Source organism: Panthera pardus, unplaced genomic scaffold, assembly GCF_024362965.1.
Source record: "Panthera pardus isolate Hobbes unplaced genomic scaffold, ASM2436296v1 HiC_scaffold_22, whole genome shotgun sequence".
In the NCBI taxonomy this organism is placed as follows: domain Eukaryota; kingdom Metazoa; phylum Chordata; class Mammalia; order Carnivora; family Felidae; genus Panthera; species Panthera pardus.
In genome coordinates, this window is record NW_026526788.1 from 72,456,675 (window position 1) to 73,033,390 (window position 576,716).

The window sequence follows — 576,716 nt, forward strand, 5'->3', positions numbered from 1 at the left end:
GGCTATTACAAATAACGCTTCTATGAATATTTTGGAGTGTATGAATATTTTTGAACATATCGTTTGTATGCATTTATTTTGCGTATAAACCGAGGAGTGGAATTACAGATTGATAGTGTATGCACATATTCAGTTTTAATGAATGCGGATTTCCAGGGTACTGACTTTGGTTCCTTTGGATATCTACGCAGATTATATGCTCGACTGTATGCTAGCTCTATTTTTAGTTTTTTGAGGAACCTGCATCCTGTTTACCATAGCAGCTGCATCAATTTATATTCCCAATGACAGCACACGAGTGTTCTCTTTTCTCCACATCCTCCACTAGCATGTGTTCTCTCTTATCCCTTTGATAACAGCCATTCTAACAGGTGTGAGGTATCTCATTGTAGTTTCATTTTGTATTTCCATGGAGATTAATGACGTTGAACACCATCATCATACACCTATTGGCTATTTGTTAGCCTTTGAAAATGTTCAGGTCCTTTGCCCACCTTTTAATCAGACTATTTGGGGGAGCGGGGAGGTGGGTTGCTTTGTTTTGTTTTGGTTTGGTTTTGTTATTGAGTTGTATGAGCTCCTTACATATGTTGAATATTAACCCCTTGTCAGAAATAAGATTTGGGGTGGCCTGGGTGGCTCAGTCAGTTAGCATCTGACTCATGAGTTTGGTTCAGGTCAAGATCTCATGGTCTGTGAGATCGACCCCCGTGTCGGGCTCCGTGCTGACAGTGTGGAGCCTGCTTGGGATTCTCTCTCACCTCTCTCTTTCTGCCCCTTCCCCCAACCTGTGCTCCCTCTCTCTCTCTCTCTCTCACTTGCTCTCTCTCAAAATAAATAAATAAACATTAAAAAAAAAGAAATAAGATTTGCAAATATCTTCCTCTAATGCATAGGTTGCCTTTTCATTGTGTTGATAGCTTCCTTTGCTATGCAAAATCTCGTTGGTTTGATGTGGTCCCATTTATTCTGCTTTGCTTTCCTGAGTTTTCTGTGTCATATCCAAATACTCATCACCAAGACCAATGCCGAGGCACTCACTGCCTATATTTTCTTCTAGGAGTTTTATAGTTTTGTGTCTTTCAGTCTTTCATCCATTTTGAGTTGATTTTTGCATATGGCATAACCTAAGAGTCCAGCTTCATTCTTTTGCATGTGGATATCCAGTTTTCCCAATATCATCTATTGAAAAGACCGTCCTTGCCCCTCATATGTTCTTGGCACCCTTGTCAAAATTCATCGGTCATTTATGCATGCGCTTATTTCTGGGCTCTCTGTTCTGTTCGTTGATCTATATGTCTGTTTTTATGCCACTGCCATACTGTTTTGATTGCTATCTTTTATAATTTGAGACCAAGAAGGATGATGACTCTTCTCTCTCAAGATTGCTTTGGCCATTTAGGGTCTTTTTTGGCTTTATCAGTTTTGAAAAATTGTCAGCCAGTACATTTTCTGAGGTTGTTTTTTCCCCATTCTTTCTTTCCTCCCCACTGGGAAATCATGCACACATGCATTAGATTTTGTCTTCGTGTAGTGTATGCTGTTTTTGCCCTTCCTATATTTATCAGGATTTTCCCTGTCCTTTCACCTGGATACTTTTTACTGGCCTATCTTCCACTATGCTAATTTTCTCTTCTATGGTTTCTGATATACTAGCAAACCCATCTATTAGACTCAATTTGAATTATTGCATCTTTCATTCTACATGTTTCTACATGGTTCCTCTTTATAATTTCCAGATTTCTGGTGAAATAGTCCATCTCCAGGAAATTTTAAACATAACTACTATAAACTCTTATCTAGTCACCCAATGTGCTCAAAATGTATTGTTATATGACTAGAATTAGCCTATTTTAGGCAAACTCCTCTTTTAAACTAAAGTAACCTGGGGAGCCTGGGTGTTTCAATGGGTTAAGCATCCAACTTCAGCTCAGGTCATGATCTCATGGCTTGTGCGTTCAAGCCCCACATCAGGCTCTGTGCTGACAGATCAGAGCCTGGAGCCTGCTTCAGATTCTGTCTCTGTCTCTCTCTGCCTGCCCTCCCCCCCTCCCACTCATGTGCACTCACTCTCTCTCTCTCTCACTCTCTCTCTCTCTCAAATATAAAATAAACAGGAGCACCTGGGTGGATCAGTCGGTTGAGTGCCCATCTTCGGCTCAGGTCATGATCTCGCGGTCCATGAGTTCGAGCCCCATGTCGGGCTCTGTGCCAACAGTTTGGAGCCTGGAGCCTGCTTCCGATCCTGTGTCTCCCTCTCTCTCTGCCCCTCCCACACTCATGTTCTGTCTCTCTCTCTGTCAACATAAATAAACATTAAAAAAAAATTTTAATTATTTTTAGATAAATAAAGTAACCTGAAAAAAGTTTTATCCAAAGTTTCTATAAACCTGCATGACTGGAGACATAATTGTAGTAACTGTATAAATAAAAACATATAATCAGCTCATATCTAGAATAGAATCCTGAAATTTAATATTTAAAAGAAAATATTAATCACTTATTTTTCAGTATCTTTTAAACTCAAGCTTGACAATATAGTCATATCAGAAACAATTACTGGGTTATTTAAGTAGGAGATATTGATCAGATCATCTGCATTGTGGAAGGGAAAATTATTAGGCCTAATTAGTAGAAGTAAAATAAATAAATTTAGAGAATTTAAGGAAAATTAAACAGGTTGACATGACCTTATACAGAAACAATCTAAATCCTGAAGTGGTCAGCAGAATAATAAAAACTAAAATCCACAGAGCACACGCTGTATGCCGGCTATCATCCCAAGGGCTTTGCATATTTTCTGATTCAGTTTTCAGAACAACCCTATAAGATAGGTACTTAGGCAGCTGATGCATACAGGCACAGAGAGGTTAAGTAACTGGGCAAAGATCACACAGCCAGTCAATGGCAGAGACAGGAGCTGGACTCGGGAAGTCTGACTTCAAAGTCAGTCAGCAGTATTGTAAAAAAGGTCAATGCTTTACAGATTTTGGACCTCAGGAGTGACAGGAACCAAAATGACATTGGGAACATAGCCAAACAGGGCATATAGTCCCACTGAGCCTGAAATGAGGGCTCACCACTTGTAGTCGCCTTCGCAATGAACCCCTTTGGCGGCTACGAGAGCAACATGAGAAAAGAAAATGAAATTTTGTTTCATAATTTTGCAAATTACTTAATTACTTAATAGTCGAAGCGGCAGAGAAACAGGGGAAGCGGCCATCTCTACTGGGGAAGAAGATGTACGGAGGCATTTGGCCCGGCTTATAGGAAAGAATGTGGGCTCCAAAAACTGGGGCTCAATAAACTGTTATGCTCCAAAGCATACAGGCATATCTGTCATTTCTCTCACTGATCTGATCAACAAAGAGCCAGTAAATGAAAAAGTAAAAATCTAGTGTCTCCTTTTTTACCACATGTCATCATTGCTGAAGGAGAGGGTTGCAAAACTCATCCTCCAGGCCGTCCGTGCAAACTGACCGGAGATTGGAGCCTCGAGCATGCTGTTCGGGTGACTCTCGCCGCATGGTGCTGTGTGCCTTCTGCCAATGGCAATGTACTGGGGGGGGGGGGGGGGGGGGGAAGCGCTTATTCATTATATACAGACTTTGCCTAAAGAAATGCCTTTTACATTTCAATGTATGGGTTAACATATCTAAAACATTATTTTTCCAAAGAGGGCTACATATATACAGCTACTCGGCTGCATGCAAACAAATAGAGGGACCAGCTTTTAAACAAAATTAAATCGTGACCAGTGGCAAGGAGGGAAGTAGAGTGACGACAGAGACAAAACTTGACTTTTCTGAAGGAACTTTGTTTTGTAGATTTGACTTTGGAATCATGTGAGTGTTTTTCCATGCTTACATAAAAAAATAAACTAATAGAAAAGCAATCTCTAAATATTGAATGCAAAAACGAAATAAATGAGCCTTAGAGTGCACCCAGCTGATCTTCATAATCACACAAATAAAAACTACTCCGAGTGATTTTACACCAGTGATTTCATTTATATCCCAGTGGAATAACCCTAAGGACAAACAAGAACTTAAAAAAACAAACATGTAGACTGTTTTCAGTGTTCATACTGTTATCTGTGATGTTGTTATTTTGAGGCAAATGTGTGACTACTGTGGGGTAAAATGAAGGAAAAATTCGGTTGGTGTCATTGAGAACAAGTCGTTTGGGCGTGGGGCAGAAATATATACAGATGCAAGATGAATGAGATTGAGTAAAATCCTAAAGTACTGAATTTAAATAGGAAGTTCCCTGGTAAACTCACAGTCTAGTTTATCTTTAAAAGAAAGCCTTTTTCGGGGTGCCCGTATGGCTCAGTTGGTTAAGCATCGGACTTTGGCTCAGGTCACCGTCTCACAGTTCACAAGTTCAAGCCCCGCGTCAGGCTCTGTGCTGACAGCTCGGAACCTGGAGCCTGCTTCGGATTCTGTGTGTCCCTCTCTCTCTGCCCCTCCCCTGCTCATGCTCTGTCTCTCTCTGTCTCTCAAAAATAAAGAAACGCTAAGAAAAAAGGCAAAAATTCCATTGATTACCTTTGGAGGCTGCTAAACTCATTACTTTGAAAACTGACAAGTAAGTGGGAAATCAATCATTTATCTTACCTTTCCTATGAACTATAACTCGGAGTAATTAAATGGTTACTAAAGAGGCAAGTAACAGAAACAAAGAAATAAAGATGTCTTTACAGAAATATTCCAGCTAAAATATGAAAAAGGAATGATATAATTAGAACACTATTATTTTCAGATCCTAATAAATGAAAGGATCTAAGCAGTGATTTTCAATGGCTGCTAACATCACAAAAAAAGAGACCACCAGATACCTAGACATCAAGGTCTAGAAATACACCACCTCGCCTCGTGTTGCTACGTGAAATCTCCAAGCAGCAGCTTTGGCAAATAGCTTCGTAGGCATCGTGCTGGGAAGAAGTCAGATTTCAGTTCCGCCTAGCAGATTTTAACACTGTTTCCCAAACTTGTGTGCTTCTGAGTCATCAGAGGATGTTAGTTTTTAAATACTGAACGCTGAGAACATAATCCAGTAGTCCTCAGTTGAGAGATTAATTTCATAAAGTTCCACAGGTATTTCTGGTGTTCAGGCAAGTATGGGAACCATTGATTTGCATCACTTATTGTCCCCAACACCTCACCTACAACCTGCATGGAGCAGGTTGCAGGCAGGTGAAGCATTGGGATTTTTGGATAATTCATCGAAAGGCCAATATCCTCAATCCCTCCTTCAGCTCATGGCTGGCACCTTAAATTCCGCCATCAGCACCCAACGCATTTAAGTTGCCTGCTGTCAAAATAAGGGCTAGACGTTCCAAGAAAACGATCAAGATCCCAGCGAGGAATCTTGGTAACCCTGTCATTCAAGCTAGGTTCAAAGCACTCTGATGTCTTCCCTGATACAACATTCTTGATTTCTGGAAGTGGGATTCCTAGGGCGATCTTTGCAGCAATGAAGGCCAATGGGTAGCTACAAAGGAGATTTTATTTATTTATTTATTTATTTCAGCAATAAGTGTTAAAGACAGCCCCAAACACAAATTGGCCTTTCTTAGAAATTCGGGAAGTAAAGAAGGGAATGGAAAATACATGGCCAATGTGATGCCATTTTTCACTCCCAGCCCATTACCCCACTACTAACTGATCACCATCCCCTTTCCCACTGAAGTCAGATGTGACTCCAGAATCCTTTCTACTCCAATGTTCCAGGCAGTCACTACCCGTTAACTCTTTGCTGACAGACACATCAGAAACAATGTGTCACCCTCGGCTTCATGTGTGACGGGGGTCCCTTGTGCACTTTAAGTAGACAGAAAAATAGAATCTGTTTGCAGCTACGTCTTACCACGCATGAGGGTCTAAGAGTAGAGACGCTGAAGAGGGAGAGATCATGAACACTGCACGAGGCTGGGGCTGGTAGCGGAGGATATGCCCACTCCTTCAGCGAGTATCTGCAGAACTGACCGGGCCCAGGTCCCAGGCTGGGCAGCAGGGCTTGAAAGGGGGACACCCAGCCTCAGTGGCATCCCCATGGACCTTCCTCTCCCACTCTTCTCAGAAGGTTCTTGTCAGGGAGGGAGCACGCGGCCTGGCAGTTTCAGAGAAAGAAGGAGTTGGAACAATTTTGTTCACGTAACCTGACGAACAGGATACGGAACGTGGGCTATTATTTCCACAAAATCTTGCTCTCTTCCTGACAGCTGTCTCATGTGCTGTGAGGACAAGCCTGTCCTTTGGCCTCAGCGAGCAATTCACGTACAGGAACGATCTCCTCATATTCTCCCAGCATCTGTGGGTTTACTCTTCAACTGAACGTGTTAATTCGCATAATTTGTTGTTGCTCCTGTGTTTGTGATGACCAGGTTCACTATAAAGGATCAATGGCTCGAAGGTTGTTCATCGAGATGGAAAATTAGAGATGACAACGGTCTCAAACACCATAGCACAGAATAATATAATAAACTTAAAAACCAGCTCCGGGTCAAATGACTCTGGAAGGATGAGAGGAATACAAGGAACAACACAACGTTTTCCATTTTCCTTCTGGTCCCTGATATACAAATAATCCTCCAAAAGTGGCATCCATTTTTGACATTCTCATGACATTTTTTTTAGCAAAAGATAGCGACCTCTTTGTTAAGAGTATTCCTTAAAACAAGCAGAAAATAATACTGTCCTCAGTACGGGGTTTATTAATAGCGGGATGAGCTCAGGAGCAGGAAGGTGGCCTTCAGTGTTGTGTTCCTTGGGGCAAAAACGGGTGCAAGTGACAGCTTCACAGAGGAGCTTATAAAACCAGCCTCAAAGACAGTGACAAGTATTTTTGAGAGGTCACAGAATAAGCTATTGGCGCAATCGCTTCATCGGATGAAATTGTTGGACGTGCAGAGGAGAAACGATATCTTTTTCTTTACCCCTTCAAGTTCTCAAGTGGGACCTCCAAAACTAAAGACAGGTTAACAAGAGAAACATGTACAGATTTGTTGAATATAAAGTTTATGTGATGCTGGAGTCTTCATAAGGAGAAGACCTAAAGAAACAGTTAAACCTGAGTGCTTCATGCTGGGTTTGATGAAGAATTGCAAGCTGTGGAAAGATCCGGAAGGGCAGACTATGTAGCGAGTGTCCTAAACTGGGGGAAATTGATCAAGACCTGTTCTTTCAGATTCTCCTCTGAGTCCCTTCATCTTCAGGGGTAAAGATGCCCCTTCCCTCAGACCCCTCACACGAAGTTCTTAATACCTGCTTTAGGGGAAGATCAGAGAGTCCTTCCTGTGTCTGCCATTTCTCAAATTCCCTCAGCTTAAAAGCGTCAGTATGGGGCGCCTGGGTGGCTCAGTCGCTGAAGCGTCCGACTTCGGCTCAGGTCATGATCTCACGACTTGAAGACTCATGAGTTCGAGCCCCACGTCGGGCTCTGTGCTGACAGCTCAGAGCCTGGAGTTTGCTTCCAATTCTGTGTCTCCCCCTCTCTCTCTGCCCCTCCCCTGCTCGCGCTCTGTCTCTCCCTCTCTCTCTCAAAAATAAATAAACATTAAAAGAGTCAGTATGCCACAAGGTGCCATATTTTGGGAATAGCATGTCCTGAACCGGTGGGATTGCTATGACTTGTGTGATAGCAATTCAACAGGGAATGCAGTGCGAGGGAAGCATTTGATGACCTGTGGTCCTCTTTATGGCTGAAAGCCCATGCGGCAGGAGGAACGACTTCCATCCAGCTAAACGATTGGTGTGTGAGCCATCAGATGAGCTGGAGGAGGTGGACTGGGACCACCACAGACAGCACCAGCTCTGTTCGCAGCAGGGAGGCTGCGACCACACAACTGGAAAACGTGGCACCAGAATGACAGTTGCCGCATGGCTGAGTTTGCAAAGAACGGTTGGTCAGCTTTCAAGTGCCCTCTGATCCTGACACAGCGCTGAAAAAATGGTGGCATTTTGACTCTGACAGTGTCGAGACCATGGAATATTCTGAGTGTGCTACATGAAGAAGAGAGCATAAGTTCTGGGGAGAAGTGTGTTCACTTGAAGGAGACAAAAGCCTTTTCTTTTTTAACGTTTATTTATTTTTGAGACAGAGACAGAGCATGAACGGGGGAGGGTCAGAGAGAGAGGGAGACACAGAATCCGAAACAGGCTCCAGGCTCTGAGCCATCAGCACAGAGCCTGACGCGGGGCTAGAACTCACGGACCGCGAAATCATGACCTGAGCTGAAGTCAGACGCTTAACCGACTGAGCCACCCAGGCGCCCCAACAAAAGCCTTTTCGATATCCGCCTCCAATACCCCTGATGGTATCTATTCCATGGTTTCAAGGGGTGGGGGGCGTCTTGGTAGTACATTCATTTTCTGCAATAGCCTGAACCTCTCACTTCTTGGACGAAGTACAAATTTTAATGCTGACAATAAAATTGTAGAATTTTTGAGAAGAGCAAATTGTGGTGGGTGAAAAGCTGCTTGCTCTCCCAGATTTTATTCTTTCCCATCACTTGCTAACCCCCTCCACCTCCTATGCCTTTACTCCTGCCACCAAATAGGCACATTTCCGAAAATAAAGAAGGATCTTCTTTTTAATATCTTCTACTTAACAGTATTAAGAATGGCTGGATTCTCAGATACTCTTCATTCTCTGTGTAAAACATACCAAGTGATGTCTACAGCATAGTGACCCAATACGTCCCTGTAGTTCTGTGTGATCTTGAAAATATTTGCCAATTGTATTTGTTAATAGAGGTAAGCTTTTTCATTAAACATTATGCCAAAGTCATTATAAATGATTATAACATATCGTTTTAATTGCTGATATCAAAGTACACACCAGAATCTCAATGGGGAGCTTTAAAAATCCCAACATCCAGGCCACCCTCCAGCCCAATTATATCAGCATCATTGGGGGTGGCCCTCAGGCATCTGTATTTTCTTTAAGGATCTCCAAGTGATTCCAACATGTGGCGAAAGTTGGGAAACAAAGATTGATCACAAAGCTATCTTAGGTGGGGAACAAAATAAACAGTTTGGCACAAATTATTACCTAGTTTAGATTTCTCCTTTCTCCTTTCCTCCTCCTCCTCCTCCTCCCCCTCTTCTTTTTCTTCTTCCTCTTTCTTCTCCTTTTTCTCCTTCTCCTTCTTCTTCCCTCTTCCGTCTCTTTCTCCTTCTTCTTCTCCTTCTTCCTCTCCCACCCCCCTCCCTTTCTCCGTCTTCTTCTTTTAAGCACAGATCATAACAACCGCTACCTTCACTGGATCTGCGGAATGTTGCCTCTTTCCTTTTGGATCCTTTTTACTACATTGTGGCATTTGGAAAGTCTCATGACCACCATTTTCAGGTGCTAGGACATAGCCTAGCTTCATGTAACTGCAGCTGATTTTTGAGATATTGTGAAAGATGACCCTTTCCCCTTGCCCACTGCCTGCCCCCCCCCCACCCCTGCCACCAGCCCCATTGAGTACTGAATGTGTCAGGATATTAGCCAGCTAAACAGTCAGAGGATACTTTAAAGAGGTTTGAGGGGAAAAGTAGCATAGGTGGGGGTGGGGTGGGGAGGCTGGGCTATAGGAGCATCTGAGCAAGATTTTGTGCCCAGAATAATTTACTGTACAGACACTGGCTTCCTGCCCCATGAAGCACTGGGGCAGGAGCCTCCGGGTGCTACCAGGCCCGTGGGGGGCAGGAGGCGATGCCTCTGCTGGAGCAATGTGGAGGTGAGAGGAGAGCTGTGTCCCCAGGAAAGCCAGTCCCGTGTCCCCGGTGCCGTAGGAAGATTCCATGGCGCAGCTGAGCACATTCTGGAAACATCCTCACCTCACCTCCCTATGGGCCACAGGGGAAGACACAGGAATGGCTGTTGGTTTTTCTTCAAGACCTTGTTTGTTAGATTTTTAAACTCATGCTAGTTTATTCATTCAACAAATATTTGCCTGAGGTAGGGGCCTGTATGGCCTGTTTAAAGAACAGTAAAGGGCCCAGTGTGGTCAGCGCCAGAGAGGAGGCAGAAGGTAACAGGAAATGACGTTAGGGGGCAAAGAGATCTGCCTTGTAAGACATGGTAAGGAACTTGGAATTCATTCCAAGGAGGTCGGGAAACCAGTGGAAGATTCTGAGCATCTCCCGTAAGTTAGTTCCCTAACAGAATAACTTAAGCCTTCACGTTTGCAGAGCTGTTGGCTAAGATGTCCCAATTTTTTGTGAATAAGGTCGCCACTAACAGACTGATGTGAGTTTTGGTAATCGTGTGTGTTTTCTTTTTCCTTTAAATTCCTATAGGGTATCTTATTTATTCTTCTTCTGATGAATGACTTCCTGCAACTTCTTTACGAGTAAATGTCTTCTTTTCTTTCCTAAATGCTTTGCTTCTGACTCATTCTTTCACGCCACCCACAGGCCTTAGCAGGATCCCTGTGATCAGAAAAGAGAACAGATTCATGAGAATTGAATCCCCCACTGTCAGCAGTTGTGACTTGGGGGCACCTGAGCTAGGGCAAGGGTGACCGTGGTTGGGCCCTCCCCAGATGTGATGTGCCACTGGAGGACAGGTTTTGGTGACAAGTCCAAACAGCCCCTCTGTGGTGTTTGAGTGACTGTGTAAGTGGCCCACTGGGCAGCTTAAGTCTCACAGAAATGGTGTCTGGGAATACACAGCACAGGGCAAATCTGCACTAGGGTTTCACTTGACCTCAGGCTGCCTGGGAATCAGAATTCCCTTAAGCGTGATAAATAACAACAGTCGTATCGGAGTGCTGTACCAAATCGTGAATTTCAGGTGAGTTAGGGACAGCAAATGGAAAGGAATATTTTTTCTGATATAGAATAGCTCCTTTCAAGATACTAGGGTTATGTACAAATATTATTTCTTCAAAACTATTCTTAACTATTGCCCGAAACATTCAGAATGTTTGTACCCCATAGGAGATTTTTTTTTTTTTACTTGAACTTTTAATGGACTTTAAGGGGAAATCAGTGAATAATGAAATACAGAAACACTCTAAACTACTTTTCTACTGGGAAATAAATGGCACTCTAGAGACCTGAATAAATCATTACAGCTAATAAAATTTCCTGATATTGCCTCGAGTGGATTTGCACCAGGAATATTGAATTTGTACAGATTTACACAGTCAAATAAGGTCAGTCTATATAAAAGAGTGCTGTTTCTCCAGCATTTGGGCAACATAAATTTAGACTATTCATTATGTAACCACACCTATGGTGAGTGCCCTCTGTAGCTTTCTGATGAGATCGGAGGATAGAAAACTTACATTGCAAGTAATGTTTATCACTGCCAGTAAGAGGGGGCACACTACACAATTCATTCCCTGGCAACGTGACTCAAAATTCTGCCTTCAGTCACGGCAGACTTTTGTATTTTTTCTTGTCGAAATGATATCTCATTTGAATTTGCATTTTCCATGACTATATTCTCTTATTACATTTTATATATTTTACATTTATAAATAATTTTCATTGTAATTATATTTTATATATATTCTTTAATGTTTCTTTATTTTTGAGAGCTATAGATAGACATATTGCAAGCAGGGGAGGGGCAGAGAGAGAAGGAGACACAGAACCTGAAGCAGGCTCCAGGATCGGAGCTGTCAGCACGGAGCCTGACGCGGGGCTTGAACTTGTGAACTGTGAGATCATGACTTGAGCCAAAGTCTGATGCTTAACCGACTGAGCCACTCAGGCACCCCAATTTTATGTATATTCTTAATTTCTGAATACCCTGTTTGTGCACTTTGCCTATTTTATCTATATGGTTGGTCTTTTCCTTATTGATTTATAAAAACTCTTTGTATATCAGGAGTATTCATTTTTTTCCCTAAGAGATGTAGTGCAAATATTTTCCCCAGGCTGTGGGTTGTATTTTGTTTTTTTTTTTTTTTAAATATGTATATATACAGTGGAGATGTTTTTCATGTTTATGCATGATCAGATTTGGGGTAAGAAATGAGGTTAGGATGAGCTTTACCTTTTTTTTTCCTCATATGGTTCATTAATTACCTAAAATCCTCATTTTCCACTGATTCACTGACACCTTTTTATTAGATTATATTTCAATAGATGCTCAGATCTAATGTTACATTCTCTACTCTGTTCTATTCATTGGTCTATTTTAGTTTCTCAGACTTGGGACTTTGACATTTTGGGGCCAGATTATTGTCATAAGTGGGAGTGAGAGAGTGTCCTGTACATTATAGGATATTTAACAGCATCCCTGAACTCTATCCACCAGACGCACATCATCCCTCAGTTGTGACAATCAAAAATGTCTCCAGATATTGCCAAATATCTTTGAGAAGCGAAACTGCCCCAGGTAGAGATCCTTGGTCAATTTCTGTCCCAGTACCTCATTATCTTAATGACTAGAGTTTATAGTTATAGCACATTATAGAATCAGCTAGGGTACGTTCCCCTCTTTTTTTCAGAATTTCCACATTTAGACTCCAGAACTTAGCATCCCTTAGTGCATTAACAGAAAAATCCTGCTATGAATAATTAATTGTATATCAATAAATTTGTTGCATAAAGACAAAATTCTGTCAGGACTTTATTGGGTTTGATTTTAACTCAAATGTAATCTGATAAGAATGGACATCCTTCATGATACGCAGCCCTCCTCTGCAAAACTTACCTCCACTGAGTTGGGTGTTTTATGATCCCTTAGAACTGAGTTCCATGGTTTTCTCTGTAAAGGTAGGATCTTGCCTAATGGTGAATATCTTGATTCTGCTGTGTTCTGCCCATGACCTTGGGAAGGTATTGAACCTTTCTGAAGCTCGGGTTTTTCAATTACAAGATGCTGATAACAATAACAATGCCTACCCATATTTTGCTTTGAGGATTAAGTGATAATGTAAAAAGACCCTCCCCCTCAGCTGGTATTTACTCTTAATTACCATTGGGATGCCTAGATATTTTGTGTCTCATTGGTTTTGTGAATAGAATCTCTTTTTTCACGATATTAATTGTTCCTATAAAAGAGAATCTATTGATTTTGCATATAAATTGTATACCTGACCACCTTACAGAATTCTCTTACTGTTTTCAATGATTTTTTCATAAATATAGTGATAGCATCTGGAAATAAAGGAATATTGCCCCCCTGCTTCCCAGGTGGTATACTGCTTGTTATTGCATTTTTTTTGCATTATTTAGCACTTTCAGAACAATATAAATCATAATAAATAATGAACATACGTGTCCCATCTAGTGCAAATGAAAATGCTTGTAGCCTTCACCATTAAGCATTGGCTCCTAAGACGTATCACTGTTCTGTTGAGAAAGTAGCTTTTTTTTTCAATTTTTAATTAATTTTTAAAATTTAAATCCAGGTTAGTTATCATATAGAGTAATAATGATTTCAGGAAAAGAATCTAGTGATTCATCACTTACATAGAACACCCAGTGCTCATACCTACAAGTGTCCTCCTTAATGCCCATCACCCCTTTATCCCTTACCCCCACCCAACACTCCATCAGCAACCCTCAGTGGGTTCTCTGTATTTAACAGTCTCTTATGGTTTGTCTCCCTCTCTGTTTTGACATTTTTGCTTCCCTTCCCTTATATTCATCTGTTCTGTATCTTAAATTTCACATAAGTGAAATCATATATTTGTCATTCTCTGACTTATTTCGCTTAGCATAATACACTCTAGTTCCATCCACATTGTTGCAATTGGCAAGACTTCATTCTTTTTGATCACTGAGTAATACCCCATTGTATGTGTGTGTGTGTGTGTGTGTGTGTGTGTATATATATATATATATATATATATATATATATGTATACCACATCTTCTTTATCCATTCATCCATCGATGGACATTTGCACTCTTTCCATACTTCGGCTATTGTCAATAGCGTTGCTATAAACATTGGGGTGCATGTGCCCCTTCAAGTCAGTACTCCTGTATCCTTTGGATAAATACCTAGTAGTGAAATTGTTGGGTTGTAGGGTAGTTCTATTTTTAATTTTTTGAGGAAACTCCATACTGTTTTCCAGAGTGGCTGCACCAGTTTGCTTTCTCACCAAGAGGGCAGAAGGGTCCCTTTCTCTCTCCATCCTCACCAACATCTGTAGTTGCCTGAGTTGTTAATTTTAGTCATTCTGATAGGTGTGAAGTGGTATCTCATTGTGATTCTGATTTGTATTACCCTGATGATGAGTGAGCATTTTTTCATGTGTCAGTTGGCCATCTGGATATCTTCTTTGGAAAATTGTCTATTCATGTCTTTTGCCCATTTCTTCACTGGATTATTTGTTTTGGGGGTATTGAGTCTGATTAAGTTCTTTATAGATTTTGGATATTAACCCTTTATCTGATATGTCACTTGCAAATATCTTCTCCCATTCTGTCGGTTGCCTTTTAGTTTTGCTGATTGTTTACTTTGCTGTGCAGAAGCGTTTTATCTTTAAGAGGTCCCAGTAGTTCATTTTTGCTTTTGTCTCCCTTGCCTCCGGAGACATGTCAAGTAAGAAGTTGCTGTGGCTGAGGTCAAAGAGGTTGTTGCTTGTTTTCTCTTCTAGGATATTGATGGTTTCCTGTCTTACGTCTTGAGTTTATTTTTTGTGTATGGTATAGGCAAGTGGTCCAGGTTCAGTGTTCTGCATGTCGCTGTCCAGTTTTCCCAACACCATTTGCTGAAAAGACTGTCTTTATTTCATTGGATATTCTTTCTTCTTTGTCAAAGATTAGTTGGTCATACATTTGTGGGTCCATTTCTGGGTTCTCTATTCTGTTCCATTGATCTATGCATCTGTTTTTGTGCCAATACCATATTGTCTTGATGATTACGGCTTTGTAATACAGCTTGAAGTCCAGTACTGTGATACCTCCAGGTTTCATTTTTTTTGTTTGTTTGTTTTTTGTTTTTTCAGTATTGCTTTGGCTATTTGGTGTCTTTTCTGGTTCCATACAAATTTCAGGATTACTTTTCTAGCTATGCTGGGAAAATGCTAGGATATCTTGATGGGGATTAGATTGAATATGTAGTTTCCTTTGCGTAGTTCCACATTTTAACAATATTTGTTCTTCTAATTCATGAGCATGTAATGGCTTTTTTTTCCATTTTTTGATGTCTTCTTCAATTTCTTTCATACACTTTCTATAGTTTTCATTGTATAGATATTCCATCTCTTGTTAGGTTTATGCATAGGTATTTTATGGTTTTTGGTGCCTTTGTAAAAGGGATTGAATCTTTTATTTCTTTCTGCTGCATTATTGGTGTATAGAAATGCGACCAATTTCTGTACATTGATTTTATATCCTGTGACTTTGCTGAATTCATGTATCAGTTCAGGAAGTTTTTTGGTGGAGTCTTTTGGTTTTTCCACATATAGTATCATGTTGTCTCTGAAAAATGAAAGCTTGGCTTCCTCCTTGCTAATTTGTATGCCTTTCATTTCTTTTTGTTGTCTGATTTTAAGGCTAGGACTTCCAACACTATGGTGAAAAACTGTGATGAGAGTGGACATCCTTGTCATGTTCCTGACCCTAGGGGGAAAGCTCTCAGTTTTTCCCCATTGAAGATGTTAGTGGTGGGTCTTTAATATACAGTCCTTATGATCTTGAGGTATGACCCTTCTATCCCTAATTTCTTGAGAGTTTTTATCAAGAAAGGATGCTGTATTTTGCCAAATCCTTTTCCAGCATCTATTGAGAGGATCATGTGGTTCTTATCCTTTCTTTCATTAACGTGATGTATCACATTGATTGCTTTGTGGATATTGAACCAGCCCTGCATCCCAGGAATAAATCCCACTTGATAGCGGCAGAGGTTCAGAGATTATGGCAAATCACAACACACAGCCAGCATCAGGTTTCACCATACTCTGGAGTCTTTGTCCCAATACCAGCAAACTTGGCTGCTCTCTGGGGTCCGCTGGGACCTTTGCCTCTGAGGAGGCTGCATGGCCTCCACCAAATGCTCTCTAAGCAGGGGAACCACTTCTCCCTGTGTGGCACGTGGACCCCTCAGACGCCGATGCCTGCTCCTGGGGATTCGCCCTATTTCCTTACCAGAGCACCGCCAGGCACTGAGCTCCAGAACTGCAGACTCTGTGCTCCATTGTTTATAGAATCCTGGTGGTATAGAAACCCTCTCCTTTCTTCTGGTCGATGGTTTTGGGAAACAGATTTCCTGTTCAGTTCCCTGTGAGTCTTTTCACTCTTTCTCCCTCTTTCTCTGCAGCTACCTTCAGGGGAATGCTTTTCTTGCACTCCAGATGCACTGCACTCTCCCCCTTTCTCTGTCCTCTCTCCGCAAAAACAGCTCCCTACCCTCCACGGCTTTTCTCTCTCCTCTAGTTCACCTCTCCGCACCGTGTACCTGCCGAGTTCTGTGGCTCACGTTATGCAGACTGTTGTGTTGATCCTCAGATCATTTTCCGAGGTGTTCAGAACAGTTTGGTGCTGATCTAGCTTCATTTCAGGGATGAGACAAGCTCAGGGTCTCCATGCTGCCCCATCATCTTCCCAAATCCCCCAAGAAAGTAGGTTTCTATTCTTGCTTTCTAAAACATTTTTAACCAGGTGTTGTGAATCAAAAGGTATAACGTTTCACTTACGCAAAATGAGTAAGTTCTAGAGATCTGCTGGGTAATATTATGCCTGTAACCATCTACGTTGTAAACTTAGATCTCACGTAAAGTGCTCTTACCACAAGAAAATAAAAATAAAGTTAAAACGTAAATATTGAATAAATGGATAGACAAACCAGTGGAACAACACAGACCCATACAAATATTAAAATGATACATTTTGGAACTGCAGATGCAGACCCGTGGGAATAGGTTAGATTTTTCAACAAATAGGACACAAGTGACACACCCGAAGTTAGACCCCCTGCGTCATACTACACTTAGAAAAATCAATTCTAGGTAGGTTGAACGTTTAAATGTAGAAGAAGAACTATAAAACAATTAGAAGACAGTATTGGATATCTTTATCACTTCTGAGCTTAAAAAGATTTCTTCAAGAAAATATAAAAATAGGTGTGTCATAAAGGAAAAAACATATATATTCAATTACACTAACGTAAGGAATTACCTGTTCATGAAAAGAAAACGTAAAGAAAATAAAAGTCCCACAACCCCACGACTGGGAGGGTATACTGCTACGTAAATAACTGACAACTGACAAGTGATTTATATCCAGAGTATGTAAGGGGTGCTTACAAATAAGAAAGAGAGAAATAACCCAATAAAAACAGTCAAGAGGCACTTTGAGGAGGAAGAAACCCAAATACTGAAAAGAAAAGAAGCTCAACGTCATTGATAATTGAGATAATGCTCATTGAAACCACTAGGCTGTTTTACTGCCAACAGATTGGCAAAATGCAAGTCTGATGGCATCAAATTATAGAAGAATGTGGAGCGACCAGAACAGTTATATAGCGCTGATGGAAACGTACATTGAGGCCATCTTTTTGCAAATGATTGACACCATCTAATAAAGAAGAAAAGACCTTACAACCTGTCAAGTCCACTCCTAGATACATAATCTAAAAAAAAATAAATAAAACTTAGCTAATTAACTATATAGGATGCATATGCTCATAGCCACGATTCTCATCCCACCAAAACTAGATACAATCCAGTTATCAGTAGAGAGCAAGATGGATAAATTAAGTGCGGTGAACTCCTATCATAGAATATCATACGGTGGCAAGACTGAGTCAAACATCCACACGACATGGACAGACTTCCGAAACACAGTGTCGACTGAAAATCCCAAATCGCAGGAGAATGCACACAGTCTGACTGCTTTTATAGAAAGTCAAAACTACGCAACACGAAACAGTACATTTTTAGGGATACAAACACACAAAGTATAAATTTGAAAAAAGCCGGGAAGGGATACATTTAGATGTGCGGCCACCTGTGATGGGGCAGGGAAGAGGCTGGGATGGGGGAGAGTCGTGCGGGGCATTTGTCCTATTCCTTCAATCGCATGGTAGATACAAGGGTGTTTGCTCATGCAGGCATTCAGCAAATATTTATTCGGGCCCCTCTGTGCATCGGGGAGATGGCAGTGAACAAAACAGACATTTTGTCCTTTGGAGCTGACTTCCGGTGCTTGGAGATAGACAACGAGTATACTTAATAAACAATATGTGTTACATAGTGATAGGTACTAAAGGACTTTTTTAAATAAAGCACAGAAGGAGAGGAGGTATTGACTAGGGTGGGTGTTGGAATTTCACGGCCAGGGAAGGGCTCCCTGTGGAGGTGGGACTCCGGTGAAGCATGAAGGAAGTTGGGCCCAGCCCTGTGGGTATGTGGAGGCGAGAGGCAGGCAGAGGAGGGACAGTCAGCCTTGCTGGAGCAGTCAGCAAGAAGTCTGGTGGCTGGAGCCCAGCCGGCAGGAAGTAGGAGGCACGGTCGAGCTGGACTGGGGGAGGGTCGTGGAGAACACTTTGGTTTCACCGCGAGCGACACAGGTAGTAAATATGCTTGGAACACGATTATAAATAGCAAAGCCCGCCGTTGGGATTCGATGTGCCATTTTCTCAGTAGCAGGCCAAGAGATGCTGTGCAGACTCACCTTCATGACAAGCCCACACTTAGTCTCCGGCTGTGACCGAAAGGCTGACTAGAGGCTCACATGACCAAACGCCCTTGAAGAATTAGGACTTCGATTCTTAGAAGTTTCTGTCCTCTGATGTTGTAACCCAGTTTTGAGATAACAAGAGCTCATTAAAATCCCAGTGCAAGATTTCACAGGCAGCTGGTGTGACTAATCCCATTGTACAAGTTAACTGACTCCCTCTATCCATAAAATCAGATTTTATCAGAACAAGTTCTTGCTTCCACTTTGTCATTATAAGCAGTCACTCCCCAAGCCTCTTGATCGCTCGTTACACACAATGCTCTCTGCCCTCCTTTTCCTCTTGCTTTCTTGTTCCCATACCCGATGTCCCATCTAGGCACCGAAGCATCTTTCCCGGTGACACATCTTCAGGACTCAATGGCACTGACTCTGTTACGTACAACGAGGCCCTCCCTGCTCCTGGCCTCAGGGAGCTTCTGAGCTGGTAGATACTGTACCCATGACCTCCGATTCTCCTCCAGAGATTCTTCCTGACTGTTTTTCCTCTGGATGGAATTTTCCAAATTAAATCTCAGCTTTCTCTCTCCTAAGTTCATCCGGTAACCTGTGACTTGCGTTTCCCTTAGACTTTAACCACAACGCCTTCAGTTAGCTCACTTTTTTTTCTTCTGCCTTATTGTTGAGCGGTCAGTTGGCCAGGCATGCTTTATTCTAACACCCATTTTTCTAGGATGACTGAATTATCTTGTTGGGTGCAGGAGTATCTTTAATTTTCTGTTTCTGAATTGGCTGTGGGTTAGACAAGCTGTTCACAGAAAAATATGTGGGCAGGTAACTTTTAGCATTTGGCAGGCTCCCCTAACAGGCTCTATGGTAACAAAGCTTGTTCAACCACAAGCACGTATATACTCAGAATTGTGGAGTAAGAAAGAACCATATTGAAAGAGTGACTTCTTTAAACATTGATTACCCACATTTAAAGATAAATTTTATGTGTACATTTATGACCTTCCCTCAGATGTTATTAATATAAGCTTTTAAAATGGTGAAAATTGAAAACGTATGCTTAGAAACTTCTCTCTTTTCTTGTTCTTTTTCTATGAAACTATAGGAAAAAGGAAACATTTACCTAATATATGGCATTTATATTCTTTTTTTTTTTAATTTTTTTTTTTTAACGTTTATTTATTTTTGAAACAGAGAGAGACAGAGCATGAACGGGGGAGGGTCAGAGAGAGGGAGACACAGAATCCAAAACAGGCTCCAGGCTCTGAGCTGTCAGCACAGAGCCTGACGCGGGGCCTGAACTCACGGACCGCGAGATCAGACCTGAGCCGAAGTCGGCGGCTTAACCGACTGAGCCACCCAGGCGCCCCTATGGCATTTATATTCTAACATGATATGTAGAATTTCCTGGAACTTCCTACTGAGTTTGGGAAATGTGCCCTATTTAATGAGATATCACAAATGGGTTTTTAAACATATAAAATTTATTTCATACCTATCTATATTTAAATCAAATTTAAATATATCATGGCTCTCAGTTTGCTGAGTCATTATCTACTTAAAAATATCACTGTTAAGCGTCTTTGAGGGTTTTTAGGTATAATTTACACATAGTAAAATGCACATATATTAAATGTTTGGTTTATGCATTTTTATGTATACTATGTAACTTCTATCCGGATCAAGATATAAAATGTTCCCATCACCCTAGATTCTTTCCTCCTGGACCTTTCACTCAGCCCTCCCCACTCAGAGATAATCACTTCTCCGACTTTATCACCATAACATAGTTTTCCCTGTTCTTGACCTTCCTGTAATAAGAATCATACGCTAGTATTACAAATGTTTTTAAAGGTTTTAAAATTGAATTGTTAAATAGAATTGCCAGCAATTCCACTTCTGGGTATATACCTAAAGAAACTGAAAGGAGGGACTTGAATGGAGATGTGTACCCCTGTGCTCAGAGCAGCAATATCCATGACAAATAAGAGGTGGAAACACCAATGAATGAATGGATAAACCAAGTGTGGCATAGACACACAATGGAATCTTACTCAGCCTTAAAAGACAAGGAAATCCTAACACATGCTACAACACAGATAAAACTTGAGGACACTATGCTAAGTGAAATCGGCCAGTCACCAAAGAACAAGTATTGCGTGATTCCACTTTTACGAGATACCCAGAGTAGTCAGACTCACAGAGATGGGATTGGATGGTGGTTGCCACAGACTGTGGGAGGGGAAACTGTGGAGTTTTTGGTAAATGGACACAGTTTCAGTTTAGCAACATGAGAAAAGTTCTGTGGACAGATGGCGGTAATGGCCGCACAACAGTGTCAATGTTACTGAACTGTGCACTTAACAATGGTTAAGATGCTAAATTTTAGGTGATGGCTGTTGTACCACAATTTTTAAACTGAATTATTTCAGTTATTTTTCCATTCTTTTAAAGCTAAATCTAACCCTTTTCGGGGGGAACTTGTAGAAGCTGCTGTTGGGCGTAATGGCAGATAAACACCAATAAGGTGTTAAAAGAGAGGCCCTACGAAAGCTTTTGCAGAGTGATAAAATCATATGCTTTGAAATTATTCACTGGGTAAAACTTTGGCTAGGCCAAATGTTATTCCCTTGAGATGTGTATTCATAAAATAGCTTGAGAATCTTGAAATTCACACGTTGTTTTGTTCAAGAGCGCACTCCCATCCCCCTTGAGCCCCCAGTACAAGCCATCAGGGGGAAAAAAAACTCAGCTCTGCATAAAATGAAAGATTTTTGGCCCTGACAGGAACCTTTAGGTCTCCGTGTAGCGTTTAAACCAAGAGAAACTGAAACCAATATCACTCCTCCCTCTGCATTTACGGTCCCAGTCACCAGCCTTGAGGAGGGGGAAAAAAAGTTCTGAAAGTATGACTGACCTGGGAAATGGCAAGGCTAAGATACTTTTTTTACCTAGAAAAGAGCATTTTTGCCATTGATATTGAAGTTAATTGTTGACAATTTTGTTTGGATGTTTGGATGTGAATTGCTGGGAGGGAAAATAAACGCCTGCCACTTAAAAAATGTTTCTTTTATTTCATTGTCGTAAGAACCCTTAACATGAGATCTACCCTCTTAACAAAATTTTAACTTCACACAACGGCTAACGCCTGGCGCAATGTTGTACAGCAGATCCCTGGAGCCTATTTATCTTGCTTAACTGAAACTTTATGCCTGCTGATTAATAACTCCCCACGTCCCCTCCCCTGAGTGCTGCTGGCAACCACCATTCTACTCTGTCTCTGTGAACTTGACTATCTTAGATACCTCATAATAAGTGGACTCATGCATTATTTGTCCTTCTGTGACCGGCTTAATATTCTCAAGCTTCATCCACGTTGTTGCATTTTATAGAATCTCCTTCTTTTTAAAGGCTGAATAACATTCCATTCTATGTATAGGTCACATTTTCTTTATTCATTCATCTGACGATGGACATTCAACTCAACGGCATGAAAACCAATAACCAGATTTTAAAATGGGCTAAGGACTTGAATAGACATTTCTCCAAAGAAGACATACCAATGACCAACAGGTACATTAAAAACCTAAATAGCTTCAGATAGTGAAATTTGTGTGTTTGGTGATATTCAGAATCAGTAAGCCCAAATATAATTTAATTTTAATTGGTATATTACATTGGTATTATTATTTAATAATGGAATAAATATATTCTATTATTAATTGCTCTTTTATATGAAATGGGCATTTTAGTAGCATTTGCCTCATAGGGCTATTTTAAAAACCAACTTTGGTATAAATTTTATTATTTAAAATAAACTGCACCCATTTAAAGTGCACAGTTGATGAGTTCTGACAATTATATAAGCTGCTGAATCCACCACCATAATTAAGATCTACCCGCAAAAGTTTCTTCTTGCCCCTTTGCAATCCATTTTTCCCTCCACCCTGGCTCCAGGCAACCCCTAATTTTCTTTTTGTGCAAAAAGATTCATTTCCATTTTCTAGAATTTTAGATAAATGAAATAAGATAGCATATATGCTTTTTTGTCTGGCTTCTTCCACTCAGCACGATGATTTTGAGATTCATGCATGTTATTGTTTATATCAGTTGGCCACTCCTTTATATTGTTGCATATCGTTCCATTGTACGGATATGCCCCATTTGTTAATCTATTTACCTGTTGATGGATATTTGGGTTTTTCCAAGTTTGGTTATTGGGAAGAGAGAAGCCATGAACATTCATGTATAAGGTTTTATGTGGACACACCTTTTCATTTTTCTTGGGTAAATGCCTATGAATAGAATGACTGCGTCAGGCAGAGGTATATGTTGAACTTTAAGAAGCTGATAAATATTGGACCACCTGGGTGGCTCAGTTGGTGAAGCATCTGACCGGCTCAGGTCATAATCTCACAGTTCATGGGCTCAAGCCCCACATCAGGCTTTGTGCTGACAGCTCAGAGCCTGGAGCCTGCTTCAGATTCTGTGTTTCCCTCGCTCTGCCCCAACCCCACTCACACTCTGTTTCTCAAAAATAAATGAACGTTAAAAAAATGTTTTCAAAAGGGAACTGATAAATATTTTTCCTAAGTGGTGATATCTTATTACATTCCTACCAGCAGTGTATTTTCCAGTTTCTCCATATTCTTACCAACACTTGGTATTGTCAGTCTTTTGAATTTTAGCCAGTCTAAAGGGTGCAGTGGTATCTTATTCTTATCTGAATTTGCATTATACTAACATGTTTAAGAATATGAAGACTATTATGTCATAATGAATGAACACAGAAGAAATCTTAACACAGAACTAATAACTATAAAAAGGAAACAGGTGGGAATTCCAGCATGAAAACATAAAATATGTGAAATTAAAAATTCCACGGATGGGCATAATAGAAGATTGATGATGGCAGGTGTGAAGGCAGATCAATAGAAATGGTCCAATCTTAAGAACAGAGAAAAAGACTGAAAAAAAATAATAAAGAACAGAGTTTCAGGGACCTGTGGAACAATATCAAAAGTCTAACATATTTATTAAAATTGGAGTTTTAAAAGAAAAGGAGAGACAGATGGCACAGAACAAAAATTTGAAGACCTAATGACTGCAAAATTCCCACATTTGGTAAAAGATGTAAATGAACAGATTCAACATGCTCAGCAAAGTCCAGGAAGGATAAATATAAAAACAAAAACAAAAACAAGAAACCCACACCCGGACACCATATACTCAACCTGCTAAAAACCAAAGATAAAGAGAACTCTTGAAAGCAGCGAAAGGAAAACAACATATCACACAGGATTTAAATGGCTGCTCACTTCTTAGCAGAAACCATAAAAGCCAGAAAAAAATAAAGTGTCTAAAGTGGTAAAGGAAAAAAGCCGTCAAACCAGATATCTATATCCAGCAAAACATCCTTCGAGAATGAAGTGAAATAGGGGCGCCTGGGTGGCTCAGTGGGTTAAGCATCCGACTTCAGCTCAGGTCACAATCTCATGGTTCGTGGGTTCGAGCCCCGCGTCGGGCTCTGTGCTGATGGCTCAGAGCCTGGAGCCTGCTTGGGATTCTGTGTCTCCCTCTCTCTCTGCTCCTCCCCTGCTCTCTCTCTCTCTCTCAAAGATAAATAAATATTTTAAAAGGTGAAATAAAGTCGTTTGCAGATCAAAAAGCAGACTCCCTGCTCTACAAGACATGCCAAAGAAGTTCATCAGGCTGTGGAAAATGATCCCAAAGAGAAACTTGGAATGAAGCACTTCAGAAATCGTAAATGTGCAGGCAAATGCAAAAGACGACTTTTTACTCTTCACTTTTTGAAACTCTGTGACTTGAACAATAGAGAAATTATAGTGAGTTAAGAAACAATAGAGAAATTTAAATGAGTGAAGAAACAATAGAAATTAAAAAACAGAGAAATTGAAATGGGATGGTAACAATTACCATCAATGAATTTACACAATTAGAAATAGCCACAGCAAAACCCGGGGGAGAGCCTGAGACACCATTTAAGGCCAGAGGCATAGGGCAATAGGAGCCCATTTCCACCTATAGTGACGAAAGCCACAGTATTTATTACCCGATGCTCAGCTCAAAAGTCATGGGATGTTGGGACCTTTCCCAGGACTTGAGAATCAGAAGGACAATTATTTATCTGGACAGATACAGATACATGTGAATGCAGATGGAATATGGGGCCGGAGTCTGGCGTCTCTCAGACTCTGCAGTTTGGACAAATTATTTCCCCTCTTTGAGCCTTGATTTCTCCAATTTCGGTAAAATGGAGAATGTTAAAGATTATTTATAAGATAGTTTCCTTTTTAAAAAAAAATATTTGTAATGATGTTAGAGTATTTCTAAAATAACTATTTTGTTAGGTTTTTAAAAGTTTCCATCCAGCACTAACATCGTAAAATTCTGTTATTAATTTTGCTTATGACAGTCTCCTCTGACCATAGACTCCCAACTTATAAAGCCCTAATTGAATATCTGTATGTTTTCATGTGAAATGACTTTCCACTGATATACAGTAATAGGAGAGATTCAAAAGCCTTTTGATTTTTTGTAATAGTCTTTTCATCCTGAAAAAGAATCCTTTCTCACCTCCCTTCAATATATTTAGTTGAGGGGCCCTCTAGTGGAAGAATTTGCATACAGCACTACAACAGTTACTGCTTACAGATTTAACAGCCCAGGATACTGCATTTTGCATATTAAAAAATAAAATATCCGTGCCTATGTTACAACAAAATTCTCAAAATTCAAGTTACCACCCAGGTTAAACTTCTAGTTTGGACTTAAATTTATTTTTTATTCTTTTTAACGTGTATTCATTTTTGAGAGACAGACAGACAGAGCGTGAGCAGTGGAGAGGCAGAGAGAGAGGGAGACACAGAATCTGAAGCAGGCTCCAGGCTCCGAGCTGTCAGCACAGAGCCCGACACAGGGCTCGAACTCACAAACCGCGAGATCATGACCTGAACCAAAGTTGGACGCTTAACTGACTGAGCCACCCAGATGGTATATATATATATGTAAAATATATAAGAGAGTACATACACATGATTATAATATTAAATTTTCTTCCATCCCAATTAGTATTTTTGCCATAAGATGAACAGCATGCATGAGAATGTAAAACATACAGAAATCTTTATTTTATGCCCCAAATGTATTAAAAGAAAAGGTACCTGGGTCCTGAATGATTTCCCCCTTTCCTAGAACTCCTGCATTTTTCAGGTGGAGTTGAACACATCTACATGGACCACAGGGAAAGCACACTAAGGAAATAAAGTCAGGTCCCACACAGTAGCAGAAGCTGATATGAATCTTCTCCGGGTGTTGATCAGGTAATGGTCTTCAGATTCAAAGGCTACCAGACGCCCTGCTCTCCAGAATTTTTTTAAAAACATCTTTAATGTTTTTAATTTACTTTTGAGAGAGAGAGAGAAAGAGCATCAGTGGAGGAGGGGCAGAGAGAGGGAGAGAGAGAATCCCAAGCATGTGATCGTGCTCACGAACTGGGAGATCCTGATCTGAGCCGAAATCAATAGTTAATGGACTGAGCCACCCAGGCGCCCCTCTCCAGAACTTGTCTAAAGCAATTGCGTCAGCATGATAACGGATATAGATGCTTCTCCCCTTCACTAAACAGAAAAGTACTGTAAATGACAAATATTTTAAATTTCATTCAGAAGCCAGTTTGGCTTCATTTACTAGTCAGTTCTGCTTTTAAAAACATAAATATATGTGAAGCAATTTAATCAAGCAATTACTCTGGTCTTTAAACTGAATTTCATCAGTTATTGATTTAGATTTTAAGAAATTGATATAATTCATCCAAAACATCAGATTGGTTGTTCAACAGGCAACCTCATGGAGCAAATGAACAGCTAAACTTACTTAGATATGAAAATCCTCTTGGGTTTAAATTTCAAGGGGTTAAGTAATTACTTTCATTATTAATTTTTAATGTATTTTTTTCTAGTAGCAAGTTCCTAAAATGACTCATCGTTAAATTTAGTTCCTTTTCATAGAGGGGCAAGACAATGACTCATGGTAATCACCTTAAGGGGTAGATGTGCTCTTATTTTCTTATGTAACTATGAAAAATTCACAGCTAATGAGTATTTGGAATGCTTTCATATATTCCCTAAGTGAGGCCCAAATTGCACTGTTTCTCTTTAGCTGTTATTGTCAAGTTATCTTGGCAAATCAAGGTACCAGAGTCCCATTATAGACATATTTTATTGCTGACTCATTCCAGAACATTCTGAAGTTTACTCTCCCAAAGTGGGCACTCCTCTCCTGAGATTCATATAACCCTGGAAACTCCTGGGCTCCTACTCTCCTGGGGAGGCTGTAAAGAGGGCAGATGGGGCCATAAGGCAAATCACAGCCTGTCTATCCTGCAGCCCTGGTAGGACAGGCAACACTTTTAAGAGAGAACATCAGATAGTTACAGATAAGCCTGGAAGAGCAATTCCCAAGGCTTGTCAGTCCTGAACCACATGATTAGAAATTTTGTGTTGAGAGGTTAGTGGTAAGCATGATTTTCTTTTTTCTTTTAATTGTTTTTTTTAACATTTATTTATTTTTGAGACACAGAGTGTGAGTGGGGAAGGGGCAGAGAGAGAGGGAGACACAGAATCCAAAACAGGCTCCAGGCTCTGAGCTGTCAGCACAGAGCCCAACGCGGGGCTCGAACTCACGAACCCCAAGATCATGACTTGAGCCGAAGTTGGACGCTTAACCGACTGAGCCACCCAGGTGCCCCTGATTTCCGTTTTTTATTGATATAATCTTGGAGTTGGAAGAGCATGTCCCACATATAAGTATTGGCCTGAGACTCAAAAGTCAGTCATCAGGTGGTTTTGTGACCTCATTCAGGAGGTTCAGTTCAAGATGGTGGCATAGGAGACTCCTGAACTCACCTCCCCTTACGGACACTCCAAATACACAGCTACGTATGGAGTGATTCCCTCTGAAAGAAATCCAGGAACTGGCTGAGCGACTTCTACACATGGGGTGAATAAGAAAAAAACCACGTCAAAACAAGTCTTGGCATACCCTCAAGATTGGGAACCACTAAGAACAAAGAAGCCGTTTGGATCATCACAAAGTGCGAGGGACAACCAAGAGCCAAGGCCCAGCTGAGTGAGAAAGCTCATCTCCATTCTGGTGAAGACTAGAGAGGTTCTTACAGAAACCAACCCAGAGAGTCAAAGAAAATGAAACAAAACAACAACAACAAAAACAAAACAGAAGAATATGTTTCAAACAAAAGAACAAGATAAAATTCCGGAAATAGACCTTCATGAAACAGAGATAAGTGGTTTCCCTGATAGAGAGACCTCATTCACATATCCATGTCCATTCAGTTGGCCATTCCCAATCTCCCAGTTTCACGATGCAAAGTAAGTAGAACTAACTTTGTGTAGCTCAAAATTGTGTAACTGAGGACAGCCAGGTTCAATTGCAGTCACTCACTGATGTCCGACCTGCCCCCAGATAGTGTCCATTTTTCGACAGCAGTCACGGAAGGAGGTCAGAGTCTCCAGGTCATGTTTGCTGAATAATCAGTTAAACCTCAGGTGGGCTACATCTCAAGGCCTGGGATGGTCCTGTTACCTTGACGCACAATGTCAAGTCTGTAGATTGAAATCACACGGGTGCTACTTGCACAATCCCCACAAGGATGAAGGGCACCTCAGGAAACACCTACCACCTCCCTGTAACTTCTTCTCTGTGTGGCTTTCATCAATATGAAGGAAATCTGGTTGCATTCAAATGTCCTAGAAGAGATATTTGGCATTTGGAATTTCCAGCAGGTTCATTTGCCGGAGAGAAGTCCTTCATCACAGCTGAGCTGTTTCATGGTGCCAGAATCTCCTACCATTTGGCAGAATCTTAGCAATTCCCTAGGAAGCAGATGGTCCTCAGAGCCAGGCTTCCTTGGGTATTTGCAGCCACTGGCATTTCTTAAGCTTCCTCTGTGCCAGAGACTGTGCAAAGCCCTCACGTGCATTGTTTTGTATATTCCCCACAATAACTCTGCAATGGAGTTACCGTTACTGTTTCCGTTTTACGGAGAGAAAAAGACAAGTTTAAAGAGGTTGAAGCATATTCTGTAGATTTCTTCTGAACACAAATGGCAACTAGGAAATTTCACTTCAGAAAACGAGAGGAGAGATGGGGTTTTTCTTCTCCCGTACATAGACCCATTATGAAGCTGGTGCTTACGTGCATTTTCATTTTCTGAAAGATAACAACGCACCTGCGCAATTACACCTTGGCATTAAGATGATGTGTAAATATTTGTTTAAGGGTTGGATCTGCCACGGCTGAGAAAGTATGAAGATGCCATTGATGCTGTATCTGTAGATACAGTTTCCATCATCTCCAAATGGTTGAAACTTGACCCCAGTTTCCCAAAGTGGTCAGCTATTATTTGTTGGTTGGCAGCTTATTAAGTTCACCTTCTCTCTTTTAAAATACATCAGGTTTGGGGATGAGCTAAATTAGAGCCATCCAGATGATCATTTCTCAAACTTGAATGTGCACACAAGCCTCCTGCAGATCCTGTTACACTGTAGATCCTGATTGAGCAGGTACAGGTGGCTTTTGCATTCCTAACTAGGTAGATTCCAGAAGATTCTGATGCTGCGGGTCCATGGACCACACTTTGAATAGGAGGAATCTAGATTTCTTACAAATGGAGGAACAGAAATACCATGTGTAAAAAGAATTCTCTCCTACCCTCTGTAGACAGTGTATGGGAACATAAACCCATTATGTGTATAGAGAGATTTCCCCAGGAACATGTTATGTTTTGCCAAACCTGCCAAGGATTTTATATTATCTAGTTCTTTTTTGAATGCAATAGAGCTGCAAATAGAGATTTCCAGTGTTTGGTGAGGATGCTAAGGTGAGGGAAGGTAAGAAAACCATTGGAGAAATTATGTTTGTTATAAACATTGAGTTAATCCAGCTTACCCATTAATGAGTTAGGTTCATCAAAAAGAATCTTTTTTCCTACATCCTTCACAACTTTTTCTATGATCTAACTATTCAAAACGGCTTTTGGGAACAGAAAAAATGAATCGTAAGGCACAGATTATCCTTCGTGACTATAATACGCGTCTCAAAGTGATTCAGATCCAACTGAGTAATCTATCCTATTGTTATATCCTGATCAGGATACTAACCGGAAAAAAGAGAACTGTCATTAATGTGTAATCAAGTCTGATTTCATAAGAGAAGTTACGGTGTGCAAACACTTAAGAAGTGGTTATTCTGGTAGTAGTCTCAACCCAAATAGTTTTGTAGGATATTTTTGCCCTTCCTGTAATATTTGAGAAAAGTATTTGCCATGACACGGCAGTGACTAGGGAATGATATCACCCGTAAAAAATTGGATAATATTTCCAGTAATTCTTATGACTCATACAATTTTCTCATACATTTAAGAACTACTTTACATAACTGCTTATCCCGGAAAGGATATTTTAGAGAAAATGTAATTTAATTTAACTTTAAACTATATTTAATTTAACTTCAATTATTCGAATGACCGCCTCACCTAAAATGTTTTCATCTACGTGTTTAGCACTCTCTAGACAAAGTTACAGTCATCAAAGAAACGAAAAAATGTAATTGCCTTAATTATCTGGTGTTGTATTAACTGTGATTTTCCTTGTGTACTGTTAATTATTTGCCAATTATTTCTCATAATCAAGTTTTAAAATGTATATTTATCAAACTCAGATTTGATGATACATATCATTCACAATTAAAATGTCAAATTGTGTGTTAAGCATGTGGTATTAATCAGAGGTGAGATCTGACTTAGAGGAAGGAAAGATACTGAGTTCATGAGAAGAAATAAAATAGATAGTAAATTCTGCAAAGCCTTATAGAAACACAAAGAAAACGGGAACAGGTCATCAGGATAACAACAATAATATCTATTAAGTGCCTACTATGTGCCAAGTCTACATGCTTTACCTGTCTCATCTCATTTATTCCTCACAGGAACCCAGTGAGGTAGGTTCTAGAACATTCCTACTTCACAGATGAAGAAACTAAGATACAAAGAAATAGACACCAAGTCTAAGATTACGTCAGCACACAGTGGTGTTGGGATCCACACCTAAGAAATCTGGTTTCTGAGCCCACATACTTCACCACAGAAGTGTAAGAGGTTTTGTGTTTGGACCAGAAGTCTGCAAATTGTGGCCCATGGGCCAAATCTGTCCTGCCACCTTCAGCTTGCAAACTGGGAATGGTTTTTGCATTTAAAAAAATGTTTTTTGAAAGAAAACTAATATTTTGGTGACACATGAAAATTATATGAAATTAAAATTTTATCATTTATAAATAAAGTTTTATTAGAACACAAACACATTCATTTGTTTCCATATTGTCTATGGTGGTTTTCATGTTTTAACAGCCAAGTTAAGTAATAGCAGTGGACACTATATGACCTACAAAGCCTAAGGTATTTACTACCTGGCCCTTTATATAAAAAATTCACCAACCCTTGCTGTGAACCACAAGAGTGAAGAAAACTAAGAGCAGAGAATTTGAGCAAATGCACAGAGGATCCCTCCAAATGGAGTGAGTATGAGTCACTCAAGTTTACCTGGCAATGGGGCCTCATCTTACGAACATGAGAGTTAATGAGAGAAACCACATGCATCAAGTAAATAGCAATCAGAGGCAAAGAAATAGGTGTCTAGCCTGCTCTTTCTGGAGCAGAGTTGTGGGAAGGAGTTTGGGAAAGGTCTGGGCAACAGGAAAGGATAAGATCAAGAAGGGCAGAACAGTGTCTCCAATCTTCTAGATACAGAGCAACATACCTGCTGTTTCTCCCACTGATTCGCTCAAAATCTGAGCCACTAGATCAAGGAAAGACAAAAATCTCATCCATCTATCACCATCATTACCTGGAAGGAACTTTGGACTGGAGGCCTGCAGAGATCTTCCTGGGGGCTGGGTTAGGAGTGACGGAATTATAAATGGACTTGGTAGAGCCGGGGTGCAGCATGCCCAGGCTCAGTGGGAAGAGGGCAGAGAGGCCCTCTTGTGTGTCAGAGGAGCTGTAAACCCATGTGCCCTTGCTATAAAATGGCAGTGTTGCTGAAAAACTATGTGTCTTGACTGGGAAATGGTCTTTCAATAGGCTGTATTTTCCAACATCCTTAAGATCTCCCAAACAGAGATTACTTGAAGATATTCCAATGCCTGGAGAAGATCAGATACCACAAATTTATTTATTTTCATTGGCTCGGATGGGCTGCCATGCTGATATATTTGTACTAAGACCTGTGAAGTGGGTCAGGCTAATGATTACAATGCCAGAGATGCCAGTCATGTTGATCATGATTTCCAAAATACTTTCTCAAATGATTAGGTTCTCTGTAAGGATGAATGATATCCTCTGTGATATCATGTACATACACAAAAGCACATCCGTCAAAAGTAGGAAAATGATCAGTGTGTGTATCATCAGTTTGGAGAACGTAACGGGATTAGGGGTCTAAACTACTAGAATGATACACAAGTGAATGTCTTTCTATTAAAGTTAGGTTTGATCAGTTTCTAGGCCTTTCTTTGCAGCACAGATTGTGAAATACCCAGAAGTTTCGCTGGGAAAATTCAGATGTCTGTGCCAGCAGTGTTGGTGTCAGCCAGGGAAATGCAGTTTAGCACAATGCGGGCATCCCTCTGGAGGAGAGTCGACGCCCCCCGGCCCAGGATATTACACCCGTGTTTCCCAAACTTGTGTGTATCAGAGTCACCAGAAGCAGTTCTTAAAAGTACAGATCCCTTAGTACCATCCCTGAAAAGTCTAATCTGGTGGGTTTAAGTTGCATCCCAGAAATCCAAACTATTGTAATGTTCCTGGGGATTTGGAGCCACTGGCTTATGCCTCTGTTGTTTTTCCAAGTACCTTACTGGATGATCTTCATATAACCATGTGTGGGTCAGATTTTTTCCTAACTTTTTGGAGAAATCTGTTATAATAGCCTCAAAAAAGTAATTATTGCCAATAAATCCCAATACCATCAAAGAGAAACTCCTTGACCGCTAGTCTGAGAGGACTAAGATTCCAGCTTCAATGAGGCCTGTAATTGGCAGAATAATGCCTCCCCAACCCCCCAAAGATACCCACACCCTAATCCCCAGAATCTGTGAATATGTTATGTTATGGCAAAGGAGAATCAAGGTGACAGATGGAATGAAGGTTGCTAATCAGATGACTTCAAAATAGATTATTCTGGATTAGGCAAGTGGACCCCATGGAATCACAGGAGTCCTTGAAGTGGAAAAGGAAGGTAGGAGAGGGAGAACCAGAGAGATGACATCTTGGGAAGGACTTGGCTCCACATGGCTAACTTTGAAGATGGAAGGGGGCCACACACCAAGGAATGCGGGTGCCCTAGAAGTTGGAAAAGATAAGGAAACGGATTCTTCCCTAGAATCTCCAGAAGGAACACAGCCCTGCCAACATCTTGATTTTAATCCTGTAAAGCACTTTTGAATTTCAGAACCGTAAGGTAATAAATTTGTGCTGTTTTAAACAACAACAATTTGTGGCAACAGAAACTAATGCTTTACCCTTTAGTGTTGCAGTTCTCAGCTTAACGTGGGATGGGCAAATACAAAACAGACCAATGTCTTTCACCCACCCAACCCAGACCCCTCATTGCTCATTTACTTCAATTCTTTTTCCATTGTACTCAAATGTGACTCTAGAATCTTCCTCACCCCAGGGCTCCAGATAGTCACTACCAGCTGATTATAGCAGACACACACATTAAAACCTATGGCTATCCTTGGCTTAATACCCGTTGTAACTATGATCTCTAAGGCAGTTTATGTTATCAGAGTAACGATGTAAGTTGTATGCATCTCTCTCAATTTGTGTAACAATCCAGCATAGATGCTACTGATGTTCATAAGCACACAAAGGCACAGTGTTCTTGGAGCTAATGTTAGGAAGTTGATCAATTCGCTAATTCAATAAGTACTTAAAAAATGTTAACCACGTACCAGGTCCTAGTGTAGGTATTGGGAAGCTGAAGTTGAAAATACAGCTTTGATCCCTACCCGTTAATGGAAAAGTGTAGCCCATCAGCTAGATGATGAATCAGTTAGCTAGTACTGTGTAACAAACCACCCCCAAACTCAGTGACTTAAAACAAAAGGCATTTATTATAGCCCCATGGGTCAGATGGACATTTCTGGTGATCTGGACCAGTTTGCCTGTCCTTGCTTGGTCTCACACATGTGTCTGCAGTCACTGGCAGGTCAGCAGAGGGCTGTCGGGTTTGGGAAGCCTCATCTGCTTTGGTTGCCCTCCACATGATCTCTCATCCTTCTGTAGGCTAACCTGGCCTTACTGATCTGGGACTCCCAGGGGTTCAAGTAAATGAAAGCAAGAAGGGCCTCTTGAGACCTAGACTCAGAGCTGGAAAACTGTCATTTTCACCATTTCTATTGGCCAAAGCAAGTCACAAGACAAGCCTAAATTCAAAGGTGGATAGACTCTATCTCTTGATGGAAGGAGCTAAAAAGTCATTTCAAGAGTCTTGGATAGAAAGAGGTACACAGGACACCGGAACCATTTTTGTAATCAATCTAAGTGGTTTGTCAGTTTCAGTAGAGAATGTGATTAAACAATTTATTTGCCTACATTTGACAAATGTGAAGTGCAAAACTTATTAGAATTCCGCATAAAGTCCTTTCCATTGCAATAACTGTGACTAAATGTGAGGCAGGTGGCCCCTGCATTTTGCCTCAACACCATTTCCTTCCCAGAGAACAATTCTTCTAGATTAATGTATTTTCACATCATTCGTGTGAAATTTGCATTGTATGTCATTCCTATTCTGTTGAGTTATAGTCTTATTTTCACACACACACACCAAAAAAAAAAAAAAAAAAAGGATCAACAGCTTTGAAGTGGCTCACTTAAGTGAAAAAGGCAGTGATGAAAACACTGACACAAGTACTGTAGTTCAGAACAAACTCAAATGTAAGTAGTGACAAGGCTCCAGTGAGAATCTGATATATGAATCTCGAACTCTTGGAACAACTGTGAAAATGTGATGGTGCCATTAGGGGATACAATGATGCTCAAAACTTGGATTTTACAGGGCAGCTGGGTGGCTCAGTCAGTTAAGCGTCCAACTCTTGATTTTGGCTCAGGTCATGATCTCAAGGCTCATGAGATCGAGCCCTGCATTGGGTTCTGCACTGACAGCGTGGATCCTGCTTGGGATTCTCTCTCTCTCCCTCTCCCCGTGCCCATCCCCCACTTCCATATGTGTTTTCCTCTTTCCCTCTCTCTTTCTCAAAATAAATAGATTAATTGAAACAACAACAACTTGGATTTTACTAGATCAGCATTCATTTGTCCTGAACACCCTGACCTCCAGTCTGCAGTGGGATTAGCATGAATATTTTGTCCAAAGGGGAATTCGTGGTACTGCTTTTTTCATATTTTCAGATAATACATGGGTATGCACAATAAACTGTTTTTTCTCCCCCAGAACAAGTAAAAATTAATGTTTTCTGGGATGAAATCAATTAATTTCGCCACAAAAGGCAGAAATCAACTCAAGACTATTCAGGAATTATTTAAAATTGCATTTCTTTTTTTTTTTTTTTAATTTTTTTTTCAACGTTTTTTATTTATTTTTGGGACAGAGAGAGACAGAGCATGAACGGGGGAGGGGCAGAGAGAGAGGGAGACACAGAATGGGAAACAGGCTCCAGGCTCCGAGCCATCGGCCCAGAGCCCGACGCGGGGCTCGAACTCACGGGCCGCGAGATCGTGACCTGGCTGAAGTCGGACGCTTAACCGACTGCGCCACCCAGGCGCCCCTAAAATTGCATTTCTTAAGCAAAAATAGTTTCAAATCACACTGTCACCTGAGGAGACTGTAAAACCAGCCACAAGCCACAATAATAATGATACATATCATTTTTGGACAGAAAACAAAGAATGAGCTATCATTTTCTCTGTATAGGATGTGTCTTTTCTCCCCCCTCTGCCTTTAAGAATTTCTTTTCTTAATCATTGGGTTTCAACAATTTTCCTACAGTGTGCCTTTGTACACATTGATTTATCCTGCTTGGGACTGTAACTACCATTTTTTAAGTCACTATTGGACATTTTCAGCCATTATTTCTTTAAATACTTTACTTGACACCTGCTCTAGGAATCCAATTATGCGTCCATTCAATTGCTTATTTTTCCACACTATGCAATTTTTCTGCCCTTTCTTCTCTCTTCACTTCAGCTGGGATAGTTTTGATTGCCATGTCTTCAATATACTGATCTTTTCTTCAGCAGTGTATAATCTGCTATTAAATCCATGCTTCATAATTTCTATTCTTCAACTCATTGTGCCCATGTTTTCCTTTGAATCTTAAATATGTTTCTACTTGCTGTAATCGCTATTTTAACGTTCCTGTCGGCTAATTTTATCATCTCGACGAGCTCTGGATCTCTTTCTCTTAACTGATGAGTCGTGTTTTTCTGCTTCTTTGCATGCTAATAATTTGAGTTTAGATGCTGGGCATTTATCATTTTACATTAGTGAGCTCATCATTGTCTTCTATTAAAGAGAATTGTAGGTATTTATTTATTTATTTACTTATATATTTATTCGTTTTTAGTCATATGGGGCAGGCAGTGAACTTACCTGCAGATCAGTTTGATCTTTTTCAAGTTTGTTCTTATGGTTTTTTAAAGTAGGTTGGGATTAGCTTTTGATCTTGGGCTGTGTTAACCTCCACCCTCCCCTTCTAAGGCATGCCCTTTGGGGCGTGTCTGCTGATTTTCTTGACTGTTCAATGAAATCTCTTACTGCATTGGGCTGAGGAGTGTCTCCCCATTGTGTGTGAGCTCCAGGAGGTGTTCAGATTATAAATTCTCTCAACGGTTGGTTGTGCCCAAAGAGTTGTTATTTGATCAGCCTCGTGGAATTTTACTATTCACCTGCACAGCTTAGCATTCAGCCAAAGACTCAGGTGGACCCCATACCAATTTCTGAAACTCTTTATCTCTGTAGCCTCCTTTCATCACATCTGCCAGTATCCAAGTTAGGATCTCTGGGTCTGTGGAATTTTGCATTTCTGTTTGTTCTCTTCCTGCTCAGCGACATCGGGAAAATCATGCTGTTCTGTTCTAAGTAACCTATAGTTGGATCCCATTCAAACTTCTTGAGAATTTATATCATAAAGGGAGTTTAGAGTGGCTGGAAAATTGGCCAAATATGTATGCAACAAGGTTATAAACCTCAGAGAAGCTGACCAGATCTTTAAAGGCTTATTTGTGATATTACAAAGAATAAATATAATCTAGAATTGTATTATACAATATGATAGGTACTAACCACAGGTGGTCATTGAGCACTTGAAATGTGACTTGTGCCACATATTGGAACGATCATATTTTGGGTATATTAGATTAAATAAATTATTAAGATATATTTCACCTATTTTTTTTTTTTTACTTTTTAAAATGTGGCTTGCAGTATATTCCTTATGGACAGTGCTGATCTAGAAGGCACAGAACAAGAAGGGAACTGGAGTTTTAAGGACAATAGTATAGGCAGTCTGCATTTTAAACCTGACTGTCGAGCAGTGTATAGAAGACAAACAAAAGATGGGACATTCTGAGGGCAAACAAAAGATGGGACATTCTGAGGGCAAAGGAAACAACTCAAAGACTACTGTGATGACCCACGAAAGAAACGATTATCAGATTCAATGTCACAAAAGTTGTATCTCTATTTGATAAAGTTGCCATTTGTTGCATTAGTTGTAGGAAAACAAAGTGCAAATAAAATAAGTTATCCAGGGGCGCCTGGGTGGCTGTCAGTTGAGCGACCGACTTCGGCTCAGGTCGTGAGCTCACGGTTCGTGGGTTCAAACCCCGTGTCGGGCTCTGTGCTGACAGCTCAGAGCCTGGAGCCTGCTTCTGATTCTGTGTGTGTGTGTCTCTCTCTCTGCCCCTCCCCCACTCACGCTCTGTCTCTCTCTATCTCAGAAATAAATAAACATTAAAAAAAATTTAAATAAGTTATCCAAAATATGTGTGTGTGACTTCATTTTGGAAAGCAGATACTCAGTCTTACATGTGTATATACACACACATATTAATACCTCCTGCTGTACCCATTCTTGACCATTTTCTAGATCAGCTCTAGACAAACACAGCCTGGGAGAAACTGGCCTTCTGTGGATCCACACCAACAAGTATTCTGGAGTTGGTGGAAAGAATTTGTCCCTCCAGACGTGGGGCTGCTCATTACCAACCATGTGACCCTGGGCAGTTTGCTTAAACTCTCTTGAGTCTCACTATTTGCATGAGAAAAACAGCTAAAACTTCCACAGGTTCTGTGGGAGATTAAAATCAAAAACTTTAAAAGTACGCCAAACTAAATAATTAATGCTATAAAATTATAGGTATGCTTGCTATTCTATTCCACCAAGGAAACCACCTTCATGCATAATGGAGGAGGGTTGACTGTAATTTCACTCCCTTGGGTCTGTGTGAAATAAACCCCCTTGCATTTGGCAAGGTGGTTGGTTGCTCTGGACCATGCGAGGAAAAACACCCCCCAGATCAGCATTCTTCTGCTCAGAGCAGCTTGGCATGGTCAGGTGAGCATGTTCTGCCTCCTGTTGGTGGCCCTGGCAGTACGCTGAACAAGGAAGGACAGGACTGGATCTCTGAAGGCTAAATAAACCAGACCCCATTTGGCTAACATGCTGGTTATCTGTCCACCCAGGTGTCCCAGGGCTTTTCTTTCCCTCACTTGAGTTTGATATCACAAGGCTTCCAGAATCAGAACCTAAGCATGTGTCAATATTTAACTCCTCTGCAAACATCGCCACTGAATTAGAAACTTCCCAGTTTGACATTTTTATTTTTAAATGTCCAAGGTTTTAGAGTCAGAGTTGAGTCAATATTATGTAATGCTCTGCTGATTTCAGGAGACAGGAGATTATTTTTGTATGAGAGTCTGTTTTCAATGCCATGAGATGCCTGGGGGAGGAATGTCCTTTACAGGGCTCTCCTCCTAGCCCACAATCCTGAGATGTACAGAGTAACAAAGGCTAGTGGAGAACAGAGTTTGGGTGATAGCTCCCACCCACCCACCTGTAGTACTCGAGAATTTTCTATGTAATCAGCACACTGATCAGCTCCAACCACACTTAAGTTCCTCTGTGAGCCCAGGCAACATTGGGTGAAGTTTCACTAACCTCTCAGGTATTATGAGGCTTCCAATTGCTTGTAAAACAGTGGTGACTGTCAGGGATTAAATTGAAAAATGCCCATTAGAATTAAAATTCTACAAAAACAGAGTAAAGAATTTAGCAATTATTTTTTATAATTCAGTAACTAGCAGGAAAGGGGATTTTTCAAACCAAAAATTAGACCAAAAAAACATCTGTCCAAGTGTTAACATTATGTATGAATATCATCCAGATCTCACAGTAAAATGTACGGCCAAAGATTCAATGTTTAGTTCCTGAACCATTCTTGAAAGTAGGAGAAATCATTGTACAACAAAATAATCTCTATTGGTTGAGGTAATGCTAATTGTTATAACCCTGCAATATCAGTGGCTTAAATCAACAGGAATTTATTTCTTGTTTACATAAATTTCAGAATGGACATTCATGATTCATGGGTGGCTATCTCCTAAGCAGGAAACCCAAGCTCCTTGCATTTTGTGCCTCTGCCAGCTTCCACACATGGCCTTCAAGATCACTATGCTTGTCTACATCAAGCCATGGAAGGCAAGGCACATGGAGAATCATGCGTGGGTTTATGTGAACAGGACTGGAACTGGTGCACATCTGTGCACTCACATCTCACTGGCCAGAAGTTGGTCATGTGACCCCCTGCCCTGCAAGAGAGATTGGGTAACAGAGTCTGGTTCCATTCCTTATAGGAAGAGGCCAACAATCTCTACCACATACTCTATCAACAGACATTCCTAGATCACATGTTAGCGATCTCAAGGAAACGATACGGTTCATAAAATTTTACAGCCCAGCTAAAGAGGTCAGCAAGATTGAATTTAAGGGAAATCATTCATCCAGATCTGACGTGGCAGACTGCTAAGATTATATACAATTCCCTTCTTAGCTTTTATAACAGTTTGGGAAATTGAATCTTCTCAAAACATTCTAAAATTTCAACCTATTGCAGTTTATAAAATAATTCCCCACGACCTCTAGTCTAACCTTCAGAATTGGGTGACTTTTAGTCCTCATTCTACAGCCTATATTGAATTTGGTACTATCTAAAATGCTAACCTAGAAATTTGGTGTGAATTATTCGGTAATTCACACAGAATGCATTTTACTTCATAGCAAAACCCAGAGTAAACATTGGCTCATTTTTTTTTTTAGTTTGTTTTCTTGCTTGTTTTGAGTAAAAAAAAAAAAAAAAAAAAAAGGTTCAGAAAATTATAGTTCTTTATCATAAGCCTGCGTGGGAAGTTGTTCTGGAGCAATTACGCAAACTAAATTGCTTTTCTTTTTATTTCATTTCATTTATTTATTTATTTTAGAGAGAGCGCGCACACAAGCAGGGGAGAGGGGGTGAGGGAGAGGGAGAGAGAATCTTAAGTGGGCTCCACTCTCAGCACAGAGCCCGATGCCAGGCTAATCGCACGACCCTGGGATCATGACCTGAGCCAAAATCAAAAGAGTCAGACATTCAACTGACTAAGCCACCCATGCACCCCTAAACTGCTTTTCGTATTCATTTCCTCATTTGTTCATCCATCCAACAGAGGTGTGTTTAGAGGCAGCTTTATGCACAAAGTGGGCTAGATGCTGAGTGACGAGTAACAACAAGGCCCAGAGAATTCAATCCTTCTCAGACTTAATCACCCACAACTGATTGTGATGGGTTATCAAATGAGGGAGCTTCAAAAGAGAGGTGTTCTTAGAGGGAATAAGGAAACCAACCTAATCAGGGCTGGAGAAGGATCCCTAAGGAGGGGATTGAATGCTGAGACAAGAAGGATTCAGTGGGAATTTGGCTCAACTCCAACCCATAGAATTCCTGGTGTCTTCTGTTCCTATTTTAACATCTCTTTGCCCAACTTTTTTGAATTTTCCCTCATACAAAAATAATTTCATTGCTTTTTTCTGTACCTGTAAACTTTGCCGGTGAACTGAATTATTATTTGACCATTTCTGACCTGCAAACATGGCAATTCCATAAGATTCAGCTTATATCGGTGATGGTATCATGCTGAAGGGCTCCAATCTCTCAAAATTACGATATCCCGTTACAGTGCTTTAAAATTTATTTTAGGCAATCTATCACCAACTGAAAACATTTGAGTTCTTTTCCATCAAATGCTTCTCTTTCAGATTATTGTTCCCAGACCATTTTTTTTGCCAAGTTGAATTTTATTTTTCTGTCTTACCCGTAATTTTTTTTTGATGGTGAGGTCACCAATTCCACCTCTTTGCTCTTGGAAGTACCCCCCATCTCCTTTTGTCAGTTCATTTATTCTTTTCTCCATGTTATTGTTGAGAAATAAACTAGTTCTATAGACTATCGTAATGAACACTCTTGAAGAACTGCTCCTAATTTCATGCTTTTGAAGGTAAGGCAAGGTTATACAAAAACTGCTCAAGCTGTCAAGCTTTCAGTATTTGTTTTCAAGACTGCTGCTATCAAATCTGTGAAAACAATTTACTTTCACACATATCCACAGAGCAGCACAGAGAATTGGGCAGACTAGAACCTTCTCTACAATGAAATTATGGTGATGCTGAGCATTATATAATCTCATTGAGACAGAACAGTCTGTATGAACCCTTTTCTCATCTTCCCACAAGTACTGTGGAAAACTTGACCTGCTCTATCATTCTTGGTTTATTTATGATTAGAACCAGAAATGTATACTTGGAACTTCCTCTCCTTTTCCATGGAACTTCTCAAAGAGATAAGGTTTGCTTATAAAAGGACCTTTAAGGCGCTATCTGCTTGTGTGTGGAACCTGACGGAATTGCCGTGGTGAGTCAGGAAAACATGTTTTCCAAGCCCTAATTTATTAGAACTTACTTATTTCCCCCAGAGGTCTAACTTAACTTGAATTACGCCAATCTTTTAAAAAAAAAAACCTATTTAGTCAGACTTAATCATATTTTTAACTTTATTTAGATGCTGCTAATCTGGACACTATCGCTGCTGCTGGGAGCAGTAGTAGGTAAGAAAAGATATTTATGCAGCGCTGGGAGAGATTTCTTGCTTGGCACTTTCAAAAAAGTCTGTGATGGCTGAATTCGAGCCACTAGGGGATAAGGTGTGAGTGAGAAAGGTGCCTGTTGAGAGCACAGACACCTGGAGTAAGGTTGCCAGATATAATCTAAGATATGCAGTTAAATTTGAATTTCAGATAAACGACAAGTGTTTCCGATACATGAGTATGTGGCAAAGTTATACTGAAAAGTGTTCATTGTCTACCTGAAACTCAAATTTAACTTTTACTTTTATTTGCTAATCTAGCAACCCTGACTTGGGAGTCCAGTGTGGGGTTTGAAACCTTGCTCTGCCAGCCACAAGTGTATTACCCTGAGCAAAATTCTTAACCTCTGCGTGCTTCACTATCTTCATCTGTAGAATGGGAATATAATACCACCCCTAACGCAGGATACCTGTGAGACTTATGTAGTCCTGTAAATCATCTTGCCTAGTACCTGGCACATAGTAACATTTTGCAAATGCAGCCCTCCCTCACAACGGCTACGACTCCTACCACTACTATAATCCAGACTTAATCCTCCTGGACATCCCTCCCTTTGTGCTGTTCTTTTATGGGTTAGCATTCAAGCATAGAGTTGTGCCAAACCATGGACTTTCTGTTTGATTATTCATGAGCAGCTTCTTCATCATAGGAATCCAAAATTCTCCTCAAACATAGGGGGCCAAAATACTTATATTGTTATATATGTAATGTTCTGGCACTTGCATGAAGCTTAAGTTCTCTACCCAAAACCCAACACGAGAAGATGGCTGTGAGGAATTGAAAACCTCACCCCTCTCTACCAAGGCCTGGAAATACAAGGCTGCTCTTTTCTTGGGCACCAGTGGCCCAAGGAAGACATCTGCATTGAGAAGCTAGACCGAGTCCCAGCAAGGGCTGGACAGAGACACGAGGGGAGTGAGGTGGTCATACATTGTAGAAATGAAGACCAGAAGCCTGGGATGTTGAAGCTGTTTTGTGAGTGCCTAGATAGGAATATGTCTGGGAATATGGAGGAGGTAAATATGTCACAAAATGTAATTTAACTCATATTTTGGCCGAGAGACCATTAAAAAGAGCATTCTGATTAAACTGACGTCCTTGAAACGCTTCTGGGTCATTACAGGAAAAGAAATCTGCTTCCGAAGACTTGGCTGCTTTAGCGATGATGCCCCATGGGCAGGAATTGCGCAAAGACCCCTCAAAATATTGCCCTGGGCTCCAAAAGATGTCAATACCCGCTTCCTCCTGTACACTAACGAGAACCCGAATAACTTTGAAGTAAGAGAACTCATTGTTTTCAGAACTAAGTTCTATCTATTTTATTTATAAAAAGTCCACTAACTTGATATTATTCTCTCTTTTGTTTTAATTTAGATTCACTTTATTTTCTATTGAAGAATAATTGACATACAATATTGTATTCATTTCAGGTGTATCACATAGTGATACATATATCATATATATATATATATATATATATATATATATGTATGTATATTATATATAATATATATGTTACAAAAGGGTCACCACAATAAGTCTAGCTACCATCTGTCACTGTACAAAGGTGTTACAATATTATTGACTATATTCCCTATGCTGTACATTACATCCTTCTGTCTTATTTGTTACTAGAAAATTGTACCTCTTAATCCCCTTCACCCATTTAATCCATCTCCCTCCCTCCCTCCCCTCTGGCTACCATTTTAGTTTTCTCTATGTATTTATGAGTCTTGTTTTGTTTTGTTTTATTTAATCATTTGTTTTGTATTTTAGATTCACATATAAGTTTAATCATGTGGTACTTATCCTTCTCTATCTAACTTATTTCACTTAGCATAATACTCTCCAGGTTTATCCATATTGTCATGAATGGCAAGCTTTCATTATTTTTTTTTTACAACTGAGCAATATTCCATTATATATATATATATATCTCACATACCATTTTTGTCCATTCATCCATCAATGGACATATAAGTTGATTCCATATCTTGGCTATTATAAATAATACTGCAATGAACATAGGGATGCATATGTATACCCAAATTGGTGTTTTCATTGTTTTTTCAGATAAAAACCTAGAAGTGGAATTGCTGGATTATATGGTAGTTCTATTTTTAATTTATTGAGGAACCTCCATACCATTCGTTATTGGCGACTGCACCAATTTACATTACTGCCAACAGAGCATGAGGGCTCCTTTTTTTCCACATGCTCACCGACAGCTGTTAATTCTTGTCTTTTTGATAATAGCCATTCTTACAGTGTAAGGTGGTATCTCTTTATGGTCTTTATTTGCATTTACCTGATAATAAGTGATGTTGAGCATCTTTTCATATGCCTATTGGCATCTATATGTCTTGTTTTGGAAAAAAATGCCTATTCAGGCCTCTGCCCATTATTTAATCTGACTGTTTTTTTGATATTCAGTTGTATGTGTTCTTTATATATTTTGGATGTTAACCCCTTATTAGACATATCATTGGCAAATATCTTCTCCCATTCAGTAGATTGCTTTTTCATTTTGTCAATGGTTTCCTTTGTTGTACACAGTCTTTTTAATCTGATGTAGTCCCATTTTTTTATTTTTTCTTTCACTGTTCTTGTCTGAGGAGACAGATCCAAAAAATATTGCTAAGATTGATGTCAAAGAACTTACAGCCTATGTTTTCTTCTAGGAGTGCTATGGTTTCAGGTCATACATTTTGTCTTGAGTTTATTATTGTATATGGTATAATAAAGTGTTCCAGTTTCATTCTTTTGCATGTGGCTGTCCCACACCATTTATTGAAGAGACTGTCTTTGTCTCACTATATATTCTTGCCTTCTTTGTTGTAGATTAATTAACCATAGAAGTGTGAGTTTATTCCTGGGCTCTCTGTTCTGTGCCATTATCTATTTTTCTGTATTTGTGCCAGAACCATAATGTTTTGATTACTCTAGCTTTGTAGTGTAGTTTGAAATCAAGAGTGTGACACAACTTTGTTCTTCTTTCTCAAGATTGCTTTGGCTATGCAGGGTCTTTTGAGGTTCCATACAAATTTTAGGATTATTTGTTCCAGTTATATGAAAAATGCCATTGATTTTTTTTGTAGAGATTGCATTGAATCTGTATATTGCTTTGGGTAGCATGAACATTTTAACAATATTACTTCTTCCAATCAATGAGCAAGGTAATCTTTCCATTTATTTATGTTGCCTTCAATTTCTTTAATCAGTGTCATTGTTCAGAGGACAGATCTTTCACTTCCTTGGTTAAATTTATTCCTAGGTATTTTATTCTCTTTGATGCAATCACAAATGAGATTGCTTTCTTAATGTCTCTTTCTGATAGTTTGTTATTAATGTGTAGAAATGTAATAGATTGGGGTATGTGGGGGGCTCAGTTGGTTGAGGAACCAACTCATGACTTTGGCTCAGGTCATGACCACAGGGTTGTGGATTGAGCTCTGCATCAGGCTCTGCATTGAGAGTGGAGTCTGCTTAAGATTCTCTCTCTTTCCCTCTGTCTCCTCCACTTGCATTCTCCCTCTCTCTCTGTCTCTCAAAATAAATTATAAAAATAAATAATAAGAAGAAATGCAACAGATTTCTGTAAATTGACTTTGTATCCTGCAACTTCACTTAATTCATTTTTTAGTTCTAATAGTTTTTTGGTGGAGGCTTTAGGGTTTTCTATATATAGTATCCTGTCATCTACAAATTGTGACAATTTTACTTCTTCCTTTCCAATCTGAATGACTTTATTTATTTATTTATTTATTTACTTTTGCCTAAATGCTGTGGGTAGAACTTCCAATATTATGTTGAATAAAAATGACAAAAGTGGGCACCTTTGTTTTGTTCCTATTTTGGGGGCAGGGGGAAGCCTTCAGCTTTTCATTGTTCAGTATGATGTTAGCTGTGGGTTTGTCATATATGTCTTTTATTCTGTTGAGACACATCTCTCTGTGTCCAATTTATTGAGGTTTTATCATAAATGGAAGTTGAATTTTGTGAAATGCTTTTTCTGCATCCATTGAGATGATCATTTGATTTTTATTCTTCGTTTTGTTAATGTGGTGTATCACATTGATTGATGTGTGGATATTGAACCATCCTTGCATCCCTGGAATAAATCCCACTTGATCATGTTACGTGATCCTTTTAATGTATTGTTGAATTCAGTATGCTAATATTTTGTCAAGGATTTTTACATCTATGTTTATCAGGAATATTGGCTTGTAATCTTTTTGTAGTATCTGTCTGGTTTTTGTATTAGAATAATGCTGATCTCATAGAAGGAGTTCAGAGCCTCCTTTCCTCTTCAATTTTTTAATAGTGTGAGAAAGATGGGTATTAAGTCTTATTTTTAAACGTTTGGTAGAAGTCACCTGTGAAACTGTCTGGTCCTGGACTTTTGTTTGTTGAGAGTTTAATTACTAATTCAATCTCCTTATTAGTAATCAGTCTGTTCAGATTTTATATTTCTTTCTGATTTAGTCTTGAAAGATTGTATGCTTCCAAGAATTTATTCATTTATTCCAGGTTGTCCAATCTGTTGTATATAACTGTTACTAGTAGTTTCCTATGATCCTTTATATTTCTATGGTATCAGTTGTAACTTCTTTTTCATTTCTCATTTTATTTATTGGCCCTCTGTTTTTTTCTGGAAGAGAAGAGTCCAGCTAAAAGTTCATCATTTTTATTTATCTTTCAAGGAAACAGCTTTTAGTTTTATTATTTTTCTATTGTATTTTTAAGTCTCTATTGCATTTATTTCCACTCTGATCTTTATTATCTCCTTCATTCTACTAACTTTAGGCTTTGTTTGTTCTTCTTTTTCTAGGTTTTCAGTTATCTAGTGTGTGGTTAGGTTGTTTACTGAGCTTTTTTTTATTTCTTAATGTGGGCCTGTCTCACTGTAAACTTCCCTCTTAGAATTTCTTTTCTGTATCCCATAGATATTTGAACATTGCATTTACATTTTTATTTGTCTCAAGATATGTTTTTTACTACATCTTTGATTTCTTCCTTGACTGTTCCTTGACCCCTTGGTGCCACATAGTTTAGTCTCCACATGTCTGTGGTTTTTTTCACTTTTCTTCTTGTAATTGATTTCTAGTTTCATACCAATGTGGTCAGAAAATATGCTTGATATGATTTCAATCTTCTTAAATTTATCAAGGCTTGTTTTGTGGCCTAACATGTGCCTTATTCTGGAGAATGTCCATGTGCACTTGAGAAGAATGTGTATTCTGCTATTTTTGGATAGAATGTCCTATAAATATATGTTAAGTCCATCTGTTCTAATGTGTTGTTTAAGACCACTCTTTCCTATTGATTTTCTGTTAGATGATCTATCCACTGATGTAAATAAGATGTTAAAATTCCCAGCTATTTTTGTGTTACTTTAAATTTCTTCCTTTGCATCTATTAATATTTGCTTTATATAATTAGGTGTTGCTATGTTGAGTGATTAAATATTTCCAAGTGCTATATCTTCTCATTTAATAGGTCTTTTATCTTTATGTAAAGCCCTTCTTTGTTTATTCTTACAGACTTTGTCTTAAAGTCTATTTTGTCTCATATAAGTATTGCTACTCTAGCTTTCTTTTTGTTTCCATTTACTTAAAATATCTTTTTCCATCCCTACATTTTTAGTCTGCAAGTGTCTTTAGATATGAAATGACCTAAAATGATCTAGTAGGCAGCATATAGACTGGTCTTATTTTTTTAATCCATTCAGCTACTCTGTCTTGATTGGAACTTAATGTCATTCTTATCCTACCTTTATGTTGCCATTTAGTAAATATTCTAAATATTGTTATATACATGTGTATACACACACACACATATATATATGTATATATAAACTCTCCTAATATCATATATAATCTCCCAACATTACACACACACAGACACACACAGGCACACACACAGACACACACACACACACACACACACACACACACACACACATGCAGCAAAACCATCTATTGCATGAAGACAAGATCCCTACATCGATGTTATAGCACATGTTTATCCTGACTAAAGCAACTGCAGAAATGTTATGATGTCTGGAAAGTAGTGACTTGATGATGGTTGCAAATAGCTTGCCTGTAATAGGAGAATCCATATTCACAAGGATCTCAAGTCTTGGCGGTCTTTTCCTACTCATCATCTCTCTCCGTGTACAAATGGTTCTATTGGACGCTATAAGAAACTTGGCATTAAACACTTTTCTTCTCAAAATAGGAAATTATTGCAAATGCATCAACTATCATGAGCTCTAATTTCAAAGCAGACAGAAAAACCCGCTTCATTATTCATGGATTCATAGACAAGGGAGAAGAAAACTGGTTGTCCAAAATATGCAAGGTAAGATATGGTAATCAATGAAAGGAAGGCTGCTTCTAGACTGATGATTAACAATGAGGAAGGCACAGGCCCCAACCAATCAGGACAAATGCTAGCCACTATGACACCAGAGGATCACCTGACTCTTCTGGGCCTGGGGATTCCAGGTAAGGTCCAGGAGGTGGTAGAGGGGTAGGAGGGACCTGGAACAGTCAGGGCAGCAAGGTTGGCAAGCATTTGGTGGCTCTGTGTAGTAGCTATTTAATAACTAATACAGAGATATTTCAAAATTTTAGCAAGGAATGTTGCCATACTGATGCAATATTTGTTGTATTTTCAATAACTTTTAATTTTTTTCAAGAGGTTTAATTTCCATTTGAAGAACTAAGATAACTTATTTTGCCCAAACTAATTGTTTTCCTTTGATTTTCACTTGCTACTCTTTGATCTCCTATGGTAGCAGTATCTAGGAAAATTCTGTATGTTTTCATTGACAGCTTCTGTTGTTTCAACAGTAGTGATCCAATTTTCTTTAATTTGTCTTTGGCTATGTGCCTTGTTATAATGAAGAATTAAAAGACAGAAAATCAAAGAGAACAATTTTTCCTAGCAACTGCTAGTGCTTGAGGAACATTATCATTGATTCATTTATTCAACAAGCTTCTGTGGCCAGCGTGGTGCACAGGTGCAGTTATTTCTTCATAGGTCTAAAAAAAAAGACACAAAGGTTTTCCTGAACACTCTTAATTTCAGACCTACCTATGACTCAAGCCAAAGGCTGGATTGAGTCAACTCTAGAGACTATCTGCTGATCCTGACGATAGCCAAAATTAATGAGCTTCATGTCACAAGTTCAAAAATAGTAAAACCTTAATTTGTCTTCTAAAATAATTTAAAGCTGATGATTACTCGGGAGAGGGTAGTAATAGATTTTTATACAACAGGGAAGGAAAAAGACTACGATTCTTAGCTCAAAGGGGATGTAAATTTTTAGATAGGGGTATACAATTTATTTCCAAAATCCCAAAAGCAGATTTATTTTTCTTGCATGCTTTGGCTCTGACAAAATGGTTGCTTTAGGATGGAGAAGTAAGTGGATTAAACTAGAAAGTTGGGGCGCCTGGGTGGCTGAGTCGGTTGAGCATACGACTCTTGGTTTCAGCTCAGGTCATGATCTTGCGGTTCGTGAGTTCGAGCCCCATATTGGGCTCTGCACCAACAGTGCAGAGCCTACTTGGAATTCTCTCTCCCTCTCTCTCTGCCCCTCCCCTGCTCTCTCTCTCTCTCTCTCTCTCTCTCTCTCAAAATAAATAAATTTAAAATAAAACTTAGAAGATTAAAGGTCCTAGACTCTAGTTCTAACTCTTTACTTAGCTAACTGTGACATTAGCAAACTATTTTCCCTCTTTGGATATTTCTATCTGTAAAATAAAATAATTGGAGATGATTCATAAAATTGCTTTATTCTTCTGAAAGTCTTCTTGGAAAAAAGGTGGGGATATGTATAAACATACATACACCCAAACAGACAAGATTCCTGCCAGATCTAACATTCATGAAACTATCAGTGACCCCCATCAGACAAGGCTTCCAGTAGATATCTGGTGGGTTATGCTTTTATGTGAAATAACTCTTCAGTGATGTATAATAAAATATGTTCATCCAGAAACTTTGATTAGTCTTTCCATCATGGAAAAGCTTACTCATTTTCTGTCAGTATATTTATTTAAAAGGGTCCTAACATAGGCTTTCATTTATTCATTAGTCCAATAAATATTTATTGAACACCCACTGTGTGCCAGGAACTATTTGAGGCCCTGAGGATATAGCAGTGAACAAAACAAGCAATGTCATGGGGCGCATTTTAATTAGGGACAATGTAGGCTTATGACATTTATGATGATCTAATGAGACAATCCACTGTACCACATTTTATACATTTCTTCTTGCAGCAAATGTCTATTTATGTGTTACAGTAGATATCCCAAGAATCCAGTTCCCATTATGGCCAAACCTTCAATTTGGAGCACATGCTAAACTTTTTTTTATATATTATTTATTTTTGAGAGAGAGAGAGCATGAGTGGGGGAGGGACAGAGAGAGAGAGAGAGAGAGGGAATCCAAAGCAGGCTCCAGGCTCTGAGCTGTCAGCACAGAGCCTGACCCCGGGCTTGAACCCATAAACCACAAGATCATGACCTGAGCCAAAGTTGGACGCTTAACCAACTAAATCACCCAGGCACCCCAGAGTACATGTTAAACTTTAAATTTCAACTTGTTGGGATGAGCACTGGGTGTTGTATGGAAACCAATTTGTCAGTAAATTATATTAATAAAAATGAAATAAAATAAAATAAATGAAAAATAAATAAACAGAAAAAAATAAAAGGAATTTCATAACCATAACAGACTAGAAGTTGTGTTTGTTGTTTTGGGGTTAAAAACAAGCTTGATCTTGTACAGGTCGAGAAGGGAATTTACCCTCATTCTCAAATGTGTTATTAATTAATAAACATCCCCAATTATTCACCCATTTATTGTGTCTGTTCCATCAGAACTTGTTTACAGTGGAAAGTGTGAACTGCATCTGTGTGGACTGGAAAAGTGGCTCCAAAACCGGTTACACTCAGGCCTCACAGAACATCCGGATTGTGGGGGCAGAATTGGCATATTTTGTTGAAGTTCTTCAGGTAACTGCCTCCAAGTTATATAAAAGCCCATCCACATTGCTCTCTGGGATTCTCCTTCAAAAAAACAGAAAAAAAAAATGCTGTAGGTATGATAATTACGAAAGACATTTCTCTATTGAGATTCGGCTTTCCCCATGGTTGAAAAGAAATACACAATATCCATCAATCAATCAGTCAATCTAGATTTGGGCTTCTATCCCTATTAAAGTCAATAAACTAGTTCTTTCAGCAACCAGGTAGGCTGTTTCTATTGGATCCCACCAGCATTTCTTTGAATTTTATCAGTTATTAAAACAAGTTGGCATGATAACGTCAACCTTAAGGTTAAACTATCTTGTTTCTGTTTTTGTTTTTTTTATGTTTTTAACAGAAGCACAATGACAGCAAGCTAATCTAATTTGGTAACAAAAAAACCTTAAAAAATGTTAACCTAGAATTTGCTTAAGTAAATGCTTTTATTATTATTTTCTAACCTGAATACTTGCTTCAGCACCACTGGGTAACAATTCCTTATACCTGGCAAGGATTTCCTCTACATAGTAAAAGAACAGAGATTCCTACTTCCACCAGTTTAAATGTTAAACCATTGCCATATTCTGTTATAACTGGGGGGGGGGGGGGGGAAGTCCGTGAAAATCAGTTGCTTTGAAGGGGCAACACGTTCTTAAAACTCAAGTTTTGAGGGGATCTTCTTCTGTGGCCATCTTGAGTTTTGATATATTTGAAAACATTCTGAAGAAGTTTTCTTTCCAACAGTCAGCATTTGGGTACTCACCTTCCGACGTCCACATCATTGGCCACAGTCTGGGTGCCCACGCAGCTGGAGAGGCAGGAAGGAGGATCAATGGGACGGTTGGGCGAATCACAGGTTGGTCAAACAGTAAAAGCTGAAAAATCGGACTAAGTGTTGCCTACATGGGGTCTAAACGGATGGCAGTTTGGCATTTTCTGAATTGGGCCACATGATCGGGAATCAGTATGTTCTGAGGACTAGCGAATTTTTTACTAATATTCATCTTTGGTCTACAGACCCCTGGTTTTTTGTTTGTTTGTTTTGTTTTGTTTTGTTTTTTACTTTTTTGAGAGAGAAATCAGGGGAGGGGCAAAGGAAGAGGGAGAGAGAGAATCTTAAGCAGGCTTCATGCCCAGCGTGGAGCCCAACTCGGGGCTCAAACTTACAAACATGAGATCATGGCCTGAGCCAAAATCAAGAGCTGGACACTTAACTAACTGAGTTACACAAGTGCCCCCATCTGTTTAACATATGTGTGTGTGTGTGTGTATATATATATATATACACATATATATACGTATATATACATATATATATGTGTGTGTGTGTGTGTGTATATATATATATACACGTATACACGTATATATATATATATATATATATGACTAAAATTTGAATTAAAAACATCGGGAAGTCTTATTCACATCTCTTTTCCTGTTTTCAGGCCTTCACAAAGGACAAGTCTTGTGACTAGAATAAAGAGAATAAATAACAAAATAAATAATAAATAGAATTAAATCTAAAGAGCTCAAAATATATAATGTATTATATTACGCTTTGATAGCAATTGATAATTAGCATAATCCTCACCCACCCTGAGCTAAGAGTTATAGGATACAGGTGGTTAAGACAGGCTGATCAGTCCTGCAGGCTGCTAGTTAGATAAAAAATATTCCACGAATCTCAGACTGATTGCTTCTGGCCAATGGCACCACATGTTGTATTCTCAGCCCTAAAACGACCTTGTAAGTTTATAGGAAAGACTTTGCTATCCTGGATCTGAGAGATGACTATTTCAGGGAGCAGTCACTTTTCTTTTCCATCTTTGCACTCTCTGTCCAACCTTCTGATTCTTTTTTTTAATACCTTGGGCAAATCGTTCATGTTTGGATTGGTGGGGGCATCCAGATGTCTATCATTAATTTGCTGGAGAGAACATTCTTTCTCGTGGTCCATGACTGTTTACAAGAGCCTACTCAGCCAGGCACTTTGTGAAGTTGTGGTCCTGGTGACCATGAATACAGAAGTCCTTGCCTTTATAGGATTTTACAGGAGAGTGGGGCAGGTGGGGAAGGGGAGACTTCTTTTAGCCTGAACAGCTTTTAGGAGTCTCATGTCTCCCAGAGTCTAGCTCTTTCCCTATAACTGTTGCTAGTGGCCTGGATTGTCCCAGTGACTAAACATCCATAAGGAGAGCCAAATTTCATGGTTTGAGAAAAATTTGCTATAATTTGAATAGTGAATTAGACACAGAAAGTGGAAGAAGATGATAAGGTAGGGAAGAACTACCTTATCTCTTTCCATAAATAAGTCATGGTTCCCACCACTGCTTGCACTTGGGTAGGTAATTAACAAAGAAAGGTGAATGCATACACTGATATTAACATGACACATCCTATCTACTTTAGGGTTGGATCCAGCTGAACCTTGCTTTGAGGGCACACCCGACTTAGTCCGATTGGACCCCAGCGATGCCCTGTTTGTGGATGTAATTCACACAGACGCTGCCCCTATAATCCCCAACATGGGTGAGTTCTGCAATTCATCCTCCATGAGTGTTTACTAACTCTATACAGTAGAGTGTTTTAGAGCATTTTGACTCTATACAGTGACATGAACTTTCTCATATTTTAAAATTCCTCAGGGTTTGGAATGAGCCAAACTGTAGGCCATCTAGATTTCTTTCCAAATGGAGGAAAAGAAATGCCCGGATGTCGGAAGAACATTCTCTCTCAGATCGTTGACATAGATGGGATCTGGGAAGGTAAAAACCATTATGGACATGAAGAGATTTTCCTAGGGGAACATTTGTATTTCATTTTACTAAATTTGCTAAGTATTTTGGTACAGGTCTCACATTTTCTGTAATGAAGGACTTTTAACACAAAATATGGTCTTTTCACTGAGGAAAGTTGGGCATGAGGAGACTCTAGGAAAGAAAATGTGATTGTAGTCAACTTTCCAAGGATCTAATTCAGGGAATGCATTACTAAGTTGTACTTATATCTATATGGACCAGTCTTTTCCTTCTAAAGTTATTTTTCCATTTCATTTAGCTATGGCATTACTATTAAATTTTTCAATAGTACTTAACTTCTGATCACATCACAAATCATAAATACACTGTATCCATGATTTTGTTCTGTGACCACCATGAGTTCACACTAATTAGAAAAATCTACTCAACAACTGTGTTCTAATCATGACATTGGAAAAATAAAATCTGTTGCTGATGTGTAAATCATTTCTGATTTCCAAGGGACTCGTGACTTTGTGGCCTGTAATCACTTAAGAAGCTACAAGTATTACTCTGACAGCATCCTTAACCCCGATGGCTTTGCTGGATTCCCTTGTGCCTCTTACAGTGTTTTCTCTGCAGTAAGTAGATTCTACTTTGTACCCGAAGAATTTTGTAACCATCACATCTTCATGACGTATGGTTCACTGGACACGACGTGCATTCAGTGAATGTCACTATATTATTGCCACATTATTTATACCTTTAATCATACATATTTTTAATTGAAGTACACTGACATTATTGTAATAGTGATAAGGCATTGGAGAACTTTAGAGGAATAGGCTTATATGCTGAAATGTCCACTTTGTTCTCTATCACTCCAGTATGTATCAGGTAAATGTTCAAACTTGTCTTAGAAATAGTGTAAGTAAAAAAAAAAAAAAAAAAAGTAGTCTAAGGAAATCTGAGCTATGGCTCCAGGATGCCGATACATATGGAAAACTTGTCTTAAATGCTGATCCTATAAAACTATATCATTATGGGCATGTGGATTTTTCTGTGCAACCTTATAATTGTCAAGTTTTTTGTTTCTTTGCTTGATTTTGAGTTTTCATCTTGTTTGGTATTCGCTAGACATCTGGGTTAAAAACCTTAAATGTGATCTTGAAAGTGATATATCTATTGCCTGTTATTTTTTTAACACTTATTCATTTTTAAGAGACAGACAGAGAGCATGAGGGGGGGAGGGGCAGAGAGAGAGAGAGAAACACAGAATCTGAAGCCAGCTCCAGGCTCTGAGCTGTCAGCACAGAACCCGATGCAAGGCTCAAACTCACGAACTGTGAGATTATGACTTTAGCTGAAGTCAGATGCCTAACTGACTGAGCCACCCAGGTGCCCTTTGCCTGTTATTTTTTATTGCTCTTCTTTTCACTATAAATTTTTTCAAGGAAAAATATGTGATCCATGTCATTTAATAAATAAAATTTTAAGTAACATGCCAGGTGAAGTCATAGTTACAAAGGATGTATAACTTCGTGATGAAGAGAAAGGGTCTGAAACCTGATTTCACTATTAAATGGTTGAATGATTTGAACAAAATTCTTAACCTAAGGCAGTTTTTTCATTTCTAAATGCAATAATAATGGGAGACTCCATAGGTTTTGTGGGAGGATTTTATGAGATGATATGTTTTAATTGCTTAGCCCAGAATCTAAAATATAATAATTAGCATTCAACAAATGTTGGCTATATGTATATGTGAGATGCATGTTTTACTTGTAGTATAGCTTATGCATGCAAGAACACCAACCCCTTCTTTGGTCTAGCTTTGTTTTTATCTTGTTCCCAAATCCCCAATCTCTAGGTAATGGTAAAACAAGCAAAGAAGCTTTAGGTTTCATTCAGTTAAAATTTAGTCTGATTCAGTAATATATTTAGACCTTTTAAGTGATGCTCATACACTTTTTTTTTTTTTTTTTTGACGATGGCAGGGAGAGAGAGAGAACGTGTGCATGAAGTGTGCATGCTAGCAGGGAAAGGACAGGGGGAGAGGGAGAGGAAGAGAGAATTTTAAGTAGGTTCCACACCCAGCACCGAGTCCAACATGGGGCTCTCAAGACCAGGAGATCATGAGCTGAGCTGAAATTGAGAGTCAGCCACTTCACCTACTGAGCCACCCAGGCATCCCACTCAGACACTTTTGTAAGAAAATGTTATCAGGTGGAGCACCTGGGTGGCTCAGTCCATTAAAGCGTCTGACTTCGGTCATGATCTCGTGGTTCATGAGTTCAAGCCCCATGTCAGGCCCTGTGCTGACAGCTCAGAGCCTGGAGTCTGCTTCGGATTCTGTGTCTCCCTCTCTCTCTCTGCCCTCCCCTGCTTGTACTCTGTCTCTCTCTCAAAAATAAATAAAAACATTAAAAATAAATACTTTAACAAAAAAAAAAAGGAAATGGTACCAGTTTTGCATATATCCCAGCCTTTGGACCCCTTCATCAGTTTCTCCCCAAGCTGGTATTGGCACAGTGATCACGGGGGTGGTGGTCAGTGTGTGTGCAAGGCAGAGGGGAGAACTTGGGGGTCTGCATTTTTGATGAGCACGTGGCTGGTGTCTGCAGATAATGTCTCAGCACATATACTCTTCTGGTTTGGCCAACTTCCCCAGATAGCTCTGGCCATTTCTTCCTGACTGGCTCAGTCTCCCCTTAGTTTTTGCTGGATGCAGACCCCGACTCTGGCCCAGTCCCCATCTGGTTCATTGATCCAAGAGACTGCCCCTCGCCTCCATTGTGGAGCAGGCTTGCCCCTCCATAGCAGAAATTGTGCTGTTTGTCTCTCCCATTGTGTTTCTCCCTCTCCCTTTTCTTCCCATAATTCCTTGACCCAGAAAGAGGACATTTTTCTATGTGATATATATCTTCTCCACACCCCAACCTCACAGCTACGACTTAAAGGCCAACTGGGGCATTTTCTGTTCACATTGGGAAAACTCTTAGATCTGAATCCTTCAGACCTTAACATGCTAAGTGGAAGCTAAAAATTCTGAGAAAAACCTGACTTTTGAGCCTTTCATCCTACTAATGGGCCCGATTTTGCATATCAGAGCTCCTCATCCCCTCTGCTCTTTCTTTTGCAATCTTTCTAAAATAAATTCTAACCCTTGGAGGCAGATGGATGTCTTGGGGGCCACTTGAGCAACTTACAAAGGCAAGAGACAAGATTAAAATATATGTAGAAATACATATCTAAATTCCCTTTTCGTATGATTTCTATAATATTTTTGTTAGTATCGTGTCATTGAACAGTAAAATCACTGGTTTATCATTGTAACTAATGAAATGCTTTTTAACCTTTGCTGAGATACTATGAAAATCTTCTTTTGCCATCAGTACAGAATTGGCTTTAGAATGTTTGAATTGCAATAACACGTGGAAAAAGAGGGTGCGCTTCATTCATCATTTGTTAATTTCCCCTAGAACAAGTGCTTCCCCTGCCCCAGTGAAGGCTGCCCACAGATGGGTCATTATGCTGACAGATTTCCTGGAAAAACAAACGGAGTGGGCCAGATATTTTATCTAAACACTGGTGATGCCACCAACTTTGCCCGTAAGTCTCTACTATATTTGCCTTAAATCCTTAATGCTCTGTATTTTATCATGTTTGGTGAAAATGTGTGAAATTGCTCTTCTGCAGAAAAGTTGGAAACACTCTTCCCAAACATGGAAAAATATTCAAAAGCTGTCATGTTCAGTGTAACTCGGGCTCAACGGGGGCAACAGAACAGAGTTTTGGGGGCCTGAACTAAAAATGATACCAAGATTGATTCCTTCATATTCGATTCTGGTGCTGCATTCAGGGGGCTTCTTCTGCTCCAGACTCTTCCAAGTTTCACTAAAGAAAATTCTGAGGTTTTGTACAAGCAGAAAAGTAATCCGGGAGAGAGGTGGCAGAGATTGTGGGAATAGAAGGGAGTTGCCAGATCGAAGAGCTGTTTAGGGCGGTAGCCTCCATGGGTGATAAGAATTAGAAGGTGCAGGGATGGTAAGGCATGGGGACAGCCCCCAGGTTTCCTTCCTGGGTCACAGAGGAAGAAAACTATTGGAGCCAGTGGGGTTGGCCACACTGTAAAAACTAAAGTTTAATCCTCTCCTCAGTTTGACCCAGGCTAGCTCTAAATGGCATAAACTGCTAGTTAAGTATGGACTGGTACCATAGAGTGGTTACCATAACTTAATACATTTCCAATGGCAATGGAAAGCTGAATTATAGAATTTTTTAAATAAGTGTAGACAACTTAGACCTGTGAAAAGGAATTGATGAAAATGTCACACTCTACCATTTTCCCGCTTTCTTTTAACGTAAAGTTCTTAGAATATTCAAAAATAAATTGCTAGGTCAAGAAATTGAAAGCAAAATATATGACTGACTTACATTTACTTGAAATTTCTTGATTTTGGAATGATTCTGTACTCCTGCCCTGCCCCCACATCTGTCTTCTGAACATTTAGATAAAGGAGTATCTATCTGCTTAGAAGAACGGCCACTACTGAGTCACCTGGGTGGCTCAGTTGGTTAAGCATCCATCTATTGATTTCGGCTCAGGTCATGATCTCAAGGTTGGTTAGATCTGCCCTGTGTCAGGCTCAGTGCTGACAGTGTGGAGCCTGCTTGGGATTCTCTCTCCCTTCCTCTCTATCTGTCCCCCCCCCACCCATGCTTTCTCTCTCTCTCTCAAAGTAAATGAATAAATAATTTAAAAAAAAAAACAATGCTATATATAAATTACTCAAAATTCAGCAGCAGTGGCATCCAATTAAGCCTGTTTTCAGAATATCTTCTGCACAAGCTGACATTTTGCAAATATTTTCACCCTGTGCAGGTTGGAGGTATAAGGTAGCTGTCACGCTGTCTGGAAGGAAGGTTACAGGACACGTGCTAGTGACTTTGTTTGGAAATAAAGGGAATTCTAAACAGTATGAAATTTTCAAGTGAGTGAAATATTACTCTAAGCTGTTTGTTTTACCTTGCACCTTAATGCATTTCAGAATTCTGTTTTGGAATTTTTTTTTCTCTGCTGTTTCCTGAGAAAACCACTGATGCCCGTTTTGATGCGTGGCATCTGGTTTATAATCAGTGAATAAGTATCCTGCCCACAAAACAACCGGGAAAAGACGATATGATGATGTCATCACTTAGTAAATTGTGGGAGAATTGTGACCAAAACATATTTGAAATTTTATTAAAGTAAGGATGACATTAAAGCCATATGAGTTATTGCTGGCAAATGACCTGCCACTGAGTTACCATACCTGTCTGCATCACTTAACACATTCGGATGCAAACGTACTACCAGTCACCTTACTAGAGATGCGTTGTTAGCTGGTTTTAGAACCTTATATGTATATATTGATGTGTATATTTTTGTATGTTCACGTAACGTTTCCATTAACTTCTCAACTCCCAAGGGGCACTCTCCACCCCGACAGCACTCACTCCAACGAATTTGACTCTGATGTGAATGTTGGAGATTTGCAGAAGGTTAAATTTATTTGGTACAACCGGGTGATCAACCCAACCCTACCCAGAGTGGGAGCGTCCAAGATCATGGTGGAAAGAAACGACGGAAAAGTGTAAGTAATAAAAATCCAAAGAGATTTGCCGCGCCGCGTCATTTTTGTAATCCTATTCCCACTGGAAGTCTACTTTAAGTTAAATCTATAGTTGTTCTCCCACATCATGGTCACAATTGCTTTCCCAATTGCTTCTGTTTCTTTGCTAAAAAGAGCAGAATTTCAAGGGGATAATTTTGAGAGATTTGTAGATGGGTATGTGTTATTTGATACATGTGTTAAAATGAGAATCCGGCTTCATGACCCTAAGTTAAAAAGAATGATTTCATTTAGCAACTGTGTGTGACAGCAGATCACTGGTTGCCTGGGGAGAGGAGAGATAGGAGGGGATGAGAAGGAGAGATTACAAAGGGACAGGAGAGTAGTTGGGGACAATGAATATGTTTACTCTCTTGATGGTGGGGATGGGATGGGGGGACTACTCTCATCCCCTTAGAAGATAATTCAATGAAGGCCCAATGCCATAATTCGTGGGCAGGAAATTTGACTTCAGCAAGTTGCTAACTGCCACCAAAAAAATTCAGCTCACTTTTATTTATATATAGTGTGTGTGCCCTTCATCTCTTGTGTCCTTCATCAAGATTAGTGTTTAACCTTTAATGTGCTATTTGAGAACCTTCCAGCCATCAGACCACAGGGAAGGAAATGAAGATGAAGAGAAAAGGCATCTTCTCAGAACCTTGTCTGTGCCAGGCACTTGACATATGCTTCTATATGTTATTAAAGAAAATTAGCTTCCAAGCAAACTGAGCATTGTTTAGTCTCATGGGTAATGCTCGTCAGTTTCAATTCAATTATTGAATTGAAATAAGAATGCCTAGTGAATGTAACACCAGGACCTCAGAAATATCCCTCTGGCTGATTTCTCATCATACCGCTGACCCTACTTTTCTTCAGTTGCATCGATTGACGACGTGCCAAGTGCTTAGTAGGTGTTTTCAGGATATGACAAATGAACACTCTCTGTGTTTAGGGGCATCCAATGACACCGCCTCCCTCTGCTATTGCACAGCCATGAGAGCACTGGAAAGGAGAATTCAGTCCTCTATACAGAAGAGACCTGTCTTCCCTTGGCCAATGTCTGCTCTCGGGCACATGGAGTGGCTCTCGCTCAGACTCGGGAGAATAGAGGCTGTCTTTATGCTCCAACACACCAGCCGGGTAGCAGGAAAAGCTGACTTTCTGTTATTTTGTCTCTGCAGGTTCAATTTCTGTAGTAAAGAAACTGTGAGGGAAGATATTCTGCTCACTCTTACCCCGTGTTAGGAGCAGCTGACATGTGACCACTGCACCTTACTGCTAATAAAATCTACTGGTGAAGCAATCCATTCCTTTGCTACCATGTCCATTTTTTCCAATATAACTTTTGTATAATGTGATTAAAATCCAAATTCTGGAGTTGGTCTGAAAAACCATAAATGACTGTTGAAGCTGGTTACATACCTATTATGTGACATTTGAGCTTTGAGAGTATTGTTTACTTGGCACTGACATCATGCCCATTGCTAATATTACTGATGTCATTCTGATCACGTAAGGCAGACTTCCAGATCCAAGATGATCCCCTCCCAGTGTGCACATGGCCAAGTACCAACCTTTATCATTTTCCCATCTTTACGTTTGTTGGGGGTAATCAGACATCTCAGAAAAGATGACACATAAGGATAAAAGGACATAGCAGATCCAATGCTTCCTAACCAGTCCCCCTGCTCCCAGTGGGGTCCCCCCAGGCTCCTTTCCTGTCTGCAGCCTTTTTAATCTTTCTAAAAAGCACAAATCAAAAATCTTCCCAGTGTTCTCCAGGAACCAAAGACTCTAGCATTCTCTCTCACCATATTCCTTCTAGAAATCTGTTTTCTGGTCTCCAAAAGGACCTTGATCTTGGATGGTGCTGGACCTTTGCACAAACCCTTCCACTCCCTAGGATGTGTTTTCCGTTGTCTTTCTGTCTGTTTAACTCCTACTGGTTCTTAAATCTGTGTGTAGACATCATTTCCTCCAGAAAAGCTTTCTTCACATCCATTACCATATCCCCTAAGACTGGATTAGAGGCTGTCCCACTGCCTTACTGCTGCACCCAGAGCTCCCCCCATCTCAGCACTTATTCCTCTATATCATAAGTGCTTGTTTACTTGTCTGCATATCTCTCATTAAGGGGGTTACATGTTGTATGTATCTGGCAAAGGCCTGGCATGTAGTAGGATATCAAATAAATATTTTCTGAATGATCAACTCACTAATGAAAAGAATGAATGACTCCACTAGAGTCAGGTATTTAAAATTAGGCCATGTCCAATCACTAATATCCTAAAAGAGAAAGGTCTTAAAAGGTGAATGGGGATTTGCCAAGAGGACATGACAGGTAGGGCACTCCAGAAAGAGGGAACAATACAGCCAAAGCCACAGAGATGTGAACATGCTTTTCATTCTATGTTTCACCAAAGAATAGGCAAGTTGATCAACACATGAAGACTTGTTCTGAGAATTATTAATCTGTATTGATCAGGATGCTTTCACTTGCAGGAACATAAAGCTCTAATTCAAACTGGCATAAACCATAGGGAACTGCATTCATTCACATGATTGGGAAGCCCAGGGGTAGGGAAGCTTCAGGTTTGGTTGATCTAACAACTTAATGACCTTTTCAAGAGCCACTTCTTTTCTGTTCCTGTGCTCTCTTGTCTATGGTGCCTAATGGTTTCATACCAAGGCAAGCTCCTGTCCCAGTTGAAGAAGGGCCACTTACCGCAACTGGGGCCATACAGACCTTCTCTTTCACATCCAGTAAGAGACACAAAGTGCATCTTCCTCCCCATCTTCCCAAACAAAATCTCTGAGGTTCACTCTGATTGGCCAGTGGCCTGAGAAATGGAATGTGCCGATTGGCTTATACCAGTCAGGGTGCACTCCTGGACAAGGTGTGAAGCCAGCCTCTGCAACACACGTGGAGTGGACCGTGTTGGCGGGGAATGAATATCTGAATGGAAGGAAAGATTCTTGGGGTTTTGACAAGAGCACCTGGAAGGATGGAGATGCCATTGACTGAAATGGGGAATGCACTGGGAGGAACAGATTTGAGGAGGGAGGACAGGGTTTAGCCATGTCAGATTTCAGATGTTCATCAGACATCTAACTTGGATGTCAGGTGAGCTGCTAAATATATGAGCACAGAGTTGAGGGTGGATGTCATGGTTACAATGTAAACTTTGGTGTCTTCATTGTATGCATGGATTTTTTTTAAACCCTGCATTTCCAGTAAAGAGATTAACACCGTGCTTAAATTGTGTTGAGTGCTTAATAAGCGTTTTTAATTATAATTACTATGGATGCCTCCTGGACTTTTTCTATAACACACTGATAATGATGAATAATGAATAATAAAAGAAATGAATGAAAAGATTGTCTGCAAATTTGCTCAAGTAACAAGATGGAACAAAGGATTTTAAAAGAATTTAATCTTAAAAAATACATCTGTTAAAAACCCTCTTATTAAGAAGGATATCCATTTTCATCATAATGAAACAGTTTGCAAGTCACTTTAATTGTTTTAAAAGAAATGTTTACTCAAATCATTTACCTATTTCTGGTCTCAGTAAATTTTTAGGAAATATTCCTATTTCTAGACCCCCAAATCAAATTTTTTTCTTCCCTTTAGGTCGGAGTTCTATAACCATTTGAAAGGATGAGCCAGCCCATGTATAAATGGTTCACTTTGAGCATGTGATTTTTAACCTGTTTCTTGCTGGACTTTATTTCTTGGATGTTAAGAGCTAACTGCATCAACTCTGGTTCTGCTTGCTCCTCTGAAATGTTCTTCCAGAAGGCAACGGACTGCCCTTTCCATTTCTTTTTTGTTTTTCCTAACACATGCATTATACTTACAGTGTGTCAGGCACTATTCCAAGTGCTTTATGCATATTGACTCATTTAATTCTGACCATACACTATAAGGTGGGTGCTTTTATCCCCATTTTCAGGAGAAGCAGCTGAAGCACAGAGAGTTTATCATACACCTTGCCTGAGGTAGCAAGCTATTTACTAGTGGATTTAGGTTTTCCCAAGGTCATTGTGATGTAAAATTTTTCATGTGTCTCTCTTGGTCTGCTGGACTATTGGTGGCCTTTGGCCAGCTCATTATTCCTGCTCCAGGATGCCAGGATTTGTCGCTGTTTTGTGTAACAGCTGCTGAGATTCAAGACTCTGCAAAGGTATTTCTTCTTGTCCCAAATCCCTCTAGCACTCTTGTGTACATATGCACGTGTATGCACACACACACACACACACACACAAACACACTACAGCCAAAGGAAAGGTGGAAGAAATATAAAAAGTAGATTCCCTAAATCTAGCAAGTAAAAAATTAATATGTTTTTGCCTACTATCTATGTCTATGTAGCTGTAAGTATCCACTGCCTTGAACCTCCCAAATACCTTGAAGCTAATATATGGTACCATGATAAGGGTTTATAGGAACATTCAGTGCAAATAATAGGATGAATGTTTGCCTAAATGGCGACAGACTATGGGAGGGTGCTGCATGGTGAGGAAATTATCTGGTACTTCCTGAACAGGTATAGTCACCCCAAATAAAAATTTATTTTCTAACCCTTGGGCAGATCCAACTCGTCCCCCCGTCCATAGTGGTGCTATCTCAAGAGCTCTGAGAATTCAGTTTCTGACTTCATGGCAACTGCAGATTTGACCTCTCGCTCCTCTGGGACCCTCACGGGGGCTCATCTCCTAGGGCTGTTACATGGTCTCTGCTCTCGCTTTGATTTTTCTCTCCCCTAATTTATACAAGCCACTTGTATAAATGCTGGTAAGTTCTGGAAGTCTGGGGGACATACAGGAGTGTTGTTTTTGAAGCAACATGAGCGACCTGCCCCTGGGAACCCCTCACTAGTCACTTTTCCTCAGGCTCCAGAACCACTGCGCCACCTAAAAATACCCCCTCAACTTCTCTAGACCCCTCTTTGACTTTTATCCCTCTCCCAAACTCCTGATCCTATCTTGTGCAGAGGGACTTACCAGGGTTTTCAAGTATTGGAGACCATGCCTTTGGAACCTCATCTTTTCCAGCCAAAGTGGATCATGGAATATTTTCTAAATAAAGGCCATCCTACCCTAAAAGGAACTTGGACTCCAACTGTTAAAATAATTATTTCCTGCCTCTACTATTTAGACATCATTTGAATCCAAGCTAATTCATGCATCCCTCTTCAAAGACTCAAAATGATTCTTTTTATCTTGAGCCACAAAGATAGCAGCAATAAAAATTAGCTGAGAAGAAGGGAATCCACATGAATTACATAAATTTACACCCAACAAAACAGTTCACTTCAGCACATATGCACACACATACGTGCACACACACGTGTCACATACACAACTCTAAGTAATAAATCATATTCAAGCCTCGTGTAAGTTACATATGAGGTTTATTACCAACTTCTCTGCTCTAAGGTACAGATGAGACTTTAGCCAGAGGTGGATGAACATTGTCTCTGATTCTAGCCTGAACTTTTCTCTTTCAACTGCTTTTCCTGATCTGTTTCTATGCTTATGTCAGTGGGGTCTTCTTTTTCTTTTTAATGTTTTTATTTATTTTTGAGAGAGAGAGAGAGAAAAAGTGGGGAAGAGGAAGAGAGAGGAAAAGAGAGGATCTAAAGTGGGTTCTGCGCTGACAGCAGTGAGCCCAACATGGGGCTTGAACTCACAAATCATAAGATCAGGACCTAAGCCAAAGTCAGATGCTTAACAAACTGAGTCACCCAGGTGACCCCCCCATCAGTGGGGTCTTCTGAGAAGCAGACCCCAAGATGGGATCAGAGATACAAAAGATTTATTCAGGGAAATGTCTATGAAGAAGAAAAAAGGACAAGATGAGAGCAGGCAGGGAGAACCGTCATATTGCAATGCAGGTCTGACACCCATGAGAGGAGAGAGGGAAGGAAAGATTGGGTTGAAAGAGTCTCAGTCCTCAGCAAAGTTCTGAGAAAATCTTGGCCAGGTTCATGGAGAGTCCCCAAATGAAGGCGGCCCTTTGTAGGAATTGTACTTCAGGTAGGAGTGGATGGTCTCTGGTACCTGTGTCATAGTCATTGGCTGGGGACAGTTGGCAGAGCGTAGCCTCTGTTTCTGTGCCACGGTGGGTCCAATGGGTGGCATCTGGGCTCCTGCAGCAGATTCTCCTAAAAGGATCTGAGTGGCACACTCTGTGGCTACCACAGCATCCCACCTTGTTCCTTTTCAGGTTTCTCTGGAAGTGATGCCAGCTTGGTCATTTCCTCATTAGAACTAAAATTAAGTACATTATTTAATTTAACAAACAGTCATGGAATCTCCATTACCATATTTCAGACATTGGTCTTGGCACTAAGGATGTAAAATAAATAACACATTCCTCACCTTGCCAGGAGCTTATAGTCTGGTGAGGGAACTGGACAGGGAAAGAGTTATAAAGCAGTGTCAGAAAGTATGAAGTGCTTTGGGAAGACAGAGAAGTTGGGGAGAGAGGCTGAGGGAAGGGGTAGGAAGGAGAAAGCCTTCATAAAGTAGGTAAGACAGGGGGTTCAGACTTTGGGGCATAATGCTCTCCAAGGGACACCAGGATCTGTGTGGCCTCAGACTTTTTCTTGTTAGCCCACATGAACTGATGGGACCTACCGATGGGTTTGGGAAGGACTGGGGAAGTCTGGGCTACACTCAGCAGCTGAGTTCACATCCCACAGACAGGGAATCCCTGATTTTAAAAAAAAAAAAAGTCAACAGTTGACTGATGATAAGGCAAAACCTTACATCCAGTTCCATTACAACAACACACAAGGACAAATTCTTCCAGTACAAGGAATGTTTAGCAATGTGGTTCAGTTGATGTGTGTGAGTGTCCAGACTATAGAAAAGACTTAGGAAACAGCTTTCTCAGGACCAAAACCTCTTTGGACTTAAAGGGTTCTGAAAACCCAGTTTGAGCCAACCCTTCTCTTCAGAAGATTATTCCCTTACAAGATGACAAGATATCAGTACATTCTGAATTTGAGATTGAAGGAGAAAATAAGGACAGAGCTTAGTGGCTGGAGAAAAACAGCTATTTGGCTCCACCTGGACATGTGGACATGGCAGATGATAGCTGGCAACTTCAGTCTTTACTTTGTGACCTTCAAAGACCATACACAATGAAGACAAGAAAAGTGTCTGGTAGAAATGAAGTGATAGTTTCCAAAGATATCTCTAGATTTGTGCACATATGAACCCTGCTTAATTCCCTCAAGATCTAAGTTCATTCAGTATACATGATTTCAGTTGTCAATGTTGTTTAAAGAAATCTTTCTATCGCTTCAGAATGGATTAATTAGTCAAAGAGACTTTAAAGGCTTAGACCTTCATCTTGCCAGGGGATTAGTCCAATTTAATCCACCAGGGCATTTAATAGGAGCCAGTGCATTAGGGCACAGTGTCTATTGATGATGTGGGAGTTTCCTCACTGTATTAAGAAAGAGTACACCCTCATGTGATGCTGTGTACCCAAGAATGGAGATGGTCAGGCAATGAGAACTGCTCTCTCTCTGAATCCTTGGCCTGACTGGGCTGGGTTTCTGTACTGGTTAGCTACTGGCTTGTTAAACAGGAGGCATATATTTAAACCCAAATCTCCAGGTTAGCTGGGTACTTCTTCTGTTCTTGGCTGGAGTCACTCGTGTGTCTTTGGTTAAAGTAGGTTGAGTCATCAGTGCTGCTAATCTTGACTAGATCTCTCCCATACTTGGGGTTGGGTGGCTTTGAGCTATTCCAAGATGTTGCTGCCACAACATTTAATGACAAATCAAGTCACACATCTTGCCCAGATACGAATGTGGGGAAATAGACTCCAGATGTTGATGGAAAGAGCTGTCAGGTCACCTGCAAAAGGCATGAGTGCAGGAGGGGGAGGGGCTGAAGAATTGTGACCATTCACAATCCATCTATCGCCATCTCCAACCTGTTTGTCAACCTCGAAGAAGTCTGGAGGCAGGTCAGGTGTCAGAAGGGTTTTCCTAACAATGGGTCAGGCTGACCTTGTCTCTGGACTTCTTATACTGCCTTGTCCTCACTGCTGTTGTCAGAATTGAGGGCGCCTTTTTAGTTCACGCGCTTTGACTTTTGCAGAAAGCAAAGTGCTCCAATGCAGTACGCCTCATCTTAAACAACCAATGCTGATGAACACAGGGTTGCTTCTCCTTATCTCTAAAACAAGACAACAGCCCTGATACGATTTTCTGCTCAGCCCTGATACGATGATGACTCCACAGTCATCATTCACTCTCGGTAGTTCATAAAGATCATGACTTCAAGGTTGGACAAATACAAAAAAATACTTTTAAAGACATCTCCCAGCTACCTTCACTGAGCCACGGACTGCACTTCTGTACACACTGAATAGAGTCAGCTGATTCAGGATGGTTATTTTATTACTGTGGAACCACACACCTCTTGCAGCAGCTGCCCAGCTCACAACCACGCCTCCATGTCTGGGAGCACAGGGATGGGTCCCCTTGGCCAGGAACACCCAACAGGATCCAGTTCCCATTGCTAATTAATTGAGAGACAGCGTCTGACCTAACCAGGCCAATTGTCTGGTAAATAAAAATTCTTGGCTGAGACGCACACAGCCTGAAGCTCTATCAGGTCCAAAGCAGAAGGGATCTGAGAACCGGCTGAGGTCTCTAGGGTGGTCCCATTTGGGGGACTTCCTTAGGTCTCATGGTTTAACAACTTCATGGATTCCATGAGATGCCCCCAATATTTTTCCAATAAATCCCTCCTTTAAAAATTTTTTTGGCTAGCCAGAATTGATTTCTGTTGCTTGCAACCAAAAGAATAACTAGCATACCCCTAAAAGTTGCCTGTTGAAATACCTCATGGTCTGTACTTCACTATTGTTTCAGGATTGGGGTGGGGAGAGTAGCCAACACACACAGGGATTCCGGATAACGGGGCTATCAGAGCATAGAAACCTGGGGCAGCAACCTCTAGCAACATGTGAAATGCATGTATCTTTTAACCCTTAAATTCCACTTGTAGGAATTTATCCCACAGCTACACCATCCATCCAGGTGACTAATGTATAAGAATACTCACAGAGGCATTGTGCTCAGTAGTTAAAGACTGAAAACAACCAAATGTTCATCAGAAGAGGACTGATTAAGGAGATATCCAAATATTAGAATACTGTGCAGGTGGAAAAAAGATTGGAGTACATCTAGATGCACTGATAAGGAATGATTTTTAAGACTACAGAAAATTTTTCAGAATCAGGTTGCAAAATAGTGTGTAGTATTATATTAACCATTTATATATATTTTTTTAACTTTTTAATGTTTATTTTTGAGGAAGAGAGAGAGAGACAGAGCATGAGCAGGGTAGGGGCAGAGAGAGAGAGGGAGGCACAGAATCCAAAGCAGGCTCCAGGCTCCGAGCTGTCAGCACAGAGCCCAATGCAAGGCTCAAACCCACAAACTGCGACATCATGACCTGAGCCAAAGCCAGACGCTTAACCGACTCAGCCACCCAGGTGCCCCAATCATTTATATTTTTAAAAAATATATAATATGTATATACATAATACATGGAATATATCTGGAATGACACAAAGATCTGGTAAAGGAAACATTTTTAACTGTACCATATCAGAAGCATATATTACCTGTATACAAACAGGAGTGAAATAAAGTTTTTTTAAGAAGGAAACCCCCTTGTCCCCGAATGCCCGTGCCCCTATCCTCCAGTGCTGGAGAGCCCGCACTCACTGCCACCACCAGACTCCCGTGGCTGCCGCAGATGAAACCCTCCAGTCCTGCCTGGAGGACTCCTAAGTCAACCCTGATCACCCTGAGGCGGTCTCAACCAGCGAACTCTGAAGCAGGGGCCTTTCCCTTGGGGTGAGCATGGCACCCACAGGGGAACTGCCAGTGAGGTAAGCTCAGGGGGAATGGGCTTGGGGGCCCGACCCCCAGGGAAATCGTGGCAGATCATGTGATGGCTATTGTTCCCAAATCTAAGCAGATACATCTTTTCTCCCTGCTTCTCTGAAGACCAACATGTCTGTCTTTCCGCCTCCTTTAAGCAGGGCCCTATCACCTTTCTCCAGCCCTGAAATTCACTCTCAGAATAAGATAAAATGCCAACCAAGTCCATTCATATGTATATTGGTTCTTTTGTTAATGCATAACCACTTCAGTGGCAGGCATGGTTTTAGAGGCTAGAGGGATAGCAGTGGCCAAAACCAATGAGGTCTCTGTCCTCACAGAATTGCATTCCACGGTGGGAAAAGTATGATTGCAAAAATAAATAAATAGATAGATAAATAAACAAACAGATAAATAAGATGATTATAACTTGTGATAAGTGATCTAAAGGAAAACACATAAGGTGCTAGGGAACTGGGGTCTGGGGTTGGGTAGGAGGCTGGCAGTGGAGGGGCTCAGGGCTGTTCAACAGTGGCCTCACTGATGAGGTGACATTTAAACTAATTGTTGGTTGACAAGAAGAAGCCAGCCCAGTGGAGGTCTAAGGAGGAGAGTTTCAGGGCATGGGAAAAGTAAGTGTAAAGACCTTAAGGTAGGAGAGGCTTTGGCATGTTCAATGGAGGCCAGTGTGGCCACGTGTGGAGGTTAAAGTGAACAGCTGCAAGAGAAGAGGTCCAGGAAGCAGACAAGGTCACCTGACATCCACCAACTAATGTACCTATTCATCCACCATTAGATTATCACAAATCTTTTCACCACAGTGTCAAAGAAAAGCATAAATGCCTTTGACTTCACCACAGTCTGTAAATTGCATCTTTCCAGACCATATGAGCAGACTTCCAAAGTTTAAACATCTCATCACTCACTTAGGCCAGTCGTACAACTCAAGTCTGACATTTTGGGGGACAGTTTATTTTCTATTTCAACTTATTCTCTGTAAGTGTTTCCCTTAGTCTATGTGGATGGTGCTCAACAGATTGGCAGACAACTTGCTCAGATTCACCAAATATTCAACAACTCCTTATTTTGCTTTGTAGGGTCTGAATCCGAATCCCGTCTCATCACTCATTTCCTGTGTGGCTTTATCAGAATGAAGCAATTCATTTATCGCTCCATGCCTCAGTTTCCACACTCATAAAGCGGGGCGGGGGGGCAAAGAATGGTTCCCACTTCATGAGGTTGTTGTAAGGCTTAAATGAGGTAATACACGTAAAAGGCTCTGACTACACGTAGCAAGCCTCAGTAACTATTGGCTCCTATTCTTTATGACCCCAGAGAAAGTCTTTTACATTTCAACACAGGAAGGCCCTTCAACCAGTCTTCCAGCATTTTGGCTATTCACAAAGAGCATGAATTTTGACATTGAGGCATATTCGACTTGGGAGTAGAGTAGGGCACCAGTGGTGTTTGCGCTGTGAAGGCTTATCTGCCTGTTGTGTGAACTGGCGGGGCTGTTCACAGATGCACGGGTCTGTGGGTCATTCATGATGGCCTCACGGGGGCCTAGTCTCATAGGACAGGTGTGCAAACTTCGGAGAGACTGGGGAAACTCTGTAGACGTGACACGGTCTGATGACGTGGGCTTTTAGAGGCTCCTGAACCTGGCTCTTCAAAATTTTGTAATAAACTTCTGTTGTTTGAAACCATTATATTTTGCATTGATTCATTACCTAGGACGTGATAACCGGAACAGGCGGTTAATGCGGGACTGTGTTCATAGGCTGCTGTGGAGGGTGCTGAATCTGTCTCCAAAACTCATGCACTCGGGTATTAGACTGCCAGAGACAGAGAGATCAGTAGAGAGAGACAAAGAGACAGGGAGACAGAAAGAGAGTTCTTGATCAGAATTTCCCTTTATTTCAGCTATATGAGGGCGGGAGCGGGGGGAGCATTTCCATTTATTCTAATTGACGAATACTACCCTCCATTATTAGAGTTTGCTGCTGTGTCCTTCCTGGGACTTGTAAACTACTTGGTGAGAAAATAGAAAATCGGAAAGTGGGGCCCACTAGGCTCATGATTACATGCACAGGTACGCGGGTACAAAGTGAGGGGAATTTTCACCCCCTTGTAATCAAGCATTCCTTCATCTTCCCAGACTTGCAGGAAGGTGTGACTACTATAATTAATCTTGTTTTGTGTATTTGTGCAGATTAAAATATTAAGTGCACACAGCATGTTCTATTATCACCTGCCGTTTCCTTGAAGCAGGGTCCAAATGATAAGGCTCCGGTATAAAAAAAAAAAAAAACCAGCCTGGGTACTAGATGGAGAGGGAGGGACGCCTGGAACATCCCACAGGGTAAGTTACCTTGGCCTTCCTCCCGCCGGCTGTTGAAGCAGCCAGGCCTGACTTCCTCAAAGTCTGTGCTCGTTGCTCTGGTTAGTTTCGGTGAGGCTGAGAATGTCTGGATTTATTGTAGATGGTGAACATGTGGACAGTCGCACTCTTTCTGCTGGGAGCAGTCACAGGTAGGAAACCATCACACCTGCCCCACGGGACGGGCTTAAATGCAGCATCTCAGCACCGGCCAGAGAAAGCCTTACCCACGGCAGTGAGTGGTTCCAGACAGCTCTGAGGGTCCAGAGAGCCGTGGGGCCGGGGGTGGGGGCGGGGTGGGGGCGGAGGTGGTCAACACTCTGCCTGGGAGACAAGGCAGTGTGAGGGGGGACCCCACTTCAGAGCATCTCTCCACCGGCCTGTCTTCACGTCCAGGTACTTTAGACTAGACTCTCGTAGGTAAAGCATTAAACACCTGCCTGGGTTAACAGATTGACTTATGAGTACGTGTTATCACGTTAGTCGAATAAGTATATCTGAAGAGCTGGGGATGGGACACAGAACTTCTAAGTTTTGATGGTGGTTCTAAGCGGCGGCACAGCTGGTGTCTCTATGGCAGACCAGAAGGTGGCACTGGGGGTAAGAAGAGAGTGGGTGGGGAGAGGCAGGGTGTCTCCACTCTTCAGACTGTCTCCGGGCAGAGCAGTGAGGACCTGAGAAGCTGAAACACCCCCCACCCTCCCACCCCGGAGCCCAGCCTGGGGAGCTAAGCCGTGAGCACATTCGTCCTTTGTCTACAGCAAAGGAAATTTGCTATGAACATATCGGGTGCTTCTCCGACTCGGAGCCCTGGGCCGGGACTGCAGCCAGGCCCCTGAAAGTTCTCCCCTGGAGCCCCGAGAAAATCGGCACCCGCTTCCTGCTCTACACCAATGAGAACCCAAACAACTTTCAGGTGAGACTTTGTCGTTTCAACATCATTGTGACTGGGAGAGGGGTTGTGCCCACCCCGCAGACTAGAAGGTTCTTGTGTCTGTCCCCTCCTCCTCCACCATGCTCTGTCCCACTTTATCCGTCCAGCTGCCCCCGCCCTCCAGGCCTAGCCAGACCCACACAGAGTAGGTTTTCTGTAAAATGTTGGCTCCAATGAATGAATGGTTCACATTTGCCGGAACCCCTACCTGGTTATGTGATTCTGGTCTGGGGCAAAGCTTCCCATCTACCAAGAACCCTGTGGAGGTAAGACTGTGGGCTACGATTCAGCCCCAGTGGAGACAGTAATTCCTGACTGGCCGGGGTCGGAGTGATCAGTGCAGGCAGGAAAATGAGAGTCAGGGTGGGCTTCCTGGAAGAGGTGGCTTTTGTGCTAAGGTTTGAAAGATTAAGGCATCAGAACAAGCAGAAATGGAGAAGGAGAGGCAGGCCTGAATGGCCAGGCTACAAAAACATGCAACCCCTTTCTGCTTTTGTCACAGACTCTCCTTCCCTCTGACCCATCAACAATTGAAGCATCAAATTTTCAAACAAACAGGAAGACCCGGTTCATCATCCACGGCTTCATAGACAAGGGAGAAGAGAGCTGGCTTCTGGAGATGTGCAAGGTAGGGCCGGCTCCCAGCCCCATGGTCTGCCCTGTCCCCGGCAGCAAGCCTTTCAGAAAGCACAGCAGATAAGCTTGGAGACAGGAAATCCCTACACACAAGTTAACTTCAGGCAATTAAAATGATTCTCTTTACGATAGTAAGAATTCACGTCCACGTTTCCGGACGCCATCTGTAGCCTGAAGCAGTGGCCTTGGCTATGTGGGCAAACACCTGCACCATCTTTTTTCTGGCTAAATCAAAGCCAAAGGTCTGCTTCCGTTTTTAGTGAGGGCACTTTGTGTTCCTGCGCAAGAGGGATTGTGTTCTTTTTGTCCCAGTCTCTCCCACGTCCCTGCGATGATGTGTTGCTACAACCATTTATTTGGGAAATGGAGAACTAAGGTGCACCAGGAGACCGAATTACAGAATAGAAAGTGTCAAAACTATACGTAACATAGCGTCTATTGGCTAGAAGGACAGACAACAGAAGAACACGCACGTGCACACACACGCACACACACGTGCACAGGCATACACACACAAACACCTAATGATATACCGTCACCCTTTCTTTTTACATAGACACTGATTCCATCTATTTTTCTGATGCCTAAGAGTTTACCCGAGCAGCCTGTCCTCCACACACACATTAATAATTCTGACCTATCATGTCAATGGGAGAAGTTACAAACCTAGAAAATTAAAGTCATTCTGCATTTGGCCTTGATTTACCAGGCATTTAACTCTTCTGTCCTATCAGAACAACTATAAACTGTATCTTACAGTGTAAGATAGAGTTTATACTCCAAATTCCTCAGGGCTGTAAGAGATTCCTCAGGGTTGTTTTAAAAGTAAAGGTCCTGAGGAAAAACTCTTGGTATCTCTGTGTGCGTGATCACACATATTAGTATCATAGATGTGACAAATTTGAAGTGGGCTTTAAATTTATAGAACCGTTTTCAACTCAAGCTGGCCTGTGTACTACCTGGCAGAATGTCTAAGGCTCCATCCATTTCCTTGACCTCCTAGAAGTTTTCAGAATTCTTCAATCTCTTCTTAAGTCAGTTGCAGTTTTATTTTTCAAATATCTGCGGTGTGTGTTTCCTCCATGAAATACTGTGCTATCCTGACTGTAGACGCTTAGTAAATGCCCAGAAGGCAAGTCCGGTTATTGGCAGGGATGTCAAGAGGCCAAGAGGAGGGCTGGAGGTCAAATCCACAAGGTCATTTGGACACTGGCCATCAGAGACGGCACTGGAGACCTTTCCTCTTCAAAACAGGGCTCTTCTAGGGATGCAGTTGTTCCCCCACATACCTAATCAACTTTACCGAATTTGGTCAGAGAAAACCAGAGAGTGGCCAGCTTTTAATTAACCTGCAAGCTAGAGAGGGAATAGGTTTGCCTTGCCCGTCGCCTTTACCCTGAGGGATGACTCCTAATCGACAACAAGGTTCCTAACAAAGCCCAGTTTGTCGCGGCGCCCCAGTGAGGAAAAGACAGAACGACCAGTAGTAACTGTGAGTCACCATTGCGGAGCCCTGGTTAGACGGGGTTTTGCGCGCCCCTATGATAACATCCTGGTGTCTTTCCAACACCAGAACATGTTCGCGGTGGAGGAGGTGAACTGCATCTGCGTGGACTGGAAGAAAGGTTCCCAGACCACGTACACACAGGCCGCCAACAACGTGCGGGTGGTGGGTGCCCAGGTGGCCCAGATGATCAGCATGCTCTCGGTGAGTCCGCCGGCCGGGCTGCTGGGGAGGCAGGCGGCTCCCCCGGGTCTCTGTCGTCTAAAGATGCAGCTGAGAGTTATAGATTTTGACAAGAAATAGAAAGAATCGTATTTGTCTCAGAATCTTACTTCTAAAACGCTGAAATTTGCCTTAATAAGGACACGGCAGTGGAAGAAAAATCAGTAATAGCTAACACTTAGGAGGCATCTTCCGTTGACAGATGTGAAAGCTAAGGATGTTTATGAACATCTTCCATTGACAGATGTGAAAACTAAGGCCCAGAGAGGTCAAAGAGTTTGCCCCTCAAAATCATAGCACAGGGGAATACAAGAGCTGTCTAGTGCCAGGGGACCCCCACGACACCGGGTGGTCTCTGTGTGGGGCAAACAAGGCGTTCCCAAGGAGCACCAAATGGAACCCGAGGGCAGCAGGTGCGATTGGCAGGTACCAACGCCACGGCCCTGTTGGTGGCCCTGTTGATGGCAGAGAATTTCGTTTGCCACCGTCAATTCAGCTGTTTCTTCCTACCCGGGTCTTTCATTCTGGCTAACTTGGAGTCTTGAATTCTTTCGGTGAAGTCGTTAACTCTTCATGACTCTATATTCTATCCCAGATAAAGGCCCGAGCTGTTTCTGTCTTATAGTGAAAGGGTCCACAAAAGAACCGATCAGTTCCAACTACTTCTGCACCCCTGCAGAAATTAAAACCTGTGATGTTTGTCCTAGAGGTTCTGAAGATCAACGAGTATACATGGGCGAACGTCTGTGAGACCTACACGTGCAAACACTCATAGCTGTATGCCATTTGTTCATCCAATATTTGGGGGGCACAGTGTCAGGAACTCTGCTAAGAGGTCAAGAGGACGGTGAGGTCCCAGGCCCTGGAGGAGCTCATGGTGAAGACTTGAAACGAGAGGAGAGGATGGTCAGGGTTCTAATGGGGGGACTATAGGGCTTAATTGGGAGCACATGTGGGGGCACCGTTTAATCCGGGCTGGGGGACTGGGGGAGTGATGAAGGATGTCTCCCAGGGAGAGACATCTAAGTTGAGAGCTGATGGCTCGGCTGTGTCATGTGAGCTGGACAAGTGGTTGGGGAGTGACAGCAACATCATCAGACCCGCAGATGAGGGAATATGATGTATCCGAGGGCCCGGAAATCCTGCATAGGGTTTGGCTAGAGAAGAATCTAGAAAAATGGGTGTTGAGTCAGGAAAGTTCTGAAACCCTCGTAATGAATTTGGGCTTGATCCTGAGGGCAGTGGGAGCCATAGAAGGTTTTCAACAGAGGGGTAACGACATTAGGTTTGCGTGTTACAAAAACCACACATGTAAACAAAACAAAACAAAACAAAACACCACAGCACAAAAATGTTCTGAAAATGCACTCTTCCCTCTCCAGACAAACTATAGCTACTCTCCTTCCCAAGTCCACCTCATCGGCCACAGCCTGGGAGCCCACGCGGCAGGAGAGGCTGGGAGCAGGACTCCAGGCCTGGGCAGAATTACAGGTAAGGCCCAAGGTGCAGGGCCCCGGGTTTTGTCCCCAGTGACCCCAGAACGTGGTGCAAGCTTGTCGACCAGCCAGAAGCTGGCCCGAAGTAGTCTGTCCCCAAAATGCTCTGCACAGAACATTTTAGGAAGCCCCCAGGAAGCCCCTAGGAAACCCCCAGGAAGCCCATCTTTCTGGAAGGGGAGGTGGTGCTTTTGTTCACCCCCCCTTTGCTTCCCCTTGCTTCTCCTGTCTGTCTCCATCCCTCCTCCTTAGATCCACGTTTCTTGGCAGTGTGGGTCGTTCAGCAGGACTGGGCAGCCAGGAAAATGGAGATGAAGGCCCATGTGAGCGTGTGCAAATGTAATTAAGAATGCACACTGTTCTTCCCTTCCCCCTTCTCTTTGAACTCAAAGGCAGAGTGGAACATGAAAATCACGCTTCCAGAGCCTCTACTGGTAGGAGAAACCCAGCCACCAGTGGTGCAGATCACTCTTGCAAGCCAAGCAGAACCTTCACTTTGTAACAACAACAACGGCAACAACATACATTATATAATAGAATCATAATAATGTAATGCTATGATTATTATTATAGTAAGCATAGATTAAGTGCTTGCTTAGCCCAGATACTATGTAAAGTGCCTTACATTTCCTCACTGAATCCCCAGAACTGAAGAAACAGGCTCAGGAAACTGGATAACTTGCCCTAAATCACGCAATAAATGAGTGGTGGGGCTGAGATTCTAACCCAGTTCGACTGCCGCGTGGCTCGAGAAAGCCTCTGCTGTCTAAGAGCTCTCCCTTTCATTTTCAACAGACAGTTATGCCCGGGCCTTTTCTGGCCAGCTGCTCTGCCGAAACCTTCAAAGAACTATTGACAAATTCAGGAGCCCTGCCAGGAAGGAAGTATAATCAGGAGGAAATAATAGTAATCAATATTTTACTGATACACTCATGATGGTATGCCAGCCACTGTGCTAAAAGCTATGTACATTATCTCATTTCATCTTATTGTAACCATATCATTACCCGGATTTTATAAACGGGGGAACTGAGGCACAAGAAATAGGTTGAGCAACTCGCCCAAGGTCATGCAACTTGCCCAAGAAATAGTTGAGTAGGAACTTAGAGTCAGGCTGCCTAGTTCCAGAATCTGTGTTCATAAATATGATATCATGCTACTTTATCCCTTTTTTCTTCAAACTTGAGAAGAAGAAAAAGAATGTTAAAGAAGAAAGATCTGCCAAGTAAATAGGAGAAAATAATGTGAAAAAAAATCCTTGGTCAGACAAATTTAAATCTCTTAGCTTATCTACCCTTCTTTATCCATGCCACTGGATCCCTTCTCTAATGAGCAACGTTGAAACTCTAGGTCCCCATATTCAATATGCAGGGCCATGGCACTGCATGACTTCAGAGTATGGCACCCCTCGAGTTGAGCAATGCACAGCCTGAGCAACTGTACGCCTTGGTCCTGCTGGCACCTACAGCCAGGCCTACTATTCTGCAGCACTGATCATCTCTTTTAGGGTTGGATCCTGTAGAAGCAAGCTTCCAGGGTACTCCTGAAGAGGTTCGGCTCGATCCCTCTGATGCTGACTTTGTTGATGTGATCCATACAGATGCAGCACCCCTGATCCCATTCCTGGGTGAGCCCAATGACGCTTTAGCTGCAAGCATGCGCAGTTGTGTTTTGACCAAGATGCATAACCCTGCATTATGAAAAACTCATTGCTATTCCAAACGTTTCAGGTTTTGGAACAAAACAGCTGTTAGGTCACCTTGACTTCTTCCCCAACGGAGGGGAGGAAATGCCAGGATGCAAGAAGAATGCCCTGTCACAGATCGTGGACCTCGATGGCATCTGGGAAGGTAAAGCCAGAGCAGAGCGAGGCATCACTTCCCTGGGGTGAGCAGTATCTTCCCAGAGCAAATCTCAAAAATGAAACTGCTCTTTAAAACAATTGAGCCAGTCCCCCCTTGGGAGTCAATGATACGGCTCCAGTTCACGTACAGTATTGTTCAATACTGTAGCCAAAATGGCAATGCTCCCCAATCATTTCCACGGCAGAGCCATTTGCCCAATGAGAGTCACCACCCCTGTATGTTGGGTCAGGATGAGAAACAGTCACTCGTAGGAAAGGTGAAGCAGAGAGAGTGCTATCTGGGGTTCTTCTTCACCATTGATGGAGCACACCTGGGCTGAAGGTCATCCTTCAGCGACAGATTTTGGATCTGATGAGGTGAAAAGGACAACGTAGAAGTGAATTTTTCAGCCCAGCTCATCACTGGGAACCACACAGGTTTAAACTGTTAGTGGTCTGACCAAATCTAACGAGTAAAGATTCTTACTGAATTCGATCAAAATGGCAGGTATGTATGACATCGAAGCAAATATTAAGAATGCAGATGTATGTGTTTGTCTCTTATGAGAGTTTCCATGGATAGGGTAGCCCAAACTCTCTCTCAGTAATAGCCAAGCAAGTTTGGGTCATATCTAGAAGGTATACTGTGACCTCTGTCACCTGGCAGGAGCTGTGGGGGCCAAGGAAAGTTATTAAGAAAGAAAAAAAAAGAGCCAACTCAAGCGACCCGAGCCTCCTTGTTATTTGCCTAAACACAGCATGAAAATGTCCGTGCTCTGGTTTCATCATGTCTAGGAGGTCACCTCACATCTGGCTGTGTCTTCAAGGACCTCTAGCCTAGTGCCTGGGACACAGGAAGGCACAATGGTTAGCAGCATAGGCTCAAGCACCAGACGGGCTTGGGTTTAATTGCCAGTTCTTCCATTTACTGGCTGCAATCCGTACATCTGAGGCTGTAATCTGTGTATCGCCCATACTTAGAAATGGTCTGGTACCTACCGCCTAGAAAGGCATTGTTCATAGGAACAACGCATGTAAAGGACTCAGAACACTGCCTCGCTCACAGAAAGCAGCCTCTCTATGTTCACTGGCATTTATTTTGGACTTACCTGAAGTTGACCCGATCTTACGTTTCTCCAACTATGGCCCCACTTTGGAATCTCTCCCCTTGGAGAGACAGAAGCCGTCAGCTCCCCAGACCACGTATGTAGACGTCCTCATTTGTTTCCCCAGGGACTCGGGATTTTGTGGCTTGCAATCACCTGAGAAGTTACAAGTATTACTCAGAGAGCATCCTCAACCCTGATGGGTTCGCGTCCTACCCCTGCGCTTCCTACAAGGCCTTTGAGTCTGTAAGCTATTATCCCTTGAGTCCCTCTGTGGGACGGTTGTCTGCTATGTTTGGGATTTGCAGCACCCTCTCACCGGTTTCTGACCATCTCTTACTTGTTTTGCATGGGCCCTCAGAGTTTACGATCCTGTGAAGCAGAGGGGGGGGAAAGGTTAGGCAGGAGGTGACTAAAATTCTAGATGAGTCATGTGGGTGAGGAAGACGCTGGGAAATCAGAACAATCCTTTCAATGATCTAGAAAACTTTCCTGCAGAAGGTGTTGTTTGAATCTGCATAGCATTTAGGAGGAAGAACAGGGCAGAGCAAGGGCGGCAGAACGTAGGAGAGAAGAAGTCCTATGCCAGAGAGAAGGAAAGGTGCACGCTGGAGTTCTAGATGCCAGGCTGGGGGGTTGGGCCTCTGGAATTGGCCACAGCCAGATTTATACCACAGGCAGTGGCAAATGCTACATACAGTCAGGGCTCTTTGTCCCAGAGTTTGGCTGTTAACCACGTAGCAGCACATCACGTGATGGAAGGTGTAATTGACCTAATCTGGAGCCCAGGAATCAGTATTTTCCATCGTGATGTGCAAGAGGCTTGGGAGTCCCAGCCTTGGTGAAGGAAATTTGGAAATCCTCTCTCCCAATCTCCTTCCTGTTACAAGCGAGGAAACTCAGACGGTAGGAGAAGTGCTCCCCCAGATGTGTGGGTCATAAAAAGGCAAATTCACACCTTATGGCTTGATCTGTCTCTTCTTAGAACAAGTGCTTCCCCTGCCCGGATGAAGGCTGCCCACAGATGGGCCACTATGCTGATAAATTTGCTGGCAGGACGAGCGGCGAGCCACAGAAATTCTTCCTGAACACAGGAGACTCCAGCAATTTTGCTCGTGAGTTGTAATTTGACCCTTCTCACCCACGTCGAGAAAGTTTAGCTTCCATTATACAAGAAAGACTTCTCTCTCCCCTGGAGTATTTGTGAGCACATCCTGACCATCTTAGCAGAGGGACACATCTACCAAACTCTCCCATTTAAGACTCAGCTGAGGATTTACAAAGAGTCTGCGTTTCTTCCTTTCTGCGTCTATGCCGTGAAATTAGTGGAATGAATGGGAGCACAATTCATGAGAAATCGTGACTTGCACATCTCTGTGGCAGTTTTTACCACTGAATTCTTTCCACTCCACAGTGCACTGTTCTTTTCTTTTTTTAAGGCTGTGTCGTGCACACGACTTCTTCTATTCCTTTATCAAACATTGATTTGGTACCAGCTCTTTGCTGGTCTGGGCCCTTTAAGAAGTCCAGTTCCTATCTTCCTACTTCTCCTTCTCTGTGCCTGTGCCCCGAAGCCCCATGTAGGGGGTCCCTCTCTGGTAGAGGGTGGACGGGAATCAGGAAAGAGTGATTTCTTACAAAAATCTGCTGACTCGTCTAGGTCATAGGGTAGAGATTGGGCACATTTGGGCCACTCTGTGCCAACCTTCCCTGTGATTGTTCCCTAAGAAGTTGCACTTTAAAAAAAGGCACTGTGTTGGGGCGTCTGGGGGGCCCAGTCAGTTGGGCGTTCGACTTCGGCTCAGGTCACAATCTCACGGTCTGTGGGTTCGAGTCCCGCGTCGGGCTCTGTGCTGACAGCTCAGAGCCTGGAGCCTGTTTCAGATTCTGTGTCTCCCTCTCTCTCTGCCCCTCCCCTGCTCATGTTCTGCCTCTCTCTCCCTCTCAAAAATAAGTAAACATTAAAAAAATTTTTTTTAAAAAGTCACTGCTTTTATATAAAGACATAAATACAATATGTGCCTTATCTAGTTTTTAAAGTCAGGTTTATTGAGGTACAATTTATAGACAGCAAAATCCACCCTTTGTAGTATATAGTTCTATGAATTTTGATAGATGAATAGTCATGTAACCATCTCCACAATCCAGATATAGAACACCTTCATCACCATATGTATATATACACTCACATACATATTTTAAGACAATGGTTAATCAAGCCTTCCAGTGTTGTGATGCATGAAATGCTGGCCCATATTTTAAAACGACAAATTAAACATTTAAAAGCCACATACTCACTCCTCAACCGACACTTCTGTAGGAACCACAGACTATGAGGACACTAGGGATGCAGGGATGAGCAAGACGCTCTGTGCATGAAATGCATCACCCAGCGGAGAAGGCGGAAACCGAGCGCGCAGCCCCAGTGTGCTGGGCGTGGCGACTTGCTGCTTGGCAACCTGGGACCGAGGACCTGGCCCTGCCCAGAGGAAGGAACAGGGACAGCATCCCCGGGGATGCAAAGGACAAGTGGGAGCTAGGCAAATGATGTGTGTGTGTTTCAGTACATGCGTGTGTACATGTGTGTGTGCGTGTGGGTGTAGATGTGGATCTGTGCATGCGTGTGTGTTCGTGTGCGCGTGTGTGGTTATAGGTGTGCAGGACGTCCTCACGGGCACTGACACAGCACTGCAGGTGTAGATCTGGGTAACAGCTGAGCCCCGCTCTATGACGGACACGGCCTGGGGCGCTGGGGATGTGCAGATACGGCACAGTCCCTGCTCTTGAGGTTCTCGCAGGACTACTTTCTTGAGCTACTTTTCCTACCATGGGAACAAGCGCTTGTCCCTTCTCTTTTCACCTTATCTCATAGTGCGGTCCCTCCCAAGCGGAGTTATACAACACAACTTTCTGCAATGATGGAAATGCTCTCTGTTGCCCAAAACGGTAGCCAGTGGCCACGTGTGGCAATTTAACACTAGAAATGTGGCTAGGAAGACTCAGGAATAAATTTTTGATCTTCTTTAGTGTGAACTTAAAGCAGCACCTATGGGTAATGTCCCTTTACTGGGCAGTGTAGCTCTGGAGAGGGAATACCACTAGGTACTTACCCCTCTTTATAGCTTATTTGAGTTGTAGATTAGTAGGATTTCTTATACTTTGATGCCTCGGTGTAAGGGATGACAGGATTCTGAAATTTGGGTCAACTATTTTGCGCATGAATAAATTGAAATCTTTTCTATCCCCTGTGCAGGCTGGAGATACGGAGTTTCTATAACACTGTCTGGAAAAATAGCCACTGGTCAGGTCAAAGTTGCTCTGTTTGGAAATCAGGGAAACACTCACCAATTCGATGTCTTCAGGTAAGTTTCCTTTTTTAGCACCGCATCTCACTTGATGATATACACGGACTGCAAATCCACACACTGAAATGTGTATCTTCTCTTTATCAAGTAATTTTAAATTATTTGCTGTATATATTAAAGTGACTTTCAGACTTCTGCTGACAATTTTCTTTTCTCAATTATAAATCCAGGCAATAGTTTTTTTCTCTTTTGATAGGTCTGTTTTAAAAAATAGATTATATATATATATATATATATATATATATATATATATATAATATTACCCCCAGGTGCATGTTTCCTTATTAGCATAGTAACACATGCATGTCGTGTTAAACTAAGTGGATAACTTATTACTGTACAAATAACTCTTCCAGGAAAAAATATGAAGGAATTATATAGTTTTCTATAAGAACATCGTGAGTAGAAACTAACTTGAGTTTGAGAAAACAACATTCAAGCAATGGTTTGAGGCTGCTGGCTTCTCCATTTCTCCATCCTTTATTTGAGAACTAATTTAGAAAAAAATAATTTCGTTAATCTCGAGTAGAAAAGAGTGGCATGGTCTTATCTGGTGATTAGAACTTGTTTCTGTGCATGGAATGTTTCTATTTCTTTATTTCTAGGGGGATTCTCACACCAGGCTCTACCCATTCTAATCAGTTTGATGCAAAGCTTGATATTGGAACCATTGAGAAAGTCAAGTTTCTTTGGAACAACAACGTGATAAACCCAACCTTCCCCAAAGTGGGTGCAGCCAAGATCACCGTCCAAAAGGGAGAGGAGAAAACAGTGTATGTATATCTTTGCTGGCTTGTGCCTCAGGGTGTTGGTAGAGATTGGTGTTCGTAATGGAAACTCACTCCAGAAAGTCAGTCACGGTTCAGCCAGAAAAGCCAAGACAATCTACCCACCTGAGGCCTTTTCTTTGTAGGCAAACAACTGACAGACGAGGTAAAGCATTTCTGTTGGGTGTTCTCAGCCCTATCTGAGAAGAAGAACACAGATGCAGGTCGCTGCCTTCAAGAAAAACTAAGGGGGCAAAATGAGAAAGAGAAGAAAGAAATAGTTTTTGAAAGTATCAGGTTATAAGTATGGGCTAGAGAGTAGCTACATTATAAAGAAGGGAAGATCATTGAATTCCAGGATAATAAACAAAAACTAAAGTAGTTTCAGCAAAAGACATAAAATCTGAGATAAGACAAGAGAGAGCTGGGCTAACAATAATTTATCCTGACTTTCGGCGTCACTTGCTGTGGCGGCCAGAGGATGGGGGGTAGTGACCTGAGTGGGGCAGAGCTAAGGCCAGGACCCTAATTCCGGTCAGCAGAACCCTCCTGCAGTGGTTTTGTGGAAGGGGATCCTGGGAGCTTGGTCACTGATGGTGTTGAGGCTTGGGAGGTTAAGTGAGGTTGTTAAACTCGGGCCTCAGGGAATGTGACTCCCCCAGGCCGGGAGGGCGGGTTGGCAGAGTTCACAGCTGCATCTCAGGCTGGCTGACCCCTGTGAGGTCCTCCATATCCCTGTGAGGGGCTGGCCCAGCCAGGCGGTCAGCAGATTAAGACAGATTTGTCAGCGAGAGCACAGCACTGAGGAAGCCGGGGGGGGAGAACCTTCTGCAGGCCACAAGAGCGGCCAGCACTTCCCTGCCCACCTCCTTCGGAGGACAGTGAGCCTCTAAAGTCAGTTCCCAGAGGGGCACCTGGATGGCCCAGTCGGTTAAGCGTCCCACTTTGGCTCAGGTCATTATGTCACAGTCCGTGAGTTCGAGCTCCACGTCAGGCTCTGTGCTGATAGCTCGGAGCCTGAAGCCTGCTTTGGATTCTGTCTCCCTCTCTCTCTGCCCCTCCCCTGCTCACGCTCTGTCTCTGTCTCAAAAATAATTAAAAACATTAAAAAAAATTTAAAGTCAGTTCCCAGGGCCCCGTCAGGAAACGGACCTGTGGCCTGGCTCCTGGGACCGTGTGGTTAAAAATGTGTCAGAAGAAGATGCTATTGCTAGAACCTTAAAAATGCAGAGTGGTCCCGGGAGACGACACACTCACAGGTAGATTTGAAGAAGGAAAGCACACACAAGACCGAATCAGCCAGAACATTGTGCCTTCCAGGTTTTCTGAGGAAAGGCTGTGACTTTCTGCACTTTCTAGAAATGGAACAGATTGTATTCAAGGCCACCCCTGAGGCTCTGAGTCCATTAGCTGCTTCTGAACCCTCCAGTGGCCTGCGTGTCCCTTCTTCCCCTGTCTGTTGACCCCAGAGGAAATCCACCTTAAGAGAAATGAGATGTTGGGACATCAGATTTTTAAAAATACAAGAAGATCAAAACCAGCATGGGCGATGGGCTTGGTGTGTGAGGGGCAGGTGATCCCAGACTGCAGGTGGCAGGCAGGGCTCGAGGTGCAGAGAACAGGAAATATGATTGCAGATAGAGCTAGGGCAGCAAGACAGGTGAAATACAAGAGACCACCGTGAAGACGACAGGTAAAACCAGGCAAAGCCTCAGAGCTCAAAGGCAGTGAGATCCAAGAAGCACTTGGTTCTTGGAACAACAGTGATGATAGTCACTTATATCTACAATGGTTTTTTTTTTTTTTATCAATTATAAAGCTTTTTCACATTTATGGTCATAAGATGTTGCATTATTAACATGGGATTCTCAGCGATCATGGGAGGGAACTGTGCCTTCTTCAACAAATGAAGATCCCAATACTCAGAGACTCAAGTAACGAGCCCCGTGTCCCCCCCTAGAAAGGAGGGAGTGGGGAGCCCAAAGGGAAAGATCCACTGACCGACTTCAGGTGCAGAAGGCAAGTCAAGGGCCAGTTAGAGTTCTAGCTGCTGCCTCAATGCCCCACAGTCCTGTCGGACTGAGGACCCCAGAGACCAGCGCCACTCTGAGCAACAGCTGACAGGGGACCTTGTCACAGACACCAGCCACCTGTCTCTTAGGAAACCCACGTTCTCCAGTAACTGGTTGAAGCTACAACCCTAGTGTTTTCCTCACTCCTTGTGAATCCTAAATCGGCAATCATCTTTTCTTAACAACTTAAAACTTCATGTAAAGCTACCCGATGCTTACAAAGCTTTCATTTCTGTCGGCAGGCACAACTTCTGCAGCGAAAGCACTGTGAGAGAAGACGTTCTCCTCACCCTCACGCCCTGTTAAAGTCCAGGCACAATCCGGTCACTGCGTTAACACCAATAAAAACCACTGATGCATCTATCTGCTCAGAACGTCTGTCACTGATGTCAGCTGGCCCCGCTGGGGACACTTGGGAATAGACCATTTAAATAAGCAGCCCTGAGCATTTCCATACATTTGGGTTTCTTGCCACTGACTTCTGACCACACCCCCCCCCTGTTTCCCAGCTTCCTTGGTCCTCACATTCATTCTTTTCTCCTCACCTAAGGGGACGGCATACAACAGCTTGAGTAAGTATGAGTGTACAGGGGTCTCAGCAGAGCCTTTAGCTCTGCCCCTCGTCTTACAGATGAGGAAACTGAGGCCTAGAGAGGGGAGGTAGCTGTTTAAGCAAGGAGTGAATCCTTTTAGGGACTGGGGGGTCCATTCCCCTGATTTTGGTTCCAGAGCTCATCCCTGACTCCGTCATCACCTTGAAGGAGCGTGGAAAGACCATGCTATGACGTGGCCTCTTTGTGGTAATAGGTAATAGAGCCTTGTCTCCTGGTGAGGTGCCCCAGCAGCCAGAGATGCTGGTGGCATATTTACTGGGCACTGACAGGCTTCCAGCCCCCACTCCTCCTGGACCTCAGCAGGCATCATCTCAGGGCAGAGCTCAGCACCGAGGAGGCATGGCTCCTGAGAGGAGCGCCTGGTGCAGGCCCCTGCTGAGGAAGGACTTTTCGGTCATCCAATCAGCTAGGGCCACCAAGGAGCCCTCAGCCAATCAGGCCTTGCCTCAAATCCCACCCACACAGGTGTTCACCACAGGGTCACCCAGGACAGGGTGTCCTACTCCAATATCATTCCCTGAGGACTTTGCAGGACCAGGAAAGCCACCACCTCCCCTGAGTGGCTCTCCTCTTGGCCACCAGGCCTCACATTCCACCATGACAGTTTCTGTGCCTTGGCCTCTGTTCCTAACCATTGGCGGCACGTCAAGCTGTGACTGAGCTTCAAACTTGAATGCGACTGGACCGCAGATTGTTCCTTGAGAGTAGATGTTGGAGTGACTGTAGTCAGGGTCTCACAGGGGAGGGCACAAGGTGAGCGGTCAAGCCACGGTGGTAATGAGGGGGGTGTTAAAGATGACTACAGTGGTAGGAGGACCCCCAGGACCTTGGGCGGGGGCACCGAGCACGAGAGAACGAAGCCTGGGGCTGAGACCCCTTCGTCACAGTTCTGCCCAGCACTGGCCACAAACCCACGCCCTGAGCAAGGCAGCACCATGTTGGTGGAAGAATTCAATCTGTGGGATGCAGACTCTACAAATACTCCCAAACGCCAGCTCTGCACCAGGTTCTAGAGCCACAGGAAGCGGAAGACTTTGATTCAGCCTTGGAGGGGTGCACAGTAGCAGGGAGCCCGGCACCTAAATAAACACCACCATGCCACCTGATAGTGTAAAAAGCCGGCACGTCCCAGGACAGGGTGGTCGAGGAGACAGAGGACCAAGATAGGGAGGGCTCCAGAGAGTTGTTGGTTCTAGGCCCAGGCTTGCAGGAAGACGACCCCCTGAGACTGCAGGCTGGGAGGCCAACTAGGAGGAGGCAGTCCTGCAGCCATGCAACAAGAGGTGATGAGGACTTTAGGAGGGTGGCGAGTGGACCTGAGGTATAACCGAGTGGGTGGGCCTTGTGGTTGGCCACGAAAGCCCTGCTCCCTGGTCAAGGACAGCCTGCTTCACCTGCTCCCCAGACGGACAGAAATGGCCAAAGACTTGGGGCAAGTAATTTTAAAAACGAAGAGGAAACAGAGGAGTTTGCAGTACAGAGGGAGGAAGCCAGCTCGGGAGAATCCCCAAGGCTGTGGGCCACATGGTGAGCTCTCAGCCCAGGCACTGCCCTGAGCCACAGGTGTCCCAGGGTGACCTGGGGTAACCTGGATCCCAACTGCAGGTGCAGTGGCGGCCATATGCTCCAGGGGCCGGGGAGCAGCTAATGGAGACCTGGGCTGGCGTGGGGCGGGGCCCCTGCTCTCTCCTCAATGTCCCTTTGTCGTCAGATACACAGCTGGAGAAAACTCCCAGGAAGGCAGAGAACAGCGGGTCCCAAGATCACTGCTGTGTATTTTGGCCACTTCATCAGTGTGGCTATGGAGCATCCACTTCCTGACACCATGGGAGAGGCCAAGTTCAGCCCCATAGATCCACAACCCAAACGCTCCACCCTGGGAAGATGAGGAGTTTGGGGCTCTCTGTAGTTACCCGGGGGGTACACCTGCAGGGTCCACGTGGCCTGGCCAAATCCGGTCCACTCCCCAGATGTCAGGGACTACATGGAACCAGTTTGATGGGGGTTTATTTTTGTTTTATTTTTTAAATAACAAAGGTGGTGCACTGGGGCAATGAAAACATGCCATATTCACAGTCAGCTTATTAGCATGAAGCTCGGAGGGACAATCAGTCTGGTTGGAAGCAAGGGAAAAGGCCCCGAGCTAGCACTCGGGATCCCAGTCAAGCCAGGCGACCTTGTAAAAGCGGTTTCTGAAGAGACCCCTTTTAGGCAACAGGCTTCAGCAATGGAAATTAAATCAAGGCAAAAGGGCCCACGGTGACAGCCAAGCTGAATGCAAACAGGCTCATTAAGTGACCCACCCGGAAACAGCCACAGGCCCTCGCTGACCAGTTACAAGCAGACATAGTTCCTGAGATCACCAGAGAAGGGAAAATTCCATAGACCCCCATAATCCCTCACTCTGCCCTATAACCACGGCCCCTCCCCACCACCTCGTGGCAGACAGTCTCTCCCTTGCAATGTATTCAATAAACTTCTCTTTTGTTCTGCCTCGGGTGAATTCTTTCACCGCCTGTGACACCCGACGGGGATGCCCCACATTTGGTGCCTCCCCCCAACCGACCAGAGCGCCCCACAGTTTCTACCTCTCTGGGTCTTAGCTTCCTCATCTGTAAAATGGAGGCCACAGCCCAGCCCTGCCTTCCTCGGATTGTTGTCTTAGGGGGATCTAACGAGAGAATCCACTGCACCTCAGGGATGAAGGCTCTGACCTGAAGTCAGTGCGCTGCGAAGTGAGCCAGGCAACCTGCGGAATGTCTGGCCCCAGACTCAGAGCTACCAGAAGGCTGCAGGCACACAGCACTGTCCATTACGCCGGCTCTGTGCCCACACACCGGGCCCTGCGTGCACACGCCAAGGTGGGAAGGCTGGCTCTGTCCCCTGGAGCCTCTGAGGACTCCAGGGGTGCCAAGGCCCCCGCCCTCTTGGCTGCAAACCAGACTCACTGGTTTACTCGGGAGCTTAAAAAAAAGGAGGGTATGGGGCGCCTGGGTGGCTCGGTCGGTTGGGCGTCCGACTTGGGCTCATGATCTCACAGTGCGTGGGTTCGAGCCCCGCGTCGGGCTCTGTGCTGACAGCTCAGAGCCTGGAGCCTGTTTCAAATTCTGTGTCTCCCTCTCTCTCTGCCCCTCCCCTGCTCCTGCTCAAGCTCTGTCTCTCTCAAGAATAAACATTAAAAAGATATAAAAAAGGAGCAAGGAGGGTAGTGATCCCAGAACCGAGAATAATCTCAGGTACAAACCTGTTTTTCAAGCCCTTGGTGATCCCGGTGCAGCTCCACCCCAGGAGCCCCAGGATAAACAGGAGTCTTTGGCTCCCAAGCCTCTAGGTATATACTCTTCCCTGAGAATTGATTCATTTTGTATTTTCATTTTGATGATATTCTAGTTTTTAAAGCAGTTACGGAAACAAAGTTGTCTCTTCGTTGTGGTATTTTGCAGCAAGACCTTGGTTTCCTGAGTTGACGTGCAGTAAAATGAGGTTAAGGGACTATTCCAGGGGTGTGTGAGGATTTCTAGAGAGGATGGCACCCGTGTATTTATCGACTCCGGTCTGAGAAACGCTGCAGGGTGGTATGATTTGGGTCTGAAAATGTGGGCGAGACATCCAGCTTTGTCCTCAGGCTTCGAGGGCAGAGTTTGTTCTGGTACCTGAGGTGGTACAGCATCTGAGCCTTGAGAGGAGGAGGGAGGGATGGAGGGGGACGGCCCGGGGAGGGGTGCAGAGGGTCTCAGGGAGCCGGGGATGTAGAGCCGTCCCTGACAGGGGTATGGTGGGTGCAGAAGGTCAGAAGAAGAAACAAGCGGGTCCGTTCCAGAACTGTGAGGGTGGGAAGGCTCTGGGGGAGCGGCCGAGGCCAAGCTGGGCAGAGGCCGCGTGGCGGCCATATTAGCTCAGGTTGCCCTCACAAAGTGCTGCATGGATACACGACAGAAGCGTCCTCTCTCACGGTTCTGGAGGCTACAGGTCCAACCAAGGTGTTGCAGGGTCGGTTCCTGCCAAGAGCTGTGAGGGGAGATTCTCTCTCCTACTGCTGGTCGCTGGCGGTCTTTGTGTTTCTTGGCTTGCCAAAGCTTCACCCCTATCTCTTCATGTTCACGCGGTGTGCTTCCCAGGTGTCCGTGTCTTTTTGTCCTAACTTCCCCTTTTTTATAAGGACAGCAGTCATATTGGATTAGGACTCACCCTAATGACCTCATTTATCTCTATAAAGATTCTGTTTCCAAATAAGATCGTATTCCAAGGTCCCGGGGGTTAGGACCCTAACATATCTTTTGGTGGGAGACACAGTTCAACCCATAACAGTGGCCAACCTTGTATACCAGGCTTTGGAGTCTAGACTCTGCTAAATTCTGACCCCTGTGCACCAAATACCCTCAAGTTATTCTCTTTACATGAAGCCCAAATTACATAACCCGCATACAAGCTCTCCTCAATGTGCTCGTTCTTCTAGGAGTGCCTTTGATCATTTGTAATTATGTATTTATTTGTAGGCGACCGTCAGTCCCATGAGGGCAGGGAAGGAGCTTGCTCTGTTCACCCTGTTGTACCCTCAAGGCTGGATGAGCATTCAGCATCTCATAGCCACATAAACATGAGTGTGAGCCAGAGAGAGAACACGTGAAGCATGCACCGCCGGCAACAAGGAGCCACCCACAGAATCAGAGCTGGGAGGCAGCTGGGGGAGGTGACCTGCAGGGGAGAGGCACTGGCCTAGAGGGAGGCAAGGTCAGGTGTGGCAGGCAGCAGGGGGAATGGAGGGCAGGGCCCAGATAAAAGTGGTGTTGAAGGAGAGGAACAAATGAGTTTCAACAGACCTCAGGGTGTAAGAGAAAGAGGACCCAAGCCATCCCCTTCCCTGGGCAGTCACTGTGCCAGCTGGAGGGCTCCCCGCCCCCCACCCGACCCTGCTGCCCACAACCATGTGGCCGGTAAATGTCTTTTCCCACAGGTGCTGGCCTTCCCTTCCTTCCCAGGACACACAGCTGGCAGAACTTCAGAGCCTCAGAACCTCAGGCCCCCCAGAGAGGAGAGGGGTGGCTGAGCTGGCCCTGCCATGTGGACGCAAATGGGAGACAGCCTGGGGCTACGCGCACCTGCCTTGGGCCACCCTCCCGAAGAGACCAGGCTCTTCAATGCTTGGGAGCACCCATTAAGTTCTGCCCTCAGCCCCTGGTGACTGTGGCAGTGCTGCCTACCCTCCTTCGGGGGCAGTCTGGTGCAGGGACAGTGTCCCTAAATTAAGAGATAAGTGCAGATATTGTCCAACAAGGAGCCTGGGGAGAAATACTCCAACCTCTGTCTCCCCTACCCTCCCATCTCCCAGTGGTGCCTCCCATTGGCTCAACCCAACCAGGAGGCCATGGGCATGAACCTAGGGAAGCAGTCCATGGTGCAGGGCACAGAGCAGGGAGGAGATGGCAGGAGAGATCTGGAAATTATCCAGCTCAACAACCCAATGAGTCATTAGCCTTCAGTGTCCCATTCTTTCAACCAGGCAATTGTTTATTCATTACCTAGTATCTCCCAGGTAATGTGCTAGACTCTGGAGACAGAAATGACTGTTCAGAACTTGACCCTGCCATCAAGGCAAGATCCAAACAAATACTCATGGAAATATAATTACCAACTGAGATACATTCTATGAAAGAAAAAGTAAGGACAGCGATAGGTATAAAGAATGGTCTGGTTCTGCTTTGAACACTGAAGAGGGCATCTTTAAGGATGTGACATTGAGGTGGAGCCCTGAGGGATAACTTTGACTTAGGCAGGGAAAGGGTGAGGGTCATATGTTGCAGGAAGAGGAAACAGAATATGCAAAGACCCCAAGATGGGCACTTTCAAGAGACAACACACGACCGGTGTGCCTGGAGTTCAGTGAGCAGGACTCAAGGTCTTGTCTTGAAGAAGGGGAGGGGAGAAACACCCACATACTCTAAGGGTAAGGAGTTTGAGTTTTGCCAGGAGCAATGGGCAGGCACTGGCCCCATATCATGGGTCTAGGGTTTCCATTCTGCCTAATGTCATTTCAGGCTCCTCAGTGGGGTCCTTTATGAGCCTTTGACCTGAACTCCTCTCTCAGCTACTGGGCACCTCCAGGGGCAACACTAGTCTTTGGGGTCACTCAGGCACAGGCAACACCTTCAGGCTTCATCACCACTTTACTTGTTCCAAAAAGTTTGACTTTTCTTAAGCCCACTCGAGACTAAGCCCACTCGAGACAGGGAAGTTTATTCCTCGGCTCCCCTCAGCTGGGCACTGCCCACCTCCCATCTCAAGTGTTCTCAGAAGGGGGTGTCACCAAAAAACAAGAAGCCATTTTTCTACACTCGAAACCGTCAGGAAACTGCTGGCAACATCATTGCCTCTGGGATTGGCCCAAGGGCAGGAGTAGAATGTGGAGTAATTAGAAGTCTCACCCAATGCCAGTGGGACTTTACAGGTGCAGTCACTTTGGGAGAGTATCTCCTAGAGCTAAGCATTCATGCGTGGCAGGACCCGGCAGTTCTATTCCTGGATGTAAACCTTAGAGAAATGAGTGTATGTGTCCACCTAAGAACTTGTACCAAACTAGAATGTTCCTAGCAGCATAATATTTCATAATCGTCCCAAACTAGAAAGAACCCACACGTCCACCAATGCAGAAAGGATAAACCAACGCGGTGATATATTCACACAGAGATAAATTAATATGACACAGTAATAAAAAGCTAATAAAAAATAATAAAGTAAGCAATTATTACCTATTTAACAATTGTGGGAAAGAAGCAAGACCTTAAGGTGCACATACTGTATTAATCTATTTATATGCAATTCTAGAACAGCCCAAACGAATCCATGGTGATAGAAATCAAAGCATTGCTTGGGCGGGATGGTAAAAGATCATGAGAGAAACTTCTGGCTGCTGGAAATGTCTTATATGTTGATCTGGGGCACACACATTTGTCAAAACTCATTACACTGTACTTGAAACCTAAGATTTACGCACTTTGGCATATCTAAGTTATACATCAATTTCAAAATCGGCAGGGTGGCACCTGGCTGTTCACCCAGGTCCTCCTCTCAGCAGTGAAAGGAAGAAAACACCTTCGCCTTCTTATCTCCAGGACAAGGTACAGGTGATATAGTTCAGAAATGCTCTTAAAATAGACTATGTGGATCCTACCCCCCCCCCAAACAAAGCTATAGTTGAACAGTGTTCATTTTATTCTTTTGAGCTTCTTGGTCAGCAGAATTGCCTGCATTTTTATCCTCTATCCAGGTTCTCTGGAGGGCTGCTCCCCGCCTACCCTAGCCCCGAGTAAATGAGACTGTGTCTTCATAAACAGGCATTTCCACTGAGCAGCAAGGGTTCAGTCCGCCCATCCACACCGTTCTGCAAGAACTTCAGAGCCACAAGATGGGCTTGGGGTTTGCGGTTCCAAGCCTGGTGTTTCTCTGTGGCTTGGGAACACGGGTGTTGGCAACGGAATCTGTCAAGTGAGATCACAGAGTCCTTTCCTGTCCCCAGTTCTGGTCTTCCTTTCCTCAAATCCCACGTCATTATTTTTTTTTAATGTTTTCTTTTTGAGAGAGAGAGAGAGAGAGAGAGAGAGAGAGAGAGAGAGCACGCACAGCTTAGAAAGGGCAGAGAGAGCCAGGAGAACAGAGGATCTGACGTGGGCTCCAGGCTGACAGCAGAGAGCCTGATGCGGGGCTCGAACTCACAGATCATGAGATCGTGACTGGAGCTGAAGTCGGACACTTAACTGACTGAGCCACCCGGGTGCCTCCCTCCTTGAATCCCACTTTATAAACAGGCCTGCGCTCTGGGCAGGGCGGCGGTATGTGTTTACGATAACCTGAGTTCCAAGCACGCATGTGCAGAGCACTATCTCGCCTCCCCCATTCTCTCCTCTAAGGAGTCCAAAGGATACAACCTGGGTATAAAAGCCACCGGCCGACCTGTTGGGCTGTAAGAGGAAGCTCTGGTTGCCGCATAGTAAGTCACGGCCCCTGTGTGGGCAGGGGGTTCGGGGGGCTGGGGCTGCCAGAGGGACATGGCCCAGAATGGGGGACAGCCGCTGCGGTGGGAACACCCTGAGACGCGGACTTAGAGCATTGCTGCCCAACGCCCTGGGTGCGGGGAGGCGTCAGCCTCAGAGTGAGAGTCATGGGCCCCGGCTGTGCCCCAGGCTTCCTCCCCTGTCCGGGCTCTGGGACTGCCAGCCTCATCCCTGGGCGCAGGGGTGTCTCTGCGTGTCTATGTTTTTGTCTACCTAGATGCTGCCTTCTTGGACCATCGGACTTCTCCTGCTGGCCACAGTCAGAGGTGAGGATGCTGTCACCGTCCCTTTGGGGAGAAAGCGACTGTGCCTGGGTTGGTCTCTGGGGTGAGGCTGCTGGAGACATTGCCATCATTGTTACCATCGCTGTAAATAATAGCATTATCATTATTGCAAGACAAGCAACATGGCCATCATTCGGGGAGTGTTGACTCTGTGGCCACGTGCCTGACACAGATGACCCCGGGCAGTCAGGCCGCTTGGTCCTGTTCCCTGCAAAGGCTCCAGTGGCTGAGAGGTGTGCGGCAGAGGGAGGAGGGGAGGGTGAGACGATATCGGCTGGCCTCTCACACCCTCGGTTCCTCGAGTGGACAAGTGCATGTCTGCAAACTAAAGCTACATGGATGTGTCCCCCTGAGAGCTTCTGTGCTGGCAGCCCTACCCCGATGAGCCCGTCTTCTTGCCCGGGGCCCCCACGTTCTCCCCTTACTGGGTCTCTGTCGCCCCAGCTCCGATCAGCCCCTCTCCTGTGGCCTCTGTCCAGATTCAGATACGGATTCCAGGATCTATGCCTCCTAAAACAGAAACAACCTCCCTGGCCACCAGAGCCCCGGGGACCTCCAGCCTGCTTACTGCCCATCACCCCCACCTCCTCACAGGTGTGCCTCACAGGTGCACTCGGGGCCTCCCTCTCTGCGTCACTTCCTCCCATCAGGCAGAACCCCTCACTGCCTGGCGTGGCCCCCCCAAGCCCAGCTGGAGCATGCTTCCCGCAAGAGCTGTCTCCTGGCATCCCTGCTGAGGTTTTCTTCCGCATCCAGACTCCTCCCCTTGCCCCCAGCCCCCCACTCTGGGACTTCCCTCCCATCCTGGCCTTGGAGTGAGACCGGGCTCCCGACAACAGAGTCTGGGGTCGGTGGGGCTGCTCCTCTGATCTCCTTTGCTGATCTGCTGCCTCCTCCTGCCCCAGACTTGGGCATCCCCCCAAAGTCACTCCCAGGCACCCCCCTTTGTTCTTGGCCTTGGAGCTTCCCCTTTGCCCAGCCTCTGGTTCCCCACCCTCCTGAGTTCCAGGGCCTCCCACCATGCCTCAAACTCACTTGTCCCAAACCAGGCTCAGACACGACCTCCTACTCCCATCTTCCCACCTTTGCCTTAATTTCCACCCCTCCCTCAGGCTCTCCCTCCTCAGAGCCGCCTACACTAGTCCCCGCCAAACACCTTCATGAAGCGGAGCCCCCAAGCCACTCACCAGCTCAGTGCCCCCCAGCACTTCCCCACCCTCCCCCTAACAGCCCCAATGTCCTAACCTGGCCCCCACACTCGTGCATTTACCACCTGCGGCCAAGCCAGCGTTAGTCTCCTGCCACCCTTCCTCCAGGGCTGTTTCGGCTTCCCAGAGTGAACTCCACTCCATCATTAATTACTCCTTCTCCGTTAGATTTCCTCTCTCTCAGGGCAGGGTTTGAACCTGATCTGTCTCTGTCTCCTCAGCACCTAGCTTTATTCCCAATTAAACTTCGCAGGTTCAAACCCTGGCTCCACCACCGGCTGTGACCTTGGGCAGCTTACTCTGTCTCTCTGTGCTCTGGTTTCCTCATCTGTAAAACGGATGTAATAATACAAATTCCTTAACTCACGGAGCTGTCTTGAGTCTTAAATGGGATAATACTGGTAAAGTGCTAGTGTGGTCTCTGGCACCCAAGAGGGACACCCACTGCAGTCCTCTGGGTTTCATTAGGTCACCCTCAGTGACAATTTCTTGGGGAAGTGTTTGTGTTGTGGGCTGGAGAATGGACCCTCAGATTTTGATGTGGTTATCTGGGTCATCAGTTGCATGTATTAAGCCCCTACTGTGTACACGATGATGCAAAAAGCTACCTTTTCAAGGAACAATAGGGAAAATCTGAAATGGCAGAGAATAATTTGGGGCAAAGGTGTGTGTAAAAGGATAGCATGAAGTCATGTGAATTGGACAAGTACCCACAAATGTCTACCGTATGCACGGGCTGGTGCTGGATGTAATGGAGACGTCCAGGTGAATTAAGAAGCATTAACAGCTTCACACTTGAGAAATAGCTGACACTTGATGCATGCATGTCAAGGGCCATCTGGGAGTTTCCTGGAAGAAGTAGTTTTAAGGCAGAAGGTTCCCGGGAATTCTCAGTGATTCCCCAACTGGCCTAATGATAAGGGTTAAATAGCATTAAACATGTTGTTTCCAGCAGCCCACCCCAGACCCTCTAAATCAGAATTTCTGAGGGAGGGGCCTGGGATTGTGTATATGTGACACACGTAGTCACTCCCGGTTCCCCGGTGATTCTCATCACCACAAAAGTTTGGGCAACAATGACTGGCAAAGATAAAGACCAACACTGGCCATAACCAGGCCTGGGTTCTCCCTGAAGAGTCCTCTTGTGTAGCTGAGATGACATTGCTACTGTTCACTGCTCTTCCTGCCCCAGGAAAAGAGATCTGTTATGGACATCTTGGCTGCTTTTCTGATGGAAAACCATGGACGGGGATCCTTCAGAGGCCTTTAAAGTTATTTCCCTGGGCTCCCAAGGACATTGACACCCGCTTTCTTCTGTACACAAATGAAAATCCGAACAACTTCCAAGTAAGAGTGGGCGTGGAAACACTGCCCGGTGGGTGGATTTGGGCGCCCACAGTGGAGCCTTCACATGGAGGTCTAAGGAAAAATGCACCACCTCGGAATTTTCCGGATGATGTTTCCGCACCAATGTTTGACCTAGAGCCATCTCAGCTCTCAGGATCATAACCCCCTATGCATATCTAATGACATCTACGGACACCCAGTCTGGAAACTAACATATTCACAAACATTTGTGCATAGGGCTTGAGGGGCTTCCTGGCATCAGCAGCTTGTCCCTGGGAGGGAATGAACGGCATTTGTAGAGAAGCCCAGGCCTGGTGTACCCGTGGGAGAGTCTGTCTTCCTCCTGCACCAGGCAGTGGAGGCAGAGAGGCCCCTCAATGGGGTACAAGTAGGCAAGTATAAATCTTTCCTGAGGAGCTGGAAGACCGATGGGGAAAAAGGGATACTTAACCACAAAGGACAAAAGGTGGGGACCCTCAGAGCACCTGTTAGTTCCCAGGAGGCCTGCCAGGTGGAAGCAGGACAGGCTTCTTTCAGGTGATTACCAGTGATCAGGAAGAACCTGCTGACAATCCAAGCAGCTGACAGCCCCAGTCCCTGGCAGAGTTTAAAGAGCCAGGTGTCTATCTATAGGTCCCTGAGGTCACCCACTGTGGGAGTCTAGGGGACTCAGCGGAAATCTGTTCTTAAGTCTCAGGACCTTGAGATGCCCCCCGAAGGCTCCATTTGAGCTGAATCTCCCCCTTTAAGCCTGGCATTTCTGGCCCACGAGTTTTTCATCTTTTCCAGGCCAGAGATCTCTTACGTATCCGGGGAAGCCTAAGGGCCCCTTCTCAGGATGATGGTTTTAAATGCATAAAGTGAAATGCATTGGATTACAAAAGACACCAACTCTATTGAAAAACAGTTACCAGAACATGCTCGATAAACATGTGCTGCTTTATTATCTCACTAAATAACAAGATCTAGCAGCTCATCTAATAACTACTGTAATTTAAAATAGTAATGAGTCCAGGGGTGCCTGGGTGGCTCAATCAAGTGTCTGACTTTGGCTCTGGTCACGATCTCACAGTTTGTGGGTTCGAGCCCCACATCAGGCTCTGACAGCTCAGAGCCTGGAGCCTGCTTTAGATTCTGTGTCCCCCTCTCTCTCCGCTCCTCCCCTACTTGCACTCTGGCTCTCAAAGGTGAATAAATAATAAATAAAAAGTAAAAAAAAATAGCAATGAGGATAAATTGTTTTAAGGTACCTGTAACGATTGTAAATGTGACATGAAAATATCTGTGACTTCTACTGGTGACAGAGTACGTTAATACTACTACAGTTTGTTGCCTGACTTCATAATGAACAGAAATGCTAGATGTCAATTAGGGGTTAATGAAAACAGAAAGTCCATGAACTTGGACTTTCTGAATTCTGTACTCCAACCCCGGTCAGGAAGGCCTGTTCTAGCCTGACCCAATCTCATGGGAGTGGAACCCATGACCTCAGTCTTATTGGAACTGACTCTAACAGCTCTGTGGGTTAGACCAACATTCAAACTCCTCTTTTGTAATTAAACCAGCTGATCACTGCCACTGATCTAGACACTGTCAAGGCTTCAAACTTCCAACTGGAACGCAAGACACGCTTCATCATCCATGGCTTCATAGACAAGGGGGAAGAGAGCTGGCTGCTGGACATGTGCAAGGTAGGTGCCCACCCTCCTCACCTGGCCACTCCGTAAGGAGATGAGCACCCAGCAGCTAGGTTCAAACACTGCAGCTCCAACATCCCTGAGACTGGGAAAGGAAATACTCAGGGAGAGAATTGTCCTTTCTAAAACCACCAAGGAAAATCTGGGTTCTCAGGACATCCATTGCCAAGTTCTCCCAACTCAACAACTTCTAGACAACCAGCTCCTCTTGAGGCTGAAAAGAGCCACAGTCTAATCAGAAAGTACCAGAGGTGGAGACTACAGCAAATTACCTGACATTTGTCTTTGATGGTTTATAGAAAATCCCTGTGTGACATAAAACCACTTAACTTTACCTTCTAGAGCTTTGCTATTCAATAGAACATTCTGCGCTGATGGAAATATCCAAATCAAGAGCCACTAGCTACCTGTGCTTATGGAGCATTTGAAATGTGGCTAGTAGGACCACAGAGCTGAATGTTAAAGTCATTGGATTTCAATAAATTTTGGGGGGATTTTAATGGATTTTAAATAGCCACATGTGGCTAGTGGCTATAATACTAGACAGCACAGCTCTAAAGTTATCATGAATATTAATAATGAATTATTATTCATAACATCCATTTCCCGAGCATTTACTATGAGCCTGACACTGTGCAGGTATAATCATTTCACAGCGCTTGTCCCATTTAATCCTCCCAGCAACACTGTGAGGAAGATATAGTTATTGTTCCCATTTTGTAGATGAGCAAATTAAGGCACAAAGAAGTTCAATACTTGCCCAAAGTTGAATCCAGACTTGGAAAAGCAAAACCAGATCTCCTGTCCTTAAAACACCAAAATCCTGTGTATCTAGAGATTTAGCCCGCAGAAGGTGCCCAGGGCCATGGTTCTCTGGGGCTTAGTCTACACTGAGACCAACTTCACCAGCTTCTGTCCAAGGGCTCTCTTCTTCTCTTGGAATTGGGGTGGTTCACACATGCCCCTGGAGTCCCAGAAGGAAATTGTGTAGACCTGGAGATGGAAGAGTCAGGTAGACGCAATCTGTGGGGGATCAGCTTAGGAATCCCCAGGGTCTACACCAATGGGTTAACAAGGCACAAAGAAACACAAAGTCATAAAATGCTCGCACCCGATTTTGGGTAACCAGATTGGCACTCCAAGAAAAGGGAGGCACAAAGGTGCCAAGAATAGTGAGGCACAAAGGTGCCAAGAATAGGGAGATGCAAAGGTACCAAGAATAGGGAGGTGCAAAGGCACCCCCATATAGGGAGGGGGTGCTGAACCCCCAAAAATAGAGAGAGGCAAAGGCCTGAAATAGAATCGGCGCAAAGGTGCCCGATACATAGGAATGACAAGATTAGATATTCGGGGTGAAAGCACCCCAAGTTTAGTACTACAGCAGAAAGCCGCTTTCAGAGGAGAATAGGGCCAGGGCAGGTAAATTGGTGAACTGGACTTTGGATGACTGCGCTTCAGGCAAAGCAGCCCAGAGCGGAGATGGTTAACAAAAGAGAAGGTGTCTTGTTAACCCTGAGGTTATTCCCCCTGTCTGTCTCATCCCCTAGGCTGGCAAAGATTAAACAGGCAGGGTGCCTCCTGTCTGCTGTTAACAACCATCTACCCATTTGCCCGGCACCTGCAATTTGTTTTATATTGACCCAAACCCCAAACACTGTATATCTTCAAAATCCCCTTTTCCCCCTCACATCCTCAAATTAATGTTCACAGTTTCTTTGTCTCGTTGTGCAGGCCCATCACGTTTGTAAGCCTTCTGATCTGAATAAATATGAGGCAAGGACCCTTATTCGTGGCTCTTGTCTTTTTCCCGGCCATTAGCCTTCTCTCTTTTTAATCCTGTGTCCGCTCTTTTGCTAAGACAAAAGAGAACATTAGACGTAGAGTCTATGACAGCAATCCACCATGATGCCCCAGTCTCCAGCCAACTCCTCCCCACCTCAAACCAAGTTCCAGTCCAGGGCACCCCAAAATGAACAAAGTATATGGAGTGGCCCTTTCTGACATTTATTTTCCCCCCTCAAGGGACCAGTATCCGTGCTTGGGCAAATAGACTATGGTCATAGCACATGATATAAAAGATGCATATATCCGAGAGAGCTGTATCCTACCTCAGTCTAAATTTTCTTATTAAACTTGTCCTTCAGTACCTTAGACCTCCCATCAAAGCATTGTTGGGAACATACAAGCATCACACCCATGGCTTCAACTCTCTGGTGTAGGGGTCCACAAACTTCCTGTGGAGAACTAGGGAGCAATTACTTTTGCATTTGTGTTCAATTTGGGTCGTATGGTTTCAACTCACCTCTTTTAGCTCAGAAGCAGAGATAAACAATAAGTAAACAAAGTATGTGGCTGTGTTCCAATAAAACTTTATTTATAAAAGCAGGTGAATTTGGCCCTGGGGTAATAGTTCACTAATCCCTGATCTAGTAAGTGATCTTTTTGATCTGGCTGTGTCACTAAGTATCTATGAGACCTTATAAGTCATTTAATCCATTCCAGGCCTCAGTTTCCACATCTGTTAAAGTGGGGATAAGTATACCCATTTGATAGCGATGTGGTGAAAAGACAAGTGTCAGGAATATTAAGGCTCTGGCACAAGTAGGTACTTGACGGGTGTGAATTCCTATCTCTGGAGTGTACGACTGGTGGCTGTTAATAAACTGGTTTCTCCTTCTTACTTGTCTTCCCCAGAAAATGTTTCAAGTGGAGAAGGTGAACTGCATCTGCGTGGACTGGAGACGTGGGGCAAAGACACAATATACCCAAGCGGTGCACAACATTCGGGTTGTGGGAGCAGAGATAGCTTTCTTAATACAACGGCTGTCGGTAAAACCCTGCCTGGGCCACATCCCGTGGGTGGCGGGCAGAGAGGGGACAGGCTAGCACCGCCTTGACCTAAGAGGCAGCCTAAGGACCCTGGGCCGGGGGCAGGCCTGGAAGCCCAAAAAGGGCGTTTTCTAAGGTGAAGCTACAGCTTTCCTCTCTCCTGGATTGTCCTGAAGACTCCTACTTATGGGGCCCGAGGCAAACTAACCTCTCTGAGCCTCAGTTTCCCCTTCGGAAATAAAGCCTGTTTATTTCACGCAGGCTGTTCTGGGAATTCCCAGCGCACACTGGGTCGCTCAGCGACTCTCAGCTTAGATGTGTCTTCAAAATCACCCCAGGAGGGAAGGCCTCTTACAGCCTCTTGGAATGTGTATTCCGGAGAATCCCAGAGCCAGGCCCACCAGCCACGCTCTCCCAGACAGGCCGATCTCCTGCAGGGGACCAGGGGAGGGTGCCCAGCGGTGGGGCCTGGGTGGGAGCAGCCCCCGCCCCCCCCCCCCCCCCCCCCCCCCCGCACCTCAGGTCCCCGCCTGCATCGGGACCCCGCCTGCAGTTAACGCGGTGGCCGCTGGTCAGCACTGTTGCACCGCTGGGGCCCGAGTCGCGCGGGGGTGGCTCCTCCGGAGTTTCCAGCCCGGGTCCTGCCCCACCCCCCGGTCCCGGTGCCGGGCGCCGGCGCGCATCCCCACCCGCCGGCGGGACGTGACTCGGCATCCGTCCGCAGACCGAGCTGGGCTACGGCCCCGAGGACGTGCACCTGATCGGCCACAGCCTGGGCGCGCACGCGGCGGCCGAAGCGGGCAGGAGGCTCGGCGGCTGCGTGGGCAGGATCACAGGTGCGCAGCGCGCGGCCCCGACGGGGTGCGGGCGGCGGGGGCGAGACCAGAGCGCGTTCACGCACGGCCCCGCGCGCCCCGACTGGCCGAACCCGAACGGACTGTCGGTGGAGCCCCGACTTGAATCAAAAAAGAACTGACCATGTTTTCACGTGTATTAGAAAACACCCGATTGTAAATAAAAATACACTTATATTTTTTAAAAAGAAAAAGGAATTAGCATATTGAACCCATGACTTCAAGGTTAGTATTGCTAGAGTAATATAATAATAATAAGTGATTTTTTAAATGTTGATTCAGCAGTTCCACAAGTATGTATGCCGTGCCATGCACGGGCAAAAAATGAAAGGGGCTATCTGAAACTTGCCATGTTGGAGGTGCTCAGTAAATACTGAATGAATGAATGAATGAATGAATCATTTAGCAAAAGTAATGCACACAAGACAGACGCAGCCGGCTATTTATTTTGTGCGAGCAAATCAGTGTGTGACTTTGGCAAACAGTTGCATTCAACATTTAACGAATGGCTCCTTTGCTCAGGACGCTGCTGGCATCGGATAAGAAATAAGGGGATTATATAGTTTGTGTTTCTGTAGAATTTTTCAGTTTGCAAAGTCCTTTCTCTTACATCATTTCAAGGGGTTTTCACAATAACCCTGTAAGAGAGGTTGTTGTGATTCCTGCTTTCCAGATGAGGAAACTGAAGGTCAGAGAGGACAGGTATTTGCCCTTGAGCAGAACCAGGGCTAAAGACGGGTCACTGAGTCCTGAGTGCCCAGCAGCTTCCACCCTGCCTCTCTTCAAAGATGAACTGGGCACAGCCCACTTCAGGAAACCCACAGTCTGGTCCGAGAGGCAGACGATTCAGTAGGCAAGTAAAATTCAGAGCAGAATTAAAGAACACAAAATAATCCTGCACAATGTGGATGGTATGTGCTGAGAAACGAGGGGCTAAGTTTTCAGAGCGGAGGTGGTATTTGACCCCCGTCTTGGAGAGAACAGATTTTTCAGGGGAGAATGGGGCGGGGGGAGGGTGAGCAGTAGGCTGGGGCTAGTGTAGGCAGCCACAGAGGACTAGACAGTGTGGGGCTGGGGGACCCGGGCCTGGGTGGAGGTGGGCAAGGCCAGGAGCTTGCAGTTTTGGAAAGCAGGGACCAAACAGTAACAAGTGAGGGTAAAAAGGGTAAAGGCGATGAGGGAACAAGGGGGCCACCTAGATCCTGCTTGGAGCCGGGCACCAGAGACTTCTGGATGTTCTTTGACGGTCAGTGACCCCACTGTTAGCCTTTCTGTCTCAACTTCTCTCTCCTAAGCAGACCAAGAGCTACAGACCCAATTGCCCACATCATGGCTACTGAGGTCTGGGACTCTGCCCAGGAATCCCCATGGATTTTGTGGGTACAGGATTTAGATCTTGGTGTGTCCTAGAGTGTGGCCTCACTGCCCACCTCCCCCATTTCAGGACTGGATCCAGCAGAACCATGCTTCCAGGGCACGCCTGAGGAGGTTCGGCTGGACCCATCGGATGCCATGTTTGTGGATGTGATTCACACGGATTCTGCTCCCATGATCCCTTTCCTAGGTGAGTTCCTCATTGAACCTCTTGGTGACCAACCATCCCTGATGAGAGTAAGTCCAGGCGCCCCCGCATACACATACCGCAGGGGTGGCATTCAAAATGGTTAACTGTAGGAATGTCTCGGGCACGAGCTGTCGAAATGGGTGCCAGCCATGAATAAACAGCCAGTATATTGCCAGTAGATTCAGCTTGCCACCCCAGGTCAAACAAAAGATACTTCTGCAGCCTAGAAGGCTATCACTTAGCCTTCATACCTTGTGTCCTTTCCGATCTGCCACTATCCAGAGTGACAGATGTATTTCCTATTGACGTTTGACCTGTACCTGCAACATGCAAAGGTTGTTGTTGTTGTTTTTTTTTTTTTCACTTCTTTTGTCAAAGCTTTGGTTGCAGTGTGTTTTGTTAGAGATTAAATATATCCTTTTATCTAATCCTTCACAAGTCCTTGTTCTTTTTTCATTACTTTCGTATATAACCACTTAGGAAACGTGCCAATAGAAGTATGTTTTCAAGGATAACTATATCGCTTACTGCGTACCATATACTGCATTGAACATTTTATACACATTAGCTCATTAATCATAACAACCTAAAAAGTGAGTATTACTATTTACAATTTCGTTGCTGAGGAAACTGAAGTTCGACATTGCCAGGTAATTGCCCAACCTTACGGAGTCTAGAAGTACAATCAGGCTGTGATCGCAGGTCTGCGTGCTTCAAAAACCAAAACTCCTAGCCATTGGGCTGGGCTCTCAAGATGGCAATATAATGTCATGTGGTCTCAATAGAACAATATAACATAGAAGTCAAAAGTCTTAAATGAATATAGTAATAAAAATGCACCAGTCTTGATATGTATCTGCTGGTACATGTCAGGGCATGTCAGTATTGTTCAGGGTCTCCCCAAGACAGACAGACAGACACACACACACACACACACACACACGTGAGCACGCTCACCCAGAGCCTAGCTTCCCTCTCATCTCTCTTCCCATGTGCTCTCCTCCCTTCTTGTCTTACCAAGTGCCCATCTCTGAGCACTTTCTGGAGAGCCACAGACAGGATGGCTACACCCGGGAGAGAATTTTCCAAGAAGGTTCTGGCTGCAGTTGGAAGGAATTGAACACTGTCTGTGTCCACAGCCTAACGTTGGGGCCACTTACCTCCCTGGTCACCTCTGCTTCCAACATTTCAGGTTTTGGAATGAGCCAAAAGGTGGGCCATCTGGATTTCTATCCAAATGGAGGAAAGCAAATGCCTGGATGTCAGAAAAATGCCCTTTCAACCATCGTTGACATAAACGGACTATGGGAAGGTACGTGAGTGAGGAAAGCAAGACAGCAGCTGTTCCTGGTGGGGAGAAACGGTGCGTGGTCTGGGCCGGGCATTTCCACAACCATGTCATGAGGTCTTTACTCTGATTAGCCCCATTTTACAGACAAGTAAACTGAGTCAGTAAAGTTATAAAGCTTACCCAAGACCACCCTGGATTTAAGCCCAATTTCTGGCTGCAAAGCCCGGACCTCCTGCCCCGTCCTGGACCATCTCCCCCTTGTCAGGATGCTGAGACTTGGAGGGACCCGCATGCTGCCTAATACCCAGCTCGGGCTCTGGCCTCCATGCCTGTTCCTCGAAGAATGCTGGGTGTACGCAAAGGTCTGAAGGGCTTAGGCTTCCTTGCCATGTGCTGTGGTCAGGTTCTAGGCCCAGAAAAGAGCTAGGAGGAAGACAAAGCAGGGGCGTGCTCTGAGGGTTCGGGCAGCAGGTGCTTGTAGCGTGAGGCCCAGGGCCTGGGGGAAGAGCCTTGCGTGGGTTTCCATTCATCTGAGAGGACAGGCTCAGGACCCTTAACATTAGGTGGCCTAAGGCATCATCTGTGTTAGCTGCCCTTGTTCTGGCCTTTGGCTATTCCTGTCACCCACCCCTGAGACCAGGCTTTACTGGCCTCCTGAGAGTGGAGGCTCTGAGTCTGTGGTCATTTCATTTTAGTATCTGTTTGTCTGAGCTGGGAGTTCCTGGCGCCAGGACGCCAGGGACTGTGTCAGGGGCATCCCAGACCCACCAGGATGTAGCCGAAAGCAAGCACCCAGCGCTGTCGGTTCTGCTGAGCTCAGTGACCTTCGGTGGCGTTTTTATAATCCTCGACCTGATTGCTGAAGCCACAGCCAGCATCCACTGACAGTAAACGGTGCTTTCACTCCCTCTCGGCTCTGCACCGGCCAACTCCAGGGACAGCCTCCCGGAGAGTCACAGTACGGGCTGCCCCCTCCCAGAAGTGACCAGCAGGCCACACATAATAGGAGCCCAGGCTTAACGAAAGAGGCAATTTCGAGTGAATAAGGCCAGGAACACTGGAGCGTGTGTCTATTGTATGGAACCCTGAGTCCCCCAGGCGCAGGGCGGAGGAACGGTTAAGTCTGCTTGTTCCCCTCTGATGGGATCCCGGGGCAACAGTTTGGGGTGAAAGAAACAATGAAGTCTGAAACAGGTTCCGTTGTCTGGTAATGAGTGTTGGTGTGGGCCACACTGAACCAGCTTCTGCAGAAAGTTCCTGGGCATGGAGAGCCCAGAGCTATTGGGGGGCTAACCCCGTCACTGCTTCCCAGACACAAAGGGGAGATGTGCCTTTCTCCAGGAGCGGTGGGGGAAGCCCCACCAGACCCCCCCACCGAAGTGACCCCCAGCTATGTCTGGTGTCTCTGTTCATCAAAAGTTTTGTACCGAGAGCTGGAGAAGTGAAAAAACGATTTTCCAAACAAGAAGATTTTGGTTGAAAGAAAAAGATGATAAATAAAATGCAGTGAGGGGCACCAGTTAAGCATCTGACTCTTGATTTCAGCTCAGGTCATGATCTTAGGGTCATGAGAGTGAGCCCCACGTTGGGCCTGCTTAAAATATTCTCTCTCTCTCTCTCTCTCTCTCTCTCTCTCTCTCTCTCTCTCCCTCTACTGCTTGTTCTCTCTCTAATAAAGTAAAATAAAGTAAAATAAAATAGGTATGAGTGGCCAGAGGCCCCAACAATCTTACTGTCCACTGCTTTTACCTTGTGCCTGGAATTGTAAGAAAGAATTTCTCAACCTGGGACCAAAGGCACAAATAAGCTTGCTTCACACGAGAGGCCTGCCCAGGGTGTCCAGAGTTCAAAAGTTGCGGCCTGGCCAGCGGGCAGAATGCAACCCACAGCAGTATGTGATTGGTACTCACAGTGACTATTTAAAATTTTTGTTAATGTTTGTCTATTTTTGAGAGAGACAGAGTGCGAGCAGGGGAGGGGCAGAGAGAGAGGGAGACACAGAATCCGAAGCAGGCTCCAGGCCCTGAGCTGTCAGCCCAGGGCCCAACGCAGGGCTCGAACTCCCCGACTATGAGATCATGACCTGAGCTGAAGTCGGACGCTTAACCCACCACTAAGCCACCCAGGCGCCCCCACAGTGACTATTTTAAAACTGGGAATATACTGCTATCATTTAAGCATGGAAAGGTTTCCATGTAAAAGTCAAGATGCTGGCTTCTCATGAAAGATTGGAACAAGTAGTCTGGGCCTTTACCATACAACTGGCCGGGCTGTGTAAGATCCCTTTAAAGACCGTTGCTATTCTCTCTGTCTCTGTCTCTGTCTCTATCTCTGCATATACATTTCTCACTGCCCCCTGCAGGACCCCCAGCCCTCATCATTTCTTTATGTTCCCTGCCCGGGCCCCCAGAAGATTTGACAAATGTGCTCATTAGCACCTGTCACTCCCCAACACTTGCTGGCCCTTGAGTAGGACCTTCTTGGCAAATGGACACAGGGGTGAGGAGAGGAAAGCCACTCTGGCCAACCACCATTCCTAAACAAGTCCCCAGATTTCCTACTTGCCCCTAAGTATGGCAAAGTCAGTGATAAAAACTTCACAAAGTCAGGGCGCCCTGACACCCATCTGTGAAATGTGGAAGGAGGGGTTTCTGCTCAGTCAGAACAGTTCAGGCTTCAAAAGTGAAATGTCTCCTGTGGGCTCCCATGGCCTTTGCTTCCTCAGGAACCCGAGACTTTGTGGCGTGCAATCACCTAAGAAGCTATAAGTATTACTCAAGCAGCATCACCAGCCCCGACGGCTTCCTGGGCTACCCATGTGCCTCCTACAATGACTTTCAGGAGGTAGGTCACCCCCGGGGCTGGGGGAGGACAGGTTTTGTCCCTGTGTCTTGGAACAGAGCGGAACTGTAACCTCGTGACTAATGGAATGCTGAACCTCACAGAATCTTCCTCTCCCGGGGACAGGGTGGGCAGGAGGGGACCTGCCTGCTGGGTCTTCCCTAGATCCCAGCTTTTCATTCTGGAAAATTCCCAATCTACACAGAAGTCAAAAGAAGAGTACATGCATACCTGTACACCCATCACCTACATGCACCGATTGTTAACTCTTTCTATGTATGTATACGTATAGTTTTTTGTCTAAATTACGTAAGAGCAAATTCAAGACATTAGGACTCTGCTCAGAAATACTTCAACATCCATCTCCGGAGAACAAGATCATTCTCCTACAGAACAACATTCAAGAAATTATTAAATTGATACACTAATATTTTCTAAAATATGGTCCATATTTGAGTTCCAAATATCCAAATCATGTCCTCCAGAGCTGTCTTTTTCTTTCTTTCATTCTCCCCCCTTCCCTGCCTCCCTCACTTTCTTCTCCTCCCTGCCCCTCTCCTTCCCTTCCTTTCTTCCCTTCTTTTTCTTCCATTGCATTTATTTATTTATTTTTGAGTCTCCTTTAATCCAGAAAAGCTCTACATCTTTCTCTGGCCTTTCAAGACACTGACCGTCATGAAGATTCCAGGCTGAGTGTTCGGCAGAATATCCCACAATCTCGACTCATCTGGTTATCTCTTCGTGATTCACTGAGTGCTCTCGACTCCTCAGTGTGTCACAAGCGGGGGCCCTGGCATTTATTTAGTGGCACTTCGTCTCGTTATTTGAGGACGGACAGTTTGATTACTTGTTTAAGGTTTAAAAAAAAAAAAATCTGCCAGATTTCCCCATTATAGAGGTACCGTGTCCCCAAGTGCTCTGTGAGGTGATATTAATTCTGCAACAGCAAGCCGGCGTGAAGGCGTGCGCTGCGTCCCTGAATCAGTTAGTATTCTGCGGCTGCAAAAGTTTGACGTTTCAAAATGCTTTTTTCTCCAAAGTAAATGTAAAAATATATTTACACTCACATTAGTTCCTGCCAAAGTTAATTTTGAAAAATTAACCGTCTTGGGTTGAACTAACGTCAGAAGGACTGTGTGAGGATCTACTATGCAGCTCTGGTTGTGCTGGTTCTTGTCAGGGCATGGGTGATAGTATCCAGCCCCCCCAGCCCTTGTCTTAATGCTTCCCAAAGTGCGGGATAGCTCTGCACACCATGGACGATGGTTGTGGCGAGGGCAAAGAACAAGGACCGGCGACACTGTCGCAGAAAACGTTAGTCTGATCTGAACAGAGCAAACCACCTCCTCCAGGCCCAACTGATGAGCTACCATGTGGGGAACGCCAAACGGGGATCAGTTATGTAACGCGCATTCGAAGGAAGATGGTCACAGATCTTCTCTTCCTCTGCTCTTTTGAATAACTTATTTGTCCCATTTACTCCTCCTGGAAGATGTCTTGCCGTTCCCGTCCATATTTTAACATTATTGCTTCATGGATATGACTTGTCTTCCCAACTCTACTCCGGGTTTTCTGGGTACTTCTTTGGGTGCACAGCAGGGCGTCACCCAGTTCTGTGCGTGACTCAGAGGATGGATGCATGGATGTATGAGTGGATGGATGCATGCGTGTTGGTGGAGGAGTGGAAGAATGGGCGGATGGATAGGTGAATGGGTGGGTAGATGAGAGGATGGAGGGGAAATGAATGGGTAGATGGATGGTTGGATGGGTAGGTGAGAGGATGGATGGGGGATGGATGTATGCATGCAGATAAATACAAGGATGGATTGGAAGATGGGTTACTTGCTTGCTAGAGTGAGTGAGTGAGTGAGTCAAAGCCCAGCACGAACAAACAAATTATGTTTTTTCACTAGGGTAACTGTTTCCCTTGTCCACCTGAAGGATGCCCCCAAATGGGGCACTATGCTGACCGATTTCAGGGGAAAACCAGAGCTGTGGGACAGACCTTTTTCCTGAACACAGGAGACAGTGGTAACTTTACGCGTAAGTGTCCATTTTACTCTTTTAAAACTCTTGCAAATAATTTGGAAAGGTGGAGCGGCCTAATTAGTCAGGACCCCTGCTAGCAACGGCCAGAAACTCAACTCCAGCCAGCTTAGCTGTAACAGAAGGACAGTAGAATGGCATTGTCTCTCCTCATGTTTACCCCCATAGCCAATAATTCTGATCAATGGAATGGAGTACAATGATTGGCACAGGCTGGTCATGTGCTCACCCACCCAGGTGGCAAAAAGCATGAATCAATTAACAGAAGATGATCGTGTGGGGCAAAATCACTGTAAGTCAAGAGGTCACGCCAGTGATGATCTGTCATAAGAGTACCCTACACAATCATGCATGCATATGCACACACACATGTATGCACACACACACACACACACACACACACACACACACGCTGTGTTTGTGTTGTTATTTTGCCCAGCTTCTCACCAAAAAGAAAGTACAAGATGGTGAAATCATCAAGATTCATTTGTTATAAGTAATAACACAGGGGGGCTGAATAGCAGTTGCTTTCCAAGGGAGTTATAAATTAAAAAATAATTATACAGCACTTTACAAAACACTTTCCACATGTAGCATCTCATGTAATCCTCACCAAACTTAGGAAAGATAACAGCTTGGCAGTATCTATAAAGTCTCATGTGCATACTCCTTCAACCCAGTCATTCTCCTTCTCAGGCGTACCTCAGGAAAACGCTTGCATAAGAAGGTGTGCTCAGAGATGTTCACTGCGGCATTGTATTTAATGCTAAAAGTTTAGTGATGAGAAACCTAGATGCCCACCAACTGGTAAACAACCAAGTACTATATTTAACCATGAAAAGCAAAAAGAGGGGCGCCTGAGTAGATCAGTCGGTTGAGCATCCAACTCTTGATATCCACTCAGGTCATGGTCTCATGGTTCATGAGATGGAACCCCAAGTTGGGTTCTCTGCGCTGACCGCATAGAGCCCGCTTGAGATTCTTCTCTCTTTCTTTCTGCTCTTCCCCTGCCCATGCTCTCTCTCTCTCTCTCTCTCTCTCTCAAAATGAATTAAAAATAAACATTTAAAATAAATAAATAAATAAATAAATAAAAGCAAGGAGAGAGCTCTATGTACCGAAGAGAGAGATCCTCTAAAGCATAGTAAGTGAAAAATGCGAGTGGCAAACGACACGTATCAATACAACAAATGCAATACAGCATGAATCAGCCAGGGTCCTGACAGGAGAGAGAACTCATCGAAGTGGTTCAGATGAAGAGACTTGTTTGAAGGATCCACTCTGAGAGGTGTGGGCGGGGTTAAAGGAACAAACAAGGGGTGCTGAGGCGCCCAGAATCTGGTGGCTGTGGGGTCCTGGAATCGGGCTATCACAGAGACAGGGAGTTACCACCGGACCTCTGGTATACAGTAGGAGACCGCAGGTGAGCATGAGAGATGGTTCCACCCTTTCCTCCTGCTTCCTGATCTCCTGAACAAGTCTCTTCTTGGCTGAACTCAATAGAAAGCCAGTAGCAGAGATCCCTGGTGGCGGTGGCCTTCCAGAACACAGAGCAGGACAGAAGAGGGTGGTAAATCTGTCTGGGGGTGGAGACAGGTGGGGACAACAGAGAATAACTGTGCATCCTATTTGTGGAAGGGGAAACAAGCCTAGATATTCTTTTGTAAACTTACCCCTGTATGTATGAATGCTCAGGGAAAGCTCCGGATTAGGGTTTCTCTACCTCAGCAGTACTGACATTTTGGGCTGGATCATTTGTCGGTGTGGGGGTGGGGGCTGTAATGCATTACAAGATATTTAGCAGATCCTTGGCCGCTAGATGCCATCAGCAGCCCCCTCTCCTGGTGTGACAACTCACAGTGTCTCCAGACATTGCCAAACGTCCCCAGAGGTGCAAAATCACCCCTGATTGAGAACCCCTGGACTTGATTAAGTATAGACATCAAAATGGTTACCTCAAGGACAAACTTGAGATGGAGGGCAGGTAGATGGGGTCCTGATGAAGATTTGGGGATTTTTGTAAAATTTTCAAAAAATTAAAATAGTTCATTGCATGTGAAAATAGTGAATAACGAGAGGAGAGGAGCCGGTGGTTTATCCCAATGGTGCAAACATCTCCCTGTCCGGATGGCCTTTCTGTGTAATGATGTGAACTTCGGGCACACACGTGCAGTAAGAGGCTGTCTCTCATCCATCAGGGCGTGTGCCTTGCTGTATTGGCAGGAGATTGTGCTGAACAATAGTATTTTCTTCCCCCTGCATCGCTCACCTCCACCTAGAATCTGAGTGTCTGGGACTCCAACTTCAATGAAAGAAACCACTGTCACCTTCCCCCCTTACCTCGCATCGTGGGGGAGATTCAGAGCTTGGAGCAAGAAGGCTTCCATGGGGTGATTTTTTTTCCCAACAAGATGAATTCATTGAACTGATTGTATGTCTTTGGACAGGTTGGAGACATAGGGTGTCGGTCACACTGGCTGGAAAACGGAAAACAAGCGGGTACTTCAGGATTGCTTTGTATGGAAGTAACGGGAACTCAAAACAATATGAAATTTTCAAGTAAGTTCGACAGTAGAGTGAAGTGGTACTACTTTTCATAAAAGACTATTCCTAAGATATTGGGTATCAACTTTGTAAATCTGGCCATCTATTATACAGAACCAGTGAATCTTGGAGTGTCGTTGCTGGGGGAAAATATTAGCATCTAATCCAATCATCCCATTTTACAGATGAGAAAAGTGAGGCCCAGAGAGAGGGAATTCACTCTTTAAAAGGAGATATGTGCCAACTGCTTTTGCAATGTCAGTCATTGCTTTCTGACTTAGGTTTAACGGATATCAAATTCTTCAAAGGCCCTTTTATGTGGCGACTCCTCCCAACACATACCCTCTCCACCCCCCACACATACATACATATCAAGCTTCTTGTTGCTATGGTAACCTCAGCACCTAGCTTCTGCTGGGCATAGGAGGTGCTTGGTAACGAGGTGTTGTATGAATGCGTAACTGTGCTACAAAATCACGTTCTGGTTTTTGTACTAACTTTTGCATAACACTTTTCATGTTAAGTGAAAGTTCTTCGACACCTTTCTCTGCTCCATACGAAATCCTAACAGAAGACCTCTGTGGAACCACATACATCTTTAAACATATGACATCGGATTAGTTAGTCCTGTAGTGTAATCATAGGGTAAATATGCTTCCCCAAATACTTGATTTCCCCTAAGGACAAATTAAGACGGTACAAATCTCTGGTCCTGTATTTTTTTTTTTAATTTTTTTTTTTCAACGTTTTTTATTTATTTTTGGGACAGAGAGAGACAGAGCATGAACGGGGGAGGGGCAGAGAGAGAGGGAGACACAGAATTGGAAGCAGGCTCCAGGCTCCGAGCCATCAGCCCAGAGCCTGACGCGGGGCTCGAACTCACGGACCGCGAGATCGTGACCTGGCTGAAGTCGGACGCTTAACCGACTGCGCCACCCAGGCGCCCCTGGTCCTGTATTTTTTGAAGATGTGTTCGTCACAAATACAGTTGTGTTTTAGCAGCCGCTGGATGTACACGAAGTCATTCAAGGTATTTGCAGAAAACCAACAATAGCAGCCATCGTTTGGAGAAATGATAGATTGCCATCATCCTATGTATTCGTCTATCCAGCTGATACAACATTTTATGTCTGTGCTTTCAGAGGATCCCTCCAACCACATGCAAGTCACATGCGTGACATTGACGTGGACATCAATGTTGGAAAAATCCAGAAGGTTAAGTTCCTCTGGAACAACCATGTGATCAATCTGTTCCGGCCCAAGCTGGGGGCTTCGCAAATCACGGTGCAAAGCGGTGAAAATGGGACTGAGTGCGTATCTCTTATTCCACATACGTTGTATTATCTATATTTACTTGTCAATCTATCCATCCGTCCATCCAGTGACCCACCTACCCATCTAAATAACCATCTACCTATCTGTTCATCCCTTTCTGTCCATCTGCTTAACCATTCACCCATCCATTTATCCAATGGCCATCTATCTAGTCATCTGTTTCTTTATCCTTCTGACCAGGCATCCAGCCATCCATCCATTATCTACCCAACTATTCATCTCAACTCCCCCATCTATCCATCTGATTCACTTTGAAAAATCAAATCTCATTTTCCTCAGGCCAAATTCAACTTGGCAAGAGCAAGGCATCAGTTAGTTATAAGGCATAGATTTGAGAAACAGGCCAATATGAAACTGTTTTATCTCAAACAATGAGAAAAACGCCTGGGCAGAACTTGTAAGAAATCACTAAGTTAATTCCAGTTGGGGTGCTGTTCACAACGTGAATTGGTTTGCTTGGAGACTGTGGCATGAAAAGGATAGGGAGTGGGTTAGGATCTAGATCACAGTAGCAATCTCTCCTTATTCAAGGGAACAGAATCTTATTTGGTATGGGGTGCTGGGAGAGGACCTAACTGTGTTTAAAATATCGAAAGGGGCGCCTGAGTAGCTCAGTCGCTTAAGCAATGTACTCTTGATTTCAGCTCGGGTCATGATCTCACAATCCATCCATGCATTGGGCTCCACACGGACAGTCCACACAGAGCCTAATTTAGATTCTCTCTCTCCCTCTCTCTCTGCCCCTCCCCCACTCATGCTCACTCTCAAAATAAATAAACTTAAAAATATTTTTAAAAATTTTTCACGTTTATTTATTTTTGAGAGAGAGAGAGAGACCGAGAGAGAGACAGAGCAAGACAGAGACAGAGAATCTGAACAGGCTCCAGGCTCTGAGCTGTCAGCACAGAGCCCGACACGGGGCTCAAACTCACAAACCGTGAGATCATGACTCGAGCCAAAGTCGGATGCTCTACCGACTGAGCCACCCAGGCGCCCCTAAAAAACATTTAAATACAGAATGAAAGAAAGCCATCTTCAAAGAAGAGCATCATAAAATAGTAGGATGTTAGAGTCTGAAGGAAGCTTAGATACCACCTCTCAACTGCTCTCATTTGGAGATGAGGAGAGTAGATACAGAGATTCACAGAACTCGTTTGAGACCATATAGGGAAGCTGGAGGGAAGAATACCGGACCACAAAATGTTTCCAAAAACACACACCAAGACCTTACTCAGCTGCACCACTTAACTGTGCTAGCCGTAAAAACCTTAGTATTCTAGATTCCTCCACGTGTTGTTGGAAGGACCAGATGTCACCGTGGCTGTGCCAGTGTTTTCTATGCTCCAGAGCAGGGCAAGACCATCAAGCACAGCACAGACTTAGACCCAGGTCTTTTGACAGCGGGTCCCGTCCGGCTCACACAGCCAGACGTGGCACTGAGGATCTGTCAGGCCAGGTGTTACAATGCATGGTGGAACTGCCTGGATTTCACCGTGGTGAGGTGGGGGGTGGGCGGAGTTACTGTTGTCAGGTACGCTACAGCCCACACTCTGTATATTGCAAGTACCGAAGTCACCACCTCACACAAGGGATCCCTTGTCGAAGAGCTACATTCTGAAGGTGAGCCGAGGGAAGGCTGGTGTGGTCAACCATTCTACGTTAGCCAGGGACACCTCAAGGGCGAGAGGACCCAGGGAGTGCCCTGCATCTCATGGCTGCGTGGCTGCCCCAACCTGATCAGGCTTCACCCCTCAGGAGTGACAACCCTTCACGATCATTTTTTTTAATATCTTTATTGAGATATCATTCCCATACCGTACAATTCACCCTTGAGAAGTATATAATTTAAAGACTTTTTAAAAAAATTTTTTTAATGTTTATTTTTGAGACAGAGAGAGACAGAGCATGAGCAGGGAAGGGGCAGAGAGGGAGACACAGAATGTGAAGCAGGCTCCGGGCTCTGAGCTGTCAGCACAGAGCCAGACGGGGGGTTTGAACTCACGAACTGTGAGATCATGACCTGAGCCAAAGTCGGACGCTTCACCGATGGAGCCACCCAGGCACCCCTTTAATGACTTTTTTGACATATTCACAGAGTTGTACAATCATCATGTGATCAATTTTAGAATATTTCATTACCCCAAAAGGAAACCCCATACCCATTAGCCGTCACCCGCTAATCTCCCTGTCCCTTTGCCTAGCCCTAGGCAGCCACCAGTCTCCTTTCTTTCTCTATTGATTTTCCTGCTCTGGACATTTCGTAGAAATGGAATCATATAATACGTAGTCCTTTGTGACTGGCTTTTTTCACTCAGCATCATGTTTTCAAGACCCATCTATGTTGTCACATGTGTCTGTACTTCATTCCTTTTTATTTCTAAATAATATTATATCACCACATTTTCTTTATCCATTAATCAGTTGATGGACATTTGGGTTATTTCCACCTTGGGGCTATTATGAATAATGCTGCTTGTATACAAGTTTTCATGTGGACACACGCTTTCATTTCTCTTGGGTATATAGGAGCGGAATTGCTAGGTCATGTGATAACTTTAGGTTTAACTTTTAGAGAAACTACCAGACCCTTTTTCTGGAGAGGCTGCCACATTTTATATTCCCAGAAGCCGCATATGAAGAACGTCCATGATCTTGACTCTACAGGGAAAGTCTTCTCTGGGAAGGCTAGGGTGCCCCTGGGAATGCATTGCCAGGCCCATCAGAGACTCTCTTGGTTTCGACAAAAAAAGAAAAAAAAAAATCCTGGGTCTGATGCAGCTGATTCACTCTCAGCTCATTAAGAAGCCAGAGGGGTGGAGGATGTTCTCTGAGTGGTTTTGCTTAGAAAGAATCCCCTGAACTCACCTTGGTAGAGCAGACCCTTCCAGTCAAGGGATCTGAATTTCAGGGGGCTGGCTAGCTGCTGTTTACTCATCTGGGGTCACGTTTCCACCAGCAAATGACCCTCATGCTGAAAATGTTTTCCTCCGCAGGTATAATTTTTGTAGCAACGACACAGTGTCAGAAGACGTTTTACAGTCTCTTTACGCTTGTTAATAACGTGGTACTCTCTTATATCTTTGCGGAAATAAATTCTTTAACGCCCTCGGTTTGGTGTTGAGGTGTTCATTTGACACCCGCCGTATTCCGGGGTCATATTTCAGAAATGATTTGTGGGACGGGAGGGAACGCCTGAAAAGTCCCCCCCGGCCCCCCTCTGCCACCATCTCTGTCTTTCAGGGCACTTTGTGTGGCCTGTTCTAATGTATTTCCTTTGTTTCGACAATGAATTTCTGTCCCATTTGATGAGGTCATCATTGTTCCCACGTGGTGCCCACCCAGCTTTTAACATCCCAGGGTAGGAAGCAGACCCCAGGCAGGAGCGGCCTATAGCAGGAGTAACTCAGGGCAATTATTATCTAGATTAAAGCCTGCCTGTGGTCTGGTGGGAAAGGGGCTTAATAAATTAATATGTAACATGGTACAAAATGCAAAACACCTAGAAGAGTATTCTTACACAAGCTATGTCTCTGTCCACCCTCACCCTCCAAGTCTCTGGTTCCCCTTCCCAGAGACAAGCACAGTCTTTTTCCAGAAATATTCTACATGTACCCACGTGTGCCTCCCCTCACATAGGCAGCCCCAGCCCCACCCCCACCCTTTGTGTTTCAAACAACTGGTTGGATACAATAGACACCATTTTAACTTTGCTTTTTGCATTATCAATAAATTAGATATTATTCTCTAATGATGCAGAAAGAACCTCTTCATTCTTACAGCTTCCTAGATTCCACTGAGGGGTGCATGTGGTGTGATTGTCTCTGCTAATGGACATAGGAGTGTTTTCCAAAAATTTCCCAGGATGGATATTCATGCAATCACTATCCTCTCTGGTTGTTTTACATTACAAAAATCTGTCCAGCAAATATTTAGGATGACTTTCTTTTGGTCAGGATTTCGGCTGAACCATATGCAATTGCCAACCTTCTGGGCCAAGAAGGTCAAATATTGGTCATTTCATTCGGTTCCTTCTAACGGGAGGGCGCTTCGCACCCTTACCAACATGGTGAATCGTCCAACCTTTTCTGAATTCGGTAGGTTGAGGTGCTTTTCCTTAAATTGCAATTGGTGTTTGTTTTATTATGAACCAGGGTGAACATCTGGTTCCTGTTGAATGGCCCTTTGCGTTTCTTTCTCTGTAAACTGTCCAAGGTGTTTGCCAATTCTAGGCATCTTTTTCATATCATTTTTACTTTTAATTTTTTTAATGTTTATTTATTTTTGAGAGAGAAAGAGAGAGAGAGCGTGCACGCAAGTCGGGGAGGGGCAGAGAGAGGAAGACACAGAATCTGAAGCAGGCTCCAGGCTCTGAGCTGTCAGCCCAGAGCCTGATGTGGGGCTTGAACTCATGGACCACAGGATCTTGACCTGAGCCGAAGGCAGACGCTTGACTGACGGAGCCACCCAGGCGACCCCGTGTCATTTTTACTTTAAAGAGCACTTTAAAATGAAGAAAATTGGAATATTCTGTGAAATGCAAATATTTCCCCCAAGTTATCCTTCTCCCTGGGAGGAAAGGGTAAGTCAGCTGAAGGGCCTGGGCGTCTCCTCACAGGGCTGGCACTCAGCCAGCCGGGACGCAGCTCCTACACGGAAGGTTCTGCAGGTGCCGTAATCCAAGGGGCTGCCCATTGAGCAGGCAGAGCCTGTGCCTAGATCTTGGGGGACTCAATGTCGCCCCAGGCACAGCACTGGGGGCCTTTGTGGAGTGCGGCCCTTCCAGCCTGGCCTTCTGCCCACACATGGCCTCCCACAAGGCCTCCCCTTATTTATTTTTTTAAGTTAATTTATTTTGAGGGAGAGAGAGGGAGAGAGAGAGAACATGTGCATGCGTGGGGGAGAGGCAAAGAGGGAAGGAGAGAGAATCTCAAGCAGGCTCCGTTCTGTCAGCACAAGCCCGACGTGGGGATCTCGATCCCATGAACCATGCATGACCTGAGCTGAAATCAAGAGCCTGACATCCAACCGACTGAGCCACTCAGGTGCCTCTAAATTGGGTAGCTTTAAAAGAAAATTCCATGTCCCAGCCACACCCTGGCCCAGTCAGAATTTCTGGGTTGGAGCCCAGCACCAGTGTTGTTAAAGTTCCCTGCCAGGGTTGAGAACTACGTATGTTTCCTTCTAAGAGTTTGTAAGGACACTCGCTAATCTTTTACCTCTTCTCACCCTGTGAGATTTGGTTCTCCAGGAGGGCGGAGCTGGCTTTGAATCTCAGCATCCTTTCTGCCTGAACTACCTGGGCTGGTTACGTCACATCTCCAACCTCAACGCCTTCCCGGGAATGACAGTAATCCTCCCGCACAGGGTGGCTCTGACAAGAAAAAAACATGCAGGGCACCTAGGTGGCTCAGTTAAGTGTCCAACTTCGGCTCAGGTCATGATCTCACAGTTTCATGAGATCCCCGTGTTGGGTTCTGTGCACTCACCATGGGGAGCCTGCTTAGGACTCTCTCTTTCTTTCTCTTTCTCTCTCTCTCTCTCTTTCTCACTCTCTCTCTCTGCCCCTCCCCTGCTCGCATTCTCTTTGTCTCCCTCAAATAAATAATTTTTTAAAACGTTAAAAAAAAACGATAAAAGATGCAAAGGACTTAGTGCAATACCTGACACATGATAAACAGCCAATAAATGAAGCAGGAAAAGCAGGCAGGCCCGAGTTATTCTTTAAGAGTCACAGAGACACCATGACCAAGAGTAAAGACAGTGTAGCCTCAGGTAAAGTATTTGAAGTGGGCACAACAGGGAATTAGTATCCAGCAAACATAATGGAAAGCACAGTCCGATAGAAAAGTGGACAAAGGGACGTGAGCAGACAATGCACAAAGAGGGGTCTGAATAATAAATGTTTGAGAGTTACCTTCGCCAGAAAGGAGTGGCATATAAGTGAAATTAACAACATGACATTTACAACCGTCAGAATGTCCAAAATACAACGTTAGCAACAAAAAGTAATGAAGGGTCCATTTATGTCCACATGGATAGATCCCCCAAATGTCCTCTTGAGGGCAAAAACAAGGGTTAGTAAGATACCATTTAGATACAGAAATTACCATTGACATACATTTTTTTTAATTTAAATTTTTTAAATTTATTTTTGAGAGAGGGAGAAACAGAGCACAATCAGGGGAGGGGCAGACAGAGAGAGACACAGAATCTGAAGGAGGTTCCAGGATCTGAGCTGTCAGCACACAGCCTGATGTGGGGCTCGAACCCACAAACCGTGAGGTCACGACCTGAGCCTAAGTCAGACCTGAGCTTAACCGACTAAGCCACCCAGGCATCCCTTATGTACATTTTTATTCACAAAACACTGCAGCCCACTGTACATGTGGTACAAAATATCAAAACGTGAACAAATTAGAATCCTTCCTTATCAGTAATGTCATTTATCTTTCGTTACAATAGGACATCAAGCAAACATGACAAAAAGTTCATCTTTGCTAATTCCACATGGTGGTTATAGTGGTGTGTTTGTCCATGCTATTTTTTTTTTTTTTTGTAGTTTTCATTTTGGATCCAATTTTAAAAGAAAAAAATACAAAATCAGAGGTTTACAATATTTTGGAGTTCAGAACATGTGGCTGGTAGGAGGGGCTGCCGGTGAATGCTGACTGAGTAGTTTCTGTGACCCCAGTCCCTCGTCTGTATTTGTGTTCAGATCCTGGTTCATCTGTCACTATCCCCAAGAGACACAACAAGAGGCTCCCTCCTCTTTATGTTGGGAGCCTGCACCTGTCACATCAAAACCCTCCATCTTCAGGCTCTGACAGTCTTGCCACTTGTCCCCAGTGTTATGCTGTCACGCTTACGCCACATAGCACTACAGATGAGGACAAAACCCAGGACCTGGGCAGACAGAGCCAGCAGACCACGGTTGTAAAGACAGCTTTATTTCTTAGCATTTACCTGCCCAGGCACAAACCACATAATTCCCGCAAAGATGTCACTGAATCAGGATTTAATGGTAACAGAGGGGCACCTGGGCAGTTAGTCGGTTAAGCGTCCGACTTGAGCTCAGGTCATGATCTCGCGGTCCGTGAGTTCGAGCCCCGCGTCGGGCTCTGTGCTGACAGCTCGGAGCCTGGAGCTGCTTCAGATTCTGTGTCTCCCTCTCTCTCTCTCTGCCACTCCCCCGCTCTCACTCTGTCTCTCTCTCTCTCAAAAATAAATAATAAACATTTAAAAAAAAATGGTAACCGAGGTGTGATACAAAGCCTTCCATTAAGAACCAGGTGTCTTCCTCTTGTCTCCTCAGCTTCCATAAGGGAAAAATAATGAGCACTTTACAAAGCTGTTTCGTAAAATGTTATGTTAAATGAACAACAGATGACTTTTTCTTTTACTAGCTTTTAATGCTAATAGTGCCATTTATTCCTGACCTTCAGAAATACGAGATATTTTACATGACAACATAAAAAGAGTTCTTGTTTGAAAACGCAAGCTGCTTTAGACTGCATATTATTACTTGTAAGTACAGCAGGTGCCAGCATCATGCATTTCAGCCTCCCATTTATATCCAACTGGTATATATTTCAGCTGACATTTATTGTTCTTTGGCTTATGTGTCAAATTTCTTAATGATGACTCTGACAAAAGCATAGAGCTCGGTATATATAAATTACATTCACTACCATATAATCAGCCTTATCTATTAGGACGCTATTTGAGACAAATCATGTTCAAAATAAAAATTGATTTTTCTGTTATTTTAATATTGTACCGCTCACAGCAAACCTTTGATTGAATCTTAAACACTTTAATGTTCTATTTTTGTTTCAGGCAGATCAGAAATGGGGTCTGAACTATTTACAGAGCTAAAACAATTTGTGAAACCACAAAATCAAATTTCAAAAAACATCTTTATTTTCCAGCCACAGGAGTAAATTTGGTGAAGCTATCATTACAGGGCACACAAGTTAGCGACGAAAGCCTCACACGCACATTTAATTTCTGTGCATCTATTTTCATCTAAATTAGATTTTAACTGTAATGCAGGGTATGAAAAGCCTCTGGCAGGCCTTTGTCTCTATCTTTTGACCAGTCGCAGGCTTTCTTCCAGCTGATCTGAGCTCCACATCACCCTGTCCTGCTCCCTTTTGGAGGTGGGTTTGGACTATGTTCTGTGTTCTGGATGCATGGAGGTTCTGTTTCCCAAAGGGGTCTCTCATAAGAGGGCACCTGCTTCAGTGCCTGGGTGGCTCAGTCAGGTAAGCATCCGACCGTTGATTTCGGCTCAGGTCATGATCTCAAGGTTGTGAGATCAAGCCCCTCGCTGAGCCTGGAGCCTGCTTAAGATTCTCTCTGCCCTTCCCTTGCTTTCTCTCTCGCGCGCACGCGTGCGCACAAAAAAAATAAATAAATAAAAGAGGGCACCTGCATGACCCAAATTACTTACAAAACGCATCACTTATGATTAGATCCTGGCTAGCATCATAGCATCATACCCTTGGGTTAAAGTGTTGTTGAGGGCAGGGGTCAGCAAATGAGGGTCCGCGGGCTGCCTGTGTATGTATGGCCCTCCAGCTAAGAATAGTTTTCACGTTTTTAAATAATTTTTCACAAAACTCAAAAGAAGACTACTATTTCGTGATAAATGAAAATGATATGAAATTAAAATTTCAGTGTCTATAAATAAAGTTTTATGGGAACACAGCCACACTTGGTTATTTACATATTATCTAAAGCTGCTTTCCTGCTAAAACTGCAGAATTGAGTATTTGCAACAGGGACCAGATGGCCCATGAAGCATTAAAAAAAAAAAAAAAAAAAAAAAGACTATCTGGCCTTTAGAGAGAAAGTTTTCAAACCTTGCTTTAGAAGGAAAGGCCTCAGTGATTTATGTCTTATTAAAAGGATTGGCACCTTCAGGGCAGGGAGCTGAGGTAGCATTCAAATAAAATGCCACTTTTGTGACAATAAGTTTCACAGAAAGCTTTATGGACACATTGGCTAAAAGGTCCTCAAAGTGTTCATAAGTAGAAAAAATGAGGAGAAAAGACAACTAAGGGAAATAAAACCTCAACTTTCACAAAGCTGCACATGTGATTAATGTGTATGCCAATTATAAAATGAGTCAAAAATGCCATTTAGACAAATGGGTTGAAAAATAAGCGATCGCCAAAATTGTGTTGAGCTTAAGCCAACGGAAGCAGCTTTAGGTAAAATGGCATTGAGCCGGAGGTCTGTTAGCAGCTGCCGGCCCCCAAACCCTGAAGCGGGGGTCTGGGACTGTGGGAGGCGGGGCAGGGGCGGGGTGTGCCTCAGCAGCCCGATGGAGAGGCCTGGCCACAGTTGCCCTTGGCGTGACCTTCGGGAGAAAACATACCAGAAATGAGGCCTAAAAGACCTTGAGGCTGGCTGTTCAGCTCCTTCAGGCCATGGAATGCCTGGTGGCCCTTCCTGACGGTACCCCAGGCTGGTCGGGAAAGGTAGGGGTACACGTTCCCCCTCAGCCTTTGGAGAATCCAAACAAATCTGGTTTGAATCCAAATATGAATGTGGATTGTTGTTGGGGACACATTAGCCTCCTTTGTGGGGCCTACTTTTGGAAGACTGATGGAGGCTGGTAGACCCCACTCTCCCCATCAAGTCCCCCCCCCTCAGCTGAAAAACAGAGGCTTTCAAGGAGGGGGCAGTTGGGGACTCTCCCTGCTGGGTCGTCTCACCTGATGATGGCTCACGCTTGTGGAGCACTGGTTCTGGGCTGAGCACCAGGGGAAACTTCAGGGAATTTGTTGGGGAGGAGGCCAGGGGGAGGTGGGGTGGGGGGTAATAAGCTTGAGGAACTCAGGGGCCTTCTGGGAAATGAGCCAAGACCCCAGCTCTTGAAACTCTTGGGGTGGGAGAGGGGCTGATGAGCAAGGCCTAGGAGCAGGGCAGGGAGATCAGGGCCTCCAGTCTCTGGCCTTAAATAAACCTTTTAACTTCTGCCTTTTTGTTTTTCCTATTTTTTTTTTTTTTTGGAAAGTTTATTTATTTATTTTGAGAGAGAGAAAGAGTGGGGGAGGGGCAGAGAGAGAGAGTGGGGGGTGGGGAGAGAGAGAGAGAGAGAGAGAGAGAGAATCCCAAGCAGGCTCTTCACTGTCAGCTCAGAGCCTGAGGCGGGGCCCGATCTCACGAACCGTGAGATGAGGACCTGCGCTGAAATCGTCAGGTGCTTAACGGACTGAGCCACCCAGGGGCCCTGATTTGTCGCTTTTCTTTTCTAGAGACTTCAGCTTGGTCAAGGTTAGCCCGTGAGTCTTGTGCCTGCAAAACGCCCTGCCATGCCCTTTGTGTGCCTGATTCCATTTCAGCCTCTCAACCTCACGAAGAAGGAAGCATCACTTTATAACAGAACACTGAGGCTGGGAGTGGTCGAGTTTCTCACTCCAGATCACCCAGTAGTCACATGGCACAAACCTGCAGAAGTCCCCCAACCCCCCCCAACCCCCGCCCAGAGCCCAGCTCTCAACATCCTGAGCCCCATTATACTGGCTCTATCACATTCTTAAACTTCCGCGTTTCTCGTTTATCCTCTCATCTCATTTCTTTCTGGATCGATTCGATGGTGAAACCACGGCTCATTTAGCAGTGGTTCACGTTACTGTGACAGTGGCCACGGAGGACATGCCAATGTGACATGAAGGTTAGGTGGGCAGACTCTGGCCTCAGACGGCCTGGGTTCAAGTTCTGGCTCTGCCGTTTACTGTCTGTGTGCTTCTGAGCAAATTGCCTCAGTTTATTCATCTGCGAGAGCAAAAGGGTTATAATATTCCTTAAATAAGCTATTCCGGCAAATGACTTAGGCCAGAGCCTGACATAAGTAAGGACATTAGCAGCCGCTTCTGTTTTTATTATTGGCCAATCATGTGTGTCCTGCCTCCCTCCTGGGGTAGAGTCCCTGGAAGAAATGTACAGCAGGGAAGAGAGCATTTTATTAGTGGCCAGGAGCCCGGGTTCTGAACCGTTTTCTGTTAATTCTCTGGGTGGGTTCAAAGACAGAACACCCCCATCCCCAACCTATGTCCGCAATGTTCCCGGGTCCCTTTACCTTAATGGTAATTGACAATAACAATATTTACCGAGCACGTGTGGACCAGATGTACCTGCCTAATCTCTTCATCTTCATAACCAATCGTGCTACTGACCGGCCTGTTTTGTTGTCTTCATTTTACACAGTAGGAATTTGAGGCTCATAGAGGTTAAGGAAAGTGTTCAGAGTCACACAGCCAGGAAAAAAACACAGACTTGAGATCTACCTCCTGGCCACAGGCCTCGTGGCTGGGCTGGAGCAAAGTTAAAGCTGTAACCGAGATCCTGTTTGGGGCCAGCCTGTCACTACTCCGTGGAATGGGGGAGTGAGGTCAAGAAACCTGGCCATCTCCTCCCGGTATCTGGCCTCTGGGGGGATTCTCACACAGGAAGATAAAGAAGTGACCACAAAGGAGCACTTTAATGCTAGAGAAGTCAAACTATCCCACAAAAGGCCCACCCATTGTTAAAAGCAACCATGCAAACCCTCACCCTCAGTTTCTTCAGTGTCTCCAGACCCACGGAAATTTGTCTTATCAGGTAATGGAATTGTTTTTAGTGGCAAGAATGAGCTCATTACGGATGCAGCTTGTGCTAATAATGATAATTTGCTGCGCGGTAAAATCACCTCCCTACCTCCCCCGACAGATGACGCTCCAGAAATTATAGGCTAGAGAGAAACAGCAAGGACAAAGATTAAGGAAAAGAATTGCAGTGTGGAACTGCTTCTACAAAAGGAGTTACAGATTTGCACATTGAACTTGGTGATCTGAATCACGAAGTTGGAGAAGAATTAGATACTATGAAACAATTCTTGATTGCCTTTATTCGATTCCGTTACCTCTGTCACCGGGTTGTTGTTTTTTGCTTTTGTTTCACACTTCAAGCCAATTTTTAAAGGTGGTACCAAATGGATTAGTCAGTGACTTAAATACTGATGTGCTATATGGTACCGCGGATAAGAATAAGATGAGGGCTCCTTGCGAGGAATCATTTCAATCCTGGCACCCCTTAATTTCAAGGGCAAAGAGCTAAATAACCTTGAGTCCGGAGCAATCATCTGCAAATTCTGTGGGTTTGGAAGAGGTGACCAGAAAGACACCTCTTGGGCGTCGCTGTCTTCTGAGTGCCGCAGAGGCGTGGCAGGCTGGACCACCTGCCCCAGGTAGGCGACGGATCTATCTCCTGCTTTCCTTTCTGGATAGTGGGGTCCCAGGGTTTTAAGAAAGTTGGAAAAAATCTCATCTATAGTCTCTTCCAGCCCTTTGAACAAGATGCCAGCTACCTTCTACTGAGATATGGCTTTTTGCCTCTAAACATACGATCTCAAGAAGATGAAAACAGCCGAGATCTTTAAAAATAACACTTTTTCCTGATTATGAAAACAATACCTGTTGGCTGTGAAAAATTGGAAAGCACGCACACAAGACAATAAAAATAACTAGTGATGTATCATCATCCAAATAACCATTTGGTAGCACCATGGGTTAGCATTCTCTCCCCTCCCACAACTGTTTTTAAAATAAAAAGCAAGATCATAGTGTGTGTGTGTGTGTGTGTGTGTGTGCGCGCGTGTGGGCTCGCTGTTATTACACATTTTATGTCCTGTTTTTCATGTCCTGTATTATAAATATTTGTCCATAGCAGTACTCTTCTATCACATTATTTTTTAACAAAGGGATATATTGTAATCCCAAGTCTTATGGGGTTTGGGTTGTTGTTTTGTTTTGTATGATAATCACCCTGTACACACATCTTCGGTTGTTTCCCTGGACAAGGAGACATTTCGGTGCCAGGGCCCCTCTGGCTGTCTGGTGAAAGCTGTGAGCGTCTTCTCACAACGCTTTTAAATGCAGAAAGTCAAATACGTGAGATTATGTGAAATATGGTCAAAATATTAAAGAGGACAAATTTGTGAGCTCACTGTGTGTTTCTTCATATATAGACTGAATAACAATATACTAGAGGGTAGATAAAGTAGCTTGAACAACTACATAATTATAAAGTGGTGATCCGCACTGATATTATTTTAAGCTGTTTGCAACAAACGTCAGATGATAGGAACAGATCTGTGGTTTCCATTAGGATGAGGTGACGGTGATAGGTACGGCTATGGTTTGTTGCATAAGAGAAGAGAATACTGAGTCCCACTAGGAGGTTCATAAAAACAAATAGGTAGCTTTTTTCTCATCAAAGCTCTTTCGACTCATCAGAGGTAAAGATCTGACACCTGATTTCTGCCCAGGGAACCCTGGTGAAAATTCCCACCCTGGGCAAAACCCCCAACGGTACAGTACTGTGTCCTTTGGCTCTGCCCATTTCTGAGCCTTTTGATGCCTACAGTGGTCTCACTGCACCAGGAGAGCTGCATTTGAGGCCTTCTGAGTGCCAGCGGATGCCAAGCGAGGTCAGAGAGAGTGCCTGTTAGTGGCAGAAGGAGGCAAGCCCGTGCTGTGGGTTGAACTGCGTCCCCGCAAAACGATATATCGAGGTCCTAACCCCCAGCACGCAAGACTATGACTTATTTGGAAATAGGCTCTTTGTAGGTGTCCTTCAAGAAGACTGCCACGCGAAGACAGAGAGACACAGAGGGATGCTGCGGGACGATAAAGACAGACATTATAGTTACGTACCAAGGAACCCCAAAGATTGCCAGCAAACCACCACCAGGAGCTGGAAAGAGGCAAGGAAGGGTTCACCCTTAAGGTTGCAGAGGAAGTGTGGTCTTATTCACTCCTTGAACTCGGATTTCTAGCTTCCAGAACTGCGAGGCAATAAACTTCCGTCATCTTTTGGTGCCTCTTTGAGGCAGTGTCACAGAAGCCCAATGAAATGAATACACCTCGTGCCTGCCACCGGGTCGCCTGGGGACTGGGATTCTGAGACAGCAGGGTTGGCTGGGCATGGCATCTGTGCCACTGGTGGGAACTGCCATGTCAGGACCCAAGATGGCTGATGGGGACTGATGGTGAGAGGCTGGGCTAGGGCTTCAGGAAGAGTCTGACCCAGGTGCACACGGTCACCTCAAGGTAAGGATGAGATGGGCCTCTCCCTAGCTCGTCTGAATGTCAACATAACCTGCAACCCCCCTCACCATAGAAACCTTCAGCATGCTGAGAAGCATCCTCTTTATTCCCACACAATAAAAGGCCTTTATCATTAATGACATGCTATTGCCAAACAGGGTGCAGGTGGCAGTCGAAAGGATTCTTAGGTTTTGAAAGGTCCGTAGTGCCTGTTGGGTGTGGGTCAGGGCCTGGTTCTCATGTAAGAATGGTGAGCTTTTGAGTCCCCCCTTGAAGTTCACCTCTCCTTGAGAGGCTGTCTGCATCAGCCTTCTGCATACTTTGCTGAGGACAGAGGCTCTAGATAAATCTTCCCGTTGCAGGACATATTTGATCTCTGGGCACAGCCACACGTCACTGGAGGCCTGGGGTCCTCTGTCAGGGGTCTTCCATGGGCAGGACAGCCACCACCTGGAAGAGAAACCACCCCCACCAGTTGCAGGCAGATGGCCCAGCTAAGCAGGGAGGCTCTGCAAACATTTCATCCCCCTTTTAAAAGGAGTAGGAAGGCAAGAAGGACTCCCCCCCCTTACCTGGGATAGAAAACTCCGGATATTTTGGCAGTAGCCCTTGGTGTTGCAAAACCTTTGGAGAAGGAGCAGAAGGAGGCTGTGTGGACCCGACTCCGTATATTCTGAAGAACAGAAGTCATAGACTTACTCGTTTTTTTTTTAATAATAAAAAGAAAAAATACCATCTCTGCACATCCTGCGTGAGCACAGCGTGTTTCTTTCTAATCCTTACGATTTATCCTAAAATGAAAGGATTATCGTATCTCCATTTTGCAGAAGGGAAAACTGAGGCCAAAGAGCTGCCCTATGCGGTGCCACACCATGTCCCTCCCTCGGTGCCCTTGGGCCGTAGGTTGCTGCCAGGACACGTGGCCCTGTTGGTTTTTCCTCCCGGCCTCTGCCCTGCAAACCAGCCAGGACCGCAAGCAGGGCTTCTGGAAAACGGTGGGTGGGGTGGGGAGTGGAGGGGAGCGGCCCACCTTGAAGGCCCCCGTTACAAACGAGGCGCCTTCTGTAAAACAAATCAAAGGCCCCCTAGAGCTGGGATGGGGCATCTGGGAACGCCCCAGCCCGACAACTGCTCTCGCCCTGGTTCCTGTCACCTGCAGCCACGCCCCAAGCCAGACTTACTCCTCATATGGCTTCAGGTGTGCCTTCCTGGCCTGCTCCACGAGGTCCAGGAAGTCTCTGTAGCAGTTTCTGGCCATCACAGTGTACCTCGTGGCACAGCCTAATTCCGTGACCCTGGCTCTCGGGAGGTAGCCAGCCCAGCCGGGGATTGGAGGCTCCTGGAGAGGTTTCTTTACGTGTTTGCATTCTGTAAAGACACCGTGCTTTCTGAAGGCTTTGAGAAGCCACACAGTGAGCTGGCACCCCAACAGCTACGCTGGCGAACCCCGAGAGGCCCCCAGACGTGCTAAGGGCAGCTATCGCGGGTTGGTCGACACCGAGTAGCAGGCACCTTGGTAGGGGCTTTGCAAATACCCTCCCATTTCATTCTCTCACGAACTGTAAGAACTTGACACTGTAATTACCTACACCTTACAGAGGAAGAACCGAGACCTTAAAGAAGTTAAGAGCGTCTTGGCCAAGGTCACGCGGCAAGGGAGTGGTAGGGCCAGGCTTCAAGCCTGCGTCTGTCTGATTCTCTAGTTCTCCCCCTTCACCGGATCCTGCTCCTCTCCCAGATTAATCAAGAAGCTTCCCACGTTGCGCTCTGACCGTGCACATAAAGGAATCAGGAGAAGCAACCAGGTCAGAAGGAAGCATATCAGGCTGAGCACCAGGAAACTGCCTTCAGGTCGCGAGTGACTCTGGCGCTGACCCTGAGCGACTTCACATCTGTGAGATGAAAGGTAACTGCCCGCCTGCCTCTTCTAGCTGCTGTCAGAATAGAATTAGGCCACCGAGTCCCAGAACCTCAGAGCGGGAGCGCACCGTAGGGAGCCTCTAGTCCATCCTTCCCCGCACTGGATGAAGGAGCTGTAGTCCAGAGAGGGGAAGCAATGTGCCCTACGTCACTCAGCAGTCACAGAACTGGGCTAAATCCTAAACTCTGAAGGCAGATGTTACGGCTTGGAAAACTTTAAAGCACAACACGCATGTGAGTCTGCAACCCCAAGCAATTAGAGTAATGATAATAAAGGCAGTTCTGGAGTTCGTTACTTTTCCTACAGGCCTTTAGACCTTAAAAATGGTCTATGGCAAATCATGGCTGTGATTAGCATTACACGTAATCACGTCGTCAGTTGTTTCTGTCATCGCTTTTGTGGTTGTTGTTCGGGGCCAACCCCTTCCCACCCACCTAGCACCTGGTAGAGCTGGGTTCGAGCCGAGGTCTGACCTCAGACAAGGGTCACCACCACCTCTGCAGACTCACTTTCCCCGTCTCTAAAGCGGGAATCATAGTCTCGCCGTCACAGCACTGACGTCGCGGTTCATGAAATAACGGCGCCCAGCACAGACAAAGCAGCTAACACGTGTACGTACGTACTGAGAGGACAGGTGAGGTCCCAACACTCCTGGTGACTTGCCCAGGGTCTCAGTTCCCAGCACTCTCTTGCCCGACCGGGACCGTGTCCCTCTGCACCCCCCCCCCCGCCCCCCACCAAGAAACGTTTCTTTCTCATCTTATGAGACCAAGCCTTTCCATCCTGCACTACCACCTGGGGATTTGGCACGGGTGCTGGATTCTGTGTCCCCTGGGGCCTGCCGGGCCCTGCACTTGTGCCCAGGGGGGAAGGGGGCAGGTTTCCGGGAGCCGGTACCCAAACTCAGGGGGTGATACTGCCGATAATACTGATGCAGCTCCCGCAGGACCGTCTCCTCCGAGCAAACGGGCTTCAGCTTCCGGGCAGTGGCCACTGAGCAGCGAAACTTCTCCAGCTGGTGTTTATATCGCTGTGTGCTTTCCTGGAAGGTTTTCAGGCAGCGGGACATGTTGTCCTTGCTGGTGGATTCCTGGCAGCTAAGGTAGGGCACGAAGCCTGCAAAAGCCGATGCATCAGGGCCTTCAGCGAGGCAATTAGAACCTGCGGAAACTCCCCGGAACCCCAGCCCACCACTTGGCATTTCTTCCTGGGCCAACGACACTGCGTTTTCCCAAAGGCCATTAACACAAGCGGGGCTGTTTGCGCTGCGCCGGGCCCTCCCCAGGCCACAAAAAAAAATGACCTCGGAGCTGGGGAGGGACGGCCCGTTTCGACAAAGACGATGACAGTCATATTCTTTGATAGCAAAGCCCCTGATGTCAGTCTGAACAGCAAATGGGGAAAGCATTTAATGGGCCAAAATGATAGTCTGAGGAGTAATTGAAATTATTTCATCTTTTTAGAGAGAAAGCTTATTTTCCTTGACACGTCCCAAATGCAATTTGGGATCTTTTTTGTCGGACTGTCGAGGGAAATTGCGGGCTTATTAAAAGCTGAGACCTATTACACAAAAAGGTAAATTCATTATCTGTGAGGCCCACCCCCTGGAACAATTTTTTGCCATTTCCCACAAAATAACATGTAATCATTACTATTAGTATGGGTAAAACACAAGTGTTTATTTAAACTAGATGCTGAATCCTAGGGACTATAATATTGTCACAATAAAACTCTTTTTTTGTTTTTTGTTTTTTAAAGAACGGATGAGGGAAAACTGGTTAAGAGTTTGGTTTTAAATGGCTAGATAGATAAATACATAAATACCCCTCACTCGTTCCCGGGGCCCGGACATTTTGCCTTTGTCCCTAAAGAAAACCTGACCACAGAGTTAAAAGCAGAAACCCTGCCTCCTACGCCCTGTGAGAAGCTGCTTCTGGAAGAATCTAATTTCTAAACTGATCTTGAAGTTCTCCACCCACCAGCCAGTGTCCCCAACCCAGGGGCAGTCAAAAGATACCCCAGTGTGGTGGGGGGGAGACCATAGAAACCGAGGGGCCCTGCCACCAGGGCCTCCCCTGCCCTGCAGAGATTTTATGTACTTGTATATGTGCACACACACGGGGGACCACAAGCTACGCTCGCTGAGTCTTACTAAGGGCCGGGACGTCTGAAATAGCCTGTGTGCTGGCTCCTTCCAACCTCACAACAATCTGATGAGAAATCTATCATTATCCTGTGTAGAGGTTTGACTTGTGTCTCCCAAATAGCTGTGCCCAAGTCCTAACCCCTGGGACCTGCGAATGGGACCTTACCTGACAGTTCTTTGCAGCCATAATAAAAGACTGGGAAATGAGATTATCCTTGGCTGAGAATGTGCCCTAAATCCATCTGTCTCTGCCTTAGTCCACTGTCTATGTCTGGCCAGCTGACTCACCAGGACAGACACTTTAGCTTCTTGGGATACTTGTCGAAAGCACTCCATTATAAGGGAGAGGGGGTTGAGAAAGAGACTCCGAGATGCAGGGCAGCGTGAAGATGGGGGCCGAGATTGGAGCTGTGATGCTACAAGCCAAGGAACAGCGGGGGGTCACCAGAAACCGGAAGCAAAGAAGGGCCCTCCTCTAGAGCATCCGGAGAGAACATGATCCAACCAAACCTGGATTTCAGACTGCTAGCCTCCAGAGCTGTGAGAGAATAAGTATCTGTTGTTTCACACACAGCCCTAAGAGGGGCGCCTGGGTGGCTCGGTCGGTTAAGCGTCCGACTTTGGCTTGGGTCATGATCTCGTGGTCCACGAGTTCGAGCCCCACGTCGGGCTCTGTGCTGACAGCTCAGAGCCTGGAGCTTGCCTCAGATTCTGTGTCTCTCTCTCTCTCTCTCTCTCTGCCCCTCCCCCACTCATACTCTGTCACTCTCAAAAATAAATAAGGTATTTTTAAAAAAATTAAAAAAATATAAACAGAGCCCTAAGAAACGAATACACCCATTTAATAGACACTTATACTTACCACAGAAAGTACTCTTACAATCACACACACGGTGGCCACGCAGGGACTGAAACTTCAGTTTGTTAGAACTCAAAGCCTGCTCCCTTAACCAGCCAGTGGGATAAGGGGTGAGGCTGGGCACCTTGGAATATTCCCCGTGCATCTCCTCTCCTAAGAACACCTATCTGTGAGAGCGGAGTGCCCATGAGGACCACTGCATCTGTCACAGGGACGTGACTTAGTAAGTCCCCCGTAGCCCAGAAGCCTGAGGAGAAGCACTATTGGGTAGAATGACCAATTATCCCTGTTTGCTAAGGACTTGGGGGTTTCCTGGGAAACAGGACTTTCAGTGCTGAAACCAGGGCCATTCCAGACAAACCGGGGCACTTGACCACTCTCCCTCTGGGGGACACAGGAAGGGATGGGCCCATAAGAACAACCCTCGTGCAACACTTGAGAAAGCTCGACTTGGGAAAAAGGACAGGGCCTCAGCTTATTCATTGTGTCTGTCCCCTTAGCAGTGTGTCTATCCTGGTCCAAATGCACTCAAGGGACATTTGGTGCTTCCCACGTACCAGGCCATGTCCTGGGAGATCTGGCCTAAGTTGTATCTCTCCATTCATCAGAACCCTGTTATCAGCCATCTTGGGCAAAGGAGTGCTTTCCACAAGGGTCCTAAAGAAGCCAACGTGTCTGTACTGGCCCAATTGGCCAGAAAGACACGGACAGCGGACCAAGGCAGGGACAGAGAGCAGGACCACGGTTCTGCCGGGCACATCGGCAGGGCACGTCACCACTTACCACTGTAGCCTGGTGTGACTGGCAGGTGTCTCATGAAGGTCTTGGAGGAAGACTCCATGATTTCACTCTCTGTTAACGAAGGGAAGAGGGAATGAAATGATCCAATCGAATGTCCCTGCCTCAAGAACTCACACGTGTGCTAGAGTCCTTGGGAGGAGAATGACCCCGCCGGGGGGTTGGGAAAGGGAGGCAGCACCACCATCTTAACACAGAACCAGCAGATAAAACCAGTGGCCTACTACCAAGGGGCGTTCACCCTTTACATGTCCCCCAGTGTCTCCCCTCCTGGGACCTCCTCCATCCACCCAATCTCCTATCCATTCATCCATCCATCCATCCATCCAGCAATCATGAACTGTACGCTCACTGTGGCCAACAACTGTCACGAGGTTAGAAATACAAAGATGAGCAGGACCCAGAAGCCCCCACGTGAAACTCCGGAACCTCAGAAAAGGGAAGAGAAGAAGCACCCCCAGCCCCAGGGCCTTTGTGGTTCCAGGTGGAAAAGGTTGCAGTGGTGACTTCGGCTGTCCCCCAACGCCACCTCAGGACACCTGGCAGTGTCTGGAGACATTTTTGGTTGTCACAACTGGGGTATGCGGTCAGTGCTACTGGCATCTAGTGAGTTAGGGGCCAAGGATGCTGCTAAGCAATGAAGAATTCGAATAAGGTCTGGCTGGAAGGGCTCAGAAGTCCCCAAAGATGGGCACAGAGTCCAAGATGGGTGAGCAGAGGTAGGGCGGGGGGCACCGCGGCATGTTGATGGGATGCTGCCTCCCCAGCCAGACCCCCGCCCTCTTCCAGGATGGCCCGGGTCCCCTCAAAAGGGACAGCTCCTGCATCTGGGCATCCGTTGATGTTGCCCAGTGCTACAATGCCAAGCAGGTCACTTCTCAAAAGTGAGGCCTTCACCGCCAGGACACGTGGTCTCGGGGGGAGGGCCACAGTCAGGGTTTAGTCAGCAGTGATGGGAATTTCGAACACACTCGGACATTTGCAGAACACTGGCTGTGACACAGCGCACCCGGGACGGTATTCTTGCCAAATCCTCACAGCTGCCCTAAGGGTGAGTTCCCATGGGAGTGCCCCATTTACAGATGAGAAAAACAAGGCGCAGAGAAGCTAAGTAACTTGTCTGAGGGTTGTCCCGCCCGAGGAGGGACATCTAAACCCTGAGGGCCTATATAGCATAGCTCTTACCCCAAAGCGTGGCCCTGGCCTGTGGGCCGCACCTGGCGCAGGTGGGTGGTGGCCTGGGCGGCTTCCTCTGAGCCGTGAAATCCGAGAGGAGGAGCGTGGGGAGGAGGTGTGCTGGGGGTGGGGGCCCGGGAAGGGGTCGGAAAGCGAGGTCACAGCCCCCCGCTTCCTCTTTCCGTCCCACTCCACGTCCTCACCTGGGCGGGCCTGGATCGCCCACCGGCCAACAGCCCTCCTGGCCTTCGCCTTCCCTCTGGCCTTTGTGCGCTCACCCCCCCCCCCCCGAAGGTGGGGGAGGAGGGGCCGGACTCCTGGATGCCCCTCCCCCTTGCTCAACCCTCCCGCCCACGACCTCACCTCGGGCCCACAGGCCAGGGGGCGCGGATGAACACCAGCGGATGCGGGGGATGCCTCCCCTGCTCCAGGCTCAGCGTCGGCCCCCGGCATGACATCCAGGGCTTGGCGCAGTGAATATTTGGTCTCGGGAGCTGTTCTCCTTTCTCGTTCTCGGTACGTGATCTCCCCACCCCCCAGGTGAGCCCCTCTGGACTTTGTAACTGGGGAGAGCGCTACGTGTGGGGACCTAGGTCAAAGCTGCCTTTACTGCTGTAGACAGTGGCACCGTCTGGGTTGGGGCCCGGTGGTCTCAATGGGGACTTCCTCCAGGAGTCAGGGCTGTGTGAGGGACTGGCGGGGAGACGGGAAGCAGCCCGGGAGGGGAGGAGAAGCCTACGTGGCTGGACATTTCCCTTGCCACCCTTGCCCCCCCGGGACAGGTAGGGCTGCAGAAAGGGGCAATGCACCAAAATGAAGGGGGAGGGGTGACAGGGAAGTGGGGCCACACTCCTTTCTAATCGTCCTTATTTTATGGGAACTAAAGGGGACCTGAGCCTTCATCTCATTGGATGGAAACCAAGATGCCCACTGTGTGACCCAGACAGAGGGAGTGAGGACCTTTACAGACCGCCTGAGAACACCGAAACGTGGCCACCGAAAACACCACTTTCCGGTAAGTTGGTTTGTTGTACAGCATCCCCCAGCCTTCCCTGCCTCTGCTTCCTGGGAGGTGAACTTTAGATGAGGTACCGCTTAAGAAGAATCCATGTAGACCTCCCTCAGCATCCTAGGAGTCCACCGCAGGCTCTCCAGAAGCTTCTAGAGCCAACTCTAGAGGGCGACCCAGACATAGAGCCTGGAATAAAGTCGAGGCTCTAGACACAGCAGCCAGCTCGGCATGCCTGCTAGGATACCAGAGGGCAACGCACCAGTTCTAGACATTTCTGCTTCTTTTTCAACACCCTTCATTTGGGTGTGGTGGAGTTGTCAGAGGCCCCCCGGCTCATCTGCCTTCTGTCTGGCTAGACCACTTTCTCTAGGGGCCCACGAACATGGCTGGAGCCAGTCTAGTTGGAATGAAAGTTAATTCAAAAAATAAAAAATAAAAAGCTAAAAAGCTTGCAACATTGAGGACAAGATCTGAAAACCAGTCTCCACTGGAGATGGGGTGGAGGGGGAAGTCAGCGATGATGCATCTATAATTCCATTCACAAATTCATAGTGGGGAAAAAAAAAAAACCAACTTGGGCCACACGAGATCCAGAGTTTGGCTTTATTAGACATCCGTGAAGACAGAGTTTGCGGGTACAATCTTGTCAAGTTTGAACAGCTGCAAGGTTCTGTGGAGTGTGAATTTATCCTGTAGTGAATGAATGAGACCCCGGTGGCTGATATTTTAGAATGAAATTCCATAGTCCAAGCAGATGAGAGATGTGACCTAACGGACAACGACGTTTATACTAGTCATCCACTTAAGTCATTTCCCAGCATAAATATGCAGCTCGACCACAGCGACGTCATCTCTACAACTGTGAAATTCGATCTTCAACTAATTATGCATTTTGACTCCCGTTTATATCGAGGCATGCGATTCTTTGCCACCCTGGCAATTAACCAGACCTAGATTCTAGAAGCTAAACTTGATCTAAATAACATCCTAGGGGTAGGGCAGGCTCTGTAATCTGGACTCAGTCTCAGTCATCACTCTGCAAAAGTGCCTGTATGTCTCCTGTCTTGCCTATCTTCTATGTCTGTCACTTGTCTGTCATTCAGCATTTATTAATGCCTGCTGTGTACAGAAAGGGCAGTTATAAAGGAAATCTCTGACAGTTTTGCTTCCAAAACATGATCAGATACCAGGGACAGGGATATCTGAGTGACGGTCATGACAACAGGCCTTGTAGAAACTGAGATTAGAAAACGTGTCCAAGCGTATTCATCCAGTGTTCTTATTCTAGAATATGTCATTCCACGGGCGGGAGGGAGAGGGGGGATGGATTTGGGGATTCCCTTTAATCAGGTCGACTACTGGGGCCAGAAGAAAGTCCAGGAAAGTTATCACCCCCCTCTCCATCACCTATTTGCCAAGAGTGCAAATTTCAACCAACTCACTAAAGAGAAATCATAGACAAGGAGACATGCCTGATGCAAAGGTGGGAAAGCCTTACAGTGGCCAAAAAGGAAGACTCGACTAAATTACTTTCACACTTAATCCAGCAGAAAGGCTGGATTTGTGCACCACTCGATTCCTTGCGTGTAACCCTGTCATCCTGACGGTGCTGCACACGGACCCCACTTTGCCCTCAGGGTGACCGCCCTGCCCCACAAGAAGCCGATAAGCCCTGCGGGGACACAGAGAGATTTCGTTGGTTTTTCTGCACAGTCCTGTTGCTTATAGAACCAGAATGTCCAGCTCTCAAAGACCGGACAGGAGCATCGATACATTATTATGCTCCTTTAAACATAAACTGTGAGCCTTTGGGAAGGATGTAAGTGAGGCAAGGTCTGACGAAGCTGTTGATCCAGCCGTTGTCCCTTTTTCCAGAGTATTCTGACCCTTGGCACCTGTGACTATTGCTTGGCCTTGCATACACGGTCCATAGCTTAGCATCGGTACAGATCGATAAGTAAGCGCAATTAAAAAATAAAGCCATGGAAATGAAAAGGCAGCAATGTCATTAATAAAATTCAAAGAGCATTTTCCTTTTTTTTTTTTTTTTTGACAAGAAAAGCACATTGTAGAAATAAAGATTCTGTACAATATTCTAATATTGTATGTACATAAAATTATATTACTTATAACTAAATCAAAAAGTCTTATTTGTAGAGTATGGCTGGCAACATCAAAGAAAGACCCAGAACATTTAGCTTTTGAAGCAGAGCAGGCAGAAGAGAAGCCTAGCAAACACACCTTGATGCCTGGACACGAGATCCCGCTACTAAGTTATGTGACCAGCGTTCTCCAGTTCGGTGCTTTGTTCGAGTTTCACATTCGAGCAGGGAATTCTGCAGCAGGCCACGTGAACAAGAAGACGTGTTCAAATGACATTGGAAAAGCGGCGTCAAATCTGCATATTGGCGACGGAATGGGTGGGTGAATCCAGCTTGCATTCAAAGTTAGTTCCTTAGCTCATCTTCCGTTCATTCGTTATGCATGCCTCCGGTGATTTAAGATCAGAATGAGTCCCAGCAGACAAGCCAGTGGGTCCCTCGGGCCATTCGCAGGGTGCCTGCCTTCCAACATTCTTCCCTCGCAGGCCCTTCTTGTGAGCGCCAAGAGCGCCACCCCCAAGCCAGGTGGAGCCCCCGCCTCGCTCACAAAGGGCAAAGTGTGAGACCCCAATTCTTCACTTGTCTGTCTGTCAGGGAGCCCCAGACTGGAAGACTGCAGGTGCTGGTGGTCAGGATTTCAGCTTGCAACAAAACCTAAAGTCAGGAGTTCCCGGACTCCCATGGAACCACAGTCCCCGTGGCATCCACTGAAAACGCAGGCGCTGGTCCCCCTCCTCAAGACCCAGCTTCCACTTGTAAAAGCAACAGGCTCCAGGAACCCACTTTTAAGAAGCGGCCAGGCACGAGGGCGATCCACAGGTCAATCTGCTTTGAAAAAGACCTGACTGAATTCATCAAGGACAGATCTAGGAATTCCTTGTAGATACACTTAAAAAAAAAACTGAAGATTCCAGGGAAACGTTTCATAATGCAGATTCTCTACCCATGTATCACGAGTATATTCCTCCTGAAATGTGGGACTACGTGGCTGAAACGCTCTGGGAGATGACGGCGAGGAGGGAGTTAGTTTAAAACATGTACGCTTGTCGAGGTGTGCAGCCGTTCCAGATCCTGGGCTTGCTGATGTGAACAACGCAGACTGCAGGCTCCTTTCCTGACACCTGAAGTCTACTAAGGTTAACTCGAATCACTTATGAACCCAGGAGTCAGGATCTGGCATCCGGGGAACGATGTCGCAGCATATGACTCAGGAGAAGTCAGCAGTGCCTTAATGTCCATTTCCTTTAAAGCAAGTCTTCACCTGCTGAAAAGTTAAGGTGTCTGTCCTCCCGCTCGCTCAAATCCTAGCCTATTAGCTGGCTATCGTTACTCCTCACTGAACCTATTCAGAATTCAAATTACGAGAACCTAAAATAGTGCCCCGCGTGGGCAGTCTTCTCCTACCAGCTAAAAATGCTCCAAGCTCCTGCTGAATCACCACATTCAATCACATGGTGATGACAAGAAATTAACTGCAGATGGGTGGCATTTTATATTGACTGCCATCCCCCAAGAAACGTACAAAGAAAAGTCTCAAATAGATGAAGAACCTCCTCCTGACGCAGAGATCTCACGTCCAACCTAGAAAGACAGCGACAAGGCATCCTGAGTCCTGCTTACCGGAGATGCGTTCAAAGCAAGCTGAGTCACAGCTGCAGAAGTGGACCGATTCCCTTGGTGGGTGCGGGTTTCACCACTTTGTACCTATAAAAACGAGCTGCTCTCCCAGGATCCTCGGATTTCTTATTCCCAAACCTCAGTCTCGATTTCCGACAGTTGTTCTGACTCCAGTGTGCCCTCCAAAACCCCTGATTATTTCCAGCCCTGGTGGTTCCCATCTTCCCTGCTGAAATCCAGGTGGGCGATGCTGAGGGTCAAGGACAGGGAAAGAACAGTCAGGGTTGAGGTCAGCAGATGCAGGTGAGCCGGGTCCAAGGGCGGGGCAGGCGGCGGGAGGGCCCGTTAGTAATTTAAGAAGTCAATCCCAACCTTGACGCTCTTCGAGGTGGCTATATCGATGGCTGTGGCCTTGATCTCTGTGTCCCCGAACTGCATGAGGGTCTGGATCTCCCTCCGGGGGGGCACGGCTGTGCCGCTGGTCCCTGTGAGATCCAGGCGGAGGGTACCGCACTTCTTTACCCCCGGGTCGGTGATGAAGCTCACGTCGTCGTGCTCGGAGCTATAGATGTTGATGACGATGACCAGCTGGGAAGGCTTGGCCGGGGTGTAGCTACGCTTGACGAGCTCCCCCAGGGCCACCGACTGGTCGGCCGAGATGAACTTGTCGAAGACATCAGTGCACCAGCGAGTGCCGTCCTTCACCAGCAGCTTCTCGGGGGGGTGCTTGCCTTCCACGTAGCGGTTCAGCACGCCCACCCCGTAGGTGAGGGGCGACCGACGCACCTTGATGACGGCGGGGTCCAGGCCGAAGAGGACGGCGCCCTTGAGGATGGTGAGGCCTACGTCCTGGGGGATGATGATGCGACACTTGTCCCCGAAGGCAGCCTGCACCGCCTGCTGCAGCAGGGGCGCCTCCGCAAAGCCTCCCACCAGGAAGAGGAACTTGACCGTGGACACTTCGGGCTTCTGAAACAGGTCCCCTGAAAGCAAAGAGGAAGGGACAGCATTCTATCACCAAAAGCCAGCTGCTGAGGGGGACTGGTGGCCTAAGAATGCGGCAAATAGACAAAACCGTGTGGCCCCACTGGGGGACAGACAGGTCTGGGCTGGCTGGACAGAATTTTTCTTGAGCTGGTCTTTATTTTATTTTTTTATTATTTTTTAAATTTTATTTTAAGAATTTTTTAATGTTTGTTTATTTTTGAGAGAGAGAGAGAGAGAGAGAGAGTGGGGGTGGGGCAGAGAGGGGACAGAGGATCTGAGGCAGGCTCTGAGCTGATAGCAGAGAGCCCAACGCGGGGCTCGAACCCACAAAACGTGAGATCATGACCCGAGCCAAAGTTGGATGTTTAACCAACTGGGCCACCCAGGTGTCCCTGTAGAGATGGTCTTCAGAAGGGGGTTTGCACACCTATATGCTCAGGGATAAAAACCAAAGCTATTGCTAAGTGGAAACATTTTAACAGCTAGGTGGTGATCATTTCAAGGAATAATTTGTTAGGCATAAATAAATACTCCTAACATTCTCCAAACCTGTGGTCCTGCTAACTAAGTCAAGGCAGGCTGTTATAAAAAGTATTCTTTGGTTTTCAAAGAGGTTCTGATTGAGTCGGTGTGGGGTGGGAGTGAATGGGGAGCCTGGATGCTGAAAAAGGTCCCCAGGGAGTCTACTGTGTGTCCCTGAGGGAGGGCCCCTGAGGGCTAGATTCTGTTGGCTCCCTCCCAGGAGACCTTTCTTTGGTCCGCGTAAGTGTGCCCCCTCCCCAGCAAAGATTATGGTTCCCCATGCATCCTGATAAAGCAAACACTGTGCATTCCCTAGGCCCTGTCACTCCAGGATAATACTGCTCCAGAGTTCCCGGCTCCCTGACTTTCGAAGCCAAACTCAAGGCCCAGGTGAAGACAGGCTCTGGGCTGCTGTGCGGTACCTGAGGGGAGGGATCTGGAGAGCCTATGCCCAGCAACCTCCCGCATTCATGCCCAGGCCCCGGCCTGTGGCTCCCAGCCCCAGACCCCCTGCCAGTCTGACTTCACATGCTCTAGCTGGTCATGCCAGAAAAGTCAGTCCCCATTCAGCTCTGCCCCACTGAGTGGCCGAGCCCTGGCTCATACTTACGGAGATGCTCAATGATGCTGTCAATGGTTGGCTTGAAAAGGGCATTCATGGCATCCGGACTCATCCTCAGCATCCCCTGCGAGGACCACTTCACAAAATCCACGCTGTGGGGGTGTGGCACAGAGAGAAATGAGAAGTGAGAGTATGGAGGAGACCCAGGCTACTATGCGCAGAGATGGCCCCTGACAGAACAGAACAGCTGTCACATTTAAGGGAACTGAAGGGTTTGAAAGTCCTTGGAAATACCTTCGACTGCCACAACCCAGACCCTTAGATATGCTCAAAAGCTAAGACATAGCCTCTTGATTTTTCTCTTTGCTTTGTGTTGTGGCCAGCCTTCCCTTGGGATAGTGGAAGCCGAAATCTAGTGCAAAAGACAGGGAAAGAAGTGAAGGGGTCTGTCTCGTTTGAATGACCACATTTTATAGGCAAGCGATAGTCGGATTCAAGTCCATTGAAGGCTCATATGATGTGTCCATGGTGCTGCTGCATCTGGCCACAGACCTGTGTGCTCAAGTGCATTTCCTTGAGCCCTGCAGGCACCTGTCCCATGACAGTGAGAAGCCCCGTCCTACCAGGATGCCCCTTTCTCTGTCAAAGGTGCAGCACGTCCAGAGCAGAAAGAACACCAGACAAGGAGCCAGGACTGCTGGGCTGCGGGACTTTGGGGCAAGCTGGCCTGCATTTTGTCTGAGCCCCAGTCTCGTGTCTGGAAATCAAGGCTAACACAACTCGTCTTACCTTTCTCACAGCGGTTGTCAAGATCAAGTTCAATACCACATCTGTGAAAACACTTTGGAAATTTTCTGGCACTAAAGGAATGCCAGGGACTACACGTCCCCCACCCATCCTCAAGTTCAAAGAAGCCAAGCAAATGGCATCTCTGTCCCTGAAGCGAAGCACACACCAGCTGCTTCCTAGCCTCACATTCTAGGTGCTGCCAGGTCTCCCTGACCAGGCATCTTTCTGTGGCCTCGGCCACAGGACAATGTGGTGTGGCACGGAATGACTCCGTGGCTGGCTGTGGCCCGTCTCCCCAGGAGAGCTGACAGGCCGCAGAACTGTGGAGCAGGACTTGGGGTTAGACTCAGAACAGGTGCCTGTGGGGAGGGGGCCAGTGGACAGAGAGAACATGAGCCTAGTCAGAGTCTGGCTAGGGACCTGCTCCAAGGTCAAGAAGACCTACAGTCTTATCCACTTCATTTCCCACTAAATGGAACCTGGGCTTCTTAGAGAAATGGCTGATTGCAGGTCTGGGATGGGGAATATACAAGATGAGCCAGAAGTCAGATCAAAATGTCACATCAACGGGACTCAGGAGCCAACTTAAAGAGGCTCCTACTGGCCAAGATGGGACATTTTGACCATCACTAAGGATATAACTGCCATGGTTTAAAATACGTCAAACATGCCTAAATCCACGAAGCCTTAATAATACCCCCTTCTGCCCCCACAAAAGAAAAAAATGCATTTGTCACTTAGGAAAATGCTAGGAAATCAACAATATTTAACAAAAAATTCATAAACGAAAAGAAAGAACCAAAAATTTGTCCTGTCTTGCCTATGTGAAACGTATTTCAGTGCAATCAAACCATTGAGAAGAGTTTCTCTCTCCAGAAATAGGCTAGCTGACAAATGAAGACAGAGTGAGAGACTAAGGGGCTATCCCTTAACATAACGGACCTAGGCAACTCCCCTCCGTGGCTGCTGACATCACAAAAGAAGCAACAGGCAAATAGCATGTGTTCCCTGACTTGATGTGAGAGGAGGACACACTACCACCCATGAGGCAGGTTTGCCAAAAACTCAAACTTGAACCTGACCAAGCTGCGTCTGCCAATTTGTCAAAAATACCAGGGGACCAAACAGGTTACGTGAGCGTACGATAAACAAAAAACCCGGACTGCGGGAAACTCTATGGGACGATCAGCTTTGTCATCTAATAATAAACTGTAAAGAAAACGCAGGAGAGGGAACCCATATAGTAAGCGGGACTTAGGGGCCTATCAGATAACCGCTATGGAGAGCCATCTTTTCGATATCCGTGCAAACTGAAAAACATATATAAGGCAGTTGGAAAAATTGTAATGTTAGCTGGGAATCTGAGGATATTGAAGAACTCGTGTCAAGTGTGATCGTGATAACAGCATTATGGTAATGATTTTAAATTTATCTTAGCGATACCTACTGACATATTCATGGATTAGATGATGATCAGATCTGCTTTAAAATACTTGGGAGAGCGTGCACAAGGATTTAGACTGGCCAGGAGGTGACAGCTGTTGAAGCTGTGTCATGAGGTTCATTTTGCACAGTGAATGTTTGAAATCTTCTGCTACAAAAAGATTTTTAGAAGCCTGTGATTTTTGTCTATCAATTTTGTCATTCAGCTTTCACACAGCTTCCAAATGTCCATTTTGCAACAAGCTGAGCTACGAACACTTGCCTGTAGCCAAGAGACTCCGAGTCCCATGGGATTTTGCTCAACAGATATTTACTGAGCACCTCTACGTTGTACCAGGTTCTGTTGTAGATGCTGGGGATACAGCAGAGGCCAAAAACACAAAATTCCCTGCTTTCACAAAGCTTATGGTTATTGGCACATAATAAAAGCTAACACAGAAACAGCAGTTTTCAGGTCCCAGGCATTGTGCTAAGTGTCTAACTTTTGAACTCACTTTATCCTCACAACAACCCTTTGAGGTAAGTGGAATGATTGCTTCCATTTTCCAGACGAAAAACTGAGGAACAGAGAAGGTGAGTCACTTGGCCAAGGTCACATAGCTTGTGTGTAGTATTGGAACTCAGAATCCACACCCCCTTCCTCCCTCCCCTCGGTAGGATCCACCCCCTAGAATGGCCTAAGCCAAAGGTGAAGCCCACTCACTTGCTCTTCCTCAAGGCGTGCTCCACGCTGTGGCCACGGAACTTCTTGTAGTAGTCGATGAAGGAGAAGGGCAGGGTGATGTTCAGTGGGTTAGTTCGGTCTGGGGCAGCCGCCCTCTTACGAGACTCAAATGCAATCATTAAGTCAACCCAGGCCGCGGGACGCTTGATTTTGAATTGTTCGATAAAATCCTCTCCAAATATTTTACACAGAAGTTTTTCAAATTCATAATCTACTCCTAAGGATCCGTAGGGTCCACCTGAGTCAAGCACAAAATGAGAGCCCGCCGTGTGAAAACGGAATTCAGACTCCGAGAGACATCCTACCCTGTGTTCTTCTCTGAAACACAAAGTCGCACGAACTTGGGCCCAGTGAGCAAACGGACAGCAGCTATGGTTTTTAAGCTTGAAAACCCTCCAGTTCTTCTCATTCCAGGTGGAGAGACTTTCCCCTACAGAATCACTCATCAACAAGCTTGTTAAAATCAATTATATTTTAAATAAAATTGATACACATAACTAACTAGGAGCATCGCAGTATTCCTACCCAAGAAATCCAGGGACAGGGTCTGGAAAATCAGCAGGCCCACTGAGACCCTGTGATCTATTACTTATTCATCATCCCACCCCCACCAAGGGAGAGAGCCTGTTGCTTGCTTTGGCAACTTTGATCCAAGACTGGGTGTCCCGAGACCTCCCTAGAAAGCTTAACTGTGGCACTAAAACACAGGTGACAAATCAGATGACAATCATATCCTTCCAGAACTTCCAGAAAGAAACTCCCTTGGCCAGGATCTAAAACAGGCTCATTGTATGCCAAAACCCAAGTTACGGTGGTTTGTGTTTTAAAACTTTTTTTTTTTTAATGTTTATTTACTTTTGAGACAGAGAGAGACAGAGCATGAGTGGGGGACGGGCAGAGAGAGAGGGAGACCCAGAATCGGAAGCAGGCTCCAGGCTCTGAGCGGTCAGCACAGAGCCTGACGCGGGGCTCGAACCCACGGACCGTGAGATCATGACCTGAGCCGAAGTCGGATGCTCAACCGACTGAGCCCCCCAGGCGCCCCTACGGTGGTTTGTGTTTTGAAGAGCATTTAACTGCATCTTGCTCTCCGGCCCCACACGGGCATCTGGGTATCGTACCCCTCGGGGCCTGGAATCCCACGTGCAGACAGCAGTGAGAGAACGAAATAGCAAGAGAAATCCGACAGGAGAGAAACAGCTCAGGAAGGAGAAAATCGGCCATGCCGGGGCTCACCTGTTGCTTTATACAGTTCTTTAAGGTGTCCCTCCGGTAGCCGTATCTGATGGACAGTCAGGTCGACGGTGCCACCGCCACTGTCCACAACCACGTACTTGTCACCTGGTTAAAAACATCCACCCTTTACATAGGCCGCTGGTCAGCCCCATCCTGAAACAAGCTGGGGGGTGATGACTCGGCACACCCAGCTAAACTCGCGGCAACGCTTCTCATTAATACAGCGGTGTCGCTGATGGGCCGCTCGGCAAGTTATTCCCGACGGAAGGGACCGGGGTAGCGTCTGCCCAGGAGTGCCGGTGAGCATGGCGATAAAGAACCCAGACGAGCGAATCTTTAAAGCTGCTGCAGACCTGGCAGGCACGAGTGGACAATGTCCTGCCATCGCATGACCTGCTGTTTAACCCAAGACTTACTCTGGAACTGGGGAGCTCCAGTTCCTGCTTTTCTTCGGAAGAGTCTGTATGGTTTTGTAACATGCAAACTTACAGGCCCCAAAAAGTTCTCCTTGGCACAGTGGTCTTTAAAACCAACCGATTTTGAACGTTTTCCAGAAATGCAAAAGGAGCAAACAGGAATGCATTTTTGCCAGCAGCACAAAACGCATCCAGCAAGGGGCAAAGGACGTTCAAGGACGCTACCTTCCTCCAGCTCGGACCAGATCTCTCCTATGACATTCTCCACCAAAAAGGTCCGACTCTGCCGATTACGCCGTATGTGCTCCTTAGCTAGTGGCCGACAGAAAGAAAAGGACGGGTGAGAAAGCATGAAAAGGCTGGCAGTCGTCTGCAGTCAGCAGAGGCAACAGCGTGAGGTTTAGGGAGGGAACGTGTAGCGATACTTGACCAAAATGATTACATAAACACAACACTGGGAACCTCAGAGCCAGACCATTTTCACCAGCGCCTGTCTATTCACTGCATGGCAGCTGGGCCTGTACCCTGCTGGAAGGCTCACCCTGGAGAAGCCCTTCCCCCCCAGTGACACTTTCTGGGGTAAAGGGTTAATAAATCAACCAAATTCCTGGCTTTGCTGTCCCAGGGAGGGACGTGTCTGCCAAGAAGCTTGCAGTGCACTTGGTTAAATAATTTCACCTCAAGGAACTCTGTCTGCTGCAAGGAATGTCGGGTATGTTTTCCTAATCTGGATGCTGGATAAACTGCATGGAAGCCATTTCCCCGACCTGGGTGAAGCCAATGTGCTCTTCTGCCACCAGGTGGCGCTTCAGCCACAGGTGGCCCATCCAAACCTAGCAAAGCCCTGGCCACCTTTTTCCTAACACTGGGGAACAACATGGCTGTGCCCCCGGGGCACTGAGGGGCTGTGACGCCTTGGGTGGGGTCACTGCATCCCTCACAGGCCCCCTGACAGCTCTGTGAGGCAGACAAGGCACAAATCATCATCCTTCTGTTCAGAGGAGGAAACCAGGTCAGACAAGGTTAAGGGACTTGCAGTTCCCACGACTCTGTCTTGCAGCTCAAAATCAACCCTTGGGCCATGGACCCTCAAGCCTTTGAGATTTAATGATTTACACTGAAATCTGAAAAAGCAGAATACGAATGTTAGGAGATGGGAAAGGGGCCGCGAGAGGGTAGCTGGGAACCAGCAGGGCACAGCCGAGGTGGGAAGTGGGGCAAATCATTTAACCCCTCTGGGCCTCACCTTCCCCATCCATAAAATGGGGATAATAACACTTGGCCTCAGTTCCTCACCAGCAGAGCAGGGACTGGTTCTCCGATTTTTCCTCAGCACCCAATGTGACACCCAGCACACAGTAGGTGATAAGGAAGGCAAAGCACCAAGTATGAGACGTGCTACCCAAGAAATGGCCACTACAGTGAACAACTTAGAGCAACCCCCAACTTCACAGATAAAGTCTCTGTCCACTGCTCTGCTGCCCCATCCCACAACCTCGCCCCCCACCAATTTTTCCCGTCCCTAAACTGGTGCTGCTGACTTCGAAGTGCCTTATAAATCCGTCTGTCGTTAGTTATCCAATTAAGGACCCTTGACCCTCTAGCCTCTTCTAGCAAGGAGCACTGTGTTTGCAAAACAGTGTCTTCCCTGGGGATTAGAATGGCAAGTGCCTGTCAGCTCTGAATTCCTTGGGCCTTGGAGTACAGTGGTGAGGCCCTTGGATCAAAGAGTCCCTGCAGACCTGGGAGGGATCCCCAAACTCCTGTCCCCAGCACTGACTCCCCATGAACTTCTATCGCGGACCTTGTTGGGGGCATTTGGTTTGCTAAAACAATCTAGACGGCTAACAAATGGCAGTCCTAAAAAATGACCAAGCAAGGGGCGCCTGGGTGGCTCAGTCGGTTAAGCGTCCAACTTCGGCTCAGGTCATGATCTCACGATTTGTGAGTTCAAGCCCTGCGTCGGGCTCTGTGCTGACAGCTCAGAGCCTGGAGCCTGTTTCAGATTCTGTGCCTCCCTCTCTCTCTGCCCCTCCCCTGCTCACAGTCTGTTTCTCTCTCTCTCTCAAAAGTAAACAGTAAAAAAAAAAAAAAAAGACCAAGCAAGACTAATAAAACATATTCTGAGCTCTCAAAAAAATTATCACACTTTGGGGCAAATTAAGCCCAACATTAAGAAAAATATATCCTTTACTGATCTCATGAAATCCTTTTGGCGCAAAATAATGCTAACAGCAACCCTGCGGTGCTGGGGGCACAGTGGCATTCCCATTCCCGTCAGTAGTGTCCACAGGGCGCCCATCACGAAGGAGCATCAGAGGCCAGAGAACAGCCCAGGAGGGCTCAGGGCCTTAATGCCATCCAGGGTACTCCTGATTAAGTGCTCTGCCAGGCCTCCCCAGGCAGCACCCCTTCCTTCTGGGAGACAGACCAACTGTAAAACAAGGCTGAGAGAGAACCCCTGCGTCACTGCCCCTCTGAGGGGTGGTGGCCAACAATTTGAGGATTTCAAAAACGAAAAAGACCCTCTGAGCACAAGACAAGAGCAAATCCCACAAGGCACAGGACACAGACACAGTGTGGGGCGGACAGGCCATGTTAAAGGAAAGGGAACCAAAACCTGAGCCCTCGGGGAAGGCAAGCATTCAAAACCAGTTTCCCCTTCAATGCGAATGTTACACTTCAGAAGCATTAGGAGCCACACTACAATTAGCTAATTCTGACGTGAATTTTTGTTTATGAACCGGCAGGAAGTAGCATGTAAGATATGAAGCCCAGTCAGTCATGCGTCTCTTTTCCAATTACAATGATGAAGACGAAAATTTAATTAAATAGGCTGTGCCGAGTATGTAACATGTTAACACATTTGACTTAGTTAGCAGTAAGGCCAGCTGCGGCATGCCTCGGTGGAGGCTGAGCATTGCCCAGAAAAAGCAAATCGAGCCCTCGGAGTCAAAGGAGAGCCCGCTTGCTTCTGAGGTGTTAGCACTTAGCCCCGGCAGCCTGAGACAGCAGCCTGGGGACCAAGGGAATGCCTGGCCATTGTCTCGTGGCTGAGGTTCACAGACTCCTCCATCTTGGGTTGAAAATGCAGAGTGGTGGCCTCTGGGGCAGAGTGGCCCCCATGAAGAGGAAGAGGAGAGTTCTGGAGGAGAGGACCCAGGGCCTGGGCAGGAATGCACACCTGCAAAGGCTGAGCCAGGGCCCCAGCGCCTTGGGCAGTACAGAGACAGGCTTTGGGTGTGGGGAGCAAGGAAAACTTGGAACCAGGCTGTAGGGGGACAATGGGCCGCAGTTCTAGCTAACGTTCTCCCTCTCCTCCTCCCTTCCAGGGCCTTCCAGGATGGGGTGGGCATGGGTGATGGGTGGGTTTCTGCCCTCGAGGCCCTGACCTGGAAACGGCACTCACAGCGCTCTGATTAGTGCCTGAACTCGCTCACCTCGGTGGCTCTGACCCTGACCTAGGATGTCTGAAAACTCTGTGGCCCTGGACAGACTCACAGAGCCCTGGATACCAGGGAAAACAGTTCTTAGGACCAAGAATGTGACCAACTGGCACACAAGTAACTACTAAAGAGAAAAAGTTCCTTAATACCCATCCTGGATCTCCCTAGGCAGTACTCCTTCCCACAGCTACCTGAGCACCAGTGGGGTCAGGAAACCTCTGCCCCTTTCATCCGTATTTTAAACTCTCGCCAGGTTCACGGTTAAGACACATAATGAGCTCATCACACACGAAGCGGCCCCAGTGAGTGAGTCAGCAATAACTCAACAGCCTTAATGGGGGAATTAATAACAGGCCAAGTGGGATTCGATTAAGAATCAGTTAATAAACAAGAAAAATTAAAAGCCTAGTAAAATGTAAAACCAGGAGCTGCTCTGGGGCCATCTCTCCGGTTCTTGGAGAGAAGCACCCTTCCCACCTGAGCCACCTGAGGCACACGTGTGGGAGGTGATGAACCGGGGTGACCACTGCGGAGTTTACAAGGGGCCCTGGAGGGGTCCCGGAGGGGGCGCTGAGAACAGACGTGCTCACAGCCGACGCCTCTGGGAACATCTCGGTTCTTCATTACCGCGCTAAAGGCCTTAAATAATCAGGGCCCAAAACATGCAGGGTTGGGATGGGAGAGAGCGGGGAGGGGAGAGAGAGAGCAGGAGGTACCCTGTGCAAACCCAGCTCCCACTGTGTCACTGGAGCTGTACCCGTTGACCGCGGCCTTGCTGCTCAGCTCGATCATCTGGTGCAGCCGCAGCTTCCGGCAGTAGATGGAGGCCGCCTCGGGCTCCAAGGCAATGATGAGCTGCTCCGAGTTGTCCGGGGAGGCCAGGCCTGCCTGGAAGACAGAGGCAGAGGCTGGGACCCAGGCTCCCCAGGCAGTGTCACTCTGAGGACACTCACCTTGCACCTACACCCCCAAGGAAGGGACAGCCATGCTCTGCTTGCTTAATTCCCTCCATAGATCTCTGCAGCGCTATCGATCAGGGGTGACTGGGTGCTGGGCCCCAAGCCAGGCACCCAAACACTGCGGAGTGGACAAAGAAAACGTATGAGTGCTTCTGGGAAATGCAGGGCTCTCCGGGTCATGGGGCCTCTTACATTTGGAACTTGCTTGGCCCAGAACTGCGATGCATGAAGGGGGAAAGGCCCCAAAGCTCTGTAAACCACCAGAAGATGGAAGGCAGGTAGTCTGTTTCTGGTTACAATGGGCCAGGTGGTCTAAGAGCAAACCCCCGATATTTGGTGGCCTAGGAAACAATGGACCATGGTTGGGCCTCAGCCATGCACGCATTTGATTTGGCTGTATGGGAATCAGACATGACTTCAGCACGCTAGGACTCCAGGGCTCTGGGAGAAAGCCCTCCTGAAATCCCACGTAGTCTCACGTTTTCTAGAATATGGGTCAAAAGGCAGCTGGCAGTTATTTTACTCAAAGCCTTTACCCCTTTAATAGCTGAAATGCTTTTGCTCTGTGACATCTGGCTTGTTCCAGTCACAGACCCTTACAAGAGCCAGCCAGGAGGCTCCAGGAGCACTCTTCTGAGGGCACTCAGAGAAATGAGCCTGGCGTGGCCTGTGACACGTTCCTGCCCACCTCCTGTGGCCTTGAACTGGAGCGAGAGGCCTCACTTGCTTGTTGGAGCTGTTCAGGCCCAAGGGGTCCTGGTTACCAGCAAGACGGACCAGAGAAGCGCTCTTCGGCCGTTACCACTGTTTGCTCTCTGTGTTGCCGCTTCCTAGGGAACCTCGGGATGCTGCCCTTGTGCCCTAGCCACTTTGGAGAAGACCCCAGGTCTACACCAGACCCATAAGGTTTAGTGACTCAACCTGTAGATCAGGGATGGAAGGTCTAATGCCACATATGCATATGACCTGTCACCAGGAGGAGCCGGCCTAGACTCACAGAGGGAAGGGGCTTAGCAGGTTCAATTATTGTACAAGGAGATGGCGGGGGGGGGGGGGGGGGGGCGGTCAGGTTAGAATATCAGAAATGCTAAAAGGGCCGTCTTGGCCTTTTGTCCAATGTCTTCACTTTATTTTTTTTAACTTTTTTTTTTTAACGTTTATTTATTTTTGAGAGAGAGAAGGAGAAACAGCATGAGCAAGGAAGGGGCAGAGAGAGAGGGAGACACAGAATCCAAAGCAGGCTCCAGGCTCCGAGCTGTCAGCACAGAGCCCTACACGAGGCTCAAACTCACCAACCACACATGAAATCATGACCTGAGCTGAAGTCGGAGGCTTAACCAACTGAGCCACCCAGGCGCCCCTAACGTCTTCACTTTATGCAGAAAGAAACCAAGGCTCAGAGAAGTGGAATGATCGACTGTCCCGGGTTTCCCGGGACATGAAACCTGCCGGGCGGTCTTAGGCTCAAATGCGGCTGAGCAGGCCTAGGCCCACTCTTGGGCCTTGCAGACCGGCTCCTTTATTTTGGTTCTTGGCTCTCCTGCTTTCGGTAACTCCAGGTACTGGTGTGGGACGCAGGCCTTTGGCCTTGAACAAAACTTCCCAGGTGTCTCTACTGTTCCTCCTTCAACTGGTTTAAAGGCACAATCTCTTGACCCATTTACTCCGGAACAGCACTACGTGGCATGTTACCTCTACTCAGTCGATTCTCCATAATAACCATACCCCAAATGAGCCAATTAATTGTGTCCTAATGAGACACCATTGGCAGGCAGGTGACTTAAATCTCCCCCCTCCCGATATCAAATGCCTCACGAGTGGTAGAACCCCTTCTGGCAGACCGACTCTACAAAACCTACACCATCCACAGAAAAACTGCCTCCTTACTGCCCTGTGCCCTCGGCTGTGGCCAACCACACTGGGGGCATCTGCGCCCATCAGTTTGGTCCCTTGGGTTGAAGAAGCCCAGTGTGCCCATCAGTCAACAGGCCACTGACCCGGGTGCATCACAAGGTTTCCCACTGCTCCCCACTCAAGGGACTAGAAGTCCCACCCCCCAGCCTCACTTTCCCTCAGGGTCACATTAGGCACCCTTAACACCAAGACAGCTGAAGGCTGCAGCGCCCAGTGACAGAGGACAAGGGCTACACACCTATGTGTCACCAGGAAAGTTGCAACCTCTGCACCTCAATCCCCAGGGTCCCAGAAGAAATCCAAAATAAAACCAGGAGGAGCCCCCTTCTAAAGGACCGCTCTCGAAGACTGACTTCACCACCTGGCTGGGTTTGTAAAGTCAAGGGCCTCCTAGAACAGAAACGGACAGGTCCAGCCTCCACAAAACGGGATGAAGAAGGGAAAACTAACTACAAAGAAACAACTAGGCTTAAATGTTTAAGGCACTCTTTCAAAGCTGAGAAGGGAAAACAGCCTGGGAGAAGGGGTGGGGGGAGGGGAGCACCAGCGCCCTGCCCAAGGGTGGCGGCAAGGAGGAAGGTCTCGCTAGGGCCATGTGTCCCACTGGGATGTCCAGCGGCCAGGCAGTCTCCATGGGGCCAAGAAGAGCTGTGGGAGCCTGGGCTTGGCAGTGGGGGGACAAGTGGGGAAAAAAAGAAAAACGAGATGCCTTCATTCCTCTCCACACCTTCCTTGAAACTGTGAGCGGCCCCTGTGATTTACAGTGAAGCACCCATACAGAAAACTGAATCAAAAAGTCCAGGGGGGAGGGGTGCCTGGGTGGCTCAGTTGGTTAAGCATCTGACTTCGGCTCGGGTCATGATCTCGTGGTCCGTGGGTTCGAGCCCCGCATCGGGCTCTGTGCTGACAGCCTGGAGCCTGCTTCGGATTCTGTGTCTCCCTCTCTCTCTCTTTCAAATATAAGTGAACGTTGAAGGAAAAAAAAAAAAGTCATCCAGGAGAACAAAGAGCCTGGAGTCTAGTCATACAACTTGAGGTGCCCGAGTGTACCCGGTGTGTGACTTACACAATCCAGGTTCCCCCTGGGATGATGCTCCCACATCCTGAACGCACGGAAGACACACAGACTGCCCCACACTTCCCAGAACAGCATAGCTGCACCCCTCAGGGGAGGCCTCTCATCTGTCCCTCCCCAGCTCGGCTGGCCTTGGCTCTACAGCAAAAGCTTTGACCCATTTCCACAGAAGGTTCCCCACGGCACCCAGGAGAGGACACAGGTGGGAAGCAGAAGTGCAGAGGACCCCAAAGCAGAGCGAGAGGAAAAGGTAATATTGGCAAGAGGCCCAGGACAAGTAACCACACTCCTGTGCTCAAGCTCAGTGCCCATCCTGCTCCCCAGAGAGAGTGAGAGGCCGTGTCCCCACCAGCAACCCCCACGGGGGCCACAGTGGCGAGCTGCAGGGTTGAGGCAACAGGAGGCGGCTGGCTCTGCCAGATGCCATCTCCCCAGGAGGGGTCCCCAAGCAGCCTGTGGACTCCAAGAAAAAGAAGAGATACAAAAGGATCTTCCAGATCCTGAAAAACCTGGATGTCTTTATCTCCCGGCAGGACGCCTGGAGGGTGGGCTTCAGTTTCTGGGGTTTATATAAACCCCTGCAGTCATTCTCAGCAGCAGCCCTCAACCTGGCACCTGTCAGGAGCCCAGGTCAACCAGAGCAGGGGAAACGCTCGCTGCCTTTGCTACTTCTGCCTCTGGAGCTGGTCCCTTGCAGCTGCTGTTCCAGCAGAACTCTCTCTCCACTGGGCCCCGGCTGGCCTAGCATCTAGCATATTCTGTCTCCAACTGCAGATCATGCAGAGGTAGCGAGCCTCTCCTGCAAGATGCTACGTTTTCTAAGGGCAGCAGCAAGGCCTTCTTGCCCCACCGCACACAGTAGGCGCTCAGGGGGTAGTTGCTGCTGAATGAATGAATGTATGTCCCGCCAGCCAGGCTTCATTCTGTGATTTCCTGGCCCTTGTCTCCAGGTAAGTGAATGGGAGCCTTCTGCTGATGTGACCCGGGATTCTAGAAACAGACAGTGTCTGAGCCAAGAGTGCACCCTCCCATTTGACTCCCGCACGAATCTGGGGCGGCAGGACCGCTGCTGTAGTCGTTCTTAGAGCACTGCTTCCTGGTCATGAGCCCTACCTGGGAGGAACAGGTGTGTGAAAAAACCATGCACGAGGGGGCCCAGGACATGGGTGTTTGCACTGACTGCTCTTCCCTTCAGCCCCGCCGTGAGCCAGGACAACCCGCCAGGGACTGACCATGTGCACGGCCGTGGAGGATGGCCAGACCAGGCAGGTGCCCTGCTGGTCTCACGTCAAGCTGCACGGGCTCCAGCCGCGCACCCCTTCCAGGTGTCATGGGCTGTCGCTGTTGGTTTTTTTCCCGGATGTGATTATTTTTCACTGCAGTATGTTCAAGGAAAGGAAGCCAGCGCAAGCTGTAACCCCATGTTAAGTGAGCTCATCGTACGTAAGGGACTGCCTTTTATTTGACAGGCTGCCGGAACCCACTAGCGTCATGCATTTTTCAGGCAAAATGCCTCTAGAAATCAGCTGGACTATTTCCTATGCGTGATGACTATCCCTCAAGACTCAGTGAACTCTTTCCTATTCTAGGTCTTTTCTGAAGGCCTCAGCAGAGGAATCAGCTGTTCCTCCTGTTACCATCTGTTCACGGAATGCTCTTAGAGAGTCTAAAGGTGTCCTGAGGCTGCGAATTATAAAAGATAGAGATTTAACCCACTTTTTCGACAAGCATTTGACACAAGAGGAGTTTTGGGCGTTTCACAGATAAAACGGTATCCATAGAGTGCTCTGCGGTCCCCCACCAACCCCAGCACTGAATCACAGACTTCTGAGCGGAGGCCCCAGGACCGTCCATCCACGACGCTGCGCAGAGCCTCATCACCTGCTCTGCATCCGGGCCTCTTACCCCTCCGCCCAGGCCAGTGGAGGGGTGAAGCACAGCCCCCACGGGACTGTCCCATGAACTCGGGCTCAGCATGAAGGAGGGACTCCGATTCCTGCATGCAAGCAGGGTAGATGTGACCAGTTGTCCAGCTGCCCTGACGGAGCACCATTCTGCCTCATCCCTCCAGCCCTCCACCTGCAGCCAGGCTGGTGGGCAGCACTTTGGCTGAAAGGTTGGGTGGGCATTCTCAGATCTCAGAAGCTGGGTGGCCAAGAACTGTGGTGTTTGCTCATGTTCTGTATTAGCGTTCTCCAGAGAAACAGAACCAGTAGGATCTTTGTAAGCATAGAAAGAGATTTTTCATAAAGAATTGGCTCACACAATTATGGAGACTGACAAGCCCCAAGGTCTACAGTCAGCAAGCTGGAGAACCATGGGACCTGATGATATAGTTCCCTTGCCAGGAGGCTGAAGACCCAGGAAGAGCTGATGTTTCAGTTTGAGTCCAAAGGCAGGGAAAAAAAAAACAAAAAACAAAAAACAAAACAAAAAAACAATGTTCCAATCTGAAGGCAGGCAGGCAGGCAGGAGGGTTTCCTTCTTATTCTAGGGAGTTTTTGTTTCAGTCAGGTCTTCAACTGATTGGATGAGGCCCACCCATCCTACAAAGGGCGATCTACTTTATTTAGTCAGTCAATTTAAATGTTAATCTCATTCAAAAATACCCTCGCAGCAACAGTCAGAATGATGTCTGACCAAACGTGGCAGTTTACATATCTGGTCAAGTTTACACATAAAATTAACTATCGTGGGTACACATTTTTCTTATTCTGCACAATTAATGGAGGATAAGAAGAGAAAACTGGAGAGATGCTAATTTTGGCCACACTTCATTTCCATTTTGTCATGGGGACTCTTCCAGAAGACAGGCTAAAGACACCATAGACTAATTGGCAAAGCAGTTGTGCCCCTTTAACACCCTCCGCCCCGCTTCCCAAAGTACAAAAGGCTTCACTGACCCACTCAGCTGTGAGCCACTTGAGAGCGGGGCCTTTATCCTGGTCATACAGGATATGACTCTAGTGTCGACCACATCGACACAGAAGTCCTCCAGTATGGATTTAATGAATAAATGAATGAGTTAACAAAGAATGATTGAATGGCCCCTGCCATCTTGAAATCCATTCAGTGACTTTAAACTGTAATTCTTTAAATTTTTCTTTTAATGTTTATTTTTTGAGAGAGAGAGAGAGAAAGAGAGACAGAGCACGGGCAGGGAAGGGGCAGAGAGAGAGGGAGACACAGAATCCGAAGCAGGCTCCAGGCTCCGAGCTGTCAGCACAGAGCCCGACGCGGGTCCAACTCATGGACCATGAGATCATGACCTGAGCCGAAGTCGGACGCATACCTGACTGAGCCACCCAGGTGCCCCTAAACTGTCATTCTTTAAAAAGAATTACACAGAGCCAAAGATTAAGCTGCACACACGCTGCACCCGACAGAAGTTAGCCAGCATCCAAAGGATAGGCCTGTCTACAGTGGGTCTCTGGGCTTCAGAAAGAAAATTCCCCATGTCCATAAACCCGGTCACATTCACCCCTCTGAGGAGCTGCTTATCTATCATCTACCCTCTGAGGTGCCATTTTGATTCTGCCAAACCCTGGAGGGCACCGTACCCCCAAGTGCCTCGTTTCCTTCCCGCTGGGCATGCAAGGGGCTTCCCCGCCAGGCCTCACTGCCCAGAGAGGCAGGAGCCAGCCCAAGGCTCCAACAGCCCTGACAAGTCTGCCAGTCCTTGCACCTCTTTCTTTTTCAGGCTAAAAACAAGAACTGACCCTTTTCCGGGTCACATGTTTGTTGTTGAAGTTTTCCTGTGGGAAAACGAGAGTCAAAGTCACGAATCCTGAGTACCCTCCCTGTGAAAACGGAGAACATAGGGCTGTGCCTTTGTGCGACAGCTGTGTCCCCGCGTCCTGTCTCCGGACACGGCCTGACGGCTGACGCTGTGGAAAAGCTCCAGGGTGCCCAGGGTTTCTGTGGACAGCTAAACCGCATTTGGTTTCTTCCTTTTTTAAAGAAGTTGCCTCTTTCTGGCACTTCCACCCTCTTCCTTCATCCCTATAAAAACAAATCTATTTTTGGAAGATACATAGGCTGGGCCAGATTCTCACGCTGAAGGGGAGGGCAGAGGGGAGAGCCTACAGCGAGGAGGGAAGAAAGAGAAGTGGGGAGACTGAGGAATGGGGACATTGCTCTCCCTTGATCTCTGTCCGGCACCTGGAGTAAAGCTCCAAGTGTTGAGGACAATCTATGGCCCCAGTGAAGGTGTCATGGTACCCACGACCATTCTGCTACATTCGGTGCTCAAGGTTGATCCAGTGGGTTACTTGGAAGGAAAGGTTCCTACTTATGGCCACAAACTCAACATCAGAGATCTATCCCCTGGGGAAGGTGGCTGATCCCTGGGAGGTATTGGCCGGGCCGGGGAAGGGGCATCTATTACCTTCGTGATTTTCCCCAGCCCAGCTCCAATTGAAGGTTCTGAAATGGACTCTCACTGCACAGAGGGGGCCCAGGCCCCAGGGTGGGCTTGCATTAACCCAGGGGATTAAGTACAGCCGGAGCCAGCTCTGACCTGTGGGTCAGCACAGCGGGTCAGCACGGCCAGCCACCCCTGGCATGAAGTCAGACCCTGGTGGCAGCCCCATCATGGCACAGGTTGCCTGCGAACAGGTCCACGGCACCAGTGATGCCCCAGCGCCCAGGAGGGACAGGCCGGCCACTGACACTGGAATGCTCTGTCCACGGCGCCGTGGTGCTGACTGGCACCGTGCTCAGCCGTGCCGCTCCCTCATCCACGTGCCTGCCACCACGCAGGTGTGGCGACCTCACCACCCCCTGGCCCCCTGTGTGTGCTCCTGTGTTGCTCCCAAGGTGAAACGTGCAGAACACAATCGTGTTTCCCTTATTTCCCAGCCACGGACGTGCAGCTTTCAACCTCCACAGCAGCCCTGATGTGCCTGGTTCATGGCCATTGGCCTTGTCTTTATTCTTTTCTTCTTCAAACATTCTTGCTGCCCAAGCCTGTTCCTTGAGGTTCTCACTTCCATTCACCCACAGAGAAATGTCTCGGCACCCCACTTTGAAATCCTAGCCCTGGGGAGTCTGCAGTACAGAAGGTATAAAATGAGAAAGAAAACCGAGCCCAGCCCAACCCCTGTGGATATGACCCCCGTTCCTCCCCCAGGAGAAAGGCGCTATGTCCCCTCGCCAGTGGGAGACCCCTCACTACCTCCCAGGGAGGCCTACGAGTGCTGGGGACACCCGAGTGGGGTGACAGTCACCACTGCGGGCATCCTGGGCCCCCACCGGCCCCACCCCCACACTCACCTGATAGGCAGCTTGTCTCATGAACTGCTTGGCGGGCTGTTTCCAAATGGCGGGCACTGTGATGACCCATCTGACGTCAGAGTTCTCAAACTCCGATCCCGCTTGGTCACTCAGCTCCTAAAACCAAGGGAAATGCAGCAGGTCAAGTGGACACAGCTGGTCCTCCTACAGCTTCACCGAGAATTCCAAGCTTCCTGGCCATGAACTCTTGGGGTAACTACTAGGCCACCTCCTGAACTTTCCAGTGTCAGGACGCAAGGGTCTGTTTCCTGAATATTCCACAAGCAGGGAGCTCAGCTCCTTTCACTCACTGAACGTGACTGCAGGCAGGAGGTGGGGAAATCAGAAGCCTTTGGCCACTTCTGAATCATGTGACAGGGAAAGTGACAGTCTCCCAGGCCTCAGTTTCTTTATCTGCACAATGGGGATAATAATCCCTAGCTTATACTAGTGTTGGAAGGGGTGATAGTTTTCTGAGAGCTCCATTTCCTGGGAACTTACTCTGTGGCAACCTTGTTAAGCACTTTGCATAACTCATCTCCATTAATCCAAGAATCCCATTAGGAAGGGATTATAACTGTGCCTTTTCTACAGATGGGAACCTTAGGCTTAGAGATGTCCAGAACCTTTTGATGACCACACAGCTAGGAAATGGCAGAACCAAAATCTGGACCCAGACCCAGGTATATCCTGACTCTTAAAGGCCAAGGTCTTAACTAAATTGTTACATGTAGTCTCGGGTCTAGAACAGGGCCTGGCCCACTTGTCGAAGGAGTGGTCACTGTCCTCTACCTTATCACAAGGCCAGCACATCAGGGGAGTTCTCCTTGTAGGACAGGAAGGATATGAACATGACCTAAGCAAGAACCAGGCTGCCCTTAACTTCTGGTCAAGGTTAAACCACACCAGCAGAAACCACGTGGATAAATGGGATGGGCAGAAGCATCAGAGGTTTGCACCAAGACCCTGCAGACAAAATACGTCTCTAGAATACTTCTCAGACTGAGTATTCTCATCTGTAAAATGGGGACAATAAAACTAACATACAGTGTTTCTGGCAAGAACAAGTGAGAACACACGAGGAACATCTCGCCCGGAGAAGACCTCTGATAAAGGTAGTTCCTTCCTATCCCTTGGCTCCTGTTGCCACAGTCACCAGACAAACCTGAAATCAAACCTAAACACACACTACTGCCCTCCTACATCAGAGTCGGTTCTGGGGACGTGTTTCAGAAGAGTAATAGGCTGGCCATTTGTTTTTTCTGATGGGTGTCTCATTTCCTCTACTCTTTCAGTAGTTATCTGGGGACCGACCCACCCTCTCACCAAACTAACTTCCTGTTGGATGGTCAGTTCCTTTTATTTTTTTCCTTTTAAAAAAAGTGTTTTCATTTTTAATTGTGACAAGAACACATAATATAAAATCTACCCTCTGAGCCTTTTGTAAGCATACAGGTCAGCAGTGTTAAGTAGGTTTAGTAAACTCTTTCTTAAAACATGTTTTTAGAAACATCTCTGCATTACGCTCGTGTGAAACAGCAGGGTTGTTTGTTTGTTTCATTGTGTTTTATTTCCTTGCAGGTCTGCCTTGGGCTTTAGAGGCACATGAGTGATGATGGGTTAGAAAGGGTTCTAAGTATGCTGCCGATCACCATCCAGTCTGTTTTAGAGTTTTCTGGGTTTTTTTGTTTGTTTGTTTTAAGGCTTCAGGCCCAGTGAAGAGTCCAATCCGCGAAGCCCAGTGTGGGGCTTGAACTCATGACCCTGAGATCAGGACCTGAGCCGAGCAAGAGTCAGACGCTTAACTGACTGAGCCACCCAGGCGCCCCTATTTTAAACTCTTCAGACAGGAAAAGGCTCAAAACATGAATGATGGGCTTTCCTGGCCGGAGGGAAGGTTGTTTAGACAAGCTGTTTGTTCACCAGTGGATGGAGTACAGCTTGGAAGCGAAAGGGCCCTGCCGTTAATTAAACTCCTCATTATGTCAGGACTTTCACTTGCTTTCCTCCATGAAAGATGAGCCTGCTTCATGCACGTGATTCCTCAGATATGCTGCTTTAGTAGATATTCTCCTGTGCTTATCCTGAGCCAGCAAGCAACAACCCCTCCTCTGACTCCATCTGTCCTTTAAATACCAGCCAGCCCTCTCGTGAAGGGCCCGGTCCTTATAAATCTCCTCAAAAAGCTGTTCTTCATGGAATTTCTTGACAGCATGTGCCCTGCTGGGAGAAGGTGCTAGCAGGTTCCAGCTGAGCTGACATATTCGAAACCACACACCCCCTCCTGCACCCCTGCTTGATCTCTGCCCCCTCCACCTCTTCCCTCCCCTTCTGAGACAGGCTGTTCACCCTTTTCCCTTTAACCGACTTGAAACACAATTCAATGTCAAGGACTTTCTCAAGTCCTAAATTTTCCCCGAGTCCCCTGGTTCCTCCTTCTAACCCAAGGGCCCCAGGAGCACTCGGCCTCCCTCTGCTCCTTCACCTTTCTCGGGGTGTCCACATCCGCTACAGGCAGACAGTCCTTCACTTGGCTGTCTGGGCTCCCAGGCGCTGCGCCCATCCCCCTGGGATCTCGGCTGTTCAGGCTGACACAGGTCCACCTCTCCGGGCCCTCCTGGTCTGCTTTGCTGTCCCCAGGAATGATGGTGCTCTCCCCTTACTACCTCCTCCCTCTTACTCCTTCTTCTGTCCTCTCCCCTCTCCCCTTCTGGTGGAAGAATTATTTCCCAGGATCCACTTCTTCCCTCGCCGCCCCCCGTCTTTCTTCTTGGTCTTCACGCTCCCTAAATGACCTGCCACTCTGTCTCAGAGTCTCAGAGCCTTCAGACACACCTGCTTTAGGATCGGAGTCAGCTGCCTCCACATGGCTTTCCTCTGCCCTGCAGGCCCTGGGATGCTGTGGTCTCCCTCCTTCTAATGCTATCTCTGTGGCCATGACATTCCCCTATTAGAAATCCTTTGACGGCTCTCCATTACCCAAGAAGTTCCTTAGCTTGGCATTCGAGGCTCTGCACAGCCTCGACCCGAGCTCACTGTTCCCATTCTATTCTACAGCTGTGCCCTTCTCCCGCTCAAAACTGCTTGCTTTCCACAGCTGTTGGCTGTGTTCTCCTTCCCCTGTGCTGTTCTTGAAACACCCACCCTTCCAGCTGCTGCCAGTGACAGGCCCCCAATGCCCCTCGTCCAGGGAGCCTTTCCTGATGCTACACTTTGGGCAGAATCTCTGCCTTCACCAAACACCCAGTTAGTTACCCCCTCACAACACTGACCCATTGACTACATGCTCCTTCGCACTGTGTTTATTTTGACAATCCTTCGGGTCTGGCACAGGAAGGAAGGAAGGAAGGAAGGGAGGGAGAAAGAGAAGGAAAGAAAGGAAGAAAGAAAGAAAAATGAAGAAGGTACTTGAATGAATGAAAGCAGTATCACGTTCTCACATCTTTGTTTCCCTTGAGCCCTATTTCTAGAACTCTATTTCTAGAATTCACTAAATTTCTACTAGTGATCACATAATACCAAAGGCTTCTAAAGTTCCCAATTCTTTGTGGATAAAGCTCAGTACACACATCTGATTTACACCCACTCATCACCATGCCCATGGGAGGACACTGAGTGGACAGCTGTATTCCACTTAGAAATTAGCCATTCTCCCACATCCAGGACCATCACTGCACAAACCTTTGCAACAGTCATCCCAGGGGTTCACTCATATACCAGCAGCTTCCGTGGGGTCTGGGAGGGACAGCAGCAACCATTTGCCAATAGTTTACTGTGCCCAGCCCGGAGGAAGGTTTAACATCGACCCACGAGGTACACAACCTGCCCCACTCTTCAGGTTAGGGAGGTGGGTGTTGGAGAAATTAAGCACCTTGCCCGAGATCACACAGCTGCTACGTGTGTCTTCTGCCCGTCTTTCTGTTTTTTGTTTATTTGTTTGTTTACGGAGATATAATTCACATACCATAAAATTCTCCTTTATAAAAAACAGTTTATTTATTTTGAGGGGGGTAGTGGGAGGGGCAGAGACAGAGGGAGAGACAGAATCCCAAGCAGGCTCGGTGCTATCAGTATGGAGCCTGGTGCGCAACTAGAACTCATGAACCGTGAGGTCATGATCTGAGCCAAAATCAAGAGTTGGATGCTTAACCAACCGAGCCACCCAGGTGCTCCCTAAAATTCTCCTTAGAGTGTACATTTCAGTGGGTTTTAGCATATTCACAAGGTTGTGCAACCATCACACTATCTGAGTCCATCACCCCGCAGAGAAACTCCGTTCCTATTAGCTGTCACTCCTCCCCCCTCCCCCCTCCCCCAGCCCCTGGCAACCTCGAATCTGCTTCCTGTCTCTGTGGACTTGCCTCCTCTGGCCATTGCATACAAATGGAATCCTCCAGTATCGTCTGGCTTCTCCTCCTTAGCAGAACATGTTCAGGGTTCACCCATGTTGTCCCGGGCATCAATGCTCTATTCCTTTTCATGGCTGAATAATATCCCATTGTAGGGACAGACCCCACTTCGTAACCTGCTCGCTGATGGACGTTCGCGCTGTTTTGCTTTTCTGTTATTACAGAGAGCGCCGCTTATAAACACATGCGAGTTTTTGTGTGAATACATGTTTTCATTTTTCTTAGGTGTCTGCCGAGGAGTAGAATCGCTGGGTCATGGGGTAGCTCTGTGTTTAACCTTGAGAATCTGCCAGACTTTTCCACGGCAGCTGTGCCATTTTCCATCCCGGCCAGCAGTGTACGAGGGTGCATCCTGCTTTCTGAATGCCAGTCCTACCTGTCCTCCCTCAGGGCGTTACCGCGCCCCCCCCCCCCAGCTGGCAGGTGCACCTCGCCCACCACAGGACCCTGGCACATGCCCTACCTTCAGCGCCTGCTCCTTGAAGTACTGTAGGGCGTAAGCGAAGATTTCAAGGGCTTTGACTTTCTTGCCGTTTGCTGCCGTTAAGTCTGTATCCATGGTGAGGTCCTGGTGGGGGAGAGGAAGGAATAGTAAGGCCAGGGAGGAGAAACACACCTTGTAGCTTCGGGAACTGCTACCTGGGGATCTGGGGAGCCCGGTGAGCCATATTTCTGTTTCTTGATATTTGGTAGACCAGGATAGTGTGTCCCCCAAAATGAGACTGGCAGCATTGTCCCCTTACTCTGTCGGGGGCCCTTGCTGTCCCCTTCAGCCCCTCCCTCCACTTCTCCCTATTTTCCTCCCTCCCTCTGGTTCTCTCTCTCCTGGATCCTCACAGAGCAGAGGTCTCGGCACAGTGACAGAGCCCAGGAAGGGGGAGAAGTCAGCAGGCACCACTGCTGATGCCATTTCCATACTATTTCCACACTTGGACACACATGGTCACCCTCAGGAGCCCCCCTGGCGGAGGCCTAAATAATCACACCAACTAGCTGACGTGCACGATGCTTAAACAGACATGAAGCTTTCATTTCCCAATGAGCTGCCAACCAAGTCTCCAAAATAGAAGAGCTCCTATTTTAAGGCTTGTGCTTAATCCTCTTGGGAGCACAGCATCACTGCCTCCCTTCCTCTGCCAGAAGCTAAAGCAGTCTGGTCCTTGGGTAGAGGATGCTCTGGGAGACGCTGGCTGGACTGGGGTCATAAAAAAAAAAAACGACAGGAAAAGTGCTCACAGGGTGGAGATGGGCAGAGAACGGGAGCACACATCAGGAGGACGCTCCCAAGTCAGCCTGAAACCAACAGGCTCATTACTGCCAGGGTGAAAAATCAGTGGGGCCTCCGGATCGATCCCGGCTGGATAACTAGGCTTTGCCTTTAGAGCATGAAGGGGCACGAGGCTACTAAACCGGCCTCGTGGAGCCTGTCAGCCGTCCTGAGCCATGGACGCAAACTCACTCCTCCCACCCAGCCACCTCCCACCCCTGGTGCTCAGCAGAGACGCTCCAGATTTGGGGAGGCGACTCCCAGGCTCAGAGAGATGGCCGAGCACCTGGAAGCCATAGGCTCAGAACTGAAAACATTCAAAACTGAAAAAATTCCCGTGCTTTCCACCTGCACAAGATTGCTATTCAGCACTGAATCCCATCAGGTGAACCGGGAAGGATGTATTTCTAGCAGAAGTCTCTCTGCTTCACAGAGATAGAACCACACCAAGCAGCACGCAGCCTTGGAGACCGGGTGCTGGCAGCTGGGTTTCCATTAACATTTGTCTTGTCATCTGCAAGCACTTAAGAGCCCACAAGGAAAGCAATAATGGGAGCTAGCAATTAACTAGAACTTACTAAGTACCAGGCTGGCTCTAAGAGCTTTGTGTATTTTGATTCCGTTAATCCTTACAACATCCCCATGAAGAAGGCACTGTCAGTGTCTCTATTTTACAGGAGGCGCAGAGAGGTTAAGTAACTCGGATTAAGTATCTTGAAGGTGGCAGAGGCAGGATTTAAATCGAGGCCGTCTGGTCCCGGGGTCTTAAACACCATTGCCATCCTGAATCTCTAAGTACCAAGAATTAAGGAAAATTTATGGGATAAAGTGCTCAAACTGAGAAGAGCCTATCCTGTGGCCCAAATGTCTCCATGAAGCTTGGGAGACGGGCCTAACTGATGGAGTTCTAAGCTTCTAGAACTGGCACACTGGGAACAGAACTGCTTTAGGAGTTGAGCCTCTAACAATCGGGCACTTGATTTCCTGAGCTGCCTGCTTCCCCACACAGAGAGGAATGGGCCAGTTGTTATTTTTTTTTTTAATTGATTGATTGAGAGAGAGAGAGAGAGAGATTGAGAGGGAGACCATCCCGGGCAGGTACCACACTCAGCTCAGAGCCCGACATGGGGCCTGATCTCACAAACCGTGAGATCATGACCTGAGCCAGAATCAAGAGTCAGACGTTTAACTGACTGAGCCACCCAGGTGCCCTGCCAGTTGTTACTTCTAAACTAGCTAGTTAATAGCTACTGTCCTAGGTCCCCCAAGTGCCCCGAGCCCCCAAGTCCCTCCTTCAGAATTCCCGATCTCCCAACGACCCAGCAACCGAAGGGGGATCTCCTGGCGTGGCATGTCCCCCACCCCTATGCCTCCAGCCAGCGTCCACTCTGGTCAGTTTCCAAGGCAAACAAGTTGTTAAATATTCTGAATATCTCTCTGCCCACGTGTGTGTAAAAGGAAGCGCTGTCTACTCCACAAAAGTGTTGAGTGCGCCAGGTCATCTCTAAGATCAAGGTAAAGGGATGTTAATTTCTGCTTGGGAGAAACCTAAGGGTTTCCTGAGTTGGAAAGACCTCCCCCACCCAGGCTGGAGGAACCCTGTCTCTCCAATGCGGAGGACCCGGGGCCAGGGAGAGTATAGCTTACCCCAGTGGTATGCAACTTCATCTTGAACTTCTCCAGGTACAGCCACTGCTTGGCCTCGTTGGGATCCAGGTCATGGTAAAAGTCCCTGGCGGCATATCCAAAGCTGTGGAATTTCCTCTCGGGAGTCAACAAGATGGTGGTCGGGGTCTTCTGGTTGGACACCCCAGGGTCGCCTCCTTCCCATCGCCTGACGCCAAGGAAAGGCAGAGGTTATGGGACCTTCTTTCATAAGCCCAGTTTGGACAGCAGTGATTCGAGCACCTACACGTGCATGATTCTTATAGATGTGGGTGCTCATAATAGCTGCTACAGATGCTCTCTGGTTCAGCTGGCTGAGCAGTGATCACTGATACGACTTCGCTTAGAAAGCAATACGAAAGGGGCAAGCACCAGGTTGTTGCTGAATAATAAGGTCTGCTTTGACCTTCCACTCAGTGTTTACTGAGGATCTACTCTGTGCAGGTGCCAGTGACAAGGAGACGAAACATCTCTCTGCCTTCCAACAACTCACAACCTAGTAGGTTATGTCTTTTGGGGGGAGATAAGGGGTCTGTGTTTTTTAATTTGCAAGCACCCCAAGCAAATGTATAGCTGGTTTGTGTCCTCTCTAAAACAAGGTAGGGTATAAACAAATTGCATAAATACCAGGCTTATCGCATGGAAACAAGGGGCCCAGGGAAATGCCCTGGGGGTCCGAGAAGGCAGAGGTGCCAGGTGGTGGGGCAGGGGAAGAATGCAGGGCTCAGGAGAGACTCAAAGGACTGACAGGGAGCTAGATCTTGAAGGACGGAAGGGCACTGCAGGCTGCTCAGAGGAGGGTGAACACAGGACATTTACCGGGATGCAAGCGACCGTGTGGGGTAGAGAAGGAGTGTGTAAATGGGAAGTGTGAGAAACGAGATTGGGAAGGTGTTTGGAAGCAGGTGGAAGAGACCCCTGGGGAGAGAGAGACTTAACCAGTGAGTAACAGGGAGCCACTAAAGGTTTTAGGGCAGGGGTATGGCAGAATCCGAGTTGGGATTGAACAGAGCAAACTGAACCAGACAGGAAGCCAGGAGGCTGAGGAGGCTCAGGCCTGTTCTGGGAGCAGAGACAATGGGGCTCCAACCAGAGTTCACAGGAGAGACCCAGGAGGAAACAGACTTGGGTGCCTCCATACCAGGGTGACAGCCACCGTGACAAGGTGGCAGGAGAGCCCTGAGGGGAGCAGTGAGGCCGCAAGTCTGTGTGCTGAAGAGGTGCCAGAAGAGGCGAGAGGTGAGGACAGACAGACAGGCAGAGGCTGTGGGATTACATCCTGGAACTGATGGGAGGGTAAGGGAGTGGGGAAGGGGGTCAGTGGAGCCCCAGAGAAGCTTCCTTCCTTCCCTCAGATAGAAAGAAGGAGAATGCAAAGAAGAGTAGAGAAAGCAGGCGACTCGAAGCTTCTCCCTTCTGCTCTGGGGCCACGGCAGAGAAGCCACGGCTGCCACGGTGGCCAGGAGGCTCTCTTCTGGACCAGGTCCCGGCTCTGCAGCTGGCTCCCATCCTGCCACTAGCCACATGACCACTACGAGGAGCATCTGGTGGTCACACAGAATAGGAGGGGAAGCACGCCTCTCCCCCCTCCCCCCCCCCTGCCGGGAAGGTGGCAGAGCACCTGGCTGAGCTCACACCTGCTCCTGACACGGCACCGTGAAGCTTTGGTGGCACCATCAGTCCAGGTGGAGAGTCGACCTAGATTTGCCATGCAGATGGGCCTGGAACCGTCCCTGGCAGGTGCCCCAGTCAAGCTCCCTTAAGATGCAGGCTTCTACCCAGGGAGACGTCCCCGTGGTGACCCCACTGAGACACAGGGATGATCATCACCCAGGCGGACACTGGGCACCTGAGCCAGGGTGACACTCCAAACACAACCTCTCAACGAATGGACTTCCCGTTACCGTTAACACTGCCATTTTCAGTAGGCAAGGAACCTCCTGAGTTTTTCCCCCTCCAATTTTTATTCCTCCCTTCCTATTAACATACACAAAATTAAGCTTTCTCAGTCATAATTCTGTCAGTCTGTATCATGGTTATGTTAACCTGTTCTGATTGAAGTAAAATTCAGGTAGAACCTCTCTCCAAAATCTTCTCTACAAGAACTGAGATAATGTCTCTAGAGAACCTGAACGCTGCAGCTACTGGGTGAGAATTCCTCCCAAGCAATTGCAATGTGTTTTCTGCTCTTCTTGGTTTTTTTTTTTTCTTTCCAATTTTCATGACAAGGCTATCCCTTTGAAGCAACATTTCTTAAAACAACTATGTAGAAGCTAATAAACACTGGTTCTAGCTTTTGCTAGCATGCTCTTGTCTCTTCGGGGTTTCCCTCTCTGGGGATGACAGAGCAGACCCACGGCAGGTATCTGGCTAACCAGAGGCAGAATCTTGCTGACGACTGGACACAGAGGGCTATGCTGTCATCAGGCTTCTCTACTAGAACCGGCTTTTCATTATTTCCTGATGACAGGACACCCCCGGGTCTCTGCAGCCTCTAAGGATATCTAAACCAAGACTGGGGCGGGGGTCACTTTTGCTTCATGACTTATGTTTTAAGCAGCACGCTATAAAAACGCATAAGCTCTTACTCCAGGAGCGATACTGAAATTCCACAATTACCAGATAAAGGAGTTGTTGCAAAGCCAATCACAATGCATCTTGAGAGCCATCCTTGGGTTTGGAAAATCAGAGTGATCGACTCCTGGCTCCCAAAGCTTTGAGGGGCCACAGGCTCTGCAGGAGGGCCATGCGCCAGACCGGAGGAGCCGGTGTGGATGCCGGGATCGACCAGAGTCCTCGCAGACAATTGGTCACGCGTGCAGATGGGGTGGATGAGAGGGCGTGCCAGGCTGCTGTGTGCCTGGTGGGGCGGCGGTGGAGGGAGGGGTGTCCTGAGCACAGAGTGTGTCCCAAGAGACCCTGGGCAACTTCAGGGTCACCCTTCAGGTCCACGTGGCTGAAATCCACCCCTCTGTTTTTTCTTAGGCATGGTGCTTTCTGCTTCTGGTCACCGTCATGTAAGAACTAGCACCTTGCCTCCTTACATTTCAGTCCGTGCTAAGCCCTTGACGGGAAATCTCATTTCATTTGTGCACACTCTGTGAGGCAGACAGTCAGTATCCCCATTTCACAGATGAGGAAATTGAGGGTTAGAAGGCCCAGCGCTTGTGTAAGCTCACACAGTATGGGGCCGAGCTGATGCCTGGACCTCCTCCATCACAGATACCCTGAGCCAGCCCCTCTTGCCCGAGCTGCATGCTGGAATAACCTGGGCCAGATTTCAAACGCGCTGTCCAGGCCCTTCCTCAGACCAACTGAGTCAGAATTAAGTCAACGCTTTTACACACCAGGAACCTGGAGCCCAGAGATAAGAGTGGTTTACCCAAAGGGGCACAGGGGTTTTGGGCTGAGCTGGGCCACAATCTAGGACCTGCCTCCTAAGTGCCACTCACCTGCTCCTTAAACTAACTCCCTTCCCCTCCCCCAGGTCCGCCCCCAAGTGTCCACAGGTGCACTGACCGGTGCCTGCACTTGGCCCTCCCCACCCATACCACAGCACTCACCTCATCACGTGGATACATTCTGGCTCCTTGGTGAAGCTGTAGGCATAGCCACTGGATGTGGTTCCAAAGTCAACGGCCACCACCACGAGAAAGGTCTGCTGCTCTGAGACATTCGGGTCAGCGTCATTCTGCAGATACACCAAGTTAAGGTGTGGGGGTGGGGAGTGGCGGTGGCCCAGCCTGGCTTTCAGGAGGATACGCCGGGGTTGGGGGGGGGAGGGGTCGTGCCCAGCTGTGCCCCCCACTACAGACAGAATTCTGGCTCAAGTGTGCCGCACGGTGAGCCCTATGGAGAAGGCAGGCCAGCCTCAGCCCCCCACCCGGGTAGTTCAGGGAGGAATGGAGCTGTCCCTGAGTGGAGGGCCAAGCTGACAGGGTGAAGTCACTCGCCTAGAGCTTGCCCCCACCCCCTTTATCGACTGCTTATGACCATGACAAATTATGGAAGTTTCGCCATCCAGTCCGGAAGCCCAGGGGTTCCTTGACTGACACAATCTTCCCCTCACTGCCCTCCCCGAGTTCCTGTGCAGACCTCCAGACGCTGCCCGCCCAGAATATTCTCTGCCAGCTGTGGCCTGGGCACACCCAGGCGAGCACTCCATCTGCTCAGGTGTGTTGTGAGTGGGAATAAGGCTTTGCATGCCAGGGCCCCTCTCCATGTGATCCTGGCAAGTCCTGTCCCCTCGGGGACCAGAGACGTTCCTCAACATTAAGCAAGCGGGTCAGGCCACTCTAGCTTTCCAAACCATTTTTTTTTTTTTTTTGAGCATGTAGACTTTTTTATATGTCCACAGAGCTCCACATTAGAAACCAATACATTTGGGGTTTGAAGTGTATTGTTTAGAGAAGGGGATGAGATCCCCACCCCTCTGCCCCTCTGGCCTCTCCCCACTGACCCCCATCCCCACACACCCCAAGGTGACCCTGAGCTCTTACAGGAGCCCTCAGGGTGCAGAGTTTGCAAACCTGCCATACGACGGCCCAGCCATAGGTGGCCAGCTTCCCGGGTCCCCCAGGACCGAGGGAGTTCCAGGACGCTGAATAAGGTAAAACGCAGATGGTTCCAGGAAAATCAGGACAGGCTGGTACCCAGGAAGCCACCCCTCCCCTGGTACTTTTCTCTGGTCGGCTACGTGTGGGCCCCTTGAAGAGCTGCCTCACAATATCCATCTTTTCAGTGAGGGGTCAGGTGGGAGCAAATGCCCGTCTCCAGCCCCCTCGCTGTTCAGGTCTTCTCTCTGGGGCCGGCTGTGCGAGAAGCAAGCCCAGCCACACGCGTGTGGACACGGCAGTGAACTGTAGCAACTGCATTTCACTGGAGCACCGGCCAGATGCGGCTGCTCCCTTCCAGAAGGACGCCTCACCACCTCTGGGCCCTCGATCTTTAAAGGGTTGCTCCCGCCCTGCCTGCTACCTACCCAGGCCAAGAGCTCCAGAAGCACCAGTCATACTAAGCCTTTCCAGGCCCAGGGTGGGGAAGGGGCTGGGTGGGCTCCCGAGGCTGGTACCAGGACAATATAATCTCCACCCATGAATGTGAGGGGCTGCCCAGCAGCCTGTCTCGTGAGGACGCATCCAGAAAGCAAAGATAATCAGCACATATCCCCACACATACATACGCATTTCTTACCACAATATGGGAAGGGGACAATGGCGTTATTCCCGTGTCCCCCAGACTCCGGGCCGGAGATGAATATGCAGACGTGGGGGCTGTTTCTGAAAGGAAAGACAAATGTACTTAGAAGTGGCACGGGCTGACCCAGGGGGCAGAAGCGAGCTGCCTGGCTTTGCTGCTGCAGATGCTACTGCCCCCAGAAAGCCAGCGGACGTCGTAGGCAAGGCTGAACCCGGCCATGAACGTAGAGTGTCTGTTCTGGCACCCCCTCGTATGCAGTATTTAAAACTTGGCCAGATGAAACGTTCTTCTTCTCCCAGTGGCCACCAGGCCTCTCACTGCGTGCCACCCCCAACCCCCACTTAGCAGAGATGCTGCCCAATCCCCACGTGGCCTCAGCTCCAGGCTTGCGCCCCCTAAAGAGCTGGTTCCTAAGCCAGGCACTATGACAGGCCAAACCTGCAGCCACCTGTGCAAACTTCTGTGTACCATGTTTTTTGAAAGAGTATCCACAACCCTCAGGTTCCCTACCCAACCCCACAGACCAACAAGCCCCCTTATAGGCACAATAGGACAGGACTGCAGCTTCCGGAAGGAACTTCCTTGCTTGGTGGACACGTCCCCTCCTCCCTCCCTCCAGCATGAGGCCGCATCACCACATGGGGAACTCATCTCTCTTCGGGGATACTGAAGGTCTTTGACATTCAATAAGAAAAACCACGGGGGCGCCCGGGGGGCTCAGTCGGTTAAGCAGCCGACTTCGGCTCAGGTCATGATCCCGCGGTTCATGAGTTTGAGCCCCGCGTCGGGCTCTGGGCTGACAGCTCGGAGCCTGGAGCCTGCTTCAGCTTCTGTGTCTCCCTCTCTCTCTGCCCCTCGCCTGCTCACGCTCTGTCTCTGTCTCTCAAAAATGAATAAACATTAACAAATTAAAAAAGAAAAAAGAAAAACCACAGCAGAATGACAGGTGGATCAGCATACCTAGACCCTGCACGTGGGGCCCCATAAGGTCAAACCAGAGAAGAGCCCAGAGCAAAGCAGACGAACGTCATTTTGTTGATTGCCCTGCTCCTCTCGCAATTATTCCGGTGCTGACGTTTGTCCTGACACCTTGCGAGAGCCCAGTGGCTCTCCCCCAGGAATGAGCACCCAGGGAGAAGTCACACTGTCCCCGCTGGAAGCCCCACACTGCTCTCCCTGCCCGCCACCGAGGACCCACAGGGCCAGCAGCGGAGCAGGGACGGTAGGCTCCCACCCTGGTGACAACGGCCGACCCTGAGCGCCTTCCAATGCCAGGTGTTATCTGGGGTGCTCTGCGAATACTCCCCATCTAGCAGCACACAGCCTGATACCCGGCAGGAAAAAAAAATGGGTACTTGGCTAAAACAATACTTGTGGTCAAGGAAACCCAGAGGGTGTGAGGTGTCTGACAGAGCCTAGATGCTTCTACGGGAGGACAGGCGTGGTTCCATCTGCTTCTGCTGCCAAGTCACTTGGGTTAATCCCACACACTCACTGATTTTTGTTTTTTTCCCACTTGGTGAGAGCTCAAATAGCATCACTACAGCAGGTGCCAAACGGGCTGAGGGAATGAAACGAATCAGGCAAGAGTGAATGTGAGGCTTCAGATCTGCACAGCCACCTCCGCTCGCTGCAGGCATACGGTCCCCCTCCTCCTGAGGAGCCTCCAATTCCAACCCCTGGGAGACACGTGCAGAAGCCAGTAAGGACAGAGGCCGAAAGAGCTGGTGGGCGAAAGGGCTTCACCAGCCATCCCTCCAAAGAAGACAAATGGTCAAGAAGCGCGTGAAACGACGTTTCGCATCACCGGTTCGTGGAGACACGCGAATGCAAACCACCATGCGCTAACGGCTTCACGCCCACCAAGATGGCTGCTATAAAAAAAAGAAAAAGAAAAGAAAGGAATAACAAATGCTGGCAAGAAACTGGGGCCCTTGTAGCTACCTGGGAGTGCAAAATGGTACAGCTGCTCCGGAAAACAGCGTAGCGGATCCTCAGAAAGTCAAATATAGGAATTACCGTATGACACGGCAATCCTACTCCTAGGTGCCTACCCCAAAGATCTGAAAACAGGGATTCAAGCTGGCATGTGCATGTTCACTGTGATGTTATTCACAGTCGCCAGGAAGTGGAAACAAGCCAAGTACCCATGAACAGATGAGTCAACAAAATGTGACACGGCCATGCCATGAAATATTATGCAGCTGTAAAAAGGAATGAAATTCTTGTACACGTTGTAACACGGATGGACCAAGAAAACACTACGCCGGGTAAAATACGCTGGACGCAAGAGGACAAATATTGTGTAATTCTACTTGTATGAAATATCTAGAGCAGGCAAGTTCATAGAGACAAACAGTAGATCAGAAGTTACCAGGGGTTGGGGGTGGGGGGGAGGAAAGAATGGGGAGCGCAGAGTTTCTGTTTTGACTGATGAGCAAGGTTTGAAAATAGTGGCGATGGAGGTTGCACAACACTGTGGATGCAATTAATTCCCTTGATGGGTACGCTTAAAAAATGTTGAAATGGCAAATTTTATGTTATATATACTTTATCACAATAAACATGTTCTCATTAAAAAAAAAAAAAAAAAAAAACACGCAACTTGCTCATCTTAGAAAGCAATTTCGGATTCCTGTTAGCACCCATGGGTTGGTGCTCTTGAAAAGAGAAGGGAGACATAAGCCAGGCTCCTGGCCCAGCCTGCGAAAGTCCACCTGCTTTGCTAATCTCCCGGCCAAGGGCAGCCCCTTCCATAAAACAGGGGGGAATCCTGCCTCTGCGCCAGGGAGCCCAGCCAGATGGGCCTTTCCGCCTGTCGGCGAGAAGTCTGCCCTGCCCACGGCCCCTTGGGCAGCCTACAGAGATGCCATCCAGCACTGGGAGCCACCTTCTCTCCACCTGCTACCTGCAAAGCCCGCGGCCATGTGTCCACATTTGCACAGAAGGTCTTAGAAGATACCAAATGTCTAATTGCCCAGTAAATCTGGTGTTGGCAATTAGCAAACAAGCTATTATCTACAGACAAACCATCCACCCCGCTGTCTGCTTGGTTCTAATTATCCCATCACTCAGCTCTTCCCAGCGCCTGTCCCACTGACTTGCAAAAGAGCATGTGTTGGGCCACACGTTGAACACATGCCTTGGGCCCCCAGAGGACTCCAGGATACGTGAGGACAAGACACAAGGATTTTTTTTGGTTCTCCCTGTCCCTCCCCCACCCAGTTCCTTGCAGGTTACTCAGCCGGGCCTCAGGGCAATTGAATTTCATGGACTTTCTCCATCAGAAATGAAATCGCAGCTGTACCATGTGATGATGTAAACCTGATTTGCATAGAAGGCATGGAGAAGTAACATTTTTATAGATGCATCCATATCATGCAAGCCCACATCTATAGCTTTGCACAACCCAAACCAAAGATTATTCACCAGTTAAGGTGTACCAATCCAGCACAGGAGTACGCAAAGCCTGCAGTGACATTACTGTCTTATTTTTTAGGATGTCCAAGTGGTGCTCAAAAATTCGTGGGGGAAAAGAATATGGAAAAGCCTACTGCAGGTCCTGAGGGGTATGGGGAGTTTCCAGCGTGTTAATGATCTTAACCAAGCTGGACAGCTCTTGTTCAATGGGTAAGTAATTAGGAATAAACAGAATGGGGTCAATGGAATATTATTTTTTTTTTAATTTTTTTATTACATTTCTTGATCTTTGAGAGGCAGAGAAAGACAGAGCATGAGTGGGGGAGGGGCAGAGAGGGGGGAGGACACAGAATCTGAAGCAGGCTCCAGGCTCCGAGCTGTCAGGACAGAACCAGACGCGGGGCTTGAACTCGCGAGCCGTGAGATCGTGACCTGAGCCGAAGTCGGATGCACAACCGACTGAGCCACCCAGGTGCCCCAATGGAATATTATTGATCTATGGGTATGTGACAGATCTGAGATAAAAGTTGATATATGGAATATCTATATGCACAAGGCACCTGCTGAGCGTCCTGGCTACTGCTTATACATAGGCCATAATCCACAGCAGGAAACGCCAACCATCACTAATTATGGACCTGTCTGTGCTTCTCCATAAAGCCACAACAATAACACCTGCCCCGTGAATATGCCCACCTACATAATAGTCCAGCACGGTACACACAGAAGGCCTTGAGCCCATTAGGAACAGAAAAGCAAGGCAGAGATAAATGGAGATTTTCAGAGTTCAGCCTTGGGGGACAGAAAGGCAGCTGATGGAAACAGAATTGACACCCATCTGTGGAGGCAGGGAGAAGAAACTGGCAAACCAGAGATTAAAGAAGACTACTCCACCAGGAAGTGTCATCAAGGGCAGAGCTGAGGGACCTGAGACATTAAAGACACACTCCACCGTTGCAGCTACATTAAATAGACACTCGCAGTATCTTCTATTCCAAGCACTAAGTCACCCTGAGATGCGCTAACACAGAGGGATTTGATGACTTCACATCACAGAATCAGCGAAACACTGAATACTGCAAGAATGCAGACAATCAGCCACAGACCTATGGTAAGCTGAGGGCGAAGAGACCCTGAAGCTTTCCAGCAGAGCAAGAGACATTGCCGGGTTTCCTTTGCTATTAGTTTCAAACAATTTAATGTCACTTCTGTCTTGTGTATTTGCTATGCAATTTTTTTTTTTAGTTTGTGTGAATACAAAAATAAGTTGATAAGGGTGTTTCTAGGTTCACTCAACCTGGGACTCATCTCCCAACACATTCTTCAACCAAGTCACTTTTAAGATAATGTTTATGGCAAAGAGGTATAGATAAAGAAATGAAAATATCTTTGCAGCAAAGTAGAGGCTATAAATAAGTAAAAGTATGGCTCAACCCACAAGTCTCCTGCCACAGGATTTTCCTAGAACCCCAAACCAGACAGTGGAAGAGAAACTAATCGAATTTACTAGGTTAATACTAATCACTTGCCTTAAGGGTGTGAGAATTAAGTCACAGATTTCATCGGGGTTCCTCCTATAAAATGCCAGACATGTAAAATTCAGACACGTTTTTATTTGCTCCTGGCTCTAATGGCTTTAATCAAAGCAGATGTTCTTAAAATAAAAAATAGTCTGGATAAGAAAATGTCAAAGCCAGCCATAATTCATGAACTTGCTTGTCGTTTTTCCCTGCTGGAGACATTAGTCAGCAAATGGCCGTGAGCAGAATTGTAGACTTTCTGAGATACATAAAATCAATGCTGCTCCATAAATACAACAGTAAAAAAAAAAAAAAAAAAGACAGAACCCTAGGGCTGACTTTATTCTATAAGGCTGTAGGCTCATATGTGAAATGACAGGTGGCCTCAACAATGGTGACTCCCCAGCTTTTCCAAATAGACCTTCTTTCTAGTTTTCAGATTCGTATATCTATCAAATGAATGTCAGTTTCAAGAGGATTTTTAAGGTCTAGTCCTTACAATTTACAAAATGCAATAAATATTTTCATTTCTTTCCCCTCCTAGCTGTGAGATAACAGGTATTTGCTGACAATTGCCTAAAACCAGGCTATTTGTAAAAAGCTCTCCCTTTCTCTCTCTCCTTATATGCCTTCCCCGCACTGTCATCTTTGAAAATTGATCAGCTCAAGGTCATGGGTAGGTGACGGAAAAAAATCTTTTAAGAAGGAAAATAAAAAAAAATTTATTACCCTATAACAGGCTCCATGGCTAGCTGAACTAATGCATTATTACTGTAAGCTGAACTTCCATTTCAGTAAATAATTTATGGGGTTTCTTTTTTAATCACCATGGTTGATGTCCAGAGTAAATGGAAATTTTATTGGCATGAACTGGGAGACCCTCCTGGCTACAAAGAACACTGAGTGTAAAATAGCTGCTCTCCAAACACTAAATAATAATTATGGAAATGAGTATTTACAGTGGCAGAAACCACAACACCGGGCACAGCCGAGAGAAGCAGGCTACACCAGGCCCATCCTGACACTGGGCACATCCTCCAATTATCTACCCCTTGGGATGGTTTAGGAGATGAGGTGCCCCAATGAGAGAGAACTGGAGGAACTGGATTTCCCCAGAGGCAGTGAGCCCCCCAAGTCCCTGCGACCCCAGACCATGAGCAGGATGGTTCACATGCACATATGCATCTAGGTCACCACCGGGGGAGGTGAGGAAATGGTTCCTAGACCAACAGGTCTTCCTATTAACTTTCATGAACTATATCCAGCAACCTCACAGCCCTGACCCCTGGAACCTGACATTTGGAGGGGCTCCGTCAGATCACCCCCTACATGGTATTAAAATATTTCTGCTCACCTGGCTTCAGTTCCACAGACCTTGGGCTCATCTGAGCAGGGCCATGTTTCAATTCATCTCTGATTCTGCAGTTCTTTACATGTCACAGGCACTCAATATGTTGAGTAGGTGGATAGATGGATGGGTAGATGGGTGGATGGGTGGGTGGATGGATGGATGGATGGATGGGTGGATACATAGGTAGGGGAATGTATGTATGTATGTATGTATGGATGGATGGATGGATGGAGAAATGGGTGGGTGGATGGCTAGATAGATGAACAGTTGGGTGGATGGATGGATGGATGGATGGATGGATGGATGGATGGATACATAGGTAGGGGAATGTATGTATGTATGTATGGATGGATGGATGGATGGATGGAGAAATGGGTGGGTGGATGGCTAGATAGATGAACAGTTGGGTGGATGGATGGATATATGGAGGTATAAAAGGATGGGTAGTTAGATGGATAGATGGATGGGTGGATGGAAGGGTATGTTTATACCCGTGGATGGATGTTTATATGTATGCCCATAAGTGGACTCAGTTACTATCCACAGATTTGGAGGGATACAGAGGTCTTTTCCAACTGAGGCATTGACCCCCCCTCCCCAAGTCATAATATTAATAATACATGTGTTGAGTTACTTCCAACAATGTGGAATCAGCTCTCAAAGCACCCGGACCTGCCTCTCTCCTCAGACGTTCCCTTTGGTCATTGGAACCACCATCGTTTCCAGATAGGTTTCCTAGACTCCTGCCTCCTGTCTTACTGCATTCCCAAGCTGAGTCATTCCTGTGAGAGATTCTTAGCATCTTTCACATTCCCTTCCTCCTCTGCAACCACAACCTTGGTCCAGATCCTGCTGACACTCACCAGGGCTCCCGCCCAGCATCTCTCAGACTCCCTGCTCCAGGTCTGCCCCTTCAAAGTCATGCTCCCCTACAGGCAGAGCCATCCGGTCAAACTGAGGTCTGCCCATAGAACTCACCACTGTCAGGTTCTTCGATTCCCAGACTCCACAAGATGGAAGTCTAGCACACTGCCAGCACCGGGCCCTTGGAAGTCTACCCCACCTCCCTCTGTGGCCTCTCCTCCTTCCATCGCCCCACCCCCTTCCCAGCCATATCAAACCTTGTCACAGAGCCTGGATTATCTGTGCTTGGTCCTGCCTCCATACTGTGCCCAGAGGAACACCCTCATTCTGCAGTATCCTCCAAAAGTCAGCCCCCTCTGTTTGAGGGAGGAGAGTCTTCCTAGCGTTCTCAGCCAGGAGGAGAAAGGAACTTGTTCATCGGAACCTGGGGACCAACTGACAAAACCCGGACTGCTACGGGACAAGTGCCAGGTTTCTCCAAGAAGCGAATTACAAGGACAACATACAGGAAAAGAGGGGAAACCTATAGATCAAAGCATCTCAGACTTGTGCATCAGAATCACCAAGAATGCTTGTCAAACAGATGGCCGGCCCGACCCCCCACCCCAAAGTTTCCACTCTGACAGGTCTGGGACAGCTGAGAACTTGCATTTCTAATGAGTTTCACATCAACCTGATCAGCCCCAGAGACTGACCCCCCATAGCTTAAGAGATGCTTAAGAGACATAGTAACTCCAGACCCTGCAACGCGTGAACCTTTATTGGATCATTCAAACGAACAACAACAAAAAAGACCAAGTAGAGGGAACAGACACATCACCAGCCTGGGCTGCGGGGCCAAGGGGCATGTCTCCTCAGAACCAAGACAGCTTAGGAACAGGAACAGCAAAGCCAGAGTTGGCTCTGTTGTTCACAGGAGAGCATTTGTAAGGGACATGAATGACTCCCGAGGGTGATACAGAATATGGGTAAGCGGGCGGCTGGAGAATGCAGAGGCATGTACGTTCACCTCCCTCTGGACACACCTTCTCCCTCCGTGAAGTGGGGCTCCTCAGGGCCTCTATCACTACGTTTCGATAAACAAAGGACATAATTCAGGAGAAACGCTCTGAAATAACAGCCCCCACTTGCCATCTGCTGAATTCCTTAATGGGGTCATACGTGCACGTACAGTTTCGACTCTAGGCTCTTGTATGAGTTTGTTCAAACTCATATTATTCATTTGAAATGATTAGAAATGAACAGACCCAGAAACCTATCAGGAAAGCCATCACGTTACTCATGGAATGTGAATTTCATGCCAAGCTAAGAGCTTTATAGGTGTAGCTCATGAAACCCTGCTGTGCGAGTGGGGGCTGTGAGGCACTGTCATTATTCCCATTCCGTGGATGAGAAAAGTAAGGCCCAGAACGCTAAGGAGCCCACACTGTCAGGATGCCACGCAGCTCGACAGAGCTCTCCAGCTCTTACCCTGCCTGCCTGCACTACGCCCGATATCAGGTCTGCGACAGGTGTCACTGCTCACGACAGGTGAAGCTACAAGGGAGATGTTAACATAAATCCCCATTTCACCGGTGAGCAGACAGTGAGGGGGAGGTCAGGAGGTCACGATCACAGGGCACTTCCGAGCCCTAGCTGGCGAGCTCCGTCTCCAGGCTCAGAAGACTGTGGGGCTCATGCTTCCTTGGGCTCTGAGGCCCGACAGTGCTCTCCATTTTTGAAAGCCGTTATTCTTCCAATCCAAAGATCAAGGCGTGGGAGGGGCTGCTGACAATGCGGAAGTTAAACGTACAAGCTCAGGGTCAGGAAAGCTTGAGTTCAAATCCTAGTATGGCCACTCCCAAATGCACGATGTTAGGTGAGCTACTTAATTTCTCAAGAGCCTCAGTTTTCTCTGGAAACTGGGGGGTGGGGGGTTCATAATGATGGCGATATATTTTATAGGGTCGCTACAAGGACGAAATGAAATAATCCCCATAAGCCCCGGTGCATGGCAAGCATTCAATAAATTATAGATGTTATTTATTATCACTACCATCATCATCATCATCATCAAACAGGTCCAATTGCTGTTGAGTAACGAGCCATGTGCCTCCACCAGGGGACAGGCGAGCGCCCACATACGCAACGCACAAAGTCAGCGAACACTTTTGCTTTCAGTGGTGTCTCTCCAGGCTTGTTAATCAAGGATAAAAAGACCCACCGGACAGACGCTCGGCACATGGAAGCTTCAGGAAACCTCTTAGTGATGGGAAACAGTGCTGGTGCTGCCACGGGTGAGAGACTGTCTGGCCCCGGCTTCATTGCTCAGCCCATCTGCTCCCCCCAGGGGCACTTTCAGAAGGATGGGGGAGAGTCTGGGAAGCCACATGCCCCACTCCCATCAGGGAATTCGCTGCGAGTTTTCCTGTTCTCCACGATGAAGCACATTTCAAAACTGAACAGGTAAATGAAGAAGCTCTCCCACCCCAAGGAAAAGATTCCACGTGCCTGGGCCCCCGGAAGACCCCGGATTAGACTTCCCCAAGTTCTATCATGAACAGCCTTGGGACAGCTCAGTCTGCAGAGGCCACAGCACAGGGGTGCCGACTGCACCAAAGGGAAAGACAGAGGCAGTGCCATTCTGGCCCGTTGGTCTCACACCGAGTGGAATATCTCCCCTCCTAAGCATTCACCATCTGTGCCTGGGGAGGGGGAAGGGAGGGGGGAGACCAGGAGGTGAGGGTGCAGGGAGACAGACAGCTGGCTCTCCCCCCCACCTCTTCAGCTGAACCTTTGTCCATCTTCAGGCAGGAAGGGCTGCCCTTAGTGCATGTGCGCCCCAGGCTGGGGAACCTGAGCACAAACTTCCCATGCTCTGCCAGCGCCCTGAGAGCTGAGGCTTATGCTCATACATTACAGACCCCTCTGAAGAGTGCCTTAATAGAAGAGACAGTTTGCACGCTGCACAAAGGCACCTGCCTTGGGGGAGGGATGTCTCCCAAGCAGGGCTGCACCCATCCGTAGGTAGGGGTGCCATGTTCTTACCACAAAGGTGCCATCCCAAGCCATGAAATGAAGGGCTTTTTCCAATTTTCACACCCAGAGCAGATCTTTTACTAATTCATCTCAAAGTACCATAAAAGTACTTAATAGTCAAACAAGAAAGGAAATACCTCCTAAGGTACTGAGTTCCCCATCACGAGAGGGGTTCAAGCTAAGGTCAAGAACCACTTACTAGCAGAAGAATAACAAAGGGTCAAAAAACTGGGAGCACGTAGGAATAGACTGTATAGATTCATGCATGCCCTCACTATCCATCAGGAGCTAAGAAGCTGTGTTGCAGTGTGGTTAAGTACAGGGGGGGGACTGGTCTAAATGCCAGCTCAGTTACTTACTGGTCTTGGTGGATCCAGCTGTGTCCACCCAAAATCCATTTCTCTCTTCTTAACTAACCCCCAATTCTACATGACTAGCCAGGGGGTGGAGGAAGGGGGACCTTTCCCCAGCCCCAGGGTCGATCCTGAGTAATCTAAGTCAATCATGGCAAACCTCTTCCCCTTGCCAATGACAGAAGTGGAAATGGGTTTGTGACCCATAGTTTTGGCTCATGGAACACGAAGGAACGTCAGCTGGGGGGGGGGGGGGGCTCTGGGAAAAAAAATTCTTACTCTAAAGACAGTGCCCAGGAGAAGAGTCATGGGCATGTAGAAACAAAAAACCAACACCCGTGGGCACCATCTTGCCACCACCACCAAAATAACCCCCATCCGTTCTTGAGGGGGTCCATGAGCTGCCAAATCAGCCTGCCTTGGAGCTTGCTGGACTTCTGGACTTTCCATCCTGAGTCATAATTAATTTCCTTTTTTCTGGAGACAAGATAAAGGCAGGTCTTTCATGCCTTGCAGCTAAAAACCGATGCATAGCTGTGCAACCTTAAACAAGTTACCAACCTCCTCCGTGGCTTGGTTTTCCTTCTGTATTAAATAGGATAATAATAACCCTTACCTCTCAGGATTAATGAGGATTAAATGGGAACAATGCAGGCAAAGGTTTTAACAAATGTGACTATTGTTATTTATACAGTGTCTCATTTTATCCCCACAAACAACCCAGTGAGGTAGAAAACAGGTTGTTGTTAACCCCATTTAACGGCCGAGGAAACCATGGCACAGAGAGGTTAAGCATCTTCCTGAAAGCACACAGCAGTAAGTGCCTGTCTCCAATGCCCGAGATCCTTCCCTCCATGACATTCCAGCCTCGATGAGGTTCCAGGACTCTGTGATTGGCCAGAGTCTGTGCCCTGGGCAGCTAGGGGCACGGCACCGCGAACACTGAGAGCCGTGGAGGGAGTAGAAATGAGGGGGGACTGCAAATGGGCATGAGTTTCTTTTCGGGGCAATGAAAACACTCCGGGATTTGACAGAGGCGACAGTTGCACAACCGTGGGGATATACTAACAGCCACTGAACTGTATACTTTAAAATGGTGAACTTTATGACAGGTTCATTTTTGTATGATGTGAATCTCAAAAAAAAAAATCAAAGAGCTGGTGGAAAGCACTCTGTAAGGAAAATTGTCCCCTGTCCCGCCTGTACTCAGGAGCGCAGCCTTCCTCCCTGGAAGCAGACATCAGTCACTCCCACCCACCCTGGCCGCCGCTCCCTCCCGCCCTCCCTCCAACCCTGGGCAGCCGCCAACCTCTCTGCCGGGCAGTTTAGGGCAATTCTCTCGGAATTTGTCCAGTGGCAAAGCTGGCTGCCAGTCTCGGACTCTCCGAGCAGGCCGGGGCCAGCAGCTGGCTCTGGCCTGTCCCCAGGCACCCTGAGCTCTGGCAACATGTGAACAGAGGCACAGAGCAGGGACGGTACCCCAGTCACCAGCTGTATTTTCACTTTTCCCCTAGATGCTCTGTAGCTGCCGGCTGGCCAGAGCTGAATGCCAAGCTCCTTTCTGACGGAGGGCTGCAGACACAGGACCTGGCAGTGCTTCCCCCCACAGACAGGCAGTTTCAAGGCATTCTGGAATAAATGCCAGAAGACGCCCAATACTCTGCAGCCGTAACCAGCCCTCTGCAGGAGTCACTGCCCCATCTTGTCGGGAGGGCAAGCTGCATCAGCATTAGAACATTCTTCTGTGTAATGACTTGTATGTACCACTGCCACTGAGCCAGGGTCCTGGGGCTGGCAGGTGTTCAGGAGCCTGCCTGAGAAATGGCTGCTTCCAGAAGATAAAGAAAAAGAGAAGGCAAATGCCACAAGGGGCTCCAAAGAGCACCTGGGGAGGCCAAGTATGGACCATCCACTGCAGCCTGGACGGGGGCTTCCAAGGGGGTGACACATGGGAGGGAGCCTCCCTGGATGCTGGACACCCTCAGGAACCAAATACCCTCTCAGCACGGGTGGCCCTGGCATCTGGACACAGAACATTCCACACGGTGGGCAAACACTGCCATGTTAGCAGGCAGGAGAGAAAATCCTTTCAGAGACTTTTAAAGACTTTTTAAGTTTCGAATCCCTCATTCTTACTTTTTTTTTTTTTTTTAATACAAAACCTTCAATGACGGATTGACATTCTTACAAAGAAAGAATTAGTGAACTGGGTTAAGATATTGATTAACTTGAGACTTTGCAAAGCTAAGCAGGCATGGCAAGATTTCAAGAGAAACTACTCTTGCAAGGATTTAAAATAGAGTACCTACTTCCAGGGTGGTAAAGGCAGGAAAAAAACAAAGAAAGAAAACCAATGAATAATTCCCCAAGGACCAGATGTGCTCAGAATCTTTTCCCAAGGAATAGAGAGGCCACGTAAAGGTACTTTCCGGGGAATGAGGTTTACTTCCTCAGGCTACTCCACAGAGCAGGGGGGAAGCCCCAAGCCACAGGACCCAAGGTGTCTCCCAAAGCATCTCATGGCCCGCCTAACACCAAGCGGCTTTGATGAGGTGGGCGGAGCCTTAATATACTACATAAAGTACTTTATAGAATACATGAACATACGACATGAATCCCCAGGAAATAATGCACGTTCTGTGCTTAGGGGCCACAGTGAGGCCACACAGATGGTCCTAGCTGCCCACACACCCTGGGGCATGCATGTTGTATGAGCACGAGTGGGCTTGAGGGCACTCGGCCTCCAGGACCCCTGGTCTAGCCGCTGCAGTGCCTGGGAGGCAAGAACCAAGGTCCACGGAATGGGAATGGGACTTTGCACGCGTTCACACACACACACACACACACACACACACACACACACCACCAACCACAGATGACCAACTGCCCAAGCTGGGGCTTAGGAAGGACTTCCAGGGCATCCATAAGCCCAGGTGGTCTGTCTGTGGCTTTTTATTACTGTTGTCCCACAGGCCTGTGCCTCCCAGGATGCGGGCCTGCCTGCTTCATTAAGCCCAACCCTGTGCATGGGCAGTCTCTCTGACTGCATTGTTATCTTTAACAGCTCCTTCTGGAACTCAATTAATCAACAGCCATCTCCTCTGCAGAGCAGAATGCTCCAGACACAGAGTGACCAGCCTGACTCCCCACAGGCACACCCCCACTGAGCTGGGAATGTCTGAGAGCAGGGCAGTGACCTGCCCTCTGGGGGGCGACCTCCAGGAGGAGCCCACAGGAATGCCTCAAACTGGGAGAAGTGGGAGCCCGTGAGAGGGACACCGGCACAGGTCTGTTCTCCTCGCCCTCATCTCCCTGCCTCTCTCTCTCCCCACAGACATAGTCCAGAAGGTCTTAATGATGTGGACCCAACTCTGAGGGCATTCTGGGTTAGCGAACAAGAAGACTTCCAGAAGCTAAATACGCGGTGGGGAATTTCTACCCAAGCTGAACACATCCCTGTCCTGGGACCCAGAAGTGAGTGCCCATACGAGCCCACGACAAGATCTGTTCCAGAAAGTTCACAGTAGTATTTTTCATCATCGCCCCAAACTGGAAACAATCCACACGTCCATCAGTAGGAGAATGGCTGAACCAAGTGTGGGATAGACGTGCAATGAAACTACTCCACAGCACAATCACTTCAGCATTACCTGGGAAGTTCATCAACTAGGGCCCACGTGAAACAGTCCCCTTCCCCCCTCAAGGCCTGTGTGTGCGTGCCCATGCCGTCCTCTGCCCCATCCCCATCGGGCTGCCGTTGATCTTGTCTAGGGGACATCCATCATACGGGTATTTAATTCATGAGACTCCAACTACAAGTTATCAGGCCAAAACAGGGTGAATGATTTCAATTTAAAAATTGTAATTAATAAAACTGTAAAATTCCATTTTTCACTCTTTATTAGACACCGTGGTAAAGTGCCACACGGGGATTGGGGTAGGGGAGGCAGCCCCAGGGTGGTGATGCTTGACTGGCATCTTCAAGGTCAAGTTTGCTGAGCGCACAAGATAGGGAGAGAATACCAGGCAAAGGGAACAGCGTGAGCAAAGGCAGAGAGGTGTGGAGGGCTTCCCAGAGGGCCCTGCCCTCTGCCTCCAGGCTGTTCCCCTGGATCAAGTCTATCCACCAATTTCATCAGGTTTACTCCAAGCCTCAAGCACCGACTGTGGCTCTCTATTGCCCTACATATCAGATCTAGCTTGTTAACCCATCAGATGCCTCCATCAGCCCCTCCCCACTGCTGCACAATCATTACTGTCCCCATAACCCCCTGCACCAGCTGGACTGTTGTTGGACATCTGGGAAGCCATCTGCCATCCTGCAGGCCTGGCTCACGCACCCGTCTGCAGGGAGAAAAGGCCCCGCTGCCCTTGCCCCACTCTGCCCCTGCTGTCCTTGCCACGGGAAGAGCTGACTCTCGTGGCTGCTCTCCAACCAGGCCCAGCCCTGGGCTACCCTTCTGGGGTTGGGGATGCGATCCAACACCTGACGTCGGCCGGGCCTGGGAAGACACCTGGTTCCACCTTCACCAGCTCTGCCACAGACACAGCTGTCCGGGGCCTCAGTTTCCACGGCTGCAAAGCGGGTAATGACTATTCCCCCCTCATAGGGCTGTGTGAAGACTACAAGGGAAGACCTAGAAAAAAGTTCCAGCACTGAGCTGGAGACAGAGCAGGTGCTCAAGAAGCACAGGCTTGCCTGCTGTTTCAAGACCCAGAACACACACGTGCTGGCTGAGGTTTTCCACCCGAATCTCTACCTGAGGGCCACTAAGCCCCTTCCCGTGTCCACAGCATCACGTATGCACCCCAGAAATCACTGCGGGCCAGCAGGGTGACCGTCAGCCTCCCCTCCCCGAGGCTGGCCAGGCTAACTCATGCTGTGTGTCCAGCCCCAGAATCTCCACCCAAGCTGAATGCATCCCTGCCCTGGGACCCGGCAAATCCGTGACGAGGATTCTACTCAAGAGAAGTGAGTGCGGATATGTGCCCACAAAAAGATCTGTTCCAGAATGTTCACAGCAGTTTTATTTTCCATAATCTTCAAAAACTGGAAACAATGCAAACATCCATCAAGGGAGGATGGGTGAACCAAGTGTGCTGCAGCCATACGATGAGAGTACTCAGCAATAAAAAGGGAACAAAGTATCAACACACCCAACAATGTGAATGAACCTCAAAAGCACGATTTTGGATAAAAACCCTGGACATGAAGGAGGATTCCATTCACATGAAGTTCAAGAACAAGTACATCTAAAGTGAGGGGCGCCTGGGTGGCTCAGTCAGTTGAGCGTCTGACTTCGGCTCGGGTCATGATCTCACAGTTGATGGGTTCAAGCCCGCGTCGGGCTCTATGCTGACAGCTCAGAGCCTGGAGCCTGCTTCGGATTCTGTGTCTCCCTCTCTCTCTCTCTCTCTCCCTCTCTCTCTCTCTCTACCCTTCCCCCCTCATGCTCTGTCTCTCTCTCCAAAATAAATAAACATTTAAAAAAAATTTTTTTAAGTACACCTAAAGTGAAAGATGTCAGAACAATGGTTCCTCACCGGGTGGGTAGAGACTGCCTGAGACAAGGCACAAGGGAATGTGCTAGAGGGATGAAAATATCCTGTATCCTGTCTGGTGGGGTGGTTACACAGTGTCTCACCTTCCTATGGCTGCTGTGATAAATCTTGATTAACCTAGTGACCGAAAACCAGAGAGTTTTCTATGGTTTATTCACATTGTGGATGGTTCATTTTCTATGGTTCATTCACATTGTTGGGTTTATTGTTGGGTGTATGTTTTCTATGGCTGCTGTAATACATCTTTATTAACATTGTGACCGAAAACCAGAGAGTTCTGGAGGTCTCAAGTCTGAAATGGGTCTCACTGGGCTAAAATCAAGGTCCTGGAGGCTCCAGAAAAAAAGCCATCTCCTTGCCTTTGCCAGCCTCTCGAGGACATCTGCATTCTTTGCCTTGTGTCCCCTTCCTCTGTCTTCAAAGCCCAGAGCAAAGCATCTTCCAATTTCTGTGTCTGACCCTCCGGCCTCCCTCTTTCACTTTTAAGGACCCTTGGGATTACACTGGGCCCACCCAGATAATCCAGGATAACCTCCTCTCCTCGGGACCCTGGATTGAATCACACCTGCCCCGCAAGGTAACATGCGGTGAGTGTTGCGGGAAAGCGGGACACGCACATCCCTGGAGGGCATCCTTCAGCCTCCACACACATGGTGCACATGCATGTAAAGCTGTGCACTTACCAGTCCAAAGCTTCACACGGTATTGGCGATTGCACCACCAATCACAACACTAAGGAGCAAACAAGGACGGCTCCGGGTGTCCTGTCCCAAGAACGACTTTGCAGGTACCGCTTCCCTTAATCCCACACCACCCTGCACCGGTGCCCGGCTTTACAGGAACTGAGGCGTGGCTGAGAGCAAACCTCTCTTGCCGCTGGCAGGAGACAAAGCTAATTGGAACCCGAGTCTGAGGACTCCAGAGCCCTGCTCCTTGAGGTCACCAAAGACCCCTGCTAGGGGGGTCAGGAAGGCGGCACAAAGGAGAAAGGGTTTCCTTCCAGGCCCGCTTTTACTGCGATGTGGGTACAAGAATTTCCCCTAACTCTGCTCTGGGACCAGGGGGGATGAGAAAAGAAAAGTCAAAGCAGAGTCGTGGAGCGATAGATGCTGCAAACCGGGAACCCCCCATCCAGAGGGGCAAAGACCGGACTTTTATGTGGAATCTCTCATTCCTTTCAGTCATAGGCCAGGTATTGAAACGGATGAGCAAACGTTTGTCCACAGGCCCCCAGCCTGCCACTGGCACAGCCCAGACCGCCCCTCCCCTGCTCCTCCAGGCCGCCAGCAAGCAGCAGCCTCACCCCTGCAGGGCCTGTGGCACTTGTGCTGAACTTTCTGGAAGGAAGCCAAGGGGCTCCTGGGAGAAGGGACCCGTGGGCCCCTGGGGAAGACCACAGAGGCAGCTGTAATGAGGGTTCCTGACACCAGTGTGGCTTCCAGATGGGACAGGGGCCCTGCACCCAGTGAGCCTCTTCCCCTGTCCCCCGCCCAGGCACCTGCAAAGGAGAAGGGGCCAGGCCTATGTCCACCTGGGGGCCCCTGACCCCACACCAATATCTGGGTCCCGGGTCACCTTTATCCAGAATCTAGTCTAGCTATGTGGGGCCAGTCGTGGCTAAGAGCGCCTCGGCCAAGCGAGTCAGGACTCTAGGAGGAGAGAGTGAGGGTTACCGTCCAGCACCTCGCCATGCCTGCACGGAGCCCACAAGGGGGGCCGCCCGGCTCATCCTGCTGCCAGGTGTTTGCTGCATGAGGAAGCGAGGCATCTTGGGGGTGGGGGCGAGGGATGTGAGGGAGCATGACAGAAACTATCCAGAACAAAAATTTTTGAAGAACCCACACTTTGGGCTCAGAAACCAGCAGGCCCACCACTCTCTCCCTCCCACTCCTTAACCAAGGACCATAAACTTTGGAGACTCTGTGTCCTTGTTCATAAAGGGAGGACACTACCCACTGCCTCATGGTACTAGGTTCCATGAAGGCCCATCTACCAGCTTTGTCTTGCTATGCCTGGCAGTTCTGGAAGTCTGAGCACCAAGGGGGTTAATGGGGCTGACTCTGGACGTGGTTTCCTCTTTTCTTCCCTTGGATTACATTTTCCTTTTTTTTTTCTTTTTTTTTTCTTTTAATGTTTATTTATTTTTGAGACAGAGAGAGACAGAGCATGAACGGGGGAGGGGCAGAGAGAGAGGGAGACACAGAATCGGAAGCAGGCTCCAGGCTCCGAGCCGTCAGCACAGAGCCCGACGCGGGGCTCGAACTCACAGACCGTGAGATCATGACCCGAGCCGAAGTCGGACGCTTAACCGACTGAGCCACCAAGGCGCTCCCTTGGATTACATTTTCCTTGATGGACATGTGATGATCTTGTCACGAGAAACAAAGTTACCTCTCGTTCACTCAGTACCTGCCCAGGACAGGAGCTGGGGACAGAGGAGAGGGTTGGGCGGGGTGGGGTGAGCAGAGTGTGGGGCTGGCTTGCAGGCATCACTTTTTGCATACACCCCCCCCCGGGGGTCCTGCTGGAGGCCCCTGCCTGCTCCTGTCTTTCCTACACCAGAACCCCAACCTCCACCAGCTCCCCGTGATCACCGGGCTCCCACCTCCGGTGGGGGGGGCCAGCTCTCCCCCTGGCAAATCTCTCCAGCAGCCCCATGGGGTAGGCTTTATTCTCAGCTCCATCCCACAGAGGAGGAAACAGAAGCTCAGGGACATTTCCAAGGCTGCCCAATGCCTCCGCAGAGCTGAGACTGGAACCCGGACCTAAACTCACCTGCAGTTCTACGCAGACCCCCAGACGGAAGCACAGGGACCTGGCCTGGAATGGGGGTCTTGAACTGCCTTGCCCTTGGCCTCTTCCAGGCCTGGGAGTGGAGCTACACTTAATGAGGGTCACCTCTGGCTTCAATACTCAACACCGCCCAATGTCCCCAAACGTCCCCTGCCTGAAGTGGGCCATCCTGGTGCTGAGGCAGGAATCTTGCAGGGTCGGGGGGGGGGGGGGAAGGGGGCGTTCTCTGTTTGGCTCCCAGGCCTCACCCTGGCCTCTGATGACCTGGCTGTACCGCTGGGCTCCGACCTTTCCAACCAGCACGGCCCGAGGCTTTAATCATTTACATCTGGTCAGAGTCCCGGTGTTCAGTTGCCAAATCTGAGCATAAGCCTGGAGCTGGCAGTGTCCAGGAGATGACCACACGGCCCCCTGTGGGTTCTGAGCCCTGAGGGTTTGGGGGAAGCGGGCAGGGAGGGTCACCTTGAGTTGTAAGCATAGTCACAAATGGAAACCAATTTGCCAATTCTGAGAGGGACACCGGTTGTAAGCTGGGGCTGGGGAGCTGCGTGAGGGAGGAGCTCTTCGGGCAGAAGGAGGTGAAGGTCTGGGGACGGGAAATCCCAGACTGCTCCTCAGTGAGGCACAGGATGAGCGGGGGGCCATCCTTCTGCCGCCATCATCGTATTTCAGGCTTCTGTGTTTGCTTTGGAGTTGATTGCAATCTCATTGCTATTTTTCATTAGAAACTGTCCCTGCCCCCCAACCCCCACAGTAAGATTTTCGAGGAGCAATTTTAACAGGACCCCAGCTGCATTCTTCAGCGCGTCTGTATTCTCACGAGGCCTTACTCTACAGGAAGACATGTCCATTACATAACTCAGTGAGGAAGTCTGCGTTGCCATATGAATATGCATTCAATGCACGAGGTATAGATACAAATAACAAGTGGGCCACAGTGCATTCCTACTGCTCTGCGATAAATCCCATCCTGCTGGCTTCTCTTCCTTCCAAAGTAGCCCAGGCTCCGTCCCCCAGCATGTGGTGCTTTGGAATTTCAAAAGCAAACGTTCAGGAAGACCCCAGGAGTACAGCATTAGGGCAGAATCAGTGTCTCTGACCAGCCAGATTCTTGTGGGTTCATGTCTGAATGAACCATATGAACCCCAAGAGAAGACCTACCAGAAGCTTCTAACACCTCTTAGTCTTTATCTTCCCCTGTCTCTGTCTCCCTTGCTCTCCACCTCTGTTACTCCCTCTCTCTCCATGCATATGCATACATGAATACTTATACGTGCATATGTACGTACACACACACACACACACACACACACACACACACAGCAGCCTCTCCCGAGATGAATCTAACAGGACCCGGCAAGGCTCCAGCAGTATCAGGTCTCCGCTGGGTCTACAGCACCTCTGACCGCTGTCCTCCTTATGACTGGCCCCTAGAAGCCTGGTGCCCTAGGTCAGACCACCCCCTGCTTCCCAAACCTTTCCCCGGGTACCCCTGCCACCGTCATGCACAGGCTAGGTACTGCCACCCCAGTAGCCATATCCTCAGCCTCCCCCCATCCCCAGTATCCCAGCCCAGACAAGCAGAGTTTTAGTTTGCTCTAAGGGACAGCATGACCCTATTCTGCCACTAGGTCACTGCGTGCTATTGAGGTCACTGCCACTTTCTAGGAGAGAGTTGGCTTTCAGAATGCTGAAAGCATTGGCTCACAGAATGCTGAAAGCCTCTACTCGCACCCATTTCTGTCTCTGATCACGAGGCCACAGTGATGGCTGATAAAGACCCAAAGGTACAGAGCACCCCCTCACATCTCTACCAATCCCTTGTTCCACGGTGCCTCAACTTACCAACCAGTAAACCTCCCTCCCAAATTGCCTAACACAGCATTATGAAGTTATTTTGCCAAGGACAGACACCGAAACTTTTTTTAAGTATTTTTTAAGTTATTTAGTTATTTTGAGACAGAGAGAGAGAGCAAATGGACAGGGGCAGAGAGACAGGGAGAGAGAGAATCCCACGCAGGTTCCACACGGTCAGTGCAGAGCCCAATGCGGGGCTCAAACCCACAAGCCCCACGAACCACAAACCCACAAGATCATGACCTGAGCCAAAGTCAGACGTGTAACTACCTGAGCCACCCGTGCGCCCCTGAAATGTTTTTTATTAAACCTATTATCTGCTATTATATTTGATTCATAAAAGAAAGGAAAATAGGACCTCATCGGTTATCTGTTGCTATTAAAAATGAGAAAGTTTCCCATAGGCCGTTCATCTACCCTCTGCATGCACAGCCCTCACCTAGGAACCACCTACTGTGGATGACTTACTCAGTTACTAACACCATAATTGTCTGTAAGAGGCAATTACTCCCTGACCACAGGACAGTGCTCCCCCCAGCTCCTCCCCTCTCCCAGCAAGTGACCCCAGCCCCTGGCCCGGGGTAACAGTTCCAGGAACAGGTCATAATCATGCCTGGACCTAGGGGCCTCCCCTGGGAATCTGGACTGGAGCGAGAAAGACTGGGGCACCCATAAAGTGGGCCTGCGGGGAGGGAAAGACAGGCCACAAGCAGAGTAAAGCAGAAGAGATCGGGGTGGGGCAGGGGCAGAACCCCAAGCTCCCGGTGCTTTCCCTCCTAGAGCCGGCACGGAGGGAGTTCCAGGAGCCATCCTGGGATCCTCTACAAAATCTCCTTTTGGCTTCCCCTAACTAGAAAACGTGCAGTTACCTGAAACTAAAAGCCCCACTGAACACTGGCACAAAAAATAGGCAACCACCAGTGTCGGTGCAGGAACTATGCAAGGGAACAGAGAAGGCGGCGCCTGGGGCTCGACCGACCGTTCAGGACCCTCACTCAGGGCACTCGGACGGCACACTTTAGTCCTCTACCTTAAACGTTACCTCTTCAAACACTGAAATGTAACTCCTGCAGGGAGGGACAAGTCTTTAAGTTACGGATGGCAAAGCGGTGTAGACTCGTGCTGTCTCCGATTGGGAGGGGCTGGCTGGACTGACGGGTTAAGAAGGATTCTGAGAGGACCCTGGGTTCAGTTGGGAAGTTTGCAGAGGGAGCCAGCCGACCTGGAGTCTTACGCTGGCCTTGCCCAGTATCTGGGAGCAGTCTCCTCAGCCCTCCCTGACCTCAGTTTCCCCATCTGTAAAGCGAGAGGGCAGGCCCAGCCCCGACATGTGGCCGACCAGCTCCCACTTGGCTGTCAATGCCACCTACGGGCTCTGTTTCCTCAACAACTTCTATCTCCACTTTGGGAACAGGACTTCTGACGTTTGTGCCTGTAAACAGTTTCTTATCCCAACCGGCAGAGACGGCCCCTCAGGGACAAGGAGAAAAGGAAAATAAGGGAAGGAAGTGACCAGAGGAATTTAGCCTTTAGCCCATGGAAACCTGGGGACAAACAGAGAGGCCGGCCCGTGGCCTCCGAGGCCGCAGACCCGAGCACTGGCAAATACATCATCCGTGTCCCACGCCGGAACCGGGAATCTGTGCCTGGTCACAGGGAAACCCACAAGACCGCAGGGCCTTTTTGTTTTTATGTTTGTTTACTTTTGACAGACAAAGGGAGCATGAGCGGGAGAGGTGCAGAGAGAGTGGGAGGGAGGGGATCCAAAGCAGGCTCTGCCCTGACAGCACAGAGCCCGACGCGGGGCTCGAACCCGCGAACCGTGAAATCGTGACCTGCGCCGAAGTCGGCCACTCAACCGACCGAGCCCCCCAGGCGCCCCCACGGGGTCTTATTTACGAAACACAGAAGGCAACAAGGAGGATCCCTTTAGTGCCAGTTTATGGGGAACAACTGACACAGGCAAAACCCACTTCCCGCTGAGATGTCAGGGTGCTCAGTGGTTCCACCCGACAGAACTCACTACCTTCCCAGAGCCTCTGGGTCCTGACGGCAAAAAGGGAACACAGTCAGCAAAACTGCTCGAAAAGCATACCAAACATCTGAAAAGCAAAACAGTCACAAAAGTCCAGCTAGTATACTCCAAAACGAGGTGCAGATACGAGAGGGACCTCTTCCAGTGGGCCGAACCATTTGAGGCCCCGCTCTGTAACAGGGCAAATATATATATTTTTTTACTTTTATTTATTTATTTATTTTAAGAGAAAGAAAGCATGAGTAGAGGAGGGGCAGAGAGAAAAAAAAAAAAAGAGTAAGAATCCCAAGTAGGCCCCGTGCTTTCTGCATAGAGCCCCACACGGGGCTCGATCCCACAAGGAGATAGTGGCCTGAGCTGAAATCACGAGTCAGATGCTTAACTGACTGAGCCACCCAGGAGCCCCTGGGGCAGATAATTTTAAGCAGGCACTCTTCCTGCAGCAAACAGACACACAAGCGTTTCTGCCACAATGTGGCGTGTTTTCCCGGAAATCTTCACCTTCTGCAAAATCACACACTAAAAATAATAGGATTCATGGGAAAGACGGGGTGGCGCAGGTCGCTCAAGACTTACAGGACCTTGTCACTTGAGGCTTTCCCAAAATAGTCATGGCTCTAGCAATACCCTAGCAGAGTAAGCCGCACCAGCCCCTGGACCCAAAGCCCCAGTGGGCCAGTCGTTGACTGGTGCTTCTCCTTTGAGATGATGGGCCTCAGGGTCACTCACTTCTTTTTTTTCTTTTTTTTTAAATTTTTTTTAACATTTATGTTTTGAGAGACAGAGAGAGACGAAGTGTGAGCAGGCGAGGGGCAGAGAGAGAGGGAGACACAGAATCCAAAGCAGACCCCAGGCTGCGAGCTGTCAGCACAGAGCCCGCCGCGGGGCTCGAACCCACGAACCGCGAGATCATGACTGAGTCAAAGTCAGGTGCTTAACCGACTGAGCCACCCAGGTGGCCCAGGGTCGCTCACTTCCTACAGAGACCATTCTCACCCCAATCAAAAACCCTACCCAAGGTGTCACCTGTATACACTGCGTTCTCACAACGCAATGCCTTCCAGTCCCTTCCCTGGCCCTCTCAGCTTCTCCCTTCAGCCTGAGGGGGGTGGGGGCCGAAAGATACTAAAACAGCCACAACTTGCACTAAAGGAAGGTGCACCTGTAGACTTTTAGCATTTTTTTAAATTCCTGTCCTATTTCTCTTCCTTCATGAGAAAGCCCATCCCCATCTATCGAAACACAAACACGCTGGGAAAAACGGTCAGTGAGCCAACACAACTTTCACGCACCAACATCCTTTCCCCGTTCGTCAATCATGGAAACACGAGCTGTGTAGACCAACAACCAAGTAATTGCAAGTGTAAGACAACCAGGAGTTGCTTTCCAGATAATTCGACCGTGAGTCACATCTGATTTACAACGGGCGGACTTCTGGACCCTACACATTCACAGAAAGTTGTAACAAGCGAGCGAATCCAGCCTGCGAGCTGCTTTCACACATAATGCCATTCTTTACAGTGTGTCCTTTCGTCATTTTACTCAAACTGACTCGGAGGCAAAGCAGCCACCAATTCTTGGCAGCCCATCCCACGAAGGGGTGGACCTCGTTCTCCACGCCTTGTATCTGGTGGGCCTCGAGACCTGCTTTGACCCTAGAAGGAGTCAGCACACAACTTCTCAAGAGGCCTTCCTTGCAACCTCCTGTTCTTCATCCTCTTGTTGTCCTGAGACCACCATGTAACGAAGCCCAAGCCAGCTCCTTGAGAATAAAAGACCAAGTGGAGGAAGAAGTCCAGCCGACAGCCAGCACCAACCCCTATGCTCATGAGCGAGACCATCTCGGACCCTGCAGCCCAGTGGAGGCGGCAGATGGCTGCAGTCACGAGTGACCCCAGGCAAGACCAGCAAAAGGAGCATATAGCACAGAACCATGAGCAAATAAAACGGCTACCGTTTTGACCCACTAAATTCTGGGGTGCTTTGTTACGCAGCAAACACAAATGCACTGTGACGCTCTGTAGACATTTCACTCATTCTTTAATATTTTAATCATTTTCCCACTGGGGAACCAGTAAATCTTTTTACTGAGGTCTCAGTGATTTCACAGGCCCCCGAGAAGGGGCTAAACCAGTCCCCAAAGTGGCACTGTGCCCAAGGACCCTACCAGGATTGATTAAAAGCCAAGGGAGGGGAGGTGTCTGGGTGGCTCAGTCGATTAAGTGTCTGACTTCAGCTCAGGTCATGATCTCACCTTCATGAGTTCAAGCCCCATGTCTGGCTCTCTGTTGACAGCTCAGAGCCTGGAGTCTGCTTCAGATTCTGTGTCTCCCTCTCTCGCTGTCCCTCCCCCATTTGCACTCTGTCTCTCTCTCTCTCTCTCTCTCAAAAATAAAGACGTTCAAAAAAACGTTCAAATAAAAGCCAAGGCTACCCAACAACCCAAACTCCAGAAAGTTATCACACAGGAGGCAAGAGAAACCCAACCGATATAAAACACCAAGAAAGGGCAGTTCCTAACATTTAGACCATCCCTGAGGGAGACTGGAGGCTCTCTAACTAATATTCCTAAATGTAGGCAAGACCCCAATCTTTCTGGATGTCGTAGACGGAATAATAAATAGCACTCCACCAAATACATCGGTATCCTAATCTCAGAACCTATGAATATGTTACCTTACATGACAAAAGGGATTTTGCAGATGTGATTACACTGAGGCTCTCGAGATGGGGAAACAGCTCTGGTTACTCAGGTGGGCCGCAAAAGAGGCCTTCACACAAGAGTCCTTATGAGAGGGAGGCAGGAGGGGCAGAGGCAGACAGCAGATGTGACAATGGAGGCAGAGGTTGGAGTGATGTTTTTGGTGGCAAAAGGGGCCAGGAGCCAAGGGATGCAGGTGGCCTCTAGAAGCCGGAAAAGACCAGGAAGTGGAGTCTCACCCAGAGCCTCCAGAAGGAACACACCTCTGCCAACACCTTGACTCTAGCTCAGTTAGACCCACTTTGGACTCACTGCCACCCTCTAGACTAGAAGATAGTAAATTTGTGTCGTTTTATGCCACTGAGTTTGTGGTAATTTTCACAATAGCAATAGGAAACTAAAACAGTGGATAAGTCCTCCTGCCTACAAGAATGTAACTTTGGACTATTATTCATAATAACGATAACAGCTAATAATAGCAGTTAAGATTAATTTAGTGTCTACTTTATGACGGGCCTTGTTCTAAGTGCTCGTCTGATACAAACTCATTTAATCCTCACCAAAAGCACACAAAGAAGACGATTACAACCCATATCTTACAGATGAAAAACTGAGCCTTCCAGAGGTTTAGTAACTTACCAGGGCCACGGAGCGGGGAAATGACACGGCCCAGGGTGGCACCCAGGCAGTCTGGCTCCAGATCCCACGTCTCACCCCGACAACTCCCAAAGCAAACCGTCATTGGCAACAATCAACGACAGCGTAGGGAGCACCTGCCGTGCACCAGGCACGTGCTTAGCCTTAACTTTATCTTCTCTCATTCGATTCTCACAGCACCCACTGGAGCTCAGAGCAGGCTCCCAAGCCACCCTTGTTTACAGAAGGAGAAATGGAGGTGCAGCCGCATCACACCCAGGAGTTAAACACGGCTGAACCCGGTTTAGCCACACATCCTCCTGCCTCTCCCGTCCCACTTGAGGCCCACGTGGCTGGGGAAAGGACAGAGCTCAGTAGCACGACCACATAATTTATCTTCCAAACTGGGAGGCTCAGAAAGTGAAAGGAGTCACTATGAAGAATTTCACTTTTCATAACTGCACAAGAGGCACCCACCAGGACACGTGGCCACCCTCAAGATAAAACCCAGGCGCATATGCTGCCCCGCCTGACATCCCTAGCTGCCAGGTCATGGTCAAGGCTGGAGGAGGAGGGGTGGTCCTGGCGGAGCTCAGAACGGTCTCTGCAGAGCTCCAGGCCTGGAGTCTCAGCACACAGACAGAGCCCGTCCAACGGCAGACGGGGAGGCCACACGAGAGTCCTGCAGAGGTAGGCAGCCCTGGATAGAGTCCAGGGATACAAAAAGACTACTGAACCCCACTACTGCCCCAAACAAGAAGCCCAGCAGGGAGCTCAGAGCCATGGCAAGGGGCCACATGGTCATTAAATGTGGCCCACAGCCTGAGACACCCAGCTCATCTCCAAAGTTCTAGGCCTGCCGGACAAGAAGCCATGCGGCCTGAGGCTCCAGCTGAGCTCTGCCCCTTCCTAGCTGTGGGATCTCGGGCCAGCCCTTTTCCCCTCTGGGCCTTCTGGAGAAAATGCAGCCACTGATAAATGCCCTACCTGTGTCTACAGGATTCGTTAATAATACATAATAACAGACAACAGCAAATGAGCCATAAACGTAGCAGAGGTTGTGGGAATACATAAAATCCTCTCTGAAATGGGTGCTATTGATTAGTCCCACTTTACAGATGAAGAAACTGAGGTGGGGTGGGAGAGGGGCTAAGTCACGTGCCCAGAACCCCAAGGCTGCTAAGTGGTAAAGTCAGAATTGGAATCCAAGCCGACTGTTTCTGTAAAATCACACCGAAACATTCTCTCTCCCTGACTCGGACAATGTAAAGCAGCACATTCTAGTTCAGAGTCCCTGAGGGAGTGCCTTAGTCCCTAGTCCCCCCCCCCCCCCCGGCCCCGATTATAAGTCTTATTGGCAGGCTTTGCAAATCCATTCCCAGGGCCCCTTTCCCTGGAAAGTCTAATTCCAGAAGGTCGGGGACTGAAAATCATAAGGACCTCCCTCCCAGGTGATTCCTAAAACACTTCTCTTCCCATTCAAGTCCCTCTGGAGACTGATTTCCAGAAAACAGAATGTCTCACTCTGGTGCTCCTGTATCCTTGACCTCCTGTAAAACTCTCTGGTCTCCCTCTTACCCAGAGTGCAGCCTCAGCACAAAGCTTTCCAAAGAAAAACACATGGGGCTAAAGGGTTCTGCCCGTGTTTGGGTTTCCATACATTTTCGCCACGGTTACCTTCTGTTTGTGGCAAGTGACACAGGTGTCCCATGTATGGAATTTACATAAATAAGACTCTTAAATCCTGTTAAAAAAACAGCAGGTGAATTTTAAAAGTAATCAATAAATCACAGTTTAGGTGGTCAGAACATACAGTGGAATCAGGAAAGTGAATCTCAAATGGCTGAAGATTGAGAAAAAGTTCCCTAAGGATAAGCTGTGCCCATGGAGGTTTTGCTGACGGCCCTGAGCTCTGTTCTAACATCACCCCTTCCTGCCCCCAGCTCTCTCACCCTGGGGAATGTACCCAATTCCTCTGAGCCTCAGTTTCCCCTTGTGTAAAACCTCCCACCTCATGGAGTGTTCATGAAGATTAAATGAGACGACACAGGCGAAGCATTTAACACAGAGCTGGTGCTTACAAACCCTGCAGACACAGACAGGGAGTGAACGGTGTCGGACGGTCCTGCCCTCTACCCCCTTCATGCTGAGGTCCCAAGTCTGAAATCCAGATATGTGGGAACTCAAACTTGGCTGTCCACTCAAAGAAGTCCTGATACAACAGTTCCGGGAGGAGACCCAGACATGAAGACTTTTACAAAGCCCCCCCAGGTGGTTCTAACAGGCAGCTGGGATCGAGAACTAACCCCAGGGCATGTCCAGGAGCCAAAGAGGGTTCCCTCTAATACTACATGCTCCAGAATCAGCCTTCAGCTGCCTTCATTCTTGCTTCCCACCAGTGGAATCTGCAGAGATGGGGGAAAGGCGTCCAAGGCGTTGTGTTTGCCGGCAAAGAGGTGTTCGTCGCATCAGAGTGGAGCACTGAGGGTCCGAAGGCATCGGGAACCTGAACATGTTCTCCACACAGCCTCACATCAGAAAAACTGAAGCAGAATCTGCCCACCTTCCCTAGCCTCTAAAGAAAGCAGAGCAGCTGGACCCCGTGCCACACCACACAAGGCAATGCAATCCCCGTGGACATCTGGGAGACAGAGGCAAGAAAGCCGTCTCTCCCTTCCTCTTACGGGGCAAAAAACTTGGTAAATCCCTGCCCCTCTGATACCTGCACTATCCCCACAACAGACCGAGGCAGGCGTCACGTGCTCCTTACACAGACCAGGAAAGGAATGCTTAGCTGGAGTTGACACGCACTTTGGGCCCCAAAGCCACTTTGCTCCCTTACTCCTGTGCCCCTGTCACCGTCCATCTCGGAGCCATGGATCGGGAGTCATTTCCAATAAAAGGAAGGCAGCAAGGATTTGCAGAGTCCACTGTGGTGGGGCCAGTGTCGGTCCTGGGCAGTGCCCGCACGTCTTGGTCCCCTCCTTGGCTCTCCCTGCTCTCCATGCCCAGACATGCCTGTAGGTGGAAGGCGCTCCCTCCCTGCCGAATGCTGCTCATTCATTAAAGCCCCTGGTTCCTCCCTGCCATTCTAATTATGCACAGCAATAATAAAGAAGCTTCCTCCCCTACCAGAGGCCTATTTATGTGATGAGAGAGCATTTCACCCCCACGGTATTGACTCGTCACTCAAACCCTTGTTGGAATCAAAGTCTCATCTCTTTCAGGATTGACTGAGCCCTGCCTACTCCTCTTCAGCTTCCACCCACTCCTGCGCATCCAAGTTTCTAGAAGCACCATTTCGCGAGGAGTGGGCAGGATGCAGATGCCATTCCCCACTGCTGTGTTCCCTTAGGGATTACTGGCTGATATTCATTCGACACACAGTAGGATATTTTTTGAGCACCTACTATGTGCCCTTACTAAGATTGCGGAAATGAAAGACATAATCCCTCTCCCCCCTTGCTGGGAGAAAAGGCATTAAGAGAAAAGCACACGCTTTTAGGGTCTGTGACTGATTCATATCCCATCTCAAGCATTCATTCATTGGCTGGGTGATTTGATTCCTCCACTGGGAAAATTACCATATTTCTCAAAAGCCTCAACCGCCTCATCGGCAAAATGGGGTCATAATAACACAACCTCATAGGGTTGTTGGAAGAGTCAACGGGATATACAGAATTGGAACGTCTTGAGCACCCCATCTACACTCGCTGAGATTATCAACAGCCAGTACCAAAGACTTTGGAACCACGCAGCCGAGAGGTCACCAAGATGGATAAGCCTAGGAAGGCTTCCCAAGAAGTGATACCTGAGCTGGGTTTTGAAGGATAAGTAGGAGTTTGCTAGGGAAAGGGAGGATGTGCATGGCGGGGGGAACTGCCTGAGGGCTAAAGGCGATCCCGGGCTCTGAGACACACAGGACACGGTGCGGGAAGCGTGCACAGGGAGTACCGAGGGACCACAGTGGCAGTGGACAGAGCTTCAAATGCAAGTACAGACACAGAAGTGGATCCATGGTCAGAGTCCTCGCCAGTGAAACCCAGAGCACCATTTCAACTTTTCCTTAGCTCCTCGAGAGCCACGACCAGTGCCCTTCCACTTCCGTCTGTAGTTTGGCGGCCACGGGAAAGTGGGGCAGTCACACTCTACTGGTCGTGTGCTCATTCATTCGGACACTCAGTAGGATTCCCTAAGGGCCTATGACAGGCCAGGCATGTGCTAAGAGAGGCTGGACAGCTTGGTCACTTCCTAACCTTCACTCAAACCCATTCCCAGCTGTGCCAGGCTGGTCTGGCAGCTCTCTCCAGAAGTGAAATGGGGGTAACGGGGACTCTCTCCTAGCCAGCCATTCGATAACAAAGGTGATTTGGCCAGGGCCACATGAAATCATTTGGTGTTTTCAGATTGCAGCATAGACGAAGTCCTCGATAAATGTCAGTGTTTAAAATGTTTATTTTTATGATGCTTAACTGCTAGGGCGTTAGAATCCCATCTCCGAAGTCCAACGCAATGCCTCCAGAGGGACCCCCCCAGGACACAGGCAACCCCCCTGCCTGCTGTTCCTCTGCCTACCCCATCCCCACCCTGGAGCATATGACGAGGTGGCCACTGCCCATGCCTATCCCTGCCTGGGTCACCACAGGAGCTAGCTCAGTCTGAACCGCCCCACACCCCCCCCTCCCGTTCATCTCATCCTTCTAGGGCTCCCTGGATCCACCAGCCTAGGTCTTGGTGGGGGCAGGATTGAAGGTCTAAAGATAAAGGGGTGGCCCTTCTGGTTTTGTAAATTAATTTAAATGTTCTATTAAGGAAATCTGCGCACATATACAAAGGGCACAGTAATGAACCACCATGTACCCATGACCCAGCTTCCACAACTACCAACATTCTTGTTTCGCAGGCAACTCCGCCCACACCCCACCCCCACTTGCTTTGTTGGGAAAAATGTTACGGCCAGCCTTTCTGGCCATACCGCCCAGGGCTCCCACTGCTCCCAAGAGCCAACACGGTCTGATCGCTCTGGTACTTATCCTTTTGCACCAAAAGCATCCTCGAAATGATCTCCTGAAGAACACCATTTTTATGTCCCTAACAGAGTAGTAATCACTGGCCACACCCACAGGGCTTACACAGGATGGCAGTGAAGGGCGAGAGCCCTATTATCAGATGGCCTGAGTCCAAATCAAAACTTCCTAGATATGTGACCTTGGATAGGTCGCTCAACCTATGTTTAGATTTCCTGCCTGGCGGAAAGGGGAATGCTGGTAACAGATCTGATGAGGCTTGAACAAACAAAATAAGGTATGCTCTTTGCCCAGCACAGAATACTCAGTGAGGAAACCTTAGAAATAGACGTGTTAGCTGGTGGGTGAGCTCTGCTCCTATGAGATACTATGAATATCTCCCATTTTAGAGATGAAGGGATGAGAACCAAGAGAGAAGCAGCAAGTTGCCAGGGACAGCCTGCTCTGTGTCCCAAGTCCATGTGTCGGATGTTCTCACTGGCTGCCTTGAACTGCAGATCATTGGAAGTGAAGAAACACTCCAGAATAGACACGGGCGAACAGTGCCAGGTGGCCCGGGACACCCAGCATGTGTTTCCCCGTCCTGGATGGGGAGCTCTCCCAGCCTGAGGAGAGACAACCACACAGTGCCTGTGTGTGCATGCGTGTAGGGGAGGGGTGCTGAATTCGATTTTACAAGACACAATGACGCGGGAGGGGGCGAAGGGGGGAGCAAGTCCCTGCTCACTCTTTCTGAATTCACACACCCTACGGCCAACCTTGCATTTGATACAGCCATTCACTATTTATTGAAGCACGAAAGGCAAGAAACTGGTTCACTAACTTAAGCTTTAGCAATTCTTGGCAATTCCGATGTCCCTCCCTATCATCCTATTTTTTTTTTTTTCCAATTTAAAGGAAAAGGGTTGGGGGGTGGGGGGGGAATAAATCAGTCCAGTTGCTGAGTGATATCCAGACAAAGCCACCAGCCCATCAACCCCATTTGCCAGCTGGGGAAGAGCAGGGGCGGGGGAGATTTGGATGTGTGTTTGGGCTCCGCCTGGGCGCTCCCAGGGTGCTCCCCAGAGTGAGCCCTGTCAGGATGTCCCCCTCCCCCCGCACTCCCCCACTACTGCAGTGCCGTGTAGGGAGGCACCTCCCAGATCTGCAGGAACAATGGGCTGGGGAGGGGGCAGGTGCCGCTCGGAGCGCAGCAAAGGGCGGGGGCCGCGGCCACAGACAGTAAGACTGCCAGCACCCCGCCCATGGTGTCTGCGCCGCCACCTGACTCAGTTTCCCCAGCTTTGAGGTCCCCGCAGAGCCTTTCCTGGATGAATTTCCCTTACTTCCGAGACATTTTAATTTCATCCTCGCCAGGCGGTTTACCCTGCAGCTCCCCTCCAGCGGCTGCTACTGCTAAAGCCCCTCCGGTCAGGGACGCGCGGCGTCTCCGTGCGCCCAACTTTCCCCACTTGGGACCCACGATCCTGGCCAGGCCGTCCCCTCGGCTGGCGAAACCATGATTTACAGCCCTGGGCTCCAAAAGCTGTTCCTCCTCTTCCCTCCGTTCCCCGGTCCTCTCTCGCTCCTTACCCAGCACCCCCGCCCCATGTGAGCCCTAACCTCGCTCCCCAAAGAAAGCAGCCACGGCACATTTGCAAAATGCGGGCGTTCGTCCTCGGCGCTGGGCGCCACCTTCCTCCCCCCCGCCCGGGCAACCAGGGGACGAGCCCCCGCCGCTTCGCGCCTCCACAGCCCGCAGAATCCCTGGGGATGGGCGGGGCGGGCTGTGCGCCGCAGTTCAGCCTGGAGCTGCAGCCCCCACTCCCGGCTTGTTAAGTCCGACCTCCGAGGGGCGAGGGGACAGCTCCAAATCCTCGATTTGCCCCAGGCTCCCACCCCCGCCTCGCTGAGTCACGGAAATGAGCCGCTGGGGATTCGGGGCCACCCGGCGGCCGGCCCTTTACTCCGCAAGCGCGGGCGTCCCCGCACAGCGCGCAAGGGATGGACACGGTGGGGAGGTTCTCACCCGGACTCGCAAAGGGCCCCGCAGGAGGCGCCCCCCCACCCCCGCCCGCCACGACGGGGATGGTCAGAGAGCCCGGGCGGGGGCTGCGGTCCCCGCCGCAGTGTCCGCACCCCGGCCGGGAGCGCAGCACGTGACCGGCGGGCCGGAGGCGGCCCCCAGGATCCCCTGCCCCGCCGCGGCGCTGACCCCGGCCCTCCCCGCTGGGGCAAGATGTTGCGGGGTGCGCGCCCACTTTCCCGCGGCCCGAGAGGGAGCTTCGGGGCCCCGGGCCGAGCGCGCCTCATCCCTCCCCCGCCCGGCCCGCCCGGCCCGCCCCGCCGCAGCCGCAGGACCCGCGCCCTGCGCTCACCTCGGGGCCCCGAGTCGCCGCCGCCGGCCTCCTTGTCCGCCATGGTCGCGCAGCCCCGACCCGCGAGAGGAACCTCCGGCGCAGCCCCTGTTTCCGTGCGGGTCCCGGTCCGCGTCCTCGGCGGCACTCGGGCCGGGTCTGAGCCGCGGGGCAGCGGGAGCACTGCTGTGACGCGGCCGCCGCCGCAGCCCGGACTCCTCCCCGCGCTCCTCCCGGGCCCGCCCCGCGCCCCGCCCCGCCGAGCCCGGCAGGCTGGGGAAGGCCGGCGAAAGCAGGCGCGGGGCCCGGCTCGGCGTCTGCCCGCCCCCGGGACCCGTCGCTCCAGGCCCGGCCCCTCCTCTCCGGGACTCGCCCCCCGAGTCGGCCGCCGCCTAGGAGGTGGCGCGGCAGGGGCTGGGCGGCTCGTCTACCGGCCGAACGCCGGCGCGCACGGAAAGCGCACAGCTCGGCGAGCGGCGGGGACTGGATTTCAGGTCCCCTCCGCCCGGCTGCGCGTCCTCTCTCTGGAATGGCAGGGGGCTCAAGCCCTGCAGCAGGCACCGCACAGAAACCCCACTCTCCCGAGGAAGCCGGCTCCAGTTTCCACCAATTTATCTCTCTCCCCCACCCCCCAGGGTCCCAGGGGAGCGGGCAAGCGCCCTTGCAAAGGAGGAAGCCGGCGCAGCCAGGACTCAGGCCGCAGACCGAGGACCTGCGCTGGGGGCCTCCTTCTGCGCACTGCCGCGGGCATCCTCCTCCAGGTCGCCCGCTGGACTCCATGGCAACTCGGGACCCCGGGAGGCGCTAGCCTCGGTGGCTGCGTCGCGCCTTCCATATAAGGGCTTCCAACCCGGCCCTCGTTAAAAGTCTGAGAATAACGGCATTAATAATGCAGAGCTTCGGCGGTCAATGGTTCATCCTCCCTGTACTCAGGCTCCGCCCCACACACGCGCCCGGGCACCTGTTCGCGACTGGCCAAGTGGCTTCTGGGTCCTCTGTGCAAGAAGGCAACGAGGGTTGTGATAAGACTCTAATGACCACCGTTACTTGGCCTTTCCCTTATGCCTGGCCTATGCTAAGTGCTTCAGAGCCTTATCTCATTTTCCCTGCATAACTCTAAGAGGTGGGAACTAGAGGTCCCCATTTTGCAGAGAAGGAAACTGAGGTTTAAGGGATTTCGGTGATGATCCCTAGAATACACACAAGTGAGTGACCAAACGGGGATAACGATCAGCAATCCGTCATGCCCTGAGATGGGCCACCTCTCTCAAGGGCACCTAAGGGAGGCGTCATCCTGCAGCCAAGTTATGGAGGAGGGGGTAGGCGGGGTGCTGCCACCGGAGCCCAGAGTCCACCCTCTGCTCAGAAAGTGATGTTAGGGTGATGAGTTAAAAGGATGAACTGGGGGGGTGCCTGGGTGGCTCAGTCAGTTGAGCATCCAACTTTGGCTCAGGTTGATTTCACGGCTGGAGAGTTTAAGCCCCACATCGGGCTCTCGGCTGTCAGAGCCCGCTTGGATCCTCTGTCCCCCCCCCCTCTCTGCGCGTCCCCCGCTCGCGTGTGCTCTCTCTCAAAAATATAAATAAGCATTTAAAAAGAAGTAGAAGGAGAAGGATGAACTTGCCCCCTGCCTGCATTAAAAATCCTGAGTGTGAAGTCTCTGGCTGTGTATGAGACCACGAGCTGGTTATTTAACCTCTTTGAGCCTCAATATCCTCATCTGTGAAATGGGTACAAGAGAACCCCCTTTGTGAGAATGAAGAGGACTAGATGAGCTGATGCATGAACATGCCTTGCTTGGGGTCTGACACATGGTAAGCCGTCCAAAAAGTATTAGATATTCCTAAGTCACAGGCAGCTTTTTACAATGGCCACTTGTGCAGGGTAGTGGGCGGTGGGGGGCGGGGGCACATGGCTGGGGACACTCGCAGAGTGGAGAATACTGTTTTCCTACAGAGTGCCCTCTTCCTACTAAGACTACTGGCCTGCTGGGACAATACCCCAGCATCTCAGAGGCAGATCCAAGACATGGCCCTGCAGGCCAAGAGCATGTGGCACCTGAATGCAGGCCGGAGAAAGGGTTAAGGCAGTTGTGCAGGTGACAAGGTCAACTCTGCTTCAGCCCTTCCAGCTGACTTTCTCAGACATGGTTACAGTCTACATTTGTCTCCATGTTTGACGCCCCCTTCCCTTCCCTCCCCTAACTGCCCACATCCGGGCATCCTTCAGAACCCCAGTCCAAGGCCACCAGCCCAAGGAAACCCAGGATGGACGCCACCCCAGTCCCCAGGCTCCTACCATAAGCTATATACTCACACATCTCGCTTTATTTTTCTCCTGCTTCTATACCGCTGCTCAGGCAGCTCAGCACTCAGAAGCCTCCTCTGTCTATCCGCAGGGAGGTCCACCTCACCCAGGACTTGACCTCCCACCCGGGCTCCAGACCTCCTGAGAGTCTCCCCAGGGCACCTCCCAGGCCCTTCCCATTCTACCAAAGCCCAGCTCATCCTCCACTACCCCCCTCCTGGCCCGCAGGGTCTCCGTAAAGGCAGCATCACCCACAAGCCGCCAAGCCCCACGCCTGGGCATCAGCTCTCATTCGTGTCTCTGTGTCTGTCCGAGTTCGGCCCATCTGCAGGTCAAGTGCTACCCAGGGGACCTTAGGCATTTCCCTCCACCTTCACTGCCACCAACCCATCATCTCTCACCGCCTACATGTCTGCAGGGCCACCACACGGGTCTCCGGTTCTTGTCTTAAGCCTCAGTCCATCGTTCTGGGAATCTGGTCTGCCCTGCCCACCCACCTCTCGGCTCCTTCTCCCCCACCCACCCCATCCCTCGTGACTTCTTTCAATCCCCCACACCCACCCCTGCCTCTTGGAGATGCTGGAATTTCAAACGCCTCAAAATGCGTTTGGTGTTTGGGACACTTCACCCCTCACCCCGCCACCACCGGCTGCCTGGAGAGCTCAGCACGGACCTCCCGACCCCAGGAAGCCTTCCCTACACCCCCATCCTGGCCTGGGTGCTCCTCCTCAGTGTCCTTATGGCACCTGTCTCTTTCCATCAGGCTCCTGACCCCTGGCATCCAGACCTTGGCCTTGGCAGGCTGTCAGAACCAGCGGGAAGCCCGCAGTCCCCACCCTCCTGCCACCTATGGCGGAAAGGCCTGAGGGCCATCTGCCCTCTCTGCTGACACCGAGCCACAGTGACAGGAGGGCGCATGAGGATGATGGGGAATGATGTGCTGGGCAGAGAGCAGACGACGGTTTTGATTTTCAGGGAATATGAAAGGCAGGGCACAGTCGGCCTAGGGGTTGTCCTCAGGGCTTTACTAATCACCACACTCATTAGGAGTCGCCCTGGCGAGCACACGCTGGGCCGGCCGGGTGCCCAGGTGGCCATCCACATGCACCGCCTCACCAAGTGCTTGGGGGGCGCTGCCCTCTCAGAGCAGTCGGAAGGCGCCCGTGCAGGCAGGGCCTGTCTCCTGTCACTCGACAGAGGGAAGGGCTCCCGCCCTCCTCCCTTGATGCCCGTAGTCCCCTCACCAAAGGGCAGAGTGAGGTCTCTTCACTCCTCTGCTACCAGGGCCTACATGAATCGGCCTCCTGATGCGTCCCGACCTCATCTCCTTCCACGCTCCCACCCCTCACGCCAAATCGTACACACCATCCGCGTGAACACGCCAAATCTGGTCCCCCGCTCTAGGTAGTGGTGCTGCCTGGGACACAGTCCCCAAGACAAGCACGTGGCTTGCTCCCTCACCCACTCCGGGAAATGCCACCCTCCCAGACGGCTCTAACCGAGACTCTCCTCCCCACCCGAAGTGAGCTCCGTGAGAGTAGGATCTCGGACTGTGCTGCTCACCTCCGTATCCCCAGGTCCAGAACCTACTACCTGGTATGGGGCAGGCACTCAGTAAATGCTTGGTGGTGGATGGACTGACTCCCTCACTGAAACAGGAGCACGACAGGCTTCACCCAGCGGGGGGACCAAGCCCGCCACAGGGACATCCCATCGACTCCCGGGGGGCTCTTGCAGCCATTTCAGACCACATCCACACTTGTGGGGTCACTCTGCAGCAAATCCCCTCTGCCTCCCCTCCAAACTCCCCCTCACAGTGCTCCCTGTGGGCTCCCTTCAGCACCCCCCAAATGATCTCTTCTCCACCTTCTGGGCCATAGGGCCCCAGGCTGTGGTCTGTGGTGGTGGGCAGTGAGAACGTCCCCACCTCTGCTTATATCAATTACAGGTTGCAGTTGGCCACTAGAGTCCCAAAAAGAGGCCCAGCCCAGAGCCACGTCACCACCGCCCCCTCATGCCGGTCACTTCAGCCACGTGGGCCTGTCCTCAGGTCCCCAAAGAACCAACACCTGCCCTGGGAGCCCATTCTCCACTCCTATTGCCATAAACCTCTCTCATTCTCCAGGTCACTTAGATGTCACTTCTTCCAGGAAACCATCTGGCCCTCCAAGACAGCATGAGGCCCCCACTCTCTCCTCTGTGCCTGACTCCCCAAGCACTCCTATCATTGCGCTTATCACAACTCTGGGGTCACTATTACTATTAACCCATTGTATAGATGGCAAAATCGAGGCCCAGAAAGCTGCAGCTGAGAAGCCACAGGGCTGAGACTAGAACTCAGGTCTTTCCGATGTCATGTGGCCCATCTCCCCCTCCAGCTGCAAGCTTCCCAAGGTTGGCTATGTCCACCACTGTCGCCCCTAGACTTTGCATAGCGCCTGGAACAGACAGTTAAATAGTAAAAAGGAAAATAGTGCCTCGGCCTCAGGCCCTCAATTACTCATCTTCTCTGAGATTCTCTTCACCCCCCCCCCCCAGCCCACAGACACCACCCTGCAACAGCCTCCCTCCTTGCTCTTCAGCCCCCAGACAGACACACCCTCCTCCCTTCCTCGTGGATCTACCACTGAAGGTGAGAATCCAGGGGGTGCAGTGAGACAGGGACAGGGCAAGTACAACCCGAGAAAGCAGAGTGGAGAAGAATGTGGGGCCACGTAGAGTCAGCCAGACCCGAGGTTCAAATCTGGGCTGAGTCATTCCCTGTCCCCATCAAGTGACCCGAGGACACACCTCTCTGGGTCTGTTTCTTCATCTGTAAAAGGGGTTCATAATCACAGGCAGGATAATTATGGGAGATAATATATGTAAAACACTCAGCACAGGGCCAGGCTACATGTGCTACAGTAAATAGGACTTATTATTTAATTGGCAAATTTGGACCACAAAAATGCCTCTCCTTTGTGTCTTATAAATTACAGAATGGATCTAGGCAAAAAAAATTTTTGGCTGGTGAAAGACACACAGAAGATATGGGGGTGACTAGCTCTTTTTTAAAATGTTTATCCAGAATTTTTTTTTTTTTTTTGATTTTGAGAAACACTGAGACGAATCCAAATCTGAGCTTTTATGTAGGAAGCTTCCAGTAAAAGCTGCTTTGGACTTTGTGAGATGCCACCAGAATTTGGTCTATACACTGAATATCATAGAAGTGACTCCTTTATAACAGGGCCGAGATTCAGATGAGCTAAGGCCACAGAAAATCTTAAGGGATAGCCCGGGCAATAGGTCAAGTTCTCCTTGACCTCTGACCTTTAGTACCTCTTAAAAATCCAAACTCAGAGCTGAATCACAGTGTCCACTTTATACATCCTTTTCCCTTGGATTTCTACCCCATCTGGTGTGAATCAGCTTCTCCATTAACATTCCAAAACACATTTCGCATATACAACATGGGTTGCCACGTGATTCTATCAGGAGCAACATTCAAGGGCCAGAGGAAATTATTTCTCAGAATATCACAATCACTCAGGCCTGCAGTGTAAACTTGAGAAATGCCTACTCAGGTAATGAAGGGTCATCCAATTATTGTTTGTAAGTATTTCAGACAGCAGAGCAAACATCTGTGGCCACTCTCTTAGCAGTATTCTCAGGAAGGCCCAAACCCTGGCTCTGCAAGCTCCTGGTTCATAGTAAGATGGAACATTCTGGAAGCCACATACGAAGGAGGACAGGGCAAAGTGAGACAAGACTCAGAGAAGGAAAACCGGAATGATCCCGTGGCCAGGAAAGCTCTCACAAAGGCTGCAACAAACTGTAGACTATTAGAGCCAAAAGGGTTTGTGTTACAGGGAAAAATTACTTCCTGCACCTTCTTCAGCTGGTAGCCCGATGCCTGGCTTACAGTAGGTGCTCAATATATGTTTGTGGAAGAAATGAATGAGTGGTCAAGTAAATAAATAGTGGGGTGGAAACCGGGGCTCAGAGAAGCTAAATCTCTCCTTCAAAGTCATACAGATAGAGACAGCGCCCTGCTTCCCAGCTTCTTGGGCCCTCAGTGGCCCCCCTCCAAAAGGCCCAGCAGGAAGCTAACTGCAATTGATTGCTAATGCCTGGCAGGGACACCAGAGGAGGCACTAAGGCCCTTTCTAGCTCAGTGGGAAGGAATGCGGTGATGATTAGCAATATCTGTCCCCTGCAGAGAGTGTGAACTGAGGCATCCGCCTCATGATGCTGACCTCCAGAATCCCTTCTCTCCAGCTTTCTAGAATACCCGGCAAAGAAAGAGAGCATTTTGCACCGTGCAAAGATAAGCCTGGGCAGATTCAGCCACCTGCAACCTCAAATGCCAGGAAAAGTCCTTGAAAAATCAACTCTCCCCTAGGCTGGTGCTACTTGCTCTCCCACCATCCTAGAGCTGCCTTTCTGGATGGTTCTGCCCCATCACAGGAACATTTGCACATCCCTCATGGAGGCGGGCTTCTCTGCCCGCGCAGTTTGCACTATTGTGCGTCTTCTTTGTGGTGGCAGGTCCATGGTCACAGTCTGTGCATGGAGAAAAGAGGAAGGCGGCACTGGGTTGAGGAGGGGAGATCTGTCTTGAGGTCAGCAGGTTCCTGAGCTCAGCCTTGTGAGAGCTTGTCTCTGGGCCTCACCCATAAAGTGGAGAGGGACCATTAAGTCTTCACTAAGAGCCCATGAAAAGATGTCCTTCAGTTCTGGAAGCCATGGGCTGAGGAAGAACAATTGGATAAGGACCTTAATCCTGAGATAATCCTTCCCTCCTTCCACAGACACTTATTGAGGTTTTACTATGTACCAGTTACCATTCCAAGCTTCAAGGAAGCAAAACAGCCAAAATTTATACTCTTGGCCAACAAAACTCTGCCCTTATTCTGGAAAAAGGGTGTCCCCCACCATACACTTCCAGGCTCTCGGCACCCTGAAGCCCAGCTGAGGCCCCTTAGACCCCAGACTAAGAATCAAACTCAAAAGTCTCCATTAGTTAGCAACTGAACAAAATGGTGGCTTTCCTATGGGCAGACTGGGCAGAGGAGACCAGGCCATGTCAGGAAGCAGCTGTGAATGGCAGGGCAAGGGAGGGCCCCAGCATCAGGCAGGGTGCCCTGGGCACGTTAACCAACCTCCTCCGAACCCCTGCCTCCCCCAGTGAAGGGGACAGGGGTGTCGCCCTCCTGGTACCATCAATGGAGGCGGTGCCACGGAGTGCTCAGACAGTCCCGCTCAGAGCCAGGGCTACCCAGATGGCATCTGGGGCTGACACCAGCCGAGCCACTGCACCTGCCCCTGGCAGGCCCACCTGGCCCTCCCCCTAGTTCCAGCCTCAGGGGTCCGCCTATCCTCACCCCCTTTACCACGAAGTCCCAGATCCATTTGCTTGCAATGGATTTCCAATCTGGACATTGCTCCGGGCCATGTGGGAACAAAACACAGGCATCTTGGCCAAAGTGAGAAGATGCAGAAGTGGGAGGTCTTCAAGGACTTTGAGATTCAGGAAAAAGAACTGATCTGTGGCTATAAAATATCTTCGGAATCCTGTCTTCTCCCCACCTCCCTTTGGCTTTTACTTTGCGTTGGCCTTTTCCTCATTAACAAATGGGCAACGAACATCACTACTTTCCAGGGCCACCACCATCAGGTAACAACAGACCATCCCCTTCACCTCTCATCAGCCTTCCGGGGGCCTCCAGCTGCTACTCTTTGCGCCCCCTTCAGGTCAGCCTGATGGATGGCGGGGCAGTGGGTGGAGATCCACTTTTCCTCTGTTCATAACCCTCCCCCAAATTTCCCACTGGATTTAGGATCAACCCAAACTTGTTTCCCAGGCTTACGAGGCCCTGCAGGATGTGGCCCCATCCACCCCGCTAGCTTCATTCCAGTCACACCCCTGTCTTATCCCCCACTCCTGAGCCTCCACTAACCCATATAACACATTCACAATTACTACCATTAGAACAAGGAGTCCCTTCCCAAGACACTTAACTTCCAACTGCTGGAAAACCAGCGTAATATCCTGATCAAAATAACACACTCATTTTATCTTCCAGACAATTGATGTAAAAAAAAAAAAAAAATGCAGGTCCACAATGTCTAAGGGTTGAACAGTTCACAACCTGACCAACTATACCCAGTAACTCGACGCTACTCTGTCAAGAGCAGTTCTTCCTGCCTCACCTTCTGCTGCCCTCTGCCCTCACCTCTGCCCCTGCTTAATATCATCCAATTGATTTACCTTAAAGGTCAGTGCCCTGGAGGGGCCCTGGAGGGGCCCACACAGTTGTTTCATGTTAGGTCATGCCACCCCGGTTCTTCTTTAAAGCCAGTTTGCTTATCTGTTTATTCTGAGCCTTTACGACTAGGCTATAGCCTCCCTGTGGGAGGTAGTAATAACGAACATATATTAAGTACTTGCTGTGTGCTAGGCATTGCTCTAGGCACTTTACTTCTATTGTCCTTTTTGATCTACACAGCAATGCAGAGGAAGGATCACTGCCCCCATTTTGCAGACAAGGAAACTGAGGCCCACCATGATTCCCCGAGGAGTAAGTGGCAGGGTCAGAATTTGCACCTGGGCAGCGTGATCTCAGGAGAATGCCCCCAGTCTACCCTGCATGCCATGGAGAGCCCCAGCACCTACTCTGGCACCTGGCACGTAGCAGGGCCTCAAGAAACGTATTAAAAGGATGAACAAATCATCGAACTGGAAGGCAGAATTACAGTTTCCAAAGCACCCTCACATCTCTTCTCTCGCTTGACTCGTAAAGTACTTGGAGGGAAGCGTCATTATTCCTGACATTTTTAAAGGTGAGAACATTGAAGGCCCGGTGAGATCATAAGCAGCCTCGGCCTGAGGTTGTAATCCTAAGCAGCTGCTTTAAGCCATTCATTTCTTTAGAATCTACCGCTTAATTTAAAATTTTCATGTACATTCTGCATTCTATCCCACGATATATCTGCGATTGTATTTCGGTTTTGTATTTTTTTACTATATTCCCTATGCCGTACCTCCTTCGTTCCATAAGCTGACGCCTGGACCTCCCCCACCTTCACCCACTTTGCCCACTCCCCACCTCCCTATTTGTGTTTGTTTTCTAAGCAAAACTAACAGACATCTATTACTTGTGTTCAAAACAGCTTATTGTGGCGAGTTTCAAGCATCCATAGAAGTAGAAAGAATGATATCATGAAACCCCAGGTACCCAGCATCCAAATCACCGAATGTTTAAAATCCAGCTTTTCACAGGACATGGACTTTCCCAGGAAGCTATCACAGCAGCGGTCCTTTCCAGACATGCCCACTTAGTTTTCACAGCCTTCCCTCTGAGGCACAAACCAATACTGGCCTACATTTCAGAGGCGGACATTGAGCGCAGTAAGGTCAAGTCACTTGCCGGAAGACTTGGAGCTAGAAGGAGCAGAGTCAGGAGCCCCCAGAGCTGGCCAGCTTCACCATCTGGAGGTAGAGTCCTGTCCTAAAAGAAGTCAAGGAAACGGGTCTACTCCCTGTCTTCTACAACCAAGGTTTGCCCTAAAATCACACCGTTTCCAAAAACACCCCACTCCAAATCAGCCAAGACAGCTGGTCACCCACCTGTCCACTCCATCGTGCCTTGTCATTCACTCTCCTGTCGCAACAGACACATACAAGCGCCTCACTGTGCTGCTGTGCTGGGACACAGTCTAGCCAGACATGGACCCAGCCTTCAGGAGCTCCCAACCCCAGAGGAAAGGAGAGAAGCAGACAGGTGTCACCAAAATTCAAGGCAGACCTTGACCAATACCCAGGCATGCAAAATGTATAAGGAAAATGCTCCGGGCTTCACCTACCCTCTATCTCCTCCATTGGAAGGCAGGGGGCAGGGGGCAGGGAGTGGAAGAGTTAAGGGGTATGAGTTTGGCAGTTGGGTTATACTTGGGTTGGAATCCAAGCTCCACCCTTTCCAAGCTCGATAGTCTTGGGTAGGTTACCTACCTTCTCGGATTCACTTGTAAAAGAGGGTTGATAAAATCCCATCTACTAGAGCCACTGGAGCGTTACATTGGATAATGCTTAACCCAGTTTCTTCAACAAAGGAAGCTTGCCGTCAATGTTGGTCATTACGCACGGTGATTCCTCATAACCAGTTCTCAGTAATGAGTCCCAGCCTGCCTGAGTGAGGAAGAAGCTGTGTGGAAAAGTGGACACATTTCCCAGGAGACTATTTTTATTAACCAGCCTGTCCCCAGAAACTCTGTAAATTTGGAAAGTAGACAGATTAAAGGTAAAACTGATCAGCCTTCTCTTTTCAGCCAGACGAGGGACATGGGCCACGTGTCAGGAGGACAATCTGGTGGTCAGGGGAGCAGGGACAAAGGCGCCCTGTTGTTCCCCAGCCCCGCGCTGGCACACAGGCTCACATCCCACGGTCCTGCAGGGCAAACCCGCGTGCGGCAGGGCCGGGGTGGCTAAAACACAAGCTTCAGGCGCGGGTGATCCTGGGTCTCATCCAGCCTCTCCCCGGGACCTCCTCCTAGGTTGATAAGAACCAAGAAGGCCCCAGCACACCTGGCGCATGGTGTGCACTTGGCTGACAGCAGTCATCACCACGTCCGTAGTGGGACAGGCACCAGACCTGGTCTCAAGACCCGTGTCTCCAAGACCAGGCTCTGCCGTGCGTTTGCTGTGTGGCCTCAGGCAGATCGCCAAGCCTATCTGATGCCCAGTCTCCCACAGTACAGATAAAAGTCACACCTAGTCCCCCTGCCTCACCCTGCCTGTCACCCACCCGGAGCAGAATGCCAACTTTGCCACTTCTGAGTTTTCGGTGTTAATCACTCCAAGCCAGGTTTTTCTCATCTGCCAAACGGGACTAATCATCGTACCCTCCTCTCGGGGCTGCTGTGAAGACAAAAATGCTCAGTGACCGGGGATGGGTGCTCCCCCCCCACCCCTGCCCGGGAAAGAAGGACTGTGACAACGACTTTAGTCACCAGCAGCAACAGCTCCCATCTGTGTTTGCTTTTCTGGTACCAGACAGTAAGCCAAGCACTCAACTGTGGAACAACATTTCACCTTGCCCAGAGAGCAGGCCCGGCGCACAGGCCAGGGGCAGGGTTCTCGGGCACCACGGTGGGTCCACAAGCCAGCCTCCCCCTGCCCCAGGGGTCTGCTCTGTGCAGTGCAGTCCCCGGCACTACACATAACATCCCCAGATGCCCCAGCAAAGGCCTTCCCTGGCTCGCAGGGAGGCAGGAGGGGAGAGAAGGAAGACAGTTCCTCCCCAAACAGGCCCATACCTGGACGGTCTCCACTGGTCAAACGGGAAGAAAACGCATTGTCCTACGACCTCTGGTTCACCCTGAGGATGGAGGATGGTCGGGGTAAAGGTAGGAGAGTGTTATTTACTTTACCCCCGCCCCCAAACATTGCCATTGTCTTTTTTTTAATTTTTTTAAAATTCATTCATTTTTGAGAGACAGAGCTTGACTGGGGGAGGGGCAGAGAGAGAGGGATTCAGAATCCGGAGCAGGCTCCAGGCTCCAAGCTCTAGCACGGAGCCCGACACAGGGCTCGAACCCACCAGCCATGAGATCATGACCTGAGCTGAAGTCAGACACCCAACCAACTGAGCCACCCAGGTGCCCTGGTTGTCATCGTCTTGATTTCCTCCCCGCCCCCCCTGCTTTTTTTCCCTGGTGTCCTGATAAAGTTCTAAGGTTGGAGCAAGAGGAGAAATTTTTTTAAGAAATCAAAATATTGGGGCACCTGGGTGGCTCAGTTGGTTGAGCGTCCGACTTCGGCTCAGGTCATGATCTCACAGTTCATGAGTTCAAGCCCCACGTCGGGCTCTGTGCTGACAGCTCAGAGCCTGGAGCCTGCTTCGGATTCTGTGTCTCCTTCTCTCTCTGCCCCTCTCCCTCTCATGCTCTGTCTCTGTCTCTCAAAAATAAATAAACATTAAAATTTTTTTTTTAATTAAAATATTGAACTTAAAAAAGTTAAGTTTCTGTTGTTTCAGAAACAAAGCAAATTGAGGATAAAAAGAAAAATACATGAGGTGGTACATTGTCTCACATGTGATCTAACAGGTGTGCATGTGTGCACATGTGTGTTTCTCAAAGTATGGAGCTAAACACAAAAGTCACCAAGAAATGGGGCGTCTGGGTGGCTCAGTCCGTTAAGCATCCGACTTCAGCTCAGGTCATGATCTCATGGTTCATGGGTTTGAGCCCTGCGTCGGGCTCTGTGCTAATGGCTCAGAGCCTGGAGCCTGCTTCAGATTCTGTGTCTCCCTCTCTCTCTGTTCCTCCCCACTCATGCTCTGTCTCTCTCTCTCAAAAATAAATCAATTAAAATTTCTTTTAAAAAAATCACAAAGAAATATACCTATGAAGGAAAATGTTAAACAAGCACATGAAAAATTATCATTCTTAGCAGCGATTTATATGTGTGTGTCTACAATTAAACACTTACAAAACATTGGGTAAGTTGTAAAACAATGAAACAATAATATCTAATGATGATGAGATTGTGTTAAAACTATCCTTTCACGCATATATAGATAACGCTGATACAAACTAAGTTTCACACTTTGGAAAAGCATCTGTGACGTTAAAAACACTTTGATCAATTATTCCTTCTCTTAGAAATCTATTCTATGTCAAAAGAAAACAACTATATTTAGGCATGTATTTTTCAGTGTTATTTCGTGCAAAGAGTACAACTGACTAGAATCACAAATATAAATAGGAAGGTGGTGTAGCAACATGGGAAAATGTCATAATATCATATTAAGTTAAAAAAAAGCAGAAAAAGTCTGTATACTGATTATAACCACTAAAATTATGCCCGCATGTGATAGATAACTGGCATGCAGAAAAATCAAACCGTTGTGCTAAGGCAGAGGGATAATGAGGGGGCCCTTGGTCCTTTCCAGATCCCCTTTAATGATTTGTCATATTTTTCTATCTTCCTCTTTCTCTAAACTCTGCCAGGAGACTGCCCCTCGCTTCCCAGGAAGGGCGGGGAGCTGGATCCTGCCTCGACCACTACCCTCACTCTGGCCATGCGATTTGGTTTCTAAATTGTGTTGTCGTTTCTCCAAACTGCAGCTCTCAAAACAAACCAGGGGTGTGCGTGTGAGATCAGAAGGCAAATTGGCTGCAGCCAACACATTCAACTCTGTGCGGGGGCCAAGGAATTTCACATTTGGACACGAAATGTCAGATCCCACAAAAGTCCTTCTCAGGTCCCACGAATGAGCTCAGAATGTCTGCCCTTCCCCAAGCTTATTTGCCAGGGCACCCGGGCGCCCCCTGGGCTCCTGCCAGACCAGGGTGGGGCTTACCCTACCCTGTCCCAAGGCCTGTGGCCACCCTTCGACACCTCCCGGGTCACATGCCTCTTTGGGAATCTGATACTCTGCACACCACTTTCAGGGGTTCACAGATCTACAGGGTGGGAATTCATTCATTCACTTACTTATTTGCACACTAAAACAAGCAGGTATTAAGGGTCTATTATGTACCAGGCCCAGCTGGTAAATAGAAGGATAGGAAAACCTGGTTCCTACCCTGGGGGAGAGAGAGCTCCGGGCCCTCTCCAAAGAGCACACAGTTCATTATGGATTATTGTGGGTTATGTTCTTTTCCCTTACTCTCCTAACAACCCTAGAAGAAGGTGCTAGCATTATCCTGCTTACAGATGAGGAAACCGAGGCACGGGAAAATTTCAATCACTTTTTCGAGGCTGGTCAGCAAAGCAGTTTGAGACCTGTGACCCCCACCAGAGTCAGGCTGGTAACCAAGCAGCCTCTGTCAAGGTGTGGCTTGCTTACCCTGGGACAGAAGGGGCTTAACAGCAAAGGGGAGGGAGGCCCACCCAGCTCAGGCTCTCCATGTGAACTTGGCAGTGTGGTGTTCTGATATGCCTGCCTTCCCTGAGCCGAGCTAACTGCAGGGGTCTCCCTGGGAAAAGCAGACCTCGTGTGGCTGTCGCTTCCGGTTCTGAGTGACAGGGTGGAGGATAGGGCCCCGGACGCAGAAATGCTCACTTAGGGCCTGCTGAGTGCACCTGCGTGGACAACCAGGCTGCTCTCCCCGGGTCACCTGACCTCTCTCTAAACCCTCCCCCTGGGGCACCTGGGTGGCTCCATTGGTTAAGCGTCCAACTCCTGGTTTCTGCTCAGGTCACCATCTCACGGTTCGTGTGTTCAAGCCCTGTGTCGGGCTCTGGGCTGACATCACAGAGCCTGTTTGGGATTCTCTCTCCCTCTCTCTCTCTCTCTCTTTCTCTCTCCCCCCCCCCCCCCGCCACACACTCTCTAAATACATACATATACACATACATTTTAAAAAATAAATAAACACCCCTTCCCTTAAACAGCCAAGGGTAACAGGAAGGCTCCCAGAGAGAAGCTCACCAAGCCCTCCACACGTAGGATGTCTTTTAGGCTGAAGCCAGGAAGAAAAAAAGGCAGTATCTAGAGATCACAGTTTAAAGCACAGGCCTGGGTTCAATTTCTTACTGTGTGGCAATGGACACTTCTGGTTGCCTCGGTGCACGCATCGGTAAACTGGGGATAATAACGGTAGCTACTTTCTAGCTAAATGAGTTGATACTTGTGCGTAGAACAAGTGGCTGGCACATAGTAAGTGCCAGTAAATGTCAGGCACTATTGATTATAGACTCAGAGCCACATATCTAGGTAAATACATCACATCAACCCACTTCTCTATTTCTCCAGAGTAGGTATACGTGCATTTAAAAGACTAGAAGGAAAGACGTTAACACAGTAATCGTGGTAATCTCTGTATAACAAGAGTATGAGTGATCTTTATGTTTTATATGTTACTCCCCACATTTTCAACAGGTAACGTGTTTTTCTTTTATAATCAGAAGAAAGTCAATATGTGAATCTTTAACACTGAATCAACAGAAGTGGGTGGGAGAAGTGGTTTAAACAGAGGGGACGGGTCGGAAAGGTCTGTCTTAATGTCAGGTGCCTGGCACTATTCAAGAAAGGGGGTGCTTTGGGGCACCTGCATGACTCAGTCATTTAAGCCTCTGACTTTGGCTCAGGTCATGATCTTGTGGTTTGTGGGTTAAGGCCCCGTGTTGGGCTCTGTGCTGACAGCTCAGAGCCTGGAACCTGCTTCAGATTCTATGTCTTCCTCTCTCTCTCTCTCTCTCTCTCTGCCCTTCCCCCACTTGCTCTCTCTCTCTCTCTCTCTCTCAAAATTAAACAAACATTAAATTTTGTTTTGAAAAAGAAAGGGGTACCTTGAGGAGTGCCTGGGTGGCTCAGCTGGTTAAGCACTTGACTTGATCTCTGCTCATGTCATGATTTGACAGTTTGTGAGTTTGAGCCCCACATTGGGCTCTGTGTTGATAGCATAAAACCTGTTTGGGATTCTCTCTCTCCCTCTCTCTCTCTGCTCCTCCTCAATTCATTCTTTCTTTGTCTCTCTCTCTCTCTCTCTCTCTCAAAATAAATAAATAAACTTAAAAAACATATATATATATTAAAAAAAAGAAAGGGGGACTTTGTAGACTTTGGTCTCCTTGGATTTGTAGACTTTGGTCTCCTTGGAAACCTCTGGGTCATCCTTCAAATCAGCATCCGTGTCCCATCTTCTGTGAATGTTGCTAACTCTGTCCACCCTCACCCCACACTTGGACCCCTTCTCTGAACACATCCAGGCCTCCTTGAGGCGATGCCTCATGACTTCAGTTGCTGAGATCCACATATGTGCCAGCCCTGGGATAGCTACTTTGCTGAATGACTTCTTAGATCGAAAGAGAGCAGGTGACCTGCCCGGGACCACCCAGCCAGGGGGCGGCCTGGCTGGAAATCAAACCCACATCTTCTTACTTCAAGTTCACGGCTTATCTTACTAGACAGCTCATGACACAGAGAAGTCAGGCGTTACTGGAATATGGTCAGGGGCTAGGGGAAGGGGTTTCTGTTTTCTGGTTAGAATTATTGCCTGTGGATAATTTGCGTGTTTGTGTGTAATTGTGTTTGTGTGTACATGTGTGCACATGTGATTGTGTGTGTGTGTGTGTGTGTGTGTTAGAGAGAGAGAGAGAGAGAATATATTTATAAAATGTTTTTCAAAGACTCTAAGGATAGCAACACATCAAGCTCGCTCAGGTTTTTCAAAGTATCAGAAAAACTGAATTTAAAGAAAAAAAATTAAGATGATGGACTCAGATGAATAGAAAATAAAAAAGTCTGACTCCATGGAATGCTTTAGAAGGGAGGTCCAGGTTGATTCTAGGTCCTTGCTCCTGAGCACAGAATCCTGGAAGTTTAAGGTCAGAGGAACTTTAGAGGTGATCTCATTGCTCTGTGCAGAAAACCCTTCTGCTGCACCCCGGACAGACATCTTGTTTGAATGCCTCCCCTGATGGGAACTCAGTACCTGAGCTACCACACACCCTATCTCAGACTGATGTCAGCAAGCCCTTCCTCTCCTGGTTGAAATGTTTCCCCCATTATATCACCTTTTGGTCTGAGTACTAACCTCTGGAGTAACGGGTAATAAATCTGTCCTTCTATCCAAGAGAGTTTCTGTATTAGGACACCTCTGCCTGCAAACAAGAAAAATCTTGACTCGGGAACAAGCAGTTTGGAGGTGGCACCATCCCCATCTCTCTGGTCTGGCCCAGTTATGCTGCAGCTTGACCTTAGGGGACAGGAGCAAGATGGCCGCTGCAGTTCGTCGCGTCCTATTTAGCCGCTGAGTATCCAGAGGGAAAAGATTGTATGTCTTCCTGTGGGTCTTTCTTCTTCCCCATCCAGCCTCTCCAGTCACTTCTCACTGGACAGAACCGGACCGCATGACCACTCTGAAGTCTGAACCAATCATGGGCAAGGACAATAGGATTCTCTCCCCTGGCTTAAATGGAGCTGGGTTTACTCCTGAGCTGGAGACGGAGTCTCCTTCCACGAGTATGGGCAAAATCAGGGCTCTTTCCAAAAGAAATAAGATGGAAATAGATGTTGAGTCCACAGCAGTGGCTTTAACAGCAGCCAAGATTCGTTTGCAAAGTGGTAGACGTTTCCCGAGGTAGACACTGGTGATTTGTGCCTGCACAGGATACGTTCCCCTTCTGCTGTGGCAGCACCTAATTTTGTTCCAAGGAATCACCTCCCTCTGAGACCCTCAGTCCAAGATCCTATCCTTTCCAAGGCCTGGTTGGTCAGCTCCTTTGATTCTATGAGTTGCCCTGTGTCTTTCTATTACATTTTTTTGAATAAAACTTGAATAGCCAGACCCATCTCTGTTGCTTGCAGCCAAAGAATTCTAAACAGCCCCTAAGATTCAAGGGTTCTAAAAGCTCCAGGGTCCACTCTCCTGGGCTGGCAGCAGCCTAGGACAGTTGCAGCGTGAAATTCAGAACCTGAAATCTGGATTAGAATCTGAGAATCTAAGCAATCCTCCCCTCCAACCAGCTGTGTGATCTTGTGAAAGTCACCCAACATCTCTGATCAGTCAGACCCTGACAGCTCTTTGATCCTAGCAAGAATTGGCAAAACAGAAACAAAAACAGAAAAACAGAACAACAACAACGCAAAAAATACACAACCCACACACGCATGTGCCCATCCAACTCAAGAAATACTGCGGTCAGAAGTCCCAATAATATGCCCCAAGTCACCATCGATTTGCTTAATTAATTACCAAATTTTAAATCACATGACCTCTCTACACCTCATTTTTCTCATCTGTGAAATGAAGATATGAATAGCATCACATAAGAGCTTTGGGATGATAGTGTAGAATAATATCTGTAAAAATACTTTCTATTCTGTTTAATGCTACCAAATGCAAGGAATCAATATTTCCAATATCTGCTGAAAACGTTTGCTTGTTTTAAGTAACAACTTGAAAAAATAGATCAGGAAAGTATAAGAGTGTGTGGTCTCCCCTTCTCCCCACTTCTAAAAGGATGCTTCTCTGTGTATCGTTGGTGCTTGGGCTTCTACGATATTAATGGAGAGAAAAGATAAAACATATGAGCACATGCTCAACTGGAGAAGCCAGAGGCTAGCTGATGTACATGGAAAGAGAATTAGAATTCTCACCAGAGTTTAAAAAAGAAGAAGAAGAGAAGAACAAAAAGGCAGCTTTGATCTCAAAGGTACAGGTGGAAGGGGAAAAAAAAAAAAAAAAAGAACAGATGCAAAGAAGAACGTTTGCCCGTCTGGAAAGAGAGGAACGATGTTGGAGGCGGCCGCCATGAATATGAGAAAACGAGAGTGTGGGGAGGCAGGCGATGACAAGAAAAAAAGGATTTTTTTGAAGTTTTGCTGGATGTCATGAATGTCCCCCCTTTGCATTTTTCTAGGAGACAGCAGGAAAATTGAAAGTCGCTTTCAGTGATTTGGGGATGTTGCAGTGATGTTCCTCTGACCACTCTGGCAGCCCGGTTTCTTATGGTACGTGGTGGGTACAAATATTCACTGAGCTCCTCGTAGGTGCCAGGCTGTGCTAGGCTCTGAACACACATGGCCCTTGCCCTCATAGACTGTATGGTGCAGCAAAAAGCACTTGGCTTACCCCTGCTTCATTCACCCACCCTGGCGGTCACTAGAACCCACAGACGGCCACAGTCACTCCTCCTCGGCCCCTCAGCACCACCTCAGATGGGCCCCTGGCCAGCTCTCACTAGGTTACTCTGTCACTTGGTCTCCTTGCCTCTAGTCCCAACCACCCACACCCAATCCAGTTTTGACAAAATTGCCAAAATGCTTTTTTCCAAAATGCAAATCATGATCACGGCTCGCTCCCCCTCTGAAATCTTCCAACCTTGACTTCCTCCTCATCCCTTATAGGCTGAAATGGTAAAGACGCTCAGGATCAGGGTCTGGCCTAACGCCCGACCCTCCTGCCCGGCAGCCTCAGCATCTCACGGCCCCACATTTTCACACCACTTGGGAAACCCACCATGGCCCTCTTTTCCACTCTTCTTCTCTCACACTCAGCTGGACCGCCCTCCTCTTCCCTGGGAATCATTCACCTCGCCGCCATCTTGCACAAAGCTAGCCCTTCACTCTCTAGGACGTTTCTCTCTCTACACTCAGCAGCGATTATGTTCACCTGCTTGTGATGCCCAAATGCCAGCACGCGGGGGACAGCACTACGTCACCGCCAGCCCTAGAGCAGCTCCAGGCACAGGGTAGATGCACAAAGAAGGTTTGTTGCTCATGGTGACAGAGATGACAAGGGACAGAAAAACACATCCTGCTGTTGAGAGGGCGTGGCGTTACCAACTTAGTAATTCAACTGGAACTTACGCATGGTGGAAACTTGCTGCTTTTGAATGAAGCTGTGTTTTCTCTCTCATGGCACATGTGGGCCAGGGGGAGTCAGTGACCTTTCAGCGAATATATTAAAATTAAACATTTTCAAATGACACCCATGAAATAGGATTGTTTTCAAACAGCAACAACAAAATAAAATAAACATACAGGAGGATATGAATATGGGGAGAATACACTGCCCAGAGATAACCGCTGTGGCCGTTCTGACGGCGGTCTCTGCGGACCTCTTTTCTATGCATAGATTACATCCGTCCATATCGTGGCATATGGACCAGTCTCTCCATGCTCAGGCCACCCCAGCTTCCCAGAATCTGGGTGAAACTGGCCCCAGCTGGGTGGGGCCAGGAGACCCTCTATTTGAGGCTTTGGTTTGGGCAAAAATACAATTGGCCCCAGTTCCAATTTGGGACCATCTCCAGGCAGATACAAAGGGGTCATTTTTCTTTCCCTCATGTACAAAGTGCGCTCCAGACTGGGAGTTTCTCTGGGTTAAGACATTCAATTCAATTGAAAAAGATCATCTGAGGTTTCCCAAGAAAGTCATATTTAAAGATGGCATAGACTGAAGCTTTATTTCTGTCCAAAATAGTCATGAATTATGAAAGCCATTGGCTGGAAGCTGGGGGAACAGCAGGCTTTTGTGGACAAAGAAAAGGCGTGGGTAAGATCTAGAAGCTCATAGGACTGCGGAAGAGTCTGAAAGGACCATTGAGTTATGGGAGGGGCCCAGCAGTATAGCCTCTCTTGCTTCCCCGTATCATCCAGTGGGCTGTTTGCACAAGGAAATCTGTGATGGAGAATATGAGTGAATTAATGTTTGGATTTGCCCAGTGCCAGGACTGAGTCTCACAGGACCGACCAGAGGTCCTGTGTTATGGCTGCCAAAAAAGGGATGAACTCCTTTATAACCCACTTTGGGAAGAGTCCATCCACTGGTACTACCCTGTGGCAGTCATAACTATACATGGCTTTACAATTTGACCCAACAATTTTATACCTAAGAATCTATCTACAAATGCGAAAAAACAACAATGCAAAAGCTGGGATTATTTGTGATTGCAAAATATTGGAAACGACACGAATGGTCATTCATAAACTAGTTGGGTATAAACTACAGTACATCTACTCAAGGAAATTCTATGGAGTCATAGAAATGAATGAAGAAACTCTCTATGACTTAACATGGAATACTTTCCAGGATATATATTACTAAGTAAAACAAGCAAAATATAAAAGACCATGAAATGTATTCTACATTTTGTGTAAGGGGAAATATTTTTTTTGTTTTATATTTTACAAGAAGAAACACAGGAGCAATAAAACTATAAGCTAATAAAAATGGGCAGGCATAAAAAAAAATGGGTAGGCATGTCACTGAAGGGGATGGGACGGCAGTGAGACATCTATGAACTTACTTTTGTACATAGTTTCAGTTTCAGTTTGGAGGGTTTCGTATATCCAAAAATAAAATTAAGTCCAAAAGATTTTTTTTTTTAATATTTACTCATTTTTGAGAAAGAGAGTATGAGTGGGGGTTGGGGTGCAGAGAGAGAGAGGGAGACAGAAGATCCGAAGCGGGCTCTGCACCGACAGCAGCGAGCCTGACGCAGGGCTCAAACACAAACCGTGAGATCGTGACCTGAGCCAAAGCTGGGTGCTCAACCGACTGAGCCACTCACGTGCCCTAAGTCAGCAGGGTTTTCTAAAAGCAAACCCTAAACTTGACATAAGAGAAGCACATCAGCCTTACTCTGCATTATATGAGTGGTAGGCACGATGTAACTTCACAGAGAAAATCTTTAATTCAAATAATGTTAGGGAGAGTATTTTGACCATGTATCTTTAATATGACACTTTGTGTTGGTAAAAGGAACTGCAAAGACATCTTGAACTTAATTTAGTAGGGTTGTTGCTGGCAGTGGTATTGACAGCATAATTCTGAAGCTATGTGTTTTGTGTATTAAAGGATAGAACACATGAGCAAATGTCTGATGTTGCAGACCAGGGTTTTGCTGTGGAGAGGAAGATACAACCATAGAATGGGAGGAAAGTGAAGAAAAACCTAGGTTACTGGGTTTAAGTTAGATATATCAGTGTGTGCTTATGGTTTTAAATAATATATACTTCCTAGTTTCTTTTACAGAGAAGACTTAGGAGCAATGGCACTCCAGCAGCAATGAGCCACCTAGAGCCCAGATCTTGGTTTCTAAGTACCATTCCCCACTCAAAGGAAGCTGGGCTCCCAGTTTGCCGGGGACCGTCCTGGTTTAAAATCTGAAAGTCTTGCACCCCGGGGACTCCTCCTCTCCCAGGCAAGCCAGGATGGTTGGTTGCTCACCTGGGAGCAAAGGGGTTGCTGGCCTGGAGAGGAGCCAGAATGAGCTCCCAGGTAGACATCACTCCCTTCCAGAAAGCTCCACCAGGCACCTCTGCCAGGCTGCAGCATCTGATAGCCTGTGAGAAATGTACTTTGTGCCTGAACACCCCTTCAGACAAGGATGCCCTCACCCCCAGGGCCCCTCACCATGACTGTCTGGTCCTCTCTCTCAGAGGCATTCACAAGGAAGTACAAAGTCCCCCCCCCCCCCCCCCCAGTGATCTTAAATGCCTAAAAATGGCATAACAAATTAACCCAGATTGTAATTTCCTCCCCATGATTCAATCAGCCTGGCCTGGCTCAGGGGAATTCCCTTGTTTTAATCATGTTTCTCTTCAAAATAACTCATGCTAGGAGCAAGGGAAGCCATTCATGAATCTGTGGTTCCAATTATCTCTCACCTCCTCCGTCCTTATAATTTAATAAACTAACAATTTTGTTGAGAGACCTCCTTTGAAGAATATGCCAGAGACTTAAGAAAAAGCTAACATTGGCACATGTGGGCCCCCGGGGAAATACTGGGTTTGCAACCACCAGTTATCCCCAGAAAGCTCCACCTGGCCTTCAGCCAACCCCGTCCCAGTGGGGAGTGGGGAGCTGCAGGCTGGAGGCTAAAGAGGGTACGTGCTGAGGTCTGCACCCAACTCGTGCCCCTGAGGTGCGCTAGAGTGAGAATAGAAGGGCTAAGGCTCCAGCCCTGGTCTAGCAGGTCCCGATCTGTCCGCTCTTTACTGTTTCCTTCTCTCCTGATCAGCCTGGAGGCAAAAGTGGCCCCGGAGACACAGGCCCTGGAAGGAGGCAGCAGAGAGACCAGCAGGGCACAGGGGCCTGGCACTGAGCAGGTCACACAGTCTGGAAGGGGCTGCATGGGAGAAGGCAGACACATTGGCTCCTCTCCCGTGGTCCAGACTCTGTGTCTGGCCTCTACCCCCATTTGTCCTTCTCTCCCATCAGTCATGGCAGAAGGACGGTGGGCCCCCAAGGCAGAGCAGATGGGAGCAGGTGCTGCCCCCCCCCTTCCCCGCACCCTTCATCCCCTAGAGCTCTATCTGAGCCTCAGGCTCAAGTCTGGTAACGAAGGAGCCCTTGTCCCTCTCGGGCTCTTCCCCACGGCTCCCCCTCCCCTGCCCTGTGCAGCCTCTCTTGGCTGTCTATTTCCTAACTGCACCTGCATTCAATAGGGAGTGACTGTACCTCTTCTAATCTCTTGCACCCCCAGTATCTCACACGCAGGGCTACAAAAGCAGCACATGGTAACAGTTTTGCAGTTCCTGCAGAAGGTGAACCTAGAATTACCAATTGAACCAGCAATCCCACTCTTCCGTATAGATTCAAGAAAACCGAAAACCTATCTTCACACGCTAAGCAGCTCATGAATGTTCCTAGAAGCACCATTCACAACGGGCAAAAGGCAGAAATGCCCAGAAACCCCTCAAAGATGAATGGATAAATATGATATAGTTTATCCAGGGGCACCTGGGTGACTCAGTCGGTTAAGTCTCCGACTTCGGCTTAGGTCATAATCTCACGATTTGTGAGTTTGAGCCCCAAATCAGGCTGTATGCTGACAGCTCAGAGCCTGGAGCCTCCTTCAGATTCTGCTCCTGTCTCTCTCTGCGCCTTTCTCCCCTCCCTGCTCATGTCTGTCTCTCTCTATCTCTCAAAAATAAATAAAACATTAAAAAAAGATATAGTTTATCCATACAATGGAAAATAATTCAGCAATAAAAAGGAAGGAATTCTGGCACCTGCCACAACATGGATGAACCTTGAAAACATTTTGCTAAGTGAAATAAGCCAGACGCCAAAGGGCAATACCATACGATTCCATTTGTATGAAATGTTCAGAGTAGGTGAATGCACAGAGACCGGAGGCAGATTCGAGGTTGCCAGGGCTGGGGGAGGGGATAGGAGTGACTGCTGATTGGCACAGGTTTCTCTGCGGGGTGATGGACTTAGTGTGATGGTCGCACAACGTAGTGAATATACTAAAACCCCACTGAATTGTACATTTCACATTGGTGAATTTTATGTTACGTTAATTATCTCTCACCTCTGCCCAGGCCACCCTCAGTACAGTCCGCTAAGGTCACCTTGACTTTGACCCTAGCATAGCTCCATATTCCTGGCAAGCTTGTTCTTCGATCCACCCCAAATGTCCCTGCTGTTGGGGAAGATTTTCAGGACAGATTTGGGACAATGAGGTGGTAACATCCAGCACGGCACATCGAGACATATAAATCAGACATCCAACATCGCTATCCTTGGAAGCTCCCCAGCCCAGCCACCCACGCTCCTGCTGGACCTTAAGGGTCTCCTCTTCAAAATCACAGAAGCCTAAGGTGTGACTTCAGTGGTCACTTCTTAAGGCAAGTCTCTTCTTCCCTCCCTGCTATAGTGCTATCAGAAAGGAGGAGCATTAGAGACAGTCGAATCACCCAGCTAACAAGGGGGGTCAGTAGGGGCTCCAACATAGACCCTTGTGGTCTCCCACAGCGGGAGCTGGGCCCTGGCATGAAGGGTCCTCATCACCCAGGGTGGGGCCTGGGGAGGCCAAAGCACCAGCCACAGGCCCTTGGGATCCCTGTCTCCCTGGCTGTCACTTTTACCCGGAATGTTGCTGTCAGTAAGATCTGTCCGTCCCAATGTGCTGGGCTCAGGGTGGCTGCACTATCAGTCCCTGCATTGAAGTCCAGGAATGAGAAGCTCTTCATGGCTTTGAAACATGCTAATTAGGTTTAGGCAATCGAGGTCAATAAATCAGATTCAGTTACCAACTCTCCTGGAGGTACACGGAGCTCCAGAGACAACAGGGAGAAAAATGCACAAGATACCTCAGAAGAGCATTAACCCTTCACAGGTTTGGTTTACGGGGCTTCTGGGTGGCTCAGTTAAGCACCCAACTTCGGCTCAGGTCATGATCTTACAGTTCATGGGTTCGAGCCCCACGTCAGGCTCTGTGCTGACAGCTCAGGGCCTGGATCCTTCTTCAGATTCTGTTTCTTCCTCTCTCTCTGCCCCTCCCCTGCTTGCATTCTCTCTGTCTCTCTCTTTCAAAAATAAATATACATTAAAAAAAAAAAAAACAAAGGTTTGGTTTTCTTAGTAAATGTTAATTTTTTTTTTTTTTTTTAAAGAACATGATGTCTAGGGGAAGACATCCTAACAAGTGCTCCTGTGCTCAGAACTCATTCTACCTAGGGACGCCTGGGTGGCTCATTCAGTTGAGCATCTGAATTCGACTCAGGTCATCATCTTGCAGTTTGTGGGTTCAAGCCCCACATCAGGCTCTGTGCTGACAGCTCAGAGCCTGGAGCCTGCTTTGGATTCTCTGCCTCCCTCTCTCTCTGCCCCTCCCCCACTCATGCTCTGTCTCTCTCTGTCTCAAAAATAAATAAACATTTAAAAAAATTTTTTTTAACTTATTCTATCTCAAGAACCCTCCCGGCAGCACCTCTGTCCCGGAGAAAGCTACAGAGGCCAGTGGCTGCACACCCCTGAGGTCATTCAGGCCAGTCCCCTGCCCCGGAGAAGTGTAGAGCTCAAGCTCCCTCTGGGTGCATTCAGAGAGAGGCAAACAAGCAGAGAGGGGCCGCTGCTTTACCAAGTGTGACCTCTGCCAGGCACCAATATACTGTATCTCAGTCTATCCTCAAAAGAGCCCAAGAAACAAGGTGTGGTGTGAGTCAATTTGGGGAGGAGACAAGTCCCAGAGAGGTTGGTGATCTCATGGTCACACAGCTGCCAAAAAAAAAAACCAAAACCAAAAACAGAGCAAAGACTCCTGACTCCCCCATAACTATCAAGAGCTTGACTTATGTGGACCCCTGGGAGCCCTCCTGGAGAATTTCAAAGCAAGTCCACAGATGAGAGGCTCTCTGCAGAATTGTCACCAGAGGCAGAAGGTGCGACCATAGGGAGCTCCCTGTCCTGAAGGCACCCTTGTGTGTCTGTAACAGCCAGGTCCCATGGGGACAGCGCTTGGCTGGACCAATCGGGTGCCTTCCTTAGGTCTGCGAATTTGTAAAGGATTCAGAATGGCCCAAAGTATGATGGCTCAAAGCCACGAGGCACATGTGTGGGGGATGGGGGGGGCGCGCAGGGGGGAGGCTGAGAGGGTGACTGAAGCCACCTTTGAGAAAGCAGGTGGCAGAGAGAGCTACCTCTCTTTGCCATGGACTCTGTGTGCCGGGACAAGGGCAGCGGAGAGCAGGCTCGGGGCTTCTCAAGGGTGTTCAAGGGGCCTCGATTTGCAAACACAGGGGGTGCAGCACGGCGATGGGCGTGCAGCTCCCGGCAGAAGAAGCACCCACTGTGTGTATGTAGGTGCAGACAGAGGGTGTCCAAGTTGTCCCTAACATGTCCCATTTCAACAGTTTATGGCCACTGATTTTGCCCCCACAGAGCACCTGGCTGCCCCACAGACAGACTCTCAGCAGAATCACATTCATAAAGAGAATAAAACCAGAAAGTTCCCCCAGAGCTTGCTCTCAGCTCCCATCGGCGGGAGGGAGGCCAGGCAGCATGGAAGGGAGGACGAAAGCCCTGAAAGCCCCTCGGGACACAGGCCAAAACGGAAACGTAGGGGTGAGCCCCCCAGTGACGTCAATGCCAAGCCTGGTAGGAGCAAGCCTCCTCCAGGAGCTGAAATGGGAACTGAGAGGGGAAAAAAAGGGCTTTAGCTGTGCAAGAGCTCAGGGCAGAGCCCAGGTCTGACTCACTTCCTGGGCCTGAACAGAGGGGCCTCGGGAGGATGTTTCCGGGATGAATAAATCCAAAGGGATGAGAGGGTAATTGCAAAATCCCATCATGGGGAATCCCGGGCTGCCTGCGTGTTTTGCAGGGAAACAGGAAAGCGCAGGAGAGGCGGGCTGGCAATTTCTCTCTGCAGTTGTCGGAGGTTTCTCTCCAGGTCAAGGGAACTTGCCACAAGGGGTCCAGGGCACGGGTCGGGAGGGCTGCCTCTGGGAGGGGACAATGGTGAAGGGATGTGGCCCCTGAGGAGGCTTGGGGACCAAAGCTGAAGTGGGAGGTCTGGAGGGGGCGATTGTCCCCTGGAGCCGCACTGACACCAACTCTAGTCCGGACACCTGCTCCCGGGGCGGCGCCCTCCCAGCCACAGCCACACCTCACCATCCCCCATAGCCCCCATCTTCCACATTTGCCAGGTTAGCGACACTCCACGAACTTGGTGATGGATAATGTGGGAGAGGGTAGTTCCAGGATGGAACGGGGGGGGGGCAGTGAGGACGATGGTGGCTCCACCTGGGACAAGGTGGGTCAGGCTGTCTCCGAGATGTCCAAGTGGAGGTGTCCAGACAAGTGTCTCTGGGGAACATCAGCATTAGGGGAGGGGAGGGGGCTCTGCGGAGTCAGTGGGTGGCCGAGCCCATCCTGAAGCTAGTATACAGGAGGAGAGGGGAGGGTCCGGGACAGTCCCAGGCCCCGACATTAAAGCGGTGGCTGGATAAGAGGCCCTCAGAAGTCTACCCCCACTTTCCCCAGGGGCCAAGTGATGGGACCACGGGGCCCACAGGTCCAGCTCTGCGGTGGAGTCTGCAGATCAGCAGTTATAGAGAACAGACCGCTTGTTAGGCCCAGACCCGGTGCTCCGTCTACATGCAGGCCCGCTCAGGGGACGTTTGTTTCTGCTCTTTTGCAGATGTGGGAACCGAGACACCGAGAAGTTACGTGGAGGCTAGAAGGCAGAAGGGCACAAATGGGCCTGCTATGGACTGAATGCTTGTGTCTCTCCACAATCCACCTGGAAGCCTTAATCCCCGCTAGGATGGTGTCAGCAGGTGGGGCCTTTGGGAAGTAGCAGATCATGAGGGTCGAGCCCTCCTGTGGGATCAGGGCCCTCGCACAGAGACAGGAGAGAGTTTGCTTCCTCTCCCTGCTCCCTGTCCCCCCGTGGCCTCCCAATAAGGTGGCCCTCTGCAGGCCAGTAGGGCTTCTCACTGGAACCCAACTATGCTGGCGACCTGATCTTGGACTTCCAGCCTCCAGAATAGTGAAAAAAGATGTCTGTTGCTTAAGCCCCAGGCTCTGGTATCTTTGTTTCAGCAGCCCGGGCTGACTGAGAGGGGGCCAGAGGCTGTCGGGACCCCCGGGTGGATTAGAAGAATGGGTGGGCCAAAGCCCACAAACACTTGCAGCCCCAGAAGCTTCCGCCAACTCCATGAGCGATGAGCCAGTCCCCTCTGTGCCCTGCCTCCTTCGGCTCTTTTTCCTCCTTGAGCAGCCAGAGGCCCCAGCAAGGCAACAGCAGGCCCGCCCGGACCCAAGACGTTCCCATAGCTCGCCTCGTGAGGCCCCTGACTGAGGTCATTCAGGTGGCAGCTCCCCCCACGCTACAAAAGCACGCCCCACACACAACCAGGGAGCAGTGTTTGACCTCCCAGAATCCTCAGCCCTGGTTGGGACGGCCAGGCAGCACCAGCCCAGCAGACAGGCAGCACACAGGAGCCCAAGCATGGCACCAGGGTCAGAGCCAGCCTGGTGAGCGAGGGCTCCTTTTCCTGATCCCACCGGGTCTCGAGAGCAAAGGGCAGCACGGGTAGGGTGCTGATTCGCTTTCCTCCATCACCTCTTGACCTCGCCTTCACCTGTGACCTCCCTGCCCCTCCTTGTAATAAACAAGTGAACAAACCAACCAATTGCTTCCCCACCGTCTTACACCCTGGCCGACCTGAGACAGCCTCAGGGGGTGTCCCAGCTGACCATTGCCAATTGCAGTCTGAGAAAGTCTTTCTCACTGACTGGCTCCAGGAAGGGATTCCACTGGGCTAATAATTAAGCTCCAGCTGGCCCCAGGCCCTGGACAAGGGCAAAGCTGCAACACAGGCCACTTGGAGAGTGCAAAGTACGTGCGATGATGATGATGATGATGGTGATGGTGATGATGGTGATGATGGTGATGATGGTGATGATGGTGATGATAATGATGATGGTGGTGATGATGATGGTGATGATGGTGATGATGGTGATGATGATGACGGTGGTGATGATGATGGTGATGATAATGATGATGGTGGTGATGATGATGGTGATGATGGTGATGATGGTGGTAATGATGGTGGTGATGATGGTGATGATGGTGGTGATGATGATGATGATGGTGGTGATGGTGGTGATGATGGTGGTGACGATGGTGATGATGATGATGGTGATGATGATGATGGTGGTGATGATGGTGATGGTGGTGATGATGATAGTGATGATGATGATGGTGATGATGGTGATGATGATGGTGGTGGTGATGATGGTGATGGTGGTGCTGACAATGGTGATGGTGATGATCGTGATGATGATGATGGTGATGGTGGTGATGATGATGGTGATGATGGTGACAATGATGGTGGTGATGGTCATTATCATGGTGAAGGAGCAGAGCACTAGGTGCTCGCAGACCTTATGCAAATTGTGCCTCGCCCACTGAATGACATCACTTACCCTCTCTGAACTTGAGCATCATTAGCTATGTGCTGAGGGGAGTAATATTCACCACAGCGCATGCTATGAGGATCCCAGGGGATACTGGGCCAAGACCTAGGTCTGTGGCTCTCAAAATGTGATCCCCAGACCAGCAGCATAAACACCACTTGGGAACTTACTAGATATGCAAATTCTCAGGCCCCACCACAGAGCTACTGAACCAGAAACCCTGGGTGAGGCTCAGCGATTGTGCTTTAAGGGGCTGTTGCCACAGTCTGAATTCCTGGGAGACAGAAACACTAACGGTCTTCAGTCTCTCCAAAGACATGGCCCTGCCAGGATTTGCCTTTGAAGCAGGAGCTTGTGGCCCAGCTATACTTCTTAGCAGGAGAGCAGACATGGAGAAGAGGTCTTCTGTGTGCCCTCAGCCCATGCCACCAGATAACCTGGGGTCCGCCATCTACCAGGTCTCCAGCCTCATCCATGTGGCCGCTGGGCTGATTCCATCCTGCAGGCCATTCGGGCCTTGAACAACCCGGCCTCCGCGCCCCTGAGGGCCCTGCTTCCCCTACCTCCTGCTTGAGCCTGAGCTGGAGCTTTGTGTTGGGGTGCCCAAGGTGCAGGTCCCACTGCTGCCCTGTCATTCCCACCTCCTTCTGTCAGTGTACCAGGTCACCACAGCCCCTCAGCCAGCTTCCTAGCACTGACGCCTCTAGGGTCCTCCACTCAGCACAACCTCCCAAACACCCCACTGTTTGGGGGGGGCCCAGCAGTCTCTGCTCCCTCCTTCCCATCTTGTGGCCTGACTCCAATAGTGTCCTCTAGAGAGCCTGGCACAGGGCACCCCAGGGGGCTGAGCCAGAAGCCTATAACAGCAATTATTGCCGTCTGTAGTGCAATCATGACCGTGAGCGTGTGAGTCCTTCCCACAGTTTCTCCATAATCCTCAAACCCCATTCTACAGATGAGTGACTGAGCTCAGGAAGGGAGGTGACATGCGCAAGTCACACAGGGGCACAAAACCTGCAAGGGCAGGGCATCTGGGAGTTGAACTCCTCCTTGTCTGACTCTGAGAGGGAGTCTTTACGGCTGGAATCAGCCAATGTATCTTCCAGAAATGGGAAATCTAATATTGGCTATGAAGTTGTTTCCTGCCTGTTCTGTATTAGCCCATCCCTTCCCCAGACCTTCAGGACAAGCATGCCCCTCCCAATGGCCTGGTGACACACTTTCAGAGTGCCTGATGTGAGGTGACAGAAGGATGTCTCTTCCCTGCCACCACCATTGTTCCCAGGATCCTCAGGGCCTCTGGGGTGAGCCCTGCCATTCCTCGGGGCCTGAGCCAGTGATCAGCCATTTAATTTGCATGCGAAGGGAACAGCTAAGCCCAGAAGCTGTACTTGGAGACGCCAGGGGATCCGAAGTAATGGGGAGATTTCAAGATTCAGTGACAGAACGGCCTGGCCCTACCCTGCAGCCCGTGTCCTCTCTCTGTCTGTGGTATCACGTGGCATTAGCTCCTCACAGTGGCTGAGCCCTCCCCTAGTCTGTGAGGGCTCCTGGGCGTGCAGCTATACCCTGTACCGTGGGCCCTTCACCAGGCCCAGAACAAAGCCAGGCGCTGCGACATGGCCTCTTGTGAGCTGACTCCACCCGGGACTGGACTGGGGCAGCTGATGCCATAAAGAAAGGAACGTGGCCCTGGGGTGGTGGGGGGAAAGGGCTTCAGGGGCACCTGCTGTCCTTGGGCCCCTCTCTGGCCTCCACCTAAGTGTCCCATCCCACTCACCTCTGCTTTGCTGAACTGACTGTCCCATCTGGCCTTGGCATGCTCCCCTGCACCCTCTGTGGCTAAGCCAGGCCTTTGCTCCGGGTGCCCAGGTGCCCGTCCACAGTCCATTTCACCCCGCAGTCTTTGCCCGTCGCCCCCCTCCCCCCGTCATCTGTCAGCAACTCTGTGCCCCTCAGGAGACACCATGAACCCCTGCGGCTTCTGTAGGCGCACGTCCACACCTGGGAGCTCCACCTCAGGCTCATCTACTGGGACTCCTCCCTTCCCGGGGGGCCCCACCCCTCTCCCCAGCGTCTGGGCTCCCCTGACAGCTTCCCCAGCTCTTGGCCACATCCTCGTGCTGCCGTGCTGCCGTCTGGTCACCTTCAAATCTGTCCCAGGCAGGGCGGAGTGCTTCCCGCCCCACCCCCGCCTTCCCGGCTGCAGGCAGCTTCGCTTCCACGCATGCTAAATTCTTTCCACTTAGGCTTATAGCAAAGCTCTGTGATCAAAGCCGGTGGCACTGACGTTTCCTACTTAGAGCGGAGCTTTGGAATTTAGAAAACCTTTTTATCTTTTAACAAAGCCCGGCTTTCAAGACCACCGTTTTGCCAAGGAGGCAACACAAAATAAAAACTCAACTTCGACTGTCATAGCTGAGCAATGAATTTATTACGCTAGCAGAAATGCATCCATTCTCTGAACCACTTAAAGCCATTGATCAATGGATGCCACCAAGCATCGGGGTTTAAAGGCAATTAAAAAGACATCAGTTTTACTTTTTTTAGACTGTTATTTCCATAGGATGCTTAAAACTACAAACTGGTACAACATGGAACTTAATGTAATCTTATTAGTTAGAATTATAAACATTATATATATATATATTTTTTTTTTTTTTAACAGAGACCTTTAAAAGCGTGATGTGAGTAGGACAAATGGGAGGCCGCAGTGTCTCATACAAATTGCTTAATGACTGCAATAGGTACCTGGACCGGGTTCAAAAATGGGAGATATGGACAACTTGGACTCAGTTCAAGTTTGCTTTTAATTTGATTTACTCCCGAAGCACCAAAGAGACAATGCAAAGGGTAAACAGGAGTCCAGAAAGCCTCCGGGGGGGACCGTGGCTGCGTGCGTCCCTGTGAACTATACTCTGACACCCAAGTGGTAGGAGGCGCCAGCCAGTCTCCCGGACGCACTCCCTGTACGTCTGCTTCACCACCACCTGCGGGTTAAACATTTGCTGTGTGGCAACGGGCGCTCTCCGCTCCCCCCATAACTGGGCCTGCATGCGGTCTCTGCCCCGGAATGTTCCACGGGCAGCTCAGGGATGGTAAGCCATCCTGGTGAGTGACCCGAGAGTAATAAAGGCAATAATTTAAAACCATGGGTTTTAGAATAATTCTTGTCTTTCTTTTCCAAACCCTCCATTTCGAGGACATGAGTGGGGACCCCTCAGGTGGACAGAGACACAGTGCGGCCACCTGCAGCTTCCTGCTTCTCCCTTCCCCATCGAATCCCTCCACCCTCACACCCATTGTACTTGCAGCGGGAGGATGCACGCTCAGAAGTGTGCTGGCACGTGTTTAACAACATGTGAAGATTCCCGCGGTGTAAACACGCCCACGTGGCTGATTTTTAGCCCTATCTGCGTGATGTCACCCAATGTGGAGTGGGGAAGAGATGTTCACTGTTGTGTCCCATTTCCGCTGTATAGATACAGGAAACGTAAATAACCTCCAGCACGGTGATCACAGTAAAACGATTAGAAAGGACGGGTTTTGTCACTACTTTTAGCTTTAATATAATTTATTCCATTGTTATATTCTATCTTAATTTTCAACAAGATGCCTGTGTCTGACAACTGACTCACAAAATTCCTGAAAATTTAACGTTCGGCTCTCGGGATCTGCCACCGGCCGGCTCTACCGTATCCCCCCGCGTGTCCCGATGGGCCACAGGTGGGAAAGGGGAAGGACATGCTTCAGCACTCGACACGAGATGGTTACCTGACGCTTCCAAACAAGATAGCCTTTAAATATGCACCTGAGTTTGCTGATTCACTGTTGGGATTTTTTTTTTTCCCTCCCATAAACCCCCTAATCTTGTGCAATGCACTTAATTCCCAAAAGGGCAACTGGGCATCGACTAGTCACAGTGAAACCTCAAGGTGGCGCCCTAACAGCAGAGCTTAGACGGTGCAGAGAATTCTTCCGAGGAGACCCAAAGCCCTTGAGAGACCAGTCAAAAGGAGCTGCCCTCTGACTGAAGCCTTTGGTTGTCCTGTCGACCCAGGGACAAGAGATCCTCCTGTCTGGCCCATAATCCCTGTGACCCAAGCCTGGCTTCATCCCTCCAGGGTGGAAGTGTCCCTCTGCCCTCCGGTCACAAAGTCGCTGAATGCTAACATAGGTCAGTTCGCTCCTTACAAAACAAGCAACAAAACATCCTTCTTAAAATTCTCAAGCCACTGACCATCACTCCCGGCACACGGTTTCAAAGCCATCCCAAGGCCTGGAGCAACTGTGGCTTCTCTTTGCAACGTGGCAAATCCCCAGGTCGTGGATGAATGTCTGGGGAGTTTACACACAGCGGCAGTAGTGATCTCCCAGCGCCAAGGTCCAGCGCAGTTTAGATCGGAAGCACGTCTGGGTGCCCAAGACAAACAAGAATATGAGGGGCGCCTGGGTGGCTCAGTCAGTTAAGCATCTGACTCTTGATTTCAGCTCAGGTCATGATCTCTCGGTTCGTGAGTTCAAGCCCGGCATTGGGCTCTGTGCTGACACCTCGGAGCCTGCTGAGGATTCTCTCTCTCCGTCTCTCTCTCTGCCCCCTGCCTCGCTTGTGTGTGCTCTCTCTCTCTTTCTCAAAACTAAAGAATAAATAAACTTAAAACAATTTTTTTAACTTTTAAAAAAGAACATGAAAGCGGGAGAGACCAACTCCCTCAGAGGAGCCCAGGCAAGAAGAGCCCCATTAAGAGAGAGGGACAGAACATCCCTGACATGGAAGGGACGGGGGGTGGGTGGCCTCAGGGCCATGGCCCCCTCCCTCAGACACTGAACTCAGCTGTGGGCATGTGACCGTCTGCCCGATGAGTTGTGAGGGGGAAGGGACACCCGGTGCCAAGATGCCATGTTCTTGCCTGCCTTGCCAGGAGACCGGGAAGGTTCTAGGTGGCAGCTGCTCTGTCAGCCTCTGTCTCCAAACAAAGACAATCTGGAGCAGAGTCGCATCTAGCCCACGATGGAACCGGAGACATGTCTGCTCCCCAAGCTTTACTTAATCTATCCTGATGGACACGTGGGCAGCTAGGAGTGCGAGCCACGTTCCGGAAGCTGGACAGTGCAGGGTACGTGTGGGGAAGGGCACAGAGCCCGATGTGGATGGCGAGTAGGGTGGTGTGTGCGTGAAGAGGAGACAGCAAGGACAGAGGGGGCTGGGGACGGACGCACAAGGGCTTCGAGCCTTGTGTTGTCACAGCTCCCCTCCCCCATCCGCACGCACCCACTTAGGTGACTGCAACGGCCAGAGGACATGGACGGTGCCAGCCGGCCCTGGAGGAGCTTCGAGTTACTGAGAGGAGGCACGCGTTCGTGGGAGAAGGCCGGTGACCGGCACAAGCCGCGTCAGCGCCAGCTCAATCTCACACAAAGGGTAGGGACCCGGGTATCTGCCCAGGGCCTGCCCGGTACGGGCAGCTGAGAAGAACAGGCCTTCCGGGCCCACCTGCAAAGCACCATCACCTCCTCCACCTCCTCCACCCCCTCCAGCCTCCGCTCACTGCGCCTGACTGAGAACACAAGGCCTAGCGTCTTCCCCTGGGAAGAAGGGTCCTCACTCCAGGGTCCCATTCTCAACCTCCCGCGTCTCAGGGACCCTTTGGTCCCCTGGGGAGACCTACGGATCCCTCCTCAGAATCGTGTTTTTAAACTCATGAAACAAATCACGCCGGGTTACAAAGGAACCTCGTTATTTACCAACATAATGATCAAAATACTTTTTTTATTTAATATTTCTCGATTTGGGGGAAGAGCGCAAGCGGGGGAGGGGCAGAGAGATGGGGACGCAGGATCAGAAGCGGGCTTTGCGCTGACAGGCCGAGAGCAGAGAGCCCCGACGCGGGGCCCAAACTCACAAATCGTGAGATCCTGACCCGAGCCGAAGCCACACACTCAACCTGACCCAAAAGATTCTAAAAAATGTGAGGTACTGATGTATGTGCTTTCTTTGAGCGCATTCGGTATAATGACCTAGTAGAAGCTGACAACACCTGTAATCTTGAAGGAGAGGTTTCAAGATATCTCCAGAAAAGGGAGGTAACGTAAGACTCTCTGCGGTGTCTATGAGGGACAAGCCACAGCTTCACCGTCAGGGGCGCGGCCTACATTCACGATGGGGGAAATGCTAAATTTCATCTAGAGGCAGCGAAAATAAGGGCCATGAATTTTTTCTGACCCCGTGACTCCGAGCCCCATTAAGAACTCCTGCTCTGGGCCACCCTGTGGCTCACTCTCTCGCCACCCAATCCGTGCCGCGGTGGCCCCGTCAATTATTATTATCATAAACGCCGCCAAGTCAGCCCTGAGCGATTTGACGCGCACGCGTACGGATGTTCTCCTTCCCAGCAAGAAGGTGCTCGTCGCTGTGACATGTCTCCAGAAAGACGGGCGGAGGTGGCAGCAGGAACCAGGGGACCGTGAGGCCAAGGTGAGGCCAGGCAGACAGGCTTTCCCCGGGCCTTGCTCCCAGAAAGTCCCTTCCTCTGCCCACCGTGGTGATTGCTTAATTGGTGCTAAAAGGATCACATTCAAAGCACTCAGCCTCCCTCCCATCTTTCTGTTTCACATCCTGGTTCTAAATCAACCTCTCAGCTGTCAGCCAGCCCCGGGGGCCCCAGGGGCTGCGCCGGGCTCTGCCTCTCCAGGAGCCCCTTGGCCACCTGAGCTGCGCCTGCCTGTGGACCTGGGGTCCTTGAGTCCAGTCATCAAATCCAACTCAATACAGTAAGGATTTCTTAAAACAAGACTCAAAACGTGCAAAGCGTAAAAGAGTGTTAATACCCTACTATGTTAAAATCAGAACATAGCAGTCATCAAAGGACACATCACAAATTGGAAAAAGGAAAGCCTCAGATCAGGAGATGATGATCATTACATCTGTAACTGGCAAAGGACTGGTATCCATGACGAATAAAATGCCCACATATCAATTTTAAAGAGACAGTTTATTAAAACAAACAAAAAAAAAAAAATAGAGGGGCACCTGGGCGGCTCAGTGGGTTAAGCTTCCAGCTCTTGGTTTCAGCTCAGGTCATGATCTCACAATTTGTGAGTTCGACCCCCGCATGGGGTTCTGCGCTGGCAGCGTGGAGCCTGCTTGGGATTCTGTTTTCCTCTTTCTCTCTCTGCCCCTCCCCTGCTTGCCCTCCATCTCTCTCTCTCTCAAAAATAAATAAACATTTTTTTTTTTAATGGAGAAAAACAGTGACCAGGCACTTCACAGAGGAGGCCACACAAAGGGCAAACTAGGCGTTTATGGAGATGCTCGGGCTCTGTGCTGGGACCAGGAAAAGGCACGCTGAGGCCATGAAAAGATGTAACTGCCGATTGGCAAATAATTTAGAAATGTGACGATCCCAAGGGTTGGTGAAGATAACGGTGAGCACTAGGCACCTTTGTGCACGACTCGCAAAGAGGGTAGTAACTGGTTCAACCACTTTGGAGCAAGTGGTCTCTAAAAAGCTGGAGATATGGGAAGGTTGATAGCAGCACTGTTCATGACAGCTCAAATTCAGAAAGAAAACCAAGATGCCCTTTCCCTGGACAATGATAAATGAATTGTGGTATAGTCACCCAACAGAAGATCACATAGCAACGCAAAGGAACAAACTACAGGAAAGCAAAATCAAGCCAAGAAGAAACAAGCAAGACAACATATTCCAGTAAGGCTCACACACATCCCATCGACTGTTAAACAAACAAGGGACGAAATCATGTAGCATTCAGGCTGGTGGCTGCACGGTGGCAGGAAGGGGTAGTGTCCCTGAGGCCTGCACCAGAAGCACCGTGGGCCTCAGTGATGTTGCACGGTCAGCCGTGCCTCCTGGGACAGCCTCCCGACCAGCCTCCAGCTCCCACTCCCCCCTCCCCAATCTGTGTTCTCCCACCGGCCAGGGTGCACTTCGTACAATAGAAACTGGAGCACATCGTCCCCCAGATTGAAACCTCCAGCGTCCACAATATAACCTCAAGTGAAATAAAGCAAGGTGTGATGTGCTTGGCACACCAGCATTTGTGGGCTTTAAAGTGACAGTACATGTAGATGTGTCTTCGCTTATGCGTCCACAAGATCCCCCAGGGAGGACACAGAAGGACTTGGCTACAGTGGTGGCCTCTTGGGGAACCAGGTGGCTGAATGCGGCGGAGACTGGCCACGTGCTCACCAATCCATTTCCTCTCCCCGGGCCCACAGGGAAGGCCCACTTCCCAGCTTCCCTTGTGGTAACTCGGGAGCCACGAGACTACGAGTGATGCCCGTCTCCGTTAAGCCAGGCCCCTCTGTTCCCAGCCCTCCCATAAGGCTGGAAATGCCCTCTGGGAATGGTGGAGTCGTATAGTGAAAGGACACGGATCTCTGATCACTGCTGAGAATGGGGCCCTGGGGAGGCAGGGTGCCAGCTGGGGAGCCCCTGGCTACGTCATGAGGAATGCCTGTCGAATGCCACGTCACTGAGAGTTGGGAGCGCTTATTATGGTAGCTAATAGGGGCTGCCCTGAGCAGTGCAAGGGGTAGGACTCAGTGCCTTCACTGTCTACCCTTTTATGTGTTTTAAGTTTTGTAACATTTGTACGCATTCTATATTCAAAAACTTTGGTTGAAAGGACAGAACCTTCCAGTGGCTCCATACCAGGTCCCCGGCGACCTTCCTGCTGGTCTTAAACACTCCTGACTTTTCCCCAGACTCATTCAGGTCCCTGTCCCCTGTTCCCACTGCCTCTGGTGCTTGTCACCGGGTCTTTACCCGGTTGATCCCTTGTCATCCAGAGGCAGTGGAGAGTCTCCGGTTTCTGTGGTACATCGCCCAACGTCCTTGTTCTGCAGAACATCATACCCTGATATCTTTATCGTTGAGTTGTTGATTTATGGCCTTCTTCTTTCTACTAGAGTATGGGCTTCGTTGCAGCAATAACTTTGTCTGTGTTGTTCACTTCTGCGTGCACAGAACTTAGAGAGGGGCCTAGACTCCGTAGCTGCTCAAGAAAGGTTCGTAAGATGAATGAGTGAGTGAGTGAATGAATGAACATCTAACGGTTATGTTTGGGAAGTCAGGTTTGACACCTGGGGGACTGTCTGCCCAGCATAGTTGCCCTGGGCGTTACCATGTCCTGAAACTGAGGCCTGGAGCCTAATGTCCCAGCTGATTGGCTGAGGAGTGAGTCCCTGACAGAGCTGGGCCCAGGAGCTCCTTCCCAGAGATCTCTGAGTTGAGATGAGATAAGCAGACATCAATACAGGTAGACTGTGTCTGGGTGGGACCGAAGCTATCACACTAACGTGGGCCAGTCAGTAGGGCCCCGAGATGCTGAGCACAAGCCTGCAAAGGGTGAGGGGAGGCCAGAGAGGGGAGCCCCGGGAGACCCCAGTCCTGCCGGCCCTGGGCTCTGCCGCAGTGACCCTGTGGGTGTCATGGAGCCCCTGGGCCCTAAGTACAAGGCCTCCTTTGCTTGTGTGGACTGGAGATGACTTTCTGTAACTCATACTCAGGAGCACTGGCGACTAGAAGAGTTCCAGAGGAACTGAACCGAAAACCCTCACAGTGTGGTCTCTGAGCTGGCTCTGGGGCTGGATTTCCCTGGGTGAGCTAGCCGACTCCTTCCCCCCCCTGACCAATGCAATGTTCAAATCCTGGGGAAGGCGTGTGGATGACTCCTGGAACAAGGGCAGTGACTGACGCCCTGTCAGGGTGTCCCGAGTGGGAGGAACCAGGGCGGCCCCTGCCCAGACCTGCCTGCAGAGGAGGCGGGCACGGGCACACGGAGCAGTTGTGGGAACTGGGGCAGTCCTGGTGGCCAAAGTAGTGGCCCTGCCTCACTCTGCCCTCTGCTCCAGGACTACTGCCCCTCCCCCTGAGCGCTGCCCACCTCCCAGACACTCTCTCTAAGACTGCCCCTCAGTGCACCTGTCAGCAGGTGCCCACCCCCAACACTGCTCACCCCCCCAGCCTGGGGATGCACGGCGCTCTGCTGTCCACCCATGTCCTGCTCTCCCGCCCTCTCCTCGCCCCTGCGTGCACACACACACCTGCCCACTGAGCACTGTCGTCCCTCCCTGGCCGTGGTCCTCACCACCCTCCAGCCTAAGCCAGGTACCTGTGACCCACCCCCCCTGCTCCCCTGCTGAGCCCTGCTGCCCTAACACCCCAGAATCAGCCCTTTCCTTGCCATCTGCCTGCCTGGACTCCCACAGAGCAAGTGGGCTAACGGCACATCCCTGCCCTGAAATCCGTCTGCCCTGCCACGTGCCCTTTCCTATCTCCCCTGACTCGCTTCTCCCTTACATCCCACCCCCAAACAACTGGCAACTCCCTGTGTGTCTACACCTTCCTGGCGCTTAGCTCCTCGGCAGGTGACGAGCTCCCTCACACCCGTGGCACCTTCCCATCCCGTCCCTGCCAGCTCCGGCCCAGGACCGGCCCCCAGGGAGGCCCCGGCCACCCTTCTCCTCAGTCTGTGCTCCCACCTGAGTCGACTGTGCTCCACAGCACCACGTCGGCCCCATCCCCACAGCCCCTGCCACACAGCAGAATCGATCCTCTGCCAACTGTGAGCTCTCTGAGCACAGGCACCTCATGCTGTGGGTCTCTGTGAGCTCCCTGCAGCTCCTCTCAGAGGTGGGCATCAGGGAAGCCCCACCAGGAGGACCTGGGCTATTCTGCGGGTACACAGACACGGTTTTGGAGCAGAGGCTCCTGCCAGATCTCAGCAGGAGGGGCACGGGGGTTAGGTTCGGGTGGGGCTTCAGGGAGAGCACACGAGGCCTGGAGCGCCGTGAAAGAGTCTGGGAGGAACAATTTTCTGGGCCTGTCCTTAACCTGAGGCTCAGGGTCCCAGGAGGCCCGAGGAGGAGCTCCAAAGGGTCTAGGATCACTTAAATTGAGACCAACACGCATGCACTTTCTTTTTTTTCCAGATAGAAGATCCAGTGATTTTGTTCGGAACCTCAAAAGGGTCTGCGATTCAAGAAAAGTCTAAATCACTGTTCTCAAAGAAAAATGTTCGTCTTCCTTTCATAATTAAAGGAATATACGCTTAAATCCACGAGGTGTTTTCCATGAATCATAGCGTCTTTCACCCCTGCCTGCCCAGTAGAATCTTGGGGGGGAAATGTTTTAAGTGCCAACGCCAGTCCCCTTCCCCTTAACCAGCAGCCCCCAACACACACACACACACACACACACACACACAAAACTGTCTCATTCTGATTTCATCAGGCTGGGATATGGATACGGCCTAGGAACTGGCATTTTTAGAAAGCTTCCCCAGGTAATTCTGACCTCGGTCAAGACTGAGAACCCGTAACCCGTCAACCTGACAAAGGGCACTCACGCTGGGATTAGATCCACGTAGAGTGGTTCAAAACGTCTTTGAAGGGCGATGTGGCAACGACTATGAAAGCTCAGCCCATCTGCACCCTCCGCCCGGCCACTCCGCTTCTGAGAAGTCAGTGCACGTGCATTTTACACCTGTGCTTAAAGCTGGGCCTGCGACATAGTCCCTGCCCTCCGCTCCCGAGAGCAAGAGACTGGAAAGGGCCCACGGGTCCCCCAGGAGGGATGGTTAAAGCAAGCATGGTACATCCACACAATAGAATGCTCCGAGGCCAGTGAAGAAAGTACCCGGGCAGCTGCTCATGAACCGATGGCAGAAGGGTTTCCCGTGCCTAAGTAAAAGGGAACCAGGAGCCAAGGTGGTTTTGAACACCTGCTTGCTCATCTGTATCTGCATAGGCACCCAGAACCTCTGGGAAGAGACTGGGACTAAAACCTCTTAGCCTTTATGGCCTGAGGGGAGAAAACTGGGAAGCGCGGAAGGGAGGGGAGACCTGCTTTTCATCAGCTCCTCCTTTTGGGTTATTTGAATTTTTGTCATGAATATGCATTGCTTTTTCAAAACAAAAATTTTTTTTAAGAAGGTGAAAGAGAGGAGGAGGGGAGAGAAGACCAGGCAGCTACCTCGTATGGGGAATTAAGACCCGAGGGACCTGGTCAGAATGTGGCTGGGCGGGTGGGGCGCTGCCGGAGCTCCAAATCAGCATCGCAGGGGGCGGCTGTTGACGGGGGTGCGGGGATATCCCGTTCCCTCTGGCTCAGGTCAGCCCTGGGGGCAGAAGCCGGCTGGGCCCAGACTGGGTGGGTGGGTTCCGTGACCTGACCCGAGGCCAGGTCCGGTGGGAAGGCTGTGGGGGCGGCTTGGAGAGGGCGGGGCCGCAGACAGATGCCTCCCTAGTGCCACCCGCACGCACGCACCCCCGTTGACGGAAGAACATGTGTCACGGCTCAAACTGGAAGCCACAGGGCATGCATCTCGGCTCTGCTCTGGCCGCGCAGAGAGGACATCCTGCAAAATTCTAGTCCCTGGCGAGCCGCGGGAGGCGGCCAGGCGCAAAATGTCCTGCAAACACTGCCCTCTTGTGGTGCGGCCCGTGAACTGCGCTCAGGTCCACAATTCGCGCTGCTTGGGTGTTGGCAACTGGAGAAGGAAAAAAGGGACAGTTTAACTCTCGAGTGAACCCAATAAGAAAAGTACAGATCCAAACGCAAGTATTTTAAGCTCCCAATGAATTTTGCTCCAAATATAAAGTAGCTTGCTTTCCCCCCAAAATCCATATTCCAATTCTAAATAATAACAATAAGCATGAAAAGCACTAAAGAGAAAAAACACCTACAATCACTAGGCTGTGGTCAATAACTCCTATTAGCATTTTAGCAAGCATCCCTCCAGATTCTATAAATATATACACACAGAGACATACACAAATTTACATCAATAGGACCATGCAACGCGTACTATCTTGCAGCCTGTTTTTCTCTCCACAATACATTGTGGGTATCTGCACAAGAAATACATGCCACATCCTCATTCTTAATGTTTTAAATTGTAAAAAGTATACCTGTGAAAATATACCCTTGAGTAACACAAATGTGACATATATGTAAGAAAATATCCATTAATAGCAGACTGACTAAGTGAAGTTTGGTATATCGATACTAGGCAGCTATTAATCTCATGTACTGATGTGGCTAAATGTCAAAGATCTATCATAGAGCGAGATGAAATCACATTGCAAAATAACGTTTATAGAACTGTCCTATTTTTGGGGCGCCTGGGTGGCGCAGTCGGTTAAGCGTCCGACTTCAGCCAGGTCACGATCTCGCAGTCCGTGAGTTCGAGCCCCGCGTCAGGCTCTGGGCTGATGGCTCGGAGCCTGGAGCCTGTTTCCGATTCTGTGTCTCCCTCTCTCTCTGCCCCTCCCCCCTTCATGCTCTGTCTCTCTCTGTCCCAAAAATAAATAAAAAACGTTGAAAAAAAAATTAAAAAAAAAAAAAGAGAAAAAAAAAAAAAAAAAAAAAAAAGAACTGTCCTATTTTTACCTAAAAAGAATCTTTACGCATTTATGTATGTAAAGAATATAAACGGATATGCCTGTTTCTGAGGAAATGTTTCTTTTTTTTAATTTTTTTAATGTTGATTTATTTTCAAGAGACAGACAGACAGAGCCTGAGTGGGGGAGGGCCAGAGAGAGAGAGGGAGACACAGAATCTGATGCAGGCTCCAGGCTCTGAGCTGAAAGCACGGAGCCCGATGTGGGGCTCGAACTCACGGAGTGCAAGATCGTGACCTGAGTTGAAGTCAGACGCTTAACCGACTGAGCCACCCAGGCACCCAGAAGAAAGTGTTCCTTGAAGGATACTCAACAAACCCTCTTGGGAAATATGACTTGGAAAGCAAAAGATGAATGAGATTTTACTCATTTTTACTTTCATTTTTTCTCTTCTGTAGGGTATGATTTGTAAAACAAAAAAACAAAAACAAAAACAAAAACTATCAGCTTGAAGACACTATTTGAAAGCCTGAATGTACCACAGCTTAAATACTCCTCTACTGATGAACGTTAGGCTTGGCCACAGTTTTTCTACTAGGAAGCACCTTGCACATGAATTACGTACTGTGCTACCGTGCATTTGTCTCTCTGGGTAAAGTCCTGGGTGTGGAATTGCCAGGTCCCTTTTTAAATGTGTGCTATCCATGATATTGACTATTAACACATCACAGAGTGAATTTGATGTGACTGCTCTCCACCCGACTGGGTTTTTCAAATGCCTAATATTTGTTTCTAGGTGGGCAGGGCACGGTCTCTGTCCATGCTTTGTATCTTGGGAGGCTCTATTTCACCAGACTACGGGTCAGGGTCACCGGATCTTTTATGCCCACGTGTCCATCTTGATTCCGTTTGTCACTACACCTCCATGCCTGTGGCCCTTGTTCCTCTCAGCCTCTTCTCCCCACAGCAGCCAGGGAGAGCCTTTCTCCTCAGACTCTGCTCACACGCTGCCAGTGGCTTCACAGGACTCTGGAAATCAACACAAGGTCCTTACCATGGCCCTCGAGGCCCTGCATAATGTGGCCCTCCTGAGCTTTCCAACCTAATGTCTTCCTCCTCTCCCTGTTCTCACTCTGCCCAGGCCACATTGGCCAGCTTGCTGATTCTCACACTCTAAGTACACGCCAGCCCCAGGGCCTTTGCACTTGCTATTACCTCTGCCTAGAATACTGATCCTCCAAATAGCTACAAGCCTCTTTACCTCCCTTCCATCCTGTCTCAGCTCAAATACTGCCTCCTCAGAGAAGCCCTCCCAACCACCCTGCCTTACAAGGCACTTCCTCCCTTCCTGACATTCTCTTTCGCCAATTTTCTTTTACTTCCTAGCTCCAAGACTGTATCAGACACCCACGTGGTCATTTGCCTTTGGGGTTCCTCCCTCACTGAGTCACGAGCTCCATGAGCGTAGGAGGCTGTCTGGCTTGTGCTGTGTCCCCAGCACCCAGGACAGGGCTTCACGTGTGCAGTCTTCCAAAAGGTCGTGTTGCTTGAGCAAGAAGCTGGTAAGACACGGATATGTGTTCAAACCACCTTTTCCATCTCTGGGGAGCCTTATCAGGAAAACCTGACAGAACCTTTGTAACGCAACAATTTGGGAGAAAAATTGCAAACGGGTTATTATTCAGGAAAAAAAATACCTCTCCTCCAAACCGGAGCAGCACATCTACCCCACGTACCTGCTCCTTTAGAGAAAAATAGAAAGGTTAATATCGCCCCGTCAGAGGAAAGGAGCCAATTAGCACAACCGCGATTCAGGGGAAGAATAGAGGTTAATTGCTTGGCGTCCACATGTCTCAAATGCCTAATGCTGTATCATTATTTTTTAGCTACATATTATTCATTTCATACACTTAAGTATTCCACCTTATTACTAATTAGTAATTCCCTATCCTTAAATTTTACCCAATTCAGGCTGTCATCATAGGGCCCTCCTCAGCCCCCGTTTTCCCCAAGATGTAACAAAATCGTGGAGAAAATGTTGGCACCTCCTATTCACCACCCTCCTCCTACCCGCCTCCACCCCCACGGACATTCCCTTGGCTCACCTTCCCTTCCCTGGGCGTGCACCTCCCCTCTCCCCTGCCTGCCCATCTCCCGTCTCGGCAAACAGGCTCCACTGCTACCACGGCGCCCCTCCACATCTCCCACATCCCAGGCACCGCTCTAAGCTTACTACTTGGGCAGAAAATGCAAGTTCCGCCTGCTCAGGTGACCTGGTCCTTTTGAAAAGACCCACGACTTGGTGACATTGGACGTGTTGACTCAACAGACCAGTATTTCCTGGGAACGTAATGATAATGGCAACCACAATAATCATGAGGGCTGTGAACACTTTTTGAACATTTTTATGTCTCAGGCACCAGGCTGATGAATTTTACATGCGTGATGTGAAGCCACGTACATCCACGGACATCAGTCATCCAAGCAAATGAACGGAGCAACCCAACCCAGGTCTGCAACTACGCGGCATGAAAAGCCCACGGGGATGTTTTTTCTTCTGTCACATGGATTGTTTGAAGCCACGACTCTCCTCACTGTCCTATCTCCAGAGGCTCCTGGGTACCTGGAAAATCTTCAGAGCACCCCTCTCCCTTGGACTCTCTACTTGGGACTAAAACCACGCCCCTCCTGTCTCCATGTCAGAAAGACATGGGGGAGAATAGGGCAGATACAAGATACAAAACAAGCCAGAATCCCAGCCCTAACTTGGACTTGCCGGATGGCCGAAAGTCTGCCCTAGGTAATGACTCCGTTTTCAGGGTTGTTCCCAGAAGGAGATCAGCATGATGAGGCATGTGATGTAGATGCCTGTGTTATCTTCCTCGATGGGGTAAAGATGCTTCTGATCAAATGAGCGGAGGAGTGGTCCCTCATATTCTGGAATTAACAGTCATAGACAATAAACCAATTAGGTTTACTAAAAGACAAGCTTGGGAATCTGTGAAAGAAACAAACAATTATATATATATATATATATATGTGTGTATATATATATATATATACACACACACACACATATATGCATATATATATGTATATGCATATACATATATATATATATATGTGTGTATATTTGAAAAAGAACCAAAGAGAATGTCTAGAACTGAAAATTTTCATAATTAAAGCTGATACCTCCTGGATAAGAGAATCAGTAATTAGATCAGAAAAAGCTATCCATCCAGAATACAGGTCCCAGAAAATTATCCTTTGAGGGACAACAATTGGGAAATATAAAAGGAAGTTAAGAGACCGAGAGCATAGAGTGAGAAGCTCTATAAGGAAAAGAAAGGCAATATAAGAAGAGACAAGGGCTGAGAACCTTCCAGAACTGATGAAAGCTACAAGCCCCTGGATTCAAAAAGCCCAAAAAACCCAAAGCAAGAAAAATGAAAAGAAATACATGCCTTGACACATCATGGTAAAATTGCTGCGTACCAAAGACAAAGGGAAGATTTTTAAATGCAGTCAGAAAGAAGAGGAGGCTTTCAGTACAATAGACTGACAATGGACTCTTTTTTTTTTTTAATGTTTATTTTATTTTTGAGGCAGAGAGAGACAGAGCATGAGCAGGGGAGGGGCAGAGAGAGAGGGAGACACAGAATCGGAAACAGGCTCCAGGCTCTGAGCTGTCAGCACAGAGCCCGACGCGGGGCTCGAACTCACAGACCGCGAGATCATGACCTGAGCCGAGGTCCGACGCTCAACTGGCTGAGCCACCCAGGCGCCCCAACAATTGAGTCATAATAGCAAGAATAGGAGCTGGAAGAATGGACTGAAAACATGGGCACTGGGGTGTTCAGTCGGGTGAGCGACGGATGCTTAAATTTTGGCTCAGGTCATGACCCTAGGGTCCTGAGATTAAGCCCCGCATTGGACTCTGCACTGAGCATGGAGCCTGCTCGGGATAGTCTCTCCCTCCCCCACTCACACTCACTTGCTTTCTCTCTCTCGCACACACAATAAATAAATAAACCTAAAAAATAGTTAAGAATGGAATGGTGCCTTCAATGTGCTAAGAGAAAAATAACTGTCTACCTAGAATTCTGTGCCCACTGACAATATATTTCAAGAGCAAGGTGAAATATAGACATTTTCAAACCAACAAAAAAACTAGAAGGGTGCCTGGGTGGCTCAGTTGGTTAAGCATCCGACTTTGGCTCAGGTCATGATTTCACGGTTAGTGAGTTTGAGCCCCATGTCAGGTTCTGTGCTGACAGCTCACAGCCCAGAGCCTGCTTCAGATTCTGTGTCTCTCTTGCTCTCTGCCCCTCCCCCACTCACATTCTGTCTCTCTCTCTCAAAAATAAACATTAAAACAATATTAAAAAAAACCTAGAATTTGCCACCAGCAAAACTCAGTAAAGGAAACTCTACAGGATGAATCTCAGACAGTAGGAAAGCGATTCCAGTTTGAAGATCTAAGATGTAAGGAGGAATGAAATACACTGAAATTTAAACAAGAATTGCCTGTATAAAACAAGCATTGCCTCTATAAAACAACAATGGTTGGGGCATTGTTGGCTTTGTCTGACTCTTGATTTCGGCTAGGGTCATGATCTCACGGTTCTTGGGATTGGGCCCCCCATCAGGTTCTATGCTGACAGCATGGAGCCTGCTTGGGATTCTCCCTCTCTCTCTCTCTTTCTCTCTCTCTCTCTCTCAAAACAAATAAAATAAACTTAAAAAAAACCAACAATGATAATGTCTTGTGCACTTAAAAACAAATAAAACTAAAAGATATCACAGGAATAGCATGCAAACCAGGAAAGGGAGAATAAAATTAAAGTGTTCTGAGACCCCTATGTTATGTGGAGGGAAGGTAGAGGTATTCATTATCTTTTAGATTCTGATAAAATTGAGTGGGCATATTGTAATTTCTAGAGTAACACTAAACTGATGGAAACAAAGTATGTGAGTCCCAGACTAATAGAAGGTAAAGATGCAGTAAGAAAAAAAAAAAATTCAAGAGGCAGCAAGAGGGGTGTATGGGCTGGCTGAGTGTCTGACTCTTGATTTCGGCTCAGGTCGTGATTCCAGGATCATGGGATCAAGCCCCTCATCGGGCTCTGTGCTGGGCATGGAGCTTGTTTAAGACTCTCTCTCCCTTTTCCTGTGCCTCTATGCACACATGCATGTGCATGCTCTCTCTCTCTCTCTCTCTCTCTGTCTGTCACTCTCTCTTAAAAAAAAAAGACAAAAGGCAGCAAGAAAATGAAAGGGAAAAAATAGCATGAGATGAGATGATAGGCACTAATCCTAATTTATCAATGATTACAATAAATGTAAAAGGACCAAATGCTCTTGGTAAAAGATAAAGATTTTCAGATAATATTTTTTAATCCAACTATTTGACTATGTATTGGACCATAAAGCGTGTCCTAATGAATGTCAAAGAACTGAAAACATACAAGTCCTGCTCTTTGATCATAATTTGTAAACTGGAAATCAATAGTAAAAAGATAATTATTTTTTAAATCCACATGTTTGGAATGACCCAAAGACCCAAGGTCTTTCCTGCTTTAAATAACCCTTTGGTCAAAAAAGAAATGATAATCATAATTAAGAAAATAATTAGAAGTGAACAATAAAGAAAATACTCTAATCAAAACGCATGGGATACAGCTGGCACAGTACAGAGAAGTTTATAGCCTTAATTGTTTATATTCTTCTTTTAAATAAAAAAGAAGAAAGGCTGAAGATTAATGAGCTAAGCATCCGTCTTAGAAGCTGGGTAAAGAAAAGCAATTAAATCCAAACATTCTTAAAGCAAGTCCCTACGGAGCACAGTTCACTCTCAAATCCAAACATGCACAGTGACTTTCTTCCACCCTGGAGGGCTCCCTTCCATTCCCCTTGCTGGAGGGGTCCCTTCTACTTCTAAGGTAGTATTTCCCCAGACATACCTGGCTGTCTGCTGGTGGTATAGAAGATGATTTGGGGTGACACCTGGGCAAATATTATTTCAATAGATTTTAAAAATAGTTTGCTCCTACTTAAGACAGGTAATGTAGTTTTCCATTTATAGTAGGAAAATCAGGTTTCCTTAAAAATGGACTTATTTAGTAAGAGGATGAAATTCACAGGAAAATATTTTTACAATCATAACACAGTATTATTTGGCAAAAAAAAAAATCTCATTTCTAAGATGGGAATAATAATAGTTCCAGCATTATAGCAGCGTAATGAGGATTAAATAAATTACACACAATACAAAATCGTACTTCATAAATTAAGATAACACCTGCAAAGCATCTGAACAGTCCTTGGTATTTAATAAGAACGCAGTAAATGGTAGTTACCACGATAATAACTATTATTATTACTCGAGTGATTAAAACTTGAGAAACAGTAAGCCAGCTTAAGACTCCAAAAATAAACTTTAGACCAATGACAAAGCTTTCAGGACAACAGTACAGGTAGAGAAGGCTGGTCTTTGCAGTGCTCTCTGCCCTCCTTCTGTCCCCCTTCTCCCCTATAGGGCTTGCTGCTCTGGGCCCCTGGGCCCCACGCCGGTCCTGCCCCAGGATTTGGGCCTGTTCCTTCGTCACCATCCCCATCACAACCAAGTCAGCCCCAAGTGATGACATTCATACCACAGAGACCAGCACAGGGTTGATGGGACTTAGACTATTACCCCTTCCACAAAAGCTTTGTTTGAAAGGGTGAAGGCCCAGAGCACCTGGGTGGCTTAGTTGGTTAACTATCCGACTCCTGATTTCGGTTCAGGTCATGATCTCAGGCTTCATGAGTTCGAGCCCCACATTGGCTCTATGCTAACAGCATGAAGCCTGCTTGGGATTCTCTCTCTCTCCCTCCCTCTCCGTTCTTCACCCACTTGTTCTCTCTCTCTCTCTCTCTCTCTCTCTCTCTCAAAATAAATAAATAAGCCTAATAAAAATAAAAGGGTGAGGGCTTTTAACACAGAGAGAGAAGCCTCCAGCTGTGGCCTTGCAACATCCTAGTGGAGACACAGGACACAGATCTGGGGGCAAGCCACAGAGTCTTGAGGCATCTCCTCCAGGGGACAGTCTCTGCCCAGCCAACTCTCTGGTTGGGGTAGAGAGCACAGTCCCCGAGCTGAGGGCAACTGGCTTGTATGATTTGACAGGAGTGATAGATAGCTTTGAAGGCTTTTTACACCAGGAAAACTTCGACTTGGTCATTGTCAAATTCTAACTGTATCATTTCCCTCCCTCTTCAAAGACGAAGATGTAGCAGAGCTACTTGGGGGCTTGGATTCTCCACTGCAATGATTTTATTTTCCCTGGTTGTTCTTGCTCCTTGGGGCCTAGTCTTGAAGAACTGGAGGGAAACCCCACAGGAATGAAATCCACCAGGGTGGCGCGGGGTCCCTCATTTCCCACACACAGGAGCAGGCTGGCAGCGCTAACTTTCTGCAGCCACCAGGGGGAGCTCCAGCTTTCTCTTTGGAGCCCAGACCCCGGCGGCTAGGTATTTATTCCTTGTCATTTGAACAACAGCTTTCAAGACGCTAATAAACACACCTGGGACATGTCTGTGTAAATCCGTTCTACTTCTTGGTTGCTGCACAGGGCTGACAGCACCTCGCTGAGGGCTGCTTCTTCGTTTGGGCCCGTAGGCTGTGGGTCACACAGGCCTTGACCCCTGGGAGCTTACAGTCTGGGCAGGGTGGTAGAAGGATCCACGGGCCAGGAGTCAGAAGCTTGGGCTCCACAGGATCGTTTCTTGAACGTGTGCCGCGAGCGAATCACTTGTGCTTTGTGGAAGCGCACGCGTAATAGGAACCCATACACCGCACCACGCCATGCAGGAAAAATGCATCGGCTCCCTCTAGGGACTGGATGCTGGGGGACACTTCCCAGAGGCCCAGAGGGGACAGCTGGCTTTAGCCAGGAATGCTGATCGAAGGGCACGCCCAGCAGAGGGCACAGATTGGGCAAAGACCTAGAGGTGGAAGGTCGGAGTAGTTTCAATGCTCCTGGAGGAAGGGACGGCAGAGGTAGGGGCCGGATCACGCACAGCCTTGCGAGCCAGGCTGGAGAGTGTGGCTCGCACACCCTCGTGGTGGATCTTCGTGGGCTCTCGGTGGGGAAATGGCGTGAGCGGGCCGTTCCTCTGCAGGGTGGAGGGCTGGGGCAGGCAGGCCAGGAAAGAGGCAGGAAGCCCCGGCAGGAGGCGACTGCAATGCCCTGGAAGGTTCAGCTAAGATCGCATGGCCACCGGTGTGACCAATTGCCCCAGTTTTCCCGGGACCGAGGGGGTTCCCAGGACTCCAGACTTTCCATTTTAAAACAAGGGAGGTCCCAGGCACACTGAGACAGGTGGCCACCCGCACGGCCACTAGCCACTAACCCCCTGTGTCTCTCCGTTAACCTCTCATGACCTGACTTTTCTCACCTGTGATCACAGTCCAGATCAGCGACTTTTTAAAAAATGTTTATTTATTTATTTTGAGAGAGAGCGAGAGAGAGTGAGAGTGAGAATCCCAAGCAGGCTCTGTGCTGTTAGTGCAGAGCCTGACGTGGGGCTCGAGCTCACAAGCCATGAGATCACAACCTGAGCCAAAATCAAGAGTCAGACACTTAATCGACTGAGCCGCCCAGGTGCTCAGATCAGTGACTTTTAAATGACTTTTAATATGTGAGCACCATCTTCAAACAAAATCTTATCCCAGGTTTGAAGGCATTTGCCCCTCCTGGCCTCGGACTTGACAGGGTTTGCCCTGATCCTCAGCTCCAGCTCACTGGCCATCTCTGATCCTTGACTGGTCGTCATTCCTGCTCCCAGAGTCTCAAGCACAGCTCTCAGCAAAAGCTGTGACTTCCTCTGGTCACCTTTCCAACCTGCTTTGGGCTATCCCCTGAAGGCAGGGGCTTCTGCCCCTTCCTCTACTAGACAGCACCTTTGGGACCCAGTTTGTGAATGGGACACGGCACTTGGAAGCAGGAGATGTGAGTTCAGATTCTAGTTTCCCACATAGTGCTGGATGACCTGAGCAAACACATATGCACACGCACGCACACACACACACACACACACACACACCACATAGGTACACAAGACACACACACATACACACACGCACACACAACACGCACGGTCTTTCCTCTTCTTCCAAGGCCCAACTGAATGGCAAGGGGAACAGAGGAGGCTTCAGAGGACTTATTAAGCCTCTTAGCTCTCAGAGATGTACCTCAGAATGGTGTACATAACCATGATGATGATCCATTCGCCTATCTGTCCTCTAGACTGCAAACTGCCTGCCCCCAAGGATGGATCTGTTCCCTCTGCCTCCAAGTGTGTGTTTAATGAATGATGTATTTCTTCTCATTCAGAAAGATTTACTGAGAACTTATTATGGTCTGGGCACGGTTCCAGGTGGCAGAATATAGCAGTGAACAGAACAGACAAAAATCGTTTCTACAGTGTTTTGTTGGGGCACCTGGTTGGCTCAGTCAGTGAAGTGTGCAACTCCTGATCTCAGGGTTGTGAGTTCGAGCCCCACACTGGGTGTATAGAGTGCTTAAGAATAAAAAATTTTTAAAAATCTTTCCCTACATAGCACATATATATCTCATGGGCAAATGGATAAGTGGGTGGGTGGATGTTTTTTTGTTACTGTGGTTTTATTTGGTTTGGTTTTTTTCTTCCCCAGGGTATCCATTTGGAAACCCGCTTCCTCCTACGCTAATTCCATCTTTCCTTCCTAATCCCCACAATGGAAGAGGATGAAATAGAAACCCACTTCTCCTGGAAAATGAAAGCAAGGAAGCTGATACCCGTGGGCGACCGGATTTATGCTAATAGAAGGTTCCAGGGTAATGCTATGGATGGCACTGGCTCAGTACTAACCAAGTTGGCTTTGAAGGGAACCAAAGCTCTATGTGGAGGCTCCAGCCCTCCCATTCTGTCACCCCCAGCTCTGTGAGCTGACGACCCCCAGCCCCAGCCTGCTCCATCCATGGGTGGCTTGCAGAGACTGAAGGGGGGTGTCACTCAGTTATAGGCCACCATCATAAAAGGAGTAAACTGGGTGAGTCCTACGGTCCTCTCCAGCCCCTAAGATCCTGCTGTGTGCCCAGAGCAGGGGTCCTGGCCCAGCATGAAACCCTGGTGCTCAGTCATGGGAGCTGAGACCAGCTTTTAGGGGAGAGGGACTTCCCGGCACTGGCCAGCCTTGCAACACCCCCTCCTGCATATCTGGGTCCCCCAGAGCATTTCTTGTCTGTCTTTTTCTCATGTGAATGCCTGCCAATACCAAGAAACTAAAAAAATGGCTTGTACTCCACCTCCGGGATTGATTTCTTAGCTGGCAAGGACAGGGTAATTCACAGGGGTAATTTACGCAGCACACGCACCTCGCCCCATGGTCCGGGCCATCCTGGGTTAAGTGATGCCCATCACCTAACACCTAACATCTGCACCTTCACCCTCTCCATTCAAATGGAAACCCTCATGAAGACCCCACGTGAATGCACAAAGCAAGAGTGCCATCAAAGCAGGCAGCCTTGAAAAATCCTCGTGTCACTCCTAATGCACCAGACCTGCAATGGCAGGGGCAGCGGGGGGTGTGACACAGTGGAGGCCTTCAAAAATCGCATTTCCTTGCCCCGGGACACTGCCCACCTGCAATTTGCTCTGACTCTCTGTCTTTCTGTCTGTTTCGGAGAAATAGGAATCACAGTTAAATTCTACCAAATAAACAAGTCATGTTTTAAAGTTGTGTAAAACCTACAATTTTAGAAAGGCTTGATGTGGTTGACACTAAATTGATTTCAACACATCCTATTTCCGGTCTAATGCTGGGTTCCTTTCATCAAGAACAAACGCGCTCATAATGGCTCGATTCTAAGTGAAAGGACTCAGTATAAACACACAGGAAGCACCAGCGCTCACATTAATTTTCTTCCTTTTTTTAAGTAAAATGAGATGGCATGTTTTACTTCTCAAAGATTAATTTCCCATAAAGTTTTCATGCACATTCATCCGAGGTTTGCAAGTCTGAATAATTAAGCTGCACCCCACTCAGGTTTTCAGTTTAATTAGCAACAGAAAGCTGATGCCTGCTGAGGTCAGGAGGTTGTCCTGGGTGTTAGAGCCCCAGTCTCGGGGGGTGCTGGAGGGAAAGCTGGAAAATTCCTAGCGGTGGATCACCTCACGCTGAAAACTGACAGCCTGCTTGCACTGGATCTAGACTCAAACATTCCTACCGTCATAGCAACTCGGAAGGATGCCACACCCCAGAAATAAATTGCACAGAGGATAAAGGTTCATTTCTTGCAAACAAAACTACTATGTATTAAGTTCACAAGGTTCCTGGCGAGGGGAACTCGGGGGGCTCAGTCGGCTAAGGGTCTGTCTCTTGGTTTTGTCTCCGGCCATGATCTCACACTTTGTGCACCGGAGCCTCCCATCAGGCTGCCTTGGGGTCCTCTCTCTCCCTCTCTCTCTGCAACCCCCTCTCCAAAGGCATAAATGAAATTTATAAAAAAAAGGTTCCCGGCAAAACTATACAGGTGATGAAATCTTGCAGGCCTACTTACCAAAAGAAAAAAAGAAGGGTGCGTGCAAACACAGGTGAAATCCAAGTAGCACCTACTTTGGCACCAATGTCCATTTCCTGGCTTTGGTAACGACACTGTGGTTACGTAAGGGGCTATCTTCGGGGGCAGCTGGGTGAGGAGTTTACTGGTTATACCAATTTTGTGTACAGCTAATGTCTGTACGACATTCGCAATTTCTACGTGAATCTGTGTCTATCAAAGTGAAATGTTAAAAGAAACGTGAGGGCTGGGTAGAGTGAAAACAGGCACGTTAGCCACATTGGGGAGGGTATGAACTAGCACGGTCTTTCAGGAGAAAAACCTGGCAGTATCCGTCAAAATGCAAAATGCGCTAACCCAGCAAATCCACTTCCAGGGATCCAGTTTGCAAAACTACCTGCACATGTGCATGTAGGATGTTCTTTGCAGCGTTTTTGTAGTAGAACAAAATGGAAACAAAATAAATCTCCATGAGCAGGGAAATAATAAGTCGATGTGGAACGCCTGTAGCATGGAATACTGTATAGTCATAAAAAGAATAAGGCAGCTCAATAAAAAGACATAATGCGAACTACAAAGTGTGGTCACAAAATAATCTGGAGATGGGTAGGAAGAGGTTACTCACCTAAAATCGGATTTATGTGTATACGCTTTACGTGGTTGTATAAGCATGGGACCCATCTGCAACAATACACCCCAAATGGTTCCTGGTGATTGCTTCTGGGATGGAAAGTTCTTTAGTGAGGGTGATAAAAGGTATGCTTTCACTTTGTCTGAAATACACCACAGTGAGAAGGTGGTGCTTTTAGAATTAGAAAAACAACAATAGAAATGTAAAAGAAAAAGAGAAAATGGATACAAAAAAGAAAAAGGGCAGAGACCCAACTTGGGATGGGCTGACAAGAAGGCGGCTTAGCCCAAGTGGCCCCAGGCACTGGAGGCACGCTGCCTCTATCACCAGTCCTGGCCCTCCCTGTGACAGAATCGAACATCCCAGAACATCCCATCTGTAGCTACGGGAACTGCAGAGCCTTCCCATGGAGGAATATCCTCTGTCCCATTGTTGGACTTGAACATGCGACTTGCTTCGGCACCGAAACGTGAGCAGATGTGACGTGCAAAGTTTGAGCAGAGGTTTTAAGAGCCATTGCGTGGTTCCCCCAGTTCCGTTGCTCTTTTCTCTTTGCGTCTTCCTGCCAGTGGCTGCTCCCTCAGTCTGGGTCCCAGAATGAAGAAGACACATGGTGCAGAGCCACAGACAACTGGCCACCGTCAGGTAACAGGCGGGAGAAACCATAGTGCAGCAAGCCACTGAGGGGCGGGGATATTTGTTACACAGCCTTACCTCGTGAAAGACAATACACGAGCAAAGAGCACCTCCACCCCCCCCAAAAAAGTATTTATTAAAGGTATACTATGTGAAGCACCTATAGTTAAGTTGAGGGGCTAAAGGGTGAGCACAGAGCATGTGAGAAGCATGCACGCTGTAGGGGATCAGAATATGCCACCCCCAAATATGCCACTTTGCCATAAGAATTATTTTGAGCTGGAGGCAAATGAGAAAAAAAACAGATGCAGAACAACACCTTCTCGGAGTTTCCCTTACCTAAGTACGGAAACCTCTGGAGAACAGGACGGCCATGAATCCCTGCTATCAGTTTCCCCTTTTATTTGCCTTCCCATAGTTTGCTGTCCTTGGAAATCTAAGAACGTTTTCCTTTGTCTGGTCATTTTGTTACTAATTTATCATTCTTTGCTAAGATGATATGGAAGCCCACTGGCACCGTATAACATCCCTCTGAGTTACTCTTCCTGAGTTTTCTCCCGTGTAAGGTGCCACACACATAACAAATGGATGTTTTCTCTTGTGAAACTATCTTTTGTTGGTCTAATTTAACAGAGCCCCAGTGTGAGACCTACAAGGGTAGAAGGAAAAAAAAATTGTTTTCTTCCCCTACAATGTCACCTGCTTGGGAAGAGGACACTCAGACACACAGACGCACACGTACGCTTGCTTGGAGCTCAAAGAGCAGTGCAGTGTCGTGTGAAAAGCCTGGCACAGAGGACAGGGAGTTGATCAGGGAAAGGGGAAGACCATACAGGCTGAGTCTCATGTACACCTTTCTGTGTCAGGGTCTAAGGCACACAGGCACTAATGGAGCTGAACCAGGCATTCTAATAAAACGCAAAAACAATCACTAACAGTTTAGTCACCCTTCCCTTTAAACCAAAGGTGCCAAGAAAATACCCAGCGCCTAGAGATTCCGAACTTTTTGTTACTAGGATATGGACTCTCCATAGTGTGGAAGAACCGTTCTCAGACGATATATTCTGGGTCTCTTAGAAATGATCGGAGCATGAACTGTATTTCCAGAAACTACCTCTTTCTCTCTTGACCAAGGCACATCTTTGTGCGAAATGCATTCTCTTAAAGGAGACAAAGGGACGTGAACTGGACGAAGGGTATAAATACCAAGTTCCCTTCACTTCTTCATTTGCTGTGTTACCATGGTTCATTCATAATGTGCTTCATACAAACAAGCCACTTGTAATTTTCTCCTCCAAATCTGGACGTTTCTGTTTAAAATCTTCCCCCCACCCCTTTTTGAAAACGACACAAGTACGCCATTATTAGGTCCCTTGGTAAAAAATACATCAAGCAAAATGTGAAAGTCCTCCTTTACACACTCCTCCGCCCTCTCCCCAGCAGCTCACACATGCTCTTGGAACTGCCTTGTGGTGCATTTGTCTACACCGAGAGGGATATATATGCATGCATACGGAGCCTTTGTTTCCTTCCCTCCATCCTCCTTCCTTTCTTTCCTCTTCCCTCCAGAAATGGGAAGCATGAATTTTTTTTTTTAGACCACTTACCATTCTTATTTTTCCCCTCTAGTCATTTCTAGAACTGACATCCTGAGATTTGAATTTATTTGCTTGTCTGTTTGTTGTCTTTGGCTACTGTGGACACTAAACTCATAAAACACCCCATGTGTTGAGTTCTGGGAGGGATACCAATGGTAAGGAGGACCGGGGTGGGTTTGCCAGGAAGTTATTCAAGTCGGCTTGGGAAAAGGTGGCACCAGACTCCTCAATCCTGTGATTTGAGGAGTTGGGTCTTGCGGAAGCAGAACCCTGGGTATCCTGCAGGTCCTGTGTTTCCAGAAGGGACTGGAGGGCCTTGATCCTGCACTGGATCTGTCCTGAGTCCCTGGGATTCCCAGCCGACTTTACTGTGGTTTCACTATCCCCCACATCTACCCGCATGCTTCCCATCCCTCCCACCCCCCCACATCCCCAGGCCCACCCGCCCCTGCCCAGACCAAAGCAAGATCCCTCAGCTGAGGCATTAGGCGAGTTGGTGGGGGGAGAAAATGTTCCCATGTGTTTCTATGCAACAAAATCAAGTGTATGTGTAGGTGTGCTGTGTTTTTACAAACTCTCCTCCTTGGTTGTTATAAGATTAAAACAATTTTCTCCCTCAGTAAATGCTTCCCTTCAAATCACTGGAAGGCACATAATTCACCAGCCCATTTGCAGCTTCTATTTTCTTAGAGTCGGGAGGAAACATGATTGTGGGGCCTGTTTCCCTCTAAGAGGCCAGTGTTGCACAAGTGATGGACAAGAAGAAGTAATGTGTCAATGACATCTCTGATCAATGTTTCATTTATTCTGAAGTTCAAAAACGATGGGCAAGCCTCGTAAGTCCTTTGGGGAGGCAGAGATAGTAGGTTTTGAGGTAAATCACTCTTTTATCCTCAGTAAATTCAATGGACACTTTCATTAAAACTATGGGGAATTTTAAGGTAGTTCTATTCCTATTTTAAAACCTGAGTCGGGGATTTTTTTTTTTTTTTTTTTTTTTTTTTTTTAATGCCTGGATCATTTTTGTCGCTGAGAAATCTCAACATTTCAGAGACGTGGCACATTTTATTTTCCTTACCCATTATGGGGAACTCACGTGCCCCTGAGGACACAGAAACACTGCTTACCATCACAACAGATTTCAGGGGGGAAATGTACACAAAAGGAGAAAATTAAAAAAGCTTGCTTGGCTGAGGTCGGGAGGGATACCACCTTGCGTTTATGCTTCAGAAAATAAATTCACCTGCCCCTGATCAGTGACGCCAGTTTGCTACCGAGCTATTGAAAACGCATTCCTGCTGGCTGTAAACTGCTCCATTTACGTGACTGTTTACATAATTACACAGCGAAACATTGCAATCTTTTGGATTTAATACATGTTTTAACAAGCCCTTCAACTGCAGTGCAGGCTTCTATAATCAAATCAAGTCTTGTCAATTAAAACACAATTAGAAAAGGTGTCATGGTGTCACCGTCACACTTGGCTGCACGAAGAGATTCAAGAATCGCTTGGCTGGAAACCTGAGCTAAACCAACATGCCTGAGCTTAAAAGCCGCGTCAGGCTACCAGGGAGGGCACCTGTGGGCCTTGGCTCCTGTGTGAGAGACGCAGGCCGTCGTCCCTGGGCCATTTCTTTGTGATTGACAGAGGGCTACAGATGAAAACCCCCGGTGGCCCGGAAAGGTCGAAGATGTTTGTGGCTCTGAGCGTGACCCCAGTGCCAGCAAGCAGGTCACGGGCCAGGAGTGGTGGGCACAAGGTTACCAGGGAGACATCCACCTCACCCCCAACATTAGTTACGGCATACGGGATCCTAGAGGTAGAGACCATTTTAGACATCGCCTAATCTCACCGCTTCATTTTAAGAGATGTAGAACAGGGGCTCACAGGGGATACGTGATTTGACAAAGACCATAATGTGTAAGCACTTTGTGAAATGAGGACCCTCCCTTTCCTGTCCCAACCTAAGGATCATTATCTAGTTAGAGCAGACAAGCGGCGAACACAAGTCATGGGGCTAAGGGTGGCCTTCAGGAGAGAGGTTCAGTTGCTTCTCACAACTCGGCAACAAAAGTCAGATGTGGAAGGCCGGGGTAGTGGGTTGAATGGAAGCCTCCGAAAAGACGTGTCCGTCAAATCCCTGAAACCCGTGAGGGTTATATTTGGGGGAAAAGGGTCTTCGTGGATGTGATTAAGGATCTTGAGGTAAGATCGCCCTGGATTATCCAGGTGGGGCCCAAAAACCCAACGACGAGTGTCCTCATAAGAGGCACATGTAGAAGGCACACAGAGATGATGGAAAGATGGAGGGAGAGATTGGAGTGACACAGGTGTGGGCCAAGAGACACCTGGAGCCACAGGAATCCAGAAGAGGCAAGGAAGGATTCTTCCCTGGAGGCTGTATTCTGAATTTCTGGCCGCAGGATTGTGAGAGAACAAATTTCTGCTGCTTTAAGCCCCCCAGTACCTGGTAATTTGTTACATAGGTGCAGAAAATGAATACAGCTAGTCAGATGCATTGGCTGCTCAGCTCTCTGCCCAGGGAGGCTGTCACAAACTGAATGTCTGTGTCCTCGAAAAATCCCTCATCCCCAATGCGATGGTATTTGGAGGCGGGGCTTTGGGGAGGTAGTTAGGTTTGGATGAGGTCAAGAGGGTGGAGCCCCCACGGTGCAACTGGTTCTCCTATAAGAGGATGAAGAGAGCAGAGCTCTCTCTTTCCGCCACGTGAGGACACGGTGAGAAGTCAGCCATCTGCAACTCGAAAGCGGGCTCCCACCAGAACCTGGCCAGACTGCTGGTCTCTGAACTCCAGCCTCCAGCACTGTAAGAAATAGGTTTCCGTTGTTGGTAAACCACTGAGTTCATAAATTTGTTAGAGTCCAAGCTAAGACAGAGGCTGACCAGACCTAACGCACCACAGGGATCCTTTGATTTGTGGCTGGCTCAGCCAGTGCACAGCCTGGAGGGAGGGAGGGAGGCGGGGACAAGAGAGGTAAGATATGAAATGTGTGACTCCCCTCCACGGGGTCACCGTGAGCTGGCTGTGGCCCCTCCACCCAATGGTCACAGCTCCTCTCAGTGGGGCCCCCCGAGGGATAATCTGCTTTCGGGTCCACGTACTGGCTCCCTCTTCTCACCCCGGCGGATGTAGGGCTGAATCAGCCGTGCTGTACTAACCTCAGTCCTACCCACAACTCTGCGATCAGTCCCTTTATCAAAACATCTTCGGGTGGGGGCGCCTGGGTGGCTGGGTCAGTCAAGCAGCCAGCTCTGGATTTCCACTCAGGCCATGGTCTCATGGATCCTGAGTTCGAGCCTCGCATCGGGCTCCACCCTGAAAGTGTGGAACTTGCATGGGATTCTCTCTCTTTCTCCCTCTCTGCCCCTCCCCCCTTCCAGGTAAATAAATAAACTTAAAAAATATATATATATAAAGCATCTTCCAGTCAATCAAGCTGAGCATGCCATATGGAAGCTGCCAAGACCCCAAGCGACACGATCTGTTGAAGTAGTGATACTCCCACGTCCTGGGACGGCACATTTCTCCTAGCAGGTCAGTGCCCTGTCACAATTTCCCAATGACATGCACGCGACTGTGCCACTTTGCCCACGAGGGAAGTGAGGCTCGCAGAGGTGAACTGAATTGTCCACGTTACACAAGCTTGGAGCGGACCTGTGATCCTCAGGCTGCCAACGCCTCCTCCATCACTGCCGTGGCAGGCATCACTAATCGATCATGACCCTCTTTCAGACTGACACCAGCCCTTGTCCTGCGGTCTTTCCCAGCACGGCATTCTGGGAGGCCATACAACCCGTCAGAATTCGTGGATTAAGTGTGCCCTTCCTGCTACCGCCTAATAGGTATACCTCTGGCCTTGGGGGGGCTGGGAAGGAGGGGAGCAGCTGGGAAATTAAAGAGGATTTGGGGGAAGTTTAGAGGCAAGCTGGGCCATGTAATTTCCTCCTCTGTTGATCACCCGTAGACACCTTCAGTAAAAACCCACATAACTGCAATCCTTTTAAGGTCTGATGTATGTGCTTTGGGATGTAATATTGTAGCAGGCTGATTTCCAAGTTGAGCACTGTCATGACCTCATGAGCACATTAGAAGCACCAGCAAGTCCCGGGGTACCTGGGTGGCTCAGTTGGTTGAGCATCCAACTCTTGGTTTGGGCTCGGGTCATTATCTCACAGTTTTGTGAGTCCAAGCCCTGCGTGGGGCTCTGTGCTGGCAGGGCAGAGCCTGCTTGGGATCCTCTCTCTCCCTCTCTCTCTGCCCTTGTCCCATTCATGCTGTCTGTCTCTCTCAAGATAAATAAACTGAAAAAGAAAAAAAAGATTCTAAAAGTACCTCCTTTGGAGGACAGATGGCCTTTTAAGTCCAGGTGGTCCTCGACTTTTGTATGTATAAAAGTCACTCTCCTGTGCCGCATTTATTTATGGATCCCCTCTCCCACCTTCCCATGTCATGCTCAGACTTCCCCTGTAGCAGCAAAGGTTTAGGGCACGGTGGCACCACCCACCAGACAACAGTTAAGTGGGGTTCCCCCAGCGGAGGGTGGAGAGGTGAGGCAGGTCAAGACGGACAGTTAATGTGCGGGAGAAGAATCCAAGACAAACCACCACTGGGACTATTCATAATTGTAGCTCTCTGCTAATGGGGTTCCATTTCACCCCTCCACACAGAGAGAGGGACCTTGTCCCGTTCATTAAGGGAAAGCTCTGGAGTCAGGCACCCCTGGATTCAAAGCCAGACCTGCGTCTTTCTAGCTTGAGTTTGATCAACTTTCTAAATTTCTCTAAGGTTCAGTTTCCTCATTTGTGACAATTGGGACAAAATTAGTACTTGTGCTCTCAGGGTAAGAGGAGGACTAAATGGAAGGGTCCAGTAAAGTGAACAGCCCATTGCCTGGCCTACAGTAAGTACCCATGATGAGAATGAGGAGGATGTTTCTAGCGGCACACTTCAGCCATGCAGGGGACTGCCCGTGGAAGGAATGTGTCACTTCTGGGATTCAGGAGTCCTGATTCACGCACGGACTAGCTGCACCCTGGCTGGAACTGCTCTTTGCTCTCTGGCGCCTCTCCAGGCTGCCCCCTGCTACTGCGTCTGCTCCCGAAGACCCCTCCCGATAAAGGTGGTTTCACAGGGAGCAGACACCCTCCGAGACTGAGGCTTCGCTTGGGTGTAAACAGCACTGGGAGAATGTGGAATTCAGAGAGACGGCAGACAGCCCCTTAAGCCCTTAGGGTCCAACTGCAGAGGGCCCCTGGGCAGGGATGCAGGTGGTTGGTGGACAGCTGTGTAGACGAGAGAAGAAAGCAACCCAAGAGCACTGGGGAACCTCAGCAGAGTGTGAACTCTGAGCCGCACTTAACAAACAAAACCCCTAGCCAGGTGAAGGCAAATCTCCAGGCCATCAGGTGCGTCCTGGGCGTCACAAGGGGTTACTTCTTTTGTTTTGCTGCCCCCTGCTTTCGACCCTCACTTCCCTTATTAATTGTGATTCTCCAGCTTTACCCTCCGAGGTGGAGATTAAATGCTGAGCTGGCGGGAAGCGCTCTCGAAACCCGCGGGCTGTAGCAGCCTTGCATTTGCAAGCCTTGTTCCCAGAGACCCGCTCGGCCCATCGCCCCGGCCGCCCGGGCTTCATTTAACTGACCTTTCGCCATTATAGACATTATCAACCCCATCGGTAGGTGCTAATCCCTCATGATTGGAACGGGATTTTTCCCCTCTCCTTCCACCACCTCCCTCCCCTTCCACGTTTGAAGGTAAAGTTATGTTTCAAAAGAGCTCTTGCGTGTATATATACTGTTGCTATACGCAGAGCACTTTCATATTCATTATTTGATTTGGAAAAATTAAAAAATGAGCGTCTCAGGGGACCCGCAGATCGTCCAATCCAGTAGTCCCAAAGTGTGTGCCTCTGTGGCCTGCGGCATCAACATTACCTGGGAACTCATAGAAATGCCAGAGTTCTGGCCCCACGACAGACCTGAGGCTCTGGGGGTGAGGCCAGCAATCTGTTTTTATAGGCCTTCCGGATGGTTGTGGTGCATGGTCAAGGTTGAGAACCCCTGTACTAATCAGATTTCCTCTACAGCTGCTCCCCATCTAACAGATTAGAAAACTGAGACCCACAGTAATTTGGTCAAGGTCATTCACTCATTCATTGCACAAGTATGGACACTGTGCTAGGGGATCAGGAATATATTAATGAAAAGACAAATGTGAGGCCCTGACTCCCTGGAACTTACTTTCTACGGAGAAAATGAAAAAGATAACCACAGATTGAAGTTCGTGCCATGAGGGAAACAAACATGAGGACAGGAATGAACTTAACTGGGGAAGAGCTACTTGGGATAAGTGGTCAGGGAGGCCTTCCTGGAGGAGGTGACATTTGAGTTGGATCTAAACGGGGAGCTGGAGCTGGCCATGTGAACAAGAGAAGGCACAGGCCACAGCTTATGCAAAAATGCTGTGGAGCGAGACAGCACTTGGCCTCTTCTAGAAACAGAAACGCTGGTGTGGCTACAGGTTGCTGAGTGAGGAGAGTGGCTGAAGCAGATAGAGAGAGAATGAGAGACAGAGAGACAGAACAGTGAGAGAGAGAGACAAGACAGACAGGTAGGTTGAGGCTATGCAGGCCTCGGGGGGCCCACACCCAGGTCTCATAAGACTCAGGTGAGGGCTCCTGGCCCTCAGGCCACCCCCGCAGGGCTCCACATGACCCCGCCGCCTGCCAGAGGGGCCTCATGCCTGCATCACCTCGCCTAGCCTCTGCTTGGATCCTCCAGGACTAAGAAGCTCTCACCCTCTCTCGAACCTGAAGCAGGGTAGCTTGTCCAGCTCTGGAAACTTCTAACCGGTCTGTCTTTATATGGAGTCCAATTCTGATTCGTCTTTCCTTCAGGTATTTAAGGAAGTGGTCAGCTTGCCCTCATCAACCTTCATAAGCCTCTTCATCCAGACTGTACGTGTTCACGTCCATCATGAGTCCATGTGGCAGGTCTGGGATCAAATCTCTGCATGTAAGTCTGTGTCTGCCACTAAAGCATGACCTCTGGGCCTCAGTTTCCTCAGAGTGTACGTGTTCATGTCCATCATGAGTCCATGTGGCAGGTCTGGGATCAAATCTCTGCATGTAAGTCTGTCTCTGCCACTAAAGCATGACCTCTGGGCCTCAGTTTCCTCATATGTAAACTAGGCATAAAGTAATGACCCTTCCCGTGTAGGTTGGTTGTGATGTTTACGTGACATAAAGCACATAAAGGGATTCAGGAGGTGTTTCCTATAGGCTAGCCACTCTCGTAGCTCCTCACGGGGCCTGCTTTCCATTCCCTGGAACACCTAGACGGCACCATCGATGAGTGGTCACCCTCTGTGGCCAGGCCAGAATGTACTGGGCCTATTCCCTTCCAATCTGCCATTTGCCTTCTGGAATGAAAGCAGAGTCTGAGTGGGAATGAGAGAGAGAAGGCTGGTCGCTATAGTCATGGGAAAAGTGGCCTTTTGTCCTTAGGTCCCATGCCTGTGATTTAAGCACGCTTTGTGTCTCTGCCCTCAGCCTCAGTGAGAGAACATGATCGTCACACTGTCAGGAAAGCTGACGCATCAAGAATAGAAGGGCGAGCTTCTGCTTCTGCGCACGAGGGGGTAATAGCTGGCGACAGACCGTCTCTCCCACGGACAGCAGCACGGGAGCTGAGGTCACATGCAAACCCTCTGCTTTTGAACCAAAGTACAGGAATCTAAATGCATCCCTATCCTATTTTTATTTATGTATTTGTTTTGAGAGAGACAGAGCGTGAGCGAGGGAGGGGCAGAGAAACAGGGAGAATCCCAAGCAGGCTCCGCGCTGTCAGCACAGAGCCCACGCAGGGCTCCAACTCACGACACTGGGAGGTCATGACCTGAGCCGAAACCGCGAGTCAGCTGCTTAACCGACTGAGCCACCCAGGCGCCCCTGCCCTGTTATGTTTTGTTAGCAGTTTCAACTCTTTGTAGACTTTCGAGATCGCCGTGAACCCCGCAGCCCATGAATCAGCCGTCCTCTCCCAATCTGGGTCACCCGTGAACTTCCTCTGCCGCAGACCCAAAATGCAAAAATAAAACAAAAAAGCACGCCAACCGAAAACCCAGGGAGGGGACTGGGAGACGAGCCCCGTCTCAGGCCAGCGGACTGTCCGAGGTAACGCGGGCAAGGGTGAGGACTCCGCCGCTTCCCCTGGCGCTGCTCACCCCAGGCGTCCACACACCGCTGCCAGTTCTCAGGACCAACCCCGACTTCCCAGTGCCCGAATCACTTCACTGAAGGAGCCAGTGGATAAGGTGCTTTATGTTTGAGGCTCCTGACTTAGCAGCACCCGGCTGATGTGAAGTGAAGTGACTGGAGGCCTACGAGATGCCATCTCGCTGGCATGAGACAGAATCTGAAGTCTAATCCGAACAGCCTGTGTGGCCGCGGGCTCCAGGAACATCTGTCGCTCACTGCAGGAATGTTTTTTAAATGGACGTTTTCCATCTTTTCAGGGCGACAGAAGTCTTTCTAGTAAGAAATGCCAAGCTTAAGGTTGCCTTGAAGCCTCAACAGAGTTTTCTGGACCATGGCTTAAAGGACCCCTTTGGATGCTCAAAGTTACAAAATGCTTCCAACTGCCCATGTGCTCGGCTGTTTCACTGCAGCTGAGTTTATTTTTCGGGTGGGAAAAGCAATCCTCGGGCAGTTTCAAAATAATTCCCAAATTGGTTGGTGAGGGGGAGAAAATCCAGTCACCCGAAGAAGACAGAACCAAAATAGTATTTCGGCAACTCAGGTCGTGACACGGATGTCTCGCATCTTTCCGCCGTTTTATCAACTATACTGTTGAATGTTGAAAGTGAAGTCCGTAGCTGGCCAGAATTATCCGGATTGCTAACTCTAAACCGTATTCTGGAGTCAGGCAGGAGTCAATAATTACTGGAGCCTATTCCTTCCCCCGTCCTCCGTCCAGATTGGCTTTTTATTTATTTTTTTAGACAATTAACAAATGGAGAAACGCCATCTGCCTTTTTTGCCTAGCGATCTGGAATTGAAACGTGCGTTGCTGGTGGCTTGTGATTTTTTTCCCCAGCTCTCTAGAAGCTTCAGAGGTCTATTTTTTCCTAACAGAGGCTTTGTCGGTAGTGAATGAACCCTGACTACAAAGCCGGCTTGCTTAAAACAATGGAGTTACAGAGACAATAGGAACGAAGGGGGTGGCTTAGTGTGCTGAGCACTAACCCCCCAACACAGCCATCTGATGCTGTCAAGTTCAGGGACAGGATGCTGTGCTATTCACTCCTTCCATGGCTCTGGCACAGGAAATCCAGTGCCGGCTATGGCACCCTATATCTATACTTAATGATTCTGTTTCAGATTTCCCTGTGCTGGCGACATGCCAGGCTGCCAGCAGAATGAAGAGAAGGGGAGAATTGAGACCATTGTTTGAATGTTTCAGGCCCCTCTTCTTCACCTACGCCCCACCCCCCAACGCCTCTGCCTCCAAAGCCTGGGTCATTCAAGATAATCTGCGGAATACGGAGATGGCGTTAAGATCACCTCGCTGCGTTCCATGTGAGAGGTGAAAGCAGCAGCATGGATTTGGCTGCCTGGGTCAGACACCTGGCAGTCCTCCTGGATTTCACATCGCAGCCAATTAGACGCCGACGCTCGCTGACCCGACCTCCACGATGACGCTCGTCTCCAGCTCCCTCGTCCTCTCCAGTGTCTCTGCAGGGTGAGGTCCGCATCACCTCCTGCCTGGGCTGCTGCATTAGCCCCATCTCGTCCCCATGCCCACCCCCTACCCATCTCGCCCGTGTCGCACACCGCCAGGGGTTTCTCCAAGTAGGAACAAACCTGATCACATGGGTCCTCTCCCCGAGAGCTTGGATGGTGCTCCCTGAGCCACCATCCCCCTGAGCACCTATTAGAGCTCCATCCCCCTGAGCACCTATGAGCCTTACTGTCCCTCTTGGCCCCCGGAAGATTCTGCCTCAGTCCAGGGAGCCGCACCCTTCAGGGGAAGCCCCCGTCACCCACTCATTCTTTTCTCCATTCTGCTCAGCTGCGTGATGCCAGGCATAACCACAGTGGTGTTGGGAAGGGGGACACAGGTGCATCTCTACCCACTGCCCCCACCAAAGCGAGGGCCACAGCGTGTCCCCACAACACACAGACCCGATGTCCCCGAGGGAAAATGTACCTGTCAGAGATGAGAAATGTTAGAACAAGGAACGTGGCAGTATGTGATCCATAAATCGTGGTTCTGCACAATCAGTGAGTATGAAAAGCAAAACTTATCTTGAGAGGATAGAAATTAAAAGCAAAGGGAAACAGCAGATGCCAGATGGTGGAGGACCTACCTCCATCAGACCCCCGTGTGCCTCCTGGCGCGGGGGTCACCCCTGCTGGCAACCCCGCCTGGGGAGCCCCTTCCCCTGGCCTGTTAACCCCTCACCAGCCCTCGCTGCCTGTCTTTGGGCCTCTCTGGTGCTCACAGCTGACCGGTTACTTTGGCTCCATTCTCTCTGGGAAAGACCTACAGACGGCCCTACCCCCACGACCTGGGGACCCCTGACTTTTCCTCTTCCTCACGGACAGCTTGCTCAGGCCCGGTGTTCCCTGAGTCTACACCCCACCCACAGTGGTTATTTACTGGTTCCAGATTCACATTTTCCCAGCTCCAAAATTCTGCTTTTGCCATCCTTTCTGCCCCCAGTGCCCATCATCTACTCTGCACACCCCCACACCCCTCTTATCTATATGGCTCCACTTAGATTTCCCGGATCCACCCATCCCCTACCCCCAACAAAGAGGGAAAAAGCGATGCCCATTATTCATTACCTAGGGTGGGTAGGAGCTACGTAGAGCACGGTAACAATATGGGGGTGACATTATGTTAATGTCAGAGCATTAACGTAGAGCAACAATAACGGTAACAATATGGGGGTGTCATTATGTTAAATAACGTGTGTATTGGAAATGTACCTTGTGAGGAGATCTGAATGTGACCGTATGTGCTCAGAAATAATGCATATGTTTTTAACTGGTAGCGATAGGTTTGTACTGAATCAGCTGCGTTAGAATGAGGCAAATATGTCTTCACCAGCAAAACACAGAAAACCAAGGAAAGACAATACATTTTCTGCATTTTGCCAAACATCTTGGTCAGCAAGACACTTGTTGACGCAAGACCGTCAGAGAGGAAGAGACTCGTCTTGCCATTTTAGGGGCCACCATAGAGGTGGGAGGTAGAGTTGGGGGTTTGTGCAGAGGACAGTCACTGTGGTCACCGGGGGCACGGGGGGTGGGGTGGTGGGATGCAGGATGTACGCGGCCTGTGCAAGGACTCAGGAGTGGCGCCTGCCCGTTGTTTCTGCCACTGGTGTGGCCACAAAGGTCGTGAATACGTCAGCCCTCATGACCAATCAGCACCACTCAACATGGCAGACCGCCCCGTCTTCCTAGAAATACCTGCTTGGTTTGACTTTCAGGACACCTGGGGGGCGCCTGGGGGGCTCAGTCAGTCAAGCATCCAACTCTTGATTTCGGCTCAGGTCATGATCTCAGGGTCATGGGATCGAGCCCCGCATCAGGCTCTGAGCTAAGCGTGGAGCCTGCTCGGGATTCTCTCTCTCCCTCTCTGCCTCTCCCTCTCTCACGATAAGTAAACAAACATTAAAAAAAAATAACACCTGATTTCCCTCTTCCATCAATGGCACAGCACCCCAGACTTCTTCACCGGCTGTTTCTCACTTCTGGGAGCTTCAAATGTGGGAGGGCTTAGGCACTAGTCCACAGACGTCTCTTTCTATCAACACTCTCTCCCTGGGGGGGGGGGGGGGGGGTCTCTTCCGGCTTCATGGCCTTAAATGCCGCCTGTGTGGGCGATGACCCCACGCTGACAATTCTAGTCTGGGCTCTGCCACCTCCAGCTACATGTCTAATGGGTGGCAACTCTAGTAAACAGGCCCCGAACCAGTGACCCAGCCCCCTCCTCCCAGAGCCTGCCTTTCCCCAGCCGTCTGCACCTCCGTAACCGCCGACTCGATCTTTCCATCTGCTCAGCCCCAACGTGCCGGCCTGGCTCTCGCCTTCCCTTTGCCACACTCCACGTCCAGTTGCTCCAAATCCCGGGGCCTCCCCTCTAGCTTTTGTCTGCATCTCATCACGGCCACCCCGTCACCCTAAGCGGAATCAGCACTGTCTCTGTATCTCGCGAAAGCATCCTCACAGGCCTCCCTGCCTCTCCTCTGCCAACCCCACTGCCCACCAAACTGTACTCACAGCGTAAGCACTTCAAACACGTAAGTTGGATCATGCCACTCCTTGGCCTCCCATCTCAGAGGAGAAGCTGGCCTCCTACAAGGCACCACCGGGCCTCATCCCCCAGCTACGTGGCTTCATTGCTGGAGCTCCAACACGCAGGCAACTCCTACCTCAGGAACTTTGCGCGAGCTGTTCCTCTGCCCAAGGTGCTCTTCCCTCAGATATCCACATGACTTGATCACATACCCTCCTCAGGTTGCTGCTCAAATGTCAGCTCCTCAGTGAGGCCTTCCCGGACTTCTTATTTTAAACTCTAGCCCCGTGTCCACCCCGTCATTCCCTATCCATATTCAGCTTTAGGTTTTCTTCTATATCATCTGACATGGTTGTTAAGATTTACACGCACGCGGACACATGAACGTAAGCTCCATAAGGACAAGAATTTTTATGTTTTATTCACGGCTGTCTTCTAATGTCTAGATCAGCGCTTGGCACATAACAGATGATAAATTAATAATCATTGACTGGTTTGTGGTTCCGTGTTGATTCACCTGAGTCACTTGCCATCTTGACTGCTTGAGAGGAAACCCTGGGCCTCAGGAGGTTGGGATGACAAGGCAGTCCTACCACAGTGCCCACTGTGGGCAGCCCAGAGCTGGACTCACCTGTAAACCACCTCCGTGCCCCTTACATCTCAGGGGCCTCAGAGCCTACGATGGGGCCTAGAAAAAATATGAGTAGATAGATGCTTGTTCACCTATTGAAATACAGAAAATTCAGGCCAAAGAGGAGCCTGAATTAAATGAGGTAATATGATGCCATGGGTGTGGTTTAAAAGAACCCTTTTCATGCTCTGCTTATCCTCTGGTGTGCTATTCCACTTTGGGCACAGTAAACTGAACACCTACGTTCACCTGAGAACGTGGAGTTTCTAGTATCTTCCCACATTCACACTTGCTCCCATCATTGTCCACATAGGAACTTCCTCCATCATGAGTGGAGGGGGCGCAGAATAAGTCATCATGAGCCTTGGGTTCTTGTCTTCCCTCCACACTTACCAGCCTTATGCATGACTTTAACCCGTGTAATCCTGTTTCCTCATCTGAGGTTAATTCTCTTATAATAAGAGAAGAACTGGCTTGTGAGTTTGGGACGTAAGATTCAGAAATGGCTTATTAAAGGAGATTTACAGTTTATGAGCATATAGAAAGCAACAGTCATGAGCACCTGTGCAGGTTCACAGAGAAAAAGCTCTGTCAGATAAATCTTATATCTTTCTTGATAGGATTACCAGACTGGTAGAAATGAAGTAGATCAAGGATTTATGAACTCAGTAGGGAGTTTGAGAAATTCAGTGGGGTTGCCATATGGATTGGACACAAGGAATACTGAACTGGGTACAAGGACCAGTGGGTAGCTTGGGGCCTGGTTGGATACTGTTATTCAGAGGCTGAAATTCAATGATCTCAGAGAGAGGTGCTGAGCTCAGGACCTCAAGCCTCTCTCTTTGGCAAAGTCCTGTTGATTAGTTTTATCACTGGCTTGAATGAAAACTTTAAAGAGGGTGTGTTTGCTACATTTGTGGATAGGCTGGAGGACAAAGATATCATGACCAGGGTCAGAATCAGCATCCAGAACAATCTCAGCATCTATGAACAATGGGCTGAATCTAGAAATATGAAAGGGAAAGGCCAACGTACTACCTTTGGCTCCCCAGGGCTACGTGTCCAGTGTGGGAAGCAAGGCACAAGCACCAGAAGACTTGAAAAGGTATGATAGTTTTCTGTTAACATGAGTCAAAGGTGTGAGGTTGCTGTGTAGACCGCCCCACGCCACTTCATCCCCTCCCATCAAAAGCTAACTTTGTCTTGGGTTATTTTCATGGAATTGTGTCCATAAGCGTAAGGTGAATCCCACTGTACACAGCCCAGTGGTTTTAAGGACTACATTTAAAAAGGGATGTGAAGCGGACAATTCAAAAATGAAATTAAGACCATTATATCTATAGTAGTATAAAAAAAACATCCAATATTTAGGAATAAACTCGACAGAAGTGTAAAACATACACTCCGGAAACTAAAACACTGTTGAAAGAAATTAAAGAAGACCTAAGTGAATGGAAAGACATCCTATGTACATGGATTGGAAGCCTTAACGTTGTTGGCATGGCGATACTCCCCAAACTGATCTACAGTTTGAGCACAATCTCTGTTAACAATCCCAGCTGGCTTCTTTGTAGGAACTGACAAGCCAATCCTAAATTCACATGTAAATGCAAGGGATCCGGAGTAGCAAAACAATCTAGAAAAATGAGAGCAAAGTTGGAAGACTCATACTTTGTAATTCCACAGTTTACTACAGAGCTTCAATAATTAAGACAGCACGGTACTGCTTAAGGGCAGCCAGATCAATGGGACAAACTTGAGAGGTCATAAATAAACCCTCACATTTATAAGCAGGGAACTTTGGCAAGGACGCTAAGACAATTTAGTGGGAGGCAGAAGAGCATATTTAATAAATGGTGCTGGGACAACTGAGTATCAGACGAAACCGTGAGCTGACCTCTATATCACAGCACAGACAAAACCAGCCTCAAAACAGACAAATGACCTAAATGTGACAGGTAAAACTATAAAACTCTTATTAGAAGAAACAAAAGAAGAAGAAATAGACATAAATCTCTGAGACTTTAGGCAATGGTTTCTTAGATAGGATACCAAAAGAACAAGCAAAAAGTAGACAAAAATAGATACATTGGACTTAATCTAAATTTAAAGCTCTTATGCTTTCAAAAGACACTAGCAAGAAAGTGAAAAGACAACCAATAGCATGGGAGAAAATATTTGAAAATCATGTATCTGATAAGGGAGTATATGTATCTGTAATACATAAAGAACACTTATAAGCAAATTATAAAAAGATACAAACAATTTAAAAATGGGCAAAGGATCTGAATGGACATTTCCCCACAGGAGATACAGAAATGGCCAAGAGGCACAGGAGAAGATATCAACATCTACAGGCATCAGTGAAAGGCAAATCAAAGGACAATGATACATGTCACTTCACACCCACAAGGATGACTATAATGAAAAAGACAGATAATGTCCCACAATCCGGCAATTGCACTATTAACCAAAGAATACAAAAATACTGATTCGAAGGGATACATGCACCCCAATGTTTATGGCAACATTATCTACAATAGCCAAACTATGGAAAAAGCCCAAATGTCCATCAACTGATGAATGGACAGAGCAGATGTAATGGAATATTAGCCGTAAAAAGAGTGAAGTTTTGCCATTTGCAACAACATGGATGAAGCTAGAGCGTAGTATGCTAAGTGAAATAAGTCACTCAGGGAAAGACAAATACCACGTGACTTCACTCGTGTGGAATTTAAGGAACAAAACAAATGAGCGAAGGGGGAGAAAAGAGAGAGAGAGAGAGAGAGAGAGACAGAGAAACCAAGAAACAGACTCTAACAATAGAGAACAAACTGGCTGTTACCAGAGGGGAGGTGGGTGAGGTGGGTGGGGGGACGGGTGAACTAGAGGATAGGGATTAAGGAGGGGACTTGTGATGAGCACCAGGTGTGGTATGGAGTGCCGAGTCACTACCTTGCACACCTGAAACTAACATTACACTGTATGTGAACTAGAATTTGAATAAAAACTTTAAAAACACACATAATAGGGGCGCCTGGGTGGCTCAGTCGGTTAAGCGGCCAACTTCAGCTCAGGTCATGATCTTGCGGTCCGTGAGTTCTAGCCCCGCGTCAGGCTCTGTGCTGACAGCTCAGAGCCTGGAGCCTGTTTCAGATTCTGTGTCTCCCTCTCTCTGACCCTCCCCTGTTCATGCTCTGTCTCTCCCTGTCTCAAAAATAAATAAAACGTTAAAAAAAAAAATTTTAAAACACACATAATAACAAGTGTTGGTGAGGATGTGGAGAAATCTGAACCCTCATATGCTGCTGGTGGGAACACAAAATGGGGCAATGGCTTTGGAAAACAGTCTGGCAGGTCCTCAAAAAGTGAAACACAGAGCTACCAAATGACCCAGTACTTCCTAAGTATATACTTCAGAGAAGTGAAAACATGCATCTGCACAACTTGTAAGTATTATTCATCATAGCCAGTGAGTGAAAACAACCCCAATGTCCATCAGTGGACTAACGAATAAACAAAATGCGATATGTCCACACCCTAGAATATTATTCAGCAATGAAAAGAAGTGAGTACTAACACAGGCGACGACATGGACAAACCTTAGCAACATTGGGCTAGAATCAGGGGCTCCTGGGTGGCTCAGTTAAGCATCCAACTTTTGATTTCAGCGCAGGTTATGATCTCACAGTTTGTGAGTTCACAACTCTGTGATACACTGAGTCACAGGATTACACACTTTATATGAGTGAAAGGCATGGTATGTGAGTTAGAGCTCAAAACAGTTATAAGAAGAGGGGGCACCAAAAACTGGGTCTCAGAATGACAATAGGCTGTAAAGTCACATCCTAGGAGGAAAAGCTGAAGAGAGTAGAAGTAAAACAGAAAGACTCTGGGGAAGAAGCCATTTTCAAATATTTGAAAGGCTCACACAGGAAAAGGCAATGAAATGACCATGTGGCCCGGAAACGGATTCTGCTCCTCCTTCTGGACTGTTCACCCCCTGCCCATACCCCCATAACTCCCGCACACCGTTCATGGTCCCGCTTACATGTTAGCCCCAGGGATGCCCTCCAGGACTCCCTCCCCGATCTCTGCCGTGTGCTCTCCTAGATTCAGAGCATTTCAAAGATTCTTCATTTGTAATGACATATTTATTTAGTCATTGGGCTATATAGTCTGAGGACCTCACTAAATTACTAGCTCCATGAAGGGACTCTGTTGGCTTCCATGCACTATTGTCTCCCTGGAACTTGCCACAGTACCTGGCATATAGGAGGTAGTTAATAAGTACCGGTTGGGGGCGCCTGGGTGGCTCAGTCGGTTAAGCGGCCGACTTTGGCTCAGGTCATGATCTCGCGGTCCGTGAGTTCGAGCCCTGCGTCGGGCTCTGTGCCGACAGCTCAGAGCCTGGAGCCTGTTTCAGATTCTGTGTCTCCCTCTCTCTGACCCTCCCCCATTCATGCTCTGTCTCTCTCTGTCTCAAAAATAAATAAACGTTAAAAAAAATTTTTTTAAATAAATAAAATTTAAAAAAAATAAGTACTGGTTGAATGAATAGATGAATGAGCCCTAACTGTTAGAAAATACAAGCAGACAGTGTAAGGAGGAAATTTCTGGAATCAGAGCTGCCAACAGACGCAATGAGCTGCCCTGAGTGCCCTTGCACCTTGCTCTTCTTGGAACCGTTCAAGCATATGGTGGACAAAAGTGTCACGGAGCAGGTGTAAGCACCAAAGAGATGGTCAGACGAGATTTCTCTCCCTTCTACTTTAAAATCTCATGAATAGTTCATATACTCCAGAAAAATTCTAAAAGGCAGATAAGAAAAGTAAGTAAATCAAATCACCCGTAATCTCCCTACCAAGTGATGGCCACGGTTAACGCAGTACAGTTGACCCTTGAGCAACACAGGAGTTAGAGGTGCTGACGCCCTGCACACTGGAAAATCCCCGTACAAATTTTGACTCCCCCAGAACTTAACTACTAAAAGGCTACTACTGACTGGGGAGCCTTAGCAATAATATAAACAGCTAATTAACACACGTTTTGCATGCTGTATGTATTATCGACTATATTCTTACAATAAAATAAGCTACAGAAAATGTCATTAAGAAAATCACAAGGAAGGGAAAATACATTTGCAGTACTGTACTATACATATCAAAAAGAAATCTGCATATCAGTGGGCCTGCACAGTTCAAACCCAGGTGGTTCCAGGATCAACTGTATATCCTTCTGGACACTGGCCGTGTAGTGTTTCATTATATGGACACACACTGTTTTAATTACTACGGGATTATGTGAATCTTTGTACATTCCACGTTGTTTAATCATAGCTCATGGCTCATACTTATTGGCTATTAAATTAGCGCCAGGCACTGTGCTAAACATTCCATATGCATCGGATTCTCCTAAAACCCAATGAGGTAGATACTTAATATTATTTACATTTCATATTAGAGACAGGGAAACTGGGGTTTAGAGAAATCACCCAATTCTGTCATGATCACAGGCTAGCAAATGCAGAGCCAGATTCAGATGCCACTAATCTGACTTCAGACTCTAGTGAAGGTCCCACTGATGTTTGCTCAATGAATAACTGAACGAATGAGGGAATGAATGAATGGCTGCGTGCTCAACTGCCCACACCAGGAAGAATTAAGCTTCTCTTTACCAGCCGGTTGGTTCTTATCTTACAAAGCTCTAAATGTGAGGTCGCTCATCTCTTCTTGGCTCACTCTGTCTCAAGACTAAAAACGGGGTCCGACTCCCACCGGCCACTGGACACCCTGCCTCTAGGGGAACCTCCAGGACCTTCTCGGCTGAGCCTCCCCACAGTCTCTGGTGGTCCAGGCTTCCGTCTCCCACAGAGCCACCTTGGGCAGAGCCCACCCTGGCCACTTCCGGCCACCTGTCCCCCGGGGACATGCGGAAGCTGACGGGGCCCCGGGGCTGCTGCGATGCGGCTGTGTCCACGTGTCCACTTCGAAGACGCGGTGCCGCGTCCCGCTGGTACAGGCGCTGCCGGTGCTGGTGCCACCGCCACCGCCAGTGCTGGTGCCACTGCCACCGTGCAAGTGCCACCGACACTGCCAGCGCCGGGCTCACCGCCTCTGCTGCCGCTGCCGCCACGCATCACTGGAACTGCGGCCCAATCAGCACCTCGGGGGTGGGACACTGCTGGCACCGCAGCCGCTGCCCTCGCGGCACCGAAACTGAAACTACCGCCAGCACTGTGGGGGCGGGGCAAGGGTGGGGGCTGGGAGCTTTCTGTCCCCATTTGCTCAAGCCCACCCCCCCCCTCCCCCTGCAGTCCCGGGCAAACGAGGGACGGACAGTTCCCTCGCCTCCAAACGAAGCTTCACCAGGGACTGTCTTGGGCTCTCCTGGGAGAGGACTTCTTGGCTCAAGCAAACAGGGCCCCGGAAAGCCCGGCCCACGTTCCCCAGCCGGCTCCAAACCTGGGGCGCCGCGCAGCCGCAGGGGGGAGCCGCCTCTGCCCACCGCCCCCCGCCCCGGCCCGTGGAGCCGGCGCCTTCGTCCCACACTGCGGAGGCCGAGAGACGCGCGTGGCCTCTCTCCGAAAATGCCGCAGACCTCACGGAACACATCTGCGAACTCACCTGCGAGTCTGCCCCGTTTTCCGTCCAGTCCTGTTTCTCAAAGATACCCCTCGTGTTACCCGATCGTGCGTAGGTCTCAGAGTCCGTCTTGGAATAAGGCAGGAAGTTAGAGAAGTAAAAGGAGATCAAATGAAGAGCTGCGATACGAATTTATGGATACGCATTTTGAAAAGGAAAGCCCATTTCCAACTTTGGGGATTTTTTCTGGAGACTTCCAAGGGGCAGAAAATCTTGGCCAAATGACCTGGGAGCTCTAAGTGGAAAACAGGGCTCTCTCAGGAAGGTTTTTTTTTTTTTTTAATGTTTATTTATGTATTTTGAGGGAGGGGGAGAGGGGTAGAGAGAGAGGGAGAGAGAGAATCCCAAGCAGGCTCCGCAATGTGGGGCTCGAACCAAGGAACCCTGAGGTCACGACCTGAGCCACAGTCATGAGCCAGTTGCGCAACCAACTGAGCCCCCCAGGTGCCCCTCTCAGGAAGCCTTCTGAATATGAATTACAGAATGACTGCTCCCTCCCTGCTTTTTGTAGATAGGCGTTAAGAACGCTGCTGGGCACCGCTGATCCTGGCCAAGGTCAGCATCCACGGGCCACCACCCTTCCTGACCCTCCGTGGTCTTCAGCCCAGAACTCCTTCCTTAAAGAGCAGCACCCAGACTCTCAGCCGGCCCAGACAAGTTCATATTAAGGTTTTAATGCCATCACTCCATGCTTCTCAGTCAGAAAGGTCACAGACCATTAATGCCACAGCAAAGCAGGAAAGGGTCTCATCCTCATGGACCTAAGTGGTTCTCAGAGGATGGGTAGGGTCTGGCAAGGCCAAGAGGAAGGGTTCCAGAAACAGAGCAAAGGATCAGAGAGAGAAGCAAAGGGCATGACTGGTCAGTGGCAGAAGGAGGGTCAGAGGACAGGAGGGAGGGATCACCCAGGGCCAGTGGATTGCTTTTAGAAATCAATAAGAACCTGACAGCTTATAACGTTTTAGAATCTGATTTTAAAACTGGGATTTCATGCTCATGTGGGGTAAAAATAAATGTGAGAAATGGGCACCTTGTATACAAACAACACACTTACTTTTTCCCCTCTAGAAGCAAGCCATAGCATGAGCACAGAATCCAGGAGAGAGGTTTTTGCCCTTGAACTGGCTATTCCTGAACCTTCACCCAACTTTCCAGATCCCACAGGTGCCTCTTAGATCTAATAGAGTTTTTGGTTTTGTGCTAAGGCTATTCTCTGTGCTGGGTCATTAGTCATTCTTGTCCCTCTGCATAACACAGAGCACCTTACAGGAGGCACAGTGGTCACCTGTGGCAGAGAATGAGACCCATGCTTGCCAGACTCAAGAAGACTGAATGATGAAGAAAAGTTTTGGACAAAGTAGGACTTGTCTCTACACCTGAGACAACGCATAGTGAAAAAACTCAAAAATGTTCTTCTACCTAGACATCTCCTCCTCTGATAACCATCTGGCTTAAACGTAATATGACACCGGGGGCAGAACCTGGAGAGCTTCAAGGTCCGTCTTTAGGAGTATCCTCGTCAAGGTAAGTGCTGTCTCACCCATGCTACAAAGTGGGTTAACACAGGCTATAAACTCACTATCCAAAGTCAGAGAGACTATAATGCATGTGTATTCCTTCCAACTGTGACTGGTTCTCTCTCTCCCTGCCTCTTAATCTCTTTACATACATATATATGTCTGTTCATTTATGTATACATACCTACATAGACATATGTGTATCTTGTGTATATAACTATATATGTATGCATATAGAATATGTATAGTGTACATGTATATACATATATAAAAGACACATATAAAGAGAATAAGAGAGGCAGGGAGAGAGAATATGTGTGTAAACACACACACACACACACACACACACACACACACACACAAATACGTAGTGCAATTCAATTCCATTCAGTTTCATTAAATTCAACCCACATTTAGAGTCTTTGCCATCCGCTGGTCGACACAAGACACTAGACACCGAGTCACAGAAGAGTGAAACCGACCGCCAGCAGCTCGCCATCTAGAGGGAAGATAAACTGAACCCACACACCGGCATGGTGGCCACTTAGAATGGGAGGCAGTGTGGCTTGGTGGTTTTAGATCAAGGGTGGTTCATATGTGTGCATGCATCATGCTGGCTGGGCGAGGGTCCCGCTCTACCACTGTCAAGCTCTGTGACCTTCAACAGGCAGTCTGAGCCCCAGGGTCCTCATCAATAACATGAACATCGACACCAGCACCTTCTTCATGGAGCAGTGAGAAATTAACGATATAGCCAGTGAAAGTGCTTACATTGGCACACAGAAGGCATTCGATAAAAGGGAACTTCTACTGTTACAATTATTATTCTTATTGAGAAAAGGGTGCTTTTGTGTCGAGGGGCACAAAAGAAAGAAAGATCTGTGTAACTTGGGGGTGTCAGGAGGAGCTTCGGGGAAGAGGTGGCATAAGGAACAGGTGTTTGTCAGGAGAACAACAGGGACAGAAGGCATTCCGGGGATATGAAAGAGTTTGTTCAAAGGCCCTGAGGCATGAAAACATCCTGGCATATCCTGAGAACTGCCAGCAGATCAGCACAGCAGAGTAAGGGTTCAAGGTCAAAGAGAAGCCACAGTCAGATCTAAAAGGCCACCAGAGAGCTTCAGACAATGGGATGACAAGATCAGACTTGCTTTCAGAAAGGTTTAGGTACTATCCAACTGAACATGATTTCACCTTCCTCAGGTCACCGTTGTGAGGACCAGTTATCACAAATACCACCAGACTATATTAATGCCACAAAACAGAAGACGTCTTGTCATTCACATGTTCTTTCCTCTGTTCACGAGTCTTCAAAAGCTTCTTGTTGGTTTGTTTCAGTTTTAGGAAATAATTGGCTTACTTTTACATGCTGGTTTCATTGCTGCAGAAGGTTTTCTTTACCACTAATGTCTTACAGAACGATTTTCATTTTTGTTTTGTTAATGTTTACTTATTTTTCAGAATGAGAGAGAGAGAGAGACGGAGTACAAGCAGGGGAGGGGCAGAGAGAGAGGGAGACACAGGATCCGAAGCAAGCTCTGAGCTGGCAGCACAGAGCCCAACATGGGACTTGAACCCACGGACCGCAAGATCATGACCTGAGCCAAAGTCAAATGCTTAACGGACTGAGCCACCCAGGCGCCCCTTACAGAATGATTTTTACATACTCATCTTCCTAACCACAAGGAGGGTGTTCAGTGGACCCTTCTTAGCATCCGTAAGAGCCAGACAGTAAATCATTCACCCTCCAAGTACACAGACAGCGATCACATGCAGCGAATCAGATCTGAGAGACGGAGGCGGATGTGGGAGGCAGAGCCATGATCGGGGTCAGTACTGGAACTAGAAGGAAAATCACATCCCAGGGAAAAAAGCAGGAGTGAACCAAGAAGGTCACAGAAGAAGAAGAAGAAGAAGGACACGTGCCGTGACACAAAAGGGGTGGACGAAAATGCAAAGTGGACCTCTTAAGGGCATTTAGTGACAAAGGAGGTCCTGGACGGAAAATTTGGAGACAGGCAACTAAACTGTTTAAATGTGTCTCGATTCATTTGCTCACGTATCATTCATGAGATCAGCCTATTAGTCGATTCTCCGAATTCTCTTTGTTCAAACATGTTCTGGGTACAGAGAAAATAACGTGACACTGCAGAACAGCACGTGGTTTCCGACCATGAAGGACTCAGCACAGGAGAAAGAGAATTCCTTCTGCTCAGGTGTGAGTGGGCACCTGATACGTGCCAGGTATTGTCCTATGTGTGGCTTACATATGCCGTCTCGTTTAATCTTCATGCGACGCCATTGATAAAATCAGCAGCCAGGGACAGTCTTCTTTCTGGCCCCATTTTCCATTGCTCCCTATTAGAGCAAACAGAGGCAGCAGGCAGGACAGAGAGCTGAAAACTGCCAGTCGGCAGCTACCTCCATCGCTTTAGACGCCACCGCCCCCACCCCCCAAACTGACATCAAGGGGTCTGGTCTTAAGATTTTCCGAAAACAAACATTGCTTCTTGCAATACACTTTTTCCCTTTGATTTCACAAGCATTGACCCCCCCCCCCCCCCCCCACCAAATGCAGTAATCCTGCCGTTCCCTTCAGACCAGTAAACATGCTCGGTGCATCGTGTGCTCGAGTGCAGGTATATCCAATTCAGGCACAAACAGGGAGTGCCGTCATCCCCACAGGACCTGCCAGTGGGTCAAGTCCAAATTCTGGACTCAGATGCCCTATCTGAGTGCCTCTTTGGGCTGTGGTTGCTGCAGCCTGGAGCTCCTGAGCACCAGGGGTTGTTTGCTTAAGTTGTTAAAAAAAAAAAAAAAGTAAAAAAAAATATATACATATATATAATAATCCTATCAACCTCTCATGTGGCACTCCAACTTAGCCTGTATTTTGGGTCAACTAAGAAACTCAAAGAGCACTGCAGGAACAATTAAAGTAAGTGTGAAAGGGGTACCAGGGTGGCTCAGTCGGTTAAGCGTCCGACTGCAGCTCAGGTCATGATCTGCTAGTTTGTGGGTTTGAGCCCCGCGTCGGGCTGCGTGCTGACAGCTCAGAGCCTGGAGTCTGCTTCAGACTCTGTCTCCCTCTCTCCCTGTCCCTCGCCTACTCAGGCTCTCATTCTCTCTTTCTCTCAAAAATAAATAAAAAAGTTAAATTTTTTTTAAAAAGTGTGAAAAACAGCAAGATCTCCATCAATTGCTTTGTTTCTCAGACAAAAATTTCTCCCCTGAAAATCAAATGAGCAATAAGTTATTTATTGAACACCTACTATGCGACAGGGACTCTATATCCAATTGCACATTACAGGATTTCTTTTTCGTTACTGTCTTCCCTTCTTTGAAATATTTAAAGCATTGATCAGGATGCTTTAGCTGTTTTGTCTTCAAGCAGTTTTATTATTATGAAATGTCTTCAGAAGCTTAACACTGTTAGCTAAGCAGAGTTTTCTGAGTCTTTTTTGGTCTGTTTTGTTTTCTTCCTACTATTTTTTTTTTTTTTTTTACCTAAAACTTTCCTCTTCTTACTCTCTGATTTTAGGGAGAAAAAAATCTAGCATCTGGGTCCTGAGACCACTTGAAATGTCTGGGCCGAGGACTGCTAATGACCTCCCAGAGATAACCCAAATTGCTGATTTAGCAAAGCCCATTCTTGACCTTGACACAAGACAAGACAGGCAAAGGGAGAGGACTTGCCAGGCAGCAGTGAAAGCAGACAGATCGTGGAAGGGCTCAGATCTCCCCGGGCCCCCTCCCCCATTCAGCAAACACCTGGCTGAGTTGGAAAACATGACCGGTCCAACCTTCCTATTGGCACCAATTGAAGCTGTCAGCTCTCGGCTTGTCACCAGTTGCACTGGGAGGCCCCGGGCAGCCACAAGAGCCCTAATTAGGCAGAAATGACACTTCTACAACTGACCTGCCAGGACCTTTGGCAAACCATTTAACATCATTAGTTAACATTTTTTAAAAGTGTGAATGTAAATGAACAGCCACTGGTTTTCAATGGAGTTTGTCGGTGGCATCTCCCCCCGCCCCCCCAGCTCACTCTTTCTCTTTTTACATGAATAGCCCACTTGTTTCCTCCAGAATTGGAGGGAGGCACCAGGGAAAATGGAAGAAGAGGACCAGTCCTCTGTGAGGAGAGACATTAAAGCATAAACAAGCCCGAAGGATCCAGAGACATCTCTTCCTGCCTCGGTAGAGGCCTGAACACACACAAGGCCCCAGAGCCGGCAGGGCAGGGCAGGGAGGGGACAGGTGTGTGCCCAGCCAGGTCCTGCTCAGTGAGCTCGGCTTGTGAGTGTGGATGTCGGCTGTGGCCCATCCCGTGCGAAAGCAATTTCATTTCCTGAGTCGAGGGTGCTTCTGAAATACTTTTTCTCGTACGTCTTACCACTCGTCGGCACTCTGAACAAGCAGCCGCTCTGCAGCGGTTTAGCAAGTATCTTACGCGTGCTTCAATCTAGCTGTACCAGCTTTAAATGTACCCAGTCCGTCTCTAGACAAACGAAATTCCAGGGGTAACTACTTCCGACGCCAGTTTGGTACTTACACAGATGAGTTCGTTTCCTACCTGAAGCTGGTATTTCCCACCTTGAATCACACTTGACTTTGCTCTTTGCTGCACACCCACAGAATCTGTACACGCCAACATTCTCCATCTGCAGGAGGGGGGAAAACTTCACTGTGAAAATGTCACCTTATCCATTTCCGCGCTGCTCTCGAAGCGTGTGTTTGTGCCGGCTGACAGCTGGAAGAGGCTGCCCAGAGCAGAAGGGAGGCCAAGGCACAGGTGGGCAGCGGAGGGGCCAGGTTCCTCCAGGGCCTTTGCACTTACCACCTACTCTTTGGGTGGCCCTGGTAAGGTGCTTTGCCCGAGTCTCAGATGTTTTTATCTGTAAGACAGAGATAATGCTTTCCTACTTCAGATGAGAAAAACAAGAGATGGAAATACCATGAGAACTGGGAAGCACCGTGTAAATAAAGATACGGAGTGCCAGATTAATTAGACGGCCAAAACTGAGGCACTATGCCAGGTTCTCAGCTTGGAGAGATGAAACTGAGAATCTGTCCTCTTGCTTCTCAAGGCAGGCTGGACAAAGCCACTACACCACTGGCACATCCCAGGTCCCTCTCTGTACGCCCCCCACCCCTCCTGTCTCCCCACCTCCACTCCTACTTCTTCTCCAAAGAGCTTTAAGAATTACAAAGAAAAGTGCATGGGTGCAAAGCAAATTCTTAAAACCCGTGGTCATATTAGCTCTTTAGTTTCTCTGCTGGATCCTAGGCAGTACGAAAGGGGAAGCTCATTTGTCTACCTCTGGATTTCCAGAAGCCCTGAGGACAGTGACAGGTATACAGTAGATGCACAATAAATGTTTACTGTGTCGAAATGCAGTGCAGCTTCCAGACACGTGCTTATAGCAGTTGGAAGGTGTGCTTTACGGAGGCAGCCCAGCTCCTGGATTTGGGGGAGTTTTGCTTGCCCCTGAATTAAAAATGAGTAAAATCAAGCGGGCAGCATGTGGTGGAGAATGCCTGTAAGTCGCCATGAGAGAGAGAAGCAAAAGCAAACAATCTGAGTTTGGGGCAGAAAGAGAGAGAAAATACTGGAAAACGTCCTTAATAACAGTAAATGGGAAAGGGAGAGAACAGCTCGTGATGGAGTATTTAGTGCTTTTAAGCTAAATACCTCAGCATATTAAGCAAATAGAGAAAAGCCAGCTAGAAGATGTCAGCAAATTGAAGGGAACGGTGCTCAGAAAGCTCAGAAAGCCGATAGGAGGTGTCTGGTTTTGACCCCTTTTCCCATCACATGCCTGGTCTGCGCCCGCTTGTTTAGTGTTGCTTCTCCTCTCCAGCTGGGGAGCTTATTGAAAAGCTCTTGCTCCCTGCCTGGTTTTGGCACATTTTCTGCAGGTGCCTCCTACTGTGGCCACAATGGGCTGCTAGGGAGGTTTAGACCTGTCAACAGCTCCAGGGGAGGGGGTGGCGGAGGGAGCGCAGCCATTGTCTTAAAGGGCCAGTGACATTGTGCGCCTTGGAGCCTGCGGCACCGGCACCTGCTAATGAGATGAATCCTTTCTCCCCACTTGCTCTTTCTCTCTTTAATGATTTAACTTGATCGCTTTGGTTCCTTTCTGGACAGGGAATTGCTCCGTTGATAATATAAAGTAATTGCCTGTAAAACATTGCTCCGCAGCAACTACTCTTTCCTTGGCTGAAAATGTCACAGCAATTGAAAAGCTCTTAGCCCAGTTCAAGAATGAGGTTGCTCAAGAGAAGGGTCTTTGCATATGTCACCAAGCACTCTTGGGTTGCGAGAGTTGCGAGTTCTTGGTGTGTCTAATTGATTTTTAAGACGGAGACTTCTCCTTCCTTTATCACAGTATGATTTAGTGTGCGACTGGGGACAACTGACCAAGCTGAACTAAAAACTCCCTGGACCCTAGAATTAGAGTACGTTCAGGGACAGCCACTGTTTTCTTAATCCCTGTGCCATTCTTTTCTCAGAGCCCCGAATTCGGAGGCAAGGCTGCGTGGGTCAAGTGTGATTTAGGAGAGCATCTTCATTCCCATCACCTAAGAAGAAGGTATCTTTGTCGAGGAGGGACTGGGGGCCTTGGTTTTGCTAAGTGGGATCGATGCTCTAATTGTCTAAGATTTGCTGATTTTTTTTCAGACCTGTCACTTGGCGGCAGCAGTGACACACTGTGGGAACAGGGACCACACGCCTGAGTTTTGATAAATACTTTATTAGTCACTGCCACGCCAATGTGGGGAGTAATTCACCTGGAGAAAAATCGCTTTGTCGTAGGCATGAACCTGCCAGCAAAATAAACAGTGGTTAGTGACGGTTTCATTTTCTCTGACAGGTGAAAGCCTGAGTCTGTATCTGAATGAGAGAGAGAAACTTTCTTCGCCCTAAGTGGTGGGAAGCACCACTTGCTAAATGAGATGCTGCCGCATTACTAATTCGGGAACAAAGCTTCAGGTGAATCATCTTCCAACCAGATGAGCCGTGAATAGGTTTTGAAGCTGATGAAGTAAGGGCAGTAGACATGCTTATTACTGTACTTTATAAAAAGGCAAAAACATCTGCCTGCTTACTTGACAAACTCGAGTACAGAGAAGGCAGCTACAAAAAAAAAAAAAAGGACATTTAAAATTATACATCTGAAGAAAGCTGCAGAATTTTTACAGCTAACCCCCTCAAAGATCAGGCTACAAGTTCCACTACTGTAAATAGTGAAACACTTTCTTCTTGGAATTTAGGAATTTGGGATTTTAGATTTTTACATCTTTTAATATTGTCAGAATATGTCTGATATTCAGTTGGGGCAATTACACATATGATACCAAAACATACTGCACATAATAGAAGTAGCTTTTATCTTTTACTCTATCTTTCCTTTATCCATAATGAAGCGAATAAAAAAAATTACCCATTAAATAAACTGATTCCTGAATAGAAGAATTATGTTGACTGCCTTTTACCAACAACTAGTTTTTTTCTGTGTGTGTGTGTGTGTGTGTGTGTGTGTGTGTGTGTAAAATGAAGGCATGGAACTAAATGGCCCAAAAGTTTTGCTGGCTCTATGATTTTCTTATCTATTATGATGATTCCTGTAATGGAAACAAATAAGCAGCAAATATGACCACATGGTTATTTCTAACAGCTTTGCCTATGGGACAGGCGGTCAAGACAGAGTAAGGGCAGGGTGAGTGAAGTCCCTGCAGCCACGACTAGGAGAGCCTGGACTGTGGGGCTAGAGTCCCAAACCCCCTTGCAAAAGATGGCTCAGGAAGCAGGAATGCAGGGAAGGTGGCCCTCGTGGTGGGGGGTATGGGAAGGTGGTGGCCGGTGTCCTCCACATGAACCCCCAGAGTATTCTCCACATTTCTGGCGGGGGGAAAAGAACATGTGAAGAAGAGAAAAGCAAGTCAAGCAAGCACATCCATCCTCCGTGAGACGAATGTCAAATCTGACAACAGCCACAGGACTGGTTTCACTTTTGTATCCTCCCCTCTCATATATTTGCACATGATGCAAGAGGTCTGAATAGAATTCCAAAGTTCAGAGATAACGAAACGGGGATCCACATTTTATTGCTCATGTGGATCTTTGCAGCACATTTGAAACCACCTGACTTCACAAGGTAGAAATTAACCTTGGGTTACATGCGTTTGAGCCTCAGACTAAAAAGGATTTGTCAAGATGTTGGGCAGGTGTTTAAAAATAAAAGAATGCATTTTAAAATGCATCATTTCCTGTGCCTGTGCACAACTAAGTAATGAAATGTACACAGAGCGATGAGAATTATACCCCGGGCTAAACTGTGATTGTTCTCTAGGGTAATCGTTGACATTCTTCATAATCAGATTTGTACATTGCCACAGACATTTCAACCTGAGCCCTTTATTTCGCGTTTACGTTTGCTACTGACATATATCCACTTAACGCAGAGAGCTGTTAAGATCGTTTATACTCACGCAAAAAGTTAACATCAAGCTCATGGGCAATAGTACCTGTTGCAATGTTTGTACTCCAGATATAAGTTGTACTTACTTCCCAGTTAGAAAATAATACCAATTTAAAATTTGCTTTATAGCTTCTGAATTAAGATAGAACCACTCACTAAGGGAAGAAAAAGATTTTAGTATTTCATCCCTCGGCAGAATGCATGGGCTCCTTCTCAATCAACATTGCAGCTGCAGCATTTGTGACGGAGTCAGACAACACGGAAGCTAAGGCAAGCACAGGCTTCACTCCCCTCCCCCGCGAGGAGCTTGGTTCTACTTTGTTTCTTACAATTTTCTTAGAATTGCATACTGCAAAGTTTCCTTTCTTTCGAAAGTCAGAAAGCACTCAGTAGCCAAAGAAGTGTTACCATCCTGTTTCTCTCTCCAGTTTGTGTGACACGGGATCACAGCCCCCTTCCAGAGTTCAGCTTATTTTAAAATATCCAACTGGGCAAGATGCACTTGAGTAGTCAACAAGTATGCCTGGCCCAAAGGACTAGTTGGGAGATGCCGACCATTAAAAACCCTACATTTTTACCTGCATATCTTGTGAAAAATAGAGGAGCTAGGCTGGCATGAGGTGTATCTCCTGAAGTCCAAATTTGGAGAGCAAGGTGAGTTGCTCATAAATGCCATAATCACAGGAGCTGGACCTGATGTGGCAGTTAAACCTTCACCCTAGAGGATACAAGGGTGTGTGTGTGTGTGTGTGTGTGTGTGTGTGTGTGTGTGTGTGTTTCGTAGCACTAGGGCTTGGAAAGAATAGGAAAGGTTCAAGGCATGCCCCTAGTGAGTTCAAATCAAATGTAGATAATACATACAAGGGAAGGTAAAAATGATTATTTTTAGTTAAAAAAAAAATAGTTGGTGAGTCCTTCTATTCTCAGATAACAAATAATACTTGGAAATAAAGTCTATTGCAAATACAAATTAAAAAGATCTTGAAATTTTGAATTCTTCATTTTGATTACATTTCCTGCTTTTGCAGATTTATAATTATCTCAAGAAAAGACAACTGTTTTCCAACAATAGGTTTATAAGAAATATACAAAAAAATATATTAACTGAACAGATTTTTTTTTCCAGTGGTCTTAGTTAAAAATTCACAATGCCTAGATTTTCAATAAAGTAATAAATAACCATACATAGGACAACATCTATTCTAAAGCATTTAAATTGATAAACACACATTTTAGTTATTTCAAATATCATACTTTAAAAGTTGTTTTTGTTCTTACTCTACAAGACACAGTCTTTGATTCTTGCCCTGTAAAAGACAGTCTTTGATTTTGTATTCTTAAAATCAGCACACAGGCCTTACTTTCCCCTTATATACTGTCAGCTTGGCTAGCAAGAAAAAAGAAAGCATTTAATGATTAGGAAACCAAAGTTGAGGTCAGATACGCACGTTAATAAACATTCCAACAAGTGTGGGCATAGAATAATTTTACAGGAACTCTACTTTTAATACTGCAGAAGGAGAAAAATTCTTTAGAAGGCACAGATACCTGAGGTTAACTGAGACACTCTTTGCTATAAAATGCTCCGCCTCATGAGTTTGTTACATGGTCTCCTCTCTTTTCAAATTCCCATAAAGATTCCAAGGCGATATTTGTGGAATTATTATGAGTGCAAATATCTGGCCATGAACTTTGGGGAAGAAGGTTACCTAGGATGGCTCGGGGATATTTTAAATCACCTGGTTGTTCACAAACCAACTCCAATTTTCACAACAGTCTAACAGCAGCTGTTGAACAAGGGCCGCTCAGCTCCTTTAAGGAGTCTGGCCAGTTCCCGAAAGGGCAGTGGCAGAGGGCGGAACTTCGGTTACCCCTGTGGCTTCGCTTGGCTGTATCTCTGTGCACACAAAAAGAAGTGGAGACCAGGGCAGGCCCCCAGATGCTTCTCTTCCCACCTCAGTTTGCCTCAACTATTTATTTCTAGTGAAAGTGCTGGCACACAAAACCATCTTAATACCGATCATTCTTTATTCCTGTCTGAACACGACTGTCTTAAATTCTCTCCGACTTTCCTTTCCCTTCCTCTCTCCAAACTACAGCATTTAAATGTGGTTATGCTGACCGTAGCCCAAGCAGAAGGCAGGCATCATTAACAACATATTAAAAGTATTTCCATTTCAGAAATAACATTGTAGTCTTTCATCCTGACCAGATCTCTCCTTAAGTATTAATGGAAACGTTATTCTTCTGAGAAGCGAATTCTGACCATTACTGCTCTTATTTCTACAATATCTACCTAAGATTTTGGATGCCCAAACACAAAATATAATAATGGTATTTAGTTAAAAACAGGACCCATTATTCCTTGCTAACATACAATTCTGTGTATTTTTTAATTGTACAGAAATTTAATCTAACACATTAGATTGGCATTAGAGATTCATTCACAAATGTCACCTTAAATAATTCTGGAACTGTGTAGGGCTCCAATGATACTTATAAATGATTGTCATATGTAAAAAAGATGCAATTAAATCAAATCAGTACTGAGAAATTTGCCTAAGATGATTTTATGTGCTAAAAACGCCTGGGAACTTCCTCTCCAAATTTACTCCCCGGAAAGAAAACATTCTCATCTGCATCTATGACTCCAATTTTTAAAAATAGTCAAGGAACACAAAGTTTCAAATGTCTTAAATGAAACAAACAACTAAAGGTAAATCAAGTTAGAAAAAGAGCAAACACCACCAATGACCCTTCATTTTGCCAATAAAAAAATGGCAAGAATCAAGTCCTAAACTTTTGACAACTGAATTTTTTAAATCCCCCAAATAATATTTGACAACTTAACGTTACCATGAGATTCATGACCAGGCCAGTAGAAATCATCAGTTATAAAGGCATAGAGTGTTTTGATTTTGCTAATAAGAAATAGATAATTCCTCTTAAGCAGATTAACCTAAAGTACATTTTCAGGGAAGCTAAAATCCCCTTCAATCAAGTTCTTAAGTTTAATTACAAAAGTCAAACAATTTACTGGCTCTCACTCAAGCACAGTAACAAAGTAGGTGGACACACGACTCTGAGAGGCTAGGAAACAGACCAGATCAATGTCTGCAGCCGTTACAGAGAAAACATTTTCAGACATAACTAGAGAAAACATCTAACTGGTCCTCTTAACTGGGATTTCTCCTCTCTTTCTTCTTTGCTGCCCCCTATGTGGGAAAGATGCTTAACATTTTCTTCATTCAAAGTAAATGCAATTACTATATTTATGTTGCTACTTTTATATTAAGAGAAGAAGTACAAATTAGAAAACCTGGCCTTTGCAGAATATTTTATATGTATTCATTTTGCTTTATTAGCCCCTTAATTGTGTCACAGAAATACTCTGAAGTTGTATCTATTTCTACAAAGTTAAAAAAGTATCTACCTTAAAATGGCAAAACAGCTTACTTGAAGAGTTTCTTTTGCCTCATTTTTTCTCTTTCTTTTTACTGTCTAAATTCACTGGATAATTGCCCTACTTCCAATTTAATTCTTCCTATATAGAAATTGTGTGTCTATATCCTGAAAAATACCAATTAAACTGCCAGCAATAACATCTCCAACAGTATCTTTTGGTCTTCAGTGTCAAACCCCTCTGAACAAATGACCGGAAGGCTGAATCTAATACAGTCTTTGACAGGATGCCAGCTTTGAACACTCACATTGCAACCGTGGCTCCAGCTTTCTGTTTTATTTGGGAAACAAGAGAGAAATAACACATCAACTCTATAATTTTGCACAAATGGTAAAGGTTAAAACAAAAGCGATAGATTACCAGGAGGTCTGAGTATCTCAAAATGTCATTAATATTGTTTTAAGAGGGGGGTTCCCCTTATCATTTAATGCAATTCCACCTGAACTCCTGTACAAAGTCAAATAAAGGTTTTCAGACAAATATAGTAAAACTGCTAAAAATGTTATTTTCCTTCTCCTTGATTTCTTGGGCAATAATGACATCATTTACTATGTATTGGGCAAGGTGGGAAGAAGGCTCCACGGATTTTCCAATTTAATCTCATAGCAATCCTATGAAATTGAAAATATTAGTTGATGAGGAAATGGGCTCAGAGAGGTTAAGTATCTTGTACAAGGACACACAGCTGGGAACTGGAAGAACCGGACTCTGACCCATGTGGTCTGGTTCCAAGGCCCAACACTTCTAGGCCTTCTTGGCTGTATCCACTATCCAATTTTCCCTGGGTGAAGCTTTACCCATTCTCTTTCTAACGTGATCCCTGAAGAAATATTTTAGGGCAGAGGTTCTCAACCTCAGCTGCACATTAATATCCCATATAAAAAAAATTCCTCTGTGTGGGCCCCACTCCTGGAGATTCTAATTTAATAAGTCTGGGGTAGGGCCTAGGCCTCAGTGTTTTTTAATACTACAGTAGGGAATAGATACCCCTCTTCCTCAAGGGGCTTAGATTCTAACAGTGTTCAGATGTTACCTGAATTTGGTAGAATCCCCACATGATTCTAATATGCAGCTCAGATTGAGAGCCAGTGATCAAGAGATTAACACCATTTTCCCAGACTCCTTTCTCCACGCCCTCAATGTGAGCAGCTCAACTGGCTTATCCAGAAAGGATGGCCAAGAGCATAACAATCGCTGACATGAGACCGTGGAATGTAACGACCGAGAGTTCTAGATTTGAGAGGCAGCAGAGCGCAGCGGGAAATGCATGGGCACTGGGGTCAGCTGGTTCAAATTCCATCTCCACTATTTGCTTACTGTATCACCTTGGGCCAACCCCTTACCTCTTGTGGTTGTGTTGCAGAATTCAATGGGATGATGTGAGGAAAACCTCAGGCATGTAAAAGTTCTCCATCAACGGTAGTTGCTGCCCGGGTTTTTGTTGCTATTACTAGCCCAGAGGTAATGACTATTGCCAGGAGACATTGGTAGTGAAAAAAATCAAATTACAAAAACATTTTATTATTAGTCTAATCATTCCTACTTTTATTCCTTCGCATTTAATTTACAGCTATTTATATTGCAGTTAGCTTGGCAACCCTCATTCCTGACAACTGGGCCAGGAGGGGTAACATTATCACTCCCATCTTTAGATGGGGAAAAGGCAACATTTCCATCTATTCTCTCTCCAGTTTCTAGGATTCTAAAGATTAAAGACACCTGCAATCATGTTCATTAGTTCCCTATGAAAAATGATATTCAACACAGATGGCAAATGCAGGCAAGAATTAACAGGCACTTGATAGCAACCCCAAAATAACACCTAAATAATCACTTCTGAACATGAAAGTCATGGCAAACAAGTTCCAATTTATAGAAAGGTGTTAGAAAGGATTAGGGGGAAATGAACAAATATGTTTTTCTTTATCCTCATTCATTTAGGAAATGTCTGACATAGCTTAGAAATTCTTTTTCAAATGCAGACTGAAGCATGATTAATCTCCTCCATGAAGGGTCTTCATTTAGCAGATAGGACTAGACTGGTATGCCCTGATATTTTATCTTGAATCAAAGCTACAAAATAGGAGACGTCTAAGATGAAGAGACCTGATTCAATGGCTCTCAGTCAAGGTCCCCGAGAAGCCCCCATACTATAGGCAAAGAGCTCACAATTCCGAATATGCACCAGACACATGCCCGACCTGGAGAGCAGCTTGCCTATAAATGTATTCTTTGTCACATGTATGGAGGTTATGTGAATGAAACATATATGCTCCAGACATACTATTGAATTCATAGTCACTGTATATAACCACTGTTACATGGAGGGGAGAGGGGGGGTTAGTTTCTTCCATTTTTTCGGTTGTTAAAAAGGAGTCTTCATACTCAAAAAGTTTAGGCAACACTGATCTAGACCAGCCACTCATTTTATTGATGAGGTCTAGATCTTGGGGACAGCTGGGACTCCAATCTGTCTTCTAATTCCCAAATGTCCCTTGTCCCCTACCACATCCATCCACTGCGGGCACCCCATCTGTGGGATGTCAATAGTCATGGCGGTGTCCTCTCTCTAAAGGAAGAGGGTATAATCCTACCCTCTGTCCCTGGATATCTTCCAGAATTTTCCTTATCTCCTGAGTCTTTCCTTTCCCTTTCCTTCCCTTCTTTTCCTCCTTTCAACTCCCCTGTTTTTACCCTTAGAGTTAGCTGCACTCAATGCCTTTCAAGCTCTGATGTTCTCTGAGTGCCCTTGGACATTTAGTCTCAATATGAAATGGAAATATAGTTACCAAGGTACTAAAACAAGGAAAGTGATAAGTATGTATACAATACGCATACACATGAATGTAGTTTACAGCTAAAACCCCAGTACTTCTAACATCTATAAAAAATCAGAAAATTGGAATATTCATGAATAGTCATTTTATTTACTCTGGATCTGTCAACACTAATAGAATGTTAATAAACGCCTAGCATACCAACTTTTCAAAATGCTTTCACGTCTCTTAATGCAGTTTATTGTCCTGATGGCTCAGCAGGATGTAAGTGCTAGGATCAAGGCCCACGAGAACTTAAGTGCCGTGAAGGGAAGAAACGTTACCTATTTTGTTCACTGCTGTTTTCCTAGTGTCTAGTCTCTGCCACATGGTAGGCGTTCAATAAATATTTATTGATTGAGTGAATGACAGAAGTTAACAGGGGTGGTAGTTTTAGCTATTTATTTAGCCTACATGTAGTTTTATTTTTAAGAGGATGGCAAGATTCTATAAAGGAACAACTGACTCCTTAATATCTTTTCAGTCTTTCATTCTCCTTTAATTTCAGTCTTTAATTTGACTTAATATTAGTCCTTCAAATATCTTAATGTAATTTTTCAAAGGTATACAAGTAGTACATTCATTTTAGAAAAATCAGATACTACTAATAAAGAAAATTAACATTCCCGATGATCCCATTACCCAAAGACAATACACTTAATATGCCAATGTATATTCTTTCAGAATTTATTCTTATGCATATGTACACACGCACATCTGGCACATTCCAAAAACTCTCTGTCTTAAACTCCATGATTTAGATTGTTTTCTTTCTTCCCTAAGCTTTTTTTTTTTTTTTCTTTTTTGGCTCACTGCCTCTTAGAGCACCTTATCCTCCTCCTATGTCCTAAATATATTTCTTCCCCAATATTTAGGTCCTTGCTTCTATAGGATTTTTCCCCTTTTCCCTCCAGAAGATTCGCCTATCCTTATTTCAACTTTAAGTGCCATGTGGATGGGTGATCTTCATATTGTCAGTCTTCCCTTCTCTCTGATACCAATGCTCCACAAGCCCCACACGTCTAAAACCAGATACATCCTATTCCTTCCATCAAAACCACATCACTCACTCATCCACCCCATGTCTATCAACTGTAACAGAACTCTAGGAGCCATCCTCAAAGGCATAATCTTTGGTCCCCCAATCCCACATCCAGTCACTCACATGATTCCCATCCTTCTATGAACTCTGTCATCCACCTCTTGCCAGTGCTATCAGTGGGCTTTAGGCCCTCACATCTGCATCATTTTCTACCTGTGTCTCCTGCTTTCTGTACAACACCCTCCAAGCTTACCCATTGCTGCCAGCTAACTTCCTAAAACACCATTTCCATCCTGCCCATGCTACTCTTCTATCCTGATGTCTCTTTATTACTGAAAACAATCCTTTGCTCTAGCCAGCCTAGTGTATTCATTATTCACTCAACTCCAAAACATTTTAAGTATTTATTAGGCATTTATTATATGTAAAATCCACTCATTCACTCAACACCTATTTACTGAGCAAAGATCTGTAAAGTAAGGTACTGGGGACACCATGGTGAACAAGACAGACCAAGTCTCTGTCCTCATGGAATCTAGAGGCTGGTGGGTTACAGAGGGGACTCCAAAAGATGGCGGTCCCAGCCCAGGGCACTTCCAACCTTCCATTTAAGTGTCAAATGAGTCAAGACATCCCTGAAGGCTGAGCTTTGCGGCCCAGACTTCAAGTGGGAAAGGAGTTCAGAAGGGAGGGCTGAGCGAGGAGAGCTGATGTGGAGCACCACGTCTCTGCAGATGTGGGAGTCAGCTGGGCATTGAAGGATGGGCGTCCCAGAGAAAGGGGTGCCTTCCATCCATGGGGATAGGAGGAGAGGCGCACGGGTGGGATGGAAACAGCAGCAGCAAGAGCACGGGCTTATTTCGTATAAAGGTTCATTCAACACCTATTCAGCAGAGCACACGTTCTGTCCCTGCAGGCCCGGGCTCTGAGGGGCATGTGAAGAGTACTCATACCAGGCTCCTACCATGAAGGGATTTCCATCTAGCAAGGAGGATAAGGCAGGCCCATGGATGATGTCACATGCCAGAAAGTGAGATGTTCCATCAGAGATTTGGAGACAACACTGAGGGAGCTCAGAAGGAGGTACATGTCTGGGTTTCTGTATCAGTTTTATAGAATCACATATTTTTATACATCTACCTGCCTCTATTGAAAATATCTTATTTGAAAGTGTTTTCTCACTCACTTTCTCATTTTATCCTAAGGGACTTGTGAAGCAGGCAGAATAGACCGGATTGTTTTCCAGAAAAGCCAAATACAACAGAGATGTTTTAAGTGATCTACTTAAGTCAGGAACACTTACAGGTAAGAGCAGAACAAGAACACCTGCCCGTGTCGGCCCACTCCCGCCTAAGTACCTAGAGCAGAAGCACAAGAAGTTCTATAATTGCACTGACACCCGGCAGGTGTAAGGAAGCCAAGTAGGCAGTTGGATTTTAAAGGGCAGGACTGAGGCAGCCTCTGAAGGTACTGGAGAAGGTATATGACCCAGTGCCAGTCTTACAGTCCCACTTTTCCTTCTCACGTTTTGCCTGTATCGTTCCCCACCCCTAGGCCTGTCCAAGCCATAACCATTCGGGGTTCACCCCGATTTTTTTCGGCCCACACTGGTTTTCCCTTCCAGTGATTTCACCCCACTCATTTCCCAGCGGAGGGGCAGGGGGGCAGGGGGGCAGGGGGTGGGATCGCGTATCCGGTTCTCTCCTGCGCACCAGTGTGCCCGGCCAGCACGCTGCTGGCCTCGGGACCGGCGGCTAAATACGGGCGAATGAATGAATTCCTGGCACCTCCACGGGCCAGCGAGGATATATCCGTCCCCAGGAGTGGGCTGGCAAGGTGTGCCCGCGCCACCCGGAGGAGCTCACCCACCGCGAGGGACGAGCGAGTGTGCGCGGGGGGGAGGGAGGGTAAGCAAGAAGGCCCGGTGCCCAGAGCGCGCCATCCGAGGCTCCGGTCCCCCGCTGGAGGCCGGGACTAACGCTCCCACGCCTCCGCAGAAATCGTGAACTCTTTCCCCATCAGGAAAAGTGTCAGGGAAAGTGGTGGGAAACGACGCCGCCACTGCGCGAGCGTCAGGAGTGGAGGAGCCCTAGCCCCAGGCCCAATCCCTCAGGAAAAGGAGGGAGGAGCACGGGAGGAGCCATGCGCACCTAAGACCGCGGCAAGAACCCGGGCGAGAAGCCACGCGAGATCTGGGGTCGGGAAATCTCATTGCGTTGCCTAGCGACGGACAGGACGCTCGCGGGCCCCCAGGCTAACCCCAGCTGTAGCCTCAAATCTCCTACCATGGGGGAAGAAGGCGGCGGCCGCAGCTGTGGGACCACTAGGGAGCTGCAGAAGCTGAAGCAGCAGGCGATGGAGTACTACCGGGAGAACGACGTCCCGCGCAGGCTGGAAGAGCTGCTCAACTCCACCTTCTACCTCCAGCCTGCCGACGTCTACGGGCACCTGGTAGGGACCTGGGACTAACACCCTCTTCCCTCCAGCCCCTCTCCCCCCGCCCCGCGCTGCGGCAACGCCGTGCGCCTGCGCCGCAGAGTCGCGCACGCGCGCCGCCGCCACGGGCTTGAGGACCGTGGTCGTGCGGGGAGGCGACCCCGAAGGAAGAAGCGGTGCGGAAACCTGGGCAGGAGGAATCTCGAGAAAGTGGTGGACAGGAAGCAGTTAGAGGAAAGTGCGGTGTAGGCGCATTCGTGGCTAAGGCGACGCTCAGGCCCGGCAGGCTTCTGAGCCGCCCTGCGCGGTTGTCAGTTCTCTTTAAACACAGACCTTAACACCGCATAGCTCAGCTTGCAGCCTGCAGCGGCCTCCGTTTGACCACGGGTGAGCTCCCTGGCGTTTGCCACAGCTTGGCCTCAGCCTACCCCGTGGCCTCATGCCCAGCCCCCCCTCCTCATTACTGCCCAGTCGCACTCTGATTTCAAGCGTATGTACCTTGAAGGGTGCCCTCTTCCTGGATGCCCGACCCCATCTGACCGGCTCCTACCCAAACTCCGAATTCACATCAGTCTTGCCCGCTTCACCTGGACTGATTGTCCTTGAGTGTTCCTAAATCATTTCCTGTCCGTAATGAGACCCTCCATAGGCTTTTGAGCTCCGTGGAAAGCAGGGGCCTTTTCCTACCACCTCCCTAGTCCCTATGCCCAGCACAAGATCAGGCATGTACCTTAGGCTTAAGCAATGAGCAGTTGAAACAAGCGTTTTCTCACTTCTAGATCCGTTAAGTACTAGCCAACTACCTTCTGGAAGGCAGTGTGGTTGGAACTGATAGGAGTTTGCACTAAGGTGAGGCAATATGACAGCAGAGTATGTAAATGCAATAAAGAATCACAGTGTGTTTACAGGGTTCAAAACAACATCTTGTCGAGGCAGTTGGTATGGAGGATGTTCCATGAATGTTTATATTACTCAATCGTGGCCTACAAGTGAAAGCTGTATGTTGGGGGAGGGCAGTGCTGAGCTCTTTGTGCTATGTGATTTGTTGCTTAATCTTTAGGACCACTAGGAGGTAAAAATTGTGATTTCGTTTTACAAATAAGGAAACTGTGGCCCAGTGAATTTAGATGATTTTCCCAACGGACACAGTGAATGACAGTGACGAATCAGACCAGGTTTGTGTCCCTAGTACCTCGCGATTCCATGGAAATAGTGGACACTCAAGCACTAACGTGACACAAATGAACGAATGCGACTCTGAATTCCATTCTCTTCCCACTGTCTCTTGCTAGAGGAATTCTTGGAAGTTAACTAGTCTAACTTCTTCATTTCACAAAGACACCAAGCTCTTGTCTCACAGCTACTTGGTGCAAAAGTTAAGACTGGAGATTTGGACTCTGGTTCCTCGGTGTTAATGTTCTTCCCAGTCTACTAGGCAGCCAGGACTTCAGTTTGTATGGCTCTCTGGGAGCTTATACCTTGGTTATGGATAAAAGCCACTGATACATAATCACACTAGATAAGGTGATACATGATTGTGTGCTAGACTGAGCGACACATCACTGCATGCCTATCAAAGGAATTCAGGGTTAGGGAAGGTCCCTGTAGGCTGTAGCATCTGGGAAAATTTGGGCTTGGACTTTGAAGCAAGTTCAAGAATTGGACTGGCAAAAAGATAATGGTGTTTTGTTTTTTTTTTTTTTTTGCTGCTGCCTGGTTTTGGCCATCCTTATTTTCATCTAGTCTCTCCCTCTATTGAGTTCAACCCTAATCGTGCTGCCAAAGCAATGGTCCTTTAAAAAAAAAAAAAAATTTTTTTTTTTTTTTAATTTTTAAGTAATCTCTACACCCAACGTGGGGCTCAAACTCACAACCCCAAGATCAAGAGTCGCACACTTCACCAACTGAGCCAGCCAGGTGCCCCCAGAGCAGCGTTCCTAATCTTAAATCTGACCAACAGTCTCTTGCTCAGAATCCCCCTGTGGCTCCTTACTATTCCCTGAAGCCTAAAGTTCCTCACTTCCCTCCCCTTGGCTTCTCCTGTTCCCTCTACCTGAAGTGTCTTCCCTTGACTTCTTCTCGTCTGCCAGTGGAAATACTACATATTCCCCAATGTTCAGCTCCAGTGCCATTTCTTCTCTGCTTCTGTTATATACTAGAGGAATTGAAGCAATGAGGAAGATGCTTATGGGCAATAGCAGTACGATACTATTTAGTCCCTCACCATAGAACTCATGATTGAAAGAGTTTGTGATTCATCTGATCTGATTGCAGATCTGATTTAATTCTTAGCCCCGCCACTTAGTAGAACTATCATATTGATGTTCCCCAATGAACCATACCACCAGTGTGACTGGTCTTATGTAAATCTCTCCCACACTGACTTGGGACTTGGCCATGTGACTTGCTTTGGTTAATAGCATCTCACCAAGCATGATGCAGACAAAGACAGGGTAAGTGCTGCCATTTTGAGGCTGCACTACTGGAACACTCCCTCTTGGAGCAGTTATCCAGGAAGCCCAATTACCCTGCTGGAGAGAGAGATTAGGTAGATGGGCTCACAGATGTAACACCTCCAGGATATCCTGTAAGAAAGACATGCCCGGCCAGCCCCTAGGATGTTCTAAGCATCCTGGTTGAGACCCTAGACACATGAGTTGAATCATCTTGGATGCTCTGGACCCAGTCAAGCTTCCAGATGACTGAGTCTGAATAGGAGACTCCAGGCAAGAGCAGCCAAAAGAATTACCCAATTGAGCCCAGGCCAGATTTGGAGACTCATGGGTGAATAAATGGCTTTAGCCACTAAGTTTTGGAGCAGTCTGTTACTTAGCAGTAAATAATTAAAACATTGGTCGTTTTACCCGGTGTAATTTATTTCTCTGGAATTCAGTTTGCTCATCTGTGGAATGGAGATGATAGGATTTCCCTTACAGAGTTGTTTTGAGAATTTAATGACATAATGTATGCAAAGTTTCCAGGGGTGTATCTGACATGTATTTGTTTATACAAGATTTAATTTGTGGAATCCTAAATCTGCCAGGCACTGTGGTGTGACACAGTGATAAGGCACAATCACTCCCTCAAGGCACATATTAAACACTTAAGAATGTTAGTTCCTTTTCCCTCCTGACATAACATTATACGTCGTGGATGCTCCTTGCTAGTTGCATCAAATTCACTACAGTACACAATGGATAAGCTAAATAATATTTTTGTCTCCTGATTCTGTCTCAATTCATTTAGGCACCTACTTTGTAACATCCAAACCACAGTCCTTAAAATATACGGATGGCTTGAAAACTGACTTTCGCTTTAGCAGTGCTGGGGCCCCACCTGCGAGCTGGCACGTCGCTGATGGGTATTAGATGACCTGTCATGTAGGTTGAGGTCATTAGATTTCAAACCGAAAGATGAGAGGCCTGGTCTGCGGTGAATGCAGATAAAGAACCCAGTACAATCTGATGATAAAGAGGTTGAGGAGAGTGTACCTTCACTTTCCTTCTTCCTTCTCTCCCAGCTCCTATTCCTCTGTGTAGAAACACCATCTTGTATCTTTTTACTCAGGCGTTTTGAGTGGCTTTCGGCCTCAGCTTCATTCTCTTCCGCCTCTTTCTTGGATCACTTCCAAATGGCTTCTGCTTTTCCACATCAATGAAACTGCTATTACTAGGGTTCTGACAACCCTCTTTGAACACGTGAACTGGTGGTGAAATACAGCCTCTGCAGAAGTCTTCACCACTAAAATATCAGATGCCTTGCTGAGAGGAATAAAAACTGGCCCACAGAAGTTTTCCTGTTTGCATCACAGCATTCTAGAGACCAATTGACTTTGGTATCTTGGACAGAAGGATAGGTGAGGGCCTGCTAAAGAGTGACATGGGGTCTTTAAGAAACGTATGTGAAAAAATTCCAAAGTGTGTCATGTTTGACTAACAGTCTGCTTCCCAAAAGGAGTCTCTTTGGAGAAACTAATAATTTTCAAACAACTATTCTCCTCCGTTGCGTAGCTGGAATCATCTAATTAAAACAAATCTCTTTATTTCAGTGTGAATTAATTTGGCTAAGACTCCAATCCTGAGTTAGTTTTTGTTTGTTTATTTTTCTCCTCCCTTAAATTCATATGTATGTACATATTTCACTCTGAGGCACCATCACCAAATGAGAAATGGAAGCCAACATGGCAGACAGAAGATTATCCGCGTCTGGAATGGCCAAAGTTAGCGGGGGCCTCATATTCCTGACATAAAAATAGGGAGTGTATCACCACATTCCTCGGGCTTAGTTTTTTTCCCAAAATGCTATGCATTTCAAAGTAGACTTTGTGCCCTTCTCCCTTTCCCCCATCACTTGATAGCAGTTGATGTGGATTCTGGAATCAGCCTGCCTAGATGTGAATCTCAGCTCAGACAGTTATTTTGAACTCGTGGGGAAAACATTTAATCTCTTCCTACTCAGTTTCCTCATGTATAGAGTGAAGATAGCAAAAATAGTACTGATCCCATAGGGTTGTTATTAGGCACAAATAATTTGGGTAAAGCAGTTAAAACACTGGCCAAAGCAATGATATATTCTTTTTTTAAAAAACAACCAAACCTATAAATATATGTTGGAAATGCTTTTAAAAGTTTTACATTTTGTTAGATACTGTTCTTTGAAATGGGGAAGTTTATTTGATTTCTAGAATTATATTGTGGGTTTATGTCATTTAAAACTGACTTTTAAGTATAAGAATAAAAGACTTGTTTTCCTTTTTTAAAAGTTAAAATGATGTTTCATTTTGATTGCAAATAAATTCATGCTTTATTAAAAAAAAAAGAAGAAATAAATGTATGTGAGTTTCTGCTGAGAGTTCAAAAGAGAACAGCAATCCCTATCAAAATAACACCAACGTTCTTCACAGAGCTAGAATAAATAATCCCGAAATTTGTATGGAACCAGAAAAGACCCCAAATAGCCAACGGACTCCTGAAAAAGAAAACCAAAGCTGGAGGCATCACAATTCCGGACTTCAGGATGTATTACAAAGCTGTAATCATCAAGACAGTATGGTACTGGCACAAAAACAGACACATAGATCAATGGAACAGAATAGAAAACCCAGAAATGGACCCACAAACATATGGCCGACTAATCTTTGACAAAGCAGGAAAGAATATCCAATGAAATAAAGACAGTCTCTTCAGCAAATGGTGTTGGGAAAACTGGACAGTGACATGCAGAAGAATGAACCTGGACCACTTTCTTACACCAGACACAAAAACAAACTCAAAATGGATGAAAGACCTAAACAAAACAGGAAGCCATCAGAATCCTAGAGGAGAAAACAGGCAACAACCTCTTTGACCTTCGTCACAGCAACTTCTTACTTGACATGTCTCTAGAGCCAAGGGAAACAAAAACAAAAATGAACTCTTGAGACCTCATCAAGATAAAAAGCTTCTGCTCAGGGAAGGAAACAAGCAGCAAAACTAAAAGGCAACTGACAGAATGGGAGAAGATATTTGCAAATGACAGATAAAGGATTTGTATTCAAAATCTATAAAGAACTTATCAAAGACACACACCCCCCCAAAAAAACAAATAATCCAGTGAAGAAATGGGCAAAAGACATGAATAGACACTTTTCCAAAGAAGACATCCAGATGGCTAACAAACACATGAAAAAATTCTCAACGCCACTGATCATCAGGGAAATACAGATCAAAACCACAATGAGATACTACCTCACCCCTGTCAGAATAGCTAAAATTAACAACTCAGGCAACAACAGATATTGGCAAGGATGCAGAGAAAGAGGAACCCTTTTGCACTGCTAGTGGGAATGCAAACCGGTGCAGCTACTCTGGAAAACAGTATGGAGTTTCCTCAAAAAATTAAAAATAGAATTACCTATGACCCAGCAATTGCAGTACTAGGTATATATCCAAAGGATACAGGCGTGCTGTTTTGAAGGGGTACATGCACCCTAATGTTTATAGCAGCATTATTGACAATAGCCAAAGTACGGAAAGAGCCCAGATGTCTATCGACTAATGAATGGATAAAGAAGTTGTGGTACACAATAGAATATTACTCAGCAATCAAAAGAATGAAATCTTGCCATTTACAACAACATGGATGGAACTAGAGGGTATTGTGCTAAGGGAAGTCAGTCAGTCAGAGATAGACAGATATATGACTTCACTCCTATGTGGAATTCAAGATACAAAACAGATGAACTTAGGGGAAGGGAAGCAAAAATAATGTAAAAACAGAGAGGGAGACGAACCACAAGAGACACTTAAATACAGAGAACACACTGAGGGTTGCTGTAGGGGTTGTGGGTGGGGGATGGGCTAAATGGGCAAGGGGCATTAAGGAAGACACTTGTTGGTATCATCACTGGGTGTTGTATGTAAGTGATAAATCACTAAATTCTATTCCTGAAATCATTATTACACTACATATCAACTTTGGATGTAAATTTAAAAATAAATAAATAGGTAAGTAAATATTTTTAAAAGAGAACAAATCACTCCATGTACCAAAGACTGGGCATCAGGCTAATCCAGATTTCAGCTCATGAGGCCGGGGCAGTTCCCACAGAGCCGCTAGCCTGATCCCCGCAGGAGGAGGACACTGAGGGAGAAGTTTAGTAGAAACTAGAGTAAATGCGAATGACCTTTTAAAGACAAATTAGTTATGGTGTTGTCATCTTTGTTTTTTTTGTGTGTGTGTCGAAGGCAAACTGCTTCTCTAAACTCGCAAAGCCTCCCACCATATGCAAAGTAGTGGGGAGAAACGTATTGGATGGACTGGGGCTTCCAACCCTACAAGTGGAAATATTCTGCACCATTCAAAACTTCCCCAAGGTACGAAGCAGCTTAAATGTATTCTTCACTGTGTCCTGACGCCACTGCATTTATTAGCATTTATTGTCAAATTGTAGAAAATTAATGTTTTGAAGTTCAGCGTTTGTGAAATATACACACACAATTTGTAGGTAGTTATGTACATAAAGCATGAACCATGCAGTCAAACATGATGGCTTTATTACGTTTAAGTGTCATATTGGTACAGACATGACCTGCTAGCCTGAAGATGATCCAAGATGGAGACGTGGGGCAAAAATGGGTTTAAAACTCTGACATTATTAAGGTGGTAAGTTCTGTAAATCTACAGGGATGTTTATTCATAATGTTTTTATATGGATTTACATAGATTCATAGATATGTAGGCCGAACTACATAAAGACAAATGCCTTTTAGTAATTTTAATAATTCATTTGAATTGCTACATATTTGTTAGAAATAATTTTACTACAGTCTCTGGGAGGAAAATAGTTATGATTAAAATCTGTATCCTTTTAGTTATTTCCTGGACAGGTAGTGATAAAAATGAAGTTCAGTGTAAGGTTTTTATCAGTGTACATCAACCAGGTAATAATTTTAAATGCTCCTTGGAGTTGGGTTCCACACTGTTTCAACAGTTACAAAAATATCTCAAAGAAAATTATATATTCTCGTTTTCCCTTTGAAACTGGTGATAAAGTATCATGCACATTAAAAGCTGGATACGTTCAATTTCTTCCTTTCTGCAAAAGGTAGGGAAAACGTAGAACACACTTATATTATTTTCAGAACATATGTTCAGTGGTGATCTCAACGCACTTTGAAGTCCATGAGAACGCTTTACCCGAGCAGGCTGAGGCGGAGGAAGTGGAAAGGTCTGAGGCCGTCAGCACTGCTGTGCAGTGGGTCAACAAAACCATCACGGAGGAGCTTCGGGGCATAGCCCCCTCCAGCCAGGCCGAGGTGGACCAGGTGCTCAGGTAAATCTTCCACTTGCAAATGGAAGCATCCAGTACAAATGTATCTCTTTTCTTTTTCTTTCACCCGCCAATGATATGGGTCTGTTGTATCTAGAGGGTACAGTCAGCAAGTTGATTAAAAGGCATATGCTAAAGCAGCGAAATGCAGCATAAAATACCATTTTTCTTCTGAAAACCTTGTTTTTAAAGTTTTCCTGTGGGAGGCCACGTAAGGCCTTTCAGTCTCTTTCCATGCAAAGGATTCAGGATAAGTTTCAGTAGAACGTTTCTCAGGAAAAGCACGAAGAATCCAGATGATGTCCTGTCCGTCCCCCTATCTCATACGCCATCTTTGAGTGTCTCCTACCCTTTCACGTAGTCACAGTGGGTGATGCTTAGAGTCTGCCCCTCAGCCACAGACAAGTCCTCCATGCTTGTCCATAGGTGGACTCTAACATGCGAAAACCAAGGAAGGGTCTGCTGGGGCTGTGTAAGTATTGTCCAACACCCAGCTGAGGAAGGGTTAGCGTCACTCTTCCTTTTGGGGAGGTCCGGTGCCGCAAGCCTCTTGGCCCAACAAAGGTCAACCGGATTCTGTCTCTCTCTATATATACTTCGCCGCTTGCTTACTTCTACATAATATCACGTTTTAGTTTGCTTCAGAGTTGGATCATAACCTTTGTAAAAAAAAATTTTTTTAATGGTTTTTTGGTTTTCTGTTTGTTTTTTTTTTTTCCCCTCATCTGCTGAGATCATATTCCTCATTTTCTTTCCCAGTGTAGTTTTTCTCATGCCTTCTATTCTATTCCGTTTCTTTTCTCCTGGAATTTTTCTCCCCCCAAACCTCCCATCTGGACTGGTTCCTCTCTATCTGCTAACAGAGATGCCATAGGACATCCCTTTATTTTCCCCCTACTTTCTCAATCCTGTATCTTCTTCTTTCTCGACTTGTGGGATGGAAAGTTTTGGAGTTCGTACGTGTGCGGAAATGCCAGCACTTTGCCCTGATGGCTGACAGTTTACCTGAGTATAGATCCCATTTAAAAGCAATTTCTCTCAGCACTTTGAAGGCTCTGTCCCACCAACACCTGGATCATTAATAAGTGGAATGTAATTCTAATTCCCATGTCTTTGTTCTTCGTTGGCTTTTTTCTTTTCCTATGGAAGCTTTGAGCCTCTTCTTATTCTGGGGAAGCTGAACTTTTATAGAGGTGAACCTAAAGGGGCCTTCCCCGAGTTTTTTTTTTTTTTTTTTTGAACTGTTCACCTTAAGTTCTCCTCCCCACCAGAAAAAGAAAATGAAGTCCTGCCCATTATGCTATATATTTCACTGTCTATTCTTGACTCAATTTTCTTTTGATGGTCATTTACTCAAAAAGAAAATCCAGTGGCCCTTAATCAAATTAGATCTTCAATTTTTACCTTAAATATACAAACGACTGGGCTCATATAATTTGTTTAATGTTTATTTACTTTTTGAGAGAGTGAGAGAGAGAGTGCGAGTGGGGGAGGGGCAGAGAGAGAGGCAGACGCAGAATCGGAAGCAGGCTCCAGGCTCCGAGCTGTCAGCACAGAGCCTGACGCGGGGCTCGAACTCACCAACGGTGAGATCGTGACCCGAGCCGAAGCTGGACTCTCAACCGACTGAGCCACCCAGGCACCCCTCAAATAATTTTTAAAACGAACACATACAACCTGCAAACATTTATTTCCAAACATTTATGCATTTCCTTCCAAAAGTAATCTCGGCTCCTCCACACAGTTTTGTTACAACACCATCGTTTGGGGGCCTTGCAAAGTGAAGCTGTGATCTGCTTTTAAGTGGCTAAAAAGCAGAGCTAATTATTGACACGCATTGAATGGAGGTCAGGTCAGCACCAAAACAGGGCCCAAATTACGAGTGGTCTTCGTTGTAAAGCCATGTTTTCTTGCCATTAAGGACATTCTTTGAAAGTAAAGTACAAGAAGAGAAGGAGAGAAGACAGCTGGAAAAGGGCCTGGAAGACCAAACAATATCCATCCCTTCACCTCCACCTCCTCCACCCCCAGCAAGAAAAAAAGGACAAAGGCAAGGTCGGTGACTACTGTTACAGAACCTTCCATAACCACTATGTGAGGAAGAAAGGCTGATGTTTGGACTGCCTTTCCGATCAGAGTCTGCTGCAGACCTAGGCCGGGCTCCCCACCAGGTACCATCCATCCTGCATGTGACTTCCTTGCTTGAAGCTATGATGTCGAGGATCTTAGGCGGTTTTACCCCACCCCACCCTCTGTTTTCTTTGTAAGGAAAAAATACTCCTTCCCCAGAGGTGAGCACTTACCAAAGGAAGCGTACCGGAGTGTGGCGATGCCGGATGGGGAAGAGAAAAGTGGTATGGGGGACCTTCAACTGCCCCGCAAAATATCCATTAGCTCATCAAAAAAGCCACTCCATATTTTAAAGATTAGCAATATCCTTTGATACGGATAACCAACATTTTCTCGGTCCTGTTAATAACATATAAAGAAAAATTGGGGGAGGGGGGTAAACTTTGCTATTTTAAGGCAAATAATCAAACTTATCATGGCCCTTTGTTCCGTGCTTTCCAACATATTGTGAACTTCAGCCCCTCCAGTGCTGCTGGTATTGTAAACAGAGTTTTATGTCTTTCCAACATGCTCCTTGAGGACATGAATCATGTCTCATTCAACTGAGCACCACCAGCGCCTAGCGTGAGGCAAACGCACAAACACCCAGTAAATGTGGGTTTCCTTGAAGAAGAAAGCACCAGAACCAGGAGGGGATCAAAGAGAACATGGAGACATGGTTTCTTATTTCCTAGATTCAGATGCTGAGGCCCAGAGAGGGAAGGAGGGTCACCCAAGGCAAAAGAATCCTATGAAACAAATCTCTTGGGACAGGGAGATAGCCACTGCTGAATTATAGGTAGAGATCAGCATTGGGTGTTTATTTGGCAGTTGCTGTTGACTGACAGAACATGGAACGTAAGAGAAGTAGGAGGAGACAGGAATTTGCTAAAGATTTACTATGTACTCTGCACTTACATAGCTTTTTCCACTTATCTTACCTACCCGAGCCAGACCAGCAGCTGGGGGAAGGGCAGAAAGGGCCCTAGCGATTTACAACGGACGGCGTAGCACCTCATCAGGCTGGCTCACTGGGAACAAATGAGAGTAAAAGATGGGTGAGGGTGAGGGTCAGTGGCTGGGTTTGGATGCCACTTCTAAATAATGAGGTGTCTGTTTGGGATTGGCCAGAAAGGTAACCAGTTAGATACATGTGCATGGAGAGACATTCAACAAAAAGCTGGGTACCAAGGAGCTATGGCAGGTGTAGAAAACAAAGGACTTGGAATCCAAAGACTGTCCAGATCCTCTTTATTCACGTTCTATTAGATATTGGGCCAATCTTTTAACCTAAGCCCTAGTTTACTTATATGTGAATGTGGGCTAACAGTATCTACCCCATAAAATTGTTGAAGGAGTTAATATTGAATGTCTTAACATTTCTTAAGAGTGGCAAAATCCAGGGCTAAGGATTACTGAACATCACACAAAAACTTCTTGGGGGTTGGGGTGGAGAGCATTTTCTGTCTAGCCTCGGTTTTCCCCCTTTCTTTATACTGGGCCTTCACATCTATAAGTAAAGCATTAAAAATAGATAGTTTTATCATAGTCAAACTTCCTACAAAGGAATCTTTTATCACTCTTTTTCCTTCTAGGGAGGACAGATACTCTTACAGAGAAGCCTATCTTGCCTCCAGAACCTGTTGAACCTGTCCTCAGTGGCAGCATGGCCATTGGGGCAGTGTCACTAGCTGTGGCCAAAACCAGTGCCATGCTGGACAATAACCCCCTCTACTTAAATATTGCATTACTGAAGCACCCTCAGGTTAGTATCTATTATGTGCCAAGGACCCACGAGTATCTCCATAGCAATGAACCATGTTTCTTGTTTCTCCTTGTTCTTCCCTATTTCAGGAGCAGCCGACAAAGCTAACTATACCTTTGCTAATGGTATCTCTGGTCAGCTGTGGGAAGTCATCGCCCGGGAAGTTGAATTTAATGAAAGAAGTGATTTGTATACCCCATCCTGGATTAACAGCTAAACAAGTACCTTATAGTATATCATACTGCTTTTTCTCAAAAAATATACTCCACCATCGATGAGTCTTTAGTGAGGGTCCCTAAGGTTTATGACACTGAAGGAGAGAGAATTAATTATAAAATGAGAAAAAAAAATACTTTAGGAAATCAGGGACTTGGGAAGAAAGCAAGATGTCAAAAAAAAAAAAAGGGGGGGGTGGCACATTTAGGCCACCTTCAATTTCTGGTTCCTTTCAGCACTGACATGTGCCAGTGACTCCCCAAGAAGCCCCGGGTGAGTAACCTGGCAGGCCTTGATAGTGCTGGAAGGTTGTTATTTGGGGGAGTTGAGGCATCTTTATTTACTGGCCAATGCACTGTGGCAGCAGCGAGAGGAAGCTGGCATTTTCCTAGCAGCCAATTCTGTTCAGTAAGAGCTCCGGGGCCGAGCAGACTGCTTGGCACAAAAGAGAGGTTTGGTGCATGTTTACAGAATGAACGAATCCTAAGTTTCATCTTTCTACTTAGTCGTGTGCTAGCGTCTGTCTTGTTCTGCCATGGTCTGAATGAGCCAATACGCCTCTTTAAAATTTTTTTTTTTTTTCAACGTTTTTTATTTATTTTTGGGACAGAGAGAGACAGAGCATGAACGGGGGAGGGGCAGAGAGAGAGGGAGACACAGAATCGGAAACAGGCTCCAGGCTCCGAGCCATCAGCCCAGAGCCTGACGCGGGGCTCGAACTCACGGACCGCGAGATCGTGACCTGGCTGAAGTCGGACGCTCAACCGACTGCGCCACCCAGGCGCCCCCAATACGCCTCTTTAAATCTTCGTGAAATATTCTACCAGTTAGGCACTGGGAGGAACAAATGTTCGTGTTCTATAGCAGATGTTTTCAGAAAAAACATGCAGGATGTTTCATCCTCTCTGGTAACACATTGAGTGATATTTTTTTATCCAAGCTAGTGAAAATCATTAAAAAAAAATCTCAAGATAATTTCTTCATGATAAAGAATTCTTTTTTATGAGAATAACCATTATCTCCCAATGTATTGATTGTGGAACACTAGGAATCCATCGCTGGCTCACCATCCATCAGATCGTGTTCAGATGCTGGCACCAGAATCTTCCCTGCAGTTAATATCTGTTGTGCTATTGGGTACCAGAGCAGTTGGCATGCCATTCTGTATTTGTCTTCGTATGCAGATCCCACAGTCATTAGACTGTGTCGACTTTTTAAGTGACAGTGGCTTTATACTAATTCAAACACTATCATGCAGAATCCCTGGGTGACCTGTGACATGTACTGCAAAAAGGTTGGTCAAGAGACTGAAAGAGAATGAGGTCCATTTGATCCAACCAACTGAACCTGTCAATTCTGAACAATGGAGAAAGGATTGTGAGAAGAGTCTCGCTCATTTTCAACCAAATAAAAATTGAGGGCCGAAGATTCACATTTAATCTTCTGATTTGATAGACCATATCCAATCTACTAACCAGGATACATTGTCAGGGACCCTACAAATATTCAGTTAGAAAGAGCCAGCGTGTGGTGTAAGTTTTTATATTTAAAATTTCTAGACTGCAGTTGTGGAAGATCATGATTATTCTATTTACAGGGTGTGGAGATGCTTCTGGAAATTCAGAAACATATTAACAAAACAATTGAAATGGTATGTAAAGAGGATCTATGGTATGGAATTGCTGACAATATATACAAATTATAGTTCATTACAGTTCATTAACTCAGTATTGTTGTTATTGATGTGTAAAACGTATTAATTTGCCTTGGGTTTCCCATAGGAGGCAAACTTCTACACTCCCTCACTGGCTGCGGATCCAGTTTCTAATGGCCTTCAACAGTCTCATCAGCTGGCTTTATGCTAAGATCACCCCTTAGCATTTGCAAAGAAAGGATTTGGCCCCTAGGATGTGCGAGGCAGTTTAGTGTAATGGTTAAGGCACAGACTCTTGTGTCTGCTTGGGATCCTGGTGTTGGGCAAACAGGAGCCTTTGGCCAGGCAGCCCTTGAGAGGGAAGCCACAGAAGCCAGACGATGACAGGCAACCATATATATGAGCCACTGGTCGTGCCTGTGTTTGTCTTGTTCACCAGTGTATGTCCCTGCCACGCACATCACTTTGCTTCCTGAGTGTGGTATTTTTACAAGGGGATAGAAAGTTCAGCTGACTCCATCGTGAAGAAAAGAAGTAGGATATCTGTATTTGCATATACTTGGGTGTGAACCATACTGATTCTTGACAAACATACCCCAATTTACAGAGCCTGTGAATGCTGCGTATTAAAAAGCATCCTTTAAAGGCTGAATCCTGGATCTAGAACACTGTCAACACCCTACATTGTGGGTATTGAAAGTCACCAATTATCTTTGGAAAGTATCTTTTAATCTCTAATGACATTACACATACCAGATTCATCAGATTTAATGACCTTTGGCTGTTTCCAAAAGACAAGTCCACCCTGCAGGACAAAGGGTTTGTACCTTAACAACATTCAAACCAATCTAAAAGCAAATCCCACAGTGGTGTTTCTCCTTAAGGGCAAGGAGGGGACTTCGTATGAGAGAATAATAACTTATTTACCTGAGTAGAAATACACGGATATGTTATCCACATACCCCATCTATAATGATTGGAGGTACAACGTAAAGACGAACAAAAGGGAACATGCACTTGAATTCAAAAAAACGGTTTGGAGATTATCAAAATAGGGAGGGGCTGGTAAGGTCCCTCTGTGTGTGTGTGTGTGTGTGTGTGTGTGTGAGCGCACACATGTGTGATTCACAGTGCGACAGGGCCCAGAACAGTGGACGGGCCACAAGACCTAATAATTGCAAGTGACTTATCTTCATCTTCTGTCCCACAGCCGCCTCCTCCAAAAACAGAGACCAAAAAAGGGCATAATGGAAACAAAAGAAGTCAAGTAAGTTTATGTATTTCCTTACCACACTTCAGTATGACACAATTCGTTTATATCCTCTCTGCCCGTGTTCCTCTCCCAGTCACTGAGCTCCAAGACCAGGGCTGACACAAATCGAAACAACACAGTGCTCCTCCTCCAAGAGCGAGAAACTGGCAGAGCACAGGGCTGGGAGATCTTTCCATCCTCCCTCTCTGGCCACAGGCTGTGGGCCAGCAGTTGTCTGTCCAGCCGACATCTCAGAGGGCATGGAGAATCATTTATAAGTAACAGGATTGTATTTGGAACCTGATAGGTGAAATGCTGGGGAAGGGGAATTTCTGCTAAGTAGCCAAAAAGCACATGGGAAAGGTCTTCGATCTTCATCTTACCCCTATCAAGTGAGAGAGAAACAAAAGGCACAAAAAGAGAGCCATCTCTTTCATCGCGTCCCGCAAAGTCACCAAAGCACCATATCCAGAACCATGACGGGGGCTCAGATTTTGTCGACGGCGTCAGACAAACAGTTCTTGTCAAGATTGGCCAGGATGGCTGCAAGAGCCTCGGGAAACCATCTGACCTTGATCAGTCAATGACTCTGGTGATTGTGGGTGCTCTGACAGACACATCTGCTCCATGCCTAACCTTTCGACCATATAGTTAGAATAACCAATAAGAACCCCGGAGATAATGCAAATGGTCCTAGTTGCTCACCCGGCCTAGTAAAGATGGAAAATTAAATCCCTCTTCAAAATTGGGAGAGAGAAGAGAAATGTATGGAAAAATACACCAGAAAGTAAAGTACTTGACAGTTGCATCTGTCGGGATGAACACAACACTCTAAAGTTGGACCTTGTAAGAGCGCTTAGGCGATGATGAACAAGCCACCCAGTATCGACGCTGTTTCCCTCATGCCAGCAGGTTGTCCTCTGTGTTCCGAGAAGCTCAGACCAAGATCGGTCCTCCTGTGATCAGCTTTGCTACTTTCTATTTCTGTTAGAAAAAGCTTAGTTGCTCGATTCTAGAGAGGCAGCCATACCAGTGGAGGCATGAACTCTGGAGCTAAACTTCCCGGATTAAAATCTGTTCCAAGTTACTTAGCTCTCTATAAAATGGGATAATAATAGTACTTGCTTCATAGGTTAACGTAAGGAGTAAATGTATGTATGTAAAGCATTTAGAATGGTAGCTGGCATTTAATAAGTGATAAACTCTAAATAAGTCATACTTTTGTAGTTTAGAAGACTCCAACAAAACTCCTCAGTTGATATACAGAAATTTCCCCAACTATTCCTTTGCCAAATAAAAGGCTCCTCTCGCTGACATTAAAAACGTTGGATGGTTCTTATAATTGACTAGTGTTATCATCAGAGAAATGGGATAGTTACACCTAGGTTCGGGCACACACTTGGGTTTGCTCTTGAGTTTGGCATGCACATGCACGCACACACACACACACACACACACACACACCCTTCAGAATTACTGATTCTGCTTCAACTATGTTATAATTGGATAGTGGCAATTTATGATGAGGGATATCAGGGCTGACCTTGCAATAGAAACTCATGGCTTTCCCTGGGCTGCTTCAGGTCCCAAACATTCTTCCATCCTCAGCAACGCATTTTAGCAGAGTTCTTCACTCCTTTTTCTCATAAAACGTTTCCTGAAGGAGGGTTCCAGCTTTAATACTTATATTCTTCCAAAGGAAGACAGAACACAGGAAAGAGCGCGTTTGGAAGTAGATGGAGAAGGACAGAGTTAGGGACAGGCTGGACAGACATTTACAGAGACCAGGTGGAAATTCACTACCTTGGTGGTTGCAGCTCAGGTCGGCCCACGTACAGTGAAAGAGCTGATATAAGAGATGACACAGGCAGACCAAAGAGACAAGTGTATTCCTGGGTCCGACTTGAAACCTTGGGCTAAGGAAATGATTCCAGATACTTTGGGCAGTCGTACGCTGGAAGGTCATGCAGAGATGAGAGGAACCTGGATGTGCCGTTAGTGGAGACACAGAGACATATCTAGGGGGCTGTACCTGCTTATAAACAATGCCTAGTTTATAACCAGGAAGCTCCAAGAATCTTACTGCGCTCAATTTACACGCATCATTTGGTTTGGTTACAGCAGCCCATCACCGGCAAGATGTCCCATCTTGGCTGTTTAACCATTAATTATGACACCATAGAGCAGCCGCTGCTCCTCATCGAAGGCATCTGTGCAAACCTGGGGCTGGACCTGGGGACCAATCTGCACCTAGCCATCAACTGTGCTGCACACGAGCTGATAGATTATGTAAGTTTCTGCTCCAGAACACTTAACTTTTTGTTGGGTCCCAGTATTTTTAAATTAGAACTCAAAACGAGTGTTTCTGAACATTTTCCAAACAGATTCTGTTGTTTTTATTAATATCGTGTGAGGGGACAAACATAAATGCCCACCTGAGAAAGCCAAGTTAGCTAATGACCAGAGAATACCATAACCATATGATTAAAAACATTTTTTTAATGTTTATTTATTTTTGAGAGAGAGACAGAGAGAGAGTGGGGGAGGGGCAGAGACACACACACACACACACACACACACACACACACACACACACACACACAGAATGAGAAGCAGGCTCCAGGCTCTGAGCTGTCAGCACAGAGCCTGACGCGGGGCTTGAACTCATGAACCATGAGATCATGACCTGAGCCAAAACTGACCGAGCCACCTAGGCGCCCCTATGATCTTTAAAAATTAACAGAAAATGGCAAAATAATTACATATAGAAATCCTGTAACAAAAATTACTAACATGGTTGCTTACATTGCAATTATGAGAGCTGTTGAAAAATAATTTAACAAGCTGGCATGTCCTGCTGAGTTGACTCATTTCATTGGTAAGTGCTGAATTTGTCAAGCATGAAAAGTGAACCCATTGTTTAACTGTGACTTGGTAAGCCCTTCTGGACAAGTGGTTCTCAGAATTTCTTCTGTGACTCACTTTATTTTGTTTATTTTGAAAGAGAGCAAGAGTGGAAGGGGGGACGAGAGAGAAGGAGAGAGAGAGAATCCCAAGCCGACTCCACACTGTCAGTGCAGAGCCCGATATGGGGCTTGAACTCATGAACCATGAGATCATGAACCTGAGCCAAAACCAAGAGTTGGACACTTAAGTGACTGAGCCACCCAGGTGCCCCTGTGACTCACTTTTTAAATATAAAAATATTTGCAAGTTATTGACATTTATGGAGAATGTATTTTTATCCAATTAAGCCCATCACAGTGCTACCCACAGCCTGGGTTAGGACAGAGCTTTAGTGACGACGTTTCACCCAGAGACCACACCACGTGCAGGCAGTTATTTTAAAAAGAACAGAAAACAGGTTCACTTTTAAAAAGCTGCAGTCCTCGCTTTCTCGGGGTTAACACGCCTGCAGTTAATATTAAAACTTGAGAAACTAACATGTTAGGAATGCTGTTAAAAGTTGCCAGTCTGATAGACGTACACATACTTCTGTTCTTCAAATACACAAATGCTGAGTCTGTGTTTTACAAAACGCCCAGCATGTTCACATACACGTGTGGTGATTTGGTAATTAATGTCAAATTCAGGGGAAATGACCAGAGAGAATTCTGCTTGAACTTGCAATTCTTGAAACTTCAAAGGAAAATTTGAGCAGTGTACGAGAACCCTAAGTTTCAGCTGACTTCTAAGTCCTTTTTAGTTTTCTAAAGATGCTAAGTGCATGAAGGAATGTTTAATATAATTTCCTATTCTCCACATAATGATTGGTTCCTAGGCATACTATTACGAAAAATAATTGCATGTTTTCATCAGCAATGTATACCAAGAACTATGAATATACTGACTAGTGCTAGCTAGAATGGGGATTTTTTGCTTATATTCAGTAAAATGTATTAGCTTGATAGCAGATAATTCTTACAATGTTAGTTCAAAGTCATTAGCTTTTCTGGGGCTTCTGGGTGGCCCAGTCAGTTGAGTGTCCGACTCTTGGTTTTGTTTCATGGTTCATGGGTTCAAGCCCCTTGTTGGGCTCTGTGCTGACAGTGTGGAGCCTGCTTGGGATTTTCTCTCTCTCCCTCTCTCCCTGCCCCTCCCCAACTCACATGCGTGTGCATGCATGCTCTTGTACTTCTCTCTTTCAAAATAAATGAAAATAAACTTTTTAAAAAGTCCTTAACTTTTCTTTACTGACAAGATAGGATTTTTTTTTAACGCTTTGCAGTAAAGAACTAAAAGTTCTTGCTGCTTTTTAATCTGAAAAAAAGAATAAAATCCTGGCAGTTAGGGACTTCTAATTCCAGTGGAATCCCTGCCATTAGCAGCAGTAACAAGAGGGCGTTAGCAAACCAAAATGCCATTCTGTTCCATTCTGCCTCCTCCCCAGTACCTAGATACGCCCCAGGTGCCGCCCCTCGACACAGACCTGGAAGTCAGTGCGATGTTTTGCAGAGAGATTACACTAGAGCCTTAAGCCCTGTTTCCTCGATGACTCAGGGGCTTTCCGGACTTCAAATAGGTGGGGTTGAACTGGAACTCTACTTTCAAGACCGTAGGGTTCCTGCCGGAACTTGCTGCTACCTGAAAAGGAGATGCCTTCACACGGGTCACTTGACTTTTCATAGTGGCTGTTAGTGTCTCAGAATCTCTCTGCTTTCAAATGTTAGGATATCCACAGTAGAGGAAACAAGCTAGTCGTTTACTGTGAGTGGAAAGACGGCGGGTTCTGGCGAGTGGGGCCCCTGTGCAGTGCTGTCCCGTTTTACAAATTTGTGTCCTCGCCCATCTGTGCAAGCAGCCAGGCAGCGAGCGAGCACCACGTCACAAACCTAAGCAAGAAATGATTCCTCTCCTTCTGTGTACTTGGTCTTTTGCGCGCCAGGCTTCATCTGAAGTCAGTGGTTAGACCCCCGCAGGGCACGAAGGGGAACAGTGACTCGATTTCCCCAGGCTAATATTTAACAGACATTTAAGGTGCATAGGTTTCTAATGGGCGTACAGCCTGAAAAGAACGTTCACAACCTTTTATGTGCGATGAGTAAATGCGAATGGGAATCCCACCTTTCACGCTGGAGGAATTCACCATTTATCCCGTGCTTTGTTATCGTCCGAACACTTCTCAGAGCAGAGGGAAGTACGAAGTGATGACGGGAACGTACAAAAACGCAGCCGAGATGGCGGACCTGTACGGGGATCTGATCAGCCGGTTCCCTTCAATTATCGCCTTGATCGATCCTTTCAGGAAGGAGGTAACGGGATCCGCCTCGAATGTTATACCCACACAGAGCAAACTCATTCTTTTGGATTGGTCATTCGAAATACTGCAGTCTGGGCTGGGGCTGAGTTGTATATAGGAGGAAAGGCAGGCACCGAGCAAACGCATAGCAGAAACACAGTTACATAGGAGTGTTCCTCTCTGCAGCGGGGAACAAGCTAGCCCCGAGCACTTCAGGGTACCGTGTATTTACGAGCAACCTAAGCCAGGCCGGGCGAGCCGCTGTGCTAGCCGCTGCTTCAGCAAGTTCATCACACGCCCTTGTGAAGTGCTCCCGGCAACAGGACGCGGGCTAGGTCAAACGCTCGTAACCGAGATCCACTCGCCACACAATGCACGAAAGTCACAAAGCTGTACTTTTTTTTTCTTTTTAAATATTTGAGAGAGAGAGAGCCCGAGCGAGTGAGCGAGCGAGCCAGCGTGAGCGGCAGAGGGCCAGAGAGAGAGGGAGAGACAGAATCCCAAGCAGGCTCCACGCTGTCAGCATAGAGCTTGACCCGGGGCTCGATCTCACGAACCGTGAGATCATGACCTGAGCCGAAATCGAGTCGGATGCTCAACCGACTGAGCCACCCAGGCGCCCCACGAAGCCGTATTTTTCGTAAGGTTTCAGATAGTGGGGTTTGGGGATCCGTGCCAGCAATTGCACCTGACAAGGGTGGTCCATGTAGCACAGAAGGCCTTCGCTCTCCCTAACGCTCCAAAACTCCAAGACTTCATGGTACGAACTGCAGAACCATTAGATATGCTGAACAGATACCCTCTCTGAGATAATGCATGATTTAAATTTGGGGAGTGAGGATGGTTGCTGCCTCTCACTTGGTGGCCCAGTGCCTCTGTCAGCCATCACTCCTGTCACCGCCTGTGCCTCATCCCGGCACTGGCGGAGCCCCGACTTCCGCAGCTTGTCCCGGGGCTCTGGCCTCAGCCGGTTTTAATGCGACAAACTGCCCCTGTGTCGTGTGTTCTCGTGGGACAGGCTGGAATCTGGTACCGCGGCTTAGAGGATTTTGTATATCATCCGTTAAAAAAATAATAAGCACTTCATTTCATGTGATGGTCGCACCAATAAAAAATAAGGGTGTTGACAATGAGAACCTAGGGCTCTTGCAGGGGCATTTCCTTCAGTTGTCCGTTCACCAGATAGAACAGTGAGATCTGGCCAGTCATTACTGGTGTCATGGATAAGACGGGGGGTAGGAGTAGCTTGCGTTTGAAGGACTTCATTGTGGAGCATTTCATGTGCTAAACATTTTATTTGCTAGATCTATAAGCTCAAATTTAATTAATCACTTGAAGTTTTGTTCCATGAAGCTTGTTAATTTGTGTGGCTGTGATTCAGGTATCATTCAGCCACTGCTGGTACAACAGAAAACTGTTTTGTGGCTCTCAGAAAGATCGATAACTTTGAATATGTGCCATAAGATTCCTGTTGTTTTGTGACTATGCTTAATGCAGTATAACTATCAATTCTTAAATATTTACCTAGGACTCTGAACAGTGGGACAGCATCTATAATGCTCTTGGTTCCAGATGTTACATAATTGCAGGAACTACATCCAAAAGCATTTCTAAACTTCTAGAGAATGGTAACATCAGCATCCCCAAATCCAGTGGGCTGATCATCAAACACACCAATCAAACTACGATGTCTGACTTGGTGCAAATAACCAATCTTCTTGACAGTGAGTAAAAATATAGATCTAACAGGCTCATAATGAACTGAACTTGGTTGTAAAAGGAGCCAAAAATAACACAGTTTATCAGTTAATAAAAAGCATGGCATTCATCTTGGAAGGAAAACAAATTTCCAACCATCTGCGAGAGCTTTGATGCTGGAAGACGAAATGCAGCTAGCTTACTGAGTCACTTCAGTGTTCCGACAACAGCCCCAGTCCAGAAGGTTGACCCCTTTATCGAGGGCTACCACACAGGGGTGGCTAAGGACAATGCCTTATCAGCTTCATACCGCACTACAGTCATCCCACTTGTCCATGCTGATTTTTTTATTTTTGAGAGAGAGAGAGAGAGTGGGTGCTTGTGTGCGAGCAAGGGCGAGGAAGAGGGAGAGAGAATCTTAAGCAGGCTTCGTGCCCAGCAAGGACCCCAAAGCGGGGCTCGATCTCACAACTGTGAGATCATGACCTGAGCCAAAATCAAGAGCTGGATGCTTACTGACTAAGCCACCCAGGTGCCCCCACACTGATGTTTTCAATTCCTCACAAGTTTCAAACTCTTTACCAACTTGAGGGCTTTGAACATGCTGTTCCTTCAGGTTAGAATGCTTTGCCCTGTATCATTTACTCAGCTAACAACTCCTGATCCTTTAGGTCTCCTTTCCTTAAAGGAAACCTTTTCAGATGTATGTACCTTTCCGGGCTTCCTCGCCCCTACCTGGTTGCTCTGAACCTTTCTCATAGCCTCCTATGCTTTCTCTATATCCTACTGGCCACAGTTACTTGTTCAGTTATTTAATGTCTAGTAGCCTCCATTAGACTGTAAACTCCCGTGAGTTCACAGGAGCCTCGTTCACTTACACACAGTGCCTGAAACATGAGTGGGTCTCAGGAACTAGGCAGAAGGCTGGAGCAGGCCTCAGGGCCAGACTGGCAGCCAGGGTCCTGGGCTGGTGCCAGAGGAGGGAATGGAATGTGCGTAGTCCCTGTCCTGCAGAGGGCCCAGTCGAGGGCCCAGGCAGGGCTGTCCTGTAGCAGGTGGATGGGAGGCCCCAGCCCTGGCCTTTCCTCCAGGGCCTCCCTCTCAGCAGGCAATCACTTCAGATTGCCACTCTAGCTCCTGCCTCTAAAGCACAAACACTGTCTCTGGAGGAAGAATCCTGGCTCTTTGTAGACTGGCAAATTTCGAGGGGTTCTGAGATCCCCAAATGACTGATTAAGCACCAGCGACACTGTTCGTCTCATAAGTAAACATTCAGAACGACAGGTTCCTTTGAATAATATTCTACATGATAAACTGTGGAATCCAACGAGGCATATCATCTCCCCAAATGATGCCCTTTTACTTCCTGCAGATTTTGTCTCAGAGATGCACACTTTTCTGCACTGAACGTGGACAAGATGGAATCGTGTCCTACAGTTGTGGTCTTAGAAACGTGTCAACCTAATTTGAGCATTTCTCCCCTTTAGCGGTCATAAAGGTCCTACAACTTATGGTAGCTTAGATTTGTTGACAGGTGGCATTCATGTAGTATTTAGCATCTAAGATACCAGAAAGGCATAAACAGATAAAACTAGGGTAACAAGTGGCACCTGGATGGCTCAGTCATAAGCGTGTCACTCTGGATTTCAGCTCAGGTCATGATTTCACCTGAGATCAAGCCCAACATTGGGCTCCTTCTGTCCCTCCCTCTTCTCCCTTTGCCCCTCCCCCCTACATGTGCATTCTCTTTCTCAAAAAAACAAAAAACAAAAAACAACCAGGGTAATAAAAATACAATGCTTAGATCAGAATTCTCTGCTGGTCAAATCATTGACTCTTCACAGGAAAGGTTGAAATCTCTAGCAATTTTTTAAAAAATCTTTATTTTTGAGTGAGAGAGAGGGAGGAACAGAGAGAAAGGGAGACAAAGCATCCGAAACAGGCTCCAGACTCTGAGCTGTCAGCACAGAGCCTGATGTGGGGCTTGAACTCACTAACCCCGAGATCATGACCTGAGCCGAAGTCGGGCGCTTAACCGACTGAGCCACCCAGGCGCCCCAAATCTCTAGCAAATTTTTTTTTTTTTAATTTTTTTTTTTCAACGTTTTTTTATTTATTTTTGGGACAGAGAGAGACAGAGCATGAACGGGGGAGGGGCAGAGAGAGAGAGGGAGACACAGAATCGGAAACAGGCTCCAGGCTCCGAGCCATCAGCCCAGAGCCTGACGCGGGGCTCGAACTCACGGGCCGCGAGATCGTGACCTGGCTGAAGTCGGACGCTTAACCGACTGCGCCACCCAGGCGCCCCTCTAGCAAATTTTAAATTTTGGTTCCAGAGGCATGTATGTATATATATATATATATATATATATATATATACACACACATACACATATACACACACATACATATATACATATATGTATATGTATATATGTATGTATATATATACACAGACTTACTGTTCCTATACCATCTAAACCTGAAAAGAATTCCTCTCCTTACAGGTAAGAAGCACATCGCTGTCTTTGGAAGTACAGAAGGAGAGTCTTCTGATGACAGCCTTGTCGATTTGGTAAGTGCTAAAAGCTGGTCAATTGCAGAATTGCCAAAACACTGCTTTTATCTCGAATTGGTATTTCAGAGAAATGCAGTATTTGGCGGAGAAAGTCATGTAACCTTTTATGAAAGAGACTTGCTTCCTCCCAGACAGCTGCCTTTTGTAAAGAGCTAATCTTTGAACTTTTAAAAAGAAGAAAAATTGAAGTCCTGGGAAAATGATGAGCACACTAAAATGGCTGGGGTGTGCCCTTGCAATCTTACCGCCTAAAATGAAGTGGGAAAGGCCAGAATGTTCTTAGATAAAATCAGCACGCTCACATGACTAGTAAAGCATCTGATGTTTAGTCACGCTCTTTACCTTTTGCCGCTGTCCCTTTGTAAGCGGGCCGTGTTACCTACCTGAAGATAAAATACTGAGTTGTGAGGAAAACCAGAACGGCACGCGGTGTCCGCTCCCTTTCTCCCTAAAGAACGGTTCGTATTTTAGCAACACGTGACTTCTCGTTTAAAATAAATTTTGTCCCCCACCCCCTCAGGCCATTGGACTCGGTGTCCGGTTTATCAAGTTGGGAGGTCTTTCTCGAGGCGAACGGGTGACTAAGTACAACCGCCTTTTTACTATAGAGGAAGAACTTGTCCAGAAGGGAGCACTGGGTACGTGCTGCTTTCTTGCTTTGTTTTCACTTCGCCATGAATAAGAGAACAAAGATTGGAAGAGGGGGAATGGGAGGCCCTCAGCAGGAGGGCAGGGGAATCCAAAGACTATAACTAAGTGCTGACAACACTGGGGTGGCATTTACCACAATGTGCATTGTTTTCTTAATGGATTATCTATTTACCTGAATGTTTAAAACTCTCGCCCTTCCTCTCCATGAATAAGCTGCATGGTGCTTTTCAACAGAATTAATTGATTGGAATCTCCAAGCCTACCTTTTGTTATGCTCCAAATTATGGTTAAGGTCTGGCTGCACAGCCCCTGGAAGTTAAAGGCAGATGTTTTCCTGATGAGTCTCAGAAACAACTCCTTTTACTTCAGACGAGTAGACAGCATGTTAAGTTTGTCATACGTTGGAAAGGCTACGGTCTCACGAGAACCGAGGGAATTTATGAGGTAAATTATTTCTTTTTTATGAGGTAAACACCTCTGCAGATTTGCTTGGATAGGAGCACCTTGTAAGTACTGGCTACTTGGAGAGAAAACACCCCAGATACCATTTTTACCCTTCATGTTACTGGGATGGCCAGAAGTAGGCACATAGCACACAGACGTATTTAAAGAGACCACGTTATCGTCTTTGTAATTCAAACAACAGAGACAGCGATGGAAACCATAATGATAAATTTGCTATGTTTAACATACGTAATGACCTTGAAACACACCCTAAGCTTCATAGAAAATAAAAACATGGGGCGCCTGGGTGGCTCAGTCGATTAAGCGTCCAACTTTGGCTCAGGTCATGCTCTCACGGTCCGTGAGTTCGAGCCCCGCGTCGGGCTGTGTGCTGACAGCTCAGAGCCTGGAGCCTGCTTCGGATTCTGTGTCTCCCTCTCTCTCTGACCCTCCCTGCTCATGCTCTGTCTCTCTCTCTCTCAAAAATAAATAAAACATTAAAAAAATTTTTTTAAAAACATAATGGAGAGACTCTGAGGAGTGTAAGGGCAATCAGACATTAGTGTGTGTTGTTGGATGTGTAATATCGGGTTGGTTTTTCCAGATAGGCAAAATCATACTGCTCCTATATATGATTATTCCTACCTGGTTATTTTATGTCATCCTGCCTCTTAGAAGCCTCAGGTTCCAAAATGACCCACCACATTTCCAGCCAGACCTCCCCACAAGAGAAACAGCTGCTTCAGGGCATCAGAAAGGATCCTAGTGACCAGAGGCCCGGCCCAGCCCCTCCTCCCTCAGGGACAGTGCCAACCAAACATTCTGGAACAGATTAGCAGATTACAGACATGCCTCATTTTATTGCATTTGGCTTTACTGCACTTCTCAGATACTGCGGTTTTTTACAGAATGAAGGTTTGAGGCAACCCTGCCTCAAGCAAGTCTGTCCGCACCATTTTTCCAACAGCATTTGCTCACGTCACATCTGTCAGGTTTTAGTAATTCTGGCAAAATTTCAAACTTTTTCATTATTATACTTCTTATGATGATCTGTGATCCGGTGATTGACTTTGAGAGCTCAGATGATGGTGAGCATTTTTTAGCAATATAGTATTTTTAATTAAGGTATGTACATATTTTTAATGTGTATTTATTTTTGAGAGAAGGAATTGAGTCAGGGGTGCAGAGAGAGAGGGCAACAGAGGATCCGAAGCGGGCTTCTGCGCTGACAGCAGTGAGCCCGATGCGGGGCTCAAACTCACAAGCCGTGAGATCATAACCTAAGCTGAAGTCAGACACCCAACCGACTGAGCCACCCCAGGCGCCCCGTACATTATTTTTTTTTTAAACATAATGCTACTGCACTCTTAACCAACTATGTTATAAACATAACTTTTATATGCACTGGAAAACCAAAAAACTCACTCGACTTGCTTTTTTGTGGTGGTCCAGGACCACACAGGCAGGATCTCTGAGGTGTGCCTGTGATGAGAATTCTTGTCATTGGCCTGTGGCCAGTACAGCACATTGACAGTAGTCAGTAAATGATAAGTAGTCGATAAATGACCAAAAACTGGAAAAACAAATGTCCCCACTAAGAGAATAAGTAGGAAGTCCTGTAGAAGCTCAGCCCCTAACACAGTCACCGCCCGCATGGACTGGACTGGACTGAAGTCTGCAACTGTCTATGTTGAACAGTTAGCTGACAATGGTTTGTATTCATGTAGAGGACTGGTCTTTCCTCTAGTTCATCTTCTTCCTCTGGTCCTTTTCTGCCAAGCTTCTGCCCAAAGTCCACCATACGCCAAATGTTCCGGAAGGGTACCACACAAACTGAACGAGCATACCGCACAGCTAACATACAACCCAAGTCGGGCCCGGTTTTAAATGGTCCCAGGATGTTTTCTCACGGTGACGTGACCCCTCTGGGCGGTTCTGAAGATGACCTCCTTTACGTCACGTAACAAATAACAGCCAACTTGGCACCACTGGGTTAACTGTAACCTTTATTGCTCTTGTTGTTTAATAGGTTTCAACGAGGAACACACATTTTTTTCCTTGCATGAGGAAGCTGAAAAGGCCACCGTGGCTGGGGGGCCGCCTGAGCTCCTGGAGCCCATCTTCCCCACAGAAGTGACGGAGGGATCGGCCAAAGCATGAGCGTCTTCTGGATGGGGCCACGGACAACCCCGACTCATGGCCACTTGAGACCCGTGCAGCTGAGGTGCGTCTCTGTGTTGGGTTTGCTCAAAAACGTCCCTAACTCGCGTGCTCCGTTTGACTCTTCGGATTTCACTCTTTGGTAAAATCAGTACGTAGCCCTTCGGCCTGAAATCATACCTGTAAACTGCGTCTTCCAGCCACCCATTTCCGTGGGGATTCTGTTTGTGTACCAGCCCTCCTGTCCATGTGGGGGGCCACGACCCAGTAAAAGAGCCCAACGCTTTTGCTGTTGACTCCTCACTGAGTGCAGATTCTAATTGCGTGCCAGAAAGCACAGACGCGTTTTTGCAGTAGCCACAGCCTCACGCGCAAGTATGAGGCCACAGTCTGTGTGACCCAGCTCCCTCTTCCCTCCTTACCGTTAATTCCCTTTTCCCTGATTCCCTCCCCCGAAGTTTCGTCTTTATTATATTACTCATATGCTTGTGCGTGTCCTTAGATCCTCTTTGGAAAAAGAAATCAATATAAATGGACAAAACACATTAAATGAATAAATAACCTTAAGGTTCCTAACTGCCCAATTATTTATACTACGGCATCTAACAAACAGGGGACTAAAAATGATATACAGGCTGACTGAAGTGCCCTTCGTATAAGCCAGCGTCGGGGCTATAGCGGAAAAGTACCAGAAACAAATTTATTCAAACACATACCTATAGATCTAATAGTGTCCTACTGCTTTATATATAATTTAGCTTCTGTTAAAAGTTACCATTTGCTTTCCTCTAAAGCTATGAAAATTGTTATGCACCGACCTGCGGGAGAGTTGGTGAAGTTTAGATTTCCGATGTATTCTGTATGTTTTTACTGAGCACGCTGAGAAGCTTCCCTTTTGAAGAGTACCCACGGGGAAACTTAAGGGCCTTATGGTAAAGCCAAGGGCTTACGCTCAAAGCAACGACTGAAAATTGGCTCAGCGGTGGGCTCGCTCAGAGCACGGGGCAGCGGTGGGAGAACCATGTCGCGATCTGTGGTTGCTCCTGCCTGTCCCGGTGCTCAGCAACACGTGATGGGGTATAATAACCTGGCAGGAAAATTCATTTTATTTATTTATTTTTTTTTAATTTTTTTTTTTAACGTTTTTATTTATTTTTGAGACAGAGAGAGACAGAGCATGAACAGGGGAGGGTCAGAGAGAGGGAGACACAGAATCTGAAACAGGCTCCAGGCTCTGAGCTGTCGGCACAGAGCCCGACGCGGGGCTCGAACTCACGGACCGCGAGATCATGACCTGAGCCGAAGTCGGCCGCTTAACCGACTGAGCCACCCAGGCGCCCCAGGAAAATTCATTTTAAAGGCAGGCAGCCCATGACTGGCGTTCGACACAGCCTTCGCACATAGCGACACGCACCTGAAATATGAGGGATCACCGGACAGTCTGCCCTGGACCATAACACAAGTTATAATTAAATGAATGGAACCAGAGCAAAAATATGTAAACTAAGTCAGTAACTAAATCAAATGAACCAAAGAGGTCATTTATTACCTCAACCGGGTTAGTGCTTTCATTTGCACACAGGCACACAGCCTGTCCTTTTCCTAACTTGAAGCCGAGGGCCGCCAATGGGGAGGAGCATTCGAATTTCTTCATGTAATGACCACTGCTTCTACTTACATTTTCTCTCTCTCTCCCCACATACACGTCACTATATCGTAGACATAAAACACACACTATACACGCTATAGAAGTTATTATTTATAAAAGAGGTCAAAGAGACTAGTCCTGCGTCCATTGTGAATGAATGGGGTTGGGGAATGTTAGTGCCAGGAAGAAACTTCCAAACCGATCCAATCCTTTCAACGAAGGCTGCTTGAGAATCGTTCTCAGCTCCCGGATGGTGATGGACGGTGTCCCATCTCCACAACTTACTGCCACATACGCTGAAGTTGTTCCAGGATAGAAGTCATTAAACACACGTGGGAAAATCATCCAGGGTTCTGTGACACAGACCATCATTTACCTGATGTACAATCTAAAGATGGTCTAGAAAGAGAATGGATGATCGTGTTTACCTGTCCTCCATTTTTCCAACAAACATGTTATTGTGTGTTAACAAAGAGGCCGAGGAAAGAGGAATTCCTGGTGAGTAGCCCGAGCCACGTCACCCGTCCTTCTCGCTCGGGCAAAACAAGGCTGGCCGGGTACAGCCCTGCGGGGTCCTGCCAGTCAGTGTTTCCACGGGACCGCCCGGCTGCTGAGACCACGGTGCCGAGGACTTTGAGACCAGCCCAGGCACAAGAGGGTGTTAGAATTTTAACTACATTCTTCTTCTTTGGGGAAAGAAGGGAGACACTTTCTTTAATAGCAAGAGCACAAAGTATGTCTATCCCTTTGCCTCACGCGGGCAATAAAAACGCACCAGTACTAGTCCAAAACTGTAGCAGGTGAGACATAGTTCCTGTTCCAAAACAGAAGAAGAAATCATTTTTTAGAGAAAACAAAACTTTAAAGTTGGCAGTCCCTTCCAACTTTAAAATTGTACGAAGATCATCTATTGATTTGCGGGTGTGTGCAAATGGCTAAGAATGACCTTGAAGACACAAACCCCAGTCTTCCTGTGTCCTCCTGTCCTGGACTAACAGCTTGTTGACAACGGCACCCCAGCAGGGACGAACCTCCTCACAACTGATGCGAAAGGGGCAATCCTGGAGGCAGAACAAGAGGAGTTAAATCCTACATCAAACTCCTCGAGATCAAATTAACTTTCAACGCTTTGTGATCGCGATGAAGGAAAGAAAGTGGCTCGGACAAGACAAGAACACTTGCAGAGCCCGGTTGCTAATCGATGTCTGGCCCGGGGAGCACATCTCACCAAACAGGTTACCTTCCTACCCTGGAAATGAGGGGGGTTGCGTAAGTGCGTCACCCCCTCGATGTGTGCGATGACTAGGGAATGACAAGCGTACGTGTCTTTATGTTCCTAAATGGGTGTGAAACACATGCCGGCAGCCTCATGACAGGTACAGGAAGGAGAGCACGAAGAAGCACGGAGCAAAATTCCTCAAAGAAACCATTTTGCGGACGATTAAAAGTCGCTGAAGTCATCCAACGCGTCTGCAATTTTCTTGCTCAAGAATGAGAAGTTTGGGGACCTAACCCCAAAATCTCAATAACCACAACTGACCTTTAATGGGAGACTGTCAGTGCTTTTTAATAAGTGTGATGAGGAGACTTCAAATCACAGCATGACAGAACTTGTGTAAGTGTTAACGCAGTTTGTAGTCAGTGGATCATACAGAATAGTATTCAGTTAGGAACATTATAGCCGAAAACCATTACATTTGAATTCCCCGTGAGTAAACCAGTAAGTAACTGGAAAATCATCACTGGAAGAACATGGAAACAGTCAAGCATAACAAACCTACAGAAGGAGAATTATCTCCAAATTCAGGAAGTACATTTATTTACCTGCCTACCCACCTCTTCGAGCCTATGCTTAGCACACGTGCAAAAATAAAATACAACTACTGCAATTATTACTATCATTTTCTTCTGCCCTTAGGTGAGAAACACCTGACAGCTACATGCTGAGCCGCGCTAACAAAACTAAACCTTTCACGTTCTTTAATAGGAAAATTACCATTACTGAATCATTGTCATAAAAAACGCATTCAAGTACCTTACCACTTATTTTAAATAAACACCAATTTTGAAACAATCGACTTTGAAAAGCTGTAGAAGTTTTTTTTTTTAAAAATCCCTGATTACATTTCTATTTATTCACCGTGGTAGACTGCAACATTGTATTTTTAGAGACTAACTACCACTTAATTTCTTAAAAAAAACACACACACACATACAACAAACCTGCATAATGTGGAACAGCAGTGAAGGAGGAAAATAGTGTGCTTGTCACTTATCTTGACTGTACATAAGAATCGCGATAAACCACGGCACTGGTGCCACGTTCGTACGTGAGAAAACAGTTAACTCCTAGCACGGAGCACACTGTTTACCAAGATAATACTCTATTAAATCCAAGGCTGGGACTTTCCCCTCCATTCTTCATTCAGGCCACCAGAGCATTCCCACCGACGTCCTTGGGAGGCTCTGAACACGGTGAAAATACACACGGATTTTCTGTTCCATAGCTGACAGTGTGTGCAAGGGGCACGGACTATGGGAGTACTGGCTTGGCACCTGCAGCTCCTGAATTTTATGCTTTACCTCGGGATAGGCTAGAAAGTGATCTGTATGCCACGTGCCTAACAATTCCATGCTACTGCAGTTTCTCTATCAAAAGAAGATCAGACCCCAAACAGAAGCTTCTTTGGGGACTTTTTAAATCCTCTTCGGTTGGTCAGTTCTGTTTCTCCATTTATCCATAGAGCCGCGAACTTTCAGTATTACGTTTGTTCGATGGTTTGCACGTTAGCTAAAAAGACAAACGTCTGAATTTTTTGTAACCTTCTAGAAGAAGTCACACTTAATACACTAATTGGAAAAACAAAAACAAAACAGCTTATCCCTATACAGAAAAATAAAACCTACATAGGATGTGTATTTTGCTAAACAACTTACTTATGTTTATAGGTAAATTACTTACAAAAGTGACACCAGAATAGAACCTGTACCGTGAGTCCAGTGACAAGAACAGAATATCGGCAGCCCCCTTGCCAATACGCCGGAACTGATCACTACTCGGCGAAAAGGGCTGGTACACGAGTCGGCTTTCGCATCAGCAGTGAGAGCTGTCTGTGTCTCTCATTTTTTCCATGCTGTCTTCTTTGTATTCTGGTTTCATTTTGCCTTCGTCATCCTTGCGTGGAGTTGAATCTTTTTCGGGGAGCTGGTCTTTGGTTTGGGGTTCGTGTGTGGAAACAGGATCTAAAACTACAACAGGTCCAGCTTGTTGCTCTTTGCCAAAGCACTGGCTCCTGCATCCGGCGTTACTGGGAGGCCTAGAGGAAGAACATTTACACAAAACAAAACAAAACAAAAAAGCAGAGAGAGAGAAAATATTTGGCTTCCATATTCCTGGATTCAGACCAACCAAAAAAAAAAAAAAAAAAAAACCCAAATGCTCTAAGTCTAATTAGCATGCACAAAGTGGTCTTTGAGGTGCCAGCCATTAAAATAAAAAGGAGCTATTAGATGACATATTAGGAGCAGGAGGCCAGGAGAAAGAAGGCGGAAAAAGTCAGAGCAATTAACTACGGAAGTGTTAAAAAGCCAAATTCACCTACCTGCTTAATTACACACTCTTCTCAAGAAGTGCAAAGCTCTTGGGTGCCTGGCGCAGGCCGTCCCACTGCGCCTAGACTCCTGTCCCACCTTCTCTTAGCCAGAAGGAGCCAGTGACACCCCCCACCCCACCCATCCTGTCCCTGGGAACAACTAGCTGCAGATCAGCTCTGAGGAGACCACCCCGCTGAGCGAAGGAAGCCAACCCCATCCCGGATGGGCAGCTGAGAGACGTGCCTGCCGCTGCCATTAGTGACCAGAAGAAATCTGGCGAGACCTGGGGAGGGGCGAGGGAGGAACGAGGGCCGGTGGAAGAATCCAGAGAATAAGCTAAAATGCTAAGTGACCATCAACTTTTTCCCTAAAGGAGAATCCTGTTTCTGGCAAAATTTCTTAATGAATTTCAGAGGTCGCTTCTTTCCCCACAGAAGCTTCCTCTCTTCCCTTCTACTCTAAGGCACGAAGCTACTGCTTCTCAAGCTGCGTGAGTGACAATCTCCTTGTGAAAACAGGGACGTCCTCTGTGTCTTTTCCTGCCACATGTCAGGAAGGCGGGACGGGGGCTCTTCAGACTTCACTGGCCTTCGTGGCAAAGGCTACGATGTGAAGCTCGAACCAGCACACCCCTGTCCCGCCTCTGGTGAGTCCACTGCTCGACCAGCCCTTCACGGGAGTTGGTGCCACTAGGACTCCCTGAGCCCCGGAGCCATCCAGACACTCCCTTACCCCCTACGACTCCTCGCCGGTGGGACTCACCACAGTCACGATGCAATGAGTGCTGTGTAACGCGTCTGTCTCTTCAAGTAAGAGGGAGGCGTGCACGAAACAGGGACCCTCAGCTTTGCTCACCTCCACCCAGCACCTAGCGGGGGCCCACGGGCGGCACGAATAAACGAGTGAATACTAACGAGGTGTGAGAGGCTCAGAAGCCCACGCTCTGGCGTGGCCAGGTCTGGAGGTCTCTCTCACGCAAAAAAGCATCAGAACAAATGCCTGACTACTGAGAAAAGGCAGCCTGTCTGCTCCGGCCACAGGCACCACGACCTGAAACCCGACGACCGCGGTCTGCCCGCCTTCTGCCCAGTACTGTGAAATCTGTCCTGATGCTTGAAAACCGCTCCGTCTGGCCTTTCGGTTACACTGCATGACTTGGCCACCATCGACAGTGACTAACACACGACTCGGTCTTCTGTGGCAGTGGCGAGCGCACAGAGATGACCGGGAGACAGAGGAAAGCTGCGCCGCGGTGAGGACGGATCCCTTCGTTTTGGCCTCAGTTTGACAACACCCTTGTCATTAGAAAACGCCAGGACACCTTCCATCAACCTGGACCACAGATCCGCCTCTTAGGACATCTGCTGCTGTGCTTCGGGAATCAACAGGGGATACAGTCCCCCCAGCGGTACCCGGTTTGACCTTCTCTGACCCAGACAACGCCTGAAAGACTGTGTGCACTAGGCACGGTCACGGGAGCGGAACCACTGCGCGAGACCTACGAGATTCACGACTGGAATGAGGCTTCAGGCAAGGGAGAGAGCGAGGCTGTCTGGGTAAGTCTGTGGCCTCTGCGTCCGACGCTGGACCTGAGGTCAGCGGTTCTAGCAGCTGAAAAGGAACATGGGTGAAAATTGACAAGAGACTGAGGACAAACCGCAGCTCTGTCTCTTTCGCAGCCTCCAAACCCCACAACGTAGACGACCTGCAGGAACCACACACGGACCTGGTCCAAAAGTTGGAAAAGCTGGAGGAGGAGCTGGGGGCCGCTGGGAAAACCGTGGGCCAGCTGCCACCACGTGCTAACTAGGGGACACTGCGCATGGACCGTGACGGCGTCTGCCCTCCGCGGACCTTCAGAGCCTTCAAAACAGAACAGAAATGACACCGGTGTCACTTCTGCCTTCTAAAGCTCACGCAAATTTGTCTTGTGGCCCACGCTAACCTGGAAACAAATGGGCACGGGAATCCTAGGAAATGAAGCTCCAGCCTGGCTCGGCTGTTATGGCCCAAAAGCCACAACAGTCCGCAGGCCGGTCACCGGTCTGGCTCTGCCATCTTGGGTCTGAGCCCACTGCTACGTGAGCCAGCCGGTCTGCTCGAGGCGTGAAGCTTCGCCTCCTCCTAAGTGAGCAGCTTCCGCCAACCCGTACTGACCTTTGGCACTTTCGGAGAACTACCGTGGATGTTTTCACGCCCGTGTGTGTCTGCAGGTGAAGGGGTGATGAACACACCCTAAAGAAAGCTTCTCGCATCGGCTGGAGGTGAAAACTTCCAGGAAATGGTCTCAGGCTTCCACAAGAGCAACAAGGGGATGTCGACTGAATCGAAAACTCAGAAACCTTGTGTGGTCGGGATGAAACTGGCCCGGAATTGTCTTAGTGCCTCAACTACAGATTGATTCATTATTAAGTCACCCGTAGGCTACAACGTGAGAACTCCGTTGGTTATCAGCGTGGGCAGTTTCTCTGAATGTACGCACTGAGAGTCAGAGTAACTGATTTCTCACGGATAATGACCACTGACTTGGAATCCCAATGGGTTTTGGCCAAAAGGGGCTACGGCAGGCAATCATCGAGTCCAACTGGTCCTTTAACAGATGAGAACAATGAGTGTTGGAGGAGAGAACCTGGCCTACAATCAATGGTTCATCAACGGCCAAGAACCAGGAGCTCTCTCTCCTTTCCCGCTTCTTCCACGGTGCCATGCCGTTTACCAAAGGTGTCTTCTCTCAGAAACTGGACAGTAAGGCCACAGGCTAATTTTGGCACGTTTACTGATCTCTTTCTCTCTGAATCCCTGTTTTCAGATGCCTCTTTCCGAGCCCATCCCTTCAAACTATCCTTTGCCTCCTTTCCCTTTGTGACCGGTACCTCCTCCGGGTTTGACACATTAGGTCTATTCCAGGTTCCCAAGGGGCGCTTCCCAGGACCCCTTCTGGAACGAGGGACCTTCTGCTGCAGCCTCATTGTGGCTCCATCCCCATCATGGGAAGGGCCAGAGTGTCATCAGTGACCGTGCCAAGAAACCAGGCTCTTGCTCTAGGCGGCCACGATGGCAAGTTCTAGCAAGTCAAAGCTCCTCCCCTAAGATAGGGGCATCTGGGTGGCTCAGTCAGTTAAGCCTCTGACTCTGGATTTGGGTTCAGGTCATGATCTCACGGTCATGAGCTCAAGCTCCACGTGGAGCTCCGTGTTGGGCGTGGAACCTGCTTGGGGTTCTCTCTCTGTCTCTCTCTGTCCCTCTCACAGGCACATGCACACACACTCGCGCGCTCTCTCAAAATAATAAACGTTAAAAAAAAACAAAGCTTCTCCCCGAAGGGAAAGGCTCAAGGGCTCAAAGGCAACAATCCGATAGGAATTGCAGTATACTATTATTCTGCTCACTTTGTCTGCTTTAATTCTTCATCCAAGGGCAAGGACCGCAAAAAAGGAATTAAAACTAAGTACTCATGAAAAGTATGGCAGCCTTTCTCCTGTGTGCTACAAAATCGCCAAATGTAAAACTTACATTTTCTGGGTGCTATAAAGTAGGACTAAAATCCTGTGGCGTTCAGGCTGAAAGGCATCGCTGACGTGAACTAGTCCAACCTTTTCATTTGTTCGACGAGGACACCAAAGAATAGTGCGTTAAATGATTTGTTCAAGGGCGCGTAACTTGTTACTAGCAGACACAGGATTAAAATCCTAGAATCTGGATTTCCTGGCCAGTATTCTTTTTCTTACCGTGACATACTGGTAGTCATTTATGATCCATTCAAAATATTTTCACGGGTCATTTTAGATGGTTTGCTCAAGAGCTATTTCAAGACAAAAAGAAAAACTGAAAAGCAAAATAAAAGCTCAGAGACAATGTAGCAATCTGTGCCGCTCCACGGAGCCGATGCCGGAGTGCACACAGCTCGGGTGCCCTTTTAGAAAGCAGCTACTGTTCCCCAGCTACAAGAGAGCCAGAATGTGGGGCCCGGGCGTGTGGGGGCCACTTGCTAGACCTGACTCCAAACCACACTGGTACCACAAAAACCTGAACGACTGTAAACAGCGTTGCCAAAACTGAACTTTCATAAAGGGACTCGGTGATTTCTCAGACTGTGTTACAAGAGACAAAGGAACAGCATTCTAATTTTCAAAAAGCACATCATTGTTTGCATTCAATGAAATTCCTTTCAAAAATCAACTTTCCACGTTCCAATTATATTCAACAACATTCTAGCTAACATTTCGGCTGCAATTCAAATTAACTAATGCCCCAAAGAGCCCTAATAGATGTGGTTCTGAGCTCAATTGAATACAATCAAAGCTCACGAAATGAAGGGGGAAATGCTTATTTCATGCAAATTCTGCATATCACTCAAGCTTAATTTTACTGATAATATAAAGGTGGGACATTTTGAACATTACAGTGAATGAAACTTTTAAGCGGTGAGAGTTATTTTATAAAATGCTACCTCTGAAAAGCTGATTGCCAAACAGTATAAAAATGGTTGGAGGCATAAATGCCAAGTTCATTTCTATTTCACTTCGGAGGTAACTATCTTTCAAATCGCAACAGCTGGACTATTTAACACAATCTGGTGAATCAAAGTCTAGTTCTTCTCTGGTCTCCCGGTGGGACGTCTGCATTAGTCCGTGGCAGCCGTCCAAAAAATGACGCACAGCCGGACGGTCTGAACGCTGCTGCGTTTACAATGAAAATGAATAAAGCTGCAATCGTATTTACCACCTCCAAGGACAGAAGACGGAAAGATTTAAATTTGTCTTTATAAAGTAGTTTCCTGGGAAAACTCCAAAGAGGAAGTCTGCTTTCTATTTTCCCGTGTGTAAAAATAAGAAGTCTCACTTTGTTTCCGGAGCCCTTTATACAGTTACTACAACAGCGAGCGGGAGCGGCTTTACAGGAGAGGTGGTTTTTAGTGTTTCTCTCAGATACCCTATTTGTTGGGGGATTTTAACACGCTTGTCCCAAATCTCCCCAAATGGTTTCAAACAGAAGGTGAGGCTGTCTGTCATTAGTACCAGTTTGAACACTTTCAACTGTAATGAAGGTAGAACAAAGCTGAATTCTTTCAGCTTTGTGTACTTTTCGAAACTCCATTTAGGCTCAAAGAATAGTTTTTCGATTTGGGTCGCCTGCTACCTGATGCAAAAGTAGATATAATTTTAAATTCTGAAAACAAAATTGATAAACAACGAAACAGCACCTTGGGTTTGAAAAGCTGACATCAGCTTCTGGATTGCTGATTTGCCCTAACCATCAACCAGAATTCCTTCTTACAGCAGAAATAACAATGGCTGGCTGGGCAAAGACGTCCTTGTCCACACGGAGCCGTATTTTCTTCAGTGGAGTAAAGGCAGCACAGGCACACGGGGGCTCGGGTTCCATCCCAGACCGTGGGGCGCGCTACGAAGTCCTGGCCCGCTTCTTTTAATCCTAACGTGGGCTGGACCGTGGACATTCACAGATCCCGAAATGCCCTGGGCCCAGGGAGGCTCAGGAAACTGGGCCATTCTCACCAGCAAAATCAACGCTGAGAAAGCATGAACCCAATATTGATTTCAGCTCAGGCAAAGATCCTGAAATGCGTGTGCTACTCTTTTGGGCTACTTTTTGAGCTTTTCGTAATTTTCCACAACTCTAAGTCACCATGAACAATCCATTTTTGATTCCAGCTATTAACAGGAAATGTTATTTAAAAGAAGTATCTTATTTAAGGAACATAAAGTCTTCTATAAAATTCACCATATATACCACTGGCTCCTCAAAAAAGCCAGCTGCATAAAATGCTTGCATTTTTCTAGGGGTGCAGAACAATATTTTTAATTTTTCAAATACTTTTCCTTAAATTTACCAAGTTATATACGTTGAACTCTCTTTTAAGATGGGAAGTCACAGTGCTACTTTTCATAGTTCTGTGACAAGGTATATTTCAAAGGAAATGTGTTTATCAGGTTTTAGAAGTTAAGTCAATGTATTCTTAGGTCTGAAATTGCATTTAACTTTTAGCTGGCTACTTCTATTTGAAGAAATCAAATACCACCCCTCCTCCACTGCCATCCATAAATAAAAGGAAACACAAAGGCTGCAGAGACTACTGAAAGATACTTAAAACCTGCAAAGCACCAAAGGCAATTTGGTTCTCTATGCAGAAATGATACATTTTATGCAAAGTCTCTTAAAATCACAGGTGTTTGCAACTGGAGGCAAATGTTAGGAGGCAATTAATTCTCTGGGAGAACTGAGAAGGGCTCAGGGGCATTTTAAGAGTCATGCTGAGATTTTACTGGACAGAATTTTAAGGCTAGATGTATTACAGCCTGAACGATTAACCTGGAAGAAGCTGTTGTCTGTACGGCAAGTCAGAGCACTTGTAAGACAATGCTGACAGGCGGCCCTCTGGGCCGGTGCATAGCGCAACTCCTTGGGGCGGGGGGTGGGGAGGAAAAGAAGACAAGACCGCCAAGTGAGGGGATCTCCAACTTCCAGAACATCCAGTTGTTCTGCTAATTTTGTTGTTGAGACTTAATTATCCATGTACCGGCACACAAGGAGGACCTTTGTAGTCGTGCCTTGCCGAGCAGAGCCACTTCCTGCGGCGTGAGTACACAATTCGACGGCACTAAGATTACAGTTGAGGGCACAGCAAATCCTTTCATTGTGTAAGCGCATCGGATGAAGCAGTAACTTCCAGGCAGTTCATTCTGCCGGCCGGTGGTGTCTGCTCAGAAGCGAATGTTTGCTAAGTACGGAGAAGGGGCCCCCATTCTTCTCCCCACCCCACCCCACGGCGCGCACACACATACGCACGTACGCACACGCACACGTACACAAAAGAAGGGAAAGAAGGAGAGGAGGCAATGATGGCGAAGGGTGAAGGGACAGGAAGAAAACCCACCCTTTCCCGCCACAGGGTCTGGAAGAACTTCTCTATTTTCCATTTGAACAAAATGTTGACCCAAGCCTCTCTCAAGGAATAGTTATGTGACCTGCCGAATGAATTTCCAGCTGAGATCAATATTTGAGACAAGAGCTTTATGCAAGGTTCCCTAAAAGGAAGAATCTCAATTTCTATTTGGTAACAGATTTCAGAAGCTCAGATTTTCCAGCTCCAATCCAAAAAGGGCAGCGTCTTTCAACTTCATTTTTCTACATTAGTTTTACACTGGAAATAATGACATAAAACTGAAGAGACCAGCTAGAGGTCAAATGATGATAAAATCAATTTTACTTTTAATGTAAAACCTGAAAGGCAATTAGATTTTTTTTCTTTCATGGAAATGTTTGATCGCACTAACCAAGAGACATCTAAAATTTTATCTTTTATCATCTACCCTTTGCTATTTAGTTAATGGCTCAAACAAGATGAACTCTTACAAAAATAAATCTGTGTGGGGACAAAAGACACATGTATTTAGAGACACTGCAGATCTAGAAATTAAATGCAAATTACAATAAAAATGGTTTCATTGGCAACGGACATTTTTCTGCTGAAATTGAACTCCGGTCACCGCCTCACGGGTTTTTGTTTTTGAAATTCGTGTAGGGCACAGCGTGGCCTGTTTTGACCTCCCAAACAAAAAAGGCAAGCTAGTGGCCTTGTCTGGTGGTTGGAAAGTAGAAGAGCTTGATAAAGCTTGGACCTTTGGGGGAGATTGGGGTTTGAAAAGAAGCATGATGAGTGAGAGAAGCTTTAACTGGAAGAGTCTCTGGCGATTGTGGTTTTCACAGGATCTTTGAGAATGAGGGCCGAGAGATGAAGACCCAGCTACGAAATCGCTGCGAAGCACACCAATCACAGTGGAACCTGAGTTCACTTTCACATGGGTTCTCCCCTTTGAAACGAGGTTTTGTAGAAGTAACTACATGAGATGAGAACGCATCTTTGAGGTTGACCGCCTTGTTTGGTTGGAACTGTCAGGACATTCACCTTCCTGAAAGTGATTACTAGGAAAAGTGAACACGGATGAATAAAAGCTCAGTACAGATGAGCAGGACCACCAGTAGACGAGACTCTCCAGAGACAGAGAGAAACAAGATGGCAAGAACACAAGATCTCGTGTTGGGCCTCTGCCTGGCTGTGATGCAAAACTCTTCTCTAAGCTCTGCCCAGCTCTTTGTCCCTACTGAAGGCCCACTTGTCCTGCCTCTCTTTACAAGAGAGATGTCCTAAAAACACGATGTCCAATGGACACTTCAGCACAAACTCAAAGGAGCTAACCAGTTATTGACCAAAGACGGAGGTGTCTCAAAAAGGTACAGCATAAACTGAATTAAATTTATTTTGGGCTATAGAATGTATGTTTTTGAAACAACTGGATTCATAGTGATTCATCTTTGTATTACCATATTATCATTTAGTAAAACACCTTTCTAAACCAATGATTAGAGTCAGATTACTTTCAAGATTTTTGACTCCCTGGGAATAAACTATTCCTCAAAATGTCTGAAAATATCAAAAAATAATTTTAAAAAAAGTATAAATGAAACTGATGCCAAAAACTAAAGCAGCTTGGGCTGGTTTTGTGATATGGTACTTTGCAAAATTTGTGAAGCTTGCCTCTTTACTGGACATTTGACACAAAAAACATTAAAAGGCTTTCTTTTTAACTACTCTTTAAGTCTCTGTGCTTATTCGGCTTGGCTCCCTTTTTCAGAATTATTTTACTGGCTAACACTTTCTTCCCCTGGGAAGAGGTACTGTAATTGATTAGGTTAGCCTTAGGAAGGGGTCGGGAAAGAGACGAACTACCTAGGAGTGTGTAGGGTCAAAGTGGCAGGATGTGAGTGTCACCGGGTCAGTGGGGTGATTTAACTGCAGAATCACTGCTTCCGATAGAACACAATCTTATAGTCATTTTCTTCCCTCCATTCTTCAAGCTCGTCATACACTCAACACAGTAGCTATAGTTCAAAAGCACGGGCTCTGGAGTCGGATACGAAACAGGTTCAAATGAAATCTGACCCGACTCTCGATTAGGAACAGAATTTGGGGCTAAGTGTTTGCCTCACCGAGCCTCAGTTTTGTCATCTGTAAAATGGAGATAGGTCCAATCTGTACATTTGGAAGAATTAAAAAAACACATGGAAGTATATGGCTTAATAGTCAGTGAAATACAGTAATCACAGCAAAACCTCACGGAAGCAAAATTCCAAAGTCCAGAACCTCCAAAGTGGAACCGGGGGCCATGACCCATCGCCTCATCTGTAATCAACATATATATCCTGCCTGTAGCAATGAAAGTACTTCTCCTCTTGGACAGATATTATTATAATGTGAATATATGTATTAACATATAATACATGTTATGAAGAATAACAAATATTAACTAAAAAAAAGAGAAAAAAATATACAGTGGAATGTTGTAGGCTTTTACCCCCAAAATGTTTTCCCAACTTACCTCACCCGCATCAAGAGCATTAGACTCCTGCTTTCTTTGATAATGGAGCTAACGTGTTTCAGGGCCTTCACACAGGATTAAAATGGAAGACGACTTCACCCATATCCAGGTACGCTGTGTCACATTAAAAATGTATACCTGTGCAGGGTGCCTGGGGAGGGCTCAGTCGGTTAAGCTCAGGTCTGACTTTGGCTCGGGTCATGATCTCACAGTCTGTGAGTTCGAGCCCCGCGTCGGGCTCTGTGCTGACAGCTTGGAGCCTGGAGCCTGTTTCAGATTCTGTGTCTCCCTCTCTCTCTGCTCCTCCCCCGCTCACGCTCTGTCTCTCTCTGTCTCTCAAAAATGAATAAACATTTAAAAAAATTAAAAATATATATACGTATATATACATCTGCAATTGTGGCAAACTGATGACTATTTCAAAAAATGAATCCAGCTTCAAAAGCCAGAGTCATTTCGAAACAGACACTGACCATACAATGGAGATTAAAATAGTCCTTGCCCACGTGAAATGCTAGCACTAATTCTCTTTTAGGACCAGCTATCCAATTTATCTCCTGTGTGATCATGTATCTCTAACCCAGGCAGGTCTGAAAGCATCTGGAACAACAGCCGTAGGGTTCAAGTGAGTATGCCGATCCCCAAGAGCACTTCTCTGAAGGATAACTATCATTTAGATTTGGATTTGTAAATTCTGGTAAGGTAGTTTAAAAATTATTTTACAATCCTGGGTTTGTAGGTTTTACCATAAATCTATACTGAGGGACACGTTGCAGGCAGAAAATACATGCTTCCCTCTCGTTCCTTATCTTAACTGTGAACATCTTTGCTAAGCAACCACATTTGTGAGGACTTAGGAAAGCTAGAGCTTTTGGGGAGCTCTGGAGAGGGCCTAATCTACTTGTCTCAATCTTAGATGAGAAAACACACAACAAAAAGAAAACAAAACAGGCTGCATGACCTTCCCGAGGAAACCTGGCCCAGTCAATAACGCAGGTGGTCCAGTGTCTAAGCTCTGAACTCAACTCTGGCCCGTGATTCTGCAGCAATGGTCCAACATTACAATTTTAACGTAAGAAAAGAATTCACTGAGATATTTTTCATATATCATGCAAGTCACATGACAACCCTACAAGGTGGGTGTTGTTACCCTCACTCTACACATGCGGAAACAGGATCACGGGCTCAATATCTTGTCTAAGGTCCTAAAGACCACAAATGGCAAACCCAGTCGAGCTCCAGTTCCGGCAATGAACTGGCGCTCCTTGCCACCCAGCGCACACGTGGAAAGGCACAGGCTTAGAAAACCGATCGCACCGCGTTTCCCTGCTACACCCTCCCCAGTCTCGAGGCTTCTCCAGGCGAAAATACAAACCATCCTCATCTCTCTGACCCTGTGAAACACTCAGCCTCTTCCCGCGTATTGTAGCTGCCTGAAAGTAATAAAACAGTTATCTTTGAAAAAAATCTATAATTTGGAATTTTCCCTATCTTATATTGACCATCCCACCCATAGATCAGCTTGAATCAATGAGTCTTACTATACTTTTAACATGGTCAGATTACTCTGTCAAAAGAAAAGAGCATGAAAGCAAAAATCAGGTTTGTTGGCTGGTTGCGTATTTATGTACGTATGTGTTCCTTATTTATTTATTTTGCTTGGCCCCTCTTTACCCCTCATAGCATAAAGGGAGATTATTATTATTATTCCTGCCTGAATTAGAAGTAATCAGAATTGGGGTGCCTGGGTGGCTCAGTCGGTTAAGCGTCCGACTTCAGCTCAGGTCATGATCTCACCGTTCGTGGGTTCAAGCCCCGCTTTGGGCTCTGTGCTGACAGCTAAGAACCTGGAGCCTGTTTCAGATTCTGTGTCCCCCTCTCTCTCTGCTCCTTCCCCACTTGCACTCTCTCTCTCTCTCAAAAATAAACATTAAACAAATTTTTTTTAAAGAATCAGAATTAATGAAATTCAAATTTGCTATTAGATTCAAGATATTATTACCAGATAGTATATACTTATTAGAAATAATTAACAGGACACAAATATTTCTAAAGCTATTATTAAAATAGAAATAATCAGGCTTCTCTAAGTCTTGATTATCTTTTCCTTTCTTTTTCTTCTTTTTTCTTAAAAATAATAAAAAACCCTTGCTTTGCTTAGGCTGGTGACAAGAATGTTAATTTTAATTAATCCTTGCAATTAAGTATTAAAGCTATCCCTTGCCATCCCATAAGGCCCTAGGAAATAAATACATATATTTCTGGCACTATAATTTACTGGACTGGAGTTACTCAATTATTTGGAATACACATATACGTTGCTTTTAGGAATTTATTGAAAGAAAAAAAAAAAACTTTCCAGGAATAGCTTGGTGTTACAATTTTCTGATCAAGTGAGGATCTTACACAGAAAACACCTTTGTTTCTATTCTTCTAAAACCCTTCTTAGTAGGTTTTCAATCCTTCCTGTCCACCTTAGGCCACAGAAGTGAGCACAGCTGAATCTTTCTTTTATAACTGGGCATGCTCTTGTCTCTGCTAACTTGATCTTATGTAGGTACAAAGATGCAGAAGTTATACAAAATTGAGCTGACTGGAAATGACCCCTGAGCATTTAAAAAAAATGTTAAAAAAGACAAGAAGTCAACCATAGAGAAACAAAAATCTCTCATATTTAGCCTGTGTGTTTGTGGGGCTGCTGAGTAAGAGGGGGTTGCTGGTTAAGGGAGTATCCTAATTAATTGATATTCTGCTGCTCTAGTAATACTAAAAATGGACTCATTTGTTCATTTGTCCAACAAGTATATACAGAATTTCCAGAATTCTCCCAGGTGTTTGAGATATACCAGTGGACAGACCAAACAAACAAACAAACAAAAACCAAAAAAACAAAACCAAAAAACTCCTACCCTCACGGAGCTGACATTCTAGCAGGGGAAGAATGGAGTATGGTGAGGGGAATCAGAGTTTAGAGGAACAGGAGGTACAGTTTTGAACGGGGCGGTCAGGGTAGGCCTTATTGAAAAGATGACATTAGGGCAAAGAAATGATGGAGATGAGACAGCATGGCAGGTAGCCATGGGGGCAGGACATGTAAGGCAGAGGGGACAGCAAAAGCAAAGGGCTAGGGGGGAGAGATACCAGGCCAGAGAGGTCAAAGGAGAGGGAGGGCGGGGGGGGGGGGGGTCAGGGTGGTAGGGACCGGGTGTGTGTGTAGGGGTGAGAGCGAGAGAAAGAGAAAACGTATGTATTAGAGGATAGTGTGATTGTTTTCCTCCCTTGACCTTGATTCCCCGTCAAGAATAGAAAAAGCCATTAGGCTGAAACACCACGGTAGTTTGGCCACAGATCAAAATAAAAATGCAATTATTAGAGTAGAGACAGTTTTGGATTTCACTTTTGGATTGCTGATCCGATTTTCAGGTGCTTTGACAATGTGGGACTATGAGATGAGACAATGTGGTTGCCTCTACCTTATGGTTGGGATAACAGAGCAAACTTATTAGTCGAAGCCAGACAGAAAATAACCCTTCTCATTCCTGGCAGCCAGACCAGTTTCCGGGAATCCTGATAAATCACATGAGCTTTTGCTTTTAAAGCTTACACGCAACTACATTAAGTTAAACTTCTTTCGCTCATTTAAAAAAAAAAACAAACAGACGTAGGTTTAAACATAAATGAAGTGTGCCTGTCTGCGAAGTGAATAATTACCATGTACATGCGCAAAATCGTCAGATTCATCTGGATAGCCTAATTATACTTAAGACACAGATTTTTCAGAAAGGCGCTCTTCCTTGCTAAATGACTGTCAATATGAAAATACATGGCATTAGTTATTTCAGCTAAAGGATGTCAAGAACTGAATAATCAAGCATTAGGTTACAAAGTTTAAAAGTTAATACAGCCGCACAGAGTATTTGTATTAGTGCTTTAAGTAGCTAAATTAAATTGAAATGTGTCTCTTAAGCAGTCATTGAACAAGCAAGATGAGAAATAAATTGAGCTTCACTTAGGCCTTTATGGCATCTAACAACTGTCTGCCAACACACGGATCCTTTTCACTGTCGATTCAACACACATTTTGCAGACCTTGGGCCTGCAATTATTTCATTTCCTTTCTTGGAAATGTAATTTCCACTTACTTTTGGAGAATAAAAGACAGACAAAAGGAGGAAGGAGTTGCAGTATTTTCTGATTGAGATTATCTGTATAAAATGGTAAAGGGAAAAAAAAAATCTATACGCACACGCTGAAGCACATCTCAGCAACTAACCTGTCTCGGCCAAATTGCTTTTGTGTCTGGATATTGGTTCAAATGCAGCCAGACTGTTGATGTCAAATTAGGTGTTGAACAAATTTAATAGGAAAGATGAAGAATGAATATAGATCATCTTTTTGTTGGAAGAGTTCAAATGACCCCAGTCAAAAGAAAGGAAACACATGACCGCAGGAGAAAGTGTGCTTTTAATTAAACACAATGAAATGAGATAAAACTGTAAATCGGCAAAGAAGTCCATTCATTCCAAGAGAGGGGGGGAGAAAAGTTAATCGTGCCCGGCGAGAGCAACACAAGAGTGGAAGAAAATACCAGTTGGCAAAAATAGACCTAAATTGAATTTCCACTTCGTTTGTCCAGGCTTCGCCTTTTACACCAGGACAGGTACAGCTACAGAAAAGGGTTCTTTCTCTCCTGATGGGACAGGAAATCCGAGGTTTCAATTAACCACGATTACAATATTCGGCTGACCTGATCTGTCTCCCCTCTTCCTTTTCTTCAAGTGGCAAACCAGCTGACCGTCTGGCAAGAGAACCACAGCAAAACTAGAGGAATTCCGAGAAGAGCTTGCCTTTGCTGTGAGACACACCGCCCCTCCACCGGATCCGTCCACAGCACACTGAACGGCAAGATTTACTCTTTGGCAGGGTGCCGCTTTCAGAGCAAGTCTGCAGAGATCACTCTTTACACAGGATCTCTTCACTCTCGAGAGGGAACCATATTTAAGGCACACCGTTGACTGAGGACCAGAAAATAAGGTTCTAAAAATGTCCCCTTCAAAGTACACGTGAAGAGGATATCTACCACCTCCTGGAAGATCTAGCATCTTCCTCGACGGCTCAGAAATCATTAAGAGGGATGATCCAAGCACTTCATCCTGGAAGAATGATTAAGCTCCTTGTGACACCGAGTAATTCGTCAACTCTCTGTGCAGAAGAAGAACCGGGTTGCCAAACCAGTTGAGGGGAAGGGATTCTCTCGACACGTATCTGCTCTGGATCAGAATAAGACCTCTGAGCTAGGAGCCTAGAATCACAAGTTGGCTCATCAAACGGAGGAAGGAGAGTGGTTACTGGCTAACTCAACCCAAATCCCTCTGAAGGGGAATAAAGCAAAGTAACACACAGTTAAGTCATCACAGATTCTTCTACACACTTACTTAGTAAAGAGCATCATTACTTACTGAAATGTGACCTTGGAACTTGTACATCCTTCCAATTTACACGAGCCTTCACCTGGCTCAGGTGTTGGGGGGGACGGACTGTTGAATTCTGCCTCCAGAGTTTTCTTGTTCAAGGCTGTTTTTGTTACACTGGATACAGAACCCAACACTGGCATGGATTTGGACTCTGAGGTGGCTAATATCCCGGTTGGACCTTAAAACCAAACACATACCTCAAGTTTAATAATTCTGTGCAATGCTTGTTAATATGGTACTGAAAAACAGATTAGCCGAAAATCCCTCAGGAAGCGAGAGGCCAAGTTTTGTTTAAAATTTCGAGGGCATGCAGCAAAACGTTCCTATTAGGAGTTTGCTCTGCTTTCGTGGTACTACTGCTTTTCAGGGCACCAGGACCACGCTGAGAAATTATGTCCAGGCCTTTAAGAAAGCACAAAACCCCAGGCCAGGGTTCCCTCACTGACCAGAGTCCTTATTAATACCGGAATTGTGAAAACTCTTTTCTTCTCAGAGCATGGCTTTCTGACAGCCCTACTTGAACCATTTGGCCTCTCAAGAGTTAATTCTTCCCCAAACTCAGCTCTGCGTTTCAAACAGCAAATGGAACAATGTCAAAGGCTCTTTTTAAAAGGCTCATGGAGGCTTCTTAAGCATTAAACGGCTTTTATGAACATTTTTCATTTTAATGTGATTGAGAAGTAAGTGGATTTATTTCCTGTTAAAATACAGACACAGGATTCTAAAAATTAGGTGGCAAAGAGGTTGGCTGTTTACCTCTCGGATTCTTCTGCTCTTTGGGACAGGATTAAATGACTACAACAGTGCTTGCTCCTGAAATTACTGGCGTACCAATCCAAAACTCCCGGGCACCGGAGCAAAGTTCTCTCATTATCTGTTTTCTACTCTCAGTTAGAAAGATACTATCCTAGCCAGCTTTTTTCAAAGCAAGATTCTAACATGTCTTTCTTGAAACCTCAAAAGAAATCTTTGTTAAGACAAGAAGATTTATGTAATAAGTCACAAATGTACAGATAAAATTAGAACTTCTAAAAATTAAGCTAGAGGACAACCTGCAAGGTGTCACTGAAAAGAGGGCAAAACTTGGGAGGGGTCTCATCTTCCCGAAGCCACGTCAGATCGTCTCCTAAAAGGGTGAGTGCTAGCAGGGACCATCCAAAACGCTAGCTGGTTTCTGGTCATTAATATTAGGCTCCGGAATTTTATTCTCACATTTACATACGAATTGAGTCTCAGGTATTCCAACAGTATAACCTATCAACTCCAAAAATGAAGTTCTGATTTGAAAAAACCCCCTAAAGAGTGGCTGCGAGACTGTTCCGCCATCCCGTTGCTGTACCTCTGATGGCCTCGCTCCTTGTGGGAGACACAGACCCCCTCTGGTCTCAGGGAAAGCCTCCGTTCCCAAAGCACTGGGTGTCTGTCTTCCTCATTTATTTCCACTATACCATCTGGGCAGACAAGCTTGTGACGTTACTGAATATCCTGATTCAAGCTGTGACAAGCCTCCAGGTGCATGGGGATGTGCAAGTGAAGACAGAAGAGTGGCAAGATCAAGAAAGAGCCCCAAAATAAAAATACGAAGGTGAATTCGAGATTGGCTTCTGAGCCACTCTGTTCTGCCCTTGGGTAGTTGCTGACTACAACGCTAGACAGCTTTAAACGATCCGTCCTCATAGGAAAGCAAGATCTGCTTCTGAATACCCCCATGCCTGCTGCTGCTTCTGCAAGTGAAGCCAGCTACAAACGATGGAGCGTGGGTGAGCTGGGCCACAGCTCCTGTTCTTTCTTACATATGGAAAAGAAATAAAGAAAAATACCTAATGTTTAACATTATTATTACGGCATCCTGTTTAAGCTGCCCAATGTTTTCCAAGAGGCACTCGCTGCCCTTTGAAATGTCAGCTTGGCAGGCCACGAGTCTTGAAAGTATCAGTTCGGTCTGATAAAAGAAACTCTAAAGAAAAAGGTGCGTCACTGGTCCCTGAGGGAGAGACCAACTATCCTGGGATCCGAGGTCTGCAAAGCTCTGGCCGCCCCTGCCGCTCCCATGCTTCCTCTCTCCACTCTGGGACCTCACATTAGCTTTCCCGTAAGCCTTTGTGTACAGAAGGAAAGCTTCTCAAAAGATTCACACGTACCTGAAGCCATAAACCTATCAAATTCATCTCTGTAATGTGCTCCCACCGTGCAGCACGCAGCAAGCAGCTGTGCTAAGTTTAGCTTCTCGTTCCCTCTCTACAATCCCCTCCTGGATTTTCACTTTGTCATTCCACGACCCTTATACAGAGATGTATTTGGTAAATACCTCTTCCAATTTGATGCTAGAAAAACATCAGCACCATTTAAAAAAGAAAAAGGATGAGTTCTTTTCTAGATGATAGAGTTTGGAGGTTTGTTTCCTCTTCCCACTGGCGCTTTTGTTTTTGCTTTGGCTACTAGGGAGCTCAAAAGAAAATTTCTGCTCATTTACAAGTCTCTCTCCTCAATAGGATTCCTCTCCACTCTGCCAATTACAGAGTTCTTGTTTTTCTATCCAAATACTGATGATTCCATTGACTATATGCCTTATTACAACATTCCTCAAGTGATACATTGAATATTTATATATTCGTGGAATAAAATAAGTAAAATGAAAGATTCTCACATGCCTATACAATGTGTTCCTACCTTTCTTTGTCCAGTCTTTGAAATATTCAAATTCCCATAGTGACTAAAATGAAAATGTTTGTCTCTCTCATTGAAAACTAACTTTGAAATAGTGCTGCACATTTGACTAAGTTCGTGAGTGAAGTAGGAATGCTTCCATGGGGACAAAATACAAAATGTAAATGACTGAAAACAAAAATTGGATCCACAAAGTCCTAAAAAATCATGATGGCTATTTGGAATACTTCAAGGATGAAATGTCAGAAGAAGTGATTGTCACAAAATGAATAACGATTCATGGTGGAGGCTGGTAAATGCTTATAAAGCAATTCTAAGAAAAAAAAAATCTCCTACAGCATCCTTTAATTTCCCTGAGAGGGGGTTGTTCGGGGGGCGGGGGGAGGGGGGGAGCGGGGAGAGAATTCTTGCAGGATATTAACAGCAGAATTTCCAGACCAAACTAAAAACTGAACGGCTGAATTTTTTTTTTAAGAGGAAAACAGATCTAATCTTTTTATAAGAAAGGTTTGGCTGGTATTTTATGCTGCTTCCAGTTCAAGGAACAAATTTACTAAATTGTTTGAGTAAAATCCCTACGTGGAAACTAGACCTTGATTATCAAAAACCCCAATCCTTCCTGTTCTAGCAACTTAAACTTGGTGAACATGACTCAGTGCAGATTTAAACTGTCACAATGGACCAAACAGAGTTGACTGAATGGAGTCTAAAAGGTTCAGCCCATTAGCCACGGTGGCTGGTTAATGCTACTTTGGGGTAGTTTTTCAAAGCCAGCCTCCTGGCCACAAGGGAAAAACCTCATACAGGTTTCTGCTAATTCCCGTGACCAAGCTGATGGAAAAAACCGGAAGACACACACAGTTAGCCTTGAGGTCTCACACGTGCGTACCGTGACGCAAACGCAGCCTGTGAGCTCCAGGCTCGCTCAGATGGTCGTTTCTAGTTGGTGACAGAGCCGAAATGCGTCGTCCACCCGCTTCGCAGGCAGAGACCGCAAACAGAACGGATCTGAAGGCTAAAAATGATGCTTGTGCATTTGTAACTGATGCGTCGTGACTACCCTTATTACTGACTCTCCTGCGCTGTCTCTGGGCCACGCGAGCTACTCGGCACTCCTCGTGTACTGACTGACGAACTTGATGCTTAGAGTAACACTATGGGGTGGCGCTTTTCTTCCCCTCATTCCACAGATGAGGAAACCGAGGCACAGAGAAGTTGAGCAATTTACCGGCCAGCCGCTCGCCAACAGCAGAGCGAGGACCCCTTCCCGCTACGCTGTTGCCAAAGCCCATCCTGAATATCTTCGTACCGGGGTATCTTGCGTGAAGCAAGCCCGATCTCTAAAACCCTGATTACCTACAAACAGACAATGTACACACACACCAAAAAGCGAAAACACACCAGTTCTTATGGGATATCCGTAAGTACCTTTGCCCATCTGATACTTCTCACTCACATTAAAAACAATGTAATAATTATAAAAAGAGCACTTCGTGTTACAAAGAGGCTTAAAGGAGAATGTTTCCGAGAGGGAGGGTAGAGCTGCGGAGAATTCAAACCAGCTTACTACTGCTATCTGCTTCTGCTGTCACCTTTCTGCGACGCAAAATCCTCTCTAACTCAGTCTCACTGTTTTCAGTGGCAAGGGATTTTAAGCTTCTTGAACTAGTGGATTTGTTAAGTGTCCCCTAAAGTGAAAAAACAAAAACAAAAACAAAAACAAAAAGGTTAATGGCTTCATAACAATATACAGAAGAATACAAAAATCAAACCAGCAAAACATTACCAGAAATTGAACGGAATTAGGAAACGGAATGAATTTGTTGTATTCACGTATATTCTTTTTCTCGTGTGTGTATCTTCAACGACACACAGTGTTGGATCGTTTAAGAAGATGCTACTGAGGATGTAAGATGTCAGCTTTCACATCGAAAGAACAGGACGAGATGGGCTAACTAGGAAACTCGGCGGGGGGAGGTGCCCGCACATCGATGAGTAAGAGGCGGGTGTGTGTTGATCCATCGTGTGGAGAGAAGCACATATTGAACTCACCTGAGAAGGTTTTCTTGATACAGCAGCCACGAGCTGCTGAACCCGAATCCTTGCGGCCCTGAAAAAGTGTGGCTGAGTCTTCAGAATGGCCCTGGCTCCACAAGTGGTGGCAATGGTGTCGTGGCCGCCAGAGGAGGCACGTGGTGCTCTCCCGTGGCCTTGAGCCAAAGAAGCACTGCCCTGAGACACCTTGACTTCATTGTGAAAGAGGAGAGGTTACAATGACACAGGGAAGCAAGGAAGGGCCCGGCATCGCCATCCCACATTCCTAACAGAGGAGGCAGCGGAGATGTCACTCAGGGCCCAGAAGACGCCGAAGGAGACAAGAGATGCCGCGAAGCTGTGTGCCTGCTGAAATTGGTTCTGACTTCCAAGGCAGCAGAGAAAGACCCAGGAGGTGGTTCCCTGCCCCGGCTCCTCTGGGAGCCACGCTCCTGGGAAGCGTGCTACGGAGGGAGGACTATGGCTTTCTATGTCCCGTTCCCAGTCACGTGTTTGCACAGAGCACTGGGTGACATAATTCACACCTCGTGTGTAAGGATTCAGCACCGCACCCTTACCGGGGCCCGTTTCCTTTCATAAGAAATGCCCTTCCTTAGCTGGGCCACGAGCTTGGCGGGAAAAAAAAGCCAGGAGGATCCACAATCTTTGCATCGGAACAGATCAGGACCTCAGGTCTGGCATGGCTCGCCAGGGCCGGTGGCAGCTTTTGCCCACCAAGGCCACCAACGGGGCTGGCCTTTGTCACCTCAGCCTTCATTCTGCTCCTGCCCCCTTCCAACTTCCTGAAGGATTCTAAGAATTCTACTGGCTAAAAACGGTTAACTCATGTTTCTTCTTTGGCCTATAAAACAAAAAAAGTAGCTTGTAAAATTAGGTAGGTACAAATCTCACATGATATAGGTTATTATGTTTTGTTTAGAAAGGTTTCTCCCCTAACTGGGTAAAGCCATTGAAAAGCAGCCTGATGGGGCTGGGGGGGGAGTGACTTACAAGATGAGGAGATGTTACTCTTTCGCTATCAGCTGCCCAGCTAAGAGTAATGTGTAAAATACACATGTAAAATAAGGCTTATATTGTAATCAAGCATATAATACCTCCCCCCTCCCCAAGAAGTATCTCTTTCTGCTTTTCCTTTATTGCAAAAATTCACCTATAAATATACTCAAAGGAAAATCATGTTACATGGAACCCTGTAATAGCTTATTTTATAATTTAAAAAATTAGATGATGTAGTTTGTTTATTTCACAGTTAACAATGCAGAACCGCACCTACTCATGGAAGAGTTAAATAGTACAATAGGATCAATACCGACAAGGTAAAGAAAATAGAACAAAAGGCAACTAAGATAAATTTGAAAAAAAAACATATTAGAAAAACTATTCCCAAATCGTGCATTTACAAGTTTTAAAAACTTACCAGCTGTACATTTGTAAATAGATTATTTGAAAAATATAGGGCCATTAGTACTAAAATAACTCATGAAACTGTTACATCGTTTGAATGTCAAGAACAGTCTTTAATTTTCCCAGAGGCTGGAGTTAATTCAAGAAAAAGATATGTGTCGGGGCGCCTGGGTGGCTCAGTTGGTTAAGCCTCCGACTTCAGCCCAGGTCATGATCTCACAGTCCGTGAGTTCGAGCCCCACATCAGGCTCTGTGCTGACAGCTTGGAGCCTAGAGCCTGCTTCAGATTCTGTGTCTCCCTCTCTCTCTGCCCCTCCCCTGCTCATGCTGGCTCTGTCTCAAAAATAAATAAAAACATTAAAAAAATTTAAAAAGAAAAAGAAAAAGATATGTGACTGTGTACATATATGCACACATACACCTTGCAAGGATATCTTTTAAGGAAGAATTTCTCTCTCACAATATTCTCTCTTTTTTATTTGGATAACAGCATTAATCCCCCAAATTCTGTGGTGAGCTACCCTCTCATCACACCTGATACTGAAAGGTTCTGTTTTCCAAGTTCTAATCTTTGAATCTCAAAACTTTTTTCTCCATCCACTGACTGATGTGACTGACTCAGCTAGTATGGGAGTGAATTTGAAAAATGCAGACACTTGGGGAGGAAAGAAAGATGTCTACATGATTCTCAACTGGAATGACCAAGGAGCTCAGCTAATAAAGTACCAAGACTGTCTAAATTATCTATTTATGTTATTATCATAAAGTCTGAGAATCAGAAATTAACTTAGATACCATATGGTACACAGAATTCCTCCCACTTTCCAGAAAAGAGAATTCAAACTCAGTGAGCCTTGGGGTTTAGGCCAGGCCCCACAGTAAGTCAGTGATAGGGCTGGACTTGAACGCAGGTCTTCTGATTCCCAAGCCAGCCTTCAATCCTAGTCCCCATGTTGGTTAAACGTTCATGACACTGACTTATCTAAGTGTTGGTTGGCAAAATCAACTATCCAATAATTCCTGGGTACTCTGAAAAACTGAAAAGTGCCTGGGAAAAACCTGAAAGAGAATTTCTTAGAAGTTGTTCTTGTTTAGGGGCACCTGGGTGGCTCAGCTGGTTGAGTGTCCGACTCTTGATTTTGGCTCAGGTCATGATCTCACAGTTTGTGAGTTCAAGCCCCACGTCGGGCTCTGAGCTGGCAGTGCGGAGCTTGCTTGGGATTCTCTGTCTCCCTCTCTTTCTGCCCCTCCCCTGCTTGCTTTCTCTCTCTCAAAAATCAATACACATTAAAAAAGTTGTTTTTGTTCGATTTAGAGACAACTGAACTTGAAAGAGACTTTTAGATCAATCTGTATGGATTTATTCTTCAGACATCGCTGTGTCCACTGAGAGTGACGTTCACATGACCGGGGTGACTTGACAGGTTTCCAAAACCTCCAAATAACCTTGTGTGACTAGGAGAAGTAAACCATAGATTTTTCTTTTTAATCTACAACTTTTAAAAGTTCAGTGTCAACGGGCTTGGAGAAATAAGTTCAGTCCACACTGAGACTGTAGCAATTGACTTGGGAAGTGTCCACATCCAAACAGAGTGAGATTTTCCAAATCCCAAACCAGACATGGGTTTCCTACTCATGTGCTTTCAGCAAAAGGCCAAATCTCTTAAGGACATTTAAGGACATCTCTTATGATGTCCCTCCAACTCAGGTCACATCTGATTTCAGCAAAAACACCAGTTTATTCCTGGTTTCTGTTCTACAGAACTGAACATGGCGTTCCTTGGTTTCTTGGTCTCTCGTAACAGGTACTGGCTCTCACTGCAGTGCCAGTGGGCACGCTTTCCATGCTCTTTCCACGTTTGCTTCTCACGTGCTACAACCGTGAGGCAGGGTCATATGCGCTGCTGGGTCTGTGCTGCTGGGTACTAACTCTGATAAGCCCAATAGCCTACACACCAGCAAGAAGCACCAATAAAGCCCTACCTGAAGGGGGCTTGCTTTCTCTCTCTCTTACAAGAAGTTGTAAGCTTTCTCGGCCCCAAGTGACAAGGGGTTATAAATCCTCCGTCAAAGGGAACCTCCATGGGGGTAACTGGAGAGTTGCCATTTGGCAAAGAAGAGTAGGGGAGAAAAGTGAGTTCCACTTTTTAAAAACAATTAATGCAAAGAAAGAGCATTGCCAGGGGGCGCCTGGGTGGCTCAGTCAGTTAAGCATCCCCAGACTTCAGCTCGGGTCGTGATCTCACGGTCTGTGAGTTTGAGCCCGCATTGGGCTCTGTGCTGATGGCTCAGAGCCTGGAGCCTGCTTCAGATTCTGTGTCTCCCTCTCTCTCTCTCTCTCTCTCTCTATGCCCCTCCCCACTCATACTCTGTCTCTCTCTCTCTCAAAAATAAACATTAAAAAAAAGAAAAAAAGAAAAAAAGAAAGAAAGAACACTGCCAGAATTAACAGCTAGTAGTGGCACATTAATGCCAGATCCAGTAGAGAAATCTAATGATCCATCCAGAGCATGAAGGATGGGGGTAATTTGCAGAAAAGAAAGAGGTTTTTGACAATTTTTATAATTTGTAAATTATTTCCCAAAAACCTATCCTGCAAATTTCTCTCCTTGAAGCGGCACCAAATTATAGTGAATATGACTGTATAGTGAACATGATCTTTGAGAGCAACGCTATAATTTAGTAAACTTGCTACTATCTAGCATTATCAGGAGTGGGATATCTTAGCTCATCAAATATCATCTGTATCTTAGACAGATGTCTGATGTTTTCAGATAAACCTGATTTTTAAATAGTCAACCTCAGTGTAGTTTACTCTTTCACTGATGATCAGAACTCTATTCTAGGGCATCTTCATGAACAGGAATTAGCATTCTAATGCAGAGACAACAAAAGGGCCTAGCGTAGGGAGTTCTCGCTGGATAACAAGATTTTCTCAATAAAGAATCCGTTGGATAATAACCACGCTACTTTTTCAATGGGTTTAACACTTCACTCCGTAGGTGGAACACCACTGTGACGGAGGCTATACCTCTCTTCAGTACTAACGCCACTCACCTAAAAGTAAAGCAGACTAATTAAGCCATTCTCAGTTAAGTCTGCTGTTTCATGCTTGATGAAAATAATTCTGTTTACCACAATTATGTGGATGTCTCCATGCAATGCGTAATTAGCACAGTAACAACACACACGGGAATATTAGTTCTGTATCCCCGCCCCCACGTTTGTTGACTCACTGTGCATAATAACCGGGATTGAGACTGTAACAGGATCTGAGAATAGAGCCCTTAGTATCTGACAACATTTTCGGAGTGAGGCGTTCCTCTCTGACAGCAAGTGCCCGACAGGGCAGCGCTCTTGTGTTCTGCTGGCGCGAGCTCATATGCTTTGGAAAGAAGAAAACTGGCTGGAGACGGGCATTAGGCCTGTTCTCCAATGGACGGGAGTTGCTTGTAGAAAATGAAGTTGGTAGCATAAAGAAAGGGACTTTTATTCTATTCTCCAATTTATCACCAGATAATTTTTTAAACTGTGAGGAAAAGCAGACTGCGACCCTGATCGTAGCATATGTGGATATTTGGGTAGGAGCTCAGATTTACATTTTGGCACCAAAGGTTCCACATTCAGGCCCTCAAATCAAGCACTATCCATGCAAGAGTCTCTACTGTGTTTCCATTATGACCCGGCATGCCCTGGTCCTTAGATCTGGTCACTTCATCTTGAAGCTGTCAAGCAAGGACTGGAGGGCAAGAACAGGAAATAATGATTCCGGTGCAAGTGCAACCATTCTTCTAGAACAGAAACAGCAGAGTAGTGACACATAACAAACATTAACATGCCCGAGGGAGGCGTCCACAGAGCAATCAAGCGAGCTATCAAAAAGAACTGAGGGTTATGGCAAATGAAAATGAAACGCATCACAACCAATTATTCAGAGAAATAGAGTACAAAAATATTCTCCTTTCATTGTCCCATGAACTAAAAATAATAAACCAAAGGTCTATTCTTACCAGTATTCCTTTTAGCTCATTCACTGCACTCTCAGAGCCTTTTGAAGATTCTGGCTACAATTTTAAAAAGAAAGCACAATTAATAATTCAGTTTTAAAAGTCTAAACCGAGATTTTTACGGGGCAAAGTGTTGGCAACTTATATGGACTACTGGGGTTTTTTTTGTTGTTTTTTTTTAAAGTGAGGTCTATGTCTTACGGTTAGGAAAAAAGATTAGACATGTTAGTGTTCCCAAGTGGCAGTTAAACAGACAATTAGGAGAAACAGTCAAGGCATAAGGACTCGAGCTAGCATCTTCTAAATGCCATTTTGTTACTTCCTGTCGTCACCACACAGAGAAAAGATTTCGATTCCAAAGATTCAATTTCAAAGTATTCAGAACTTTTTACACGGAACTGTTCTCCACTCGCGTCGCCGGGCCTCTAACAGCGAGCGACGACCAGGAAGGCAGCAGCACAGAGCAGGAAGCAAGCGACAGGGCAGAAACCTCTCTCAGCTCCGACAGCTCCAGGCAGAGGCCGCGGGGCCTGCTGCGGGGATCTCAGGACGGAGCCAGGGGCAGGGGTCGGCCAAGAACCGGGCTTCAGGGGAGAACGTTAGCATCACCGGCTACCGAAGCGGTTAGAAAGCTCAGAGGGCTTCTCTTCTGGCCACACCGTGAACACAGCGATTTGAAATGCAGTTCTGGGTAATGTCTGCCCGCCCCTCACTCCCTCACAGTCTCCGTGGATCCCTCCACTAATTCACCGGAGGGAAAATCTAGCATGAGGTTTTCAAAGAAAGACCCGTGATCTCCTCCCCTGTCCCACTTCCTTCCACAGGGGACGGAGATGAAGAGAAAGCCTGCGGGGGACTCCCTGGCCTCTGGTTCCTGGAAAAGAGGCAAAGCTAATTTCTCTCGCATCAAGAAATGGGAAGTGATTAACAGCGACCTATAACCCTTTCCTCTCAAAAGTTATTGAAAGAATAAGATCCTGTTCCAATTTTTTAAAAGTGGACAGTGAGAGGGAAAGAGGGAGTGGGGAGGGAGAGGTAGAAAGGGGAGGATGGGGGGGAAGGGAGGGAGAGAGAGGTTTGCTGCTCATGTACGGATTAGACCAAGACATTCAACTTTCGCAGCCTGCGCTTTCTGGGAAATACGCATGCCACCAGCGCCAGTCCTAAGTGCCAGTCAAAAGCTCTAAGACACTAATTATAACCACAACGGTATCAACAACAAATGTCAAGGAATTTAGAAAAGATGCAGTTAAATTAGTATTCTTAAGGCAGGCTTGACTTCTGCAGGTAAACTGTTCGGGCGATGACGGCTGAACAAGTGCCCGGGGCTACGTGCCACTCGGGCGCCCTGGGCGAAGGCAGGAGCCTGGGCGAGCCTGGCCGGCAAGCACTCTCATAGCTCGTGACCTTGCAGGAAAGCACCGAGGCCCTGGGGGTGGGGGTGGGGGCGGGGGTGTCTGGAGGCGCATGCAGTGGCTTGTTTCCAGGGTTACTGACCAGGTCATTCAGCACTACATCTACGTGATTTAAGGATTACCGGCGGAAAACCCAGTCGTCCACTGATCTTGAGCAGTTGTTCTCCAGTTTGAACTGACATTAACTAATGTGTAACTGTTGGAAGAGGCAGGGCAGGAAAGAAGAAGGACAAAGTGATACTCTGAGAACGAAGGGACATCCGCAACAGCGACGGCTTAGGATTTAACACGTTCTCGACGTTTTTCTCTCTAAACTAATTTTGTTTCTTTAGGATGCCGTGTTTTCCTCTAGTCCGTTTGGTTTAGCTTATTCTTTTCAAAATAGTTGTGACTTGAAAGTCTCAAATATGACTTCGTTTCAAAGATTCCCCTTAGAGCCCCCACTCTCAAGTGGTTCCACGCTTCGGTCCGTGTGAGCCCGACAACAGTCCCGTGGGTCGGAGAGGGCCGGGGCTCCGCCCGTTCCGGGGAGAGTTGGGCCTGGGAAGCAGGGGAGAGGGCCCGGCCCCACCTCCAGCAACGGGACGCTCCACACACCAGACACCAGCGCTCAACACTCGTGCCAGACTGTCTACACCCTATCCCTTACCTGGAGAATGGCTCCCAGAGCACAGCACAGACCGGCACTCCACGCGGCTGGCCAAAGCTTCCATTTCACTGGACGGGAATCTACTCTCCCAGTGGGGTATTTTGCCCTCTTTCCATCCCCCTTTCTGTGGACAGCCCGGGGCACGACAACCCCCGCCTTGCCCGGCTACCTCGCCTGCCTGTGACCAAGTGGCAACTACTAAGGCCAGCAGAATTTGCACCCAACAGTCGTGCTCCTTGGGGACACTGAAGCAGGTGAACGGGGGCATCCGTGAGAGTCAGAAAGAGCCTTAAAGTTTGGTTTAAAAGAAGAAGAAGAAAGAGGACCAACCTGATGATGCTTTTTTACAGGAAGGAAACGAAAAAACATTTCTCAAGACAAACACCAAAAACTCTGTTCTTGGGTCTGTTTAAATGGGACACACCTACAAAGAGACAGAGGCACTGAACTAGATTCTAGGTGCTTCCATAGACCTTGGCGCTCACTGTGGTCTAGTTTGGAAGACGGCTGGTGATAGATACACACAAAATTTTTTCCTCACACTGTCCTGGAACAGGTTTGTAAAATTAGTAAAAACAATCCTATGAACCTCACCGTTTTTCAGAAGTCGGCTTAGGTCTGTTCTGACATCATCATGTGATGCCACCTGCCCACCCAGCCCTCCTCCACTTCACACTCAAACGGAAGCCTCAGGAAGGCAAGGATTTTTGTCTCCTTTGTTTACTGCTTTATCTCCAGTGCCTGAACAGTACCTGGCACAGAGCAGATACTCAATAAATACTTGTTGAATTACACAAAAGAACCAGGAATTAAAGAAAAGAAAGGGTGTAATAATTATTTGTTTGGCATAACCGTTCAGATCAAGCAGAGGAGGGCACCCTGCTTAAGTAATCTCTACAACCAGTGTGGAGCTCGAACTCACAACCCTGAGATCAACAGTCACTTGCTCTACTGACTGAGCCAGCCAGATGCCCCCACTTTCTGTCTACAGGGATTTAGGTCAACGGTGGCTCAGAGTTCTCCTGAAATGTGTTTGTAGAAAAGTAAAGGCTTTTACGACACATCAGTCTCATCCCAAGATTTCACAGTCAGTCCTGATGCGGCTTTCATCAAACTTGGAACTTGTACACTTGCGAAAGGAAACATCACGGGAGGGGAAGAATTAGTCATTCCGTACCTTTGCCTTGGGTCTAGCTGTCTGATTCACTGGCCTAAGATGAACTCCCTTTTTAATTCTATCCATCATCTCTTCGACGGCTTGCCTCTTCAGATCCGTGACTTCTTCGGCTATCAAAGAACACACATGTAAATCATCTTATGTTACAGGAAAACAGCTACTTGCTATTTTTGGTGACTTAGGAAACCTGCACGTTGTAATTAACCACAGTGCTTTTTCAGACCAAATCACAAAACATCAGGTAACAATTTACAGAGGTTAGCAGCTACCAGGTAGCCACACTTTTTTTTTTAATTAAAAAAAATCCTATAATAAAACATCTGTTTCTTAGAAATACAGTTCTAAAATCTGAGGTCTAATTTGTAGCCTGGAAGTCAATATTGGCTCATCTCTGTTAAATAAGTGAACAGAATTTGGTTCCATTTGTCAGCATAATGATAGACTTGCATTTCTCCAGCTTTGTACCCCAAATAATCATTCATCTTTGCCTCCGTGATGTTTTTAGAACTTATAACATCCTATGTCAAAGGAATCAGCCCAAAGAAGGAATAACTATCAAAAAGCCCATTTGAAAATAAAAGATGAAAGAGATCTGTTAACTTGCCACAGTCAGAAGATGAATAGCAAATAGGTGAAATCTATTTTTAAATTGCCATCTTTTATTTAGGAATCACAACGGAAGGAAACATTCACACAACCCTTTTTCAAGTCTTTTAAAACTGTCAATGTTAAAAGAAAACACACACCCAGAAATGATTGCAATTAAGTAATTAAATTTGATTTTAAAAATTTCAACTGTCTATTGTCTAACCTTTGCACGATTTTGCTACAAAAACAATGAAGCTGCTGAAATATGCATCAATTAGATGAATATAGCTGAGGTGGGCTTAACGCTATTGACTAGAATCATGAAATCTGTCTCTTGCACAACAGCTTGACCAAAGAAGGCACTGAATCACGTTTGGAACATTTATCACCATTAATGCCATTGTAGATCTTGTGTTTACACCCGCCTCATTCACTGCAACCGATATATTTAAGTTTAAATACCTCATAAAGACCTTCCACTTGGGCTCTCTGGAACACTCCACAGTGTGGGGCATATGGTAGGCACTCAGCAGGTCTCTACCTGCTGAATGACTTATTCAAGTTTTGGCTTTACATGGCTATTAATATTTTTGCTATTTGAGCAGGAATAACCAAATCCCAAAGGACAACTTGTAAATGGAGGCCATCATAACAATGACCCCAAGCCAATGGACAGGAGTGTTGGGCTTTGCACTAATGAGGCCTACGTTATGGCTTCCTTTTCTGCCACATGGCCTTCACGCTAACACAGAGTCGCTACTCCTCGTACATCGTGCCTAGGGGAGAAACTAGATGAATCCAGAAGGTTCTACCATCCTCACCTCAGCAGCACCTCAGTGACAGGATCACTGCTCTATTCATCAAACAACCTAGGTCTTCTGGTACAGTCCTGACTTCAGATAGGGTCCTGTCATCTCCACAGGCCACTGAAATGCTGGGAATGAAAAGTTCTCAATACCCAAATAGCATTTTTCAGATCCAGATGGCAAGGAAGCACCCTTCACCAGGCAACATGGGAAACATGGCAACAAAGCCAATAAATGAAAGAAGGCAAGACTGTGGGTTGATCAACTGTATGCCTTTAAGTAGCATTTTCTCAGGCAGCTTCTGCTGACGGCTCCCCAATCAACAAGGGGACAGATAAGAATATTACTCGGGATAGAGATTTACTCCTTCACTCATTCATTCACTCACTCACTCGTTCGGTATCTGAATACCCATTATGCACCATGCAGTGCCTTGGCTGACCCTATTCAAAGTCAGGGGAGACACAAACCCAGGTCTGCCATTCGAGCACCTGGTATGGGTATGGAAGTTATTCCTTGGAATTTTTTTTTTTAATCCTAAAAAAAACCATTTGATTTTCAGAAAGCCTGCCATTTGGAGTGAGCCTTAAGAAGAGCTGCATGGCAACAGGAACACTGCCGACAAACAGATTAGCACTCTGTAAGGAATGACTGAAACCCAATTAAATGCACCATACAAAAACTAATTAAGGCAGACAGATGGAGAATTATGGTCAACACCATTCAAATCTGCTGCAGCATCTAACATAACAGGAATTTAAAGTAGTTTCTTATTTTTGCTTGCCAGAATCATAGTGATAATTCAGAGAAGTACCACTATCTGGATTGTGTACAGATTATAAACCGGGCTTTAATTTCTTAGTCTTTTTCAAAGGTAAAGGCTTAATTGGTCTTAAGAAAAAGAAATCACTCTTATCAGATCCCCTACGCGGGCACAATACAAGGGCAACGCTAGGTTAGCTACACAAGCTTTCTCTCTCACCAACCCTGTTTTTGAACTAGCAAAAAGCAATCTATACGAACTTCTCAATTATTAAGCAGTTCTAATAAATCTGCAAGAATCACCTACAGAGAGCTCATGGCATGTTTTGTAATTCTTTCTGCGATCCCGCAGTTGGTAATTGTCTCACAAAAGCATGTAATCAGAAGGACAATAGAAATATGCAGGATGCTGGAGATTAAAGAAAAGGGACCAATGAAGACAACAGGTCTAATGTCACCGAACTGCCACAGGAAAATCAAATCAAATGTTCTTTGAGTTAGTGCTTCGAGGTCAGTCTTGGATCAGAAAGCTACATGTAATTAATTGAGGCTTAAAGTTTAAGACCCACTTGAAAAATAAGTTCGTTCCTCAAAGAAAAGACCCACAGACAAAACCATCACCTTGTTGCTCAATAAAACCTTTTGTTATTACCTACAAGAAAGGAAAATGATTTTTTTTAAATTCCACAGGATTACTTTTCTCTTTCACTAACATTTTCTAAAAGGCATTTAAAAAGAATCTTATGCCACCACGATGGACAAAATTTCTAAACAACGCATCATGGTTGAATGAGTTTGAATGTGACGTAAGGTCATAAAGTTAAGGATATTCCCTTAACTACAGTGATTACAAGAGCCTCCCGAATGAGGACTACTACCCCTCAAAGGGTAGCTGGAACCTTGTCCTTTTTTTTGTTTGTTTTTTTAAGCTAATATTTTGAGTACTTTCTATATGCTCGGTACTACTCTAAACCGTTTACATGTTAGGAGACTCGTTAATTCTCACAAGCACCCTATGAAATAGGAACTACGATTTTCTCCATTCAGCAGGTTAGCAAACTGAGGTAAGACAATACCAACATATTAATGACCTAAATATATGACAAAACAGCAAGCATACCTCTGAAATCTCAGAACTTGTTCAATAAATGCATTCTTATCAAAATTAGAGTTATTAACTTCAAAGTTTGTTATTTCTTATATTTGACCTAAAAACTACTTCTAGAATATTCCACAGACCTTCCCCTACAATCTTTTTTTTAACGTTTATTTATTTTTGAGACAGAGAGAGACAGAGCATGAATAGGGGAGGGTCAGAGAGAGGGAGACACAGAATCTGCAACAGGCTCCAGGCTCTGAGCTGTCAGCACAGAGCCTGACGCGGGGCTCGAACTCACGGACCGCGAGATCATGACCTGAGCCAAAGTCAGCTGCTTAACTGACTGAGCCACCCAGGCGCCCCTACAATCAAGCTTTTTAAGAGCCATTGGTAATAACAGTTTCTTCATTCATCAGCTCTGAGAAGCATATCAAGTGGCTAGTGAAAGCCACCATAAGATGCTAACAAAAGATAATACCGTTAGTAAGACTGGTCTCTACTTATAAATGCAAACTCCAAGGTGTTACAGACGACCCCAATGTCTGATGCTCTGTACTTACTCATCATGCATTTAATCACTGTTGATTTATTCATTTAACAACTAGCTTTCAGTTTGAACTACTAACAAGTCACTATAAATAAATACCTTGCCAGACAGAGAGAAGCTCCAACCACGTATGGCTGCGGTCCATATCACTTAAGGCAGTATAGTTTTAGGGTGGCTTCAGTTTAAAATCTCATGAGCGACTTCTGGATCAGTAACGTGATATCCCAGGTAATAATCCAATAGCTCAAGAATGAGGGAGAGACTACTGCCCCATTTCATGAATTGTAAATGAAATATCACTTTCATTTCAAGGAAAACTGTATGGTTTCTGACACTGGGGGTTAAGAAGCTCAGAACATTTTTTTTGTTTTGTTTTAACTTTAAGGGTGCTGTGGGGGTTGACAAGCTAATAATGTAATTTACTTAGACGGGGAAATCATTTTATGCTGACTGCCCTGCCAACCCTCTAAGACTTACCAACTGTCCCAAAACAAGATTGAAACACAGCTTTCATTTGTAATGGTGCTGCGAGGTTCCGGCTAAGAAAGATAGGGTCGGGTCTAAACCTGGATTCATTGAAGATGCATATAAGCTGTGGGAGACCTGCAGACAGGAGTAAGCCCTCAAAGAGCTTGCAATCTCTTCAGGAGGAGAGATGTGGAAATAACGCAAACACCACAGCAGAGGCTGGGGGATGGGACATTACAAAATCCGAAGCAAAAAGCTATAGCAACACAGAGCAATGAGCCAACACTCATAAATAAGGGTGGCTCAGTCGGTTAAGCGTCCAACTTCAGCTCAGGTTACAATCTCACAGTTCAGGGATTTGAGCCCCACATAGGGCTCTGTGCTGACAGCTCAGAGCCTGGAGCCTGCTTCAGATTCTGTGTCTCCTGCTCTCTCTGCCCCTCCCCCACTCACGCTCTGTCTCTCTCTCTCAGAACTAAATAAACATTAAAAAAAAAATAAGTGGGAGTGGAGGAAGAGCCTGGAACCTGCACAGGAGAGGCAGAATTAGAACCCCTTGCCAGAGAAAGCTCTGAATAGACTAAAGGCAGCAGGCAATGCCGGAAGGAGGAAAGACAGAGCAAGCGCATAGGGGGCCTCGAGGTAATGGTCCAGTCGTAAGGAGGAGCAGATGTAGACAAATGAGGCTGAGGTAACAGCAGAGAACCATCGATAAGCAGCCTACAGGGTCTGGACTCTATTCTGATGCAGTGAGAAGCGTAGCACTGTCACAGAACGTGGGACAACGGATCTGAGAATGTCACCCTGCCAGTGGCAGGAAAGCGGCTGGCCTGGATCAATGAACCTGGGGGGTAGGAAAAGGGGGCCAAGAAGTCTGTACCAGCCTGGGCTCGAACCGGGCAAATCCACCACGCTTTGCAACTAACAGCTGCTGAGCAAACGTGCTGAGCTTCGTGTGGGTTCTCCTGGTCTCCGTTGCTCTCCGTGTGGCTGCGCACCCCTGCCCGCAGCCCTGTGAGCCGATGACTCTACTCCTGGCCGCCCAGTGCCTCTGCTCGATGCAAAGGCAAGCCCTTCTTCCTCCACTCCCGTCTCTTCATGTGATCTTCCACTTCTCCCACTCCAGTGAGCCAGAGTCCTGGGAATCGCACCTCCCAGAGTCGCTCCTGCATTTGCCACTTCTTTGTGTCTCTACTGCAACCACCCTCCCCTCATCTGAGCCAGCCGGCATCTGAATGCCGGACAGCCTCTCCTCATCCCCTCATTCCTCTGCGGTCTGCTCTCTCTCCTCTTGCTGCCGACAGCGGGATGTCTTTAATAAGACCCATCTCATCATGTCACACCCCTACTTAAAACTCCTACTGCCCTTAGGATACATTTTGAAACCTTGACCACAGCCTCCATAATCTGGCTCACAGCTCCTCTCTCGCACCCCATGTTCCAGAAATACCAACCTTTGTTCAGTTTCCTGATAGGCCAAGCTCCCTCCCCTCTTTGGACCTTGAATCTGTTGCCCCTCTACGTGAACTTTTATTCTAAATACCCTCACCCCGACTTCCTAAATCCAAACTGCCCAGCATAGGCATCGCTTCCTGAAACCGGCAGCCCGCCTCCATCCTTTCTTAGAAACCTCTGCTCTTCCTCCAAGTGATCACCCTTGTTTACTTCCTGTCTCCCCCACTCAATGTAGCTTCTATGTCTTCTGTCTCTAGTACACAGCACGGCACCAGCAGACAGCAGGTGCCTGATCAAGGTTCAGCTCACTTGCTATCAACTCTAAAAACCCCTCCCCAAACCCCTCACCTGGAATCACTCCCTCTCTTTCCTTAACACATCAGCCTGTAAACTGCCCCATCCTGTAAAGACACATCCCAGCAGAATGCACGTTACAGGGACGTGATCTAGACAATGAGCTGCTTAAAGGCAGCGACATCTTGTTCCTTCTTATCAGCTGTTAAGTTCACATTTCTCCCCAAACCGCTCATGGTCAAAGAACTCAAAAAGGACGTATGTTGCCGAAAAACTGGGCTAAAACCACTGAAAGCAAACCAAACGGGGTGAGAATTACTTGTTTCTGGTTGAGCTGCTTTTTCTTTCTTAGCACTACTGCCGCTGGGATGGGATCGCTTCCGGATCATGGACATGAGGGATCTTTGGGAGAAAGAAGAAGAATAACAGGAGGTTACTGGGTGCTTGATGATCCAAGAAATAAAATGTACTGATTCAAAATAATCAGTAAAAATCCAATTCTTCTCAAGGTACGTAAATGCCAGAATTTAGGAGTCTATTTACCACTTTTAGTAAGTTATTAAACTTTTCATCACTTTAGGGAAGAGAAAGATGTCTCATCCCTTTCTGCATGAAACCATCTAATTATTCAAAGCAAATTAATTACTCAAAGAAGGGGGCCACTATAATTACCAATATGATGCAAAGTAAAACAAATACAGAAAACAGTGTCAATATCCATACCCCAAGTTCAGAAACAGCCATCTATGTAATACATTTGAGGGAAAGGGAAGGCTGAAAGAATTAGGGGATGCTCTCAGTAAATATCTATTTGTGAAATATGGGCATAAAAATCTCTGAATCTGAATGACACAGACCAGATACTTAAGGGATAAAATACATTTAGACCACAGTCTCTCTGGCCCATGTTTTTAAAATCTGTACAAAATCCAAATCATGACAAATTTGACCACATTAAAATTTTAAGATCTCCATGTAATAAAAGACACCATAAAGAATAAAAAAGAAACTCTACAGATCAATGAGAAAAAGCAGGCAATCCTACAGAAAAAATCGACAGAAGCCTTGAAACTCCATAAATGAAGATGTCCTAACTTCCCAAACACATACAGAAAAAGTGCTTGACTTCATTAGTGACTAGGAAAACACAAATGAAACCCACACTGATTTAGTTACACTGTCATCAAATGGGCAAGAAACGCTAAGTCTGATAATATCAAGCATTGGTAGGTTTGTGGAATAACAGGAATTCTCAAACTGAAGACAGTGTAGCAACTGACAATACCACTTTGGAAAACTGGCATCATCCTGTGGAGCTGAAGATACACACATCCTAGGAGCCAGCGATTCCACTTCCGTGGATCTTACAGAAATGCAAGCTCTTGTACACCAGGATGCACGTACGAGAATGTTCATGTAGAATTTCCATAATTTCCTTGAACTGGTAATAACGCAAATGTCTATAAGCACCATAATGGATAAGCACACGGAGACATTCATAAAATGGATTATGTATCCATGAATATGGATGAAGTTCAGCTACACAAGATAACACGGATGAATCTTGCAAAATAATGTAGAGTAAAAAGAACGAGACTCAAATGCAAACAGAAAAATTCTAATCATATAGTCAGGAAAAAAACCCATATGTATATTTATAGGAGTTTAGGGATATATATGTAGGCAAGAAATTTTTTTTCTTTCAAAAAGGGATAAAAGGATAAGACTCTAGGCCAGTATTTTTCTATTTCTTGATTTGGATGGTGAACACATGGGTATTCGCTTTATATTACTTTTAAACTGTACATAAGTTGGTGCACACTTCTATATATGTTATCATTCCCCCTCAAAATAGTTCACCAAAAAAACCAAATGGACCGAGAATTCTTGAATTCCTTCAACTACATTATCAATGTCCTCTGTGTGATAAACTGGATTGGACACAATCGTCCTGAGGAGGCCAAGCTGGGAAGGCATAGTGTTGCCTCTAGGAAAAGGGATGCCTGGGCACACACAGCAATACTTGGCTGAGGACAGAACAACTCAGTGTTTCCTAATGACCGTAATTTTTCAGATGTTTCTATTTCTTACTTCTGCCTTTAGATTTATTATTAATCCTCAAACTGCCTTTTATGAAAACTCCCAAACACACCGAACAGTCTCTCGCAAAGCACACTGAAAAGAAAGCACTACGTTCTGCTTGACCCTGTGAGGCTTTTAGAACTTACCAACTGGAAAAAATCAGTCAGTGGACCTTTGATTTCATTTAGTTTGTCTTCTTTGGACTCACGGTGGCCCCAAATGGAATTAAATTATGTTCCCAAGGAGTTAGAAATCCTTATTTACACAGAACTTTAAAACAAGCATATTTTATTCCAAAAGTTGGGAGAAATGAAATAATGCAAACTTTTTTTGCTAATTTTTCCCATTTTGTGACTGAGGGCAAGGGATATTCGATGTCTAAGGGTTAACATTCCATGGCAGAAGGGGGCTTGGAGAGGGTTGTCCCCAGGTGGGGGCCTCCCCTTACTCTCTCACAACACTCTGTAATGAACCCATTTCTGGTTCTGAAATTTTCAGTGTTGAATTATCGTACGTAAAGATTACAAAGCAGGAAGTTATTTGTACTGTTCGAAATATGTGTATATTTACATAAATGAAGTAAAGCACCTAAGTAGATGACAGAAAGCATTAACTTTATTCTGAATTGAAGTACAGTTGGGAGACTTATATGGTACCCAGAGAAGCATCATCCGTAATATTAAAAAAGAGCCCTCTGTCAAGACGGGGCTTAGGTTACAGATAAAGTAGGTCTCCCAGGCCAGATGAGAACACCAGGACAAGGCATTTGGGACCAATAATCCAAACCTCTGGCTAAAACTGCCCCATTTCACAGCCAGTTCAACTGAATGGATAAAAGCTTCAAGCAAGAGCTCCCAAACACTGAATGGTTCAGTGGAAGGCATCGACCTTGAAATTCTTTAATAAGTGTTTCTCATGCCCACTGTGATAGTTAATTTTGAGTCAGTCTGACTGGGTCATGAGATATTCAGATATGGGGTCAAACATTATTCTGGGTGTTTCTGTGAGGGTTTTTGGATAAGACTAACATTTAGATTGGAAGCCTGAGTAAAGCAAACTGCTGTCAGTAATGTGGGTGGGCATCAGTTGAAGGCCTCAATAGAACAAAAGGGTGACCACTGCCCAAGTAAGACAGAATTCCTTCTGCCCTCTGGCCTTGAAATTAGGATGTCTGCTTTTTCCTGCTTCCAGACTCAGACTGAAACACTGCCCTTCCTAGGTCTGGAGGCTGACTGACCTTCAGACTGAAACCACAGCCTAGGCTCTCCTTGTTGGCTCTCTTTCCAACCCACCCCGGGACTTGTCATAGTCCATAATCACGTGAACCAATTCCGTGGAATAAATCTTTTATGTGAATGTATATGATGTATACACATACATGTACATAGGTATATACACACACCCCTACAGGTTCTGTTTCTCTGGAGAATGCCGACTAATACACCAATACACCCAACTCTTCCCCGTGAGCCATGCCTGCCCAGGACCTCTCCTGCGTTCACCACTGCCTATAAAACATGACCAACGTATGCCTTCTTCCTCACTTTCCTCTCTCCCACCTGTCCCCTGGGTCAAAGGAGCAGGCCCTCGTCTTTTTTTTTTTTTCTGCTTTCATTTATATTCATGATCTATGTCGGGGTAAAACAAATGGCTGAGGAACAAAGTTAGAAAACCTTGATTTGTGGATTCAAAGTCCAATGAAACTCAATACACATGCAAATATATTTCTTTGACAAGAAAGTACTCCTTACCAAAAAAAATTTCTTTCTACTGAGAAATTACATCTTACGCTACTTAAATTCATCTTATAATAAGAATCATTCATGTTATTCAATGAAAATTTTCTTTAAAGGGCCTTATAAAAAAGAGCTCACGCTTTAGACATACATAGTCTGAGTCCTACATTCATTTCTCAGTATAACTATAAAGTGCTCTTTGGGAAAATATTCTATTTAGGTTACACTTTACTTTTAATTCCAAGGGCTTCAAGATTTGTTAGACTAAAAATTAAAGGCCAACGGCAAGACTATAATCACTTTCTTCACAATTCTCCCTCCTCGTAGACAGAAGTGACCTTTCTTATCGGCTCAAAATTCTACACCTTAGAGAAAGATCAAAGTGATGAATTTCCTATTTTAAATGTCAAATTCAGAATATCTCCAACAGATTTAGCTACCCGGGACAGAAAAGAATTGAAAATACCTGAAATTCTTTCAATTGACTCTCGGACCGATCACATGTAAAAATTATTTTGCCTTGACTACTTCAATGGCTTAAAGTAGATTATGTCATCCCCTACTCAGTAAGGAAAACTAATGAGAATCTTTTTAAAAGGCAAAGTCCCATTTTCATAGTCATGTGGGAGGAAAATGCTACACTTTCTATTCAGACGGAGCAGCAAAGGTGCAAAGTGTGAATAAATGGCCTCTCCGGGTGAAAGGATTAAACAAAACACATGAGTTAATGAAAGGTAAAAACAAAAAAACAAAAAAAAAAAAAACGCTAGCAAAAATTTAAATTCCATCTGTTCCAGAATAAATTATACAGAAGCAGCCAGCATCATGACATGAGGAGGTAAGCTGTCACCAGGGCAAACAGGTTGTCTGACGTAATGCGGGGCGTCAGAATGAAGCACCAACCGCAGGAGGCGATATTTGACTCTAGGGTCTATTGTGCTTAATTCAGCCACTCGGGACCATCAAGTCAGCTCAGGCTTCAGAAAAAGTGAATTCTTGTCTGCACAGATGATTCTCTATCACAAGAACGTAAACGTAATTTCTTCTTCTTATGGAACGTTCTTCTCTCGGCATTATTAAAGGTTTAAATGTGAGGTCAGGGATAAAACATAATGAGCACTTTTAGCTTAATTACTAGTCTGTGACAATTACTACTGATAAATTTTTGTTTCATTTAGTACTTTGATTTTTAAAGTAAATGAATAAACCGGAGCTTTTCAAATTCAGATCAGGATGCGAAAAGGGAAAAACACCCGAGAAAGGCTCAAAATTTCTTGGTCTTCCACTTAACGGAAATCCCAGCATCGTGGAGTGAAATTTTACAACTGAAGCATCCGACTTTTTACACAAATGTCTTGGCTCCTGGGTTTGGGACATCCACGTGGAATCAGAACATCCCGGGCAGGAGAACAGGGTAGGCCACAGGACTGTCTCTGCCCTTTCTATATAGATTACAAGACGGGAGTGATACATCGGCCTTTGCAAAAATCTGCTGAGAGAAGTACCAGCTGATAAGTTTCAGCGTTTCTGAGTTTTTACTACCCACTCCTCCAATGAGGCAAAGACAGCAGTTTGCTTGTTTGTAAAGAAGGGCTACCGCTCACATCAACTTCAGGTTCTCAGACAAGGCAGGGCATTGATGCCAAGAGGTCCTCCCGCAGGCGCTTACCGGATGGGGTTGGGAGGAGGAGGGGGAAGCGGCGGTGGAGGCGGCGGCGGAGGAGGTACCGAATTCTCGGACTGGTTCACCCGCTTCTGGAGCTCGTCAACTGCACAGAGAGCAAGCGTTCAGAAAAGAGCCGAAACGGGCAACTTAACACAACACCTTTTCCCCACAGAGATGAAAACACACAGCCTCTCTCAAAATCAAGTTCCTTCTATTCGGGCAAAGTTAGAAATCTCAGTAGGAAACTGCAGAACGTCTTAACATGTTTATGCTCCAGGCTGCCCCCGCTAATGCGAGAGAGGCCTTACACAGGTTACAAGAAAACATGACTGTCTTGTGGCTACACATACAACTATGGGAAAGAAAAATAAACTCGGGACAATGCTGGACGGGCGGGAAGTAAGGACTGAGTAGGCTGAAGAAATATTTGTTAAAATGGAACGCCACTCAAACACTAAGAAATTGTTAATACTGGACTTTTAAAATGTACAGACCGGGCATTAATTTTAAAGATGGCATTCAGTATGAATTTGAATAGCACGCTTTCCCCCACCACTTAATTTCCTTCAAAAATTGCAAATCCTCGAGTTCTTGATTTTAGCCAGACTCAGACTCTCAAAGGTCTGTTAACTTCAGAAACTGTTTGCAAAAAGCGAAGGAGCATTCTGGAAATACAATTTATCCATTCGATGCATTCACGTCATGAACGAAACAGGTATTTAAGCACCAACAGTGTGAAAGGGTCCATGCTTGGTGCTGTGCAAAGACACAGACTCTGAGTTCAAGAAGCTCGAGTTCAATGTGTACCACAGATGCGAATACCTCTAACATGGGCTCTGATAGGCTCTAGGCACTGAATACTGTTTGGACTCAGGAATGGCTCTCTCTGTCCCCAGCCAGTCCTCTCTCCATGAATGACTGCACCCCCAGTGGTCTGCCTATTTGTTTCTACATATATAACCAAGCTGGCTTTGGCCACAGGCTGCCTGGGTATTCACTTAAAAAGAATGGAATACTTCTTAATTTTACATCAAATTAAAAAGATAAATTGTGGTTCATTTTCATTGTGGGTTAGAAAGCATTGAATCCTTTTCAAAGGGAAAAAAAAAGCCTACATGGTTCTTCCATACAGATTTCGAAATTCTAGTATAAAATTAACCGAAAAGCTGAAGTGAATATTGAAGCTGTTATAAAAGGGAATGGCCTGCCTCCTTAAATCACCTACCTTCCGACAGAAACTTATTACTTATCCCAGTGGAATAATCCAATTCACACATTCCTGTCAAGCCTTCTTAGAACTGACTGAATAAATCCTTTGATTTAAATATCCCCTGGTGTTTTAAAAGTTTTTCCACTTAATATACATATTGTTGCCCATTTTATTGTTAGCTGTGATACTGGAAGTATTAGTTCATGGGTATAATTAGACACCAAACACGAGGGCTGTATGAACCTTTAAAGCTGAATTCTTCTTAGAAACGCGCCCTAAAATGAACAACGTACGAACTCCACGAACACTCCTATCTGAAGCCCTGAGAAATGCTGAAATGTTGGTCTTCTCATATTAGCGGTATCTTTGTCTCTTAATTCTGTACGTGAAGCTCACGAACACGGAGTCCAAAACAGAGGCCTAAGGGCTCGCGGATCATTGGAGAACAGTGGCCATTCGACTCAACTGCAGTTGAGTATTCAACTGCGTTTTCAAGCACTGGGCAAGGGTTCTGGACTCGCTACCGGCCCGGCTTGGGGCTGGGCGTGGGGAATTCACAGACTGCTAAGACGCGGGAGCCCACTTGATGCTTTTACCGGAATGCTTTAAATCTCTGGCTTTCTCCTCAGAATTCTGGTATTTCAATTCCAATTCCTTCTTATCTTCTTCCAGAAGCCCCAGCTGCTGTTTAAGGTTGCGTATCTCTCTGTGGAGTGCTCCGTTTTCTAGCTGCTCCTCTAAGTCCTTCACCTGGAATTTATAAACAGAACTTTACAGTCTTTCCTTTGTCAAGCAAAAATAAAGGGGAAAAACATCATTGTTTCCCTTTACTTTCCAATTCATGGCAAAGAGACTCCAATCCATCCTAAAAACCACCCAAATCCTAGAGTACAGTCAATACTTAAAATACCAGCTATGTGAATCGATATAAATTTATTGGAGACTTAATATCCCAGATAATTAAATGTTTAAACATGGGTCAAAAAGGTAAAATAATACCTATGAAATTCATTTAAAACAGATTATTACTTTCATACCCATTTTCAAGAGAACATTAAAGTAGCATGAAAAAGAGCCCTTGGGGGACAATTAGGTAACAAGTATCAAAAACCTTTAAAAAACAAAAAAAGAAGGGGCGCCTGGGTGGCGCAGTCGGTTAAGCGTCCGACTTCAGCCAGGTCACGATCTCGCGGTCCGTGAGTTCCAGCCCCGCGTCGGGCTCTGGGCTGATGGCTCGGAGCCTGGAGCCTGTTTCTAATTCTGTGTCTCCCTCTCTCTCTGCCCCTCCCCCGTTCATGCTCTGTCTCTCTCTGTCCCAAAAATAAATAAAAAACGTTGAAAAAAAAAAAAAACAAACAAAAACAAAAAAAGAAGAAAGAGGGGTGCCTGGGTGGTTCAGTTGGTTAAGCGACCGACTCTTGAATTTGGCTCAGGTCATGATTCCCAGGCTGTGGGATCGAGTTCCAAGTCAGGCTCCATGCTCAGCATGGAGCCTGCTTAAGATTCTTTCTCTCTGGGGGCGCCTGGGTGGCTTAGTCAGTTGAGCATCTGACTTCGGCTCAGGTCATGATCTCACAGCTTGTGAGTTCGAGCCCCGCATCGGGCTTTGCTGACAGCTCAGAGCCTGGAGTCTGCTTCGGGTTCTGTGTCTCCCTCTCTCTCTCTCTCTCTCTCTCTCTCTCTGCCCCTAACCCACTCACATTCTGTCTCTGTCTCTCTCAAAAATAAATAAATATTAAAAAAAATTTAAGATTTTTTCTCTCTGACCCTCCTCCCATTCATGCATGCTCGCTCTCTCGCTCTCTCTCTAAAATAAGAAAGAAAGAAAAGAAAAGAAAGAAAGACCATTTGATTCAGCAATACTACTTTTAAAATTTGCCTTAAAGAAATAGTAAGATGGGGTGCCTGGGTGGCTCAATTCGTTAAGTGTTTGACTCTTGAGATCGGCCCAGGTCATGATCTTGCAGTTTGTGAGATTGAGCCCTGCGTCAGGATCTGTGCTGCTATTACAGAATCTACCTGGGATTCTCTCTCTCTCCTTCTCTCTCTTCCCCTCACCCACTTGCTCATGCAGGCTGTCTTTTCCTCTCTCTCTCTCAAAATAAATAAACTTCACAAAAATCTTAAAAAAAAAAAAAAAAAAAGAGGGGTGCCTGGGTGGCTCAGTCGGTTGAGCGTCTGACTTCAGCTCAGGTCACCATCTCGCAGTTCATGAGTTTGAGCCCCGCATCAGGCTCTGGGCTGATGGCTCAGAGCCTGGAGCCTGCTTCCAATTCTGTGTCTCCCTCTCTCTCTGCCCCTCCCCCATTCATGCTCTGTCTCTCTCTGTCTCAAAAATAAATAAACATTAAAAAAAAATTAAAAAAAAAAAAGAAATAGTAAGATACATATTCAAATATGTTCACTACAGTGTTCTTAGTAACAGGGAAGAATTGAAAATAAATATCCACCAATATTATCGATTTAAGGAATCATAGCGTGTTCACTAAATGAGGTCCTATATACAACCATTTAAAATCACACAGCTCACTACACACTGACACAGGATGATACGTTACCAGCTGGAAAAAAAAAATCAGATTGTAGAACAGTATGCACGGTATTATCCCATTTAAACTATCTTCATAAAATTCTCTATTTGCATAAAGCTTGGATAGGTACCAAAATATGGAATTCTTGGGTAATCTTCATTTCTTCTTTAACTTGTACCGCATTTTAAAAGTTTGTTCATTAGATGAAGTATGTGTTGTTCTTATCATCGTGAAAACAACACAGCGTTTAAAAGATTGCTGGGAAGTCTGCAGGGGATCCCACAGACAGGGGAGAGCCACTTAAGACCACACGCATGAAAGACCACCCAGAGGAAGTATATATTCTAGCGTAACCGCCTTACAAGTCCTGATTGCTACAACTGCATTCACGATGTGCTCAAATTTAGTATCACCTATTCTCTCTTCCTACCCCGACAAGGTACATATACAGTGGCTGAATCCCACACCTCACGTCAATTCGGTTGGCTCTAGGCCCATGTTATTTACTAAATGCGCTAACTACAGCTAGTTAAGACTTTTCAAAACTGAGACAACTCCAACACCAGCCGAATGAACATAACCCTTCTTTTATCCTCCCTCTCTTTATTTGAAATGGTAATTCCTGCACGTGGGGACCAAAAGAAAAAAAGAAAAAAATTCTCTCCTCCCCGCTCTATTCCCTAGCTCTCCCCCCAGGGACAACCGCTGCCACTCTCCACTCATCTGGAGGTTCTACGCATACACCAACATTCCTTACTGAGGGGGAAAAAAAAAATCAACTCTGCCTCATGACCAACTTTGTGAAAACTCCAGAAACTTCCGAGGATTAAACGTCAATATTATCGCTGAGAGAGACTTTGACAGGTGATGATAAAACGGCAGCCAACAAGCTTTTCTTGACAAACGAGGTACGCTGTGAGTAGTATAAATATTGATGTAATTTTTCTTAAGTGGTTTCTTTAACTTCACAGTCTTTGTTCCACCTCTTCGCCTGCCCACCCCTCCCGCCTCCTCTCTCTCACCCAGCGGGATGACGATGTTTTCTGCCTGGCGCAGGAAGGTGGGCCGTGTCAGCTGGAATCGCTCCACTCGGACAAAATGAAATAACCACTTGGGAAGTCTTTAAACATATATATTTGTGCGAGTTTTACAAAATCGGAAATTTTCTCTAAGCAAACAATCACTACTAACATGGACGCTCCCTCCCTCTTTGAACAAAACCCATGCCTTCCAATGAGCTCTCCGAGACAAACACACTTCTCGCGGTGTACGCGGTCTCCAGAAACACAATCAACTCGCAGATGTCCCAACCGTGCTTTCTGGGCCTTAACCAAGCTCTTTTTGAGTGCTCTCTCTTTCCCTCGTTTCTTCAGTCCTTTGGACGGTTTAAAGATCATTATGAAGTCTGGGATAGTGCGCTCTAAATCTTCAACTGGGCACTAAATTAACTTCATTTGCTGGTGACATTTTTCTAAAAAACGAGAAGACTGGAAAGACTCACTAATGCCAAGGAGGGAACTCTACCTAGGTGACTGCATTGAGCCCTCTCTTGCAGGTTGGTGTGTATCCAGACTCCAGAAGAAAATCTGTTACCTTTTTCTGATGCTGAATTCTCTCTTCTTCAAGTTGCTGGACAAGTTTTGCATTTTCTTCTAAAGCTTTCAACAGCTGCTGGTCAGGGGCAGAGCTCTGCAGCAGAAGATGGCTCTGTCTCTTGAGCTTGTTCTGTTCGATGAACATCTGTAAGAGGGAAGGACAAAAAGATATACGTGCCAATCAATCTCGCGTATCTCCCCAACCGAAACCAGAGCCACAGGAAAGCACGTGGAGCTTCTGTTAAAAAATTAAAGGTGGGACACCTGGGTGGCTCAGTCAGCTGACCATCTGACTCTTAGTTTTGGCTCAGGTCATGATCCCGTGGTTTGCGAGATCGAGCCCCACGTCAGGCTCTGCACTGACAGGTTGGAGCCTGCTTAGGGTTCTCTCTCCTTCTCTCTCTGCCCCTCCCCCACTTGTGTTCTCTCTCTCTCTCTCTCTCTCTCTCTCTTTCTCAAAAATAAATAAACATTTTTTAAAAAGTTAAAGACGATTGCTGAATGGTACAGTATCATAGTTCTAGAAGTAATGACCCCTATGATTTCAACCATAACTTTGATGCTGTCTTCAAGGACCTTCACCCTTGCCCCAATTAGGCATATAGGCAATAAATGAGTCTTATTTTATACCTCAGTTTTTCGTTGTTTTATTGTTTCAAAATACATTAATACTTAATAGTCCTGACTAAGAGTTATTAAGAACTTATCTTATACCAAGTACTCTACTAAATACTTTATACGTGTTATTTTAATCCTTACATAAATCCTATGAGTTAAATACTTCTTCCTTGAAGAGCTAACACTATGTGATAGATGCGGTGTTGATTTCACACGTATCACATCATCTAATCCCTAGAACAACACTGTCAAGTAGATGCCATTAGTATCTCATTTTTACTAATAAGGTAACTGAAGTCAGAGAGGTTAAGCAACTTTCCCAAGAACACATGAAAGTGGCAAAACCAGGATTTAAGCTAAGATCTGTCTGATTTCGAGGCCTAAGCTCTCAACCACCTGGCTAACCTCCTTCCTCTGATATTTACTAAACCTAATGTTTTGTTTTAAACCAATTAGCTTTTCCCCAGTGATAAAAGTAGTTAAGTTAGGGGGGTCAAGAAGAAATGGGAAAAGGTACATTAATGTTTACTGGCCGCTTTACTAAGCAACTTACATACCTTATTCACCTAGTCTTCACAACGTTACATTTTTGAATACGACGTTATTCTCTATGAACCTGTTGCTTCTTTTCCTTAATATCCCTCCACACGTTAGCCACCAGGTGATTCTACACATGAAATGTTTCATAAACTCTGAAATCAGGCCCATGTTATTATAGTAGAGATTCAGAGTTTCAGATTCTTTTTTTTTTTTTAATTTTTTTTGAACGTTTTATTTACTTTTGAGACAGTGAGAGATAGAGCGTGAACAGGGGAGGGGCAGAGAGAGGGAGACACAGAATCTGAAACAGGCTCCAGGCTCTGAGCTGTCAGCACAGAGCCCGACGCGGGGCTCGAACTCACGGACCGCGAGATCATGACCTGAGCCGAAGCCGGCCGCTTAACCGACTGAGCCACCCAGGCGCCCCCAGAGTTTGAGATTCTTAAAGGCATTTGAAAGTAAAACTAGCATTCGCCTTCCACCAGACAGCTCATTCCTGCGTAAGAATGGAATGTGCCGAGGAGGCGTGAGGGAATGGGCGTGTGTGCACACGCATAGGTGCTGCGCACCAGGACGGTGAGGTCAGAGGCATCGCCATGCTAGGGAAGAGCCATCCAGGTTTGGCATCTGAAACCAGCAGTATAATCGAAATGAGCTATTCTGAGTTACAGAATTACAGTAATGTTTTAAGGCATTTTCCCCCTCTTAAAACATTATTATTATTATTATTATTATTAATGTTTTAAGGCATTTTCCCCTCTTAAAACTTTTTACTATTATTACAGTAATGTTTTAAGGCATCTTCCCCTCTTAAAACATTATTATTATTATTATTATTATTATTATTATTATTGCTACTATTACTATTACAGTAATGTTTTAAGCCATTTTTCCCCTCTTAAAACTCAACTTGATTGGGGTCCCTTGCCGGTGTCTTAGCAAATACCTTAGAGAGGAAACAGGAAGGCCTGAAAATAGCCGCCAGAGTCACTGAGTTCTCTGGCTTTCCGGCAAGTGAGGGCTTTTCCCAAGAGTGCTTGGTGGCCAGGAGCAGAAAGAGAGGCAGCAGTTGGTGTGGGCGACCAGGACAGAGCCGGTGAATTCAGCAGACAAACAGTGCTGGGCACAGGCCACCGTCGTCAGTCAAGGCACGGCTGTGTCCCTCTCACTGCACTGCTTCTCTGAGCTCCCGTTCTCTCTTGGGGGAAAGACACAGCTCTCCTTCCCTACACAGCACTTGGGAAAACTTGTTCAAATTTACACGATCAAAAATTATCTCAACTTGGTTCTTTTGAAAAGAAAAGGTGAGGATTATGTCTTGGGGATGTTAATAATGTGAATTTCTTTCTCAAAACCCTGTAACAATCCCTAAATAGTAAAAGCATACAATGAAAAGAACATACAGAAAATAAATTCCCCTAGGTAACGATGGTAACGTGAAAAGACTTAGTCTGACTTTTTCTAGACTTGAAGACACTAACATGAAATATTCTACACAACGCCTTCTAACGATGTGTTTAAAGGAAATTCAGTGACCAAACGCCTATGACTTTGGCTTTTAACTATGATAAGAACTTGACAGCTAGGGTTAGAGAGGTTAGTCTCTTATCACACAAACATAGGTTCCAGAATTTTGGAGGAATTTCATAAATCTTTTCAAAGAATGAAAAAGAGAAGAAAAGCTTGTGTCATTAATATATAATTCATTCTTTCCGGGAGAATATTAAATATCAGCTGAGTTGTCTGGGAGAAGAACAGAACCGATTACACAACAGTCCCCTAGTATATCCAGACTACGCTCTGAATGAGGCACCCATGCTTTCCAATAAGGAAAACTACACTGACTAGCAAGAAAAACTATATTCAAAAAGTACAGGAAAATCTTTCATTAAAAACTAAAATTACATCGGAGCACTTGGGTGGCTTAGTCAGTTGTCTCTGACTCTTGATTTCAGTTCAGGTCATGATCTCAGAGTTTGTAAGATCAAGCCCCGTATCAAGCTCTGTGCTGATAACATGGAGCCTGCTGGAGATTCTCTCCTTCCCTCTCTCTCTGCCCCTCCCCTGATCACCCGCATGTACTCTCTAAGTAAATAAATAAACTTTAAAAAAAAAAGAAAAAATACTGTTTCTATTAAAAAAAGGAAATTACATTGAAGAAAACACAAAAATTTAACACAGGAAGACAACTGGCTGTTTCTTCCTTATTGAGGGAGGGTCCTGTTTTTGTTTTGTTTTTCTATGTTGCCTTTTTTTTCACCCATTTTTTCCATCCCCTCATGCTCCCTCCCCTCTGGCAACCACCAGTCTGTTCTCTGTATTTATGGGTCTGTTTCTGCTTTTGTGTTGGTATTGTTTAGATTCCACACATAGGTGAAATCATATTTGTCTTTCTCTGACTTACTTCACTTAACCTAATACCCTCTAGATCCATCCATGCTGTCACAAATGGCAAGATCTCATTCTTCTTTATGGCTGAGTAATATTCCCATGTGTGTACGTGCATATGCATTTTTTAAAAAAGAAATTCTGGTTGTGACCCACTAACTTGCATGCTTATTTATTTTATTTTTGAGGGGGGGGGGTGCGGCAGAGAGAGGTAGGGACACAGAATCCAAAGCAGGCTCCAGACTCTGAGCAGTCAGCACAGAGCTCAACGCAGGCCTCAAACCCACGCACCGTGAGATCATGACCTGAGCTGAAGTCGGACACTTAATTCACTGAGCCACCCGGGTACCCCCACATGCACTTTTTTTTAATGGACAGGTAGAAGTAGGAGTGTGGAGAAAACTCCCCATTTTTTTACTCTACACATTTTAGAACTGTTTGTATTTTTTACAAGGTATATGCATTCCTTTTGTGGTTAAAAACATGAAGTAAGTTAACTATTGAATTCTAAGGCTCCAGACCTTAAGCTCCAGAAGGGCAGGGGTCATAGCTGCTTCCTTCGCCATTATAGTCCCCCCACCCCTCCATGAGCACAGACACTGGCTTCTGAAGATGTTTGCTAAATGCACTAAAAACCAAAATGCAAAAGAGCTACTTCTCTTGTTAAATCAAGTCATGCACTGTTGAGCAGTAGTTTTCCGTGGAAAAGCTGAGAGTCTGTCAACCGTGCAAAGGGGAAGGTATATGGCTTCCAGTCTGACCATATTTTGAAAAAAAAAAAAAAAAACGAACAGTTTTCTTCTCGCTATTGTGCACGTCGAATGTAGATACTATAAAAAAACATCGAGCACCACTGCAAGTACTGAGGGCACCAGTAAGTGCCCTTGCTCTCCCTCCTCCCACCTCCGTCTCCTCGTGCCGGGGTCACAGGTCAGCGTCGCGTTTCCGCCCATCACTACCAGGTGAAGGGCAGGGTCCACCACTCATTTTCATATTCTTAGCGGAATCCTGCTTCTCCCGTCTATCTTCTCTGCTGCTGCGTGGCCTTCAAGTTTCCTTCGAGCTGCTTTGTATTCTAATATTGTTCCACGAACAACAGATGTAAAAGTGAAAATGTCTCTCAAAATCAGACGCTGGCATTCGGGTCGAAAACAAGCCAACCTTTTCAGTTTTACGGTGGAGGCGTCTTCACATCATCCCTACTCTCGCTCCCCCTCAGCTGTTTACCTGGTGCCATTATTTACATCGCTGTAGCTTTTCCGAAGGGCTCTGACACACTTCAATTCTTTTCTCTTTCTTCCAAGTAACAAGAGAACAATTTTTACTCACCTTTCATTAAACTCTCTGAATAAAATGAATCATAATGTTTCAAATTCACGTCTCGGACGAAACCTTTCACAGAGTTCATTGCTAGCACAGCTACATTCGAGAGCAGAAAGACTCCTGCACAAAACCATAATCTGATTTTCAAATGTCATTCCCATAACCCCACGCTTTGTCTTCCTTCTACACCTTGGTTACTTCTACCTATGAATGTTTTACATTTCCTTAGCTACTTTCTGGCACGACCTACAGGGCACAGGCAGACTCAAACTGCTTCTAGGTAGATGGAAATCTCGGGCAGACCAGCGCCGTATCACAAGCTGTTATAGTTCAGCCAACTGGTGCCTCATCGTTTCCCTGTAAACCAGCCCCAGGGCCATGAAAAACCCAGTGACAACAGGTCAACGAAGGGTGGTCGGAACATGAGAAGCTCAAAGCTTATCTCTGACACGAGAGGAAAACCATTATTCTGGCGAAAGGCCGAGATAATGGGTATACAGCGTGGCAGTGTTCCACAGCAAGTGGAAGAATCAGCTTATGTAAGGAGATCACCATCTAGGAGGTGAAGAGAAATACTAACACCATGATACTGTTGTTTGAGGTGGTATTGGAGATGGACCCTGGATTCTTAGGGCTTTGTGAAATATACAGGAATCCCATACTCAAGCTGGACTTCTCATCGTAAGTTACAGGCATCCCCAAATAGAATTTCTTTCCCTTGTACAGCATGTTACAGGACAAAATCCTGTACCAGGATTGAAGAATCCTGCCATGTGATTTTGAAATCACTTGGCTGAGCCACTAGCAAGCATCACCCATTTTACAGACAGTGAAAGTGAAGCCCCAAGAAGGCTAATACTCTTAAGTCATACGACGAGTGACTGACTGACGTGGCCAAAATTTGAACCCAGATCTACTGACACCACGATCAGGGACCTTGATGCTATTTCATAGCCGCCTCCCTTATTTTAAGTGATAAGTTCTGGGGTGCCTGGCTGGGTCGGTTGGTAGAGCATGCAACTCTTGATCTCTAGATTGTGAGTTTGAGCCCTCATGTTGTGTGTACCGATTACTTAAAAAAATATATTAAAAAATCTTTAGAAACAAAGTGGTAAGTTCTTATTCAATTTCAAAACCTATTTTGGGGGCGCCTGGGTGGCTCAGTCAGTTAAGCGTCCAACATCGGCTCAGGTCACGATCTCGCGGTCTGTGAGTTCAAGCCCCGCGTCGGGCTCTGGGCTGATGGCTCAGAGCCTGGAGCCTGCTTCCGATTCTGTGTCTCCCTCTCTATCTGCCCCTCCCCCGTTCATGCTCTGTCTCTGTCTCAAAAATAAATAAACGTTAAAAAAAATTAAAAAAAAAAAACAACCTATTTTGATACGTCATCTCCAAAGTTCTTTAAGAAACAAACATTTAAAACTAGGTCTCTGGAGGGGTGCCTGGTTGGCTGAGTCGGTTGAGGGTCTGACTTCGGCTCAGGTCATGATCTCGCAGTTTGTGGGTTCTCTGTGCCCCATGTCGGGCTCGGTGCTGACAGCTCGGAGCCCGGAGCCTGCTTTGGATTCTGTGTCTCCCTCTCTCTCTGCCCCTCCCCTGCTCATGCCCTGTCTCTCTCTCTCTCTCTCTCAAAAATAAATAAATGCTTAAAACAATTTTTTAAAAAACGAAAAAACTAGGTCTCTGGATACTTACCTCTTGTGCAAATGACTCTGCCTTCTTTCGAAGGTCCTTCTCCAGTTGCAAGTTAACCTGCATCTCTTCATACTCTTCTACCGCCAGCATGGACACTGAGGAGAGGAGGAAAAGAAATGGACAAGACACAACACAGACTATCAGGAAGATGGGTGCAAAGCAGTGCTGAAGAGATTCTTTGCATCGGCACGCAAGCACCCTCATCCATCGCTGCTTGGAATATAAATTGATCAAACCTTTTTGGAGGACAACTCGGCGATGTGAATCAAAAATCCAAAACTATTCATGCTCTCCGACTCGACAGTTGCATGTTTAGGAAGGTACTGATTCCCCCGAGAGAGCAAATCATGAACACGTCCAGAGGTTAAGCTGCGAGAATGCTCTCAGCATCACCATAGACGACAGTGAAATCATCCAGATGGTTTCATGGGGGACGACCAGTAGAGTATATAATTTACAAGAAATATAATTCTGCCATCGAAATGACATTGTAGAAGCATATTTCTTGAACCAAAAGACATTCGTGGTATTTTTTTTTTAAATGAGCGTACTTCCCTTTTTTAAAAGCTACAGATCGACGAGGCCTTTCGCAGAAGACGAAACGTGAGAGGCCAGTGAACGCGTGGAAAGATACTCATCTTCATTAGTAATCAGAGAAATGGAGAGTAAAACCACAGGCACCTTTTTATACTCACAAGGGGGAACTGGCAAAAATTAAGGAGAGTGACACCAAGTCTGGAGAGGATGAAGAACAGGGGAACAAACGCACTGCTAACCAGAATGTAAACCTACTTAGTAAGTCCTCTGGCATCACGCAGTGGGACAGAGGATAAACTTGTATTTGGCGTGGATCTTAGTGAAATGCTTGGATATGTGTGCCAGGAGATGCCTGTGAGAATTTTCATGACCGTCTAACTTGGAATAGCAAAAAAACTGGAAAAAAACCTCAAACATCCACCAACAGGATACTGGGTCAATGAATTTTGGTATAGACATTGAATGGCATATTGTGCAGCAGTGAAAATCAACACACCACACCAATGGCCTTCAGCAGGGATAGACCCCACAAACCCAGAAAGTTGCAGAAGCACACATGTGAAGGGATACCATTAATATAAAGTTCAAAAATATGCAAAATTAAAGAACGTGCTGTCTAGAGATATCTACATAGTTGGTAGAACTTATTATAAAGAAAAGAAATGATAAAAATCCAAGAGGTACAAATAGAGACTGATGTTCAGGGTGCTTGTAAAGTACCAGTGGGTAAAGAGATTATTTCTTTGCTGATACTTTCTTCATCTTCCATAAATGTTATAAACACATTTAGCAAACGATTTAACAGAGAGAGCTTTCTTTACATTGGAAGAATATACACGATGTTAATAGCGCTTATTTCTGAACTGTAAACCTTGAAATTTTTTCCCTTTTCCTATTCCTACATGAATCTATACTTTCCACCAAAAAAGTATATTACCTGAATGAAAAGGAAAAAATATATATATGTGTGTATAATATATATAAATATATATAACATAAAAAAATATATACACACACGTGTGTGTATATATGTATACATATGTATACGTATACATATGTATACATATATGCACACACATATACATGTGCATATATGTTGTTTTTAAGTATCTTCCATGTTTTTTTTTTTAAATTTTTTTTAACGTTTGTTTATTTTTGAGACAGAGAGAGACACAGCATGAACGGGGGAGGGGCAGAGAGAGAGGGAGACACAGAATTGGAAGCAGGCTCCAGGCTCTGAGCCATCAGCCCAGAGCCCGACGCGGGGCTCGAACTCACGGACCGCGAGATCGTGACCTGAGCTGAAGTCGGACACTTAACGGACTGAGCCACCCAGGCGCCCCAGTATCTTCCATGTTTATAAAGACAAACGGCCTCAGATCCATTCAGGCCCAGAGTCAGAGCTCTGAATTAAAGAATCAATGCAGGACAGACATCTTCAAAGGCAAGGTCCTGTCAAATAAGAGCAACGTGAAAGCTTTGCTACTTTTTGACATTTTGAGGCCTGTGTTGTTAAATAATGATATAGACAGGCCAGAGGGAGTGATGGCGGTGTTAGAAATTAGGCACAACATAGGTAGATATCACACTAGTCTCTCAGTCTGCCTCTGGAGAGGTACTTTCAAGCCCGAGCTGAGTCATATCAATAAAATCTTTAAAAAGGCTCTCTTAATGGCTCCTTTCACACAACGTTCCGCCAGGACACTTCAGTCCTAACTGACTAAGGACGGGTTTGCCGTGTAATGACATAGAATTTCAAACTCTGTACGCCGTAAATCTACTGCCTTCTCAGAGGAAAGACTAAAAGTCTTACCAAGTAAAGCAACAGAAGTGGTGGTTTGTGATGTGAATTATAGGTCCCTGAGAGCTAAATAATTTTCAAACCTATTTAAAAAAAGAAATTTCAGGAAGAAAACAAAGACGGCGGTGAGTATCGGAAGCCCCGGGCAAGATAATTGACTCTCTTTTCTATGTCCAGAGCACCATAATACAAAGTGAATTTGCACATGTCCTGGCCCTCTTTACTTGGATTCTGAAAGAAATTAGGTTGGTCCTAGTCATGCGTTTATTTACATAATCTCTCTCTCTTCCTAGATACAGGGTTCTCTGAAGGCAAGGACCCATGTGATTAACCTTCGTAGAACCCCCTGCTTCTAGCACAGTACGTCAAGACCATTACTATCTTCCTAAATGTGGAGACAGCCGAGCAAATGTCACAGTCTATCACATCTCCCACACTTAACTACGAGGTCCTTCATTTATTCAAAAACCTCAATTCGTGACACAAAGGTGGAGAACCACCACCGATCATAACAGGGAAGGCTGGAAGATTTCCTTTCAGTGTTGTAGCTTCTGAACTAGAAATGAGAGTGAAGGGGGGGCGGGGGGGGACAAAAAGCTCAGAACTGTGTCTGCAGAACTCCACTTCGGCATCACTCTCTTGTCCTAAACCAGGGGACATTAAAAAACTGTCCCCGTGAGACTTGACGCTGTGTTTCATTAGCAAGGATTCTGTTTTCTTTAAAGGTAGCCTTTGGAGAAATCTCCTTCTCACCATGGGACCAGGTCTGCTTCTCCTGATCAAGAGGTTCATTTTTATGTGATTCAGATACATATCATGAACCTCTCATCATGCTGACGGCCGGACAGCTCAGAGCCAGATTTCAGGCACACAGGCAGGAATGTGCACGACTTCAGAGCAAGCATGTAATCTGCGTACCAGTATTTCATTTTACTTTCACTTTGCCCCATTTTCTACATCCTCTCAATTTAAAACTGTATCATATCGGGGCCCCTGAGTGGCTCAGTCAGTTAAGCATCCAACTTCAGCTCAGGTCACGATCTCGCAGTTTGTGGGTTTGAGCCCCGTGTCGGGCCCTGTGCTGACAGCTCAGAGCCTGGAGCCTGCTTCGGATTCTGTGTCTCCCTCTTTCTCTGCCCCTCCCCTGCTCTGTCTCTCTTTCTCTCAAAAATCAACAAACATTAAACAAATTTTAATAAATAAATAAAATCATATCATGTTGCATGTATCTATGTAGATATCCTCATCTCTTTCAGATTAAAAATAACCTACAAAATACATAAATACTAGGGGAGAGCCAATATGGCCATGGTCCCAGGATACCTAGAGACAGAATAGTATTTTGGTTTAAAGTGGGTTGTAATTTCCTCAAGCAAAAGCACTTCCTAGAAGTCCCAAGACTCTAAGGTGGGTGATAAAACAACGGAAAAGAGAGAGACTCATTGCTAGAAATCGGGAAAAAAACACTATTCTTGCTACAAGATATTCTTGCTACAAGAATCTTTAGGCACAAGTATAAAACAACACAAAATGGATGTAAACCAAATAAATTACATATGTATCGGAGAAAAAAAGACTGGAAACACGTACCTCTATTGCATTTTTCTAAGACTCTTCTCTGTTCGAGAACTTCTGAATTCAAAACATCTTTTTCTTGTTTAACTTTATTTACCTAAAATTGTGAGATTGCGGGGGAAGGAAACACCCAACATTGTAAAACACGACATATGGCGATGTGCAACACTCAAACTGCTGTCCAACATTCAACACAAAGCTACAATTTAAAGCAGTCATTGGCTTTACCGTGTTGGGCTTTTATTAAGGTCCTTCTTAAGGCCTCAAAGGTAGCTATTTAAGTTAGGATATACATTTGGTAGAGAACTTATTTACAAATTCCAAATGGCACTGGTCCCTAACAATGTAAATGGCTCATATTTTAAAATGCAAAAATCCAATCAGAAAGCACCCAGAAAATAGAGGAATCATTTGGTCTGAGATCCAATACTCAATTTTGGTATTCATTTCAAACTCTGATGACATTTGGCTTAAGTAAAATGTACATTAATTTTTTTAAGTAAAAAAACACCTTAAACTTCGATGACTTTGGGCTTGAGTAAAACACACATGAAAATCTTCCCCAAAACACATTTCTGAGGTAATTTTGACATCGGCCAATAGGAAAGAATATCATATAGGACCAATTAAAACAAAAAAGAATGTGAAGTTACATCTATCAAAGAGGATAAATCTCAAATGCGTTATATTGAATTTTAAAAAGCAGGTACATTTACATCATTTAAAAACCCTCGAAATACTATTTATTATAGCAAAAGATGTAAATACATGCACTGGAATGATAAAAAACAAGTTTAGAATAATGACTGTTTAGGGAAACAGGGCAGGGAGGGTAGGGATTGCAGTCAGGAAGAAATCCACTGGGATTTTCAAGACTACGTATTAAGCCAGGTAGTAGGCATATGGATATTCGTTATTTTGTTTTTGATACTTTCCACACGTCTGAAATAGTCATAACAAAAATAACTTCTGAAAGGGCTTCCGATAACACTTCTAAGTGGGAGGGGGCAGGATTATCAGTAAATAATCATAATTAAGGAACAGAGTACATCAAAATGTGTGTGTCTCTCTCCTATGGTTACAGTTAAGAAACTAAGATCGTGGTCCTGGAAAAGGACTGAATCAATCAGCATGCCAGAGCCTGTGAACTGGTTGCTTTTAGTATAGATTAGATTTTTTATTTTGGTTTGAATTAGTAACCGGTATAAGATCTCCAACAGGAATCCCACTTCTAAAATATCATCACCCTTCGTCTCTCTCGTTAGGATGTCTTGCCACAGTAAGGAAACCGGAGCGAGGCTGAAACTGGTGGCCACTGCTTCCCAACATGTCTCCCATGACGGCCCTTAAGAAAACGGTCAGATACGTTGTGCAAACTTAGGTAACTGGATGAGGCTGCCCACTGCAGGGATCGAGGCCTTGGCATTACCTGTAAGCCACCGGAGGGATAGCTAGGTGCCGGAGTGTGTGGGTTTGGAAGCTTGGGCTGCAGAATCTGGGAGCCACTCACTGACACAAGCTAAATCAAGACTGCAGTTCCTCGAAGCGTCGTGCAGAGAAAGGCAATTATGTGCTCCTGCCCCTCAAGACCATTCACACGGAAAAATAAGAAGATTCTCCAAACGCCCACTTGAACCCATTCTACCGCCTATCACGTGTGCTTATGTTGGAGGCACACAAGGACAGCCCAACTCGGCCAACCAGCTGATGGAGAAGCAACACACTTCTTCACCAGCAGCAATAAAGTGGAGGACTTAAACTGCAGGTGCCATGCTTACAAATCTGTCTCACACGGCGAAAGACGGGGGGGCAAAGGGAGAGCTTCATTGCTATTTTGGTGCTTTATTTACTGAGCTAAGTAGTGAGGATACGAATGTTCACGATCTTCTTGTCTACGGTGTTTTGTATGTTTGAAACAGGGGGCAGAAGACAAGATTAAGATTAGTACATGGTTCTCGTGTCCGAAATGAACTCCCAAAGGCAAGTTTTTAACTTAGCCGGTCTCCAAATGCCCTGAAAACACCAAAAGGCTTGCCTTTCGGGCCTAAGATACGTACTTCTTCAATTACTTCTACAAGTTTGCTCTTGAGATTTTCCAATTCGATGGCTAATATCTTCTTCTCCTCCTGAACAGATACAATTTGATCTCGAAGTTCTGCGTTTTCAAAGCAAAAATAAAAGGGGAAACAATATCAATGAACTTCTTCTTAAAAGAAGAAATCAATCCTGTCAAAAGAATTGAAAATGCCAGTGCACGTGTAGCTTATGGTCAAGGTTATTTAACAATGGAAACAAAAATGAAGAAGCAGAGAACAATGGAAATCTCATTCTGTGCCCCCGTACACAGCCACAGTTATTAATAATTTTATATCTCGTGATCTCACCATGTCCTTAAATATACTAGATCATGTTTTCTTTACATTCTATCAAACACATATTTTAGAAAACTACCTGGCCTTTGAGAAGTAAATTTTTTTAAGATTTCAGGGAAACAAATTAAGGCACTGTACTAATTTCCTCTTTATTTTAAAATGGCCATGGGCTCTCGTCACAATACAATAAACAACTGGGCAGCTGATAATTTGCAGATTTTCATTTGCAGAAAAAAATCCTGACCTGCTGCCAGTGGACAGCCCTCAAATACTATTTGAAGTGACTGAAAATACAACCTCTTTGAAAAAGGGTTAATTCTAGTAATTTTCTCTCCAGAGTTTTTGGTGCATGGTTTCTTAAGTTATTTCATATTTCTGATTATTGGGATTTAACGAAGACTGGATTACCAAGATGGAAATATCAGCAACTGTAAGTGCAAATGCTTTTGGTATTAGATGAAAGTTATTTCCACCACTCAAATGTTAAAAAATATATATACACAGCTTAGCACCAAGTACTTAAATTGATACCCAGGCCTACAGTTTTGTGATTTGGTTTTTAACTGCGTTTAATTTCTTACCCTTCTCCAAGAACAATAAAAAAAAAACCTTCTCTGGGGTTATTTACAAATGGGGAATCAAACTTTTACATGAACCCAGCTTGAAGGAGTTCTCAGACACTTAATTTCAAAATCACGGTCTCCACTGGGTGGCTAATCCTGAAGGAAAAACAAGAGACCAGATCATCCAAGACCTAACAGAAGGGGAAACTAGGAACAAAAGAAAATCCTAGACATTTCTTCTCCTTCTCCAACCATATCAATATTATTCTGTCTTAGATTAAGGGGGTGGAGGGTCAGGTAAGGATGGCTTTCTTCTTACTCTTTTCTTCCTACTGGCAACTGAAGTTTTATCTGCCCAAGAAACTAACGAGTATTGCTTTTGACATGCGCCAAAGGCTAAAATGCCCCAGAAGCCACTGAGCCCCAGACTGCCTTCCTGTATCATTAACATAAACAGCGTGTACATATAATTATGTGTATATATAATCATGGATAAAATTAAGGCATATTTTTAAAATTTTTATTTTAGAGAGAATGTACGTGAGTGCGGGAGAGGGACACGGGGAGAGAGAATCTTAAGCAGGTTCTACGCTCAGGCTCAGTGCAGAGCCTGATGTGGGGCTTGATCTCACAACCCTGGGATTGTGACTTGAGCCAAAGTCAAGAATTGGACGCTTAAGTGACTGAGCCACCCAGGTGGGCCCATTCTTTCTTTCACTTAACAAAAACATCTTAACTATAGTCCATGTTTTTAAGCAGTTTTACAGACTAGCTGTTTCTATCAAGACAATACTTTCAAAAGCGCCTAATCCCAAACAAGAAAGTCGTAACACACCAATGTCACGTCCTGTCGTGATTCTCAAACCAGGCTACTCCCTGGAACATTTAAATCAGAAATGTTTTGAGGCAGAACCCAAGTTCTAAAGTTCTCCAGTGATTCCAATGTACAACCAGGGTTGAGAAACATTATCAAAAATATGCTCGGTGACTGAGCCAAGAATACCACCTTTGATCTGCTTCTGACACTGTATGGAGACGCAAGTCTCCGCGGCACCCTCTGGATCTGTGCTGGCATCTTCGTCATCGATGTTGATCTCTTCAGTTATTACATCTGGTCCCAGCTTGGCCATGTACAACATGCTGATTCTTTTCAGTGTTTTATTTTCTTTATTTAGCTGAGGCAAAATATAAAAACAGTTATTTTAACAGCAGTCAAATGAGTGTCTTGGATTTTTAAACAATAGACAGATTAAGTGTATTTCTGTCTTCCATATTCATCAACATTCACAGCGTGAACTAACAATTAGAAGATTCATTAAGTAAGGTTTTATTTACACTTTTTTAATATTAAACTTATTAAAGTAAGGCCTGATGCCTGGATGACTGCCAGCAGCCTGGGAAAATCCTAGCTATAACTGATAATATAAGAGAACTTAAAATAAAACATCAGTATAGACTTTGTTACGTTAAGTAAGACCTGATGCCTGGATTACAGCCAGCAGCACGGGAAAATGCTAGTTATAACAGATGATATAAGAAGAATTAAGATAAAATACCGGTCTAGATTAAATCAGATTTCAATTTACTTCAATTTAATTAAGGCATTTTGTTTCAAAAAAATGTTTTCTTTGCTGCTATGCATGCCCTGTAAATGTTTGTTAGCTCAGCCCTCTCTCTTCTCTGGACACTGCTACACTCTTCTTCATTGTTCAGCAGGATTGCTACGGGAACAACCATGTTCCCCCAGAGCACACCCTATCCCTTTGGCCACAGCTAATCAGTCCACAGATTAGGCACACGAGGCCAAGCTTGGTCAGATGGATCCGTTCTCCAGAAATCTGGAGGCTGGAACACGGAGAGGAGTTTCCTTCCACACGTCTGCATGTACAGAAACTATTGGCACCCACATTCTAACTCTGAATTGAGGAACAGAGGAAGGGAGTCCATAGCAAAGCCAAAAATGGAGCTGATGTGTAGAGACAGGCAGAGGAAAATAATGCAGATGGGTTTCCCACAGGGCTCCAGTCCATTCCTGAAATACTCTCCTAGCTCATAGATTCCATGGGATTCTCCAATATCCCTCACTAACAAATTCCTACTTTTCTTAAGCCAGTTCAAGATGTGTTTCCATCTAGAGTTCTAATAATACACAATGGAAGAAAGCATAAGATATGTTTCTACTATCTCTATAAAGACTTCCAATTCACAGCAAAGAAAAGAAATCCTAATTCATTAATGTATTTGTTACTCCTTTTGCAGAAATTAATTGCTTTTTAGTTTCAGTTGCTCAACTATCATTGCCTTCTTTGGTTCATGTTTATGTCCATATGAATATTAGTACAAAGCACACACAAAGAGTAAACTTGGAGGAGGGGAGGCGCCCGGGTGGCTCAGTCAGTTAGGCCTCCTACTTCGGCTCCAGTCAGATCTCAGGATTCGTGAGTTTGAGCACGGCATGGGGCACGTCGGATCCTCTGTCTCCCTCTCTGTCTCTCCCCACCACTTGCATGTGCGAGCACGCTCTCTCTCTCAAAAATAAACATCAAAAAGAAAAAAAAAAGACTAAACTTGGGTCCAAAGTCCACAGAAGGAAAATACGGTTTTCTCATGTTTTCTCTTCTCAAGACTGCAAAATAAAAGGTCTTCTCTGAACATACGAACATTTGGAGATGAAACCATGTTTCTTTCGCTAAGGGCCAATGACCAACACGACAAGTTGTGGATTTCATAACTGACACTGGAAATTAATACAGAGACCTAGTTCAATGGAAAGCTAACTCCCCTTCTCCACTAATCACCTTATGTCAGAGTAAGCTGTGCTCATACTTACTTGTCAGGCTTTGGCCCTTCATTTGTGGTAATTAGGACTCCTTGGGGAAAAGCCCAGACCATTTCAAACTGGGAGATCTGATTCTCACCCCAATAACATTGAATCTAAATATATCTTAAGTAGCCTGGTCTGGAGCACAAGAGGTTTCCCTGACCTCTCTGGGGAGTCAGGAAGAATCAATCCGTCAGAAATGGCTATGAACTCTTCTGCAGATTCTCCCTGGGAAGCCCAGTGAGTTCTATTTAGGGAATCTGACACAGCCCTTTTCTTCCCTGTCCCCAGCCCACAGTTCGGGCTTCTAGCTCCCCAAGGTACATTACAGGATCAAGAACTAGATGGGAGCCCGTCCTCTCTCTCAGCCTCTCTCTCTTCAGATGAAACATTCGAGTGAAGACTGCTGTGGGTTCTCTGAACCATGAATGCTACAGAGTAGACCTATGCTGTGCTCAAGGATCATGGTCAATTCCCGGACAACACCATCTTTTCTGAACGTTAGGAGGAAATAACAATTTAAGGAAAAGGTGAAAAAAACCCTCAAGCCTTCATTTGTAATTCTGCCTCCTACCACTTAAACTAATGGTTTCCAGCTCTGCACATTAACATCTCTAGAGAGCTTTTAAAAACTCTCACTGCACAGGCCTGCAACAGACCCAAACCTCTGGGAGTGGAACCCAGCACAGTACTTTCTCTGAGTCCTTGGGTGACTCTAATGTACGTCAATACTAAGAATCTTTGATACAGAGAAAGGCAATGTGTTATTATACATTTCTATAAAATCAGCAGAGTCAAGAATCCTGCTCTGTAATCAAATGTTTCTGCCTCTAGAATAACCTCATCTTTCAGGGTGACAGTTTCCTCATCAGCGAACTAAGGAGAAAAACAGCTTCTACTCCATAATGTGAAGATTGAAGGAGATATTACATATAAAGTATTTAACACAGTGACTGACATGCAGTAAAAATTCAGTGTTCGCTACTCATTCTTACAAAAGAAGTTTAGTTTGTGCATCTGATTTTTCTTTGGAAATAGTCTATCAGCTCGTTTTCTTCAACCAAGATATACATCCATGATCCATGCAATTTTTTCTTCCTCCAGGATACTCACGAAAGCACAAAAATGCTAAGTTTTGCCATCTGGTGCTTAATACGTCAGCTCCAGGGCCACCATCACAATAATAATAACCTGATAGTTAACAGTCCTACCCTCAAAAGACTTTAATGCCTCTCTCTATCAAGTCAGGCACTAAAATCCACCAGCCCTCGGCTGGCCATACTACTCTATTTAACAAAGTTACTAACTCAAGAAGAAAGCCACACACTGGGTGCTTGGCTGGCTCAGTAGGTAAAGCATGGACTCTTGATCTCAGGGTCATGAGTTCAAACAGCACATTGGGCATGGAGCCTAGTCACAAAAAATAGAAAAAAACAAAAAAGCCACCTAGAAAATTTCAAGTCTTCTCTGAAACATCATTCTCATGTTTCGGAAGAAGAAACGTAAGATTTATGTACATAAAGATCTCATGACCGTGCTAACTGGGTATTTTTGGAAACTATGAATTCACAAATTTTGGCTATGCAATTTCACCAAAGTTATTATTCATCAAGTTATATATGTTAACGGCATGCTAACTGTTTTTTGGAAGCATTCTAAGTCACAAAGCAAAACTAAATCTTTTATAACCCTACAGTAACAGAATGCTCTACTACATTCAAATTTAGGTAGTTTTCATATTGGGTGCAGCATAATGAATATTTAAAGATACAAAATAAGCAAGTTAAACAGATTTGGACCATATGGTTTAAATAACTGGTCCACATTTATCAGGTTAACCTACACATTTTAGCAAAGTACCCACCCTTGCTTTTAAGAACATTATGCAAATTGCACCTTAAGAACTAAACATTCCATTTGTCATTAATTTGAAAGCAAAGATTCAGGAAAATAAGAATAAATTTGCAGAAACTTTGCTGCTTTAAAAATGGAGCCTACCTTCAAAAATGACAATTGGGATATCTAAATCAGGATGTGTGGTTTATTGATCATACATATAGAGAAGCTTCCAAACTTTGCATTCAAAGCTGTAGGATCTTCCAGATCCAATGAGCACATCTATAGGTTTTGTTGACTTGTGTTTTTATTCCAAGTCCCATGAAGTCACATTGTATCCTCAAAAACAAACCGTATGTCCATTTTCAAAAGACTTCATAAAGAACAGAGGACAAATGGCAGAGGGAAGGGTCCCATGGTCAAGACTAAATTACAAAACTGACCTTTGAGATTAGCAACACAGTGGTTCATAACCACGGATGACCATAACAGTCACATGGCAGCTTTCTCAGCCCACACGTGGCCACCAGTGGGTGTAGGGTATTCTTAAGAAATCAACACTGGTCTACCCTGACACTTAAGACAACCATAGCTCAGAGAGGTGCATTCTCTTGCTCAAAGTCACCTGTTAGTTAAAAACAGAAAGGCAGGAATCAAATCTTTCTTTAAAGAGACCTATACAGGGGCACCTGGGTGGCTCAGGGGGTTAAGTGACCAACTCCTGATTTCGGCTCAGGTCACGATCTCGCGGTTTGTGGGTTCGAGCGAGCCCTGCGTCGGGTTCCACATCGACAGTGAGGAGCCTGCTTGGGTTTCTCTCTCCCTCCCTCTCTCTGCCCCTCCCCTGCTCATGTTCTCTCTTCCTCTCTCTCAAAATAAATAAATAAGCTTAAAAAAATAAAAACAAAAAAAATAAAGGGGCCTGTACAGACCCATGAGTAAAGTGCATCACGAAAAAAAGAAAAGTCCTCCCCATTCTCCCTTCAGTCCTCACTCTAGTCTATCCTGTCATTTAAGAGGAGACTACAGCAGTCCAGGAACCAGAACTAACCTGCCCAAAGTCAGTCACATATGCCCAAAACGACATAAGTGGGAATGAAACCTGTATACACCGCCTCCCAAACTGCTGCTCTCCGTGAAGTCTGCCCATCCTGAGAGTCAGTCAAACCTTTTCGTTCCACGTGTCCTATTGGCAACAGGAATACTTAGGCACTTATGAATAGCGAGAGGAAACACAGAGACCATCCTCAGCTACTGCAAATTCGGAGCAGCTAGTGCGCTCCGACTACATTTTTCTACTTGTTCCAAAAGAAGACCCTCAGAACTTGAGAAGAGAATTCGCAGTTTTGTGGACCAGTGAACACTTAGTGACGTGTAGCACGGATGCAGCGGGGGGAGAGCGCTCACATCATCATCGTTTTGAAAGTGAAGGCCCGCACTGCTACGTATTCTTCAGACACAAATAACAGAAGGGAAGTTGCATGCACATCATTTATATTCTGAGGCTCTGGCTGCATTATCTTGTGAATCCCAACGTAGTGTCATCACACAAACAATTAAGCAAACACCTCTAGCAAGCACACTGCTAATGCATACAAATTAAATAGAGAGATATACAGACGGACTGATGGACTGATTTGCAGAATTTCAGTCACATCCAAAGACACACTTTGGAGGCACCTGATGGGGAAGAGGGGAAAGACACACAACCGGCAATTACTAATGATATTTGGCTAAAAATTGCTGTCATCCATTTCCTGATGAAGTGGTTCAGATGCATTTTACTCAACCCAAAATACGTAAGACGGAGATAAAAACATTCTTTAATAATAATGTACTTCTGATGAGACAGAATATAGAAAATTACACTCTTGGTAAATTCATCAGCGAGAAGCAATCAGCAGAGCACTGGAGGTCACCTTTAGCATATGCCCTCACTCTGCTTTCACAAATAATCACCTGAAATATAAGGCTGGAGGCTGACTTTTTCATCTAAATCAAACACGAAACACTCACTGATCCTTTACATCCCACCAGGTTAGTTTTAAACTTGGTTAACATTTTCACCCAGTGCACAGACATCTAGGAAGTCCGGCTGGAAGAACTCCTCTGGGGCCATTTTTCACAGGCAAAAAAGCACAAATGCTGAAATACATATAAAGAAATGCCCCCTGTTGCAATCATAATAACCTATGCAGTAAGATATTTCCATAAGCCGCTTCCAGGAGTCTGAGAACTTATAACACTGTCCTCATCGTCAGAGTGGAGACAACGGATTAGAAAACCAGAGGGGCAGAAAAGGGCAGAGGCCACTCTTCAGAAAAGCACGTTGAAATTAAAAAGCTCAAGTAGAATTCCCTTCTTTAAAGAGTCTCACCTTTGTTGCCAAAGCTTCGGCGCTTTCTCGACAGGTCTTCTCTATTTCAAGATGGTTCTGCATAAAATTGACTTCCTCTATAACCATGTGAGAAACTAGGAATGAGGGGAAAAAAGTCTCAGCATTCAGAGATTAGTCAGTGATTCCAGAAGCCCACACATTTCGTCCCATGACTCAGAATACTTCAATTCTTTAGCTAGCCAGACCTTCAGCTCTCATGGAAAAAAAAAGTGTTGAAGAGGCTGTCCTGATTAAATCTTAGCTAATATATGAATGTGGAAGGGAAAAAAAGAACACAAGGAAGAGGCTTTTATTGCCGGTGCACACATTTTAGGAAAGCTAGTTAGGAAGTTTTTTGAAGCGTCTGCTTCCCATGTACCTGTGCATGCAGCCAGACACGTCCACGAATTTGGACGACAGAGTCTGTCCTAAATAAAAAGTGGCACACGTGATTTCCTTTGCATAACAGGACAGAACACGTGGATCTAATAAGGAAAGCTAGCAAAAGAGACATTTTTTAAAAATAAACCTCCAATTGATCTCTTTAACTGGAGTAACGGATGTGGCAGCTTAGTGATGGTCAGTACTGTAACAGCAGTCTTTATCAGGGACAAAGCGGTTACTTTTACTAAACTCCAAGGCAGAAAAGCAGAGCAACAAGGTTTATGCACCATAGGACGATGAAATCAGATACTGCTTGCATCACAGACTGCTAGGAAATTCGGAAGAAAACAGAATTTTATTCGATACTTTACCAATGCCTGAAAAATAGTTATTTTGAGGTTTTTTTTTTCTAAATAGCTGCTCTATATAAATGGAGATCTACAGGTACAAAATTGAGAACTTGAATCGTACTCGAAAGACCAAGGGACATGCCAATTCCTCTCGCCCATGTTTCTAGCTAAAAGAAAACGCTCAGAATCTTAAACTTAACTGTAGAGGTGTATACTCATTGACATTTGTTTGGCTTAAGAAAGAAAAATTAAGTCTACCCAAATGTGAAACCCAACAAAGTTAGGCAAAAAGCACTGGGCTCACATAACACAAAGAGAGATTACTTTTGCTTCATTTAAGCTTAATTAACCTGCAATTATGATTAAACTCAGGGGGGGAAAAATTTCTCTCCAAATTAAATACAAAAATGTATTACTTCCTAAGTCTGTCCAAAGTTCTTATTATGTTAATATTCAGATTCATAAAGCAGGACTAAATGGCCAGAAACATCTCTAACCTTGACATTTTTTCAGGGGTAATAATAATCTGCAGCAAATGCAGGCCAACCAAAAACCACTTAACTAATTAGTAGTTGCAGTCACCGAGAAAAACATGAATCAACACTGTTATTACAAGTGGCACATTTGAGTGGCATCTAATTATGACTTGATGAGCACGATACTTGCATTATCAACATTACTACCGCATCCCATCAGGGCCTAAAAGCTGCTGATGGCATTGACTTCGAGAAACTCCCACTCAATGGTACGGCAGCACCCAACAATCGGCTTGGCAGGGGCCCCCCTCACTAAATGACACGTTAAGCGTAATTACTGGTAGACATTGTAAATAAACAGGATTGGAAGTGAAAATTGTACCAAGTGCATAAGACACAATCTGACACATTGGAAGTGGCAGCCTTAATTGAGAGTTTCTTTGACTGCTCAAGATCATTTCAACTGCATTTCTCAGAGGACAGTGATTATAACTGTGGAGACAGACGGCATAATGGTATCAGCACTGCTGACAGAGCAGTGAATTAAATTGTATCTGCTGTTGTGTGAAAGCCTTGATGAGAGGTACAGATGCCTTAGTGGTCTTATCATTATAACACAATGGTCATGTTGTCATCAACCTTTCTGGCTCCAATTGAAAAGAAATGATTGTGTGTTGAGGCTCTGCGCCCCCCCCCCTCCACACCCCCCCCTCCTATTCTATCTCTTGTTCTGAATAGAACCAATTTTCAGAGAGCTATGAAATCACGCAATAGGTCCTAAAATGCAGCTGCTTGGCATACAAACGGGTCCCCATTAAACTGGAATCACACACAATATGTGTTTATGCCAGAAGAACAAATAGAAGCTGAACACAGGCCAAGTTTATTCACACACACAAAGCCCATGTAGCTCTTCATCAATATAATTGCCTTTTATATTGTAGTTTAAATAATAGGCTCTATTATTTCCTTAAAATCCTAATATTCTTGGCATTTTATCACTGTGTTTACAAGGTAGGTTCTTCAAAAATGTGAAGGAAAGAGAAAAGAAACCTACACAATTTTTACAACATCAAATATTACTTTGAATTTTTTAGCCTTAACTACTTGACTTCTTCTCCCACAATCTGGTATTTCCATGATCATAACAAAAACATAAACACTCTGCATGTTTCATAGGAATTTGACTTTTTATTCAACAACATTCTTGCTCATGGAAGAGTGAGAAAAATCATTCCACCATAGCCAGGTTTAAGCCTAGCAAAAAGAAAAAAAAAAAAAACTTATTTTCTGAACATTTTGTAAAAATCGGCCCTGTAATTTAACTTGATAAACTTACATAGGTAGCGCTAGCCCCCATTTTCTCCAATTCTCATACAGTAGACTCCATCAGGTAGGTGTGCTTTTTTTTTTAATCTCTTCCTCTAAGAGGGAACAGTAGAAATCAGAAATTGTGCTTTGATTTCTAGTTTAAAAAATTATCCCTATGCTAAATAGGTAGCAAAGAAACGTACTTATCAACTTTCCAGATTCAAAAGAGAACATACTTCAAAGGGCAATTATATCTTTGAAAAGCATGACCTCATTTCTAAAACCAAAAGTCAGGTTACGTGACACAAAACAGATATTTCTGTAATACATCATTTCATTTGCACCTTCCAAAGGACAAAAGTTTTAAAAACCCTTAGGTGTTCATTCAGTGATTTGCCTTACGGTGCTGAACGCAGGCTTGTCTCGTAATATCCACAGACCATGACCACTACCCCTAAAAGTGTCTATAATTTCGATGACATGAAAGTTTAAAAAAGTTTAAAAACTTTTGATGACATGAAATTTTAAAAATGTTTTAAAAAAGAAGAAAGCCGAATCCAGGTATTTTAGAAATACATACTGAAATATTTACAAATAAAATGAGATGATGGCTAGAATTCGTTTCAACATAATCTGAGGTTGGTGAGAGCAGAGGTATGGATGCAGAGATGAAATTAACTTGGCCATCAGCTGGTTAACTGTCAAAGCTGTATACTGCATAAATGGGGGTTCGTTATACTATTTTCTCACTTTTGCATAAGCTTGATACTTTCCATAGTAACACTTGTTTTTAATGACTCTGAGAAGTAAGAAGCATAACCTAAAAGTACGTTGACTGTTGCGTCTACCAGTCGAGCTGAATTAGCCAAGTTTGTTTCTCCTCTTCATGACCCCAAAGCACATGTACATACGCGCCATCATAGAATGCATCACACCGTAGGGCAACTGGGCTTTTCTTTCTTTGTCACTTGCTTTTGTCTTTTTTTTTTTTAAGGTTTATTTTTATTTTTTGAGAGAGAGAGAGAGACAGACAGACAGAGCACGAGCGAGGGAGGAGCAGAGAGAGAGGGAGACACAGAATCTGAAACAGGCTCCAGGCTCTGAGCTGTCAGCACAGAGCCTGACGCGGGGCTCAAACTCACAAACTGCAAGATCATGCCCTGAGCCGAAGCCAGATGCTCAACAGACTGAGCCACCCAGGTGCCCCTGCTTTCGTCTTTTATTAACCGTGAGCATGAGAGCAGGAATTTTTCTTTGCTCACGTGGGACTCCCTTGCACCTAGCATGATGCTAGGTATCAACTAGGTTACCAGGTTTGTGTTTGTCTCAACGACTGAGAAAACAGATCAGGCCTACCTTCATCTGTGAACACCCTTTTACAAGAACAGAAGTTCTCTCTAGAACAGAACTGCTCAGGACACAACCACCATCACCATTTATCGGGCCAACTACGTGTCCAGCCTGTTCCACACCCTTTACATGTGTTCTGTCGTGAATTCTCACAACAGTCTTAGGAGGCATGTACTATCGCAAGTTTTGTATTTGAGAACACTGAAGCCCAAAAAGTCAAGTAACAGATGTCAAATTACAGAGTTCTAACCGGTCAGGCCCAGCCAAACCAATTTCTAGGCGACTCCCATTCCTCCATGTCTCCTTCTAACTTGTTGTATTCAAAGGTGATACCACCAGGGGCGCCTGGGTGGCTCGGTCCAGTTAAGTGTCCAACTTCGGCTCAGGTCATGATCTCGCGGTTCGTGGGTTGGAGCTCCCCGTCGGGCTCTGTGCTGACAGCTCACAGCCTGGAGCCTGCTTCGGATTCTGTGTCTTCCTCTCTCCCTGCCCCTCCCCTGCTCAGGCTTTGTCACTCTCTCACTCGAGAATAAATAAACTTAAGTCTACGGCCATACCACCCTGAACGCGCCCGATCTCGTCTGATCTCGGAAGCTAAGCAGGGTCGGGCCTGGTTAGTACTTGGATGGGAGAATAAATAAACTTAAAAAAAAAAAAAAATTAACAAAGGGGACGCCACCAATGGTGCCACCCTGAGCAAAACTCCTCTCCATCCAGCCAACTGTCAGCAATACTCGGATGCAGGGTGTCTCCCAAGCAGATGTGATGAACGTACCACAAGTTCTCCTGCAACATCAGGTTACCTGCAAGGTCTTCACATAGTGTGCAAACAGTGACGAAAGCCGGCAGGTGTGCAGGAAAACAGGTGTGCCCTAACACAGAGCAAAGGCTCTCAGGTTCTGGCTGGAGGGCATCAAAGACCTTTACTTACTTCTCCTCGCACAGGAATCTGCCTTCATAGGGAACATGGCTTTGCTAGGCAGTGATGCTCCTCGTGCCGGAAGACAGGAGGAAGGCTCAGGAAGAGCTGCACGGAAATCTGGACGAAACCTGCTAGAAAGAGCACGCTGAGCCGGGACGGTAGAGCCCTCCTGTGGAACAGAGCTCCTCCTAAACCTGGTTCAGCTGCTCTCTTCTGCACTCGGAGAACGAGGTTTAGCAGGTAAACGTTATAGGCAGGCAGATTTCCGCTTAGCACCCAAAGAAACTTTCCCTGTCCGAAAATGAAATCGTGAACTAACTCCTGTCCTCTTAACACTGAAGGGCACTCTGGCCGAGGCAGTGAATGAGATGCTGGCAGCAGCAACTAATATTTACGGAGTCCTTGAACTCTAACGCCAGGCAATGCATTCAGCACTTTTTACATGAAGTATCTCATTTATTCCTTGAACAGCCTGTGAGGCAGGATCATTTATCCCAATCTTAACGAATGCGGAAATCGTTCAGGGTTAGGTGGATTGACACCAAAGGGCGCTTTTTACGGGTGGTAACTGAGGCATTCCCTTCCAAACCTGAACTTCCACCCTCAGTTCAAAGGTCATCGACCACAGTCGTAATGTTTTAACAAATATTCAAAGTTTTCTTCCTCCCCATTTCCTGTTCTTTTGAGACGAGTCAAGAGTCAGCACTGTGTTTTCCTGTCATCCAAGCTTTAAGGTTGAGCTGACTTAGAAAAGTGAAAAATTAAATGAAGACAGCAATAAAGATTGTTGTACTAACCTTTCAATTGATTCTTTCAGGCTTTGAGCTGCTCGTAGGGAAAAGTGTGAATTTTTAAAACTATCAAAGGTATTTAGAGAAAAGAGACAAAGAGGGAAAAAGAAATAGATGAGAACAGTTTATGTGTTACTCCAAAGGTAGGCTGATTTGGAGGGAAGCCCCTTCCACGTGTGCATAACACAAGAGGCAAAATGCCTACTACGTACCCGACCGAAGCATTTTGTGGTAAGTCCAACCATAAGAACTTGAATTATTCCCGCTACACACAGCATGCCAATCCACTATCAAGAGTTAACTCAAGAACATGAATTGGTAACAATGCCCATGGCATAACCCTTTCGGTGTGACTTGGTGGTAGAACATCCCATTAACTCTGCATCAGGGAAGAAGAAAGTCCTACACCCACTGCAATTCACACATTCACAAATAAGACATATTTCTGTCACAGCGTACTGGCCTCCAAAGATAGGTAACATCAACAATATTCCCCTGAGATTTGGTCACAGCCAGACCCTTGAAATAACCTGGCTATGGAAATTAACGATAATGCTGCATTTTTATGGCTGTTTCACCTTCAGCAAGAATAAACTGTTTTGTCGTGTAGTTACCCAGTCAACATTTTATGATACAATCAAACAGCCTAATGCCGCATCTGCAGAAAGATGGGAAAGATCTTGCTTCCAAGGGAGAGGGTCACTCTTCCTGCTAAGGTCTGGTCCTCTTCCCATGACATATTTCCTTCTGCTCCTTCTGAGTGCGACCAGATATATTCTATCTTAGGGGATAAGGTAATAACAGATTTGGATAAGGGCGCCTGAGTGGCTCAGCCGGTTAAGCATCCGACTTCAGCCCAGGTCATGATCTCGAGGGTTGTGGGTTTGAGCCCCGCGTCGGGCTCTGCGCTGACAGCTCAGAGCCTGGATCCTGCTTCCGGTTCTGTGTCTCCCCCTCACTCTGTCCCTCCCCTGCTCACACTCTGTGTCTGTCTCTCAATAATAAATAAATGTTAAAAAAATTTTTTTTTAATAACAGATTTGGATCACATACAAAAATAAGACCATAGCAGAAATTTAGATGATTACAGCTTTTATGGGCATATGACTTTCCCTGGTGAGACGGGGCCATTTCAAACATGCAAACTCTTAAAAAAATGTGTAAGTTCTGTGAACTAGAATTCCTTTTCTATGAATTAAGGTAAGAGACAAATCAGACCACTCTAAAGATGTGTAAGAATACTTGACGTGGCATTATTTAGGATATCTAAAACTCCAAAACAATCCATCATCTGTCATTGAAAAAAAAAATGTTTAAATAAATTATGGTACGATCATATAAGAGACTAAGATGGACAACAATTAAAACAAATACTAAAACAAATTAATATAAAAACAAATTGAAACAAATATACATCTCTACTGACATGCAAAAAATACACCGTTTCCTGAAAAGAGCAGGCTGCAAAACTAAATGCAAAGCATGGCTTTGCTTTTTGTGGACACACATATTGCCTACAGACAAAAGACCAAGAAAGAAAGACTATAAAACACTAACGCTGCCTTTTCTCAGAGTCAAGATAACAAGTAATTTTTGTTCTCCTTCGACTGTTCTACATAGTAAAATTTTTTCATAACAAGGGCAAACTGTCTTTTATAATAACATACTCATAAAACAATAACGCTCATTGCATTTGTTTGAAAATTACAGTAATGCCAGGACATTGTGGGGGGGGTGGCAAATGGGAGGACAATTCTTGCTTTCTTGGATACTCAATGCAGCGGCAACTAAACACAGGGGCCGTGCCTACCCACATAATCCCAAAACACAGTTGGGGTGTGTTTACAATAATTCCAATGAAAGGCTTACATACTTTTCTGAAATTCCTCCAGTTTTTTAACAGCTTCATCTCGTTCTTGCCTAATTTTGTCGCACTGAAATGAGAAAACACGGAAACGTTAAATTTTTATCACAAGCTTGCCTAATTTTGTCGCACTGAAATGAGAAAACACGGAAATGTTAAATTTTTACCATAAGCTTGCCTAATTTTGTCACACTGAAATGAGAAAACACGGAAACGTTAAATTTTTATCATAAGCTTGGGAAGGCAAAAAAGAGCAAACTTACAAACAGTAACAATTTTATGAGAAGAAAACGAAAATTTAAAACCTTTAAGAAGCACTCATGGTCACATGGTACTTATTCTACTCAGTCGCATGGTCTTTGTACCATTTGTATCTGGCCACTTTCCTTGGACCTTCTAAGATAATGAGTCATCCTCCTGCTCGTTATCTCCTCAGGAACGGACCCATTTAACATCCTTGAGTTCAAATCACTCTTTTAAGAGAATATATGTGCCTCTTTTTAAGTGGGTATTTGGCTAATACAGTGAACACCCCCCACATCTGCAGCTCAGATTCCCTGAAACTGGATAGGAACGATCTCTCCAGAACTATTCAGAACACCTGCGCACAACCGGAAGTGACGACACTTGAACACAAACTGCTGCCCTGCGTCCCTTGAAACCTTCACTCAGGGAAAAAGATATCCTTGCATCCTCAGAATTCTACAGAGAAGGTAGCAAATTAAAATAAGAGAAGACAAAATATTCCACAATAAGCATGTGTCATTGACAAACTATTTTTTAGGGTTTTTTTGTGGGGTTTTTTTTGTTTTGGTTTTTAGAGAAAGAGAGCGCGTACAAGCTGGGGAGAGGGGCAGAGGGAGGGAGAGGGAGAGAGAGAGAGAGTGGGGTTTGATCCCACGACCCTGGGATCGTGAACTGAGCCGAAATCAAGAGACTTAACGCTCAACCAACTGTGCCACTCAGGTGCCCCAAGAAATTTTTAGTTTTAAAAGGTGGGAGGACTCACTGAAAAGACTAGGAGGAGTAAGACCTTAAAAGGCAAAAATAACTTTTAAAGCATGAGGACCTTCCAGTGTGTCTGGTATAGAAACAAGCATCCCTTAGTTTTACAAGCCCTGAAGGTATTAATGAATGCTATAAAAGCCTCACGTTCATTATGAGGACTGATGCGACTTACCCATGAGTTTCACAAACCGGGTTAAGTATAACACATTTCAGAAAGATTTTCATCGTAGGTGTCTAAAACTTTAAAAAGTTATTTTTAACTATTAGAGTGAGAATTAATTTCTGAGTTTTCTGGGACTACTCTAATACCATTACCAGAGGGTCATGTGGATAAAGCACAACTTTCAATTATATTTGAATCCTACCGTGCCAGATAAACATATTGGGATTTCATGCCTTTGGATATTTCCCATTTCCGTTTACAATGGTTAAAAAGTCATGATGCCACTGATAATTTGGAAAGCCCAAATGAAGACAGTGAGATAGTCTCATCCATCAGACTGGCAAAAACGGAAAACGTTTGTTCTCAGGAGTTAGAAAACCCTCACACACCGCTGGTGGGAGTGTCAACTGGCATAACAAACTACCAAAACTGAAAATGCACGTACCCTGTGACTCGGCAATTCCACTTTTTCTTTAAAGACTTTATTTGCAAGTAATCTCTCCGCCCAACGTGGGGCTCGAACGCACAGCCCCGAGGTCAAGAGTCGCATGCTCTTCTGACTGAGCCAGCCAGGCGCCCCTGAAATTCCACTTCTAGATTCTGTTACTGGAATCTCTAGTACAAGCCGATCTGTACATACATGTTCGACATTTATAATAACAGTAAATCATGGTGTTTTCACGTAACACACTAGACACCAGTGACAGCGAATGCACGTGAGCTCTGTGTCAACATATACTGCAAAAGCCATAATGGCAAATAAAAGGACTCGGTGCACAAAAGAAAAAAAAAAAGGACTTGATGCACATATACCAAAGTATACCTTAAGCGGATAAAATCACTTTACATACTATGCTATAGTATACTATAAATGTACATTTCACAATACATATGGCATATACAAAACATATAAAAACACATAATAAAAGGACACGTACACAATTTACCATGGCAGTTGGCTCTTAAAACAAGAAGGGGAAGGGGCCCAGGGCAGAGCGACACGGGGAACCTTCGATTTTACTTGCAGCATTCTTTTTTAGTTAAAAAAACAACAACAACAACATTTAATTCTATGAGGGCCATATTTGTTACATCAATCTCTGCCCTTTTCTGTGCTTTTAAAATATTTTTCTTAATTAAAAAAAATTAAGACATAAACAGTTCAGCCTCCCCTTTAAAATGTCTCAGGAGGGGCGCCTGGGTGGCTCAGTCGGTTAAGCATTCGACTTCAGCCAGGTCACGATCTCGCGGTCCGTGAGTTCGAGCCCCATGTCGGGCTCTGGGCTGACGGCTCAGAGCCTGGAGACTGTTTCAGATTCTGTGTCTCCCTCTCTCTCTGACCCTCCCCCGTTCATGGTCTGTCTCTCTCTGTCTCAAAAATAAATAAACGTTAAAAAAAAATTAAAAAAAAAAATGTCTCAGGAACTGAAACTTAAAAAAAAAAAAAAAAAAACCAAAACCAAAAAACCTATGTCCATTCATTTGGGGAAAATCCATTCTGGCAAGAGTGCACGAAAGAGGCACTGGTGCTAAATCAGCAAGGCTGTTTACTAAATCCTGACTTACACCCTCCTGAAGAGGGATCAGCCCAGACCATTTCCTTGAGGAGAAGGCATATTCTTTCATTAAGGTCTTCTTCAGGAATTTCTCCTCTGTGGGAGGGGAAGTAATGCCGTCTAATTGAGTTTCAAGTTACAACTTAACAGATAAACTGCATTCATTCATTCATTCATTCATTTTGGTGTTTACAATTCTAAACACTAGAGTTCTGGATTCTCAAATAAGCTTTGTTAGATCTTTCCCCCCAAAGGGACGGAATGCTTAGCTAGCCAGCTGTTTCAGGAATGTTCTTCTTGTTTTCTAGAATGAGGCTTCTGTTTCTGTGGAACCACCCCGCCACCCTGCCAGTCGGCACACCCACCTCCAACAACTCACAGTTTAGTCTAAATGAGCATAAGCGAAACATAATTTCTGACTAGACTTACATGCCTGAGTTATGATTGCCAAGTGAAATAGATCTGATGCTTTCTTTCCAGTTAACTTCATGTTTCTTAATCTGACATTTCTGAAAGGTGTAACATGCCCTGTGAAAAACCGTCTTCATCTAAGATTTGGCACTTGGGCGTGTTGTCCCTGACTTAATACCACTTGGATTCTTCTATATCCCTCTCCAAGCTCCACCTGAAAGAATCAAGGTGAATTTAATTCTTCCCTAAATCAAAAACCAGGGTTGGGGTGCCTGGGTGGCTCCGTCGGTTAAGCAGCCGACTTCGGCTCAGGTCATGATCTCGCGGTCCATGAGTTCGAGCCCCGCGTCGGGCTCTGTGCTGACAGCCTGGAGCCTGTTTCGGATTCTGTGTCTCCCTCTCTCTGACCCTCCCCCGTTCATGCTCTGTCTCTCTCTGTCTCAAAAATAAATAAACGTTTTAAAAAAAAATCAAAAACCAGGGTTTTCACTGAGATGTGAACATTAAACACGATAGCATTCTGCCTACTGGGATTTGAAAAAGACCACCGACAGACATCACACACAAACCACCCGTGCAGGTACCATTTACTGGTCATGAACCACACATGCCAATTTTAGGTGGGCTTATACCATTTCCCCAGAAGTAAAGCTTTATGCCCATGCTCTCCACTCATAAGGCCCAGGTAGACAGGCTTTGGTTAATAACAGGTCTCAGTATCCCAGTCTTACTCTAACGTGCCAGGAACCGGTTTCTACCGTCCGGCCATATGTTTTTAACACGACCCCTACAGGCATCACCAGAGGATTCAGAAGCGTCTCCCAAACCCAGCTGTATTCTAGCAGGGGTCTTCGTGTGGCTTTGCTTTCTATTTTCTGCAACCGCATTATGATAGAACTGGCAGCCACAGAATTTACCATCTGCTATGGATACTGAAAGGGGTGTGTGTTGCGGGGGGAGGGGGAATCTACACATGCGGCAAATGCAGCTGACTTACTCCAAACCAGAGCTGAACAAAATATGAAGGACGTACCCCTTTACTTAAGCAGAAACCCAAATATCCACTTATCTTATCATTTTAGGTGAACCCCAAAAAATACCTTGTAACCTTTCTCTCATTCTACCCACAGACGGAAGTTAGCAAGGATTCTGGGCCTTTTTGGGAGAATGTTGCGTCTTTATGTCCTGCAGAAGCCCCTCACCCACCCTACCCCTTCCTCTACCCTGCCCACACAGCTGCAGCATTTGTAGAAACTGTTTCTTTTTGTGTGAGAATTGCTCATGGAGACTTTGCAATAGCAACAGATGTTCCTGGGCCCACGTCACTTCATTATGATGCCCAACGACTCTCTGTATAGCCGGCGGCTGGGGTAGAACCCAGCAGCACGAGGGCTGACTGTGTTAAGCTAGCTGGATGACATGAGGTCGATTCTAGAGTCTCTATATTGGCTCTTTATGAAGTGGTGAATTAGCCAGAGGTTGGCCTTGCTGGTTCTGAATATTAGAGGCCCTGGCCTCAATGTGCGAAGGCCTGGCTCTGTTCCACGAATGTTCCTTGAGCCTCGTCCAGGCAGATACCTGGCTTCTGAAACGAAACCAGCATTTCAAAGCACTTGGCAGAATGATGTGCAGAGGTAAGTCTCTCCAGGGTGAACTGGCAATCCCTCCCTCCCCCCACCAAAACGGGCGCCTCCCTTCCTTCTCCCTCACACATCAACTGTTTATACAACAGTATCTGCTTCACGGGGCTCAGCAGAAATACAGAGAACTGTGGTAGACACTAAGCTTTCTTTACGTGTCGCTGTGTGTATATCTGAGGCAAGAAAAGTCCCAATATTCTGAATTGTGTCTAACTTCCACCAACATAAACATTCATGTTTATCTCCACGGTACACAAATTCAGTGCAGGGTTGCCAGCCTAGACAGAAAGGCACGTCTGGGACCCAAGAAGGGCGCACACACACTGCACGCACACAACATGAACAAAGTAGGCAATCCACACAAGACAACTACCTTAGTTGACTGAATGAGACTTCTAAGCAGGTGTCTCCTGTAATCACCGAATGAATGCCTCCATTTCCTTCCTCCCAGCACTGAACAAATTACCCCTACAGCACCCACACGTGCCGGGCACTGTGTTAAGCACGGGGGCGGAACGGGGCGGGGGGCACGTAACAGCACGCTCTCACGAAACCTGCAACCTACCCAGAAAGAAGCAATTCATAAAAACACTTGCTAGAATGGGACAAACGCTGTACAAGGGGAACACATAGCAGAGGCTATAACACCAGATCTGAGAAGGAGGCAGCCCTCCACCGTTTTTACTTCTTTTTCTTGAAGTTCACTCCTTTTACGCCCAGTTACAACACTTAAAACTTGAAGCATGCACGGCAGCAGAATGGTGCCTATTTACCTGTTTTGGGATCTCTGGCGATGAACTTGGATAATGGTGGGGAGAGTCTTCCACCTGGGGAAGCTGGGCTAGAACGTGCCTGGGCTTCTCCTTAAAGAACACAGTAACTGAACTCATTCCCCCTCACGTGGGATTCCCCTCACCCTCCTTCTCTTTTGGTGGCGTTCTTTCTTCCAATTCAAAGTTCTTTCCCTCCAATTTTCACAGGCAATAAAGCAGTAGCTGCCCCCTGAAGCTGTCGTACAGCATTCTCCAAATTCTAGGTATTGTGTGTTCGATGGAAACACATGTCCTCAGAACAGAGATCCTTGCTCTTTGTTTCTGGATAGATTGCTGTTAATAAGAGACTCATTTTCACTTTCAAACTGCTAAGTAATTACTTTTTCTCTGGCACAACCACTTGCCACTCTGTTCTAAAGAAACTGCATGTATGTGGATGTATTATGCATGAACAGTTAGCATAATGGATGCGTATCTCGCTCTTTAAAGTGGCTTCTTTACTGATTTTTTTTTAATAAAATACTTTGGGACCTTCACCTCTGAAATTTACACAAGAGAAAGAAATGCTAACAATAGAAAACGGGAGCCAAGATGCAAACAGTATCATATATCTGGCTTCTTGAAACGTAAGTCTTGGAAAGTGTCTGTCTCATTCCCTTTCATTCATTGTTCCTGGCAAGCTGACAGAGCCGCCTGATGTACTGTGACAGTAGCTCATCCAAACGGCTTCTAATCAGCCACTTAAACATTTATTCATTTCAAAACTCAATCTCAAGACACAATATTAAATATAAATACTTACTGTTTAAAGGCAGACATTCTTCTATTATACAGATTTCCTTCTTTTTACACACACACACACACACACACACACACACCCGCCACCCTGAGAAATGTGAAAGCTATTCCATTAAAAGCTCAGTGAGGCTTCGCCCCCCCCCCCATATAGGAAAAAACCCCAAACAATTATGACAAAGATCCTGAATGAGTCATAAGGAGAATGCCCTTCGACTGTGGAAGCATTAGAAGCATGACTAATGTGGTGCCTGCTTCCCGAGCAAACGACCACATTTTATTTGACTGATCCCACAATACATCATCTTCTATTTGTCCATACCTCAAAAAAACAGATTTGGAAGGGTCGTGGGCTTCCACGTGACAGGCTTTCTTGCTCTTTAACATACTGTTGGCAATGTCGTTTAGCAACTAGGCCAAAAAATTAGAGAAAGTAGCACCCTTTCCATAAAGGCACGTTGGGGACCCTTTTTACACTTTAACCCAACCCCATACAGCTTACTTGTACGCTCTAGAATATTCTGATAATAGTTTTGGTTGAGAAAATGCGATCAGTACATAAGAAATACACACAGATATTTTGTTATAAAGAAGTCAACAATTCTGCTTGGGAGAAAGTTGGAGAAGCCTTTGAAAAAAATAAGGGACACGTGAGCCAAGCATTAAGAGCTGGTAAGAGTTTGTCACACGGATGAGGGGAGGATCCTTATCTTTTCGTCCTTTTCCCATCCCACCCCCAGGCCCCAGGCACTCACAGCACAATTTATCCAAGTTATTTGTCCACTTCCTGTGTCCCTCGTTCGAGTTGTTTCACTCGAGAGTGGGACCTTCGTGCATTTTTCTTTATATACTCCAGGACTCAGAAGGCATTCAACACAAAGTCTTCCCTCTCAAACAGATTTTGATTCCATCCTCACAATGAGAAAACCCACAAAATGAGCAACATTCCATTTTTCTTAAATAAGGACACCTGCGAAGGAAAAGATCATCGAAAGACCGGCCCACCCCTCCAGGTCTCTCCTCTTACCCTTGGCACACCTGTGCCAGAATCTACATGCACACACACTCACACACGTGAGTCTTCTGACGTTACGATTCGCTTGCTATTTAACTTTCAGTTTTTAGAAACTGAAACTGTACTTAAAAACACAGACCTATCGATGGTCGAGATAAACGATCCAGAAAAGTATGGAGTCTGATAACTGGCTGTGGAAAATTCATGAGCTAACAACAAAGAACTACAAATAAAACCAAGACCTTGGTGGAGAAAGTCAATCAGCTCCCGTAAGTTTACCTGCTTCAGAAAGAACATTTGTGGTCAGAAGACCCACATAGGAATCTAGACTCTGTCAAGCTCTCGGGGTCTGTTCTCTGCACTGGAGCTGACACAGAGCTGTCTGGAGTATTGGACGAGGAAGACAAGTGAGTGTGCATGGCCCATAGTAGCTTCTCAACAAACACAGCCGCTTAAGCAACTGCCGGCTCTGAAGAGACATGACGTCTCTTGGAGGAGACTCCAAACAGAGCATAAAAATATCTTACCCCAAAAAAATCACACCCATTGTCTCTTCTCATTGATAAGGTTCGTGACCTAGCAACAAAGACAGACTGGAGGTGGACACGAAGAAGGGAGAAACAACTTGCAATGTGTTTCTTTTGGTCCCTTCCACTTGTGCAAAATTCCCCCGGGTCAAATTAAATATGGCAAAAGGAGTTTTACTTTAATTTCCTCTCCTTGACTAATTTTAAACTCTGCTCTGGGTCTGCTAGGTAAGGACGGCCATGTGTATTTGCGGATACGGATGGGACAAAGCTCACTCAGGCAGGCACAAGAAAGTGCTTTGCCAGAGAAAATGGTGTTCTCCATTTACCACCGCCAGAACTAACGCTGCTTTTACTCATTCTGTGCTGCATAAAAGGCTTTTATTATATGCTTCCCTCCTTTGTAATACAGCCCCCCTTTTTTGGAAAAAAAAATTTCAATAATAAACCTGTTAGCCTTTTAACAGAAGATGAACAGAACGCGATGAACTTAAAACCACTCTGTGTTGTTTTACCCACCACCACAGCGTTCCATACTGCTTCCATTTTTTTCTTCCTGTTTCTGTTAATAGTTATTTTTAAAGTATTAGAACGGAAGAAGGTCAGTAATGCATACAGATGTTACAAAAGTATCGGGCCACACTGCGTGTAGAGAAACATGGAAATAGTTAATGGGTGGGGGCGTCTGGGTGGCTCGGTCAGTTAAGCGTCTGACTCCGGCTCAGATCATGATCTCATAGTTCGTGGGTTCGAGCCCCGCGTCGGGCTCTGTGCTGACGCTCAGAGCCTGGAGCCTGCTTCGGATTCTGTGTCTCCCTCTCTCTCTGCCCCTCCCCCACTCACACACTGCCTCTCTCTCTCTCTCTCTCTCTCTCTGTCTCTCCCTCTCTCAAAAATAAACATTGAAAAAAATTGTTTAATAAAAACAAAGAAATAGTTAAAGGGCAAAAGTAATTTATAATCCTTCTTTTACCAAATGCATATTACCTATAATTCCACTTGTGCAACAGATGGTTCACTTGAAGCCTCACCACAGAAGGTGGCTCTCTGTGAAATAACCATCACCTCCACCACCAACAGATGTTTATAGAACATCTACTATTTTGGGGGCAATGCTAGGTCTACATGTAAGCAACAATTAAAGGAGGAGAAGAAAAAAAACTTATTCTTCTGCCTCTTATGTTATTCATTTTCTTCTATATTGTTCCTTCTCTGTCCCATGAAGACACTTGTTTGCTTTCTCTCCTCAGATCTTCTAGGTTAAGTCAAAGAGTTCTCCTGAATGAACCCTTCCAATGTGTCTTGTTCTTCCCCTCCTGGGCCAGGAATGCCAACAGAAGAGGCTCAACTGATAAAACAGACTCGACTGATAACTTCTTGGCTCTTTCTCCCGCAGCTGGAAGATGGTTGGGTCTCTTGGGGAAAGATGCTCAAGCCACGTGGCCTAAGCAGCAGCCACTGGCTCCACCCCCAAATCACGGGGCTTCAGGGAACCAGAATGTAAGCACAAGCTCCCCACCGGTTGGCATCCTCAGGACATCTGCGAGTGTGGGTGGTTATTGTGTTGGAATTAGGAATCTTGTCGAACTGTTCTTCTGGAACTTTCTTACCACATGAGAGATTCATGCACCAACCACTTTCTGTCACAGAGATTTTCATCACCCCCATCTACCATTCCCTAAATCACCTGACGGAAGAGAAGAAACTCAAGATGTCACAGAACATCAAGGATTTATTTACAAATGAGCAAAGGAGCCTTAAAAGTAGGTGAAAAATAATGATCTAAAAATCTGCTTTTATATGAACTAGAGTTCATACTATTAATACCACCAGTCATACAGGTAGCAAATTAATATGTGTGAAAATTTTAAATACGATTAAGAACCCAATAAATACCCTCAAATAGGCCACAAGTTTACAAACATTTGCCAATTTTCATTACTTATCTTATTCTCAAATGTTAAAGACAAGGTCTCATGATTTACAGCCATGATGACCATCTTCTTCAATAACCACAAACAACATGTTTTATGAATTTTCCACCACAGACATGTTTTGAAATATTCGTTCTGTCAAACAAAGTAATTTCTAAGCATAAATTTTGTTTCTATCTAAAAACAACAGGGGTGCCTGGGTGGCTCAGTTGGTTAAGCGTCCGACTTCAGCTCAGATCATCATCTTGCAGTTCATGAGTTCGAGCCCTGCATTGGGCTTTGTGCTGACAGCTCAGAGCCTGGAGCCTGCTTCAGATTCTGTGTTTCCCTCTTTCTCTGCCCCTCCCCCGCTTGTGCCCGGTGTCTGTCTGTCTGTCTGTCTCTCTCTCTCTCTCCCAAAAATAAACACTTAAAAATTTTTTAATAAAAAATAAAAATAATAATAATAATGGACAGTTCTGCCCTCTCCTACTTTTCATTTTAATTCAGCACTCTCCTTTTTTTTTTTTTTTTAACGCAGGCCTCTCTTTTGTCCCCTCCTTAAATTTACAGGGTGAGAAAAAAAGATATATAAATAAATATTCATAAATCTTAAATGGACCTGTGCGGAGACATATAGGTAAGTAGTTTATAAAGGTAAGTAGAACTCAATTATTTAAGTTTCAAAATAAAACTCCAGAGCCCCTGAAAATATTCATCAGGTACTACCATCTTCTTAGCGAGTGATTTTCAACTTCCGGTATATTATTCACATTCTGAGAGGAAACAAGCATCAAAAAGGTTTATGAAAGATGGGCTAAACGACCAACGACTAATGCCAAGGAGTTCCCTCCAGAATCTACCGCGTATGAGCCCCAGAGATAAATGCCTCCCTTTCAATTCCATCACTAGATCCCAAATCTGGTTGTCAGGAAAAAGTACAGTTCTCGGGGGCCCGGGATGCTTGGCCTGGTGCCTTGCGGCACATTTAGCCGTGTACTTAATCGCCCAGAGCAGCGCCCACTGTGGCATGCTGCTAGTCTTTACCATCTGGAGCCTGGAGTTGATATTAGCTTGAACCACACATGCAGGAGAAAAGAAAAAAGAAAAAAAAAAAAAAACCTCTCATTCGCATTTAACTGAAATTGGTGGCAGAACAATGCGCCATGCCGTCTAGGCTTTTACACATGGAAGAAAGGAAAGGGTAGAGTACAAACCTTCTCCTTTGTTTTCTGGTTCTCGGCTCGGAGGTCTTCATATTCGCCTATGGCTAAAAGGAGAAAAAAGGAAAGCAGCATTATAACACTATCAGAAGTTTACTGTAGGAAAACCCTGGATCCAATTAACCTCTGTGGTCTGTGTACTAGGTTGGGGGTGGGGCAGAGAAGAGGCCGCAGAAGAGTCTCTGAAGACCATGGGGGAGGGGAAGGGGGGAAAAAAGTTACAGAGAGGGAGGGAGGCAAACCATAAGAGACTCTTAAAAACTGAGAACAAACTGAGGGTTGGTGGGGGGTGGGAGGGAGGGGAAAGTGGGTGATGGGCATTGAGGAGGGCACCTGTGGGCATGAGCACTGGGTGTCGTATGGAAACCAATCTGACAATCAATTTCATATTTAAAAAAAAAAAGAGAGAGAGAGACACCACAGCAGCTGTGAGCCCACCAGGCCAACTTTCGGCTCTCCCTAGGTCACAGAAAGACCTAGGAGCCATAAGTGACCTAGGACAAATCACTTCTCTTTGATGCTCAGCATTTGGGCCTGTGAGAGGAGACAGGTGGGTCCTCCGTGAAGTTCCTTCCAGCACTGTTAGTCTGTGGGGCTGTGATCAGAGGTTTCTTTTTAAAATCAGCCTCCAGAAAATAAAGTAGGCTTACACATTCAGTTCAATGTCACACATCTGCTTTATTCACAAAGCACAAGATTTATGCCATGAGTATAAAACTAAGAACAACTATTTTCAGGCACTGCAAAGGTCACTGATTAGCAAGACATGACCAGATATCAGCCAGATTCATTTCACTACGTTGGAAAAATATGTGAACAGTTGGGAAATATTTCCAACTATGTGAGAAAACAGCAGCCTATTATTGAAAATCCTCTACTGCCAGGAAAATAAAGTAGCCTGAACCCCCACATCCACCTTCTGGCCAAAGCACCATTCTTAGATATCCTCACGGTTGAGAATACGAGGTTCACAGCTTATGATGGGAGGAAAGAGCATGACCCACGATTAAGGATGGAATGAAATGTACAAGGTGGGCCTAACAGAGCCGGTACCTGTTCCCAGACCAACGCCCCGACTGGCGCCACAGAGCCAGGGCATGCCCAGATTGCATTTTTGTACTTTTACTTTAAAAACATTTTCATCGGGATGTGTCTACAAAAAGGTCAGTTGTTTGTTTGTTTGTTTGTCTGTTTGTTTTTTAAAGGACAGAGTTTCCTATTTCCATGAATAACCCAAAGATAGAAAAAAATAATCAGACATCAGTGGCTTCAAGAACATCCCAGATAATTTGGTCATTAAATCCAGGAGTGTAGGATTCTAACCACTGGAGCAGAGAACACCTCAAAAAACATACAATTCACATGGTGAAGTATATCCTCCATCAGTGATCCAAAGGGTTTAGAATAGCTAAGGCAATCACAGGACCACAACTTTAACACCCAACCAAATGAACAAATATTTATGGGATTACACCACCAATGCCCAGAAGTTTTAGCGGCACTCTGTGACGCTCTAAATAAGAATTAACGGACCATTTTATTGAAGCCGAGAACAATTCTTGAGAATTAGCCCATAAAATAGCCGAATAGATACATGTAAAGATAACAGACCTTTTATAAAGAATTTCATTTTCAACAGAAAAGACTGGAGTGACCATAGAATGAAGTCCTATGCACACCAGCTCCTCCTCAGCCTCTACCACACAAAACCCAACCAATGGGTATAAACTAAATTTGTCCTCAGTTATGAAAAATCAACAAAATGACCCCCTCCTTTTTTAACAGAAAGCAACAAAACTAAGAGAGTCTAAAAATATGCACTTATGCATTGGGTAGTCTATGGTTGTGGTCCCAAATCTTATTACTGTATCTAATATTCTTTCAAAAACTAAATATATTTTACTGAGAGATTTTCGTTTACTTGACATTTAAAAGTATCTGCAGACGAAGTAGAAAAATCAAAACTGATTTACCACTCTTTTCTTGATGACCTACTTTACAGACGTACAAACAATAAAAGGCTTATAAAACCATGATCTCATATTGACATTAAGAATTTTTTTTCTATTTCAAACATTAGATAACAGCTTTGAAGCTTTTAAAAAATACCGATACTACTCTTCCATTTTCTGACCAATAGAATCCAGATGAAACACCACAGACTCCCAACTACCCTTCATCTATCATGACTTAATGGAAACCAAAGAAAATATGCTTTCTTGTGACCATGTGCAACTTACAAAAATAAAGCCAGGTAGAGGGAATGCAGAGGAAAAGTATAGGAAGAATTCAACCACTTGGCAACGGGAAGGGGGCTCCTGGGGGATAGGGGATTAATGCAGAGAAAAACATTTACTTATATTTTTATTTCTTTGAAGATAAAAAACCAAGCTCACTGCCCTAAATAAGATTTACATACATACACACACAAACCCCATAGTGAATACACATGTAACCAACCCTAACCTCAGCGAAACTGGCAAAAATTGAAGTGACCTATATTATTCAGCTACTTCTTCTCTGGCAATGCTAAAGGGTCACAGAGAAAGCCTTCTCTTTGTTTCAGAACTGGCTCACTGGGAATTTTTGAAGTGAGTCACACAGCTCAAGTGATTTGATGATACAGATCCTCCAAAGCTTGAAGTAACCCAGTACAAAAGTAGATATTAACTTGACCAATGCTCTGCCATCTGAAAGACATCCACAGCTTAGGAAGACTTCATCTCTTGGGTTTACAGGTACAGTTTCTTTCACTGTACTATTAGGTCATATAACAGTAATTAAAAAGTGCAGCCAAGGGACACTGGTCTATTTGGTGACTCTCTCTGAATCTCAGATTCCTCATCTGAAGAATGAGAACAATCATCATACATCTTTCTTATAGTGTTGTGATTAGGAGTCAGCGTAAGATGTAAGAGTACCTTAGGTATATTATGTGTTCATTACATGTTAGCCATGGTTATTCTTAGGGATACAGCAAAGTATATCAAATCCTGCAACCCCCACCCTCCACCAAATAAAAGGAGGAGAAAGGGAAATAACAATCAATGGTACTGTGTTGTAGTTATAAAAAAAAAAGGGAAGTTGGCAAAGTGGCGGAAGCACGTCTGGGAGCTGCACTTTTCAATCCTGGCTGCACATTAGGATCACCTGTGGAGCTTTTAAATCATACAGATGCCTAGCCCCCTCTCTGCCCACCCCAACCCAAGATTCTAATTTAACTAGTTTAGGGTGGACCTTGGGCACCATATTTGTTTTAGAAAGTGAGCACCCCAGGTGATTCTAATGTGCAGCCAGGGAGGGGAATCGTTACATAAGAGTACAGAATGGAAGAAAAAGGGGGATGTGGAGAAAACAAGGAGAATCTCAGGCAGAGCACGTGTTTCAAGAATCATGCTGGTTTTCTATTTCCCAACTCCCTAATACCAAGAAAGGGAGTTTTCTCTCCAAGCTGCAAATCATGATATAGCCAGCCCAGAAAGCTGATGAAAAGACTTAGCTGTTTCAGAGGCATGACACTTAAAGTTCGTAACTACAGGCCAATAACACCTCTGGCTAGGATGGATAACAATCATGGTTTGCCTGGGACTTTCCCACTTTAGACTGAAGAGCCCTGTGTCCCTGGAAACCTCTCAGTTCCAGGCAGATTAATCACCCCATCTCAGGTATAAGCACCAGAACAGTCCTTCCAACCAATACCTTCTAGGCCTGTAGTGTCAAATACGGAGTCACTAGCTATATGTGGCTGCTTACATGTAAGTTAATTAAAATCAAATAAAACTTAAAGTTCAGTCCTTCAGTTACACTAGCGGTATTTCAAGTGCTCAACAGTTACACGTGGCCAGTGGCTATCACACTGGACAGGAGGCACAGAACATTTCCATCCCAGCAGGAAGTTCTACTAGACAGTATTATTCTGGGCATCTCTGTCCAGATACCCTATAAGCACCTCACACTCTGTATGTTAGAAAGTGAACTCATCAAACTCCCTTTTCACCAAAACTTCCTCCTTCCTGTATGCATGATGTCCTAGATGGGATCATGTACCTGGTCTTCAAGCTAGTACCTCAGAATCATCCTTGATTCCTCTCATTCTTCCACCTTCCAACAGATCATCAAAATGCTCCCATCGCCTAAAAAGTCTCTCCAATCTGTCCTTCCTCTAAAGTATCTCTCCCCTGATTCTAGTCCTCAATAATGGTAAAACCCTCTAGCTTTCCTCTATCCCAAGTTCATTCTTCACAAAGTAGATAGTTAGCATAGTAACAGAGCAACCTGGTTTACATCATTCTTGGGTTTAAAAGCACCCAATGACATTAGCTTTACAACCTGGGACATCAATTCCCACTCGTGCCATTCAGTCTTAGAGACCACCACTCAATCCATCACACCCCAAGTCCCAATGCCTCCCTGACCCCTCTAAGACCTTTCATACCCAGGTGCCTTTATAAAAAGGTTTCCTTTGCCTGCAAGGTCTTCTCCTCCTTATCTTCCCTATGTGCTCCTTGACAATCCAATTCAACTGTCATTTCCTGTAAGAAACTCTCCCCACATAACTAAGACAAAAAATCAACATGTGTATTTATAATATACTACCAGAACACACTGTTCATGTATCTCTACTAGAGCATCTATGTATAACGTTACAAATTATCTGAACATAAGCCTGTTTTCTTGTCTTCTCTCCCATTCGATTCATTGCTATAGACCTCACACCCAACAGAATATGAAGCAGAGTTGGTACCTATGTTGACTGAAAGGCTGGTTCATAGAAGTCTGGGATGTGGAGCAATTAAGCCAAATACCAACATCCCCATCTTTTTTAAATGTTTACTTATTTATTTGAGAGAGAGAGAGAGAGCACGCACGTGAGCGGGGGAAGGGCAAAGAGAGACAGAGGGAGTCAGCAGATCCAAAGCAGGCTCTGTGCTGACAGCAGAGAGCCCAACACGGGGCTCAAAGTCACGAACTGCAAGATCGTGACCCAAGCCAAAGTCAGACACTTAACCAACTGAGCCATCCAGGTGCCCCTAACGTCCCCATTTTAAAAATGAAGATACACTGGGCACCTGGATGGCTCAGCTGGTTAAACATTTGACAATTGATTTAGGCTCAGGTCATGATCTCACTGTTCATGAGTTCCAGCATGGAGCTTGCTTGCGATCCTCTCTCTCTCTCTCTCTCTCAATAAATAAACTTAAAAAAATAAAAATAAATAAAAATGAAGATACAAATGCACAGAGAAGTCAAATCCTGCAGTAAGAAATATTGGAGGCAGGACCAGTCTACTGATTTCCAAAGTCGTTCATGTAAAAATCATTACTGAGCATTACTGTGTGCAATGTGTTAAAACACTAGACCAGAAATAATCCTCTAGGGTGAGGACTGTGTCTTATGCATACAGATGCCCACATTCAGCACAATGCCTGACATACAGCAGGCACTTGATAAATGTGTGTTAAATTAAGGAAGAAGGAAGAATGGATCTAGTTCTTCACATGAACAACTTGTGAAAAAGCACATACTACCCTCCCCATATTAAAAGGGTCTCTTACATCACATGTTACAACAAGATACTTAATAAAAGTGAAGCTTTAAATAGCCATCAAATATACCCAGAAAGACACTGCCTCATAAGATCTTTTAATGGAGATTCTCATCCATTAAGTCTGCATCTCTGAGACTCATGGAGCCTTGAAACACCTCTTACTAATGGGGAACGAGGACATGAGTCATAAGAGATAATGTTCAATTAGGACATTATTCCCTCCTGCACACATGCCAATGGGTCCTCTCCTAGAGCCAGAGTAGAAAGAGAAGTCATTTATACCTCCCTTGTTAATTAAAGCATTAGAACAGTTGGAGAAAACACTGCTGGAAAACCTGATCAAAAAACAAAGATGACAGATTTCACATCTGAAAAGAAATCATGGCAAACCTGAAACGTATGCATTACTTGGCAGAACACACGGTTCAGTGTTAACGAATTAATGATGCTTAAGAAGTACTCTCAACGAACTATAGTAATGACTTCAAATTAACCAAGAGAAAGAGAGGAAACTGAGTATGTTTAAAATACATGCATAAGTCTGGTCTCCAGTCTGGCATGGAGCTTTGATGTCAATACTCCTGTCCTCCCAACAACAGAAAACCTCAACACACCAAAAGTCCACGACTCTTCTTAGGTCCATCAGAGAACGGAGATCACAGGGCAAACTGCTATTCCAAAAATTAGAGAGATGGGCAAGATACAGACAATCACAACTTATGGGAGCAGAAGCTGAGGTTCAGAACCTCATCACCAAACAATGCCAAGACAGGAAAACCTAAGCAGTCATTGGCAAATTGCTGAAGGCTCACTTCTCACAAGTTTGAGAGCTAAAAACTCCAGCGGGTAGGCCACTCTTAGGAGGGCCCCAACCTTTTGTGAGTTTTACACCCAGGAGGGCTACCAAGTCCTCACAGTAAACATCAGAGGAAATTTCCCTACTACTTTAGGCGGGGGAAGGGAGAAGGCGCCATGTTGAAATGTGCCCAGAGCCTTAGCAAGGCCTGCCCTTAGGAAAAATCATTTCATCAGAGCCTAAGAGACTTGGAGGAAGATAAGAGCCAACTCCAGCCCCCTCTGGCATGCCTGTCTTACCTAAGGAGAAAAAAACAAAACTGAGAAGCACAAGTGAAAGTCGCAGCCCAAGGGGACAGGCGCACCGAGACCCTGAGACCTTATCACAGGACCATCGGAGGCTTCCCCTCCCCCGTACCCTACCCCGTGAATATTTAGAGCAGAGTTGTTCCTAAGTGCCAAACCCTGGAAGCAACGACCATGTTTACCCACAGGTGAATGGATAAACAAACTATGGTACACCCATACAAGTATTATTTGGTGATAAAAAGAAATATCAAGTCACAAAAAGACACAGGGGAACCACTATACGTGCATATTGCCCAGTGAAAGAAGTCAATATAAAAAGGCCATGGACTATATGATTCCAGCTCTATGACATTCTGAGGAAAGCAAAACTATGAAGCCAGTAAAAAGATCAGGAGTTCTGCCAAGAGTTCAGGGGTAAGGAGGGAGTGATGAACAAGTAGACCAGAGGAAATATTTGGAGGAGTGATACTTCTGTACGATAACGTGATGGTGGGTATATGTCATACATCTGTCGAAACCCATAGGACATATAACATAAAGAATTAACCCCCATATAAACTATGGACTCCAGTGAATAATACCGGGTCAATACAGCTCATCAATTCTAAGAAATGCACCACACTAACTCAAAATGATAGTAACAGAGAAAACTGGGGGTGAGGGAAGGTGGGGGCTATGTGGAAATTCTCTGTACTTTCTGCTAAGGTTTTCTGTAAACCTAATATATATACGTGTGTGTGTATACATACCGCCTGTGTGTGTGTGTGTATATATATATATATATATATATATATATATATATATATACACACATATCACAATCATACTCTGATTTGTGCCCTACAGGATTCGAGATAGAATCAAGTCACTGAAAGGATCCTAATATATTAATGTTTGTTGTGCCATATAAAAATTCCAGAACTCGTGCTTTAATACTTAAAATATTTAATATTCAGCACGGTAAGCAGACAAGAATGAAAGTCATGTTCCTCCTGGATTTTAAAGCCAAACGTTGTTGTATAACAGAATAAAATCTACAGGACAACAAAGTTTAAAATATACCTACTTTTTGGGATCCACTTTTGAAAATTTTTCCCACAGCTGTACTTACAGGTATACGAGGATGTAAGCAGCATCTTTATTTTAATAAACTTTAATTTTGTAAACTTTAGATTTACAACAAAATCGTAAAGAGAGTACAGAGAGCTCCCATATGCCCCACACCCAGTTTCTCCTATTATTAACATCTTACATTAGTATTGCACATTGATTACCGCCAACGGACCAATACTGACACATTATGAAGGAAAGTCCATACTTCAACTATATTTCCTTAGTTTTTACCTAATGTTCTGTTTTTCTTCCAGGATTCCATTCAGGTACCCTGTTACGTTTAGTTGTCATGTCTCCTTAGACACCTCTGGGCTGTGACAGTTTCATACACTTATCTATAAATATTTCCATATGTAATCATCTATATCTAGATTGAGCAAAACATGAATCCATACTGATGTCTAGTATCTATTGCCCAAAGCATTATTTTTAATAGCAAAGACACAGAAACACAGAGATGTCCATCGAGAGGACATTATAGGGGGAAATCTGGAGAGTGCAACACTATCCAAATCAATTTTTAAAGATTCAATTCTATATGTACTGATAGGAATTCCATAATACATATTAAGTGATTAACTACATATGTGTGTTCACGCGCACAGTTTTCGAGAGGAAACACAACAAAAAGTTAACAGTAACTCTGAGGAATGGGAAGGGGGTGAGAGCGTGTATGACCAATGGGACGGCACTGCCCTCAAAGAGGAACACAATGTTAGGTATCACAGTGGTCTGCGGCCTCCAAAGGATCACAGCACATTAAATGATGTACAGTATGGGGCGCCTGGGTGGCTCAGTCAGTTGAGCGTCTGACTTCGGCTCAGGTCATGATCTCGCAGTCTGTTGAGTTCGAGCCCCACATCGGGCTCTGTGCTGACAGCTCGGAGCCTGGGGTCTGCTTTGGATTCTGTGTCTCCCTCTCTCTCTGCTCCTCCCCTGCTCACACTCTCTCTCCCCAAAATAAATAAAGATTAAAAAAAATTTTTTAAAAGATGTACAGTATATCCACGGTATTAAAATTTCATGGGGAGAAGAACAGTTGGGGGGAAAATGTCTAAAAAGACTCCTTAGGAGAGTAGAATGAAATAAAGATTAAGAAACAATGAATCAGAGGGAAGAGTTCATTGCACTTTTCATGCTATATGCTTATTTTTTCCTAAATAAGCAGATGTTTATTTTTAATTCAATTTAAAACAAAAGTAAGATTGAATGACCCAGCAGACATCTTACATGAATGATGAAATTCTGACTGCAAGACGTAATTGTTCAGCCCGTGATGAGCGTCCATCTCATGGAGGGTTGCCCATTTGGTGCCTCTGAGATGGTAGTTCACAAACTTTAGGAGGAAACTGCATTTTTAGGGTTTACAGCCAACGCCGAATGTCCCCCAAAGTCTAAAATACTTACTATCTGGCCATTTACACAAAAAGTCCGTTGACCTCGGATCCACAGTATGTTCGCTTAAAAACTTTTTTTGGGTGCATTCATACAGTGGAATACTATTCAGCAATGCAAATAAATGAACTACAACCACACACAATGCTGATAAATCCCACATGTAATGAGCGAAAGAAGACACAGCAAATAATGCATCCTGTATGATTCCATTTAGCTAATCTTCAGAGACTGGCAGAACTTACCTTTGGAGACACAAATAGCATCGGGGAAAGGCAGGTAAGAAGGATTGGGAGGTGATGAAGGGGTTTCTGGAAATGTTCTGATTTAAGTGTTGTTAGAAGCACTTTTTTTTTTTTTCCAATAACTCATTGAGATGCTCATTCCTATTTCGTGCACTTTTCTCAATCTAGGTTGTATTTTGTTGTGAAAGCAAAACATCCTAAGTGTCGATTTTACAAAAAACATACCCAGATGAAGAAAAATAAATTTACCAGGCCTCTTTTCATCAATAAGTAAGAAAGTGCATATGTACCCCCATTATTCAGAGACCGGTGGCCCCCCAGACCACACTTGTAAAAATAGTGACGTGAAGCCAAGTTTGCACTTGGTACCATGGCAACCGTTTAATCCCAAACTGCTTTCTACTGACTGACTTTGTGTGTATCCAAGACCGACAATGCTTCAGCTTTTCCTGACTGATACAGTCACGGCAGTAGGCAATCCTTTGGGCCCCTTTTGTCGAAATAATGCTCTAGCTACTTTGTGGCCTAGAAGTCAAGGCAACGCTGGGAGCCTCTTTAATGACTAACTCAGCTCTAAGACTAAGCCTGGCTAAATTCCCATCAGAACCTTAAGCACTATCGCTATAGTCTTGGAGAAAATGATAGCTAACTCTAAAGATGAAATGTTACCTTGCTTTAAAGCCCATTATCTTACTTTCCGATAGTGTTTTCAGTCTGCTTGGCGTGGTTGTGGTCTCACATCGTAACATCATTAACTGTTGGGTATGATCACACCCTTCAAAACTTCCTCGCCAGGTTCCAAATGACATGGCATTACTACCCTGACCGGTGTAGCGGACGTCTGTTGTGTCTGCCCAACTTGCAACCCGCCCCCCTTTCTGGTAGTGGTACACCATTCTTGTTTGGACAACCACTCCGATCCACTGGCCTTTGTGGGGGCTGCCAATCAAGGTGCCCTGCCCTGCCCTGCCCTGCCCAGAGGACTTAAACCTGTGACCCAACCTCTGCCAACTAGACACTCTTCCTGGAATTCACATGCCTACCACCATCTCGAGGCTAGGAACTCCTCACCAGCAGGGACAAGGTTTTATTCATCTCTCCAACTCTGATGCCTAGCACAGTGCCTGGCTATGAATATTCAATGCGCGTGGGACGAATAAATTACGGAGGAAATCATGTACCTTAAACAAATGCTGAGCTAAGTCGATCATTTCCCAGCAGAATTCTGGAGGGAGAGCAAATCGTACGATGTTTTGTAAGGGAAATGTCCACTTTAGTAGCTAAGAAATATGCATCGGAAATAGTATCCCAAGTTGCCATTTGTCAGTGCATTAAAGATGTCAATCAGTCCAATAAAATAAAGCTCCAGAAAGGACAAAAAGAGAATTACCTCATTACCTCAACATCTGCTTGAACATAAGCAATCACACACTGGCTAATTTTTTTCAAGGGACATAATATAACTTTCTAGAAAGACATAATATAGCTAATTATACCATTCACTAGAAGGGAACATACAATGTTTTGAAGTAATTCAGAAGTGGGTGTGATTTATAAGACATAGAGCCGAGGGAATGGTAAGTATAAATTAGAGATTGTTCGTATTATGACAGACTCCGTCATTACATTTCACAACTTTTGTCAAAAGCAACCTTATTCACCACACCACCGCAGGCTTCACATTAGGGAAGGCTGGGTCAGTTCTGCCATTCAGAGTAGATAGGAATCTTCTTTCTGAACATACTCCCGAGGAACGGGTTCAAATTTTTGACTAAAAATTCACTAACGAAGAAATGAGATGAGGAAGCCAATAACCCTGTAAAAAGATTGCAAACCTCACTAAGAACCTCACTTAATTTTTCTAACGGTGCCATGTTTGTTCATCAGACTGGCGAAAATGAAGAAACTCATCAGACTGTCACAATTAGTAAAGACCGAGGTTGGTCAACGGTGACAAGTCGGGGGGGGGGGGATGGACACTGCCGGTGGGGGGGGCCAGGTGAACTGGTACAACCGTTTTTGGGGGCACCTTGATGACGCCCAGCAAAACTCTATGTCTACCACGGGGCCCCTGGGTGGCTCAGTCAGTTGAGCATCCGACTTTGGCTCAGGTCACGATCTCACAGCTCGTGGGTTCGAGCCCCGCATCGGGCTCTGTGCTGACAGCTCAGGGCCTGGAGCCTGCTTCACATTCTGTGGGTCCCTCTCTCTCTTGCCCCTCCCCCACTCACAATCTGTCTCCCTCGCTCTCAAAAATAAATAAACATTAAAAAACAAAAACTTTACTTGCCCTCTGATCCAACAATTCCATTTCTAAGAATCTATCCTATAAAAACAATGTGTAATTGCACACATCTGTGTGGTTATTTGATTCATAACTGTCTACTAGACAGTAAACCTGGTGGAGAGCAAGGACTGTCTGTTTGGTTCACTATCTACCCCGAGGGCCTCCCACTTGGGCCTCATTCATGGTAGGTACTTGGTAAGTATTTGTTAAAGGAATACATGAATATGTTTACACAGGGTTGAAAAAGGAAACTAGAGTGTTCATCAGTAATGGTTTTTCTTGTCCGCATTAAATAGGAGTAGTGGAATTATTCACCATGTTAACAGGGATTAAAAATATATTGTCTATTTTCAAAAATAAATCACACATACCATCAGCTTACCAGATTAATGATCTTAGGGGCAAGAGCCCAAACACCTAGTTGCCTGTTCATCTACTTCAAACTCCCATCTTCCCAATTAATTCCATGGGTCAAACAGCAGTTAAATGCCCTTGAAATAAGTCCTTTGTTATCACAGTCTATGATCCTATGACAAATAAATGCTCTGGTGTTGAGATGGGCTGAAAAAAATCCCAACACCCATGTAACCAGACTCAATCCTAAAAAAAAACAAGTGCACCTTTTAAGACACACAAATTCCAAAGCCTAACTGTTCTGCCTTTGATACGCCCATCATCAAGGAAACACATCCTCTAAAAATACCAAACCATAGATTTGTTTTCCAATATCTGAGAAAGAGCCAAAAACTTAAGAATCCTCCCTTTTTCTCGGCTCTCAAATCCAACACAGAGATAGAGAATGTACTCCCAAATCAAATATAAACAACTTGTGGATTTTCCGCATTGTTAATCTACCCTTGAAATTATACTCAGAATAAAAAGGAGTGAAGTTTTTTTATTGCATCATTATTTGAAAACCAACCATCCATCAAGAGCTCTGATGTCCAACCGACAGATATTACCAATGATGAAAGCTCCAACTGTCTAGAATACCAAGTACTATGTTACTGGGGGAAGAGCGCTATTAGAAATAAAATACTAACAGAATCCAGCCCCTCAACTAAGCCACTTGAGAAATGTCAGATAAGGGCATTTCACCCACCCACTGGATTCACCAAAGCTTGTGACTTTATGAACTAAGGCTAATTTAGGATGGGAGTCGAAGGTACTGGGAAAGGCCATTAACATTTATCCAACGGTTTCTAGACGCTAGATACAACAAAGGAAATGGGTTCTGTCCATTTCAGTGAGGTAATAATTTCCCCAAGATCACAGGATTGGTAAACAATCGTGCTGAGATTTGTTTCCAGGAGTGTGAATTCCAGAGGGGTCCACACACCCTTAAGAATGGTATGTCTGTGGTTTCCAAAGAGCAACAGGTGCACAGAACTGGGCAGAGCCCAATAAAATCATCTGGTTTAGCCCATGCCTTTAGTCAGGTAAGGCATTATCACCGCAAGACCCATGGAAGGGAAGAGCCTTGTCAAGTTGAGCCAACAGAAATGAAAGAGTTGAGAGTGAACAGCAGGATTAGCCCCAGAGCAGGCCCCCTTCCACTATGTGGCCATGTCACCAAGTGATTCAGAAAAGCACAAGTTCCTACACGTTTTTACTTCCTAAATCTGTGCGGTTCCTCGCTTTCTTGACCCACATTCTCGGGCCACCTTCGAGCCGGATAATAACAGTAATTGTAAACGTAAAGAGTGTTGAACTCACACTTGATCGCTAATTTGGCTTTGTGGCCAAGTGCAGTAAGAGGCGAAAATTATTGATTAGAACAGTTCTTTACCAGGAGGTAATCCCCAGGGGAAGTGTGGAAATGCATGCACAGGGCCTGGCTCTCCTGACCAGAGCCAAGTCTGAATTCAGGAAGCCCAACACAGGCAGGGTGTTGGCTCACTGACTAATAAACTGCTAAAAATGGTAAGTGGTCAAACGCATCGGGGCCTGGAATTGTGGCTGGGGAAGGAAAGAGGAACTAGCCCGAAGGGGGCTGAAAAGCAGGGAAGGCTGCGTAGCGGCAGCGCGGCAGGCCTCCCAGCGCCAATGTGCAAGGGTGGGGCCGAGGCTGGGGAGCGGGGCCCGCGGAGCTGCCCAAACCGCCTCCTCCCGAGACGTCCGGCCCACCCGCTTCTCCCGCGTGTGAGGGAGGTGGTGCCGCGTCCGCCCCAAATCTCGGCCCCTTCCCCCGACCCCAGAGGGCCGGGGAGCGCTGCCCGCACCGCCGGGCCCGACACGCGCTCTTGACCCTCGGCCCCGGGCTCTCCCTAGGCGCGCGGGACGCGGAGGACGCTCCCGCACGGGTGATGGGGCTACGGGGTGAGCGCGGCAGCCGCGACACCGCCCACCCGGCCTGCCGCAGCCGCGACCCGGCGCCCGGGAGCCGTCCCCGCCCACGGGCCGCGGCTGCCCGCACCTGGCGGCCGCGCGCCCGCCTACCTTGTTCCTTCAGGCTGGTGATGAGCTGCAGCTGCTTCTCCTCGTCCGAGCTGTTCATTTTGGCAGGTGGGGCCGAGAATAAAGGAAAGGAGGGAGAGGCGAGGGGTGCAGCGGGGGGGAGGGGGAGGAAAAGCAAGATGCCGGTGGCGTGCGGCTGCACTACCCGGAAGTTGGGTCTGCTCCCGCTCCTCCTCCTCCTGGCGCCGAGCGCGCGAGTGAGATCATCCCCACGCACCTACTCGGCGGCCGCCGCGGTTGCACCTGCGGGCGGGCGGTGGGGCGGGGCGGGGCGGGGAGGGCCGGGCAAGAGGTGGGGCGGCGGAGGGAGCGGCGGCCGCCCGGAACCCCAGCCGGTGCCAAGCCTTCGGCGGCCGCTGCGCCTCGCCTTCCCCCCCGCGGAGGTCGGCGCCGCAGGATGCGCAGTCGGCGGGGCGTGGGACCCGCGGGTGTGCCCTGCGGCTCGCTCCTGCACCCCTCCTCCAGCCCCAATCCCCCGGACACGGCAGGGGGACAAACCGGCCTTGGGGCTGCGGCGTCCCTGGAGACAGCACTTTGAACGCTACCGCTGGCCGTCCCCCGCGAGCCACCGAGGGAGAGCGGGATGTGGTGGGCACTAAAACAACCCAGGCTTTTTCGACTCCGTTCTCATCCAGTAGAGTCTGGGGGCGGTGTGGGAAATCGGGTGCCCGCAGGGGCAAGCTCAGTGTGCACGTTTTGCACCTTGAAAAACAGGCAGGGACTGAAACCGGCCCGGTAAGGGAATGCCTCCGGAGTAGAGGACGTAGTAGTCACTTGACGGTGACCACGGCCCAAGCGGCTTCCTCCAGCTGCTCGGGGGTTTGGGAAGTGGTCAGAACGTGGGCCCTGCAGCACGTGGATCGCGAGGCCTCGCGGAGCATCTGCTCTGCGGTGGCAGGACCTTGCGCTTAAGGACGCTGACACTGCGGTCAGAATGGCGGAGGCCACACAGAGCTGGCAGAGTGAAGCCTGGCATTTGTCCCACGTCACTGTCCTCTGCACTGTTTAAACCCGGCTCTGGCTTAGACCTTGGCCAGAAGGGGTGTGGCAGGCCTGTCACATTTCAGAATGGCCCTCCCCAAACCCCAGTTGCTGGTTAGTCTTTGGTCAAAGTCTTCTGACCTCTTTGAACCTCATCTGCAGAATGGGAATGATACCAATACCTACTCTCCAAGAAAATACAAAACAAATCTAGAATTTGACCTACACTAGGTGTTCTTTTTTTCTGTTTCCAAATTAAGTTTACAGGTCAGGAGAAAGGGGTTGGGGTGTTAATTTTAAGCTAAAAGAGGCACAGTTCTTTTACATTCATCATTAAGCATCCAGAATAAATCCAAAATGAATTAGACTGCACATCTGGTTTTTCTCACCAACTCACAACTCACTGTGCTCAAACCAGCACAGTGCTTTTGCTCAATACTCACCTGCAAATGTCCCACTCTATTTACCAAGGGATCTCTCTGTGATAGGTGGGGGAGGGGGAGGGGAGCTACTGTTAACTGATCTGTCTGATACTTCTACTAAAGTCTAACTCAAACTCTGAAAAAAATGATAGCTCTGCTTTCTCTTCTTCTAAAAAGCTGATATAACATTTTAGGATGGGTAATTTAGTGGCAGAATGATCTAAGAGGGCAGCACAGTATTTTTAAATGAGAGTGAATTGGAACTTTGAAAACTTACAGATAATTTTGGTATGGCGTCTTATTATTCAATCCTTTCCCTAGGTTTTCATGAGATAGTTGAAAACACTTGCAGATCAACTGTCATGAAAATCCACAAGAGATTAACCAAAGGGCTTTTGCCCTGAGATTACCTGAGGTTATGTCTTAAATCTTCAAAATTTAAAGTCCCAAGGGGGTCCCTGGGTGGCTCAGTCAGTTAAGCGTTCAACTTTGGCTCAGGTCATATCAATACGGTTTGTGAGTTCCAGCCCCTTGTCGGGCTCTGTGCTGACACCTCACAGCCTAGAGCCTGCTTTGGATTCTGTATCTCCCTCCCTCCCTCCCCCCTACCTCTGTCTCTCTCTCTCACTGGAGAATAAATAAACTTAAAAAAAAATTTTTTTGGAAAGTCCCAGGAAACATGAGACAATTCAGATTCAACTACAAGAGCATATGAATGATATGTGCTGCCACCAGGTATTTTGTATAGAGAAATCATTTCTTTCCAGAAAAAAAATCAAGAGATTTGAGCAACAAATCATGGCCACCTGGCTTTTGTAAAGCAGCCAGGAAACCCAGTAAACCTGATCAGTCACCCTGAGTGCTGGACAATGCCCAGAGGCCTCCTCCAAAACTAAGTAATCAAAAATATTCAACCAAATATCAGCATTGTGCCTATTAAATATTTGAGTTAGTTCACAAAGTTCCATTATTTTAATGGCTGATATAATAATCTCCAATTATACAGTAATTAGGTATCACTTTTGGAGTTTAAGAATGAGTTGATTAATTATCAAATCTATAATCAAATTGAGTGCTTTGGTCCCAAGCTGAATCTGAAGCCCCTTGAAATCAATCCTGTTTACCTTCCTTGGAATTAAAATAGCCTCCTGAAATACAATATGGTATTATCTTCAGGGCATGGAATGAATTATTAGGATGGCTATTAGAGTCAATTATTGGGATTCAGATCTCCCATTACACTATGGTTTATTTATATGATATGAATATTGATGGAAAGGATAGAAGTGATATAATTAGTTTTTGTTCTGTTTAATAATGCACATAGGGATTTGTGTTGCAGGCATCACAATGGAATTATTAACCTCCATATAACATATAATTAAAAGCCTTTTAAAAATGAGCATCCGACTTTGACTCAGGTCATGATCTCATGACTTGTGAGTTGGAGCCCTGTATTGGGCTCTGTGCCGACAGCTCAGAGCCTGGAGCCTCTTCAGATTCTGTGTCTTTCTCTCTCTCTCTGCCCCTCCCCCACTCATGCTCTGTCTCTCTCTGTCTCTCAAAAATAAATAAACTTAAAAAAAATTTTTTTTTTAATATGAATTGGAAGGGTAGGTACCAAACTCAGGATAATGGCTGCGTCTAGGAGTAGAAAATAGAGGAACAAGCCCAGGGGTGAGGAGTGGAGTGTGAGACAGCAGTAGTCAAAAGGATTTTCTTTTTAATGCTTATTTGCATTTTCAGGAAATTAAAGTAAGTTCACATTATTTTTGTAGCCTTTTGAAATATATAGATATAGATTTGTATATAGTATATGTAAGTATATAGATATAGAGCTATAAATACATTAAAAATATAACATGAAAAATGGCTCATTTTCTTTGACGTACTAATTCCATTTTAGGTATCTATGTTAAAAGTCTTAATGTATAGAGCTACTTATTATAATATTAATCATTATCTAAAACTGATAACATTGGTGTGCTCAGTCGGTTAAGGGTTGGACTTCAGCTCAGGTCATGATCTCATGGTTTGTGAGTTCGAGCCTCATATTGGGGCTCTGTGTTGACAGCTCAGAGCCTGAAACCTGCTTTGGATTCTGTGTCTTTGTCTCTCTCTGCCCCTCCCCTGCTCGTGCTCTGTCTGTCTGTCTCTCTCTCTCTCTCAAAAATAAATAAACATTAAAAAAATTAAAAGTGATACTATTGCATATTATTTCATGACAAAAAGAAATAAAGTATTAATACATGCTATAACATGAATAAGCTTTGAAAACATTATGCTAAGTGAAAAAAGTCTATAAGAAAACACCAGGTACTATGATCCCATCTATACAGAATGTGCAGAAGAGGCAAAACCATAGAGAGAGAAATTGATCAGTGGTTGTTGAGGACTGGGTGGCATTGGGGAAAATGGGAAGTGACTGCTTAATAGGTATGGAGTTTCTTGTTAGGATGATAACATTTTTCTAAAGTTAATTGTAATGTTTGCACAACTCTATGGATATATTCAAAATTCTTAGAATTGCATGCTTTAAGTGTATACTTTGCATGGAAGAATTTCATGGTATGTGAATTACATCTCAAAAGCTGTTATAAAAAAAGATTGTCAGAGGAAGTAATGGTTTACTTCAATACACTACTTACATGACTAGTAAATTTATAAGTTTCTTATATAAGTATCTTTCATTTTTTTAAAGCTTACTACATATAATAGTTTGTTCCAGTTTTTACTGAACATTATTTCATATACATTTTATCTTGGACCAACATAAGCTACACCATTATTCAGTGCCATTCCATTATGTCAATGAACAATGAACCATTCTCAGGTTTTTAGATATTTGAGTTGTTACTAATTTGTCTCTTTATAAATAGTGCAGCAGGAATACAAGGGCAATGCTAAGGCATATCATAGTCAAACTGTTGAAAAGTAAGTATAACACTCAGGTCTTAAAAGCAGCCAAAGAAAAGTACATATTACATTCAGGAGAACAACAATAAAAGTGATGACAGACTTCTTATTGTTTAATGTTATAATCATTAAAGGATTACAACAATATTCAACACCCAACAATGTAAAGTTCACAGTATCCAGCATCTAAAAATTACAGTACACAAAGCAGAAAAATATGATTCATAAGACGTCTGTGAACAGAAACAGTCTCATAAATAACAGAGATGACAGAATTAGCAGACAAGGACCTTATAAGCATATTTTAAGTCTTATAAATATGTTTAAGATATATCAAAGATCTAAAGGGAAACATAAACAAGATGAGGAGGAAAACAGGAATTATAAAAAAAAATACTCTAATGGAACCACAAAAGATAAATACATAAAAGCTCTATGCACATCAGATAGGATTTACTGCAAATTAGATAATACAGAAGAAAAAGATCAATGATCTTGAAACGAGCATTGGAAACAATCCAATATAAAACACACAGAATGAAAAAAAGATCTTTTTGAAAAATTAAACAAGCATCACAGACCTGAAATACAATATCAAGCAGTTGAACACACATGAAATTAATGGCCCACAGGGAGATGAAATAATGGTATATGAAAAATGTTTTTAAGTGACAAAATAATGACTACAAAGATCCCAAATTTGCTGGAAGATCAATTTACAGGTTCAAGTTCAGTGGTTAATTCCATATAGGAATACCCAAAATGATTAACAACAAAGTTCCATCAGAAACTGTGGAGACCCAAGGCAATGGGATGGCATATTTAAGGCCCTAAAAGTAATAAAACTGTCAATCAAGAATTCCATATTCAGCAAGACTGTCCTTTAAAAATGAGAGAGAAATTAATTCCCAAAGAAAGAAAAGTTCAAGGAAATCATTACCACCAGACCTGTCTGACAAGGAATGCTAAAGGGAGTCCTTCAGGTTTAAATGAAAAGGAACTAGACAGTAATTCAAATCTATATGAAGAAATAAACATCTCTGGTAAAGGTAAATATATGGGCAAATACAAAAGCCATTATTATTGTATTCTTGGTTGTAACTTCACTTTTTATTTTTTATATTGTTTAAAAGATATGCATTAAAAATAATTATAAAGCTGTGTCATCACATGTTGTATAAAGATGTAATTTCTGACAATAACATAATAGGGACAGAGCTATATAGGAGCAGAGGTTTTTTTTTAAGCTATTGAAGTTAAGGTTGCATTCATTCAGATTAGAATATTATAAATTTAGGATGTGAAATATAATCCCCATAGTAACCACCAAGAAAATATCAATAGAATATATACAAAAGGAAATCATAATGGTGATCATACACACACAGAAACCCTAAACACAAAACAAGGCAGTAATGTAGGAAATGAGAGGCAAAAATGGTATAAGGCATATAAATAACAATTAGCAAAATGAAAGAAGTCATTTATCAGTAATTACTTTAAATGTAAATGTATTCGATCGTTGAATCAAAAGACAGAGATTGGCAAAATACAAATACAAGAAAAAAAATCCAACCATATGCTGTCTACAAGAGACTCACTTTAGATCCAAGGACACACATAGGGTGAAAGTAAAATGATGGGAAAAATATACTCCATGCAAATAGTAACCAAAAGAAAGCCGAGGTGGTTATACGAATATCAGACAAAACAGACTTTAAATCATAAACTATTACTAGAGACAAAGGAGGAAATTGTATCTTCACAAAGGGTCAGTTCATCAAGAATATGTAATAACTGTAAACATATATGCAGCAAACAACAGACTCCCAAAATATATGAAACAAACATTTACAGAATTAATGGGAGAAATTGACAGTTCAACTATAATAGTTGGAGGCTACAATACTTCATTTTCAATAATGAATGTAAAATCTAGATAGAAGATTAATAAGGATAGAGAGGGCTTAAACTATCAACCAAATAGATATAACAGACATATATAGAACACTCTAGCCAACAAAAGCATAATTCATATTCTTCTCAAGTGCACATAGAACATTTTCCAGGATAGATATTATGTTAAGCCACAAATTTAGTCTCCATAAATTTTAAAAGATTGAAATCATAAAAATCATACACAGTATCTTCTTCAACCACAATGGAATGTTATTAGAAATCAATAATAGAAGGAAATCAGGAAACTTCCCATAGATATTAAACAACACCCTCTTTAACAACCAAAGGTTCAAAGAAGAAATCATAAGGGGAATCAGAAAATACCTAGAGAGGATTAGAAACAAAAATATAACACACCAAAACTTATGAGATCCAGTGAAAGTAGTGCTCAGAGGGAAATTTATAGCTATAAACAGCTAACACTGCACCTTGAGAAAACAGAAAAGTAAGAGCAAAATAAGCCCAAAGTTAGTAGAAGGAAGGAAATGATGATTAGAGATAAATAAAATAATAGACAAGAGAAAAACAATAGGAGAATCAACAAAATGAAAAGTTATTTCTTTGAAAATAACAACATTGACAAACCTTTAGCTGGAGTAACAAAATAGAGAGGCAATGCAAATAACTGAAATCAAAAATAAAAATGGAGACATTACTACCAACAATACAACAATAAAAAGGATTATGAGAAAATAATATGAACAATTATACACCAGGTTAGAAAACATAGATGAAATGGACAAATTCCTAGAAACACACAAATTACCTAAACTGACTCAAGAAGAAATAAGACACTCAACAAACTCATAACAAGAGACTGAATCAGTAATTTAAAACCTTATAACAAAGGGAGCCTAGGTGGCTCAGTAGGTTAATCGGCTGACTTTGGCTCAGGTCATAATCTCACAGTTTGTGAGTTTGAGCCCCACATCAGGCTTGCTGTTGTCAGCACAGAGCCTGGAACCTGCTTCAGGTTCTCTGTCTTCCTCTCTCTCTGCCTCTCCCTTGCTTGTGTGCTCTCTCTCTCTCTCTGAAAAACAAAAACATTTAAAAAAAATTTTTTAAAAACCTTACAACAAAGAAAATTCCAGGACCAGATGCTTTCACTGCTGAATTCTGCCAAACATTTTGAGAACAATTAACACCAATCCTTCTCAAACTCTTTCAAAAAATAGAAAAGGAGGGAACACTCTCTAACTTATTCTATGGGGCCAGCACTACTTGATATCAAAGCCAGATAAAGACATCACAAGAAAAGAAAATTATAGATTAATAACCCTTATGAATATGGATACAAAAGTCCACAACAAAATACTAGCAAACCTAATCCAAGAGCACATTACAGGGATTATACAACATGACCAAATGGTTCAACATAAGAAAAAAATCAATGTAATACATCACATAAATACAACAATAGCAACAATATAAAAAAAAAACACAAGAAAGCTAATAGAATTAATAAATTCATTCAGCAAATTTGCAAAATACAGTATCAATGTGCAACAGTTGTGTTTCTGTATACCAGCAATGAACAACCTGAAAGAAAAATTAAGAAAGCAATTCCATTTATAAGATAATTTTTTTAAGATTTTGTTTTTAAGTAATCTCTACACCCAACGTGGGGGTTGAACTTACAACCCTGAAATCAAGAGCCACAAGGTCTACAAACTGAGCCAGCTAGGTGCCCCCTCCCACTTATAATAGCATCTTAAAAATTAAATACTTAATAACTGTAACCAAAGAAGTGGAAGATTTGTATGCTGAAAAACTACAAACACTGCTAAAATAAAATAAAGAAAACCTAAATAATGGAAAGATATCCCATGTTCATGGATAGGAAGACTTAACATTGTTAAGACATCAGTAATTTCCCAAAGCAATCTACAGATTCAGTACAATTCCAGCATCCTTTTTTGTAGCAAGGGATACGCTGACCCTCAAATTCATACATACATGACTAGGAAGGAGCCCCTAATAGATCAAACAGTCTTGAAAAATAAAAATAAAATTAGAGGGTTGAAACCTTCCAACTTCAAAACTTACTACAAAGCTATAGTAAATAAAGTAAATAATAGTAAATATAATAAATAATAGTAAATAAATATAGTATATATAATAAATAATAAGTAAATATAGTAATATAGTAAATAAAACATAAATAATGACAAACATATCAACCAATGGACTAGAAAAGAGAGCCCCAAATAAATCCTCACATATATGGTCAATTGATTTCAACAGGTATGTCAAGAACCCTCAATGGGGAAAGGATAGTCTTGTCAATAAATTGTGCTAAGGAAACTGGATCCACATACAAAAGAATGATGTTAGGTCCTTATTTTGCAATATATAAAAATTAACTCAAAATGGATCAAATACCAAAGTACAAGAGCTAACTGTATTACTAATATATGACATTATCTCACTAAAGGGGATGGAGGGAAAAAGAACTGACCTAAGTACTTTGGATAACAGTAATTTTACTGGCTACTGTAAGGCTAAAGATAAAATGAACTGTATACAAACACTAACCTAGTTGACAAATGTGCCTCCCACTGGGGTCTGGGTTAGTAATTCTGAAACTACTCAACATGTAGACTAGGGTTAAATAAATAAGTAAATAAACTGTAGATAATGGCAGATTGGTTTCTCACTGTCAGAGAAAGAACTTATAGTCAATTCTGCTTACACCATGATACATGTGTTCTTAAAAATCATTGCACTACAAAATTGCACAATAAAAACCATACATCTTATGGTGTAAAAATGAGGTTGGGCACATTCAAAAACTGTCAGTAATACATTTTTTTAAAAGATAGGAACCTAACAAAAATGATAGCATAGTTTTACACTATTGTAGCTAATGTTAAATGATTAGCTACGATAACAAGAGACACGTATATGCAGCTTATGAGTTATTGTGAGTGAGACAATAGTTATCTGAAATCCCCTTTAAATGGACAAGTTTAAAACTATATATGGATGGGTGCAGCTCACTGTCCTTGATTTGGTGAGTGGCCCTGAACATCACAGCTCTTTCACAGTCTAAAATCCTTGGCATGTTTTTCTGACACTGAGATGTAGGTCTTTAGAGGAAAGAATTTACAATAGATACCTGTTTCGTCACAATTAGAATTTTGCTCCATAGCATTCTTCTTCAATTAACTTCTCTATCACTGTTAGAAATTCTTTTGCTGCTTTCTCACCTGTACTTGTCTTTCTCAGCTGGACTCTTTGCAGACAGCTGATGGCTTTGAAAATTGTAGTGGTGTTTAAAAGCATGAAACCAGCCACTACCAGCACTTTTTAAAAGGAACCACGTCTAAAGGATTTGGTGATTTCCACTTAAGATCTTTGTAAATAATGCTTTCTCTCTGATTATGAGAGTAGATCATCCTGAATTTTTCTGTTTGGCCTTCAGTTCATACACTCAACAATCTTTCCATTTCTTCCAATTCTTTAGGCTTTGTTCTTATTGACTTCACAGTACTTAAAGTTGTTCCATCAGGGAAGTTTCTTCTATTTTAAGAACATTGCCTTAGATAATCCTCAATATGGATTCCTTATGCCTGTTGCTTGTGAGACATCACATGTTCTCGTTTCCTTTAAAACACTTCAGTATTTCTAGCTTCTCCCCAATACTTAAAGATTTCTTTTTCCATTCATTGCTTGGTGTTTTTGAATGAGAACACTTAGATGTGTTTGTGAAATACATGATTGAATGAATGAATGAATGAATGAATGAATTACAAATTCAAAAGAGTAGCAAAACAACCTGATCAGATAATACATGCAATGAGTTAAGGTAGCTGTAGATATTTGAGGTGTATGTGTGTGTTTTACATAGTCCAACATGGCTTGATTCAGCTGGGTGCAGTTTTCTCTCTTCATCTACTCTTCCTTGGGGATAAAAATCTTGCAAAGGAAAATGTGAAATGCACATCATGCTCAAACTCTTCCTATTTGAAAGACAAGCATTATATCAGAATTGACTATACCAATAAGCAAGAGAGGAAGACTAGGATGACCCTGTTGAGGGTCTGGTTGGCTCAGTCGGTTCAGCGTTGGACTCTCCGTTTCAGCTCAGGTCATGATCTCAAGGTTTCATGGGTTCAAGCCCCATGTCGGGCTCTGCACTGACAGTGTAGAGCCTGCTTGGGCTTCTCTCTCTCTCTCCCTTTCTCTCTGCCCCTCCTTTGCTCACGCGGTCTCTGTCTCTCAAAATAAATAAATAAACTTAAAAAAATTTAGAATGAGCTTGTTGATGCTGGAATACAATCAGAGATACGAATATAAATTCATGTCTGTTTTAACATCGATAAGGTAATTAGGTATATATACATATAGGTATATACATCTATAGGTTATACCTATAGATGGGTTAGTCTACATAACGTATTTCCTAGCTTTGTCCACCGAGAAGGCCTTAGAAGGCCTAACATGACATCCCAGTTATCAATGACAGCCAACACCCGGATCTTGGTTTCTAAATACCAACCTGGAAGGAAAGCAATCAGAGTTCCTTGGGGGAAATGGCAGGTTCTAAGGCTGAAAAAGAAAGAATACAATATGAGCCTCGGGCATCATATAGTGCCAGGAGAAGGAAAGAAGAAAAGAAAGGGAGTGTGTCAAAAGGACTCTGGAATCAACATGAAAGAGCCTTCAGTGGCTACAGCTGAAGCAGTTTGAGCAACCAGACAAGTAACAATAGCATGGGATTCTAACTCAAAGAATAAATAAATATCCATGAGTCCATACCGACATAAATAAATGATTGAATACATTAGTGGGGAAGAAGGAAAAAAGGCTTCTGTTTAGAACTTGAATTATTATGTGTAAATTTCCCCCTCTAAGAGGTGAAATTTAATTCTCCTACCTTAAGTGTGCACTGGACTTAGTGGGTTTCATCTAAAGGAAAGAAGATAGAAAAGGAAAAAAATAGTGACTGCAGTGGAAAAACCTAGTAGATAGCACTTTAACCAAGTACTCGAGGATGATCAAGGTGAACATCAACAGTGATAAGTCATGCTGATATCTTTTTCTAGTGATAGGATGCAGTGAGAAAGGTACTTCACATCTGTGGTATTTTTTGTGAAACCCATACAATTCCAGTCTAATAATAAGAAAACATGAGAAACACAAATTGAGGAACATTTTATTTATTTTATTTTTAATTTATTTTTTCGTTCATTCATTCGTTCATACAAAATACCTGCTCAGCACTTTTTATACCTGTTGAGATTATGGAAACCATGGAAAGACAGACTGTCACAGATTAGAGAGGATTAAGCCATAAAATAATGCAGTATCCTGGACTGGATCCTGTTACAGAAAAAAAGCATTAGTGGAAAAGCTGGTAAAATCCAAATAAAGCCTGTAGTTTGATTAAGGGTATTGTGTCAGTGTTAATCTGTTATTTTTGACAAATATAGTGTGGCGATGTACCCAGCAGGCTATGGATATATGGGAAGGATATATAAGAACCCTCAGGATACTCTACTGTCTTTACAACTTTTCTGTAAATCTACAGTTGTTCCAGAATAAGAAGTTAAAAATCAGTTGGCATTCACCCTATTAACATATTCAAACTAAAATCCTCCATGATCATCTCAAATACATTCAGAAAAATAGCATTCAAGACTATTCAATACTAATGGCATGATGCAACTTCAGCAACCAGAAATAGAAGGGAACGTTCCTCAGTCTGATAAAAGGTACAGAAATCCTGTATCTAACATGTAATGACAAAGAGCAAAATATTTTCCTCCTCAAGATTACATGTCTGCTCTCACCACTTTTATCAAACCTCATCCTTGGGGCACCTGGGTGGCTGTCGGGTAAGCAACCGACTTCGGCTCAGGTCATGATCTCATGGCTCATGAGTTTGAGCCTCACGTCAGGCTCTGTGCTGACAGCTCAGCACCTGGAGTCTGCTTCGGATTCTGTGTCTCCCTCTTTCTCTATGCCCCTCCCTCCCTCTCCCTCTCCCTCTCTCTCTCTCTCAAAAATAAATAAACATTAAAAAAAAACAAACAGAAAACCTCATCCTAGCCAGTGCGATCAGGAAAAAAATAAATAAAACGCATACAATCTAGAAAAAAAAGAAGTTAAACTGTCTTTATTCACAAATGACATGATTATAGGGGTTCCTGGGTGGCTCAGTCAGTTAAGTGTCCAACTCTTGGTTTCATCTCAGGTCATGATCTCACAGTTTTGTGAGTTCAAGCCCCGCGTTGGTCTCTGCGCTGACAGTGCAGAGCCTGCTTGGGATTCCCTCTCTCCCCTTCTCTCTCTGCCCCTCCCTCACTCGCGCTGTCTCTGTCTCTCTCAAAATAAATAAACTTAAAAAAAAATGACATGATTATACACATAGAAAAACTGAAGGAATTGTCATAAAAGCTATTAAAACTAATCAATGGGTTTACCAAAGTCACAAGATAGGGAGCAATATATAAAATCAATTGTATGTCTATCTAATAGCAACTAACAACTAGGACCTGAAAGTTTCAATGATTTCATTTACAATAACATTCAAAATAACAATTTATTAATAGCTTTAACCACGCCCCCAAAAATGTTCAAGATCTATGCACTGAAAAGTAAAAAAAAAAAAAAAAAAAATTGAGACATCAAACACATAAGTAAATAGACATACTCTGCTTAGGAACTGGAAGATTTTTTTTCTTTTTTTAAGAGAAAGCATGCTTGCAAATGGGGGAGGGGCAGAGAGAGGGGGGGAGAGAGAATCCCAAGCAGGCTCCACACTGTCAGCCCAGAGCCGGATGCAGAGCCTGAACTCATGAACCGTGAGATCATGACCTGAGCCGAAGCTGTATGCTTAACTGACTGAGTCACCCAGGCATCCCAGGAACTGGAAGATTTAATATGACTAAAATGCCAAATGCATCTATAGACAATATAATTTGAATAAAAATTCCAGCAGGTTTTTTTTGTTAGAAAATGAAAATCAATTCTAAAATATATGGCAATGCAAAGGACCTAGAATAACCAAAGAAATCTTGAAACAAAACAGAAAATCAGTTAGGAAACACTGGACTTGAACTACACTGTAGACACAATGTACAGAACATTCCATCCAACAGCAGCAGAATACAAATTCTTCTCAAGTGCACCTGGAACATTCTCCATGATAGGTAATATGTTAGCCACAAAACAAGTCTTAACAAATTTAAGATTGAAATCATATCAAGTATCTTTTCCAACCACAATGGTAGCCATTTTGAAATATGCCCAGAGAATTCTATTATCCTTAATTAGGCTTGTCTTCAAGAGAAACTATTCTACAAAAGCCTAAACTAATGAGATTTTTACCAGAGCCTAACTGACCAGGAGAATGCAAATACCCAACTGTAGACTTCTACAGTCTTCCACAATGAAAAGGAAAAATACCCAACACCAGCTCCTTCTAGCCTCCAATGTGTAGTAAAGGAAATACCCAACCCCAGCTCCCTATAGCTTTCTCGTCTCTCCAGAGGGACTGAGAAGTAATTTTTTAAGTTTGTTTGTTTGTTTAGAGTGCACACACAGGAGGGCCAGAGAGATGGGGAGAGAGATAGAATTCTAGGCAGGCTCTGCACAGTTACTGTGTCAGCACAGTGCCCAACGTGGGGCTCAAATTCACAAACCACGAGATCATGACCTGAGCCAAAATCAAGAGTCGGACGCTTAACCAACTGAGCCACCCAGGCACCCCAGGGCTGAGAAGTAATTTTAAGATCACACCCCAGGGGTACAGGCTGACCACAAGACAGAAATCTAATCACAGGACTAGGGAATGCTTCCTTTCCCCTTTAGGCTTTACCACCACATCTATAGGGTTTCTATAAAAACAGAAGTATAATGGAAAGAATTTCACATCTCTACATCTTTATTCACATCTCTTCTTCTTTATTTAACAAGAAGTCTTTAGGGAAATCTAAAGACATAGAGGAGACAAAAACAAGGACGCCAGAGGAAAATTTAGCTTCTGACATCCACACCTATAGGAAATGGTAAACACAGCCTAACTCCTGGCCAGATAAACATAAAACCTCACAGTAAAGGCCTATTTACCTCAGTTCTTTTTACCCTATAGATCTTGACTAGGTTTAAATAAAACATTTCTAAGCAAACTAAAGGACAAAAAGTACAGCATAAAGACAGTAAGCATCAGAACCAGACTTAAACACAGCAGAATGTTGGAAATTTCAGAATGGAAATTTAAAATAACTATGGTTAGTATGCTAAGGGATCTAATGAAAAAAGTAGAACATGCAAGAAAGATAGAAACTGTAAAAATCAAAAAGAAGTGCTAGAAATCAAAAATATCATAATAAATAAAGAATGCCTGTAATGGGCTCATGAACAAACTGGATATGAATGAGGAAAGAATCAATGAGCTTGAAGATACATCAATAGAAATTTCTTAAACTGAAATGCAAAGGGGAAATTTTGAGAGAATAAAAAGGAACACTATATCCAAAAAATATGGCCACAATTACAAGAGGTGTCATTTACATGTAATTGAAATACAAGAAGAGAAAAACACAATATAAAAATATTTGAAGTAATCATGACTGAGAATTTTCCAGAATTAATGACAGACACCAAATTGTGGATAAATTAGGAAACACTGGACTTGAACTACACTGTAGACACAATGTACAGAACATTCCATCCAACAGATTACCAAACAGAATAAATACCAATGCGTCTATAATTAGGAATATCACATCAAAAAAGTCAAGAAAAAAATGGCCAATAGGCACATGCAATCAGTGTGAACTAACTACTGAAGATCAGGTTTCTATGATGGAACTGTAAAAGGGGCACAGTCCAGTGAAAGAGAGGAGAACCATACAATCACCACACGTACACACAAACTCTAATAGTAAACACCATAAATAAGGGCATGGCAGTAACTCTTGCAGTATATAATTAACATTATGAATAAGACTAAGTAGATCTATGTGCTGAGGTAACGTAAATATCCCCATCAACTCAATCAAACCCAAATAATGACTCTAGAATAACTTATCTGCGTAAATAAAAGCTCTTATTGTTTTCATATTCTGACAACTAACTAATCAACACTCATTCATAAAGAGTACATAACTATGATTAAATATAAATTCCAGACAGGAAAGATTCATTTTACAACTTTCCTAGTTGATTAGCCACATCAGCACCATCTTGTTACCTACCCCCTTCTCTGAGACAGACTTCATCAATCTAGAAAATGAAGGCAGACCACTGATTGGAGGGCAAACCTGAAAAGGATTAAACACTTAGCATGGCATTCTCAAACACTGTAATTACAGTGCAATTAACCATACTGCATATTAAATGTGCAACTCTGAAATGTGTTCAGACTCCCCAATTATAACTAGTTATTCTTCAAAGAATTTTGCCGCCCACATTGAATTTTCTCTAGTGCTTCTTTGTTATAATTCAGGTGTGACAGTCGCTAATATATCTAAAAGGACAGTTAATAAAAAGTAGTTATTCTTTACTGTAAACCCAAGGCATGCATGCCAGCTAATACCCAGCCATTACCACTAATAATCATGTTTCAGACAGGCGGATCTATTATACAATTGGACTCTGCCCTCTTTAAAACATATTTAGTGGTCAGCTGTGAAGAGGGCATAAATTTGAGGCAAAAGTAAAAGCTGAGGTAGAAGTCTAGAAACTTGCATATGTTTCTTATTTTCCCAAATTAGCAAGTCACTTAACCTCTCTAAATCTCAATTTCCTCATCTGCCAGTTGAAGTTTATGTCTGCCCTGGGTTTCAGTGAAGACCAAAAGGTTCAACCAATAGGAGAGCTCTTTAAAAAAGTTGATCATATCTAAGTTGCTACTCTATTATGGGCTCAGGTTGTATTCTGAAAGAATGGTCAATGGAAAGGGACAGATAAAGATGTATACAGTTATAATTCAGGCCAGGGATGATATTCAAAATATTTAGCCACAGCCCGAATTAATCAGAAAGGAATCAGCTTTAAGCAATGGGTATAACCTGTAGAATGCAGACCAGTTTTAGATTATCTTAAAGACAAACAGAGAATTTTGAAAATAGTGTAGAAAAGGTATAAAAATACTGATTTGGAGTGGAGAGATACATCCATCCCAAAGTTTATAGCAGCATTATCAACAATAGACAAATTATGGAAAGAGCCCAAATGTCCATTGACTGATGAATGGATAAAGAAGATGTGTGTGTGTGTGTGTGTGTGTGTGTGTGTGTGTGTGTGTGTGCGCGCGCGCACGCGCGTAATGGAAAATTACTCAACCATAAAAAAAAAGAATGAAACCTTGCCATTTGTAATGATGTGGATGGGACTAGAGACTATTATGCTAAGCAAAAGAAATCAGAGAAAGACAAATACCATATGATTTCACTCATATGTGGAATTTAAGAAACAAAACAAATGAATATAGGGGAAAAAAGAGAGATGAAAATAAGGTAGAAAGTGACAATTTGTTGGGGAGGAGGAAACCAATGGCATTTTAACCTAGCTTTGTGTTAATGGCAGTAGAATTTCTAGAGTATAGCAAAGAGTGGTCACTCGTGAAATTTTTTGATTATTTTTCTTCTCTGATGGAGACAGTAGGGTAAGAGGGAATATGTCTTAATCATCTCTCTATTCCCATGAGCACAAAATATGCTATAGGAATTTAGTAAATGTTTGTTGAATGAATAAATGAGCAAATGAATGAACAGAAGAGGAATGAACAGACATTCCTGCTCTATTCTTCAATGGCCAGATAGGTCCAGAATACTGTGTTCTAGGTGCCATGATTTACAGGGATACAGGAGAGGGTCTACAGTTAAGGAAATGAGGGACCATTAAGTCAGGTACTAAAGATTTCATGATATTATATATCTTAAATATTTTCAGTATAAAAATATAACGTCAAAATATATGGGACACAGCTAAAGTAGTACTAAGAAAGACATTTATACTGCTAAATGCTTACCTTAGGAAAAAGATCTCAAATCAATTAAGTAACTACCTCAAGAAACCATAAAAAGAAGAGCAAGATAAATTCAAAGCAAGCTGAAGGAAGGAAATAATTACATTAGAAGCAGAAATAAATGAAATTGAAAACAGGAAAACAATAGAGAATATCAATTAAAAAAAGGTGCTGCATTAAAAAAATCAGTAAGATTGATAACCTTCTAACACGACTGAGAAAGATAAAAAGAGAGAAGACATAAATCACCATTATTAGGAATGAAACAGAGGATATTATTACAGCCATTAAAAATATAATATGGAGTTGGGGCACCTGGGTGGCTCAGTCGGTTAAGCATCTGACTTCAGCTCAGGTCATGATCTCGTGGTTTATGAGTTCGAGACCTGCATCGGGCTCTGTGCTGACAGCTCAGAGCCTGGAGCCTGCTTCAGATTCTGTGTCTCCCTCTCCCTCTGCCCCTCCCCTGCTCACTCTCTGAGTCTCTCTGTCTTTCAATAATAAATAAATGTTAAAAAATTTTAAAAATGTATATAATATGGAGTTAAACAACCAATAGGATAAAGAAAAAGTCAAAGGTTAATTACAAATACTTTGATTAAATAGAAATGAAAATACAATATGATAATATATGGGAAGTAGCAAAAGCAGTGCTCAGAGTGAAATTTACAGCTATCAATGCCTACATTAGAAAAAGATCTCAGGGGTACCTGGGTGGCTCTGTTGGTTAAGTGTCTGACTATTGATCTCGGCTCAAGTCTTGATCTCGGGGTTGTAAGTTCAAGCCCCTTCTTGGGCTCCACAATGTGGAGGCTACTTCATAAAAAAATATCTCGGGGCACCTGGATGGCTCAGTCAGTTAAGCGTCCAACTTTGGCTCAGGTCATGATCTCATGGTCCATGAATTCCACCCCCACATTGGGCTCGGTGCTGACAGCTCAGAGCCTGGAGCCTGTTTCAGATTCTGTGTCTCCCTCTCTGTCTCTGTCCTTCCCCCACTCACGCTCTCTCTGTCTCTGAGAAATGAATAAACCTTAAAACAATTTTTTTAATATCTCAAATCAGAATCTTATTGTATATCTCAATGAACTACAAAAAGAACAGCAAATGGAACCCAGAACTAGCAAATAGAAGGAAATAGTAAAAATTATAGCAGACAAAAACAAATGATTAGAAAAATAGAAAGAAACAAAAAAAAGTTAATTCTTTGAAAAGATCAACAAAATTGACAAAGTTTAGCTGGAAGAACTAAGGAAAGACGACTCTATTACTAACACCAGAAACTAAAGTGGAGACATTATTACTGAACTTACAGAAATAAAAAGGATTATACAATGAACATTGTATGCCAAAAAATTAGGTAACCAGGATAAAATGGACAAATTCTTAGAACACAAACTACCAAAACTAACTTAAGAAGAAATAGAAAATCTGAATAAACCTCAATCAATAATTAAAAAATCATCCAATAAATAAATGCCCAGAAGTATATAACTTCACTGGTATATTCTATCAAACTTTTAAAGGTGAATTAACATCCATTTTTCTCAAACTCTTAAATAGGAGAATAATGACTATCTCCTGACCCATTCCATGAGGCCAGCAGTACCTTGATACCAAGCCCTACAAAGACATCACAGGAAAACTATAAACCAATATCCATCATGAATACAGAAGCAAAAATTCTCAACAAATTACTAGGATACCAAATTCAGCAGCACATTAAAGGAATTATGCATCATGATGTAATGAGATTTATCCCAGGAATGCAAGTGTGGCTCAACATGACAACCCATCAATGTAAGACACAATATTAATAGAATAAAGGGGGAAAAACAACCCTAATCATCTTAATAGGCACAGAAAAGACATCTGACAAAATCCAACATTGTTTCATGATAAAAACATTCAATACACTAGGAATAGAATAAAACTTCCTTAAAAGGTTAGAGGACATTTATGGAAAAAACCACAACTAACATCATACTCAATAGTAAAACACTGAAATCCTTCCCTTAAAAACACAACAAAGATGATAGCTCTCACTACTTCCATTCAATATTGCACTGGAAGTCCTAGCCAAAGTAATTAAGCAAGAAAAATAAATAAAAGACATCTAAATTAGAAATTAGAAAAGAAGAAATAAAATTATCTATTCCCAGTTGACATGGTCATATATATAGAAAGCCCTTAGGGATCCACAAAAACCTACTAGAGCCAATAAATTCAGCAAACTTTTGTAATACAGATTCAGTTCTGTTGTATTTCTATACACTAGCAATAAACAGTTGAAAAAGAAATACAGAAAACAATTCCTTTTATAATAGCATTAGAAAGAATGAAATATTTAGGTATAAATTTAACCAAGGAGACATAAGACTTACACACTAAAAATGACAAAACATTGCTCAAAGAATTTAAAGAAGACCCAAATAAATAGAAAAACTCCCATGTACATGGATTAGAAGATTCAATATTGTTAGATGGTAATATTTCCCAAATATGTCTACATATTCTATTCAACCCCTATCAAAATCTCAAATACCTTTTTTTTGCAGAAATAGATAAGCCTATCCTAAAATTCATATTAAATTGTAAGCGATCCTGAATAGCCAAAACAATCTTGAAAAAGAAAACTTAGAAAACTCACACTTCCCAACTTCCTATAAAGCTAAAGTAATATAGTAATCAGTAATCAGGACAGTAATCAGTATGGCACTGGCATAAGGATAAACATACAGATCAATAAAATAAAAATAAGAGCCCAGAAATAAAACCATGCAACTATAGTCAACGGATTTTCAAAAGGTGCCAAGACCACCCAGTGAGGAAAAAAAACTCTCTTCAACAAATGGTGCTGGGAAAATTGGATAGCCACATGCAAAAGAATGAAGTTGGACCCTTAACTCATACTATATACAAAAATTAACCGAAATGGATCAAATACCTAGGTTATAGAGCTAAAACTCTTAAAAAGAAAACATTGGAAATGATTTCTTAGATATGATGTCAAAAGCATACACAACAAAAGAAAAAATAGATAAACAGAACTTCATCAACATTAAAATATTTTGTGCTTTGAAGGACACTTTCAAGAAAGTGAAAAGACAACTCACAAAATGGAGGAAGAATTTTTATAAATCATATGTCAGATAAGGGTCTAGTACCTAGACTATATACAACTTTTACAACTAAACAACAAAAAGACAAAAAAAGACAATTTTAATATATTATATATAATATATATGTAATTAATCCATTTTAAAATTTATTTAAAAATATTTTAAAATATATATACACATCTATATGTATACATACATATATTAATCTAAAATTATATATATACATATATATTAATCTAAAAGGTAATATTGTAACTTTGGTTTGTAACTCTGCGTTCTGTTTTCTACATGACTGAAGAGACTAATTCATTAAAAAATTATTATTTTGATTTTGGACATACAATGTATAAAGATATAATTTTGTGATATCAGTCATTGAAAGGCGGTGGGGATGAGCTACATAGGAGTCGAGTTTTTATATGTTATTGAAGTTAAGCTGGTATCAATTCAAATTGTTAACTTTAGGATGTTAAATGTAAGCCCCATGGTAACTACAAAGAGTATAGCTATGGAATGTATATGAAAGAAAGTGAAAAGAGGAAAACACTTTACTATTAAAAACTCAGCTAAACACAGAAGAAGACACTAACACAGGAAATGAGAGACAAAAAAGCTATAAGGCATATGGAGAGTAAACAGCAAAGTGAGAGAAGTCAATAATTATTTTAAGTGTAAGTGGATAAAACTGTCCAATCAAAAGTCTATGCACTAATAATGAACAATCTTTAAAGAAAATTAAGAAAATAATTCCATTTACAATATCATCAAAAAGGATAAAATACTTAGGAATGAACTTAACCAAGGAGGTGAAAGACTTGTACAATAAAAACTACAAAACACTGCAGAAAGAAATTAAATAAGGTACAAATCAACTGAAAGCTATTCCATGTTCATGGATTAGAAGACTTACTATTGTTAAGATTTCATTACTACTGTCTATTGAAATCCCATTTTTTTACAGAAATAGAAAAAATCCATCCTAAAATTACCTGGCATCTCAAGGGACCATGAATACCACCTTGAAAAAGAGGAATAAAACTAGAGGACTCACACTTCTTGGTTTCAAAACTTACCACAGAGCTACAGTAATCAGAAATATGGTACTGGTATAAAGACAGACATATAGACCAATGGAATATACTAGAGAACCCAAAAATAAACACTTGCATATGTGGAAAAATTATTTTTGACAGTGGAGCCAATATTATTCCATGGAAAAAAGACAGCTTTTTCAACAAATGGTGCTAGAACAACAGGATATCTACTTGCACAAGAACAAAGTTGAACCCTTATCTAACATAATATACAAATTATCTCAAAACGGATGAAAGACCTAAATGTAAGACCTGCAACTATAAAACTCTTAGAAGAAAACATAGGGCACAAGCTTCATATCATTGGATTTGGCAATGATTTCTAGCATATGATACCAAAGGAACAGGCAAGAAAAGTAAAAATAGACAAAGTAGAATTATGAAAATCAGACACTTTTGTGCATCAAAAGACACTATCAATAAAGTGAAAAGGGAACACACAGAATGGGAGAAAATATGTGTAAATCATATGTCTGATAAAGGATTAATATCTAGAATATATAGAAAACTTCTAAAAACTCAAAGACAACAACAACAAAAAAAAACCCCTAATTTTAATGGGAAAGGATTTGGGGAATGTGGGTGGCCCAGTCAGTTGAGCATCTGACTCTTGATTTCAGTTCAGGTCATGATCTCACGGTTCATGGGTTCAAGCCCCATGTCAAACTCCACACTGACAATGCGGAGCCTTGGAATTCTCTCTCTTTCCCTCTCTCTTTCTGCCCTTTCCCTGCTCGCTCACTTGCTCAATATAAATAAATTAAATAAAAAAATAAATAAATACCTTTTTTTTTCTAATGGGAAAGGATCTGAATAGGCATTTCGCCAAAGGAGATAAGCAAATAGCTGATAAGTACAAGAAAAGAAGCCCAACATCACTAACTATTAGGGAAATGCAAATCAAAACCACAATAAAATATCACCTCGCACCCATAAGGATGGCTGCTTAAAAAAAAAAAAAGTGTTGGTGAGGTGGGAGATAAATTGGAAATTTGTGTACTGTTCCTGATCATGTAAAATGGTGTAGCTGCTGTGGAAAACAGTATGGTGGTCCCTAAAAAAGAGAGACAGGGAGAGAATTACCATAGTACCCAACAATTCCACTTCTGAGTATACCCAAAAGAATTGAAAGCAGCATCTTTCTGCAATATTTGTATTTCAGAATGCTGTTCTTAGCAGCATTATTCACAATAACTAAAAGGCAGAAGCAACCCAAGTACCCACCAACTGATGCATGGATTAACTAAATGTGGTATACATATACAATGGAATTCTTCAACCTGAAAAAGGAAGAAAATCCTGACAAAGCTACAATATGGATGAACCTGGGGTACATGATGCTAATTGAAAGAAGCCAGTCACAAAAAGATAAATACCATATGGTTCCACTTGTCTGAGGTACCTAGGTGATCAAATTCATAGAGACAGAAAGTGGAATAGTGCCTGCCAGGGACTGGAGGAGGAAGCAATGGGGAGTTGTTGTTTAATGGGTACAGAGTTTCAATCTTATAAGATAAAAAGAGTTCTGGGGATAGTGCTGATGGTTGCACAACAATATGAGTGTCTTTAATACCACTGAACCGCACCCTGGAAAATTAAGATGGGAAAAAATTATTAAGATGATACATTTTATGTGTATTTTTACAGAATTAACAAACACCCCCCCCCCCCAAATAATAATGACAATGCTAACTGTTGGCGAGGATGCAGAAAAACCAGATCACCCATACATTGCTGGTGGAAATGTAAAATGGTACAGTGACTCTGGAAAACAGTGTGGCAGTTTCTTATAACACTAAACATGCAATTGTCATAGAGCACAACAATCATCCTCTTGAGGATTTTTATCCCAGAAAAATGAAACCTTATTGTTTCCACAGACACCTGCATACAAATGTTCACAGCAGCCATATTCATATCAGCTGCAAACTGGAAACCATCCACACATCCTTGGACAAGTGAATGATTAAATACACTGTTGGTACATCCATACCATGGAACACTGTTCAGCAACGGAAACAAACCCTTGACACACCCAACTTGGATGAATCTGCAGGGAATTATGCTAAGTGAAAAAAAAAAGCAAATCCTAAAAGGATACATATGACAAAGTTATAAAAATGGAGAATAGATTAATGGTTGCAAGGGGTTGGTGGTTGGGGGAGGAGGGATGTGGCTATGAAAGGGCAACAGAAAAGGTCCTTGTGCGGGAACCATCCTACATCTTGACTGTACGGATGGCAATATCCTGGTTGTGATATTATGCTATAGTTTTGCAAGACAGTACCACTGTGGGAAACTGGGTAAAGGAGACCTGGGATCTCTCAGTATAATTTTTTGCAACTGCACGTGAGTCTACATTTATCACTAAATAAAAAGTATAATTAAAAATATAGTTATTTTTTTAATTTCTGTTTCTTCTTTTTAATTTTTTTTAACGTTTATTCATTTTTGAGAGACAGAGGGAAACACAGTGCAAGCAGGGGTGGGGCAGAGAGAGAGGGAGACACAGAATCTGAAGCAGGATCCAGGCTCTGTGCTGACAGTGCGGAGCCAGCTGGCCATTCTCTTTCTCTATCCCTCCTCCACTTGCGCGGGTGCTCTAAACAAACAAACAAACATTTAAAAAACAAAATGTCAGTCACGTTAACATATAGGGGTTTTGTATTATTTTTAGTGAAGAAAATGTTTAAATTTCAGTTTTAATTTTTTTAAATGTTTATTTAATTTGAGAGAGAAAGAGAGAGCATGAGCAGGGGAGGGGCACAGAGAGAGGAGAGAAAGAATCCCAAGCAGGCTCTGTGCTGTCAGTGCAGAGCCCAACTCGGGGCTTGAACTCACCAACCATGAGATCATGACCTGAGCCAAAATCAAGGGTCAGACGCTTAACCGACTGAACCACGTAGGCGCCACTCAGTTTTAATTTCTAATAGAGTAAATGTTAATAAATATAACACACTTAGAGAAAAGCTTGGGGTCCTTAATAATTTTTAAAATGGGGTCCTTGGATCGAACAGTGTAAGAACTGCTCTTCTGCCCTTGGCCAACAGATTTAGAATTCCTTCCCCATTCCTAGCAAGGCATGAATGGCTGCATTTAACTTGGAACCTGAGTGACTTTGAAGAGTTAAGATACAGAGAGCAAGCGACATGCAAAGTCTTTCCAACTTTGTTTATCGATAGAGCAGCTGCCTGCAGTAAGTCAACCAAGGCACCATGCCAGAAGCATATACTATACACAGGAACCTCACCTTGAGTAGATAACAAAGAATACAAAAGAGAATAAATTTCCACGAGAGAATACTATTTTCATGAGAACAATACTGCCTTGAAGTTAATTTCTTAGCCTAACAGGTCTTTCAGTAATTCATGTAAGGGAAAGCTTGTGGTATTTTAAACGGTCTCTGGTATGAGAAGTAAGAGAAAAGGAACCTTAGAAATGGTAGCAACTCTAACAAAAACATAATGTGGTGCAATGCTTTGAACAGAACATCTCTGCATGGATAATTCTGGTTCAGAGCTTGGCTTTTAATTTTAAAAAAAGAAGAAGGAGAAGGAGAAGGAGAAGGAGAAGGAGAAGAAAAAGAAGAAGAAGAAGAAGAAGAAGAAGAAGAAGAAGAAGAAGAAGAAGAAGAAGAAGAAGAAAGAATGAATGCTGCACTAACATAGGAATCCAATTTGGAAGAAATGACAACCCATTTTTATGCAAAATGGTCAAGGTCTACTGGCAGTGAGTTCAAGCCCCACGTTGGATGTAGAGATTTCCTAAATAAATAAACTTCTAAAAAGTAAAAATTAAATTTAAAAAAGTAATAAAATAGTACTCTTTAATGTCTGCATAGTGTTTCTCTCAACTGAACTGTAGGTAAAGTATTTCACGGGTTTTTTTTTTCAGGTTTAAATGATCGCCAAACACTATTAGCTTTTATATTGCTCCTAACTTCAGGAAAGGGTCAGATAGGTACTAATGACGAATGTCAGCTCTCCCTCCAGAAGAATTCTTTCCCCTCTCGGTCACCGTGGCCCCATCAAAGTATCTCTGTAACGTTTCTCACTGGCCTATCTCTTAACTGAACTTTGTGTTCTCAAAACAATCAGCTGATTAAAAATGGATCCACTTCTTGGGTATCTTTTGTTGAATACCTGCTAAGTTAGAGCACATCACAGCATCTCATTTAATGCTCAGAACAAACCTAAAGAGTGAGGGTGGAAATAAACCATATGACATTTCTGCTATGAATAAAACTGTATGATTTACAGGTAAAAGTGAGAACATTCATGCTACAGTAAAAGCAAACCAAACTCCACAATTTTCTTGACCATAAATTTTAAGTGTCATTAGTAAAAAAAAGCTCATCACACTAAAGACCCTGAATGCTGTGTCCCCTGCTCAACTGACCCAGAATTCCCACTGGGAATCCTCTCACAAGTCAGAAGAAATTGAACATGAGAGAAATCACTTACATTTGGAGGTTTGTATCGGAGATTTCATCCCAAATTCTAGCCTAGGTACTGGGCTATCATGGACAGAGCCAGGCTTTGGGTCAGAAAGCCCTACTTCAGGGGAGCCTGAGCAGCTCAGTCGGTTAAGTGTCTGACTTCAGCTCAGGTCATGATCTCATGGTTCATGAGTTCAAGCCCCGTGTCGGACTCTGTGCTGGCAGCTCAGAGCCTGGAGCCTGCTTTGGATTCTGTGTCTCCCTCTCTCTCTGCTCCTCTCTCTCTCTCTCTCAAAATAAATAAACATTAAAAATTGTTTTATAAAAGTAAGCCCTACTTCAAATGTCAGCAATGTCACTTATTAGCTTACCCTCCCCCCAGTCACAATCACCTTCTTATAAAATGGAGATAATAATAGCACTCAATTGATGTTTGTTGTAAGGATTAAATGAGACATTGTAAGATGCTATAACCAAGCAGGTATTGAACACATGATATCTATTCTTATATCCTCTTGTGTAACTCATAAGTATCTATGGGAAAAAGAATGTAAGATTGACAGACTTTAAGTTAAGCACCTGGGGAATTCACTAGCTAATACCACCCATAGAGAAAGATAACTTGGTGAACACCGGGAGGGAAGCTGTCACCAACATGATATCAATTCTTCTGCAATTCAAGGATTTAAAGCTTTTACTGACTCAGAGCACCTGAGTGGCTCAGTCCGTTAAGTGTCCGACTTTGGCTCAGGTCATAATCTCACAGCTTGTGAGTTCGAGCCCTGCGTCAGGCTCTGTGCTTACAGCTCGGAGCTGGAGCCTGCTTTGGATTCTGTCTCCCTCTCTCTCTGCCCCTCCCCCACTCATGCTGTCTCTGTCTCTCAAAAATAAACAAACATTAAAAAAATAAAACTTACTCATACTCTATTGTTGTCTCTAACCCACTGTTGTCTACTCTGTACAACACCCACCCTTTCTACTCTGCTCTATAATGTTGTGGCTAGACGGCTGTAAACTCCATGTTTCTATTAGCTTCTACTACTAGGAGGTATTGGCAGGAGAGCGGAAGCAGAAGGAGAGAGGAAAGCTCTCTGTTTCTGTCTTGCTATCAGTCTCTCCCTGATTCTGACAACTTTACAAGTGGCTCTTTCCTTTGGCAATCCTAACTCCTACACCAAGGGCCCTACTCCATCTTATTCTGTGGTCCCACCAGCTGCAACAGGCTCCTTCTGGAAACTCCCGGATTCTATTAATACCACCAGTTCCATAGAGTGGAAACTGCTAATTACCAATATCAGGTTATCTCAGCGGACACCACTGCTTTCCCAGCCACCCAGTATGTGTGTAACCAATCTCCTATATTAAATCCCTCTGTTGAAATATATAGAGAGCTATCTGTAAAAGTCCCAAACCTTCAGTGTGGCTTCAAGATCCGGCATGATCTGATCCCTACCTACCTCCCAAGCCTCATCTAGTGACCCTCGGTCCCTGACTCTCCCAAGTGTTTTTACTTCCTCCAATATTCCAATCTCCATCTTGCTTCCTTGTCTTTATACATGGTCCCCTCTACCTGAAATTTTCTTCCTTACACCAGTCACCTGGGCAATTTTTATTCACCCATTAGGTCTCGGCTTAAATGTCACTTCCTCAAAGAGGTCTTTTTTGAGATCCCCAAATCAAGTTCTATTTCACATTCTCACAGCACTCATGCTTTTCCTTCAGAACACTCATCACAATCGTATTCATATAATCTCTTGTGTGCTTATTTGCTCCATATTTGTCTTGCCTTACTCAACTTTTCAGGACACAAGAACAGAGACCAGGTCTGTTCTCTGCTCTATCCTTAGTGTGTGCATAAAACAAAATAAATGCTCCATAAGTATTTGTCAAATAATAATAAACACCCTTTACTTACTCTTAGAAAGTGGTAAGCAAAACACTTTCACGGCATTGTTCCTTTGATCTTTACAAAAGCTTTGTGAAGTAAATCAGGCAGTTACTAGAAAGGGATAAACTCCAGTTTCCAGAAGATAGAAGCCGACTGGGAGCTCATTCAGCCTGCAAAGACCTAAATCTGACCCTATTGGGGTAAACAGGGCTGTGGTATATTCCCAAGTGAAATCAACATAGAGGCCTCTGGTACAAGTTTGAACACAAGAGAGGGGAAGGGAGAGGAGAGGAGTGGGTGGGAGGGAAGGGGTAGGGAGGAGAGAAGAGGGAAGGAAGAAAGCGAGTGTGAGCAAGGAAGGAAGAAAAGAAAGGAGGCTCGTGAATGCTGAGAATCTAAAAGTGGTAGCAACTGCCTGTTGCCTACTCCTCTTTTGTTCTACCTCAGGTCCCGGGAGAAAAACTCACGAATGGATGAGTTTGCAGCTGGTGATGGATGGTGCAATTTTTTTATATATTTATTTACTTTTTTTCAGAAACAGAGAGATAGCCAGCAGGGGAGGGACAGAGAGAGAGGGAGACAGAGAATCCCAGGCAGGCTCCACACTGTCAGCACAGAGCCCGATGGGGGCTCGAAGTGACGAACTGTGAGATCATGACCTGAGCTGAAATCAAGAGTCGGAGCTTAACTGACTGGGCCACCAGGCGCCCTGGATGGTGCAGTTATTGACTATGACCCTTCCTACACCATGGCCGAGCTGCTGAGCACCTCCTATGGCCCTTTCTGGCAAAAGCCAGAAAGAGGACCCAGCCCAGAGGTACTGCTGGGCCAGGATGCCTGGAACGACAACCACACAGCCCTGGACGTAGTCCCTGTGTCCAGCCTTTCACAACAGAAAGGATCTTTAAAACGGAGCTCTTCTCCAGGTTCTTCTCTCCCAGCATCCTTATATCAAAACCATCGGCTTATCTTTCATTGTCCCATTTCCTTCTAAGATCCAGTCAGAACAGTGGGAATCTAATTATTATTGCTTCAACTGCTTCATTTTTTAGCAAGGGCGCAAGATACAAGGGCAATATACAAAAATCAAATGTATTTCTACATACTAGCACTAAGTCATCAGAAATTGAAATTTTAAACATACCATTTACAATAGTTATCAAAAAATATGAAAAGCTTTAGGGATACATCTGGCAAAAGACGAAAAAGACTTGTAAACTGAAAACTGCTAAATATTGCCAAGAGAAATTAAAGAATTAAATAAACAGAGAAGTCAAGTGACTCAACATTAAGATGTCATTTCTCCGTATGTTGATCTTTAGGTTCAACATAATCTCAGTCAAAATCTCAGTATGTTTTTGTTGCAGAAATTGACAAGCTGATTCTAAAATTCATATGGAAATGCAAAGGTCTAGAATAATCAAAAGAAAAACAAAGTTGGAGGACTAACACTACTTTGTCCCAATACTTATAAAGCTACAGTAATTAAAACAGCATGGTATTGGCATAAAGACAGACAAATTAACCAATGGAACAGAATAGAGTCCAGAAATAAACCCACACACATACTGACAATGGATGTTTGACAAAGGCAATGCAGAGAACAAAGGATACACTTTTTCAATAAATGGTACTGGCACGTTGGCCATCCATATGTCCCAGCACCACCAAAGAAATAAAAATAAAAATAAAAGAACTTAGATCCGTACACACCATATACAAAAATTAACTCAAAGTGCATCATAGACCTAAATATAAAACCTAAACCAATAAGAATCCTAGAGAAAACATAAGAGAAAATCGTTGTGACCTTGGGTGAGGCAAAGATTTCTTAGACATGACATCAAAAGTACAATCCACTAAAACAAACAAACAAACTGGACTTCATCAAAATTTAGAACCTTCGCTCTTCAAAATACACCGTTAAGAGGATGAAAACAGAAGCCACAGACTGGGGGAAAATACTTGCAAGCACCTACCTGATAAAGGACTTGTATCTAGAATGTATAAAGGCCCCTCAAAACTCAACTAGAAAACAACCCAATTTTTTTTAATGGGCAAAAGATCTGGAAAGACACTTTACCGAAGAAAATACTCAGACGTCAACCAGGCAGATGAAAATGTATTCAACATCAGTAGATGAAATGCAAATTAAAACCACAATGAGCCAGCACTACACGCCTATCAGAATGACTCAAATTAGTAAGACTAAATGATACCCGATGTTTGTAAAAATATGAGGAAGTGAAATGCTCATGAACTGCTGGTGGTGATATAAAATGCAGTTTCTTGAGAAGTTAAACAAACACCTACCATTTTGTACGGACTGAATGTTTGTATCGCCCTAAAATTCGTATGTTGAAGCCCTAATCCCCAGTGTGATTGTATTTGGAGATGAGGCCTTTGAAAGGTAATTAGGTTTAGATTAGGTCATGAGGGTGGGCTCCTTATAATGGGATTAGTGCCCATTGTAAGAAGATGAAGAGAGACAGATGTATCTATGCACATGCACCAAAGAAAGGCCATGTGAGCACACAGTGCTCATGAAGAGAAGGCAGCGGTCGACAAGTCAGGAGGAATGACCTCACCAAGAACCTAGTCTACCAGCATGTTGATCTTGGACTTCCCAGCCTCCAGAACTGTGAGAAACTAAATGTCCATTGCTTAGGCCACCCAATCTATGATATTTTGTTATAGCAGCCCAAGCTGACTTAAATTGGTTTGATCATTTGATCTGCCATTCTACCCCTAGATATTTGCCCAAGGAAATATATGGCCATACCAAGTCTTGTACACAAATGTTCTGAACAGTTGTGCTTGTAACAGCCAAAAATTATCAAACAACCCAAATGTCCCCCAGCAGACAAACAATAATAAATAGATTGTGATATATCCATATATTGGACTACTACTCAATAGTAAAATGAAACAAATTGTTCATATGAACAACTACTTGGATGAATCTCAAGATCATTATGCTGGGTGAAAGAAGCAGACAAAAAAAGTGCACACACTGTATTCTTCTATGTATAAAACTATAGAAAATGCAGTCTAATCTATGGTGCAGAAAGTATACTGATGGTTACTTGGGGGAAGAGGGCCAAGTGAGATGGACAATTACATAGGAGTATGAGTAAATTTGGGGGGGTGAAGAATATGTTCACTATCTTGGATGTAGAGATGGTCTCATAGATATATACGTGTCTAAACTTATCAAATTATACACTTTTAACATATGCAGCACATTGTACCTCAATTATAGCCTCAGTAAAATTGTTTTTTAAGTTACTTATTGGAAAAACAAAATAAAAATAAGAACAAGTATAAAATACAAACTTAATTCTTTTTTTATTTGATTCAAGTGCACAAATTTACTGTAGTGTTACAAAGTTCCAAAATGATTAATCTCATTTCTGAACATACCTCTTCACAGACAGCTCTAGTCCATGGGCCACAATTTGAGTATCACTGCTATAGAAATTTACCTACCCAGGCTGACATTTGCTTTCTTTTTTCTCTGTATCTTTAAGATGATCTGCAAATGAAATAGGAACTTGAATTTATTGCAGGTAAAAGTAGACAGTCATAAAATAGATAAATGAGCAGGGAGGACCAAATTAATAGAGAAGTGAACAACAGGAGTGGCTTGTCCTCCCCAGGACAAAGGATGAATATCCCACCTTTTATTTTTTTCCTTTTTATTGTGTCTCTTCTGACTACCAAGAAATAGTCTTAAATGTTGAGTCAATTCGCTTTACTGTACCTAACCTGTCACTTTCTCTTCAATGTCCAGACTTACCTATCACTTACCAAAATACTCAATAACTGATATAAATGCTTAGTATGTGCACATATTTATTCAACAGACATTTACTGAACTCTTCCTTTGAGAAAAAGTTAATATGCTAGGCACCCATGAGGACTCCAAAGATAGATTCTGCCTTCGGCTCACATCTAGAAAGAGCAATTCTAAGACATTTACACCAACAACTGTCATACCAGGTAAAAACTGAGAAACGGCACCACAGACATACAGGGCACATGTTATAGGAGCCCAAAAGAAGAAGAAATGGTTCCTTACAAGAGGAGGATCAAGGAAGGCTTCCGGAAATTGGTCTCATTTGAGCTGATTTTTGCTCAGAGCCCTACGTGGAGCACTGGGGCTCCAAAGAGGGATTGGGGCCTTACAAATCCATCAGGAAGACAGGACATGACTGTCCTGCCGAATACATATTAATACAAGTACAACACATACTGCACTATCCAATATGGTAGTCACTAGCCACATGTGATGTGCACCTGAAATGTAGCTAGGCTGAATTTAGATGAGCTTTAAGTGTAAAATCCACAATAGATTTTGAAGACTTAGTATTTAAAAAAAGATTACAAAGTATTTCATTACTAAATTTTATATTGATTGCATGATGAAATAGTAATATTTTTCATTTTATTGGGTTAAATTAACTAAATTTTAGCAATTATGTTCACCTAGGGTTTTTGTCTTACTTTTTAAAATGTTGCCGGTAGAAAATTTTAAGTTATATGTGTGGCTCATATGTGTGGCTCCCATTGTATTTCTACTGCACAACACTCTGCCAAAGGCTTAGAAGCCTAGAAGTTACAGATAGGAAGTGTTACAAGAATTCAGAAAGGAATGACCAATAGCATGTGATCTTCAGAAGATCCTGAGCCCCTCTGAGTAAGAAATGTTAGGTCCCTGTCAAAGAGTTCCATACCCTCTTCTCCTCCTTTTGATGCTGGTATTCCCGCTGGCATCTACGAAATCTCTTAGATCCAACCTAGATCCCTGAGCTTTTTATTAATATTACTGATGCCTCAATCTCAAATGTCTCGAACTAAACTCACTGTTCTGCTCCCAGACCCAGTTCAATGAACACGGGCATTAAGGAGCCATGAAACTAGAACATCTCTGTGGGCAGAGTTCCTGCCCGCTCACTAGAAACGCACTTTCACATCCCACTGCCTTCCCAACCAAACCTCCTTTCTCCTCTTCCCCCCACTATTGCCCAAAGTCCCACCCAACTGCCAGTGATCCAAACTGAACCCTCCTGGTTGCTCTTTGGGCTAAATCAGTTAGCCTTACAATGAGCCTCTGTCTGAAACAGGTTTTCTGAAGCTGAAATATACAAACTGGTACCTCCCTCTTTTGTTAAAAGGTCTCTTTCAGTAGGTCCCCTGGTTACTTTTCTTATTCATTTACACCTCTGGCAAAGCTCACTTCTCTGCTGATGTTAGCACATGCTTCGCACCTCACTTAAGCAAGGTGGTCCAATGGAAAGTGTCCATCAAACGGCTCCCCACATAACCTGTAAGAAAGGGACAATTAGGAATAGCACAGAAAAAGGCTACACACAAGATTACATGCCTAATAAAAGGACCTACAGAGGGTTTGTTTACTTTTGAAAAACATATAAGCTTGTCATTTCCCCTTATTTTTCCTGGAAGTGTATCACCTCAACTGCTGTAGCAGTCATTCACTCATTCGTGTTTCCACTAATTCAACAAATATTTGTTGAATACCTACAATGCTGCAATGAACAGGAAAGATGAAGCCCCTTGTCTCCCTTGGGGGGGGGGGGGAGAGAGAGAGAGAGAGAGAGGGAAAAGAACAACAAAGAAAGAGTAGCAAGTGACATTTACACCTAAGTCTCAAGGACAAGGAACAAAACGGGTGAAGACAGAGGGAAAATATTTCAAAGAGAGTGAGTAGCGAGTACAGAGGCCCTAAGACAGGAACAAGCTTACGATATTTACCCTACACTACTTTATTGCCATGTTTCAACAATTCTCTGAAAATTCAACTTAATTGTCTAAGGCCTGGATGCTACAAGCAATACCTATCACACACAGTACCTACAACACTAAGCAACAGTGGTACACACTGGAAACCTGGGACTTAGGAGAATCACTACTTCAGAAATGCTGGGTGGCTCAGTCTACCGACCATCCAACTCTTGGTTTTGGCTCAGGTCATGATCCCACGGTTGTAGGATCAAGCCCACATCAGGCTCTGTGCTGAGCATGGAACCTGCTTAAGACTCTCTCCCTCCCTCTCTCTCTCTCTCTCTCTCTCTGCCCCTCTCTCACACTCATGCATACTCTCTCTCTCTCTCTCTCAAAAAAAATTAAATTAAAAGGGCACCTGGGTGGCTTCAGTCGGTTGAGCATCCAACTCTTGATTTCAGCTCAGGTCTTGATCTCACAGTTCATGAGTTCGAGCCCTGCATTGGGCTCTGGGCTGACAGCGTGGAGCCTGCTTGGGATTCTTTCTCTTTTCTTCTCTCTCTCTCTCTCTCTCTCTCTCTCTCTCTCTCTCTCTCTCTCTCTCTCTCTCCCCCCTCCCCCACTTGCTCTCTCTCCAAATAAATAAATAAATCTTAAAAAAGAATCATTACTGCATCCATTCAACTCATATTTATGGAGCGCTTGCCTAATAACTGACACTATTCTTACTCAGATTACAACCACAAGGAAGACAGAAGACACCTAAATAAGCAGTTACAAATCCATGCAATTAATATTACAAAAGGAGTTGAAACCGAGTACCTCCAGGTACCCTCAGCACCCAGACAGCAGGACCTGACTCAGGTTTGGAGAGTGAGGGAAGACTTCCCTGAAGCGTTGTTCAGCAAAGATATAATGACAAGAAGGAGTGAAATCAGTGACAAGAGGGTTGGGAGAGGAAACAAAAGAGCATTCCGGGCGAAAGGAACATCATAGCATAGGCCCGAGGTGAGAAAGGGCAGGGAACGGAGGCACGTCCAGCTATGGCGCACAGTACCAGAAGAGGAAGAGGGGAATGGGGCTGGGGATGGCAGCATGCACTGGGTTTTTAAGGCCTTATCAGATGTTAAAATTTATCCTGAAAACAACGGGAGCTGTGGAAGAACTTTAAGGAGGGGACCATTTAGGATTTGCAGCAATCCAGGGGGACAGTGATGATCTGAACGAAGATAATGGCAGGGAAGATGGAAAGATGGACTGAAAAGATATGGAGGAGCTAGAATTAGCGGTACCTGGGAACGTGTGACATATGAGAAGTGAGTGGAGATGGGGATCAGAGAAGAGCCTCAGGTTTTTGGCGTGAACAATCAGGTGGACCAGTACTGCCATTTCCTGAGACAAGAAGCACAAGATGAGAGTAAGCTTTTAGGGACAAAGGAAGTTAAGATAGAAATATGTAGAGTCTGGAGTACCTTTGAGGCCTCCAAATGAAACTAAAGGGGTCGGCTGGGCTCTTGGGTTTGGAGCCTGAGAGAAAGGCCTGGTGTGGCAGCACTAGAAATGGAGATCCACTTAAGAGACATCAGGGATGCCCGGGTGGCTCAGTCAGTTGGGCGTCCAGCTCTTGATTGTGGCTCAGGTCATGATCTCACGGTTCACGACATCAAGCCCCACGTGGGCTCTGTGCTGACAGCTCGGAGCCCGGAGCCTGCTTCAGATTCTGTGTCTCCTTCTCTCTCTTCCCCTCCCCTACTCTCGTGCATGTGCACACTCTCTCCTTCTCTCTCTCAAAAGAAATAAACATTTAAAAAGCAGGGGCTGGGGGACTCAGTTGGTTAAGCTACCGGCTCTTGGTTTGGGCTCAGGTCATGATCTCACGGTTTGTGAGTTTGAGCCCCACCCCACATCAGGCTCTGCAGCAGGCAGCATGGAGCCTGCTTGGGATTCTCTCTCTCCCTCTCCCTCTGCCCCTTCCCCAGTCACACTGTTTCTATCTACCTCTCTCAAATAAATAAACTTTAGGGGCACCTGGGTAGCTCAGTCAGTTGGACAGCCAACTTTGGCTCAGGTCATGATCTCATGATCCGTGGGGTTGAGCCCCATGTCAGGCTCTGTGCTGACAGCTCAGAGCCTGGAGCCTACTTTGGATTCTGTGTCTCCCTCTCTCTTTGCCCCTCCCCTGCTTGCGCTCTGTCTCTCTCTCTCATCAAAAATAAATAAACATTAAAAGAATTTTTTTAATTAAAAAAATAAAATTAATAATAATAATAAAGAGACAGCAATTCATTAAAATGTGGATTCAAATCAACTATAAAAAGGTATCCTTAGGAAAATCATAGAAATTTAGAAAGCGTCAGATGACATTAAGTAATTACACTATTAATTCTGCTAAAATAAATAAAATAAATATGGCGTGGTGGCTATAACTTTCGAAAGCCCTTATGAAGTGCATACTGAAGTATTCACAAGGGAAATGACAAGATTTGCAAAACGTCAGTAACTACTGCAGCTGAGTGATGAGGTCCACAGGCATTAAACTATTATTTCTACTTCTGTTTATGTTTGAAAACATCTGTGATATTTTTTGATGAAGTCATCTACCTATAGAGGCAACCGTGAGAAGGGGATAAAATTTCTCTGGGACGAGAAGAAATGGGAAGAAAAAGAAAAATGAGGTGAGTGGAGGCTAGCACTGTGAGAAGTCTCATTATTTAAGGAAAAATGCAGGAAGACGAGTCACTGAAGAGACTTGCAGACTCTCCTGAAGAGGAGGAAAAAACCCAATGAGGGCCTGTAAGAAGGCAGACGTGACCAGTGGTGTTGAGAGTATGGAGAACTGAAGTAGAAACAAGCAACAGGACTCACGGCAGGGTGGACCTTGGGTCGCTCAGTCGGTTGAGCGTCCCACTCTTGGTTTCAGCTTAGGTCATGATCTTGTGGTTTGTGAGTTCAAGCCCCACATTGGGCTTCATGCTTCCCGTGTAGAGCCTACTTGGGATTCTCTCTCTCTCTCTCTCTCTCTCACTCACTCATGCTCTCTCTCTCATTGTCTCTAAATAAATAAATAAATAAATAAACTTAAAAAAATTTTTAAAGACTCATGGCAATGTAAATAAATAAACTTAAAAAAATTAAAAAAAAAATATTCACGGCATGTAACAACCAGACGGTACTGTGACTCTTACTCTTAGTAAGTCGGTCCAGAACGGTGGTGGACACCAACCTTGGATTTCAGAGAACTGAAGAATGAATTCAACATGAGGAAATGGGCAACAGGGTACAACCCACTCTCGAGTGGCCACAGCCCTGAAGGGCAAGAGAAAAGGTTTGTAGCCAAAAGCCTGTGGGACTGGAAAAGGGATTTTGGTTAAGATGGTTAAGATTTTCATTAAGATGAGCCTGATTAAAAGAAAGAAGGGGTGGCCTCAGTCACTCATTAATCATGAACTCGGGCAGGTCACATTTATCAAATGGGATAATAATTAGAACAACCCTTCAGGAGTCCAATAAAACAACATACGTGAAGTCCTTTGGTAAAGTGTCAAGTGTTATATACACTCCTGTTATTAACTAGGCAAAGGATTACTATTACATTAAAAAAAATTTTAATGTTTATTTATTTTTGAGAGAGAGAGCAGAAGAGGGAGACACAGAATCTGAAGCAGGCTCCAGCCTCTGAGCTGCCAGCACAGAGCCAGACATGGCGTTCGAACTTTCGAACCTCGAGATCATGACCTGAGTTGAAGTCAGATGCTCAACCGACTGAGCCACCCAGGCGCCCTGGGATTACTATTGATTACTATTACATTTATAAAATCCAAATAACCTTAGCCTTATGTTTATTTCCTCTCCATAACCAGAGGACATTGTATCTTCACTAGTGTAGAGGAAAAGAGAGAGATCAGAGCAAAATAGCTAGGGAGGATGATCAGAAGATATACCTGCCATTTTTCTGTTGTGCACGGATGAGGTTAGTGATTTATTCTGCAAGGCAGATGAATCAGCAACTGTTTTTTATTAATGGTAAACAGGAAAAATATTTAAAACCTAGCAATATGTAGCCAACAGATTGTGCATATTACAAAGGCAAATGTAATAATAAAGGAAGTAGAGTTCTATAAAAATTAAATAATGAAAATGGTATTCAGAAAGCCATTAGCAAGGAACTCTGATGCTAGGAAAAGTAGCACTTTCAATGTAAGCAAAGACCTTTGCTTTTAAAATCCTTAATGAAGAGAAGTCCAAAAAATACTACTAAAAGCTATGAGAAAGTCTTGAAAATCAGACTGTCAAAAAAAAACCACACACACACACACACACACACACAAACCCCCCCACACACACACAAATACAGGCAGCGTTGATGTCCATAATGGACCCTGAAGTCAATACCATGCATGTTCATTAAATGGCTGCAAACCAGCACTAAGTGGATATATAAGGTCCATTTTGTGTGTTTATTCTGGTGTGTGGGGTTTTTTTTTTCTTGTTTAAATGAAAAGCCCATTGCCAGCACTAAAGAATTTCAAAATTTCAGATTCTAGTTTAAAATTACAGCCAGTGGAATGGAAAACTGTATGGAGGTTGCTCAAAAAATTAAAAATAGAATTACCCTATGACACAGCAATTGTACCAGGTAGTTATCCAAGGGATACAGGTGTGCGGTTTCAAAGGGGCACATGCACCCCAATGTTTATAGCAGTGCTATCAACAACAGCCAAAGTATGCAAAAAGCCCAAATGTCCATCAACAGTTACTCAGCGATCAAAATGAATGAAATCTTGCCATTTGCAACTACGTGGATGGAACTGGAAGGTATTCTGCTAAGTGAAATTAGTCAGAGAAAGACAAATACCACATGACTTCACTCATATGTGGAATTTAATATACAAAACAGATGAACAGAAGGGAAGGGAAGCAAAAATAATATAAAAACAAGGAGGGGCACAAAACATAAGAGACCCTTAATTACGGAGAACAAACAGGGTTGCTGGAGGGGTTGTGGGAGAGAGGATGGGCTAAATGGGTAAGAGACATTAAGGAAGATAACTTGTTGGGATGAGCACTAGGTGTTATACATAGGGGAGGAAACACCGGAATCTACTCCTGTTTTCATTACAGCACTATATGCTAACTAACTAGGATATAAATTTAAAAACAAATAAATTAAAAATAAATAAATAAATAAATAAATAATCAATCAACTTGGGGGGAAAAAAAAAAACCTAAAACTAGAGCCAGTGGAGATTTCCTGTTGAGCTCCTGACGGGCTCTTGCCCCAGGCTTTTCTCCTCCTCCATAGGCCTTTCACATCATGCTCTCTAGTCTCTTTTCCCCCACCAAGTTACGGTCAAGAATGTAACTAAGTTCAGTTATTTCATTTTTTACCACAAGTTTTAGTTCCCTAAAAAGGCATTTGTATTTCCAAGTTATCTCATGGTAAAAAGGAAGTCTCCACATTCTGGTAAGCAAATGAGACCCAGATTCTCTTTTGTGGAGAAATCAGAGGCTCAGGTCCTTGAAGTCACCTCCCACCCAGGGCACCACCCTGAGCAGATGCAAAAGATCAGTCTGGGAGTAGAACTTCCACCTTGGCTGCTCACTATTCCAGACTTATGGAAATTGGGTATCAGATAGTTCCCTTTTCCCAAGAGCAGCCTTCAGTGCAGATAAAGTGAGGGAGAATGCTATTTAGGGGACAGTAAGCCCAGAAGAGAAGAGTGTACAATCTTTACCAACCAGTGGCAAAAGGGCTCTAAAGCAGTTCCATAGATGTTGGGTTTTTAAAAATTTTTTAATGTTTATTTATTTATTTTGAGAGAGAGAGAGAGAGAGAGAGAGAGAGTGCATGTGCATGAGCAGAAGTGGGGAAGAGAAGAGAGGGAGAGGGAACCCCAAGCAGGCGTCACACCCAGTGCAGAGCCTGACATGGGGCTAGATTCTACAACCGTGAGCTGAAATCAAGAGTTGGATGCTTAACTGGCTGAACCACCCTGGAGCCCCGATGTTGGTTTAATAAGGATACAAAATAGACTTAGTGATTTTTTTTTTCATTTCCAAAAGAATGTTTTGGAGAAATTAGAACTAAAATAGACTTGTGCTTTATTTTTAAAACATTTATTTTTTTTCTACCTTCTTTAATGATAAAACACCAATTTTGTTCTTAATATGAACAAAAATATGATTTAATCAAATGGCATTTTAGAAGACTTAAGCAAAATGAATGTTTGCATTATCTTTTAAGAGTAATTTGCTATGTTCTCCTGCTATCAGTTATTATGAAGTTTGCTCATATACTTTGCATTGGTAGCTACGTTATTCATCAGATTTGTAAGTGTATGTTCAGTAGTACCTCCTGTATAACTATATTGTCAAAACAAGCTTAACTCAGGATATACTCTCTGTTTCATGGCCCTATACATGGTAATTAGTGGGGAAGGGAATGAGATCTACTGTCAGCCAGGCACTCCGCCGGGTTCTCTGATGGGATTGTGCAACAACCCATCTCAGTGTTACTGTTAGCTCTTGATACAGATGAGGAAACTGGAGCAAAGTGAAATTCAGAAATTGGCCTAAGATCACACAGCTGATAAGCAATAGAGGGGAGACTGACCACTGCTCTGTATGTCACTAATATCCACGATCCTTTCACATTTGTTGATGAACCAAAGACGAATTTAAATCATGAGGTTGATGGCCCCTGATCAGCCATCAGAAGTGGGCTTTGGGGGCTTCCAATGATATTAACAGGCAGCCCACTTACTCTGCTTATGATAAGGGTCCTCTGTGCTGCCAGAAAACTATTAAAGTTGTCTTGAAGCTTAGAAGCCTGTTGTAAATCCTGCCATTGTATATGTCACTGCAAATGTATTTGGGCTAGCAGGGAGCATCTAACAGTACATAAATTCAAATCCCTTATGGTATTTCTTGAAAAATAATTTATTCGCTTAAATAAGATACAGACCCTTTCTGAACACTGTCATTCTGTGAAATCAACATCTAAGACCTTTTTCCTGATAGGAAGTTCGCTATTCATGCTTAACTGTGAATATCAAGCCAGTATTTCTTACTTTCAGCCAACAAGGACTACAACAAAGAAAGAAATCTTTCGTTCAAATACACAGATGATTTTACCTAGCAACAGAACCAAGATGGGCCCCAATTAATGAGCTAAAAGTTCAAGCAATCATTCATCTATTCATTCATTCAAAAAATGACTAAACACCTACGATGCACTAGACCCTGTGCTAAGTTAACTGGATATGTAATAAATAGCTAATATTTATTGAGCACTATACAGTATATCAAGCATTTTCTAAAGGCTTTACATGTAATATCTCATTTAATCCTCACAACAATCTAGGAGGTAGTGGCCTGTCTCTAGCATCTGCCAGATTAAAAGCAAGAATAAAATAAAGGACCCTAGCCTACCTCCCTTCTTTTCCCACCTGCAACATATCTTGTACCACAAAACGAGCCTTGGATCAATGGGTGTGGACATCTCAGACAAAACATCTAAGCTGTGTCCACCTTCCCATTCTGCAAATAGCAGATCTTTAGTTACCATAAGGTTTCTGGGTGTGCACACTGGGGACATGGGGGGAAGACTCCACAGGGCTCTGGAAGCTTGCTTGGAGTCATCTGGGTAGGGGAGTCCCGGGATCTCAGGTACCGGAAGTGTGGTCTAAAAGAGGCAGGTACGGGCATGTTCCCTTGGCCCTAGGGACTGCTTGCATGAGGAGTGGGATCTAGCCACAGTGGTGTTGGAGCAGCATCCTCTAAAACACACGGCCCAGGGCAGAAAACCCAGTTGCCCGGGATGGAAGGGCAGTAACAGGGAGGAAGGTACTATTATTTACCCTATTAGAAAATGAGAAAACTAAGAAGAGAAGTTAAGTATCTCATCTTAGGTCACACAGCTAATAAATGGTGGAGCCAGGGTTTGGAAGCAGGCAGTCCCTGGAGTCAGACCGCATGGGTTCAAATCCCTAGCTCTACCCATTAGACTGTGTTGCCTCTCCATGGAGTCATGAAGAAAACAGTTCTCTGTGGCAACAGAGCTTATTATGTAGTGAGAAATAAACAAGGTTACAAAACCAAATAGCTATATAGTTACAAACTTTATAATATATAAATCATATAATTATAAGTGATCTAAACAGAGGGTAGTGATAGAAAATATAACAAGTGGGGCCAGGGGCAAGGATGCTCATTTGGATAAGGGTCATTACAGAAGGCCTTTTTTTTTTAAATGTTTATTTATTTTGAGAGAGAGAGAGAGAGAGAGAGAGAGAGAAAATGCAGGGGAGAGGCAGAGAGAGAGGGAGAGAGAATCCCAAGCAGGCTCTTCACTATCAGTGCAGAGCCCAGCTCGGGACTCGATCCCACGAGCCATGAGATCATGACCTGAGCTGAAATCAAGAGTCAGGTGCTTAAATGACTGAGCCACCCAGGTGCCCCAGATGGAAGGTCTTTCTAAAAGCTTGTGCTAAGGTGATAGCTAAAAGGCAAGAAATAGTCAGTGGCCGGGCAAAGTCAAAGGGAACAACAGTCTACTCAGAGAGTCTAGCATACATATACGTACATATTTTATATACATATGTATGCACACACACACACACACACACACACACACACACACACACAAAAGCCCTGGGACACCTATCCAAGTTTATTCAAAACATCGATTTTTCAACCCATCTCCACTCATTCCCTCATTCACTAATGCAGTTATTTATTTATTCATTCAAAAATACTTCTAAAAGCCTATTTTATGTAAGCTCTGTGGTAAAAAATAGGATGCATCCTGACATTTGGAAGTTTGTCATCAGCCTGATAGGGAAACATAAATGCCCAAATAACTATAAAAATGGTGACCATTTATAATATTTCCCAGGCAATTAGCACTGTAGTAAATCCCTTACTTACATGCATTATTTCACTTAATTTTACAATAACCTTATGACGTATATATTATTATTGTCTCCATCATATAGACGAGAAGCTGAACAGCTAGATTAACTTGCCCTGAGCCTTTCGGCTACCACATTCAAGTGTATTTCTGTGATGCCACGTGGATTAGAGGGGAGGAGAGAATTGGCCACGCAGACTAGACGGGAGGAGAGAAATGGCAGGTAAGGAGAAGGAAAGCAGTCCCGCTGGTGCCTCTCATTCATTGTTACCCTTACACGCAGAGCCTACCAACAGCAGGTTCAAGGTCTCAGTAGTGCCGCGGCTCCATTTAAATGTTAGCTCCCTTCCCCAGGAGCCTAATGTGGCCTCTGGAGGCCACTGGCTGGAAGATGACTCAGTAAATCCTCTCAGGCCCTAATGTGTGCCCCCCAATCCTGTGTCTTTCAGGTGAACACCGGGAGATCCACTCTGCCCCTGCCAGTTTAACGTGTGGCTTCTTTACCGAGTCATGGCCCCTGGGGCAGTCATTAGCACTGGTAGCCCATAGGCCCTGTCCCTCTCCTGAGCTTCCTACAGATAGAACTCCAGCTGCCCACAGCCCAAGATCGCTCCAGTCACAGCAGATGCTATCAGAATTCGGGGGTTGGGGGGAAGGGAGAAGGCTGCACACAAAATTTGGGGGGTGGGGGGGGTGCAGTGCTATATTTCAAAAAGATGGTCATGGCACTTTGGAAATATCGGTTTAAAGTCCATGGTGTGCCCCCTTTTAGCTAACTTCAGCTACTTCTCATTTTTCTAACTGTACATCCACATATTTTCATTAGAAAGCTAATGACCTCAAAGCACTCTCAGCAAATACTGAATGATCCTATCTTGCAATCTCTAATAGCCTATGTGCTGACTTAGTGTCATAAATTAATAAAGTACATGTCAAAGCATATAATCAAACTCTGTGATGGGGTGCACGTTCTGGAAACTTGTTTCATTTTTAATAACAAATTCAGAGGTGGGAGCATCTCTCATACTTCTCGTTCCCCAGTACCCAAATCTTGGTAGAGTTCCTCAGTAAACATTCCAGGAGAGATCCTTAACGTGTTCCTGAATGCTCTGAAATCGTATGCAAGATTGTGAGGGCGTATGTACATCTCTCTGGGGAAAGGATCCTTAACTTTCATCAGATTCTCAAAGGACCTGTAACTCCCCAAAGGTTGAGAATTACTGCATTTCAGTGATACCACCACACATCATAGTTCCCCCCTTGCACAGTTTTGGTATGTGTAAATGTTTTTCTGTAGTGTTCTGGGGAACTAGAAGGATTTCAATTTCGTTTCCGTAACATATCCCATTTCTACTGGGGATACTTAAAAGAATAGGGAACTGACACTAGGAACAGGAAATGTTACAGCTGGTGAGGCGGGAGTGGGAGGTTCTGTGACACCTTGGGAGAGATGAAGGAGTCCAGGGAAAAGAAACCTGCTTTTGCACTGCCCTCCCGTGTCTGCAGGGAGGATGGGCAGACGACGCTACCAGAGCCCAGAGTCATCCTGGCCAAAGCTAAAGCTCTCAACCCGAGGAATTAAGAGATACAGAAGCCCCCCCGGGGTTCAGTTCCGCAACACCTCCGGGGAGTTGGGGGTTGAAAAAATTAAGGTCTCATGGAAAGAAAAGACCCATTTGTAGTTTCTAAAATAAAACAATATAAGACATGATTAACTGGATTTCATACATCTTAAATTAGTAGAAATGGAAACTGTTGTGTTATTTTCCACTTTCCTTTTCCCTGATCGGTAGAAATGTTCTAGTATCTCCTTTCCTCAGAGTTTCAACACAATATTTAGAAATCTGCTTTGCTTCGTTGCAGATTCTCTGTATCCTGAGTCAGTTTCTCCAGCCACCTAGAGGCTCCCTAGGATTCAGACTCAACGAGCCAAATAAATTCTGTGCCTCTTCTTCATGCCAGGCATTCTGCTGGGCATCGAAGATGTGACAGTGACCAAGACAGGCATGGCCTGGGGCTTCGCGGGATTCCCATTCTAAGGGGGACACACACTAATCATTAGAGGCAATTATCACACACTATGATGTGCACTGTGATAGGAGTGTTCTAGGGAAGTCACATTAAAAGGGGATCTAGAAAGGAATTGGTGGGGAATGGTTGGGGAAAACACAAGGTAGTAATGGCTCAACTGGGACCTGAAGGAAGGATTAAAATTAATCAGAACAGAAAAGAATGGCTCAAAGGAAGAACTGAATGCACATATGACAAAACAACATTAGTACTACCAGAACAATCATGTGAGGGGAGTAGCTGGAGATAAGGTAGGCAGGGGGCCAGAACAAGAAGCCTCTGTTAAGTCATGTCAAAAAGACTTATTCCTGAGACCAATGGAGAAACGTTGAAGGACTGAAGGATCTGAATCAAGAGGCTGACAGGATGATTTGTATTTTAGAAAGATAACTTTGGTCAGGTCATGATTTTTGCAGTCTGTGAGTTTGAGCCCCACGTCAGGCTCTGTGCTGACAGCTTGGAGCCTGGAGCCCGCTTCAGATTCTGTATCTCCCTCTCTCTCTGCCCCTTTCCTGCTCTCTCTCTTTCTCTCTGTCTCTCTCAAAAATAAACATTAAAAAAAGAAAGATAACTTTGGGCATTACATGAAAACAGATTGAATGAGCCAAGAAGAAGGAAGAGAAACCAGGTCTGAGGGGAAATTATGGCTGTCTAATTTAGTGACAGCAGGGGTATAAAGAAGGGAGGTGATTTGCAATATAGTTACGTCCTCAGATCTTTCCGTTAGACGGCTGGTCTAAGGCCCGAGTTTTCTTTGTTTCAACTTTCTCCACCTTTCCTAGGAATTCACTGGAAAGCCCTCCATGCCTCCTCCATCATTTGCTTCTCTCTGTGTTCCATTCCCAAATCCACCCACTGAGAATACAACACAAGTTACAATATACTGGGACAGAAATGCTCAAGCTTGCCCCCAAAAACAATGTGCACAAATAAATATATGCATATCAGAATTTCATATAAGGTGACAAATTACTGCGGATAAAGAAGAGTCACCAAAAGACTTTTATCATTCCAAGCATCCAAAGTAATTCTGAATCTCTGACTCAAAGTTGGCAGCATTAATTATGATGTATAAAATCTGAAGAACATTTCACTTGTGCAAAGAGATCAGGAGGAAAAAATGCCTCCTGCTAATTTGTCCAAGACCATATAGAAGTTTGCGACTGCGTGCTATCTGCTTTAGAGTGAAATTGATTTACAAGTTCTGGAAAAAAAGGTGGTAAATGGAAAGTAACTGCACTGCACGGTATCCATTATTATTCACTTAAGATGTATAAAATTTCATTGGTGTTGTGTTTAGTATGCTGACTAAAGTGCGTGTGTTTTAGTGGAAGGAAGTTCTAAGTGCTTTCATTGGTATATTCATACTTCAGTGCCTCTCATTTTATTTTTTCATGAGATTTTTAAGCACCTACAGCACAAAAGCCCTCATAATTGAAGAAGGAATGTACAGTTACAAAGATAAAAACGCCTCGCCTCTAGGAATAACTTTCCTTAATTGGCAAAGTCAGTCATGAGTTTCATAAAGATTTTCCCGGAGCAGAAAGTGTGGTTGTACATCAGATTTTCCCAATAACTGATCAGAAAGAGATATTGAAGGAACTTAGATTCTAAAGAGTTTGCATTTGAACAGAAGACAGTGGGGCCAAGATGGGAACACTTAGAATGTTATGGAAGCTCTGACTTTGTCAGTGGTGCATGTGCGTGAACAACTCTACCTGGGTACTTAAGGAAAATGGGCTTTTCTCTAGCAAGTTTGCCCTCGGGAGAAAGGATAACTAGATACTTGGGGCAATCATGGAAATCTTGAAAATTCAGATTTAGATAGACAAAGCTCCACGTTGGAGGAACTATCAGGTGCGTTTTATTTTGATCCCTATCTCCTACATGCATGATCTCACGGTTCATGAGTTCGAGCTCCATGTCAGGCTCTGCGCTGCCCATGAGGAGCCTGCTTGGGATTCTCGGTCTCCCTCTCACTCTGCTCCTCCCCTGCACTGGCTCTCGCTCTCGCTCTCTCTCAAAAATAAACATTTAAAAAAAATTTTTTTTTTTCTGGGGCGCCTGGGTGGCTCAGTCGGTTAAGCGTCCGACTTCAGCTCAGGTCACGATCTCACGGTCCGTAAGTTCGAGCCCCGCGTCGGGCTCTGGGCTGATGGCTCAGAGCCTGGAGCCTGCTTCCGATTCTGTGTCTCCCTCTCTCTCTGCCCCTCCCCCGTTCATGCTCTGCCTCTCTCTGTCTCAAAAATAAATAAACGTTAAAAAAATATTAAAAAAAAAAAATTTTTTTTTAAAGATGCCAGAAATTCCACGTTAAGGAAACCTGTTTTATAAATGTCCCAGCAGGAAATAGATGTCACATGTAAAAAGAGTAACTGAATAAAGTTTAATGAAAGACTATTTACAAAATTTAGGCAGAGTTTAGGAAACCAATGAAGGACAAGGAATCATCCTGGGACTTGCAACAGTCAAAAGCCATTACAATCCCAGGGTCTAAAAGGGCAAAAATTAGAAGCAAGGACTGAGGGACTGAAATTCCAGAGAGGAGAGAACTGTGAAGAAGCCAACTGATGTTTTGCAGACTTTTTTTTTTTCCCCTATGAGGCACCTGCTGTATCTGGGCACAGGGCAAAAAGCTATGAATTTGCAGGGCAGAGAGCAACTGCTGAAGGTCTCAAAAACTCTTAACCAGGGGCGCCTGGGTGGCTCAGTCGGTTAAGCGTCCGACTTCAGCTCAGGTCATGATCTCAAGGTTCCTGAGTTTGAGCCCCACTCATACGGCATCTCTGCTGTCAGCACGGAGCGCACTTCAGATCTTCTGTCCCCTTACCTTCTGTCCCCCTACCTCTCTGCCCCTCCTCCACTCGCTCTCTCTCAAAAATAAACATTAAAAAAAATTCTTAACTGAAACAATGGAAGCCAGAAGAGTATGAAATGACATTTTTCAAGTGCTGAAAGAAAGTTCAGTGCCATCTTGGAATTCTATACCCAGTACAAATACTCCTCAAAGCCAAAGTTAAAATACAGATATTTTCAGACAAACAAAATGTTGGGAGAAGCACTCTGCCGTGGGTCCTGCATATCTCAGCACATCCTTGCTTTGTATGCCAAACTGCAAAATCTAACCATCATCTGGTCCCGCACTATTTTTGTAGCTACGCACATAAGCAATTAAGTAGATCACATGACCACAGCATGTCTACCAGGTAACTGATCACTTCCTAGGAGATGGGGACTGGCTTGCTGCTTGCTTACCACAAAAGATGTTGAGCCTTTGGCCTGTGGTTCTTCAACTGCACCACCCATTGCCTGTGTAACCACCGTCTGGATCCACTGAGTTGCCTCAGATGACTTGAGGGAAGGGAAAGCAGAGCTGCCATGCTCATAATCCTGCCATTCACTTTGCTATGAGAAATAAACCATCTTTCTTGAATCCACTGAATCTTGTCACCTATTTTTGGCATGAGAATGTTGAGACAGGTTTGAAGCTCTTCCTTGACAAAATGAGAGTAGCCAGTAGGGTATCAAGATAGACAATGACTTTGGGGAAGAGAAAAAACAAGAATCCCATGGTCTTGGTTGAGGGATATGAGGAGCCTCTTTGGAAACCAGAAGCAAATATTCTCAACCAAGTGGTGGGTAAAGAGATGAAAAAGGGGTGTCTCACTGTAAATATATATGAACAGAGTCAACAGAAGAGGCTGAGCAGTGGAAAATATGATTGAAACGAGCTGCCCAAATGGTGCCATGATTGTTTCTTGCTCTCCTACAGGACAGGAAACTAGAAGAGTATCCGGGGCACCCATCACAGAGGGAAGCACACTTGTAACCTGTTCTAGCAACCACGTTAAGACATTCTTGGTGGTTAACATGTCCCTGTCCAGAGCACAGAGAGCGGAACCACAGTGAGAAGGAAGAGAGGGAAATCTGGGACCACTTTGATCAGCACACTAGGGAGCCGTTAAAGATTGGCTGGTGCATTTGTGTGACACGGGAGTGAGACAACTGGGCTGTTGCATATGTGACCTTTTGCATTCCTTTGTCAACGACTACATTAACCACTAACATCAAGCCAATGCAGAGAGACTTCCCATGGAAGAAGCTAGTCAGAGTGTGAGGGCTGGAGCTTCTCCAGACTAGGGGGGACATAATTATGGGCTCAGTGATAAACCACTTATCCAGAGGATGACTGATAAATTTTTAGGACCTGGCTCCCAGGGCGGAAGAGTCCACTAACTTTGTTGTTAGTACCCTGAAGCTTACACAGGAGGCTGTGATGATTTGGGACCAAAAGATGCCCAGGATAAAGATAGCCCCTAATCCAGCTGGAGTCTCTTCAGTCTGAGACAAAACCAAGAACAGGACTAATAAACCTCTCCAAAGGGCCTCACCTATGTACAGAGCTGATAAAACAAGAGTTGCCACAGAAGAGATTAATGGGGTAAGCTCTGAAGAAATTCAAGCCAGATCTCAAGCTACGGGAGGCCCGTGCTGACACCTGTCCCGGTTGAAAGGTGCCCCTCTAGCACTAGTGTCTTCCATGGAGCTCCATCTCTCTCTACTGCAGGAACTAAGAAACTAGGAGGCTATGTTTGAACAAATTACTCCTTAAACATCTTCTGAACCTGCCCCTGCATCCCTATGTTCGGATTCAATAGCCTCTAATGATCAGAGGAGACATGGGTGAGGTCAAGATCTTTCCATCCTAGAGAGAAATGAACGTCTTGGGCTCCAATGAGAGAACAATGGGATGGGGGGAGACAATATGAACTTTTACGGTTGTTTATGACTATATTACCTGCCTCTCTTGAAGGGTGAGGTTCATGCATTCCAGTGGCCAGATATGGAAACAGTAAATGGGCAAGGGGAAATAACTTTAAGCACCCAGGTAAGGCTGGTCAGAACTCTGCTGTCTACCAATGTTGTTGCTCCCACTGCTAAACATAGCATTAGTAGTGACACTTTACATGATTGCACTGTGAATTCTCATAAAGTCCAAAGGGCGTTTTCTCAAACAGGGAGAGCCACTCGAGGAGTGACAGTGGAGCCAGTGCTCAAAGGACCAACAACCACACTTCCAGCTCCCTCCCATGCTATGCTAAAAAAAGAGACAGAGAGACTTCAAGAAAAGGAAAAAGAAAGCAAAGGCTTGATTAAGGATGTAAAGGCAACAGGAGTTTTGAGAGATGCGGTACCTCAACACAACAGCCCCGTGTGGCCAGCGAAAAGTCTAACAGGAGATAAAGGCTTACAGTGGATTACTGCCACCTGAATTCACTTGGATACCTATGGGTCTCCATAAGAATCCACACCCAGACAAAACTAAATAAAATAATGTGGCCAGTCAGGACAATAGAGCCCAGGTGGCTAGCATCATTCTTGCATTTGTCATGAGATTAGGCACAGCAATCTTACCAAAATAACCCAATGGGCTCAATATACAGGCCTCCATTTGTAAGACAATGAAGCCTAGATGGCCTACAAAGATGATGGCACCTGCCGGCACTTGACTTGAATTTCTAAAGCTGAGTATCTGCCTGTTCCTGGCACATAGACTACATCAGGGCTCAAGTACAAGCCTGTGGCTGCCACCGGTGTCTAAAAGCCTTTGACATTTATGCTAGCTATAGAAATCCATACCTGTGAGAACAGCAGATTCTGGCCAAACTGTGATAACATTGGAGACCAAGATCTGCTATTATATGGGGAAAAGTGGTACCACACTGATGTTCCTAATGTTTGCTGTGTTGTAAGTAATAAACTGCCTCACTGTGATCCATTAAATCTTGTCTACTATTGGTATCTATGGAGTTTTGCTTGCTTGCTATCTCGTAAAAGGTTGAAGTTCTTTGCTGACGTAAAAATTATTAGAATTGTTTCCAGGACATGTGCACACGTACTTCTAGTAAGAGTTCGATAGGCACAAGGAAAATGATCCCAGATGGAACCAAAAAGCGCAGGAAGAAATGAAAAGAATCATAAGAGTAAAAATATGTAGCTAAATATAAATGAATGTTTCTTTAATAGATATAGGTGTGTTCAATATCTATTTCTCCTTGTGTGAGTTCTGATGGATTATAGCTTTCGTGGAAGTGGTATATTTCATCCAAGTTATTAAATTGGTGGGCATGGAATTGTTCAAAATAGTCCTTAAGTATACTTTTTTTGAGATATAATTGACATATAACATTATATTAGTTTCAGATGTACAATATGATTTAATATTTGTACATACTGTGAAATCACAGCAGTCTAGTTCCCACCCAGCACCATACAAAGTTACCAGAAAGTTTTTTGTGTGTGATGAGAACTTTTAAGATTTACTCTCTTGGTAACTTCCAAATATGCACTACTTAAGTATCCTTTAATGTTCATGGGATCAGTAATGAGGGCCCCTCTTTCATTGCTGACATAGTAATTTGTATCTGCTCTCTTTTTTTGTTGGTTAACCTGGATAGAGATTTATCAACTTTAATGATAATCATTTTTTTAAAAAAACGGCTATTGGCTTCATGTATTTTCTCTACTGATTTTCTGTTTTCAATGTTATTGATTTCTGCTCTAATTTTTATTATTTCCTTTTTCCACTTACATTAAATTTAATCTGCTCTTCTTTTTCTGCTTTTCCTAAGTGAAAAATTAGATTACTGAGTTTAAATCTTTCTTCTTTTTTTATATATGCATTCACTACTATAATATTCCCTCTAAGCACTGCTTGCATTGTATCCCACAAATTTTAATAAATTTGTATTTTCATTTTCATTTTGTTAAAAATATTTTAAAATACCATTTGAGACTTCTTTCACTTACATGTTATTTAGAACTGTGTTGTTTAATCACCAAATATTTCAAAGACATTAATTATGTTATCAATCTAGTTTGCTTCAGGTCTAAATATAAAACTTTAGAAAAACATTTTGATGAAGAAAATAGCACAATTTAATGCTTTCCAATGTAATTAGCATTTGTCTCTGTTTAATAATTATGAATAAAAGTACTTAAAAAGTATGAAAATTTCCTTTATCATGGCAAAATGGCAGCATTAATTCATAGCTGATTAAAGTTTAGAAATGTACCGATATAACACATGACTAAATCTTAATACGGATAGAGTTGCTTCACATAAAAGTTACTTTTCAAATCACACTTTCTAACTTCTCTATTTCCTTTTAAAGAAATTTTCCATAGGCCAGAAGGTTAGAAATAAGAACAAAATATCAATATGTCCATTGGAGAAAGAAACTGAAATTACAGCTTGAAGGGAAGAAGGAGCTGAGTCATTCCCAGTAGAGTGATGAACTGGAAGCTTTCAGAGATGCAATTTCCTCCCCCCTAATTTGTCAATTTCATGGTCATCCATTAAAAAGTCAAAATGTCTGTGCTCAGCAAGTCCTCCAAAACAGGTGTGCAGATGGCAGCACCTGTAATGCGGAGGCTGTTTGCTTTGCAAGGATTCTATCCTTGGCATTACTGCTTGTGCCTCTGCAAAGACCCTTTGATCAAATTCATGCAGGTACTGACTTGCCTTAAGTCTGTCACTAAAACGCAGATGCCTAAGGTCTACCTTTAGGCATATTTCCTAGACCACACACAAATCAAAGACCTTGTCTAGGGGCACTTTCAGTGAGACATACTAAAGTAGCTCCCAATAGACCACAAACCACACGTAAGTACCATGTCCTATTCCTCTCTGTACTCCGATGGCCTGACACATTATTGATAAACCCTGGTGGTAAAAGTAAAATAAAATCCTATCTCTTGCACATAAATAGAGCTCCACAGAACCAACCACCCACCCAGGCAAGCCCAGTACCTCCTGTTTAGGAGTACGCGGGTCAAAGACCTGAGTTCTGATCCTATCTCTGACTCACTGTGTGACCTTAAGCACGTCACCCAATCTCTCTGGGCTTCAGTTTCACCATCTTTTTAATGAGATGGTTAGGCCTCATCTTCATTTTAGTGTCCCTGTAAGTCTTCTTTCAGCTCTAAGATTCTAGGATTCAATTAGTTGAAACTACTGATTCCCTCAGTTCCCACTAACTGATCAGTCTACAAACGTGGAAAAGTGCCTTAGTAGGAACCACATTAGGCACTATGGGATAACACTAAAGATTGGACATACTCCTGTACCCAAAGAGTTCATAGTCCCAAAATTTACAGAGAAATACGAAGGCTCTAAAATAGCCAATACAGTTTTGAAAAATAACAAAGTGCAGAGACTTTTGCTACCTGACATCAAGACTTGGTACAGAGCTACAGCTATGGAACCAGCATGTATTAGCTTAAGGACAGACATACAAGGACTAACGGAATGGAAGAAAGTTCAGAAAAATACCATATATATGTCAATTGATTTTCAACAAAGACTTTCAAGAAAGAATTACCAAAGATGGTAATTCAATGGGTAAAAGACAGTCTTTTCAAGAAATGTTGCTGGAACAACTGGATAATCACAATCACTGAGGAGTGATTACTTCACACCATTTAACAAAATTCACTCAAAATGGATAACAGACCTAAACTTAAGAGCTGAACCTATAAAACTTCTAAAAGAAAACAACACAAAATGTTTCTGATCTTAGGATGGGCAAAAATGTTAGAACACAAAGAGCACAAACCAAAAGAGAAAAAATGTTAAATTGGACTTCATTAAAATTGAAAGTGATTCTTCTTCAAATGACTATTAACAAAATGAGAATGATTCTAGGAAGATGGAGAGTTAGGAAGCACCAGGAATCTTTCTCCAGGTAAAGACAATAATCACAGGGGTGGAATTTGTCTGATTCTCTGGAGTCTCTTAAAGGCTTGCAAATTTCAGCAGAAGGATTGGTGGTAAATGGAGGTTAATTTCAGTCAATTTCAGCTCTAAGCACAATAGCAGCTACCCATCCCCCACCCCAGCCACATGGCAGGCAGCCCTGCCCCAGAAGCAGCTAGCACACAGCCTGCCTCTCAACACATGGACAATGACCCTGTTGGATTTATTCTCCCAGTGCAGGGATGGTTCAACACACAAAAATCAATGAATGTAAAATGCCATATTAATAGAATTAAGGGGGAAAAACCCATATGATCATCTCAGTTGGTGTAGAAAAAGCATTTGGTAAAATTCAATATGCTTTCATGATAAAAACAATTTAAAAACTAGGAAAAGAAGGAAACTACCTCAACATAATAAATGTCACATATGAAATATCCACAGCAAACTTTATACCCAATGGTAAAACACAGCTTTTCCTCTAATATCAGGAACAATGCAAGGATGCCTGCTTTTAGCACTTCTAGTCAACACAGTACTGGAAGTTCTAACCACAGCAATTAGGCAAGAAAAAGAAATAAAAGGCTTTCAAACAAGAAAAGAAGTAAAGTTATCACTGTATGCAGATGATATGATCTTATTTGTAAAAACTCCTAAAGATTTCACAAAAAAAGTTTAGAACTCATAAATGAATTCAGCAAAGTAGCAAAATACAAAGTCAACACACAAACATCAATTGCCTGTCTATACACTAACAATGAAAAATCTGAGAAGGAAATCACAAAAACAATTCCATTTATAATAGTATCAAAAGAATAAAATACCTAAAAGTTAATTTAACCATACAGCTTACAATGAAAACTATAAAAAAATTGCTGAAAGAAATTAAATAAGACATATATAAATGGAAACACATCCCATCTTTATGGATTGCAAGGTTTAATATTGTTAAAATGTCAATACTACCCAGAACAATTTACAGGTTCAATACAATCCCATCAAAATCACAATGACTTTTTTGCAAAAATACAAAAAATCCCATCATAAGATTCATATGGAATCTCAAGTGACCTGAATAGCCAAAACAATCTTGAACAAGAACAATAAAACTACAGGATTCACACTTCCTGATTTCAAAATTTACTCAAATCTACAGTAATCAAACCAGTGTGGTACTGGCATAAATACAGACATGCAGACCAATGGCATAGAATAGAAAGGCCAGAAACAAATTCTTCCATATATGATCAAATGGTTTTTGACAAGGGTCTAAAATTCAATTCAATGTGGAAAGGATAACCTTTCCAACAAATGATGTTCAGAAACCTGCATATCTACAAGCAAAAGAATGAAATTGAACTCTTACCTACTATCCTATATAAAAATTAACTCAAAATGGGTCAAGGACCTAAATGTAACACCAGAAACTATAAAACTCTTGAAAGAAAACATACGACAAAAGCTTCATGACATTGGATTTGGTAGTATTCTTTTGGGATATGATACCAAAGGCACAGGTAACAAAATAAAAACAGACAAATTGGACTTTCTGAAAATTTTAAAATAATTGTGCACCAAAGGACAGTATCAAGAGTATAAAAAGACAACCCACAGAATGGAAGGAAATATGTGTGAATCATGTATGTGATCAGGAATTCACATACAGAATATATAGAGAATACCTAGAACTCAACAACAAAACAAAAAGTAACTCAATTCAAAGATGGTTAAGTGACTTGAACTGATATTTCTCCATTACAAATGGTAATAGTATGACAGTTCCTCAAAAAGTTAAAAGTAGAATTACTATATGATTCAGCAATTCTAATTCTGGGTGGATACCCAAAAGAATCGAAAGCAGGGTCTCAAAGAGATATTTGTACACCAATGTTCATAGCAGTGGTATTCACAATAACCAAAAGGTGGAAGCAACCCAAACATCTATTGAAGGATGAATAAACAAAATGTCCCCCCCCACACACACACACACACAATGGAATATTATTCAGTCTTAAAAAGCAAATTCTGACACATGCAACAGTATGGATGAACCCTGAGGACATGATGCTAAGTGAAATATACCAGTCACAAAAGGACAAATACTGTGGGATTCCACTCACATGCAGTACCTGAAGTAGTCAAATTCACTGAGACAGAAAGCAGAATAATAGTTGCCATGGCTTGGGGGAAGAGACAATGAGGAGTTATTTAATGGGTATAGAGTTTCAGTTTTGCAAGATGAAAAAGTTCTGGAGATTAACTGTATAACTATATGGATACACTTAACACCGCTGAAATGTACACTTAAAAATAGTTAAGATGCAGAGTGCCTGGCTGGCTCGATCGGAGGAGTGTGCAACTCTTAATCTCAGGGTTGTGGGCTAGAGACTCACACTGGGTGTACAGATTCCTTAAAAATAATGAAATCTTGGGGCACCTGGGTGGCTCAGTTGGTTAAGCATCCAACTTGGGCTCGGGTCATGATCTCATGGCGCGTGAGTTCGAGCCCTGCATCAGGCTCTGTGCTGACAGCTCAGAGCTTGGAGCCTGCTTTGGACTCTGTGTCTCCCTCGATCTCTGCTCCTCCCCCTCTCACGCTCTGTCTCTCTCCTTCAAAAATAAACTTTAAAATTATAATAGTAAAATATTTTTAAAAAGAGTTAAGATGGCAAATTTTATGTTTTGTGCATTTTACTACAATAAAAAATAAAATAAAAACGACCACTGTTGAGTGGCTCAAATAGTAGTTAAGAATTCAGAGGGGGAGAAGATGTATTTCAGATGGGGATATGAGTTGTTTCACTCAAGGGCTCCTAGCCGTGGGTTTGAAATTGAGGCCACACTGTTCTCCAAGCCAAGCAACCTAATTTTTAAAGAAGGAGTTAAAGGGTTAGGGAAGGAGAGCGCGAAGGGAGGAAGGTCAGGAGAAATTATAGTAAGAAGGGGGCAGAAGGGAGGAAGAGAGAAAGAGGAGCCAGTAAGGCAAGGGGTGGGTGGGAGGGAAGGTTGTGCCCAGTAGGGCGAGTTTGTTCTCCGGACTTTTGCTCTAAAAGTCTATGACTCTGTGAGAGAACAGCACAGGGTGGCTTGGAACCACTATTCCAGATCTGTGTTTCCCTTTCAAACTATAGTAGATGCAGTAGCACTGAATTCCCCTCTGGCACATAAAACTGAAAGAATTGAATCCCCCTTTTAATTTCTGTCACTGACCTCTGTTTCCAAATGGCAATTGACATCATGCCGAAAATTTCACCATTTCTCTCAGTTAAATGCTGCCTTCTTCTGAATGGAAATTCTCTGGGACTAGCTAACATGTTAATGTTAACATTTATTGAGCCCTTCCTTTGTTTCAGGGACTGTTCTAAGCACTTTACATGTGCTATATCACTTAATCCTGAAATATCCAAGAGGTGGTAAATACTATTATTATACAAACTTAATTTTGTAGATGACAAATCAGAGACACAGGTTAAATAATAGAACAAGGTAAGGAAAGCTCTGGAAATCCATGTTTGACTTTTCCTCAAATGATAGACAAGACCTCTCCTTTTAGAACAAAAGTTAAATTAAATAAGAGCTGGCATTCTTTAGACCCCAACACCTTCTACAGGGAGTTGGAATCTACGAAGTGGGCAGAGGGGAGGAAAACAAAGGGAAGGCTACACAGGGCCAGCCCACTCCCAAGCAGCCTCTCTTACAGGTAAGTCCAACCCAAGGACTTTGTGTTGCTAATAGCAATGAATTTCTTGCAGTTTCTGGAATAGACTATGTTTTCTTCACTGTGCATCTACTCATGCTGTCCCTTCCACTGGGAAAACACAGTCTCTTGCCCAACTTTACCTGAATGACTCTGCCTTAGCCATCAAGACTAAGAGTCAACTACCATCGTCTCCAGGCAACCTTGTCTAAGCCTCCTTCTTCCCACCGTGCCAGAATGAATCTAGGCCTAACCACATTCCATGGAAATTATCTTTTTTCTCTGTTTCCTCCCAATAGGGAAGAGACTGTGTCTTATTAATGGCCACCATTTATTGAGCGACGACTGCCTCACACATATCATTTCATTTAATCCGAAAAACAATCCTATGTCATTGATATTCTCAACCCCTTTTTTTGCAAACGAGGAAAAAGTCTTAGAGCCGGCATCTTCTGTAACCTATCAAGGGAAACATAAAAGGTTTAACCTAGTGTGATACCAAAGCCTGTACGTGTAATCACTGGGGCACACAGTACTTCCCATATTCAGGTTTGTATTCCACACATGCAATACAATAGATTGCAAATAACCGTTTAAGAAATGTTTGCTGAACTGATTTGAAGCTATTGGCTTAAATAATAAATAAACAAACACACAAATGAAGGCACAGTATTTAAAAACTGTAAAACTTTATCCCCCTGGGGGGCAAATTAAACCAATAAAAACAAAGGGTAAGAAGAGAGTATTTTCCAGGCCCATCTGGCTGTACCCAGTGCATAAGGATCTGTCGACCGCGAGGCAAAAGGACCCAGGTGGTATAGGTATTGAGAAAGGCTGCATGCAAACAGCTTATGTTCTGGAATAAATCCAGATGAGCATATAGCATTTTATGGAGGAGACTGGACTTACTTCACACTGTCTTGCTGTCTTTAGAGAAGAAAACTTTTTTTAAAAGTTGGGAGGGAGTAGATAAGGAAGGAACTGAGGCCAAAGGGTGTAAAAGAAAGGAGGAAGGGTTCACGTGTAATACCTTCTTAACCTCATAGATGGGAAATGCCTGGGTGAGGAACTGTTTCACCAGGGTCCCCTGAGAATGGTAACATGAAGAGTCTAGTAGACTCGAAATCCCTCAACAACTCAGAGCTTCACGATGAACACAATAGCAGCAAATATCGATGAAGTGTTTACTGTGTTCCACACTCTGTGCAATGTGTATTAAGTGAGATAAAGTGTGTTACACACACACACACACACACACACACACACACACACACGGCACCGTGCCTGGACCTGAGTCCTCGCCCTTCAGAGTCAGTCATAGTCACTATGTCTATGATTATGAACATGACCTTCATCGGCTCATTTCTTCCTCACCACAACACATAGTATTATCATCCCCACATTACCTATGAGGGACCAAGTGTGGACAGGTTAGCTGACAAGCTCAGGTCCACACAATTAGGAAACACAGCACATGGGAGCACACAGAGGGGAGCACAGCACAAGGCAGACAAAGCCTAGAACACGAAGGTGCAACCGTAGAATAACAGGAAATCCTGCGCTAAACGCTTCACAATTATCTTTAAACCTCACACCAACCCTGCAAGGCATTATTACCCCTTTTAAATTGAGGCTCAGAAAGGTCACGTCCAAAGTCTCACAGCTCATAAAAGGCCAGATTTAAACTCAGATCTACCTGACCCTGAAGGCTATGTACTTTTCAGTGACAGTAGGCCCTGGGGTCATAAGTTGTGCTGTGACACATCCCCTGTGAGACCACTGTGGGCGCTGTATTGGGCCCCCACATGCTGGGCATCCACTGTGTGGATTACACGTTGCGGGTGTTTTTGTGAAGAAGACATACAGGAAGCCAGATCCTCAGGCACACAATTTTCTATGCATGACTCCAAGTTCAAAAACTACTGCTTCCTGTCAAGGGTAGTTGTGTACTCAAGTAACATACCTAGATGATAAAAGGTTCAGAGGGGCTTTTCTGGAAAAATTATTTTGGGGAGACTAATTTTCTAAAGAGATTATTTTGGGGAATCAAATTAGATACATGTTAACTCAAGATGCGTGGGTCTCCCTGATTTAAAAGCTTCACAGACAATAAACAAGTCACAGAGTAGCTTCTCTCCAGGGGACAGCTCCATCCTACTGCCGGTACTAGGAGGCATTACATTGTTCAGATGAAAAAAGAAAAAAAATGAACTGCCCAGGAAAGATCCAGAAAATATTAAAAGCAGAAACCACAGAATCTGCCTTAACTTACGTTGGTGTCACAGATGCTGCCACACAGTGCAAACAAACTGCATGACAACATTTGCTGATTGTAGTGACAATACAGTTAGTCGGGTTTGGACTGATGTGTCATCAGCACAGTGGGAAACTACGGGTCTTACCTTGCAAAAAAAAAAAAAAAAAAAAAAAAAGAAAGCTCAAGCTGTCAGTTCTTCCTAGGGTGAAAACTTCCCCTGGTTTCCCCTCCTCAAGAAAAAAATCTTTAAAACCATTTCATCGATAAAAGTAGGTTTGGAGTTTCACAGGGGTAACCTTGTAATTTTGTGCTTCTTGCCTATTACCATGTGTTTCCTTAGAGTATTTGGGTCAGTTGTCTAATTTGAAAGGCTCTGCAGACACCCCCAAAGTATTCTAATTATTGCTTAACATGCTCACACGAAGCTTCCCAAAAGGCAAGCAAACTTCCCTAATCATTTCCCTGGTTTGGACTCAAAAAGAAATATAAATATATATTATTATTATTAAGTGAGTTGTGATTTGAATTACCGAAAAATGCTATTAATGCTGATCAGGACTGTTCCAGAGGTAATAAAGATTAAAGCTGTCCAAATTAATTAAGCACATACTCATTAAGTCCAAGGTAGCTTCTGTTTCTTTATTGCACAAATACAATTAACACTTAATCTGAATCTCGATAAGTTACATAATCATGTGACTCAAAATAAAGGGAGGATACAACCTTGGCCTTCTCGTTTTACATGGGAAAACATTAATGACGCTGACATCGGAGACAATTAGACAGTGTCAGCCAATTGTTTTTAGCCAGCTTTCTCTCACATCTGTGGTGTCTACAAGCAAGAAAGCTCATTGTTTCCACAGGCCTCCTTCGGGCCTTGGCTTTTTGTGTAAACCGTCAATCTTTTGGCGAATATCAAAGCCGCGAGGAAATTAGAACAGACCAGCTCTCCTGCCCCACACTAAAGCTTAGCAGGGTGCATCCACTATGCTACTAATTAGGCAGTGACCAACAAAATAACCTGTCAATGTCCGCTAGCCATTTCCCACACACCTGCATTTCATACCCTAATAAGCATACAGCAAGAGAGAAAAAGGGATAACAGCTGAAGTGTGAAAAATGAACAAAATATAACAATGTTTCCATCCCCACCTATACTTCTGGCAATTACCATTTAACATTAGGGGGACTCAACATGTCTGAAGACTCACAATACAGTATCTGAAACTAAAACCCAGGGGGGAAGCCACACATTGAGACTGTATTAAGGTTTGCTTCGAAAATATCACACTAAGAAGAATCTAGAGTTATGCATAAAACCCAGGAAACTGAAAATGACCATAATTTAGATTAGGGGCCAGGAGGCTGACTTCTTAAAAACATTTTCCATTCAAGCTATTGAAAGAGAAATGCATACTATTTTCTTCATCGTTTCCTTCCACGAAACAAAAATGTATCACAGGACGGGAAATAGAGTATCAGGTTATCACATTTTTCCCCTCTAACTTTCCGCCCTGATTCAGTAAATTGGTGATCACCATCAGTCTTTTGACCTGGCACACATTAATTAATTTCTTCTCCTGGTTTCCGTTGGTCCCCCGTAGGTCCCTACTGTAAATTCTGAACACAGAATTTTATTTTCTAGTATTTTTCAATCACTGAGAAGGCTGCCTTGCAGATAAGGAAGCTGGAAAGGTGCAATATTAAATGGATTGAAAACATTCCTATTTTGCCCTGGAGCCTTGAAATGCGTTTGAGAACTCTCAGCATCCAAGTGTAGAAACAGGTTCCGTCACATCTTTAACATTATTCTTAAGAGATTCCAATGGGATCTCTACTTAAGACTCCTCTTTTATTACCTGGGTCACAAAATGTCTTTAACTCCAATATCTCTATCGATTCATAGAATATATATCATTTTTAGGGTAAAAAGAAGTGTAAGAATCTGATTAACGTGATTAAAATGAAAACAAAAATTACTCAAGCCCTCTCAAATCGAAGGGTTAAGGAAAAAAAAAAAAAACTTTGTATAATGGCTCTCTCCCCTTTATTTTGCCCTAAACAAAGATTTTGTGGTACAGGTATCCATACGATAGATTTCCGGTGAAAAGGCTACTGCCTTTTAAGACCATATATCCTTTGGAGCAGCTCCTTTTTGTGCCTAGGGATCCAGCTGAACTTTTTTTAAACAGAGAACAAGAGATATGTAAGGTCAAAATTGTTCTGGGAAGAAACATCACTTCATCTCAATATGTGCCAAGGAATAGGCTATAGGGAGAGAGCATCCTTGATAGGATCACATACAATATAGACCAACATTCAAATGGTATTTGTTAGATACTTCTGAGCACGACTTTTCTTTTCATTTAGACTTTATCCAAAAACAGCATTTTCAATTATAAATAAAAACTTTCTCCACCTCTTCCTACTTGAACTCAAGTACAGAAGGCCCCTATTTAAAATGCAGCTCCAGAGCCGCCACCAGGCTGCCTGTTCAGCTGCCAGTGGCTTTTGTGTACAAAGATGTTAATTGGTCCTAATCCCCTCCTAGAAGCTGTTTTGGTAGCCTGACCTGGCACCCTGAAGAAGGACACCTTGGTGTGAAAAACTAAAGGGTCCATTGAGGAGGGAGTGAAAGGCAGCCAAGCATTCCAACACATTTTAATTTCAGGAATTAAAAAAGGGGAACATCATCATGGAGATCGTCGAGAAATCTTACAAAGCTTTAATAACAGTGAAGTAAGTCCTACAAACACCCAAGCTACACACACACACACACACACAAAGGGAGTGAAGGAAGCCCCAGAGTGGGGCAAAGGGAAATTCAGATTCTCGAATTCTCCATTTTATTGCTTCAGCTTCTACACTGGTGCTCCGAAACTCAAAGACTGTGTTGGACGGGTCGAGACATTTATTTTTTCCATCCTAATCTCCCACACCGATAAATTGATGAAAAGCAAATCCCCAAATCCCCACCCTGTTCAATCCCCCCAAAGACTCTGCTAGAATGTGGTTTTATTTGGTTGAAGCATAGTTATCTATCTCGATGGCTACATTTAAATTTGTATTACAACTCACAGTTCCTGGAAGAAAAAGTGAAGAGAAAAAGAGTACTGATTCTTACAGAAAACTTCTAGTTCACTCCACTACATGTCAAATGATCTTTTCTTAGCACGCTGTAAAACACTATCTGTACTATGTACCAATTTAGAGAACATACATTTACAGCCTGGGTGGCAAATTATGCTAATGGCATGCATGATCTACAACTGTGGGGGTTTTGAATTTTTTGACAGAGTTCACAGATCAACTTCATGGGTCAAAGGAGTGTGCCTTTCATCTGATAAAAGCAGAAAGATATGAAGGTTATGGATTACTAAAATTGCACCAAATGCCAGATTTTCAACCATGGCCTCGTTTGTATTTTAATCTCCCACACTGATTTTTGAAGGTTGGATTTTTCTCCATGAGCACGTCAAACACAGATAAGGGCAAGAGAGCCAGAGGGCTGCCTCGAATGAGAACATCTGCAAGGTGCATCACGTAAAATAGAGCAGACGATCCTCAAAGCAAGTGAAGAGGCACAGAAAGAAAACGGCACGTTTTTCTGGTGCTGGATGGTCATTCTAGGAACAGAAGAAGGCAGTCCGGTGTGCTTTTGAAGGTGTGAAATTTGAGATGATCTCACTTGTGGAATAAGAGATTCCCATCATCGAAGTGGAGTTTGTCTGTCAGATACTAAAGACCATGCTCAAAGCGGCAGCACCCTATTTTGGGGATAAACACCTTCCCCACAAGCCACTTAACTCCTCCCACGACATCTTTGTTTTAAATATTTGCCAACTGTGGGGCGCCTGGGTGGCTCAGTCGGCTAAGGCTCAGGTCATGATCTCGTGGTCCGTGAGTTCAAGCCCTGCGGCGGGCTCTGTACTGACAGCTCAGAGCCTGGAGCCTGCTTCAGATTCTGTGTCTCCCTCTCTCTCTGTCCCTCCCCCATTTGCGCTCTGTGTCTCTCTCTGCCTTTGAAAAATGAATGAATGTTAAAAAAAATTTTTTTTTAAAGAAAAAGAAAGAAAAAAACATGGAAAAAAAATAAATATTTGCCAACTGTAAGTACCCTGACGGTGCCCCGTCCACTCACTGTGAGTATCACACGAGATCATAATGTGGCCCTTCCAAGCCACTCTCCCAGATCATTCCTGCGTCACTTAGCAAATGAGGAGAAAGAAGAATGCAGGACTTGAAAAATTACTCACTTTCAAACTCGGTATCTACGTTCCCTGAATCTCCTCCAAAAGCTGCTTGTGGAGACAGGCCATGCTTCATCACAGAAGCCAACTTCTTCCAGCCACACCAGCCCTGAAGGAGACGTAAAGACTGGCTGCCTCCTTTACATCCCTAGTGTTAAATGTCTTAGAGGGGTGCCTGGGTGGCTTAGTCGGTTAAGCAGCCGACTTCGGCTCGGGTCATGATCTCGCGGTCCGTGAGTTCGAGCCCCAAGTCGGGCTCTGTGCTGACAGCTCAGAGCCTGGGGCCTGTTTCAGACTCTGTGTCTCCCTCTCTCTCTGACCCTCCCCTGTTCATGCTCTGTCTCTCCCTGTCTCAAAAATAAATAAAACATATTTTAAAAATTAAAAAAAATAAAAGTCTTAGAATCAAGAAGGCCTTATCAGTACCTATGATATAAAAATTCAAATAGTACAAATAAAAAGTGCAGTGTCCCTTCCAATATAAAATCTTATTTAGAAATTATTTAATGGCGGCCTATCATCTGCCGCTATCACTTCATTTGTTTTGGCCTCAGGATATTTAGCCCAGAACTTAAATAACTCACCCAAGTTCACAGTATCATTAAACAACAGAGTTAAAATTTGAGTCATGTCCGATTCCAAAGCCGACTTTATATTTATCACATCGTGATGCCTTCCCCAGATTATTTTTAAATCTTACTGTGTAATCAGGTAGAAGTATGATGAGGCTGGTGTTTTCAAATGTCTGTCACTGCCATAATCATACGGTGGGCACCCAATGGATGTTGAATTAAACTTTATTGACCATTTCCTTTCTCTTATATTTGAAGCCCAGGTTAGAATCCTAGTTCTCTCCCAGTACCAAGCCGGGTGGCTCTAGACAATTCATTTCACCTGTGCCTGTAAAATGGAAAACAACTGCCTATCACATTGTCATAAAGAGTAAATACATGGAAAGCATCTGGTACACACTAGGTCAGGGCCTGGGAACCAATGACCAGCAGTCCAATACTACCTGTCTCTGTAACTACAGTTTTTTTTGGAACACTGCCACGCTCATTCAGGTATGGCCTGTCTGTGATTGCTTTCAGGCTGTAACAGCCGACTCGACTCCCCTGCACACCGCACACCCCATGGAGCCTAAAATATTTACCATCCAGCCTTTTACAGTGAAGGTTTGTCCAACCCCGAAGTAGGTCATCAATAAACGTATGTTTCTTTTCCCTTTCTTTCCTTTACTGAGTATGGTCACCTCAAGTTGAGGGAACTACATTTTTTAAAAATGTGTTTAAGACCCTGGTACGATACTGCCACCACCTATCCCTGCCTATCCAGCCTGCATATGATAGAACCCACATACAATGCATGTCAGTGGAAAGAGCCCCAAGAAAAGCTGGGCACGACTCAACAGCACAGGTTGAAGGCTTGGCCTATACTTATCTCCTAAGTGTGGGATTCAATTTGGCTGCCACTCATTTAGCTAGAGCATTTCTTCCAGGCTTTGGAAGAGTTACTTGGAGAAATGCTATCTGAGCTGCAATCTAGAGATTAAGAGTCAGCTAGGCAAAAAGTGAGGGCCTAAGCATTTGAGGAAGTGGAAGCCTCTTATGCAAGGATTCGGAGGTTCGATAAATCTTATGAAAAGGCCAGTGTGGCTGAAGCATAACAAATAACGTAAAGAAATGTCCAGATGAGTCTGGGGATGTGGTCAGGATGGAGTCACACCATGGTGGACCTTTTAGGCCTCAGGGAAGATTCTGAATTTTAGGCTAAGACCTAAGTGGACTGAGAAACCATTGAAGGATTTTAAGGCCAGAGTCCAATTTATAATTTAAGATCACTTTGCTGCCTAATGATTAAATGCATAGATGGGAAGGAGTTGAAATGGGGAGCGTCCATGACTGAGAAAAGGCTAAAATCCAAGTCTCCTAATTCCCAGTTAATTTTCTTTTCACTATCCTGGGCCAGTCCTGGAGACAGCAATACACATAACATCACGTCTGGGGCTTCTCCGAGATTTGATTAGTTCATCTGAAAGGAGCTTCAGGGACTGCCAGCCACATGGACCAGGATCTGGTTTATGAACCAGTTTAAAGGACAAGGTGACAGACAAAAGGTCTATCATAAGCGTCAAGGAATGTGCCAAATTGGAGAAATATAGTTGAGCTAGAGAATGAATAGCCAGAACCCGGGCTTGAGAAGCCAAAATATGATTGTATCGAAGACAAGAAAGGCAGGTCAATAAACCTCAAGTCTTTTTTTTTTTATGTTTATTTATTCTTGAGAGAGAGACAGAGACAGAGCGTGAGTGGGGGAGGAAGAGAGTGAGAGAGAGACACAGAATCCGAAGCAGGCTCCAGGCTCCGAGCTGTCAGCACAGAGCCCAATGCGGGGCTTGAAGTCACGAACTGCAAGATCATGACCTGAGCCGAAGTCAGAAGCTTAACCGATGGAGCCACCCAGATGCCCCTCAGTTCTTAATTCTAAGAAACAGGTGAAGAATTTTCAAGAGGCAGAGACAGTTACATTATTCTCTGTGGTCCCAAGGGGATAGGACAGGAGCCAATGGGTGAAAGAATGGAACAGGATGGAAAGGTAAAAGAAAACTAGCGGGAGACATATTTTTATCTGGCCGTGAGGCAGGACTTTCTTATACAAAGTCGTCCAAAGAGAGAGCAGCCTGATTCTGACAGGTTGATTCCAACTACTTAGCCAGCTGTACTCCAGACACCACATCAAGCACAAGATTAAGGTCCCTACCGCTCACTGAATGCTTTCGGACCACTTGGCTGAGTTAGGTAACTATAAGAGTCCCTTCCAGCATGAGACTGGATGGCTGCCACAAAACTTGAAAGGGTCCGTGTGTCAAAGTAGACCTTTCTTCTAGTCTCAACTACAAAAAATAAACCCAACTGTTTTTAAATGATGGAAGTAATGAAAGCTGAAACTTCCCCCCTTTTACACTGTGAAAACCTTTTCCAAAAAGTGGCCCATCTATGTAGCAAGATTGGGATGCAGACTTCCCCATCTCCAGCTAAGGAACATGCACAGCTATCATCTAAGGAATAGGAGGACCTACTGTGCGTACTAATCAGAGCACCTAGTGTGACAGATAAACACCCGGGGGCTTACATTTAACAGGATGGTAATACAGCTGTCCTTTTAGATTCCTGTAGACCAAACCTCAGAGACCACGGTATTTAAAATACCTCTTTGAGTGTTAGGCAGAGACCAAGATTAATTCTTTATTAGGCTCTACGAGGACTTAGGTGTCGCTACTCAAATCTTAACACGCTAAAATTAATTCAGTCAAAATGTTCAGGGAGTGATTTTCCTCTTAGCTCAAATACCTGAGGAAATGGGCTGCCGGTGAAAAGCCCTGCATTGTTAGAAAATCCAAACCACGACACGCTTCCTGGGATCTGAAAATTAGCAGGAGCTCCCCTCCAGCTTCCTGTCCTCGTGTTTTCTTGCCTTTTTTCTTCCCCCCTCAAACAAGTGGATCTAGTTACATTTGTTTCACCTCTCAGATATTTTGGCAATTTTCTTTTTTGAACAGAAGAATTCAGTTCCTTTATTAAGAGTCCAAGCAGGAAAGGGAGGTGAAAAAGTTAACTGAAAAAACTAACAGCACTGGTACCATAATTACCCAAGGAGTATAAAGCTCTATTCTCTCTGTGATGAAAAAGGGGAATTACACATGTAACTTCCATTAACATTAATGGGACTTACCTACATAAATCCTTTAAGCATCAATGGGAAGAATGGACTCAGCATAACTATCGGCCTGGCACCTTTACTCTCTCAGTCATTTCTATTATTTGGTTAAAAGGCAAAGGGACGCGTGCTCTGCACACCACAACCAGGTGACACTTCGGGCCACCAATTTACTGTCACCTGCCTCTTCTGAGCCATGTAGGCAGAATGATTATGAAAACTGAGGGCTTTATTTCATTTTTTTCCCCTTCTTCATATTTTACCCGATGGAAACAGAGCCTAATACACCACACGGGTTTTTTTACAAGAAAGTTCCCTTAGGGGTTGTGGTTTTAAGAGTTCCTGGTTCTGCCCTGGAATGTAGTTAGCGGCAAACCTATCCTGAGAAACAATTCTTCGCTCGATATACTGCTGAATAACAGCCTGATGGGGGAGACACGCTTGTACCCAAATAATTAAGACACACAGCAGATAGTGTGGAATATTGCTGGTGTGAGGACAAACTAAACATGCTGAGAAAGGAAAAAAAATCCATACTGGGGATGAAGGAAGAATGTAGAAAAGAGGTGGCATTTGAATTGGACCTTAAAGGCCAACTGAAATAACCACAAATACAACCTTAGGACCAACCAGAGATGAATACAGAAAACACTCCAAAGAAAAACAAGGAGGCGTAAAATAACGGTAAAGAAGGTGGATTCCGTGCCAGATAAAGCCAGGTTGGCCTCCTGGTTCTGACTGGCTGTGTGACCACATCATGTTGCCTTATCTATAAAGAGGGGATGATTACACTGACTTTGTAAGGCTGTTGAGCAAAGAAAATGAGGCAATTATGGAATCTGCTGAAAGCCTCAGCCTTAAGTCTGGTAATATTAATGAACCATTAATTTGTTACTATTACTATTAGAATTATTTGCTTTGAATAGCCTCCAAATTATTTGGCATTAATAGCCTCCATCGGACAAGTCTGATAGGCCTGACTATCCCTGGGAATTATCCGAGCTGGATTCCACACCAGCCCGCCTAATCTCCCCTCCGTTCAGCACGCACTGTTCCAGCCCCACCACGACCACCCTTGATCACCACACACCCTTCTCCTTACCTCAGACGTGTGTCCTCTCTCACAAGCAATGCTCCCATCCCTCCCAGCCCGGATCCAGAGTCCCTGCCCAGAAAGCTGTCCAAGGCCACCTGAACCCAAGGTGATCTCCAAAACCGTAACACTTATGTGGTAAAAATTCTATTAGGTAAGTAGATCAGGAATTCTTATTCTTATTAATACATGAAGTCACCACGGTCCAGAAAGGTCAAATGATCTGCCAACAGTCACATGGCTAACATTTGACAGAACTGGGGCTAGAATCCTGGTCTTTTTTTTTTTTTTTTAAGTTTGTTGATTTTTGAGAGAGAAAGAGAGTGAATGTGAGAGAGCAGGGGAGGGGCAGGGAGAGAAGGAGAGAGAGAAACCCAAGCAGGATCCACGCTCAGCACAGAGCTCGCCGCAGGGCTCAATCATGACCTAGGCTGAAATCAAGAGTTGCTCCCTTAACTGACTGAGCCACTCAGGCGACACCTGGTCTTTTCTTAAATTCAAGTATAATTAACATACAGTGTTATATTAGTTTCAGGTGTACAACACAGCGATTCAATTCTACACATTACTTGGTGCTCATCACGGTAAGTGTACCCTTAATCCTATTCACCTGTTTCCCCCGTCCACCCAGGCAACCACTAGTTTGTTCTCTGTAGAATCCTGGTCTTTTGACTTTTAGTTCTGTTTCTCATAAGCCCGGCACCTTAGTCCAACTTAGTCCAGTGATAAACTAAGCACGATTATGCCATAATTTTTAAACAGGTTGAGAATAATAATACATGGGATTGTTTCTCAATCTTTTTGGCTTGAGTTTATCACTGAAAAATGTGATTTTAAAAAACTCCAGATCAAATAACAAGTTTATTCATTTATTTTGAGAGAGAGTGAGTGTGAATGGGGGAGGGGCAGGGACAGAGAGAGGGAATCCCAAGCAAGCTCCTCTGCCAGCATGCAGCCCGACATGGGGCTGGATCTTATGAACCACCAGATCATGACCTGAGCCGAGATCCAGAGTCATTTGCTTAACTGCCTGAGCCACCCAGGCCCCCGAATAACAGAGCAGTTCTAATGATGGTCTACACTGAGGGACAGGAGAAACGCAGCCATCCCTAGGACTCCATCTCGGTGCAGTCTTCCCAGTGACCAGAGAGACAGCCGGAAGTAGAAACAGAAGAAACAGCTACTATAGGATACAGTTTGGACTCCCTGGCCTGACATTCAAAACCAAAAAAAAAAAAAAAAAAATCAAGCTGCCAGCTACCTTTCAAACCTCCCTTCTACTACTCCCTTACTTACAATTTTGGGGGGGTGAGTTGGGAGGTTAAAAAAATGATATATTACCATGGATGAAATTTATTAAATTAATGGACATTGGCTAAGTGATACTCACAAAGGGTGAGGGAAGCAGAGACATAAGGAAAGTTTGCCCTTGTGTAGAGGTGGGTTTATACTCTGGCTCTACCAATTTTTCTCTGTACACCTTGGGCAAATTATTTAATCTGAGCATCTTTCTTCTCACCTGTAAAACGGGGCGTACATAATCTCCTTCACATTGGGCAAATTATTTAATCTGAGCATCTTTCTTCTCACCTGTAAAACGGGGCATACATAATCTTCAGATTTCCAGAGGGGCTCCCAGACTAGCAGCAGCTACATCACCTGGGAACTTGATAGAAATGCAAATTCTTAGGCCCCACTGCAGACCCATCAAATGAGAACTCGATACTCTGGTGGTAGGCCTAGCAATCTATTGACAGGAGCTCTCCTGATGATCTTGAAGCACACTAAAATTTGAGAACCAAAGGTCCGTCTTATAGCAACTTTTTAGGCTTGAATGTGCGTTGTGTAATCATAAAAAAGTATTGATGCCTTGGCCCCACTCCCCAGAGCTTTTGATATAATTAATCTGTGGTACAGAGGTCAGGTTCCCAACGACCATCCCAACCTGCTCCAGGTGATTCTAATATGTGGTCAAGGTGAGGAACCTTTGCCTTACAGTGTTGTTATAAAGATTAACTGATTTAAAATACCTTCAGCAATTAGCACATGCCTTGAACACAGCAAACGCTCAGTATGCGCAAGTTTCCCCCAATAGAAAATATCTTTTGATTTCATATTCTTTTTGTTAAAATTTCAGATCAGAAGGAAATACACACAAACATTCAGTTTTCCCTGAATGATGGGACTATAGGTGACTCTTAAACTTTTTTAATACTTTTCCAAACTTTCCAAAGGCATTAACACGTATTACATTTATTACCACAAAATTAATGCAACTAAAATAGTAAAAAAAAAAAAGTCTTTCTTCTGAGGCTCTTATAAAACTGACACTATAAATACCCTTTCTCTGTCAAGTAATCAATGGGAAAATCACATTATTTTCATTTCATGGATGGGAAACCTACCTGAGTTTATTCTAGACTCTGATGACAGTTAAGGTCAAAACAGCTAATATCAATTATCACAACTAATTTCCCTTTTCTGGAACATCTCTCACACTCCCTCAGAAAAGTCTTTTCTCTAAGTATGATGCAGATGGGGAGCTGAAGGCTTGAGTGCTGAAACTGTCACAGTTCGCTTGTTCCCGAAGAGCTACCTTGCATCTGTACCACTTCCCTACTGACCCACGTGAACCCTCCCCCAATTCGAAAACAATCCCCGCTACACCCCTGCGTTGCTGCTGTGACTGATGAGGCCATCACTGCAGTGCCATCTGAATTCCTACGGACCACTGCAAAATGTGGTGTCAGGGAGAAAGCAACAGCCAGGAAGTCTGATTTTTGTTCTATCCCAGCTCTGCAAGGTAAGAACAGCAATGTAGCAACAGCTACCATATATGCACCGCTTTCGATGTGCCGGGCACCAGGGTCAGCATTTCCACAAGTATTTACAACCTGGGCTTAGTTTAGAGCGGCGGTTCTCAAACTTCAGAGCGCATCAAAGCCACCTGGAGGGGCTTGTTTAACACGGCTTGCCAAACCTCAGCCACACGGTTTCTGTTTCAGCGGGTTTGGGATGGGACCCAAGGATTAACATTTCCAACTAGTTCCCTGGTGATGCTGAAGCCACAACTCCCCCACGCTTTGAGGACCACTGGATTAGATCATCTGCAGGGTACTTTCCAGCTCTGATATTCTCTTTGAACTCAAACCCCAGTCCTTATCCGATGGCCCCACACTGAGACTCAGAACTGAAGTCTGAAAATTCTCTATGTCCTTGTCACAATCCCCCACGACCTCCACGCACTCTAAATGAGAGGTTTCTCCTTAAATGTGAATCCGGTACAGTCGATGAAACAGCACCTGAGGCATTCGTGGTGACCCCCGGCAGTTGGGAAGGCACAAACCAAGTCCCAGCTCCCCAGGCACCTGGCAATTTTCTTAATAATAAATTCCTGATCATCAGAAGCAGGGCCACCAATCACAGCCACATTCAACAAAGCAGCCCAGCCCCTCATTAATGTCTGTCTTTTCACACTACACAAAGGCTGATATTGTACATTAAAGCCTTTTCCTCCCACCACCGACAGAGGGCCCGGCCTGCTATGACAAGACAGGGAAAGCACGAGACTAAAATGTGTTGGGGCCTTACACTGCCTTCACATGGACAACAATAGTTTCAAAAAGGCTTCGTCACAATACTCTAAAGTATGATTTTCCTGTTTTATAGCCGAGGAAACAAAGGCTCAGATAAGGCTTAGCGATTTGGCTGAAGCCCCACAGTTATTGAGAAATAGACTGGGACTTGAACCCAGCTCCCCTGCTTCCCGGCCTAGGTGCACTCCCACTCACTGCCTCCTGATCCAAATCAGGGGAAAATTTCAAGTTCAAATTTCTCTTCCTGACTCCCTTCTTTTTCAGCATATTAGCAAGAATGAATCATTATGGGTAACTAGACGGAGAACTCTAATTGCAGGGCTCACAGAATGGAGAAGTTTAATTACATAGTTACAGGTGTGATTTATCAACCAGTTTTGATCGTTGACAATTCTCTTTAAAGAATTCTTTTCCCCTAAAAATTAAAATAATATATTTTTTAATCTTCCCTGGAATGCTTTGTTTTCATTCAAATAAAGAGATGACTATTTCTTATAAGTGTCATGATTTCTAGGCAATTGGTCTAATGTCAGACAGGCATTAATTCTGGGTAGATTTATCACGATTAGGTCTGAAACCACAGAGGCTTTATCTAGAAACAAGAATCATTTTCTGGACACCACTGAGTAACAGAAACCTGTCTGAGGTGGAAGGGCTATTCTTCAAGAAACCCCAAACCTTCCACTCCTAACTCCCTCTGAGCAGGAATCCCCTCCAAATACCATCCATCTTGAGTAACGCTGGCATAAATTTGGTTTTGCCCTGGAGAGGGAAAAGTTGAAGGACCATTATGTGCAAAGAGTAGAAAGTGTTCAAAGTTCCCCCAGTGTCACTGCGGCAGGCCAAGAGTGAGGAATGAGCCTAATATTCACAAAAGCAAAGTTGAGGCTTTGACTCGGGATTGGAGCTCAGGGACTCTGACCTGCCTCTGAAGCAGACAGGAGCACCACTACCAGGCTGCCTCTAGGCTCGCCGAGAGCATCACGGTCCTGCGATTCCTTGTCGCCAGTCCCAGGAGGACCTGTCTTGACCATCATTGAGACTTTCTTCTGTTTAACACCTTCCCTGGTAACCACAGGCATTACTGCCCACAGAGCTTAACTTACTTGTTATAACAGATTATAAACGGTAGAATCCAGATTCAAACCCAAGTAGGATCTCATTCATTTATGCAGTCAATGAATAGTCATTCAAAACCTTCCTAGTGCCAGGCACCGAGCTAGGTGATGGGTAGAATTAAATGACCCTTAAAAATGTGGTCAGGAAATGGGAAAGGGGCTGTGCTTTCAGGCTCAGAAGGAGCTGAAGGCTGCCTGCAAGGCCTCACGGAAGATAGAACAAGGAGGGGACATGAATACCAGCTGCATTTCTTTGTGTTGAAGCTGTTTCTGCGTGCAGAAAAAGTTTCTGCTGCCACAGAGAGCAGCTTGCCCTGCCTTTCTCCCCGCTACTACAGCCTCCTCAAAGGAGGCCTGATGGGCCATAGACCAGGCAGGGTTTCTTCTGGGGAGAAAACCATACAAAGGCAAAAGGCAGGCCCCTTGATAGATGGGTTCGCTCTCCTTCACTCCAGAACTTGCTTTCAGGCAATCTCTTACTAATGGTACCCTATAAAGTGGCAATTCACCAAACAGTGCTAATTCAGAGCCTGGTCCTTGAAGAGTTAACACACCTCCCTACACAGGTGCCTGACTCCTTGCAAGACACTCTAAAAGGGGACCTGTGCAGCACACCACAGTTCTTCCAAGTGCTCAAGGCTCCTGCTGCCCTGGTGGAAGTTATCAAAAAAGGAGATGCAGTGGCCCAAAGGACAAGGGGACTGGATTCTAGTGCTGACTCTGAAACTTGAGTCCCTCCGTAACAAATCACTCCCCTTTCTGTGCCTCAGTTTGCCCAACTTTCTTTTTAAATGTTTATTTTTGAGAGAGAGAGACAGAGAGCGAGCAGGGGAGGGGCGGGGGAAACGGGGGGGGGGGGGGGGGGACAGAATCTGAAGCAGGCTCCAGGCTCTGAGCTGTCAGCACAGAGCCCGATGGAGGGCTCGAACTCCCAAACCACGAGATCATGACCTGAGCCAAGGTCAGATGCTTAACCGACTGAGCCACCCAGGCGCCCCAGTTTGCTCAACTTTGAAAAGAGGGCAGCAGGACTATAATTTCTGAGGCTCCTTCCAATTCTGATAGTCTAAGACAACTGTTCTCGCTTTTCGGGTCATAGATTCCTTTGAGAATTTTCTAAGTGACCACCTCCCATAAAACTGTGCCTACAATTTCAGAAAATTCATGGCTAAAACTAATATCCTTAGTCCAGTATGGGCCTTGAAATCAGACAGATCTGGGATTGAACCCTCAAAAGAGCTAGCTTCCCTCCCTCCCTCCCTTCCTTCCTTCCTCTTCCTTCCTTCCTTTCTCTCCCTATCTCTCTCTCCCTCCCTCCCCCCACCACCATGAGCAAGTCTCGTATCTTTGAGCCTCATCTAGAAAAATGATACCAGTAACACCTATCTTGCAATATTGCTGTGAGAATGAGAAATACAGACAAGTGTCTGCCTATAGAAAGTGCTCAATAAATGGCAACTAAAGAAAAAAAAAAGGTGATGACACCTGTCATGGGTGTTTAGAGAACATTGGTTTTCTTTCTTTCCCATAGTAACCAGCAGTTACATGTGCACTTCTGGTATTTCATAAATCTTGTTGCTTGGCTCTCAATGTTATCTTAAAATTCCCTTCTCTGTCAGGCTGTTCTAATGATGGCGGATCTCCCCCCATGCTCAGCTGGACTAATTCAAGTCTCCACACATCTCTTTGTGTTGGACTTTCCTTCTATATTCTGTCCTACTCAGCACTGCCACATTAATCTTCCAGAAATCGACACAAGTTGTGACAAGTTCAACAGCTCACAAACTTCTAATGATCTACTGTGTTTTGAAGCATTTCACTAAGGATTTCTTCAAGTAAAATAATAATGGCAGCTCACTTTATGGACCGCTTCTATATGCCACGCACTGATTAAGTGAATATGTTATTTCCTCTAATCCTCTCAAAGGCCCTATAGACAATTTTGTGTATGAAAAGCTAAGAGTATAATCTCTAAAGTTTGCTTGAGCTCAACTCTGATTCCGCCATTTACTAGCTATACAATCTTGGACAAATCATTTAACCTCTGTGTCCCTCAGTCTCCTCATCTGTGGAATGGACATAATTATAGGTAGTAGCCTACAGAGATATGAAGATCGAAGGAGATTATATGTGTATATAATTCTAAATTTGTGAAGAAATTTAGAACGGTATCTGCCACATGGCAAGTGTTAAACAGATATGAACTATAGGAGATATTATTATTCTCATTTTACAAATGAGGAAACTAAGGCAGGCCCACATAAGTCATAAAGCAACACTGCCCAAATGTAAGCCCTCCAAAATGCTGTGTATTAGAAAACCATGTCAAAAAGGAAGGAAGGAGGGGAGGGGAGGGGAGGGGAGGGGAGGGGAGGGGAGGGAAGAAAAAAGAAAAAAAGAAAACCAATCTTCTATGTTGGTTTGAATGATCTGACCTCCATTCAAAGTCTTCCAGAATCGAACTCCAACGTACATTGCTGGGCACTTAAACAAATTCTTCCTTCCCACCTAAATTTTTCCTCCAACTTCTTAAAGGCAGAGACTGGGGCTATTTAGATCATCAATGTTACGACCAGTACCTAGCAGTGCCTACAGAACCTAGCTCCAGACCATATAGAAGCAGCTTTATCAATTAAACCAAATACAGTTCCACTCAGCAACTCATTTGGCTCTTACCATTTATTGCCTTACGATGTCAATTATCTTTCTTTTACGTATTTCAGCAGCCAATAAATATTTATAGAGCCTCTATCATGTGCCAGGTACTACGTTAAACATTATTTCTTTACAGTCTTCCATTTTATCTAACACAGTACATGCTACCTACTAGGAGCTCAGGAGATGTGTGCTGATTACAAGATGGACCCATTCTCCTCCTCGGACCACATGAAAAGGCATTGGCAACAAAATATTGCCTAGGAAGTATTCTAGCCAGATACGTGTAATTTCCAGTGGACAGGAAATATGGGGGACAGAGAAACGATTTAAACGACACCATAAGGAAAAAAATCAGACTAATCTACAATGCATTTCATTCTACGGTAGCAGGCCTGGACCTCCCCAAAGCCAGTATCATGGGGGAGAAAATGAAATCAGACAACTGTTCTAGATTCAAAGAAACAAATGTAATATGATAACAAACGTGATATGATAACCAAATGTAACGTATAACCCAGATTTGACATAGAATTTTAAAAAATTATAAGACATTGGGACACCTGGGTGACTCAGCCAGTTAAGCTTCTGACTTTGGCTCAGGTCACGATCTTACAGTTTGTAAGTTCAAGCCCTGAATCAGGTGAGCTCTAGTCCTGCTCCAGGCTCTGCACTCTCTCTCCCTCTCTCCTCCATCTCTCTCTGCACCTCATGGGATTCTCTCTCTCTGCCCCTCCTCACTCACATGCTCTCTCTCTCTCTCAAATAAATAAATAAATAAATAAATAAATAGAAATTAGAAAACTATAAGACATTAATCAAATAAGTGGGGAAATTTTAATACGTAGTGGATACTAGGTAATATTACAAAACTATCAGTTTTCCTAGATATGCTAGTGGTGTTGTAGTTGTGTAGCAGAATGTCCTTAGGAAATACATTCTGAAGTATTTGGGGGAAGAAATGTCATGATGTCTGCAACACAGTGTCAAATGGCTCAGGGGAGGGCTTATGGCTAGTGGAGTATACAGAAAAAGTGAGAGTAATAAAACATGTCAGAAAATTTTTTAAGGTAGATTTTTCATGAGATAGTTTTTGAAATCAAAGGGACTCAAATACACGGCCTTCATGAACTAATTTTGTGATTCCAGTCAATCAACATATGTTAAAGTGCATACCTACTATGTATCAGACTTAGGAACAGCAATGCAAACCTTTAAAACAAATTCAAGAGAACAGTAAGAACTCTCAACCTTCTGGCATATTGTGAAATTTAAGAACAATAACAAATGAATCACTTAATTACATTTTTTAAAGGCAGTTCGGCCAACTGGGCAATTCTCCCCACTTTGTGGGGAGAAGTGGTTGGGAAAAGTGGTTGTTCCTCTAACTCACAACTCAAGGGAAAAGGGTGAAGTTAACCTGAGTGGTAGGCACTGATATTCATGGGGCCACTGTGTGGGTGCTTCCAAAGCAGGAAAACTATCCCTCTCCACCTTTTTCTCCCCTTCTTGGTCCACGTGTGGATGGATGAATTCAATTTCAGGTGGGAGAGAGAAGACAGCCTTGAGAAATCCTTGCTGCCACTTAAATTTGTAACCCTATTTGGCATCTCATTTTCAGTTGATTTGAACAAGAAAGGAAGAGTAGTGAGTGATTAGCACTTGTTACCTCCAGTAATGACATAAATGACCTCTGGACTTTTAAGGGCTCCAGAACCTTCCTACATTCCAAATTCTCCTTACCCAATTCTTCATGTCTGTGTGCTGTTCCAAATGTACCCACCACCAGAATATGGACATCAAAGAATCGCTAAGGGGTGCCTGAGTGGCTCGGTCGGTTGAGCATCTGACTCTTTGAGTTCAGCTCAGGTCATGATTCCAGGATCATGAGATCGAGCCCCATGTCGGGCTCCATGCTGAGCATGGAGCCTTCTTAAGATTCTCTCTCTCTCCCTCTGCCCCTCTCCCCCGCTCATGCTCACTCTCTCTAAAATTAAAAAAAAAAAAAAAAAAAGAAAAAAGAAAAGAAAAAAAAAAAGAATCGCCAAGCTTCAGATGCAGCAGAGTTATGGTCCTGGCTCCAGCCTGGTGGTTACTAGGCCTCAGGCAATGAAAAGAAAGGACCCCAACTCAGGGAGAAAGCACTTGAGGCTGCAGCACATTTGACAATGAAACAAAACTCCAGGATTAAACCTGATATTCAGAGTGGTCTTCCAGGACTCAGAATAACAAAGTTTAACTTAGAATTCTTTCACTGACACACAGACTCTCCAGGCCTCAAGTTCTACATCTTTAAAATGGACTTCACTTTGCTTTCTTCATTGAATTTTCTCTTTCTCCTCATTTATTTATATATATAGATAGATGAATGGGATGGATGAGAGTCAGGGAGGAATAAGTTAATAGTTAAACATGCTGTAGACATACGGAGCAGTTTATGCATAATGCGAAAAATTTTATAGATGGAACTATAAAGTAAAAGGGAGAGAAACCATGAGCAAAGACAAGGTCTGGTCATGAGTGGCCTTGTAAGCAATGCTAAGGAAATTGCATGCAATCCATTTTAAACAGTGGAGTCAACTGAGATTAGATTCATATTTGAGAAATACAACTGTGGCTACAATATGGAGCAGAGGTTATAGGGGAAGCAGCTACAGACAAATTAGGAGACTTTTGCCATAATCGAAGCACTGAGATGATGGTGGCCTGGACTACAGTGGAAAGAATGGGAATAGGAAGTGAATATCCTCTCCTAAGAGATTCAGAAGGTACATTGTGAAACCTATTACTGTCCTATTTTCACTGAATTCTCTGCTTTTTCTCTTCCTGGAGGGAGAATTTCCTTTAGCCATCCAACATCTGTCCCTTCTGAGAACGGGCTGGCTGCCTGATCCAGGGGGAGACTGGCTCCTGGACCACAATCACAATACAGTAACCACAGAGCTAGGGGCTACCGGTTTCTAGCCCAAGTTCCCATGGGCTAGGAAAGAAGGTAGGTCAGCAGCTGTCACTAAATAACCAGAAGAATGGAGCATTTCATATTAAAATGTAGTACTTATCGCTCTATTTGAATATAGTGTCTCTACAGGGGCACCTGGATGCTCAGTCAGTTAAGCATCTGACTCTTGATCTCAGCTCAGGTCTTGATTTCAGAGTCATGAGTTCAACCTCCACCCCACCCCACCCCCCACACTGGGCTCTGTGCTGGGTGTGAATCCTACTTTACAAAAAAAAAAAAGTGTCTCTACACTGCAGAGAAGGAGAGGAAGCTCATTTCATTCTTCAGTAAGTCCAAATATGCTGTTTTTGGGTGCCACAACTCATCTTGAAAAACTAGGAAATGACTTTCCAACCCACAAAAAAACTACCAGAACTAATAAATGAGTTCACTGGGGTTACAGATTACAAAATCAATATGCAAAAGAAACAGTTGGGCTCCCAGTTCAATCCCATCACCCACCCTGAGTAGGTAGACCATAAAACTGGAGGTTTTGTTTTGTTTTGTTTTGTTTTGTTTTGTTCTTCTTCTAAATATAGTGAACCAGAAAGACTCTGAACTGGAAGACACAAGATGCAGCTAAAGACAAAAAAGAATAAGTGAAAGTCTACATATGGTCAGTGAGACTCCAACCCCTCTTCTCATATTTAACTGCAACTAGATCTATACTCTCTAGTTAGGAGACTGGAAAATTCTTCCCTGAAGAATCTGATATAAAAGAAAGGACCTAACGATACTGATACTCAGTGGTCTCTAAAAAAAATCCCCACCAGATCACCATGTGGTAAATCTCAATAGTCAGTAAGCCCCCAACCAAGCACAGAAAGCTTCTAGTCAGGTTTTTTATGTCCTAATATTAAGTACAAATGATCTAATAGAATAAGGTTAGAAGTTTAGAAGAAACATCAAATTCTCATTAATATCCTCACAGAGATAGGAGAAGATAATGCATTCTTGAAACAATAACAGGCTATTATAAAGAAAACAAATTTTAAGCAACACTGTCCAATAGAACTTTCTGTGATGATGGAAATGCTCTATATCTGCACCATCTAATATGGTAGCCACTAGTCACATTTGGCCATAGAGCACTTGAGATGTAGCTAATACAACTAAGAACTGACTTTTAATTATATTTCATTTTCATTCAAATAGCACATGTGACTACCATATAAACAGCATAGATTTGGAAAATTAAACACAACTCTTGGATATTTAAAATGTGATAGCAGGGCACTTGGGCAGCTCAGGTGGTTGAGTTTCTGGCTCTTGACTTTGGCTCAGGTCATGATCTCACAGTTCCTGAGAGATGGAGCCCTGTGTTGGGCTCTGCAGGACAGTGTGGAGCCTGCTTGGGATTCTCTCTCTCTGCACCACCACCCAACTTATGATCTCTGTCTCTCTCAAAATAATAGATAAAAACATTTTTAAAAAACAAAATACAATATGATACCCAAAATGAAAATTTCAATTGTTATATTAGAAGATAAAGTTGGTCAGGCACTGTCCTAAGTGCTTTATAACATATTAACTCATCCAAAACATTAAGTGATAGAAAATAGGAAAGGAAAGAAAAGAAAATTAGATCAATCCAGGAGATCCAATATCCATATAATAAGAGTTCCAAAAAAAAGGGGGGGGGGGCAATGGAAAGGAGGAAAAGAAATTATCAAAGAAAAATTCAAGATAATTTGCCAATGAAAGATATGTTTCCAGAATGCAAAGGCCCACTGAGTGCCAGCACAATGGATATAAAAAGACCTACTCCAAGCACATTTTTATGAAACTTCAGAATACCAGGACAGAGAAAAGATCCCAAAAACTTCCAGAGAGAAATAATAGTCACATATAACGGATCACAAATCAGAGGGGCATTGGATTTAACAGCAATACTGGGGGCTAGAAGACAATAAAGGAATGTCTTCAAAATTCTGAGGAAAAAGCATTTCTAACCTGTAATTTTATATTCAGGTAAATAATCATGTAAGTTTAAGAGTACACAGAGGCACTTTCAGACATCCAAACTCTCAAAACAAACAAACAAACAAACAAACAAACAAACAAACCTCATGCACCATGTCTCAAGGAGCCACTGACGGAAGTGTTCCAGAAAGACCAGGGAGCAAATCATCAAAGAGAAAGACACAGAATCCAGGAAACAGAGCTTCCAACTCAGGAAAGGATAATGATTCCCAAGAATAACAGTGAAGAAAGATCTCAGAAAAACAGGTGTGTCACAGGCCTAGACAGTCAGCAGAGTCCATCAGAGCAGGACAGCAATACCAAAACAGATGTCTCCAAAAGAAGGAACCTGGAGAATACCTCAGGTATAAGAACTACCCGAAAGATTCACATTCATGGCAGAGTTTGAAATGAATTAATCGTTACTACACAGAGTACCAATCAAACAGAAAAATAAGAAAACTATAAACTCCAGGAAAAACAAAAGTTGTCCAAGAAAATAAATGGATTCATAACATACATGGTACACAGCTCAACTGTGAATCAGAGTTGCATTCTCATAACAATGTAAATGCTCAGGGGCTTAGTGAGTTAAGTGTGTGACTTCAGCCCAGGTCATGAACTCACTGTTCATGAGTTCAAGCCCCACATCGGGCTTTCTGCTGTCAGAAAGCAGCCTGCTTCTGACAGGAGCAGAGCTCTTCAGAATGGAGCCTACTTTTGATCCTCTGTCTCCCTCTCTCCCTGCCCCTCCCCCCTCTCAAAAACAAATAAGCATTAAAAAAATAATGTAAATGCTCAATGTTGATCTACCTCCTCCCCAAAATGTTAAAACTAAACTGTGTATACTGGAGGATAGGGACTATGGGAGGTAAAGGAAATGAATGAGACAAATTAAGAAGTAAAGGAACCACAAAAACTCAAAATGGATGAAAGACCTAAATATAAGATAGGAAGCCATCAAAATCCTTGAGGAGAAAGCAGGCAAAATCTGCTTTGATCTTGGCTGCAGCAACTTCTTATTCAACACATCTCCATATGCAAGGGAAACAAAAGCAAAAATGAATATTGGGACTTCATCAAAATAAAAAGCTTCTACACAGCAAAGGAAACAATCGGCAAAACTAAAAGGCAACTGACAAAATGGGAGAAGATATTTGCAAACGACATGTCAGATAAAGGGTTAGTATCCAAAATCTATAAAGAACTTAATCAAACTCAACACCCAAAAAACAAATAATCCAGTGAAGAAATGGGAAAAAGACATGAATAGACACTTCTCCAAAGAAGACATCCAGATGGCCAACCGACACATGAAAAAATGCTCATCACTCATCATCAGGGAAATACAAATCAAAACCACAATGAGATACCACCTTACACCTGTCAGAATGGCTAACATTAACAACTCAGGCAACAACAGATGTTGGCAAGGATGCGGAGAAAGATCTCCGCATTGTTGGTGGGAATGCAAGCTGATGTAGCCACTTTGGAAAACAGTATGCAGGTTCCTCAAAAAATTAAAAACAGAACTACCCTATGACCCAGCAATTTCACTACTAGGTATTTATCCAAGGGATACAGGTAAAATGTTTCAAAGGGGAACATGCACCCCAATGTTTACAGGAGCACTATCAACAATAGCCAAAGTATGGAAAGAGGCCAAATGTCCATCGATGGATGAATGGATAAAGAAGTGGCGCACGCGCGCAGCGCGCACACACACACACACACACACACACACACACAATGGAGTATTACTCGGCAATCAAAAAGAATGAAATCTTGCCATTTGCAACTATATGGACGGAATTAGAGGGTATTATGCTAAGCTAAATTAGTCAGAGAAAGACAAATATCATATGACTTCACTCATATGAGGACTCTAAGACCCAGAACAGATGAACACAAGGGAAGGGAAGCAAAAATAATATAAAAACAGGGAGGGGGACAAAACATAAGAGACTCTTAAGTATGGAGAACAAACAGAGGGTTATTGGAGGGGTTATGGGAGGGCAGATGGGCTAAATGGGTACGGGGCATTAAAGAATCTACTCCTAAAATCATTGTTGCACTCGCTAACTAACTTGGATGTAAATTTTTTAAAAAGTAATATTAAAAAAAAAGAAGTGAAGGAAAACCTTCAAAGAACTTAGGGTGGTTACCACTTGAGAAGCAGGGCAGAGGATTGCCCTTTTATGAAATAAGCCATGAGGTTTTAACTTTTCATCACTTTGAAAATAAATCTGTTTCATTTTAAAGGAGGTCCCAAATTATCTACAAGATTAATAATCAATCCAGGAAAGAGAATGAATAAACTGTGTTTTTGCAGTAGCTTCAGGGAGTTTATGTTGTGTGCATTTTCAACACCAATTATTTGAGAACTTAGCATATAGAAGAGCCTCAGATGGATCATATCTAATGGCAAACATTAAATAATCCAGCCTAACTTTCAAAAACTGTGAGTACGAATATAAATCCCTTCAATCTTTGGCAGTATCTATTAAGATGTAAATATACATATCGTTTGACTCAGGAATTCCACTTTTAGGAAGATCAGTAGAGGCGCAGAGGGGCAAAGAATGTTCTTAGAAACATATTTATAAAGGCAAAAAAAAAAAAGGAATACAGTTTTCCATCAGTAAGTGAATGGCTGAACAAATTATGATGCATTAATAACTATGAAATATACAGTGTTTGACAAAATAGACGTATGTGCAGTGACATAACAGGATCTCCAAGATATACTGTTAAAGGAAAAAGATGTCGTAAAACAATATGTATAATATAAACCTATTTATGTCAAGGGAAAACAGGAACGTTAACAAAATGTATGACTGAGTGTGTGTGTTTGTATAAATGAATAAAAAAAATGCCCTGGAGATACCACACTGTTGAAAGTGTGCCTCCTCCATTCTACCAACTTGCAAAGAGGCCTCTTTTCCTATTCTGTGTCATATACTCCACATCCAGTGTCTCAACGCATCTTTACAAAAATCGCTGTAATATAATTTTGCCCAGGTGAAAACCTAGTCAGAAATTGATCTTCAGGGCCTTAAAGATAAGGTTGGGCTCAAAATGGAAAGTAAGGGGCTAACATTTGTTACACTCATAGTTGGGCACTAGTAAGCACATTACATCATGGTCGATCAAGTAATATTTTACATATCACTGTGATAATATTTTAACAGAAGAGTGTTCAGATTGAAAAGCGTAGTTTGTCTATGTCCCTATGGCTAATCAAAGGCAGAGATGGAACTCAAAGCCCAATTTTCTCACTACGGCCTAGTGTGGGGATCTACATGATGATGGATTTACCTGCAGCAGGAAACTTACCCTTAGTTGCGTGGACACAGCTTTCCTATCTGCCCCAACCTTTCCAGGCTAAGCCAACCTACTGAGCCAAAATTGGACCCAGCTCCTTAACTTAGAACCTAGAGCAGCAACCTAACCGCAGAGTCATTTATATTTCCCTCAGAATTGCAAAAACCTCTCCTATGGTTATGGCAGACATCGCCAGTGATCAGCACACTTCTCCACAGAGCTTAGATGAGGCGTCAGAATTCTCTACAACTTAGTACCCCAGGCAGCCACCACAAATCAATCCAATTTACGTGGAAGTGAATCGTCTCTGAATAGAGATGTTCACTGGAAGCTCAGGAAGAGAATGTTAAAATGAAATGATGCTTATGTTTAAAAGGAGTGTTGGCATCAGTGTGTTAGGCCACCCTAACCTCCATGACTGACAAGGTCAAAGGCATGCACGCTGTACCTACTTTCCATTCTCTTCACCTACAACCTAATTTCAGACCTTAACACCTAACCTCAAGTTCACTAACCTTTCTTTCTCCCCCTGCCTGCACCTGTCTGATCCAGTAACCCAGCTTTCCTCCCATCCCTGCCTACCAAAACCCTCCCCTTCACCTACAGAATAACAATCTTTAGGTTGGTATTGAAGACCTTTCTTGATCAGGGTACTTTTCCAGCCTTCTCTTTCACCTCTCCTCAATGGGTGCCCCCACCATTCCATTTCATTTTCTTTCCCTCTTCCCTCCCACTCCTCCCTGGGCTGCTTTTGCCAAGATGGGACATACCTTCCTGATCGTCTCAGAACCTACAGTCCTTCCCTGCAGGCTCTCTGCCCATCCCACCCAACAACACCCTCTCAACTCTCTGTGCTTGCCCTCCATAGCATCAACTGACATCGGGGACAGAAAATTAAACTTGCATTTAGCTCTTCCCTGGAATGGACGAAGCCTGACCCTCAATAAAATGGGCATGAGGATGAACTTACTTACCCACCACCTATCTAACAGATGGCAATTTTATCTAACAAATGAGAAAGCAGGGAAACAAAACAAAACGTGGGTACTCGCTATTGGGCATCCCTAACAAATCCCTCATCTCTGCTTCTCTCCTTCCAAGAGCTGGCCCCGCCTGGGTTGCTTTCCAGAGCCCCGAGCGTTGGTCTGGAGGATGGAGAAGGAGCCTCTGGCCGACCCCTCTCGCCTTTTACGCAAGCTGAGCAGCGGGGATGAGAACCCCGGCCGAGCATGGACGGGTAGAGAAGGGGGCTTCCAGGGGCCGTGGCCGCACCTCCTGAGGTGGGGTGGGCTGCCCCACAGACCTGAGTCACTGACATCTTCAGAGCCAGGCCTGCGAGGAAGACCTTTCCAGCGCCGCCTTCTCCTGCTGGGCAGGAGGGTGCCATGGCGGCGCTCAGCGTAGGCGAAGGCGGCGAAAGCGTCACACCAGGCCGAGCTGTCCACCTTCCTGGTGGTGGTCGCGGCTGGCACCTCACGCGAACGCACCCCCGCCCGGGGCCCCAGGGAGCACCGCGTGGGGTGGGCCTGGAGAGGCCCGGGGTGCCGGCGCGGGGATGGCGAGGCCAAGTGACCCCAGGAACGCAACCTCGGAGGCCTTCGGGCCCTCGCCGCAGACTCCGCCCACTGACACGAGACCCAGAGCGCAGGCGCCGGGCTCACGCAGAGGGCGCATGCTCCGGGAATGTTCCCACCCGTGGGCCCTCCTGCCTGTAGGTCCAAGGCCTCTGCGAGAACTCTCCTCTCCTTCCTCAGGCTTGGAGCTGCCTCGCCCCACCCCCTCCCTTCTTGGGTTCAGGTTCAGCATCTGAGTCCTTCTCTGGCTCAAGGGAAATGGTTTCAAAGTTCCACTTGGGCCCCATCTTGAAATCCATGTCAACGCCAGTCACTTCCCCTTGGTTACTAAGATCTGTTGATTTTATCGCGGAAGATGTCTTGAGGCCATCCCCTCTCCTCCATTTCTGCTGCTACTACACCAATGAATGACACCACCACCACCACCGTCATCCTCTCCTGTCCCTATTGGAGTGAACTCACCAATTGTTCTCCGCTTCAGAATCCTTGTGCTTCTCTTTCCACACCACCTCCCCTGGGATTCTCCCCTACTGCCAAAAAAAAAAAAAAAAAAATTCAAAATACAGATGTACACTGAGTTCATGATCTCCTTGGGAGAACCTTTCCTCATCACCCTGATGGTAAAATGAAAATGTTATAAATATAGTATACCAGGTCCCGCCTGCATTCCTGCCTCTTCTCCCATGATTTGCCCTCCAGTCATTCTACACTGAAGGTCCTCAGTGCTTCCTCGCCGTTTCTGTCACTTTCCATGCACTTTCCCACAACATTTGATACAAGCTGGGTTCCCTAAGAAGCAGAGAGATTAGCATGTAGGAGGTATATTAGCGAATGCTCCAAGTTCATCAAGTGTGGAAGAGAAAAGAAAGAAGCAGCACCGGGCAGAAGGAGAAGTCCAGCTGCATTGGAATCTTGACAGAACTGCGGCCAACAATTCGGGGAGTTGAGAAGAGGGAATGGTCCTTCAAAGCTACCCAAAGCTGGGGTGTGAGCACCAGACTTATCCCCATATCTCTCTCAGTCATTGGAAACGCGGGGCATGACCTTGGGCAAGGTGGCTCTCTCAGCTAAGGCAATTCCCAAAGGACACTGACAGCTGAGGACTGTCTGCCATGTCACTAAAGTAATAATTTATCATTTTGAGTAAAAATGTGCTTACTGATGACCATGGTATCCAGTCTAAAGGCAGAGAGAGTAAAGTCCATTATGACTGGCTCAACCACAATTCCAGGTCCTTCTTCATGAAAGGACTTTATGCCAATCTCCACACTCTACAGATGGGGAAACTGAGGCCCCGAGTCTCAGATCATCAGTTACCACAATGACACAGTCTTGTAATAAATGGCTAATATTTGAATGTTTGTATTAGTTTGTACCAGATAGTTTATAAGCCTTATCCAATTAACTACTCATGAAAATTCTATAAGGCATCTACCATTATTGTCATCATTTGACATATATGGAAACAGGCTTAGGGCAGCTGGCCAAGTAGCTTGTCTGAGACTACCCAGCTATTAGGTGGTGGCTCTAGGATTCAAACCTAAGTCACTCTGATTCTAGAGCCCATAACTAGTAACCACTAAGAAGTACTTTTTCTTAGGCAGCAAACCATCATTGTGGCCATTGTGAGATACCAAGGAATAGGAGTGTGTGTGTGTTTGTGTGTGTGTTGCTGTTATTTCTAAGAATGGACCCAACATTACCACGTGAAGCCCACATTTATTTTGTGTTTTCAGGGTAAGAGGATAAGCAAATGTGCTTCTAGATAGAAAATAGGCTTCAAGCATAAATCAGAGAATACAGAAGTAATTTTCAGCTTCTGTGTCCCTTTAATGCCAGTTTCTCTCCCCCTTGGGGGGCTTGCTCCTTTCCATTGCTCTCTACTATCTCTCCAGTAGAATCCTCAGTTCCAGCCAAGAAAGGTAGAGGGCTTTTAGCAAATCTGGAGGGCTCTCCTCCTACCCTCCCCAAACTCCCAGGTCTGAAGGGGAGCAGCATGTCCAGCGAGGTGGCCCCAGTTGGGTTTATTAAAAACCATCCCTGAGACCTGAGGAATCACCAAATTCTATCCCTCTTTCCTTTCCTGCTTCATCAAAATGAAACCCATCCCAGTAAAAAGACTCTGAAATGTAAAGATTTCCCAATGTAGACATAGTGTTGTTACAATGGTATGATGTGATCCAAGAAACTCCAAATTGTGTCAGAACATGTGGATTAATTTGTTTAACAAACATTCCTTGTATTCCCACCAAACAGCAGGCCCTGGGCCAGATGCTGGAGGTTGCAGTGTTTTGAGAACTTGCCATTTAGTACAGTTCTCAAATGTTAGTGTGGAAATCACTTGGGAAACTTATTAATAATGCACATTCCTGAGCCCCACTCCCGTAGTTTCTGATTCATATGGGGGTGGGGGGCTGAAGTACTAGAATCTGCATGTTAACCAGTCTCCAGGTGATTCAGAAGCAGGTGGTCTTCCGTTGTTTCTTGAGAAACGCTGACTTAGTAGACCTTAAGTTCTGATCGGATGTTTGACTTAAGTCACTTAGACTCAGCACCACAGGGGATTGGAAGAAATGCATGATTTCTAATTCTGTCCAGAAGCCTTGGAGAGACTTCCTGGAAGGTTTTCTGTGCAATTAGCAGGACACCAAGATGACACCATTTCTTTTCAAACAGGAGAAAAACATTGTATCATCATGTGGCCTAAGAGGAGAAGTTGGAAGAATATCACTGAAACAATTCAAGAAGTGTGTGTGTGTGTGTGTGTGTGTGTGTGTGTGCGCCCACGTGTGTAAAGATTCATCAACTGTATGCTTAAGCTTTGTGTACTTTACCGTATAGATGTTTACCATATGAATATTAGATCGTAAAGAAGTTTTTTGGTTTTATTTTGTTTGTTTTTTTACAGAAGTATGAGGTAGAGATGGTAAGGTGTTTAAAGATGTCACTCTGGGGGCACCTGGGTGGCTCGGTCGGTTAAGCGTCCGACTTCGGCTCAGGTCATGATCTCACGGTTCGTGAGTTCGAGCCCCGCATCGGGCTCTGTGCTGACAGCTCAGAGCCTGGAGCCTGTTTCAGATTCTGTGTCTCCCTCTCTCTCTGCTCATCCCCTGTTCATGGTCTGTCTCTCTCTGTCTCAAAAATAAATAAACATTAAAAAAAAATTAAAAAAAAAAAAGATGTCACTCAGGAGAGGAGTAGGGGCAGGAGTTGGATACCCGCAAGAAAGAAAACAGGAAGAAGAGAAAAATTCAAACCTCTTGATGAAGGCACCAAGTAAATCCTTAGCAGCTGGTGAAGCAAAAAAGAGGGCTGGAAATGGAAGTCCACAGATGTGGGTGTAAACAGGCTAAAGAATTCAGGTACCATGAGCCAGACACTTTGGGCACAGAAGGAAAGTATGAAGGAATAAAAGAAGGGAAGAGAAAAAAGAAGGGAAGGAGGGAAGGAGGAAGGCGGGGCAGAAGAAAAGGAGGAAGAAAAAAGCAGGAAGAAGAGGGTCCTGGCCGTGTGGGGAGTTTATAGTCTTGTGGCTCTGACAAGGGCCATAGCCTCCAGCAAGAGTCATTTGACTGCTCCAAGCCTCATGTGGCTCTTTAAAATGAGGCTGGCACTCTGCAAGTAAGGAGTAATCGATATGGTATATGTGAAAGGCTATTTGTAAACTATAAAGGGCTGCTAAATGCTATTTATTATGACTACACTCTGCTCTGGGCCAGGCCAGCTGCAAGTATGGATCTGAGCCTGTGTCCCAGTTCAACTCCCCAAGTGACTTCCCACGTCTTCCCCACACCTGACCACCAAAGTCACAGGAGTTTGGTGAGAGGTTTTTTTTTCTTTTTCTTTTTCTTTTTTGCTCTGAGCTAACTTGGACATTGCTTTGTGCAGGCCTGAGCATGAGATTCCTTTCAGCTCCCCCAACTCCAGCTGTTCTCCTTGACCTCTAGGAGCCCCTTCTACCTTCTCCCAGGCAGGGCCAGCTGTTGTCACAGAGGCCACCTGCCTCCTCCCTGGCCTGTGAGTCACTAGAGGGAGGACAGAGGCCTCACCAGAGCCCTCCAGGGATCCAGGCAGCTTGCTGGAGGCCCTTGGGGAAGGAGGGGGAACAAGACAGGCACTAAAATTAAATGAATTGTCTATAAACGTTTTTTAATTAAAATTGTGATTCATGTTCTATGCAGAAGAGTCTTGTTAAGAACAATTGCACTCCCTGAGTGGCAGGAGAAGAGCTCAGCAGCTCTTCCCAAAGCCAGGGAGGGAAGGGAGGTGAGAGCAGAGAAACGGGGTAGGCAGCTCTTTCCCCTTTTTAGGGATAAGGAAGTGAAAAGAGAAAGGAGGGAAAGCTTCTAAGGGATCTGCTTGGTGACTCCCCAGGCTGATGCTCCTGGGAGAGGGGGCTAAGCTTGGTGGGGACCCTGGAGCTAGGATTTTGTGTTTTCTTTTGTTCCATAAATGTATGCCACCTTCTCGCTCTCTTCTCCCCCTTCACTGGCCCCAAACCACCAGCCAGAAAACTGCATCAGAGCCACCCACGCCTTGGTCCTGGGGCCACCGGGAGAGGGCACAGGAATTGGGGAGAGAGAGAGACAGAGAGAGAGAATGAATGTGAGTGAGAAGCAGAGAGACAGAGAGCGACTGGGGAGAAGCAATGGAAGAAAGGAGAAACAAGGGGACGGAGACCCAGAGCAGCAGGGGAGAGAGACCCTTAGAGGGACAGAAGGGAGAAAGTAGGTTCCAGCTAAAGAAAATAAGACAGGGAGGGGAGGAGCCCAGAGGTAGCAAGCCAAGGGGGGTGCAGCGACTTCCAGAAACAAAAGTAGACTGTCTGGGGGCGGTGGCTGCTCTCAGGAAAACAACCAGCTCACCGCAAAGGCCCTAAACCACGCAGAGTTCCAATCTACACTCAGCTTATGAACTCAGCGGACCACACTGTGCCGCCGCCTCATTTCGGGTGCCTCAAACTTGCGGTGCGGGCACAATACCCTCGTGAGGGTTCGAGGGGACCGGCCTGTGCAGGTGCCCCAAGGGAACTGCGGGCCCCCGCCTCACCCTGGTGCTCGGGCACCAGGAAGAGGGAGCTAGGACCGGTACGCCTGCGCCCCCGGGGGCCTCATGCTTTAGGAAAGTGTCTAGATGTATCCTCCTCAACCCCTGCGTTCTCTCTGCACCGTCTACATCCGCTCACCACCGCGTATATACTGGGGTGGGGTGGAGGAAGAGGTCTGTGCAGGAATTAATATCTTTTCCATTCTCTTGCTCCTTCAAGTTTCTCTTAGCGGCAGAGAGACTCTAAATCAGAAGAAAGGAAAATCGTAACTGTTCCGGGCCCTGTGACTGCATGAATCCAAAATACTGCCGGTCAGCCTGGAGATGTGGCTGGAAAACTCTAGAAACTGGGAGTGTTAGGAGGCAGGAACTTCAGGGTGTCAGGACACAAGTTCCTAAATAAACCCAGAAACACCACGCGGGGAGAATGGGGGTGGGGGGCAGGGCCTGAAGGTCTAACCCATTGGGACAGAGAGAGAGTGAGACCCACTCAAAGAAGTGAAACAACATTTTAGCCAGGCGGCTGTGTCTCTAGGGACCAAAGTCCGCCCCAAACCTCCTCCCAGGAGCTCATGGCAGGTACGGCTGCAGGGCCTGGAGCTCTGGGGCTGCCTGCCACCCTCCGCCCCAGGAGTCCCCAGGCCACCGAGACATATCATTTGCTGGGTCTCTCTTCCTTTTCTTCTTCTTCTTCTTTTTTGATTTGTTTTTTTTATCCTTCAAACACAAGACAAAAATACACCTCATTTATCATCTTAGATATATATATTTCACTCTCACCACATAAATACAAAACATCCAAATATCCAAAACATTCAGAACAAAGTTAGTAGCCAGGATTCAGTGACACCTACCCATGTTTGAATCGTTCATTATTTTCTTCACTAGTTCCTAAAAGAAAAAAAAGAGGGGTGGGGGAGCTTCCGACGTAAATAATTTACAATAAAATTACTATTTTAAAAAATGCTCTGCGCTCGCTTCGGATGAAGGGATACATTCTAGACACTGCGGCACCTCGCCGTCTAGGTCTGTAGTTTTGGTTAAAATGCGGGTGGCCGTGGCTGCGGGGACGGAGGTTTGTGGCTCCGGTAAGGGATGAGGCTGTGACGGTGTCGCGGTCCGGGTTTCTGACTTGGGACCGTGGCAACCTGGGGGGTGGGGTGGGGGGGAGGGGGGGTGGGGAGGGAAGCCTTTCCTATCTGAGCAGGTAGCTGATCTGAATACCGAGACTACCACACAGGAGGCCGGGTAGCCCCGCTGTCCCCGTCTCCGTCCCTGACACCTGGTCCTCCAAGAAGAGCTCTGAAATCCAGTCGTTTCCTGCGTGCTGGAAGGGTTTCCTGAATCCGGGAGTGGGGAAGAGGACGCCAAGGGCATCGATTCGTCTCCAAGCCCAGCAATTCTGCCTGCGCGTCGTCGGGGAGACGCTGGCGAGAAGAGCCCGGCAGCCGCCCTTCCCTCGCTCCCGGAGCGGGGAGCTGTCGGCCGTCGCCCCGAACAGCCTCGGAGAAAAGATTCTGAATTGTCTGTCACTAGCGGCGTTGGCTTTCCTTTTGCTTTTTCCTTTTAAGTTCCCGTGTAAAGTCATGACACCCAGAACTTGAATTTTGCATTGCCCCGCGGAGCGTTCTCTATCGTGGATTTTCGTAAGCCGTCCAAACTCGATTGTGACAGGAGTGTTTAAAAACTGGTTTCACTTCATCTGGTTGTATGTGGTAGTTATTACTGTGGCTTTATTGCTGATCCGATCAAATGTATTACCGCCGTTGCCCACCGTGATGTTTGGTGTATCTCCTGAGGTCGGGGGTGGTTGTGATTGTTGCTTCTCTAGAGGTGTTGTGGGGGGGGGGGGGGTGGGGAATCGGCAAGATTTGTCCAGCCAGAAAGCTGCGTGTGCATCGGCTCTCCCAAGCAGTCCATAAAGTGGGGCTCAGGGGCTCCCCAAAGCCCTGGTTTCTCTGGCAAGAGGGAGGAACGTCTTCCTTTTTGCTCTAACGAAACCTACCAGCTTTTTCAGCCCCAGGGCTCTGCGCGCAGCTTTCCTCTTTCAATATTCATAAGAATGATCACCGGCAGCAGCGGCCCGGCCCGATCTAGAGCAGGTGGCCTGTGCTTTGACTTAGAACCAGTCTTTTCCTTCCAGGGCCTGGCATCGGTTGGGGCATCAGTTGGCTAATTCGGGCATTCCCCCCCCCCCCCCAATTCTTTGGATTCTCCTGGATTCAGAAGGAAGTTGGGGGGAGGAGAGGAGGACGGAGAGAAGGTAGAAAAAAAGTAGCCCAAAATAAGATTGGTAGCAGAAACTAATGGGGAAGGAGAGCTGTCAGAGGCCTGGTGGGAGCGGGAAGCCCAGCCCAGGAGCCTCGGGCGCCGAATACGCGAGTCCATAAATATCACCACAATAGATACTATAAATATAAATACAGGCAAACACGTAAAATCAGTCCAGCGCTTTTTTCTCGGCCCCTTCTTTATTGTTGGTCCGGGAGTAAGGCTCGAAGGCCGAGGAGCTCAGGTATCGGGCGGAGAGTTCTTGCAAATTCCCTGCCAGCGAACCGGCCATTGTCAACGGAGCGGAGGACAGGCGGCTGGCGACGGAGCCGAGCAGCGAGGGTACGGGTAGGCTGAAGAGGCCGTGGCCGGCAGCCGGCGCGCCCGCATGCAGTCCCCCTGGCCCAGCGGGCCCGGGGCCCGGAGCGCCGCCCACGGCCGGCGGGTGCGGGGACGCGGCGCCGGTGGGACCCGGGGCGGCGGCCGCGGCGGCGGCGGCGGCCGAGCCCGCCGCGGCGCCGGCGCCCAGGGCCGGCAGGCTGGGCCCGCGTAGCGCCGAACCGAGCGCGCCGGTGGCGCAGGGCGGCAGCAGCGCGGGTAGGCCGGGCGGCGACAGCAGGCGGCCCTGCTCCAGCAGCCGCAGCACGCTGCACGTGGCGGCCGTCTCCGACACCACCGAGCGCAGCTCCGAGTCCTTGCCCTGGTCTTTCTTCTGCTTCGTGCGCCGGTTCTGGAACCAGACCTTCACCTGGGCGCAGGGGCGCAGGGAGGGCGGGAGAGAGGGGCAGGGGGAGACCGGCGTCAAGGGGGGCGGGCTCCCAGGACGCGAGGGCTCCGTGAAGGTCCCTTTCCCAGCCCCAGCCCCAGCCCCAGCCCAGCCCCGGTCCCAGCCCCACCTCGCAGCAGGAGAGGTTGCTGGCTGGGGAGCTCCCTGGGCCACCAAGAGTTGGACACAGCTGCACTAGGCTGGGCTTCCGTGTCGTGGAAGCGGGCCTAGGCTGTCAGAGATTATAAGTAAAGTATTAAAGATGTCCGTGATCCTAACTCGAAGGAAGACCAGAAGGAATTTCACCGGGCTGCCTAGCTACCTGCATGCAGCCAGACGGGGATCATCCTGGCTTGTGAGCTCACATTTCCAGGAGAGGGGTGAGGCCTGAAGGCTGCTGTGTGGGAAGTAGGGGGTGGGTGAGGAGGAGTGTTGCTCTGTTTTGCTGGACCCAGGCCCTTGGCCCAACCAAATGTAGCCTCTGCCGCATTAGTACTGTCCAAGGCTTCAAGAGGCTGTTACTTGCTTACTGGGGTCAGACTTGGCCATTAACTAGCAGCAAGCTGGGAAGGTGGCTGTAGAAGGAATAATTTGTGCAGGATGGACTTTATAGGCCAAGCTATCTCCACCTCCTCTCTCTGCCTCTGGATTGGAGGCTCTGAGTGATACTCTTCATTTATCACCTGTTCTCCAACATGAACTTTGGAATCATGGGAGGAAGTCAGGAGGCTGGGGTGAACTAAATTCTCTCCGCCAACCTCCCTCTCACTTTCTCATCTCCCTCTGCCCCCTCCTCGGGCCTACCTGGTGGCCCAGAATGGAGTTTAGCAGCTATATGGAAAGGTCTAGATTTTGTAAACCTAAGAGGGGTGGTAGTAGAGAAAACAGGAAAAAGCTATCATGCCAACTCAAACTCAAAAAGAACATCCAAGATGATCTGTCTTCAGTTCTCAGCTTTCTGCCCAGATCCCAGACCTAAAATGCTCCTTACCTGCTTCAGGGCTGGGCACAGGGAAAGAGACTGGCCCTCAGAAAGGAGTCTCCCTTACCTAGGCCAAGCTGATGCCATGCCCTCACCAGGCCCCAAAGCTCTCCGGCCCTGAAAAGTCCAGGGTCCAGAGTCTATGTGACTAACTCCAGTAACATCATGTGGATTTTATGTAAAGGAAAAGACCTAAAGCGCAGTTGGCAGTGATGGCTCCCAGGGCCCCAGATCTGCCCCTGATCCCATATATCATTGTCACAGAAGACAGGGCCTCCTAGGTGCCCAGTGGGTGCCCAGGTCCAGACTCAAGGAGCAGGGTGGCCTGCCTGCACAGGCAAATCTCAGGCATGAGTGCCTTTGCAATCTAGTTGTCACCCTCAGCACCCAGGTGCCTTTGGCCCCAGCCCCATGCTTGCAGAACAGGCCTGGGTGTTGAATAAGCCTGGGGTCCCCAAAGAGGGTGGTGCCTGGAAATCTGGCCAAAATGGCGTGGCCAAGACAGGGGCAAATATTGGTTCCTTGTGGAGCAGAAGAGGCAAGCAGGTTATTCTCAAGACTGTGATCTAAAAAGAATTCCAAAGGACAACAGTTGCGGCCTCCTGGGCTAGGCCAAGGAGGGCAGAGTGTAGGCCCTGGAAGACGTGAGGGTGTAGAGGGAAAGGAATGGTTTATGGAAGGGAAGGAATCCTGAGGTCTTTCACCCCATCCAATCCGCCTCCCCTGGGCGTCTCTGTCCAGAGCCAGGCTGGGTACCCGGGAGGAGCCAGTTACAGAGATGGGGAGGCAGGCTTGTGCAGAGCTGTGCACGGCCTGGCCACCCGGTACCTGGGTCTCGGAGAGGTTAAGCTGCCGGGCGAGCTCGGTCCTCTCTCGGCCCACCACGTACTGGCAGCGCTGGAACTCCATCTCCAGCCGGTACAGCTGCTCCGCCGTGAAGGACGTGCGCGTCCTCTTGGGCCGGTCCAGGTCCAGGCCCTTGGGCAGGATGATCTCTCGGATGGAACCCTTGGCATCTGAGGAAGGGGAGATGTCAGCCACCGGAACCCTCCCGTCTCCTTCCACCTCCCTGGCCGGAGCTGGCTTGAGGACACGGCCGCCAGCTGCCTGCAGTCTGGGGTGGGGGATGGGGGTGGAGGGCTGCGGTCACAGCCGGGGAGCAAAGACACTGTGCGTTTTGGGGAAGCGAGGGGGCTAACTCCACACCGCTGACGAGAGGCGGAACCAGACTTGGCCTTTATAGAGGCCTCTAGACATGGGAGGAAAAAAAAAAAAAAATGCCAAATCAGCTGATGATCCTTCAGGCCTGGGAGCCTCGGCTGCGCGGTCTGGGTCCCCTTGTAGCCTGAGGGTCTCCAAACTGACCAGGCCGGGGCCCACCGTCCCCAGCTCTGGGGCGCGTAGACCAGACTCGTCTCCCGCTGCCCCAGCGCCCCACCCCGGGGTTTCCTTCTCTCCTGAGCCGGGGCGGCGGAAGGAGGGGGGACCCGGTCTGGGCCGCCGGGGCCTGGCTATCTGCTGGCGGGGGCGGCGCGGGGCCGGGGCCGGGCCTCACCACCGCCGCCCCCCTAGCCGAGCGCAAAACGCGCAGCACAGCGGGGCCGAGTGGAGCACCGAGGCGACATCCGTGGCCCGGCGACCCAGCTCAGCCGCTTCTCCCGGCGGCGGCGGCGGCGGCGGCGAGTCTCAAGCGCGGCGCCGGGGCCCTCGGCCCAGCGCGCCAACTAGCCCGGCAGTAGCCGGCGTTCGGCAGCTGCTCCCCGGCTCCCGCACTGCCCTTGGGTGCACTCGGCCCGCCAGGGCGCAGGAGCCCGTAGGCAGGCTCGCGGCAGGTCCTCTGGCTCGCACAGCGCGCACTCGTCCTCCATAGTGTCCTGCTCCCTCTCCCCGACCGGAGGCCGCAGCCCGGAGCCCCGGCCGGCCCGCGCAGCTCCTAGGCTCCCCAGCAGCCCAGGAGGCGGGGCCCCTCGGGACTCGGAGGGTCGAGGCTGCAGGAGAGTGCGCGCCCCGGGTGCGAGTGCCCAGCGGCCAGCCAGACCGCGGCTGGGGGTGGGGGTGGGGGGGAGAAAGGCCAGTAACTTTCTCCGAGTTCGCAGCCGACACCTCCTCCCCGCGGGCCTGCGTCTGGAGCCGCGCGCAGCTCGGGCCCCCGAGTCCTCCCCCACAGCACACGCGCCCTGCATCCCGACCCCATTCCTACCTCGGACCAGGATCCGGCGGCAGTAATCCGGATCGGCAGTCGAATTGGATTTACTTTTGTTACAATCTTCCGCGGCGCCCGACGCGGAGAAGGCGCCCTGCGACTCCTTTAGGAAAGCGGCGGGGAGGCTCCCCTCCGCACCCTTGCTCTCCCGGCTCTCCTTGTGCGCGTTCTTCGAGACCCGGGCAGCCTCTGCGTCCGAGTGGCACCGAACGTCCATTTTGTCTGGTTTCCCGAACATGGGGGGGGAAAAAAAAAAAGAAAAAAGAAAGAAAAGAAAAAGAAAGGGGGAAAAAAAAAAAGAAAAAAAAAAAGAAAAAAAAAACAACAACAAAAAAAGGAGGCGCCGCGGGCACAAAACCCTACAAAGGAGCTCCTGCGCCCAGCCCAGAGAGAGGCAAGCGGCAAGAATGAATGTCCCCGCGGGGCGGCTGCGGCGACCGCGGGCGGGTCAGCGGCGACCGGCGAGTGGCGCGCTCGCGGAGAGGCGGCGGGTCTGATCCAGGATCCCGATGGAGCCGCGGCGAGGCCGCCTCGTCAGCGTCCGCGTCCTCTGAGCACGTCCAGTGTCCCCAGCCTGGCGATCAGGTAGCAAGCAGAGCAACTCCGAAATGCTGCGGCTCCCGCCTGTGGCTGAGACGGCGACTTCTACTCGTCCGACACCCGCGGGGACGCACACTCGCTGTTGCAATTGATTACGGGTAATTTCGCAGCCCCCACGTTTCGGTTACCTCATGAATACACTAAATTGTTTGGATAATATATCAGATCGTAATGGATGGTTTCTGTCCTTGTCCCCAATCAAGTAGGGGTTTAGCCAGTGAATAAACGGAAATGACTGGTCTTGCTTTCAGGAAACACACAATCAAAGACCCACACTTCCAGAAAAACTTTTGACAAGATTCATCCTGAATTGTTAGTACCATTAGCAGGCATTATTAACTTTCCCTTTGCCTTTGACCCTCCTGCTCACATACTGGCTAGAGGGGTTTTCTGCACACTCGACAGATAGAGCTGAATGAGGGAGGAGGGGGGAGGGAAAGAGAAACCAACAAAAACCCTCGCACACCCTGCTGCAGAAGAAAGAGGTTGCCTCTAGGGGGAAAAGAGGGGGGGGGGAGTAAAAGTTTTCCCAAAAAGTGTCTCCCCCGAACTCTAAAAGCCAAGCTTTCGTCCCAAATAACTCCTCCTTAACACACCTCGACGCTGACAGCCATCTTAAACGGCCACCTCTCTTCATTTAGTGTTCCCGTTGGATTTTTTCACGCTTGCACCTCCGGTCAGCCCTGAGGCAGCCCATTCAAAGGGCAGCTTTGTACTCAGAGTCCAGCAGGAGAGAGGGGGGGAGAGGGAGAGAGCCGAGAAAATCTCAACTGTGAGATCTGCTTCAAAAAAAAAAAAAAAAAAAAAAAGTTTTCCCCTAGCTATTTCATTGTCTCTGCTACAATATCTTTGAGAAAAGCAACAGCCAGTAATCCAATAAGAGCATTGATTAGGCTACAATGATTCAATTCAAGCGCATGGCCTTGTGCAAGGAGCATGCTCCAGCCCTTCTCGTCACCTTGCCGGGGCAGAAGCCCTCTCCACGCCGCTCTCCCCATTCATTCCTTTATGGGAAATGCGGAGCAAAAGGAGTGAAAGATGGCAATTATCTAATTGGACTATTAACAAACAGTCCTCTGAGTGCGGCGGTCTGGCGTGGCTCCTGGGCGGGGGAAGGGCCGTGTTCCCTGCCCTCATTCACAAAGAGTGCAGGGGCCGGGGAGGAAAGGGGGTTTTTTAAAGGGAGTGGGGTGGCGGGGGGTTGGGGGGGGGCGAGAGGAGAGGTGGGAGGTTTGGCTGAGAATTTTTCCACACAATTCCCAGAATGGGGGCGGAGGCGGGCGGGGAAGAGGAGGGGGCTGGGGGCGGGGGTGCCGGCGAGAGGGTGGGAGAGAAGGAGGGAGAGGGGGTGCGAGTGTGTGCGGTTTGCTCCGAGGGGCTCCCGCCCGCCGCCCGGCGCGCTCCGCCCGCCTCGCGGTCCTGCCGCCCCGCCGCCACCCCGCTCGACCCCGCGGAACGTCCGCGAGTGGGAGGGGCCTCTGAGCGGGGTCCTTCGCCCCTTCCCCTCCCCCGCCGCCCCTACCCCCTCCCCCTCGGGCCCATCGGAGGACCCAAGCTCGGTCCGGTTCCGGAAGCCACCTCTGGCCGTGGAGGCAAACCTTGGGCTTCTACTTTATTTGAGTGTGTGTGTGTGTGTGTGTGTGTGTGTGTGTGTGTGTGTGAGATTGTCCTGAGCCACTCTCCGCAGGGAGGCGGGTTTCCCGGGGCCCGACAGACGGGTGGCCTGTCAGTCCTCTCGAGCTGTCGCCAGCTGGGCCTCCGGATGGACAGTGCCTTTGATTCCGCGCTCTGCCGGGTGGTTCGGTGGGGCCGGGTGGCTGGAGAGCGGGACGTGTCCTTGCAGCCGCCCTGGCCTAAAGACGTAGAGTGGGATGGAGACAAAATCCAGCAAACTCTCCAGTTACTTCCCGCCAGGCGCAAACGCCGTGTTGGCGCCCCGAGGCCGCGAGGGCTCCGCTCCCCAGCCCCTCCTGCGGGCGAAAGGCGCTGTCGCCGGGTCTTGGCTCCCCTTACCGCGCAGCCAGTGCAGGGCCCTGGGATTCGGGTCCTCCCGAAGGGGATCCGGGCGGTGGATGGAGCCCGCCTTTCCCTGTAGAGCTCGGCCAGAGGCAGTTCCCGGGGCCTCCTTAGGTGAGGAGACGATGGGGTCCCAAATCCCGGCCTGTGGCCCTTCCCTGTCATACCCTCAGACAGCTGGCCCGGGCCCCTTCCCAACCTCCCCGGGTCCCTTGCGCAGGAGGATTTGCCGCCCACCTCGAGAGACCTGGGGGCCGTGGAAAGTCCCAGACCCAAGCTTTGGCCCCAGTGGGGCCACCTTGGTGGGGAGGGGGGTGTGTGGCTCCGGGTCCCTCATCGCTCCCAGCTGAGCCGCCTCCTCCTTTCTGCCAAAGCTACTGAGGCCCGTGAAACCCACGCTGATACCTGCAGTGTCGGGTCAGAGGCCCAGAAAAAAGTCTTTTAAAATAAAAATACTCAGTCCACCGCCTCTTCTGTTAGGTGGAGGAGGGGAACCGGCCAGGGAGCGAACTGCGACCCTTAGAAAAGTCCAGCGCGGTGGGCAGTGGTGGCCCAGGGAGGTCCGGAGCTGTATATCCGGCACTGGAGGATACACCAAGGTAAGGCCGAATCCCAAATAAGGATTTGAGGTTGGGCATCAGAGACACTTGCCCCTCCCTTCCGGGGAATAACAGTGGCACATTTTGTTCTAAGTGGGAACTGTTTATTGAGTAGTCACGTAGGGGTGCGTGAACTCATTTAATTTTCTTAACCCCTCCATCAGGAAGGTTAATCATATCCCAGTTTTATAGATGAAAAAAAACAAAGGCTCAGAGAGGTTCCCTAACTTGCCCCAGTCACACAGCTGGCAAGTGCAGAATTTGAACTCCAAGGTATTTACACTCTTCTTTAGCAACCCTGCAGGGCTTTGCCCTTTTTATTCCTGCTTTGAGTTTTTGGAATCTCCGGGTGCTCACGACAGGTACCCAAGGTACAGTGCAATGACCTTAAGGTCAATCCCAGGAATCGTGATGACTAAGCATCAGTTTTCATGGATTTTATCAGAACAGCATGAAATGCAAATGGAAACATGAACTTCTCGGGGCGCCTGGGTGGCTCAGTCGGTTGAGCGGCCGACTTCGGCTCAGGTCATGATCTCACGGTCTGTGAGTTCGAGCCCCGCATCGGGCTCTGTGCTGACAGCTCAGAGCCCGGGGCCTGTTTCGGATTCTGTGTCTCCCTCTCTCTCTGACCCTCCCCTGTTCATGCTCTGTCTCTCTCTGTCTCAAAAATAAATAAACGTTAAAAAAAAAAATTAAAAAAAAAAAAAAAGAAACATGAACTTCTCATTTGTGATAATGCTATTTATTTCTAGCCATGAGCATTTCTTAGGAGTCTATCACTGCCCCCCACCCCCACCCCTACATCAGCTGCCCTGGAGTGAATAAAATAGTTTCCTGGATCCAAACCTACTGAATGAATATCTAAGAGCTGTATCCAGGAATGCGCATTTTTAGCTGCCTCGCAGGGGATCTTTCCACAAATTAAGGTGGGAGAACTGCACCTTTTCTTTCTTTTTTAATGTTTATTTATTTCTGAGAGAGAGAGAGAGAGAGAGAGAGAACAAGCAGGGGAGGGGCAGACAGAGAGGGAGACAGAGGACCCGAAGCAGGTTCTGCCCTGACAGCAGAGAGCCCGATGTGGGACTCGAACCCACAAACCGTGAGATCATGACCTGACCTGAAGTCTGATGCTTAACCAACTGAGCCACCCAGGCACCCCAAGAACTGCACCTTTTAAAGTTGGGTAAAGTTGGGGGGCTCTGCTAAGTTTCATGAGAGCTGGGACGTCTTTTCCCCCCACTTACTGGAAATGTAAAGGCTTATTGGAGAAGGGAAGAAATTGGGGTCTTATGGGAACACACCTAGTTTAATTAAGCAGCCATTTACCAAGAGTCTAGAGGTGTCGGGACCAGGGCTGGATCCAGGATGGGAGCTGAAGCATCTGGGTCTCTTTACAGCTTCACGTGCAAACCCTTTACGGAGAGAACTCATGGGCCCCAGCTCCTCGTGGCTTGGGGTTGACAGCACAAGCGATGCCTCTCTATGTTCTGAGCCCTTGAAGTGACCAAATTCAATAAAGAAACATTCAACCCATAACCTGGTTTTGCTTTTTGTTATGCATAGTACTTTGTGTGTGTGTGTGTGTGTGTGTGTAAGAAAGAGAGAGAGAGACAGAGAGAGAGACAGCGAGAGACAGAGAGAGAGACTGGATTAAAATTCTGTGGGCATCCATCCAGAAAAACCATGACAGGTTTCTGAGAGGACACAGTGGAGGACGGAAGCCCTGGGATGGAAATTTCAGAGAAGCAGCTGCGACTCCCAGAAACTAAAGCTGTGTGTCCACTGGGAGAGAAAGGAGAGAGAACTCAACCAATTATTTGGATAATCTGAGACAAGCCTGCACTACACAACCCATGAGGACACAGGGCTGCTCCAGGTAAAAGTGGTTTAATCCCATGACTAAATTTGCCTCCCTCCCCAGAGTCCCCTCCCCAAACGCCCCCCCCCATCACTGTCTGCAGGTGCAGACAGACCCAGAATAGAACTGTAGAGCTGGAAGGAGTTTTTAGAGATCATCTATTCCATAACCTTCATTTGACTTGACAGATGAGGAAAATGAGCCTGGGAAGACAAAGCAACTTGTTAAGGATTAGACAACTAGTTAGTGGGGGCATCTGTGCGGCAATCCTGGTCTCCCGACTTAAAGCTACACCCCCACCAGCACCCAGTCTTCCCAGAACCTGAACAAGATGAATGCTCTCTCTGGGATTGGGTGAAATGATGCCATATAAATGAACTAAATCACAATCAGAGCCTTGAGGGTGCTTTTCACATGCCTTGCCTCCGCCCTGTCACCCCACCTGAAAGCAGGATCAGAGATAGTACATACACAGTGCTTTCCTTCCTACTTTCATTTTTTTTTTTTTTTTTTAATTTCAGGAAGATGTAGGAGGGGAAAATATGCTGGCAGAAAATCTGAGATTTTCTTAGATTATGAGGGGTTTGGGACAGCATAACTTAATGTCTGAGACATCATTTTAAAAGGAACTGCATCGGAGGAGATAATACAACCCGAAATTAAGTTTCTGTGACAATGAATCAGGGCACCTGATAATAATGACTAAAAACGAGAATACCTGGCATTTACACAGATATTGTCATCCCAGCCAAAGTTTCATGTGGTGATGAATTCAATTTTATCTAATTGCCATCATCCCCATTTCATAGGAGGAGGTCAAGACACTGGAGAAGCAAATTAATTAAGAACTGATGCTGAAATCTGGTACAGCCACTCTGGAGAACAGTATGGAAGTTCCTAAAAAAAAAAAGTTAAAAATAGAACTACCTATGATCCAACAATTGCACTACTAGGTATTTACCCAAAGAATACAAAAGTACTAATTCAAAGGGATACGTGCACCCTGATGTTTAAAGTATCATTATCTATTATAGCCAAACTACGGAAGCAGCCCGAGTGTCCGTTGACTGAGGAATGGATAAAGATGTGATACATATCGACAACGGAATATTACTCAGCCACCAAAAAGAATGAAATCTTGCCATTTGCAGTGATGTGGATGGGGCTAGAGAGCATAATGCTAATCGAAATAAGAGACAAATACCATATGATTTCACTCCTGTGTAGAATTTAAGAAACAAAACAAAGGGATAAAAGAGAGAAAAAGAAGCAAACTGAAAAACAGACTCTTAACTCTAGAGAACAAACTGATGGTTACCAGAGGGGGAGGCGGGTGGGGGGATGAGTTAAATAAGTGATGGGGCTTAAGGACGACATTTGCTCTGATGAGCACCAGGTGTCGTATGGAGGTGTTACTATAGGTGAACTGGAATTTCTTTTCTTTTCTTTTTAAGATTTTTGAATTAATTTGTTTTGAGAGAGAAAGATAGAGTGAGAGGGAGCATTTACATGCATGCAAGGTAGGGAGGGGCAGAGATTGAGAGAGAGAAAGAGAGAGGGAGAATCCCATGCATGCTCCACACGGTCAGTGCAGAGCCCCATCTGGGGCTTGAACCCAGGACCCATGAGATCATGACCCGAGCCCAAATCAAGAGTCAGATGCTTAAACAACTGAGCCTTCCAGGTGCCCCCCTTTTTTTTAAGTTTTATTTATTTAAGTAATCTCTGTACCCCATGTGGGGCTCAAACTAATGACCCCAAGATCAAGAATTGCACGCTTACTTACTAGGTAGGTGACCTTAGGCTCATTACTTTGCTTCTTTGTGACTCAGTAGCAAAGTAAGGTTAGCGCCAGTATCTGTAAGGCTATTATGTAACAGAAGTAAAGTGCTTACTTAGAACAGTGCTTGCCACACAATGAACACTCAATAAATATTTAACTAGCATCTTTCTTCCAGCACCTTCCATGGGGCTAGCACTGTGTTAGGTAGAATCACAGATAGCAAGAAGGAATCAAGAGTCGGCCAGAGTAATCGAAAGGTCCAGATAGTGACGGGCAAAGCATCTACTACAATCGAGAATAGGTTGGCATCATGTTGACTCAGTACAATCTGACAGTAATAAGCAACTACTATTTATCAAGGACTTACCCACTGCTATTATCTCATTTCATTTTTGTAACAACCCTGTGTGTAGCCATTGTGTTGGATTACAAATGGCCATAAATTGTTTGGCATTTCTTCCATCAAGAGGTGGCATCTATTTTCCCCTTTGCTGAATTTGGCTGGCTTTGTGACATGCTTTGATCAATAGAGTGACGTGGAAGTGACACGTTGCCATTTCTGGGGGTAGGTCTTTTTTTTTCTTAGTGTTTATTTTATTTATTTTGAGAGAGAGAGAGAGCGTGCATGCACTCGCGAGTGGTGGAGGAGCAGAGAGAGGGAGAGAGAGACTCCCAAACAGGTTCTGCATCATCAGCATGGAGCACAATGCAGGGCTCGAGCTCACAAACTGTGAGATCGTGACCTGAGCCAACATCAAGAGTCAGATGCTTAACCCACTGAGCCACTCAGGCACCCCAGCAGCTAGGTCTTAAAGAGCCCTGGTAGCTTCTGTTCTTGCTTTCTTGGAACCCAGCTGCCATGCTTTATGGAAGTGAGTCTAGCCTGCTAGAGGAAGAAAGTCCATATAGAAAACTAAGTGCCCCAGCCGATAGCATCAACTGAGTGAGACCATCTTAGATGGTCCAGCCCAGTGGAACTTCCAGCTGAATGGAACTTTATAAGGGATCCTGACAATGTCATGTGAAGCAGAGATGAGCCATCCATTGTGAACCCTGTTCAAATGGCGGAATCTTGAAAAAAATACATGGTTGTTGTTTTCAGCTACTAAACTTTGGGTGCCATAAGTAACTTGAAACACTCATATTACAGGTGAGAAACTGAGACTCAGAGAGTCTAAGCAACGTGTCTGTGGTCTCACAGCTGAGCAGTGCTATAGCCTGGATTCAAACCCGGGACCATCCCATATCCAAATCCATGCTCTTGACCAAGAGATTATATAGTGCCTCCTATGAAATAAGTAAATTCTTTTTTTATTTAAAAAAAAATTTTTTTTTTCAACGTTTTTTATTTATTTTTGGGACAGAGAGAGACAGAGCATGAACGGGGGAGGGGCAGAGAGAGAGGGAGACACAGAATCGGAAGCAGGCTCCAGGCTCCGAGCCATCAGCCCGGAGCCCGACGCGGGGCTCGAACTCACGGACCGCGAGATGGTGACCTGGCTGAAGTCGGACGCTTAACCGACTGCGCCACCCAGGCGCCCCGCAAATTCTTTTTTTAAAAGTTTATTTATTTATTCTGAGACAGCGAAAGTGAGTTGGGAGGGGCAGAGAGAGAGGGAGAGAAAGAATGCCAAGCAGGCTTCGCACTGTCAGCACAGAGCCCTATGTGGGGCTTGAACCCGTGAGATCATGACCTCAGCCAAAGATGGTCGCTTAACTGACTGAGCCACCCAGGCACCCCTGCAATAACCAAATTCTAAAGAATAACTCATATGTTCATTTTTCTTCTTTCTCTATTTAGACATTACAAGAGGGAGGCTGCACGCATTAAGGACATAGCATTGTCACTCTTAAGACCGTAGAGAATCAAAGTGTTAGAGCCAGTAATGGAACAAAGGTGGTCTTTGCCGAGATCCTCATCACTTTTGGAAAATCAAATCGGGCCGTCTCACTGGGATATGGGTACAGAGCCCTGAATTGTTTTCTCATTTTATTAAAAAAAAAAAAGGATGCAAATGAACATGTTCTGCTCTCACCTTTAGGAAATCAGAGCAACATTAACACTTAGGGTGGTGAATAGAAAATGGCAACAGGTGGTTCCTTGGCTCTGAAATTCTCCAGGCGGAGCATTCTGAGAGAAGGAAAAGAAAGGTTGATTTTATTACAACACTTCTGGGTCACAGAGAACTTTGAGGTTTTCCAGGAAAACTGGCTTATAAATTTGTATCTTTCTAACAGGAACACATTTGTGTTTCAAAGCATCTTTAAACCCATCATTTTCTAAAGTTCCTTTTTGCCTGAAAAGCTGCTGGAGCCATTTATTTAACAGGCAGGAGACACCTACTCTGTGTAGGTCTTTAAGAACTCCTTGTTTCAAAAAGCAGAAAGTGTTTTTGTTTCAGTGGGCAGGAACACTGGCCCAGAAGTCACTCACCCTGTAAACCTCCCTCCCATCCAGAAAGAGAGCCACAACTGAAAGGGGATGAAGGTAAGGTCACTGAGCAGTTAAGATGATGTATCACAGGGTCTGTAAATTACAACTGGGTTTTTTTTTTGCTCATAGAAGACCTTCTCAGTCACTCCTTCGAAGCCTATTTACTCTTATTTTCTACCTAATTCTAACGAGCCTAACTCTCCCATTGCCTAGGTTGCAAAAGATTAGAGGCATCAGATGGGAAAGTAAGGTACTGCTTGAGGCAGGAATCTTGGAGAGAGAGAGAGAGAGAGAGAGAGAGAGAGAGAGAGAGAGAGCAAACACACCAAGTGAGCCAAACACTATCACAATCTGGGGTTACTTTGCTTAGACACAACTAACCCTGACCTCATGTGTTCTTGAGGGCGTGAAAGCCACAGAATGCAATGTACCATGGGTATTCAGGGAAACGGCCCCCAAAGGTTAAATTGCATTTTTGTTTAAGAAGGCAGAGAAGCATATAAAACCATCGAGGGACATTTTAACATCAAATAAACGTAGAAAAATTACATGTGTCACACTGTATCTAGTCAGGGAGACGTCACTGTAATTTTGAAAGGCAAAAACTATTCCTATGTGCCAGCAGTGCAAGTAACACAGACTTCTCTTTATTCACTACTCAAAGGTGGCCAAGGTGAGCTATTTAACCCAGGAATACAGAACTGAGCATGGGCATATTTTTATCCCCAGATAGTTTGTGTTCGACCCATTGCAACACAGTCCACGGCGGCGGGGGGGGGGGGGGGGGGGTGTGGGTGGCAAAGAATGCAGGAAGGTGAAATGACTCAACTAAGGCCACTCAGCAAAACCGTTAGCCCAGGCAAATCAAGGGGACCAAGAGGGAGGGAATGCCTCCTACCTGGTGGGCTCTTGTTAGCATTTGCAAAGGGAGGAAAGGGAATCCAAAGACTATGAGCTATCTGCGAGAAGCATTTGTTCTTGGGTTTTTCCAAGACTCTCAGCTACAACAGAAGCCCAGGAACCGTGGTCCCAGGGACGCCAGTGGGCTGTAACTGGTGTTGGAGCCCAATGCGACCCAAAAGGCAGGCTGACGCGCTCTCCGTGAAATGAAGCAGCAGTCGGAACTCACGTGCACCCGGCGTGATGGCAGGGGACGACATTTGCGCAGGAGGGATGTTACAAAGTGTGTTGAGAAACTCCTAATACTGCGGCTTAGTATTTCCGCAGCACTCTCCCTCTTCAAAAGTGCTTTACAAACATTAACTAATTAAACCAGCACGACTTCTGGAAGGGAAAATTGGGCCTCTGCAATCTGTTTGAATTATCTGAAAAAGCTAATACCATGAAGATATAATGTTCATGAAGAGGAGTACACAGAACTGTAAACAGCTTTGGGGAGGGATTAGGTATCCAAGTTTGGCGGTGGCATTGGAGAGCCCCGGAAGCTGTTTATGGCAACATTGTGTCACTAGCACAACAGCCCCGATGGAAGAGCAAGATGCAGACACCACAAAGGATCCTCCTGCAAACAGCCTGGGTGCCTGTGGCTGGTTGTGGTCTCTCTCCTTAAGGTCCTTCCTCTGTGGGGCTTGTCCGCACCCTGGGTAGGTGGAAGGAGGAAGAGGTTGCATCCACATCAACCAGCCTCTGCCCGCCATCTCTATAGAAGGGGCCTCAGAAAGAGGTTCAGGGAGCAGCCCCCCTCCCCCCGCAGTGCCCTGCACCTACCAGAGGCTCAAATATTTGGTGCTGTTGCCCTGTACAGAAATACTTCAAAACATCCACCGTTTTGAGACCCCTTCTCAGAAGAATGCGTTTGGGGTTGAAGCAAAGGGCGTCATTTTACGGCCAGAGATGGAAGCTCTAGAAAAAGAAGGAAGTAGGACCAGGGTTTGGGAGACTGTACTATTGTCCCAACTGGGTGCCTGAGAAGGTGAGTGACCCCAGACAAGAGCTGACGCCATCTGGCCTTCATTTTCTTCTCTGCTGAAGGAGGAGCAGGACACGGTCAGTGATCCACTGGTGATCCCAGCTCTAACGGTCTCAGATTCTGTGGTCACACGTGGCAAAGCTTAGGGGCGGTGGGTCCTCAGGCTGAGACTACCTGCTTTATGGCAGAGTCATCAGGCTGTCCAAATTATATGACTGCTGCTGGGTATTTAGACAAGGCCCCAAAAGAAAACACAGGTAAGTCACAGAGAATGGTCATGCTGTATATCTACCAATATGCCAACATAGTTTATTTTTTTTTTAATTTTTTTTTAACGTTTATTTATTTTTGAGACAGAGAGAGACAGACCATGAATGGGGGAGGGTCAGAGAGAGGGAGACACAGAATCTGAAACAGGCTCCAGGCTCTGAGCTGTCAGCACAGAGCCTGACGCGGGGTTCGAACTCACGGACCGCGAGATCATGACCTGAGCCGAAGTCGGCCGCCCAACCGACTGAGCCACCCAGGCGCCCCTATGCCAACGTAGTTTAAGCAAAGGCTGAAAACCAGAGCCAAATCCAGTCTGTGGTTTCGTGTGTAGTTTGGTCCACATTGTATTTTTTTTTTTAATATTTGAGTTAATTTTCAATGTTTTCAAAATAAGGGGATTTTACCGAAACACCTGAACTCCAAATGTCTCTTAAAAAATTAGATGACCTCGTTGTACGGGACTGATTTTTTTCCACATCAGCAATCAGCTGGAGATGAGAAGTGTCTGCCCTACTGGAAGGGGCTTGTGCTCTCCAGCTCCCCACTGGGTTGGTCCCTTCATTCACATCACCTGCCTGGTCCTTGAGGCACCATCGAAGGTGATGCTGTAGGCAGCAGGTGTCTGTTACGTTGGGCTGCTCCAGAACCTGAGGGCTCAGGCTACCATTTCTCTGAGGAGCTAACAAAATTGGAGAGCCCCAGGATGGGTCTCAGGTGGCCACTGCTTGCTGTCCCTGGAGAACATCTCACCAAACTGCCCATCAGGGTTTGCTCCATCAGTGGAGTAGTTCGAACCCCAAGTCACGTCAAGGACACCCCATGTGGGGAGACGGCCCTGAAGCCAACCGAACCGCATCCCTCCTTCCCCGTCAATTTGGAGATCCAGGCACCATGCGTCTGGGGAACATGAGCGAACAGAAGAGTCAGGTGATAAAACAGTGAGAATGATCAGAAGAGTCAGGTGATAAAACAGTGAGAATGATCACACACAACAAACACTTTATGGGTGGGCAAGAGCTTCGTATCAATCTTCCCCAAGACCCATGCTAGTTTACAGGTGAGGTTCAGGGAACCCAGAGTGATGCGGCTCTAGGAAGCAGAAACAGAGTCAGGAGACCAGCCCAACGTCTCTGCTCCAAGGCCAGCATTTTCTCTTTGCACCCGGAGAGTCTGTGGCCGAGACTGGAGGCTGGTGTTATACCCTGCCAGACAGGAAGCAGCAAGAGAGCAAGAGGATGTGTCTATGGATCCAAAGGCCAGTTCTTCAACTCTAGGAGAAGAGCAAAGAAGAAAGATCTGGAGGCTCAGACCCCACCCTGCTTTAGTTTTGTGGGAAAGGAGAATTGAAAGCAATAACCTCCCCACCCAAAAAAATGATTCTGGCTGTCTACACACAACAACTTACTTGACAGTAAATTGAACATTCTAGTTAAAATCTTTGCAGGGGCACCCAGGTGGCTTAGTCAGTCAAGCATCCAACTCTCGATCTCAGCTCAGATCTTGATCTCAGGGTCATGAGTTGAAGCCCCTCATGGGGTTCCGGGCTGGGTGTGAGGCCGACCTAAAAAACAAAAAACGTTATCTTTACAGAAAAATCTTTGCATGCCAAAAAGGAGGGAGAGACAGAATAGGAGACTTGGGGTGATCTAGCACAGGGGCTAAAAAATGGAGAGACACCCTACTTTCCAGGACATTCCCTCTGGTGGGTGCTTGGAGAACAGGAGAAGCAGAGTGTGCTGACAGAGAAAGAGCATGGTGCCCAGGAGGGAGAGAAGTGACAGCTGCTGGTAGAGGGAATGAAATCAGCAGCCACGAAAAACCTGCCCGGGAGGTCTGCTGACTTCTCCCTCGCTTCAAAACACCGGTGTGTCATGTAAATAAAAATGAGCTCTCTCCTGCCCAGACTCTCCCCGAGCCAGACTACCCTGTTCTTTCCACCTGAACACATCACATAGTCCCTCCTCCCAGCCTGTCTCCCCAAAAAGATCTCCTCTTCTCCCCCTGCTGCTTTGCACCTGCATTTGTCTAGGGCCTCTCCAAGCCACCTCTTTCCCCAGGTGCCATTTTTCTTTCATACCCTACCTGGGAGTTCTAACATTCGGCTTTCTCGATGTTCCTCCCTGACTTGACTGAACCTGCTATTAGTAATACAAATAGCTGGCCCTAATAGAGTATCCCAAGGGCCTTGCATGGATTGATTCCTTTAAATCTTCACCAGAACTCTATGAAACGGGCACTATTATTAGCCCCATTTCATAGATGAGGCAACTAAGGCACGTTGACTTGTCCAAGGCCAGCCAGCGAATTAGCGATGCTGTATGTATTAGTCTGCTAGGGCGGCCACGACAAAGTACAGCAGACTGGAGGACTTAACAGAAATTTATTCTCTCAAAGTTCTGGCGGATAGACGTCTGAGACCAAGGTGATAAGTTAAAGGTGGAGATAAAGGTTGGTTTCTGATGAGACCTCTCTTCTCGGCTTGTAGACAGCCACTCTCCCCTATGTCCTCATGCGGCCTTTCCTCCGTGCTTTTGAGGAAAGAGGGAAAGCTCCTGTGTCTCTTCCTCTTCTTATAAGGACACCAATCCTGTCAGGGCCCCACCCTTCTTTCATCATTTAATCTGAATTATCTCCCTGAATACAGCCACATTTGGGGGCTTCAGGATATGAATTTGAGCAGGGGCTTGGGGTACAGTTCCATTCATAACAGTGTGATAGGATTTTTTTTCTCATTCATTAATTTACTGAGCACCTATTAATTGCCAGATGTTTTCTTGAGTGTCTGGAGACACAGCAGCAAAAAAGTCAAACAAAGGCCTTGCTTCTTAGATGGTAAGCTCCCATCACCTAGGGGGAGAAGAGGGCAACAGGCAAGGAACACACGAGGTCATTAAGCAATTAGATCTCTTCAGATGGTGGTAAGTGTCGAGGCAATAGTAATAGGGTGTGTTATTGGGACTATTTTGCCCAAGCAAATATGGAACTGGGGGAAGAGTTTCCCAGGCAGAGGAAAGATAAGTGCAAAAGTCCTGAGGCAGAAATATGTAGTGTGTTAGGGGAGCAGAAGGAAGGCTGGCCTGGCTGAGTCAGGGAGAGGAGAGGAGGAGAAAGGAGGGTTTGGAAAGGGAGGATGGGGCCAGGTCATAGAAAGCTTCATATGTTGTGGGAAGGAATTTCGTATTTATTCTAAGAACAATGGGAAGCCATGGGAAGGTTTGCATTCTGATTTATGCTTTCAAAAGACCTCTTTAGTTGTCCCCCTAGGAGGGACCCCACTGAGGAAGCTCTTCATTGGTTCACTGGCACATATTTAGTGAGCCTCTACCGGCCAGGTAACGTGCTGGTACCCACCCCAGGGAGCTGAGGGCCTCCCATGTGGCAGGAGGAGACTCCTGGACATGGTGGTCCCAGCCCAGGGCACTTGCAACCTTCCATTAAAGTGCCAATGAGTAAAGACATCCCTGAGGGCTGAGCTTTGTGGCCCAGGCTGCAAGCGGAGAAGGAGTTCAGAAGAAAGGAAAGGCTGAGTGAGTGAGGACTGCTGGTATGAAGCATGGCTTCTCTGCAGAGGTGGGACTCAGCTGGGCATTGAAGGATGGGCGTCCCAGAGCATTGAAGGATGGGCGTCCCATGGATTGAGCATGGCAGGGAGGGAGGGAGAGGAGTCGAGAATGTTGCTAAGATTTACAGAGGACAGAGAAAATAGAGATGGAGGGGTAGTGGGGGGGAAACAATTCAGATACAGCACTAGGTTGGTGACTGAGAGGCTGAGGCGAGCACTTCCTCCTCCAGGGCCTCAGTTTTCTCATCTGTCAAATGAAACTTTTTTTTTTTTTTAACCATAAGACACTCTTTTTTTTTAATTTTTTTTAAATGTTTTATTTATTTTTGAGACAGAGAGAGACAGAGCATGAGCAGGGGAGGGGCAGAGAGAGAGGGAGACAGAGAATCCAAAGCAGGCTCCAGGCTCTGAGCTGTCAGCACAGAAACCGACACGGGGCTCGAACTCACAAACTGTGAGATCATGACCTGAGCCGAAGTCAGACGCCCAGCTGACTGAGCCACCCAGGCACCCCTGTCAAATGAAACTTTTAAGACCAACAACTAAAGTCCTGTGTGTGTGTGTGTGTGTGTGTGCATGTGCGCATATATCAAAATTTATGAAAAGGAGATAATGACCATCCCTCAACATGAGACAGAGAACAGCAACACAATCGAAGGCCCTTGGTACACCTGTTCCCACTACACTCTCCCCTCTTCCCCCACCTTAGATGGAACCAGACTTCATGTCATTGAGTTTGGCGTGTGTCACCTCTAGTCACCTTTCAAGGGTTAGTGATTATTCGGTTGTTTCCCTGCATCTTATGATCTCCTAATGCCTCTCACTTTGTTTTTGGTGCCGTTGATTTTCAGTTGACAGGAAGCTTCCATAGAGGCCACCTCATCGGTTTTCCACTGAAGTCCTAGGAGAGGAGCTGACCAGGGAGGGGGCCCTCCGGCTTTTCGGATGAGCAAAGCAAGGTTCACAGTGGGATATGCCATAGCACTTATCGTCTTGCCCACGGTTTCACCCCAGCTCATGCCTTGCTTTCTAATGCGGGTTCTCTTTTCATGCACATTTGTACCCCAAACTAGACCAAGTTGTCAGGAGCAGCGATCTCTCCCCTGAACTTGTGACCAGTGTGGTGTGGTTACAGGGTTCGGGCTTCGGTCAAAGAAACGGTGACGAAGGGCAAGCAGCCCACATGATGGGGAGGCTTCTAAAGCCACAGGTAACACAGGGCAAGGGATGTGGGCACTGGATCTAAGGAGAGGCATGGCCCAAATAGTGCCCGACGGAGTAGTCAGGAAAGAGTGTCACTGATCAGAACCCATGACAAAGCAGGCACAATTGGGCTCTGACAAGCCGAAACCCTGATGGCTGAAAAGCAAAATAAATGAAGCTTCACTTGTCCATGACAAGAAGACTCCTGTGATCTAGGAGTAAGACATGTGACTGCAACATCCACAGAGTGGACATTCTTCCTAATGATGGGGCAAGACTGGGAAGAACCATAGAGTTGGGTCTTCGATGGGCAGTGCTGGTCCCTGGATGTGAGCACTAATGCAGAGCACTGAAGGCTTTACATGCATCCTGTCATTTAAGCTTTGTAACAAATAATAGGGTTCTATTACTTTTATTTCCTTTATCTTTAGAGCTAAGGCGACGGAAGTCCAGAGTGGTTAGTAACTTGGGCAGAGTCACCAACAGAGCAAATGGGGGAGTCGGTATTCAAACACAGATCTGCCGGCGTCCAGAGCCTTAATTTTTAAATGGATTTCCATGTCGTCTCCTACAATGGCTCTCCTGTTCTCCAGTAAGACCTGGGCCGTGAACTATTTCTCTACTAGCCTTGTGAAGGTAGACTTTCCCCGGATCCAGCCACTGGGACTGCAGGAGACAAGGACTATTTATTACCATCTCAAAGCCAAGCAAATCAGCATACGACCTTGGCCTCATTAGCAGGAGGCTTAATCTCCTCAGGTAGCCCGTCTTGGCCAATTACACTTTTATTATAAGCAGCTGTTCCATTTGTGCTTCCCAGGTTACTCCTAGCTAAACCTGAGCAGTGAAGCGATAGCAAGAGTTGGAGGGATGCTGACAATTAGCTAGTCTCACGTCCAAGGGCAAAAACAGTCCTAAGGGCCCTACTGATTCTTTAGCTCCAGGACAAACAAGTTTTTCTGCCACTAGACCTGCGTTCAACGACATAACAGTTTCCAGGGAACTCTTAGGGATAGCAGCCTGCGTAAATATATATAAAGACATGCTTATGTCTTTATAGACAGGTTTTTCCTACTCTGTGGGCTTGTTCCGCTTTCATAGAAGATCTCAAGTATGACAAAATAGCTCCAGAGTTAATGTTCATCAACATTTGTCATATGAATGTTAGAAACCTTGATATGTCATAACATTATATATATATGCATATATACATAATGTATGCATATAAAACTTATGTCTTTTAAAAAGAGTAAACAGAAAGGAAACACCTTGGCCCAATGGAAAATAACTCAGATCTTGTGGTTCCTAACCTTTTGGGGTTTGATGATCAACAATACGATATTACAAACCTTTTAGGGTTTGGCATTCAATAATACAAAACAAAAAAATAAGACAACTATAAATAAATCCTGTCTGGATGATTTAAATTATAGGACTCACACAGCTGGAGCAAACCCTCTTCCCCTAGCCATGGTGTGATTCTTCCTGATTGAGAATCGAGTTTCTGGGCTCTTTCTCAGAGAATGAAATTACAAAACACAAGATAGCAGATTTAAAAAAAAATATTGTCGCCAGGTATCCCTGCTGGATATCAAGTGACTGGGTCAGAAACTCAGTCGGAAACTCTGCTTAAGGAAGAGCAGAACAAATCCCCCTCGCCTGGGAGGCCAAACAGAGCATTGTTTTAGTTCCGTGGGAGATAACGACAATGGAATAGAACATTGTCCCGGGTAATGGTCTCCTGCTGGTGGGGAAATGCGGAGGCAAAACCGAGGTGCTCAGCAAAAACAAACAAGAGGCTGAACTGCTACCTTCTCTTTAAAGTAAAAACTGTTGATCCAGCAAGTGAGCCCCTCCCAGCGGCTTCCATTCTGTTATAAAAGTCTTGCATTTGGAGGTGTGCTGGGCTGGGATGTTGCTGGATGGGGGGGATGGGGGGGATGGGGGGGTGGGCGGGGTACGGAGGCTAACTGAACGACTGTGGCTGAACCTCTAGCCTCAGAGATAGGCTTTGGGGACCATTTTGCAATTCACCAGCTGCTGGACAAAACAGGCTCTCCATAAAAACACAATTACTGCACCAGGCTGCAGGACCAGCTAAGATCCCACCCTCACCTCTATTCATTTTATGACTGCTGATCACACAGACGTACTCTGTATGGGTAAAGCTCCACATCCGTTGAAGAGAAAACCTTTATTTTGTAAGTATTAATCGGGGCTGCCTGAAGAATGACACCGGCAACCCATTCATTTGACACAGAAATCAGCACCTTCCAATGTTTTTCTTTTTTCCTCGTAAAATAATACTAAATGTGGAGACTCTCTAATGTGTCCCTTGAAACATAATTAAATCAGATCACAATGTAAATACAATAGAAATGTAGGTAGAAAGTATTTAAAATGTGAAATTTTGAAAAATAAACATGGCTTCATATTTGAGACAAAAATAAATGAAAATTCAGGACCAAAGTCACCCTTCAACCCACTGAAACTTTTGTAGAACACACAGCTCAAACTCTACCACACAGATGGAAAATAGTCCGAATACAAGCTGGCAGTATTCTTTCATTCCACAAACTTCTACAATCTCCATTAAAGCTGCATGGCATTCAGAAGTTGAGGTCCAATTCATCTTTGCTGTTAATGAGACATTTTACTAGCGTATTTTCTTCTTGGGAAAAATTTCTGAATTGGGTAAAACAAGTGGAAAGTGGATATTTGAAAAAAAAAAAAAACACACAACAGGGGGAAAAAAAAAAAAAAAAAAAAAAACCTCCTGCCCGGACTGGTGATTGATCTGCTTAGAATTCTCTGGGCAAGCATTTCGTTTCCTGATAACGGCCATTTCCCCTCCAGTTCCAAATTCTCTCTCCTTGGGGCTGATACAGGACATGCAAATACCAATTCGTGATGGTGGCGTTCCCTTCGTGTATTTCAATAAGAGAATTATTTCAGATCAGCTGTTGGGGTATCCCTCTAACTTTTGCCTTTCCTCTTTAAGATCAGGTTTTTCTACAAAGAAGGATATCAGGTACATTGCTAGTAAGAGGAACTAGGCGTTCAGTGTCACAAGTACAACCTTTTGATGTTTTGCATGGCCACTATCTGTGTTTTTTAGTGTTGCTTAGTGGACCTGAATACCCAGTGGAGGGTGACAATTTATATTACCATTATGATTATTACAGTAATTAATCTGGTATTGCTAATTTAAAGACATTCATTAGGAAAAACAACAACAACAACAACAACAACTCAACGATGGGATGGTTTTGCCTTCAGTTACCTGTATGTGATTATCTCTTATTTCTTCCTCACCTTTCTGGGCTGACAAGAGCTCCTTGGTGAAAAGATACTCCAGTGGGTGATGAAAGGCATCAGTTAGTTTTCAAGGTGCTTTGGAAATCTGGTCAGTAATGTAAATTGCCATGCAATTTACATGCTGGAAACCTCTGGTCGAGAGAATAGATGGGGAGAAGAACAAGAACGAGTTTGCAGTACAGGAATAAAGTTAAGGTGGGGGGTGAGTAAAAATTATGTAGGAACAGAAAAACTTGAATTTGATGATCTAGTTACTAACGAACAAAATTAAAAGGAAGGGAATTTGGGTTAGGCGGAGTCCCCTCAAGTTGTTACAAATCATGTGGGGAGAAACCAAAGCAAACAGTTTTCCGGTAAGTCCCCAGGTAGTCGGGGCTGGCCTGGCCGAGCAAAACGAGCTATGGAAAAGGGATGGTAACTAGTCATATACATGAAGGCATGGAGACACTTGGGACAGTTCCGATCTCAGTGCCTCCTCTGCCTCAGTAGCTGAGCGCTTCATGCACAATGAGGAACCCTTACTGAATTTGGTCTTCATCTTGCATGAATCTGGCCAGGACTTTTTGCATTTCTCTCAACTTGTCAGCCTACCTAGAATATTTGCTGGGCATTACACTGGTCCCACATCCCAAACCCTGTGCACCCTGATAGGTGTGGGGTGCCTAAACCTGCATCACTTTAGGACATGCCCTAAAGCAGAGTTCTCCAGGAATGCACATTTTTTCCCTCCTGAAAATCCGCTTCAGTAAAAGCAAGGTCCAGGCACCCAGGGGATGCTCAGCTTAAAGAATCTGGCAGGGAAATTGGTAGTTTTGAAGGCTGTGTTTCAACTCCCATTTTTAAACGAGTCCTAGAAACATTGCATTTAACGTGAAATTTCTCTAAGAAAAAGTTCATGGGAATTATCTTAAAGTTTCAGAAAAGTCTATTCGGTAAGAGTAGAAAGTTTTCAACTTCAGAGGCTATTTTTTTTTTAAAGGAAACAAATTTCAATCACTTTAATATACACTTTAAAGGCAATTTATGATAACTGTCGCCCTCCAATGACTAAGGCTACGGCGAGCTCTCCAGGCTGAAGGATTCATCCTTGTCAAGAAAAGTCCTCTCAACAATTTTGAAAAATATTAAAAATATGGAAGCAATTGTCAAATCACTTTCACCTGTGCAATATCCTTCTTCATGAGGAGCTCCAAATTGCATAGCTAGGGTTACAGATTTTCACGCAGTTTCATTTGTGATAGTTATGTGGCTGTCATTCCAGGTTTGCTATTTATTTCACTCTATTGAAAGGTATGGGGTTATCTTCGCCTTATCTTCCTCCTGTTACTTAAACCATCCAAGAAAATGTCAAGAAATCAAGTAAGAGGAAGGGGAAACAGGACGCAGAGTCTTCAAAGGACTGACCCCTCCCCCCGCCATGAGAAAAATTAAGTTGATAATAGTTGGGGTTACCTCCCTTCTCCACGTCCTCCACCTGCACAAAAGGGGCTAAAGTCCCTGGGCTGGACATGTCTGAGGACGAAGAACGAAGTCCTCAGCCGCTGCAGAGATGCTAAGAAAACAGCCAACTGTCTCCTGACTCAGAATATCTGAAAGCTCTCTGGCCTCTCCCAGGACGCGGTCCACATGCACCCGGTGTCAGTTTGCCTTCCAGAAGCCACAGGATGCGTACACGGATCTGGGGAGTGCTTACACTTTGGGTTTATGGGGTCTGTTTGGAACTCTCGGCGATAAAACTGCAGAAGCGTAGGGGCGGGGGACGAGGTGGGGAGGAAAGGAGTCTGCGGAGGAGAGGAGAGTCAGGGAGACAAGCAGGGGGTGGAAACCCTGGGAGGGAAAGGAAAAGCCCAAGGCGGAGAACGCAGCCAGACGAGGGGATGGGGGAGGTGGGGGGTGGGGACGCGAGCTGCGCCCGGGGCCAGAGGGCCGGGCTGGGCTCTATTGGAGGTCGCCGCCGAGCCCGGGGCTGTCCTGCAGCCGAGCTGGGTCCCCTCGCCGGCCACCGGCCACTGTCCCCACCCCACCCCACCCCCAGCCGCAGCCGGTGCGGTCGCCCGGGGGTAGGTAGGAGCCGCTGGGACGCTCTGCCCGCCTCTCTCGGCCGCCTCGGCCGGGGATCCGCACGCTGCGAGACTGAGCCGTGGCTGGGGCAGCCCCGGGCCGGGTGGCTCGCCAAGCTGGGTGGGGTGGGCGCATTTCACTGGAGGTGGCATTTGCGGGAGGGGAGGAGACAGGGCCGTCAGAGCCCCGGGAGCCGGGCCGGGCTCGGGGCCGCGAGTGAGGATCTGCGTCGGGCTCTGAGTTCTGCCTCTTGCAGGTGGCAGTCGCGCTCAAAATGCAATCGTGCGGGCCCGCCCGCCCCCTCCGTCGCGGCAGTCCTTCCTCGGCGCCGGGGAGGCGCCCCCTGTCCGGAGTCGCCGCGTTTTCCGGGTCCAGGCGCCGACCCGCACGTGGGGCCCGGGAGCCGAGCCCGGGAGGGAGGCGGTCCGCGCGCCGACGGCTCTGAGTGCAGAGGCCCCACCCGGGGCTGGGGTCCCCGCCCGCCCGGACACCTCACCTTCGCGTCCCGCCCCGCCTCGGGCCGCGAGGATAGGGGCCGGGCGAGGGCTCCGAAGTGGCTGCAACCCCAGCGAGCCCAGAAGCGCCTTCTCGCCTTTTCCTCCCGGTCCCGGGCCCTAAGCCCCGGAACCCCGCGCGGGAGGGGGCAGGGAAGACAAAACAGTCAAAGCTTTCCCGCGCGCGGCTCCAGAGCACCATCTCGGTGGCGCTCCAGGCCCGGGGATGTCGCCTTCCCTAGTGCCTTGTGTGGGTGGGCGCCAGGCTGGGCCTCTCGACAGTTTCACGCCTGCTTATAATTTCCCCTTGGCATTGCACAGGGGTAGCTGTGCCCTCCCTCTGGAGAAAGTGGCCGCGGCTGCACCCAAAGATTACTCTCAGGAATGGGGGCAGTCCCTCGGGCCGTCGGCGACCGGGGCCAGGAGTTAGAGGTTACTGTTTCATCAGAGAAAATAGGCGGCATTTAAAGCAAACTTGTAGTAGGTCTGGGCCTAAATATAATTTAAAAAACAAGCTTCAAAGATCTCCAAGTGTCCAGTTTTCTTGTTTGCTTCAATTTAAAAATTAGTAACTTTTCCAGTGGTTCAGAGGAGGGAAGAGATGATGCCTGGGTCACCCTAGGTTGGGGTCTAATTTGCCTTCTTGTCCTTGCTTTCTCTCCTAGCTGTGTTAACAGCGTGTCCACATAAAAGATTTTCTTCCATAGAACCCTTGCACAAAAACGGATTTTTCTGTTTGGCTGGTGCTATGTCAAAAAAGATTTGCAGCGACAGCTGGCGTTGCCAATGATGAAAGGGAGGACATTTCCTACCATAAGGTAGAGTCCATGCAGTGCCTAAAAGCCATTGATTTCCATCCCTGTGTCCTCAGCTTGTTGTTCACTTTCTCCTAAGATTATGACAATAATCATCATCATCATCATAACCAGGACACAAACAGCTCTTGAGAAGTCCTTGGTAACTACCTCTTCTTGGAGGTGAGACACACACACACACACACACACACACACACACACACACACACACCACCCTGTGGACCTATGTTCTATTTTTGCCAGAGGAGCGCAGAATTGCCCGAGTTGTTTTTTTTTTTTTTTTTTTTTAAATGATCTATTTACAGACTTGCTAATGCCTCCCCAGAAATCCTGTTTATCGGCCCAATAGTTGTGACAGGGTTAGGAAACCAGTTTAAACTGTTAATCGGCCACAAAAAGGGTCCCAGATTGACGCCTTTCACTTACCTTTGAAAGGCTATAAAAGCGACGCAGTACATTGGGATGAAATTAGCGACAAAATCATTACCTTGACTTCCCACAATAAAGACAGCTTTAAAGAGGGGCTATTGATGGTTTCAAATTACATAACGGTGGTTTATAAGTTCTTCCTCTGGGCTCACAGAAAGCAATTTTAAGGTGTGAATTCTTCAAAGAACAGTCTCTAGCATTCAAACACCGACATGCAGCTGCCTTATTTTATTTTATTTTTTGCACAGCGGCTATTAGAAAAAAAGAGAAAAACAAAACCAAACATTCTAGACCAAGCAGGCCGTACCCAAAGAGAATCATGGCCCGTTTAAATTTCACCAAGCTTCCTGTGCTCACACTTGCCCCCCACCCCGCCCCCCTACCCCTCCCCGCGCCCCCCACCCCCCCAGCCTGGAGGGCTCGACCTCTTCCTCCGGGGCGAGACAGGCACTGGACTTCAGATCCCCGCGGGGGGAAAAGCTCGGAGCGTGTCACCGGTCTGCCCACTGCTGCTGCGGGGTTTAAAGCCAGACACGACCTCCTCTAAGCTAGAAGGAAAGGCGTTTGCCTAACACGCCACGGATTCCAGGGGGTGGGCCTGGGGCCGGGTGCTGGCGCGAAAGGTCAGCCCTCCCACCCCGCCCCTCTGGGATAGCTCCAACCCCGCGGAGGACTGGCCTCCGCCTTACAGCCGACCTTTCCTCGGACCGATTTCCACGGAAATCTGCAAGGCTGTGGCACGCAGACGGCCCACCTCGCACGTCCTTTCGCATTTCAAAGGCGCGTCTGCATTTTCTCGGGCTGAGAAGTCCCCTCAAAAACCGTCTTCCAGGTAACCCCACCCCTGCGCGCACTGCCTGCAGAACCCGACGGGGCACCCCGCCGCCCCAGCTTACACTTTCTGCAGGGCCACGTCGGTGGTCAAACACCAACCAGGTGGCTGCTGTCTTTTCCCAGCAAGGGCGTCCCGGCAGCCGGCACTGATTGCGGCGCGCGGAGGAAGAGGAGCGCGCCCCCTTTAGCGCGTTATGGGTCCAGAGGGCTGTCGGGGTCAGAAACGTTCTAGGAACAACTTTGCAACGTTATTGGAGAGGCTGGAGGGGTGTCCGTGAGCGTGCTGGCCTGGGCTGCAAGCTGGGCCGCATTCGCTGCGCAGCACTGCCCCCTGGTATCCGGTGTTGAAACTGCCCCGCTCGGTGGAGGGTCTCTCCCCAGCGCTGCTGGGACAAACCTTTTCTCCCTTCCAGGCCACAAGCCCCTCCAGAGCTGTCCCGGCGGCCTCAAGAAAGCCCTCTTGCCCTGCTCAAAGCCTTCCTCACCCTCCCCCCTCCTCAAGCACTCACCTCCCCAAAGAGACCCTGGGCGCCAGTGGTCTGAGCCAGGCCCCCAGCGTGTTGACTCAGGCACCAAGTCCTAGGTCATGTCTACCGGTGGGGGCTAGAGATGTGGGGGCCGCAGGGAGGCCTGGACTATAAGGCCTGGGCAAGGAGGAACGGGGAAGGCTTGTGCGTACAGAGACTCATCTGAGGTTGGGCACGTTCATTCTTTAATGGACACCAGCTCCCTTTCCAGAGAAGGAAGGGATGGCAGGGCCTGGCCTCTCCTCACACCCTGATTTGGGAGAGGTGGGCACAGCACGTGGTGACCCACACCGAGGAGCCAGGGCGTGATCCCTGAGGGTGCCACCTGGTTGGGGCACAGCCCAGACCTTCCTTTCCCACTGGTCCAGGCCGGTCTTTACTTCCTGAAGCCTCCAGGAGGAAGACTGCCCCCACCCCCCTTTCCAACCCACTCTGGGCACCAGAAACCAGGATGGGCAGAGGGGCCCCTGGCCCCAGGACTCCTCATCCTTTCCCACTCCCAATTAGATGGTTGGTCCCAGGCTTGGGGGCTGAGCTGATGGAGAGGTAGGTGACTAAAAGAAGGAGGTCAGACTCCGGAATTAGATGGAATTGGGGTTCCAACTTGGCCACACACTTGGCTGTGTGACCTTGCGTGAGTTACTTGGCCTTTCTGTGCCTTGCTTGTTTTTCAGGGCTGTTTGTGAGGATTAACTGAGATGATGTCCTTATGGGCCAACCTATTGAGGATTGCAGGGGTTTACCCCGGAGGGTGGCCACCGGGGGGCGCTGCACTGAGGCATCCCCATCTCAAGTTTCAAGGAGGAATGGATACTGAGCAGTGCTGGACTTAAAGACTGCCACCTGGACGCTTCCGCTTCCCGGGTCTCTTCCACCGGGACCCAGACTGTACCTCCGGGAGGACTTGCATACCTCTCAGTTCTAAGAAGCTAGTCTGCCTCCCTTATGATTGCGCCTGGCTACCACGGGGATGAGAACACTGGGCCTAACGGCTCCCACGCAACCAGCCCGACGACAGAAGTTTGTTTTTAAATCTCCATTTTACAAAGCAGGAAACTGAGGCTCAGAGAGGTTAAGTATGTTGCCCAAGATCACACAGCTGAGAAGAGGTAGAGAAGGGATTTGAAGCGAGTCTTCCTTCAGAGGTCAAGCTCCGAACCACAAAGTTGCGTGACGTGAGGAAGCGCAAGCTTTGGCTCTTGGGTTTCCACTCACTCTTAGCCGCACTTTTGTCTTCCCTGCGCTGGCACTGGCCTTGGGCGGAGAAATGCTCCCGGGAATCGCGGTTCGCGGCGCGCACATCCACTTGCCCAGTTAGTGCCAGGAGCGTCCTGAGACTCTGTGTCGAGCCCCCTTCGGTCTCTGGCCCACTCGGCGGCCTCAGATCATACTGAGCCGCCCGAGCACCGTGGGCCAGGAGCCGGGACAAGCCGGGACAAAGGTCGCGGGAAGAAACCTTTCTCTCCCCTCCCTGGAGACTCAGCTCAGCGGTCCGGTGGGAACAGCTGAAGATCTCAGCTGAGGCCATGCGTGCTGAGTCCCGGGGAGGCAGGAAGGGCCTTGCAGCCGGGATACTCCGGGCCCCCTCCAGGTGGTGCCCACGCCTCGCGGGGGTTGCCTCGCTCCCCTACCCCAAACGGAAGCTCACAAGGACCGGAGTCAGTCGGGTGTGTGACTCCCGGGTTCGCGCTCGCGCTGTGGGGCACATCACTAGGAGGCTGTCAGCTACCGAGGCTCCAGAGAGTGCGCTTGGACTCCCCAGAGCTGTGCCGGAGCAACCCCGGTCAGCAGATACTTAACGGGCGCCTAATGGGTGCCAGGCCCTGCATCCAGCCCTCTCCCCCGGTCACTGTCAATTTCCAGGCCACCCCCGCCCCTTTCCTGGGGCCCAGATGGCCGGAGTGAGCATTCGGGTGGGATCCGCACTCCCCCCGCAGCTCACCCTTCACCTGCGGCCGCCACCCCCGCCCACGGGCCCCTCTGGGCTGGGCTGGGCGCCCTCTGGCGGCAGGAAGCAGAGTGCACTCCTGGTCCGAGGGGCTGGGGGCCTGGCCTGCCCGCCGCCCGCGCACACCCGGCTCCCACCCGCGGAGGTGGTCAGCCTTGTCGCCAGAAACAGCCCGGGAGACGCCCGAGGCTTTCCGGGACTGCGCCAAACCCGCCACGTTTCCCAGCAGCAGGCCTGGTTGTCCTGATTAGAGACCACCAATGTCAGATAGACCCACCCAAGTTCAGAGGTGAAGGCGAACTATACACACTCAGATTTTAAAAAAGAAATCGCCCCACCCCACCCCCCACCCCCCCACCGCCAACCGCACGGTGTCCCTGCCCCTTGCCTGTATCTTAAGAACAGGAAGGGCAGCTGTGCCTCAGCCTCCTCAGTTGTCACACGCCTGTCCCCCATTGCCCACACCTGTGCCCACTTGTCTATGTGAAACAGTTTCTCTCCCTCAAAAACTTGCCAGGCGGACCCGATGGAGGGAGAACCAGACTTAGGAGGCAAAGGGCGCCAAGGGGGCCTCAGAAACCCAGCGAGCGAGGGGGGCTGGGGGGGAGGGGGAACGGGGAGACCAGGGGCGCGGGCACCGCGTGGCCTAATTCTCCCAAACACCCTTGGTAGGATTATTGTTACCACGCCTTCCTCCCCACTCCTTTTTACAGAGGAGACTGAAGGCCCAGGAGAGGTTAACTAGCCCCAGGCTGCAGAGTTAGCAAGTCAGGGGACTGGAATCAGAATTGAGCGGATTCTTACCTGGCCTGCTGTTCTGACTGCTCTGTGGGAGTCCGCTTCTGTCCATGTGTCTGCAGAATGTACTGGGTGCTTTTTTATTGCCAGCTATTTGGGTGGTGGGACTCGATTATATCTTTAGTGATTCAGATTCTTTAAATCCAATTTGAACATGTTTAAACGTTTATTCTTATTAATTTTGAGAGAGAGAGAATCCCAAGCAGGCTCCACACTGTCAGTGCAGAGACCCATGCGAGGTTTGAACTCACCAACCATGAGATCATGACCTAAGCCACCTAAGAGTAGTGGCTTAAGGGACTGAGCCACCCAGGCGCCCCTGGTTGTTCAGATTCTTGAACCAGAGCCATACCGCTTTGGATTCTGTAGGAAAATATAACTGTGATGCTCTGTGGGATGTGGAGGTGAGGAATGGGCACTGGAAAGTACCCCAAACTTACTTGTTTTGTAAAGCATTTTATGGTAAATTTCAAAAGTACACAAAAGAAGACACAGTTTCATAATGACCCCCCCCCCCCCATGCTCCCATCCCCAATCTGCAAGTAATCAACTCTTGGCCAGTCTGTTTCCCTCCCTCTCCCAGCAGACTCTAACCTGCCCCTGTCCCACATTCAGAGAGATTATTTGGAAGCAAAACATAGACATCGTGGTATTTAGTCTGCAAACATTTTCAGCATGTATCGTCAAAAGACCGCCCTATTTCCCAAACTACGATACCATCAACACAAAAACAATACCCAGATACTCCCAGAAAATGCACATTCCTAAACATGGAACATCCAGTGGTCAGAACTTCATTCCTGGTTAGAGCTTCCACATTTTCATGTCTGTTGCAGCTCTCGGGTCAGAACGACCTGCATCTGAATCGTGATTTTGTCACTTAATCGCTGAATGGTTTGGGCTTAGCCTCTCTCTGAGCATCAGCTTCCTCTCCTACTACAATGGTGTTACCTCCCATGCTGTAGTAAAGATAAAACTTAATGCACATCAAGAATTTAGCATAGACCAGGGAATGGAACCTTGATTATTTCTCCTAAAGCTGGAATTCAGTGAGACTTTAGCCGATGAAGGTTTGACAACTGGGTTTGAGTTGGCGCATCAAAAGTTTTCAAATAGCTGGAGGAAGAGACTGTAGCCAGAGATGTTAGTTTGAGGTCAGCTTTTAGTCCTCGGAGGGCTGAACTCACAAAGAGTGTTAGGTGTGGCAGAAGCTAGTTATCAGTGAGAGTAAGTATGCTTGTAAGGTGCTGGGGGTTAGGACACCGAGGTTCTCTAAGCGCCCTTCCAGGCTTACCAGTTTTCTTGAACTTGTCTTGGGGGTAGTGTTGGTCTGTCCCCTCCGTATTCTCCAGCTCAGCATGGGGCCAGGCACTGGGGTCAGTGCAACCTGCTGAATAAAGAGTTGATTTGATTATCCCATCATGTGACCTTACACAGGTTAGTCCCTCTCCTGGGACCTTTATGCTTTCCCCTTTGCTTCATTAACTCCCTCCCTCTCTGAGTGGGTCAAATTCCCCTGCCATACGCTCTCAGAGGACCGTTCAGCTTCTCTTCATACGACTCACCACTGTTAAAACTACATTTATTCACCTGATCATCAGATTGGAGTGCGAAGTGTGGATAGAAATAGGTAAAGGGACCAAGTTACAAGGGATGCTCATGCTACCCTCAGGGCTGGCAGCTAGGTCGTCCCCTAAATCAGGCACCCATTGGGGACATCCATTATGGTCCCAACTGTGTTCTGCTCATTGTGTTCTCATCATTTCTCTGCTCTAAGCTCCATGAGGGCAGGCATCCTGGCTGCTTTCTTATCACTGTATCCTCAGCACTTAATGCAGTGGATAATGGTTGAATGACTACGAAATGGTTTTTTTTTAATAGGTAAATTCAAAACCTAGTTCAATTTGATCCCTTGCCCTACTTAGCAGTCATAGTAGGTAATTCACAGTGTACTATTTCAGTACGTTGTGAAGGAAATTTAGCTTCCAACATCACTGCCATGCAAGCTATCCTGGAGGTGACAGAATAGAAAGGCTCATAGACCACGATGTGTGAATACATTGAAAACACACAGCAGGAAGGATGACAAAAGGGATAGGAAAGGTTAGCACAAATATGATGAGGTGTAAGCAGGTGGGAGCACTGCTCCTGAATCCTGGGTTACGTAAAATGCAATGGTCACATCTCTCTCTCTCTCTCTCTCTCTCTCTCTATATATATATATATATATAGAGAGAGAGAGAGAGAGAGTGTGTATATATATATATATATGTGTGTGTGTGTGTGTGTATATATGTATATATATGTGTGTATATATATATATATATATATATTTATATATATATAAAAACCTTCCCCCTTAATCATGTGATTATAAGCACCAGAATTGAGAGTAGCACAACCCAAGAGGCAGAAGGTGCCTGAGGCAATGACCTACACTATCACTACAGGGGGACTACCTGGCCAAGTCTATCTGGCCCCAGCAGGAGCTCATCCATCAGCCTGCTGAACAGCTCTGGTTTTAGCTGTGCTTCTTAGGCAGAACACAATTGGGACCATAATGGATGTCCCCAATGGGACCCACCAATGGGTGCCTGATTTAGGGGACGACCTAGCTGCCAGCCCTGAGGGTAGCGTGAGCATCCCTTGTAACTTGGTCCCTTTACCTATTTCTATCCACACTTCGCACTCCAATGTGTTCTACCGTGTGTTCTATTAATTCCAACCGTCATTAACACACCATGCAGGTTACTGATTTACTCACCATCCATGTGAATTCTGTGTCTCACAGGCTACTTGTTACTCATCCTCGGGACTGAACACATCCTGTGACTTTTGCTTGTATTTCGTAATCTACTGACTTGCTTACTATCTATACCTCGCACTTCTCATGAGTTTAATCTGCCCTGTTTGCTTTTCTTGTCTTCCGTAGCACGACTGAATATTCTCAAATCATGCGCCACGCACGCGTTGTGCAACACATTTATTAAACGCCCACCATGTGCTAAGCATCATTCTCGGCAGCCTTCCGTACAGTGGAAGGACACAGTCAAATAATCCTCACAGTCGTGTGTGAAATAGGACAAAGGCTGGGAAAGTGGGGGCAGGGGAAACTGCCGTCCCAAGAATTTGGGGTGGGCTACCAGGGAGAGCTTCCCAGAAGAAGAGGCATTTGAGTAGAGGTCTCAAAGAAGAGCGCCCCAGTCCTGGGGGGGTTTCAGAAATTCCTGATGAATAAACATCAAGATCTCTCGCTTCCACCCCTTCCGTTGTGAGCTATTTGGCCTATTTTCCATCTGCCTTTCCCAGGGAACACTAGCCTGTTCTAGTCCCCCAAATGTGCAAATGTTATGTTTTCCACAACAATAACAATGAAAACACACCTATTGGCAAGACACTGCAGAATAGTGTTTAGGCTTATAAATGGTTCTAACTGGGATCAACAGCCTATAATTAGACTTTAACAATCCAAGAGAGGAGTAATATGCACCCTGCAGCACAGATTGGCGTCTTTTTCTTTCGTTCTGCAGGTTTGGTGGGTAGATTGGCCCCCAACTTGCCTCCTACAATAACTGTCCTACCGAGGTAAACATGTCACAAACAAGAACAATGAGATCACCAATAATATAACACTAATACTATAAACAAAAGAAACACCACCTTCGGCTCTGGTGGAATGAAAAACACAATGTGGACCAACTAACAGAGCTATTTAAAAAACAAATTACTCACGGCCAAGCTTCTTAGCTCTCCAGACGCAATTTTCCCAGAACCTCGGTGTAAGTAGAAGTCTTTCCTGAAAAGGGTCCGCCTCTGCTGCTATTTGGAAGACGCTTGCTTACAGATCGGAGGCTTTGGACAAAGAAGAAAATGCCCCACACGGACCCACCTCGCTGCTTATTCTCACTTATTCCTCTGTTTTTTCTCCCAAATGGAGACAATTTTAGGGTCATAGGTTACTGTAAATGGAGAGTGTGCAAGCACATCTCCATCAATGACATCTTTCTGAAACCTCTGGCTTTTCCCAAATGCCAAAGCCCTGGGGTCACAGGCCACGCTTCTTGGATAAGGCCATTTTTCTTTATTTTCTTTATGAATGTAAAACAGAACGTTAGAATTGTAGAGGATTTCCGGGGATCGCTTGGTCTGTCTCTTCCGTGTTGTAGACTAGAAGCCACGAAAGGCCTTGCTGGGCAGAAAGTACAACATACCTTTGTACAAATAAGCTAAAACAGACACATTTGGTAGTGAACAAGATGCCCTATTGCTTTCTTCTGGGCATTATAATTCGCCCTCAAACCATGAATGAACTCATCTGACCAGGGGATGAATCGCCAGAATCTTCAATTAGCTTCCATGTGGCTTGGCAAGAGGGACACAGACAAGGAAATGGAGTGAAGGTTTTTATGGAAATGGGATGATTAGTCTTTGTGATGGAAGAGATATTACATACGGTGGCACATTTGAGCCAACTCAAAGTGGCCCAAGAAATAAAGGCCTTTATGGGATCACATCCCCCAAAAGTCCAGATGAATACTGAATACTGATTTCAGAAATCAGTATCATATCCGGGGACCAATGATATCATCAACTAGCCACACTCTGTCTCCCGGGTTCCTCGTGGTGACAAGATTGCTGCCAGACACTCCGGGTCTGCATCCTTCCAGATTTAAGTGCCTCTCTCTTCATGATCATAAAGGGAGTCTCAGTGCTTCTGACTGGGCCATGTACTCATGCTACAATCACTGTGGCCAAGAGAAAGCAACTGCTGGAATGGTTACGTGTGAATTACATGTCCATTCCTGATGCATTCCTGAGAACCTCATACAGAGTGGTTTCTCTTAGGAAAACTGAGGTATGAGGAGAAAGCAGACTGGGGGCTGGGCGGCAAAAACAAGGTACCCACCATAGATGTGAAGCTGGACACAAAATGTTATTTCGAGCACCAGCCTTTCAGGTGCACCTGGCCATCCAAGTTCTGGAATCCAGGCCATTATACAAAGATCCCGCAAGTTAAGGCACAGCTACTTGACCCACATGAAGTGCCTTGGATTAGCATTATCTCTTCCGTGGGCTATATAAGATCAATAGTTTGATTTTAGGACAATCAGTTCTGCAGTTTATGATCCGGTTCCCACTTTCCCATAGACTTTTGAAAGCTGGCAAGCCTCAGTGCCCTCATCTGTCTAATGGGAGTAATACAACAAAAGAGAAAGCTTTTTGCAAAACAAAGAATACCACTCAGGAAACACGAAGGTGGCTGGGGGAGGCAGGGTTCGTGGTCACAAAGCCAATGGCACAGAGGGGCTGGGCCATTTCAGATGAAGCATGAGCTGATGTGTGGGTAAGAACCACGGCTGAAGGGGGTCTTCTCATCTCTGAACCAAAATCCTGTGTGTGTACCACCTCAAAGAAAGTCTGAGGTTTTTGACCAAGCATGAGAAGAAAGGGAAGTCACGTGAACCCTTCATTCACGGAGCTAGAACCCAGATGCCCCAGAGGGCATCACCCACCTAGCCCAGGTGTGAATCGTGAATGTCACGTGAAGCCTGGGGGGCAGGACATAAGATGCAAGACAGCAGTGGCCCCCTGTTTGACCTGTCACCTGACTTGGCCAGCACTCAGAAGGCGCCACTCGGGGAACCCCTGTCAGCGCAGGCCGGGACAGGGTCGGCCGCAGGGTGAGTCCAGGGTGGTGGCTGGCATTACCACTTCCAGAAGACGCCCAGGGGATGCCTGTCTTTGGTAGCTTTTCCAGACTTCTCCAGAAGCAGCTGCCATTACCGAGTGGTCACGAACTCCTCTGACGTCCCCTGAGGCCATGCTGACAAGTCCACTTCCCCGCTGGCCTGCTGCTGGCCTCCTCCAAGTCTGGAGCTCACAACAGTGATTTGTGCTGAACCCCCAAACCTGAACGTCGGGAGCCATTCGCTCTGCTCCCCTCCCACCACCGGGTCGCCTCCTGAGTTCTGCATAAAAACCAAAGGAGATCCCTCTTTACAGCTCTGTCTCCAAATGCGTTAAAAAAAAAAAAAAAAAAAGGAAGTTCTGCAGGAGCAAAATAATCCTGAGAAGAGGGGAAAAGCGACTGTGACACCCTCACATGGTAATGAGGAGGAAGCATTGAGAATTGCAGCTGTTCTAACCCACAGGCGATCTAAGGTGGGCTCCGTCGTGCCCTTGGATACAGTGCGGCATCTTTTCCCTGGAAAACCTCAGCGATTCGTCCAGCAGGAGCACGCCAGCTGCTGCATTCCAGTCCCAAACGGGGACGAGGTGCACTGAAAAGGGGCACGTGGAATCCAGCAGCCGGAAGTAGTTTCCACGTCGATTTCAGGGCGTCACCTCCGTGCTATCGCACGTCCGCAGGGCAGTGTGGAGAAGAGCAAGGAGCCCGAGGGGTGGGGCTGGCCCTCCTGCAACCGCTGGAGACACAGTCGGGGTTCAGTTCTGGCTGGAAGAGTAGTTCCGGAGGCTGTGCGTCTCCCGGGCCGGGAGAACGCGGGATTCCTCCCCGGAGGGAAGAGTGCGAGGCAGGGCCGGGCTCCGGAATATTTATGGGAAACTCATGGTGGAGGACCGCTATTCTGTAACCCTGCAGATCCCGCATCATTCTATCATGTGTACTTTTCACAAAATAGGAGTGACATTGAAGTGTCAAGGGGTTTGGGTTTCCTGGAAGCAGAGAACAGCATTTTCCTCCCCACGTCCTTCATAAAGTCCAAGGAAGCAAAATCCAGACTTGTGCTTAGAGCCCCCCCTGGTGACACGTGCCCCAAATAAGCAAAGCCCTCTGGGATTTGCAGGGGGTTAGTGACACAGAGGCCTCCTGGGGACTCATTCAGTAAGAAGCAGAAGGAGGAAAGATCTCTACCCTCTCAGGGATGGGGCACAGGATCCGTAGGCCCCCTCTGCAAGGTGGCCGCAGTTTGGATTCTGGGCGACTGGAGTTCCTGCGGGTGTCTGACCCTGCCTCTGTGCACGTGTGTCCTGGGATGAGTGATTTGTACAGAGGATTTAGCTGCCACTTTGGCGCTTGACCGGCTAGTCTAGCCTTTCTTAGACTGGCCCCAGCTTCCCCACTGGCCTGGCACCTTCTCCAGCACTGAGATGGCATCTGAATCATCTTTGAAGGATGCCTCCCTCCCTGTAGCATCTTGCAGGGGGCTTTCCTGACTGGAGTGCTTTCTGGAGGAACTCTGGGCCTCAGGCAGGTCACGAGGGGACCTGCGGTACGTCTCCGAGGCTCTGAGTCTGATGCTGGGTGACCGACCATGTCAGCTGCTCCGCCGGCCCCATGCCGTGTGCATTCTCATGGGTCTTGACAGATGGTGGCGGTTTTGACAGCTGTCAGCCCCACGTGGACACTTGTCCCCAGTCACTGCTCTTGGACTGCCAGCTCTGATTCCAAGTGCTGGGCTTTTCTGCTAATGCTTTAGGCTTGGGGGATGGGTGGGAGTGTGACGGCAACCGTGGGGTTCGCAGGGACATCTTCCACGGGAATAACCGTGAGAAGTGCTCGTGTCAATATGCAGATATGACTTGCACTGAACGTTCGAGAAAAGCTCCAGAGAGCGGAAAGCTGTTGTACCAAGAGCATCAGACAGGAAAACACTAGACCTAGTTCCCGGCCTGCCTCTGTGGTCCTGGGCTGGTCACTGAACTTCTCGGAATGCAGTATCTGTATTTGTGTAATAACCTTGCTGCACACATTTTCCAAAGATTCTTTTCCAGATACCATATTCTCTCCAATATAATATATATTTAAATGGCTGATGATGTGTTCAGCGGCCCGTGGGTATTTGCTACCACTTCTGATGATGAACACAAGAACCCCAACTCAGGATTTCTGCTGATTTCCTCCTTCACTGGGGAGGCCATTGCCTGGACACAACTGCCCCCTTGTGGCAGAGAATCGCATTTTATAGCGTAGTGATTAGGTATTTGACCGTTTATGAGGCTTTATTAACTTGGATTTATGAAGGGATAAGTGAATGTTGGATAATGCATGTCCCCAAAGCTTTACTCATGCCTGGAAGAAGCACATGCCTATAACTAGATCAAATGCCTTAGTCGTTTACCTCCTTAACTCCTTTCCCTTACCTCAAAACAGTAATAGAGGCAATCTTTAAATGGATTTACAGCCAGATAACTAAAATCCACTTGTAAACGGACTCACAGAATAGCATTTGCAAGCTTCTGAGAACTGATATAGCTCCTACATCAGAGTGGATTCATTATAAGGGGAAATGACACAAAGACCAGATGGCCCTTGTAGGTATTAAACATCAATTTGTGTGAACATTTCTTTTTTTGCTTTTATTGGGGTAAGAACTGTGTAACATAAAATCAAACATTCTGTTTTATTTTATTATTATTTTTTAATGTTTATTTATTTTTGAGAGAGAAAGAGTGCCCGTGAGCAGGGGAGGGGTAGAGAGAGGGGGGCACAGAGGATCTGAAGCCGGCTCCGCCCTTACAGCAGAAAGCCAGAAATGGGGCTCAAACTCAAGAACCATGAGATCACGACCTGACCCGAAATTGGGTACTTAACTGACTGAGCCACCCAGGCACACTTTATTTTATTTTTTAAATGTTTATGTATTTATTTTGAGAGAGAGAGAGAGAGTGCATGAGCAAGAGGAGGGACTGAGAGAGGAGAGAATCCCTACACAGGGCTCAAACTCACGGACTGTGAGATCCTGACCTGAGCCAATATCAAGAGTCAGACGCTTAACCGACTGAGCCACCCAGGCACCGCCAAGTCAGCCATTAAAAAAAATTCTTTTTAATGTTTATTTTTGATAGAGAAACAGACAGAGCATGAGCAGGGGAGGGGAGAGAGAGAGAGGGAGACACAGAAGCCGAAGCAGGCTCCAGGCTCTGAGCAGTCAGGCCAGAGCCCAATGGGGGGCTCGAACCCACAAACTGTGAGATCACATCCTGAGCTGAAGTCGGGCACTCAACTGACTGAGCCACCCAGGTGCCCCTCATTTTATCATTTTTTAAATGTTTCTATTTATTTTTGAGACAGAGAGAGACAGATCATGAGCAGGGGAGGGGCAGAGAGAGAGGGAGACACAGAATCCGAAACAGGCTCCAGGCTCCAAGCTGTCAGCACAGAGCCCGAAGTGGGACTCGAACCCACGGACTGCGAGATCACGACCTGAGCTGAAGTCGGACGCTCAACCGACTGAGCCACCCAGGCGCCCCCTAGGTGCCCCTTATTTTAAAATGAACAATTCAGTGACATTTAGTACATTAATGATGGCATCTTCATCACCCGTGGAGGATGCCTCCTTCCCTCCAGCATGTAGGAGGGGGCTCTCCTGATCAGGGCGCTTCCTGGAGGAATTTCTGTAACCATCGAGCTCCAAAACACTTTGACGATCCTAAGAGAAACTTCCTGTACCCATGTGGTCAGTCTCCCTTCCCCGTTCCCCCCAGCACCCAGAAAACCACTACGTTGCTTTCTGTCTCAAGGCATTTATTGATTCTAGATATTTCATAGCAATGGAATCATACAGTATTTGTCATTTTGTGTCTGGCTTCTTTCACTTACCGTAAACTTTTTGAGGTTCATACGTGTTGTAGCAGGTGCCAGTACCTCACTCCTTCTTGTAGCTCAATAATATTCCGTTACACATACGCAACATTTTGTTTACCTACTCATCCACTGATGGGCATTTGGGTTGTTTCCACATTTTGGCTACTGGGAAGAGTGCTTCTAAGAACAAACAGTATTTGTTTGGGACCCTGTTTTCAATTCCTTTGAGCATATAACTAGGAGTGGAACTTCTGGGGCATAGAGTAATTCTGTTGAACTTTTTGATGAACTGAACCTTTAGAATGATATATCATCCTTTAAAAATTTTTTATGTTTGTTTGTTTATTTACTTATTTTGCGAGGGAGAGAGGCAAAGAGAGGGAGAGAGGGAGACACAGAATCTGAAGCAGGCTCCAGGCTCTGAGCCATCAGCACAGAGCCTGACGTGGGGCTCGAACCGACGAACCATGAGATCATGACCTGAGCCGAAGTTCGGACGCTTACCCGACTGAGCCACACAGGCATCTCAAGATGATACATCATTCTAGATGACATGCTCCAAGATGGGCACCTCCTTGTTTATCATCCAGGATCTGCCTCTGATTTGTGGGCTGGCTGGCACGGTATTGTTTGGGGTGCAGGTAGGGGGTTTCTGGTCCGCTCCACACGTCTGGGATGAACAGCTCCCAGAGAATGCTCTTTTTAAGGTGCGTGGTGGGTGCCCAGGGGGCCAGACTAATCTGTGCAAACACATTAAAAAGCCTCTTCTGACATCACGTTAGCCACCATTTCACTGATCCAAATCAGAGGGCCAAGCCCAGCTTTAATGACGAGGGGAATGTAAGGCTTGCTGGGTCTCGTGGAAGGCACTGCAAAGTCACATGGCTGAGGGTGTGGGTGTTTCAGAGTATCACAGGCCTGGAGCGGTTGTGTTCCCCACCCTCCCCAGTGAGACTGGTTCCCTCTCTGTAAGGGGCTGGGGTCCTATGAAGTACGTAACTTACTTTCTCTATGTCATACTTACATTGTGTCAAAGACATTCATGATCTTGATGCAAATGTGTTCGCACGGTGGGGCGTTTGTTGGTAGAGAACTCACATCACAGGGCTGGGCAGCAGGTGTCCCGCCCGCCGGGAGCTCCTCTGGGGAAGCTGGGCTTGCACTCGGTGGAAAGCTTCAGGCTCCTTTAACCCAGGCCTCTTAAGAGACAGGAATCGATAAGGGGCATAAATTATTCACCTCCAGGAACATTCTCAGAAATGAACAACAGTCCTTTTCAGTGTTTGGACCTTTTCTCACCTTCTGAAAGGCCGGGCATTTCTAACTATTACAAATTCAGGGTGGAAGGAATCTAAGTCGTATGGAGATTCCCATGCAACTCTGAGTTTCTCTGCAGCCTCTTCCGTGGGGTCAGGCGAGGGAGTGGGTGGGTTCAGCCTTGCTCCTCAGTGGCGTGACCGAGGCCCCTTCTGTGGTGGGACCTCAGGGCCTACCCTCTGTTCAAAAAGATCTTCTCTACCTGTTGGCTGAAATATCAGAAATTCATTCTCTCTCTAAAATCCATTCTGAGGGCTTTGTCTCTTTGGAAGACTTCTTTCAGAATGCAGAAACTCAGGAGGGGAGGTAAACTAACATTTATCAAACACGGACGCATCATCGGCGCAAGATAAACAGGGTTTTACAAACCTGCTTTATTGGGTTTTGCCTTTGAATAACTAATATATCAGAGAAATAGATAACACTAGAAAGTGAAAGATAAAAAAAAAAGAATAAGAGTGCCTTGCCTCCCAGCTGTCAGAGATCATCTTTGGTGATGTGCGGCGTAAAATCCTGCAGATTTTTCTCTATACTGATACATGTCTTGGCATCTTACTTGACGTATAAGCGGCATTTGACGGGGTCGACTACTCCGTGTTGTCCCCCTGGCTTCAGAGGTGGCTTCTCCGTGATTTTCCTCGTCCTGTTCTGGCTGCCCTCCCTCCGTGGCTTCTGTGGGTTTCTGGCCCATCTTCTCTGTTCACTCTGTAAACGTACCATCACGTACCATCCACCTAACTACGGAACTGATATATCCACATAGTATGATATCAACATTTTATCAAATCCGAGATGCGTGGCTGTTGGTACTTTTTAAATCGTCGCAAAAGGCGTCAATGGAATGTTTTTACCACACAATCGTCTCGTAATCGTTCCATGGAAGATTGCCATTGAAAGATACTGTTGGTTGAAGACTTCATCCTGATTTCAGAGAAGGGTAAGTGTGAAAGAGAATGCGGATCTTAGAGTCAATGAAATACAGAAGCTTAAGAGTCCGTCTATCCATTTCCATCTCTGTCCCCACTAGTCTAGTATAAGTCTTCTTCCGTTTGGACTTCCTGTTTGCTCTCTTAGACCTCATGTTTACTCCTCTTCAAGCCTTCTTTTCTCCCATTCATCCACTGGCAACTCCTGTCTACCTCCAAAATATATCTGGGTTCCAATGACTTCTCAATACTTCCTTTCTATGGCCCTTGTCCAGGCTCTAGTATGTCTTGCGTGGACAACTGGTCTCCTTGCCTCCTTCAGCAAGCCCACAGGGATCTTTCCAAACAGTAAACCAACCCCTTCACCGCTCGTGTCAAAACTCTCCAAAGGTTTCCAGTTGTACCTGGAATACATCCAACGGCCAGGCTACCTGATGATTCCCTGTCTGCCACTCCATGTTCATTGTTCCCCATTTGTCACCTTGCTGACTGTGCTCCAGCTACCTGCACATTTTTCTCTGCCTCAGACACGCCAAGCTCATTCCCATCTCATTTGCTGTTCTGTCCGCTTCAAAAGATTTTGTACTTGATCTTGGCACAGTTACTTCCTTCTCATCAGTGATGGGTCAGCCCAAATGTGAGCCCTGGGGAGATGCCTTTCCCAGACCAACCTCCAGTAAGGCTGCCTTTCCGCCTCTATTTCCGTCCCCCCGTCCCCCCCCCCCAAACCAGTCACTGTCAGTTAGTGCCTAACTGTATCTGAATTATGCTTTTGTTTCTCTTTCTCCCCTCACTAAAACGTAAGCCTCTTGAGGGCAGGGAGTCTGTTTCCTGCTGCCACCTTAGTGCCTTCAGGCTTAGCACAGAGTAGGTAGTCAATAAGTATTGATGGATTATTTGGCTGATGTAATATTCTATTCCCTACTTTCTCTTTTGTCCTTCTAAACTTGATTGCCAGACTGATCTTTTAAAAATGAAAGTCCTGACGATTTACTCCCCTACTTAAAACCCACACCTGCTCACTGAGGCACTTCCGCAAGGCTGTAGAGGCATCCCGCTATATCTGATCTGTTGTATTTTCATTTACACTCACTTCAGAGTGCTCTCCAATTTCCCTGGTGACTTCTTTTTTGATCCATGGGCTGCTTAGAAGTGTTATTTAGGTTCTAAATACCTGGGGACTTCCAGATATCTTTCTGTTACTGATTTTTAATCTAATTCCGCAGTGCCCAAAGCACATCCTTTGTATGACTTGGATCCCGTTACATTTATTGAGACATGTTATTTGACCTCAAATATGATTGATTTCCATAAACGTTCCATCGTGCGCTTGAAAAGGATGCATATTCGGCAGTCGTGCGGAGGGATGTTCTACCAATGTCAATTATTCAATTTTGGTCAATAGTGTCATTCAAGTCGGCTATATTCTTGCTGATGTTTTGCCTACTCATATCAGTCATTTAGAGAGCGATATTGAAATTGCCAACTATAATTGTGGATTTGTTCATTTCTCCTTGAATTTTATCAGTTTTTATTTCAGGTATTTTGAAGTTCTGTTATTTGGAGCATATCACTTAAGATTCTTAGGTCGCTTTGATTACTTGACACATTTCTCATTACAAAATGACCTTCGTTATCTCTGGTAATGTTCTTTGCTCTGAAATCTACTTTATCTGGTATTAATATAGCCATCACAGCCTTTTCTTCTGACAAGTTTTAACATGGTATATCTTTCTCCATTCTCCTAACCTATTTGTGTCTTTATGTTTAAAGTGTGTTTCTTGTAGACAGCACCTCGTTAGGCTTTGCTTTTTTATCCAGTCTGACCATCTCTCCCATTTAATTGGGATATTTTAACTTAACGTGATTATGGTTATGGTTAGGTTTCAGCCTCTCATCTTGATATTTATTTTTCATTTGTCTCATTTGTTGTTTTCTTTGTGGATCACTATCCTTTGTTGTCTGATGTCCAGTTTATTATTATTATCATTATTTTATTTAAGAGAGAGAGAGCATGAGTGGGGGAGAGGGGTAGAGGGAGAGAGAGAGAGAATCTTAAACAAGATCTACCCTCAGCATGGAGCCTGATGCAGGGTTTGATCCCAGGACCCTGGGATTGTGACCTGAGACAAAATCAAACGTTGGATGCCTAACTGACTGAACCACCCAGGTGTCCCTGATGTCCATTTTAAAAATATTATTTTATATAATTTTTCTTTTTTTTCTGGTAAGAGGGTAAATCTTATCCCTGTTATTCTGTTTTGCCTGGGCCTGTTGATTGTCTTTGAGTTCATTAATTCTATCTTCTGTTGTATCCAAGTCTTTAGTTAAACCTGTTCAGTACATTAAAAAAAAAAAAAGACTTTTAGATTCATAGCAAAAGTGAACAGAAAGTACAGAGGGTTCCCATATACCCCCTGCCCAGACACATACACAGCCTTCCCTACTATCAACACCTTGCCCCAGAGTGGTACATTTATTACAATCAATGAGCCTACATTGACACATTATTTTCATCCAAAGTCCATAGTTTACATTAGGGGTCACTCTTAGTGTTGTACCTTCTATGGATTTTGATAAATGTATAATGACACGTGTCCACCAATACGGTATTATGCAGAATAATTTCATTGCCCTAAAAATGGTCTATGCTCTGCCTATCGATACTTCCCTGCCTCCTAAGCCTTGGCAACCATTGATCTTTTTACAGTCCCTATTTTCCAGAATGTCATAACTGATATTTTTTAGTATGTAGCTCTTTCAGATTGGCTTCTCTCACTTGGTGACGCTCATTTAAGCTCTTCCATGTGTTCTCATGACTTGATAGATCATGTCACCAAATAATATTCCATTATCTTGGATATATCACAGTTTATTTATCCATTCACTTACTGAAAGACATCTTAGTTGTTTCCAAGTCTTGAAAATTATGGATAAAGCTGCTATAAACATCCAAATGCAGGTTTTTATGGAGACATAAGTTTTCAACTTCTTTGGGTAACTACCAAGGAGTGCGATTGCTGGATTGTGTGTTAAGAGCATGTTTAGGTTTTTTTTTTTTAATGTTTATTTATGAAAGAGAGAGAGACAGAGAGAGAGAGAGTGAGAGAGCATGAGCAAGGAAGAGGCAGAGAGAGAGGGAGACACAGAATCTGAAGCAGGCTCCAGGCTCACAGCTGTCAGCACAGAGCCCGACGCGGGGCTCGAACTCACAGACCGCAAGATCATGACCTGAGCCGACGTCGGAGGCTTAACCGACTGAGCCACCCAGGCGCCCCAAGAGCATGTTTAGTTTTATAAAAAACCACTAAGCTGTCTTCCAAAGTGGCTGTCCCATTTTGCATTCCCCCCAACAGTGAAAGAGAATTCTTGTTGCTCCACATCCTGGCCAGGATTTGGCGCTGTCAGTGTTCCACGTTTTGGCCACTGTAGTAGGTGTGTGCATTGGTACCTCATTGTTTTAAGTTGCAATTCCCTAACGACACACGAGGCTGAACACCTTTTCATGTGCCTGTTTGTCACCAGTGTATGTTCTTTGAAGTGTCTGTTCACATCTTTTGCCCATTTTTAAATCAGGTTGCACTTTTTTAAAATAAATTATTTTAAAATTTATTTTCTTTTATTCCGCAGCTTTGAATCCAGGTATATGCTTTTTTGTTCATGTTAACCTTTGGTAAGCTTTTTCTCCATCATACCCTCACACACTGCTCACAGGCACATTCCTCCACAGCCTTTGCAAGAATTACTTACTGACTCCGTTCTTTGCCCTTCCCCCCGCCGCCCAGTACTAGCTACGGGAACCAAGGAGAGAGGCTACCTGTTAATCTCCATTTTACAGACACAGGGTCCACATGTAATGTACTGAATGGGACCCAGATGTCCAAAACAGCGCACAACCTCAAAAGTTTTCAGCCTCCTCTTGAACGTTTTCAAGGCCCATCCAGTTTCTGCCCTAACCCCTGCATACCTTGCTAACCTCATATAAACTATCCCAAGGCTCCGCAAAGACAAGGCAGACTTGGGGCCAATCCCCTGCCTTCTCACTGGGCTGCCTTTCTGATAAAAAAAATCTTTCTCTGCTTCAGACACGGTGACTCAGAGATTGGCTTACCACAAATCACACATCCACACATCGTATTCCTGGATTCGGTCACGGTTTGGCCAGCCAGTCAGGAGGCTGTGTGCTAGAGGCAGACCACCCTGAGCAGTGGAGGGACTTGGGGGACTCCACGAAGCTGCCTGGACCACATATTGAGTCCACGGGAGTTCTCCTGGCAGGCTCCCCAAGCAGCATCCACTGTGTTCAGTGCCAAGCCACAGTTGGGAGTGGAACAGCCTCTATTTGGCCACGGGTGAGGGGTTCAGCGAAGGGCAAGTTTCTGGTGTGCGGAAACAGTGACTGTTCCTACTTGCTTTTGGTCCTTTTGGGGAAATTTTCTGACAGGGCGTTGGTAAGAGGGACGCTCATAGTTTGAGAGATGGAAAAAGTGCTCTAACTACCCGTATTCAATTATGTTTCCTCCTACAAGGCCTTAATTGTTGTCTTTGTGTGTTGTTCATTTGTCTTGCTTGTCCCATGTGGAATGCTGATTTGATTCGGGACGATAGCCCTTTGGGCTGCATATTCCAAAACTGGTTTAGGTTACAAACTTATGAAAAAGAAAAAGATGATCTGGGGCACCTGGGTGGCTCAGTCGGTTGAGCGTCCGACTCCGGCTCAGATCATGATCTCACAGTTTGTGGGTTCGAGCCCCGTATCAGGTTCTGTGCTGACTGCTTGCTCAGAGCCTGGAGCCTCCTTCAGACTCTGTGTTTCCTTCTCTCTCTGCCCCTCCCCGGCTCACGCTCTGTCTCACTCTGTTTCTGAAAAATAAATAAAGTAAAAAAAAAATTTTTTTTTTACAGAAAAAGATGATCTTTTTTGGTAACACTGCTTGGCTATAATATTTATGACACTCTGGAGAAAAGTGGAACAATGAATGGATCCACAAATTATAATGCCGTCTTGCAATTACATTTGTTTTATAAAAGGGAGATATTTGGAAATTGAACCTTTAATATCCTCTCCACAAATATTAGTAAAACAAAGGCTAGGTTTTGTCTGCATCTTGTTTTGTGGATATAGGTCTATACGGGTTATAAATATGAGATATTTTCTCTACCTCGGTTGGTATTGCTAAAATTAATTTGTAAGGAGGTTCTATTTAATTGGCTTAAAGGCAAACACTTGTAAAACCTGGGCATTCTAAAACTCTGATAATAACTAACCCACGTGTGTTTCAAGTTCACATGATCTGGAAAAATATTCAGTATTAAAGCAAATTCAAGGTTGTTGGTTTAATTAAAAGGGACATGCATTTAGAGTTATCAGCATCAAACACAGAATTTCTATTCTACCAAGATTTACCGCGGGTCAAATGAGCTCATGTTATGCTTCTACAGAATTTGTCGACAAAAAAAGTAACCTAAGAATGATGGGTAGCTGTTTTGGGTGGCTCAGTCGGTTGAGCATCCGACTCTTGATATCAGCTCAGGTTGTGAACTCGTGGTCATGAGATCGAGCCCCAGGGGGCACTGCGCTGAGCATGGAGCCTGCTTGGGATTCTGTCTCTCCCCTTCTCTTTGCCCATCTCCCCTGCTCACATGGGCTTTCTCTCTCTCAAAATAAATAAATAAATAAATAAATAAATAAATAAATAAATAAATATTTTTTTAAAAAAAGAATAATGGGTTAGCTGTTTATTTTTTTATTTTTTATTTTTTTAAATTTTTTTTAAATGTTTATTTATTTTTGAGACAGAGAGAGACAGAGCATGAACGGGGGAGGGGCAGAGAGAGAGGGAGACACAGAATCGGAAGCAGGCTCCAGGCTCCGAGCCGTCAGCACAGAGCCCGACGCGGGGCTCGAACTCACGGACGCGAGATCGTGACCTGAGCTGAAGTCGGACGCTTAACCGACTGAGCCACCCAGGCGCCCCTGGGTTAGCTGTTTAGTGCCATAAAAATTTCATGACTAAACATAATTGTTAAGAATAAACAGATGAACTTTAAAGTTTTGCTAAGTTAAATGATGAGTAACGTTAAATCCATAAAAAATTTAGATCATTTGCAATAAGATAAAGTCCTGAAACAATAATTACTAAACATATGTTTATCTGCTTTGGGCTTCCTATTGCAGAGAAACTAAAGATACCTGGGTCTGTTAGTAAACATGTTTTATGCTTTATTTAAAAAGTTGTGCTATTCAAAAACATGTGTTTCTAGAAATTATGAAATATAGTCATAAATATGCCAATATAAAGAATTCTGGCATACAGACACTTCACAGTTGATGACTACTTAGTTTTCACCAGAGACTGAAGTTTCTAAGAACTAAAAAAAATTAAAAAAAAAAATTTTTTTTAACATTTATTTATTCTTGAGAGAGTGAGACAGAGTGTGAGCAGGGGAGGGGCGGAGAGAGAAGGAGACACAGAATCCGAAGCAGGCTCCAGGCTCCGAGCTGTCAGCACAGAACCCGACCCGGAGCTCGAACCCACGAACCGTGAGATCATGACCTGAGCCAAAGTCGGATCCGAGATCAACCGACTGAGCCACCCAGGTGCCTAGAGTTAAAAATTTTCAATAAATGTAATTAAGACTGCTGGAAATGATAAGGAATGAACTCTGCACATGGGGAAAGTAGGGTATGTGTTTTTGGTAAGAAAGGTATGAGGAAACGAGAGGCATTTTCATTTACGGAAAAGAAATAATTTTGTCCTAGAATAAGAGTGGTTATGTTTAATTAATTAATTAATTAATTAATGGGGAGAGAGAGAGAGAGAGAGAGAGAGAGAGAGAGAGAGAGAGAGAGAATCTTAAGCAGGCCCCATGCTCAGTGCAGAGCCTGATTTGGGGCTTGATCCCACGACCCTGGGACCATACGTAACCTAAGCCAAAATCAAGAGTTGGACACACAACTGACTGAGCCACCCAGGTGCCCCGAGAGTGGATATTTAAAGAGGGAAAACTTAGGGCGATATCTAAATGTAAAAAAGAAGGTTGTGGAAGATTTATGAGAAGGACATCTTTGGAAAAGAATTTTACGCATGGTCAGGATACATGAGAATTTATTTTTGAATTTATTAGAATTTATGAGTTTGAATATCAAATTCGAATTTAGGAGTTAGATCAGAATTATTAGAATTTATGAGTTTTACTGTCAAAAGCACACTGGTATCGAATTGAAATTTGGTTTTTCCTCTCTGTTGAAATGACAGAGTGTTCTTAGATTATCGGTCTACTCTTAACAAGTGCAGAGGTGCTGACAACACCGACTCCATCTTTGGCTCTCCATCTTGTTCGCGCTCGCACAGTGACCCCCCCACCCCCGCTCAGGGCTGTGCTCCAGTCCCCCACGGAGGTTAATGTATGCCCGGACTGGAAGGGGAAAAGCTTGTTCTGATCGTCCCTAAAGGGTTGCACAGAAGGCTCCACTTTAGGTAACTAGCAGAGACCCACTGGCGCACAGATGGCCCCACTTTAGATAACTACCCCATGACCTCCCCACCATGCCCCTCGCTCTATAAAAGCTAGGAATTAAGGGCCGGTTTGGGTGGCGAATAGGGGCGGAGGGGGGGCGCTGCGTACAGCCTGGATCGCCTGCTCCTGTCTGTAAGCTACCCTGAATAAGGAGGCTGTGTAGACGTTATGGAGTGGCTTGCTTCATTTTTCAGTCCTGGGACGCCTTCTCAGTCTGGAGGATACATGACTGACTCTCTTCCACCTTCTAATAATGAGAAATTGTAGGGGTGCTTGGGTGGCTCGGTTGGTTAAGTGTCAGACTTCAGCTGGGGTCATGATCTCACGGTTTGCGAGTTCAAGCCCTGCCTCT

The 576,716-nt window shown here is 45.5% G+C and overlaps 8 protein-coding genes and 1 long non-coding RNA gene across 18 annotated transcripts; 5 read left to right on the plus strand and 4 right to left on the minus strand.

Annotated features, from left to right (window-relative positions):
- The first annotated feature begins 41,725 nt into the window (after positions 1-41,725).
- On the plus strand, positions 41,726-60,632 carry PNLIP (pancreatic lipase). Its single transcript, XM_019459555.2, has 12 exons — positions 41,726-41,847; positions 43,010-43,164; positions 48,127-48,249; positions 50,784-50,918; positions 51,675-51,786; positions 53,340-53,459; positions 53,576-53,695; positions 54,191-54,309; positions 57,151-57,280; positions 58,554-58,662; positions 59,140-59,304; positions 60,507-60,632. The coding sequence occupies exons 1-12, from the start codon at positions 41,802-41,804 to the stop codon at positions 60,568-60,570; spliced, it is 1,398 nt and encodes a 465-aa protein (XP_019315100.1). The 5' UTR covers positions 41,726-41,801; the 3' UTR covers positions 60,571-60,632.
- A 10,900-nt stretch (positions 60,633-71,532) lies between these two features.
- On the plus strand, positions 71,533-85,936 carry PNLIPRP1 (pancreatic lipase related protein 1). The gene is made up of 13 exons (XM_019459554.2): positions 71,533-71,610; positions 71,732-71,780; positions 72,390-72,544; positions 73,065-73,190; positions 74,772-74,906; positions 76,307-76,415; positions 77,928-78,047; positions 78,151-78,270; positions 79,497-79,615; positions 80,355-80,484; positions 82,623-82,731; positions 83,340-83,507; positions 85,816-85,936. Exons 2-13 carry the CDS (start codon positions 71,732-71,734, stop codon positions 85,877-85,879), a joined length of 1,404 nt encoding a protein of 467 aa, XP_019315099.2. The 5' UTR covers positions 71,533-71,610; the 3' UTR covers positions 85,880-85,936.
- Positions 85,937-93,946: 8,010 nt separating this feature from the next.
- On the plus strand, positions 93,947-117,185 carry LOC109272948 (pancreatic lipase-related protein 2-like). The gene is made up of 13 exons (XM_019459556.2): positions 93,947-94,171; positions 94,453-94,501; positions 96,920-97,074; positions 98,640-98,765; positions 101,466-101,600; positions 102,325-102,436; positions 103,899-104,018; positions 105,211-105,330; positions 108,035-108,153; positions 110,064-110,193; positions 112,644-112,755; positions 113,883-114,050; positions 117,069-117,185. Exons 2-13 carry the CDS (start codon positions 94,453-94,455, stop codon positions 117,130-117,132), a joined length of 1,410 nt encoding a protein of 469 aa, XP_019315101.2. The 5' UTR covers positions 93,947-94,171; the 3' UTR covers positions 117,133-117,185.
- Positions 117,186-128,259: 11,074 nt separating this feature from the next.
- Positions 128,260-135,338, minus strand: CUNH10orf82 (chromosome unknown C10orf82 homolog). Of its 3 annotated transcripts, none has more exons than XM_019459559.2 (6): positions 135,275-135,338; positions 133,881-133,949; positions 130,990-131,208; positions 129,353-129,539; positions 128,744-128,844; positions 128,260-128,621 (listed from the first exon to the last, which is right to left on the minus strand). In XM_019459559.2, exons 2-6 carry the CDS (start codon positions 133,936-133,938, stop codon positions 128,476-128,478), a joined length of 711 nt encoding a protein of 236 aa, XP_019315104.2. In that variant the 5' UTR covers positions 133,939-133,949; positions 135,275-135,338; the 3' UTR covers positions 128,260-128,475. The 3 variants fall into 3 exon arrangements, with proteins under 3 accessions (XP_019315104.2, XP_019315103.2, XP_019315105.2); XM_019459558.2 differs by lacking the exon at positions 135,275-135,338 and adding an exon at positions 135,113-135,268; XM_019459560.2 differs by lacking the exon at positions 135,275-135,338 and adding an exon at positions 135,081-135,268.
- Positions 135,339-136,672: 1,334 nt separating this feature from the next.
- HSPA12A (heat shock protein family A (Hsp70) member 12A) lies at positions 136,673-301,771 on the minus strand. 2 transcript variants are annotated; one of them, XM_019459561.2, is made up of 13 exons: positions 301,660-301,771; positions 288,144-288,231; positions 171,684-171,769; positions 170,054-170,181; positions 166,473-166,659; positions 164,022-164,126; positions 159,150-159,266; positions 150,644-150,815; positions 146,707-146,793; positions 146,066-146,170; positions 144,809-145,067; positions 141,922-142,025; positions 136,673-140,785 (listed from the first exon to the last, which is right to left on the minus strand). In XM_019459561.2, exons 1-13 carry the CDS (start codon positions 301,660-301,662, stop codon positions 140,148-140,150), a joined length of 2,079 nt encoding a protein of 692 aa, XP_019315106.1. In that variant the 5' UTR covers positions 301,663-301,771; the 3' UTR covers positions 136,673-140,147. The 2 variants fall into 2 exon arrangements, with proteins under 2 accessions (XP_019315106.1, XP_019315107.1); XM_019459562.2 differs by lacking the exons at positions 288,144-288,231; positions 301,660-301,771 and adding an exon at positions 205,184-205,384.
- Positions 301,330-329,958, plus strand: ENO4 (enolase 4). 4 transcript variants are annotated; one of them, XM_019459564.2, is made up of 14 exons: positions 301,332-301,825; positions 308,536-308,664; positions 309,433-309,623; positions 311,542-311,675; positions 313,325-313,494; positions 313,584-313,715; positions 315,308-315,361; positions 316,575-316,631; positions 318,741-318,905; positions 321,743-321,868; positions 323,384-323,579; positions 326,061-326,128; positions 326,652-326,769; positions 329,256-329,958. In XM_019459564.2, exons 1-14 carry the CDS (start codon positions 301,661-301,663, stop codon positions 329,384-329,386), a joined length of 1,836 nt encoding a protein of 611 aa, XP_019315109.2. In that variant the 5' UTR covers positions 301,332-301,660; the 3' UTR covers positions 329,387-329,958. The 4 variants fall into 4 exon arrangements, with proteins under 4 accessions (XP_019315111.2, XP_019315109.2, XP_019315110.2 ...); XM_019459563.2 differs by having other exon boundaries at positions 301,335-301,825; positions 318,738-318,905; XM_019459566.2 differs by lacking the exon at positions 313,584-313,715 and having other exon boundaries at positions 301,330-301,825; positions 318,738-318,905.
- Positions 329,959-332,575: 2,617 nt separating this feature from the next.
- SHTN1 (shootin 1) lies at positions 332,576-433,578 on the minus strand. Of its 3 annotated transcripts, XM_019459568.2 has the most exons (17): positions 432,760-433,570; positions 418,623-418,675; positions 407,614-407,674; positions 400,157-400,251; positions 394,129-394,297; positions 392,245-392,342; positions 390,203-390,284; positions 386,275-386,369; positions 379,712-379,858; positions 376,184-376,337; positions 374,381-374,480; positions 369,213-369,295; positions 362,875-362,984; positions 359,637-359,690; positions 353,735-353,855; positions 349,486-349,678; positions 332,576-334,351 (listed from the first exon to the last, which is right to left on the minus strand). In XM_019459568.2, exons 1-17 carry the CDS (start codon positions 432,815-432,817, stop codon positions 334,129-334,131), a joined length of 1,896 nt encoding a protein of 631 aa, XP_019315113.1. In that variant the 5' UTR covers positions 432,818-433,570; the 3' UTR covers positions 332,576-334,128. The 3 variants fall into 3 exon arrangements, with proteins under 3 accessions (XP_019315113.1, XP_019315114.1, XP_019315115.1); XM_019459569.2 differs by lacking the exon at positions 400,157-400,251 and having other exon boundaries at positions 432,760-433,576; XM_019459570.2 differs by lacking the exons at positions 349,486-349,678; positions 353,735-353,855 and having other exon boundaries at positions 334,222-334,351; positions 432,760-433,578.
- On the plus strand, positions 432,320-476,945 carry LOC128779039 (uncharacterized). The gene is made up of 3 exons (XR_008424962.1): positions 432,320-432,825; positions 475,320-475,457; positions 475,684-476,945. It is a non-coding gene; the product is annotated as an uncharacterized LOC128779039 (long non-coding RNA).
- Positions 476,946-524,104: 47,159 nt separating this feature from the next.
- VAX1 (ventral anterior homeobox 1) lies at positions 524,105-529,809 on the minus strand. Of its 2 annotated transcripts, none has more exons than XM_053910172.1 (3): positions 529,569-529,809; positions 528,190-528,384; positions 524,105-524,240 (listed from the first exon to the last, which is right to left on the minus strand). In XM_053910172.1, the coding sequence occupies exons 1-3, from the start codon at positions 529,807-529,809 to the stop codon at positions 524,200-524,202; spliced, it is 477 nt and encodes a 158-aa protein (XP_053766147.1). In that variant the 3' UTR covers positions 524,105-524,199. The 2 variants fall into 2 exon arrangements, with proteins under 2 accessions (XP_053766147.1, XP_019315117.2); XM_019459572.2 differs by lacking the exon at positions 524,105-524,240 and adding an exon at positions 524,527-526,368 and having other exon boundaries at positions 528,197-528,384.
- Between the last annotated feature and the right edge of the window lie 46,907 nt (positions 529,810-576,716).

Bases quoted from the DNA above. Each gene is read 5' to 3' on its own strand.
- PNLIP (XM_019459555.2), top strand. From the start codon at position 41,802: ATGCTGCTAATCTGGACACTATCGCTGCTGCTGGGAGCAGTAGTAG. The intron at 54,310-57,150 runs GTAAGTAGATTC...AATTTCCCCTAG, and splicing joins CTTACAGTGTTTTCTCTGCA to AACAAGTGCTTCCCCTGCCC. The intron at 57,281-58,553 runs GTAAGTCTCTAC...CACCCTGTGCAG, and splicing joins TGATGCCACCAACTTTGCCC to GTTGGAGGTATAAGGTAGCT.
- PNLIPRP1 (XM_019459554.2), top strand. From the start codon at position 71,732: ATGGTGAACATGTGGACAGTCGCACTCTTTCTGCTGGGAGCAGTCACA. The intron at 78,048-78,150 runs GTGAGCCCAATG...CAAACGTTTCAG, and splicing joins ACCCCTGATCCCATTCCTGG to GTTTTGGAACAAAACAGCTG. The intron at 83,508-85,815 runs GTATGTATATCT...TTCTGTCGGCAG, and splicing joins AAGGGAGAGGAGAAAACAGT to GCACAACTTCTGCAGCGAAA.
- LOC109272948 (XM_019459556.2), top strand. From the start codon at position 94,453: ATGCTGCCTTCTTGGACCATCGGACTTCTCCTGCTGGCCACAGTCAGA. The intron at 98,766-101,465 runs GTAGGTGCCCAC...TGTCTTCCCCAG, and splicing joins GGCTGCTGGACATGTGCAAG to AAAATGTTTCAAGTGGAGAA. The intron at 105,331-108,034 runs GTACGTGAGTGA...TTGCTTCCTCAG, and splicing joins CATAAACGGACTATGGGAAG to GAACCCGAGACTTTGTGGCG.
- CUNH10orf82 (XM_019459559.2), bottom strand. From the start codon at position 133,938: ATGGAGTCTTCCTCCAAGACCTTCATGAGACACCTGCCAGTCACACCA. The intron at 128,845-129,352 runs GTAAGTCTGGCT...TCTGTTCTTCAG, and splicing joins CACCTGAAGCCATATGAGGA to AATATACGGAGTCGGGTCCA. The intron at 128,622-128,743 runs GTAAGGGGGGGG...TTTCTCTTCCAG, and splicing joins TCCGGAGTTTTCTATCCCAG to GTGGTGGCTGTCCTGCCCAT.
- ENO4 (XM_019459563.2), top strand. From the start codon at position 301,661: ATGGGGGAAGAAGGCGGCGGCCGCAGCTGTGGGACCACTAGGGAGCTG. The intron at 309,624-311,541 runs GTAAATCTTCCA...CTTGCCATTAAG, and splicing joins GAGGTGGACCAGGTGCTCAG to GACATTCTTTGAAAGTAAAG. The intron at 311,676-313,324 runs GTCGGTGACTAC...TTTTCCTTCTAG, and splicing joins AAAAAAAGGACAAAGGCAAG to GGAGGACAGATACTCTTACA.
- HSPA12A (XM_019459561.2), bottom strand. The intron at 150,816-159,149 runs GTGAGTGTGGGG...TCTGTCTTCCAG, and splicing joins TGAGACAAGCTGCCTATCAG to GCAGGCCTGGCCTCCCCGGA. The intron at 142,026-144,808 runs GTGAGTGGGCTT...ACACCCCCACAG, and splicing joins CACGCCTTGAGGAAGAGCAA to CGTGGATTTTGTGAAGTGGT.
- SHTN1 (XM_019459568.2), bottom strand. From the start codon at position 432,817: ATGAACAGCTCGGACGAGGAGAAGCAGCTGCAGCTCATCACCAGCCTG. The intron at 379,859-386,274 runs GTAAGTATCCAG...TCCCTCTTACAG, and splicing joins CAGAGTCATTTGCACAAGAG to ATGTTCATCGAACAGAACAA. The intron at 362,985-369,212 runs GTAATTCTCACC...GTTCTTTGATAG, and splicing joins AGCAGCTCAACCAGAAACAA to CCGAAGAAGTCACGGATCTG.
- VAX1 (XM_019459572.2), bottom strand. From the start codon at position 529,809: ATGTTCGGGAAACCAGACAAAATGGACGTTCGGTGCCACTCGGACGCA. The intron at 528,385-529,568 runs GTAGGAATGGGG...CCCCTTCCTCAG, and splicing joins CCGCCGGATCCTGGTCCGAG to ATGCCAAGGGTTCCATCCGA. The intron at 526,369-528,196 runs GTACCGGGTGGC...CCCTGCGCCCAG, and splicing joins TTAACCTCTCCGAGACCCAG to GTGAAGGTCTGGTTCCAGAA.